The sequence below is a fragment of the Pelodiscus sinensis genome, chromosome 1 (assembly GCF_049634645.1).
Source record: "Pelodiscus sinensis isolate JC-2024 chromosome 1, ASM4963464v1, whole genome shotgun sequence".
Taxonomy (NCBI): Eukaryota; Metazoa; Chordata; order Testudines; family Trionychidae; genus Pelodiscus; species Pelodiscus sinensis.
In genome coordinates, this window is record NC_134711.1 from 107,462,740 (window position 1) to 107,971,466 (window position 508,727).

The 508,727-nt window shown below is 45.9% G+C and overlaps 6 protein-coding genes, 2 long non-coding RNA genes and 1 other non-coding gene across 22 annotated transcripts; 3 read left to right on the forward strand and 6 right to left on the reverse strand.

Moving 5' to 3' along the window:
- Positions 1–9,607: 9,607 nt before the first annotated feature.
- On the reverse strand, positions 9,608–64,122 carry SLC6A12 (solute carrier family 6 member 12). 5 transcript variants are annotated; one of them, XM_075940841.1, is made up of 15 exons: positions 63,929–64,122; positions 49,983–50,193; positions 45,228–45,362; positions 43,974–44,114; positions 42,380–42,467; positions 40,671–40,803; positions 34,488–34,622; positions 31,010–31,113; positions 29,899–30,023; positions 28,956–29,068; positions 27,364–27,501; positions 25,336–25,438; positions 22,354–22,454; positions 20,589–20,759; positions 9,608–10,820 (listed from the first exon to the last, which is right to left on the reverse strand). In XM_075940841.1, the coding sequence occupies exons 2-15, from the start codon at positions 50,170–50,172 to the stop codon at positions 10,656–10,658; spliced, it is 1,842 nt and encodes a 613-aa protein (XP_075796956.1). In that variant the 5' UTR covers positions 50,173–50,193; positions 63,929–64,122; the 3' UTR covers positions 9,608–10,655. The 5 variants fall into 5 exon arrangements, with proteins under 5 accessions (XP_075796956.1, XP_075796953.1, XP_075796968.1 ...); XM_075940838.1 differs by having other exon boundaries at positions 63,920–64,122; XM_075940853.1 differs by lacking the exon at positions 63,929–64,122 and adding an exon at positions 63,696–63,903.
- Positions 64,123–82,290: 18,168 nt separating this feature from the next.
- Positions 82,291–151,925, reverse strand: SLC6A13 (solute carrier family 6 member 13). Of its 4 annotated transcripts, none has more exons than XM_006135436.4 (15): positions 151,831–151,925; positions 148,761–148,973; positions 140,428–140,562; positions 136,424–136,564; positions 135,627–135,711; positions 128,659–128,791; positions 114,722–114,856; positions 99,963–100,066; positions 96,479–96,603; positions 95,639–95,751; positions 94,522–94,659; positions 92,396–92,498; positions 88,168–88,268; positions 87,197–87,367; positions 82,293–86,146 (listed from the first exon to the last, which is right to left on the reverse strand). In XM_006135436.4, the coding sequence occupies exons 2-15, from the start codon at positions 148,966–148,968 to the stop codon at positions 86,027–86,029; spliced, it is 1,812 nt and encodes a 603-aa protein (XP_006135498.2). In that variant the 5' UTR covers positions 148,969–148,973; positions 151,831–151,925; the 3' UTR covers positions 82,293–86,026. The 4 variants fall into 4 exon arrangements, with proteins under 4 accessions (XP_075797022.1, XP_006135498.2, XP_006135499.2 ...); XM_006135437.4 differs by lacking the exon at positions 151,831–151,925 and adding an exon at positions 151,631–151,703; XM_075940898.1 differs by lacking the exon at positions 151,831–151,925 and adding an exon at positions 150,631–150,782.
- A 19,627-nt stretch (positions 151,926–171,552) lies between these two features.
- On the reverse strand, positions 171,553–248,907 carry KDM5A (lysine demethylase 5A). 4 transcript variants are annotated; one of them, XM_075940870.1, is made up of 28 exons: positions 248,643–248,904; positions 246,414–246,491; positions 244,900–245,022; positions 242,407–242,577; positions 241,781–241,915; positions 230,543–230,648; positions 229,476–229,564; positions 223,452–223,610; positions 222,142–222,261; positions 220,379–220,537; positions 218,821–219,002; positions 215,779–215,941; positions 212,513–212,632; positions 210,513–210,707; positions 210,206–210,387; positions 209,484–209,608; positions 208,841–208,991; positions 201,188–201,305; positions 196,906–197,261; positions 196,104–196,242; positions 195,001–195,180; positions 194,493–194,648; positions 192,678–193,229; positions 191,344–191,487; positions 183,138–183,297; positions 182,610–182,830; positions 179,838–180,248; positions 171,553–173,441 (listed from the first exon to the last, which is right to left on the reverse strand). In XM_075940870.1, the coding sequence occupies exons 1-28, from the start codon at positions 248,814–248,816 to the stop codon at positions 173,229–173,231; spliced, it is 5,082 nt and encodes a 1,693-aa protein (XP_075796985.1). In that variant the 5' UTR covers positions 248,817–248,904; the 3' UTR covers positions 171,553–173,228. The 4 variants fall into 4 exon arrangements, with proteins under 4 accessions (XP_075796985.1, XP_075797000.1, XP_075796989.1 ...); XM_075940885.1 differs by lacking the exon at positions 248,643–248,904 and adding an exon at positions 248,359–248,611; XM_075940874.1 differs by lacking the exon at positions 241,781–241,915.
- LOC142831237 (uncharacterized) lies at positions 248,884–251,968 on the forward strand. The gene is made up of 3 exons (XR_012906909.1): positions 248,884–250,349; positions 250,478–250,634; positions 251,727–251,968. It is a non-coding gene; the product is annotated as an uncharacterized LOC142831237 (long non-coding RNA).
- Positions 251,969–259,156: 7,188 nt separating this feature from the next.
- TRNAT-AGU (transfer RNA threonine (anticodon AGU)) lies at positions 259,157–259,230 on the reverse strand. Its single transcript has one exon. It is a non-coding gene; the product is annotated as a tRNA-Thr (tRNA).
- A 302-nt stretch (positions 259,231–259,532) lies between these two features.
- CCDC77 (coiled-coil domain containing 77) lies at positions 259,533–277,697 on the forward strand. Of its 2 annotated transcripts, none has more exons than XM_075940952.1 (12): positions 259,533–259,687; positions 260,763–260,817; positions 265,043–265,259; positions 267,819–267,961; positions 269,735–269,831; positions 271,319–271,391; positions 271,690–271,784; positions 273,411–273,559; positions 274,056–274,326; positions 275,427–275,552; positions 275,677–275,829; positions 276,999–277,697. In XM_075940952.1, the coding sequence occupies exons 2-12, from the start codon at positions 260,780–260,782 to the stop codon at positions 277,143–277,145; spliced, it is 1,509 nt and encodes a 502-aa protein (XP_075797067.1). In that variant the 5' UTR covers positions 259,533–259,687; positions 260,763–260,779; the 3' UTR covers positions 277,146–277,697. The 2 variants fall into 2 exon arrangements, with proteins under 2 accessions (XP_075797067.1, XP_075797074.1); XM_075940959.1 differs by having other exon boundaries at positions 259,556–259,610.
- Positions 277,698–283,546: 5,849 nt separating this feature from the next.
- Positions 283,547–291,373, reverse strand: LOC142831245 (uncharacterized). The gene is made up of 3 exons (XR_012906920.1): positions 291,235–291,373; positions 284,773–284,920; positions 283,547–284,666 (listed from the first exon to the last, which is right to left on the reverse strand). It is a non-coding gene; the product is annotated as an uncharacterized LOC142831245 (long non-coding RNA).
- Positions 291,053–398,576, forward strand: B4GALNT3 (beta-1,4-N-acetyl-galactosaminyltransferase 3). Of its 3 annotated transcripts, XM_075940924.1 has the most exons (20): positions 291,053–291,283; positions 351,832–351,935; positions 354,330–354,407; positions 370,764–370,859; positions 371,196–371,286; positions 373,172–373,272; positions 373,648–373,715; positions 377,364–377,442; positions 377,872–377,938; positions 379,146–379,289; positions 379,660–379,769; positions 380,297–380,397; positions 384,292–384,371; positions 385,462–386,500; positions 387,533–387,831; positions 388,785–388,938; positions 391,101–391,173; positions 392,341–392,494; positions 393,522–393,648; positions 394,388–398,576. In XM_075940924.1, exons 1-20 carry the CDS (start codon positions 291,142–291,144, stop codon positions 394,494–394,496), a joined length of 3,216 nt encoding a protein of 1,071 aa, XP_075797039.1. In that variant the 5' UTR covers positions 291,053–291,141; the 3' UTR covers positions 394,497–398,576. The 3 variants fall into 3 exon arrangements, with proteins under 3 accessions (XP_075797039.1, XP_075797056.1, XP_075797049.1); XM_075940934.1 differs by lacking the exons at positions 291,053–291,283; positions 351,832–351,935; positions 354,330–354,407; positions 370,764–370,859 and adding an exon at positions 372,325–372,392 and having other exon boundaries at positions 371,209–371,286; XM_075940941.1 differs by lacking the exons at positions 291,053–291,283; positions 351,832–351,935; positions 354,330–354,407; positions 373,172–373,272.
- A 940-nt stretch (positions 398,577–399,516) lies between these two features.
- On the reverse strand, positions 399,517–472,806 carry NINJ2 (ninjurin 2). The gene is made up of 4 exons (XM_006135440.4): positions 472,674–472,806; positions 406,702–406,933; positions 402,846–403,035; positions 399,517–401,243 (listed from the first exon to the last, which is right to left on the reverse strand). The coding sequence occupies exons 1-3, from the start codon at positions 472,704–472,706 to the stop codon at positions 402,869–402,871; spliced, it is 432 nt and encodes a 143-aa protein (XP_006135502.1). The 5' UTR covers positions 472,707–472,806; the 3' UTR covers positions 399,517–401,243; positions 402,846–402,868.
- Positions 472,807–508,727: the final 35,921 nt, after the last annotated feature.

A 508,727-nucleotide genomic window follows, 5' to 3' on the forward strand; every position in this document is an offset into this window, starting at 1 on the left:
GAACTAACAATTCAAATTAGTTAATTCGAACTAAGCTAATTCGAACTAGTGCATCTAGACCTAAAAACTAATTCGAATTAGCGTTTTGCTAATTCGAAATAGCATGTCCACATTGAGTGGACCCTGAACCGAAGTTAAGGCTGGCCGGAAGCAGTGCTGGCAGGGTATCAGGTTAGGATTTAGAGTGTGGAGCTGCTGCCTCAGGCTAGCCGAGGGCTGTGCTTAAAGGGACCCGACCCCCACCCCGGACAGACAGTTCTCAGGGTTTCCCACTTGCTTGTCTAACTCGATGAGGGACAGCAAAGCAGTCCTGTCTTGGAGTGCCCTGAGTGCCCTCACTCAGCACATCACAGCACTCGGCCATCAGCCCGGCTGCACTTGCCGCAGGCTGCCATCTGGAGGGGGTTAATCGGGGGACTGTCAGGATCCAGGAGGCCCTGCAGGAGAGCTTCCACCCCGAGGAGCCTGCAGAGCCACCCCAGTCCTCCCCATTGGGGGCTCGTGCCCCATTCCTCCCTCACATCCTTCCACTTACCCCTCCCTAGCCCCCTTCCTGATGTAAAAAATAAAGGACACGTGTGTTCAAAAATAGAAACTCTCTTTATTTAACAAAATTGAGGGGGGGGGGTTAACCTCTGGGGAGACTGGGAAAAGGAGGTGGGAGAGGGTGGGAGAGGGGAGGTGGAAACCTGGGAGGAGGGAGCTGGAAGGGGGAAGCCAGGGGAAGAAGGAGGAGGGGAAGTATAAAACTATGGTACGCCATATCTTCAGTACAGATGTGGTCTCCTCGCCTCAAAAAAGATATTTTGGCCTTGGAAAAGGCTCAGAAAAGGGCAGCTAAAGTGATTAGGGGTTTGGAAGAGGTCCCATATGAAGAGAGGCTAAAGAGACTGGGACTTTCCAGCTTAGAAAAGAGGAGACTGAGGGGGGATATGATAAAGGTCTATAAAATCATGAGTGGTGTGGAGAGGGTGCATAAAGAAAAGTTCTTCATTAGTTCCCATAATATAAGGACTAGAGGACACCAAATGAAACTAATGGGCAGAAGGTTTAAAACTAATAAGCGGAAGTTCTTCTTCACACAGCACATAGTCAACCTGTGGAACTCCTTGCCACAGGAGGCTGTGAAGGCTAGAACTATAACAGAGTTTAAAGAGAAGTTAGATAAATTCATGGAGGTTGGGTCCATGGAGTGCTATTAGTCAGGGGGTAGAAATGGTGTCTCTGGCCTCTGTTTGTGGAAGGCTGGAGATGGATGGCACGAGACAAATTGCTTTGTCATTGTCTTTGGTCCATCCCCTCCGGGGTACCTGGTGTTGGCCACTGTTGGCAGACAGGCTACTGGGCTAGATGGACCTTTGGTCTGACCCAGTAGGGCCATTCTTATGTTCTTATGTTCTAAGCTCAGGGCTTAGGGTTGGGGGTCTCACTGGACCAACTTGATTTTCATGCAAACCTGCTCCTGGGTTCACATGTGGCCTTTGGTGGCCAGGCTGGCAGCCATCCTGCCCTAGACAGCTGCTTTCCTGTGCCTAGTGTGGAGATTGTGGATGTTGGAGGCCTCCCTCCAAACCTCGATGAGGTCCACGATCTCTGCACTAGACCAGGCAGGCGCCCACCTCTTGCGGCCCCGGGCAGGCTCCTGGGAGCCGCCAGCCTGGTCCTGGGAAGAGGCAGAGGGCTCGGTGGCAGCAGGTGGCTGGCTCGTGCTGTGCCAGGTACAGGGTCTGCTTGGTGGGTGCTGGCAGGCTTGCAACTGGCACAAGCACCGTAGCCAGCCCATGCCCCTTTAAGGGCTCCGGGGCCAGGAGGGAGACAGAAGAGTTTCCCTGGTTGTGCCAAGAGTAGCCACCAGGGAAACCTGGGGAGGGCTAGCCTCCAACTAGTTCGAATTAAGTGGCTACACAGCCCTTAATTCGAACTACTTAATTCGAACTAGGCGTTACTCCTCATAGAATGAGGTTTACTTAGTTCAAATTAAGCGCTCCGCTAGTTTGAATTAAATTTGAACTAGCAGTTTGTATGTGTAGCCCCTATTAAAGTTAATTCAAACTAATGGCTGTTAGTTCGAATTAACTTTGTAGTGTAGACATACCTTTACTGTCCCAAGCCAGGTCCCCTTGATAATCCCCCGGGCCACCTTGATAGATTCAAGGGACACTGACACTGTTTAGTTACTAGATTGGATCTCTGGGAGAAAAATATGTGTGACTGGGTGTTTGGAATGAGCCACACTGAAAATGCCACACTCAGGGCAGGCAACAAGAAACAGGGCAAATAATCCCCAAAAGCGATAGCTTATTCTTAGATTCACCAAGCCAGTAACAAAGCACTCCTGTAGCATCCACTAGTAACAAGAAGCCCCATTAGTCAGTTCATCCCTTGGCTTCCATCCAGACAAACTGGTCTAATATAGTGACAGGCTACTTAAAACCCAGTTCACCATATGTGAGGTTCTACCAATCCCAAAGTATCAGACACTTAGTCACAGGTCAATATATATATCTCAGATCTTACCCAATTTTCATAGTGTCAGCTAATCCTTAGTAAACTAAGAATGTATTAATAAAAGAAAATAATAGAATTATAAATGCTAAAAGACCATATACAGACCAATGTTTGCAAAGTCCTTAAATCCAGTTTGTAGCCATGAAGGTATAGTCTGTTGGTTTGCAAAAGTCCCTATGGAAACTTCCAAAAGATTGGAAGGCCCCCAGTCCATACTCCTTCTAGTTGTAAATCCAGTCCAAAGAACTGGAAGCAGAACAGAGGCAAAATGGAGATGTCTCAGGTATCTTTTATACTCTCTGCTATGCATGTGGAAACATAGCTCTCTCAGTCAAAGCCCACAGCCCCTACGTATGGAAATAAACCATCTTGTTAGTCTTTAAAGTGCTACATAGTCCTGTATTTTGTTTCAGCTACACCAGACTAACACGGCTACATTTCTATCACTATTCTACGTATGGAAAGTTACTGATAAAGAGGGAGTATAAAGCCACATGTTTGCTTTAAATGTCCCCACATGTTTTGCCAAATCAAAGGAATGGCCACTGGCTCCTTGCTGTCTGAGACATACTCAGGAAGAGCTATCTGGAGAGTTGATTCTTCTTAATGGCCCATTCACAATGGACTGGTGAGATGGGATGTAAACTACCCTGTGGGTGTCATCCCAAGAACAAATACGTCCGAGATATAAATGCATCACAAATAGTCATACCATCAAATGCAGTTGCAATACCTGGATTTAGCCAGGATAATCGTATTTTGACAGACTGTAACGTCTCCACTGATACCTTATATGATGTACTTTGTAAAAGATTTGTTGCAATTAAATAACAACGGTATCAATAATATTATAAATGGTCACCCATCTTTTATCTATCATCACAATACCCCCATAGTTATAGTTCCCTGTTGTGTCCTGCATAATATCTGTGAGGCAAAGGGGGGAAAGCTACTGCCAGTGGGGAGCTGGCATGACTGACTCTGAATAGCCTAATGCAAAGGCCATTTCAAGAGACCAACATGAAGCTATGCAACAGAGAGGCTTTGGATGAGCACTCTAATGGCCATTCGCAACAGTGTTCTCTGTTGGAGTGTTCTTTGGTCTGGAGCTTAGAGTGCTATTAGGAGCTGTCTGGTGTTTGTTGAACTTTTATTAATAGGATTGAGACTTTTAGCGAGTCTCTGAATTATGTGACGCTTGCTGTACATTTACAAGTACTTTTTGTTTCCGCAAAGGAAATCTGCGCAACACTCTCAAAAGCCTAGCCTGGGAATTAAATTAATAAAATTTTATTAGACACTTAAAACCATGGACTCAACAGGGATACCAGTTTTATGGCTCATTACAGCAATTTGTAATATACCCCACTGCTTGCTAACCCTTAATTGCCCACTTCAAACCCCTTATACATAATAATGGAACCCTCAATTGCCCACTTCTTTACAAGTGGCCTCCTACAACTTGCGTTCCCCCTTTTACTTAACAATCTGTTTCAACTTGTATTTAGCTCAGGCACTCTAATTTCCTTCCCTGACCTCAAGACCACCTCTGTGTGGCTTGAATGCTTGTACTTTCCATCAACAGATGGTCCGATAAAAGGTTACTATCCCACCTACCTTGTGTCTCCAATAGCTGTGTCTTGTTAACTTGTGAGTGAGCTGGCTGCCATATTTGAGTGTAAAGATTGTGAGGGAAAATACATGTACACACTTATCTGAAGTTTGTTCACTGTCATCAAGCTCATTCATGTTTACCTGAGGGGACTGTCTTTTGTGATGGCATTTCAAACAGGTTCTGGCTCACAGCCTTGCTGGAGTTCCCTGCTAAGTCTCTGCCCTCCTTCCCCTCACTTTTCATTGCCAGGGCCTCTATCTCGGGATCCTCTGAGGTATCACCAGTAGCCTATAGGTTTCCAGTGAGATTCTATGCCACGTATGAGATGCAGTTCACTAAAAAAGCAGCAGCTCTGCAGGGCACCACCATCTATTATTGGTCTCTCTCATGGGCAGCAGGTATAATAGGCCGGGGGAGGGTTCTGCCTCACCTGACATTGCCGTGGCTGCCAGTCCCCTGGTTGCAGAGTTTTGGGGGGAATTTTTTGAATTATGATGCTCCATGCAGGTTCTGGGGTGGCAGAGGAGGCAGTATGTGCTACTCAGCTTCCCAGGTTCATCCAGGACTCCAGGAAGTTTGCTGCTGAAGTCTGAAAGCTGAGTAGCACATACTGCCTCCTCAGCCACCCTGGAACCTGTATGGGTTCTTCCAGACCAGAGATGCATTCCCCCTGGTGGCATAGGGCCTGGGGAAGGAAGGTGCAGCTGCAACTGGCCTGAGGCTCCACCAAGCAGGTAGGGGGTACTCAGAGCTTCCGCCATAGGGGAGAGGGGGAGGAAGATTAGGGATCTTGTGGATTTGGCCACAGGGGGGAGAGAAAGGTCAAAGGGGCCAAGCCGGAGCTAGCTCCCAACTGGGGTCTCCACCTGCCATCCCGGCCTTTCAGTATTCCTAGCAAAGTTCCTTTGTTCTCACACAGTACTGCTGCTGATCTGTCATCCCTTCATTCCCTATGCAACTTGCTTGTAAATATGCATGGCTCTATGGCTGGTCCATAGTTGTGCTTGCATGGTTTCTTCTTCCTGCAGGCCCAGGAGATCCACTCTCTCTTGACTACTCCGGGCAGGACTGTGTCCAGTGTATGTCTCCAGCATAGTTGGCTGGGTTCACCAAGGAGGACATACAGGAAAAGGCATTTCAAAAACACACTGAGGGCTTTAAAGGCATGGTGGGCAGTGGAGTTTAAAACTGATATCAGAATGGGCACTGTCACAGTGGGGCATTGTGGGACTGCTGGCTGGGGGACTTTCAGGAAATTTCACACCATGTTTACACTTGCTCTGCATTGACCTCAGCAGGGCAACCATGGGTGCATGTTGTTGGGGGTAGTGATTTTACTGCATCATCGTCATCGGGCAGTTACATCAACTAGAGACAAATCTGAGCATAGACAGGTACAAATAGGTCAGTTCAAGATCATTTGTATCAACCTAAATTTGTAAAAGGGACCAGGTCTGGGACACTGAAATAAGAGGTAGCCCCTGAAGAAACCAACAAGATGGTAACGGGCATCTTCAAGAAAGCATGACCACGTTCAGATTTCAGTGTGAGAGCTAGAATCTTGCGTCAGCTACTAATAAAGCATGAGCTTGTGAATGCCACCAAACTGAACCTACTTAGTAGCAGGCTGATCTGTTGCGCTCAGGTTAGCCAGAGTTGTGGTACACCACAATCTCATGTGCTGCATTACACCCGGTGCTAGCTACTGTCAGAGACTGGCTCCTGGACACTGTTCCACTCCAGTCTGGCAATTCCTATGTTCCTAAAAGGCTGTCACCCCTTCTACCTCCGCATTCAGTGCAACCAACCCTTCCAGTGGAAACAGCTATTGCCCTGAGAGTCTGCAGGAGGGGCATGTAGAGTAACTGCATTTCCTAGCACACTCACTGCTTCTACGGCATCTCACAGGACAGGTGATGCTGGGCAGCCCATGGCTGCCTTTGCATGGGAAATGCATCCATTTCTCTGGGGGGAATGCCTTTCCTTTTACATGACTCTCCATGCTGAGGCTTGACAAACCAGAACAGACAGCTCCAAAAATAAATGGCCTCCTTTGAAGAAAAGGCTCACAAGAAGGGGACAGAAAATGGGTCTGGTGCTCCAAAGCAATTGAGGGCCTTGGATATATCAGTTGTTGTTTTTTTAAACAAGTGTTGCAAGAACTAGTCTTGCTGCCCCCTCTCCCCAGGGTGAATTCTGCTTCCTTGACAACTGGCGCCATGGCAAACCAAGCATAAAATGACAGTAAAATTCAGGAGGAAACCAGTAAGAGAAGGTAGAAAAAAAGTCACACCTCCTTTCAGTGCCCAGAACAATAAGCTGCAACTCTCCTCATAGGCTGAGGAGAGAAGTCTCATATATAGGTTGTATCCTATGGCAGTGCAGACTGGCTAGTAAAAACTACCTAAGTACATAAGAACAGCCATACTGGGTCAAACCAAAGGTCCATCTAACCCAGCATCCTGTCCTCGGACAGTGGGCAATGCACAGAACTCAACGAATCAGCATTTCGCCAACTAGAGATTAACCTTAACCCCTCTGATTGTCACTCAGAGGTTTCACCCACTATGGGTATTCAGTCCAGGCCTCCTGGCTATCTCCTGGTGACCAGCCAGGGGCTAGACTCCGCTCCTCACCCATGTCCATCAAGTTCTACCATCAGGGACCTCGCTGGGATTACTGAACAGGAGCTCCACCAGCCGGAGATTAAACCCTCCCACTCACATGCCTATTTGCACAGATGAGAACAGTCTCACGCTATGATGCAACCCCTTTATTTTTAAGAGGGTTATTCAGTACAGGGTCTTTCAAAATGCACACAAGTTCATGAAAAACAAGTAAAAAATGACATGGGGGCATGATCTGTACATACACGTGCTGAAAACCAGCTTCCTGAGGAGCAAATTTACTGCTAAGAACCCCACCCCTGAAATTAGGACCTTTTTCCCAGCGCTCCCTATAGTCTTCTAGTACCTTCTAGTACCTTCTATGCAAGCTGAGAGCAACAACCCTGTATCTTCTCCTGCACCTTCTGATGGCTTCAGCTTAAACCACTCGCTCATTGCTCCTTGAAAATAATCACTCTCTCTTCTCTCCATTGCATACTCCTCTAAGGTATTTGCAGACAGCTGTTGTCAAGGCTGCCCTTATGAATTCTAGCATCTTATTCAGCCTGAGCACCTGCAGCCCCCAGCCCTCACTGGGGAGCAGGGTGGCAACTCTGGGGAGGGAGGGGGACTGTGCTCAGGGCTGTAGGGGCAGGGAGGCAGGTGGAAAGGGAAGCAGTGCAGTCCATCTTAGGCGCGGGCCAAGGATTGGAGCCACCAGGGCCAGGAAGCAGAGCAGGGGAGGCAGGAAATTGGGGCTGAGAGGTGGAGCGGGGGCTGGGAGATTCGTGCCGCCAGGGCTGGGAGGGGTGGTGGGGAGCTGGGGGTTTCAGGCCGCCAGGGCCAGGTGGCGGAGTAGAGGGGCCAGAGAATTCTGGCTGCCGGGATCAGAAAGCCAGGGGGACCCAATCCCACCACTGGGAGAGGGGGACCAGGGGTGGAGAGGAGATAGCAGTGGAAATAACAATAGAGCAGTTATAAACAATTGAAAGGTTCACTTCTGAGCATGCTCAGTGGGCTAAAATCTGCTCAAATTTTAGCTCTGCTGCCTTTGACGTTGCACATCTGCAGAGTCTTCCAGGCTGGCCGCAGCTGCTGTACTCAGGCTTTTGACAGAGCACTCTGTATGAGGAACATCATCCCAGGCAACATTTGTCTTATTGAAACACATACAACAACCCCCAAGCAAAAGCAAAATCAGTATTAACACAAAGGAAGGAGAAAATAAGGAACACGGGAAACAATTGTCCCTCTCATAATTGTAAGGCCATTTTACAACTTCGCTGCCTTCTGCTCGTTCTGAAGTTTTGGGGGTTTTTTTTACTTGTTTTTTCATTGCAAAAGTACAGCCGTCCCAAAGAACCCGATGTGATGCTGACCTGCAATCCACTCGGACTTGCCAAAAATTCTCTCCAACCACATTTGCGCGTTTGCTAACCACTTACTTCCTTGAAGTGTAAATGATGGCACTTAACTAAGGCCACTTACATGTTAATTGCACCAGCAATGTTTCTTTCTTTTTAAAAGAAAACTCAATACAAAAGAACTGTGCAAATAATTCAACAATAAGGGGAGACAGTTACATTCCCAAGCAGTGCAAAAGACAAAGCCACAGTAGACACACTGCATTCCACACAAGAGGAATGGATTTTCCTCTCTCATTTATCAATGTGAGCATTTTATGCCCTATCTGCACAGGGGTCAATGATGACACGCATTATGTCTACACTGCAGCTGGGAGTGAGCCTCACAGACAGACGTCGTGCTAGTGGGACTCAAGGTAGATAGAGCACAATGTGGGTGTTTGCACAGGTTAGCCAGCCAAGAAACGGGATCCAAGCTTGGTTGGCTAGCTTGAGCCTCCACCAGGGCAGCCATGGCCACACTGATGTATTTAACGCACTAGCTTCAGCCCCGTCAAGATGAGGTCTCTTCCCTAAGGCTGGGAGCCTCAGTCCCAGCTACAGTGTAGATGTACCCACAAAGTGGAGTGCAATGGAGACCCAATCCCACACTATTTGCTCTTCTGTTTGTGGTCAAGTGTGTGCCTCAGTTTGACAAGCTGCTATTGTGTCACAGTCTCTACACCGATATGCGCGGCATGGAGCTGTGGTAGTGCAGCTGATAAGCACTTAACTTTGGCTTTTCCTATGATTTTAACAGTGCAGCCTTGATATAAATCAATGTAGGTTTTGGCATTTCAGTTTATAGCTGTTCCATTTGAATTCACAGTCTCTCCAGGAGACTGGCATGTGAAACTGCATTTAATGCCTTATTCCAGCTGAAATACCTCCCATCCCCTGCATTCCCACCGGACATTAGCCTATCAAAGAAAGAGATGAAGACACTTTAGCATTACTTTTTTTCTGATTAACTCATCTTGGCATTTCATTGCCTTACTATTTATCATGTATGTGCCTGGAGGCACTCAGGTGTTGGGCTGGATCGCATTTTGTGCGGTCATTTACATCACAGCAAAGCAGTGTAAAAGGCTGCCATTCTGATGTGGTGTCACTTGGCCTGGTGTAAATGAGGCCACAAAGTGCAGTGCAGCAGGGAATCAAGCCAACAGGCAGCTCTGTTAATTCTGACCAGCTGCAGGCAATGCAGTTACACTCTCTCATGTGTAATTCCTGGAGCCCCTTTCGGCTGCGATGTTTATTCTCCATCAGTATTGTTGGGCCTCCCCTTCCATGCCATGATCTCCCGGAAAGACTCACCAGCGCTCTGCTAGCCTCATCCTCTTTCACTGGCCCACGTTGATTAGAATTAGTGTAAGTTACCCAGGTCTCCTTCAGCTTGTTCCATCTGAGTCTGCCTTGTAGTCTCAGACACTTCGCCAAAGGATCAATGCCCACAAAACAGATATTAGACAGGATCACAAAGAAAAAACAGTTTCTTGCCATTTCAACCAGAAAGGACATTGTCTCAACGACTTAATTACCTGCATTCTGCTTCAAAAGCCTTTCAAGAATACTCTTGAAAGAGAATCCTCTGAACTGTCATTCATGCTCAAATTCGACACTTTACGCTTAGGTTTGAACAAAGACTCTAATTATCTTACCCATTACAAAGATAGCTTCCCCAATTATCACCTCTAATATCATTAGCTCACAGACATTTACCCCCCATCCCTCTTCTGTTCTGAAATGTGATTTGTCCTTTTCATATGTGTTCCTTTTTTTAAAATTGTATCCTTTGGTATATATGGTTGTGACAATTTTCTTCCACTATTTGATCTGAGGAAGTGGGTCTGGCCCACGAAAGCTCATCACCTAATAAACCATCTTGTTAGTCTTTAAAGTGCTACATAGTCCTGTTTTTTGTTGTAGTCTCTCCTGTTCCTCATTTACTATGATTATGTTTAGTGACAGGTGAAGCCACGTAGCTACTCAGCACTGCAGCCTCTTTTGTGCATGGTAGGCTTGCTCTCCCTAGTATGTAGGTGACCTACCCATGCACTTTCCTTTGTCAGCCTCCTGCTTTTTATGTACTTATAAACCATTTAACTTGTTCCTTTTGCTCACACACTCATTTGGTGCCTTTGCTTTTCTGACTTCACTTTCTCTCTACTCTGTGCAATTTCTTTTCTCCATTATTTTATACCTACAGGGTTTTTGTTTTTTTTCCAGTATCAGGGCTCTAGAGGACCTCTGGTGAAGCTACATTGCTCTTTCCCAGGTGAGGATGGAGAGAGCAGTCCCAGGGATGTCACGAGAAGAGCTGTCTCAAGTCTATATAACCAACTACCAGATAAGCTTGGGGAGGGAGAAGGATGTCACTGACTCAACACCCAGAGTGCATCTCTGTCCCAGGTGTGCCCGAGGAGAAATGACAAGTGCATCCCAGGTGCGAAGAGAAGCCACCTCAGAAATAAGAGGGGGAATCATTCCAGAACAGAAAGACAAAATCCTTTCGGGTACACTTTAAAAGTGGGTTTCCTTCTCTGAAGTTATTAGCACTTCCTTGGTTGATGCAGACGAGATCCTGTATTCTGGTTTGGGACTCTCCAATGTTTCAGACATGCTAGCCAGGTGGCGCGTCTTCGGCTGAGGCAAGTCCTCCGCTGGGGAAGTGAGTTGTTTTAGCCTCTGCAGAAAGACCAGCAGACAGATGGAGTTTCTGTTAATTAAACTGGTAAACAAACTGACACCCAATAACAATCCACAGTAATTGCTGTGGGCAAAGGCATTTTAGAGAGCTAATCCTCTCCACTTTCCATTCCTCTCCTCCTCCTTTCTCTCTCTCTGTCTCACGCACACACACTTCTCATACATGAGCAGTCAACCTCCCTGGGCATCCAAGGTGGCTATTTATTTACATTTGGGGGCACATGTATCACAAGGCACCTAACAGCATTTACAGGAGGAGGGACGGTCTTCTGTTTAAGGCACGGGAGTGGTAATCATTACAACTGGGTGCTAGTCCTGGTTCAGCCTCACATCTCCAGTTGCCTCAGAGAAGCCCCTTATGCCTTAATGTTTCTGTGGTGCTTAGAAGTCACAATTCCCACTGAGGGCTGTGTGGCCCCCCTGCAGGCATTCTTTTCAGAGAGCTGATAATAAAGTAGTGATGATCAGTCACAGATCCCATTCAAATCAACAACAAAAAAATCAGTATCTTCAACTCTGTGTCGCCTGCTTCATCAACTGTCAAACAGGGTTACAAATACTGCTTTCCTTACATGAGTCCTGGGAAGTTCTATCATTAGAGGCTGAGATTTGCTTTGCAATCACTGGCTAGAAGGTGGTAATATTGTTGTCCCACTGCACACAACTACCCTTAAAGCAGCTCCACAGGGGAATATGCATTTGGTTTTAGTCATCTCTTCCCGGCTCCATGTTTCTCACATTCGGCTCTCACCCTCCTGAGACCCTGAACTCCTTGGCGCTACCACAAAAAAGTGTTTTTCAGTGGTTTCCACAGACTCATTGAGCATCAAAACATTTCTGTAACAGACATTGATATTCATAACAACATGTGTCTTTCTACTCAGCCTGTCTGGCTCAGTTCATACCACTCATCTGGTCACACACTTATAGACCGTATCACAAACAGGGCTGAGCAATTATTTCATTTATATAACTAATTTTGATGCTCTCTGCTTGTGAAGTGCCTGCCAACAGCTTGCGGTTTTCTCTAATTTATTCAAAAATATTCATCCAATAATTTCTGGAATGGTTCTTGGCCAGTAGCTTGGTTGTGATTCCATGTTTGGAATTTGAGATGATTTTAACTGGACACGTGAGGTAACAATGTTTGCATTTCCTGACTGTCCCACTGGAACTGTAGGAGTCAGCCTGCTGGTGTGATAGACACAATTATTATTAGAAATTTGCTCTCCGTATATTCGCTGCGATATTCACTTTAATAGAGTATGCCTTTCCTTGAAGCATTGCTGACAGTTCATTCGTTTCTTATAATATTCTCAGGCAATGAATGAAAAAGAGGCACAAACAGAGAGATTCTGTTTCAAAATCAGAACAAATATTTATAGAGGGTTTTTCTGGGATGGAGGGGCAGGATTTGGCAGAATATGTACAGCTTGTCACAGATCCTTTTCTGTACTTCCAAATCACATCTTCAGAAACTTCTTTATAAAGATGCAATTAATAAGTCAACGGAAATTATATCTGACATATAAAATGAGAAATAAGCAAAAAAAATCTTTCATCTATACTTGGCTAAGTCAATCACTTGATCACACCATTAATTAGCACTAAATGCATCATAATAAAATACTTGGCAGCTACAGGAATTTTTTGGCTGTAAATCTCAAAATGCTTACTAAAGGTGGGTATTATTCTCATTTTACAGATGGGGAAGTTAAGGCACAAAGGTCCCATCTACCTTTTACACCAGACAGTTTAATGCCTTTCATCTGTGTAAGCTGTTTGTGTTATAGATAGGAAGCTGATGTCTTATATACACATAAGTTGTACCACTTTAATTGTATCAGTCTTGTTAACACAATAACAACCCCTCTGTGGTGCATATATGTGTGTGCACCAGGTACTCTGAGAGCTGGCAGATGTAGAATTTCTGGTAGGGTGACCCAAGACAGAAATGTCAAAGGGCCGGAGCCAGTATTCTCTCTAATTTTTTTCATCTATGTGTGGAATAAATTTTGTTGTGTTCACCAAGACATGTGCAAATGTGTACCATCAGTAGAAACACATGCTTCTGGCTGTGGGTGCTCTGCTAATTAATTGAGGGGTGGCCCAAGTGCTCAGCTTACAGGAAACACTGGGACCCAAATTACAGGCAGTCCACGGGTACTCACAAAAAAGCTCTCTGTTACAGAAACAACCCAAAGACAAGAAGAATCCCTTACACACTGTCAAATACAAATATCAACTGCAGAGAACCATGATGTGATTGATGTAAGATAAGATATATTACTGATTAACCAGCAAAGCCAGCTGATGTTATGATGCTGGAGAATCAAATCTGCAAGGAAATTTTTAATCTGAAATGGGGCATCTTCATGGCTAAAGCCAAGAATTGGAATGTCAGATAATTTCAGAGCACAAGTAAACAGACACAAGTTATCAGAGAAATGAACATCTTTGGACTAAGTATACATGGACAGACTGAGAGATGAGGTGGACTGCACCCATCTAATCATCATTGGAATGCATGGGTAAAGAGAGAATGATAAACATTGGGAAGGTATAAGATTAGCAAGGAAGCAACTACAGCACTGAAGGAATAGACTTGTGTAAATTCAAGAATATTGACCTCGCGCTTTGTGACAAACCAAATAAATGTCACACTTGCTCAGTATTATGCGCCTAAGAAATTATTGTGTTGAACAAGTCAAAGATTGTTTCTATGACAGGTGGCAAAGTGTCCTTGGCAAGATCAATAAGTATGATATTGTTATCTCTATGGGAGATCTAAATGCACAGGCTGGTGATGAGAATAGTGGATCTGAATGTATTATGGGTAGACGTAGCATATCAGAACAGACTGACAATGGGAAATGTTTTTTAATTCTTTTTAGTGGATACTAAAGATGGTCACTGTTGGACACCAGGCCATCTATGAGTGCAACTATCAGAAGAGACCACAATCTTGTTATAGGGACAATCAAAATAAAACCACAGAAAATAACACCATCCAAAGCAGAGGGCATGTGAGATACGAGAAAGTCAGTAGAGCCTATAGTGACGGCACATTTAAAGTTGCAATTTAGCAATAGATTTGAAGAGTTAAAGACACAGATGGATGACAGAAAAACAAGGACAACTTTTCAAAGAAATGAGAATGAAGCCAGAACTGCTTTGGAGAGGTCAGAACATCTAAGAAAGAAGAACGGCTTCAACTGAGTACATAGGAGCTAGCTGAAGATAGGGGAAAAAAATAAAGAAGAGAATTCTACAAGATCAAGACAGCAGTAAAAGCTATTCTGCAACAAAAATATGCCGACAGAGACAAGGAAGTTAAAAGAGGAGCTGGAAGAGGTCCTAGAGAACGGATAGAAAATAAAGCAAGAGACACTGAGGAGGCACACAGCAGAGAGGATTCTAAAAAGCTTTCTTTAATATCTAAATGACTGATATCCAATCTCTAACATTGGTAGCATCGTGTGGCTAGACTCAAGATGGTACGATTTCAACAACAAAGGATGGACAGAGTGCCCGTTGGAGGGTACATTTCTAAGCTACGCATAACCAGCCAGAACCATTAACACGTACTGAGAAATGTGAAGAAACAGAAGTCTTATCTAGATCGCCTCAGAGAAAGGAACTAAGGCTATAAGCCAGCTGGAGAATGGTTCAAACACCAGGCTGTGATAAAACAGATGCTGAAACATTAAATGTGGTGGAGGAAGTGATAGTGAATTATATATGCAGGCTGCAGAAAAGGGTCTGAGGAAAGGATACTCATCTAAAGACTGGAGAAGAGGTGTATCTGCAAAATGCGTGAAAAGGTAGAGAGCTCATTTATGATAACTGGAGAAGAGTGACATGCCTAAGCCGCACTTGGAAAAGTGTTCTGTATTACCATTTGAACGGGATGAAAACTATTACTGATAAAGTATTCAGGCAAGAACAGGCTGTATTTCAGTCTGGTAGGTCATGTTCAGAACAGATTTTCACCTTGAGAAGACTTATTGAGAAAGGCTTAGAATACATGAAGAAGAGCGTTTTCAATATCCTTGCTTTTACTAAAGTGTTTGATAGCATGCAGAGAGAAGCTCCCTGGAAGATCTTGAGAGACTATGGAATTCCAACAAAGACTGTTCATTTGATAAAAGCTTTGTATGACACGGCTGTATCAGTACTGAGAGTGGAGACACAGAATGGTCTAAGATAGTTACTGGCATAAGGCAAGTGTGACAGTGCACCCTGTATTCTTCACAGTAATATCATTATGATATGATATAGGATATAATATCTTTTATTCAAGGTAAGTCATGTGAGATGTCATTAAAAAGGTTATGATTTGCTAAATATTATCTTCCTATTTATATGCATATAACATTTTGTATCTGAAGTTAGGAATATTGACCATGTATCTGTATTTCAGAAGATAGTTACCAGGGTAATACCCACTAGACAAGATGCATACAACCTAGATCAGTGTTTCTCAACCATTGTTACGAGTACCCTTTGCGGTACTCAAGAGAAGTCTGGGGGGGTACGTCAATACACCTGAAATTTGGAGAAAACTGAATTTTTGTTTTAAGTTTTACAGCATTTTATTATTTTTGTACTTTTTACACCCAAAAATGTCATCGCCTGCCTGGCTACGATTAAGTTGTTTAAACAAATGTGTTGCAACGATAGAAAAAAAAATGGTGTGTCTGAAAACTGTAGGTACTGGGGGTACTTATATATAATTTTTTAAGTGGCACTTTATAAAAAAAAAAAAAAGGTTGAGAAACGCTGGCCTAGATAGCTGGTGGGGAAGAGTCATTAGGGGAAAACAATAGGCCTTAAGCAAAGTTTATCTCCCACCTATCAAGCCTTTCTGAGACCACTACAGACACCGTCTGAATAATGGCTGTTATGACTCTACAAGGATATGTAGTAAGACCACATGTCTCTGTCTTCTAATTTGGGATGTCACTATTTTTCTACAGATGGGTCTGGGAACCAAGCTTTGAAAAAGAGTGTTCCCTCGATATGCAAAAGCTCTATAAGAGGGGGAGTGACATCAGCTGGAGTTCTTCACTCCCCACACAAGATAACTCCTGGGAAGACCTGAACTGGAGGAAGTGCTGGACCCAGGTTAAAGGGATTTTTAGACTGTGAATGGAACACTTGGGGGTTCCAAGCTGCAACCCCTTAAGACTGCAGCTTGTTTGTATCATCTCTGAGGGTGAGAATCTGCTAATTCATATCCACACTATTTAATATAGTGAGTTTAGTTTGTGTTTTTTTTGTTTATTTGCTGGGTAATCTGCATTGATCTGCTTGCTATCCCTTATAATCACTTAAAATCTAACTTTTGCCACCAATACTGATTTTTTTCCCCCTCTAAGCCAGTATGTGAGAATCATAACTCAGGGGCAAAAGGCTGTTACACATTCCTGAGGGAGGGGCAAATTTTATGAGCATATGCTTTACAGTCCCCTGCGTAGTGCAAGATGGCATCATCTTGGATTTACACTCCAGAGGGCTATGTTTGTGTGCCTGAGGAGCTGGTTGTTGCCCTATCTGAAGTCTTCCAGTGCAGATGTCTCTTTGTATGCTGGTGAAACTGCAGGCTGGAGCCTGGAGGGCTTGGCAGCTTGTGACAGCAGTACAGTGTGAGAGGGAGCCCAGGCTGGTAGGTTAGGGGAACTCAGTGGTACTCCAAGACCAGGTGGCACCTTGGGGGGAACCAGTCACAGCAAGATTGGATATTTTCCCCTCATCCTCTGTATTATCATAGACTTTGCACAGATAAGACTGACAACTACTAATGAGAATACTGGCATTGTTTAGGAAAGTAACAAAGCTCAAGACTGAGATTTTGCAGCCAATATAGTCATGCTGGATAGTGACTGGCATGGAATGAAAACAAAAGTGCCACTTTTTCCCTTTGCCCAGGGTTGCTTAATCTCTATACATTCCCCCACTCCATCACTTCCCCCCAGGTTCCTCCTGCTCCATCCCCCCACCTTTTCCAGTTCCCTTCCCCGAGCATGCCACACCCCTGCTCTTCCCTTTCCCTCCCATGCCACAAAGTGGCTGATCGCAGTGGGAAGGAGGTACTGGGAGGACAGGGGAAGAATTGATAGGTAGGGCCACTGGCAGATGGCAGGCACTGGGAGGGGAGGGTGGAGCTGGATGCTGGTGGGTGCTCAGCACCCATTAATTTTTTTCCAGGGGTGATTGAGTCAGTGCCTGTGAATGAAAAGACTCTCTATGAGCATAAAAACAGAAGTAGCCAGAGTGGGACTTTATATCAGTATACAGAAGACCAAAGTTATGGAAACAGAAGAGAGGGCTGGCGACATGGGCAGATGTGTGATTGATGGAGAGGAGTACAAAAGAACTGATGACTTGGAAGTACACTATCTGCTAACTGCCATCTCAATAAAGATGTGATGGCAAGAATCAGCAAAGCCAGTGGATCATTTTCCCAGGTGCAAACATCTGAAAGAATAAGACACATCTAACACACTAAAATGAAATTGTACAATTCTATTGTCCTCCCAGAAACATAGCATAAGACAAGCGGAAGCTGAAAGCACTCCACAAACGCTGCTTTAAAAGAATCTAAGGCGTTTACTAGAAAGGTCATGGAGCCAATGTGGAAGTGTTGCATCACAAGGGTCAGCAGCCTGAAGAGTCAGAGATACACAGATGCCAAGGCCAGAAGGGATCTTTGTGATCATCTAGTCAGACCTCATGTATGACACAGGCCATAGAACTTCCTAGAACTTGTATTTTAGACAAACATCTAATCTTGGTTTTAAAATGGTCAGTGATGAAGAATCCATCAGGAACCTTCACAACTATGATAGTTAGGACATACTAACAAGCTGCCCTGTGGCAGAAGCACAAAGTGCATCTTAAACTGGATTCCTCCAGAGGGCAGAGAAGGAAAGAAGGCACAGAAGACATTGGAGGACTTACTGCAGGATAACTGAAAATGTTGCCATTGTGGAAACTACATATGATAGAGTCCAACATCTTGCTCTGGACAGACAGCAATGGCGGGAAATGAGTAACCTCATGTGCCAGTAGGCTTAGGAGATTCTCAAACTAAAAGTTAAGAAGAGCTACACTAATATAAAAGTGCTTTAACCCATCTAGCTTATTCCAGACTAGGAAGGGATTCAGGTAAACCCACTAAAAGCACCTTTGTGCCAGTATAACTGTATCCACATTAAGGGTTGTACCAGTATAACTAGTCTGACTAAAAACAACAATCCTAACTGAAATAACTGTACCGGTACAAAATCTGCATGGACTAGACCAAGATGCTAAGGGCCTTTACAATTGTGTACAGCTGGTGTAGCTGATAAAAGTATCCTCTCCTCCTGTGCAGAGTAGGCCAGTGAAGCCAAACCATTTGTCTAAGATAACGGGGGGCAAATAGCGGCCCACAGGCCAGATCCAGTTCCCCAAGGTTAGCTCCTGACAAGCTGTCACTGCTATATTTACCTGTGCCTCCGCAGGTATGAGTGTTTACCGCTCCCATTGGCCGCAGCTCACCATTCTCAGCCAATGAGAGCTGCAGGAAGCAGTGTCATGGTCCACACCACTTCCCGTAGCTTCCATTGGCTAGGAAGAGTGATCTTAGGACAACGGGAGCTGCAAACACCTATACCTATGGGGGCGCAGGTAAATAAAATGGTGGTGGCCCACTAGGGGCTAACCCTGGTGAACCACCTCCATTTTATTTCCCACTCCTGGCCTCAGAGAGAGAAGCAGTCAATACTAGAAGGCAGGTTTCCCAACTCCCAGTGTTGTTTCCAATCCAGGAGGTTGCAGGCCTTGACTGTCTTCTCTGCTCTCCTCCCCTCTCCTTTTGCTCAAGGCTTTTCTCTCCACTCTCTTCTGAAGGCTTTGCCTTGTAATTCATTGGGCACCTGAGGTGGGCACTGATCAGCACTGCCACACAGCCTGTCACTTCTAATTAAGTTAGAGTCCCCAGCCAGTAAGTAGGAGCCTCATGGGCACAGATTCACCTTCCCTGTGGTGAGAGGGCTGGAAAGGACATTGTGAGCTCAGTGTCTTTACTGGTGCAACAACACTGCAGGGGTCTCCTCTTCACTCATCTCCTGTAGCAAGATTTGAATGACTCCCCCCAGCTGCCCAGAGAACAAAGTTACATTCCATCCTCCTCAATTCATGTACATTTCTAGTAGCCTGAGCTGTCAGGCTCAAACTAGGACAAGCGGAGGGGAGACTGTGCTTCTCAAGATCTATACAAAGATGTAACCCAGTGTCATGTGTATGGACCTGGGCCATACACACTGGTAGAACATGGGGTGGCCACCTCCATGGTCTCTGTCTGTCTGTCTCTCCCCTCCCTGCTTAGGACTGGGGTTGGGAGATTTAGAGACAGATGCTGTTATGATCGCTCTGCACCATGCTGGAGGAATCCTCCACTAGCCCGTTAGGTCAACATTACACCACCATTATCATGCATGTCAGCTGCACAGAGAACTGTGGATCTGGCCTTTTCCGGGAAGGCCCAGGATGCTTTTTGGTCTCATGGGAGCTGAATTCATGAGAACCTTCCCAGGGCGGCAGTGACCGCTGTAGGACATTCTACCGTAGGCAAACCACATGTCACCCTGACTGAAGGACTTAGCCAAGGAGGTCCTCACTGAGATGTCGTCCTCTGAGCCCCACGCTGGGAGTATTACCCTGGGAGGTAGGAGGTGATTCAGACCAATGCTTTGTGTATTGACCATGGTCTACTGAAGTCACTGGGGCTACGTCTACACTGGCCCCTTTTCCGGAAGGGGCATGTAAATTTCACCAGTCGTCGTAGGGAAATCCGCGGGGGATTTAAATATCCCCCGCGGCATTTAAATAAAAATGTCCGCCGCTTTTTTCCGGCTTTTAAAAAAGCCGGAAAAGAGCGTCTACACTGGCCCCTACACTGGTAGGAATAAGACCCTCCGGAAAAGGGCACTTTTTCCGGAGGATCGGGGCCAGTGTAGACGCTCTTTTCCGGCTTTTTTAAAAGCCGGAAAAAAGCGGCGGACATTTTTATTTAAATGCCGCGGGGGATATTTAAATCCCCCGCGGATTTCCCTACGACGACTGGTGAAATTTACATGCCCCTTCCGGAAAAGGGGCCAGTGTAGACGTAGCCTGGGAGTTTTGCCTGAGAAAGGTCATCAGGATTTGTACGCCTATAAATTGGCAGCTACCAAATGAAAATACCTTTGTCCTAAGATGCCTGATCCCATCACCTTTAGCCTCAGGTTCAAATGGGCCTATTGCTTTCCCATTTTCTCCAGCATCCAGTCTAAAACATTCCTCTTTCTTTTTCAACCCCTCCACGGACTTGTTACACACTGAATTGTCTGAATGGCATTCATGTTTGAGAAAACTGCTGTACTGTCAGCGACACAGATCATGGGCAGCATGTTCGGCATTAGGGGTATCTTCATCCCCACCGTCCCACTTATGTGTCCAAAAGACGATCCCCAGTGACCACCTCTGGGAGTAGGAGAGTACTTAATTTCCCCGCACTTCTATTCATCTGTGGCTTTCTGCTAAGCCTGTCAACAAGCGGTTTATTGGGACCTGATGCAGAGATGGTTTCATATAAGTACTGGATGGAGCCCATCTATTCATTTCACACAAGCCAATGGAAAGCACCCACACAGACGCCAATCACTGCTGACCTCAGCTCGATTTGAATCTGGGACCTAGACATTCTATATCTTCTTTTACCTGTTTTAGTGATCCCTTGGTTTTCATCAGGATGATGATGGCATAGAGCGGAATGCAGATCATGGAAGACAGAGCCATCAACCAGCCCAAAACATAGCCCCAGGTAGGGTACACGTAGGAGTTGTTGTATTTGAGGGGTGTGTACTTGATCAGTGAAAATAGGAAGGTTGCCTGAAGAACAGATAACATAAAAGTCAACACTGCAGGTGGGTACATGGTAAGTCAAAAACAGGAGGTGAAAGAGAAGTATAAACTCCTGACAAGGGAAGTATAAGCAGTAGAAGATTTGTGATGACCTTGCCTAGTTATTTCCTTGTTCCTATGTTTTTGGGAGTTGAAAATATTGTTATGGGCACATATCTTGCTGTTACTTACCAATGTTAACTGAATTTTAGGGCATTTTTTTTATTTCAAATTTTCCCCTGCCCCTGTGTTATTTTCCATTTACCAACCCCTCCCCTTCCCCGGACCTTCGGGATGCGAGCCTCAGTGCTCTTCTGCCTTCTTTCCCTCACCTTCCCAGCTCCTACCCAAATCCTTGCCCTGACTCACCCTCGCCAACATGGATCCTCTAAGCATCAGGAAATTCTCTTTCCCACCAGTGGAGGTGTAGGAGACAGGTAAGTTTATTTGTAAGGATAAGAGATGCAGAGACTCTGGAGCAGCCAATCTGGGGCTGTAGTTTGAGCACTTTCTCTGGGGACTCTTGGCTTAGTAATACCTCTGACATGGCTGACTTTTGAGATATCAGAACAGCCCTGGAGCACCGTCAGGTTCTCTCTGCAAATACTCTGAAAGCTGCTCTTTCAGCCCACACCAGCCCTGTTGAGCTCTCAAACCACTGTGCTGTCAGCAACTCATGTATGACCAAGCAGCAATCTAATCTTTAGAACCTCTAATCTTTTCCATCCATCTGTGGATTTTTTTTCTACCCATGTGCAAAATAAATTGGATCTGCACCAAGGCATGTGCCAATGTGCACCACCAGTAGAAACAAAACCCCAGCTGCGGACTCTCTGCTAACCTTCTGGGTGGCATTTGAATTTCTCCTGAATGGATGTACAAGCGCCCAGCTTCCAGGCAACGCTGCCAAGCAGCAGCTCTGAAAACTCTCTGGTTGTTTTTCACCTTCATTGGAGCCTCCAAGAGGCAGTTCCAAAAGCTGTTTGTGCCTATCTGAATGGTTGAAAATGTTGGTGATAGTGCCTGATCCCGATCCATTAAGGTCAATGGCAAACAAATCTCCCGTTGTTGATGGGAGCAGGTTTGGACCCATAACGTCTCTTGAAACCAGTGAGAAAAGAACTGGGCATGAAACAAAAATAATTAAAATCTTTCCTTAATTATAAACAGTTTTCTTCACACATAGTTGGTGGGTGCATTGTCAAAGTGCTTTGACTTTGTGGCAACCAAGGGCATTTTTTGAACTACAGGACATCACAGAAATGTAGACCAAAGTGAAAATTGCAAGATACTGTAATTCTTTAAAGGGCTGAAATTCAAAAATGATTCAACCAATTCCCTTCAGGCTTTGCAGATACATTAGCCTTTGCCTTCTGAATAAACATGCCAATTTGCAGGCTAAATTGAAATGTCCAAATCTAAGGAAAGTCTTTACAATGGAAATTGATTCCAACTTCAACTCTGGAGAAGCTACTGCTGCACCTAACAATTCTGTGAAACAACAGCGCCTCTCACAAATTCTCAACTTCACTCAGATTCCAGGATCCCTGGACAAACATGCCTCGCCATACCATGTACCTACCAAGCAAACACCAGGGGTGACAACCCACCAGCACATCTTAATAAGCGGCCATGGCCGAAAACCAATCATGTCCTCGATGTTGTCATAGAAACGGTCTGCGCCTGGATCACAACAGGGACAGAGAAAGAGAGAGGAAAGGGTGTGATAGTTTTTGTTCTTCAGAATTATTCTTGCCAAGTCTAGGTTAGTTACACTCTACTTGAACGGAAACTCTAAATCCACACAGCAACGGTGTATTTAGTTCTCCAAGTGCCCAGAATTTCTGGAATTCAGGCCACCAATTTCAATGACTAAATATGGCATTAGGTCTAGGGTTGTTATTCACTACGAGACAAGAGGGGGCAATTCTCTCTTGCTAGACCTCGGTTTTCCCCCTCACCCATTCACCACTATATCTTCCATTTTTTGCTCTCCTCTTCCCCTCTTATACACACACTTGGTCATCAAGAAAGCAAACTTTGCCCACACGATTTTTTCTGAAATGACCCCTACGGTGTAGGTGTCTCACTTTAGGCATCCACTCTTAACAATTTAACTGAAAATAACTTCCTAACCCAGCTGAAACCCTCCTCTGTCAGAGTAAGTCTGTGGGTCTACACAGACTTTGTAACATGCCCAGTAGGTGAACAAGAGACAGTTCTGTTAATTTAACTGTGGATGTGGGTGGAGGTACCCTCTGAAGAACATCCTGCCCTCATAACCAAACAGACATCTGGGGCTTTCAGCTCAAGAGTCCTAGCTGGTATCTAAAGCTGGTCAAGTATTTTCCATTGATGTTTTTGAAGGTAAATTAGGTTTTTTACTAAACTAAAGATTTTTCCATAAAGTGTCAACTTTCCACAAAATAAATTGATCTTTTTTGGTTAAAATCTGAAAACTACAAAACCAAAACCTTTTTCTGAAATTCAAAAAAATTCAATTTGCAAATGTTGTCATGGTGCCTAATGGGAATTGAAGCTGTAAGATTCATACCCTCAACCTGTGACTAGGTTCCCCAGCTGGATTATACCTTTCATGTTGCACCATACTCATGTGATTCCCCTGATGCACTGCAGTGGCTCAGCAGACAGGAGACTGTTGTTTTTGAGGAGCTATAGTCTGGCCAAAGAGGAGAAATTGAAGACGAGGAACCAGAAAATTTCCATGAGCCATGGAAGTAGCAATTTTGAATTTCTGATTTTGTCCAAATATATTCAATGGGGTTGGGGGAGGGCTCCTGAAAAACTGAAATTTTCTACTGGGGGAAAGCAGTTTTTTTGACCAGCTCTGCTGATTCCACTTGACAAGTTCAAACATGGTCATGGAACAGATTCGGTGACATTGCACAATCTTTCCACTGGAACACACTGTGATGTTAAATACAGTCTGGGCAAATTGACCCAGGTGGAAATCTGCTGACGTCAATGGAGTGTCATGAATTTAATCCTGGATTTCTCTACAAGGTCAAGTGAAAGGGAGATCCCCTTTGGTCTTAGCACCACACACGAGTGTCGCACCGTGGTGGTTTCAGAAGCTCAAGAGTTATATTGAAATTGGGCGGCTTTCACTTGAGCAAGGCTAACTCGAGAGGAGTTTTTCATGTGTTTTTCCCAGCTCTGAAAACCCTGCAGAGAGCCAGCAGGGTCATCCTTATGATGCCTGATATCCTGCATAGCCTGAGAACCTGCACCCTTCGTGCGCGCACACACACACACACACATACAAAGCATTCCGTGTGGGGAAAGGGCTGCACACAGGGATGCAAGGGCAGGAGCTGGGAGGGGTAGGCTCTGGGCAGGAAACCTGGCGGGGGTGGGAAGGAGGCCAAAGGTGCTAGGCGGGGAGCAATTTAAGCTGTGGGTTGGAAGCAGAGCAGGGACCGGCCACACAACCAGCCAGAGAGGGGTGGCAGCTCCCCCTTCCAGCAGCGGAAAGGGAAAACAGCCAGTGAGCAGCAGCTGGGTGCAGCTAGCAGGGGGCCTAGGGCTTGGTTCTAGCTGTCGGAGCTAGTGCTGCCCATGCCTAGTGGCAGCCCTAGGTGGATGCAGCACATAGGTGCCTAGGCATCATGACATTTTAGGTGCCCCAAATGTAGTGGTGCCCTAGGCAGCAGTGTATGCCAGCAGACAGCCCTGAGCTCTGTATCTGATGGCTGATGCCACAATCACATGCTGCAGGGAGCACTCTGCGAACAATAACAATGTACACACGGGGATTAACTGTTCCCGAAGAGAGCTCACATACAACCCTCTTGCTGCATCAGAGCGGAGACAGGGTTAGAGAACCAGGTCAGGCATGAGGTGAAGCGACGCCCTAAGCAGCATTGCGGGTGGTCCTGCAATGAATCAGTGCTCTGGTTCTTGCATTTGTCTCATTCTCTCTCACACACATGCATGCGTGCACAGGGAGCGGACACAAAAAATGTGGACTTTGGGGGCCCAACCTCACTCCTATTGAAGTCATTGACAGTTTTGCTATTTGATTGCAAGGGGCAGCAGATCAGGCTTTTAATTTCATGTGTAACTGTGGCCAGATATTGTGCAAAGGAGTTTTACGCTTGCGAATCCCCAATGTGCCTGTATATGGAATTTTGGATTCAATACATTGTACATTAAATTAACAAAAAAACATGAGGAGATCACATGACCAGTCAGCCACAGAACGGCAGCCACTGCCAATACTATGAACAGGATCCTCCTCTGTTCCAAATGAGTATCATCCGTGTCAGCCAGAAAGGGCTAGAGGTCCACTGCCAGTTAAGCAGAGTGCATGGCAGATAGAACCTGCGCCTGAATGAGCAGGGAGACTGCATTTGCCTCTTTGCCTGGGAGAATCCCTTTCAAAGCAGACAAGAATCATTCCTACACCAAGAGTATGGGGACTGAGGAACCCCCTGGGTAAACAAATTAAATCAGAAGCATGAGGCACTTCTGCTTTTCCCTGGAGCTGTTGCAGCGATTCCCATCCCTTCCACAAAAGCCTGGGTCCTTGTGTTCCACTTACCATACACCCAGCCGATACAGACAACTTCAAAGATGGCCAGGAACAGTAGGCACGTACCACTGGCAGCATAATAGTCAAACAGCTGGAAGATGTACATTCCACCCTGCAACAGGCAGAGAAAGGGGAGACATGGAGGGCAAAAGGGAAACATGCAAGAGAAAAATGACAAGTGGAATTTGCACAATTACAAAAACAAGGCTGAGGGACAAGGGAAACGCACCTAGAGCAAAGGGGCAAAGGAGCTGGTATCTCTAGCTAGGCATGTCCACACGAGGGCTATGTCTAGACTGCATCTCTCTGTTGACAGAGGGATGCAGATTAGGCACATTGAAATCGCTAATGAAGCAGGGATTTAAATATCCTGTGCTTGATTAGCATAAACATGGCCGCTGCTTTTTTTGACATGGAGCTTTGTTGACAAAAAGTGACAGTTTAGACACAGATCTGTCAAAAATAAACCCTTTTTTGATAGATCCTGTATTCCTCAAAAAATTAGGTTTACAGGATCTGTCGAAAAAGGGTTTATTTTCGATAGATCCGAGTCTAGACTGCTGCTTTTTGTCAAAGCTCCATGTCAAAAAAAAGCGGTGGCCATGTTTATGCTAATGAAGCACGGGATATTTAAATCCCTGCTTCATTAGCAATTCCAATGTGCCTAATCTGCATCCCTCTGTCGACAGAGGGATGCAGTCTAGACACGCCCTAGGATATTAACTATGATAGGTACTGCCATGCCCTAAAATAATCATCAGTCATGGGGCAAGGATAATGTTTCACAACCATTTCAGAGCACAACTTCAGTCTCTACAGAAAATGGGGATTTTTTTTTTAAATGCTGCTATAGACCATTCTTCATGGTGAGTTCTAGCACTGTTTCTGAATGGAATCCTTGGCTAAATTGAGTTTGGGGGGTAAAGGCCTTCGGCTCTCTGTTGTACAATGGACCGAGCCCCTGTTCTACTCTCAGGAGAGTTATTTGTAGATTTTGACTCTTGAGCGTGTTCTCACAGCTTGTCTTAACAAGAAAATAGAACCCCCAATAAAATAAAAGTGGTGCAGAGACATTCTAAAATTATTCAACCCCTTGAATGGCCACTGAGACAGAAGTAAAGCTTTCCTATTAATCCCACTAATTAAGTGTAGTGTTTAGATTAACCCCCAGTGATGGGCAACGTCTGAAAGCCTCAGGGAAGTTGGATAGGTCCTGAAGTCCTGATTCAATTTTCAGTCAGTCCTTATCCAAGCAAAGCTCCTCTTGCCTTCTGGGGGAGATTTCCCAAGTAAAATCTCAGCAAGGCCCTTGGACTTTTCATATGACCGCAGAAATGCCATTCAAGAGAGGTTAAGGGGTGTATTAGATAACAAGATCCTGCTGTCTCCAGAATAAGAGGAGCAGCTATCAGCAACTTCTTTCCTCTAACTTAATCTAGGACCTGCTTTCAACAGCCTTCCAACCCTCAGTCCTGTTTTCCACAGAGAACGTGCCTTTCCTTTGAAGACCTCCACTATGGCAAAGACTAGCAGCTTTCACATCTTGTGTGTAGCTCATCTACTTTTGACCTGAGAGCCATCAGAATAGGAGTTTGGATAAAGAGTACCTTTCAGATGGACTTTCCCTGGTGCTAGGTTATCTCTGAGATATACCCCAGAGGACTCAGCTACACAGTATTACAGTATCTCAATTGGCACTATATAAGAAAGAAGAAATATTGGCTATGATATGCACCAGCTGATAAACTAAGCTAAACAGAGAGTTCTATATCTCATAGAACTAGAAGGGACCTTGAGAGGTCATTGAGTCCAGTCCCCTGCCCTCATAGCAGGACTATGTACCCTCTCTGACAGATTTGCCCCAGATGCCTAAATGGCCCCCCTCAAGGATTGAACTGACAATCCTGGGTTTAGCAGACCAATGCTGAAACCACTGAGCTATCCTTTCCCCCTACAGTTTGAAATGCAAACTTGAGGCAGGTAACACTCTATGAACATGTCCATATCCTCTCCTCTAGCATGTACTTCTCTACTTACCTCAGTGACTAGCATCAGGCCAAGCAGGTAGCAAATGACTGAAATGGCCAGAATCAGCAGCTCACGGCGTCCTTTCCTCTGCAGAACTTCTGGGTACATGTCGACAATAGCCGTCACCAGGCTCTCAACACAGACGAACTGCAGAAGAATTCGTGTCAAGAAACCAAGGACCCAATGTCTCTCCTTTCCTCCCCATCCTCTTTCCTAATTCTATTCAGTCTCTCTCTTCTTTTTCATACATCTGAAGCATGAACTGCTTAGAAACAGGGAGACATCACTATGTCTGAAAGGACTGAGAACCAAAGGCAGGTCTACACTATGGAGACAAGCTGATCTAAGCTACACAATTTAAGTCACTTTGGTAGTGAAACTCAAGTTGGTGTAGCTTACAGCTACTTACTGAAAGGTCCACATTGTTTTGGGTCATGTGATGGATGGGAGGGGTAGTACTCTTTTCTAACCATCCCAGCACTCAGTAACTAAACGGCTAAACCGAGGGTATCCAGGAAGTGTTGGCAGGGAGCCAGAAGAACCAATGGGAAGAAAGCGTTGAGATTTTAATTGAAAGGGAATCTGCCTGATGCAGTTCTCCTGTGTGAGTTCAAACCAGGAGCCGGGGAGGAAAAGATGACTTGAAGGTATTTTTTAAGTCTCTTGCGGATCCCCACCTTCTGCACTTGAAGCGCCAGAGTGGGGAATAGCCCTGACAGGTCACCAGGAGAAACTCTCCCATTGACTACTCTTCTTGTTCAGTATCAGAGTCAATGGGAGAGCGATCAGCAGTGGATTTAGCAAGTCTTCCCTTGACCCACTAAATCGAGCTTCAGTGTCAATCCACCCAATAGTAGAGACAAACCCTAAGTGAAGTGGAGTTACCATAGGTGTAACAGGAATTGACCAGCCCAGAGGAGTGACTGGAGCCACATCTGGAACTAAGTGAAATTATCACAATCCCTGAAGCTGAAGTAATGCGGATGTTGAGATACAAGGAACATGGAGACAACTGGGGAATTGCACCTCAGCTCAAGGGGCTAACCAGACACAAATTATTTATCACGAGGAACCACTGTGCTAGAAAAGTTACTTCCGGGAAACAGTGAGGTACTGCAGGTCACAAGTCACACATCTGGAATCAAGAACACTCATAGTACAATCACAGTTTCCTTCACACTAGTTACAGATGAGGATCATCAGAATGCAAAGGGGGTCCTAGTGAACTGAGAAGTGGTTGACACAAAATGTGTAGTACAGTGCCCCCCTGTTCATTAGGTATGACTGCTGGCCCCTAAGGGCAGACTTGGAGGGAAGGAATAAGATGTGTAGCTGCTAATTGCCACTGGATTGCCAGAGACTGATGCTGGAAGGGGCAGGTGCTGCAGGTCACCGTTATGGAGCAACTCAGCACCAGCTGACTGCTGGGATATACTGGCCAGCTCTAAGTATTTACATAGTAATATAGATGTATGACAAGTGTTTCAGGTAACAGAGACATACAACCATTTCCCACCCATGAGTTATGACCTACACCCAACTCTCAAACCTGTGACAAACACCCTGGAGTTACAGGGAAAGACGAAGGATGTTTACTGTACCTGGCTGTCCAGTCCCAGGAAGATCAGCATAAGGAAGAACAGGCAGGACCAGAGCTGAGACACGGGCATCATCGTTACAGCCTTTGGATATGCAATGAATGCTAGGCCGGGACCTGTTAATCAGATGGCTGAGTAAGGATGCGGTTTCCCGAACAACGTGACCCAGCAACACACAAACCAGTTTCATATGTTAAAAAAAACTCAGCCTGCCAAAACCTCACTTCTCCAGAGCATACTCTGCGATGGGCAGGGTGGGGCGAGTGACACGGGATGAGTGGCTGGTTTTGGAAAGAAGAATCAGGGATTGAAAAACAGCAGGCAATGCAACTCAGGCATGGACAGTGGAACTAAGTTCATCAAGGAAAGCAGAGACTGAAGCCATGTTTCTGCCCAGCAGAGGCCAGAGCCTCTGAGTCTGCCAAATAGGTCAAGGTTGTTCTGAGCAACTGGACCGGGGACACTTGCAATTACAGAGGATGTAGACTCGGTTCAAGGTAGCAGCACTGATAACCTCATGGGCTGGCCTCAATCAAAAAGTGTGAGCTCCTAAAGCAGGGGTGGGAAACCTGAGGTCCAGGGCCCAGATGTGGGTCCTGGCTTGTCTGGCTCCAGCCCTTGTATTGGGAAGCCCATGCTGGTGCTCCACCCTCCCTCCCCCCGCATTGCCCTGCAGGGCTGGAACACACAAAATCTACTAGCCTGGGTCCTCCAAAGCGCTGGTGTATGAGGGGAATGTGGGAAAAGTCATTCTCCTTCTCAGTCGAGGGCCACATCAGTGAGGGATTGGGGTGTTGTTGCATTTCACACCTGCATGCAGCCTCCAACTGATTTTTCTGCTGGTCAGTGGCCCCTGATCTAAAAATGGTTCCCCACCCCTGTCTTAAAGCATGAAGGGATTTGATAAGTTTTGCTTTTGGTCCTGCCATGGTGAGAAAGCACTTACCTGACTCGGCCACTTCTGAAATGGGTATGCCCTGTTCTTGTGCCATGAAGCCTAGCACAGAGAAGATTGCGAAGCCAGCTACAAAGCTGGTGGCACTATTCAGGAAACACAGCATGAAGCAGTCCCTGTTGGGGCATAACCAAAGAGAGACACAGAGATAGCATTGTTTACCTCAGCACGTTTACCGGGCTGTGCACAGCTTTCTTGGTGGGATGTGAAGCCTTGCTCTGAGTTACCGTAACACTAGCCTGAAACTTCCCAAGAGGCCTACATCCTGAAACAAAACTCATCAGCCTACAGCCTGAACCCAAGGCACTACTGGAACTATATGATTATACCTGGCAGAAAAAAAGACCAAGGGCTGCAGCCATACACTCTAAGCAAGATGCCTAAGTGACATCAACAGGGGTCTGGCTCAACAGAAATCATCACATGTGGGTAGAACAATGGACCCAATATTGAGAGGAAAAAGAATCCTTAAACAACAAGGGACCTGACCCAAAACCGTCTGAAACCAACAGAAAGACTCCTATTGACTTGAGTGGGCTGGGGATCAGGCCTGACAGAAAAAGGAAGTAGAAGCAATAGGCCCAGGATGTAAAAGAACCAATCATGCCAAGCAAAGCTGATCCTCTTGCCGATAGAACTAAAAACATACAGAGGATGCACTAAAGGGACCATAATTTGGAGTCTTTCTAAGGCATTTGATGTTGTGGGCCGAATTCTCTTCTTTAAACCACTGTGAACCTGAAGTAATTCCTCTGAAATCAGACCTAGGTAACTGAACTAAATTTGGCCACATGCACCATTCAATCTTATTTCCATATCATGTCACATTTGAGAATACTCAACTCAAAAATGGCACCTCCAGAAGCACTGTGCCCCTCTCTCTCACTCACCCAGATGCAAGAGTGCCACCTATGGAGCCACCAAAGTCATTTCTTGTAGCACTTGGGTTTTCCGGGGAAGTCTCCTATCCAGTTGCTGAGCTCTGCTTAGCTTGTGAGAGCTGACAAGAGCAGAAGATGAAATGGCATGGGCCCCACACTACATGCTGCCCACATGGTCCTCAACTGGATGGGAGAGGAAGAGAGGTCCAGGCTGCCCCTACCTGTAGCAGTTGTTATTGTACTTGTTGTAGCTACCCAAGGCTGTCAGGCACCCCTGGCAGATGGCATAAGAGAAGAAGATCTGAGTGCCTGCATCCATCCATACCTGGAACAGAAAAGAACAATGATTTCCAGCCCTCACTGCCAAGGAAATAAGTGGTTAAGTCTTGTCAAGGTACACACACTTTGTGGCAGCACCCGGTCAGACATGGAGAAAATTAACACCAGGCAGGGAAGGGAAGAATCCATACAGGGGGTGACAGGTCTCTGAGAAGCCAGGTTGATGGTCCTAGCTTGGGAGACTGAAGTGAAGATTCTACTGCAAAAAGGGAGGATTTTCCTTCCGGACTCTAACAGCGTCTCTCAAATAGTCTCAGGAAGAATGGGTTTGAGTAGGGGAAGGGAGAGTGCTTTTTAAGCTGTGGGGTGTCCGTGGCACAATCTCTCCTTCCCCAGCTACACTGATGCAGGACATGTTCCACAGGGGCTGTCATCATCCATATCTCCAAGGCAGTAATTCAGGGGCTAGATCAATCGCAAACACCATTCATTTTTTCTAAGCTAATGTGCCTGCAGAACGTACAGAGAGGACGCCTGGGGATGTGGCATGGTATAAAGACTGAATTGGCACAAACAGGGATCATCTCGCTGCTTGGGAGTGACACATAAAAGGAAACAAGTGCCTATAAAACTTGTATAGGACACCGCATTACCTGGTATTCCCTTACTCCTCAGAGTGGAGGAAGATAAGGATGCTGGGAGCAGCCAGGAAACATTGTGGTCCTAGTTTTTCATGACCCCTCATGGCTTTCATTAATTCGGGTTCCCCTTTTACCCTGGCATGCATCCAAAGCAGCAGAGTCTGTTGTTAATTTTTACCCTCAGCTTTTGGCTCTTCTTCCACATCTCTGTGTTGATAGCACTTTCTCTCACACAATGGCTGCGTCTAGACTGGCAAGTTTTTCCGCAAAAGCAGACTGGCAAGTTTTTCCTGTGTTTCTGCTTTTGCGGAAAAACTTGCCAGCTGTCAACACTGGCCGCTTGAATTTCCACAAGAACACTGACGATCTCATGTAAGATTGTCAGTGTTCTTGCGGAAATACTATACTGCTTCCCTTTGGGCAAAAGCCCTCTTGCGCAAATGCTTTTGCGCAAGAGGGCCAGTGTAGACAACGCGGTATTGTTTTGCTAAAAAAGCCCTGATCGCGAAAATGGCGATCGGGGCTTTCTTGCGCAAAACCGTGTCTAGACTGGCACAGACGCTTTTCCGCAAAAAGTGCTTTTCCGTTAAAAGCATTTGCGGAAAATCATGCCAGTCTAGACATAGCCAATGTGATGCTAGTACATGGGGCCACAAAAGATGGGCTGCAGTGCCCAGCACCTACCACACAGCCAGGGAAGGACCTTAGTAGAAAGTTAAAAGCCAGGAAGGAAAACCCTGTCCAGCAATGTTCCCTGTAAGCTTGGGTGGCCACCCAGGAGAGATTCAAATACCTCCCAGCTGATTAGCAGAGCACCCATAGCTGGTGGTCTGTGTTTCTACTGGTGGTGCACATACACACGTCTTGGTGCATATAACAAAATGTATTCCACACACGCATGGAAAAATTAGAGGGAACATTGCTGTCCAATATCCTTAGTCTCCCCTAAACAGTGCCCAGCAGGCTTCTAAGTCGTTGCAAATTGTCAGACCTTCCAGCCAGCCACTGCTGTTTAAATTAACTGAGATCTCTCATGGATCCAGATCTATGAATTCATAGAGGAAGCTGTAACATAGCCATCCCAATAGAATCGAGGTCCCACCTTCTCCACAACATGCTTGTCCAAAATTCTGCAGCAAGGTGTCTGGCTCCTTCAGAGCTCCCATGAGACAGACCAGAAATTCCACATCAACTTCATTTAAATTAGAAAATGGAGGCTTTTAATTCAGTGATTTTGAATAAAACACTTAGCCTGTGTGGCTTATTTTGATATTAAAATTAAATTTATTTTAAGCTGCCTCCATGTTTTCAGCATGTTACAGACAGGGAGCAACAGGTCTGCAGAAATTCTGATGGTGTTCAGAATGCCCAGAACCCAAACTCTCTCCCCCATCCCCAGCCTAAGGCTCTGGGAAGGAGTTTGGGTGTAGATGGGTGGCAGGGTGAGGACCCATAGGTGGCACATGGATCTGGACTTTGCAGGATCCGGGCCCCAGAGCAGGAATATTCCTGGTGCCCGGGCACCATGGGCTCATATAATTTGCTGCCCTTGGCCACAGATTGTTGACAACACATAACTGCCTCTGAGAGCCATCAGAAGCTGGAGGTGTTAGTTGCTGGACAGGGAGCAGTCGGGCCTTTTGCCATCTGGGAGGATTCAGTAGGTAGTTTGAGACTGTGGGAAAAGCACATTAGTTGGATTCTTCTGCTAAAATAATCAGCAGTGAATTAATTAACCTTTAAATACTTACCTTTAGGTGTCATTATTAACACCCCCACAGGGATGCATGGGGGCAGTCCTCCCATCTCTGAATTAGTGTTTCAGGCTATCTAAAAACTCAGGGAACTAACACTGAATGCAAGTTATACACTTTCAAGATTTTTTCCCCCCTAATGATAAGGGCTAGAGACAATGGGTTTTTTTAAATGAAGCTGAGACTCTGGAGCATAATTCTGCAAGAAGGTGCACATCTCACAACAAGTGACAGAGAATAAAAGGGCTTCTGTTTATTAAAACTGATCATTTATGACTCCTATAGTTACCTATACTCCTTCTACAGTTTCTCTTAATACTAGGATGCTGGCCTCCTGGGGGATACTCCAGCCTCTTCCAAGAGAAGCTGAAGCCAGGCCAGAAAAAATGAAGAGAGTATTTTCCCCCCTTAGTTAATCTTCATTTAACTTGAGACTCAACAAAACCATTTGTCATACACTGAATATTTAATAGATGCTTCTGCATTTGCCAAGCGCCTAAATAGAAATGGCTTACCATATCCATATCTTTCCAGCACCCTGAGAAAAAGGCTATGTTTGTGCTGAGGGGAAGGGGGAGATTCCCCCCTCAGTCCTTTTAAAGAGGCCGCAATGATTTGTCAATCTCTTAGGGCATGTCTACACAGCAGGGCAAAAGGCGAATTAAAGCTACGCAACTTGTCAAACAGCTTAATTTGGCTTTTGGCGCTGTTTACACAGCAGGAAGTCTGAGGAAGAACACTCTCTTTGACTTCCCTTATTCCTCGTGAAATGAGGGTTACAGGAGTTGGAGTAAGAAGCCCCTTATTTCGAAATAATTTCGAAATAACGGGCTTGCTGTATAGACACGCTCTGTTATTTCGGAATCATGTCAGTTATTCTGAAATAACGATGCTGTGTAGACATACCCTTAGGGGTGGAAAATCCAACCTGATGTAGCACTCAATTAAGGCCTGATCCTGCAAAGTGCTGAACTCCTCCTTTTCCCACCATCATGTTGTTGGAGTATGAGGCTGTATTCACCCACCTGTGGATCTGAAAGCCGGGAAATGTCTGGCTTCAGGTAGAATATGATCCCTTCAATAGCACCAGGCAAGGTGGCTCCTCGAATCAGCAAGACTAAAAGCATCAAGTAGGGAAATGTGGCCGTGAAGTAAACAACCTGGAAGCAGAGAAAAGGATAAAAATGATGTTGTGTCATCTTATGCTACACCCAAAGAAAATCCCTCTAACTCTATTATTAACACCACCTGCGTTTTTAAATCCCCTAATCTTCTGCTTTCACTTTCTAATTAAAGGTCCTGAAAACATTTTTATTCCTGGGCAAATTTTTCAAAAGTGAATTGGAAGGGGGTGGGGCAGCAATTTGAGACACCTTACAGGAGCCTGATTTTCAATAAGCGATTGCTCAGCACACTGAAAAATGAGGGGCTCTTTAAGGTATCTCCACTTGAATCTGAGGGCTCCCAAAATCTTGATGCATTTTTGAAAGCCTTGACCACAGTAACCCGCCTGCCCTTTCTGCTGTGTGGGAAATTAAATGGATTGGCTTAAGGAACTGTTGGAACAGAATGAATCATTAATGAAATACTTTAGCTCCTTTTTCTCCTTGTGGAATTGAATATCAGTGAGCAAGCTGCAATTTCCCTAAACGTATTCGTTATTCAGAGTCACTCAAATAATTTCCTTTAGAATTTTTGTTCACACTCTGGATTGATGGCAAATAGTCAAACAAAGTAATTTATGTTATTTGACCAGTGGCACCAGAACATTTTTTAAAGTGGTTGTGCTGAGCCCACTTACACCTGTCCATCTCCACCCCCAGCATAGGCCAGGAGCAAAGCCCCGGTAGGGCTGGAAGCAGAATCCTTAGTGCATGGGGCAGAAGCTGGGAATCCAGCACGCAGGGTTGGTAGCAGAGGCTTCTGGCATGCAGGGCTCAAAACAAGATCCCCACATGTGGAGCTGGCAGCAGAGCTCCCCTGCCCCCCTCCCCACACACATACACACACGCCCCTCTAGTTCTTGTGCCTATGCATTTGACTATAATTGGACAAATAAGGAACAGAGCACTGCTTGTGTTCCCTGACTGGATGAGCGTAGAAGTACTGCTGGCACTGAAATTTGTTTTTGAAATTCACTTTCTGTGAACATTTATGCTAGTAAACTAGATTTATTCAAAGCACGAGGGTAAGAAACACAAAAGGAATGCAAATGTGGCCAAAGTGAATTGGTTTTTAAAAACCTCAGACTTTTCATATAATTTTTTTCCCTCAGCAATAATAGGCATTAAGATACTGGTACTGCTGTGCCTTTAAGTACTGACTATTAACCATGAACTCACCGACACCGTGTTCTACAGGCTTCTTTCCTCTGATCCCACTGTGGAGCACTAAAAGAAACTACATCATCAGCTCAAGAAACTCCCTGCTAGAGTTTGGGACCAAATCTATACAAACATACCCCCAGAGCCCTAACCAGCTGCATGCTATCTGATACCCAAGATCTACGAACCTGGAAATCCCATCATCTCAGGCATTGGCACACTTACAGCAGTATTATCTGACTATGTTGACTCTCTCCTCAGATCCTATGCTACCAGCACTTCGAGCTATGTTTGAAACACAACTGACTTCCCAAGGCGACTACAGAGCATCAGTAATCTTCCTGAAAACACCATCCTGGCTACCATGGACGTAGAAGCTCTTTATACCAGCATTCCACATGAGACTGGACTACAAGCTGTCAGGAACACTATCCACGAAGCTGCCATAGCACGCCTGGAGGCAGAGCTATGTGACTTTATCTTCACCCATAACTATTTCCAGTTTGGGGACAATTTATATCTTCAAGCCAGCGGCACTGCTATGGGCACCTAAACGGCCCTACAAAATGCCAACATCTTCATGGCGGACCTTCAACATCATTTCCTCAGCTCTCGTCCCCTAGCACCCTTACTCTACATATGCTCCATTGATGACATTGCCAGCATATGGACCCACAGAAGGGAGACACTTGAAGAATTCCACAGGGATTTCAACAATTTCTACCCCACTATCTACCTTGGCCTGGACCAGTGCACACAAGAGATCCACTTCCTTGACATTACAGTACAAATAAATGATGGTCACAAACATCAACCTATACTGGAAACTACTGACCTCTATTCTTACCTACACACCTCTAGCTTCCATTCAGGACACATCACATGATGCATTGTCTATAACCAACCCCTAAGATACAACTGGATTTGCTCTAATCCCACATACAGAGACAAATGCCTACAAGTTTTTTATTAGACATTCTTAAAAGTAAATACCCCACTTGGGGAAGTGAGGAAACAGATTGACAAAGCCAGACAAGTATCCAGAAATCAACTACTTCAAGGCAGGCACAAAAAGGAAAACAGCAGAACACCACCTACATCCCCAAGCTTAAACCCCTCCAGTGCATTATTGCCAAGATACAGCCTATCCTGGAAAATGACTCCTCATTCTCACAGGCTTTGGGAGACAGCCAATCCTCACCTACAGACAACTCCCCCAACCTGAAGCAAATCCTTTCCAGCAGCAACCACACATCATATTTCAGATACACTTATGCAGGAACCTACCCCTGCTACAAAGCCCATTGCCAACTCTGTCCACATATCTATACAAGCAACATCATCTCATAAGCCACACCATCTGGGACTCATACAACTGCACATCCTCTAATGTAATATACACCATCAAGTGCCAGCAATGCCCCTCTGCTGTGTGTATTGGCCAAACCGGACAGTCACTATGACAAAGGATAAATGGACACAAATCAGATATCAGAAATGGTAACACATTAACCTGTAGGGGAACATTTTAATCTGCCTGGTCACTCAATCATGGATTTAAATGTAGCTATTTTTCTATCAAGGAATTTCACTAACCAATTACAGAGAGAGTCTGCAGAACTGGAATTCATCTACAGATAAGACACTGTTACTCTGGGCTTGAACAAAGACATTAAATGGTTGGCGCATTACAAAGCCAATTTCTGCCACCTTTAACATCTGCAGTTCCACATCAAAAGCTATGCACATCCAGCCCACTTAATTGGCCTCATTAGTATAGATCCTACAATTGACAGGCACTTCTTCTGCTGTTATATCTCTCTTTTAGTTTCTGTTGTTTCCAGTCCAACTGATCTGATGAACTGAGTTTTACTCACGAAACTCATGATTCTATATATTTTAGTCTTTAAGGTACCACAGGATTACTCGTTTTCCAGTCAAGAGTTGACTTCCTGTTGCCTACAGAGCTCCGCAAATAATCTCACACCAGTGCAAATATTCAACTGAGAATGTTTTAAGAGATGCTGTGAATTCTCTACTGCTTTTTTGTAATATGCCAAAGCACAATTTTTATGAGTGTAAGAAACAGAGCAGAATAGTTAAATTATTTGACAGTATCCCATAAGATTAGTAAATTTTGAGGCAGAAGGGACTATTACAATCATCTAGTCCAGGGATGGGCAAGAGGCAGCTAGCGGGCCGGATTCAGCCTGCCAAGCCGCCGGATCCAGCCTGCAACTGCTTCACTAGCACCCTTACTGCAGAGCAGGAGCGCCTGCTTTAAACAGCAGGCTGCTAATTGCTCGGCAAGCTAGGCAGTGCTGGAGGAGAAAGCTTTGCATACTGTCCCTGCCTCCAGCAAAATCCCCAAGCTCCCATTGGCCAGTTTCAAGCCAAAAGGAGCTGAGAAATTTTGATGAAGACAGGGTCAGTGAATGAAGCCTCCTCACTCCTCCTCCTCCCACCATCCCTCCTTCCTTCCCTGTGCAGGAGCAGAGCCACATGGAGCAGCCTACAGGAATGGAGTCTGCAGAGCTGCTGGCTGGGAGCCACTTAGGTAAGCTCCTCCCAGCCAGGCCCTGACTCTGGCACCCCACCCCCTCTCTCCCCTTAACTACCTGCCCCAGGCCACCATCCAAACTCTCTGTATCCCCTCTCTCCACCTCCTCCAGGTGACAACTCCCTCCCAAGACCCTGCACTCCCTTCCTATATCCCTCCCCTAGGCCAGAATCCTTTCCTGCACATATACCCTTCTCTGACCCTGCACCCCAAACCCCTGTCTCAGATTATAACCTCTTCCTTCACCCAAACTCCCTCTCAGACCCCACACTGCCTCCTGCACCCCAGTCCTCCATCCCATGCTCCCTTCTATACCTCACCTGCCATCCCAGACCCCCATGTACCCTCCACAGAAGTGTGGCCCTTGACCACTTACAAAATCTTGGAGTGCCCCCCCCCATTAAAAATTATTGCCCACCCCTGATCTAGTCTGACCTCCGGCATAAAACAGGCCATAGAACTTCACGTAGCAATTTCTGCATTAAGTCTATAACTTCTGAATCTACCACATGCCTAGATAAATTACTCTAGTGGTTAATTACTCTGTTAAACATTTGTACCTTATTTCTAGTATGAATTAGCTTCAGCTGCCAATCAATGGAGCCCTATACTGTCAGAAATATTCTGCCCATGTAAATATTTCTGACTGATTGCATCACCGTTTAACATTCTCTTTATTAAAATAAGTAGATTGAGACTTCTTTAGTCTCCCACTGTGAGAAGATATGGTAGGGAATTTTTTGGTCAAACTATTTTTGCCCATCAAAAAATGCAGATTGTCAAAACCAAAATGTTTCATGGAAAAGAATCGGTTTCAACAAATTTCAACTCAACGTGCTCTTTCTATAAAAAGTTTCAAAGTTGCCAACATGACAAATTCTGGCTTAGCAGTTCAAAATGACTTTAGAGCAGGGTTTCTCAAACTGGTCTATGGATCCACTCAGAGAAAGCTGCTACTAGGCTGCTCCAATTTGTTTACTTACCAACTTTGCAGCCACAGAGCCTCGCGACTCCCATTGGCTGCAAACGGCAAACTGCAGCCAATGGGAGCCAGGAGACTCTGTGGCTATGGAGCCGGTAAGTAAATAAACCAGAGTAGCCTGTTAGCAGCTCTCTCAGGTTATGTCTACACTACATCCCTCTGTCGCCAGAGGGATGTAAATTAGACATATTGAAATTGCTAATGAAGCGGGGATTTAAATATCCCACGCTTCATTAGCATAAAAATGGCTGCCGCTTTTTGCCGACGCAACAATTTGCCGGCAAAAAGCGGCAGTCTAAATGGGGATTGGTCGACAAGGAAAGCCTTTTCCATCTGATCTTGTAAACCTCGTTGCATGAGGCATAAGGTCCTGCCATGGTGAGAAAGCACTTACCTGACTCGGCGACAGAGGGATGTAGTCTAGACATACCCTCAGAGTGCAGCTATGGACCACTTTGAGAAACCCTGCGTTAGAACAAGAAAACTAAACTAATTTAAGTAAAAAAAGGTTGAAAACTTGTAATTGAAACATTTAAATTTAAACTAAACAGTTCAATTGACCCAAACTTAATTTTTTGGGAGGGGGGTGGGATTTTCAGTTTGTGAAAAAATTGAATACTTTTTACCTTTAGCTCTGATTCAAGCTGGGAAAAGTTTTTTTTTTGAAATCTCAAAAAATTTCACAGGACAATGGTAAAACATGTTTCCTGGCCAGCTTTAACTGTAACACAGATTTTCCAGGACTCAGATCATTCTTGGAGCTCTTCTGAACCCTTTCCAATTTTTCTATATCATTTTAAAGTATATTTTTAAGCCTCCACGTTTATACTTCAGTCGTTGATATTTTCTTAAGTGCAAAGAAAGACGAGAGAGGAGGAGACATGGATGTTTATTGAGTTCTTTGTCTCCCCACACACACATGTAGCAAGCAGGAGAGGGAAACTCGGTTCTTTTCCATTAAAGGCAAAGTGTCTGGCTGGCTCCACACATTCCCGTCTGAGAGTTAAGCCAAGGAGCACAATAGTAAAAATGATTAGTGAGCAATGTTGGCCTCGGATTTCACTATTTCGTCTAAGCTTTTTCCCTTGTCTCCCCTCTCTATTTGATTAGCTTTTTTTGCTCTTCTTGTTATGGACTAAATGCAAACCCAGAGTAAGCAGGGGCCACTCCACTCCAGTTGCACCCACCCACATCAGTCTGAAATGGCCCTAGGCCTAGCATGTTCCCGGCCTCTTTTCTCTTTCTTCTCTCTGTATCGTGGAATAGGCAAAGAAAGTGGAGAGGAGACATAATGGCAGCGAGGAGGCGGCTTAGAGACTAAGGGGACAGAGTTTGCTCTTACTTTTCCTGTAGACTTGACTCCTTTCCAGATGCAGAAGTAGCAGATGACCCAGGCAAGCAGAAGGCAGAGAGCCAGCTCCCAGCGCACAGTGCCCAGATTGTGAATGCCATCTGTGAGTCCCAAGGCTCGCTTCCTGTCCGTTCAGGAGGAGAGAGAAAGGTTAATACCCCAGACTTGACTCTTCTGGCAGCCCTGAGCCCACAGTTTTCATACGCATCCTAGAGCACAGTTGCCCAATGTCCCTTACTTCCACTCTCGGACACTCTAGTCCTGACAGCTCTCCTGCAGCCGTGGTCACCATGGTGCGAGGGTTCTCAAACTGGGAGTCATGACCCCTCAGGGGGCTGTGTGGTTATTACATGGGTGGCTCCAAGTTCTCAACCTCCACCTCCAAATCCTGCTTCACCTCCAGCATTTAAAATACTATTAGATATTAAAAATATGTGATTTTAGTTTATAAGGGGGGAGGGGGCTCAGTTAGTGGCTTGCTGTGTGAAGGAGGTGACCAGTACAAAAAAAGGTAGGTATTCTCGAAATTGCCTCAGACTTCGCTGCGGTCCCCTAGCAGCCTGGCTCCTGCGGTTTCACCTCGCCCTTTAGTCAGCCTGGGCTTTCCAAGTCTCCCCAAGGCCTCAACAGCCTCACTGCAGCCCCCACTCATTCTGGCCGTCACAGCACAATCACTCCCAGGCTCACATCTCCATGATCCCTTTGGCTTCTTTGCAGACCACGATCTATCAGATGCCACCTCCACAGCCTCCAAGTGTCATAAGTGCCTCCCAGTCACCTGCTGTTTCCTCCAGCCACCCCACTTTCTATGGCTCCCTCCAGGAACACCTATGGTTATGGCCCTCCTTCACCCTGATCCCTACAGGCTCCCTATGGCTATGGCTGTGCTCAGAGCGAGGGGAGGGAGGTATGTGTGTGTGTCCTCTAATTTTTTTCCATCCGTGGGCACTAAGGCATGTCCAGATGTGCGCCACCAGTAGAAACACATGCTGCTGACTGTAGGTGTTCTGCTGTGCCGGGAGAGGCATAAGGATCTTGTGCAAAAAGTTTTTTTTGCGCAAAACAGACACATCCACACAGCGGCTGTGTCTAGACTGGCAAGTTTTTCCGCAAAATCATCTGCTTTTGTGGAAAAACTTGCCAGCTGTCTACACTGAGCCCTTGAATTTCCAGAAAAGCACTGACGATCTATTGTAAAATCATCAGTGCTTTTCCAGAAAAACTATGCTGCTCCCGTTCGGGCAAAAGTCCTTTTCCGGAAAACTGTTCCAGAAAAGGGCCAGTGTAGACAGCACAGATTTCTTTTCCACAAAAAAGCCACGATCGCAAAAATGACGATTGGGGCTTTTTTCCGGAAAAGCATCCTGCCAATGTAGACGCGCTTTTTCTGGAAATACTTATAATGGAAAACTGTTCCGTTTTAAGCATTTCCGGAAAAGGGTGCCAGTGTAGACGTAGCCCGTGTGTTTAGGGAGTGCCCACGTGCTCCAGACATGTCTGTCAGTCAGCATGGCCAGTCATTATGCAAGCTGGTGTGTGCAGTAAGTGTGCTCAGAGGCCTCATGATGTGCCATGTGCCACAGGACTAAGATGTAGAACCTGCACTTTTTGGGAGGGAGGGCTTCACAGAGACATCATCTGGAGCATTCGCATCGCAGTGACCTCTTGTGGAGAGAGGAATCTGAAACTGGGGTACCTACTCCCAAAACTCGATAACTGGGGAGGTGGCATTAGCAGGTACTGTCCTGTTCTCCGAGTCAGAGCTATTCAGGAAGTCCACACAGAGATCTACAAAGGAGAAAGCAAGTCGGTGAGCCCAGAGAATTTTCACGTTTCTCAGCCTTTGTGCTTCCTCCCACCTCCACCCTATGTCCACTCCAGCTGCACACGAACACTTCACACTGCCCAGCAAACACTCGCTCCCCACTCAGAATCCCAGCCCAGGAACAGTGAATGGGATGGGGGAAGGTGGCAGGCTGGCAGCTCCCTGCTGAATAGAACCCATATGGCTGTAGAATGCAGGGTATTGTGGGACAGGAATTATGGTTACCCCGGGTACCTTCACACACCTGTTCACTACCCTGCCCCCACCCCTCCACCAGCCACGTGTATGTGCTTCCTCCACACAGTTCTAGAACATGATTTACTGGTGAAATTCCTAAAAGGCAGGGGAAGTTACAGAGGGCAGAAAGAGCACCCCTATGCACCTCATAATACATTTAGCAAACAGTAAGGTAAATGACAGGACAACAGCCCACCCTCGCTGGGGAGCTACTGAATGTCAAGAAAGAACTCAGAGAAATTTCCGTGGCTTTCTCCACAAATAAAGCTCTGTCTGAGGAACTGTGAGAGTTCGATGACCCTTTGGGGAAGGCAGTGAGGATACGGGAAGGCAAGGACTGTAAGTGGACTGAACGTGGAGAGAAGAATTTTCACAGCTCTGTAGATTCCACGGCCAAAAGGGACCATTGTGATCATCTACTCTGACCTCCAGTAAAAGGCAGGCCATAATCCTTGCCCCTTATAGCGCAACTTTGCCAATATAAGCTGCAGCCACAGGAGACATGCCTGGCATATAAAGTACAGTGGTGCAGCTATGACATGACCTGGCCTAAGAAGTCCAAAGACTGACTGAACACAGTTCTCGTCACGTGTGATGGAAGATGGCCTAGACACTTGAGGGGCAGAGGGGCAGGGAGTGGGTTGGGCTATAAATAAGGGAAGTGGCGGCTCCCGTGGAAAAGCTCCTTCTGTGGTCTGGAGTTGAGTGATGATGGCAGACTCAAGCTGATCCAAAAATGGGCTTTTTTTTTCCCCTGCTGAAATTTTTAATTTTTCAGGGGAAAACACACAAAAGCAAAACATTTTGATTCAGAAATGCTGCCATGGTGCTTCGCAGGAGTTGTAGTTTGGGCGCTTCGTAATCCTGCTATGAGCTGAGATTCCTGGTCAGATTTCCTAACTTATGATGCACCATGACCTCTCCTCGTGGTGACAGCAGGCTGTTGCCTCCTGGCCATGGTGTATCGTTGGAGAAGTAGTCTAGCTGGGAAGCCCACACATAAAGAATGGCACATGAGCAGAGCTGGATTTCCCATTAAATATAGAAGGCACATGCCTAGGGGTGCCTAAAAATTCAAATTTTGCTGCTCCTGGGTACCAGCAGGGGTGGATCCAGGGTCAGTGGAGCAGGAGATGGCTCCCATGCAGCCCTGCTGGAGCACTCCTTGTTCAGCCCAGTGGATACAGTCACCCCAAACCAAATTTCTGGGAGCAGGCTAGCTGAAGTTATACCTGAGTTCCAAGGGTTATTACAGGTAGCCCAGGGAAGCACAGCAGCAAAGGAACTGAACAGGTAGAAGATAGCCCAGGAGAGGATGACAATGTAGTAGATATTCAGATAGGATTCAATTACTTGTGAGGCATATCCAATTCCTAGGAAGGAAAGTGAAAGTGGTTAGGAAAAGGCCCCAGGCTAGCCCCAAATATATCAGACTTTAACTTTAGATAGTGACCCATGGGAATTGGGTGGATGGCAGATTAATGAGTAATTCAGTTCACCAGAGAATCCTGTACAACTCAGGTTGGGAGTTGGAAATCCAGGTACGTTTCACACTGTGGTGGAGAAATCAGAAATAAAAGGGTTTTCACTGCTAACTATATCCCATGCCCAAAGAAAGAGGTCAGAGCACATATACAGGGGTCAGTTTCTAGTCCTGGCTCTGCCAATATCAGCAAAGGAGCAAATGCCAAAATGAGAAAATCACTTCATATTTGTGTGCCTCAGTATCCTTTTCTGTAAAATGGGGATCATAAAACTTTAGGGTCATTGTGAGGTCAATTCTGAGATTTTTAAAGTAGGGCTGCTCTGAAAACAAAACTTAGTTTAAAAAAACTCAAGGTTTTATCTAGGGATGTAAGTGACTAATCAACTAGTTGACTATCCAATAAGCAAAAGCTTATCGGATAGTCGACACACTAGTCGATTAGTTGCTTCCCTCCCACCCTTGCTGCCTCTATGAGAAAGAGGCAGGAAGGGGGAGAAGGGGAAGGGCTGCCTCTCAGCTCCGGGGTGGGGGCAGGGGCACAGTGAGAAATGAACAAGAGTCCCTTCTGGGGTTTTTGTACATTTCAAAGCAGAAGTGCTGCATGGAGTCTGGGCTCAGGGGGGCCCCCGCTGGCCCCGGGCTCCATGCGGCATTTCAATCTGCGCCTCTTGTACATTTCAAAGGCAGAACACTACACAGCAGTTCTGCCTTTGAAATGTAGTAACAGCCAGGTGGACTTTTGCTACATTTCAAAGCAGAAGAGCCCTTATCGACTAATCAAATAGTCGATGGAAATTCCACGGACTATTCGATTAGATGATTCATCTAATTTTAACATCCCTAGTTTTATCTTTTGCTTTTGTTCTGCTTCAAAACAAAAACAAGCCCTCTTGAAATTTCCCACACAAAAACTCAGGAGACCCACCATCCCACATTTCTTTCTCTCTGATTTTGACCAGAAATTCCATGGTAGACCTTGGAAATCCATTCATCGGCTCACCTTCAAAGATAGGGCAGATCTTCCTCCAGGCAGTGACCCCTCCTTGGCTGGTGTACTGTCCCAGTGCTGTCTCCAGGAGGAACACTGGGATCCCACAGGTAAAGAGAAAGATGAGGTAGGGGATTAAGAAAGCACCTACAGAGAGAGTGGGAGGCAAATGAAGGCATCTTTACTGCTTAACATTATCATAATAATCACCAGGTACATTAACTAGCAAGATGTACCAGCAAGGCACAGGTAAGCATCCTTGAATGTAGATGCTTATCTGAACTAAATGGACCATATCTTGCAAGATAACAGCCTCTCAGCTTTGTTCTTGTCTTGGAAATACTACAAGCACTACTGTCCTCTCCTATTTTCAACTCTTCTAGCCAGAACCCGGAGAAGCAGAATGGCAAGAAAACAAAACAAAGCCAAAAAAAAAAAAAAGCCACGGAAGATAAATGTTGACTAGGTTTGAGCTAAGGTATGGGAAAGTAAGAGGAAATCTTACTGTATCCAACTGGATCCTTGTAGTGGTCCCTCATTCTCAAGTGGGAGAGGGCGGCCACTCTGCCTCACTACAGGCAGACTGTAAATAACAGTTTGTAGGCAAAACTCCAGCAGTCTTTAGCCTGCAGCCACCTGGCTAAGGCAGACAGTAATTAACAGCCTACCAGTGAGCTCTGGCTCTTAAGGTTGCCAGATACTTTCACAAAAAATGCCAAACATAATAGGGAAAAATTTAGTTGAGGAAAAAAAAAAGTTGCTGTGCCTTTAAAATGTTCCCGCCGGCCTTCCATCTGAGAAAAACAGAAAAGCCTGGACATTTTATGTGTCTGGTATTTTCTGGATTTTTTTTTTTTTTTTACCAGACAGAAGATGCAATTACCGGGCTGTCCGGATGAAAACTAGACACCTGGCAACCCTACTGGCTCTCTCTGGGCCACAAACAGGGCTCTGGCCTATATTCAAGGCCAGAACTGTAACAGTCCAGGTGTTCAGCCAGGGAGATGAGCGCCAACGCAGGAGGGGCTTTTTAGAGGCAATTGTGTTGGAGAGCTGAGGTTCTAAGTCTGCTTCTGGGAGGGCAAGGGGTGATCAATAGCCTCTCCCATTTCTGCCAAGCCTTTAAAAGACTGACATGATAAATCTGTTACTTTTTCTTCCAGTCAGGTTGTGATATTTTATAAGTGACTGGTCCGACCTGGTGAAAGAACCTCATAGGGCCCCCGTTACCATGCTGGGAGTTTCAACTCCTCATAGTGTAATAAGAGGAGAACTCTTTTGCCAGGCTCAAAAGTTCTTCTTCAGACTCTCTTGTAAGTATGTTCCTAAGCTGTGTAGGCTTTCTGAAGGGTTTCCTTCACTAGCTCCACCACCTGGGCCAGCCACTGCTGGAGTTTAAGAACACACCACAGGAGACCATGGGAGGGTGATGACATCCATCCCCAGTTCTCTCACATGAAGTCTAATAGTCCCCAGGGTTTGCCGACCACACAATAATTTAAACAGGGAGAAGTTGGATGATGACTGGGGAACTTCTCTAATGGCTAGTAACAAGGGAAAGCTGTGAGAGCCTAGGGCCTGAGGCAAGGAGGTGAGCATCAAAGCAGTCTAGGGCTCAGGCAGGGAGGTGAGGGCCAACATAGGCCTCACACTCCAGCAGCAGGACTGGACTAGACTCTGATCCCCTTGGGGTACTTCCTGCCACAGTCTGGGTGTAGGTGCTCATGGTCCAAAGGTCCCCTGTCTCTTCAGGGTACTCCACTTCAGGTAGCTCTGGCAGTGCCTACGGATCCTCGTCTGCCTCCCCTGACAGCAAGGTGTCTGCCCACTCTGATGCTGGGCTGGGCTCTGGCAGAGCTGTTTTCTCTCCAGAAGAGATGTCTAGTCTTTCCAGTAGCTCAGCATCAACTGAGCTTTAGGGCTCCCTTTTCTACTTCCTGTCCCTGCCTGGCTCTTCCAGTGAGGAGGGGCCAGATGGGTTTGGTTCCACCCACCCACGGGAGCATAGCGGTCCCCCACACTCCAGTTCAGAGGGAGGCCACTCAGCCTCACTACAGTCCTCCTTAGCCAGCAGTAACAGGACAACTCTTGCCAGTTGATTCTAAACTGCTGCCAGGATCTTGGCTTAGTCTCCAGCCCTTCCAAAGTGATCAGCTGGGCTCCAGATTCAGAATCCACCCACCCCAATCGAACCCAGAGGTCCTTGTAGGGTACACCCCCTAGAAGGGAATGGAAGAATATTTGGGGGTGCACATCTGGGGGCCAGGACAGGCCCAACAGGAGGGCAGGTTGGGAGCACCAGCCAGCTCTGCTCCTGATCCTGGCTGCTAGCCATTTCCATCTGTCTCCTAGCCCCCAGTTTCAGGGGGCAGGAGGGCATGGACATAAGTAAAGGGGGTGTGAGGTAAAAAGTGTGGGGACCAGTGATCCAATGGCAGACACAAGGCAGGCAAATGTCATTCTCCTCCTGATTGAAACAACAGCCCTCAGGGCCTCATCAAACACAAGGAATAAAAGATAAGTGAATATATTCCCATTCTTTCCCTCAATTCTCTGATAAAAACAGATGTTTGGAACAAAGATTTGAGCTCCTTCTCTCAGAAGAACCACATTTGCCTTTTACATCTGTTTCTTCCTGGGCATAAACAGTCATGCATTCCTACATTCCTTCCCATGATGGATAATTAACAATTGAGTCGAACAAAATAATCTTTCCCCTTGTTCTTATGCCAATAATGTTAAAATAAAAAACATATAAAATATTCCCTAAACACAGATGTAGTATAGCTGCAGGGGATCTAGGGACAGCAGACCCTTCACATCCAGACAGGTTCAGTATAGGTTTGTGAAGTAGGGAACAGAGATTCTATATATGCATTCAGCCAAAGGCAGCTGCTCCTTTCACTGCTACATAAAAGACCTTCAGTCAGAGTTCTTGTGAGACAACAGTATTGTCCAGTAATTGTTCGGATTAATCCTAGGAAGATCCCATGTATTCTTCTGATTCCGATGGTCCAAGTGGCTGATCAGTTTAATTAATAATAATCATTTATAAGAGTGCCCTCTTAACATTCATAAAACTTTTCTTTTCTGAAGTTCCCAAAGTGCTGGCTAGGATACCAGGGTTAACATCTATTTTTGCAAAAAGTGACATGAAATCTTTCAACCCCCTCTCCCCTTCCCTCCTACCATGCAGTGCCGAGTCATTGGTTTTGTACTGACTCAACAGAAAGGGAGCTTTCTCCTAAAACATGAAGACCACGTTCTGCAGCATCTTCAATTTTTTGTGGTCGTCTCCCAGCCAAGTTTTTCTCAGCTCTAGCCACATTCACTTTGAGAGCTTTAACAAGATCATAGCCTGATATGCTACAACTACATTAGAAATAATCACTGAGGCAAATAACTTCGTCATTTTTCATGCATCGGAAAGTATGCAAGTAGCCTTTTCAGTTCTGCTAGTTAGGCTAGACACTGCAAGGATTATCAGTTCTGATACTCTTGCTCCACCTGGAAGAAAAGACCCAAATGTAAGGTCATTATGACCTGGCCTTTATTAAATGAGAACACAAAAAGGTGAAGAGGTGTACATAACTATAAATATTACCTCAGGACCTGACTGTGGAATGGGAGAACACATATGTTCTTGTTACCTTACAGAACTACATTCTTTTGGGTTTAGTTTTCCTTAATAAACCAAAGTCCAATAATTTTTATAAAAGAAACTGGTGACGTTCAATTATCCTGCCCTCTATTGGTTCATTTAATAGTCACTATAAAAATCTCATTTTTAACCATGTAAAAGATCTAACAGCAGTTTTACTGGAATAAGGCATTAAGTCAGTCACACATGCAGCAGCAATAAAAGGGGATGGACTCTTTCTGTGGGAATGTTTTCCCAGGCCAAGGGATGGCTACTAATAGATCTGTAACTGGAAAAGGTGTCCTTTGCTTTTTCATCCTCCGAGGCACACTTTCCTTGAGCTTCTCCTCAAATTCATGATTACCCCCAGAACAAGCAACTTGCCCTTCAGCTTTGAAAATCTGGTGACCTTACTCAGCGTTAGAATTTATGTGGGACAAAAACCTCTTTTCGGATCAGTGTTTTCCCTGTCAGGAAAGGCAGGAGTGTGAGAAAGGCTACAACCACAGGCCAGACTGGCCCAAAAGTTGGGTTTAGTGGGACCAGCTGGGTCACAGACTAGAGAGAAGCAGTTGTCCAAGTGCCTTTGAGGAGGAGCTCAGGCCCTGGAGGGGGTAAAAGCAACAAAACTTTCCCCTGCCAGAAAGTCAGCTATGTCAGAGAGACCTTGGGAATAGCTGGGAGGAGGGGAAATGCATGGGGACTGAGGAGGAAAGGTTTCAGGGGCTGTTGAGTGGGAGAACTGACAGGATCAATTTCCTGGCAGTGGGAGCCCCCAAAGGGTCTGATAATTCAGATGTGTTTTAGATAAGCATCTGACCCGCTGGTTGCCTTTACACATGGCAAACCTAGAGATTCACCCATAGGTAAAATGGGGAGCCTACTGAAAGCTGGATTGCTCCACTTCATCTATCAGAGCACCCACCTGTGAAGCGAGACTTGTCTCCCACTGCATAGCTTACCCTCCCTGTGTGGTTTCCCCCCTGGAGGTAGGAGGAGGTGGGACGTCTCTCTGTATGGGTGTGGAGATGTGTATGGCTGTGTATATATAAACAGATGAAGGTGCCTGATCTGGTGCTCATATTCTGGGTCAACATTTCACATAACCTGTAATTTTATGGACTTACCACCCCCATTTTTGTAACAGAGATAAGGGAATCTCCAGACATTGCCCAGACCGATGATCTCCCCAGCCACGGACAGCATAAATTCCACTTTATTACTCCACTGGCCTCTGGCCTCCATTTCTGGCTTCTTTTTTTTGAGGATCACCGTGTCCCCATTGGGCTCAGCATCAACAGCCGCTTTACTCTCCATGGTCCAACCAGGCAAGGGAAACTGGGAGGAAAAACAACACAGGCTATAAGAAGCTGTTACAGGACACACAGGTGAGATGAGCTGGGAAGGGATTCAGCCTCCCAAGTGGAGTTGTTTGTATTGTTCTGACGGAAGCCCCAGCTCACGGCAATTCCCAGCATAGTCCAGGGAAACTCCATCTGAGAATTAGCTGCACCATGTAAAGGGCTGTTTCTTAACTGATGGGAGCAAATGGATTTGTCAACAGAAATGAAGTCCTGGCTCCACTTTCATCTCCACCTCCTTTTGACTAGATCCACCTCCTGCCTATCCTCTAATACCTAATAGCCTCTCTGTTGCTGATGACAAAACTTTTTTAAAGGGTCCGGTTATAATTGTATGACCAATAACTCCAGGAAAGGGAAAAGCAATGCTATGGGGAAATATATAAATCAAAACATCTGTGAGGATCAGGAAAACATTCCCCCGCCCCACCTCATACCCAGCGAGCAATATTGGACAATTGGCCAGGATGGCTGTCTTCCTCTAAAGTAGCATATCTGATACAGGCCTCTGTCCATATGGGCTCCTCTGCCCATAATCAAGCCATGGATCATGGACTGGTAAATATAACAACAAATGGTAGGACAGTGTGTGTGTTTCTGTCTATGTAAGCATACGCTAAATGCTTTGTCATTGTATTCTCAATAAACGTAGTTATTGCCTTTCCCCCTATAAAGAGCCCATATGGTTCTGATAAGCATAACATTTTTTGGTGGAGAAATTATTAAACACTCAAAAATGTACAAAATAAAGAACTCAAAAATGGGTATGCTTATCTCTGCCTGTCACCACCAAACCATGTACTGTAAATACATCATTAAAAACATATGTTTAAAACAAATTTAAAAATGTAACACACATTTTGCATAGTAAACAATGAGTATACGTTACATCCTAAAATGAAATAAAAAAAATAAAAGTATTAGCCAGCCACCAGTAAATAAATGTAAATGTAATGTTAGTGTGCTATATACAAACAATCACACTTACTATCTACCAAAAATTAAAGAGGCACAAATAACTATAACTACCACTTTGGTAAAACTTAAAAAACAAATAAATAGTCTTGCAGCACCTTAGAGACTAACAAAACATGTAGATGGTATTATGAGCTTTAGTGGGCATAACCCACTTCAGATGAATGGACATTTACCACTTTGGTAAATTTCTTTGTTACTCTTGGTCTAAGCTGGCATAATATAACTAATCACTTACTAACAAAAACAAAGGTAACCCAGTTTTTACAACATACAAAAAATGTAAAAAAGTGTGTTATTCAAATATTGCATACTAATACAAATATATTAAAAATTGCTGAATCTAAAAAAAAAATAGCCTATGACTGGTATAACATTTTTACAGGCGGATTCCCTATTTCTAAGAGCATACTGTCAGTAGATATAGTATACTTGGATTTTCAGAAAGCCTTTGACAAGGTCCCTCACCAAAGGCTCTTGTGTAAATTACATGGCCATGGGATAAGAGGGAAGGTCCTTTCATGGATTGAGAACTGGTTAAAACACAGGAAACAAAGTGTAGGAATACATGGTAAATTTTCAGAATGGAGAGGAGTAACTAGTGGTGTCCCTCAAGTGTCAGTCCTGGAACCGATTCTGTTCAACTTATTCATAAATGATCTGGAGAAAGGGGTAAGCAGTGAGGTGGTAAAGTTTGCGGATGATACTAAACTGTTTAAGAGAGTCAAGACAGAAGCAGACTGTGAAGAAGTTCAAAAAGATCTCACATAACTGAGTACTGGGGCAACAAAATGGCAAATGAAATTTAACCTGGATAAGTGTAAAGTAATGCACATTGGAAAAAATAACTCTATACGTACAGTATGATGGGGGCTAATTTGGCTATGACAAATCAGGAAAGAGATCTTGGAGTTACTGTGGATAGTTCTCTGAAAACGTCCACACAGTGTGCAGCGGCGATCAAAAAGGCAAATAGGATGTTAGGGATTATTAGGAAAGGGATAGAAAATAAGACACAGAATATCTTACTGCCCCTGTATAAAACTATGGTACGCCCACATCTTGAATACTGTGTACAGATGTGGTCTCCTCACTTCAAAAAAGATATTTTGGCCTTGGAAAGGGTTCAGAAAAGGGCAACTAAAATGATTACGGGTTTGGAATGGGTCCCATATGAAGAGAGGCTAAAGCGACTGGACTTTTCAGTTTAGAAAAGAGGAGACTGAGGGGGGATATGATAGAGGTCTATAAAATCATGAGTGGTGTGGAGAGGATGAATAAAGAAAAGTTATTTATTAGTTCCCATAATAGAAGAACTAGAGGACACCAAATGAAATTAATGGGTAGCAGGTTTAAAACTAATAAAAGAAAGTTCTTCTTCACACAGCGTGTAGTCAACCTGTGGAACTCCTTGCCAGAGGAGGCTGTGAAGGCTAGGACTATAACAGAGTTTAAAGAGAAGCTAGATAATTTCATGGAGGTTAGGTCCATAAAAGGATATTAGCCAGGAGATAGAAATGGTGTCCCTGGCCTCTGTTTGTCAGAGGCTGGAGACGGATGGCACAAGACAAATCACTTGATCATTGTCTTCGGTCCACCCCCTCTGAGGCACCTGGCACTGGCCACAGTCAGCAGACAGGCTACTGGGCTAGATGGACCTTGGTCTGACCCAGTACGGCCATTCTTATGTTCTTATATGTTCTTATGTCTATTTTATTTCACCCATTGTTAATTGTCTTAATACTGTCATGTATAAATAATAAAAATGTGATGTATGTGTTGTTAAATAAATTTTTAAACAGTATGTTAAACTAAAACCACAAGCCCAAATTGCTTCTCGGTATATTGCTCTAAAACAATTGTATAAATTGTGACCCACTCAAGAATTGTTCTTGAGGGGCCAAATGTAGCTTTATGCAAAGTAATGTGCTTCAGTGTGCTTTGCCAGCCACCCTTTCTGAAAGCAGAAAGGACCTTTACGTTACCATTGGTAAAGGTGCACAAGCCAAAATGTTGTGTCGAAAGCTAATTCCAAGGCAAAAATAAAGTTTTATAATTTTGTTTTAATTTTTAAAATTAGTATTATAAAATAAATCAAAGGGTATAATAACTGGGTTTTTTATTGTAATTTCAAGTCCTTACTCAAATGTGGATATTGCTTCTCTGTAACAAATGTTGCTTCTGTGTAACAGAAAAATCAACTCTGTTTTATGTAAATAAAAAAAGTATGGGTTAAAAAATAAGGGTAAAGAGGCAAAATGTTCTTTAAAAAAAAGAAGCCAAAAACAAACATAAAAGCACTAGGAAATTGCTGCATATCCCCATCAAGATGTGAGCAGTAGGCAAATTAACAGCTCTAAAAAAAGAGCAAGCATTTATCAATTAAAGCAAAATATTCATAATCAAAACCAGCTTAATATGGCAAAACAAAACAAAAAAGCAAAACCCAAAAAAACCCCAACTACTAAAAATAACAAACATCCATCAAAAAAAAAGCAAACCCCACTAATCCTAATTTAAAAAAAACTATTCTAAAAAAACTGTTTTGCCTTAAAACGGAAACATGCTGCCATAACTAAAACATCAGTCCAATAAATCCCCACTCCTCTGCCCATAATCAATTTATGGACCATAAACTCGTAAATATAAGATCAGTTACTGGAACAGTATGTGCATATGCGTGTGTCCATCTATAAAGTATATGCTAACTGCTTTGCCATTGCATTCTCAATAAATGTGGTGTATTGCCTTTTCCCCCTGTAAAAATCCCATGTTCTTCTTATAAGCATAACAATATAATAGGATTAGACAGACCAGGTGTGTCTACATGGCAACATAGCAATTGAACACAAATGGTTGTCTCAGGAGACTCAGGCTTGCAGGGTTCAAGCTGCAGGGTTGTAAAATTTTGGTATAGAGAGAACATTTGGGCTCCGGCTGGAGCCTGTGATCTGCAAGTTTGATTTTTTCAATTCAGTAGACAAGAGGGAAAACCTAGAGGGAAAAACTGGTTTGGTTCTAACTGGAACAGTTTGTTCCTGTGCTGAAATGCGGGCGGAGGTGGAAATAGTTTCAGCTTGAAATGATTTCGGGGAAAGAATTCATTTCAGGTGATTTCCACATGCTCTTTTTTGTGTGTTATTTATTTAGCTAAACGTCCAAATGAAATATTTTAAAATGAAAAGTCAAAACCAAAAAAAGGTTAAATGGTCAAAACAAAACATTTCAAAATGGACAAAACGTTTCATTTTTTAAACAAAAAGTTTCATTCTGAAAGGGCAAAAGATCTGGTTGTGATTTAAAACAAACAGTTTTTGCCAAAGCCGTTTGCAAAATTTGAACCCAAATTCACAGTTTCAGTGCTCCCTCCACAAATGCATTTTCCAGCAAACTTAACTCTTTGCTGATAAGCATTCATCCAGCTCCACACACAATGGCCAGCTCACAAGTTTTAACCATGATTTTTTTCCTAATTTGCATATAACATCATAATAGTTAAGTATTATGAAACACTCACGAGGCATTTCCCAAGCAACCACAAGGTGTTTGTGATTAGCTAATGAGTTTAAACCTAGCCCAACCCGATATGAATGAGTCTCATTAATAGCAACACCTTCGCTTTGACAGCTGACATTTGAGAGTGATAAAGAAAAATCAGATAGAAAAATCTTCGTTTCTTTGCAGAAAGAGTGTCACCTTAACTTCTGCATCAAAGAACGCTTGGGGGAGAAGGGATAGGGGCAGGAATCTGTACCTGACTTAAGCACAGATCTCTCGACAGAGATTCTCATGTGAAAAGTGTCAGCTAATGAATTATTCCAGTAAAATTGTAGTCATTGGCTAAAGCTCATTTGTGGAACTCTGGAATAGACTTTGACCATAGTCCTGGTCACACAGCACTAAGGTGACCACATTTCCTTATGCTGAATATAGGACACCTGGTAAAATTACTCATTCAAGTGAACAATGAAAAGTGCTGCTGTGTTATCTAGGGTAAGTCACTTTTAGTCTCGTGCCTCAGTTTCCTCTTCTGTGAAATGTGGATAATGATCGTGACTTCCTTTGTAAAAACAACAAGGAGTCCTGTGGCACCATTGGGTATGTCTACACTACAGCACTAATTTGAACTAACTTAATTCGAATTAGTTAATTCGAACTAAGCTAATTTGAACTAGTGCATCTAAAAACTAGTTCAAATTAGCATTTTGCTAATTCGAACTAGCATGTCCACACTGAGTGGACCCTGAACCGAAGTTAAGGCTGGCCGGAAGCAGTGCCGGCAGGGCATCAGTTTAGGACTTAGAGCGTGGAGATGCTGTCTCAGGCTAGCCGAGGGCTGTGCTTAAAGGGACCCGACCCCCACCCCGGACAGACAGTTCTCAGGGTTCCCTGCTTGCTTGTCTACCTCGATGAGGGACAGCAAAGCAGTCCTGGCTTGCAGTGCCCTGAGTGCCCACACTTGGCACATCACAGCACTCGGCCATCAGCCCTGCTGCACTTGACGCAGGCTGCCATCTGGGGGGCCAATTGGGGGGCTGCAGGAGAGTTTCCACCCCAAGGAGCCCGCAGAGCCACCCCAGTCCTCCTCATCAGGGGCTCGTACCCCATTCCTCCCTCACATCCTTCCACTTACCCCTCTCTAGCCCCCCTTCCTGCTGTACAAAATAAAGGACACGTGTGGTCAAAAATAGAAACTCTCTTTATTTAACAAAAATGGGGGAGACTGGGTAAAGGAGGTGGGAGAGGGGAAGAGAGAGGGTGGGAGAGGGGAGGGGGAAACCTGGGAGGAGGGAGCTGGAAGGGGGAAGCCAGGGGAACAAGGAGGAGGGGAAGTATCAAACTATGGTACGCCATATCTTCAGTACCGTGTACAGATGTGATCTCCTCACCCCAGAAAAGATAATTTGGCCGGGAAACACTTACTAAAGGGATCATGGGGGTGCGTTCAAACCTTTGCACAAACCTCCCTGCCCCCTTCCCTCCCTCCCTGCATACCAGCTTGTCTGTTCCGTTCCTGATGCTCTGACCACACCCACCAATGCCTTTTAGTGGAGCTTTCCAAACTCAGCACTTCTATCTGATGCCTTTATCTGCATCTAGGCAGCTTTTGTGTGTGCAACAACCAGTTTCTCAGCTTCCAGGGCAAGTGGGTGGTTTCCTATCTGGCTGCTTTAACACTGCACAAAAGAACTGCAGCTGAGTGGGTCAACACTAAGCATAGGCCACTTTGCACAGGAGGGAATTAATGTGGGAGGAATGGGGAGCCATATGGAGACTGAAATTCACACAACCATTGCAACAATAATCACCACCTGAAAGTAGCAGTAAGTACAGGCAAAGCACTTCTATACAGTGTCTCTTCTTCAAAGGCCAGTACTAGAATGAGCTATTTTATTCACTCACTGGCCACACTTTTGTTGTGTGTACACAATCCCGAGCACAGTGGGGCCCTAGTCTTAGGCACTGTTGCAATATTTAATAAGAATAATTGTCCCATGCAAAACTAAACAAAGCTTACCTCTCTGGGACCAGACATTCCTGCATGCATCTAAAAAGAACTAATGAATTATTGCACACATTTACAAACGTTCCTGTTGTTGTACCACTTGATATTACATTATTTAACAAACCCTTCATTTGATTTACTTATAGGATAATGGGAAAGCAGGAAGGTCATTCATAAGTACCCAAGATAGACAGAATATAATATCATCTCTAAACGTGTGACTGATTCTCCACCCTCTTCTCTTCAATAGGTTTCTAAAGCTTTTCCTTCCGTTCAAGTGCTAGTGAAGCGGTTGTACTGTCGCAGCAGGCTGCCATGAGAGGTTAGCAGAAGTATCAGTCAAGTTGGACAAGGCACAGGGAGAAAGTGTCCCGTGGTAATGACCATGAGGGTTGGAAAATGCAAGCGACAGTTTGCCCAGCAGAACTTGAGTACTGAGACAGCTTGAGAAACTAGTCCTGAGAGCAGATGTTATGAGGACAAGTCCTAACCATCCTCTCTTTTGAATATCACCCTTATGGGTGTGAGCAGATTTCCAAAGATATTGAACACCCCCGGCTTCTATTGACTTCAACCAGAGCTGCAGGTGTGCATCTCCACGGATAATCAGAACTTGAGAGCCCAAGAGAGGGAATTCAAAACCTCTACTGAGCAACCAAAAGAGGTTTTGAAGATACTCCTTCATATTTTCTCTCCTTTCCCCAGCAAAAGAGGTGTTTGGTTTTGTTCATGCTATAGGAAGAAGGTGATTCTGCTGTCTTAAAGTTACCATCTACACTTGACCACTTCAGCCACATTATCTTAAGCTACATGAGATCCCGAGAAATCGTATCACTGAGCAACAAGATGGCAAATGAAATGTCCTATTGAAAAGCAGAAGGTAACTTTTATTGGAAAGAACCATTTAAAGTAGCCTGTCAATTCTAAATAAACTGTAATCTTATAGCAAATAGTCTATACCTGGTATAACTATACCTGTTTCTAAGACAATATATTAAGAGCAGTACCAAACTGTGTGTAGACCAGCATCCAGTGTAGAAAATAGAGTGGCAAAGAGGTATGTAAATGGGGAAAAGAAAAAGCAAGTGCTCAACATATTTACCCTAGAGCAAGCACTCTGTATACCTTGTCCCACGAGACAACACTCAAAATTAAAGTGCTGCTAATTTGAAATTGAAAAAAGGGAAAATTATTTTTACACGCCTTAAAACTGATTTATGAGGCCACCCTCAGGAATGAGAAGTTGAACAATGGACTAGGTTCTGCTCTCTGAGTCACCAGTGTTAAACCAGAATAACGCCTGAAAGCAGTTTAGTAGTTTTAGTGGATTTACCCACAGTAGGCGAGATGAGACGCTAGCTCTGCATTGGCAAACACAGTAGCTAGGATTTTAATTACAAGGATTATTGATCCTCAAGCTTCAGGGAACAACCACCCAGCTGAGCTCAGGAAGGAACTTCTCCTGCCCTGCTCCTTTTGCTTCAAGCAAGGTTCACATTGTGTCTGTGGCACAGAGGAGAGAGAAAGAGAGATTCTGCTCTCACGTAAACCAGCGTAAATCAGGAGGAACTAGCAAAGTCACTAGCATTATGCTGGTGTGAGCAAGAGCAAAATAAGCTCCCTCTTCCTTTGTGTTAAAAAAAAAAAAGTAACAGCTTTGATCCAAGTTAAAGAAAAAATTCCTGAGGCTCCAGGCTGATGCTAGTAACAGGTAATAACAGCTGCCCCTCACACAAACTCCCTGGCTCGCATTCTTCCAGGGAGGCAGATACAGGCCACACAAATTCATAGTTAGATTGACCTGAGCATCTCTATTCTTTGTCAACAGCATGTACCTGAGCTAGTGGCAGGACCCCCTGCAGGGTTAATAGTCTGCATGGGCCTCCCACTTTGTCCTGAGCCCTCTTGACCTGCACACGCTGATTCTAAAAGGAAGTTCTCTCCACACCATGGGCTGGCAACAGCTCAGCAGCTCCTGTTCCCCCATGAAGGGTCAATGGCACATGGCACATCGAGAGGGGTTGAAAGAACAAAGGCAGGTAGATGACACCGCGTTTAAAAGGCAGACTTGGCTGAAGCCAGTTTCTTCTGACACGCATGCAATAATGATCTCTGCCAGGCATGGAAAGTGCAGCGTCAGTGGCTGACAGGGAGGAGCAGAGAAAGCCAGAGCCTATTGACATGGCACAGAAGTCACATCAAAAGCAAGGAGGATGCCCTGTGGAATGGAGACCAAGGCCAGGTCTGCACTGCCCCTTGTGTCAGCAAAACTTTTGTTGCCCAAGGGCATGAAGAGACACACCCAGGAGCTCACTTGCACACTGCTCTGTTAGCGGGAGATGCTCTCCCATTGCTAGAGCTACCAGCGCTCATTGAAGTGGGTGTGTTATGCCAATGGGAGAGCTCTATCCCCCACCCCCCTGGAGTGCCCACATCAGCCATCTTACAGAGGCACAGCTAGATCAATACAGCTGTGCCGCTGTAAGCTAGCTAGAGTAGACATGGAGACTTCAAGAGAGGCAAAAAGATGAATAGCAGGAACCTTAGCTCACAGAGCTGGGATAAATATATACATGTGACTCGCCGGCCACTCAATCCTGGACACTCTGTCAAATATATCAGGGTGGGAGAAGAAGGCCAATGAGTGACAAAGGGAAGAGGATTGAAAACCACAATGACATGGCCACTTTCCACAGATCCAGGCCAGCATCTAACGTGGGGCTGCACAGGTTCTGAAAGCATGGCTGGGGGTTGCAAGAACTACCCTGCCAAGACAGAGATGGGCCCAGACCAAAAATTCCCAGATCCCCACACCTCTGCACTTTGGGGTATCGGAAACCTGGATCAGAATTTTGCAGGTGGGGCCCGTATCTGCTTCCAAAGTGAGGCCGCTGCTCTGGGGGCAGCCTCAGAAGTCACTGGTGGCCAGAGGTGCCAGTGCCTCCAGTCCTCTAAAATAAGATCAGTGTCTCTTAAGATTCCTTAGCAAGGTTCTAAGAAGACAGTCTCTAAGATAGGGTCATGACTAGTGCACGGATACAAAATTAATACCCGTATCCACATCTGTGTCTGCAAAAATGAGCCGTGGAGATCTGCAGTGGATGCGGATACCTGTGGATAGCTGCAAATTTGCAGGGTTCTAGGTACAAAATGTGTATCCACATCCATATATGCAAAATGGAGCTGTGGATATCTGCATCCACGGATGTGGACACCTGTGGATATAAAACCGATATCCACAGATTTGGAGGGCTCCAGAGATGAGGATGACACATTGGTATGGGGGAGAGGGTGACATGCCTAGACAAAAAGGTGTGGTTGATTGGATACTCTAGCACCACCTGTTCCCTATTGTTCTGGCACATTTCTGCCAAACTTTCCCAAACTTGCCTGTGCTTTATGGAATCAAGTCTCTCAAAGCCACAGAACAGCGCACACAGAGTCAGAGGCAGCCCTGCATTCTGCAAGGCCTGGTGCAGAGATGGATAGGTGCACGGTGGGGAAGGGAGAACCAGGGAAATTTTTCATAAGCCAGGAAATTAGTTTGCCAGGTAGAGGGAGAAGTGGGTCCCTGCAATAACCCTTTACACCCAGATCATGGTTCAGCCTCTGCAAGTGCGCATGTGGCAGCCACCAAGGGTCAGCTCTGTTCTGTCCAGCTGGAATGGTGCACTAGGGGCTCTCTACAGGGCTCGTGCAACTTCAGGCTGCATCCAAGGCCAGTCCAGGCAATAACTCCAGCAGTACAAAGCGAGCTGCCGGCTGATTCAACAAATCATTAACCTCATCCCTCTAACCATGAATGCACTGACCTTGAACTCCTGATCAGGTGCGGCACTGTCAGGGCAGGTGGATTCCCTGCTGACAGACAGACAATCCCAACTTCTGTTGGCGGGTGTGAGAGACGTTCTGTGAGTGTGGTGCTCTCGGTCTCTGAGGGTCCCACAACTGGAACAGAAAAGGGTGCTACCGGGCAGGATTGAGGAACCCTGGCAAAAATGTCTGTGTCCCCCTGACTGGAATATCAACGAGTGTGACACTCGCAATGGGGAGGGCAAGCCAGCATGGCCTTCACCTAAGCTCTTCTCGGCTCGGCCAAGATTACAGCTGGATCCACTGTTACAAGCATTGAAATTCCCTGCCCACCAGATACACAAGCCAACAGCTGCTTTCAGTTGCAAGCGTTCCTCCAGAGCATCTCGTTAGCCTGCCCCCAGTAGGATCCCAATGTGTGCACGCCTGTTCAGGGAAGTCTGGCTGTTACGTGAGGCGCTGCTTAAGTCCCAGGTTTACCATCCATGTGCCAGCAGCTAATAACTGGGAACTGGAGCAGAGACCTTTTCGTTGGGGGTCCCCAAACAGCCAGAGGAGACAGAGGTTGGGGTCCTGTGAACACAGTGCCCTAACTAGGTATGGGAGAGACCTAGGTCTGGATTCCTGCTCTGGAGCAGAGAGTTAAAGCCAGGTCTCCCCTAAGCTCTGAAACAGGGATTTGAACCCAGCTCTGCCATAACCAACAGGTTCTTGGCTTTCCTGGGGTGGATCTCTCCCCCCTTTCTCCCATTGCAATTGTTGTCCAGGATGAGCCCCCCAAATCTGAGACTCTCTGGTCTGGCAACATCCATGATCTGGCAGGGACACAGATGTTTCTGGACCAACAAGTCCAGGAGGCCAGCAGGAGCCAGCCAGAAGAACGCATAGCTGGAGAGCCCTGGCTGGGCCAGGTGGCGGCCGTGGAGCCCTGGACAGGCTAGGGAATCCCCAGCAGTCCTGACAAGGTAAAGCCAGGCAGGAGCAAAGCCAGGTGGTGGCAGGGGAGCCTTGGCCAAGGAGCCCCGGGGAACACCCAGCAGCAGCGAGCCCATCAGCAGCCAGGTGGTCCCAGCTGGAATCCTGGAGAACTCTTGCAGCAGCGAGTGGGAGCCCAGCCTTGGGAGCTCTGGGGAGAGGAGCGCAGGAGTGGGGCAGCCAGCAGGGGAGCATTGATCTCCCCTGGATGGGCAAACTCCCTGGTTTGGGACCCCTCAGGTCCCGAGAGTGCTGGACCAGGGAGGTCCGACCTGTACTTTGCATAAAATACTTGAACAATCCTTGGACCAAATAGCGAGACGCAATGAAAATAACTAATCTGGAGATTAGGGCACTCCCCTGGATTAGTGGTCAATCCAACCTCAAGTCCCCATTACAACGAATAGGTAATGTCCTAATGCTACAGCTACACTAGCCCTTTTGTTGATAAAACTTTTGTCGGGGAGGGGGTGAAAAAAAGCAACAGCCCTGTGTGATATAAGTTACACTGTCAGAAGCACCAGTGTGGGCAGCGGTATAGCGATGGGACAGCTTCTCCTGCTGGCATAGCTTCTGCCACTCGCTAATGGCGGAGCTCTCTCCCATCAGCACAAAGCAGCTACCCAGGAGACATGGCAGCAGCACCGCTGTGCCATTACAGTAATTCCTCATTTAACACGTGGCTGCTTAACACGTTTTTGCAATAGGACAATTTTTTTTTAGGGAACGTTTTTTGAATTACATGACCGTCCCCGGAATAATACGATTTCCCCAGCTGACCCCGTCGCTGGCGGCTGCACGGGGCTTCCCCCGCCTCCCTGCAAAGCGGCGGAGGGTTTGCTGCTTGCCGTGCTGTTCCCCGCTGATTCCCCTTTACCGGACACCTTGCCCCATCTCCTCCGCCCCCACTTGCAGGCTGGCGGCTGGGTTTCCCCAGCTGGCCCGTTGCCAGTGGCTGCACAGGGCTTCCCCCGCCTCCCTGCAAAGCAGTGGAGGATTCGCAGCTCGCTGCACCGTTCCCTGCTGAACCCCCCTTGCCGGACGCAGTGCGGGTCCCGGCAGACCAGTCATAGGGGCATACTCCCAACCCAATCCCCCTCCCCTCTCTTCTCCTTCCCTTCCCCAGAGCCAAACCCCTCCCCTCCCTGCTGTAACCCAGTCCCCTTTCTCCCCCCAACCTTATGTCCCGGTCCCAACAGACACCACTGTTTGAAACACAACCCCCACCTTTTCCATTAAAGGGAAAATTGACCCCACATAACATGTTTTCACTTAACAGGATCATTTTCTGAAACATATCTACAGTGTTAAATGAGGAATTACTGTATAAGGCCTCTAATGTAGCCTAAAAATTACAAGGGGGCCACCGCTTTCATTCAAGCCAACACAGGCTTCTCCAATTCACTGATCATTTCCACAATGCTCAGATCCGGGTCAAACCAAACCAATATTTGTTTCCAGTGCCAGCAATTCACACAGTGCAGCTATTCACACAGTCCTCTTCACAGTGCCTCCCACCCCTTACGTGTACACACGCGCACACACACATCTCTGCCGAGACACCACTAAAGTTGAGCGGCAGCTTCCAAGTACCCAATATACCTCAGGACACTGCTCTCCCCAGGGTTAATAGGTGTCCGGTTTTCGCCCGGACAGTCTGGTATTTGTGGCCCCTGTCCGGTAAAAAAAACCAGAATATACAGGACATGTAAAATGTATCTGGCAACCCTACTCTCCCCAGGAAGACTGTGTGAAGAGAAGAAATTTCTAGCCTTCGCTTAGAGTAAATTACATTCCTGCAGCCTGTCCCACCACGTCTTTCCTCCCACTCCCTCATACATTCTCTCTTGCTTTCCTGGCTTTACATTCCTATTCCCTCAGTGTGTATCCTCCTCACAGCCCATAACTGTCTCTGCCCATCCCTTTTGCTACCTGGCCCATGCACTCCCTAACCTCAAAGCTACCACCTTACTCCCTACTGCCTGTCCCTCTCAGAGCCCTGTGCTTTCCACCCGCCAGTGCCCATTCCCTTTGCTTTCCATCCATCTCTGCCCATCTCTCTAGCATCCCTTGCTCCCAAGTCCCCTCACTGCCCATTTCCCTCTCTGGTGTTCCTCCCTTCTCACCTCAGAATTTCAACAAGGAACGTTCCCTTCAGTTAGTCACTCAAAGTGAATTCAGTTGTTTTCGTTCAGGTCCCTCTTCCTCACCTAACAGCAGCAGGGGCTTCTCTCAGTCACAGACGCCTTTGCCTGTCCATCAAAGTGCTCCAGGCACCCCTGGAATCCAGCAACCAGTTCTGCTGAAATGTCCGTAAAGACTGCAGGATCACTGCCTAAGTGACAGCCCCCTTTAAGGAGTCCCCTGTGGCCCCAGCACTAACAGCATGACGGACTCAGACAGACTCAGACAGACACACGGACTAAACAGTTACCCAGTTCACCGGAATGCAGCTCAAGTCTCCGCAGGCAGTGCAGTACTCAGTCACTGGCGGCCAACAGGCAACCTACTGTATGCAAGAAGAGGCAAATCAAGGTGCCTACAACTCAGGGAGAGAGGGGGGTTAGATAAAGATCCCTCCCCTTCTCCTCCTCTTCCCCTCCTGGCCCCCTCCATCAGATCTCCCTGTCAAATTATCACCCAGTTCCCCTGTGGGCGGAGTGAGAGAGAGAGGGGAGTGTGTGTGAGCAATAGAAATATCTCCTCCCCTCCCTTCCACTACTTCCCTCTCTAGACCTTGAACTGTAATAGGAGGCACTGGCAGACAGAGAACGGTGGAAAGAGGCCATGGCAGGCAGAACTAAGGACAGAAGTTTCTAGGCAGCGGTTACAACATTCAGTCGAACTAATCCAAGTCCCGTTACACTCACTGGAACAAAGCAAGCTCTCCTCTCACACACCATTTGAGAAAGCCCAACCAGCCTGTCTCACATCCCCAGCTCCTTAAATTGTGGAATCCCCTTATGCTGGTCTGGGACATGGAATGAATGACCTCAAACTCCACCAGCAACCATTACGCTAAGCCTGCTTCCGCGCTGGAGCCCAGCACAGAGTAACACGAATGAAGAACCCAGCTGGTCAACCTGCAACGTGGGAGGGAGGAACTAGGAGCTGAGAGACAGAGAAAGGTTTTTTTCGATTGTGCTCGGGGCAAGCTATTGAAATGTCTGCGCTCTACTGCGCACACAGGAACACCCAGTCTGAGTTCATGGCTTGTGTAAAAGTATCATTCTTGGCCAATGCCAGCATGCTCCAGGCCTTTGTTTTGACACATGCTCCCTCGGTTGTTTTCACGTGATGCCACGGCTTGTTTAAATGAACGCTCCCGGTGTATCTTCCATAAATGCTCCCAATTCCTCTTTAGAGCAGCTTCTTTGTATCTATATTTGTGTCTCTATTGGGAGTGATTTAGGCCTGGCTACTCGCATAATCGGTTGCAGGACCTAGGGTGCCTCCGGTTTACTCATTAGGACTCAGTCTCCGACCCCCATTCTGCAAACACAGACCCTGGGCACAAAGCTAAGGGTTTGCAGGATCAGGGCCTATACATTCACACTGGGCTCCCAATGCATTTCCTGATCCATTCATCTAGGTTGGACACAACTGGGTACTGAGTACCTGCAATTGCCATCAGTGGGAGCCCATCACATGGAAGTTGAGGGCACTTGGGGAACAACAGGAAACAATCAGCCCCTGGATGTGCTGGGACTTCGGAGTGAGGCTGTCGGTTCTTTTATATCATTTCCCAACAAAATTCAGCTGAGACTCCAAAAGGGAGGTGGTGAGGTCATATTTACAAATACTCAGTGACTCCTGATGTAGGCAAGGATCCCAGGGCAATCTGGGCAGTGTTTAGATGGTCATCCTGTAATAGTAGGGCCCTCAGCATAAGCCAATACATAGCGACTCAGGATTGTGTTTTATGAAGTGTGTGTGTGGGCGGGGGGGTGGAAGGAGAAAGCCTATTTTCTATTTGGACATGCATTTGTCTCCATGCAACCACTGAACCATAGGATCAGAGCCTGGTCCAATCTATCACCCCGCCCGGCCGCCAAAGCCACATAGAGAGACTTTGAAGCTGCTCTAATAAGGCTGCTGAAAATTCCTCCAGCTTGGGGAAAAGCTGCATGCTGCCCCTTCCCAGCCATAGTGCCCCCGTAAAGGGGTCAGATCCAAGCTGGGGCCAGAGGGCTGCTGTGTTCTATTGATCTCTAGCTGGTGAAACAACTCCTCGCAGCTATTACAGCCATGTAAATGAAAGACATTAATCTGGGTACTAAACCAGTTTACAGGGAGCATGAAGTAGGGTTCCTTTCTCATGGTTGGTAACCAGACTACTGAGGCCCCGCCCTCTGCCTCACTTCTACCCCCCCCCCCAAGCCCCACCCCTGCCTCCCTCCTAGGTCACGTCTACACTACGAGTTTTCCCAGCAAAAATATGCTAATGAGGGAGTAATTTGCATGAGTCACAATCTCATTTGCATATTTTCTGCCGACCCATATTTGCACTGGGGGGGGTTGCGCAAAAACAAGCAATGTGGATGTTTTCTTTTTGAACAAAACCCCCTTTTCCGCAAGGTCGTTATGCCCCGAAAGAGGTAGACCGATCCTGCAGAAAAAGGGGTTACTGCACAAAAGGAAAATGTCCACACTACTTGTTTTGGGGCAAAAATCCCTAGCCCAAAACCAATCGGCAGGAAATATGCAAATGAGATTGTGACTCATGCAAATTAGTCCTTCATTAGCATATTTTTTGCCGGGAAAACTCATAGTGTAGACGTAGCCTTAGGGTTACTGAAGATTTTAAAAGAGCAAGCTTCAGAGCTTGTCAAATGGCACGTAGATGCACAAGCCAAAATCCATACTGTTTGGGTGAAAACTGGATGGGTAGCATCCTTACCACAAAGGTGCTCCTCTGGCCAAACAGAGCACGGCCAGATCTAATGGTTGAAGGCCTAGTTCCAGTATTAACCATGAACATGCTAGCCGCTGTCAAAGCACTCGGGCTTTATCAAGAAATGGGCTGATGCAGCAGTAAGGTCCCTCCCCACCTGGGCACAGAAATAGGTTTATTCTTTTTTCACTTACGTCAAGAGAGTCAGGTCTGTAAATCTCTAATGAGGCTAGATTTAAGCTCTAATGGGAATAAGTCTGAACACCCAGGGCTTATCTTAACAACGTACTGTTTTAAACCATAGCAATAAAGTTGAAGTGTTATAGCCCACACTTAGCAAGGGATGCAAGTATACGGATATAAAACTGCTTATTTGGAATTGCTTATTGCTCTGTGGGAAAGGGAATACGCCAACATTTGTAGAGCTGATAGAAAAATGCTGATTAGACAATGCTGAAACATTTTGAGGAAACATGGATTTCACCAGTTTTTTCAAATGGAAAACAATCGTAGGGTACGTCTAGACTACATGCCTCTGGCGACAGAGGCATGTAGATTAGACTACCCGGCATAGGAAAATGAAGCGGCGGTTTAAATAATCGCCGCTTCATTTAAATTTACATGGCTGCCGCGCTGAGCCGATCAGCTGTTTGTCAGCTGGTAGTCATACCTGGGAGGTCGACAAATGCCTTTGATGTCGACCGCGGAACATCCAGACTACCGCGCTGAGCCGACAAACAGCTGATCGGCTCAGCGCGGCAGCCATGTAAATTTAAATGAAGCGGCGATTATTTAAACGGCCGCTTCATTTTCCTATGCCGGGTAGTCTAATCTACATGCCTCTGTTGCCAGAGGCATGTAGTCTAGACGTACCCAGAATGTTTAACTTTTATCAGCTGTAAATTTGAAAATGCTTAAATAAGGACCAAGCAAAATATTTTGGAATATTTCAGAGATTTCCGCTTCATGTACTTATACAGGCCAAAATGAAATCTCAAAATCTGCCAATGGATGGGAATTACATTTTCCCCTACCTATCTCAGTATGAGACACCTTTGTTCTGCTATCAGTGCACCCATTCTTAGAGTGGTGCACATATAAACTATTTTGGTTTAAAAAATAAAAGTCTCTCCCTTCACTCCCTGCCAACTCATTCCTCTCCACCCTGAAATAGCTAGAATGGTATAAACACTGTGCATAGGCCAAAGCTGAGAGAGGCTTTTCAAAGGTAGAGTATATTCACTGTTTCTAGCAACTCCCAGGAGATAAGGGAACAGTCCCAGATCAGATCGTGAACGGATGAATAATTCAGGTTGATAACCAGAGGCATTTTGAGGCATATCATAGCAATTTTCTGACTAGAAACACCCAAAAAAGATCAGTACAGGTTGAACTTTTCTAGTCAGGCACTCTAGTCCAGCAACATTCATGGTCCGGATGATTTTAGTTGGCCACTCCCATGATAAGTGGACATCCAGCTAAGTTTCCCACCATCCCATCAAGTTTGTTTACAGTCCTGGCTCTTAGTGTTCTGTGCTGATATTTAGCTCTAATTTACCCCAAAATGTCTTCTAAGACCCTAATGAGTAGTGGAAGTGTTGGTAATGTTATTAAATAATTTTGACCTCCTGTGGTCCAGCAAATTCTCTAGTTGGGCACTGGTCAGATCCCAAGGGTGCTGGACTAGAGAGGTTCAACCAGTACACACCAGCAAATTGATCTGCATGTGTCAGGATTTCTCTTCTGGAGTTGCTATGATGCATGGGCAACTCTGCTTGGCTGGTACTAAACAGTTCCAAATAGCATGTACATGAAGTTCACAGGAGCTACTAAAATGGGGAGAACAGAAAAGCAATAAAAGGTAACCTACCAGCATAGAGGTGAGAAATATGGGCAGGAAATTAAAAATGACATTCACGTTGGAAAATAAATCCAAGCCTCTAGAGTAATATCTTGAAGCATGGTTGTGCACAGGAAGAAACCTAGAAAGCAGTAATTTTAAAAGCAGAGCACAAGTTGGGGGGGGGGGGTAGAAAGGGCAGGAGGTGCTATTTGTACAAGTTTCATCCACAAAATATATTCCACCCACTTACAGCTCCAAAATGAGATGCCACTCACAACAGATGACAGATATTCAGTACATGATCACGTGCTACTTTGCTTCGCTGGGCTCCCTGATCTCTCCCTTCCTTCAGTATTCATAGGCTCTATAACATCTGTGGGGCTTGCTCCTCTGTGATTGGGGTGGTTGTGTGAGGAGAATGCTGGTGGTAAGTCCCAAATGCCACCCACTTGTGACAGCAAAATGAGACCTCATTTGCACTGAATTGTGAAGATCTGTGATCCTCCCTCTGCTTTCCTACATGAGGGATAAAATAGTTAACGATGCTGACCTTAAAAATCTAATCTCTAGGCATCTTACATTATCACCTCCCTGACATGAGTGAGAAAGTTCGCACCTCTGGTGTTCCTGGCTTTCTTGCAGACTCATTTGTATAGAAGTAACACTCAATTCTCAATTTCAAGTTTAGCAGTGCCAGGATGGCGTGTGTGGGCATACTGGCTGCTTCCCAGCCCTGGTTGGAAGCACCTAGCAGCTACAAAGGAAAACAAATCAGATGTGAGTTTGCAATGAGATTTGGAAAGAAAATAAACCCAATGCCCTGATGAACTGTGCACCTAAAATTATCATGTCCCGAACCAGGACAAGAGCGGGCCAGGGAGGAGTAGTCCTTCGGATAGCTGTGGGGCAACCACCTATGGAACTTCAAATTCAGGATGTACGATCCTTTCCTCAGCATCTCCATGGGGCAGAGGCATAGCTTGATCCCACTCTGCCTGTTATGTAAAGGATCAGCTGCCTTTGCTGTTCAGGGTGGTATTTTCAGGAATAGTTTACAAGCTGCTTTAGATGTGAGGAGCCCATCCTTGGGGAAGGACTTTCCTGCACCATTAAGCATCAAGTTCCCTTTTAGGCTGTCTCCACAAAGAGGCTGAGAATAGATGGGGCCACATGACCACCTCCTGGTCCGGCATAAAGTAAATGGAAACAGAGCAGATGGAGAAGCCCAAAACAGTGCTGTCACTGTGCCACCTCGTGCCTTTTCCACCAAGCTGCTGTCCTCTGGAAGGTCTCTCGTCTATTTAAAGCCCATTCTCAGCTTGCCAGGCACGCAACCTGCCTGCCAGACATGGAGCATGAACCCCAGCACTGCTTAGGGACTGATGCGGAGCTTGACAGGCTAATATTTAGTCACCCTTCAGCCCATGGATGCCTTTGTTATGTGCTGTTGGCTGACAATGGGAACACGTCGTAGTTTAGCGATGTTCGTCTCATCCCAGCTCTCTATTCATCTCTTGCCAGCTGGCAGGGCTCCTCTGCCTCCCGTTCTGTCTGCCCCTTTCTTCTGCAGGCAGGTGCTGGTTTTAGTCAAACCCACTGGATCTATTTTTCACCCCTTGGTCTCTCTGTTTAGTTATGACATGTCTTCCAAACAACCAGCCCTGGGGCCTTTCCAGGGAACTCCCTTCTTGGCACACAAGCAAAACACTGCGGGTGTGAAAGGGAGGGACTGCTTCCAGGAGGTATGCAAACCTTTCCCAAAGACAACAGTTCCCAGGATCCGTGTTTCTGGAACAGCCGAGCCATCCCAGCTTGCCCATGGAGATGCTATAACTCCATCCCAAGGCTCCAGCTCCTGGGAACCACTCTGCCCTCCGCGGGTACCAACGGTTCCATGCAGTGCTGCCATCTCATGTGATCTGAACACGTCTCACTCTTGCATTTTGTGGGAATCCCCAGCTCCTAGAACCCTGGGATAAAGGGAGGCACTCTGAGCACCCATTCCAGAAGTTTCTAGCGCCACGGGTTGCAGAGAAATGTTTGGCAACGTGACCTGAGCACACCCAAGGTGTTCAGAAACCAGAAGGCAAAGGACAAGAACCCACCCTTTAGTTACTTCTAAAGTCTCATGATGCCTGAAGGCTTGTGGGGTGGCCCTATTGATAACACGTGGGCTGCAGCTAGTCTTCTCACTGGGACCAAGCGGACGACATGATCATTAGCAGGGACAGATCCCAAATCATTCCGCAGCCAAGGCCTCTATAATGGTATGTCTACACTCCAGCTTGAGGAGACGTACCCTAACCAGCTCTGTTGGAGCCATCACACTAAACATGGAGTGCAGCCACAGTGGCACCCAAGGGGTGGTAGCCACCCTGAATACAGGCCTAGTGTCTTGGATGGGCAAATACTCAGGGCAGCTAGCCTCTCCCATGGCTTGCCCAACTGTGCCTATGCCTCTATATTTAGCAGGCTGGATCGATCAGAGCTAGTTTGGAGCATGTGCCCATGAGGTGGAAATTACAGGCCCAGCACCACATGCAGATATACCCTAACCTGAGGTAAAGACCACTCTGGTAATTGTGTGAGCATTGGGGCTTACAGCCTCCAGGGGCCTCAATGACACACACACACACACACACACACACACACGAGCAGGCCCGTCGCTCTACCTAGCAGCATGCACGCAGCCACCAATGCATTCAGGGGTGCCCACAGACACCCTGCAGCATCTCCCTAGCAATGACAGCAATCCCTAGGAGTGTCTGTCCTGATGTGGGGGGCACAACCAGGGATGTAAGTGACGAGTTGACTAGTCCCTCGACTAGTTGCTTCCCCCCCGCCAACCCTTGATGCCTCTATCAGCACCGCCTCCACAGGGGGCAGGGAAGGGTAGCAGGGACCAAGCGCGTGCTGGGAATCAGCTGAGATTCCTGGCTCGCACCCAGTCCCAGAGGCTATGCCTCTGCTTTTTAAATGTATTAAGAGCCTGCCAGCTCTTCAGTCATTTAAAAAGCAGAAGTGCGGGGGGAGGAGGCCCCTGGCATGACCCAGGAGTCAGCTGTCCCAGCTCACACCAGGTCCCCGCACTGCGCACCAGCCTTTAAATGTATTAAGAGCCTGCCAAGCTCTTAATGCATTTAAAAGGCAGAGCCGGGGCGGGAGCTAACCCCACTGCAGCTCACCCGCTTATGAACTAGTTGATGGAAAAAATTCGTTGACGAGTTGACTAAACTAAATTTAACATCCCTAGGCACAGCTCTCTCCCCATCAGCCAAGCTGCCTCCAGAGGTAGAAGGGTACCTACCAAGGTCCTGGAAATAAAGGTAAATTCTGGACACCACCTCTCACCCATAGTAGTATCACTCTTGATCCTCCAGAAGAGCAAACAGTGGGAATGCAAACAACAGCTCTCAAGTGCTCTTGATGCAATCTAGGAAATTACTGCATTCAAACAGCCAGTGCTAATATAATGGTATGTTTCTCCCAAGGGTTCTTCAGCACATGTGCTGCCTCCTTCACAATCAAGAGGGGCTCTCATAGAATCATAGAACTGGAAGGAACCTCAAGAAGTCATCTAGTGCAGGCCTCTGCCCTCAGGACAGTACCAAGTACCATCTAGACCACCCCGACTGGTATTTGTCTAACCTGCTCTTAAAAATCTCCACTGACAGATCCCACACCCTCCTAGGCAATTTAGTCCAGTGTTTAACCATCCTGACATGTAGGAAGTTTTTCCTAAAGTCCAACCTGAACCTCCCTTGCTACAATTTAAGCCCATTGCTTCTTGTCCTATCATCAGAGGTTAAGGAGAATAATTTTCCTCCCTTCGCCATATAGGTACTTGAAAGCTGTTATGTCCCTTCTCAGTCTTCTCTTTTCCAGACCAAAAATCATCCCAATTTTTGTTTTCTAGACCTTTAATGATTTTTGTTGCTCTTCTCTGGACCGTCTCCATTTTGTCCACATCTTTCCTGCAACTTGGCACCCAGAACTGGACACAACACTCCAACTGAGGCCTAATCATTGCAGAGTTAGAATCATAGAATCAGAACTGGAAGAGACCTCAGGAGGTTATCAAGTCCAGCCCCCTGCCCAAGGCAGGACCAATCCCAACTAAATCAACCCAGCCAGGGCTTTGTCAAGCCGAGACTTAAAAATCTCTAGGGATGGAGATTCCACCACTTCCTTAGGTAACCCATTCCAGTGCTTCACCACCCTCCTAGGGAAATAGTTTTCCCTAACATCCAACCTAAACCTCCCCCACTGTAACTTGAGACCATTGCTCCTTGTTCTGCCATCCATCACTACTGTGAACAGCCTTTCTCCATCCTCCTTGGAGCCTCTCTTCAGGAAGTTGAAGGCTGCTATCAAATCCCCCCTCACTCTTCTCTTCTGAAGACTAAACAGACCCAAATCCCCCAGTCTCTCCTCATAGGTCATGTGCTCCAGCCCCCTATAATCATTTTGGTTGTCCTCCACTGGACCCCCTCCAATGTGTCCACATCCTTTCTATAGTGGTGGGCCCAGAACTGGACACAATACTCCAGATGTGGCCTCACCAGAGCTGAATAAAGGGGAATAATCACTTCTCTAGATCTGCTGGCAATGCTCCTAATGTAACCTAATATACCATTAGCCTTTTTGGCTACAAGAGCACACTGTTGACTCATATCCAGCTTCTCATCCACTGTAATCCCCAGCAGTGGCGGCCCGCCAATACAGGTGACCTAGGCGGTCGCCTAGGGTGCCAGGATAAACGGCTGCTGAGGGCTTTGGAGGCGGGGGGGGGGGGGCGATCGCGTGTCGATCGCACATTTCGCCTAGGGCACCAGTTGCTGGCAGCTCATCTAGGGCCGCTCCTGAAACCCACGTCCTTTTCCACAGAACTGCTATTTAGCCAGTCAGTCCCCAGCCTGTAACAATGTTTGGGTTTCTTCTGTCCCAAGTGTAGGACTCTGCACTTGCCCTTGTTGAACCTAGTCAGATTTATTTTGGCCCAATCCTCTAATCTGTCCAGGTCACTCTGGACTCTATCCCTGCCCTCCAGCATATCTACCTCTCCCCCTAGCTTAGTGTCATCTGCAAACTTGCTGAAGGTGCAATCCATCCCCTCATCCAGGTCAATAATAAAGATATTGAACAAAACCAGTCCTAGAACAGATCCTTGGGGCACTCCGCTAGAAACCGACCACCAATCTGACCTCGAACCGTTGATCACTATCCGTTGGACCCGACAGTCTAGCCAGCTTTCTATCCACCTTACAGTCCATTTATCCAATCCATACTCCCTTAACTTGCTGGCAAGAATATTGTAGGAGACTGTATCAAAAGCGTTACTAAAGTCAAGGTATATCACATCCACTGACTTCCCCATATACACAAAGCCAGTTACCTCATCAGAGAAGCTAATCAGATTGGTCAGGCACAACTTGCCCTTCGTGAATCCATGTTGACTATTCCTGATAATTTTTCCCTCTTCCAAGTGCTTCAAAATGGATTTCTTGAGGATCCCCTCCATGATTTTTCCGGGGACTGAGGTAAGGCTGACTGGTCTGTAGTTCCCTGGATTGTCCTTTTTCCCTTTTTTAAAGATGGGCACTACATTTGCCTTTTTCCAATCCGGGATCTCTCCCGATCTCCACGAGTTTTGAAAGATAATGGCCAAAGGCTCTGCAATGACATTTGCCAACTCCCTCAGTACCCTTGGATGCATTAAATCCGGACCCATGGATTTGTGTACGTTTAGCTTTTCTAAATAGTTCCTAACCTGTTCCTTCCCCACCAACAGCTGTCCAGCTCCTTCCCATACTGCGTTGCCTAGTGCATTAGTCTGGGAGCTGACCTTGTCTGTGAAGACAGAGGCAAAGAAAGCATTTAGTACTTCAGCTTTTCCCACATCATCCGTCACTAGGTTACCTTCCTCATCCAGTAAGGGCCCCACAACCTCTCTGATCACCCTCTTATTGCTAACATGCCTGTAGAAGCCTTTCTTGTTACCCTTCACATCTCTTCCTAGCTTCCCCCTTCCCCCTTGTGCTTTCGCCTTCCTGATAACTCCCCTGCATTCTCGAGCAATATATTTATACTCCTCTTTAGTCATCTGTCCAAGTTTCCACTTCTTGCAAGCTTCCTTTTTGAGTTTAAGCTCACCAAGGATTTCCCTGGTAAGCCAATCTGGTCACCTACCATATTTGCTTTTCTTACTGTGCATCAGGATGGTTTCTTCCTGTGCCTTTAATAAGGCTTCTTTAAAATGCTGCCAGCTCTCCTGGACTCCTTTCCTCTTCGTGTAAGCATCCCAGGGAATCCTGCCCATCAGTTCTCTGTGGGAGTCAAAGTCTGCTTTTCTGAAGTCCAGAGTAGGTACTTTGCTACTGTCCTTTCTTGATCTGAAGAATTACTTCTTGTGTCCTGCTTACAATAATCCTGCTAATACTTCCCAGAATGATTTTGCCTTTTTGCAACAATATGATACTGTTGACTCATATTTTCTTTGTATTCTACTAGGACTCCTTGTATCCTTATCTGTAGTACTCCTTCCTAGGAGGTCATTTCTAATTTTGTGTGTGTGCAATTGATTGTTCTTTTCTAGGTGGAGTGCTTTTTATTTGTCCTTTTGAATTTCATCCTGTTGACTTCAGACCGTTTCTCAGTTTGTCCACCCTTAATAAAAGCCTTCTAGATTTTAAGATAAGTCTTAGCAATGTCCTGCCAACTATACTTCCTAATAAAATTGCAACTCAGGCCACACAGTTGCTATTTGGACCCCCATACTACAACTGAAAACTAGCACGATCTTCCCTTACATAGTGAAAACTAGGGTTGGTGTACTAGCCATGCCATGTTGAAGTGACATACAGATTTGTGGTAGATCTATATTTATTATCCTAAACTCTCCATCCCTTCAAAGAGGTTTTGTTTTTGTTTGGTTGGGGTTGCTGTTTTTTGTTTTCGTGGTGTTTGTTTTCCTCATATGTTGCTCATTGTATCCCAGAAGCCAGCCGAGTGCCTGGCTCACAGCATCCGTGAACCCATCCAGCAGCCACCCTGCATCCTGGCCAGGAGATGTTACAGATTCCACAAAAGAATCATGAGCTGGGATTCCAGGCACTGGTGCTTTTCCCTATGGCCGCACATCATTTATAGTCCTAAATCAGGGGCGTTAAAGTCTCTCCATGCCAGGATGGATGTGATGTCAGGAGTCATCTATTGCACTGCACCAAAAAGTAGGGCCCTAGACTCGGATGGAGAGAAAACAGAAGGGAACTCATCATAAAGCTCAGAGGGTATGTCTACACTACAGCACTAATTCGAACTAACTTAATTCGAACTAAGCTAATTCGAACTAGTGCATCTAGACCTAAAAACTAGTTCGAATTAGCGTTTTGCTAATTCGAACTAGCATGTCCACACTGAGTGGACCCTGAACCGAAGTTAAGGCTGGCCGGAAGCAGTGCCGGCAGGGCATCAGGTTAGGACTTAGAGCGTGGAGCTGCTGCCTCAGGCTAGCCGAGGGCTGTGCTTAAAGGGACCCAACCCCCACCCCGGACAGACAGTTCTCAGGGTTCCCCACTTGCTTGTCTACCTCGATGAGGGACAGCAAAGTAGTCCTGACTTGGAGTGCCCTGAGTGCCCACACTCGGCACATCACAGCACTCGGCCATCAGCCCGGCTGCATTTGCCGCAGGCTGCCATCTGGGGGGCGGGTCAATTGGGGAGCTGCAGGAGAGCTTCCACCCCGAGGAGCCCACAGAGCCACCCCAGTCCTCCGCATCAGGGGCTCGTACCCCATTCTTCCCTCACCTCCGTCCACTTACCCCTCCCTAGCCCCCCTTCCTGATGTAAAAAAAATAAAGGACACGTGTGTTCAAAAATAGAAACTCTCTTTATTTAACAAAACTGGGGGGGGGGGGATTAGCCTCTGGGGAGACTGGGAAAAGGAGGTGGGAGAGAGGAAGAGAGAGGGTGGGAGAAACCTGGGAGGAGGGAGCTGGAAGGGGGAAGCCAGGGGAAGGAGGAGGAGGGGAAGTATCCAACTGTGGTACGCCATATCTTCAGTACTGTGTACGGATGTGGTCTCCTCACCTCAAAAGAGATGTTTTGGCCTTGGAAAGGGTTCAGAAAAGAGCAACTAAAATGATTAGGGGTTTGGAACAGGTCCCATACAAAGAGAGGCTAAAAAGACTGGGACTTTTCAGTTTAGAAAAGAGGAGACTGAGGGGGGATATGATAGAGGTCTATAAAATCGCGAGTGGTGTGGAGAGGGTGCATAAAGAAAAGTTCTTCATTAGTTCCCATAACAGAAGGACTAGAGGACACCAAATGAAATGAATGGGTAGCAGGCTTCAAACTAATAAAAGAAAGTTCTTCTTCACAAAGCAAATAGTCAACCTGTGGAACTCCTTGCTGCAGGAGGCTGTGAAGGCTAGAACTAGAACAGAGTTTAAAGAGAAGTTAGATACATTCATGGAGGTTGGGTCCATGGAGTGCTATTAGCAAGGGGGTAGGAATGGTGTCCCTGGCCTCTGTTTGTGGAAGGCTGGAGATGGATGGCATGAGACAAATGGCATGGTCATTGTCTTCGGTCCATCCCCTCCAGGGTACCTAGTGTTGGCTGCTGTCAGCAGACAGGCTACTGGGCTAGATGGACCTTTGGTCTGACCCAGTACGGCCATTCTTATGTTCTTAATGTTCTAAGCTCAGGGTTGGGGGTCTCACTGGACCACCTTGATTTTCATGCAAACCTGCTCCTGGGTTTGCATGTGGCCTTTAGTGGCCAGGCTGGCAGCTATCCTGCCCTAGACAGCCACTTTCCTGTGGATGAGGTCCATGATCTCTGCACTAGACCAGGCAGGTGCCCACCTCTTGCGGCCCTGGGCAGGCTCCTGGGAGCTGCCAGCCTGGTCCCGGGAAGAGGCGAAGGGCTGGGTGGCAGCGGGTGGCTGGCTCGTGCCGTGCCAGGTGCAGAGTCTGTTGGCTGGGTGCTGGCAGGCTTGCAACTGGCACGGGCACCGTAGCCAGACCGTGCCCCTTTAAGGGCTCCGGGGCCGGGAGGGGGGCAGAAGAGTTTCCCTGGTTGTGCCCAGAGTGGCCACTAGGGGCAAACTGGGGAAGGCTAAGTATCAGAGGGGTAGCCGTGTTAGTCTGAATCTGCAAAAGCGACGAGGAGTCCTGTGGCACCTTATAGACTAACTGAAGTGTAGGAGCATAAGCTTTCGTGGGCAAAGACCCACATGCATCTGACGAAGTGGGTCTTTGCCCACGAAAGCTTATGCTCCTACACTTCAGTTAGTCTATAAGGTGCCACAGGACTCCTCGTTGCTTTTGGGGAGGGCTAGCCTCCCACTAGTTCGAATTAAGTGGCTACACAGCCCTTAATTCGAACTACTTAATTCGAACTAGGCGTTAGTCCTCGTAGAATGAGGTTTACCTAGTTCGAATTAAGCACTCAGCTAGTTCGAATTAAGTTCGTATTAGCGGTTTGCCTGTGTGGCGCCTATGAAAGTTAATTCAAACTAACGGCTGTTAGTTCGAATTAACTTTATAGTATAGACATACCCAGAGTTAGCAGCAGAAGAGATGTCTGTATGGAGGGGTGTGTGGATAATGGAGACATCCGCTGACTGTGATTCCATAACAGAGACATCTGCTCTCCTAAGGAGACTGATAGAGAGGGCCCCATTAGAAAGCGTATGGTGGAGTCTTAGGTACATGTTCTCTCCATGCTTGGGTGACTGACCAGACAATAGATTAACCTATTGGAACAGTAAAGATTCAGGAGGCCACAGGCTGTGAGTGTGCCAAGAGCAATGTGGATCTGGCAGGACAGGGATTGCTTGTGGTACTTGCTGCCAAAGTGGTGGGACTGTGGACAGCTCGGGTAGAAAAAGGGAGGGATGGAGATTCTGAGTCACCAGGCACAGCCCCTTCACAAGTAGCTACACCGTAACGCCCCCAGATATGCTTCCCCCTACCAGAGCGGTGCTCCGTGCTCCAAAGAGAGGTTGGTATAGAGACTCCCCAGATTGCAGGTCAGTGACATGTTGAGTGGGTTTTCAAACGCCCATTGTTTTCTCCACAGACGTGCTCAATCACACAGGCATCTAGATGAGAGTTAATAACGTTGAAGGGGTCTCTGTCTGGCAGGATCCTGAAATGCTGCCAGGCAGTTCCTCCTTACCCTCTCAGTCAGAGCTCTGCATTTTTTAAATTTCTTCTAAGTGCTACCTGGCACCACTGCCCCTGCCCGCATTCACCTTTCTCCCTATCTGAACCCACAGCATTAGGGATGTTGTGTCTCCTTTCTGCAACCTAAGACACCTTTGGAAAAACTGGATCATACTGAGAGCAGCTAAAAAGAGCAGTCACTTTTGGGGAAGAAAATCTCTCTCCTCGAGCCCAGATGCAGATCCATCACAAACAGCAGAACGCCACTCAAAAAAAAGAGGAGGAAGCTCTGCATGCAGAGTGGGTTCTCTCTTGTTTTCCATATCAGCCTGTATGTGGGGTGGGGGTGGGGGAGAGGAAGCAAAGGGTATAAAACAACCTCCCTATGGTCCCCCAAGTAAGCATGCTCCGGCTGGCCAGGGGAAGGCAGGAGTGCCGTGCTGCTCGAGCCTCCCTCCCCCATGCTCTGGCCAACCGGGGGAAGGCTGGGGCTGATTTCCTTGCTTACTTAGGGGAACCATGGGGAGTGCATTCACACTCTTGTGGTCCACATTTACAAAAAAAAGCACACACCCCACACAGAAATTCCTGCGTATGGGCCTGGATATGTCCTCCACCACAGACATCCCTTCTAATCAAGGACGGTGGCCCATTCCAACTGAAGAGTGAGATCACCACCATCACCGCCTCTTCTTCCCGTTAAAAAAATTCCAGAGTCTGTTCCAGGAGTCATTGATGTAAGTGCTGGAGTGGGGAGGGAAGAGAGCATAGTTTTCTTTTTTAGCCCAGCTGGAAAAGAAGAGTCTGACAGCTTTCCAATGACTGCTAAGGCAAGTCACAATCTCATAAGCCTCTTAATTTTTTATGCAAACTTCTATTTTTAAAGAACACATAACGGAGGAGATGTGACTTTGTCCTCATCTTCCCAAACTATTAGATTCACTTTTTTGGGCTGGCTGGCAGATTTGGGACTTTATGAAGCTGGTATTCAAAGTCTTAGCTTGCCTCTGAGCTAATGTGACATATGTATCTCCCCAGTGAAACAGACAGGAGTAATGATAAATTTCCCATTAATTTCAATGGTAACAGAGTCGGGTCAAAGTGAATGCTTGAAAATCACGCACACTAAATCCTGGTGAATATTCCCACCCTGCCCCAGCTGGGAGACTCTTAAGTTGCTTCAGGCTATGTCTACACTATGCATCTTATAGCGACAAAAATGTGTCCATACAGGCCTGTCACTATGCCTCCTGGGATAAGGTTTACCTGGGTGGTCGACAAATACCTTTGATGTCGACACCCGCGCGTCCAGACTATCACGCTGAGCCGACAAACAGCTGATCAGCTGTTTGTCGGCTCAGCGCGGCAGCCATGTAAATTTAAATGAAGCGGCGATTATTTAAATCACCGCTTCATTTTCCTATGTCTGGTAGCCTAATCTACATGCCTCTGGCGACAGAGGCATGTAGTCTAGACGTACCCTAGATGTCGACAGATGTGAATGCAGCTGATTGTTGGCACTTTTGCCGACAAAAAACTTCTAGCCCCCATAAGCAACTTTCGCTTTGTCAGTAGGAGAGCTGCCAACAAAGCAGTTTTCACACTTTCACCTGCTGCAGCAAAACTTTCGTCATTTGGGGAGGAGGAGGAGTGGCGTGAAGCACCCACGAACCACAAAAGTTTTGTGGATCAACTGCAAGTGTAGACAAAGCCTTAGAGAAGAGCCATGCAAAGGCTTTTGGAACTGGAGGTTTGGAGAGAGAATTTCAAATATAATCAGCACAAACTCATTGCCCTGCCTGGACACAATATGTAGCAGTGGTGGGAAAACTGCCGCGAGTTCTGTGTGTCGCCCTCAAGACATTTGGCTTACTGTTGCCCATGCACAGCATTGCCAGATTCTGCTGGTTTTCAAACACATAGGTTTTTTTCCTACCAGTATTACACAAGTGACACACTTCTAAAGCAGGGGCACATGAAGTGTTGATTGTACACAACAGTGTGAGAACCATGAGCTCCCTCTGGATCCAATCAAAGTACTGCTATGGCTTGATCAGCACACCCCACAAATTCTAGTACACAAGTGCAATTAGCAAAACTACCCTCTCCTGAGAGACCATCTTGATTACAACAGCCTTGAGACCCACTGAGATGAAGGAGGGCTCACTCACACAGCCCACTCATTAGCCTAGGCTGCCCCTTCCAGTGTTTTACCAAGCTGGGCTTCTTGGAGTCCAAGAGTTAACCTAAATTCCCATGCTTTGTTCTGCTGGTAATTTGGAATGACCCTGTAGATTGATTAAGGAGCCGAGTCCTTATCAAGAGCACTCACATTTAACACACCTTCCGCATCATTGGTTTGCTTTTCGGTGGATTTAGAGCAGCTGCGACATTTCACCCCATCAATGAGCTGGCTGAATCCCTGTGTCCCAGTCACCGGACAAAAGACTCTTTTGATTAAGCAGACTGACCTAGAGCCCTTTCAACGGCTCTCCGGACTGCCTCCTTGATTAAATACGACACACTGAATGTTACACATCAGTCATATTTGACTTGCACTAGAAAATCCTAACGAGATTAATGGAAAATGAAAATCTCTATAATTTTTTGGAACAATCCTATACAATTCAGTGAAGAACAGTATCTCTGTAGTAGTAAGATGAGGGCCTAAAAACATAAGCCACAGGCCTAGTATGAGCCCTGAGGCCTATGCAATAATGGTCGAGAGTTTGCTCATATAAAACAAAGTAAAGCTGTAAGCAAGAGGCAGGCCCTTGTTCATAGAACTTGGCATGAACAGGGCTGATGGTGCAGAAAAAATAATTGGTACTAGACACAGGCTGTAAGCACATTTCAGAGGGATGGTAACAACACCTCATTAAGAAACATCTTGGTCCCAACACTCTCCGCACCGATAACAGGGACATATACACCCAGATTCAGGACAGGCTCTAAAACAGCCGCATGATAAGAGACATTTTTGATCAAACCACCAGCTGCAAGGTAAGGGGTGGCATCTACGGAACATCAAAGGGTGGCACCCTGATACGAGTGATGTGGGACTTGTTTGTATCTGTGTCTAAAGATGAGTCTTAAAGGAGCTGCTTTGTTCAGATTAGGGGGCTCTGAAGAATCCTGTGTCCATTGTCAGGGGGTAGGCCATATGTGGTAGATGAGGCCCTCAGCTTTCCTGGATCTGGCCCCTGAAGCTCAGGACTCCCCCCCCCCCAACACTGGGGAGCCCACACTGGCACTCCAGCCCCCCTGCTGCCCCACCACGGGGCTGAGGCACACAAACTCTACTAGCCTGGGCCCGCTTAGTCTCTGCTGTGCGAGGGGACTGTGGGGCGTGTCTTTCTCCTTCTCAGTCGGGGGCCACGGCAGTGAGGGTTCATTCATCTGATTAGTTGCTTTGTGGTTGTTTTCTTTTTTCGCTTCTCACTTGTGTGCAGTCCCCAACTAATTTTTCTGTGGATCATCAGCACCCAACCCCAAAAATGTTCCCCAGCCCTGGTGGTTCAGTAGAGTCTACTGACAACTATTCCTGTACTTCATTTGACAATAAACCTGGACTGGTGCCTTTGATCATCTGATTTTGTAATCTTTGGGGGCTCTCCCTGAATCTGATGTCTTGGCTACCTGTGCAGAGCCAGCACAGCGTACGGGGCAGCACATCCATGCAACCAATCGCTTATCGCTGAATGGAGTAGAATAGCTCAGGACACCCCACTGGTGACTTCTGACCCACATCTGATGCTGCATTCTGCAGCAAATAGCAAAACAAAAATAATTAAGATTCCCGTGGAAAGAACTTCATTCTCTATTCAATTCTGTTGGTTTTTCAGAGTCATTTTTATAGGCCTGTACTAACTTCATATGCAATCATATTGGTAACATCACTATTAAATTCTATGGGTCTTTTCTGTAAGGGCATTTCCATAGATTTCAAAGCACTTTCAAATATTGATTCTCATCCCCCCATGGAAGTATTACTCTCTCTATACCACAAATGGGAGGAACTAAGGCACACTAAAATGACAAGACTTGCTCGAGGCCACACAATATATCCGTGACAAAGCCAGGAACTAAATGCAGATCACCTACCTCCTAGTCCAGTGCTTGAATCCCCAGTCCAGACTTTCACCCATCTATACGAACAGCAATGGAGTTTTTTCAGACATCCAAGTCATTGGTTGGACCTTTCAATGGTTCAGTGCAGCCTTAAGCCGCTTCGTGTGCTCCAAACCCCTCCTCTCTGCTCCCATCCCAGAGCCCACATCCCCAGCCAGAGCTGCAACCCACTACCCCAGCTTGGTGAATGTGAGGGAGGGAAAGGCGGGTGGTTTGAGGAGGCGGGGCCTCAAGAAAGGGTGGAGCAGGGGTGGAGCCTTGGGAAAAGAGCAGGGCAGAGGAGGGGCAAAGGTGCGTGGCTGTGTCATTAGTGGAAGTTGGCAACTCTACTGATGTGCTGGCTCCAGCTGTGATCAATAGCGGAGGCCTCCATTGTGTATCAGAGGAAAAAATCCTTCTTGTCCCCTGTAGGCGACCATATATATAGCCCCTTGCATAAAGCCACAGCTGACACTTCCAGGAGAAAGGGAATTTAATGATCATTTCTGCCTACTTCTGATAGCCCCAGTTCTGACCACTGCAGACCCAAGGTAATATCTGAGTTCACTCATAGGGTCAGGATCCTGCTGCACTGAGAGGCTGGGAATGAGGATCCGAATATTAGCTGTACACAGGGCCCGATTAAGACATGCTGAGGCCCTAAGCTATGTCAAGTTTAAGAGGCCCCATAGCATCACCCCAAAAATGTTTATTATTCTAACAGAAAGGACAATGAAAATAGACATCATAAAGTTTTATATTTACATATATACTAGTACATAGGCAAGGATGCAACTAAAAACTAGGAGGCCCCCCTATAATCTGAGGCCCTTACTTAGCTTGTGAATAAATCTGGCTGTACTGGACTGTAGCTCCCCCTTGCACCAGGAATGTGATTTCCAAGACGTGAATCTGGCTGCCTTCACAATTGGAGAGCTTCCAAAGCCTCCTGCTTGCTTAGCTGTAAATACACTGGCATGACACGTTTTTGCAATGGGTGCTATATTAGGAGCAGGATCTAAAGTAGCGAGGCCATCTTGTGACCACCATCCGCAACTGCACTTTTCTGGTTTGTTTTCATTTCAACTCCCAAGTGGGGTGTCCCCAAGCAGTCCTAGTGAGAGTTTCCAGTCAGGGTTTGGGGGACTGAAGCATGCAGCAGCATAGATAAGGAGTCAGCTGTGACCCCAAAATTGCTGGGAGCGGTTTGGCTCATTCCATCAACTTCTTATGTGTTCCGGCTTTGGAACAAGTTACGTGATGACAGCAAAAGGAGACAATAGAAATAGCACGCGACCTCTGGAGCCAGCATGGCATAATGGCCTCCACCTACCCTAAATATTTACATGGGAACTTGCTGCTTAAAGATACAATTTAAATACTGCTCACAAATCAGTGTTACAGTTAAATTGGGCTGCAGAGCCCTGCCTAGGCTCCTGACCTTCCCACGCACCAGGCACTAGCTGCTAGTCCAGTCCTAGGGGCCCAGGGCAGAGCTGCTCATGCACCTCCATGCTGGCCTGCAGCATCCCCTGCTCTTCCAGTTCTCTTTCCCATCCACCCTGCAATGCACCTGAGCTGCAGGTGCCTCCCGATATGCCCCAAACACCATGGTCCTGACCAGAGCTCCCTGCAAGCTGAACATTTGGGCAGTCACTCAGAGCAGATTCAAATGCTGCCCAGCTGATCAGCAGAGCATCCGCTCCATAGCAACAGCATGTGTTTGTAGTGGTGGTGCACATCTGCACAGGCTTCAGTGCACATAAAATGTATTCCACTCATGGATGGAAAAAAATTAAAAGGAATGTTGGTCCTGACCTGCAAACACTTTCTCAGGCCTAAAATCAGCCCTGCCCCACTGAAAAAAACCCAAACACAAGCTCTCTTCTAGCGCATTGCTCCATTCCTGCTCTTGCTATTCCTCCTGCTGTTGCAGTCCTGCATCCCCATACCTCATTCCTGCTTTGCAGCAACCTCTGCTGTAGAGTTTCAGCGTCACAGATGCGAGCTCCCACTTTCCTTTGGATTGACCAGCTCTGATCAGGGCCTGATGAAGGAAGAGGTCTCCGTGGGTCCCTCTTTGGGATGGATGTGATAGGTTGGATGCAACCTTCATTTAAAATAGTTATGAAAACCATTTAGGCTCTTATGTGGAAGCAGGTAGCTGAAGCAAGAAAAGCTTCCATCCACAACACTGGCACAGCCAAGGCATTTGTGGGGGGAGAGGTTCTGCTACATTGCATTTTGAGGGGTGTGTGTCTGTGGAAGAGACACAAAAAGGCAGAGAAGCAGGGAGAATCCCAGCAAGGACAGAGTCAGGATAAGCACTGGAAGGGGGCCCTTAAAAAAAAACAGAGAGAGTTGTCGGGCTCTAAGCTGAGGCTCGGAACTGTGAGTAAAGACACAGTCTCTTATTTAGCTCCTACTGTGGTCAGAGAAACGGGATTTTGTGTAGTCCCTGGGGGGGGGGGGAAGATTGCCTGACTCCCGCCCCAGCTTCTCCTCATAACCCAAGAAATAGTATTCTATGAAATACCTAATTCCATCGTAAGTTTCTCCTCTTAGCTCTAAATTTGGCTAATCACTCAGGTCAAAAAGGAATAACAGTGTACAACAGTGTTTCTTAAACTTTTTAAGACCGAGGAATACCAAACTATATTTTTTTAATGAGGAACACCAAGGATTTTTTGTTGACCAAAAGAAAGGGGGGGGATGGGTCAGGAGGACAGTTATTGAGGGGGAAAAAAGGGTCAGGGGAAAGTTATTGAGGGGAAAAAAGATCACCTGCCCCTTTAAGAGGGGCCATTTTGAATTCTGTTGTTCTCCGTGGCACACCTCCGACTGCCTCGCAGCACACCAGCGCGCCACGGAACACAGTTTAAAAAACGCTGGTGTACAATATTTCTTTAATTCTGGGAGATTAGTGAGGGGAAGTTACAATTTGGTGTGACTTCCCCTTTAGACTAGCCACCTCCACCACCACCGACAATTATTTGACTTCTTGAGCCACCAAAATACCCATAGCCCTGGCCCAGAAGGATGGTCCTGACCGATTAAGCTTTGGGTAGCTCTGGAAAAATGCAGCACTTCCAGGAGCAATGATGAGGAGAGTTCCTTTACAAAGAAAAATCAAGAGAGACAAAACCGAGGCCGTGCCACTCAGGAGAGACAAGATAAAGGATTTAATGGAATGAACGGAGAGGTCCTCTAAGTCTCTGTGACCTTCGACCATCTCCGCTCCAGGGCTGAGTCTCTCCTGTCCTATCTTCTGGAGCACTGGGTACGCTCAGCTGTTTTAATCAGCTCCAGTATGTGCTCCCCAGGAGGCAAATAAGGTGCATCGCTGACTCCACACTGACCACGGAGACCCTTCTATGGCAGCCCCAGATGAGCCCATCAAATCCTCCAGGGGAAGAGAGATCAGCTCACAAGTCCTGCTCCCCTCGGGAAATGGAGAATCCTCGAGTCATCCGACAGCGAGACGGGATGCATCAAACAAGCCGGGGGGGGAGGGCGCGGTGGCCCTAGCAGTGGGACTCTAGCTCTGTCAGCATCAGGAGGCCCGATCGAGTGGAAGGCAGGGCCTGTCCTACACCTAGACTGAAAGGCAAGTCCTCATCCGGGCAGACCAAGTGGTGGAACCTCTGAAAGAGAAAAGTCAGATGTAGGACAGAGCTGTGTCGGGAAGGATCTGGCTCACTCACAAGCCTCCTCCCACCCACTGGCCTACCCCCCCCCCCCCAAACAGCCCCTTTCGAAGCAGCCCTCCAGCAAGGGCAGCATGGAGGGAAGAGGCAGGGAGGAGTTTGGTAATCACATCTGGATCTCAGGCTGAATGAGTCCCAGCTCATGACACCTACACCCTCCCCTGCTGCAACACCAGCTCCTCAGGGCCAGGCATGCCCTAGAAGAGCCCCCGTTCCCACATTCAGATATAACAATGTAAACAATAGTTGAAAACCACCTTAGCTGTTGACAGCATCTGGGAATGCCCAGGGCTTGTATGAGACCCTCGGAAAATTCCCTTCCACTTTCCTGACCAGCACTGTGATCCCGCCACAACAACGTCAGCATCCCACATCCTGACCCCGGTTTTTACACCTGAGCCATCCAGCACGTGTTTCCAATGCAGACCAGAGCCCTCCACAATGCTTGAGAGCAGCAACACCCAGCCATTGCTTCTGCACAAGCAGAGCTGTACGTAGCCAAAGGCCACTCCTAGGGGGTGCAGACTCAGCAAGGGACCTAGAGGTCCCAGTTTGAAGCCTAGCCTGCATCAAATACCAGGATCCATAGCCCCCTCAGATCAGACCTCCCCACTTGAGTGTGTGGGCTGCCTGCATCTATCTGGGAAACTCCAGTGTGTTTGACCGGCACTTCGTCTCTTACCAGCACTTCCCACACCACCATTTTCCTATGGCATTTGACAAATAAGAGCGCGCCAAGAACTGCAAGGCACTGGAAGGCAGCGACTGCTCTGTAGCCCTCCAGCCAGCTTGAATTCAATAAAGCCACTAATTTTTTATAGTAATAGACTGAGCTTCAGTGACTTAATTCTAGGTTCCTGTTTATTAACCCACAACATACCCGTCAGTCACACCCCAAGGAGCTGTCATTTCAATAAGCCAGTGACCTGTGAGGCCTCCATCCGCCCCTCTTTGTCCCATACCCTCCTCAGGAAGCAGCAGCCTCACCTCTCTCAGGGAGCCCTTGATCGTGGAGAGCTTGTAGACAATCCAGAGAGGGATGCAGACCATGGACGAGAGGGCCAGCAGCCAGCCCAGGGTGTCTCCCCACCACGGGTACACATACTTCTTGTTGTAGGTCAGAGGGGTATATTTAATCAGAGAAAACAAGAAGGTGGCCTGGGGAGGTGGAAGAAGCCAAGATCAGAGGAAGAGGGAAGCAATGTCATTAACTAACAGGATTTCCCTTCTGACTTCACACCCTCATCAGGTCTTCCTGGGGCAGACAGACCCCGTAGGGGCAACAGCCAGAGCAAATCAGACCAGAGTGGTGCTGCCACCCCTCAGCCAAGAGCTTGTCCTAGCAGCAGTCACTGGTGATCTGTTCCTTACCCCAGCTATTTCATCCCCGCTCACACATGCCCCTGGTGATCAGAGCTCACACGCAGCAGCAGGGTGAGAACCACTGGCTTCCAAACCCCAGGTCTCGTGAGCTAAAGGAGTCTGCTCACTAGGACTTCTCACCCGGCCACAGAAACCTGCAGCCACGAGTCCCAGAGCCCAGGTCCACAGAAGCGGGCTCATTCCATAGCACTAGAAAGAGCTGTGCAGAAGTTCAGGCTTAGATGGGAGCCCGAGCCCCAGCCCAAATGACCACACAGCTTTTTTTAGTGCCGTAGCCCGAGCCTGAATCTGCAGACCCAGGCTCAGATGTGCTGCTGTGGCTGTGTAGACACACTGCAGCTGGTGGCAGGAGCAGTCAGGTTCTTACCTTCCCTGATGACCACACTCAGCCAGTGAGCCATTACCACCTTGCCCGCTCCATGGGAACGTGCTTACTCCCTACTCAGTGTGTCCCCAAAACAGGGGTCCCGGGACTATCCATTTCCCCTACTCCCACAGCAACCTAAACCAACCCCACCCTACCCTGAGACACTCCTCTCTCAGGCCCCCAAGACCAACAGCCTCCATGCTCTCACCAGGCACACAGCTGGCGTGATGAAGAGCCAGCAGTATTTGATGACAGGCCACGGCCGGTAACCAATCATGTCTTCAATGTTATCATAGAAACGATCAGCACCTGAGGAAGGGAGGGGGGAGGCGACCATGTGAATGAAAAAGACAAGAGTAATAGCACCTGCAGGGGCCAGAGAGGATACTGACTGACAGGGAGACTCATGTGGAGAAAAGGGAGCTCAGAGGGTGGAACCAAGGTGGAACCAGACTGCTGGCACTAAACATTAAAAAGGCCATAGAGGAGTTTTAAACTAAGAGATGGGGGAAAGCCGACTGGTGCGGAGATGCACGTAACTCGGAAGGAGACTTCTCTTAGAGGAGAATCCATTGATAGAGATTCTCTAAGCTGTAGTCAGAAAGAGAGGAGGGGAGAGGGCAAACCATGGGCCAGAGCAAACAAACAACAGCATACAAAGGAATCCAATGCATCAGGGAAGGGCAGACAAATAACCAGTGGCAAATTTCTAAAGTGCTTGTACACAAATGCTAGGAGTCTGACTAATAAGATGGATGAACTAGAGTACTTCGTATTAAATGAGGAGATTGACATAATAGGCATCACTGAAACCTGGTGGAATGAGGAAAATCTGTGGGACACAATCATACCAGGATATAAAATATATCGAAAGGATAGAGCAGGCTGGGTGGGTGGCGGAGTGGCTCTGTATGTGAAAGATAATGTAGAATCAAATGAAATAAAAATATTAAGTGAATCAACATGTTCAATAGAATCGCTATGGATAGTAATTCCATGCTCCAATAATAAGAAATTAGCAGTAGGGATATATTACTGACCACCTGACCAGGACAGTGATACTGACATTGAAATGCTGAGAGATATTAGAGAGGCTACCAAAATAAAGAACTCTATAATAATGGGGGATTTTAATTATCCCCATATTTAATTACCCCCACTGGCTACATGTCACCTCAGGAAGAGAAGCGGAGATAAAATTTCTCAATGGCTTAAATGACTGCTTCTTGGAGCAGCTAGTGCAGGAACCCACAAGGGGACAGGCAATTCTCGATTTAGTCCTGAGTGGAGTGCAGGGTCAGGTCCAGGATATAACCGTTACCAGACCGCTTGGGAATAGTGACCATAATATAGTAACATTCAACATTCCTGTGGTGGGAAGAACACCTCAGCAGTCCAGCACCCTGGCATTTAATTTCAAAAAGGGGAATTACGCAAAAATGAGGAGGTTAGTTAAACAGAAATTAAAAGGCACAGTGACTAGAGCCAAATCCCTGAAAGCTGCATGGAAATTTTTTAAAGACACCATAATAGAGGCCCAACTTAAATGTATACCCCAAATTAAAAAACATAGCAAGAGACCTGAAAAAGAGTCACCGTGGCTTAACCACCATGTAAAAGAAGCAGTGAGGGACAAAAAGGTATCTTTTAAGAAGTGGAAGTCCAATCCTAGTGAGATAAATAGAAAGGAACATAAACACTGTCAAATCAAGTGTAAAAATGTAATAAGAAAAGCAAAAAAAGATTTTGAGGAACAGCTAGCCAAAAAACTCAAAAAGAAATAACAAAATGTTTTTTAAGTACATTAGAAGCAGGAAGCCTGCTAAAAAACCTGTGGGTCCCCTAGATGATCGAGCTATAAAAGGAGCAATCACGGACGATAAAGCCATTGCGGAGAAACTACATGATTTCTTTGCTTCAGTCTTCACGGCTAAGGACGTTGGGGAGATTCCCGAAACTGCACCGTCCTTTTTGGGTGATGAATCTGAGGAACTGTCCCGGATTGAAGTGTCATTAGAGGAGGTTTTGGAACAAATAGAAAAACTTAATGTTAACAAATCTCCGGGACCGGATGGCATTCATCCAAGGGTTCTAAAAGAACTCAAATGGGAAATTGCTGAGCTATTATCTGTGGTTTGTAACCTATCCTTTAAATCGGCTTCCGTACCTGATGACTGGAAGGTAGCCAACATGACACCAATATTTAAAAAGGGCTCTAGAGGCGATCCTGGCAATTACAGACTAACTTCGTTACCAGGCAAATTACTCAAAACAATAGTAAAGAATAAAATTGTGAAGCATGTAGAAGAACATAATTTATTGGCCAAAAGTCAACATGGTTTCTGTAAAGGGAAATCCTGTCTTACTAATCTGTTAGAGTTCTTTGAAGGGGTTAACAAACATGCGGACAAGGGGGATCCAGTAGATATAGTATACTTAGATTTTCAGAAAGCCTTTGACAGGGTCCCTCACCAAAGGCTCTTGTGTAAATTACATGGCCATGGGATAAGAGGGAAGGTCCTTTCTTGGATTGAGAACTGGTTAAAAGACAGGAAACAAAGGGTAGGAATAAATGGTAAATTTTCAGATTGGAGAGGGGTAACTAGTGGTGTACCCCAAGGGTCAGTCCTGGGACCAAATCCTTTCCAACTTATTCATAAATGATCTGGAGAAAGGGGTAAGCAGTGAGGTAGTAAAGTTTGCAGATGATACCAAACTGTTTAGGATAGTCAAGACAGAAGCAGACTGTGAGGAACTCCAAGAAGATCTCACCAAACTGAGAGATTGGGCAACAAAATGGCAAATGAAATTTAATGTGGATAAGTGTAAAGTAATGCACATCGGGAAAAATAACCCCAACTATACGTACAGTATGATGGGGGCTAATTTGGCTACGACAAATCAGGAAAGAGATCTTGGAGTTATTGTGGACAATTCTCTGAAAACTTCCACACAGTGTGCAGCGGCGGTCAAAAAGGCAAATAGGATGCTAGGAATTATTTAAAAAGGGATAGAAAGTAAGACACAGAATCTTACTGCCCCTGTATAAAACTATGGTACGCCCACATCTTGAATACTGTGTACAGATGTGGTCTCCTCAGCTCAAAAAAGATATTTTGGCCTTGGACAGGGTTCAGAAAAGGGCAACTAAAATGATTAGGGGTTTGGAACGGGTCCCATATGAGGAGAGGTTAAAGCGACTGGGACTTTTCAGTTTAGAAAAGAGGAGACTGAGGGGGGATATGATAGAGGTATATAAAATTATGAGTGGTGTAGAGAGGGCCAATAAAGAAAAGTTATTTATTAGTTCCCTAAATAGAAGAACTAGAGGGCACCAAATGAAATTAATTGGTTGCAGGTTTAAAACTAATAAAAGAAAGTTCTTCTTCACACAGCGTGTAGTCAACCTGTGGAACTCCTTGCCAGGAGGCTGTGAAGGCTAGGACTATAATAGAGTTTAAAGAGAAGCTAGATAATTTCATGGAGGTTAGGTCCATAAAAGGCTATTAGCCAGGGGATAAAATGGTGTCCTTGGCCTCTGTATGTAAGAGGCTGGAGAGGGATGGCAGGAGACAAATTGCTTGATCAGTGTCTTCGGTCCACCCTCTCTGGGGCACCTGGTGCTGGCCACTGTTGGTAGACAGGATACTGGGCTAGATGGACCTTTGGTCTGACCCAGTACGGCCGTTCTTATGTTCAGAAATGGGGCATTATGGGCAATATGGATAAATGCAAACATTTGTTACAGCCATGAGGAAGCTTCTCCAGCCAGCTCCCACAGGGCACTGCTTCTAGGAAGTGCTCGCCAAGTCTGAGGGTATGTCTACATTGCACTCCTCTTACGAGAGAGGAATGCAAATGCAGATGAACGAAATTGCAAATGAAGCACGGATTAGAATTTCCCGTGCTTCGTTTGCATAATCGCGTCCAGGCGCTATTTTGAAATAGCATTTCTTTCTTCAAAATAGGGTGTCTAGACGCGGTTATTTCGAAAGAAAACCCTTCTTCCAAAATAACCCTTCAAACTCATTTTTTAAGGAGTAAGGGTTATTTAGAAAGAAGGGGTTTCTTTCAAAATAACCGCGTCTACACAGCGTTTCTTTTTTCGAAATAGGGTATTTCGAAATAGTGCCCGGCCACGATTATGCAAATGAAGTACGGGAAATTCAAATCCGTGCTTCAGTTGCGATTTTGGTCGTCTGCATTTGCATTCCTCTCTTGAAAGAGGAATGCAATGTAGACATACCCTAAGGGTACTGAAATGAGGGCATGTTGCGTTACTATCTGAAAAGGGCTCCAATGTGTCAGATTTACCAAGAGGATCTATGGCCTGCTGCTCTCACGAGTAATAGAGACACCAGCCCCAGTGAGGGGATGAGAGTCCGCACAAGGATTTGGAGTCCGCGACACCTGCTGGCCATTGGGCCCATACTTACCATACACCCAGCCGATACACAGCGTCTCGAAGATGGCAACAAAGAGCAGGCACATGCCACTGGCAGCGTAGTAATCAAAGAGCTGGAAGACGTACATCCCACCCTGGGAGGGGCAAAGCAGGGAGAAGAGAGGGAGGTCAAGCTGTTCAGCTGAAGAAAGTACTAGCTCAGGTCTTTGGTGCCTTCCTGCTCCACAGCCTGATGACAATCTGCCCTTGTAGGTCCAAACTGGCCAAAACCCAGATCAGCACTGGGGGCCTCCATGGGAACCCTGTTCTCCCCACATCCCGTCTGTGCTCCCTGTACAGCCTCTCATTACCAAGAGAGGAAATGTTACTGTCCAGGGGGATTTTTAGGACAGTGTGAAAACACAGGCCTATGGGAAAGTGAAATGGGAAAAGAGACCCCATGGGCCAATATCTCTGATTTTCAAAAAAAAAAAAAAAAAAAAAATCAACAGGGATGTCAAATTTGCACCCAGATAGAACAGAGTGCACTTTTGCAGAGGTAAATCATTGGGGGCCCAAATTTGGCTTAACTACCTAGCTTTGCAGGCACTGCTACAACACAGGCCTGCAATTAGTTCTGGGCACAACACCGCCGGTGCAAAGTCAGAGGCAGCTTTTCAAAAACAGGTGACACAGAAGATGACAAAGAGGGAGAAACCCACACTCGGGCGTTACCCCATCCCACTGCCAAAAGGGAATCTGGGCCCACATCTGATCTCATGCCAGTTTTTATACCAGCTGAATTCCATTCAGTTCCATGGGAGTAATCACAATTTACATGGAAGAACGGGAGAGCAGAACCAGGCCCAAGAGCTCACTGTACACATAGTGCTCATGAGGGTCCCATCTAGGGATGTGAAGGACTAGTCGACTAGTAGTCTATCAGATAGAGGCAAGCAAGGGTGGGAGAAGGGGGTACTTCAAACCAACAGTGCACATGGAGCCAGCTGCTCCGTGAGGTGCTGCCGCTTTGAATGCCACAGGGAACCCGGCATCAGGTCTCCCCGCAACATTGCAAAGTGGCAGCGCTACACAGAACCCAGCCCGGGGTCAGCTGGGGAGTTCCCAGTTGACCCCGGACTTTGGTGCTTTTGCCTTTGAAGTGTAGCAACAGCCCCAACTTCAAAGGCGGAGATGCCCAATTGACTAATGGAATAGTCAACTACCCGATACTTATCAGTCCCATCAAATAGGGAGGAAAGGGATGCTCCAAAAGCCTTCAAATGAGTCAGGGTTGGGCTTAGTTTGCATGATACTATGAAAAGTCTTGACCTCCCAAACACTCTCACAGGCCCGCACTGAGCAATGATCCACCAGCGCTTAGGTGAGGCAATGAAAGCTGCAATATCCAGTGGAAAGAATGCTTGGCAAGGCAGAATGGAAAACCCAGCTCTGGAATTCAGCCACATCACTGCAGTGCAGCTCTTGTAAAATGCACCCCGGAATCCTGACTGGCAGGCAGAGGCCAGGCCATCACTGTAGGCTGGCAACCCCAGCAGCAAAGTGCCCACTTGCGCCCATGCTGAGACACTGGTTCACTACTGAAGTAAGAGGGCAGAGCATCTGGGGTGCACCTGAGCAGTCTCCCACCTGAGCTCTGACCCTACTGTGCTAAGCTTATGAAAGCACATCGACCTTGAAGGAACAGCTATAGCTGGGCTCCTCATCTAGCCGTGAGGTTTAGAGCAGGGGTCTTAAAATCCTAGACCATGGGCCACCCCTTGGAGTGCGCTCTACTTCCCCTGCAGCTCCTGCTGTCACGGGGAGTGTGAGGGGAGGAGGGGCCCATGACTGCTGCTGCCACAACGTGCCAGCCAGCACCCCCACCCCGGTGATCCCCAAAACTGTGTCTTCAGTTAGGGGGTGCCATAGCAGGGAGAGGGTGGGGCAATGCTGGGAAGGAGCAGCATAACAGACAGCCCCCCCCCCAAGTATGCTGGGAGCCCCGGGCTGGATTGCATAATCTCTCTGGCTGGGAACAGCCCGCAGGCCAGGAGTTTGAGACCTCTGGCTAGAGTGCTGTTTTTGCCCAGAGGGATTTCAGTCAGACATGACAAGAAAACCCCACAGACGGTGAGCTACAGGAGGGAGGGAGGGATTCCTGTCTCCGGGCTGTACCTCTGTGAGCATGACCAGTCCAACAAGATAGGAGAAGATGGAGACAAACAGGATTAGGGTCTCACGGCGGTTTTGCTTCCGGAAGATGGTGGGATACATGTCGACAACAGCGGTCACCAGGCTCTCCACACAGACGAACTAGGAAGAAGAGAATTCACGCACCAGTCAGCACTAAGCCAGCTAGCTGGGCTTCGCTCTCCACAGCCTCTTGCTCGCCTGTGCACTCAAGCCAGGTTTTCTTCAGCTGAGAGAGACCAGACACGTTCAGCACTGAGAACTGTGCCCAGCCATGCCAGGGCTGTCCGGGGAACTTCCACTAGCATCTATGCCTCACGCCGGTAACTCAGGGAGTGCTGCTGAAACAAGCACTGGGCCATTTCCCAGTCCCCCACTAGGCATGCTGCTGGAATCAGCTCGTGGCTTTCCCCCCATGCTCCCGCAGCCAGGCTCTAAAATCCACACCGGTGCTATGCCAAGAGTCCCCAAAGGATAGGGGATGCTGCTAAAACCACAGTCCTGCCTGCAGAGGGGACTGCTGGAAACCAGTCTCATGGTTCGCAGGACATCTGCTCCGATCCCTTCCTACACAACCACACAACGGGCTGCTGGCTCTTCCCCATGCTGAATGCAAGGAGACGGCTCACAGTGAATAGGACATTATTATGATTACAGCACAGAGAGGCTCCAGCAGAGGTTGAGGCCCCCTTGTGCCAGGTACTGGACACACACATAGCGAGAGAGTTCCTGTGCCAGGCAGTTTTTGCTCTGAATCGACTACACAGGCAATGGAAGAACAGAGACAGGCAGTGACTGGCCCAGCATCACACAGCTGGTCAGCAGCAGTGCTGGGAATGAAACCCACATTGCCTGAATCCCCCTCTGTGTCTCAGCCCATCCTAGACTAAAGGAGAGCTGACTGGTTGCAGGGGGCATTATACTCTGTCCAGACAGGGGAATAAAGTGCTTTGCTACCTCCGAATTTGTACCCGGGTCTTTTCCTCACCACCTGGCCATTTATCAAGGGGAATGCATTGGCTGGCAGTTTGAAGGGAAGACATGCCGAGAAAACCCCACAGATTGTGGGGTCAGGAAGGAAGTACTCCTGTCTCATCCATACCTGGCTATCTAGTCCCAGCAGAACCACCATCAGGAAGAAGAAGCAGGCCCAGAGTGGGGAGAAAGGCAGCATGACGACAGCTCGAGGATATGCAATAAATGCCAGGCCAGGCCCTGTGAGAAGAGGGTCATTTATAGTAGATGGCAGGGGCCAAATCTAGAAGTCATCAGCTGCACCATTGCCCTGCCAGGCAGTGAGGAAGAGGTCACCAAAGCAGAATCAGGGAGACTAGGAGCTCAGAGCTGGTCTATGTCACCGACTCCCCAGCAAGACACACTTCACCTTCTCCAGTGCATTCACTGTGGGCACTGGGAACCAGCATTCAAGAACCAGTGGCTCCATTGCTGGGAGAGAAAGATCAGAAGAACCACTGCAAGCTATAGCTGTACTGCCAGGTTCGGGAGCCTAGCAGGGACCTACCAGGCAATGGCCTCCACCTCCTTGCCTAGGACTGGGAGCTGGCAGATTCCTAATGTCCATACAAAGCAAACTCAGATCTTAAAGTTTCATGCCAAAGAGCCACACACACGAACCGCCATGGGTCTACGTTTATCTGCCTCAGAAGAGGTGAATTGACCTTCTGGGATTTGAACCTGGGGTTGCAATTAATCTAGTTTCATCGTAGCCCATTATGCATCTTAGGGGGTTAGCACAGCAACTTTGGGACACACCTCTCTCTCTCTGTGTTCTCTGTCCTGCTCTCGTGACATGAGCTCTTCTCTCAGAGGCAATGCACAAAAGGAGTCCAAGGTCAGTGGCAGGTGGCCAGAGATTTCCCCACATTAGCAACAGCCCATCCTACCCTGCACTCTGCTCTTCCTGCACACCGAGCCTACTCACCTGACTCAGCTACCTCAGAAATAGGCACACCTTGTTCCTGTGCCATAAAGCCCAAGATGGAAAAGATTGCAAAGCCAGCCACAAAACTCGTACCACTGTTGAGAAAACATAGGGCAATGCAGTCCCTGGGAAGGAGAAAATACAAGCATCAGCATGGGGGAACCAGCCAGCCAACCAGAGAAGAGCATCAGCATGGCAGGGGAGGAGGAGAAGCCAGTCCAAAACAAGCATTAGCGAGGCACATCAGCCAATGAGATGAAAGCGTCCACACAGAGACACACACATATGACTATATTAATCATTTCTGTGCAGCTGCTTGAGCAGATGTCTTGACAGTGTGAGGCTGTGGATTCATTTGGGGCTAAATATAGGACATGTGCATCTTCACATCAAAATGTTGATGCTGCTTCTCCATCCCACATACTGACAGTCTCGTAATGTCACACAGCCTAAAATAAATTCAGAACTCTTTACTTATTAACATCAACCTGCCTCTCTCTGTCTCAGGTACAGCTGGCCTCCTATACCACAATGTCTGTGTCCCTAACAGTCTTTCTTTAGCCTCAACACTCTTGTAAGGTGGGTAGTCTGCCCATTTTATAAATGGGGAACAGAGGCACAAAAAGACTAAGACTTACCCAAAGTCAGACAGCGAGCCTGCAACAAAACAGGGAAAGGAACGCAGCACTCCTATGCCCAAGCAAAGCACCCACATACCAGGCCATCCTATGTCTTACAGAGTTTGCCAGAAAGGATCAGACCGGTGACCCATCCAGTATCCTCTTTATGACCATGGTCAGCACTGTACGTTCCAGAAGAAGGTGCAAAAAACTGCAAAGTGAGTAATTATAGGATGACCTGGTTTCTTCTCACCACCATCCTACCAGTTAGTGGTTGTTTGATACACTGAAACATAAGGGTTTGTATCCAGCCAATGCACCCAGGCTTAATCTCATTACTTATATAAATGCTTGATTTTTTTTTTTAAACCTTGTCAATTTATGTCCCCAGGAGTACCTTGCAACAGAGTTTCACTTGTTACCTGCATTAGAGTTTTTGCAATTTTGCAGTATCAGTTTTATGACAATTGCCTTTCAATGTCCTGGGCTGTTCCCGGCTTATAAGACATAGCAAACAGAAGCACCCAAAGTATTTTCTCTAAACTATTCATTTTGTAGACCTCTATCATGTCTTCCTTTATTCACCAAATCTTTAAACTAACCAATCCCAATCTTTTCACTCTCTCGTCATACTCAAATCTCCTCAAACCTCTTCTCACTGTTTCTGAACTGCCATGTTTCTGTTCTGCCTTTTAGAGATGAAGAGACTGGAACTAAATGCTACATTCCAGGAAACACCATACTATTGATTTCTATTAATGTACGGCACTGAATATGTAAAGTATAATCATCATCTATCCGATTATTTATATAATTTGTAGCCATGTGTTGGTCCGTAACTCGTTCGTAACTCAGAGAGCGTCTGTATCTGGAAAAACACTGGTCCTAGTCAAGATCTCGGGGGCACCTTTGCCGTTATTCTTTTATGATAAAATTGGACTGTTTAGTCCTATATAAGCCCCAGGATTGCAAAATGTAGGACACACCCATAAAAAAACAGAACTGTGCCTAGGGAAGAGGATGGTATGAAGGACTGGCACCAGAATAAAGCACTACTCATCTAGCACAGCTCAGCGGAATAGGATATTGTTTCTCTATGGGTGTGTCCACACATCAGGGCTTAACTCAAAATCAGCTACACAAATTGAGTTATAACAATTGCATACCTTACCTCGAAATAGGGAGCATCTGCACAGCACTTATTTTGAAACCGAGCACTCTTCCTCTGACTTCCCTTATTCCTCATACAATGAGGGTTACAGAAATCAGTAAGAAGTCCTCCAGCTTGACAGTATTTTGACACTTTCAAAGTAACTGCCTGCTGTGTAGATGTGGACTGTTATTTCAGAATAACGCTAGTTATTTCGAAATAATGTTGCAGTGTAGACGTACCCTCTGGTGGCTATTTGGTTAAATGGTTTGTATGGAACTTTCCACTTTGAAGGCACCTTCCCTTTCAGGCCATCAAAGCTGTTTACCACCTTGCTGCAAGGCAGGTAATTGTCATTATCTCCATTTTATGAGTAGGGAGAGAGGCACAGATAGATTGCCTGAGCTACCAAAGTCATATAGTGGGTCTGCAGCAGGGCTAGGAAGAGAACCCAGCTCTTGCTGTACACATGCCTCCACCCCAGACTCTTTCCTTGTTCCTTCCTCTGCCACCCTGCTTCCCCTCAAATGAGATGGGCTCTCAGTCCAGTTCTAACTAGACAGATGTACCCACCACAAGTGGCAGTGAACTTTATCTTAAGAGGAGAAGAGACTGAGGCTGTGGAGGCTCCTTATATCTTTTAGCCTTCAGAGAAGTGCCATGCAACAGAGGCCACAATAACAAACAGATTATAATATATTTAAAGAACAGAAATCCCAGTGTGAAGTGTGGTTTAATGGACAGAGAGCAGGAGGGATTTGACTGTAAAGAAATGCAATGTCCATTTCATGCAGTACATCTGGATTCTGTGCTGACAGATAAATACTGCATCGAGATAAAAGGTTTCCTGACTGGTGAATGGGCAGTTTTCTGGGGCTCCTGCGGATACTGCACATGCCTTTCGCTCCTGAAGATGTGGTTGCAAAAACTGGAAAGGTCTAATGTGAAGTTGACTTTGCTCTCACATTCTTCCCCACCTGCACACTTCACAAGACTATCAGACAAGTTGGTACAATTTAATAGGATTGCCAGTTTCTGTTCAAGGATAGCCCAATGCTAACTAGAACCGCAGGGAGAAGCCTGCATGTTAGTAATCAGATGCATTGGCAAGACTGAATGTGGGCTCTAGGACTGGAGTGAGGGGTCGTAACCATTGTGGGAGGGACCAAGACTGTAAGAGCAAAGAGAATTGCAAGATGAGGGGTGAACGGAATGGCAGAGCTTCGGGGGGAGGGGGGGAAGACTCAAATCAAACGTTACCATCAAATCACTTGTGTGGGTTCTAAATCCACTCAAGCCTTTGTAAAGGAAGATTGGTTCTGCTTAATGGCACCATAAACAGAATTCAGCCCCAGAGCTTTTAAAGAGTTACAATGTAAACAATCAGCAAGCTCGGTCAGGTGTGTGTGTTGGGGGGGTGGGGGGGAGAGAACCTCTCACCTGTAAAGTGTCAGGGAAACTACTGAAGTTCCTCCTGGGTTCAGTTTCAGAAACATGGCAGGAGAAATTGGTTTTCAAGTAAGGCAGCAACTGGCAAGAGTGCTCTTCTGCCTCAAGAGGAAAGAAAGCATGAGGCACTTCCTCAAACTTAACCTGATCCACAGTCTCCTTTGGCAGAGCAGTCTGCTATCCGCCAGGGCTCCATGGCATGCAGGGAAGAAGATGGATACAGCGGGGGTGGGGTCCCTGAACTATAGAATCTCATCCCAATTACCTGTAACAGTTGTTGTGGTACTTGTTGTAGCTACCCAAAGCTGTCAGGCACCCCAGGCAAATGGCATAAGAGAAGAAGATCTGCGTGCCCGCATCCATCCACACCTGTAAGGAAAAGACAAACACAGCTGAGGAGGTGAAAAAGCCTGCATGGCAGGCAGCTACCCAGATTCCAGAGTGTGAGGAGAGACAGCTGGCCAAAGGGTTGACCTAACAAGCATGAAGAACAGTGACAGAGAGAAAAATTAAACATGAGGTATTCAGAGAAGCATGCTGTAGGACAGCTAGGTGCTAGAGCTGCATGTACAGGATCAGGATCACCTACATTCTAGAACCTGATGTTTAGTGATGCATGTGTGAGAATTCCAGGGCCTGTGTAAGGATTCTGATTTTTAATCGTAAAGCAATCTAAAGACTGTGAGGCAATAAAAGCTCTCCAGACAGTGACAGGAATCTGAATCACAGAAGAGATTCCAACTACTAGAGCTTACAGAGGCTCTCCCTTTGCTGTTAGCAGATCAGAAGCTATGACACACAGGTGAGCAGGTCTGATTCCATTCATCAGAGAGCAATGCTAATCATACAGGTGTGGCAATATAATAGTATTACTTGGCTCTGAGGCTTGATATTAAGATTAAAATCCTTAAAAACAAATTAATGGAAAAGATTACTTGAAGTTGTTACAAGGGTCACTAAAAAGGAGAGAGATCTTAGCCCCGGTCAAAGTTCATGAGGTCTATTTGAGCTACTCTGCAATCACTGTCTATGTTATGTCTGAGTGTTCTAAGGCAGTGTTTCTCAACCTTTTTTTATAAAGTACCCCTGTTTCAAAAAAGTACCCCAGGACCTACAGTTTTCAGACACACACAATTTGGTTCTACTGTTGCAACACATTTGTTTAAACAACTTAATCGCAGCCGGGTGGGCGATGAAATTTTTGGGTGTAAAAAGTACAAAAATAATAAAGCACTATAAAACTTAAAACAAAAATTCAGTTTTCGCCAAATTTCAGTTGTGTTGACGTACCTTCCAGACTTCTCTCGAGTACCCTTAAGGGTACTCATACCACTGGTTGAGAAACACTGTTCTAAGGAAGTCACATCATGTGTCTGTCAATGCCACCTTTAATCTTAAACATGAGCCATATGCAATCACTGATACCATTCACATTCATTCAAAAGGCTTCATTGAAGCTTGATGTACAGACAAGCTAATGAAGTTAATGAGAAAGGAAATGATGGTTATTAATAATATCCCTCCCTCATTTTATACCACCTTTTGCCTTTAGAACTCGTGGAGGCAGTGAGAAAATTAATAGGAAGAAGGAAGTTAGTCTGAACTAACAACACTTGCAAGAGAGTTCACTGGGTTATTTTAAAAAGAGAGAGGAAATTACAAATAGTTCAATAAGAAGAATGTAATTAGCCAAATTACAAGAAGTGCTATAAATACAAGTAATCAGGGCTCTGGTTTAGAATGTAACCCAAAGCCTATTAAAGTCAATAGAAAGACTCGCATTAACTTTAGTGGGCTTTGAATTAGACCCTTCTCTCTCAAGCAAAAGAAAGAGGGTTCCATCTTATATCTTCTGGGGGCACAGCTAAGCCATCTCCCATAACACTAGGCTTTTGGAAAAGTCCATCCTATCTGCCCCACATCACCTCTCTGTAGTTGCTCCCACAAATGGGATAGCTCTAGTCTCTCTCTTTTGTACAAGTCCTCTGATGAACAGCGGACAAGCATGACAGTTTCTGGGTGGATATTCAGATCAAAGTTTCCATTGAATTGTTTCTTTCCCGGAACTCTTCTAGTTCATCTGTTTGTATTTCTTTTTCCCAGGCTATTGTGTGTGTCAGTGTTGATTTGATTCAATTGTCATTGGTGGTTTTGTTGTGGTTTTTCTATTCTTATTCCCATGTCAATGTGCATTTTAACAAACAAGATGCTATGATTCCCTTTCCTGTTTTCTAGAGGAAAATCTGTTCTAGCTCATTAGGCAGCTGCATTAAATGTTTTTTCCCCCAACCACCATAAAGAAGCAAAATCCATAAGGATGGTAGAAAAGGCAGAGCTCTTATGTTAAACTTTGCTTTAATTTCTTCCCTAAATTATTTCCTTTCTGCAAGGGATCTAGCCAAAATTCTCAATCCATCTTTCATCAAAATCGATGGAAAGACTCCCAATTATTTCAGTGGTGGTTACATCAAAAGTCCTTGATCTGTGAGGCCAAAGGGAAAAGAAAATGAAGTTTGAATGGAGATTGTAGGCATGCAGAGGGTTAAATATGAATCACCTTTGCTATTGTGTAAGATGTCTTTTGGCAATTTAAGGTAAATAGATCCCAGTTGAATAGGTCAAGGCTTGTCTACATGGGGGAAAAAAAAAGTCAGGAAAGTTCATCCAAATTAATTTTCAAAGTGGATTGGTTAAGCTGCAATTAACTTGTCCGGACTCGCTTATTCAGAATTAAAGTGTCCTTAATTTGATTTAGTTTATGAATTGAGATAAATTGAATAAAAGGGTTTAAATAATCCACTTTAAATTCACAACTTCAATTAATTTGGATTCATCTTCCATGTAGACAATCCCATAGCATTTAATTTTGGGTGTCCAGTGTTAGAGCTTTGGTTACAGTCACAGCTTGGTTTGAACCTCAGCCACTCACCGTAACTGTTGTATTTAAAAAAAAAAAAAATCCAGCCAGCCAACATGACTATTGATTGCATAATAGAGGTCAGAGTGCTACCAGCATATTACACTATCCAGTCACCTATTCCCACCCAAAACAGTGTCTCAAAGCTGGAGCAATCACTGAGCATGTGGAGCAAGGGGCTTCATTGCACCTACAAAGTACAAAGGGTAGAAAGAGCAGCTCTGCCACTTAGGGCAAGTACTTAGAGAAAGAAGTACTGGCCCTTGCAATAGTTAATGCTTTAACCAAACATTTTGTGTTGAAAGCAATGCAAACAAAACTTAAGCTTGGCCTAGGAGCAGGGAATATAGGTATTCCCTCAATGCCCTAGCCCTTCTACAAAACACACAAATATTAACATGACTCCATCTGATAATCATCTATAAGCATATTGATATATTGTAAATCAGCACAATCAGAGTGAGCACCAGCTCAGATTATAGATACCTTTATTCCCATAGTAAAATGATAAACGTGCTTCTTGGGTCAGGGGACATTCCACCCAGACTCGTTTGTGGTTGGAAAACAGGTCGTCTTGGCCTCCCTGAAGGTTCCTGCGGTCGCTCAAGCAGACTGCTTAGGGGCTATCTGGTTCTTAGATGAGGTCCCCTCTGACTCTGTCTGTGGTAGTCCCAGTTCTCCAGATCTCTTGCACGGGTTAGAAGACCTCTAGTTCATCACAAGAGATGCCTCTCTACACCTGATCCAGAGCACCCTGGGAACAATATTTCTTGTTGGATTACACAGATAGGGAGTTGTTTTAAGAAGAAAGAAACTAAACGAACAGTTAAAAAACAGTGAATAGTTCTGCAGCACCTCAGGGTATGTCTACACTACCCCGCTAGTTCGAACTAGCGGGGTAATGTATGCATACCGCACTTGCTAATGAAGCCCGGGATTTGAATTTCCCGGGCTTCATTAGCATAAGCGGGGAGCCGCCATTTTTAAATCCCCGCTGCTTCGAACCCCGTGTAGCGCGGCTACACGGGGCTCGAACTAGGTAGTTCGGACTAGGGTCCTATTCCGAACTACCGTTACTCCTCGTGAAACGAGGTGTACCGGTAGTTCGGAATAGGCACCCTAGTCCGAACTACCTAGTTCGAGCCCCGTGTAGCCGCGCTACACGGGGTTCGAAGCAGCGGGGATTTAAAAATGGCGGCTCCCCGCTTATGCTAATGAAGCCCGGGAAATTCAAATCCCGGGCTTCATTAGCAAGTGCGGTATGCATACATTACCCCGCTAGTTCGAACTAGGAGGGTAGTGTAGACATACCCTTAGAGACTAACAAAATGTAGATGGTAGCATAAGCTTTCGTGGGCACAAATGCTCATACCACCATCAAAAGTTCTGTTAGTCTCTAAGGTGCTGCAGGACTATTTGCTGGTTTTTAAGTTTTTCCAGTTACAAACTAACACGCCTGCCCCTTGGGGGGAAGAGGGAGGGGAAGAACCCTGTCTCCTCCAACAACTTATTGTGTTCAGTCCTCTCTCCCGCAAGATCTTGGGAGAAATATTTTTTTCTATCACTGAAAAATTCCTTCTGCATGCCTGAAAAAAATTCCTGGTCATTGATGAATTTTACAATAGTTCATCATGACCTTTCACCAAATAAAAATGTTTATTTGAATCAGATCTTTTAATTTAAATTGGAATTTTATTTTATTTAAAACATAAGAAGTTGTCCTATATAAATACAAACTTATTTGTAATGTTTTCCACTTCACATTTCCTTTTAATCTCCTAGAATATTTAAATATAAAATATGCTGAATCCATGAACCCCATGAAAAACTTTTCGTTAAAAGCTGTTTTTCTATATAAACAAAGAATTAGGGAGAATATCTAACTTTTGAGGTCAAGCTTGATAAACATGGCACAATAAGTCAAGTACTGTATTTAGGGCTTTATTATGTAGGGAACCCAGAGGATAGTGAGTACAGGAGATTAGCAAAGCCATCACAGGTATTTGAGACCTAGCTTGTGACTCCAGGGGACACCATCCTGTACTGCATTGGGTTTATTCACTGACCTCACGTGAGTGGGTTCATACTTGAGTTTCAGAGCTTCTCCCTACCTGCTTTGTTTAATAAAAGTAAATTGTATATGCTGAATTTTACAAAGAGCAGAGTAGGCAGGGAAGCACTACTTTGACAAGCAGAGTAAAGAAATGCCAGACCCTCAGGATATATACCCTACATGCGTCTCCGCACAACCAAGCAGTGTCTCCAATTTCTACACATAGTGCCTCCCACACCTACACTGCTATTTTTAGCCTATTGCTGGAGCCTTTCCCTGCTCCCATATTGCAGAACAATAGGGTTCAGACTTAAGTTACAATGGGACTCTCCCTGTGACTACTTCAGCTGGGCCCCAGGACATGGACCCTGAGGGCTTGCAGAACTGAGTCAGACTGATTTGTGTATTGACAGAAGGGGGCTTTGGGCTCAAACTGGAGTCAGAGCCTCTGGTTAGTGTGTAGTAATGGCCAGCCCAGTTTAATTAACCCTGCTTTGCCACATCTGTGCTGAGTGTAGGATTTCAGAATAGAGGAAGCCCAACAGTTAAGGGCTGGCTGCGGAGGGGAAGAGTTGAGCCGAGTTGTGGCAGGAGAACAGAGACATAGGAATGAAACTAACCAGTGTAGTGGGCCTCTGGGTCAAGGGGCCAGACTCCAGGGTGGTAGCCCTGGAGCCAGTGATCCACATGAGGAACAAGGAGCTGGAGAGAAGCCCAAGAGAGATGAGAGGCTCAAACCTGGAGTGGGTTGAAAGATGTCTTGGTAGGGTTTAATCATGTTGGTTCTAGTGAGGGGCCCAGAGAGAAGCCCTGAGACCTGCTGCTCTGTGAAAGAAGAGTGTGATTCTTTGGAAAGACTTTGCTACCCATGAAGGGACTTTAGTGATACCAGCTTAGGGCCTGACCAGCTATAGCTGGAGTTGGATACCCTGCAAAGGGATAGCACTTCTCAATGACACAGCTAGCAGACTAGGCCACAGAAGACCCAGTCAGGGGTGAACAAGAGGATGTGGCAGTAACTGTGGGGAAGACCCAGCAACCCTGCACCCAGCCACATGATTGTCAGCCACTGAGTCACTTCCGCGTGTGCGCGGCTCACTCTCAGGTGGGACCCAAGAACACAATCCAACACCATTTTCACTGGTTCCCTGAGCTGCCAGCATTGTTTTTAAAGCAGCAAACGTGCTTTATTGACATAGCTAGAGACAAGGAGCATTCAAAGACATTCTCCTGGAAGCAGTGGGTTGTCAAACAGCCATTGCAGGACATGAAACTATTAAGAAAGGGACAAGCGGAGAGCATCCCACCTCCCAAATTGCCACCTTGCAAATGTCTACAGAAGAGTTAGATGCATGCTGTCAGCTGCCACCTGGACTCAGCTTCTCCTGTACAGGGTAGTGGCTCATATGCATGCTCATCCTACAGCTGATGCACAGAGAGCTCCACAGACTCCAAAGACTGCTACCATGCCACAAGACTAGCTGGCAGCATGACATCTGCCTCAGCTGGATGACTGACATTTTGTAGAAACAGGAGAAGACTCCCCAGGGGCACCATTTAAGGCACTGGGGGGTGAATTCTAGGACTTATCCCCAGAACATCTTTTAAGGAGCTGCTGGTGTTTTCACATATGCAGATACAAACAAATGCTGCCCTGAGCAGCCAGCCATTTTACAGCTATGTGTCTGCTTTGCTGGATGTCCTACTCTTCCAACTGGTATGTAATCTGAGCTCCTGTTTACTTACTCGTCAGTTTTTCTGGGGGTGGCTGAGTTTCACAAACTTGAGTAGCTTCTGTGAATGTCATGGAGGGGATGTTTGTACTCTCAGATCCTTTGAGCAACACACTAGGAACCGCCTTCCAATCTGGAGTGTGGTTTGTTTTTCAGTAATTTATTTACTTTTAAACATTCCTGGAAGAAATTAACTCTCTCACTTTCCTCTTCACAATTTGTACCATAAGAAGACATTTTAAAAACAACAACAATTGCAAGGGTAAGCAGATTTCATTTATCTCTACTAAAGGTCGAGTACAAAGTATCAAACTCGTGTGAAGGCTCCAAAACTGAGACCTCAAGATTTGGGATTGGAACTATCTTGCTGTTGATTATTCTAAATTTACAACCGAACTTAAAATATGTTTTTATATATATATATATATATATATATATAAGAATTTGGAACACTGTTCCTGTCAGTTAATTTCTAACTTATCACATGCAAAACAAACAAACAAACAAAATGCAGGAGTTTTCAGGTGCCTAAGTAGCCTCTGGAATAGAATCATGGTTAAAGCTGCCCTCCCCTCCCCCCAATCTGAAATGGCACCCCTGGAGAAGAGCAAATAGCAACATTTCCCCCAGGACTCTGTCCTTCATTCACACTCAAATTCTCACCTTCCTTCAAACGCGGAACTAGAGCACCTGGATGTGTACGCTGCTTTGCAGCATGAGCTGCTGGATGGGCCCAGGTTCTATTCCTGACTCCATGTGAGACACTGATCAAGGGTCCAAAGTTCTAGGCAGGGCCTTTGATCTTTGGGATCTCTGCTTGAGACATCTAGGGTCTGATTTCCAGAGGTGCTCGGTTAACTGTCACCATTCATATTAAGCACAATGCCTAGAGGCGCCACTGAAGCTCAAGGCCCCATTGTGCTGCCAGCTGTACAAACACATGGGAAGACACGGCCCCTGCCCCAATGAGCGTACATACAGCCTAAGGCCTATCCAGTGCCTTTGGGGCACAGCCCTGAGCAAAGTGTGGGGTGCACACACAACGCCCTGGAGTAGATCGGAAAGGGATCATTCCTCCCCTGCTGCCCTTTCATTCTGAGGTGAGGAAGCAAGGCAGGGAATAAGTTACTGCAGCTTCCAAAAAGGATCCTCCCCTTTGCTGGCCAGGTTAAGGGTATGTCTACATGGGAACTAGACACCTGCAGCTGGCTTGTGCCAGCCCACTTAAGCAGTGTAGACATCTGGGCATAGGCTGAAGCCTGGGCTTTCAAAGCTCGGACTCCAGCCTGAGCCTGGATGTCTACACAGCATGGGCCAGCTGAGAGTTTTCTTTGCTGCACAGTTACACCCTTAACCTGCCCAGTGGTGGAGGGCACAGCCAGGGCACCATGCTCCCCGCCCCTCCTTCTCTAAAAGCCAGGCCATGGCTGTCTCCAATTCTACCCCAGAAACTAAGGCATGACAGAGATGGGACTAGAGTTTAGGAGCTCCTGCCTCTGAGCCCCATGCTCCATCTCCACTCTAGCCTGTGCTGCCTCTCAAAGGCCTAAACACAGTCACTCACCTTCTGCTCAATACTGGGCCAACTGAAGTCGGTCCCGCAAAAAGATATTATTTCACCCGCCTTGTCTCTAATAGCCTGGGACCAGCATGGCTACCACAGCACTGCCTTCTAGAAGATGCACATCTCACACTGTACACAGAATGAGGGGGGGCTCTTGGCTTCTGTGAACTTTCCAAGCTCTGGGCTGAGCCAAAGAGGGGCAGTTTTCCTTTAAACCCCCCAGCAAGCAAATCCGGTTTTGGATGACACTGCAAAGCACAGCTGCCTGGAGACAGGAGGTGGGAGGGGGAAATCCACTCCTTGTCCCTTGTTTACACAGCCAGGAGTTCTACAGCCTGTCTTTGCTCGGCCCCCTCCTGCTGTGTGATGAAGTTAAAGAAAAGACTTCCCTAATTGTTCCTTGGATGTCAGCACCGTGGGCCAACTCAGCATGGGGGTGCAGCCGCAGGCTGAAATCTGGCCAGCAGAACTAATTCCCAGTTCCCTAAACTGGAGGGGTCCAAGAGAGACAGTGGGGAGGGGGCACCAAGATAAACACAGCTGTAAATCATTCCACTAGTATACTGCACAGAGGTCCAAAAACAAGAGGAGATGGGGAGCTGTGGGATTGGCTCTTGGAAGAGGAAACTCAGCCCAGAGCCTTCTAGACTGCAGGGCACAAAAGCCAGGGAAGAGGAGCAAGTCACATCCCTTTGCAGCGTTACCCTACAGGTGCACACCAGTCAGATGAACCTGGATGCAAAACAAGGGAGCAAGCAGAAGGGCAGTGCAATCAGGTTGCAACTCACACGCCACTCCAATGCAGCCACCCAGCCAGGCTCATTCCACTGCCAGATGGATGGGTACAGATAGAAGGATACAGCCCCCATGGGCCAAGACCCTACCATTGCCCGTGGGAGCAGAGAACAGGAGGCTAAGCAGACACATGCTTGGAGACACTATTAGACACAAGTGTGCACAGAACTTGATGTGAACAACCATCATCTATGTGCACATACATACCCCAACACACTGCCCTCCATGTGTGAAGTAGGGAGGCAAAAACAAACACACCTGCCAATATTTTCTCTCTCTCTCTCAGAAATGGAAAGGGGGTAGGGGAGCTGACAACCAAACAAGAATGTACAGAGTTGGGTAAAAACTTGCTGGGAAAAAAATACATAAAAGGAACAAATAATATTTATCTGGATCTAACCACACAAGGGGATCCAAATTCCTTCCCCACCACAGGTACAAAGTCCCATGCTTCCCTCCTCCCTCGGCCCTGTAGGTCAAACTCCTTGAGGGACTCCATCCCTTTCTCCCCATCCCAGCAGTGGGATGGAATGAGCCACAAAGTTCTTCCCGGCTCTTTGTCCCTAGGAGTGGTGGCAGCAAAGGGCATGTTCTGCAACAAACTGTGCAGATGCCAACTCGCTCCTGATTGGTTCCCCTCTCTGACCTCCCTCCGCCCTCTTTCCAACCACTTGGTGATACTCCCCTCTCCTCCAGCCCACCTGTGTTGTAATGTCTTCTGGAACCTCTCCCCTGACCTATGCCCTGCAGCCAGCCGAGGGGGTTCTGGGCAGGCTGCAAGGAAAGAGGGAGGATGGTGCATGGGGCCTTGGATCAGAGAGCAACTTAAGCTAAGACTCTTGTACTCAAGATAAAAGCTATTTCTAAGAACCCAGAAACAGGCAAAAGTTTACAAAAAGGAAACAAACAGGCAGCATTATTACATATAATATAAACAAGAGGAAGAACTATGCATAGGCAAGTTTTTTTGTTGTTTTTGTTTTAAGAGAAACAAGCATCCATCTGACCAAATAATATTGACTAGGCAGAGGTTATTAAAAATAGAAAACAAAAAAAAAAAAAGACAAAAGCTTCAGAGCCAGCATGTAGTACAGATAGGGCCCACTCCTGCCAAATGTGGAGCTCTCTGGGTCCAGGAAAGCACTGACTCACATGTTTAACTTTACACTCAAGCAGTCTCACTCAAGCCAGTGGAACCCCTCATGAAGCTCAGTGTTTCTTGGGTCATGAGTGGAGTGCTCAGCCCCTTGCAGATGTGAGTTCATGGTCAGCTTCTATGCCCGTGAGAGCTTATTATTGCTACAGCTTGAACCTCTCTAGTCAGCACTCTCTGGTCAAAGCAACATCCATGGTCCGGCATGATTTTAGTTAGCCAGATGTCCACATATCAAGGGTGGTGGCCAAGTTTCCCACAGTCTCATAAAGTTTGTTTACAGTCACCAGTCCTGGTTCTGTGTTGTGATTTAGCGCTAATTTACCCAGCAGTGATACTGTAGTAACTTAAAATCATAGAATCATAGGACTGGAAGGGACCTCGAGAGGTCATCGAGTCCAGCCCCCCGCCCTCAAGGCAGGACCAAGCTCCGTCTACACCATCCCTGACAGATGTCTATCTAACCTGTTCTTAAATATCTCCAGAGAGGGAGATTCCACCACCTCCCTTGGCAATTTATTCCAATATTTGACCACCCTGACAGTTAGGAATTTTTTCCTAATGTCCAATCTAAACCTCCCCTGCTGCACTTTAAGCCCATTACTCCTTGTCCTGTCCTCAGAAACCAAGAGGAACAAATTTTCTCCTTACAGGTATTGGCCTATTGTGATCCAGACCCCTGCCACACTCTCAATAGCTCCCTGATGGCTTTCGCACAGCTCAGCCAGCTCTTGTCAGAGCTGCCCACCGCTGTGGCGGCTCATCAACTTCACGGGGACTCTAAGCTGGCTGAAAAGGTTCTCCATGTGGGTCTCAGCATAGAATCGGGGGCACAAACTCTTCTTACGCAATGTCCTTCCCCGATTCTGTATAGTGCCTAGCACAAAGGGCCCCGCACACAAACGGAGACTTTTCAGTCCTACTGAGCATAATTAATTGGTCCTTACGTAAGCAGAATGAGTTCCTACTAGCCAGAGGGTCAAAGAGAGCAGGGAGGGCTTTTAGAAAGGTCAGTGGGAAACCAACACTAGACCACAGGTTCTCAAACTGCAATCTCTGGGACCCTTGCTGTTGGGCCAGAGAGCAAATTGCTCCTCCTTCCTATTGTCTCCTGCTAAATCACACAAAAGAGCTAGGATAGATTCATGGGCATTGAGGCTGGAAGGCTCAATCATCATAAACTAGACTATCCTCCTGCTTTACATTGTCTGAATTTCCTTGCTCAGAACACTAGATTGCATTATGCCTTTGGCAAATAGATTATATCAGGAATTTCCCAGTATTAATTTTCCACCGAAACAGACTGTAGTTGGCACAGAGAGGTTATGGGTGTCTGACTAAGAAGGGACATAGCCAGGTGCTCAGTATGTGCCCTTGGGACACTCTTCCTATTGAAATGAGCCACCTGCTGGGAAAGAACATCATCTTCTGAGAGAACCAAGGTGCAAAGGTTTCAGTGACTTTCATAGATCCATGAAATTTAAGCCCAGGAGGACCACTGCATCATGTAGTCTGGCCTCTGGTATAAACACAGACTGGAGAACCTCAAAATCTTGTCCAAGGTCACACAGCAAATCAACAGCAGAGTCAGTCACAGATCCAAGGTCTTCTAAAAACCAATAAAATGCCCTGGCCATTGTACCATGCCTCAGCTGTGCACCTTTCTTGGGATCCCCCAAAATAATTCCCTTCCCTCCTTGGCAATGACACCTTTCAAATACTTCTAAGTGGTTATCGTCTCCCTATATTCTGATATATCAATCATTTGCCCTTCACTTAAACCCATCAGTGAGGCCTTTGGCTATGAGGAGCCTCCTGGAAAAGATGTGTTTTATTTTCTGTAATGATTTGCCAGGCAGGAAAGAGCTTTGCAGGTTTCTGAGTCCCAACAGACTGCAGGGCAAAAATAGTGATAGCTTTCAGGAGTGCCCTCCAGAGCCAACAGAGCCTGCTTGACCTGCCTGGGCATTAGAATGGCTGGCAGGAGTCACACTGTCCTTGAAAAGTGGAGGCCTTTCAAGGAAACATGGCAGAGACGAGGGACGCTGACAATTCCTTCCCTTAGAGCAGGTGTGGCCAACCTGAGCCTGAGAAGGTGCCACAGTTTACCAATGTACATTGTCAAAGAGTTACAGTAATTTGTCAGCAGTCCCCTCCAGGTGCCTCCTCTCCCATCTCCAGTATCTTTTGCCCACCACCAGCCCAATCGATCAGTGCCTCCTCTTCCTTCCCCGCACCTCCTACCCACTGCAATCAGCTGTTTCATGGCCCTCAGGAGGCTCTCTGCGGGAGGGAAGGAGCAAGGGCGCAATATGCTTGGAGGAGGAGATGGAGCCAGGAGTTGAATACTGGAAATTTGGCACCTGTAGCCGCAGCCTTGGAGTCAGTGCCTGATCAAGGAGCCACATATTAACTTCAGAAGAGCCAAAAGGTTGGCCCTAGAGCCAAAAGGTTGGCCACCCCTGCCTTAGAAGAAAGTCTGAGAGAATTCACTTGCAACTTGCAGCCTTAGAAAGGTGATCATTTTCTGTTGAGTTCTATAGGGCATTTTGCACATAGGAGAAGCATCGGGCATGAAATGGAGAGCTTCCCGAATCCATCACATGTATGGAAACAACTTCTCTACTGCTGGATTTTATCCCTCATAAGTCCTGTGGCCCTCTCCCATATGTGGGCTAAACTTTGCCTTTTCATTGTCCTTCTCAGCAGGGAAGTTGAAAGTGCTTTATTAATCTTAAAAGGTGTGATTAACAAATGTATGCGAACGAGTTGAGAGTCTCTGTCACTGGCAATTGTGCTTCTAAACCCTAGTCTGTACCAGAAAGAATTAGCCAGTATACCTACAGTGTAAATGCAGCTTATGCTAGCCAAAAATCCAGCTTCTCCTGGTATAATTTATACCAGTTCCCTAAACAAAAGAAGCAAAATAACTTTTCTGCCAATATAACTGGGCCTACACTATGGCTTTTGTGGGGGTAAAAGCATCCAGGAAATCACATCTTCCCCACCATTACTATGCTGATACAAACTTCTAGTGTGGACTTGGCCTCAGTCACTTAGGGGAGGGGATCCTAAAAGTATCTAAGTCTTATAACATCCTTACCACAGAAGAGATTACTGCCGCATCCTGGCCCGCAGATGTGGGAGGGGAAGGGGCAAAGGAGGCAACTATCCCGGGGGCCTGGTGATACAAAAGGGCCTGGAGATTCCAGCTGTCACTACCACTATTGCAGCAGTGACAGTAGTAGGAGCCCCCGGCCCTTTAAATTGCTGTTGGAGCCCCATGCAGCATGCTCTGGACAGCACCGAGGGCTGCCTATTTCCAGCCCTGCCTCTTCCAAAGGCAAGGGGCAGGCCCCCCCCCCCCCCACCTTGCCCAGGGGCTCGGTGAGGCTGTCAGCCCCACTGGTCGCCTCCATATAACCGATGCATTTAACAAGAGAGGGAGCCGTCATTTTCACACTTGTGTGCCCAACATTAGGCTTCTAAAGCATTGTATGGGCCCAGTTAAAAGCGGCCTGACATTGAGAAATGAGGAGCAGCTCTGGCTGCCACTGATTTCAGCAGGATCTAGGCAGGTGCTCAGAGACTTGGAACACGAGGCCGGGTTTTATTGAGCTGCATGATTCCACATTTAGGCACTTCATTTTAGCCACCCAATGTGAAAAGGTCGGCTTCATTGTCCTGCTAAAGGTCAGAGAGAGTCAGTAGCAGAACCAAGCCCAGAACCCCAGAGGTCCTGACTCCAGCTCCCCGACTGGAACCACTAGAGAATGCTGCCTCAGAGCCAAACTAATCCATTCGCCATGCACAGAGCCAGGCATCAGAGGCTTGCTACAACATGGGCTCTCTAGGTCATCCCCCCCCTGCAATCTGCGCATTCATGCAGCTGAACTCCAAATAACAGATGCTTGGGCTGGACCAGAAAGAGTTAAAGGGGTTACGAAGGGTTTCGCTGACCTATTTTCCAGGCAGGCCCCCTTTAATCTCCTTTGGAGACACCTTAGCACAAAGGCTGGTACAGCAGCTCAGCTGGAGCCAGGATTTAACGTGGAGGAACTTGTCCTGAAGAGATTAAAAACGGCAGTCGGGCACTGAACCTTCAGTCAAACTGGCAGGAATTGCTAATCAAGGGGAAGGGGAGAAAGGAAAACAAGGGAGATGGGGAGCAGGACGTTCAGTGGATTGACACTACAGCAGCATTCAGAAGTACCATACTCTAGGAGGGGGTGGGAAGGGCTGATGGCCTCTGCGTTGCCTCCAATGATGTTAAACACAACAGCAATCCATCAAAAAAATAAAGGTTCCTAAATGTCTCTGGTCCTGGGGCCTCCCTAGTCTCCCAATCTGGCCCAGGAGAGGAGTAGAGTTTTAAAGGGAGTGTCTCCAGAAGACGGAGGTGATCGACTGGTTTCACCAAGTAGCTAAGAACTTTAGTGGCCCCTCATCAGTAGTGTCTGCAGCCTACACCAGCCTGGAGAGAAAGGGCTTTGGGATTTTAGGGGCTCTGCTGGTGAAAACAGAGTAAAACCAGTTCAGCTGGGGACCCTGATGGAATCACCTGAATGCTCATGAATGCCAATGTGCATTATGCTCGCAGGGGGAAAGGCAAGAGGTGAAGGATGCAAAAGAAGAGTGAATGAAAGAGAAACAGGAAAAGGCAAAGAGTAAGTGATGGAGTGGAGAAAGAATAAGGGAGAAGAATGGGAGCGAGAAAGGAATTGGATGGAAGAGGAAGAGGAAGAGAAATACAAACACATGCACGCGCCCAACCACAGCTCAGCCAATCAGTCCTCCTTCCCATCTTACCTGAGGGTCCATGAGACGAGTGAGGTCTGGGTAAAGGTAGAACTGGACCCCCTGGAAAGCCCCCGGCAGAGAGATTCCCCTGATCAGCAGAACGACCAGCATGAGATATGGGAATGTGGCAGTGAAATACACCACCTGGCAGGAGAAGAAAACAGAGCAAGTGTGAGAGGGCAGCCTGGGGAAAAGGCCAGAAACCAAGGACATCAATGAAACCTTGCCACAATGGAAGCAAAGTGCAAGAGCAAGTTAGAAAGGCAAGGATGAGACAGGATCAGCAAAATAGGGGCAGGGAAGTGTCAGGGTTATTATGTTTCAAATCTTCCTTAAAGCAGAATAGAAAGCAATTCACTTTTTATTGAGTCATTAGTAAGGTCACGATGTGGCCATTATAGCTGTAATTAGGAAATCACTCTCTACTCTGGTAGGAATCTAAGCACCAGCCTGGTCTTCAGCTAGCCTGTCAGGGTATGACTCCATTGATCGAGATATCTAATTAATCTAACCTAATCTAACTCTCTCTCCCCCCGCCATCCTTCTCCCTTCCTCCCTCCCCTAAGTGCCACTACATGGCACAGTGAGCCACACCCAGTAGGTGTGTGGGTTACATGTGCAAATAACAGCAACTTGTCCTGATACATCTCCCTTTATGACAAGGCAGTCCTTGAGCTATCAAGGAATCGTCAGTAATAATAAGTTTTATTGTACGAGGCAAATGCAACCTAGCAACAAAGAATGGGCCATTTCAACTCTGTTTTGAAGTAATACTGACTAAGGATGTTAAGGATTAGTTGACCTTCTGATAAGCAAATGCTTATCGAACAGTCGAATCGACTAGTTGATTCCCCCCACTCCCCTTACTGCCTCTATCAGCTAGAGGCAGCAAAGGGGGGGGGGGGGAGACAGGGTACTTCAAAGTAGCGACACCGTATGGAGCCCATTACTGGGCACCTCAGCATTTCTAAGTGGTAGCGCCACATAGAGCTGATTCCGGGCTCCATACGGCGCTGCCCCTTTGAAACGCAACGGCAGCATTTCAAAGGGGCAGCACCACATGGAGCCCAGGGTCAGCTAGGGACTCCCTAGCAGAGCCCGGGCTCCCTGTGGCATTTCCATGGAACCCAGAGTCAGCTGGGAGTCCCCAGCTGATCTTGGGCTCCAGCATAGTATTTCAAAGTGAGCAGAGCCTGAGTTCAGCTGGGGAGTCCCCCGCTGATCCCAGGTTCTGGGGAATACCACAAGGAGCCTGGGGTCAGCTGACCCCAGGTTCTGAAGAAATGCTGCACAAAGCCTGTGATCAGTCCACAGCTGACTCCGGGCTTCGCGCAACATTTCAAAGCGTGGCTGTCACGGGGCCGCCTGTCCGGGCCGCCGCCCCTCCTGTTGCCCCTAGGCCGCGCTCAGTTTAACACTTGACTCTGGGTCACCGGGCGGAGTGGGGGGTCCGGGCCCGCCCTCTCTCCGGACCCCAACCCAGGGCCCTGACACTGAGAGGTGCCCTCTCAGTGGTAGCAGGGGGGGTCGGTACCCCAAAACGCCCCTGCTCTCGGGTTACACAGCCCGCCCTGGGTCTTGCTCCACTCCGCCGACCCTCACTGCTCCGGGTACCCGCCTGTCCCTGCGGGCTCCCCGCTGCCTCGGCTGCCTCCTTGCCTGGCTCCCGTGGCTTGTTCCTCCCTCGCTCGGGCCCCTCCTCCGGCTGGCTTGGCTGCCGCAGGTCTCACCCCCGCTGCCGTTGGCTCCTGCTCCGCCGCCGCTGGCTCCTGCTCCGCTGCCGCTGGCTCCTGCCCCGCTGCCGCTGGCTCCTGCTCAGTCGGGTCCGCTGGCCCCGCCGGTTCCGCCCCCCCTCCCCTGGCCTCCCCGGCTCCTTTTATCCCCCCTCCCCTTGCCGTCCCTGGCGTTGCCCTCCCGACGTCATCACCGGCGCGCCCCGGCGCCGCGTGATGACGTGTCCCTCCGCCCCCGCTCGGGCCTGCCGCGCTGATTGCCGGCTCCGCGGCGGCCCCATCTGCCTCGCTCGAGTGGTGGGGTTGCTCCACCCCGTCACACACCTCCCCCCTTTGCAAAGTTCCTACACCCCCCGGTTGCTCGTCACCCGGCAACCGTGAGAGGCAGTCTGCATTCTCATTGTCCTTGCCGGGTCTGTGTTTGACTTCGAAACGAAAAGGTTGTAAACTTAAATACCACCGCATTATCCGCGCGTTATTGTCCTTCATGGTCTGCATCCACTTCAGGGGTTCGTGGTCCGTCACCAGCGTGAAGGCGTTGCCTGTAAGGAAATAGCGCAGAGAGTCTATGGCCCATTTGACGGCTAACGCTTCCTTTTCAATCACTGCGTAGTTTTTTTCCCTAGGGAACAGCTTGCGGCTCAGGTAGGCTACGGGGTACTCCGTGCCCTCTTCCTCCTGCGCGAGGACCGCTCCGAGCCCCACTTCGGAGGCATCGGTTTGTAATATGAACGGTTTTTCGAAATCAGGTGGCCGCAACACTGGCCCTGACATCAGGCACTGGCGGAGCGCCTCAAAGGCCCGCACCCCTTGGGGCGTCCACACCACCCTTTGAGGGCGATCTTTCTTTGTAAGGTCTGTTAGCGGGGCCGCCAGTGAGGCAAAGTGGTTTATAAACCGCCGGTAATACCCCGCGAGGCCTAAAAACTGGCGGACTTGTCGCTTGGTGTGGGGTCGAGGGTAGTCTCTAATGGCTTGTACCTTGTCCAGCAGTGGTTTTAACCGCCCCCTCCCCACCGTGTATCCCAGGTACGATACTTCCCTGTTTCCGAATTGGCACTTCTTGGGGTTTGCCGTGAGTCCTGCTCGTTGGAGCGCCCGCAGGACAGCTTCCAGCTGTTGCAGATGGTCCTCCCAGGTCCTACTAAAGACGACAATGTCGTCTATATATGCCGTGGCGTATTCGCGGTGGTCTTCTAATATCTCGTCCATCATCCGCTGGAATGTAGCTGCCGCGCCGTGCAGCCCGAATGGCATGGTGACGAATTGGAAAAGCCCAAACGGGGTAGCGAACGCTGTCTTCTCTCGGGCTGCCGGTGCTAAGGGTATTTGCCAATACCCCTTTGTGAGGTCGATTGTCGACAAATACTCTGCCTGCCCCAACCGTTCCAGCAGCTCGTCTACTCTGGGCATGGGGTACGCGTCAAACTTAGACACGGCGTTCAGCTTACGGAAGTCAATGCAGAAACGTGTCGCTCCGTCTTTTTTTGGCACTAGCACGATGGGGCTCCGCCACTCACTCCGCGATTTCTCCACTACTCCCCACCGTGTCATGTCCTGCAGTTCCCTTTGGACTGTGTCCCACAACTTCCGAGGGATGGGGCGCACTGGGTCTCGAACCTTTTTCCCCGGCTCCGTGGTGATTTCGTGTTGTACTAGGCTCGTTCTCCCAGGTCGGCTCGTTAGGCTGGCCGCTGCCCGTTGCAACACTGCCCGTAGTTGGCCCTGCTGAACCTGATTTAGCTCCCTCCCCACAGGGCTAGCTGCCCAGGTGACCTCTTCCTCGCCCCAAGGCCCAAACTCGATCTCTGTACTCAAGGCCTCTGCTAGGGGCTCTTCCCGTGGTACCCACCGTTTCAATAGGTTAATGTGGTACACCTGGCTTTGACGGTGCCTACCCCCCACTTGGACTTCATAGTCTACCTCTCCAATCTTTTTAATGACCCGGTACGGCCCTTGCCACTTGGCCAACAGCTTGGACTCCCCTGCTGGCAGCAGCACCAAGACCGGGTCACCCGGACTGAGGGTCCTCGGCCGTGTCCCCCTATCGTAGTGGCGGGCTTGGGTTTCTTGAGCTTTCTCCAGGTTTTCCCGTGCCCACCTCCCTATGGTCCTCATACGGTCCCGTAGCTTAATTACGTATTGGACGGCCCCCAGTGCGGAGGACGTCTGTTCCTCCCACCCTTCCCGCACTAAGTCTAGTATACCCCGCGGCCGCCGGCCGTACAATAGTTCAAACGGCGAGAACCCCACCGATGACTGTGGTACCTCCCGTACCGCGAAGAGCAGGGGCGGTAGCAGCTTGTCCCAATCGTGTGGATCATCCTCCACCAATCGCCGTAGCATCGCCTTCAAAGTTTGATTAAATCGCTCGACGAGGCCGTCCGTCTGGGGGTGGTAGGCTGCGGTGCGGATCTTCTTCACCTGCAGCCAGTTGCATAGCTCCTTCATTAGCCGCGACACCAGATTCGTGCCCTGGTCGGTCAAAATCTCCTTTGGGAGTCCAACACGGGCGAACATCTTTACGAGCTCGTCGGCTATCGCGGCTGCAGTGGTCTTGCGTAGGGGCACGGCCTCCGGATAACGCGTCGCGTAGTCAACTACAACCAAAATGTACTGATGCCCCCTCCGGGTGCGCTCCAGGGGTCCTATCAGGTCCATGCCTATTCGCTCAAAGGGTTCCGATACCAGCGGCATGGGCACTAGGGCGACTCGGGGTACCCGGGCCCCAGAGGTCCGTTGGCATTGCGGGCACGACCGGCAGAAATCCTTAATGTTCTGGTACACCCCTGGCCAATAAAACCTCTGGAGCACCCGTTGCTGCGTTTTCTCAGTCCCCAGGTGCCCTGCCCAATGATTGTTATGGGCCATCTCCATCACCCGCCACCGATACGCCTTCGGCACGACCAATTGGGTTGCCCCATCTCCTAGCCCCGGGACCCGATACAGCCGATCCCCCTGGATCTTGAAATATGGGCCTTGCCCGGGCCTCTGCTCGGCCTCTTCGCCCTCCCCCGGGGTGCTCAGTGCGTTCTCCCATGCGTGCTGTAGCGTCGGGTCTTCCCGCTGTAGGACTAGAAAGTCGCCCTTATCGACCTCTAGGGCTGCCAATGACTCTCCCCTCCCCGGTTCCTGCGGGGGCAGTGGCCCCGCGTCCTCCTCCTGGGTGGCCCATGCCTCGTGCGTGCCTCCCTGGTCGCGGGGGTCCCATTCCCCCAGGAGCCGCCGCAGTCCGGGCCAGTCTCTGCCCAGTAACACGGGGCAGGGTAGCCGGGGTGTTATTGCTACTCGCAGATCCCCGCCCTGTTGCCCGTCGTGTATCTTCACCCAGGTCGTGGGGTACGACCTAGTGTCCCCATGCACGCATTTAATCCACACCGGGGTTCGGGTGCGCACCCCTTTCCCTAGCGCGTCTCGCCGCACTAGCGTCTGCCCGCACCCCGAGTCCAGTACGGCCTCCACTGCCTCCCCATTTAGGCGTACCTGCCCTGTTATACGGGCCCGGCTTACCTCCGATCGCGGCCCTCTCTGGGGTTTGGGCTGTCCGAACGTGCAGTCCATCATGGGGCATTCCCGGCGGAAGTGGCCCTCCTGGCCGCACTGGAAGCACGTCGGTTTTACTTGGGGGCCCGATGCTTCTTCCGTGCCCCTTTCGGCCCCGGTCCGTGCTTCCACTCTCTCGCGGTGCTCGGCCCCGCGCCACACTGGGGCTAATCGCCGTTCCGGCCCTCGGGTTGGGGGGCTTCTGGCCCTGGGCCCTGTGTTGCCCCGCCCTTCCTTCCCTCTGGGGCTGGGGTCTCCCCGACCCACCGGGTTGGTCACGGACCCTATCTTGCCGTGTCCTACTGGTGCCTCGGCCGCCATGAAGTGCTCCATGAGCGTCACGGCTTCTTCCATAGTCCCGGGCAGGTGTCGGCGTACCCATTGCTGGCCCTCCGCGGGGAGCACCTGCAAGTACTGCTCAAGTACCACCAGGTCCGCCACCTGGGCTGCTGTCTTATTAGATGGCTCCAGCCACCGCAGCCCGGCTTCCCGGATCCGTTGGGCGACCGCTCGGGGGCGCTCCCCCGCTCCGTACTTTGCTGCTCGAAACCGCTGCCTGTACGTCTCTGGGGAAATGCCCATCTGGTCGAGGATCGCCTCCTTAACCTTGTAATAGCACAACGCGTCGCGGTCCGATAAGCTTCGGTAGGCGAGCTGCGCCGGGCCGGATAGGTAGGGGGCGAGTATCGTAGCCCAGTGCTCCTGGGGCCAACGGGCCGCTATGGCCACCCGCTCGAACGTCACTAGGAACGCTTCGGTATCGTCCTCCTCCCCCAATTTGGCGAGCCTGATGGGTAATCGTACTGGGCCCGTCATGTCCTCCTCCCCCTCGTCGGTGGGTCCCGCCGGCCTTGTCCCATCCCTCAGCTCCCGAACTAGCTGTTTCTGCTGCTCCCTAAATTCGGCTGTCAGTTGCCGCAATGCCTCTGTCTGTTGACTCTGTAATTGACGCTGGCTATCCACCAGCCACTCCACGACTTTGTCCCCATCCATGGTGCCTCAACCTATTTGGGGTGGCAATGGAAATGGAAGAGGGGGAAGGGACCAAGACCGAAAGAAAAACGAGGCCCCTCTCCTCCTGTGCCCTCCGCTACAGGGCCGCCATTGCCCACGTTCTCCACCACGTGTCACGGGGCCGCCTGTCCGGGCCGCCGCCCCTCCTGTTGCCCCTAGGCCGCGCTCAGTTTAACACTTGACTCTGGGTCACCGGGCGGAGTGGGGGGTCCGGGCCCGCCCTCTCTCCGGACCCCAACCCAGGGCCCTGACACTGAGAGGTGCCCTCTCAGTGGTAGCAGGGGGGGTCGGTACCCCAAAACGCCCCTGCTCTCGGGTTACACAGCCCGCCCTGGGTCTTGCTCCACTCCGCCGACCCTCACTGCTCCGGGTACCCGCCTGTCCCTGCGGGCTCCCCGCTGCCTCGGCTGCCTCCTTGCCTGGCTCCCGTGGCTTGTTCCTCCCTCGCTCGGGCCCCTCCTCCGGCTGGCTTGGCTGCCGCAGGTCTCACCCCCGCTGCCGTTGGCTCCTGCTCCGCCGCCGCTGGCTCCTGCTCCGCTGCCGCTGGCTCCTGCCCCGCTGCCGCTGGCTCCTGCTCAGTCGGGTCCGCTGGCCCCGCCGGTTCCGCCCCCCCTCCCCTGGCCTCCCCGGCTCCTTTTATCCCCCCTCCCCTTGCCGTCCCTGGCGTTGCCCTCCCGACGTCATCACCGGCGCGCCCCGGCGCCGCGTGATGACGTGTCCCTCCGCCCCCGCTCGGGCCTGCCGCGCTGATTGCCGGCTCCGCGGCGGCCCCATCTGCCTCGCTCGAGTGGCGGGGTTGCTCCACCCCGTCACAGTGGCACAGAGCCCAGGGTCAGCAGGGGATTCTGATCTATCAATGCTAGGTCAAGGATACAGTTAGCAAGTTCAGAACACTTGATGGTTTTGTGGCATCTGAAGCAAACAACTGTTGAATTAATGTTTGCATGCATTCAGGGTGTGAACATGAGATGGTCTTTCAATATTTGCCTGTTTAAGAGTAAGGGGCTTCCAGTGGCCACCATCCTGTCTCCTTTGTATTGCTGCACCAACATTCAGCCCTGAGACTAGCAGCTGGCATTTGGCTGACACACACAACTTTATCTTTCAGCTGTTCCCACATAAAGAGCAACGCTGAACACAACCATCCCAGCCACATCCGGACCAAGTGACAGAGCTGCTGACAAGGGTGTTCTAATACTCAGAAAGAACAAAACAGAGGTCTTTGCCATTATACTTGGTTTTATATATCATAAGGCGTACTACTTGGCCTTGCTGCTTTATGAATAAGATAGACTTAGATATGTTTGAAAGCCCTTACTTTGGCAAAGTAGTTGCATTCCTTTGAGGAATGCTGGAGTCCAATGTCAGTCTAATCCTTTCAGGTATTCTATGTCTTGCAACTATAATCTGGATTATTCTGGTACTTTGGGGATTGTTCAGACTAATTGCTATAGTAATCCACAACAATGAGATACTGTACTGTAGTCTACATTGTTCCACATCAACGAATCAGTGCCCATGGGCTGACATGGTTTTGTTGGCATTTCATTCACTCCTGCATTTACTATATATTTTTAAGGAATATCAGACATCTTGAGACAAGTTGGTTGACACATACTAGGACAAAAGAATATGTCAAAGTCTCTGGATTTTTCTTTGGCAACATGCCTAGTGAGGTTTCAGCTCAGCATATTTAGTCTGAATGCAATAGGATAACTTGTTTCAATCTTAAAGGATATTCCATGCAAGAGTGAAAGTTCTTTTCTATGGTGCCTGTATTGCATGATGATGTGAAATCATTTTCTTTCTACTGTCATGCCATCCAGCAGCCAGTATTACTTGTTTCATTAGTTCATCCTTCTATCTCAGCTGCCTCTAACCTTCTTCTGTTTGTTGGAATATTCAGTGCACCTGCATACACATGCCATTATTAGTCTTGGCCTAGGTTTTAGTGCCAGTGTCAGCAATCAGGGTGTATTTTCTTGGGGAATACATGATTTGGCCATTGTCCCTCTACAAATGAAGACACGGTCTGTAACTAGGATGCTGACCCAATGAGTGGTTTCTTCTAGACTGATCCAAGCAGTCAGTAGTAAGATTCAATCATAATATATGCTGATGAAGTAGATTTTACACAAATACAATTATACACGTACATCATATATACATATATTTTCCCATTTGTGCATACTGTTCTTCTGGGGCATGAAAGTCTTTGATAGTGACAAGCCTTTCACTAGACCAATTCCCTTCTTAAACTGGTCTACTTTATAGAGTTTTGCTAGGATCGGGGGAGGAAAACCACAGCATTCCTTTTCTTTCATTAGGAACATTAATCATCTGTATTGCAGTGATGTAGAGGCTGCATCCCACACTGGGTCTCCATCATTCTTAGATATTGTACACACATTTAATAAAAAGCAGGTCCCTGCTCCAAATAACTCACAACACATCTATGGTCTGCATATTCTGCCATATTTCTTATACAGGAATTGTCCCTTTTTCTGCCAGATTAGGTGGAAGTTCTCATGTCCTCTACCACAGTGACATTAGCTGGATCTGCTCTAAAACAAAGGCCAAAACAACTCCTGGTGGAATGCAAATCATGCATTTTCCTAAGTAAGGTGCACATCTTTTTCTCTGTCACCTCCAGTGGTGCTGGAGCTGCTGGTGAGCCCCCGGCTTGAAGCAGTAACAAACACCAAATACATCATCAGCACTCCCACTATAAAAAGACACTTGGTCATCTCTAACAAGGAAATACTATGATGTCATTGATGATGGCTACAACTCCAATGAATCCTTCTAATCTCTCATGACCCTAACACTATTTTAATCTCATGCTCAGCTTGTGCTAAACAGCTATCAAGCTGGCCCAGTCTGCAGGTCGTCATTTTAATGATTATCAGGGGAGGCAACAGCCTCCGTGAGCCCCTGGGTAAGGTGTGGGGGGGCTGGCTCTGTGCTTCCAGAAGTGGTGGGGCTTCTGGCAGAAGGGGTGGGGCCAGAGTAGCTAGTCCTCCGTGCCCCTCCCCCCCCCCCACACACACACGCGCGCGCTCTAAGCCACATAGAGCATGGGGCTCCAGTGACAATTTAAAGGGCCCAAGGCTCCAGCTGTCGCTGCTGCTACAGTAGCAGCATTGGTGCCCAGGAGCAGCGAGACCCTTTGAATCATTGGCCCCCAAGGCAACAGCCCTCTTTTCCCCCCACGCTGTCGGCAGGCCTAATGATTACCCCTATATTTACCATGTGACCTACCACCTGATTCAGGTGATCAGAGCATGCAGTGTGTGGTGAGAAGTGGGGTAGAATAAAAGGAAAAGTTTTCTGTGGGAGTATCAGCCTTCATATTCCCATTTGCATCTAGGGATTGCACCAGTTTTATAAGTTCAAGGTCCAAATATTATTCTAGGCCCATAAACTGGTGTTGCCCAAGTGCCCACGACAGATGAGTCAGGCTTCATTGTGTATCTGCTTTGCAGTTTGCATGTAAGGAGAAATGCAAAGTGCTCCACTTAGGAAGGAACAATCAGTTCCATACATACAAGATGGGAAGCGACTGTCTAGGAAGGAGCATGGCGGAAAGGGATCTAGGGGTCATAGTGGACCACAAGTTGAATATGAGTCAACAGTGTGATGCTGTTGCAAAAAAAGCAAATATGATTCTAGGTTGTATCAACAGGTGTGTTGTAAGCAAAACTCGTGAAGTCATTCTGCCGCTCTACTCTGCACTAGTTAGGTCTCAGCTGGAGTACTGTGTCCAGTTCTGGGCGCCACATTTCAAGAAAGATGTGGAGAAATTGGAAAGGGTACAGAGAAGAGCGACAAGAATGATTAAAGGTCTAGAGAACATGACCTATGAAGCCAGGCTTCATGAACTGGGCTTGTTTAGTTTGGAAAAAAGAAGATTAAGGGGGGGACATGATAGCGGTTTTCAAATATCTAAAAGGGTGTCACAAGGAGGAAGGAGAAAATTTGTTCCTCTTGGTTTCTGAGGACAGGACAAGGAGTAATGGGCTTATAGTGCAGCAGGGGAGGTTTAGATTGGACATTAGGAATAAATTCCTAACTGTCAGGGTGGTCAAATATTGGAATAAATTGCCAAGGGAGGTGGTGGAATCTCCCTCTCTGGAGATATTTAAGAACAGGTTAGATAGACATCTGTCAAGGATGGTGTAGACGGAGCTTGGTCCTGCCTTGAGGGCGGGGGGCTGGACTCGATGACCTCTCGAGGTCCCTTCCAGTCCTATTATTCTATGATTCTATGGGCTTTGTCTTTTAAGCTTTTCATTTAATGCTTGCGAGTGTCTGCTGTGTAACTGGAAGTTGCAATTTGGAGAACATTTTCTACTATTTAAGAATGCCAAGCTTGTATCCAGCAACGTGAACATCTGGGTCGAATAAGGTATTAATCGATGCTTGGCTCAGGCACAGTCCTTTTATTTCTTGAGCATTGTTAACACTAACCATGTTGCTGGAAACCTTGCTGGGATCAGAAACCTTCTTCTGTCATACGCTGGTCAATCACATACATGGCTGTGTTGAGCCAGAGCCATGTGCCTCTACAAAGTGATTCCATCTGTGACAATCTTCTCCGAGAAGATGTGTACTCGTGTGTCTTAGAATCACAGAACACTAGAACTGGAAGAAACCTTGAGAGGTCATCGAGTCCAGCCCCCTGCCCTCATGGCAGGACCAAGCACTGTCTAGATCATCCCTGACAGGTGTCTGCCTAACCCAAGGGTGGGTAATAATTTTTGAGAGGAGGCCACCTCAGAAATTTTTGAGGTGGCCCCAGGCCACCCCAGAAGGAGTGGGGCCAGGACACTTCCATGCTTCCCCACCCACCAGATTCTGATTGGTCTGGGGGTGGGGGAGCCTGTGACCTCTTTGCATCCCTCCCTCCCCCCCCCCCCCCCCGAAAGAACCACCAGCTGTTCTGAACAGCTGGCGGTTCCCTGTAGGTGCCCGCACCCCTGGCAGTGGGAGGAAATTTTGTGTACTCCCCCCCATCCTCAGGTCAGTCAAGGCCTGGAGGAGGAGGAGCATGGAAAGTCTCTTGCTCCGTGCCCCCATTCTGCAAGGGAGCGCAGCACTTAGAATCACCCACCAGCTGAGCAGCAGCTGGTGGTTGACTCTAAGCACCGCACCCCTTACAGGGAAGGAGGAGACTTCGCACACAGCCCCCGCCCCCAGGTCAATCAGCGCTTGAGGGCGGGAGGAGCACGCAAAGTCCCCTCCCACCCTGCAAGGAGGATGCGCCACTTATTAGCGCTGCACACCCCTTGCAAGGCGGGGGCAGGACAGGCGGAGATTTTGCAAGCTTCTCCCGCCCCCAGGCCCTGATGAGGGTGGGGAGGGGAGCGCCCAAATTTCTCGCTCCCTGCCCTCTGGCTTGCAGCACTTACAGTCAACCACCAGGTGAGAGACTCCATCCTGATCCTTGATAAATTGTTCCGATGACTGATTACCCTCATTATACTGTAAATATTGATCCCTTAAATTCCAGGCTGACTTTAATCTAGCTTCAATTTCCAGCCATTGCATCATGTTATACTCTTCTCTGCTAAACTGAGGGGCCCATTATCAATTATCTGTTCCCCATATAGGTATGTATCTAGAGAAACTAATTCAGGTAACCCTTAACCTTCTCTTTGGTAAGCTAAATAGATTGAGTTCTTGGAGTCCATCACACTAAGGCATGTTTTCTAACACCCGAATTATTCTTGTGGCTCTTCTCTGTATCCTCTCCAATTTAATAGCCTCTTTACTGAATTGTGGTCACCAGAACAGGACACAGTATTATAGCAATGGTCACACCCGTGTCAAATGCAGAGGCAAAAGAATCTTTTTGAAATCAAGCTTCCTTTGTTTATGCACGGCAGGATCACATTAGCCTTTTTGGCCACAGCACTGCAATGGTAGCTCACGTTCAGATGCATATCCACCACAACCCTAAATTCTCTCCCAGAGTCCCAGGATCGCATTTCCAGCCTGGAAATCTGGCCTACAGTCTGTGTTCCATTGTATACATCTACATGTAGATATATTCAAATCACACTGTTTGCCTAGTTTACCACGTGATCCAGATCACTTTGCATTAGTGACCCATCCTCTTCATTTTCCCTGCCCCCAAGCTGTGTGTTATCTGCAAACATTATCCGTCACGATTTTAAATTTCCTTCCAGTTCGTTGATATATCTGTTAAATAGCATATGAATCAGGATGGATTCCTGCAGGACTTCACTAGACACACACCCACTCAACTGTGATTCCCCATTTAACGTTTGCATTTTGAGACTCATCAGATAGCCACCTTTCAATCCACTGAATGTGTGCTATGTTAATTTTATAAAAACAAGGTGGGCGAGGTAATATATTTTATTGGACCAACCACTGTTGTTGAGAGAGGCAAGTTTTAAAGCTGTGCAGAGGAGGACTCTGTATGACTTGAAAACCTGACTCACCCACAGAAGACGCTCCAATAAAAGATATTACCTCGCTCACCTTGTCTTTCTAATATCTTGGGATCGACATGACTACAATTACACTGCACATTAATTTTATGAAGCTTCAGGGGGGAGCCGAATTAGTCTGTATAGGATAAACTTTAAAAACAACAACAAATGGTCTGGTAGCACTTTATAGACTAACAAAACATGTAGATGGTATCATGAGCTTTCGTGGGCACAGCCTGCTTCTTCAGAAGATTGGAGGTTTTTTAAATGTAGTATCATACTAGAGGTTCGTTAAATCAAAATGTCATACAAACAGTCAAACACCTTGGGCTTTCTTATCATGTCCAGGTTAGCAAATAACTCTCAAATAATTCTGTCAGGAAGTAGGTGAGCAAGTAGGTGACATCTTAATTGAAAGGAATAGGCTGGAGCTGTGTTATCCCAGGAATAAATTCACTGGCAGTCTCCCCAGTTCCATAACTCATGCAAGGGAAGAGTTTTTTGGGGGAAGATCAAGGGCAGGAGATGGAAAATTTCTTTGGCCCTGAGACAGAGAGGACCCTTTGGCCCTGCAGGGGTTTCTGAGCTACCATGTGAAGGATTTGGAGGCTACTCTGAACCGCAGCAGCTAGCTGGAGAGGAATGGTTTTCCCTAATCGGTCTGCCTGTCTAAGTGGTGCCTGGCACATCTCGTACATATACATGCCCCCACATAAGAAAGCCCCTGTAAGGTTATGGGACAACCTCTACCCCATGCCTTGTGGCTTCTCCTGAAGACCCTGATGAAGAACAGAGACAGTGTAGGCTCCTTGAGGACCTGGCCTGAAGGAGTGGGAATGTGTGAAGAGCACTGGGCCACCCTTGCAGACATTTTTGATAAGGGGTCCCACGATTTTCTAGGGTGATGAGGTAGCTTGGGATGGTAAAGGGAGTCCTCTTGGGAAGAGGGGTCCAGAGAGCAGTGTTTTTCTTGGAGGTTCAAATTTATAGAAACCCACCTGCTCCCATCCCCTGTGAATCCACTTGCAGGGTCCAGTTGATAACCCTCTTTGGGGGCAAAACCATGTGGGGCTTGCCCAGCTTGAGATGGCGCTGCCAGTTCTTCTGGGGTGTGGGAGAGCTGGGTTTCAGCTCAGGAGCTCTAGCACGTCAGATTGCCGTGAAGACAGAGGCCAGACCTGAGCCAGGCACTCACCTTCCCTGTGGACTTGACGCCTTTCCAAATGCAGAAGTAGCAGATGATCCAGGCGAGCAGGAGGCAAAGAGCCAGCTCCCAGCGCAGGCTCCCCAGGTGCTGTATGCCAGCGGAAATCTTTAACACTCTCCTCCTGGGGAGGCAAACGGACACAGGGTCTTGCTGAGTTCAGCTGTCAGGTCCTCGTGCTCCCCTGGTGATGCCTTGCAGATAAGGCAGAATAAGCCCTAGCCCTGAGCTGTGCACTTCAGGAAAGGACAGAGGATATTCATCAGCTGTTTCCCTCCCAGAAATGAAAGGCTTGTTGGGCAGGGTCCCAGCTTAGAGCGCAGGAGACCTGGTCTCGTCCCCAGCTCTGTCACTGACCTGCTGGCTGAATGACCCTCCCCCTTTGTCTTCTCTATTTAGACTGCAGAGCCTTTCAGAGAGGAATTCTCTATTCCATGAATGTACAGCACCTAGCATAAAATGGCCACTGAACACAGATGCTGCACTACAAATCATAAGATCCTTTACCACTCAGAAGTGTTTTAAACTGGCTGGTGGATGCTATGTGAGGACCAACCCCATTCTCTATAGTCCCTCCATTGGGAGTTACCCATTGGGTAGTAGGGCACAGGGTGGGATCCCACGGTATGAACAGTGTCCCCTTTAGGGCCAAAGCTGCAAGGCAGCACATGCCATGCCCAGGATTGTAGAAGACCACACGGCAAAGCACGTGAATAATGGAAATCACTGAGGATGCCAACTACATAGCAGCGTCCATGCTGCAGCCTCTGACTCTTTCCCAGCTGTGCTGCCCTAGCAGCTGGAGAATGGAAGTTGCACCCCTCCCCCCCAACACTGTCCCCACTCCCAGAGATTAGAAGATGGGCCAAGGTATTACAAGCTATTAGAAAAAGAGCCCCAACGACTAGAGAAAGAGGATGCACGTGTGCCCTTTCCTGCTGCCTCATCCAGCGTCTAATAGATGCACCTCCCATAACACCAAAAATCCAGCAAGGGTGCTGCTGCACTTACACCCTTTCCTGTTCCACTGCCCCATCAGCCAGGAACCAAGGGTACATCTCCACTGGCCCCCTAGATCAATCTAGGGAGGCTAATGAGGGTGACTGAAATTGCAAATGAAGCGTGGGATTTAAATATCCCGCGCTTGATTTGCATGTTCCCAGCCGGTCGCCATTTTTAGAACTTGACTAGCCCGAAATAACTGCCCGCGTCTACACACGGCAGTGAAATGGGATTCCAAAATAAAGCCTTAACTCGAATTAGCTGGTATTCCTCCTGCAATGAGGTTTACCAGCTAATTCAAGTTAGGGCTTTACTTTGGAATCCCGTTTCACTGCTGTGTGTAGATGTGGACAGTTACTTTGGGCTAGTCAATTTCTAAAATGGTGACCGGCCAGGAACATGCAAATCAAGCACGGGATATTTAAATCCCGCACTTCATTTACAATTTCGGTCGCCCTCATTAGCCTCCCTAGATCGATCTAGAGGGCTAGTGTAGACATACCCCAAGAGAATACCTGCTCAACAGCCCTGCACAAAGGTCAGATCTCACAATGTCCAGGAAAAATCCCCCCTCTCTTTCTGATATTTCACTGTCTCACCTATTTTCTTGGCACCAACAAAACGGATGCCTCTTGCATGCGTACGCAGGGTCTGAGTGAACTGTCCCCTGACAGATAGCTGAAAACAGCGGGAGGGGGGAGAGACTTCAGGAGCCAATTGTATTTACATGAACACACCTATTCTGCTCAGATGCCAGCAGATAGAGCACTGTTGCTCAAAGTTATCAACTGTGGCTGGTGTTGGGTTACAGATCACTTTAGCACTGAGTGCAAGGGTAGTGAAATGTGGTTACCAATGCTGCTGTCTTTATTGTATGAATCAATGGGAGCAGAACTGTGCTTAACCGGTCCCAAATGAGGGGGTCAGTTGAAAGGACCTTGTTAAGCCAGGGGCTCAAATGCCAGAGCCCTGTGAAAGTAAGAAGGATGGGACAAGTGTCCCAGCCAGGAGGTGTGGACTCTCCCTAAGGCGGGGGTAGGGAACCTAAGGCCCAGGAGTTGCATGCGTTCCTGGACTTGCCTGGATCTGGCCCCTAAGGTTCAGTGAGGATTTATTGATTTATTTATTGCTTCTTTTTGCTTCTCACTTGTGCGTGGCCCCCGACTGATTTTTCTGTGGGTCAGTGGCCCTAACCCAAAAAAGATGCCTCAGTCCTGTCCTCAAGGTTCCTGGTCTGGTTTAACCTGTTCCTTCCCACTGTTCCATATATAGCTAAACAGGCTCCATTAGGAACCTCTTTCTCATTTTAAATCACTGGTTTTCAAACTCTTGCACTGGTGACTTCAAGTCTCTGAGGGCAACCCTCCCCCTTTATACATTAAAAACACTTTTTTATCTATTGAACACCATTATAAATGCTGGCAGCAAAGCTGGATTCGGGCTGAAGGCGGAGAGGTCATGACTGCGCCCATGTAGTAACCTTGTAACCCCCCCAAGGGTGTCCCAACAGGGGTGAGAACCCCTGTTATAAATGCTCAGTCAGAGCTGAAATCAGTTGTGATGGGGCCATGTTTCTGCCCAACCTGCTAAGAGCTAAAGGCACTAAGACTGATGTGCAGAGAGCACAGCAGAGAGGCAAGTGGTAACAGAAGGTGATTGACAGCTGGCTGGGGAACAAGTAGCGGGTGAGACAACAAGCGTCTGGCAAGTGGAACTACGACCAGCAGAGAGAAGCCATAACTGGTGGAGCGGCCAGCCAGAGCAAGTGCTCAGATGGTGGAGCAAGCCAGGTTCCTTCTTCCCCAGGTGGGAGGTGAACTCACACACAGATACAACTCTGAACCCTGGGTCCTCACTGACCAAGGACAACCACTGTGAGTGGGAGATGGTGAGGGAGCAGAGAAAGGCACAGAAAGGGAACTTTTCATTGCAGAACTCAAGAACTTGAGGCAGAAGGCACTGGCCCACACACACTGGGGTGGGTCTCCTCCTCAGAGGTTTATGATTAAGAATCCTGCTTGTGACATTTTCCCTAATTAATGTCCGGTGACTTCTCTCCTTTCATTAAAAGGTTCTTTTCTGTGCTTACAAGTGGGGAAGGATTGCCACTTGGGGCATCCAAGCTTTCTATGTAATCCCCCTAAGTTACGGGAGGTGGCGGTGGGGGGTCTGTGTTGTATGGTGAAGAAGAAACTCTGGATATCGACCCTGGCCCTGGGTTGCTGCTGGCTCCACCCGGCAGAAGGGTTACACATGCATGCAGTAGCGAATGGCACAAGGGCACTCAGCATGAAAGGCTTCTGGCAGGGTACAAGAGTGTAACAGTAACAGAGCATAGGACTGTAGAAGGAGGGGGCAACAAGTGCAGCTCAAGGGAGCCTCAGAAGGACACAAAATACAATGCAGATTCATATCTTGCAAACGAAGGTCTACCCTGTTCCCCGGACCCTACCCTCCATTTCCCAGTGAGGGAGAGCAGAGCCTGCTTCTCTCCTCCATCAGAGGCTGACCCAGGAGTTGGGACAAAGGAAATTTCCGTTCCCATCTGCTATTGTCCCAATACTAAATAACTGTCCAAAACATTGATTTTAACATCAGTCTCTTAAGCTGCCAGCCCCAGGCAGAACAGGCCAAGAAATGCCAGCCCTGCAGCTCACGCTGTACTCGTGACAACCCAAAAGAAGCCACAAGGGAGAGAAAAGAGGGAGGGATAAACAAGGAGAGCTGCTGAAAGGCAGCATAAAAAAGGAGAGAAGCTGAATATGGCTGGAGTGAATGCTCTTTACTTATTAACACCACATCGATACAGCACCTTTCTTCCCAAAAAGAAACACCACCCCCTGCACAGATGAGAGAGATCAACATCACTACGCTGCCACATATTACTGCTCAAAAGCACACCGCAGCTCTGCACAACCCCCTGGGACAGGCACAGAGGAGAACTGCAGCCATCTCAATGTGCCAAAGGGAGTTTCCTCCGACTGAACTGAAGCCAAGACTCCATGCCTAGCAAGCCCCCTCTCCCACCAGGGCTGTGAAATCTTCAATGATCACAAGCCCTGGTTTTTACATCTTATCCACGTCACCATCCTCCAGCAGCACGGAGCCCAGGCCCAATACGCTGGGCTAAGTCCTGACTCTAAGGGAGGGTCCCACCTGTTGAATCACCAGCACTGAGTCTTACAGCACCAGGGTTTCTTGTAGCTTCTCCCCCAAATTCATGTATTGTTGTAAGAGTCTCAACGAACTGAATGAACGCTCCCTTGACAGCCAGGAGGGAGGAGAGGAGGCTTCCGGAGCTAATTATATTTATATGAACACCCCTACTCCGCTTAGATATCCCACAGATAGAGCACAGTGGCTCAAAGTAATCAACTTTGGCTGGCGTTGGGTTACAAATTGCTTTGGTCCTGAGTGTAGGGTAGTAAAATGTTATTACCAATGTTGGCGCTATCCTCTGAATATAGGGAAGCAGGACTGTGCTTAAAGGCTATGTCTACACTGGCAGCTTCTTGCGCCAGAAATACGCAAATGAGGCTAAAGCGTGGAATATTGCTGAGCCTCATTTGCATACCTAATGAGCCGCCATTTTTGCAGAAGAGGCTCTTGCACTAGAAGGAGCTGTCTACACTGCCCCTTCTTGTGCAAGAAAAACCCTCTTGCGCAATGCCGTTATTCCTGAAAATAATCAGCGTAGTGGCATAGCGCAAGACGGGTTTTCTTGCACAAGAAGGGGCAGTGTAGACAGCTCCTTCTAGTGCAAGAGCCTCTTCTGCAAAAATGGCGGCTCATTCGGTATGCAAATGAGGCTCAGCAATATTCCACGCTTTAGCCTCATTTGCGTATTTCTGGCGCAAGAAGCCGCCAGTGTAGACACAGCCAAACTGTCCCAAATGAGGGGGTTACCCTTGGTTGAAAGGACTTCTTTAAGCCAGGGACTTGAATGCCAGAGCCCTGTGAAAGTTGAAGGGGTAGGGACAGGTGTTCCAATCAGGAGGTGTGGAATTTCCCCCAAGGGTCCTACCTGGACTGGTTTAATTTGCCCCTTGTGCATGCGCGCACACGCGCACGATTCAAAGAGCTAAGCAGGCTTCATTAGGAACCTCTTTGTTATGCTAAATGCTCCAAGATTAAATCAATTGTGGTAGGACTGTGTTTCTGCCCAGCCTGCAGAGAGCTGAAAATTATTAAGAAACTGATGTGCAGAGGTCACAGGAGAGAGGCAGGTGGCAGAAGAAGGTGATTAGTGAATGAGTAGCTGGTTAGATGGAAAGGTGCAGTGAGTGGCCAGCAAGGTGGCTGGTGGTGCGGAGCAATGAGAGCTGTGAGCAGACAGTCAGCAGCAGAAGTAGCAAGCAGGTGGCTGGTGACAGAGGCCAGTGAACAGCCAGCAGGGTGATTTGTGGAGAGGTGTGAGATGACAGCAGGAATGGTGAGCAGGTGGCTAGCAGGACTGGCTGTCAAATGGCCAGCAGGAGTGGCTGGGAGAGGAGAGCACTGGAGTGAGTAAGGTGCCTCTATAACCCCCATCCAACCATAATTGGAGGTGAACTCTCCAGACATACCTCTGAACTCTGGCTCAGACCAAGGATAACAACTACGAGTGGGCTGCTGAGAAAGGTCAGGCACGTGAAAGGGACTTTTGGTTTGCTGGACTTTAGAACCTGAAGGGAAAGGGACACTGCCCAACCTACGTGGGGGTGGGCCTTTTGCTCACGATGTATGTTTATGAACCTTGTTTGTGATGTTTTCCCAGATTAACACAGTTACTTCCTCCTTTTAGTATGCTTCTTTTCTATACTCAGACTCCGTGCCTGCAAGTGGGGTACTGTTGCCTCTCACATGTGCCCAGGGTGGGGGTGTAACTTTTCTTTACTGGGTAGGGGCTCGAGCTGCTTCTGTTGTACCGATGGAAGTGAACCCCTAGATACTGAACCCATCCCAGGTTGCTGCTGGCTCCACCTAGCAGGAGGGTTACACTGAGGAGGCCCAGCCTTGTAAGGTGAGAGTTTTGACTGCTACCCTTTGGATAGCCACAGACTTCAACCCATTCCCAGCTTTACTTCCAACGGTTTCCATGTTATACTAGTCCTAGGTGAAATTACAAAAAACACTCTACGAAGTAACCCTGAGGCCTGTACAGCTTCTCTCTAGAGTGGAAACAAGGGCCAAGTTTATCCCTAGTGTAACTCCACTGATGTCCTACTTTAATTCCACTAGGTCAATGGAGTTTATATCCAGGATGAATTTGACCCAATGTATCAAGAAGAGATTTAGGTTGAAAATCTGTGACCACATGAGGCTATGCTGAGAAGGGGTATGCTCGTACTAAGAGTGACAGTAAGCAGGCTGAAAAGAAAGAGGATGTGGGGGAAACAGTAGGAAGAGAAGTGTAGTTGTTTTGTAGGTAGGTAGGTAGGTGTGGAGAGAGAGAGAGAGAGAGAGAGAGAGAGAGAGAGAGAGAGAGAGAGAGAGAGAGAGAGATGTAAGAAGAGAATGAGCAACAGAGAATGAGCAGGACCAGGGGAAGGAGGAAGAGCAGTAAATATGAGGTCTGTTCAGAGAGAGCCAATTCTAACCTCAATAACCCATTTGCTACACCTCACTGAAGTCAGTGAGAATGCCTTCATGTGGAGGCAGCATTTGGGTCAGACTGCAGGAAAGACAAGGAATTTATAAGTAAGACAGGATACCACAAGATAAGGCAGGATACTTGCCAAGTACACCTGTGTGAATCCAGAGGCATTCCACTGACTTCAGTGAAGTTTCTCTACATTTACAGAACTGTAATCAAGAGCAGCATTTGGCCCATGTTGTTCTCACGGGTGCTGTGCAGTTTGAGGTTTTTGTGAAAACCCCGAAGTCTATGCACTAGGACTTGCCTGGTGGGGATGAGGATCATCGCAGAGGGATTGTAACTCCTAGAGGGGTCAGAGAAATACAAGCCTTTCACTTACTCCCAGAACTCAATGACAGGGGAGGTGGCATTTTCAGTCGTCACGTTTTGAGAGGCGTTTGCCTTCTGGAATTCCACGCAGTTCGCTGCAGGACATGCCCAGGGAGAGAGAACAAAGATACAATTGCAATAGCTGAGCTCTTGGGAAACACTGCAGAACCCCCTTCCATACAGTAGCATAATATTCAAAAGGAGACAAATATTCTAAAAATCCCTGTGGTTGCTCAGAACAAAAGGTCCCTTCAAGGGCTGAGTTGGGGTCCTATTAAAGTAATGCTGAGGAAAAACCAAGGCTTGGCCAATCGTATAAGTTAAATTTCTCTTTTCCCTTCAAAGAGAGTAGAGGCCTCCCAAGTAGGTCTGGGACCCCACTATGGACACAGAGTACAAGAATCAGAGGACTGAATTTCCCTCCCCTCCCCACAGCTGCCAGAAGAGGGGAAACCCCTCCAGGACTGAGATCCTTTGTTGGAACAGCATGAGGAAGCCAGCCTAACACACGAGCTGATCTATTGCACAGATCAGGCAGGAGTCAGTGGGAGCTGCTGGTGGCTGGCATTTTAGGGCATGTTCTAGAAGAGACCCAGCTTATCAAACAAACTTGAACAGAACAGATGCTGCATCAGGTAAAAAGGCAATAAACCGGGCCTCTTCCCCACTCACGCCAGCCTTGGTCCCTCCCCCACAGCAAACTGGGTGTTGCTTTCTCAGGTTAGTTGGTGTTTGTAGATGGCAGATTTTTCCCTGTGAACTGCTGGGGAAGCTGGAGAGGGAGAGGAGAGAGAGGGGAATTGTTACCAGTATTCCACTCGTGGTCACAGCTGCCCCATGGAAGGTCTATGGTGAAGGAACTGAAGAGGTAAAACAAGGCCCAGGCCAGGACGATAATGTAATAGAAATTCAGGAGTATGACGATCACCTGGGAGGCATAACCTATTCCTGCAGAGAGAAGGGCCTCAGTGTTGGTAAACAAGGAGAGGAACATGAGTGGGAATAGCCTCAGGGCCAGAACCTGCCCTAGCACCCTGCCTCTCCCAACCCTCCAAATCCCCTCCGTCTGTAGTGCCTACTGCCCCAGTTCTCTCCCCCTTTGCCCACCTCCTCTTGACTCTTATTTGGGGATTCCCATGCTACAGTGTGAACATTGGCATGGCGACCATCACCATCTCCATCTCCCCCATGCTATCCAGACTACTTTCCACGTTGTCACGGCAGCCAGTGGAAGGAAGCTTCCTTGGGAGACCGACTCCCATATAAAGTGTTTGTGATCTACTGCCACTTAGGAGATGCAACTGTCAGGGTTTCCTCATGATCACTGCCCTTCCCATGTTGCTGAGGGGCAAGAGAACCCTAGCGAGAGTCTGTAGAGACTCATGAGTACAGCAGGGTCAGAATTGTGCTTTGATAGTCACAGGAACCAAACTTTACCAGCAGAGGAAAGAGAAACGCCAAAGCAACAGAATAATGTTTAAAACTCTACTGGATGTCAACAACCTCTAAAAGCAAAGCACTGCATGCCTTGAGGCCCTCTACCGGCCAGTCTCCTATACCTTCAATTCAGACACAGCTGCTGGGATGTTCGTGGTTCAAGTAAACCATGGTCTCTTATAAGCTACTCCACTCAGGACGCACTTTAGGGAATGAGGCAAGAGTGTTTGCAGAGCAAGGAGGAAAAATGGAGGGTGTTGCTTATAGGCATTTCAGAGCAACACCTGCCAGCAGGAATCTCTGTAAGGGGCTCACAGGAGGAGAACGGCTGTGAAGTTCTAGCTGTATAGGACTCCCCACGCTACTGCCATTCCAGCCTCTGGAGTGTTTTTCTGAAATACTGCACCCTGTTAGCAAGGGACGATTCTTCTGGGAAAAGGCTAAACAGGCTCTGCAGGCAGGTAACTCATTACTTCATCTGGAGGCAATGGAGAATGTGTGGTTTACCTGGGGTATGAGTAGAAGGGAAGTAACTTAAATTTCTTACAGATATTGTTATATCATACACACAGTCCTAGGAGAGGGTGGCTAAGAGCAAGAGGCTGGGTGTGTGTAGGAGGAAAGGACAAGTCAGTGTTGGAAAGAAAGGATCAGGACAGAGGGTCGGGGAGGGTGAAGGAATGGCGGAGTCAGGATTCGGGGGTGGGAGGAGAGGCTTGGGGCAGAGAGCTGGGGGCACAAGGATGGGCTCAGGGCAGTGGGCTAGGGTATGGGAGTCAGGGTTGTGGGCATTAGGAGGGGCCGAGAACAAGAGGATGGATGTCTGGGGGGGAGGGGGAGGAGGCTCAGGACAGGTGTCTATGATATTGATGTGTAGGGGGGAATGTGAAGAACAAGGGTGCTGTTTATTGAGGGCAGCAGGGCTGACGCCTCCCCCCGGAGATTCTAGCCAGGACACTGCTTGCTGCTCCCCTTCCAGTCAGGGAGTGAGAGGAAAGCACACAGCATGGGTCATTCACTCCTCTGCCTCCTCTCCGCACCAGCCAGGAGGGAAAGCAATGCAGGGGTGGCTGTGTGCTTTCCTCTCACTCCCTGACAGTGATGGAAGGGGAACAGCAGCCAGCCGTGTCCCGATACAAATCTCAGGGAGTGGGGGGCTTCAGCCCCCCAGCCCTTTCTAAATGGTGCCCTAGAGCTCAGAGCTGTGGAAGTCCTGGACTGGTAGGGGAATGCACCCCCAGCCTGCCTTAAATTTCTGGTGGCTGCAAAAGAACATAGCTTACAGGGAACAATGCCAAGCACCTCAGCCAGTTGCACTAGGAGCACACCATTTTACTGTCACCTCTGGGTATGTGGAGCTATGAGCGGACCAAGCAGTCCTCCGAGAAGGGTTCTGGGAACAGCCATGATCGTGGAGGTTTGAGCTACTCTTTGTGTTTTCATATAATGTATTTGTTGGTTAATAAAGCTTTGTACAGTATGTTGGAATAGATACCTACTCACCTAAAGAAACACAAATTTACACCACCGATCCATCTAGCCAAGGGTCCTAATCAATCAAATCTGTAGCTATCTCCCTGGCTTTCCACAGCACATAGTGTCCTGGACAGAACATCTTGCGGACCTTTCAGGGAACTTGGAACATGAAAGATTTTTGGAAATCTTTAAATATGGAAATGAGGAATGGTCCTCCTGACATTCAGTTCACTATTACTCAAAATATGAGTCAACAATATGAGTCAACAATATAAAACTGTTGCAAAAAAAGCAAACATCATTCTGGGATGTATTAGCAGATGTGTTGTCAATAAGACACGAGAAATAATTCTTCCACTCTACTCTCCTCAACTGGACTATTTGAATCTAGTTCTGGGTGCCACATTTCAGGAAAGATATGGACAAATTGGAGGAAGTCCAGAAAAAAAAACCAAGAATTATGAAAGGTTTAGAAAACATGGCGTATGAGGAGAGATTGAAAAAACTGGGTTTGTTTAGTCTGGAAAAGAGAAGATTGAGAAGGAAACATAACCGTTCTCAATTTCCTAAAAAGTTATTACAAGGAAGAGGGGAAAAAAAATGTTCTCCTTAACCTCTGAGAATAAGGGATTAAATCACAGCAAGGGAGGTTTAGGCTGGACATTAGGAAAAAATTCCTAGTTGTCAGGGTGGTTAAGTATTGGAATAAATTGCTTAGACAAGTTGTGGAATCTCCATCATTGGAGATTTTTAAGAGCAGGTTAGACAGACACTCTCAGGGATGGTCTAGATAATACTTAGTACCTGCCACAGTGCAGAGGACTGGACTAGCTGACTTTGAGGCCCCTTCCACCAGTCCTGTGATTCTAAGATCACACAGAGTTTTGATTTTGCTCAGCCTCACATTATTAGTTTTCAATGTGCTTGAAGTTTTTACATGAGCAGCATGCTACTAGATCTTTAGAAGCTGTCAGGGGAGAAACTGGAGGTTTTGACAGCTTGATAGGAGATAGTTAAGGTTTTGGTACCTAAGTAACCATTGAATGTGGTTTGGGATTGAGGGATAAACACCCCATCGGATGGTTATGCTAAAATTATGTCATATTTGGATGCACGAACAGGTGAGTGAGGGGAGAGTCTAGACTTATGGGCAGGGCTCTCACTTTCCGCTGAAGCATCATCATATATTGATAAGCCTCAGAGGAGCAGCCATATTAGTCTGTATCTGCAAAAACTATGAGGAGTCCTGTGGCACCAGAGTTAATGAGGCCAATTCAATCCCAGCAGCTGATGGGAGGGTGTGAAGCCCTAGAGAGGGACAATTGCCTTTGTGGTGAAATAATCAAAATCTTTATTTAGTCCTAACTGGATTGTGTTAAATTTGCAAATGAATTGCAACTCTGCTGTTTCTCTTCATAGTCTGGTTTTAAAGACTTTTTGTAGAAAGATGGCTACTTTGAACCCCATTTCTGAGTGTCCAGGGAAGTTAAAGGCCCTCTTTTTGTGTCCAGGCCTGTATCAACTAATGTGATATGCCATCACGTGCCAGCAATGCCCCTCTACAATTTATATAGGCCACACCCAACAGTCTCTATGCCAAAGGATAAATGGACACAAACCAGACATCAGGAACAGTAACATACAAAAACCAGTAGGATCTGTTAGCCTTTAAGGCACCTTGTTGGTTTTGCACATATTGATGGTGCGAGAGGCAGCAGGATACCAGCTGAGGTACATCATGAACTGATCTGGGAAGGCAAATACAATTTTTCATGGCAGCCATAGGTAGAGTGGGAGAGGTTTACCTGGGTCTCTATTAGGAGGGATAAATGTCCCAGCTCTAGTTCCTCACCCAGCACTAATTTTCCCTTCATTCTCCCACTCTGACATCTACTCACCTTCAAAGAGAGGGCAGAGCTTCCGCCAGGCAGTGACCCCTCCCTGGCTGGTGTACTGCCCTAGTGCTGTCTCCAGGAAGAACACCGGGATCCCACAGGTGAAGAGGAAGATGAGGTAGGGGATGAAGAAAGCACCTGGCAGGTTTAAGCATTGTACATGGAAAAGAAAACATGTTAGACCATTGAACAGTGTAGGCCAGGGACTGAAAAATTCCCTCAGGACACAGACTGCTCCAAAAAGGGTCCCTGTGAAAGGGGGTACAGATGGCAATAGGGGGTGAGGTACACAGGCCTCGGAGACACAGGTAAAGGAAAAAATCCTCATCAAGCTGTCAAGGAAAGGGTGCTAGCAATAATCCAGTTCAAACACAATTAGTGCTTGCACAGTTTCTACCATAGCGTGAATGAGGCATTAAAACCTGATGGGGTATAACGACAAACCTGCCAGCTGCCACAGGAAATAAAAATCTCTTTGGTGAAGAGGCCAGATCACATTACACAAGTGTGGTTCTTACATCAGCTTTAAGCTCTCCAGGGCAGGGGCAGAGACTTTGCATGTGTTCACACAGGCTTAAGTGGCCTGTGCATGAACTTGTTGCCAGTGCTCCCAATTTTAGTTTGATAGTTAGCGCCTGGAATCATGTAATTACATACGAATCTCAGCTTCACTTTTTATAGAAATGTTTCTAGCTCCTGTGGTAGGGGGAAAAGCTTAAACATGAACCTAAGAGCTCAAAAACCAGAAGGCAACTATAAGACACATGCACACACACACTTTTAGGATATGTCTAGACTGCATCCCTCTGTCAGCAGAGGGATGCAGATTAGGCAGGTCGACATTGCAAATGAGGCAGGAATTTAAATATCCCGTGCCTAATTTGCATAAAAATGGCCAAAGCATTGTGCCGACTCAGCACTTTGTCGGCAAAAAGCGGCCGTCTAGAGGGAGATCTGTCAAGAAAGAAAGCCTTTTTCGACAGATCCCTTACGCCTCCTGCAAGGAGGTTTACAGGATCGAAAGAAAGCCTTTTTTTTTATTGCAAATTATAGTGAATTTCATTCAGCCTTGAATCAGCAAAGCCACGACTTCTGCTCTCCTGGAATGCTACCAATCTGCCCGAGCTAGGGCAGCAGTAGATTGGTCCTTCTATAGCAGTGGTGGGGAACTATGGTCTGGGGGCCAGTTCCGGCCTCCAGCTTGCCTGGATCCAGCTCCTGAAGTTTGAGGTTCCCCCCTAGCATTGGGGAGCCAGCGCTGGTTCTCCAGCCCTATGTCCTGCCTCGTGGCCCTCCCTTGCGGGTCTGGAGCGCCAGTGCTGGCTCCCTGCTTTGAGGCAGGGGGGAGGCCTGATCCTTGTGGGCTGGAGTCAGGCAAGCCAGGGACAGATCCAACCCATGGGCTCTGCCTGGCAGGGGGAGGCAGCAGCAACACACTGCTGCTGCCCTTCCCCCTCCCCCAGGTGGGGAAATGGCAGCGAAGCAAAGTGCTGCCTTGAGGCTTTTCCCCCGCCACTCTGATTGGCCATAAATCGCAGCCCATAGGAGCAGCAGGGAGTGGTGCCTGGGAGCAGTAGGGTAAACAGAGTTAAGAACATACCTGGGGACTTTCCCTCCTCCTGCAGACTACCACTCCCCCTACTTCTGCACCTCCCCTCCTGCCCAGACCCCCCTCACTCCAATCCCCAATCTGCTCCTACAAAGCCCAGACTCTGCACCCCCATACACTCCCTCTCGCCCAGACCCCATAACTCAAACCCACTTCCCACCTGCCCTTTCCCACACACGGAAACCCTCATTTTTGGCCTCACTCCAGAGCCTATAGGAGCCCACAAAGTCTACTGTCCCGGGCCCCTCTACGTGCAAAAGGAATGTGGGGAGTGTCTTTCTGCTTCTCAGTTGGGAGCCATGTCAGTTATGGGGGTTGCTTCTCACTTTTGTGCAGCCCCCAACTGATTTTTCTGTGGGTCAGTGGCCCCCAACCCAAAAAAGGCTCCCTACCCCTGTTCTATAGAGACACTGGGCTAGGTCATAAAGGCTTTTCCTGGCAGCTGCTGCCGCTGCAAACTGCTGCCAAGGCAAATCTGCCTCATTGACAATAGGCACCCATAGTGATGCTTTCACCTCCTCAGCATTTTAGCCAGTCACATGCTGTTGTGTTAGAATGATGCTCTCGTGGTTTTTTGGGGTTTGTTTGGTTGTTTTTTTTAAATTCAGTGATGAGCTAACTCTGGCCTCTCCAGGGTCCTTTGTTATCTTCCCACACAAGCTTTGAAACCCCCCCGTGTGGATGTAATGTTAGTAAAAGTTGCCAACCTGATAGCTCTGGAGGTGAAAGCTCTCCCCTCACTCACAGCACAGGCTCCGCCCTAAAAAGCAAGACCAAGCTCTCCACACTGCTCCCTCACCAGCAAGATTCAGCCCTGAGGCACAGAGGTCACATCCAGGAAGAATAGGGCAGAGTCCTTGACCTCTCCTGAGAATGCCTACAAAACCGTAGGTGCCATGGAGAGGGGGTGTCTTTCTGAGATGATCATCTGTTCAGAAATAAAAATACTGCAACCTCACTTGTTTCACACAAGCTACCAAGTGACCTCCCCTCCTTAGCAAAAATAGTTGTCTTACTTGGGCTTCATCCAGTTTATGCTGAGCTCCAGCCCTCCCTCAGGATCTCTGGCTATCTCTAGTTTGTCCAAGATGGCTTCCGATAAACCCAACAGTGTGCTCATTTCGGAATCCTACCTCAGACTCCCCTTCTACAGCATGGATCATGACATTACTCACAATGAGTTCAAGTCTGCACATGTAGGAATGCCAAGTGGCTCTTTCCAGTAGCGGACAACCCAAAGCAAGGATAGGCTCACCTCTACCTGACTTCCAGTTGATATATTTCAGCTTGAGTCTTTCTGTGAAGTATAGGGGCTGCTGCAATTCAAGCTTCAAAGCCAGTCACTTACAAGGATTCCCGCTTTTGACACCACTGCATTGCACACCTCAGGCATGAGGATGCCATGGTACATCACACACACACACACACACACACACACCTGGGACACCTCTTTTTCCTCTTCCCTTTCCCCAGAGAAAGCCCAGTCCCACACTTAGCGCTTTCCCACACTGATTACCTGTGGTATTATCACACTTGACCTGCCAATCAGCCTTTGTCATTCCTTTCTCTTGTAACTCCATGTGTAACTTTCACCTTAACTCCCTGCAAGGTGTAAGTACAATACAGCAGACCCTTTCCAACATCTGGTAGCATGTTCCATGTACCACAGGCTCACAGGAAAGAGGCACAAGAAATCTGAACATGAAGCCCTTGTGGGCCCCTTCATGGGTTCCCAGTGAAGACAACTAGCAAAAAAGGAGGATGCTTTGTCAGGGGTGGCAGCCCCTTATCCTCCCTTTGACCCACCCAGTGCTAAGCATCACATACACAAAGCTGTGACTTGCCATTTTTTCTTCTTGCTGACGGACAGTCACAACCACGTTAATGAGCTATGATTCAGACTAGTTATGTCCCAGCTTTAAAACAAGAGGACTTCTAATTATAGCAGTGGAGGATGGGATTGCCACCACGCAGACAGTGACAAAAAGTGGTGTAACGTAGCGGAGCAATAATAGCTTTTCACAAGTGCTTAAGGCCTTGCGCCCCATGTGCACTACAGTCCAAGGAATCAGTTACAGCACAGTCAACCTGGTTACAACAGGGTTCCATGTAGCACTTCAGGGCCTTTAACTGTGTCTCAAAACAGGCTCAAGTCTTAGGTCAATTTTCCCAGTTTGAATCTCGTTTTATCCTGCCCTAGGCACAGGCTAGGTCAAGTCCTAAAGCTCTTACAGAGTTTGTAATCTAGTGAAGTCAGTGGGTCTTTGAGGTTTGGCTTTGTAATTCTAACCCCTCACAGTTCCTTTGTGTTATTGCTTTGTTCTCATAAGTAAGATTCCAACCAAGCCTAAGTCCAGAGGTGGTGTGTATGTGGGGCTGACACACAGAGGGTGGGAGATTGACTCCCGCTCCCCCCTCTCCTCCGCCACACAAGCTTCCCCAGTATTTCTCAAGCAGAGAAGACAAGGTCTTTAGAGCGGGTTTAACCCCTTCCAGGCAAGGCACAACCTAAGTCCAGTCAGAGTGGAAAAGGAAGAACATGTGTTCCTTCTTTCATGTTGGACTTGGGGTATTGAATACTGAACTCTAAATATTCAATACATGATTCTTTGTTTACAAAAAGTGGACATGAGCCAACAAGAAAGGTGAAGTAATGAACCGCCCTGTTTCACAGGACTCAAACAGATTTCTCAGCTACTCCCCATTTTACATCACTCTTCCCCAAAAAAGGCTGTTTGATAACCTCCTCCTCACTTTACAAAAAAACCCATGGCATTATGAATTTTTTTTTTTAAACTTCAGAGGAAGGCAGCTAGAGAGAGTTGCAATCAGAGCTGTGCAAAACTGAATATCCAGTTCAAGGGTGGGTTTGACATTTTTTAAAACAAAAGATTAATTTCAGGTTGAAGCAAAATATCAAAAAGTTTATTGAACCAAAATGCCCCAAAAATTTCATTTTGATTTTGAGGTTTTTTTTAAAAAGGTTTTAATTGTTTCTAATATAATTGAGGGAAACTATGAAACAAAATGTAACACTTTGCTTTGGAAATGCTGAAACAAACCACTTTGATATTTTTAGAGGGTTTTTTCCCGATCTGTGACTGAAACAATTCATGAATTCACAAATTGTTTTGGTCCAACTGAATCCGCAGTGTCTGTTGAAAAAATAGTGTGTGAATAATTTCACACTGATGCCATCCCCAGATGACCGATTCGGATATAGAATTTAACTCCCCCACATGCTTGGGTCTGTAGTTCTGGGTCCGGTTCACTTCTAGTTATGACAACATTTTGGAAGCTCATCTCCCTCTACCCTGAACTATCTGACCCAGTGGTCCCCAACATGGCGCCCGCAGGGGCATTTGTGCCTGCCAAGTGCTCGGGGCTAGCCTCGCCCTGGGCGCATGCTCAGGGCCGGAGCCAGCCCTGGGCGCGCAGCGAATTGGGGGGCGCCAGGCACCAGCCCCTGGCAAATTGGGGGGCACCGGCCCCGGGCACACAGATATTGGGGGGTGCCGGCTTTGGGCACACGGCTCTGGAGAACACTGGCCCCAGGCTTACTGCGAATGGGCGGCCACCTCACTCGTGGCCACACAGCACATAGGGTTGCTGGCCCCAGGCACTTGGCTCATGGGGATGTGTCATATGTACGGCCCCGCCCCCAGGTGCACGAGTGTCCCTGCCCTCTGACACCCAGCAGGCGAATGGCCACGCCCCCTGGCACCCGGCAGCTTCAAATGGTTGGGGACCACTGATCAGACCAAACTGTGTTCTGATAAAACAGCTTCACAAGGTCTGTACCCAAAGCCATCACTTTCCTCTTGGGTCTCTAGCACTTGATAACCATTACCAAATCCTGGTTCACTAATATACATCAGCAACAGGGGTAGGGTGTCTTAGAGAACTGCTTCTCCTGCTCCAGCAGCACCTAGCTCTCGCATTATCCCAAAGTACTTCTGGGGCTGTATAGGGAGCCCCTGGGAATAGAGCGGTAAATAAAAGCAGAAATCACGCAGCTAGTGACCTAGATACGTTCCAGATTAAAAATGAAAAACAAGAAAAACCCTTTGTCTAATCCCCCCTCAAAAATAAAACAGCATTCCCAAGCACTGGGTGAAAAGAAACAAATACCAAGTGAAAGCTAATGTGAAAGTAGCTAGTGGGCTAATCCTCTTCATGCCAATGGCATGGGAAAGCAGTTTATATAGATCCAGGAGACTTTTCCAAGTGAAATCCAGGAGATTTCAGTACACGTCCTCGTGCCCCTTACACTGCCAACTGAAAACTTCAGGAGAGTCTGACTGGCAATCAAACAGGGAGGGTAATTCCTGCTCCACATGCTGGAGAAATTCTCCGCAGAAAACACAGGAATATCCGAGGCCCCTAACAAGAGTTGTAGGGAGAGGATAGGGTTCCAATTTTTCTTTAAGAAAAAAATGTTCAACAGTAAACCCTAAAACCAGTCCTCCCAGATAGTGAATTGATCTCATGGGGGAATTCCCCAAGGAGAAGATACATGGAAATACCCCCCATAAGTTCACATGTCCATCACTGACTATTACCTCGTAGCCCCCGAGTGCTCAGTGTGACAGACAAGCAAGGCAGGTCTCACACACACTCCATCCCCCACTTACACATCCATCTCATGTACGTGCCATCACAGTCAGGCAAGAAGATTTGCAGGGAATGGAAGCGACGCTGGGTTTCTTCAGTCACAAGAGGAGTCTCTGAATATTGCCTCAGCTCTTTTCCCCATAAAGCCTGTCTCAGACACTGCTGTCACTGTGCTTCCCCTCACCCGTCTCCCTCCTCGAGATGGCGTGCCACTAGTGTTAGCACCACCGACTAGCAATACAAGAGAGGCAGATGATGTGATAGAGAAGCTAGATCCCCTCAGAAATACTGTGCGCCTGACACCTCTGGAAAACTGGCTCCCTCGAGGTGCCCAAGCATTTAGTTATTAAATGTTCAACTTCCTGGTGGGCAGGTCCTTCACCTACAGTGATTTAACTCATACACATTACAGGATCTCTCCAGGCCCCCAATGAGTACGTGGCAGGTATCTCTGCAGGGTCAGACAACCATGCTGGGTACCCTCCAGGGCGTGCACTACACCAGTGGTTCTCTACCAGACCCCTGGGATCCCCTGAGGGGGGTTTAGGGAGTCCACCAAGCACGCCCCATGTTGGACTTCCTAGGGCCCAGGGCAGAAAGCCAAAGCCCCACTGCACAGAACTGCAGCCAAAGGCCTGAGACCTGCCACCTGGGGCTGAACTCTGAGCAACTTGGCTTTGCAGGAACCCCTTGTGGTGTGGGGTTCCAGGCAAATTGCCCTGCTTGCTACCCCCTAATGCCAGCCCTGGCTTTATATGCAGAAAAACAGCTCTTGTAGCACTGGTGGGCTGTGGAGTTTTCAAGTATATCAGTGGGGCCTCAGAAATAAAAAAGGTACAGAACCCCCGTACTACACCTGGAGTCCTTAACTCATCGGGAGCGTCTAGGAAATGTGCAGATATGCCAGGCCTGTATGGGTACGTCTAGGCTGCACTCTAACACTGAAATAAGATACTCAATTTGAGTAGCGCAAATTGTGTATCTATTTCGATTTTATTTCAAAATAGGCTAATTTCAAAATTTGGTCGACCTAAATGGCACCAAATTTTGAAACAAAACACTCTTTCGAGACATCCCTTATTCCTCATGAAATGAGGTTTACAGGGATGCCGAAACAGCGCATCCGTTATTTTGAAAATCATTTTGAAATAGCGGATGCGTTCCTTGGACACGGGGTAGCTATATTGGGATACCTCCGGTACCTCAAAATAGCCTTGCAGTCTAGACGTACGCTGGGAGAAGAACTCTACTCTGGTCACTGCTAGGAAATGGCTTCTTGGACCTAGTCAGCAGACCCTAGGCCAGGGCTGGGCAAGATGCAGCCCAGGAGCCAGATCCGGTACATGGGCTGCATCTGGCCACTTTCTACTTGTATCCTACTGCCCGTGCCACCAAATTTCCAACCGGTGGCTCAGGCAACAGGATCCTATTTAAATGGCTCATGGTCCTGGCACTACCCCAGCTGGAGCTGGGAGCCCTTAAAATAGCTGCAGCAACCCTGGGCAATTGCCAGGCAACATGGTAGCGGTTGGACCAGGAGCCACAAGCCCTTTTCTGTGTTTTTAATTCAAAGCTTTCAGCTCCAGACAACCCTGGGGGGAGGCTGGCCTGTCACCACATACCAAAATTCATTAAGCGGTCCCCCTGTGAAAATTATTATCCACCCCTGCCCTAGGCACTCCCACAAATGGAGCCCTGTGATGCAGATGAGGACTCTGGAAACCTCTAGCAAACAGGGTGCCTAGCAATGGACAAACACACGCAGCACTTGTGGGAAATTTGGTGCAGACTGACACTGGAAAATTACAAGACATATGGTACCAAGTGCATATTGCTGCCTCAGTCCACCCACCACCTTCCCAGAAATGCATTTCTTGGGCAAGCATAGCACCTCTAGGAATCAGGCCTGCTGTACATACAGGTGCATACTCACAAAGTGCAAACAAGTTCACTGAGCACCTCTAGGAAACAAAGCTTTCAAGTGCAGATAGGCAGAGAGCAATTCAAAATGCAAGTGACCACGGAGCTTTAAGGCCAATGGAGAACTATGGAGGGACATAAGAGTATAGATAGGGTAGCTGATTGAAGTGGTTAGAGCTACGGAAGCACTTACCTCCACCGTTCTTGTAACATAGGTAAGGGAACCTCCAGACGTTACCCAGGCCAATAATCTCCCCAGCTACAGATAGTACGTATTCCAGTTTGTTGTTCCAATGGCCTCGTTCCAGTGTTTGAGTAGCCTCTTCTTTCTCCTTTTCCATGCCCGGATGAGCAGGTATTGTCTCTCCATTGCTCACTGCCCCAGGAACTCTGTAATCCATCCCACCTTCAAAGGATTGGAATCATTTTTCAGCATTAAGTTTACAATTCATTTAACACATCAGAAATGTATAAGAACATACTGGGTCAAACCAGTGGTCCATTTAACCAAGTATCTTGTCTTCAAACAGTGGCCAATGCCAGAAGCAGCAGAGATAATGAACGGAACAAAGCAAATTATCAAGTGATCCATCTCCCACCATCCAGAGTCAGCTTCTGGCAGTCAGAGGCTTGGTGATACTCGGAGCATGGGGTCGCATCTCTGACCATCTAGGCTAATAGCCACTGACGGACCGATCTTCCACGAACGTCTCTTATGGAACTTAGCTATGCTTTTGGCCTTCACAAATGGATAACTTCATGCCCTGGTAATGAGTTCCACAGGCTGAATGTAGTGTTGCGTGAAGTACTATTTTTCTTATGTTTGTTTTAAACCTGCTGCCTATTAATTTAATCAAATGACCCCTCGTTCTTGTGTTATGTAAAGGCTTATGTAAAGGCTTTATTCACCTGCTCAGTATCAGTCTCAATTTTATTAATGTCTTATCTCCACCCATCCTGTAGTCATCGCTTTTCTTAAAATGGGCAGCCCTACTCTTTTTAATTTCTCCTTCTACAGAAACTGATCTATACCCCCTCTTTATTTGTGTTGCCCTTCTCTGCACCTTTTCCCATTCTAATGTGTCTTTTTTGAGATGGGAAAACCAGGACAGCATGCAGTATTCAAAGTATAAGCACACCATGGATTTATATATTGGCATTGTGATCCCTTTCCTAATGGTTCCTAATATTCTGTTAACTTTTCTAACCATCATTGCACACTGAATGGCAATTTCACAATGGCTCAAAGATCTCATCATTTTGTATGTATAGTTGGGATTATATTTTCCAATATGTACTTACCAACATACAATTTTGCCTATTTTGTTGGCCAGTCACCTAGTTTTGACACTCATTACAATGAGTTTTGGACTTATCTTGAGTAATTTTATATTGTCTGCAAAATCTGCCACCACACCATTTACCCATTTTTCCAGATCATTTATGAATTTGTTTGAATAGTCCCCAGTACAGTTCATTTGGGGACTCCTCAATTTATTTCTCTCTTAGGCTAGAACAGCTGAGGGACACAGACAGACCAACACCACTAGATCTTCTTGTGCCATTCCTTACAATTCCTGTTGGAGAATATACTAAAAGCACCCCATTTTCAATCTCACCAATTTATTTTGGATTAAAGGGGTGAAACCACCATTAGTATTTAAAACTGACTCACTTCCAAACTCTCTAGTTTGTGAAAAAGTATCCTTAAAGTAATAAATGTTTTCTAATATTATTAGTTATGTATATTATGCTAACACCCACAGGCCTTAATCTAGACTAAGGCCACATTGTCCCAGGAGCTGTACAAACCTTGGAGACAAGCTTTGCCAGATTTTTAAAAATGCCTTGAAGATATTTTATGAGTGTTTTTCTATTCCCGTGTTGCCATTTATATGGGTTTTTTCAGTAAGGAAGAAACTGATCCACTCCACAGGGAAGCTGTGAACATAATTATATCCTGAGAGTAACGTTCCATGCATCAAACACCATCACGCGCACAAAGTAAACAAACCGACAAATCCAGGGCAAAGTGTTTCGGCTGTCAGGTGTAGCGATCTTACCAGTGTTACTTGTAGGTAGAGAAGATACAATTTTTCCAGAGAGAAATGGGAATTTTTTTTCCCCCATGCTGACAAGTGCCCCTTTAGGAGAACAAGAATAAGCAGTAAAGTAAGGTTTCGATGAGGGCACAGTGTGAGTTTCCTCTGCAAGACACTGCAGCAGCTCTGCCTCTCAAAATAGCTGCCTCTCTTGGAGAGAGCAGAGTTCTTAGTGATTTAAAGGTGTAGCTTACAGGGAAGGAAAAGGCATAGCAGTTGTGTGAAATTAAGTGTAACATAGGATGGGCAACAGCTGTGAATTCCTCCAAGGCCAGTGCCCCTGCTCCATTCCCTAAAACCATTGCCCTACAATGTCTGCTAGGTGAGGTTAGAAATGAATAGCTGTCAGCGGCCCAAAGCCGCTGCTCCTATCCAACAGTGACTCCTGCTAACAGAGGCTGGGACTGCAGTAACTGTGGATTCCTGCAGAGCCGGTGCTCAGGCATTATTTATTAAAGTGCTTCTGCTGGTAGGGAAGCTCACAGCTGTTCTAATCCTAGTTGTTCACTGTCCTGCAAAGTTCCCCCAGAGAGAGTCTTTTACTGAGAGGCTGGGACTGGATTAAGTGTAAAATCCTTCACAGGCAGAGTGTCAGAATACTGCAGTGAAACATTGCTTTGAGGTACAGATTGTACCAGGGTTTTGCTGCAGTAATTCATGGAATATTTGTGCCTATTCCTTCCCAACAAAGAGTACTAACGGCAGCAAAGCTGAGAAGGAGAAGGATGGCTGTGGCTCCTACTTAGGTACTGTGCATAAGCTAGGAGCGCCGAGAACTATTTAAGCAATAGAAAACACATTCCAGCACACAGCTTCTCCCATTGATCTCTCCTGTGCCCCACTGAGGTGCTTGTCAAAGCCACAGCTAATTCTCATGTACAGCCATTTCTTGCAAAGAGCTGAAAAACACAATGGCAACAAATGGTGTTCCCCAAAATAGCTAGAAAAGAGGGGGTTCTACCTCAGCATGCGCCAGAAGGTCTGCTTGTGTATCCACCCACACAACAGTAAGAAACTCTCCCCGAACATCTGACAATTCCTCAGAATAAGGGAGGGAAAAAGCTTTACACACTAGAAAATTATTAAACAAACAGCAAACTCTGACCTGTTAACTAACGGAGTTGGGGGAAGGAAAGCAGAAGAAAACAGTGAGCCATTTACCTTAAGGAACGAGCTGTCAAGGGTCTGGCTGGAGGGAAATGTGAAAGCAGTAGTGAAAGGTACTGGCTATTTAAAGTGTGGAAGAAAAATTCTGCAGTGGTGCAATTCTACACTTTGCCCAACCCACATTCCTTCCCCCACTCCCCCAGGGCTGGACAACCTACACATGACTGATTTCATGGCCATTGCAAAAGGGGCTCTCTCCCCCCCATTCATGTGTCTTACTTTTTCCTTGGAGTGAGAGGGTGCTATCTGACTGCCTTGCTTTGGCTGTCAGTCTCTCCCCCGGTGTGTCTCCTTCTGTCCCTCTATCTCTGTTTCTCCCCCCTCTAGCTATTTCTCTTCCTCTTTCCCTCTGTTACTCATTTTGTGTCTCTTCCCTCCAGTTCAAGGCATAATACATGAAAAATTCACACATGCCTCTCCAGTCCATACCAGAGGCAAGTTCAAGTTCCAGGTTGTATCAAACAGGTAAGACCAGAACCTAATTTATAGCGAATTGTCACTGTAGTCAATATAACACAACTTGAAGCCTTCCCTCAGAAGGCTAGTGAATGAGCACAATGCCTGGGCAAACCCCAGTGACTGATGCCTGGATTTACCTCCCAATTATGCAAGCAGAAGTATGGGGAAAATTTTAGATCTCTATTATGAATTATTGCACCATCATTAATTTTACACGCAGGTCCCAACAGCGGGAGTACATTCCACTAATCTCTGCCCCATTCCTATCTCAGACCTGGGAGCTTTTATCTAGGTGTCTCTTCCAACAGCAGGAGACAGGAGTCATTGGTGTCCCTTAAGAGGGAGCCAGCATAGCTCCTGAACTAGTGAATTGCCATAGATCTCACTCTTAATGGGGGAGACATTAGGGAAGATCCTGGTGAGAAATACAATCTCACTGTAGGGAGGCGGTTTGGCTTCCCGCTGTCCCAGAAAGGGAAGATCACCTCACTATGCCCTTAGCAGCTAGGGTCAGACTAGTCGGAGAAGCGGAGGCGTGTGGCTTGAACTATAAAGGGCAGAGTTGAGGGCTCAGCTGAAGCCCAGCCACCAGAGGAGACAGACACACCCTCTAAGCTGCCACACTGGGAGACGGCAGTAGATCAGAGAGGGTATGTCTACACTACCCCGCTAGTTCGAACTAGCGGGGTAATGTATGCATACCGAACTTGCTAATGAAGCCCGGGATTTGAATTTCCCGGGCTTCATTAGCATAAAGCCGGCGCCGCCATTTTTAAAAGCCGGCTAGTGCGAACCCCGTGCCGCGCGGCTACACACGGCACGGGCTAGATAGTTCGAACTACGTAGCTATGGATAGTTCGAACTACGAATCTCCTCGTGGAACGAGGAGTACAGATAGTTCGGAATGGCTACGTAGTTCGAACTATCTAGCCCGTGCCGCGTGTAGCCGCGCGGCACGGGGTTCGCACTAGCCGGCTTTTAAAAATGGCGGCGCCGGCTTTATGCTAATGAAACCCGGGAAATTCAAATCCCGGGCTTCATTAGCAAGTTCGGTATGCATACATTACCCCGCTAGTTCGAACTAGCGGGGTAGTGTAGACATACCCAAAGAAACTAATGACTATCTTGGACCACCTAGACCACTGGTCAACCTGACCTCTGAGGAAGCAGACAACTGGTCTAGATTGCCCAGACCCCTGGATGACCCAACCCCAGAGGAGCTGCTCATGGTGAAAGAGACACCCCCCTCCCCCAGTGACCAGGACAGCCCCCGACAGCAACAGGATGGGGAGTATGGAGGTGGTCCAGGGATGGTAGACCCCTGTTAGGGTGCAACAGTGACAGGGGCTGTGTCGGTGTATTGCAGCCTGGCTTGGAGGCAAACCACTCAGACTGTTAGGGCTAGGGACAGGTTCCCAACTTTCTAATCCCAGAAAACCAAATGCCCTTGCTCCACTCACCACCCTGTCCTGAGATCTTGCCCCATGATCATTTTCATTACAAGCCCCAAACAGGCATGTTTATTGTTTGGACAGATGTGTTATATTGAGTTCAGGTTTTATTTGTTTCAGGACACTAGAGCTGTCAGCAACCTAGTCCAAAAGGGTAATTTTAAAAAAATGAAATTTCACAAAGGTTTTCATTATTCTTTCCCTCCCCTCTTTCCATTTTTCATAACCAGCTCCATGTTTTTTGTTCACTACAGTTATTGTAATTGTGGAATTAGGATCACACATTAATGGACCCATTGAAGCTGTGATAAAGTCCCATTCTTGGAGCCCAAATGCAAACCCATAGACCACAATCACAGAAATGCAGATACCTACATAATTAATTGTAGAAACTGACCCCCCATACCTACATGCACATATGTATTCGTGTGCACACATCTGGCGTGCACGCATACATATACTTCCACATTATTTATTATTGCAATTGTTGTTTAGTGACAAGACACGCCAACTAATATCAGGGCCCAGGGTGGTAGATGCTGCACATACACATTAAAAGAGAGTCAGCAACGATGTTTATAATGTAGCTAGGCAAAGGGTGAGTGAGAGGGGGCAATGAAGAGAGAGAAGAGTGTGGTGTGGGTGAGGATGCAGAGGGAGGCTGAAAGCTACAGGTGTATGAGGATGTGAGGGGTGGGCACAGAGGCATATACAGGGCACAATGAGACTGCAGCAGTGTATGGAAGTGAATGGAGTGCAGGGTTGGGGCAGGGGCAGGGGAAGGACATGGGGACAGTGGCTCTGGAAGGCAGAGAGCTGTAAAGGGTCTAGGGCTGGGATGGGTAGGCACAGGGGGGCAGGACAAGATGGGATGGGGAGGGATGCAGTAAGGAGGATAGGGGTTGGAACCGGGAGGGATGCAATGACAGGGAGATGGGGTGTGGCTCATGCATGGTGAAAAGAAACCAGGACGCTTTTAGCTACTCCAAAATCAATCAGGGCTTCCAGGTACGGCTCCCAGGAGACACCACTTCCCACAGCAACCCCAAGCTCCAGACCCGCCCCAACTCAGCTAACTCCTGCTCTCTCACTTGCAGACACTCTCCCTGTCCCCAGCACCCAGTGTGCCCCTGTCCCTTTTCCTTTCCAAACACTCCCCTTTCCAGTGGCTCACTCCCTCTGCCCTATCTACATCCCTTCAGCTGTCCCCCTCCAAACACTCCCTGCCCTACACAGCACCACTCCCCACATCCACACTCTCCTTCTGGGCTCCCTCTCCCTGCCCACCTCCTCCCCTCCAGTCCTGCCTCAGGCCAGAGTCAGCCCATAGTGCCCCCTTCCTGGAGGGGCATTGCTGCCTCCACACAAAGTTGAACCCAGACCCACTCCCTTGCCATGTGAGCCCTGTCTGGTGCCTGGAGTCACAGCTTTGGTGGTGCCTGAGGGAGAGGAAGGAGGGAGCAGCCAGGGGACCTACAATGCAGGGAGGCTGGAGCTTCCTCTGTCTCACCCAGGTGCAGGGACTGGAATGCAGGCCACCAGGTGCCACAGCCGCAGACCCACAGGCCAGGAACAACTAGGAGTTGCACGGTGGCTAGCAGGGAGCCTGCAGCATGGGCTTGCCAACTGGACAATCAATGGTCCCGTCAGCTGTGCTGATGGGAGCCACCAGAATCCCTATTTGACTGGATGTTCCAGTCCAAAAGTAGAAACCTGGTCACCCTAGTTAGGGCCTCGGGCCAGGACACAGTAGAGGAGGTGGCCCTGCATCCCCCCCGCCATCCAACCTGTGGGTGGCAGTCTCCCCCTCCCTCAGGATATCTGAAAGCACGTCTGAGCTCACTAACTTTGCTGTTGCCCTGCTCTGACCCAGAGCCTAGGCTGAACTGTTTGCTGCTGGGTTGCCAGATGGTTTCCACAGAAATACCGGACACACTTGACATTACATCTCATTTAGAAAATACCAGACATTTATATTTTCTCAATTTGTTTCCCAAACAGTAAGCTAAAATACTGGACTGTCTGGTTCAAAACTAGACACCTGGCGACCCTATTTGATGCTCTGCCTGCAACCAGTTCACTGACTGAGGTATTGTCCCCCTCTGAACCAGAGCTTGGAATGAACTGTAACTACTTGGCCTAGGAAGAGACCTGACTAGACAGCTTCGGTCTCCTGTCCTGCCTGGACCTAAACCCAGACTAAACTGTTGTTACTTGCCCAACCAGGATACAGGCCTGAGGTATATACCAGACAGAAGACATTGATTCCCCAGCAACCAAAGACCATAAAGAGGTGTATTGGCTCCCCTATGACCTGGCAGGAAAATGGAACCCCACTTCAACCAACTATATGGACAATGAAAAGTGTAGTAGTTAAACATTTTGGACACTGATACAGTGGATTAAAGAGGGGAACAGTTATAGGTAACATCTGCTACAGACCCACCCAGGACAAAAAAATCAAGTATGGACATTTTCCTGGTGGGTCTTAAAACCACTGTATATTATACTCACAAGGGACTTACCTACTCTATTTGATAATAAACATAAAAATGCAAAGATGTTTCCCAAAGACAACAACTTTATGCTCTAGAAAGTAGAGCTGCAGAGGCAGAAGAGAAGCCAGTTGGGAGAAAAAAGGGAGAAAACTCAGAAGTCCATAACCAGGCATAACAAGTAATTTGACTTCAGCCAAGTAAAATAAGAATGCACAGAATGCAAGGAAAACTAACTTTTCAGGAATTAAAGCACTGAATGAGCACAATGCAATGGGAAGAGCTATTAAAATCCACAAGCATAAAGAAGCCTAAAACATAAGATAATTAAATTGAAACACATTTGAGTTTTCTGGGAAAAGAACAAGAAGCAGTCAGTATAGTTCAGTGAGGGTATGTCTACACAGTAAAGTTATTTTGAAATAACAGCCGTTATTTAGAAATAACTTTACTAGCATCTACACAGCCAAACTGCTATTTCAAAATTAATTCAAAATAGTGGAACACTTATTTTGAATTTGGTAAACCTCATTCCATGAGGAATAACACCAAATTCGAAATAGCTATTTCAAAATAAGTGCTGTGTAGACACTTATATCGAAATAGGGGGCCTCCAGTCTTCCCAAGGTGCCCTGGTAACCACTCCAGCCTCAACCAAGAACATGCCTTTCCCTCCCTCTTCCCTGGAGCCCTTAAAGGGGTTAACTCTGGCCACAGTACCTGTGCAAGCTCCAAGCCTGCCAGCCCAGAGCCAGCAGTCACTGCCCTGGCCCAGTGGCCCCAAAATATAAGCTAGCAAGCCACTGGAAGCCAGCCCTCTACCGCTCCCCAGGAGCAGTCTGCCAGCTCCCAAGAGCCTGCCAGGGCCTGGAGAAGGCAGGCACCTTCCCGGTCCAGGGTGGAGAACATGGACCTTATTCAGGTTTGGGGGGGATGCCTCCAACATCCATGATCTCCACACTAAATGGAGGAACGTGGCCATGTATGGCAGGATAGCTGCCAGCCTGGCCACCAAAGGCCACATGCAAACCCAGGAGCAGGTTCACATGAAAATTAAGTTGGCCCGGCAAGACCCCCAATCCTGAGCTCTGAGTTTACCCACCCCTTTCTTCCCCTTGCTTCCCCCCTTCCAGCTCCCTCCTTCCAGGTTTCCCCCGCCTCTCTCCCACCCTCTCTTTTCCCCTCTCCCCAGTCTCACCAGAGTTTCATTCCCCCATTTTGTTAAATAGAGTTTGTGTTCATCAAAATACATGTATTTTATTTGACATCAGGAAGGGGGGTTAGGGAGGGGTAAGTGGAAGGACGTGAGGGAGGAAGAAGGCAAAGCCCCCAGTGGAGCAGACCAGCGAGGCTCTTAGTGCTCCTCAGGGTGGAAGCTCTCCTGCAGGGCCTCCTGGATACTGACAGCCCCCCGATAGCCCCCCGATGGACCTCCCGGATGGCAGCCTGCAGAAAGTGCAGCCGGGCTCGCAGCAACGCATCCACAAGAAGCACCAGAGTGCCTAGGGGCAGCTCTGGCTCCATGTTACAGAGTGCTGTGGTGTCCTGAGTGAGGGCAACCAAAGCATACAGAGACAAAATGCTTTGCTGTCCCTCATCGAGGTAGGTAAGCAAACAGGGAAAGCTGAGAACCAGGTGTCCGGGGGAGGGAGGGGGGAGAGTCCCTTTAAGCACAGGCCTCAGATAGCCTCAGGCAGCAGCCACACAAAGTAACTCCTGACCTGATGCCCTGCCAGACCTGGTTCCAGCCAGCCTTAAATGCGATTCAGCGTCCACTCAGTGTGGACATGCTATTTCAAAATGCATTGTGTGTGTAGATGCATTATTTCAAAATAACTTATTTCAAATTAACTATTTCGAAATAACGTTGCAGTGTAGACATATCCTGAGGGACTAACTCAATTGATCTGAGGATTAAAATAAGAACACCATCATTGGAAATAGAAGGAAAGCACAGATACACAGAATCAGATAATGCTGATGAGGAAAAGATGAGTTCAATAGCACATTTAAACGAGTTACAGAGCCAAAGGAGTTAATGGGAAAAAGAAGGGCTCTGAATCAATATGGGGGGGAGAGGAAAGACACACATTCAAAATGACTGAAATAAAAGAAATTTTTTAAAATGTGTTTGATAAGAACAAATAAAAGAGGTTCAAACAATCAGAAATGTGATTATGAAATAACTTCATAAGAAGCAGGTAAAAGAATACTGGAAAATACAAGCATCGAGTAAGTGCATTTGGACAATATGCATCCCAGTTCAAGAGAATTATTTAGTTATCAAATTTACCAAAATACTGATACATTTGAACAAAGTGTGGCAATACCAGAGGACCAGGAAAAAGTAAATGTTGTATCAATTCACAAAGGAAGGAAAGAGAAGAGATCCTGCAGCTTTGACATGCCACCTCTCGTCGTTGGATCTCCCACTGGGTGTTAAGCACTAGAATATAGGGAAACACCGTGATTGGAGATTTTTAAGAGCAGGTTACACAAACACCGTCAGGCCAGTGCGGGCAACTTGTGGCCCGTAGGCTGCACACTGCTCGGAAGGATAAGCCACTGGCGAGCACCAGGCGAGTTGTTTACCTTATGTTGGCAGGTATGGGCCACCCACTGTTTCCGTTGGCCGTGGCTTGCCATTCCCAGCCAGAGGGCCTGTGGGCAGCACATACCTGCAGACACAAAGCAAACAACTGGTCTGGCAGCCTGCCAGTGGCTTACCCCAATGCTGTGTGTGCAGCCCACAGGCTGCCCACCACTGGTCTTGCTGGTGTTTGGTCCTGCCATGAGTGCAGGGAACTAGACTTGCAGAACTCTTGAGGTTCCTTCCAGTTCTATTATTCTATGACTCTATAACTTTGACTGAGCCAGGTTTTTATAATGAGATTATATTAAACTCATGTCCAATGGGCACATAGGTGCCAAAGTGACAATTCAAAAACAAATCCCCACCACAGTAGTAGGGGCACTGTGTTATTTGTGATATTGCCTATCAAAGTCTGACCACTCAGACATTAATACCATACACTCTATAGGTGTAAGGGTGTTTGCCCTGACGTATGAACAAATTCCATCTTAAGTAACCTATTTAAATTCCTCCTGCCATTTCAAGCAGACTTGTGATCCCACACTTCCTGTCATGTAGAATTGTTGTGTGCTTTGAATAGCGACCCTATTTCATTTCAGAAGTAGCTCATTTCAGAAGTGAATGAAACTGACTCACAGGACTATTGTGAAGATCAATCATTCAATGGCTTCTACTCTACATTTTTATAATACAGTATCTGAAATACTTTCAGAGGTACATTAAGAGACATGACGAATATCTGTCACATGGTTCATTCTCCTCTCTCAAGGGAAGAATTGAGTGCACAGCAGAGAATTTTGGTTCAATGATATGGGAGTTGTTTGGAGGTCGAAGGGCAAAAAGATGGGGGTTGGGTGGGATTTTTTCCCCCTAATTCTGCTGTATAGTAGCAAATCAAGTCTGATCCAGGAGTAGAGCCTAGATACCTCTCTACCATGCACCTGCTTTAGGCCCAAAACTATTGGACCCTCTTTATAAACTCAGGTTGATTTTATTAATTACTCCTCATTCCATTTATTGAAGGTGTTAACAAAGATTCTCCTCTTCAATCTGTTCCATTTTTCTATTAGCAATTGAAGCTACAGTGCTTGGGGAGGGAGGGGGTTCTGCCAGCATAACAAAATACTTTGAACACCTGTAGTGAGTTCCATAGTTGGTGGTATCAAGGTGTCATGGAACACTCAGGACTCAGTTTGCAGGGTCCACCATTCGAAGTGAAGTACATAGGAGAAGCATATATGAGCACAGTGGGGCCAACAGCCTCACTGAGCCCCTTGGCAAAGCGAGGGGGCCTTGCTCTGCAGTCTCAGAAGGGGCGGGACCTTGGGCAGAAGAGGCAGGGCTGGGGCAAGGCAGCCCTTGGCACTGCCCAGAAAGCAGTGCGACCCTCCCCCACAGCTGCCTGGAACACACTTCTCCAGCAAGGGTTTAAAGAGCCTGGAGCTCCTGCTGCAGTAGCAGCAACATGGACTGGGAACTCCAGGCCCTTCTGTATCACCAGGACCCAGGGCAGTTGCCCCCTTTGTCCTTTTTCACTGCCTCCCACCTCCCTGGCAGGGTGGGCCTGCATGAGCACAAGGCATCCAACTTGCTAACTGGCTGCAAAGAAAGAGGAAGCAGAAAGGGATTAGAACTCATTGCAGGGAAGTCTCTAGCACAGGAGTCACCGTTAGGTTGGGTTTAACATCACATTTTCATTTAATGAGGGAAGCGAAAGAGGAGCAGTTTATTCATTTTCTAGAGAATCCATCCCTCTCCAGGTACCTGAGGTGCTGTATATGATTAAAGAAGAGCTCAACTGAAGCCAGTTGCTCAAATAAAAATGCAAGAGGAAAAGAAACCTGGGTTGGTTTCTGGGCAAAACACAGCAACATGAATTCCTCTCATAGGCTGCTAGATGAAGTAGATGCACCCTTTACATGGGATTTTCAAAAGTGCCGCAGGAACACAAGTCCCAGCAGACCTCATGCTCCGTTAGCACCCACACACTTTTGAAAAGTTTACTGTGTTGCTAGAAAAACTGGTTGAAGTACAATGTGTTGGCTGGTTAGAAATTCCTGAAATTGTTCACAGGATTTTGCATTTGCTTCGTCTTAATTACAACGCATAATAGTTGGGCAATGAAGGTTGCTACCTTCCCATTCCCACTTCTCTGAATTTCTGTCCCACTCGTTATCAACTTTTCATACATTTCGGAATATGATCTTGCAATTACTGCAGGTGACTTTCCAGATGCCAGGATCAAAAGTTTGCCATTAAAAACTAACTAGGAACAGAGAGCCAAGATAAATGTAATCCATTTTCACTTACCTAATAACCAACAGAATAGTGGTCATTTCAGTTTTTCAGACTTTGCTAGGCCTTAACTGAATGTGTTTGTAGAAAGAGGTAGTAAAAATGTTGTGTATATACATACAAGACGGATAATATTCTGATTGCTATCCATCCAGGTTACAGAAAATTGCTTACAATGAGAAAGGCTAAGGCACAAAATGAATTATACCTAGACAAGGATATAAAGGCAAAAAGAAGTAGTTCTCTAAATACATTAAGTGTCATGGCCCCCATGCTTTATGAAAATTGGCTTATGAATATGCATAGCTGAAAAATGCTTTATGCAAAACTGATCATGTAACATGCCAATTTTAATGTTAATCTTCTGAATCTGTGTATCCTGTGTTTGCACATGTATCATTCTTGTATGTGAAGTCAGACATAAGTGTGAATCTGGTATTAATTCTAATTGTGCTAATGAGGGTTATTAGTTATACTTTAGGGACTTAATGACTCAGTACTACAACAAGTGACTTGTAAATGGCCTTGTTTGTTATGCAAGCCTGAACTACAGTTGGTCCTAGAAAGACATGTGACCATGACATCTGCTACTGGAATCCATCTTGAATCTAGTATTTTTCCATGTGGCAAAGTGTGAGCAATAGCCAGTGTGAGCCTCAGTCTTCCTGCCTTCAAGACACCTCACCACATGGCTGGGACAACATTTGTAAAGTTTACATAAAAGAATTAACTCAGATAACTAATAGTCAACTATGGATTGTGAAGCAGAGTATGCCTCCCATCAAATGCGGGAACTGTCTGCCAGCAGAGAAGGCCACTGTTTAGGGTGAGTGAGAGTAGCACTAGAGTGCAAAGCTGGTGCCAGGGCTGGTTTGAGATCTGGACATACACAAAACTCACCTGAACAATTTGTTTTAAGGTATTCATTAGGGACATTGGTCATTTCTTCTCACGGTCTGTTCATCTACTCTTCTAGACACCAGAATTAAACTAAGGCAAAGCTACAAATTTGAATTGAGCTGTTTAGAATAAGAACTAGAGCACAGCCATCGGGGGGGCATGCATCTTCCCACTGACGCAAACCCCATCTGTGAAAGCATAAGTGCTTTAATCAGACCTGTGGTGAGTGCTGCTGCATCTCACGGCTTGAAGTGTTTTCCATTATATACCAAGTTTAGAGTTTGGTTCAGTGGCTCCAACCACCCCACTATTTAAATAGTTCCAGCTACCTGGGTGTGAAAGGCACCTAAGGGTTTCTAGGATGACCATCTCTGACACTTGCTTCTCAATTGTTCTCCTGCTTTCTTCTACACACAAAGCCTGCAAGTTCATTCCAAAAGACTGTAGCAAATATGCACAGACAGGGCAGGTACTAAATTTACTTGTAATGTTTGTTTAGACTTATTTATGATTGCTGGGAAGAGGTGCATTGTTAAATCAGAGGATTTACCAAATGAACAACCACCAACCCCAGCTACAGCTGGTTCAAAAAACAGAATCCCTGTCCCACCAGACATTCTGATATTTTACATTTGTTTTCTTGCTGAAATTAGACAGTCAAAATATGAAAAGTTTCCAGCAAAAGAAGAGCTCCACTGTGGAAATGTCAAAGTGAAATAAAAGTTGGCATTGCAAAACTTGATTTAGAAAATAGAAAGTTTGTTTCCAACATTCCTGTAACATTTATTTTCACCAAAACATTTTCCTGTAAAAAGCTCTTAATTTTAACATCCTGTTAGATGTGCAAAAATAAACAAACCAAAAAACTGTGACCAATCCAGCACTGAGAAGGTAACGACAGGATCTCGGGATCACCAGGAGAATTCAGGTTGGAGGAAAGTGATTCACACTTGATGCAAGTATCAAAGTGACACTCCTGTGCTTGGTTCATTCCAGTCAGATTCCTCAGAACTTCAATGCAATCCCCTAATACAACATCAGCTTCCAGCTGCTTCGTCAGGAACATTGTGTGTCTTCTATTTTGATCTGACAATTGATTCCAAAACAAAAACACAGATCTGGGGGGAGGGCAAGAGGAACTAAACTGTACAACTCCTCTAATATACAGGTTGTCTGGTCTGCACATGTATCTCATAGTATTGCATGCTGTACCCATATACAACAGGTACAGATGGTAAGAACTCCCCTCCCTGGAAAAGGAAGTGCTGCCAATGCCCAGCATTCTGGATTGATTCTATATCTGATGAGATGAGGCATACAAGTGTTGCAAAAGCATGAGAGAAACACAGATCCCTAAAAGACCAGAGGTAGATAGGACCTGCCCAGGATCAAGTTGCACACTGTCTGGGGTTGGATTCCATATCCATTTATAATTCCTATCCATTCTTGACCAAAAGATAATTGCTACATATTGTGCCATTTCTCTCTTCTCCCAGGGTAAGGCAGAGTGTTTCCTTTTAGGAGAAAAGTCTTTTATGGCTCTTGATAGTTTAAGGAAGTCTCTCTTGCACCTGCTGCACATTACTCAGAAACAAAAAGTACAGGGCATGAGAAAGAGAGGACCATCAATGGCTGATAGGATGGTGTCAATACAGATAACAATCACTCTAATTTACGGGGAGCTGGCAGTATAAGTGTGAGCAGCATGTGCTGTAGACAGACCTGTCATCCAAAAGCCAGCAAAGCACATGAGTAGGCAGCTCTTCTGCACTGCTGGAGAAAGAAAGGTGGAGCAGGAAAAGGTTTCATTTATTTAACCCATTAGTGGAAATGTTATTTTGACAAAAAGCTTGTCCTCTAGTATTTGAAAGGTACATGCACGTCTCCCTTTTTTCAGATATTGGTGCTCATGTGAAGCTCTGGCAGTATCTCACAACAGATGGAACACAGGTGTGTTGGAGACACAGACATTTCAATTGTACATTAAAATACCTGCCTTCAGTCAGATGGTGCCTTGAAGCCACTAAACAGCACTGTGGAGAGGGCTCGGTCTTGAAATGTCTGGTAAGCTGGGGCTAGAGCCCCAAGTCAAACAACAGTGTCAGTCTCTAGAGACTGCTGGAGGTGCAGCTTGACACCATCTGCCATGGACAGGAGGTGACTGTCACAGTAGCTACGGAAAATGGTGCTGCTTGCTTTCCTCAGCCGCATGGCAAAGCAACAATCTCACATCCATTATTGTATTCATGCACAAGGTGGCATGAATCATGGAGTTAAAAATACACTGAGTCAGCCAAGCCTTTGAGTGCTGGCATTCACCCCAACTGGGATCAAGGACAAGACAGTCTGATTCGGTTACTTACCTGGGATCCCTGCAGGAACATTGTCCTTGATGAAGCTCAAAGAGCAAACTACACACCTCTACAGCCCATAACATGCTGTGACAGCAGAGGCTTTGCTAAGTCAATGATCTGCATTGATGCCAGTGCAACAGAACAGAATATGGCCCTATATTTCTTTAAGGTCCAAATCCTAGTTCTGGTCCTGTTGACAGAGGGTTCAGAATGGGACAGTATGTTGAAAAGGGAACACAAGGACTAATGGACTTTGGGAGGAAGGGATTTGCTGAAGCAGCAAAGTTGGCCTTTAATCAGCGTGACAGGGTTAAGTCAGAAGAGCTGTAGGAAAGCATTGGTAGGCTATAAGGCCAGTAGAAGGCAGCTGTGTCCCAACATCTACTTTAGTGCCCTTAGGAAATGGAAAAGAAATCTAACACTCCCTTTCCATCAGTTTCATTTTAAAACCGTTTGGCCTGGTGGTATGGGGGGGCCAGTGGGAGATGTGTTTGGAGGGTAACAGTAAAAATGCCCCCTGCCTACACTGAGAACATCTCTAAGGCTGCCAGGCATTCAGTTTTTGACAGATGCCCAATTAAAAAGGGAGCCTAATGGCACCAGTCACTGCCCCTGACCAGGCTACTAAAAATCTAGTTGGCAGTACAGTGGGGCAAAAGCAGGCTCCCCACCTGCCCTAGCTTTGCGTGGCTCTCAGAAGCAGACGGTGTGTCAGTTGCCAGAGTCTCTGCACACTGCCCTCACCCCAAGTGCCTGCAGAGCAGCTCCCTTTGGCCAGAACCACCACCAATGGAAGCTGTGGGGGTGGTGCCTGTGAGCACAGGCAACATGCAGTCTTCTGATACCTCAGGTGGGACTCCTGGAAGCAGCTGGTATGTCTGGTTTCTAGGCAGAAGTAACTGTAACCTGGAACCCCATACCCGCTCTTGCACCCTAACTCCCACCCCGAACACCAACTTCTGCTCCAACCGCAAACTGATCTGCCAGCCCTGCACAAATCTGCTTCTACTTACATGAATGGGGACAGACAACCCCCCTCACCGTTTCTAGACTATACACAATTTAGTCCTTATGTCATACCTCAGAGGCCTCCCCCATTCTTTGGGGGATTTGTATTGCAGATCTTTGAACATTTTATTTTCCAATGTACTAAAAATGGGGGGGGGGGGGGGGGGCAGGGAGAGACCAGACCTGATCAGATTCTCCAAGCACAGCTGTGTCAGTAGCTAAGAAGAGAAGCCATTTTGCCTTTGATTCCCTACACAGCTTCAAGAATAGTGCTGACTCGTTTCATGACAGTGGTGGACTGCAAGCTGTGTAACAATCTACTGTTCTCTTCAGGCTCTGAGATTCTATGCTTTCAAACACATACTGAAGACTTACTGAAGTTCAATGGGAGTACTTCCCCTAACCTCCCTAGGTTTTTGAAAAATCTCAGCTCCAGTCTATTCTTCCATCAATTCTTTACAACAGCAGGAGGGATCCTGGGCCCCGGGACCATATTGACTCCTGGCCTGACTGCTTCCCTACTGACAACCCACAGACCAAGCACCTCTCTGTCACTAATGGAGACATTGGTCCATCTCTTAAGGGCAGGATGCTATTTTCACTTAAGGAAGCTGCTGCATGGTCTCATTCATGAAACTAACACTTGACACTGTCTATTGTGCAGGACCAACCTTACATTCCTAGTTAAAAGTTATTGAAAGGCTGTGTTGAGACAACTTCCAGAGTACTTTAACTACCTCAGATCTTCTTAACCCATGTCAGTCTGAATACAGGTCTGGATCTAGGACAGCTATTATACTGCCACAGGACTCTTTGCAGCTATTGCACTGGTACTATTGGTTGACCACCTCCTGGCAATAGATGAGGATCATGTGCTCATCCTGATGTGAAGAGCTATCAGCTGCCATGATATTAGTAAGTATCACTGACTCACCTGAGGTCTACACATCAAAAGATAAGGCTGCTCTTGGGTCCTTCCATGCCTCCTCTGCCTCCAGTGGCTGGCAGAGGCCAGTTGTCCTGAATCAATGTTCTCTTTCCCCAAGAGTACTATTTGGAATTTCACAGGGTTCTCTCTCATCTTCACTCCTATTCAACATGTATATAGGGCCATGGGGGGGAAGAGGGAGGAGGAGCAGAGCAGCCAGCTCTTGCTCTCCAGCATGCATGATTCTGTTCATGTTGTTGAGCACCTGACCATGTTTGGAGATTGGGGCTTGGAGGAGAGCTAGCTGGCTATCTAGATATAGCGGAGTTGAAGTTGGTAGACTGAAGTAGCAAAGATGTCACACTGACCTTTCACAGCCCCATCTGAGGACATATCTGCCATCAGTTATTCAAATTCACACTCTGGGACTCATCTTGGATTGCCAGCTGCTGTCAGTTGACAATAGAGCAGCTGTGCCTCATAATACTTTATTCAGGTGTCAGGGGACAGGACAAAAAAAACTGCTGTGATTCATGCCTTTCTCCAATGCAAATGACTACTGCTATTCTATCAAGGCACACCACTGCCTTCTATATCAGTTTTAGTTTTCAAGTGAAAGTAGAGCCCCATGTACTGAGCACTGAACTAATCTAGCTTTGAGGCAGACACAGGTATTAGTCTGTGCTATAAAGTTCTGAGGCCTGGGGGGAGGGAGAGGCGTTATCCTCTTCAGAAATAGACTCTGCTTCCTCCTCCTTCCCACTGCCCATAGCTGCAGTCCAGTCCATGGTTTCCACCACACCATGGTACAACAGTCCCTTGAGAGCCTTTCAGCTTTGGAACCATTTCTCCATCTGATTTTCCAGGCATGTTGCAAGCCCTGCCTTTTTATACAGGCCTTTGAAAGAAGAAAGTGTTTGTACAGGGGCTGAATTTTCATTGGGGGATTGCTGGCGGCACTTACTAGTCCTTGTTTCAAAGCATCCAGAGTAACAGACAGCTTTTTGTAGGTCTCCTTAGAAACACAGATTGCTGTTTCCACATTTGTATCTCAGCTGTTCCTTTCTTTGGCACAGGATTCATCTGCACTGAAACTCATCTCACTGCACAACACTCGCTTTTCTGAATCGCTGAAGTCTTCTGCAGTTGGTAGCTACCATAATGGATTTGCCTTTCTTCTAACTCTGATGTGATTAGAATTTGCTAAAGGTTGAATACTTCTCTCCGCTGTTGACTGTGGTGCACCAAGAAGAGATCATGTTTGGGTTGGAGGCAGGCAGGCTGAATATGTTCCTGTGATTGTAGGCACTGAGGGTTCTTGCACTCCTTCCATCTTCATGTTTAAATGCAGCGGTCTCAACTTCGTTTATAATAAAATGGATAACAGTTCTCCACAACTTTCAGGAACTTTCATTCTACTATCCCCAAAACCAATTATGAAATGTTTTTCTTTTTTTAAACTGCTTTGTTTTCTGAAGTATTACAAAAGACGAGCAAACTTGTCTGCAAGAGCTGATGACAGAAACACCCCACTATGCATATGGGAGGAGAAACCTCTCCTGTAAACAGCAGCTCTTGGGTTTCTTTGGTCTTCCTACTATGCCCATTTTCTAGCAACCTTTGTTTTGTGAACTTACCTGGTGACAAGAGATGGTTCAACCATAGCTGAAACTGGCAATCACCTATTGCACAGAACAAAGTAGACAATTATTCTAGGCCAGAAAACTACTTGTGTCAGTGGACAAAAGGTTTGGACATTTTCTATTTCACTAAGAGCAGAAAAAAACACCTAGGGCAAGCGCTAACTGAATGACTCTGTCCAGGTTAATTTTTAACAACTTCACAGTGTCAACAGTGGTGTATGCAAGGCTTACCCACCACTAACACTGCACTAGCTAGAGCAAGTTGGTACACGTAGTATGTCTTATCTCCTAGGTGAGTGCTAGTGTTTACAAGTCCACATTGGCTTAAGGCGCAGAAGCATCTTTCAGACCTTGAATCTGCCATTTGGAGTTTTCTATACTCACTGCATTCAATGAGCTATTTTATCTTATCTACCACAGTGCACTATATCTGGGAACTCCAGGCCAGGAAATTGCTTCCAGCAGCATCAGTACCATTAACCACGGAAGGTCCATCATTTTCCTGTTGGCCTATTGTCCAAAGCATTTCTGTGAATGCTAGAAACACCTGTGCAGTCAGTCTTCATTGCAATCTTGTGGTTAGACTGGTGTGGGAGTTCAGAGTCCTCATTTTCTATTCCCATTTCTCAATCACTTTGACATAGTTAAACCAACTTATTTTCACGCTGCCATCAATGCACTTACCTATTAAAAAAAGGCATTATAGACAACCATCTCAGAAAGCTGTTGAGAGCCATGTCAACTCAGATCAGGCTCTCAAACTAAGCAAATTTGGACCATCAACTTTCAGATGAGACCTCTGGAGATGACCTAGCTGAACTTGTAGTTCAACAGATGGCTTTTTCTGTTAATGCAGAACCAATATCTAGCATTAGGGTGCTTTACGCTGCTGGAGTGCTGTCTTTGGACAAGAGCGACAATAAAACCCGTATTTTTTTTATTTCCAAAACTCCAGCACAATTTTCGTAGAATATTAAGTCCTACTGACCTAGGGAAATTCCTGTCTGACTGCATTCTAGATCCCAAAACATACACTATAGTTTCAATTGAAAATCATATTCTTCAATTTCTGACCTGAATAGCCATGTAGGGTTCCCATGCACTATTAAGCAGCTGTTTTATCTGAGCCCACAAATGGCTACATTTCAGTGCTGGACAAAGCAATTCCTGTCTTCCGCAAACAGTCAAGTTTGAATAGAGGAAAGAACAAGAATATCTAATGGTCAGTTATGGAATGAATAACCTGTATGGAAAGAACTTTGTCAGTTTCGTAATCTGCACTTTGAAGCAAAAAGGGCTTAGATTTCTCAAATCAAATAATATATGTACACACATCTCATACACAGAGCCCATTTAGTTTAAGTGGGCGTTCTCATTAACCACGTAAATGCCTAATCCTTTCTTAGATATGGTAGTATGTTCCTCATGGTAATGGTGCTCTGGATGTCCCCTGTTCCCAGGGTTTGGAATGGCTGCCATAAGAGCGATTAAAAGACTGGGACTTTTCAGCTTAGAAAACAGAAGACTAAAGGAGGATATGATACAAGTCTATAAAATCATGACACGGGTGGAGAAAGTAAATAAGTAAAAGTTTAGTTGTTCCCATAACATAAGAACTAGGGTTTATCAAATGAAATTAATAGGTAGTGGGTTTAAAACAAAGGGAAGTTTTTCTTAACACAACACACAATCTGTAGAACTCTTTCCCAAAGGATGTTGTGAAGATCAGGATTTCCATGTGGTTAAGAAAAGAACTAGATGCATTCATGGAGGTTAGGTCCATCAATGGCTATTAGCCAGGATGGGTAGGAATGGGGATCCTAATCTGTCAGAGGCTGGAAATGGATGACAGGAGAGGGATTACTTGATTATCTGTTCTGTTCACTTCCTCTAGTGCGTCTGGCATTGGCCACAGTCAGAAGACAGGATACTGGGCTGGATGGACCTTTGGTCTGATCCAGTATGGCCACTCTTTATGCTCTCATGTTCTTTCAGGTTCAGTGAAAATATGCTAATTAAGAAAAACTCCCTCAGTAACAATTAACTACTATCACAGACTATTATAGGGTCATCAATATGCAACAGAACACAATTTATGCCTTTTAGTTCTGGCTATTGAAGGTGAAGTTGTTTACTACACCTGGAAAGAAAAAAAAAGGACATTTAAAGAAGATTGTTTTAAGTCTCAAGGACAAAATCCAAATTATAAAGCAACTCAGGATGTGTGACAATTACTGTCTTTTACCTTTTCAGTTTTTCCATAAACTTTCTAAGGTATTATTTAATCAGAGTAATGTATATTTTCATTCACCCTCTGAGAGGCATTTTGTCTTCCGTCCCTTTTTTTAAGTCACATCAGATATAGGGCAGCTATGGCCTTGTGTCTTGGTTCTAAAAACTTTACTTGAAAGTATATAGCACATTAAACAGATTAGGCATAGTCTCTTACTCCTGATAAGGTAAATACTGCTAGCATTTCAAAGTGGTGTTAACTGGCAAAAGTAGCAATCAATAGTGTCCAATTCCAGTACTTACCCATCCACTTTTTGTTTAGAGTTCGCTAAGCCTGCAAGAAATGGGCACAGCAATGGAGCGCTGCATTCCCTGGTTTATGATTCTTCCTCTGTTGGCTCACTTGTTCTTTGGAAGGCACCAGAATGAATATTGGCCATATCCCAACTCAGAGGAGCATGAACATTCAACTTGTTTGCTAAAGGATGCTCTTCAATGTTCTCTTTGTGGTAGAAGAGCATATAGTATTGCCTCCATCACGAGGAATTATGTTCAAATAATTTGTTTAACAGAAGATGCTAACCACATTTTTCCACAGCATCACAGATTTTAGGTGTTCCGAAAGAATGAGACACCTTGGTTTTGTTTCAAGATTTCTTCAAGTAATTCTTACTGAAGTGTTCATTCACTGGTTACACACAGGCTCCGGCCCCACTCCCAGGTAAAGAGGCAGCAGCACGGGGCAGCTGTCAGTTTCCCAGGAGACTGCTTTCAAGCTGGCTCCCAGGATGTACCGGCTCCCAACCGTCCAGGAGCCTGCTTGTAACCACTCATGATAATCGATAACCCACAATACTCCAGGCTTATTAATTATTTAAATGGTTATCCTGTTACATCTCTGGTTAAAAGAGGGATATTTTTAAATGTGGAGTTTCTGGTTACAGTGGATTATAAAGAATATAAATATGGAGGAGTCACTGTTCAGTTTGCTTTGGCATCTCTACTTCTAGATCATAATTTTTTTTAACTGGATGCAGTTATTTTATAGTCTGCAAGTGGCCGAAATTGACCATGTCAGCTTCTTAGGCCAAGGTATGCTATCCTGCAGTGTCTCAACTCATTGTTTCATCTGTCAAAGGCAATACGTCCCCCTTTACATCAGCTGTGGCCACCATCACTTCCCAAGTGTCAGGAACAGACAAACAATCAGGTGAAGTTAATCTACATGAAGTGGACTGTGCTGAATTTTTAGTTACTTTTTTGTCTGGAAAATATTGGCTTCCATTTGAGCCAGCTAAAAACCCCTCCAAATATTGAAGTACAAGAGAAGGGACACAGAACAGTCAAGACAGAACATTGTTTTTGTCATTTTTTTTAAATCCCAGTCCAGCTTCTAGTAAGATTGGACACTACTTACAACACTCTTAGAACTGCAGAAGAATGGAAACAAAACGGGGGAGGTGGGGGCGGGGCGGCAAGACAGAAGAGTGGCCAGCTTCAGACACTCACATACATAAAGCCAGCGAACACTGGAGTCAGCAAGGCCCAGGCGCCCCACTAACAGGAACAAACCCAAACACGAAGGTAGCACATGAAATGTATTTACCTATTTAAACACAGGCAGCTGGTTAGGCTAGGATGGGGAAGGTAACTGCTAATTCCTTGTACTACAAGGAAAGAATGGAGTAAAAAAACCAAGCCCATGGGCAGGTTTTTAGCTTTGTGAACCTCTGTCTCTGTGCTGCTGGTAACAGTGGTAAGTATAAAAAAATCAAAGAAAAATAATCTATTTATAGAACAAGTCAGTAGTCTGAGACATTTAGAAAAAAGTAAAAACAAGTCCTTTTTAAAAAATGGATTTACTAAAACAACTGTCACCCGGATAACCCCACACCCTCAGTCCTCCGGCAAAGCCGGGGGCAACTTCCACCAAGATCTGCTGCTGATTGTAGGCTGGTATCCAGCAAAGCCAGCAGGGAGGGGATCTGCACTGCCATCAGTATCTGCAGACTGTTTGCTGGTATCGCTTGAGACCACACCTGTAGCCTTGTGATACTGGAAATACTGTGAGTGTAAGTTTTCACAGAAGCACATGTCAGGGTAACCCGTGAGGTAAGAGGGCAGTCCTCATTCCTCCCAGACCCTGGGCACAGATCATGTTGCTGTATCTTTCCACCATCTTCAGCCTGTGTCAGACAACTGTAATATGCAGGAGCATGGAACACTAACAATGCCTAGAACAGGAGAGGTGACACCGGCAGTGAGGGAAAGTGCTTTTTGCTTTCCAAGCTCTGGCACAGACTGACATCTTGACTGATGCGTTGTGGCCCTCCTCAGGATGGGGAGATTGACTTTCCCCGGCAGGGAAATGTACGTGGTGGGGTAGGGCTGGGTGTCTTTTTGGTAAACAGAACCAGTGCTGATTTCTGAAACTGCTCTCTTTTGCCCTCTAACTACAAAATAGAAACATATTCAGCCACTCCCTTCCATCCCCGTAATGTAGTGTGAGCTGCCTGGCCACTGAGGCAGGTTCGGTATCGCCATACACTTCCCTGTTGGCTCAGTCAGTATGGAGACACCACTGGGCTGAAGGTAACTTCCAAATCTCTGCGTGGACAATATAACTCCATGAGGCACCCTTCTAGGGCTGAGAGCTCCAGCCAACGGCTGCTAATTCCAAGCCAACTCAACTTCCCGTTTCACAGATGCACTTCTAACACACCCAAGTGTCTAATCTAACAGTCTCATGTCTGCTCAGCCTCTGAAGGCAGCACCCACACTCAGCTGGAAACACTTGTCACTTAAAATTTTGGCTGGAACTCCCACAGAGGTGATATCTGCATTGATTGGTTGGAACCACTGTGCCTCCGACATCCCCATTGTACAGAGGAAGCCAACAATAAGGGACCATCTCTGCTGAAGGCCTGTACATCCTTGGTAGTGAGGCTGAGTGGCTACATTAGCTTCAAACACCCTCTTTCAGTAGGGTCTCGGTGGTCCATTTTCCCCAAGTCCCAGAAAAACTGAGTAGTTGCTAACTTGTCTCCTTGAGATCTTCCATTGGTAGCTTGTAGCTCAGTAAGAAGGGGGGAGGTGGTGCATGAGCGGGGCTACTTGGGCCCTGCATCGGTTTCTTTGCACAGTTCATACAGATGTAATCCTCGTTCTCTGCCATTTCTGGAGACACACCAACACAAACTTGATGAAACCACTCATCACAGCCGCCATCACACTGCACCCAGTCTACCTGCAGGAGACAAAATGAACACCGCATGAAGAACATTACAAGGAAGAAATAGGCCAGATTCAAGACTCCAGACGGCTGTCAGAAAAAAAGCCTGAGGCTTTGGTTTCAGTAAACAGTCAATAGCAACTGAAGTCATTGCGGTTCTTTGCTAAAGGCAACAGAAAAACTTGGAATTGCCTTCTACAGCTGTATCACTTCACACTCAGCCTGTATTGTCCTTAAGATGCAGAAACTCCATGGTTTCAGTATGGCCTATAGTTTAGGTACTCAGAGTACTGCTGTGCTGATAAAGGATCACATCTTATAATGTGATGACTTCTCAGTCAGATACAGGGAATTTTATAAGTCCAACTTGCTCTAAAGCTGCCTGCAAAATACCCAGTCTATACATACATGAACCTTCTTCCAAAACAATCTGTTGTATTTATGTCAGTACTCAAGAACGAAAGAAAGCAGAAACAAGTTTAGTCAGTTGCATGGAGGCCTACCCAAGAGCAAACAAAGAGAAAACATACAAAGGGAATGGATTAACACTATCCTGATTCCTAAGGATCAATTACAGTGGAAATGTTAGACTGAAAAAGCATTTGAAATACAGGAATGCCTAGAATACATGTTAGCTACCACAGAGCAAGGACATATGATCAGCCTTTGGGAAAAGAGTGACTATAGTACCTATAAAGTGGCCACTTTTCAGATGAGAAAATACAGTATTTTCTCTCTTGTTTTTCGCTATAATTACCCTCCCTTACAGGAGAGCCCAACACAGATTGCTGACAAAGACAGCAGAATCCTAAATTAACTTTTTAAAGAACAGAGAAAATCTACCTGAAAGGCAGAATCAGTGATTTTGACTTCCCCAAATATAAAAGAAAGCAGCATTGGAAGTGTATTTATAAAAACAAGTCTCAGATCTATACAGGAGATAAAACTTTTGGAAACAGCACTTCCTGAGAGATTTTGATTTGCAGCAAGCGAAGAGAAAACCCCAACAGCGCATGAGTGAACTCAAAGATAATGTTTTCCTCCTCATTACTGCTTGACTTGGGGCTGAGTTTTTATTAACTTTCCTAACATTCCTGTGGATTATCTCTTGGACTATGATCTGCTAAGAAATTTTACCAGACAAAGCAACTTTTGCTATAAGATCCAGCTTTCTAGAGATTTTATGGAACTGAAGTCTATTTCTTTTCTTAATTTCTGATACTATGGAATAAGTGTAGGTTTTGATAGCAACTGTGCTCAGCCACCTACAAAATATATTTGTCCTGGGTGAACTGAAGACATAGGTGGGGTCATGGTTAAATAGCAGTGATGTGAGAATAAAGAGACACTATAAGTACGCCTCCTAAGAACATAAATCCAGCCATATTGGGTCAGTGAATTATTCATCTAGCCTAGCATCCTGTCTCCTCAACAGTAGCCAGAGCCACACTCTTCAGAGGGACTGAACAGACAGGAAAGTTGTGATCCATTCTGTCATCCAGTCCCAGCCTATGGCCAGGTCAGATGCTTAAGGACACCAAGGGCATGGGTTTGCATCCCTGGCCATCAAGGCAAGTAGACATTGATGGACCAGCAATTTATCAGTTATTTTTTTAACCCAGTTATACTTTTAGTCTTCACAGCATCCCCTGGCAATTAATTCCACAGGTGACTGTTGTGTAAAGAAATGCTTCCTTATGTTTGTTTCAGACCTGCTGTGTATTAATTTAATTGGATAGCCCTAGTTGTTGTGTTATGTGAAGGGGTAAATAACACTTCCTTATTCATTTCTCCACATTGTTCATGGTTTTATAGATCTATTATATTCCCCCCTTAGTTGAATTTTTAGGCTGAACAGTTCCAAACTTTTTAATCTGTAGGTCTATGGAAGCGGTTCCATGCTCCTAATAATTTTTACCACCTTCCTCTGTACTTTTTTCCCTAAGGCTAATAATTCTGCTCACTGAATGCTGACCTCTTTCATTCTACACTTGCTGAGAGTAGACGGAAGGGAGATAATTTGTTTATACTACCCTAGTTGGCATCCTCCTTGACTCACTTGCTGTTTCTTCAAACTCCATTCCACAGTCACTTGTGCTCAACTATTTGATGCAAGCCAACTCTCATTTTCTGCCACTTTCACACCAAATCAGCTCTCACCTTGTGCCACTGAAGGCATTGTTACCCTTACTGAAAAAGTCCAGGATCCCCTTCCTGTAGACCTCCTTCGGATTCTAAATACAGTTTCTCATTTAAAACATTAATTTACAACAACTAATTTACCCATGTGCCTACTCTTGCCTCCTTCAATCCCATGCCCCTTCTCTCCCCTCTATAATTTCAGTCCAATTGCTTTCAACCTAAATAGAGGACAGTACCACCTAGGGATGTAAAATCCCATTTCATTAGTTAACATTACGTGCAACTGGTTAACAGATTAAATGGAGGCAGGTGGGGGGAGGGAGGGGAGGCTGTTGCAGGCCTTCCCAGTTAACTATTCACATCCCCCCTAGTGCCAACCAGGGCTCAATGGGTCTCCAGAGATGCATAAATCATAATTACGATCCATCAAATTCCTGTCTTCTACAAAGACCCAGTTTCTCTCCTATTCTAGGTTAAAGTACTCACTGTGCCATTCTAGACTCACCACTTCAACTACCCAATCCCTTTACACTATGAGATGTTTTCTTGTTTTTATTTTGGAAAATAGCAATTAAGGCCCCACTTCTGTCTTCTCTCCTGATTCAACATAACAGCAGCTAAACACTATTCATCAAAGCCACTATCTACCTTAACTTTACTGAACAAAAGCACCGCTTTGCAGACTCCTCATCCAACCTCTCTCTTGCACTCAGAAAAACCTTTACCTGATCCTCCCTTGCAACCATGCTCCCCCACTTCAGCAATAAAAGGGATTCACTTACCACTTTACCTAGACCACCCTCCTTTTGATTCTCCAAATACTAAAATTGTTCTGTTTCTCTCCTCACATACTGAAGATTTCAGATAAGTCACTCTTCCCTGAGGGCCTTCAGCAAGGAGCCAATGATATTCACTTGGTACAAAAAGTAACTATTTTTCTGTTCCTTCCCCTTTCACTAGAGCTCATCCTTAAGTATTTCTGGTCTCCCTCCTAGACTTTTCATTACTGACTCAACCATTAATATTTTGATCCAGCTGATCTAGCCACCTACCAATTAAGTTTGACATTAAAGCTTCACTCTAAACAACAAAGTCCTTTTTGATAGGAAAAGCCTTTATCATTCCTCCAACACGTCCTCTCTACTTCCATGCCTATGTTGGACAATCAATGCTCCTGGACTTCACTTAAGTTTTGTTTTCTCATTGCACAGGCAGTAACAGGCAGACTTTGAATTCTGGCAGAGTTCTTCAGATTCCATCCACTTTGCTTTGACCCTGCTTCAGATGAAAGCCTTACTCACTGGCAACTGCACTCTTCTCCTATGGTTTTCATAACTTTCTATTCTTAGAGCCAGTGGGGAGGGGGGAAATCTAGAATATGACTGCTAGGATAGTCTGACTCCAGGAAACAGAACATCATCATTCCCACCTTCCTGGTTCCGCCAACTTACTCTGCATATCAGGACTCATTTCAAGCTGCTCTTTACTATTCCAAACATTTTATGGAATTGGTCTACTTAGCTCAGCTCAGATTTATTTTCCTACTTCCTCAGTCTGGATTTTCTGAACTCCCTCAATTACTCTCCAGAATTAGGGAGCTCATTCACACTCATGCTGTCTTATTTAGCTGAAATTCTTCCTAGCCTACCCTCAGCTACAAAACCATTTTTCATTTTGCCTTAAGTTTTTCCCTTTATTCTTTATCTTAGGTTCTTCCTCTCCCCACACTTAGGGCATATAGACAGCAGAAATAGCACATGAAAGCTATTAGAAGTGGATATAGCTTTCACAGCCTCATGGAGTCTTTCAGCACACTGAACTGAAATTCTATAGCAATGCCCTCAATTTCTGAACCACACTGAATTTTTTTGCAGCAGCTTCATGTAAATGACAAAAACAAACATTTTAATTAGATCAAATAAAAAGTGAATACAAGATTGCAAAGATTTACATTTGGAAGGTGATACTTTGCAACCATAAATACTAAATTCTAAATACTAAACCATAAATACTAAATTCTGCAGCCAAATTCTGTAGCTATACACGACTTCTATAGCAGAAGAATTTAAGAAAACCAAGGAACCTAATTATCGTATTTGGGCAAGGCAATATGACCTTATTTGTACTAATACCTCCAATAAACTTGGACTACAATAAGAGACCAAAACTACTGAACTGGTAGCCAGTGGTTGACAGTTACCTGAATTACTTACAACTCTGATGATGCTGAACATTTAAGAGAAAAATATCCTAACACTTTTGAGATCGAATTGCTATAGAACAAAGCAAACAAAAATCTGTTGAAGACAAACAAAAGTAAATTAAAACTTTCTTAAAAGCCGAAAGGCGACAAGTCAACCATTTTCTGAGTAAATGAGTATTTTAATTTGAGTGCGATAAGGAACTGGAATCAGAAGATTAAGGAACTGCCACATTAATAAAAAACAGTTTACTGGTACATTTATCAAAGTCATTAACTGCTGGAACTCTGCTTTCAGCTAATAAAACAACTTGAAAATGAACTTAAGATACACTGGAAAATAAACTAATATTTCTGAAGCAAAGCAACAATAATCAAAACCAACTCAAGGTTTTACTTTAGTTCATAATTAAACTATATCCGTATGGGTTGAAAGATTGACTGATAACAGATAGGAATCCTGGAACTGCAAGCATTAATATTCCAGTGATGATCATCTCATATGCACAGAGCTAGATTTTTCTTCAAGTTTTATTTTGTATACATACACATACAAAAAATGCCTACCTAACCTACAGAGAATAACAATTCTGAGGAATGTTTGACTAGTTTTAGAATATTACACACAATGCTAAGAATGTGCTTATTAGTATAGCTTTATCAGGTTGAACTATTTAAATACATATATACTTTACCACAGGGTTACTCAACACGCGGCCCATGGGCTGCATGCGGCCCGTGGCCTGTTTGTTTGTGGACTGTAGTGCAGTTTGGGTTTTTGCAGGGCTCAACATGCAGCCCGCGGGTGGGATCCTTTGAACATGACCTCCACTGGGAACACAGTCCACAACGGCGAGTCAATATAATAGTCTTCTGTTGATATGCATTTTAGTAGTTAAATTCCTGGACTGTAATTGCTCATTAAAAGTGCTGTCATAAAGGTGGACATCGGGTAAATATTGCATTTTATTAATATCAGCAGAACTGACTTAAATGGGGCCTGAATATTGTGTAGTCTTGCCTTAATCTTTGTATGCATGCCTATCAGTGTGAAAGATGCTATAATATATATTTGCATGTATATGCAACCACGCTTAAGCTGCGGCCCTCAGCATGCACTGAGAGTATCATTGTGACCCCCAAGGCTTCCAAAGTTGAGTAGTCCTGCTTTATCAGAATGTAAACTGAAGACACAATGTGTTCCTCTACTTGGAACTTCATTTCCAGTCAAAATGTACTCAATTCCCAAACCACTATAGATTTACCTCAGGCTAAAAAAGTGGAGCAATACCTGCAGTGGTATTCACTCAACCTGCAGCCTACTGTCTGCGAGCCCAATCCAGTATACCAACCCATTGGATCTAGCCCAATATCGCCCTGCCACTCCTCACCCCCCAGGGCCTGGAGATGGAGGAGCACAAGAAGTCCCTGTTGGGGGTGGGCTGGACCTAGAGGGGAGACAGCCTCTTTCTGCCCAAGGCCCACAACCACTTCCAAATTTTGTCAAGTGGTCCCCCTGCAAAAATTATTGCCCACCCATGTTCATAAGCTTTGGAAGATTCATTTTCATATAAGACCCGCATGTCCATTTTAGACTTTCATTCAGGAACAGACCAGGACCAGGAAACAGTTCTAGCTAAAACACAGAATGAACCCCTGGGAGTCAAGCCAGCATGTCTTCCACATTATCAGTAACACAGGATATAGAAGGCTGCTGGTAGGTAGCATAAGGTGCCCATTGAGATAAAAGAATTGCTTCTCAGTCTACCTTCCTGCCCACCTATCTCCAACACCTTGAGGCAATACAGAGAACACTGAGTTTAGTTCACAGTCAATATGAAATACACTGATGCTCAGAATTCAATAGCTTGGGCTTGGAAGAGATAGCAGGGCTTCTTCAGCTGACTGCTCAGTATTCTGGAAGTCATACTTGCCTACCAGCCTTCATGTGTCTAACATATTAACCATATTCCTTGCTGCTGCTCTAAGTCTGTTAACCTTAAATAGCTCTTAAAGGAGTTTTCATTACCCTCCCCATCTGCTTAGGGCAAAATTAAGCTAGGACTCACCTTATCCTTGCAGGGCCTTTGGCAGTTCTGTGCCGCGCACACAGCATTCTCATCATCAGACTCCTCAGCTCCTGACCAATCATACTTAGATGGGATGTCCAGCACTTTTTTCTCTCTCTTTTTCTCTGTGTTCTCCTTTGTCAGCTCCACTTTTGCTGCAGCTGCTTTCTCTCGCTTCTTTTTCCGCTCCTCTTCTTTGGCTAGCTTCTTGGCCAACTTGTTCAACTCTTTTGTCTTGTCCAGGGTTAGTTTCAGCTTTTTCTTTTTGGGTTTCTCCAGTTTCTTCAGCTCTTTAGACTTCTGCTTCACTTCTCCGAAGAACTGCTCTACCCTCTCCAGTTTCCGCTTCCGTTTCCGCTCAGAAGAATCTCTTGGTCTCATTTTCAATGGTTTCTCATCCATGCTGTCATCCTTAAAGGAGGAGAGGTGTTTTTTTTGTTTGTTTGTTTTTTTTAAGAAAAGAGAATTCCACATGCTACATTTCTATGGTGTGTTGGAGACATCTTCCCAACTCCACCTCCCATTTCCCAGGTTTTGGGTAGAAAAATCATTTGTTTCAGTGAAAACAACTATTACAAGCAAAATCAGCCTAGGGTCAAGAATGCATAAGAACAGACTGATACTTGTCTTCCTACAAATGTCTTTTACATAAGTCAATCATGTATAACAACTGCTTATTCAAAATCCTCTTAGGGTATGTCTACAAAGCAGCGTTATTTCGAAATTACTGACATTACTCTGAAATAACAGTGCACGGCTACGCTACAAGCCTTTACTTTGAAATAATGTTCTTACTCTGACTCATGGTAACACATTTCACGAGTAGTGAGGAAAGTCAAAGGAAGACTGTTCTTTCTTTAACTTCCTGCTGTGTAGATAGCACCAAAAGCTGAATTGAGCTATTTCAACTTAAGCTACGCAACTGACATAGATGAAGTTGCGCAGCTTAATTCAACTTCAGCCCTGCTGTATAGACTAGGGATATGAAGGAGTAGTCGACTACTAAATAAGAAGGAGCTTATTTGGTAGCACTATCAACTACTTGATCACTCCCCCCCCCCCTTTCATTCTTAAAGGGACAGAGAGGAGCCGGCATGCAAAGACACTGGCTCATTCTCTGGTCCCCCACTAGGGTCTCAGGACAACCGTCGTGCTGCCACTCTGCATTTTTAAAAGGGATGCAGCAGTGACAGGCCCGCCTCCTCCCCCTCAACTCCCCTCACGCTGCCCCTCTGCGATTTTTAAGGAACACAGCAGTGGCAGCCTGTCCACTTGTCTGTCTCAGCACAAGCCGGCTGCTGTTGCTGTGTCCCTTTAAAAATGCAGAGGGGCCGAGTGATTGGGGAGGGGGGGGTAGCTGCCTCCCTTTTAAAAATGCAGAGTGACAGCAAGCATGTTGTTCTGAGACCCAGCGGGGGACCTGAGAATGAGCCAGCATCTTTGCACGCCAGCTCCTTTGTCCCTTTAAGAGTGCTGAGCAGCAGCCAGGAGTTGTGCTCAGACACAGCCTGAGCCTTAACAACTAGTCAAGTAGTCAACAGAAATTCCATCGACTACTCGATTAACAAATTAATCAATACTTAACATCCTTAGTGCTCAGGCACATTTCTTTCTAGCTTCACTGTTCAGCATGTAACCCCAATCCTCTTATACTACATACCATTGAAAATTTGAACTGAGGAAGGAATTCTCTATTCTATAAACTTGTCTGTGGAGCTCATCAATGTGCCTTCAATAATTTTACCCTCCACGCCTACGTGCAGTGAGAAATCATCATTAACCCCATTCTACAGAAGCAGAAGAGAGGCAGAAAAATCAAGGGACTTGTCTGAGGCACCTGTACGTATCCTGAATTCCAATTCAGTTTAACCACAAGTGCTTGCTTCCTCTCCCAGAAGTTGCATAGCATGCATAAATAAGTAATGCACCCTCTGGAACAAATGAGGGGGACCTCAGACCAATTCACAGAACCTGACTCATTCTCTGTCCAACATGTGAAATGAATGAGGCTGGGATTAGGAGCAAAAAATCCTGTGTGATTATGTATTAAGAATTCTGCAATCCATATGCAAATAGGAGCAAGAATTTAAGTGCGCAGTCAACCCCCCACTGAAGGGTTCTCATTCTCTCTCCCCACCCCCATATTTTTAATTAAAGTATGGACAAGCATGTGTACATACATTTCCTTCCCAACCAATAAAATATTGCACACTGTAATAAATCAACACAGAGCTACATGATAGGGATAAGTTATGTATTTTAAAATAACTGACTTGCTGCTCTCTTAAAACTGGTTCAGATTCTGAAAAATTAATTCATTTCTTCTGAACACTTTGATCTGCAATCATAACTTGCGGTTCGGTGTATGGAATTTTGTAGTTTTCAGAACAGATTTTTTTTAATAAAAGTGATTCTACTAACTTCAGGAAAGCAGGACTTTTTTACACTGTACATTAAGCACAGCCAATGAGGCAGGAGATCTTGTCCTAGCCTAAAAATTACTAGCTGTCTGAAAATACCTGCTGTTAGATACCCAGCGCAAAGGAATGCTGAGCTGAAAAGAATAATGGAACAACTTACAAGAGGTAAGCATGTATTTAAATCAAGTTAAATATAGTAGTGAACAAGGTCTGGGTTTTTTGGATCTGAGGCTATTTTTTTTGCAAAAAGATGCAAAATGCCCAAGAAAAATCGACTGGAATGCCATTAAAAACAATTTACAATAATGACCCAATTTCATTCTATGCCACAGTTATTTTTTCACATTTATACCTCCATGATGTGAAGAAATCTGTCTTCACAGGGTGGATGCGTGGCCTGTAAAATCCTCCAGATATGTTGGGTCTCATCCAAAGATACCTCCAACAGATCTCCTATCATCATTAGATCTTCAAGCTGAGACTTAGCACCAGATGACAGCTCAAGCACAGGAGGTTCCAAACTACGAGGCACCAGGGGGCTTTTCCGGGGCTGTTTCCTTGGGGTACTAGAACCTTTCAAACAGATGGCAAACCACACAGGTCAGACAGGAAGTCTATCAGAAACAAAACAATAGTGTGGTATCTTTCAGTAACAGTCTGAGGGTGGAGATGGCTCTCAGACTTTGGGCATTGGCAGTCACTGAACAAGAGCAAATAGAATTTTGGTACATTTCTACTGTGTATTTCCTGATACGTTGAACACTGGCCGTCTTTCCCACAAAGACATGCCTTCTGAGGTTACTTGAGGTGGCTGGGGGAGGGGGCTTTCAACCACCTGTTCAGACCCCTCCCAATGGCGAACACACACAGAAGGCAATACCTTGAGGACAACTTTTGGAAGCAGATGAATATGCATGTTCAGCACAGAATGATGGAGCTGTCCACATGTGTGTTACCACTTCCTCTGATTTGATGGGGATCTCCTCATCACAAAACAGATTGGGTTCCAGGCTGCTTGAAGATTTCACACTGGCATTATCCTGAAGAAGTCACATAAGGAGAAAAAGATATATAGACTGTCACCGCTGGAATTAATCTACTTTGGAACAGATTAAAGAATTGTCAAAGGCCTATTGCTCCTGGAACAGGGGTGGGCAAAAGGGCCTCCACAGGCGGGATTCGGCCCACAAAGCGGGTGGATCCAGCCCGTGGAGGCCCTGCCGCTCCCCCGCCCCCAGGCCAGTTAGGGCTTGGGGGCAAGGGGAGAGAGCGAAGTTTTCTCCGCCCTGCCAGGAGCACACGGTGCTTGGCTCAGTGGCCAAACGACTTAAGGCCTGAGGAGCCTGATGAAGTTTGCTCTGCTCTGCCCCCACCCTGCGAGCAACGTTCGGCGCTTAGGAGCGCCACACACTCCTGGCAGGGCAGGAGGAGACTTTGCATGCTCCCCCGCCCCCAGGTCCTAACTGGCCTGGGGGTAGGGGAGTGTGGCAAGTCTCCTCCCAACCAGGGGCATGGGCACCTAGGTAAAACCTGGGGGCAGGGAGAAAAGGAGCTCTTCCACCCCAGACCAATCATGGTCTGGGAGTGGGGAACCTAGAAGTATTCTGGACCTGGCCCTTCTGGCGCAGCCCAGGACCTCTTCAGAAATTTTTGAAGTGGCCTCCAGAAAAATATTATTGCCCACCCCTGTTCTAGAACCTGCTCAGAACCATCCTGCCATGGAAACTGATAGTGCCAGCATATGGTGCAATTAACATAGCTATTGAAGTAATATGACGATGGCAACAGCTCTACAGAAAGATCAATGTGTTCCATATACACTGATTGAGTGTAGTGGAAGAATGAGTGATTTCCCAACTTTCCCCACAGATTAGTCCCCCGATATGAACTCCATTGTCAACAGAATTATATACCCTGCTTTTGAGGCCTACGAATAAGGACTTTATAGGCATATGTGCATGTACACTTCGCACTTCTGAAGAATTTCAGGTCAGCATGTGTCCCTGGCAAGGGATGTCAAATTTGCCATTTGTCTATAAATAGAAAGAAATTCATTAGAGAATAGGTGCTATGGCAAATTTTAAATCTGAAAAGCTATAAATTTCTTGTCATCAGGCCTAGGATTTTTAAACAACATGTGGTGACTCAATTAGGGCCATCATTCCTATTAGTGGGAACCAATGACCTATTTGCAGTTGACATCTTCTGTACAAAATTAGCCCCAGTATTAAATGACAAATTAGTACATTGCTTTGTTCATGCTTTTAATTGGGGCTCGTTAAGAATTCATAAATAGCCTATTCATGACTCCACATAATGTGTGAAGAAACCAACATGGAAAAGGTGGCTTAATAGCTGACAGTCTATCAGATAGCTTGAACAGATGGGTTGGTTCCCTTTCCCTGATTTTAGTCTAATACTAAAATACATATCATACATATTTGTACTGCAGTAGCACCTAAGGGCTTCAACATACTAGGCATTACACACAAAAATCCATGGATGCAACCCCCAAAAGTTTACAGTTTAAGAACAAATGTATACAAAGATGCAAGGAGTACAAGGTGACTACAAGACAATTATGGTCAGTGTAATAAGCAGGGGGGTCACAAAATGCCAGTTGCCTGGCTAATGCCAAGTATTTTATTAGAATTGTGGCATAAGCAGATTTTAGGGAGATACTTAGAGAATATGTAGTGACAAAAGATTTTTAGCAGGGAATAAATCCCATATTATCCTTTATGGAAGGAGATGATTGTGAGTAATAACACTAGCAAACAGCAACTGTTTGCATCTTTGTGCAATACCTTTTATTCATTTTCTTATATTCCTCTGCTCTGCCAAAAAAGCCATGAAGGAAACTTAGTAGTGAAGAAAAAAGAGTTTGTGCTCGATGTAGTAATAAAAGGGGAGCACTGGTAGGGCGATGTAAACAGGAAGGGGTGATGTTGTCTAAGCAATAGTTTTAAGATATTTTCAGTAGTGTTTAACCGATTTTAAGGTGATAGGATGACATTTATTAGGGCTAAAGAGGAGAACGCTGCAGACATGATACCCAGATATACTGAGGGTTCGCAGCATGGAAACAGGAAAAGCCATATCTTAGGGTACGTTTACACAGCAACGTTATTTTGAAATAAACTTAGTCTGCTTCTACATAGCAGGGAGTTATTTTGAAATAATGTCAAGATGGAGGACTTCTTACTCCAACTCCTGTAACCGTCATTGTACGAGGAGTAAGAGTGCTCGGTTTTGAAATACGTGCTGTGTAGACGTTCCCTATTTTGAAATAAGCTACGCAACTGATGTTGCTCAATTTGTGTATCTTACTTCAATTTAAGCCCTGCTATGTAGACGCACCCTTAGAAATATGATACAGGAATATGTGACAAGATTTAGATATGAGTTGGCTGTGAGAGACTACAAAGGGCAGAATCAAAGAAGGCACATAGATTATAGTTTTGAAAGACAAAGAATTGTGGTGTTGCATGTAATGACTGAAAAAAAAATAGCCTTAAGAGCTCAAACATTAGTCTTAAAATGTTTTTCATTACACTTAAGCACTTAGGAGGGAGTAAACTACAAATTAATGGCATCTGCAGAAAGATACAGAGCTAAGAAGAAAAATACAAATACCCCTAGCGAGATGAGAAGCTTGGGATAAACCATTAGTATATCTGAGTAAAAACTTTTAAACATTCCACAGGAGAGAGAAAAATGGAAAATTAATGCTCAAAGAGGTGGTAGTAGAAATTAAATCAAATATGAGTTTGCATTATTAAGCTTTCAGGAAGCCCAGAAAAGAATAATTAAGGGCAATTCATGACTACAGTGATGAAATATTTACAGAGTTAACCACCCAAGATGCAGGGGAAGTGTAAAACTAAATGTGATGGGATGAGCCACAATTGGCTGACAAACTGTAATCCAAGAAAAGTTATCAATATTCTGCTGTCAAACTGGGAGGAAGTACCTGAGGGGTGCTGCAAAACTCTCTGCAGAGTCTACCACCATTCAACATTTCAGTAATGACTAGGATTATGGAGTAGAGAGCGTGCTTATAAAATTGAGGCTGACACCAAGATGGTAAGTGTTTGGATAGGATTAACATGCAAAATGACATTAGTAAATTTGAGAATTTGGTCAGAAATCAGTGAAACAAAATTCAAGAGAGACAAGTGCAAAGTACAGTTGGTAAGAAAAAAAGATCAAATGTGTAAATGCAAGATGTGGAACAACAAGCTAAGCAGAAGAACTGCAAAAAAGAATCCGGAGAGTACAGTGGATCGCACACTGAATGTGTGTGTCAATGTGATACATCTGCACACAAGGCTAATATTATGGGGCTTGTTAACAAGAGAATATGTAAACAGTCAGAGATAGTACAGGTTTACTTGGTTCTACTTCACTCTGAAGTTTGCACTAGATGACCTCCTGAAGCCTATTCTCCAGCCCTACTTTACCCTGATTCTGTGAAATTAACGAGATGTACAGCAGAAAACTCAGCCTTTTTTTTTTTTTTCAATCGCCAAAAAAGTTTATCTAGCTGTGAAATGTTATACATGCCCCAGGCAATTGGAATGAGACTAACACTGGTGACAGTACAAAGTAAGTATTTTGAAGGCAATAATCCTGCATTAACATGGGGAAGTACAAGGTTATCTAACAAGCTGTTCCATATCTAATTTTAAGACTCTACAAAAAGTTTCAGAATTATAGGATTAAAGAATACATTTTAAAACCCCCATGACTTTAAATCACATTCCCTAAAATTCAAAACCACAACCCTGGAAAAAAACAACAACAAAAGCTCACAAGCATTTTCATCTTTGCCAGCACGTAATTTCTTATCACAACCCAGTCAACCTGCACACCTTTCAGAAACACCTCACTATTGTGCAAGATAAACCTGTGAACTGTTTGGATTTTTTTTTAAAAACAATAGCTTAAACAAACGCCCAACTAACTGCAACCACTAATTTCTAAAATTCCTTCACTGACATCTCACATGGGATTACAGAATGATGTTGCCTTCTTCCTTCACTGCTACTGGTAGTTGCATAGAAAGAAAGCTGTTTAAGTTGGACTCTGAAGAGTACTAAAGGTAATAACTGAAAAAACTGAAGCAGATCAGAACTGGAAAAAAGTTAAGTTCCCTTCAGAAATTATAGTATTTTACCTTAAAAACAAATACTCTCACATATGCACATCCCTTCCTTAAAATCAGATGGTTTATTGCCTTTTAAGATAACCTCTATAGTATATAATGGAGACTCAAGATCTCAACGTTACTATACCTCACGAAGGAAACACGATGCTGCATCAATGCATCTATAAATATATTAGAAGCAAGAGGAAGACCAAGGACAGGGTAGGCCCATTACTCAGTGAAAAGGGAGAAACAGTAACAGGAAACTTGGCAGGAAGAGGTGCTTTATGACATTTGTTTAGATCTTCACCAAGAAGTTTGATAATGAAGGAATGCAAGTGGAAATGGGGGAGGTTTAGAAGATAAAATGAGAAACAAGTTAAAAATTACTTAGGAAAATTAGATGCCTTCAAGTCACCAGGGCCTGATGAATGCATCCTAGAATACTCAAGAAGCTGACAAAGGCGATATCTGAGCCTTTAGCTATCGTGTATCAGAGGGGTAGCTGTGTTAGTCTGTATCTGCAGAAGCGGCGACGAGTCCTGTGGCACCTTATAGACTAACGGAAGTGTTGGAGCATAAGCTTTTGTGGGCAAAAAAAAACTTCAGGACCAGACTTCAAAGAGAAACTGCTGAGCTACAGTTCATCTTCAAGTTTGACACAATCAACTCAGGATTAAACAAGACTGTGAATGGCTCGCTAACTACAAAAGCAGCTTCTCCTCTCTTGGAATTCACACCTCCAGATCAGCTGCTAGAAGTGGGCCTCATCCTCCCTGATTGGATCCACCTCATCACCTCCAGCCTGATTATGGCCTGCATATTTATACCTGCCTCTGGAAATTTACACTACATGCATCCGACGAAGTGGGTCTTTGCCCACGAAAGCTTATGCTCCAACACTTCGGTTAGTCTATAAGGTGCTACAGGACTCCTCGCCGCTTTAGCTATCATCTTGGAAAAATCATGGAAGTCAGGAGAGATTCCAGAAGACTGGAAAAGGGCAAATATAGTGCCATCTATAAAAAAGGAAATAAGAACAATCCAGGAAACTACAGACCAGTGTTTAGCTTCTGTATCAAGAAAGATAATGGAGCAGGTAATTAAGGAATTAATCTGCAAACATCTGGAAGGGAATAAGGTGATCAGTAACAGCCAGCATGGATTTATAAAGAACAAATCATGCAAACCAATCTGATAGGATTCTCTGATAGGCTAACAAGTCTTGTGGATAAGGGAGAAACAGTGGACATGGCATACTAAGATTTTAGTAAGGCATTTGAGACTGTCTTGCATGATCTTCTTATCAATAAAATAGGCAAACAATCTAGATGGAGCTACTACAAGGTGGGTGCATAACTGGCTGGATAACCCTTCTCAGAGTAGTTATTAACAGTTCACAGTCATGTGGGAAGGGTATAAAGTGGGGTTCGGGGTCAGTGTTGGAACCAGTTCTGTTCAATATCTTCATCAACAATTTAGATAATAGCACAGATTACTATGGATGTTAAAATGCGGTTAATTGACTAGTTGAGCAGTCGATGGAATTCCCATCAACTACTCGACTAGTCGATAGGCACTTCCGCATTCCTCCATTAAAATGTACAAGAGCCCCCCTGGGAGGAATGCGGAACTCCAATGTACAGCCCAGGGCCAGCGGAAAGTCCCACTGACTCTCGGCTACACGCGGTGTGCCTGCTTTGAAATGTACATAAGTCCCCAGCAGGAGCTCTTGTGCATTTCAAAGTCATGGAGCCCAGGGTCAGCAGGGGACTCCCCAGCAGAACCCGGGCTCCACAGCCCTTCAAGTGTTTTAAAGGGGTAGTGCCGCTGCATAGCTGAGCCATGGATCAGCTGTGCAGCAGCAGCAGCAGCTGCTCCTTTGAAATGCTGCCTTGCAGTTTGAACACAGCAGCGCCGCACAGCTGATCGCCAGCTCAGCTGTGCAGCACTGCCGCTTTGAAGTACTCCCCACCCCCGCCTTTTGCTGCTGCTATCTCAGAGGCAGCAAGGGAGAGGGAGAGAATTGACTAGTCAGACTATCCCATAAGCAAATACTTATGGGATAGTCGACTAGTCTTTAACATCCCTAGAGAGTACACTTATTAAGTTTGCAGATGATACCAAGCTGGAAGGGGTTGCAAGTGCTTTGGAGGATAGGGTCATAACTCAAAGTGATCTGGACAAACTGGAGAAATGGTCTGAAGTAAATAGGATGAAGTTTAATAAGGACAAATGCAAAGTACTCTACTTAGGAAGGAAGATTCACACAGAAAGATATAGGGGTCATAGTGGACCACCAGCTAAATATGAGTCAGTGTGATGCTGTTGCAAAAACAAAAAAACAAACAAAAACCCAACAAATATGATTCTGGGATGCATCAACAGGAGTGTTGTGAGCAAGACACAAGAAGTCATTCTTCCACTCTGCTCTACACTGATTAGGCCTCAGCTAGAGTACTGTGTCCAGTTCTAGGCACTACATTTCAAGAAACATGTGGGAAAAATTGGAAAGGTCCAGAGAAGAGCAATAATAATCATCATCTAAAAGACATGATCTATGAGGGAAGACTGAAAGGATTGGGCTTGTTTAGTTTAGAAAAGAGAACACTGAGAAGGGACATGATAGCAGTTTTTAAGTATCTAAAAAGAGTCACGGGGGGCGGGAGGGGGGAGAGAGAATTGTTCTCTGTGGCCTCTGATGATAGGACAAGCAGCAATGGGCTTAAACTGCAGCAAGGGAGGTTTAGGTTGGACATTAGGAAAAACTCCGTAACTGTGAGAATGGTTAAACACTGGAATAAGTTGCCTAGGGAGCTTGTGGAATCTCCATCACTAGAGTTATTTAAGAGCAGGTTAGACAGACGTCTATCAGGGATGATCTAGAGTGCTTGGTCCTGCTAGGAGGGCAGGGGACTCGACTTTATCTCTGAAGGTCCCTTTCAGTTCTAGTGTTCTATGATCACTAAGGTGACCCACCTGCATTTAAAGAATATTTTCCTCCCATTTTTCACTGAGAAGTTTTACTTTTCATTTTAATATGGTCTCATTGAAAATGCACTTAACTACCTAAGGAGATAGGACTAAACTCTGAAGTTCTCATGAATATTCTTCTGAAGCAGAACCATTTCTGAAGCCAGTGGAAAAGAGCAGTTTTAGTTTCTAAAATCAGTTCCGAGAACTAAAAATACATTTAGAACCAGAGCTAAAGTCCTGACCTCCTCCACATGGTGGGAGTGACCAGCTCCATCTCCTCTACATGCACAAGTGGGTCAGGGAACAGTGCATAGCTAAATGCCAAAGGAGACTGAGCACAAGAAAACTTCTTATACAGTATGGAGTTTTCAAATTCCACTTTCAGCTTCACTGTAGCTTAGAGAAGAGCTCCTTTTTTGGGCACTAATTTAATTTGTGACAAATATACTGAGTCTGTGAAAAGGTTCAAAAACCAAACATGTTCTCCATCCTGATCTGCATAGCATGCAATACAATTCTTCCAGTCTATTCCTCCAAATCCATGAGAAGTGCAAGTATTTAGAGTTTAGCACTAGAGTAGTGTTTCATATCTAGTCATACAATATATTATGGAGTTTTGAATGTTATGACTTAAGATGTTCAGAACGCCAAACCTATGATGTACAGATGCAAAAACCTCTCCTGACAGGCATAAGGCCAAACTACGTAATATATAACTTGTCTACATACAGCAATTTTTCTGGAATAAGTTAGGGTATGATTTTTAAATGAAACAATTGCTTTGGGTAAACTATGCATGGACTGGAATAAAACAGACTTTTCTTGGTTTAGCTTAATCCACTTCCAAGGTGGATTAAACTAACCTGGAAAAAGGAATTCTTATTCCAGAAGGGAAATGTTCACAAGGCGTTATTCCAAATAACTCTATATCCAGACGTCAGCACCCATGCTAGCTTATTACCTTTATGTCATAACCATAGGTTTCCCTGATGTCTTCATCAGAATCTGTTTCTTCATCATCATAGTCCATGGTTTGCCGTGGGGATGACGACACACTCCCTATTATACGGTTAAAAGCTGATTGCTGGAAACTAGTCAGGTGACCCTAAGTGACAAAACAATATGAATGAAGCAGCAAACAAATGGATACAGTAAGGAGCTGCAGCAAAAATCACTGCTGGAGAGAATGACTATACAAAGTACAGAATACCATCTGTACATGCATAACAGAACCCATGCAAAGCTGTCACCGTATCTTAAGGTCTGGGCAGAAAAACCTGGGATAATGTCTAAGAATAAGCCAGAGGGGGGTAATTTTTTTAAAATCTCAAATCCTTTTGAGAAATACTGGCTAACAGACCCTACTGACTTATTTTTATCAGGAGCTATCAGAGCATGGTCAGTGGCAGCAAAAGCTTATTCCTCACCATCATCTCAGTAAGTCCCAATCTTGATATGGAGTAAACATCTTTTGCCATTGTAGAAGAACACTTGCAGTCCTCCCTGAAACTACCAAAAAGGCATCAATGGCTTTATGGACAACTATCTGCTAGGAACAGTACTGAGGCCAACATTTCATACAGGCCACTAAGCTTGCCAAAGAATACTTGTATTTAGATGTCTCAAGTAGGGATGCTAGTGACTAGTTGACTAATAGATAAGCAGGAACTTATCAATTAGCACTATCTATTAGTCACATCCCCACAGCTGACACTCTGCACTGTACAGCAGACAGAAGCTGGCACATGATCCTGCCTCCACGTATTTCTTTTCCTTTATCAACACACACACAGACAGCAGCTGCACTCTGCATCGCACAGTCTAGGGAAGCCACGCATGAAGGCGCGGAGTCAGTCCCTGTTCTACGCATGTCTTTTCATTCTGCCTGGGGTCTCTGTGCATGTGTAGTGATGAAAAGAAACGTGTGCAGCAGGGACCAACCCAGAGCCTTCGTGCACAGCTTACGTGGGCTGTGCAAGGCAGAGCGGCAGCTGGGTGAGCGTTATACTGTGAACCGGCACTAGCTGGGACTACCTACCTTTATTGATTAATCAACAGAAAATCTGTCGACTAACCGATTAGGAAAGTAATCACATTTTAACATCCCTAGACTCAAGCATTTTATAACTACCTATGCCTACTGATGGCTTCTTGCCATTACCTGGGAGCTACATTCATATCAGTGTCCTAAATGACTGACATCTAGTGTTCAACCTAGAATTGCTTCTTTCCCAAGGTGCCCATAGGAAGACTAGCGAAACATAGTAAAGAGTAACATACCCTCACACATCATACCTGTAAGTCAGGGTTAGCTGCTGCTTTCTGTAACTCTGCACTGATTATCTTTTCTGTTTTCTCCCTGGCCGCCTGCTCCACCATGCGCTGGCTGAGAACAGAAAGCTTGGCCAAAGCAGAGGACAGTTCATCAGTGGCCAGAGCCTGCCGTGCTCGGTCCTGCCAGCTCATGGCACGTTCTGTCAGGCACTGCAATGCCTCCCCCTCAGGAAGCCGTACAGGAAGTTTTTGCAGGGATACCAGCAGAGATAAGATGGTTTCAAGTCGGGGCCTTCGAGAACGCATGCAGAGTGTGCACAGGAACTTGACTTCTTTGGCCTGCCAGCTGGAACCCTTCTTTTGGGTGCTAGTTTTGGGGAGGGGCACACAGCTGCTATGAAACCAATCCTTGCAGAGCTCACACTGTAGCATGAACCCACTAGCCGTTTTGCGACAGATACAGAACTTGACTTCCTCTATATGATCCACCATGGTCATCTTAGCTAGGTTAGCGGCCCTGAGGGCATGCATGGCTTCAATCTCCTTCTGTTCCCGGTCCTTGAATAATGCCACCTGCACAGCACAGAGTAATAATAATTGATAACCCTTCACAGCAAATGGAGACAAGACTTTGCTTCCAGAAGCAACAATACTAAAAGGCAAGGCACAAGGCCACACTATGCATCGTGCATCTTATCTACAAAGACATTCTGGAATAAGGTAGGGTGAGATTTTCAAGGAACTCCTAAGCATGATGAAAATTCAAAAACCAGAAGAAAATTCTTTCTAATTACAACTCTCTCCCCAGAACACTGCTCTTCTCTGACTGACATGATCAACACTTGACATTTATACAGCATCTATCTTCCCAAAAGCTTCCAAAGCACTCTGCAAACTTAAACAGAGACCCAAGCTGTACCAGGAAACATTTTCCACTGAAAATTTCTAGTATCAACTCACTATGGAGTAGGCTCACGAAACATTTTTCTCCTCCCCCCCAAAAAAGACACTAGTACCAGGCAACAAGTGACAACCCTATTTTTGCAGTTTTTGTGGGAGGGTTAGAATAGTTTAATACATACAGAAGAGGGTTTTAAGCCACAGTGTCAGCTGTACTGAAGGTCAGAGAATTTAGAACATAAAATGGCTGCCGTCTGCATTAAAGATTAGGAAGAAACCTAACAGCCTCCTTATATCAATAATTTGATAGTTTCATCTACTAATAATGAATGGTAATGACTATGCAACCTTTAGTCCGGCAAACTTTGCACACTCTTCCCAAAAGGGGGATAAAGGGAAGACTTCTCAGAAACTTTCTGCTTGCACTAACATTTTGCCTCTAACAGGTCTGCTTTTAAACTAACATCTGAAGGCTACGCTGTTTGAGCAGAATTTAGTTAATTTTGGTGCAGGCAGGGTCAAATCGAATCACATCTTTTTCATCTTTTTTTGTGGGTGGTGGCAACTCTTTCAGATATTTTGAAAGGATTTACATAAATGTTGAATGGAAGAGTGCATATTTATTAACCCTAGTTCAATTAAAGCTTTTCTTAGCAAATCCCCATTCCATCACTATGTGCTTTTACTTTCTGAATTGTACTACCCTCTCCTCCCACTGTCTAAATATGTTGATAACATCCCCGAAACAGCTGAACCGCATGAGGTGTTCATTCCAGTAGCATTCATTTAATGGCCCTCAAAATATCCCCAAGAATAAGAACACATAGCAGGCTGAACTTTGAATGTAAACAGATTAGCAGTGGTTGAAACATCGACTGACTCTCTCAAAAGCCCCCAAACCACAGAAGACACTAGCCCTTCTACACAGCTCCTCACCACAGATGCAGTGTCCCTGGTCTCCTCCAGCCCATCCTCCAGTTCACTCAGGGATTCCAGATCAAGGTCTCTCTCCTTCTCCATTAATTCCTTCACCCTTTTCCTTCTATTCTTACTGCTTCCATAAATCCCAATATCATTCCTGGGGCTCAGAACCTGTGAATAAAAAAAATCCACAACGTAAAAAGCAAGGATACTAGTCAGATGAATCTATTGTTCTTTCAGACAAGAACACTACACTATGGAATAATTTACACATCATAGCAGAAGCTTTTTTCTACTTCACACCAAGCACACATTCTATTCTATCAGTCTCCTCCAATCTTCTAAGCAGTTAATAGAAACCTTTGGTACACCCTCACCAAAATAAGACTGAGCATGATCAGATCCCTGCTTCATGTGGAACTGAAATTCCCTATCATAAGGAAGTGTAACCTGTAACTCATACTCCCACTTCTCAGATTGCAAATGGACACCAAGGGCAGTTACATAACTGTCTGCTGCTCACCTGTAACAGGGTGTAGCTTGAGTTCTTCTTTAAGAAAGTCCTCGCCGTGCGCTCCCTCCAGGCACGGGCTGCTGCTACCTGTGACTCCACCTGTGGCAGCGCATCAAGACGTACTGGTATTGGACGGCCTTTTGCCGACAAGTTCTCCAGCTGCTCCAGATAGGCATAGTTGCTACCATTCTGGGGACGAACACAATACTCTGAACCCCACAACTCCAGCACTGAACTTACTCATAGGCCAGACTTTGCCCTGAAAACCCCTCACACCCCAATCTGAATGATATTTTGACACCTAAACCTGTGTAACAACTTCCCATTTCATGGAACTGGCCAGCTCACAGAACTAATCATCAGACAGCATTTCACCTCAATTGCTTGTTCAAATCTAACCAGGTGAATAGTAACCCAAAGTTACTTGCTCATGCCTCTCAGGAGCCCATGTGAAATGAGTTGATAATTCTCAGTCTACCTCCCAGTAAACATGTGTTTACAACAAAATGCATATCCACCAATGACAGTCTCAGTCCAAAGATCAAGAACTGCATGGACCATGGAGACAACTTCCTTTTTTTTTTCCCCTAGAGAGGAGCCTCTTAGCCAAGGCTGAGGAAAATCGGTAGGGCAGTACAAAGAGGATAGTTGGACTACTGTTGCTCATGTCTTCTATCTACAGATTAGATACAACATCAGTCTTCTGGTTACTTATGAAAGCACTAAACATATGTGGAATAATCAAAACAAGGACTTGGACATCTGGACATACAGAGTCTGGCATCACAACTACTCACCTGTAGTGGCATTTTGTAGTCATAACACCATTAAGACTAAATAAGTGCCTTTACAGAGTTGCATTTGAGGTAGTGGAGAAAACTGATGGGCTTTGCGGTTCGTGGTGGGATGCCCAAAGGAAATGGGAAAAGAAAGACGCACATTTCCCATGGGGGTACAGATAGTGGCCCAGAACTCAAGTTCTCAACATGGAAAGAACAGGGTAAGCAACTTTAAAAGTTGAAACAAGTGTCCCTTTCCCTCTGACCTCCTTCATGGACCAAGCTGTTTGAAAGGAGCACATGCCAGCAGATTTCATTGCCTGTTCGTCCTACCTGAATGGCCTCCACTTTGGATGTCCAGTCTCTAGCTCGTTGCAGGGCTTCTCTCAGTGCCAACACATTGGGCAGGTAAGCTGGAATGTTCTTGGCTTCGTTCACAATGCTTTCCAGGGCCATCATACTTTGTCGTGGTCTAGCATGAGAAAAACCTGATTCCAGCCTCATATCAAAAAAGTGTCAGCCATGTGAAGTCATGATTAGGGCAGGTGGCAGGGCAGATGTATCACTACTGCAGTGCAAGATGCCATAGTGGTGGGCTTCGAGAAGGCTGATCACTATAAGATTCCAGCAGAAATGAGGAAGTTGAGGGCCTCCAGACCAAGGTCCGAGTTCACTGCATCAGCAACAGACCTCAAATTTAACTTTACGGCCTTTACAGGAAGCAGGTGGTTGTGGTGACAGTGACAGTCTCATGAGCAGGGCTCGACAAATAGTGTAATCTACTCACCCGTGGCGAGTAGATTACACCCTGGAAGAGCCGGTGCGGAGTGATCTGCGCATGCACAAGAGTAAAGAAACAATAGCAAAGCCATTGTGGGAATGCTTAAGTCTTCTCCCTAGGCCACTACCAGCTCCAACAGGGCATCATCTCTAGTACAACTGGTCATGACCTTTAGTTTAAATTTTTAGTGAGTGTCAGACCACATCAAACCGTGGAGATATTGGCTAGATTTTCACAGCCTCTGCTCATCACTGTGTTTCTAAGACAGACTAGACTTACTTAAGGGGACAGGCTCCTTTGAGCTAGAAAGGATTTCTGACTATCACAGGGCACAGCTATCAAGGGAATGCTCACCTTGCCTGCAGGCAGACCTTGGCCTTCTCTTCCCATCTCTCAGACACTGTAAGCAGCTCCTGCAGCTCAGCCATGGCCTTTTCTACAGCATGATGTGGTGCGAGACCCACACCCGAGTCAATCAGCTTCTTCATCACATCCAGCGTGACCCTCTGAGGATCTGAGAGAGTCAACCTCACCTCATCCAGCCAACGTGCCTGCTGAAGCTCTTGCTTCAGCCGAGGCAGTTCCGGAAGTTCCACATAGAGGCCAGAGCCCATGTCTATCAACATTTGCAGCTTGGAAGAATCTGGGATCTCATCCATCATGGCTTCTTGAGCACGCTCATGGAATTCCTCCACATCATCCAAAAGGTTCTGAAAAAGATGTACAGCAAGCATTGGCAGCCATTCAGCTATGAATATGCATAGTAAAATCAAAACAAGAGCTGTCCGGCTGGTCAACCAACTGTATCAACTTAAAATGACCAGCCACAAAGAAAGGTTCAGAGCTATTCCAGCTGTGTGCCATCTGGACTATTAAACCGTCAACACACACAGCTGCAGGTGACAGTATTTAAAATAAACACATACTAGTGTTTACTAAGACTCAAGATGGTAGAGAAAGTCATCAGAACCAATAGCAGGATGCTGAAGCCAGATAAAAGTCAAAGTTAGAAATAAGGCATGTATTTTTATCTGAGAGGGTGATCTACTGCTGTAGTAAAATGTCAAAGGAAGTGGTGGATTCTCTTATGTCCTGGGCTGTTCCTATTAAGACCAGCTGCCTTTAAGGAAGATACACGTTAGCCAAACATGACTGGATTCCGTAAAAGCGCAACAGGGTGAAATGTTAAGAGCTGATAACACACTGGAGGCCTGACTTGATCTAAATTGGTCTCCTCCAGCCAAAACTATTAATCTGGTGAAAAAGAGGGAAAAAATACCTTATTTTTCAAATACGTTGTTTGTGGAATTGCTTGGATGGCTGATCATTATGGATGCTAATAAAAGTGTATTTGTGTAAACATGTAACAGCTGAAATTTTCATGTTAACACGTTTACATGCAGGCAGCAGACAAACTCCCCAGGAGCCAGCTCGCCATAAGCACTGGCTACCACCTGCCCTTTCCCACATTCCTGCTGCCTCTGGTAGAGGTGCAGCAGCACAGGGGCAATCAGCTCCATGAGAGCCGATTACATGCTAACATTCCTAGTGATCATTGTCCATTTCATCCCATACATAATAAAAAGAAACATTAATGCTAATAAGGAAGACACACAGATGCAAATAATCTCATGGTTTTAGAGCCCTCTAATCTTCAAAGCCAATAAGCTTCTGCTATGTGACACCCCAAATTTGCAAGTTAATGACTAACTCATGAGTTTTACTGAATGGCATACTTAGGTCTGGCCTATACACTTTTGTACTGTCATAACTATTCTGATGAAAAATTAACCCTCTTAACTGAGATAGCTGTATCAGTACAACCCTGAGAGTGGACATATTATGCCAGTGCAAATGTGCTTGTTTCAGTATACAGGCAGTCCCTGGGTTATGCGGATCCGACTTACATCAGATCCGTAGTTACGAACGGGGCTTTTCTCGCCCCGGAGGACGCGGGCGGCGGGACCGCCCAGACGCGTCGCGGTCCCGCCGCCCGCATCCTCTGGGGCGAGAAAAGCTGCTCCACATCTCCCTGGTCTGCTGGGGGGAGCCGGAGCCCCCCCCCCCCCCAGCAGACCAGGGAGACACGGAGCAAAGCCGCGGCGGATCCGGGCGGCGGGACTGTGGCGCGTCTGAGCGGTCCCGCCGCCCGGGTCCTCCACGGCTTTGCTCCGCATCCCCCTGGTCTGCTGGGGGCCCCGAGCAGCTTTTCTCGCCCGCGGAGGACCAGGACCCGGACGGGGGGGGGGGGGGGACCGCCCAGGCGCACTGCGGTCCCACCGCCTGGGTCCTCCACTGCTTTGCTCCGCGTCTCCCTGGTCTGCTGGTCTGCCCCCCCCCCCCCCCCAGCAGACCAGGGAGACACGGAGCAAAGCCGCGGAGGACCGGGGGAGGGGAGAGGGGGACCACGGCGCGTCTGGGCGGTCCCCCCGCCCAGGTCCTCCGCGGCTTTGCTTCGCGTCTCCCTGGTCTGCAAAGCCGCAGAGGACACGGGAGGCGGGACCACCCAGACGCGCCGCTGTCCCACCACCCGGGTCCTCCACGGCTTTGCTCCGCGTCTTCCTGGTCTGCTGGGGGCCCCCCCAGCAGACCAGGGAGATGCGGAGCAGCTTTTCTCGCCCCAGAGGACGCGGGCGGCAGGACCTCGGCGCGTCTGGGCAGTCCCGCCGCCCGCATCCTCTGGGGCGAGAAAAGCCCCATTCGTAAGTACGGAGATCCGCGTAACTCGGGGACTGCCTGTACTTAAAAAACATTTTGTTATTACCTTTTGAGTGTTTGGATAGCTGTTATTCCAACTCCTTTTTGGCTTTTCTTATTACATTTTTACACTTAATTTGGCAGTGTTTATGCTCCTTTCTATTTACCCCACTAGGATTTGACTTCCACTTTTTAAAAGATGTCTTTTTATCTCACTGCTTCTTTTACATGGTTAAGCCAAGCCATAGTGGCTATTTTTTAGTTCTTCTATGTTTTTTAATTTGGGATATACATTTAAATTGGGCCTCTATTATGGTGTCTTTAAAAAGTGTCCATGCAGCTTGGAGGGATTTTACTTTAATCACTGTACCTTTCAATTTCTGTTTAACTAACCGCCTCATTTTTTCATAGTTCCCCTTTTTGAAATTAAATGCCACAGTGTTGGGCTGCTAGGGTTTTCATCTCGTCACAAGAACATTAAATGTTATATTATGGTCACTATTTCCAAGTGGTCCTGTAATAGTTACCTCTTGGACCAGATCCTGAGCGCCACTCAGGACTAAATCAAGAATTGCCTCTCCCCTTGTGGGTTCCTGAACCAGCTGCTCCAAGCAGCAGTCGTTTAAGGTATCAAGACATTTTGTCTCTGCATCTCCTCCTGATGTGACGTGTACCCAGTCAATATGGGGATAGTTGAAATCCCCCACTATTATTGAGTTCTTTCTTTTGATAGCCTCTCTTATCTTCCATAGCATTTCATAATCACTATTACTGTCCTGGTCAGGTGGTCGATAATAGATCCCTACTGTTATATTCTTATTAGAGCAGGGAATTACTCGCCATAGCAATTCTATGGAACATGTTGCTTCATTTAAGATTTTTACTTCATTTGATTCTAAATTTTCTTTCACATATAATGCCACTCCCCCACCCGCACAACCTGTTCTGTCCTTCCAATATATTTTGTACCCTGGAATGATTGTGTCCCATTGATTGTCCTCGCTCCACCAGGTTTCTGTGATGCCTATTATATCAGTATCCTCTAACAGGAGGCATTCGCGTTCACCCATCTTATTTTTTTAGAATTTTGGCATTTGTGTACAAGCACTTTAAAAACTTGTCACTGTTTATTTTTCTGCCCTTTTCTGATGTGTCAGATTTTTATGTGAATGTTTTTCATCTGATCTGGCCCATACTTTATCCTCTTTCATCCTGTCCTTGTGACTAAAACCTAGAGAATCTTTATCAATAGACTCTCCTCTAAAAGACATCATTTATGAATATGTCTTTTCTTGATGTTTACACCCTTCAAATATTTATAGATTTTTATTCGCCTCTACTCCTGACCAACCTTGGCACAGTTGACAGCTTTAAGATTTCCTCAAATTAATGCTCTCTCTAGCCCTTTACCTTTTTTTCCTTTGTCTCTCTGAACGTCTTCCACTTTGTCAGTGGTTTTCTGGTACCTAGAACTGAAAACATAATACAGGCAGGCACTGTAACTCCATACCTGTTGATGCCTACAAAAGCTCAAGTGCCAGACAGCTTTCCATCCCCAAGAGAGCAGCTGGGGAGATATCCCATTCCAAGTGATAAAACAGAAACCGCAAAATGAAAGGAAAAATGTTTGCTATTTTTCCCTCGGATTTAAAATAATTTTTCACAACCTTTGTTACCTTGTCAGCCAGAGCACAGCAACAATGCTCATTCTCTGCTCAACTGTACCAAAGCAGATTGATGGAAGCCAGAAAACCTCAGTAGCTAAGAAAGGAGAAGTCTAGAGAATAGTATACTTCTAGAGCAGAAATGGTGGAAAAAGGGACGGCAAAGAAAAATCAGAGAAGGCAAAGTAACGGGAGAGGCAAAATTACCTTGCACCATACTGGGAAATTTCAGGTGTTAGAAAAACCACTGTGCCAAACAACAGATGCAAACCTACCTTTACTTGTCGGGCCTGGCTGATGACACATGGAAGGCTGAATAGCTGTTGGACAAATGCTTTCAGCTCCTCCACTGTCAGCTTGGTCCTAGTCCTCCCGCTATCTGGGCTCAGCTTGCTGTATGAGTTAAAAAATGCAAAGTTACCAACAAGATTAGATGAAACAGTGGACAACACTCACTTGAATGAGCTCCCATCAGTAGAGAGTATCAGGATTATTAAGAAATTTAAGTCTCATCACTTCAGTGCTCATGGGACCATAAACTAAATCTCCAAGTCAATTCCATTCACAAGCACCACAGAGATCCCAAGTATTATCAAGGAGCCAGTAAAATCTCCAGCTCTCTAACATGCACATTGTAATTTAATAGTAAACAGTTTCTACTGAGGTGAACACAATGTACCATTACATCAAGAACATATTTAGGAGTTACCACAACCGGCAATAGGTTAAAATGAGCAGATGTGCCAAACAGAAGTTACTTTACAGTAATTGGAGTTCCTTTAGATGCTTTCATTCACATAGATCCACTTGTATGAGCATGCAAGCTTAGTAACTTTTACCCAGAAGTTTATCCTTTGGGGCTACATGTATGTCTTGGGCACATTACTGCGGATACAGAGGGAAGTTGAGAGGGAACTGCCCCAAACACTACGTAATTCCTCAAGTAATTCAGGTAAGGGGTACTCATCAGTGGTGAAGGAAGGCTGATCCAGCATGTGTGTGGGCAAAAACCATCTTGAAGATCTTCAGTAAGTGTAAGGTAATTAACCATGTTTTTCTACAAGGTAGGTAATTGGAATCCTATCTAAATAATGACTGTAGAACTGCCATACTAAGCTGCACATCTGGTCTAACAGCTGTCACAGCAGAGTACTAATAAATGTATGAGCTTAACTGCAAATAGCTATGGTCCTACCAAATTCAGAGACCATTTTGATAGATTTCACGAGAAGATTATTTTAAAATACCGTGATCGTCATGAATTTAGCTATTTAAATCTGAAATTTCATGGTGTTGTAATTATACGAGTCCTGACCCGAAAAGGGGTTGTTGGGGGCTCACAAGGCTATTACAGGGGGGCTGCAGTACTGCTAACCCTTACTTCTGCACTGCTGCAGGTGGTGGCACCATCTTCAGAGCAACTGTAAATTGGTAATACAAATAATTGATCTTAAACATTCATAATTTTTTAATATAAATTAGGGATGTTAAGAGTTTAACCAGTTAACTTATAAGCTGATGCTTTTCAATTAATGTTACCAGTTAAACTCTGCTCACTTGGGGAGTTGGATGACCCTCTCTCCGGTCCCCATCTTCCCCCTTGCAGGCTCTGCATTTGAACTTGGGAGTCAGCAGGCAGGCTCAGTCCCAGGGAGCTGGCGGCCCCTGTGCACATAGGGCTGCACCAGCCTCGCCTCCCGGGGTACTGGTTGTTCTATGCTGCAGGTTCTGCAGCCAGAGGGCTCCTGGCAAGTGCCAGCTGCTGACCCTCTCTCAGGATCCCAGGCCAGACAGTGTTCCCTGTAATTTTTTCCATCCATGGGCAGACTGAATTTTGGTATATAATGTGTATCAATATTGAAATAATGTGTGGATACGGACCACTGGTACAAACAAAAAACCTAAATATATATTTCAAGTTCATAGATATGGAAGAAGACGGACATAACATACAAGTCACTGTTTAAGATATTTAATATTAAATTAAATAAAAATTAAAACTGCCCTTGGAGTGTATACATTTTACCATCTTTTCTAATTACTCCACGCTGGTAAACACACCAAAACATGGTATACTCAATACAGCTATAAAGAAAGGTGTGGCCATTAAGTGAAAGCAGAAAACTCTCTCCTCCTCCCATGCATAGGCATTAAATCTTCAGGGAAAAACTTCACAAAATGAAGCACCTGACAACAATACTGTGCTATGGGTTTTGGTTAACTAAACCTTGCATCTCATTTCAACACATCTCAACTTTAAGATGCTGGAAAACACATCTATGAGTCAACTGTAAATATGTCCTCACTGCAAATATGAATACGATTTTCTCTGATACTGAAGGAGTGTTAAAGGCACTCAGTTTTATACAATTTGTAAGGGATATCAACTCAATGCTTCACCCGCAGAAAACAGTAAAAATAAATAATGAAGCAAGCACCACAGAAAACAAACTAATGACAACATTGAAAATACAAGGGGAAATAAAAAAGCCATGAATTATGTGTATTTGAAATGAGTGTTTAGGACCTCACCCCACTATGCAAATGCTGCAGGGCCCTGTAGAAAGAGGCAAAGATTTCCTGGTTTCACAAAGTTTAAAAAAAAAAAAAAAAAAAACAAGAGTAGGCTCATTATATATTAACACCCCTCTCCAAAGGAAACTAACAAATAGCTTTGGAGTTTGCACCCCTGCTTCAAAACACTTGCAAATAAGGTCTTCAACCTGCAAGCAAACACTAAACCTCCGAAGAATCCGATACTACACTAGATAAAAGACCTGCTGTCTGGCCTTAAAGGTTTTCAATGCCTGTCCCCAAATGGTAAAAAATAATGTCTCTCTCTTGATAGGAGACCAAGTGGTTTCCACTGAAGTTTAGAAATTGTTTGGGAAGAGAGGCATCTCCCCTGAACAGTGTCACTGCAGCCCCTGACTCAGTCAGGCATGACAGGTTAAAAATACAAGACATTAGATTCCTTTTTAAAAACAAACCACAGTTACTGGAGTTCTTCTTCAGCCAGAACTTGTTTCTCTCCTCCTAGCCCTATAGCCCAGATAGGGCTCAAAGGGAATCTCACTCTCCTCTGCCTGCTGCCCAGCACAGCTGAAGTGCAGTCTTTCAGTCCCTCCCACGTCCCCAGGCAGTCCAGCTGGGGCTGCATGGAGTGGAATGCTCCTCTTGTCTACTGGCTGCTGCAGGGACTTTCCCTGTGTGTCACAGGCAACCTGGCTGGGAGTGGGACCCCCCAAACTTAGTCCATTTCCCCAACCCTGCCTAACCCACCCCTACATTCCACTGCCTCCCCCCACTCCCCAGCTCACCTTCCACAGTCTTCATCAAGATCCAGGTCCTGGTGCCTCAGAGGCACCTAATTAGTGGAAATAAAGCCATGCTTGCCCCTAATCAGATGCATGGCCCTTCATTTCCTTTTGTGGGAAACTATGGTCACAACTGCCAGCCCTATATCTGGAGCTCTACTGCTGCCTTGCCTGGGGCTCTGCTGCAGCCCAGCATCCCTTCCCGGTGTACCTGGCATTTCACCTCGGTCCTGCCTGCGCCCTGCACCCAGGGTCCCCATTACAGAGGTTCCAGTGACAATGGCCCACAATAAATCAGACAACCACATCTATTTATTATCTTTGGCAAGTGCCTTTATTAACAACAAAAACAGCCCAGCCTTATGTGCAAAAATTAAACTAACTTTTAAAACTTTGTGCATAGTATCCCTGAGCTATCCAAACCTCAAGCCACAAAACGTCAGATTTTACTTTCAATTCTACTGCTTATTTTTGTTAAGAAAAATTAACATGTTTACATGCTCTGGGGACAGTCTTGAGCGAAGCTGATTAATAGTAATACCAGCACTAGAACATACGTGTTCTGCAGACACAGATGTTGCTGGAATGCAAAGGTAACTGTTTGCCAGTTTTCCAAGCCTAGGAAAACGCTGTGCATTGACCTTCCACCACTCCAGTGGACTGCAGTCCAGTGAAAGGCAAGGCTCCCTGAAGTAATTTTCCAGTTCTTTTTCCACAGTAGTCTCCTCATTCTCCTTGTCGGTATAATCTTCACCTAGAAGTATCACTATGGCACTTGTCTTTTTCGTCAACTCTGGCTCTATTGCCACATCTGGCTCAGAACCTCTCAGTTCAGCCACAGAACTTAGAGGTTCTTCTATTGCCAATTTTGACACAAGTTCTAGAAGCTTTGCCTTAGCAGCAATCTGGACAACAGATGAAAGAAACCGCATGTGCTTATGGCGTGGATCTAACAAGGAAGCAATAAGTGCTGGTTTAGCAGCAATGTCAGGATCATTGGGTGTCATGAGATGCTCCAAAGAGCGACGAACAGCATCTTTGAAGGCAGCGACAGTTTTATTTTCAGCAGAAGCTTCGCTTTTGAGGTGAGTGTGGAGAAGACTGTTGAAAATTGGATAAATATTTGAAATTGACTCTGACTGTTCAGCAGACATGACAGTTTCACAGCACTTTAAAGTGGAAAGCACTGGTAAGAGATCCTCCATTAGCTGCCAGTGCTCATCACACAGCTGAAGCATTCGGGCATCAGAATTTTTTATTACTATGCTATCTGAAAGCACAGCTGTTATTGCCCTCTTTTGCTCAATGAGTCTTTCAAACATGTCATATACTGAACTCCAGTGAGTTTTACAGGACTGGATCAGATGGCATTGCTGAACCTGAAGCTGAGCTTGTTTTCTTTCGAGTGCTTTTGTGGCCACAGTGTTGTGGACGAAGTATGCAACTAGTTTACTTGCAGCTGCAACTGCACACTCCACATGAGTGTCAGAGAGTCCATCGTTTATGGCTAACTGCAAGGTATGGGCAAAACAATGAATGGATTCCCATGCAGCACACCTTGATGTGTTGGTGAGCATAATATTGTTTGTACTGTCATGTATGCACGCCAGGACACGGCCTGCCAGTCCCCATCTTTCAACTACAGTGTTCACTTTTGCAGCAAGGTTTTCTGCTGTATGCCAATCTGCAAGACTTTCAGTTTGTAGAACTGAGCATCGAAACTCCCAATTTTCAATGTAATGGCAAGTGACAGTCATGTAGCTTTCTGTAGTTAATGCAGTCCAGCAGGCAGTGGTTAAAGCTACTGTAACAGCTTTGTCCAATTTCTCTCGTAGAGACTTGACACAGGCTTCATAGCACTTTTCTAATCGCAAGGTCATTGTATGTCTCTCAGGTACACAGTATTCAGGTTCTACAAAACTCATCAGCGCACGAAAACCTGCACCCTCAGTAACACTTACAGGTAGCATGTCTGTAGTGATCATGGTGCACAACAATTCCGTTAGTTGTTCCTCACGCTGTGTGTTGCATCTTCTTGGAGAAATGCCAGAAGCAAATGCTGTCAGTGTTGTTTGATTTCTGCTTTCTGTTTCACGTGAAACAGAAGGATGTTTCAGCTTCAAATGGTTGAGCATTGATCCGGTACTCCTTGCATACCTCAGCTCTGCGGAACACAGTTTACATTTAACAGTGTCTTCGCTTATTTTTGTGAAATGATTCCAGGCAGCACTCTTTTTTGATCGCTCCATCTTAACTATGCAACAGCTGTCACCAAAAATAAAATAAAAAAGACTTCAATGCTGTTTCAACTATGAAGAACGCTGGCAAAGTGTCACAAACAGGTGGGACACAGTATTATTGCTGTATTTTTCCCAGGAAAACAAGGAAGCTGCTTGAAGGCGGCTAAGTGTGACGGTGGGAGGATTACTTTGGGGGGGGGGGCAAAGATATGTGGTACACGGGATCTGAAAGGACACTAGCCAAGTGTGAGGGAAGGAGAACTACTTTGTAGGGGGAAACAGACAAGTGGTAGGGAGGGACCTTGAAGACACTAAAGCATGGGGGAGGAGAGAATGTTTTGTGCAGGAAGATTACAAAAGTGTGACAGCCAAGCCCTAGTAGGGACCAGCAGCCCACATTAAGAATGCTGGTGCCAAGACAGGCATACAGGAAATTAATGGTGGCAGATAACAGCAGAGCTCTAGGTCGTAGCAGCAGCCACGACACTGGGCGAGCCAGGAGGCTAACTGCAGGAAAGCTGAGGTGGGTGACCAGCACCAGAGACCTGCAGTTGGCTGGGATGCTACTGGTGGCAGTACTCAACACCAGGAGCCCAGGACCCACGGAGAGGAGCTGGCAGCAGAGAGCCGGTGCACGCACGGAGCCTGTCAGCTCCTAATACAGAGCCGCAGCAGGGGCAGCCTGGGAGTGGGGCCATCTTGCTGAGACCATCATGTGCCTGCCAACTTCTACTGCAGAGCCCGCAGCTGGCTGTAGTACATCCCCCAGCAAAATTAACAGTTAACCATATAATCAATACGATTTTTAATTGTTACATGGTTACTATTTTAAATGATTTTTTACATCCCTAATAAATTAAATGTTTACAGTATAGTTAAGATTAGGAAAGAAATGGTTAATATATTAGAAGTGTATGTATAGTTACTTTTTTTTCTGTACATACTTTTTTAAAAAAATAAAAAGTGAATAGAAAAAACCCTGGTGTCCAACTGACATGTTTGCTTTGAAAGTATTGCAATAGCAAATTTGCTCTGCATTAGCTGTTTTTAATCTATATCTATTACATTTTAGAGTGAAAGAAAGAACTGGAAGTGACCACTATGTTCCGGTTGCCTAACATTTTTCATCAGAAAGGACTCCTCAGTGTGCCAGAAATCATGAGTGTCTCACATGCCTTAATCATTGCAGGAAACCTCTGATACTGAGCAGACATCAGCCCTCAGGCTACAGAAGCCATTTTCTTTTTCCTTGAAACCCCTTTCAGCTTTGGCTAAGAACAAACTGCTGAAAGATAACATTTCCATTCCCTCCCTTGCATTCCTCAGAATAATTCCCTGGTCTGCCAACTGAACAACTCAACATGACCATTCAGAGATCAGGCTGATGCCACCACTGCAACACTAGTACACTCATCACATACAGGGAACATCTGAGCTCTGCTGGAAGAGGGAGGTTTTGGGGGGGCAGGAGGGAAGAGGATAGGGCAATACAATATCTCTGATGCCGCAAACCAGCAGAGGACCCAGTGCCACTGTAGCCCGTACCTCCCCCCACTAGGGGGATCACGATGTGAGGTAGGAATGGTGAGAGCTGGACCAAGCTTCATGGACTGCACCTCTGTATACAGCTGACAAGCCCCCTGCTACAGCCAGATGCAGTAGTTGGTGCTGTAGCTCAACTGTAGCCTGTGCTACAATTCTGAAGCTTGATGGTTCAAACTCTGATGATCATGCAGTAGGTACAGTTGCACATAAAAAAATCACATTCTATCTTTTCTTTGAAAAAGAAAAAACTACAGTGAAAGAACATTTAGGTTATAAAAGTCAAGCCATTCAAAAGTTCGGGAGTGCCAGAATTCAGGCTGCCCAAGCAACTAATTCAGCCCCTCATGTTCGTGCATAATAAGGGGAGTCATACATCTGGCATTTCTCAACTTCTGAGTGCTTGACTTTGCAACCGAAAGAAGGCAGCACCTTTAAGCTGTTTCCCATTTCCACGGGTATACTTGACCCACGCTTCTATTTTCTTTAACCCTCAATTTGTGTTACTTTTACATTTGCTGATCTGTCTCTTTCCCTGAAACCCCTTTTAATGTCACTGAATCCTTAGTATCCACCCCAAACCCCTCTCCTTTACTCATGCTTCCATAGTTAAGTACACATATCTGCTGACAAACAAGATGCTGAAGATCTGTGACAATATGGTCCCCTTACTGCAGCATTCCTGCCACTACCCCCCTAATCCCCACTACTGGAGAAAGCGGATTGTGGGCTTCTACAAAGTCATGCCGGAAGCCTCAGGGGCTCTGCATTTCAGCAACCAAGTACAAGACAAAAGAAGTAGAAAATACTGCAAAGCTCCTGGCCATACCTGTGTTTTTGCTTTTTGCTCAGAAGTAGCTGTGCCACTGAAGCACAGGTCTCTGCCTCTTTCACAGCATCTCTGAGCCTGCGAAAAAGATCATTCTCTGGATACTTCCGGTCTTCTGCATCCTCCAGCATCACTCTCAACTCAATCACATCTGCAATAACAGGATACAAATAGTCTGTGCGTAGAAATTAACACCTTCTTAGTCTTTGTTACTAGACCCCAAACAAGCTCCCCGACATGCTAGCTAGATCTTAAAAGCACAGGATCATTGGAAAGCATCAGTTTAGTTTGTTTCTCATTTTCAATTAGCTCCATTGCCCTACTTCCATGAAAAACGTTTCCCTCTTCTCAACTAGCTGGAATACCCCACCTCCATCCAATTCTTTATGTCCCTCACTGGACAAGCAGGCTAAACAAAGGTGGAGATTAGGGATGTATAATCCCAATTAATCAGTTAACCGGTTAGAAGTTAGGTAAACGTTTGACCAGTTAACCAAACTATGTGGGACCTTGGGTGGGAGACCACTCCAGCCCCGTGGGCTGCCATTCCCAGCCACGCAAGTTGGTCAGCCAGACCCACGAGGAGGCCCAGCAGGGATTCCCCTAAACAAACTGTTACACTGTGCAACAATGGAAGTCTGACCTTTCTTGTGGTTGAGGTTGGCAGCCAGTGCTTCTGTAACTCTACTGACCCAAGTGTCATAGGACTGTGCTCTAACTTTCACTCCATACAGAAGAGAAGGGAGGTCCTCTAATGGGTACCGGTACCTATATATAAACAGGAAGAGCATTAAACCTCCTATAATTCAAAAGACATCAGGTTCTTTAATCCTCATCTGTTGGATTCTGTGAATAAGAAAGTATGTATTACACCCAGATTTCTTGGCCTCCTGGGCAAGATGAAGCAAAATGCAGGACAATGTAGCACTTTAAAGACTAACAAGATGGTTTATTAGATAATGAGCTTTCGTGGGCCAGACCCACTTCCTCAGATCAAATAGTGGAAGAAAATAGTCACAACCATATATACCAAAGGATACAATTAAAAAAAATGAACACATGAAAAGGACAAATCACATTTCAGAACAGAAGAGGGATGCGGGGAAGGGGGGGGGAGGAAGGAAGGTAAGTGTCTGTGAATTGATGATATTAGAGGTGGGGAGAGTGGGATGTTTGTGAGTTAATGGTATTAGAGGTGATAATTGGGGAAGCTATCTTGGTAATGGGTGAGATAGTTCAAGAAATGAGAAGACTATCCTTGTTAGTTAGAAAGAGGTAGGCAAAACCAACTGCTATAGTTTACCATAAACCTTTGGATAACAGGACCGACTGCACATGGGAAAAGAGAGATGAGGAAGCATATACCTGAGACACTTTTTCTGCATGGGACAGGGACACAAATCAGTCGGATGATACAGGCATACGAGCCGCTCTGGATTACAAGAGCAAGTAAGAGCAGACAAGAAGCAAGTCGTCCTGCAAGCTGCACACTGACGCTCATCATCTGGAACCAGTTCAAACACCTCCTCTTCTGACATCAGCACTCCCTAACAAAAATGTTGACACTTGATAAGCACGAGTCAGAGAATCAGCACACTTCCTTACAAAACATCTTTAAACCTTCCATCCCATCAACACGATGAAAAGCAAGAGCTGCAATCAGAGTACTCACCATCTGCACAACTGACTCCCTTAAGCGTGTTTCCTCCTCTGTCATGAGAGTCATTTCCTTGCAGACCATGGCAGCAAGCCCCACATCTAAACACTCTGGATCTGCTGCCATCTTGAAGATCAGCTCCTCATGCGAGAAGACACAGTGACGCCTTAGTCGTCGATAATGATTCACACACTGACGTCCAATGGGAAGCTAGGAAATGCCAAGAACCAACCAAGTCATTATCTGAAGCCATGTTTCAAAGGACTGTCCCTCACCTCCCCACTCTCCTTCCCTCCAATACATCAAGAATAGTGTCTATATGGAGATTAACATAATTTGTCCATTATATTTGTCTGTTACCAGAGCCAAGGTCTCCAGAGCCTACAGGAAGAGAGCCATGTTTTATATCTTTTGGCATACAAACAGCCTATAGAGTTAGATTTCTGGAGCCTAGTGGGTCCATATATTAAGAGTAAGCAAAAAGACTAATATTCTCTCTCGCGTCACCCTGCTCCCAGCTCCAGACAGCTCCTCAGACCCTTATATCGCTCCCACACAGAGGGGTGTGTGTGTGTGTGTCAACTTAAGCCACCACCACCAGCTCCTGCCCCCAATTGCCTTCCACAATGACCAGTCTCTTCCCCCACAGCCTGCAAACCCTCTTTACACCTCGTTACCATTGCACCGAACATCTGGGTACCTTTCCTGTTGACCAGCCTCTTCCTCCGCAGCCCTACCAGCTGCAGCCCCTGCTTGCCCAACACAAGCATTGCAGCTGACCGGGCCTGCCCCTGGTCTTGCGCCATGCTAACATCGCCGCCAGCCACCAGGGCCTGCCACCTTGCCCTGGCTGCCTTTCCTGCTGACCGGCCTTTTCCACCGCATCCCTACTGGCTACAGCCCCTCCTTGCACCATCCCAACACCCTAACTCACACACCCTGCCCACCCTCTCCAAACCGGGATTCCGTGCCTCCAGACTGCTCACTCACTGCCTTGCCGAGACCACCTACCCCAAGCACCCTCACGCACCGTAGTTCTACTGCCTCAATCCCCCACGAGGTTAAAGCACTGGCACCAGCTTCCTGCGGGGGAGGAGGGGCAGAAAGCACCGAGGCTCCCAGCAAGCTGCTGCTTCCCCTCCCTCTACCTTGGCTGGGGGAAGGGAAGTGGCAGCGTGCAGGGAGCCTCTGGGCTCTCTCATCCTTGCCCCACCTCCTCCAAGAAGCCGGCACTGGTGCTTCAACCTTATGGGGGGGGGGGGGGGGGGGGGGGGGGGGGGGGGGGGGGGAGCTGAGCTGGAGAGTGACAGGGCTGGAGGTGTGGAGTCTCGGCAGATCAGTGAATAAGAAAGCCAGAGAGAGGGGGGCTGGTGAGCATAGCGAACAGGGGCGCAGCTCCCTAGCAGCTAGTTTAAAAAAGTGAACCCAGTATCTGTTTCTAGCTATGTGTGTCATGGTACAGTAGGGGTCTGGAGATAATTCATACAATTAAGAACTGCACTGGAGAACACAGTTGCAAGCACTTTGGGGTTTAGTACAGTGGAGTATCTATTCTACACAATGCAGTTGTCCTTCCTGCACTTGGAGACCACCTCTGCAGGAATTGTTTGCTATTGGGCCCTTAACAACGTCCCTTCGAAATACTTCCAACTCTCCTCAGTTGTTTTTCCCTTCAGTCTTGCTTCCCATGGGACCTTACCTACAAGTTCTCTGAGCTTATCAAAATCTGCCTTCCTGAAATCCATTACCTCAATTGTGCAGAAGTGTGAATTGTGAGGTTTAGTTCAGACACACTTAAAAGGGAGCCAAAATCTGTAATGGTCAATTGAAAACTATTTAGAGTTGATTTTTAAGCCCTTCAAAATTAATTTTCTGTGATGAAAACTCAAATGAACGCTATACCAGACATAGGTACTGCTGTAACAAAATTCCTATCCAGATAAACAAGTTACTAACATTCTCCTAATAAAGGCCAGCTAGCAGAGACATTGACAGACATATGCAACAGAACGCACCCAGTCCGCAGTGCAGAAATTCACAGCCTCAGCAAAGTTGTAGCCCTGGTTAAATCCGGAGTGATAAGCACGAGGAAAAGTCACAACAAACTCACCAGCGCACTGATTGGTCCTGTACACCTACATATAAAGCAGGGAGAGGAAAAGGAAAGAGAAAACTTTGAGATTGGCAGCAGACAGAAAACTGAAATAATTTTTTTAAAAAAGGACATTGAAACCATCTCCTTTCACCTGTAGGAGACCCTACGGAATTTAGCTAGCACAGGAGAAATTAGGAGAGTATTTATCCTTTTGAAAAGTAAACTTTTGACAATTTTACTATAAAAAGTTAAATAAAAGAATCAGCAGTTAAAGGCCCAGCACTCAGCTTGTCCCTTTTGGGATTCAAGCAGAAAGTTTCTCTATCAGTGAGTGAATCATTACTTAACCCTTCACAACACACAGTTTAAAAAACTTCCGATAATCCGGCACCTTTAGGACCCAGGGGGTGCCGGATTATCAGATATGCCGGACTATCAGAAGGGGGGGCTATGAGGGGTCTGGAGTGGGGTGGGAGGGGATGCCACCTCAGACCCCTCAAAGCCCCCTCTTACGATAGTCCGGCTCTGCCAAAGGCATCCCTGATTCAGCCGCTGCTGGTCAGTTTCAGCAGCAGCTGAATTGGGGATGCCTGCAATCGAGCAGCTGGAGTGCTGCCGGGTTGGTCCCACAGCGCCGAGGGGCGGCGCTATGGCACCAACCCAGCAGCACCCCAGCTGCTCTTCGGGACGCCTGGGACAGAGCAGCTGGAGTGCTGCAGGGTTGGTCCCGCAGCTCTGTCCTTTGGCCCTGCGGGACCAACCCGGCAGGACCCCAACTGCTCTGCCCCAGGGGTCCCCGATTCAGCCGCTGCTGAAACAGATCAGCAGCTAATTCCAGGAAGCCCGGGGCAGAGCTGCTCTGCCCAGGGCTTCCTGGAATCAGCCGCTGATCTGTTTCAGCAGCGGCTGACTTGGGGACCCCTGGGGCAGAGCAGCTGGGGTCCTGCCGGGTTGGTCCTGCAGCACCGAGGGGCGGCGCTACAAGACCAACCCCGCAGCCACCCAGCTGCTCTGCCTCAGGTGTCCGGAGTCAGCCTGCTGGTGAAACTGACGCTGCTGGTCAGTTTCAGCAGTGGCTGAATCCCGACACCTGGGGCAAAGCAGCTGGGGTGCTGCCGGGTTGGTCACATAGCGCCGCCCCCCGGCGCTGAGGGACCAACCCGGCAGCACCCCAGCGGCTCTAACCCAGGCGTCCCCGAGAGCAGCTGGGGTGCTGCCAGGTTGGTCCCGCAGCCTCGAGGGGCAGCGCTATGAGACCAACCGGGCAGCACCCCAGCTGCTCTGCTCCCTGCTTCCCCGATTCAGCTGCTGGTCAGTTTCAGCAGCAGCTGAATGGGGGAAGCCTGTCCGGCTGCCCCAGCACTTCCGGGTTCCTGATGGTGCCGGACCATCAGGAGTCCCGGAGCATTGGATGCAGGACTAATGAAGTTTTACTGTACTTGGCTTCGTTGGGACATCTGCCTGAGATGCAATTTAGTCTACCAAAAATGTCCCTTCAAACAAAAGTAACTATCATTCACAATTCATATTTTACAAAAATGTAGATTTTATAAAACCTGAGAAATGGAAATGTTTTCCTGTTTGTTTTTTTTAATTCCAAATGAAACATTTAATATGCACAACTCCCTTGCAGCCATTGCTATGTCACATTGCAGAGAACCTGAAATTGAAAACATTTAAAACAAAAGTGAATCTATAAATTCAATATCACTGATATTCACTGGCAAAGCTAACTAAAAAACAAACAGCAAAAGCAGGATGACTTCTAAAGACTTCAGTTTTAATAATCTACGTCAGGGGTTCCCAAACTTTGACATAGGGACCAGTAAATCCATTCACGAGCTTTTGGAAGACCAGTAACATTCATTTGCATATTCATTATGCAAATTATGAATATTCAAATAAGTTGTTTCTGGTCCTCCCAAAACCAAAAGTGCCAGCGTTAGCAAAGCTTTTGACACCGTCACCCACAATATTCTTGCCAGCAAGTTAAGGGAATATGGATTGGATAAATGGACTGTAAGATGGATAGAAAGCTGGCTAGACCAGGGTTTCCCAAACTTTTTACTTTAGTTGGAACCTTTTTTTTTTTTGGTACTGTCTTTTGCAGCCCAAAAATATAAAGGCATATAAAAAAAGAATTAAAAATGAATACATTTTCAGTGTTTCACCTGGCTGCATCCTCTGCCCAGCCTTGGTCAGTGCTTAGGGGACCCGGCACCACATGGGCATTCCAGGAGGTGGGAGCAGAAGCAGATTGGGGATAGGGTATCTGGCTAGGAGGGAAGGTGCAAGGAGGGGTAGGGTTGCCAGGTGTCCCGTTTTGTACCGGACAGATCCCTCAAATACAGGACTATCCGGGAAACAAATTGAGAAAATACCTGACATATAAAATGTCTGGTATTTTCTAATTAGGTAAGTTTTATTATAATTAAGTGTATCAGTCCGTAGCTGCAAACTGCCTGGCTGGTAGATGTGCTCATGCTGCGTGAGTGTGTCTGCCAGCCAGGCAGTTCGCAATTACTCGAGGGAGAGCATGGAGAGGAAGGAGGCAAAATGGAATCCCCAGGGCTGGACGCACTTGTGTGTCCAGGTCTGCATGTGCTAGGGTCAGTCCCACTTCTCGCTGGCCGATTCGCCCCCCCCCCCCCCCCATCTCCCCTGGCCAGCCCTGCTGTCCCCGTCAAGCCCTGCTTCCGCCGCCCGCTCCGATCTCCCCTGGACAGCCCCGCTGCCCCCCAACCCTGCTTCTGCTGGCTGCCCGCCCACCCGCCCGCACCCATCTCCACCGGACAAGCCCCACTGCCCCCAACTCTGCTTCCCCCGGCAGCCCATGAACCTGCCCCGATCTCCGCCGGACAGCCCTGCTGCCTCCAAACCTGCTTCCCAGCAGCCGGTTTCCTTCCCCCAACACACCTCCTCCCAGCCCGCCCCACCCCGCTCCCCTCTCGGGAGCCACGCTGAGGCCTGGTATTTTTTTCCACACTGAAGTCATTCTACTGTAGCATGCTAAAAAAAGTAGATGAAAGACTATCCCTTAACTGATTAACTAGATCCAAAGGGTCACCATAAGAGTTCTTAAATGATATTCCATCACATCATAAAGTCAATCTGTAACAAAGCAAAAGGAATATAGAAAAGCAGTGGGTTACAGAGGTATAGAAGAAATTCTCCTGTCCTACTCACGGGTACACCATGCTCCATCAGCACATTGGGGTTCATGATGGTGACAAGCTGATGCAGGAGATCAGGCTGAGACTCAAACAGTTCAGGAGCCAACTCTCTCATCACCTCCTCCAGTTGTTCTGCTGCATGAGAGGGCACACCATACCATGTCTTGGGCTCTCCCCTGGCAGAAAACAGTCAATTGCACTACACATTACCTAAAGCAAAGTAAAACTGTCATCCTAATGCAAGGTATGAGTTTATGACAACTTCACCTGTATTTCCTCTCAGCAATGGCACCCCCTCTCAGGTTTCCGACACCCCAGATGTTGCCTTTCTTGGGTATCGATGTGCACCTCACTTTGTTCTGACCAGGGGATTTCCAGCTAACACAATTTCCTGCCCCCCTTTCCTGTGTTAGTTCAAGCCAAGGAAGGCTATTCAACCACACCTGCTCACTTACTCTTCAGAGATTTACAACAGTAATTATCCATACTTAGAAATTACCACACCATCTTCTATGCAAATTTATTGTATTCTTAAGATAGAAGCACTAAAAAGGGGTGGGGAACCCAAGGCCTGGGGGCCATATGCCTAGATACCATATGCCTAGATACGGCCCCTGTGGCTTGGGGCTCCCATGCTGGCATTCCTGCCCCCAACCCCCCCAGTCTCCCTGTGGAGCTGGAGCACACAAAATCTACCAGGCTGGGCCCCCCTAGGCTCTAGTGTGTGAGGGGAATATGGCGAGTGTCCTTTTCAGTGGGGGAACACATCAGTGAGGGGTGTCTTGGTTTTTGTGTTTGTTTTGTGTTTCTCACTTGTGTGCAGGCCCACAGCTGATTCTTCTGTAGGTCAGCGGCCCTGACCCAAAAAATGTTCCCCACTCCTACAGTACAGAGAAAACACTGAAAAGAATAAGATAACCTGTACATATGCTAATAAACTTACCAGTGATCCCCCAACCCTAACCCCAGGCTCTGGCTAGTGCAGTCCTTCCAAATTTCACCCAAGATGTTTCTTTTGTGGTCACAAGTTCATCACAGCTTCAAATCAGAACAAGCATATTCATTATATTCAGTCCACCCTTTACACATATTGGGGGTCTGAGATCTGGAGTTTCCAGGAGCAAGTAATTAGGCAATGGATTTTCTTGCCCAAAGCATAGCTTCCAGAGGGTCATGTTTGCATTGTCCGTACCCCTAGATATTTCCTAGGAAACCCACTTCAGAAAGCTTTTTGGAACAACCCCTTTGAAGTACCTAATGAAATCTCTGGAAACTATTAATTATGCACATACAATTCCATACCACCCAGAACTACACTTTTCATACACTGGACTCTAAAAAGGTATTTAACCTAATTCAACAAGGTTTATCTTAATTCAGGAAAGTACATTCAGGATATTGTCAGTGGCAGGTATACTGTGATATAACATTCCAGCAAGGAATTGCAGCCTAGAGCAGCCACTTTCCTACTCAATAACTACTGGAAATGACTGTTCTGAACCACAGGAGAAAGACACAGCTGACTGGGATTCCTGAGGGGAGATTTATACACCTAGTGACAGGTAATGTGGTTAATAAATTAAATGTGAAGGGAGGTTGGGGCAAACAGAAGTGAAATTAATTGCTCAAAACATGCGACTTACAAATTACTCCAGTCTTTCCAATTAAGTCTTCACACCACAATGCTCTGTACTGGCCTATGAACTCAAGGACTTAACGGTTTTTTGCTACTAAAAATATTATCTAGCAAGCAACTCCATCTAAATACTTCAATATCTCTTTAGCATTCACTGCCTAAATACATTGAAAAATTATTCAAAACCTAGCAAAAAAGCTAAGAGAAAGGATATTGCATCCAAGAATCATTTTGTTCACACCAACACCTTATCTGATTCCTGAAGTCTTCAGTGACACCTGCTGGTAGGATAGAGCCAGTCAAATCCCACTAATCAAATCTCCTTCCACTCAAATCTGTCTGGGTTCTCAGAACTAACAAACTGACACCAAATCTTCCCCCAGAGCGACCTCACTCATGGCATACTGAAACCAGTACCTGAATTCTGAACACACACATACTCTGGGATCTTGGTTACTCCTAAACATACTTCTCCAGAAAATTTCCATTACTGTCCAAAGGCAAATGGACCATTACAAGGCACACACTTTTCATTTTGAATAAGGTGCTTCCCATAGCTTACCCTCAAACAGTGCTCCTTTATGACTGAACCTGGACTTCTGAAAATTACAGTACGAGGTTTTTTAAATAAAAATCCAATCACTAAAATATTCTGAGAAAGCATAACATGAAGTTAACATTGCTGTGAGATTCCTAACAACTGGCAGTAATGTGAGCACTACTACATCAAGATAAGCTCCTCAGCTCGGGGGCCATACACAAGTGATAAGCAAGCAAAAAAATCCCCCACCCCACAATTCCTCATTAATGTGGTCCCCAGCTAAGAAGGAGAAAGCCCCCCCCCATATTCCCCTTGCACACCAGAGCCTAGGAGGGGGTCCAGGCTAGTAGACTGAGTGCTCCAGCCCAGCAGTGGGGCAATGGGAGGGGGGCTGGAGTGCTAGCCTGGGCTCTCTAATGTTGGGGGTGAGAAAACGACCCTGAGCTTTTGGGGCCGGATCCAGGCAAGCCAGGAACTGCATCTGGCTCCTGGGCCTTCGGCTCCCTACCCATTCTAAACTTCATTATGAAGTGGTTTATCATTCAGCCAATAGAATTGCTTGATTAGATGAGACTAGAAAGAATGTCTGTAGAACAGACTATTCCATTGTCACTGGTGATGGCATTTCAATATCTACATTTAACCAAAGCATTAACACTGCAGTACTCTATACAGTGATGTCTGCATCCATCTCTCCTACTAGACTCAGTCTCACTTTAAGGAAATGAATGGCTTATCTTTCTTATGGCCCCTTCGGTCTCAGGCAAACAATAATAGGAATGGATTTCAGTAGGTACAGGTATTAACGGAAAAACTGCATCAGCTAAGAACAAGCAGAGCAGTGCAAGGGAAGAGGATGACAGGAAGAGAAACCATACCAGTGCAAGTAATTGATGGAATAGCTCCAGTGGTCCTCAATGTGCCAGCAGAAAGAGGAGAAGCACATCCCTACATACAGCCAGGGCACCTTCATGCCAGAGATATCTGCATTGATGTGAGCAAGGACTGACTGTTCCAACACTGGCATGTTATTCAGGTTCCAACCAGAAAGTGCATATTCCTGCCAAAGAAAGGGAGAACCCCATGAAATCTGAAGACAATTTATATAGTTTAACAAGCCTAAGGAGAAGGTAGCCCACAGGATAAATTGAGCAGCCTGTTAATTTACTTTTTAGCCTTTGATTGGAATTCTGTCATGCTGAAGCTTTGGAAGTGGGTATCCACTAGACCCTCAACCAGCAGCCAATCTTGTTAGGACTGCATTGAACTAATTCACTCATTAGACAATGGTTTATATTGAAAGTTACAAATCTGTTTCACTTTTCCCTGTTCTTTTGCTCCATTTAAGTAAAGCTCCAGCCCCCACAAAGTAGCGGGCAAATGATAACAGCTCAATACACTGAAGGCAAAAATTCAAGCCTGGAATGCACTTCAAAGAAATCATGAAACTCAAGTCTTACTACATCTCTTATTGGGAAATCAGTTTCTCAATGGCTCATTCTGCTACAGAGTAACTCATCTAACCTTTACAAGAACTAGTTAAAATAGTACAACTTCCTCACTGTCATTGCTAAGAACAAAAACTTCCATACCAGATCAGACCAATGGTCATCTAGCCCAGTATTCTGTCTCCGGAGTTAGCCAATGCCACAACTACTGAGAGTGTAAAAAATAGGGCAATTGGAGTGATCCAACCATTATTTCCTTCCAGCTTCTGGCAGCCAGAGCTTTATATATCCCAGGCTTTGGGTTGCATCTCTGACCATCTCGGCTAACATTTGCTGATGATCTTTTCCTCCATGCAGTTTAGTTCATTTTTAAGCCGGTTCTACTTTTGACCATACAATATGACTTTGCAAGGAGTTCCACAGGTTAGCTGTGCATTGTGTGAAAAATTATTTCCTGTGGTTTGAATGTAAACTGCTGATTATTAATTTCATCAGTTTTTTCATTATGGAATAGTCTCAACAACACTTGTTATTGTTTAAAAAAAAGTACAGAGGCAAAAGAATAGCAACAAGTCACTATTCAGATGCAAAATCTTGTCAGTCTCCTTATGCTGAAAATGGCTCAGAAATGCATGCTGAATACTGCCTTAATACTTTACATTTCTACCACAACCTTCACCAGAAGGCCGAAGAACTTTAAACATTAACCCTGTGAACAGCCATACAAAACAGGTGAATATTGCAGGAAAAATAACTTATCAGCCATAGCAAATCAGTGACTGTGCCAGGAATGAAATCTAGGTGTCTTTACTCTAATCCCCCTTATTTAGCCTCCAGATCACATATGCCTTAAAAGAAACGTAGGTGCACATAAAAGCAATCACCATTTTATTTTACAAAACTGAAAAAGCCACATTAGTTTCAGTCCTAAAGGAGTATAACTTTGTAATGCAAGGTTTGGGATCAGTTAACATTTCTCCATTCACACCTCCTCCTCTGGCATCATCTTTCGACAGCCATCCTTCACAGGAAAGCCACTTCCAAAGTCCTTGGATGAAATATCAGCACCATACTCCACAATGACATCCTCCTCAATGCTGCTCACGAGTCGCCAGAACTCCTTCTCCACCAGCTCAGTGGGAACCATCTGTAAAGACAATAGCATTCCCATGGAAAACAGGGTTATCCTCAGGCTAAAAAAATGCACCTAAAAGTGATATTACACCTTTCCCAATCCCTCATCCATCAGACATTAAATCCAGTCTTCTCCCATACCACACATGAGAATCAATTTCCATGGAAATTATTTTGCCATTCTTTACAGCTTGGCTAAATTACAAAATTAAGTTGACCTAGGTTAGGTTGATGTACAATCACAGCAGTAATTATTACTGGTTTGTCATGTCCACACTACCCTCCTCCTGTGGGCGGTGTGCTTGCACTGACTTAAGTGGGGAAGTATGAGGGGTTGACATCTGTTACCCTCTGGGATACAAGGAAGGGTCCAGCTGTCAACTCCAGGAGCTGATCGACAACAGAATGTAAGTAACATAGTGTCTATACTGATACTAGGTCTCCTTAACTACATTAACCTAAGCACTATTCCTCTTCCTGAGATGGAGTTGTTAGGTCGGTGTTGTGTACAACTTATACTGGCAGGAGCAATGTTGTAATATAGATGCTTACAGAGCTAGGACAAAGTAAGCAGCCCTTTATGGATATAACTCGATAGCACAGACCAGACCTTAGATGCAGGATGTTACATTGTGTGGAAAGGAGTAAGTGGGAAAAAAAGCTAGGATGATTAGAGGTAATGTGCCCAGATACAGTTCTACTTAGAAAAACTAATAAAACCAAATAGTCCCATAATACTGTAAGAATAAAAAAAAAAGTGAGCAAATGCCCTACACTACAACTGTATTCATGAAGGAATGCTACATCATGGGCTAGGGATTAATTTCGTTACCAGGGTAGGTTATGCACACACCCATCAGAAAGCAACTATGACATGCCCATTAATTCAGTCAGACCTTCAAGACGACTCAGACTTATTGAACAAAGAAGCAGTCTGTCCATTTATCATGACAGATTGGATAAGAACTGCCCAGTTGGGTCAGGAAGACCAATGTCCTCTTCCCATCACTTATAAATCTGTTGATGGCTGACAATTTAGAAGAAATAAGAGGAAGAAAGATACCTTTGCTCCTACTTCAGCAAGAGTACTCCTTTCCAGAGTATTATTCACTAATTCTAGAGTGTTATAGGGAGACCATACACTTAATTACATTTGTTTAGAACTTTTTTAAATCTTTCATTGCTGTAAGTAACACTGACATTTTTATATTGGATTTTCTGTGGTGATAAACACCACAGTATCTCACAAATATTAATTTAGTTACACATATGCTATCAATGGAGGACAAACCTTGTGCCCAAAGAAAGTTCAAATAATGCATTTGTTCATCTGGTTTGCTGAACCCTGGAAAAGGAAGGAATTTAATAGTTTGGCCACAATACTCTGTTGGGGCATAGGTCAATCATCAATCAGAAGGAGACAGTAGAACACCAGAAGAAATTAAGGGAAATTGAAGACAACCTGACTAGATGCCAGAGAGCTAAATTATTTGTTTACATATTTCAAACTGACAGTATCCCTTTAAATCAACCATGAGATGCCCAACAAAAACTCCAGGTCAGTTGATACTTCACTGCCTTCCTCAGTAATAAACGTCAACAAATAGGGATACTCACGTGGACTGGCATGTTGAAATAATCAGACTTGAAGTTATCTGCCATCTCTCCAAAGCTCTGGAGCGTGTACTCCCTGACAGCCTGCTCAAATCCAAAGGCCTCACGCGGTTTGTTACATTCCTAGGAGAGGCAATACATTACTCCTACAGCTGACAACAAGCAGATTCTTACTAGAGGAGATCAGTGCCTACTCAGTTTCCTTGTCTAATACAAAGGCAAAATACTGATTTAAATTGCTTCCTCTTGATAGGGCAGCTCCTCCCACACAATTAACAGTTGGACAGCCAAACTAATGTGTGCAGCTTCACATGAACATTTGCATCTCAGCACTTGCTGAAGTAGGTAGAATGACAAGGGACAACAAAGACACAGAGGCCTTAAGCTAAGAGGGGATTATGTGAGATTTGGGCACTAAAATAAGCAGCTGTAGCAGAATTGCACTGTAGCAAACCCTACAACCGTCTTAGTCTTTATAATGCAGTGTAATTGTAGCCTAGTCAGTCCCAGGATATGAGAGAAGGTGGATGAGAACCAACAGAAACTAGTCCAATAAAAGATACTACATCGCCTATTTTGTTTCAGCAAGTCAGTAGCTAGTTTAACTGTGGAGAAAGTAAATTTACATGGAGAGAGTGCGAGACGGGTAAAAGGGTTTATTAGGATAATGGCTTTCATAAGAGTTTTATGCTAATTGGTTAGCAACTTGAGTCATCTGACATGCACATAATCAGAGGAGTTTATTTCACTGTCTTATCCATGGAGTGGGCAATCCATCACACCAATGCTATTCCACCCTGCCCATTTCCACAAAGTCTCTTTCAACACCAGTAGATCCCTCTGACAATATGTATGTAATCAGAGATATCTCTCAACATACAAACATGCCAGACGGTTGATGGCTAGTTATTTTTTATTAACGTCCTTTAATAAATCAAACACAATCCCAGATCTTAATATACAAAAAGCTTAGCTGTCCACAGAGTTTTAGGCTTCATCTAACAGACACTCCTGCATGGTGAAGTGGGGGGTGAGAGCACAACCTCCTGCTTCCACCGCACCATGAGGCACACCCCAGGTAATCTCCCGGGACACACTGCTCGAGGGAAGGGGCAGAGGAGTGGAGCAGGGGTGGGGCTTAGGAAGCTGTCAAATGGGAGGTCGCCCCAGTGCCCTGCATGCCCTTCAGGCTGGTCCTGGCTCCAACAACAATGGGAAAAAATGCAGAGCTCAAGGGCTGAGCTACCACTGTGAATGGCTTTTCCTAATAACATGAATACACACAGAGAGCTTGATCAGTTCTTGAACTGTACCTCAGCAACACATTTCGGGCATCTCCAGTCACCCTTGGGCACATCGGGCAAAGGGGGAATCAGGCAAAAAGTGTGGTAGCTATCATCACATCCATCACACAGTAGCAGTTTGTCCTCATTGTTTCCCCGGCCACAAAACAAGCACACATACAGATCAACCTGCAGAGGAAAAAAAAAAATCCGTGTAATATGATCAGTTTCCATCACCCAGAAGCTGCCACCCACAAGTTGCCAGGCCAGAGTATTACTAGCTATATAGCAGTACACAGAGCTGAAATCGGATACAGGAATGGGAGGGACAGGATTGCCTAAACTCCACAAGAGAAGCACTGACAAATCTCCACTGAGCTTCTGCTTCCCAAGGAAGCTATATATCTGAGAATCAGGGAGTGTGGGTAGACACACAAGATAAGGAGCCAGGGAATATCCATCTAGCTGAGCTTCAGGGGGAGGAAAAGCATTATCAAGTATCTTCCAGATAGATAACTCAAAGAACTCATTTACATTTACTTGAACCAGAAGAACCAATTTACATTAATTTTCATTTGAGAGGTTTAATATCTATCCTTGCTACATCCTCAGTATAAATGCTTTCTCCACTCTTGATTCAAATTAGATCTCTGCAGACAGTACTCTGCAAGAGTCCTCTTGTCTAGGTACCACATCATTATCCATGATACAAGCGTAATTATATCTGAAACTGTTCTCAAATGCAGGGACAAAAAGCAGACCATGCAGGAACAGAGAAACACTGAAAATTACAAGCTGAGAATTCAAAGGCAAAAGCTACATGTGCCTGTACTAATAATTGTTCCCCTTGATCTTTATTCTTCTTTGATAACAGGAGGATAAGGATTCCAAGTAGCAAAATAAAAGTGTAAGAATTCATGCTCCAGCACACTACTTCCTCATTTACTGTCTGCCCAACACCACCACTACCCTGAAGAACTTTCAAAAACCAAGATTACTGCACAATCAAGATCAAATTCCCTGTTGCTATAGCTTGTCACAGTAGGATAGCTCTAGTATCACCCTAGTTTAGAAAGGAAACATCAGCTACTTTTCTCCTTAAAATGTACTCAAGCTCCTAAAACACTGGTTTTACACAACTACTGAGCTGTATTTAGATTGTATAACAAGTGAGCCTGCTAGATCTGAAGAATAATTTTACATTTAATCATTTAATAGAAGCACTGACTTTTAATACATTACTCGATCCAAATTCCCCCATTATTCACATTAGATGGGATACAAGCCATACTGTATCTTTTTATTATGCAGCCCAAAAAGGAAAACAGGACAACACTGGTTTTAACAAGTCAGGCTGTCACTACAACATGAAGTCTTCTAACAGACTAAAACACAATAGGAATGCATCACAGGGCAAAGTCCTATTGTTATCTCACTGATTAGGAGAGAGAGTATGCACACTGTTGGTGTGCAAGCATGCAATGCTCCTTTAAATCTCGCCATTTTCAATTACACATATTTGATGGGAAATTTTCAAATGGTCCAAATTCTACAAAAAGTCTTTCCATTTCCAGAATTAGTGAAAACACTAGTCTTCATGAAAGATCACGTCCAAGCCAAGTTCAAACTTGAGCTATTTGTGTTCTAATAATGTAAAAGGTGTGGTGGGTTTTTTGTTTTACTTTTTTAAACAGAGAGGGAGAGGGGAGGAAAACATACACCATCATCTCAAACTCAAGAAAACTGATATGTCAGTGGATCTAGATGAAAAGCATCATTCAAACAGGTTACTTTCAGAAACAAAGTGTATAGAAATTAGGGATGTTATATATCAGTTATTTTAGTAATCACTTAGCCACAATAATTTTATGGGGTTACTCAGTTACTAAAACATTCCCTGAGGGCAGGGCCAGCAGCCAATGCACTCCTGGGCTCCATTCTGGGGAGCCCCCTGCCACCTCTGTATCAGAAGCAGCAGCACAGGGTGGCAGGCAGAGTTGGTCTGTGAGGGGAGCCCATTTTAAAATCAGCTTCCAGGGCAGACCAGCTTCTGCCTGCCACCCCTGCGCACAGGGGGCCCAGAGCTTCCCACAGACAGAAGTTGTTCCGACATCCTGCCTGCCTGACCCCCATGCTGCTGCTTTTGATACAGACACAGAAGCAGAGGGGAGGGCAAGGGGAGCAGGCAGCTCCAGGGAGCCAGTACTCATGGGGAGCTGGCTTCCTACCTGCTCCCACTGCTGCCTCTGTGAGAGGCAGCAAGGGGAAGGCAGATGGCTCCACAAGAGCCAATATGTGCAGTGGAGGGGCAGGCGGCTCTATAGGATCTGGTGCCCATGCGGAGGCAGCAGGGGGCCAGGAAGAGCAGACAGCTCCACGGGAACTGACACATGCAGGAAGCTGACTTAAAAGCCAGCTCTCCCCTCTTGCCCCCCGACTCCACTTTGCTGCCTCTGATACAGAGGCAGCATGGGGAAGGGGAGTGCACGTAGTTGTTTTGGTTTACTGGTAAACCTAGGTGTATCAGTTAATCCAATGGTTGACTGGTTGATCTTGGAGGCTTGACCAGTCGATCACGAGGCTTTGGGCCTCCCCCCTCCGCCCCTTGTTGCCCTCCACCCCCAAGATGCAGGCCACCCTGATGCTACCTTCAGGGACCACGGAGGAAGCACGGGCTTCCCGCGAGGTTGGGGGGGGTGGGAGTGCACAGGTTGCTCTCCCCCCTACCTCAACAGCCGGCGCAGTACCTAAAACGCCAGTCAATTGCACGCTGGGGACTTTGCTCCCCTGCTGCCTTCCTGAGCACGGGGGAGGGCGGTAGGTATCCAAGACTGCGTCAGCTCCAGCTGCACAGGTAGAACCCGCTGCCATGGGGAGCGGAGGAGCAAGGCACGTGCTACCCAAGCGGTTGGGGCTGGCGCTGTCCAGGACTCCCTCTCTCCCTACACGGGAAAGCAGAAGGGGGATAAAGTCCCCAGTGTGCCCGGCTCCAGCTGCTCAGGCGGCATGCATTGCCATAGGGAGTGGAGAAGCAAGGCGTGCACTACCCCAGCGGGTGGGGCTGGCGCAGTCTAGGACTTCTCCCCCCCCCCCCCCCAATTCAGGAACGCATCAGGCGTGCGACAAACCAGCGTTTCAGGTACCGCGCTGCTGTATGGGGAATGGGGGAGCAGCCCACACACTTCCTGGGCCTTGGCGTGCAGCTGCAGGACCCCCAAGTATCAGTCTGTCCGCCCCCTAACCAAACCCCCAAAAATACCCTGTCGCAACACACTGGCACTCTGTCCCTTGCCCCAGCACCCATTGGCACCCTGCACCAGAACCATGTCCCAGCACCCACAAGCACAGTTGGGGCCACATTAGTAAAGTTTGAGGGATTTGGAGGGGTTGTGTTTTTGTATCTCACTTGCATGGCTCCAACTGACTTTTCTGTGGGCCCGTGACCCATGACTCAAAACAGGTTAGCCGCCCTTCTCATAAATAAAGACGATGCTGAAACCTTGTGTGTCTGACATACTATTTTATTTAAAAATTAAGCCTGGCCAACAAGCCCCCAATTGGGGCCAAGTCCTCATCTGGCCACAGCATCGTAACACTCCTGTATCCCCCACCCTGACTCCAAATTTGAGCCTCTCATATACTGGAATCCCTTATCCTGAGCCTCTCATCCCCAAATGCCTGCACCCCCACATCCTCAATCTTCTGCCACAACACTCTTGCACCATACCCACACTGCAAATCTGTGTCCTGAGCTCCTCACACCCCCAACCTAAACTCTTGCACCCTCACATCCACTAAGCCTGTGGCTTGCTCAGCACCCCAACCCTCCACCTGAGCTCAGCACTCCCCAGCCTGGAGCCCCCTCCCTGACCCAGCATCATCTTCCTGCACATCCTCCTGCATCCAAATTCCCTCCCAGAGCTTGCACCTCTCACTCTTTCCTACACCTAAACCGCTCATTCACACCCCAGAGCCTACACCTCCTGTCTCAACCCAGTGAGGGTACGGTTAGACTGCAGGAGTTTTACCGCCAAACGCGCTCTTTTGGCAGCCCCTGTATGCCTTGTTCCACAAGGCTTCCAAAAAAAAGGGGGGGGAGGGATTTTCCAACATTTGGGACAGTCTAGATGGGCCAAATGTCGGAAAAATTTCTTTTTTTTCCCCACTGCCGAAAAAAAGCAGCAGGGTAGCCATACCCTGAGAGTGTATAAGGGCCAGGGATAGCAAGTGATGGAGAGAAGGGGAACTGAGAGGGCGGGGCCTCAAGGAAGGGATGGGGTAGATCTTGGCTTGTCCTGACATTTAAAAAGTGGTCTTGGGTATAAAAAGGTTGGAGACCACTGAGTTAATCATTTAAACATCATACACTAACATCCCTAGTAGGAATAGGGGATTACAATGAACTGTTTTGCAACATATACCATACCAAATGTCGCCACCTAATCCCTAAGATTCAGAGATAGTACTGTCCTTTTTCCATAATCTTCAGTACACAGACGCAACATTTTGTATTACAGCATAATTAACATGTGGTCAAATATCAAACACACAAAAGTAGATTTATGGCTGCTGTGGGATCTCAAATAAGTGTCATGACTTCTTGCAATTAAATCCTCAACTTCATTGCATTTTGTATAGACCTACCATTTTACACAAATGTAAAATAAATGGATGGGGACAATCAGAAATGCAGCAGGATATTTTCAGATGACAATTACAGCCTGACTTACAAATACAAGATGTGTACATTTCAGAGATTTATTTCCTTGACGGTCTCTCAAGTGCTATTAAGGCCCAATACGTATTCATTTATGAAGGTTTTACAAGATCACATCTACAGCTAAATAGATGTACGATTCTGGTTTTATTGCTACTGTATTTGAACCCCTCCCACAAGTGAGAGATAATATAAACAGGAAACAAAATCTGTCTTCCTGATAATTGACTAGGAGAGACATTTTCACAATCACTAATAGCAGTCATTTCTTTCACGGAGAAACAGTCAGCTTAGAAATACCATCTATTCTCAGCAATTAATGCAAAAAATAATCAGATAAGCTCTGTCCTATTTCATCTGTTTCCAAGAATCTAACTGTTGCTGGTTTATATTGTAATTTATGACCCCCATAATTTATCTAAAAGATTCTATTTGAGTTTGTTAAAAGTCCCATGGCCCCTCCTGGAACAGAAAACAACTAACATTCTAATAACCACAAGAAGCTTTCTGCAGCTATGGAAATAAGGTATTCTGCATGTTTCATATGCTGTTTTTGAAGTGCCCAGATCTTAAATTTCTTCAAACATGTTAGAAGTAGTAAACCTTATTAAGGACTGTGTATGTACTAAAGATGTGAAAGTGTAACCATTTACATGGTTAACTGTTGAGCCTGAGCTCATGCATGATTACGCACAGCCCCTCTTCTCCCTCTGTATCAGACGCAGCAGCCAGGAGGGGTGCAAGAGGAGGAGACAGGTGAGAGCTGGCATGTGAGAAAAGCTGTTTCTCAATGACCCGGCAGGGGACCGGTACTCGTTCTAGAGATCTCCCTAACAACTTCAGATAGGAGCAAGTTAGTCCCTTGTGACTAAGCACTTGCTTAGATTATATTAACTACTTATATGGCTCCATTACTGTAGTATCAGATCACTCACTAACGTATTTTTAGACTAGAAGAAAAGTACCACTATTTCAATTTTTCAGATGGAGAACTGAAGCATGGAGAGACAAAGCAATTTGCCCAAGATCATACAGAATGTCTGTGGCAGAGCAGAGAATCAACATACGTCTCTTGAGTCTCAAGTGAGCCCCTTCAGGATGGAATACCCTTTTTTCTGTTAAACTAACATGGAATCTCACCCTAACACTGAATTTTTTACTGTGATTAATTGAATGTTTTACTGTGATTAATTCAAATTCTCACCTTTCAGCAGAAAATATCTTACATCATCTGTTACAGTGCCCTATTTTCTCAATGGCACAAATATATCAAAAGGAACCCAAGCTGACAGCTTCATTTACCATGCTATGTACCCCAGAGCAAACAAATCACTTACAAAGTTGACAGAAATTGTCCCTTTACGCTGCCTCATCTGCATGCCAAATGCTTCTGACTTGGTACCTTTGCGTCTTCGAGACACTTCATCTTGAAGTAAAATACAGTTGCATACATTTCATTAGTATAGCATAAACAAAAATCCAACGTACAAAGATCATGTAGCAAGTACCCAGCCTGGTGGGGTAGGAGCTGCATACTCTGAACCTCCTCATTCTCCTGTGATAGGAGGGTGTGGGAGATACAGCTAGCTCTGGAAAAAGGCTAAGGAAGGAAAGGACTGCATCACACCATATCCCCTGCTGTGACAGTGAACAAGTTGGGTGTAGTGAAGCTCAGAGTATTGGTGTCTGGCCTGGGGGCATGGAAATGTAGGTGTCCAGGCCCTGGAACCCTAATCAAGCCCACGCTAGCACCTCCCAACTGCAACTGTGTAGTTGTAGGGTTTTCTTTAACTCTTTACTCCTGAGGAAATCTCTCACTGTATGTCAACAATAGAGACAACTTGTTGACAGATATTTTGAAATATGTTACCAAAGTAACTGAAGCTGGAGCAATATGGTGTTATTTTCACAAATAAAATATGCAAAACTTTACAACAATGTACACATTTTTGGTTTTAGGTCACCTAATTCTGCCAGGAGTAAAATGCCAGTTGTACCAAACTGTATACAATTGGGAAAGGGTAAACCCTCCTTTGCTCATTACCACAGAAGATCCGGTTAAGTCATGAAACAAAATGGGTTGCCCATATAATTTGTGAGCTTATCATTGGTGTTAACATTTATCAACCATTTTTTCAAGTCCAGCAATTCTCAAGTTGTACAGCACATTTCCTAAATAAAGCAGTATGATTCTGTAGCAAATTAAGGGTCCCAGCCAACGTGGTTAGCCACCACAAGTTCTCTCAAGCTCCCCATGAATTAAACCCCAAAACTTTTTCTCGTCACAATGTCTCAGTTTTACCTCTTTGCATTTGTCTTCAGAGAGAGCAGGGAGGTTATTCAAAAGACTGTTGCAGAATCTAAATTCAGGCTATGGTATTTACTTCCCCAGAAGCTTATTTACCTTCTTTATCCTTCGCTCCCAATGCAAGTCCCACCATCTTGGGTCCAGCTCCGAAGATCTGCAGCTTCTTCAGCTCAGCATTTCTACTCATCTCTCCTGCCTCTGCCTAAAAACAAGACCACATCAGCACAACACAATCAGCATTTAATTCTAGGTCTCCAGTACTCACTGCACACTTGCCTGTCTCCTCTCGTTGCTCCATTCACACTCAACATCCACTTTACTTACCCTTCAGAAGATGGAAGGCCTGAATTTTTTTTTATTTCCAAACCAAGTATCCAGATTCACTGCATTTCCTTTCAGACTGGAACTTTTCTTCCAGTTCTCCAAACCAACGTCTCCACCTATGCTCCCTCTAATCTTTCCATCCATGTGCAGAATAAATTTGTGTGCATCAAGATGTGTGTGTATGTGCACCACCAGTAGAAACCAAAATCTAGCTATAAGCACTATGCTAATCAGCTGAACGGCATTTGAATGTCTCCTGATCAATTGCACAAGCATACATCTTACAAGGAACACTGATCTCCATGGTTAGCATTAACCAGTTTTGTTACACAGACCAACCTATACAGCAAGTGATCATGGAGAACTAGAGTTTGACATCTAGCAAAAACAATCACCAATGCAACACATTCCTAGTTATTATGGATCAGGAAAAATGTAATAATATATTTATTAATATGTTGCACCCTTCATCTGCTCCCTTATGTGGGTGGATGGATATATCCACAAACTATTAATGAGGTTCACAGTTCATAAACCTTGAAACCGTGGCTGGGATTGGATTTTCAAATGCAATGACCGTTACGATTCCCTATAGCCCTACTTGCACGTGGTGCTCTTCAAATCACGTGAATTAAGCAATGGAAAACTCTTATTATCCAGACCATCCCCCTGAAAGTGCAGGGTTGATTTCTTCTAATGTTTTGTTCCTTCCTGTCCATTCGTTCACAGTCCTCCATAACTCTGAGCCTCTCTTTTCTACTGCCATAGAGCTTAAGAGTCCTAGTCACGAACCAGGACTTCACTGTAACGAAGTACTATATGCTTCTCCAGCCTTGTTTTACTCTATCACTAGATTTACCAGGCGTTGCTTGGGTACTTAATCTTTATTTTTCTTCCTTTAAATAATTGTTACAGGGTGAGGGGTTCAGTATGAAGGCTGCCGGCCTGGGGAGAGACTATTATTCCAGCCCCTTCTCACCACAGCAGCTTGGGGCCAGGCAAGAGGCATCTCCAACAAGCTCCTGCAGTTCCAGCAGGCAGCCAAGGGAGAAGTGCATGTCCCCTGGCTGCAGGTTAGGCTGGGTGGGGACCATGGAAGGACCACCTGTCCCCTCGCAACAGCAGCTCTGGGATAGTGCTGGTTAGCATGCCACAACTGGGGGGGGGTGTCCCCTTTTCTTGCCCCAATATAGAGCAGATGCTGGAGGGAGGGGGAGTGAGGCACCCCTTCCCACGGCCCCAGCACAGGGCTACCACAGCTAGAGGAGGCAGCACAGCCCTCACTGGCCCAGAAGAGAACTGCTGCAGCAGCCATGCTGGGGCCAGCAAGCAGAGGTGGCACTCTATGCATCTTCCCTGAACCCGCCCTTAGGCACTTTTCAACATTTGCTCACTTATGAGGACTATACTTCACTTGGAGATTGTCTCTTTTCTGTTTGGTTTTTGTGGGAAACAATCACTGCAGTTCCAGTAGGCAAGGCCAAGGGAAAGTGCATATCCACCAGTTCAAGCAAATCCAGGTTCGTCTGCCCACTACGCTCCCCAGACAAAGTGAGGTAGGCAGGAAACTGTACTTTTCCCTGGCTCCCTAATGAAAGCAAACAGACAACAATGTCCCTATACAAACTGGGGGAGAGAGGGAAGGCTGTGACCTTCAGTCCCCTCCGCCCCCCCTCCCCCACCACATTCACCTTCAAGGTACCTGGGAGGTGGGAGGCTCAGGGCTGGGGCAGTCCCTTTCACCTGCCTGGCGATTCTGTCTCTTTTTTGTATGGTTTTATGAGAAGCAATCCCATTCGGGGCACATCCTGTTTTCCTGGCATAACCAAACCCTTATATTGCTTCAAGTTATGATAAGAGGAAGCTGTATACCAAATTTGGTGGTCATAGCTCTTACAGTTTAGGAGGAGATCTTGAACAAATGAACTGATAGACACAGACTCTCTCAAATATATACTAGATTGGCTGCACACCACTAAATATTTTGTCCATTTACTTCTCACAAGCTCTCTCGCTTTGTCAACAACCTTTGTCCTTCCTAAGCTGATCCACCAGGCAGCTACCTTTTCTTCATTCAAGTCCCTCCTAAAGACCTGTTGCTCCTACAAAGCCTTCCAGCATTTTTAATCCATCACACTGCTCACAAATGTTCACTCAGAAACTGAATTATCTTATTGTTGTTACCCTGCCCTACCTTCTCCTGCTCTCCATTACAAACTTACATCTGAGGTAAGTTTGTTAGCTCTTTTGGGGCATCAATTTGGTCTGTCTGTACTGCAAAGCACCTATCAACTTTTGGTGACACGCAAAAAACCTTTTCTGGTAAGCAATACTCAAAACTAAATGAAGATTCCATGTGCAATGACAATAATACTATAAGCAGAATATCATTTCCAAGCATTCATTCAAATTTGTTTGTTTTTGTTGGCTGCCAAAATAGACTGAAAAGCAATTTGCTAATCAGAGATATTTTTAGCACTACTGCTGTCCAGATAGTTTCCTCCAACTGTATTTTGTGTTTGGGCTTGTTTTCTCACCCAGTATGACACTTACAGGGAGATGTAATACACCCCCCCCCCCTTTTTTTTTTTTAAGATTTCTCGGTTTACCTCTTTACGTTTATAGAAATTGTTTAGCAACTGATGGACATTGGACAGTGCTGTAACTGATCATGACATCTACAAGAATATACATCACCCAAAACACAGCAATAAAATATTTTAGGTTATTTTAGTATACAGGTACCCCACTCAGACAAATGTGATTTTTCAAGATGGCGTCCCTCTAATCTTATGGGAATGTTGTTCTCCCACTAGTACACGTGATTAACGAAAACAGATAAAATGAAATTTATGAGAGATCCCACTGGTATCAGAGGACTTCCTTCCCTCAAACAATGCAACTTTCTAATTAAATCTTCAATATTTGTTTACAGACTTTCTGGCAATTTTTAGTCCATTGGATTGTTGTCATCCCAATCCTTGCTTTCACTTGAAAAATTAAATTGAATATCAATCTTTTCTAATATCCAGATTTTGAATACATCAAGTGCTCTTCATAACATTGCTTTTTGATAGTTATGAAATTAAATCAATTTTACTAATTTTAATGTGAACATGTTTTAAAATTCTTATCCTAATTCCATTACAATTCTAACACAATTTTTAAAAGTAATTATAAGTTTAACTATAACCACTATTTCCTCGTATAAAAAGAGAACACTACATCTATCAAAAGAACAAGTTGTGTGTTCAGAAGACAATATATAACAAAAAAAACCTAAAATGCCTACAGAATAGACAGACTTAATTATGAATACCATATCTCAGAGAGGTAGCTCTGTTAGCCTGTACCTGTAAAACAAAGATTCCTGTGGCATTTTAAAGATTAACAGATTTATTTGGGCATACGCTTTTGTGAGTAAAAGCCATTTTGTCAGATGCAACTTATGCTAGGGATCTTACATTTAGATTAATCGAATAGTCAATCCCATTGACTATTCAATTAGTCAGTCTATAAGAGAACCTCTGCCTTTAACTATAACAAGAGCACTATTGGGCTCTCGCTACAGTTCAAAAGCAGAAGCCCCACAGTTGAAATGTCCAAGAGCCCCAGATCTGTACATTTCAAAAACAGAATCATGGCAGAAGCAGTGCAAGCAGAGACTACTTCAGTCCCCACTCACACCATTTCCTGCTGTGCCTCTAGCTTCCCTGCCCCCCGGCAGAGACAGTGCTTTGGGGGGAATGGGGTGGAAACCAGCTTTTAAGCCAGCTCCCCCCAGCACCAGTTCCTCCGACAGGCAGCAAGGGGGAAGTAACTAGTTGCATCATTAGTCAACTAGCTGATAAGCTTATGCTTATTGAGTAGTCGACTAGTTGCTTACATCCCTAACTTACACCCAAATAAATCTGCTCGCTTTATGAATGTCAACGAGTAGTTGATTAGACGATTAACTGATTAACCCCCTAAGTCTAGGTTTATCTGGTCGACTACTTGCATTACCCTTCCCTCCCCACTGCCTTTGTATCAGAGGATCAGGAGCCGGTGATTCCCAGACAGCAGTCCCTGTCCATGGGGGCGGGAGGGGAATCTAAGCCACCCATGAACAGAGGCTGCACCAGTCTCTGTCTGCAGGAACCTCAGGCACCCCACGAATAGGGGATACTGGCAGGGCAGCCTCCCACATGCCCTCCCAGCAGCCTCTGTCCACTGGGAGCTTGGAACCCTGAGGGCAGGGGCTAATGCCACCCCATGTTGCTGCCTCTATCAGAGGCAGCAATGCGAGGCAGCAGGCAGCCATTCCATGGGGGGAGATGGTTTGTCAGCTGGCTCCCCTCACCGACAGGCTCCTACCTGCCATCCCACACTGCTGCCTTGGATACAGAGGCAGCAGTGCAGAGTGACAGGGGGCTCCCCAGGAGGGGGGCCAGAGCATACTGCCTGCCAGCCCCGCCATGAGGGATTATAGAATAGTCAACTAACTACTAGGAATTCATGCAGTTAGATGACTATTCTATTACCAACTATTTAACATCCCAAGTTAGCCTTTAAGGTGCCACAGAACTAGGGATGTTAAATTTCTATTAGTTAACTAATCAATTGTAATTCCATCCACTAGTAGATGGGGGGGCACTCGCTATCCCACTGCACCTCTCCCTTTAAAATGTGGGCACTTCTTGTATATTTAAAAACGAGAGGAGCGGCAATTGGAACCCGTGTGAGCAGGACTCTCTCAATCCCTGCTCATGCCCTTTTACAACTGCCCTCTACCTCTCCTGTCTCCCACCAAGACAGTGCTGGGGGAATCAGCTTTTAAGCCAGCTCTCCCCAGCAGCAGCTCTTGCTTCTCCTCCCTGCTCCCTCTCCCTGATCAAGGCAGCAAGCAGGGGAAGCAACTGGTCAGGTTCCTACTCAACTACCCGAAAAGCAAGTCGCTTACACCCCTCCACATGACTCCTTATTATGAATACCCAAAACATTCAATACTATTAAAACCCAGCTTCATTTAGTGGCACTTAAATTTGCCTCAAGATACATCCCAACTAAAAAACTGTGAAAGCACAGAATTAAATGTTTAAGACAGGAAAAAAGTCTTATGCAGCATAAAATGCTCTAATTTTCCATAAAGTTTTCACTTTCATCTCCAATATACAGGCAGTCCCCGAGTTACACGGATCCGACTTATGACGGATCCGCAGTTACGAACGGGGCCGTCTCCCTGGTCTCCAGCAGACCAGGGAGAGGAAGCCAAGCGGCAGAGCACGCGGGCAGCGGACAGCCCAGACGCATCTGGGCTGTCCGCGTGTTGCGCGGCTTTGCTCCCCGTCCCCCTGGTCTGCAGACCAGGGAGAGGGGGAGCAAAGCCGCAGAGCCCGAGGGCAGCAGGACAGCCACTGCGCGTCTGGGCTGTCCCGCTGCCCCCGTGCTCTGCGGCTTTGCTCCGGACGCCTGTGGTACAGCAGCTGGGGCGCTGCCGGTTGGTCCCATAGCGCCGCTCTGGGCACTACTGGACCAACCCGGCAGCACCCCAGCTGCTCTGCCCCAGGCGTCCTGATTCAGCCACTGCTAAAACTGACCAGCGGCGGACTACAGGAAGCCCCTGCCCCGGGCTTCCTGGAATCAGCCGCTGATCAGTTTCAGCAGCAGCTGACTTGGGGATGCCTGGGGTTCTTAAGTTGAATCTGTGTGTAAGTCAGAACTGGCGTCCAGATTCAGCCACTGTTGAAACTCATCAGTTTCAGCAGCGGCTGAATCTGGACGCCAGTTCCGACTTACATACAGATTCAACTTAAGAACAAACCTACAGTCCCTATCTTGTACGTAACCCGGGGACTGCCTGTATACCAAAAAGCCATACATATCACAACTTGCAATTTGCACTCTAACAAAACAAATTAACCTCAGACACTTGTACTCTGTGGCTCTTGATACAAGTGTTTATAAAGTTATTCTGCCCTAACATTGTGATTTAATATGGGCACAACTTTATTAATCCTAACAAGGGTTTGTGACTGAGCATGCAATGAAATAAGACTTGTCATCACCATTTTTTCCTCTACTATTTGAACAGATTTCTCTAGTTACTCTATCTTCCCACAATAGCTAATCTGAAAATGAAGGACTTTTTCCTCTATATCAGAAAACACTAACAGGATCCAATGGGTTTAAGTATCTCATCCTTTAAAGAGATATCCTATTTTACAAAAAATCAGTTCCACGTGATAATTTTAACCTTCTATTATTAGAAGTAATACCTAAGATTATAATTGAAAATGAATTTTTTATTGCTTTTAGTTAAATTGTTTCCTTGTAGAGTTTGCACTGCAATTCTCACTCACTGATACACAAAAGTGTTTTCAAAACAGTAAAACATGATTGCCAAATGACAAAAATTGGTAAGGGAACAAAGAACAGATGTTGCCTGCAACTCAACTTTTCTAAAAACTTACCTAGATTAAAAGTTGGTGTCATTTTAATACCATCACCTTTTTAAAAAGATTGAAGCTTCTCTTTCCTTCCAGTACAATGATTTTTTATGAATACGTTTTCAACAGTTGAGTAAACTCAGTCAAATCCTTTAACAGCCCAGGATGCATCCTAATGGCTTATGTTTTTACTCCATAATTCCAGTATTTCCAATCTGCATTTTTTTTGTTTGCTTTTTACACAAGATTTCTTTAAAACTGTGTTGAATTACGTAGTAAAAGGAAAATGTGTAAGTGCCATTTTTCAGTTGTTAGTTCACTTCTCATCTAATAAACGATCTACTTTCAATTTACCATTTCTTCCATCCCACCTCAAAATCTGCGAAGTCATCCTTATTTTTTGTGTTAATTTTTTTTCCTTCCATTCCATCCCTTGCACACCTTTCAAGTTATTGCTTTCCTTCCCTACCATTCCCATTTACAATACAGGCAGTCCCCGAGTTACGCGGATCCGACTTATGTCAGATCCGCAGTTACGAACGGGGCTTTTCTCGCCCCGGAGGACGCAAGCGGCAGGACGCCCAGATGCGCTGCAGTCCCGCCGCCCGCATCCTCCGGGGCAAGAAAAGCTGCTCCGCGTCTCCCTGGTCTGCTGGGGGGGGGGGGGGAAGAGGCGCAGCTAGTGCGCCCCCCCCCGCCCCCCCCAGCAGACCAGGCTTTTCTCCCTGACGACACCTAGGGTGGAGCAGCTGGGGCGCTGCCAAGTTGGTCCCACAGCGCCGCTCCTTGGCGCTACTGGACCAACCCGGCAGCACCCCTGCTGCTCTGCCCCAGGCGTCCCCAAGTCAGCCACTGCTGAAACTGACCAGCGGCTGACTACAGGAAGCCCGAGGCAGAGTTGCTCTGCCCCGGGCTTCCTGGAATCAGCCGTTGATCAGTTTCAACGGCGGCTGAATTTGGACGCCAGTTCCGACTTACATACAAATTCAACTTAAGAACAAACCTACAGTCCCTTTCTTGTACGTAACCCGGGGACTGCCTGTAGTTTTATTTTGGGATAAGGGAAAAAAGAATACAACAGGTTAAAACAGATATTTGAAAAATTTCAAAAAAAAAAAAGTCTTCCTCTTCTTGTTCCTTCAGTTACTTTTTTCAGAGGGTTTGTAGTTAGCTATGGTTTAATTACGATCTCAGAAGTTTCCCAGCCATCCTTGACAACAGACAATTTTAATAATTTCTTCTCACACATCTATCACACTTAAAATCTGGCTTTCCTGAAATCTAGTATCCTGGTTTCACAGAATGCAGCAGTACAATTCCTTACCCACATTTAATTCAAGTAACTTTCAGATGATAGTTCAAAACTGTTACTATTCTCATTCTTAGCTAATTGATCCGTAAGTAATAGGTCCACAATGCTTTCTCTGCTTTTTTAGACTGTAATATTATCTCCCACTTGTAAAATCTTTTTGGACACAGAAATCACCAGTAACTGTTACATGCAGCAGACAACTGGCAACATACTCTACATCTGAAGAAGTGGGTTGTGTCCAAGAAAGCTCATGATATCGCCTGCATTTTTGGGTAGCTTCTAAGGTGCTGCAGAACTAGTAATTATTTTTTAAGTTTTTTCAGTTACAGACTAACACAACTACTTCTCACACTCTACAAAGGTCATCTACATCTGACGGAGAATACAGGAACATGTTTATCTGATGGATATTCTCATGTAAGGCATATTGAGCATGTGGGTTCTGAAGGCTCTCCAGCTGGTTTATGATACAAGTCAAAGTGTTCAATTTCATCTACCAGGGCTAGGTGGTTTTAATTCCTATCGTAGACACTGCTCTTCTCCATAGTCACTAGGGATGTAAATATCCATTTCAAAAGTTAGCCAGTTAAATGATCCAATTATAATCCTATAAATGGTTAACCATGCCATTGGAGTCGAGCCAGCTCACTGCAGGCTGACAGCTCCTCCAGCCCAGACCTTCACCAGCAAGCAGGGGAGGGATGGGGTGGATGCTGTGGCCAGCAAGGATCCATCAGGGAGGCAGAGAAGAAGGGCTGCTTCAGCTGGCCAAGGGAGGCTAAACCCACCACCTGTCCCTCCAGTTAAATGATTACCAGGTAAGCATTCCGGTAAGGCTAATGCTTACCAGGTAACCAAATAACCTATTTCATCCCAAATAAGTACCTGCCCTGGAAATGTGGAACATTTTACAAACAGTCTATACTTGCTCTCTGGCTATTTGGGGGTGGGATGTTATTTGAGAGTGTTCATCAGAATAATGGACAGGTCTCTGCTTTGAATTCAGTTTTCCAATAGTCCAACAAGTTTATCATGATTATTCTGAATGTATCCTAAAAATATTAGGGCTTTTACGGGTTAAGTGAAGTGAGCCGAGTTTCTCAGGAGTAGGAAAATTAATTTCTGTTATTTCTTGTGTTAAGTGCTAAAGTAAAAGAAAGTGTGCTTAGATTTTTTTTTACGAGTCATTTTGTATAAATTAACAATAAAGAGCTTTGCAGGCTATGTGTGTAAAGAAGAAAACTCACCAACCAATGCAATGCAGCAGCTGTTCTGCGCCAGGAACACTACGAACAGTTTTTAGAAAGGAGAGTGAGGAATACCATTGTTTTACTGAAACTACTGAGAGCAGTCTTGCAAAAAGAGCGATGAGATCTTAATGATGTAGTGTCTCATATCTCATCTGAAAAAGACACAATAGCATAGTGCCCCCTAGATAGTGGCTCAATACCAACTCAAAAGAATTCCACATACTTAGCAACAGGCAGCAGTTCCTGTAGCATGCTGGATTTTTTCTTGAATGGGTACCTCCGGTTCACGTACTGACCACACCCAACACAACATAGTTTGAAACATCTCACATGATCATAGTGAGGGACTACCAAGGTGACGCTTTTGTATATGGTTATGCTATACAAATAAATGTAGTAAGTCTGCCATAAAGCGAGATCAGATGAAAGGTAATCCTGTCTAAATGAACCATAACCTAAGAGAAACAGAACACGCTATTTACTAAAACAGAAAGATTCAGCAGAAGTGCAGAGAAATGGAGAAGCATGAGTGGCATGAGATGTGCGCTGCGTGTTTCTGATCGCATTAGTATAGAAATTTCAGTGTGCTTAAAGTACGTCCAGAATGGCATGGCACAAACAGTAAAAAAAGATTAAATTAAAACCCAGCTTTCACCAATGTCCCACTGACTGGCCAGCAAGAAGCCACTAAAACGTGCCACAAAAACCCAGTCCAAATATTTTCAGAGATTCTTTTTATAACAAGCATGTTATTTTATCAGGAATAGAGAAGGCCTGCTTAAACAAAACTGCAGGAAAAGAAATTAAGAGAAGGAAAATCATGCCAAGACTGCAAGATCTTTTTTGACATGTTGGCATATAAAATGATGCTGTTTCAGGTTTGAAGGGAAACTTACTGGCCATCTTTACGCAATTTTGATATTTCCTATTTCAAATGTTGCTGTAGCAATAGCAGCCTTTAACACACACAAAAGAGACTGCTTATATCCAGGAGAAAAGCTGTGGAACTAGAGCAGATTCCTCAGTCATTACTCTGCATTTTCCCTCCCTACTGCAAGCTCTTGACAAAAAAAACCTGTCAGTCAATTACGTGATTAGTCCCATTTCTACATTTTCCCACTGACTGTAAATCTTTTGTCTGCACACAAGCTAACATCTATTTTAACTAAAGTATAGGTCTCAAACACACTGTCTATGGGCAATCAAAGCATTTTCACAAGCCAGCCCAAGAGTCCTTGAGGGCTGGGGGGAGCGGGACAGGGTCAGCACTAGCCACCCATGCCCTGCCCCCGCCCAGTCCTCTGCCACCCATTACATCTCCTCCACAATCCCCCTTCTCCAAAGGATACGGCCTCAGTAATTATCAGGATGGCCTGGCGCAACAGCAGGGGTTGGACCCTCCACACTCACTGCGGAAAGCAGAGTGAACTCAACTTGCTCTGCTTCACTGAGTGCAGGGGACCCGACCCCTCCTACTACCCCATGACAGGTACCTATGGCTGCGTCCCTCAAGGAGGTGGGAGGGGGAAGGGCAGAAAGTGGCAAGGCTTAGAGGACTACAACATATACACACCCCAAACCATAGGAACTCCAAGGCAGGATTTGTGAAAATGCCCGAGCCATAGATGACCAATAGGCTGTGATTGAGACTCCTGAACTAAAGGCATGTCTAAAAATTAAGATGTAGTTAAATAGAAGCATGTTGACACTTATACTATTTTACAACTAGCTTATATCCATTTAGCTTGCATTGGTGCATTCCCTGATGCAAGCCAACATAATAGAAGCCAGATGAAAAAAGTTTAACTATATCTGCTTATAAAAGCAAAGCTTATTCAATATCTGTGAATAGATCAAGGCTAAAAGACACACGTCTCTGAAGTTAAAAAAAGGACTCCAACTTCATGGCACATTTGAGTGGGCTCCCATGGCCAGACAAAGGCTGTTGCAGTCTGAGTGCTATTGCAATCGTGCAAAGAATAAATGCACTCTGTCTGTAGTGGCCAAATAATGTGGGTACCTGGGATTTGATGCGTCTGGTTCTCTTCAGCACAACGTTCATTCTTGTGCCCTGCTTTGTGGAAGCCTGGGCATCAGAGCCGAGGTCCTCTGCCTCCACTTTTTCCTTAATGTCCAAGTTTGACTTTTGGATGCCCTAAAGGATCAGAGCACAGAAGGATACCAGGTTGGTTGATCAGGGGATCAGACTCCCTATGGTCTGTGAATCATCCTGTTTGTTGAGAAATAGGGCTATCAGTGAAGTCATACTGCAATACACATGCCATTTGGACCAGAAACAAATCACTGCATGCAGCCTGAAATAAGAAGATTCAATCTCGACAGATGCCTAACAAAGAATAATAAAGACACCTTGCCAAACAGGTACATCACTCTTTGCCCTGTTTCCCGTTCCCAACAAAAAACTCGTCTCACACCTATAAAGGAAACCTAAAAGTACGATCAGTACTCCAGATCACAATGCAACTTCTAATTCTATTCTTCCAAATCTGAACAGGTACAGGTTTGATGAAAGCAACTGCTATTTTCAAGAGCACAAAATCACATGTGATATAGTTTAGTGTACGGCAAGAAACTGATGCAGTTTGGGTCCCATCTTTCTATCATGGAAGGGAACAAGTCTCTCACCATAAGGCTAACCCCAGACTGGAAGAGTTCATAGGGGTACAGTATCCTTTCATAGTGTGACTTCAGCAGCGATCCAGTGCCTTTTCCTGGCAAGTAGCCTAGTCGACTAGCCACTTTGGACCATTTCTTCTCTTTAGTGACCACCTCAAAGCCTCCTTTGCTGGCGACAATCTGAAACAAAACAAAAAAATTTAAGAAAAGTTCTTTAAGAAAGTGTGAATTCTTCTAAACACAGTGTATGAACCAGACATGACTAGACAGACCAAACCTTCAAAGGTTCTAGGAAGCTCAAAGACCCATCATTACAATATGGGTATTTTTCTTGCCAGGGCAGTACTTTAACAAATGCATATCAATCTCAGCAACTGCTGCATTTATTAGAACCCCATTTTTCAGAAATTAATAAAAAGTATATACCATACCACAAAAAGTGAGGGAGCAGATTCAACTAACAACTCAAACTAACAAACCCAAGACAGCATGAATTGTTGAAGCTCAAGACTCCAGAATTACAAATTTCTCGGAGAATCCTGGACAAAAAACAGAAACTAAGCACAGATTTCACCTTTCACCCTAGCTCAGGACTGCCACAGCAACAGTATTTCAATTTCTGTTGGCTACATAGGACTAATTTATTTCACCTGAAAAACAGTCCATTTGTCTTCACATGAAAGTCAGTGGCACAGGAGATGTTTCTTCTCAACACTGGCAATATTTTCACCCTCACTTCCCTCTTATAAGGGTTGCTGACGAGCAGTTTAAAACAAAAGTAGACCAACTCTGGTTTCACTGAAATTTTGTAAAGATACTAAACATTTCTACACATCTTTAGTTTGGTGGCAAACTTTTTCCTCCTCAAAGAACCCAAGTTATATGCCCAGTGCTAAAGCGATTGATGGAAACCCAGACACAAAAGTATTATTACTGCAGTGGAACTAAAAATGAAAACCTTACCAATGTAGCTTCTAAACTGATTCAAGTGCAAACACAACAGCCTAAGTGAAAACTAATTTAGATTTTTAATTAGTCAGTTTTTATAATCGTTAACAGAAGTAAAACTTAAAACCACACTTTCCTCTATTAATTTGGTTTTTTTCCCACATAAGGTATTCTCCAGTTCAGTTTTTAAAAAGTGAGAGAACCCATTATGTAAAATTACATTTACACTTTTAGCTTAGAATAGCCAAGCTTTATGGAGTGCCCATAACCAGTGTATGCAGCTGACACTATCAGATAAGCAACATAGTGAAAGCAACCAAAGTTTATACTTGCTCATTTTGAACAAAGACCAATTACCTAGATACCAACAAAGGAAATTACCTGGACATAAACAACAACCTTTGCACCTTTGCAATCAATTAGGGGAATAAGTTTCCATTAAACAAAGCAAGAAATTTGTGCCTTCAACTATTTAGAAGAACTGAAGTATTTAAGTCTCTCAGAACCAAGAAATCTGTTCTAGCTCATGCCAGTGTTCCAAATGTGTCATTCCCATTGGCACTATGTACAGATTAATGTATTATTCCCTAACAAACCCTGACAGACATAGAAATAAACCTTCATTGCTTTCCAAAGACAGCTAAGAAAACAAACACATAGCCTTATGGGCAATGACAAACAAATTCTTCTCAAGTACAATCTTTTAAAGCCATGTACCTTACACAAGGGTGACAGAACTAGGGAAGCAGCAGTCCCCAGCTTGAAGTGGTTGCAATCATATACAGGGTTTACATTTGTGTTCAGGCTTTCAATAACCCCTCTCTACAAACTGTTTCAATTCCACTGATCCTACTGCTCAACTTACAAGCTTACAGTCAAGTGAGAAACAAACATTTTGATCAGCAAGTGAAAACTGACAATGATATAGCAGTGTTAATACCACCACACATTTGTAGGGCTAGACTATACTTAAAAAAAAGGTAGTGGAAAAACACTTCTTGTGTAGATGCAGTTTATATTAGCAAAAGACTGCTTTAAGCAGCTAGATTGGAAAAAGGCACTCTTACTCAAAATATTTGTAACCTGGAAGATTTGAAGTATCCCACATAGTGACTTATACCAGCATAGTTATAAGTTCTTCTTCCTACTCGAGGCTGGCACTTATAAGCCAGCACATACTGACCCCTATAAATAATTACTTCAGACTAGCTATTCTGATACATTTCCAAGTATAGACAGGCCCCATAGTCTTGCAAAGAGCTCTATACTCCTACAGCTCAACCCTACAATGTGCAGAGAGCAGCAAAGAAGAACTGGCCAATAAAAACACTGATTAATTCTGCAGGACTTTCATACTGCATACTGAGCAACCAACACAAAGGTAATTGTTGTATGTACTTATAATTGCCTGCCATCTCCTTAAAATATTTGTAATCAAGAGGATTATAAGTATCTCCTTGTTTTCATGGTATATCCAGTTCACAGCCTGCATGAAACTGCTACTATCACCCAGGGTCGTCCTGTGCTTCCCATATCCTAAAGAATGTTACTCACCTTGCTCAGAGAATACAGATCCAAGATTTTTCTCTCCACCACAGGAATTTTTAAAGTGGAACCTTGAAGTTCCCAAAATTTTGCTAACTGATCCAGGAAGTCCAGTTTCACTCTGGTCATTGCCTATAATCACAACAAGAATACCCAAGAGTTTGAACCTAGTCAGATATGAAAGAAATACCTAAAATCTAAGCAAAAAGGCATCAAAGGGCAACTGTATTTACATGTTCATGATGTAACTACAAATAAGACAGTTTACTATTCATTTTCTCTATACAACAACTGGAGGCAGAAATGTGAGCAACAGGGAAAAACCATCAAACTTTTAAACTTTACCCACTAGCTCATGGGTTCCCAAACTGGGAGGGGTGAAGAAATTCCAGGGGGGGCATGAGGCGACCCAGCACCCTCCCTCCCCCCCAATCAAGTTTTGCTGCCCTGGAAAGTTCCCCCCCCCCCTATTTTTTTTTGCTCAACAAGTTTTGCTGCTATGGGGGGAGGAGGGGAGGGAGGCATGAGGGTTTCTCAAAAATCGGGCGTGATGCCGAAAAATCGGGCGTGATGCCGAAAAGTATGGGAACTGAGAGTATCCCATATCCCAACAGGCTCAAAATTATGAGGGAGGTCCTTTTCTTCCTAGATATGGCCCAACAACATGTTAGGCAGAGCAATGTCTATCTTCCCCAGATTCACATGTCACTCTGGGGCTTAAGCATCCAGAAATCTAAAGTGAGGTTGCAGTGCACATATGCAGAAACACAGGTAACAAAGGAACTTTTACTGCAAAAACGTAGACACCAACCAGGTTTAGGCACCAATGATGTCTGGCAGGAGCCGAGCAGGGATTCTGTAAAACACTATCCGCCCTAACTCTGATTCTTAGGTGACTAAAGTGGCAATAAGGGATCTATGTCCTTTTGTGAATCTAGGTCATGATGTTATCAGAATAGCACACAGATTTAAAAACTAGTGAGAGTGAAGAAGAGAAATATCTTTGGAAAAATCTTAACAGAAAAGGAATTGTACTCATTTTTAAAAAAGGCTCCAATTAAATTTTAAAACTAAAAATTAACCTGACTGGGTCTATAAAACGAAGTATTAGTGCCAGAGGTTTATTGTTTGTTTTAAAGACTTAGAGATATTATCCAGGTGGTTAAATATCAGGCAACTTGGGAATTAACAGCCATAAATACCTTACAGAAAGACAGCAAGGGAATTGAGGGCTAAACACTGGCTAATCTTACTAGATAAAATGGTCCTTGGCATTCATTTTAAATATTTCCAGTTGAGAATAAAAACCTTTTTGTGGTTATTTTGAATAATAAAATAAAAGCCAGACTTCTCAAAGTCTTGGAGAGTTATTTTATCCAAACTCTGCTAGTGCCAATTATAAACTCTCATGTGGTTTGTGGGATATTAAAGTCTACCAATCCAGAAACTAGTCAAGATGCAAAACTCAAGAGACATATTGCTTTGTGTGAATACAGAATTATATCAAAGGTCCAAAAGCTCACCTCCAGTTCATTCAAGCGCTGGACCCGTGGGGTGAAACGAAAGTTTTGTACTTCACATGCAAATGGAGGCTGCCAGTCCTAGAGAGAGAGAGACAGAGATGTTACTGCTTCAAAAATATAAGGAATACCCCATAACCTCCTCTCACAAACGTAAAAGAGGCTCCCTAGAATTTCAACAGTCCAAATCAGCTGATTACAGAAAGAACAAATCAAAGATTTTTTCTTGTTAAGTATTCTAACCTGAGAATTTTCCATTTCAGAAAAGCATGGAAATTTCATAATTAATGAGCTTCTCCCCAATACTTGTGTTAGGAGTAAGGAAAAACTATTAAGATGCCTCAATAGAGAGCCCATGAAAGTAAAAATATCATAGCTTAAAATATTTAGATTGATATTACCCTTACATTAAGTTAGAGCATAAGAGGTTTTCATGGAGAGAACCATATGGCAAAATTACCATATTGTAGTGCTTTTATAAAAGGCCTGTAAAGCCCCAGATATTTCAAAATCTAACTAATAAATTTATTAATTTCAAATAAACCACAGCACTTGAGCCAAGGTTGCTGGCACATATGGACATGAAGGGAGCAAGACATGTACTAGAGATAAGAATACAAGCATAAGAAATGTAACCCTCAGAAATGGGGTCTTAGAGCATCTCAAGCCAAAATGTAAAACTGGCACACAAACACACTATGCAACCCAATTTTGTTACTCAAATTAGTTGTTAACTTCAAGGGAGCAAGATAAGTCTTCTAGTACTTTTAAAAAAAGATTTAAGAAGTTACACAGCCTATCTAAAATAAAATGATGATAAACTGACACTAAAATTGTTCATTATTTTTATTGCAGTAGCACTTAAAAGCCCCAATCAGAACTGTAAAATATTTACAATTTCAAATAAACAAGAGGAATAATGAATAAGTAAAGTTACAGTAAAGTGTTTCATCTAATTGATGCTGCGGATTTTAAACAACCAGACCAACTTGCAACGTAACCTGCTAATCAATCATACAAAGGCAAAACCAAGAGTTCAGTTGCAAAGAAATCCCAAGCTGTTTTTTCTGGCCAGAATCTTGAATGGTTTCTTCAGCCTTTTGGATTCCACAATCAAGCAAAAGTAATCTGCTTATTTTAGAAAAGGTAACTTCTCGGAGGTCAAGCTTTCACCATATTACAAAGCCAACTAAGCAGATTCCAGCAACTCGCAGAACAGAAGGAAAAAAGCCTGAGGAACACAAAATGTAAGCAACAGTTTCTACAACCTTCACTGCCACACCTTCGTGGGTTCTCCTCTCCTTTCTCAACCACTTCAATCTTTCATATTCACTATTTCTATTTTAAAGTTGATTTATTCTTGTCTGCACCTAAAAATTGTGTTTTAATTTGAAGTTGTTTGAAGTACATTCTACTGAGAAACTGCTGTATTTACCAGAAGCCTCTAGACTGCAGGACAAATTGTCATAAAATAATGCTGCAGGCAGAGTCTGGCTATTCTAACCTAATTTCGAGCCTTTTTTTTAAAAAAAAACACACAAATACCAATTTTCCTGTTGCAAACAGATCATTGACAATTCTTATAATACTCAGAAAATTATATTTAAGTAGAGTGGTATCAGAATGGAAAATCCTTCTTCCCCAAAAAGAACGAACTAGTTTTCATATGAACCATGTTGGCAAATTTAAGATCCAAACGAACAGTATGTTACAAAGTAACAGATCAGCAACCGAGCACATTTATTCACCAGTATTAATGCAGCCATAGTTTTTTAGGTTCAAGATAAACATACAAACTGCGTGTCCCTGACAAAGACACCATGGTTTACTGATCTGCTACCCGAAAAGGGCGACATAACCGGAAGGGCTTTAAACCTCAGCCATGGTTTTTTTTTTTCGGGGCGGAGAGGAAGGAGAACAGTTTTGCATCGTTATCAAACGCTCTTACTTCATGTGCTCTTTACACCCGACACAGCGGCGAAAGAAGCTCCCAAATATCCCCTGTGGCGCTGTCAGGCACCCAGATGTCGGATTAAGCCACGGCCGCGTCTGTGGCATCTCCCGGCCTCACGAAGCCGAGCTCCGAGAGCCGCCTCCAGAGGCTGAGCGAAGTCCCGGCCTGCAGGAAGGGCCCCTCACACCCACTAGGGAGAAAGCGCCTAGGAAACGGCACCCCGGGGTCACCTCAAGCCCCTTCTCCTGGGCGTGACCTGCCCCTCCCCCGTGCGGTACCTTGGGGGGTCGGATCTTGCAGATGCCGGTTTTCTCGGCCAGGCCGCGGATGCGGCCGATGAAGCCGAGCGGGTCGCTGAACTCCTCCCAGCTGGGCTCGAACACGGGGCACTCGGGCGGGGGCACGAACTCCGCCGCGTAGCGCGACCCGCCGCCACCGCCGCCCCCCGACATGGCGGCGCTCGGGGCCGCGGTGGGCACCGGCTCCGCAGGAACAGCCGGACCCGGGGGGGGAGGGGGGGGGGGGTTCGGGCTCCTTCGCCTCCGCTCCCCGGGGGGCGGGTCACAGCCGGGGGCTGGGGCGCATCCTACGGGCCCCGCTGCCGCCGGCTGGGCCGGGCTCTCAAGCGCCGCCGCGGCGGCTCCTCCCGTTTGTTTGTGTCTCCCCGTCGGGTTTTGTTGTGTGTGTGTGTTTTTTTTCCTCCTCCCTGAGTCTGACTCGGCCGGAAGTTACGTGTACGTAGAAAAGCCCTCTAGCGGAAGCGAAGAGCACAGTGCGCCTCCGCCTCCGCCCCGGAAAAGAGTCCCTGACCCTATCAGGACGCTCGGAAAACTTCCACCTCACCCCCCCAACCCCAGCCGGGCACGGAGGTCTGGACAAACCCAGCCCAGGGCCCGCTCCCTGCCCTAGAGACCGGCCACGGCAAGGCCGCAGCCACTTCCGACGCGGAGGAATGTGTGAAGCGGCTGGACGGATTCACTTCCGGTGCCGACATTCCATTTCCCCCATTGTCTGAGCGAATGCAAAGGAACGACTTGACCCCTCCCTCGGCGCATCACACCCCCTCGGCGCCCCGCCCCCACACGCCTATCCTCGGTCGTGCCGCCCAGAGCCCCGCCCGACGAGACTCCTCCCCCCGGGCAGCCGGCGTTCTCCTCCCTGGTCCTCTGGGTGGCCCGCGCCGCCCCCCTCCTCCCTCCCGCAGGCCGCCAGGCTCCTGTGCCCCCAGCCGCAGTGCTTTGTCTGCTGGGACTTTTACCTGCTTGGGATCATCCCAGGCCAGGCTGATTGGACAGAGCCACAATCTGGGGCCTGGAGTCTCGACGCACTTCTAGGCACAGCTGCCTTTTAGTTTTGCAAGCTGCGGGTGGGTGGGCTCCACCTGGTGCTGTTTGATTCCTGTCGGGTCTTGTGCCCAGCCCCTTACCACATGCCTTCAAGCAGATCCCACTCATACTTCGGTCTCAGCTGTCTGTTTTTTAGCACAATCCACCTCTAAGAAGAGCTCCTTTTGGCTCCTCTAAATCCAGGATTTCACAGTCTGCCCTCAAGGGGACTGGCTTTTACATTCTAGCCTTCCTAGCTTCCAACTTGTCTCCTCTTAAATTCAGATCTTTCACAGCTGCTCCACCCCTCCTTCGTGAACCCTAGTCTTACCTTCTGCAGTTCTCTTTTTGGCTGGGCACTGAAGGTGAACTTTTCCTTAGCAACTAGCTTCAGTGGCTCTTTCTGTGACCGGACTTGGACCCTCTTTTTTGAGTCACCTGCAACCCCAATCACCTGACCATTCTTTGACCCTTCCTGTGGTTTGTGTACCCTGCCCCTTGCAAAAGGCATCCAAGCAGCTCCCACTCATACTCACCAATCCACTAGAATTCTTTCATGGGGTCAACAAGCATGTGCACAAGGGGGATCCAGTGGATGGAATGCATTGAGATTTCCAGAAACCCTTTGACAAGGTCACTCACCAAAGGCTCTTAAGCAAAGTAAGCTATCGTGGGATAAGAGGGAAAGGCCTCTCATGGATTGATAACTGGTTAAAATAAGGAAATAAAGGGTAAGAACAAATAGTCCGTTTTCAAAATGGAGAAAGGTAATTAGTGGTGTCTTGCAGGGGTCCACACTGGGACCAGTCCTATTTAACAAACTCATAAATGATCTGGAGAAGGAGTAAACAATGAGGTGGCAAAATTTGCAGATGGGACTAACCTGCTCAAGGTAGTTAAGACCAAAGCAGACTGAAGAGCTTCTAAAAGATCTCTCAAAACTAGGTGAGTGGGAAACAAAATGGCAGCTGAATTTTAATGTTGATAAATGTAAAGTAATGCATATTGGAAAACATAATACCAATTATATGTGTAAAATGATGGGGATTAAATTAACTGTTGCCACTCGAGAGAGATCTTGGAATCATTATGGATAGTTCTCTGAAAACATCCACTCAATGTGCAGCAGCCATCAGAAAAGCAAACAGAATGTTCAGAATCATTAAGAAAGGGTTAAAGAATATCTTACTGCCTCTATATAAATCTGTGGTAAATCTGTGGTATGACCACATCTTGAATACTGCATGCAGATGTGGTCACCAAATCTCAAAAAAGGTATCTTGGCACTGAAAAAAGTTAAGAAAAGGGCAACAAAAATAATTGGGGGTATAGAATGGCTGCTATATAAGGAGGGATTAATGAGACCTGGACTTTTCAGCTTGAAAAACAGATAACCAAGGGGGGATATGTTAGAGCCAAATCTTTAAAATCATGACTGATATGGGGAAAGTAAATAAGGAAATGCAAGAACTATGGGTCACCAAATGAAATTATTAGGCAGCAGGTTTAGAGCAATCAGAAGGAAGCATTTCTTCACATGCTGCGCAGTCAGCCTGCGAACTCCTTGCCAGAGGCTGTTATGAAGACCAGGACTTTAACAAGGTTCAAAAAAGAACTAGATAAATTCATGGATAGGTCCATCAATGGCTGTCACCAGGAATGGTGTCCCTAGTGTCTGTCAGAAATTGGAAACTGGTGACAGGGGAAGGATCACTTGATGATTACCTGTTCTCAGAGGCGGCCTGTGAGCCTAGGCAAACTAGGCAGCTGCCTAGAGTGCTGCTGGCCCAGGCGCCCAATGATGATGTCACGGGGCGTCGGGGTGCCCCATGATGACATCACGGCCATTGACAGATGTGGGGGGGGCACCAATTGCGCCGCCCACCTGGGGCACCAGCTGCGGCAGCCAGCCTCAGGCCACTCCTGCCTGTTCTGTTCATTCCCTCTGGGCATTTGGCATTGGTCACTGTCAGAACACAAGGATACTGGGCTAGATGGACATTTGGTCTGACCCAGTATGGCCATTCTTCTGTTCAGATTACCCCAAACACCTGTTTGTGCCAGCTGGAAGAAAGAGGAACCTTACCTCACCCATTCTAGAAGGCACCAGGTCAGGACCGACCCAAGGGTTTTGGCGCCCTAAGTGAGGTATGACTTTGGCACCTCCCTGTCCTTCAATTATAGAGAACAATGAGATGTCTAAAATTAAATGTTACCATTATTTATTTGGCATTCAAAATGAACAATATAAAATAAACATTAGTACTGATGTTTTTCCTACTTTTCATTTTTCCTAACGCACATACTGTATATGGTAAACCACCCAGTAGCAGAAAGGAATGTATATATTAAATGGTATTTGTTAACATTAGCAGTCAAGTGTTTGAAAATCAGGGCTTTATCATTACTTTAACAATAATAATCTAATATATAAAGGAGAATGTTTGTAAGTTTGTGTGCTAATAACTTGGACACTGTAAGAGCTACCGCAACTACACTTTGCGTGGGATAACCTTACATCCAAGAGAAGGTTTTAAGGTACTTTTGGACTCAATCAGGCCCGAGCTCAAGTTGTAAAAATCAAAAAGTAACCCGCCGCACTACGCTGCAGGGGCCGCCCCTAGGTCCCGTGCCCGCCATCTGCAGCCCCCAGCACCATCCGGGACTCTTCCCCTCCCGCCTGTGAGGTTACATAAGCGACCCTCTTCTCTCTCCCCCCCCCCCCCCCCCGCCGGCATGCAGTGCCCCGACCCACACGTTCACAACGGCTCGGGCACCTGCACTGCCTCCCGCAGTACCTGCAGCCCCGGGCAGAAGTTGAGGCACCCCTCCCACATGTAACCTCCGCTCCACCTGGAGTCACACCCCCCACTTCAGGATTGACACGGATCTTTTAATCCCTATAGAAATCAGCGCAACTTTTCTAACATTCAAAAAAAGATAGTGGACTACTGTTTTTCTACTGTTTTTGTTCCTCCGGTTTCCCGAGCAACGCCGGGTAACTCCAGCTAGTCTACAATAAATTTACAATCTTAGTCTTACAAGTTCTTATGATTCTTCTTTTACAATCTTGTTAAAACCTCTTATTAAATTTTTCAAGTCCAAAACAATACACCCCTGTTCATGGGCACAACATCTTCGAGATCACAGCTTGTAACACGGCAGAACAGCTGTTGTGGATCGCTGGCCCTTCACTAAGCAATGGTAAGCAACACCGACTCACCTGTATGACTGGCCAACACTGGGCTACTGAGAATGACTGAACTGCCAAACTCTGCCCCTGGGCAGCAAACCCAGGCAGCGCTCTATTTGAAGCTATGCTATGACACATTTCACTGTATTTACATAAGCAGCCATGCTCCACAATGTGAAATGTTCTTACTACATATTTTAGGAATGTGCATCTGTCTGTGAGTCCGTTTGTTCAAGAACTCTTCCTAAAGTTGGTAAAATAGTGATAGAAATGTAGCCGTGTTAGTCTGGGGTAGCTGAAGCAAAATGCAGGACAATGTAGCACTTTAAAGACTAACAAGATGGTTTATTAGATGATGAGCTTTCGTGGGCCAGACCCACTTCCTCAGATTTGATCTGAGGAAGTGGGTCTGGCCCACGAAAGCTCATCATCTAATAAACCATCTTGTTAGTCTTTAAAGTGCTACATTGTCCTGCATTTTGCTAAAGTTGGTAAGAGCTTGAATGACCAAATTTGGTATGATGTTTCCTCTTACTATAACTTAAAGCAAGGTCAGGGGTTGGTTGTGTCAGGACAATGGGATGTGCATGGAATGCAACTATTTCACATCAAAAGAAATGGAGAAGTGTGATAGCAGGGACAGTTATGAATGACTACAGGGGGTCAGCAAACATAGGGGAGAGTTATACTCATGAATGACCACAGGGGGGCAGTAAGTGCTCCAACCCAACAGCAGTTACCCTTGCCTGCCCAAGGGACTAGCTGTTGGCCATCACGCAGCCCCTGCCGCTCCAGGATGCCCCGGGAGACCGTGTGCTTGGCAGCCCCTGTGGAGCAGCTGCTAACTGTGCTGTACAGCTTCCCTCCCTCAACCCCAGACTAGCCTTGGGGAGAAGCCAGAAGGCAAGCAGCGCAGCCCCAGCTGTCCTGGACCAACCTGACCCCCGACAGTACCGGGTAAGTCTTTTAGTAAATAATATAACTCAACTTCTGACAGGGCAATGATGCTCTGTTTTATAAGTACAAAATTTGATACTTTCATTTTTAAGAGATAACAGATGAATATATCTTTTCAAATGGAGAAAAAAATTCATTTCCATCTAATTTTGTGCTCCTTAAAGCCTGGTACCCTAGGCAACCACCTAGTTCACCTATATGGTCAGGCTGGCCTTGATCCAGATCCAAGGGCTGTTAAAAGAATAGTAGTCTGGACTTTTTTCCTACACCTTCCCTTTCTGACAGTGACTTTCCCAGAACCAACTCCCTCACCAAATTATGACTTCAAGGTCTCCCTAATCACATGGAACAGAATAACTAAATCTATCACCAGAGTCATGTTTTTTGCAAATGTGAAATAAAATAAAAAAGTCTGCATAAAATTAAAAACTCATCCCACAGCTATGGGGATTGCAAAGTGGAGGTCCCTGTGCTGCCCCCTCTCCTCCCAGGCCTCCCACTGGAGTGACCAGATGCCTTGATGTTATAGGAAAAGTCCAATATTTGGGGCTTTGTCTTATATTGGTACCTATTACTCCCCCTTAGAATCATAGAGCTGGAAGAGACCTCAGGAGGTCATCAGCTCCAGCCCCCTACCCAAGGCAGGACCAATCCCAACTTTTTCCACTTGCTGTCTGCTCACTCTACCTCTGACATACAATCTTAGGGGCAGGACCTTACCTCTACCTCCTGGGCCACCCAGCTCTCTACAGGTACAGTAAAACAAAATAATGTGAAATTCAAAAATAAATTTTAAAATATTAAAAATAACACATTTCACAGATTTTTATCAATTCCTCCAAAGCTAGGATATGCCAAAATTAAGATTGCCTTTGTAACTTTAATTTGGCTCCCCTGCGCATATGCATGATAGAAATCTTTAATTACATGATCACTTGCTATTTTTTCCACCAGTCCATTGCCTCATTTAGTGCAGAAAACTGAGTGTGCACATTGAATGATCAACTATTCAATATTTTGTTTTATTCACACTGTTCAACATATGGCCCCAGCTCACTATATATCTACTGACTTCTGCAACGTTTCAAGCAGGGGTCTTATAGAGTAGACAACAACTTTCTTCATTACACAGCCCTATTGCCTCACTAGAACACCATTCACCCTGTGCACTGAATAAGGGAGGGAATCCTCATTTAATCACTCCCACAATGTTACTCCAGCTCCACATCCAATTTGTCTCCCCAAACTAGATCCCAGTTACTTTACAACCAGGAACAGCAATTGTACCACTCAGCCCTCTATATCCTGGGCTGGAGTGTGCCCAATACACAAGAAATTATCTGAAACAGAACCTTCACAGAATTTACCTGACAAATTCTAACATGTCTTTACTGAATATATGCAAATTGAGACTTTTTTGAAAGGCTTATACTAGTTAAACAAATTAAACTTGTAAAAGTTTCAAGCAACTGAAAACAGGATCTTATAATAAAAAATATTGGGCAACCCTAACTACAGGCATTGCTACCTCTTCTGCCTATAATATTTTTGCAAAGGACTGTTTTGCTCCTCCCCCCATTCACAAGGCTGCCCCAACATCTGATACCTTTGGCTGTGTATGTGACACCCACCAGCAGCTGCCTCTCTCAAGAGAGAGAAACAACCCCATTCCATCCCAGTAAACAATTCTATATTCCATGGGGAGGAGGACGCAGGTGTTTCTGTCAAGCTCCCTAGCTGTCCCATAGGAAGTACACCAGATGAATTTTGGTAGCTGAGAATACAGATCAATCATTCTCTACTCCCATGTGGGTCTGTTGTGCCAACAGACCAACCAACATGACTGACTCACAGAGAGGGAATATAATAAATGAAAGGCCTTTGGAATACTTGGGGGAAAGGGTCTAAAATCATTTAACTAAAATTAATACTAGAAAGGACCCAGTATGTTTGAGAAACATGTTTTAAGAACTGATTTCTATCTGACATGCTTTGAGGCTGCTCAAGGTTGTTTTGGTTTTGATTTAAAATGTTTGGGTTAAAAGACTAGTGGAGGTCTCTGAAAAAGACTGCTGTGAGCTACATATTTATTAGTTCTTGGTGGACTGAGAAATATAAAACCCAAAATAACTTGGAAAGGACAATTTGACTTGTATTCTGTTTGTTTTGTGTTTCTTTTCTTTTTTTTTCTTACCTTAACTTTCTGCTCCAATTTAGCATGTTAATTAAAACTTTGGTCATGGTGTTTATCAAATGGTATTAATGTACACAAGCTAGTCATACATTTATGGGGGATTTCTTGTTTGTTTTTTGCTCATGTGAGGCTGCCTGCATTGTCTCCCTTCCCTGGGAGAGCAATGAAAACTGTCAGGCTGTAGAATGTAATCTGTGAATTTAATCCAAGCTCTCCAATCTGGCCTCAGATGATCTTGAGAACTCGGCATATCCAAGCAGACAGCCATTACTCCAGCTTGCAGCAGGCAACAATCGCCAGACAGCTAACAATGGAACATTAAAAAGAACATCTATTCTTTCTTCTTTTCCCCTTTCCCATCTTCTCATTGTTTATGTTATCAGTCTGGATTTTACTTGGGAAAGTGATTTGACAAAACTCATACCTTTGTAAACACGGAACATTTTGATTGTAATATTTAAGAAAGGGATTAAGAAATAATAAAACTGGTTTGAAAACTTGCAATTTTTCCTGCACACTTATATTATACTTACATTAGAAGATTAAATATTTTATAAGATTAGTGAAAAGTGAGCCTCAAACTGTGAAAATAACACTAAGGACTGGTTGTGGGATGCAAGAGTAACACCTAAATAATCCAGAAGCCCTGGCATTTGAATTTGGGATCTCTGGCAATGAAATCACGAACCTTTCCTCTCTGAGTTGAACTTAAACCATATCACTTGTTTGCAGTTTGTGAGGTGAAGATTTTCTATCACAGAGCTTGCATTAATTAATTCCTCTCAGAGCTGTGCCTTGCTACCCTGGAAAACAATCTGTTCAGGACAGTACACTGTAGTCCTGCCTCTACCCAGAAAGAGGGGACTCCTTTCCTATCAGTCTTTATTCCAAGTTTTAGGAGCATCCAGCACCTCTGATTCCCTCCTGGCAAAATGGAATCACTACTCAATAAGAACCTCCCAACTGGCATAAAAATTGATTTTAGAAAACTAAATATATATTTTGTGGGCTTTCAAAAGAAACTTCCAGTATGATCATAATCTGGGACCTCCAGCTCTAAATACATAGAAAGTTTGAAAATGCACTACGTTTTGCTAGTGCACAGAGAGATTCATCATTTAGACCAGGGCTACTCAACTTTGGAAGCCCCGGAGACCAAAATGATGCTCACTGCACATGCCGAGGGCTGCAACTTAAGTGTGGTTGCATATACATGCAAATATATATGCAAATATATGCAAATAGTTTATTTCACATTGATGGGCATAAATACAAAGATTAAGGCAAGACTACACAATATGCAGGCCCCATTTAAATCAGTTCTGCTGATATTAATAAAAAGCAATCTTTACCCAATATCCACCCATATGACAGCACTTTTAATAAACAATGACAGTCCAGGAATTTACTAAAACGCATACAAGGAGAAGACTATTATATTGACTTGCCGTTGTAGAGCGTGTTCCCAGTGGAGACCATGTTCAAAGGATCCTACCCATGGGCTGCATGTTGAGCCCCATGTAAACCCAAACAGCACTGCGGGCTGCAGACAAACTGGCGGGCCACCTGTTGAGTACCCCTGATTTATACAAATGTTTCCAGGGTATTACAGCCTTCTTTTTCTCTTTACCAACTGACCATAGGTGCTGGAACTGAGGGCACTGGGGGTGCTGTTGCACTCCTTGGCTTGAAGTGGTTTTCCTATATGTATAGGGTTTACAGTTCATTGACTTCCAGCACTGCCAGATCCACACTGTACAAATTATTCCACACTGACCAGCTTTTTCTGTCCATCTTTATTTCTATACTAATTCTGTAGCCTCAATAATTAACATCTTGTCACTTTGTAATAAACTTAGAGAAGCATTATGCTATAATGTATGTAAAATGTTATTTATGCTACTAATGTACACCAGTAATATCTTCTATGTACTTAACAGCTGATGGCTTTGTTAGCAACATAGGACTTACCATACTGGATCAGACCCATAATTAGAACACTGAAAATCCACAGGATTCTGCATTTGTTAAGACATGGATGAGGATACCAATTTTGTATCCATGCAAGGCTCTACCTTGGATCCATCCAGAGGCTTCACCGGAAAGTAGGAAAATGCCCACAAAAGGTGGAGGTGGGATAATCTGCCGCCCTTCATGAGGTACTTAATAATAAACTTAATAATAAACTTAATAGCATAGAGTGCATATGGCAGTGAATCCATATATATTAAAGCTAGAATGTACTTTGTGCAAGACTGGCTGGTAACTAGTTCTTAAAACTAAATTATTCTAGTCTAGGAAAAAGGGTATGTGCATACAAGAGAGAGAGAGAGAGAGATCATCACAACACAGTATAGACCAGTATATGGTAACATTTTACAATCATAGAATATTAGAACTAGAATGAGAGGTCATCTGGTCCAGTCCCCTGCCCTCACAGCAGGACCAAGAACCATCCATTCTAGATCATCCCTGACAGATGTTTGTCTAACATGATAAATATCTTCAGAGGGGTAGCAGAGTTAGTCTGTAACTGGGAAAACTTAAAAAACAACAAATAGTCTAGCAGCACCTTAAAGAGTAACAAAACATATAGATGATATCAAGCGCTTTCTTGGGCACAACCCACTTCTTCAGATGACTGGAGTATTATAACTGTGGGTTGTGCCCACGACAGCTCTTAATACCATCTACATAGTTTGTTAGTCTTTAAGGTGCTGCTAGACTATTAATTGTTTTTTAAGTTTTTCCTGATAAATATCTCTAGTGATGGAGATTCCACAGACCCCTAGGCAATTTATTCCAGTGCTTAACCATCCTGACAGGAAGTTTTTCCTAATGTCTAACCTAAAACTCCCTTGCTGCAATGTAAACCTATTGCTTCTTATCCTATCATCAGAGACCAAGGACAACAATTTTACTTCCTCCTCCTTGTGACACCCTTTTAGCTACTTGAAAGCTGCTATGTGTCCCCTCTCAGTCTTCTTTTCCAAACCAAACAAACCCAATTCTTTCAGTCTTCCCTCATCAGCCATATTTTCCAAACCTTTTACCCATTTTTCGTTGCTCTTCCCCGACCTTCTTCAATGTCTCCACATCTTTCTTGAAAAAGGCTCACAAGCAAGGCACCACTGGGACTTGAACCCAGGATCTCCTGTTTACTAGACAGGCGCTTTAGCCAGCTAAGCCATGGTGCCCTCCTCTACAAAGCAGCCCCGGCGAGGACATTTGGAAAAGTACAACCTTTTTTGCACGCTAATGGGAAAGGACTCGCTGGGGTTTTTCTTGTCCCCTACAGTGGAGCGGTGTTTGGGTTTGGTGTCTTTACTTCCAGCTTTGTCTTTGGGCTCCAACACATTCCAATGGGACCGAGGCAGAGGAGGTCCGCTCGACCCCAGCATAGGATGCCTAAAGCCGCACCCCCACCCCCAGCTCCGCCTGTGGGGGCTCGCTGCCCGCGCGCTCCCGGCAGGGCTCGGAGAACTACGCTTCCCAGAGAGCCCCGGCGGCCGGGGGCGGGGCTGGCGGCGGCAGCGCCCCGTGGTTGGGCCGCGCTGCTGGCGGCGGGTCGCTCGGTGTGAATCGCCTCGGGCCGTTGAGCCGCAGCTGGCGCCGGGGTTCGCGCTTCGGGGCCGAGGGCGCCGCTCTCGGATGGTTCGTGGCTGGGGGGCAAGCGGGGGGCTGGAGCGAGCCGGGGGCTTGGCACCTGTACGGCCCGCCGGGGCTGGGGGCAGGGACTGGCTGGCAGGGTCCTGCTGGGGGGGGGCAGGGACTGGCTGGCAGGGTCCTGCTGGGGGGGGGCAGGGACTGGCTGGCAGGGTCCTGCTGGGGGGGTGCGGGGGCAGGGACTGGCTGGCAGGGTCCTGCTGGGGGGGGGGTGCGGGGGCAGGGACTGGCTGGCAGGGTCCTGCTGGGGGGGGGGTGCGGGGGCAGGGACTGGCTGGCAGGGTCCTGCTGGGGGGGGGGTGCGGGGGCAGGGACTGGCTGGCAGGGTCCTGCTGGGGGGGGTGCGGGGGCAGGGACTGGCTGGCAGGGTCCTGCTGGGGGGGGGGGGGGGTGCGGGGGCAGGGACTGGCTGGCAGGGTCCTGCGGGGGGGGGTGCGGGGGCAGGGACTGGCTGGCAGGGTCCTGCTGGGGGGGGGGTGCGGGGGCAGGGACTGGCTGGCAGGGTCCTGCTGGGGGGGGTGCGGGGGCAGGGACTGGCTGGCAGGGTCCTGCTGGGGGGGGGGGTGCGGGTGCAGGGACTGGCTGGCAGGGTCCTGCTGGGGGGGGGGTGCGGGGGCAGGGACTGGCTGGCAGGGTTCTGCTGGGGGGGGCAGGGACTAGCTGGCAGGTTCCTGCCGGGGGAGTGAGGGGGCAGGAACTGGCTGCCAGGCAGCACTGGGCAATTTGGAATGAAGACTATTTCAAAATTCAAAAGTGCAAGGTGTTTGCTCTCAAAAGCAACAGGGTTATTTTCTGTGAGAAAATCTCAAGTGTTTTGGGTCCTTCCTCCTGCCCTTCCTCCACAACCCCCAGAAATCAAGGGACTAGTTCTATTGCAACTGAGGAAGAACTGCAAAAATCCTGTCCAGTCCTTGGTTTTTGCCACCCCGAGCATGTTTGGCATAGTTTTAGTTATTGTTCTACCAGGGACCCTTATTCCATGCATTTAACTAGAGAGGCATTAACACATTTCTTCTGGCCTATAGTACATTTACTATAATACACACTGTTGATACTTATATAGCTGGTGGCGTGAATACCATGGACTCTTCTCCAGGAATGTCTCCCACCTCCAAAAGGTAAGTATGACTGCTGCTATCCTCAAACAGCTCCACTGCCTCCTCCTTAACGTAGTTTCTAAATTGGAGGTAATTGCCTGGAGGGAGGGACTGAGTGCCAGATTCAGGCTTTGGCCTAGAGGTCCTTACCTAAGCAGCTCTCGGCCAGCAGCCCAGCGAGACTCTCAGGCAGGCTCCCTGTTGCATCCACACACTGCTCAAAGTGGTCTGCTGCTGGGGCTATGTGCTTCCAGGTGCTGCATGCCCTGGGGGGACAGGTGGGGGTGGGGGAGACTTCCCACGCTACCCTTGCCCCCGGCACAATCCTCTGAAGTTCCCATTGACCAGTTTCCAGCCAGTGGGAGGTGTGATGATTGTGCCGGGGTCAGGGGCGGTGCATGAAGTCCCCCTCTGCAAAGGGGCACACAGCACCTAGAACACATGACCCCATCGGCTGGTGGCTTTGAGCAGCCTGGAGTTGTGGCAGGCAGGGAGTCTGCCCAAAAGTTTTGGTGGGTTGTGGCCCAGATCCAAAAGCTTGATGGGCTGCAGGCGGAGCTGTATTTTGCCTGCTCCTGCCCTAATGTTATCACTGTTGCTATGAGCATCTTCTCTGCATATCTCAACTGTATGCTAATAAATTTAAAAACATTTTTACTCATGATTATATTTCTTATTTTCTCTCTCTGCTATTTACAAATTAATGATTCAGGAAGTTTAGTTTTTGTGCCAAAATTTAAATGCACAATTAACTGGATTTTGCTTGCAGATCTAAATATATGTGATATTAGTGCATCTCTCAATATCATATGTAGGTGTCAAATACACACATTGAAAGTTTTTCTCTGTCCCTCACTGTCAGTGTGTGCTAATATTATTTTTGGGCAGCTTAAAGGATGTCGCTTGTTGAACCAGAATCTGTAACGCCTCTTCTAGCTGTTGTGGCATCAAGGAACAGTGATAATCCAATTGGACCCTGAGAATATACATCAGACTCAGGAGTCAGACATGTTTTCTGACTGAATTGATTTTTCTTCTCTCCCTCTTCCTTCATTTCAGTGCTCTGATACTGTCATTTCTCATATTTTGCCCTACAGAATGACGTGACTTAATGGTACCTCACATCTTTTTCCTCTGTGTTTTCATTCTCTAGCCAGTGTCTGGTTTTTGTGTGTATCTGTCTAGCAACGGACTTGTCTACTGCCCCCAGTAAATGTTATTCTTTCTTTACTCCTGCTTTTTCTCAGATTCCCCCCCCACCCCACCCTAGCAACCTTGTCCCATTCTCCTTGACCCTTCTCCCACAAAAAACACCTCCCCATCTTTTTTCTCCACTTGGAATGGGAAACAGTTCCACACTGAAAAGACAAGGTGAGTGAGGTAATATCTTGTATTGGACCAGCTTCTGTTGGTGGGCAAGACAAGCTTTTGAGCTACACAAAGCTCTTCTTCAGTCTGGGAAAAGTCCTAAGGAATGTCACAACTAAATACAAGATCAAACAGATAGTTTAGCATAAGTGGTTAGCACATATTGTAAGGCAGTGGTTCCCAACTGCTGGTCTGTGGACTAGTGCCAGTCTGTGAACTGCTAGCTGCCCCACCTCTCAGCCAACCAGCACCGGGCAGAGGCAGGGTCTCCTCCTGGACACTGAAGAGCAGTTTGCTGCACGGAAGGAGGGCTGCGCTTAGCCCAGCATGGCAGCCTTCGAGCAGTTGCAACCTGGGCAGCAGTGCTCAGCTGGTGGCTGGGAGGCAGTGCAGGGCTAGATGAGTGGGGTGGGGCAGGTACTGAGGGTTTGAGGGGGGGGGCTCTAAGAGGCAGGGGGGCTGGCACTGGGGGACTCTGGGAGTGAAACTAATGGGGGGTTCTGGGGGCAAAGCTAATACTAGGGGGTTGACACTGGGGGGGCACTGGAGTGTCCGAGGTGGACAGCTGGCACTGGGGGACTCTGGGTGTAGGGCTAGTAGTGGGGGGACTGGGGGTGGGCTGGCACTAGGGGGCTCTGAGGATGGGGCTAATATTGGGGACTGGGGGGGCCTTGAGAGGGGAAGGGCGCAGTGGGGCTTTGGAAACAGGAGGCTGGTACTGGGGGGCTCTGAGTGTGGGAGACTGGCTCTGAGTGTGGGTGCAGGGGACTTTGGGATCAGTGGCTGGTGCTGGGATAGTGGAGGGGTGGGGGGCTTGAGGTGTTAGGACTGGCACTGGGGGGGCTCTGGGGATGGGGTTGGGTGCAGGGGGAGTGGAGGAGTGTCTGGGGTCTGGTCTCACTGCTACCTGATGAGTCGTTCAGGATGAAACTAAGCTCTTTCTCCTTCCTCAGAGTGCCTCCCTGTATGCAAGGGATGGGGTTGATACAGGGGGTTCGGAATGGGATGGCGCTGGCTGTTATGGTGCCCTGCCCCATGGGGCAAGAGTCTACTGAACAATGTTACCCACATCCTCCCTTCACGAACTCCTCTGTGGAGAAGGGGGCAGGGCTGGCATGGTGGGGGGACACAGCTCTGGGAAGTGGTTGGGGCATGGTCCCCTCTAAGCATGTAGGACCCAGTACAGAGAAGGTGGTGTGGGGCAGAGCTAAGAAAAGTGCCCCCCCCCCAAACATTACATGTGATGCAGGCTGCAGTTGGCTTCCTGGCTTCCCCCAGGGGAGCCCTTTTGGGAGCCTGGTGGCCCAAGTCCCTGGGTGGGAGCAGAAATCCTCCTGGCATGGCCCTTTCTGCCCTCAGGTGCACCAAATCCCTCCTCTGCCCCCCCGGAAGGGTTTAACCCCACCCACGGGATCCAAGCCATGTGGGGGGCTTGGGGACCATGCAGAGGATAGGAAGGGGCTTGCACTCAGCCATGGGCAACAGAGGCTTTGACACCAGGACACCTTCTGACCTCCTCATCTGAGCCCTGGTCTAGCCAGGCCCAGGCACGTCCCCCTTGTCCCCTCTCTGATGGGTTGACAGGCATGCAGGGTGCCTTTGGGGTTCTGAACAGGACTAGGGGCTGGGGCTGGGGAAGGAGTGTTCAGAAATGGCTCCACGTGCTGATGATGCCAAGTGGCTGGGAGGTTGGTGTAGAAGTTCAAAGATGGAACTACTTGGTGTTCAGTGCGTGGCTCTCGGCCCTGGCTAGCAGGGGCTGTGGGTCAGGAGTGAGGAACACTGGCAGAGCTGGGGGGAGCCTAGGGCTGGGCTAGCAGGGGCTGCAGGTTGGGAGTGAGGGGCATCTGCAGAGCAGGGGCGAGCTCAGGACAGGATTCTTGCCCAAAAGAAAACCAGTTGCTATCATGAGCTACTAGAGCTACAGAATTCACCGCGAACAACCAGCTTCAGCTGAAGCCGGCTGCTGTACGGTGGTTCAGGCGGCCAGGGCACACCCGAACCCCGGCTCCCAGAGCCTCCACAAATAGCCGACTTCAGCTGCAGCAACTGCCTGCTTCTGTGCGGTGGCTCAGGAGGCCGAGGTGTACACCATCCCTAGCAACTGGGAACAGCCAGCTTCAGCTCTGGCAGTCGCCATGTGGCAGGCGGCTGCTGGAGCTGAAGTTGGCTGTTCGCGGTGGCTTTGGGGGCCGGGGCTTTTGGCAGACTGGCAATGTTTCATTGCATATTCATTACAGATACAATATCACCAGTCCACCAAACGTTTGTGAATGGGTTTGCCAACCCGCGATATAAAAAAGGTTGGGAACCACTGTTCTAAGAGTCCATTCCAGGTGAAGTGGCCTGTTAAAACCCCTTTAGTCATAACACAAAAAGGGGGGTTAGGGTTTCTGGCTTATAAAAATAATCTGTAAATCACTAAGTACTTTTCCCACACCTTAGGAACAGTTTTGTGTATCTCAAAAGCTTGTCTCTCTCACCAACAGAGATTGGTCCAATAAAAAAATATTCTCTCACCCACTTTGTCTGGCAGCTACAACTCTGCATTGTTCCACATTAAGGCACTTGTATCTCCAAAATGCCACACATCCTGGTTTAGTAATGTAGAGATCAGACTGTTGGAGACAGAGAAGATGTGAACTAAATGTATCACTTAAAGCTAAATACAGCTTTTTTTTTTTTTTTTTTAAAGGTGATATCTTTGAAATCAGATTTTGAACATTATCCTAGTGCTATTATTGCATGGAGTTCAAACTTTGTTCTTGTGGCAGAATTATTTTCTCAGCTACCATTGTAGGGTACAGCAAACTTGTATGAATGAATAGCCATTAGCTCCTTCATCTTCTTTGTATTTGTGTTCCACCCCTCTATCCAGATTGGCAGCTTCCCATGTCTCCTCCAAATATACCAGTTCTCCAACTCTAAGTCAGGGGGATTCTACTCCCCTCCCTTCCATCAGTGAACGCCTGGCCATCCTCCGTCCCTCCCGAGAGCTGCTGGAATACTATCGTAAGAAGATTGCAGAGTTTGATGAAGAACATCAGGACCTTTTGAAAAGGCTAGAGAGATACAAAGGAACATATGATGAGCAGGTAAATAGCTTGCTGGTGATATAAATACACTTGGTTGAGTTGAAGACTTAACATTGCTGACATAATTCATGATGGGAATTGCTGGGGGATATGGTAGGACTGAGCTGAAGGGGAATCACTATGTCTTGAGCCACTAGAAATGAGTGAATTTTGGCCATCTGTTCTCCCAATTTCAGAGCCAAATGGAGGTAATTCAGAACTGAATGAGAAGTAATTTTGTTTTAGTTTCTTGCTCTACTTGGGGGAATCCTTTATGCTGTTGGGGATTTTCTTAACTGCTGAACACTGCTTAGATATTCACCTGGCTTGTTGAACTATGTTTTTCTTTTGCCTTGCACGCCACAGAGGAACTGTAAAAAGGGAATGATCATTTAGCCAAAATTAATAAGCATTTATTTTGGGACAGATTTTATTTATATTGCAGTTACACCTGGGAGTCTGTCATGAGCCATGACCTCATTGTGCTAGATGCTATACAGGTTGATTTTATTTAAATTATTATTTAAATCACTAGTTAGGAAGACTTGATTTAGTCATGGTTTTCTACATAAAAGTGCATTCTTGTCAGTTGTTAAAACCTTAATACATATTCTTCACAACTCACAGATAGACATAGGTTTCATTTTTAGAAGGGACACACCATATAAATATACAAGGATTGATTTTGAAAACTTTTCAGATTAGTTTTACAGGTATATCAGAAAATGAATGACCATTTGGTTATTTCATTTACCAAAAGTAATTGAAACAGATATTTATGCAGTTATTGGGTGGTGAGCTATTCTCCAATTCAACTATCTCCGGTACTTGGGATGTTAAATTAAGTTTAATCAACTAAATCAACTAGTCAATGGATTTTCCATTGATTAGTTGATAAGCGGGGGAGCCACAGCGGGGTTAGCTCCCAGCCCGGGAGCTAACCCTGCTGCTGCTCTGCCTTTTAAATGTATTAAGAGGCAGCAAGCGGGGGAGGAGCAACTAGTCGAGGGACTAGCCAACTATCCGATAAGCTTTTGCTTATCGGATAATCAACTAGTTGCTCACATCCCTAGTAGTTGGATGATGTTCTTGGCATGGTATATTAGGAGGAGGACATTATCTGACATTTACATTATTTTATTTAACTAAAACATTATGTATTCTGGATTTTTTTTTCTTCAACAGCAAACATAATATTTTAACAAAAGCATATTTATTTTTGAACTTAAACATTCAAGTTTTTTAAAATCAGGGTTTTTTTTGTTAAAATTATTTTTATCGAAAATAGAAATTGACTCTACACAAATTTGATGAGGGACAATAGGGTTGAGGTCTTTTATTTCTCACCTCTGTTTGTTTATTTATTTAAAATATTTTTGCTATTAACAATCATGTTATCTCTGGAGACATAAATCTACAATCTGAGAACTGCAAAACTAAGCATCTCTGATGGTATCTTCTAGAATAGGCCTGGGCAAAATATGGCCCATCGGCTAATCTGGCCTGTTGAGGCAGCAGGAAGCCCCAGGCAGGGTGCCCTGCTTGTCCCCCACACTGTGCAGAAATGTGGCTGCAGGGCTCCGCTTCTGTTTTGAAACTGGAGCAGAGGGGGCAAGTTTCAGGAACCACCCCACCCCCAGCATAATCCCACTGGCGGGTTTCTGGCCAGAAATCAGCTAATGGTAGCTGCTTGTTTGAATAACAGGCAGCCAAAAAGACCACACCCTCTCACCTAGGCTCAGTTATTCAATGAAGCACATGGCCAGGCAAGCAGGCAGGGAAACATTTTAAGCTCTGCAAGCAGGCAGGCTGGTTTGCGTGCTAGCTGGTAAGTCTCCTGGCCACAGCCTGCCTCTGGCACCCCAGCCTCTCCCTGCCCCAACTCTCTGCCCCCCTTCCCCCACTCAACATACCCAAACTCTCTGTCCCCTCCCAGGTCTGGCACCCTAAATTCCTGTCCCAGATCACAATGCCCTCCTACTCTAGGTCACATCTCAAACCTGTGCACTCTAGTCCCCTGCCCTAGGTCACTACCACCTCCTTCACCCAAACTCCCTCCCAGACCCCTGTCTCCCTCCTGAACCCCAATTGCTTCCTCCAAGCTCCCCTCTGCACCCAACCTCCCTCCCAGAGCCCGCATCTCCTCCATTAATATCATGGAAGAGTGCGGTCTTTGACTGCTTTCCAAAATCTTGGAGTGGCCCCATGCAGAGTAAGAAAAATGCCATTTGAGAATTTATTAGAATTTTATTTAAGGTTGTTCACTTTGTATGTTTTGGAATATGATCAATGTTTTAATGGGTATAAAGCTTTGATATTTTGAATCTGAGTGTCTCATTATCAAATTATTGTCTTATCTGCCCCATGCCCATAAACTCTCACAACGTGAAAATTGAAAATGGATTAACATTGAAAAGAATGCTTAGTTATACATGTAAAAATCTGCCAAGTCTAGTCATTTGACACACAACAGTTCTTAGTTTTAGATGCAGGCTAGGGTCATCTTGTGGCAAAAACATGCTCTCAGTCTCTGATGTCAAATGCCACTAACATTCCACATGCCCCATTTTCTCTCCATAGCACAAACTCCAGTGGGAAATGCGCCAACGTGAAGAGGAGATTGCAGAGTTACAGAAGGCTTTGAGTGACATGCAAGTTTACCTCTTCCAGGAGAGGGAACATGTGCTCCGTCTCTATGCTGAGAATGACCGACTGAAAATCAGGTGTGTAGGCGGTAAGGAGTAGGGATGGAGGGAAGCGTTTTCTTAGCAGTTTCTCATGGGCAGGTAATGTTTGTGGAAGCCGTATGAAGTAGTAGAGCCATCTTGACAGCAATTAGCTTTTAATTCTGTGCCTGTACAGCACATAGCACAATGTCCTGGTCTGTAACTGGAGCACCTTGGCACTTGTGATGTAGTGGAGGTGCTGTCTGCTCTGTAACCCGGTGTCCGCCTGTGCTGTGATGTGTGATTCCCACTGTCTCACCCACATATGTATTAGCCCAGACACCTAGGCCCAGCCTGAGCAGATAACAAGGCTCTTCGCAGGGAGAGACAAAGGGAGAGAGGTGGAGACAAACACCTGGCTGGGAGGCAAGGTCTGGGAGCGAGGCAGTCTTGGCCTGGAACCATGAAGGAGACAGACTAAGGAGGGGACTTAGAGTCTAGGGGCCCAGGCACCCCGTGTCAAGGGGTCTGAGGCATCCTGGCCCAGACTCCTGTAGCCACATCACACCTATGCTGTGCTGTATCCTGGAGACACAATAAACCCTCTCTATTTTACTAGCTGGCGGAGTCTGTTCATGCTGCTAAGGGAGTGCAGGATTGGGGGGTCCCCAACGTGCCGTCACAGCACTACAATACAAGTCGTTAATTTATCTTACTTTGAGTCTAAAGTCAGTGGAAATTGCTGGTGTGCCACACTTCTGAGGATCAGGCCCTATACTGTCTTCCCAAATGCTGAACTGGGGAAAAGAAATGCAGCGGTTGCTCCTCTGTTCTATGCAAATCTACTGAACTATTATTCAGTTATTACAAACTTCTTTTTTAAAAAAGAAATTAATGACTCCTAGACTGCTGTATTAAAGAAACCAAGGATCTTAGGCCCACGTAATAGGGCCAGGAATATAAGAAAGAGTGAAATTTTACCAGAGGGTCAAGTTTGAACACAAAATCATCTGCTTCAGCTTGGAGATTGTGGTTCATCTTGACATGAGATTGATATAATTCTTGCGCTGCATTTCTTTATGCAGTCTTAGAAGCAGGAAACTAATATAAAACACAGACTAAAGAGGATAACTCTGTTTTCCCAGAGCTACCTGTTTTGTCGTCTGGTCAACATCCCCTGCTCTCAGTAGCACACACCTCTCTAAAATGCTTCTGAAGTCTGGCTGGGAATTAATCTCAGCAGTTTTGGTTAGCTTGAAGGGATCTCCTTTTATCTGGAGTGGGTAGTGTTCTCAGGTAGCTTTGAAGGCATGCCTAAAACACTGTATGTCCATCACATTCCAGATTGTGGTGGAATACATGGGCTTCTAAAGCAAAGGATGTTCTCAGTCTTCTGGAAAGTAGAAAATCTACAGGATTATGGTCTTTCTAATTAGCCCATATGCCCCTGGACTATGAGCTATTATTAATAAACTCACAACCCTGTCCTTTCAGCATATGCTATCCCTATATAACTCAGTGTGCCACTACCCACTCCAAAGAAGAGGAGACTCTTTCAAGCTAACCAAAACTGCTGAGATTAATTCCTAGTCAGAGTTCAGAATGGGAATTCCTCACTGTACCGGCAGAATGGGAACATCTCTCATGCATTTTCAGTGTTAACTGGATCTCTAGCAGTCTGGCTAAAGGACAACATTGTCTCATGGTCTGTGACAATCTGAAGAACAGGTTAGAGCTTCTCCTTTAACTACAGTAATAACCCACTAGAGAGAGTACAGGCTTAATGCATTTTGGAACAGAAATGTGTTGATGCTTTTCCATGAATTCCAGGGAGCTGGAAGACAGAAAAAAGATTCAGCATCTCTTGGCTTTGGTGGGAACAGACACAGGAGAAATTACCTATTTTCATAAGGAGCCTCCTCACAAGGTAACCATTCATTGGGAATGCCCTGTTTGCCACCTTTCTGGCAGAGCTTTCCTTTGGGTTCAGCCCTTAGAAGCTCTACACTGTGAGTGGCCACTAAGAATCCCAACAGACAAAAAGAACCAAGGGACTGCAGAGGGTGTTGCTGGAAGATGTGGATGTTTGAAATTCATCTGGCTCCATGTTAATCTGAATCATGCTGTAATAAATTACTGCTAGGACTCGAGACAAAGAGTGAAACCTTCCCACTACCTTGATAATTAGTGCTGGGAAATCCAGGTTTCATTTCTTGGGCAGGAATGCTGCAGAGGAAATATGTCCTCCTCCAGGGAAGTAAGTGTTTCAAGAGTGGGGGCTCTCAGCAGCAGTGCATATGGGATCTGAAGGTGGATGTAAGTACTCCTGTTTGACCACAAAGGTCACAGCTGTGATTCAGGGGCAGGAAGGATGTGTTCTATGTGGGCACAAGGAGGGCATCCCATGATGTGTGTGTGCAGAGTGAGACTTGAAATAATGGACCACATTTTTTACTGGTGTCTACTCCCTTTGCACTGCTCACGTTGTGCAACAGTCCCTGAAAGCAACTCTGAATTTCATTTGGTTCAGACAGTCCAATTCACCCTGGCAGAAGGAATTAGGAGGGGATATGTGCAGAGTTTATTCTTTACAAGCATACTGTGTCTTGGGAATTGTGGCCAGCTGGTGTAAACCCTGGCACTGGCGTACCATGAGAGAGAGGGAACCGTAACAGCTCCCTGATGGCTGCTTTTTCTTTTTGCATCGAGTGGATCTCAGCACATAAGTTAGATCTGGATCAATAACTGCATCCAGCAGTTTGTTCTTGCCTTTGATTTCTTCCTGGGTTTGGATAGGTATACATAGATTATTTGTATATATGTTTCTCACTGTGCCAGCAGGCAAGAGAGTAAATGGAGAAGAAAGCACACTGATGTTCCTTCTTCCCCCTCACATCTGAATGCTGGGTCTTCGGCTAAAGGCCTGCTCCTGTTCTCATTGAAGTCAGTAAGGACAGGACCAGTTACCAGTCACTGAGAACCATACAAAGGCAGAAGAGGTGGAAACTGAGACATTCAAGTAGCCCCACTGTAGCAGGCACCAGTGTTCCCTGTAAGCTGCGCGCTTGTGTGGCTTCTCAGGAAATATTCAGATGCCACCCAGCTGATTAGCAGAGCACCCCCAGCTAGGTTTTTTGTTTCTACTGGTGGTGCCCATTCATGCATGCCTTGGTGCATGTAAAGGAATTTATTCCAGAAATGTTTGGAAAAAATCCACATGTGGATGGAAGAGATTAGAAGGAACATTGGCTGGCACCTGGTTTCAACACTGATATTTCTATTGCAACTGCCTTTACCTTGCTTCTGCTGCACTGATGGGCATGCTGCTTTTGTAGTTCTTTTCCCATATGCTCTAGTGTCCATTCTTGATGACTGCTTGAAATACAGATAACAGATTTGTTTTTGTTCCTGTAGGTCACCATACCTCAAAAACCAGTCAAATCCTGGGATCCACATGTACGGAACGATACTTATGCTTCCAGAACAGGTACCCAAAAAGTGATTTTTCCATACCAGCCAAGAAGCCAAACATGTGGAGAGTAGCTAAATATCATGATAGCGCTGGATGTGTGAATAGTGTGCGGTCACCATGAGCCTCCCCAAAGCCAGTACTAGAATGTTTCCTGCAGTGACTCCTGCTGGAAGACACTAGTGCAGTAGATGAAAGCTCTTCCTTGCTTTTTCCTTTAGGTCAGTCAGCAAACAGGATATTTCATTCTGGGCAAAGGGAGGTTAGGAGGAAGGAGTCAAGGAGTTATCTCAATTATTCTTATTCTCTGCAACAGGCACTAAAAGAAGCACATCAAAACCAGCAACAAAAGGAGAGAAACCAGAAAGTCCTGAGAGATATCACAGAGACAATCAAACACTATTACTGCAGGTAAAGAGCATTTACTGCTCAACAGATGCAGATTCTGTCTGTGCCTGGTCTGACCCCATGGTGACACTGGGGTACCTCCACTGGAAATGGCTAGGTCAGGGTAGGTTGCTAAAGGCAGAACAGATTCTCCCAAAGACTGATGGTTAACACTAGTTAGTGAGTTGACTTCAGTCACAAACTGTGCTTATGAGCCTCACATTGGTTATCAAGAATTTCAATAAAAAATAAAAAAGGAATAACACAGCTCTGTTTTTGTGTTCTAGTTCTCTGATTCCCAGTCAGCACCTAGGTCCTGTGCTAGGTGAAGAGTTATTTCAAAACTCTGCTCACGTACACAAAACATTCTTCTGACCCTATTTTACCAGGTCAGTATAGGTTTGACTGTTACCCAAAATATCGTGCTGCCAGCCAATCCTTTAGTGTCTAAAACTAAAGGTTTAATATAAAAGAGAGAATAAAATGTAAGTTATTAAATGGCAAAGCAATAGTACATCAGACTACAAAATCCACACATCAGGTTCTTAGCAGTGTTGGTGAGTTTGCTGGCTTGAAAGTCACTCTGCAATACAGTCACAGCTTGGATGGGTCATTCAGTCCTTTCTTCAGAACTTCAGTTGTAGAAGGTTACTCCAGAGGTAGGAAACAGGAATGAAGACGATGCGACTGCATTTTACTATATTATTTTGCCATGAGGCTTCCTGTGTCCCAAACACAAGCTTCACAGTATATAGAAAAATCTTACAGTTCTCTGTCCATAGGCATGCCCCTACATGGCATACTGACTCATTATGTGCAGTCCCTGATCTCTTAATGGGTTTATTTTACAGCCAATGTCACTTGGGTTATCAAGCAGGCTAAGGGGTGCTGATGCCAATCTGTCTGTGGGAGTCATCCAGAAGCATAGCACCAGTTTCAAATACAGATATACCCTACATACCTATAACAGATAATACAAGGGTGATACAGACATATAAACCAGATTATCATTTTCATAGATACCTCATATGTCTTATCTGATCAATTTCCTTGCAATTTTATAATATTGGTGCCCATAATATCATAAAGTGTTCCACATATTCCATACAATGTTACACATGGGTTTATACAACAGCCAAACATGCTGCCTGCCTATCTTCTATCCTTACAGTGCATGTCCATTCCTATTCTATGCTACCCTGTCAGTGCCTCCCACCTGCTCCTAGTCTGTTGAGCTTGCTCTGCAGTGGACTTACAAGGGGAGTTAGGTTGATATGAAACAAGAAAAGTAGAAGGGTGATGAGATCTCTAGGACTGCTCTACATTGCAATAGGTGCCAGATTTAGTGAAGCACATTGACCTTTGCCCCTCCACTTCCCTTCCTGTGTCCAGTACCACCTTCCGTAAAGTCTCTCTCACACAGAGGGTAAAGAAATCTGTTACAGGAATCTTCTAGAGCACCAAAGCAGATTTCTCCTAATATCAAGGCCTGCAGAGAAATTAGACCTATATAATAGACCTAGAGCATTATAGGTTAGGGAATGTTTTCTCACTGTGTCTGGGCCTGGCCTGGAATTTAAATGGCTCTCAAGGAAGGCAGCATGTCTGGTGTAGGAGCTTACTCTCTACCTTTCCCATGTGCCAATCCAGGTGGAGGCTCTGCAAGCTCAGATGGAAGAGCAGACACGGTTGTCCAAGGAGCAGCTTGATGCACTGCTAGAGGACAGGCGGATTCACGTAGAGGAAGTCCAAGTCCAGCATCAGAGGGACCAGGACAGGATCAAAACCCTGACAGAGAAGTGAGTGCAAGAGAATGATTCTGGTTTGATTGTGTCAGGAAACCCAAAGTTTAAAAATCACCTACATGTTTGCAACCTAATAGGTAGAAAAACAGGGTATTTGGTCAGTTGCTTGGTATGTAATTGGAGATTGAGTGAATAAACTACAAGCTAAAAATCCTCTTTCATCCCTGTAGCACTTGACCCTGGAAAGTATGCGAGGGACGCTCTTGGCCTTTCTCTCATCCCATGTCCATTCCAACTCTCAGGGAGAGTGTAGGTGAACGATGAAGGGAATTGGGGAAGGCAGTGATATTTGTACTTTAATGCAGTGTTTCTCAAACTGTGCTCCGCAGAGCCCCAGGGACTCCGCAAGGTTGACAAACTGGAAACATCGATAGGTACAACACATACAATCAGTGGACTGCTGGGGCTCTGAATCATTTTTACACATGTAAAGGGCTCCGGAGCCCAAAAAGTTTGAGAACCGCTGCTCTAATGCAATCCTTGTCTTCAGGCTTCATCAAACTCAAAACCTGCTGTACGAGAGCACACGTGACTTCCTTCAGCTTAAGTTTGATGCACGGGCCAATAAGAAATCATGGATGGCAGAGAAGGACTGTCTGTTGAGGAAGCTTGATGTAAGCAGGGATCAGTTTATCATCAGCAGGGAGCCGGAGAGAGAGAAGAAGCAGAAGAAGGAGAAGGAAAAGGAGGAGGAGAGAAACATCAAGCATACTTCTCAAGCAGAGAGTGAAATTTGGAAAGCACAGAATGGAGAACTCAAGGTAATTGCTGTTCTCTTGGACAGGAAATCCACCTGTTTATGGATGGAGGTTTGAGAGAGTCTTGGATTGTCTCTCAACAAGGTGCTTTACTGAGAAACTGGTGTTCACTGTTTTAGAGCTGGAATTCTCTGTCACAGAATACACCCTGGCTCCATCATAGAAAGATTTACTGTACAGGAGGTTGTTGGTCATTAATTTAAAAAATAAAATGTTATGTAGCTAGAGCTCTGTTCCTTTGTCATGGTGCTTCTTGGGGTTGTGTCTCACAAGACTAATATTCCACACTCCTTTCACACCCAAAACAAGCATATAGCTCCTCAGCTTGTTCTACCTGCCTACTGGAATATTATTTCTAAGCTCTCAAGCTCTTTATTAGGAGTAGGTTTTACTAAGCATGAAATGGGCAACTATCCTTTGGAAATACTGTTAACTACTGGTAGTAAGAAAACATACTCGGTGTTTTGCCTGTTGTAGTGAGAACACTGCTTTTCTCAGTAAAATGTTGCTTACAATTCTGCTGCTCCCAACCAACTGTCTTTTTCCTTCAGCAACTGATGTACTTGCAGTGAGAACCCTGAGAACTTGTACTGCCTTCATATTACATGTACCCATCATAGTTTACTAATCACAGTATATACTTAAAGGAATTGCTTTATCCACCATTGAAATGCAGTTACCTCAGAGATGGAAAGCAGTAACCAAACAGATATGAGATGGGGAATTTTTAACTGAAGACAGTGAAACCAACCCTTGATATTAAAAAAACAAAACAAAAAAACCTTGTGGGTTCTAGTGGCTATATGGTGGATAGAACAATGTTTGTTCTGTACTGTAGTGTCTCATCTGCATACAGGTGATCCTGTAATTTGAAGGAGTTTAGCATTGTTAGAGCTCTAATCTCTCTTGTCCTGATACAACTGCAATTTCTAGGGCTACTCATTTGGTTATTTTCTGACATAATATCACCACCAAAGAGCGCTCAGGGAGTTGTTGACAATTGCCTTGGGTTCCACCTTTGTTTTGTAGGGAGGGAGATGCTGTTTGTACTGGCTGCCTACCACCTGCCTCTCTTAATCCTAATTCTTTCTCCCGGGTTTCAGTCATTACAGGAGCAACTGACACAGGCGCACCGATTGGCAGATATGTACCGAGAGCAATGTATTGCTCTGGAGGGAGAGCTGGCTAGAATTCGTGAAGAAGGAGATGTTGGCAGAGAACTTTTCAAGGTAATGCCTGTGTCTGCAGCTGCAAGATGGGTTTGCAGTCTCTTGGGGTTGTCTGATTTTCCTCTTTTCCATGTTGTCGATGATGTCCTTGCCTACAAATCCTATTGTGCTTTCCTATCCCCAGGAGCGCTCAGAAAAGATGGGAAAGCGTTTGCAGCTAATGACACAACGATATGAGGCCTTGGAAAAACGGCGTAGTATGGAGGTGGAGGGCTTCAAGAATGACATCAAGCAACTTCGGCAGAGGTTGAAGGACATAGAGAAACAGCTCTTTAAGGTACAAAATGATCATCTCTGGGGCAAGTGCTCAGATGGAATTGGCTCCTGAGGGGCAGGGGGCACAGTTGAATATTCAGATCCAGTGTTTCCTTGGAGCCTAATTTATTGGAAATTCCTGTTTTCCCTCACTTTGGCCTTTAGGTATTTGTAACATAGCAGTGGTTCTCAGCTGGGATCTGGGGCCTATGGCGGGAGGGAGGGGATTGCAAGCAGATTTTAGGCAGCTGCCAAGCAGGCTGGCATTAGACTTGCTGGAGCTCAGAGTAGACAGTCGAAGACCCACCACCTGGAGCTGAAATCCAGAACTCCGAACCCTGTCTGCCAGGACAAAAGCAGAAGCCTGAGGTCAGTGATGACAAACCTCTGAACTTTAGTGTGAGCAGGCACACTTGCACTTTGTGCAAAGAATAAGGAGTCAGTGCAAAATTAAGTTCAGGTGGTCATACACAGAATATAATGACTTCTAGAATATCCTGCATAGCCAGAGTTATGCATATGACACCACAAGGAATGGTTAACTTGCAGAAATACAAAAGAAAAGGAAATGGTTAATCCAATCCAAGTCAATAGCGAGTTAATTATTTCAGCCTAATTGTATAGTCCTAATCTTATCACATACTTGACCACAAGGGGGTGCACAAATAAAATCTAACATACAAGCTAGACAGCATCCATGATCCTAAATCATTCTGGTCATTCTAGTTCAAAAAGTGTATTAGGTCACCAACTGCAGTCTTCTGCTAAGGCAAGATGTGATCCTCACTACCACCTGTAGAGGATGTGACCTGAGACTACAGTTGAGACTTAAGTACAAAAAAGCTAGGTTATTTGGAAATATACACATCTTGTTATACTGTAATTAGTTCTTTTAAATCATACTGGAAATTATTTGTTAAACAGCTGACCATTTACTGATACATTTCAGGTTATACTTTAGAGTTCCCTCTGCCATTGCGTTGGCAGGACACGCTCATGATACTGACAAGACATATCCATTATCTACACTCTATCCTGGGGCTCGTTTCCATGTATGATGCAGCTCAGATGCACCGTGGTTGAGTCCCCCTTGCTAGGCACAATGAATCTCCTTGTACAGAATTGTTCTCTCCTCCAGATCTTACACCATAAACCATGTCTTTGTGGGTTTTTGTTTCTTTCCCTCTCTAGGTGACCATGAACATTGGACCAGACCAGGACCTAGCAATTCTGCATGAGGTCCGCCAAGGAAACAGGCGCACCCAGAAAATTCAAGGGGAGCTAAGAAACCTAAAGGCAAAAATCTATGGCTTGGAGAATGAGCTACGGATCTGCTGACACAGAACATAGCCAGTGCTAGACTAGGAAGGTCACATTCTCAAGAACAACTGTCATAAATCTACTTTCTGCCATCCTGTGACAGAAGCTTAAGAACATGTAACCACCTGTGAATCAAGGGTATTATCAGTGTGCTGCAGGGCTTGGATATGTGCAAGTTAATCCTAGGCTGTGGAGGAGGGGACACTCCTTTCATCTGAACATGCCTTTCTCTGCTGCCTTTTCCTAGTAGATGAGACAATTTATAGATGGTACTGTAGTCATCTTGTAATGTCTGTAATATGTCCTTGGGACATGCTTACAGCTTCTAGACACCTTGACCAACTATGAGCACAGAGCAAAATTTACTGATGTCCAGAATCTAGCCAAACACAAAACTACATTTGTAATTAATAGTCATGCAGTGGAACTAGTCCTTGAGGTCTCACATGTTCTCTCCTGTCGCTGTTCTATATGCAAGAAACTGTATGATGCCCTGTTCTACAGTCATGGGAACTGTATTAAGAGAAGATGTTTTTAAACAAAGATTAAACATTGTTAGGATGTCGACTGCAGCCAGTACATAATTCACATTTTCTAAATTAGGTCCCTACTTCATCTAGAAAGTGTCTATTTAATTTTGCCTAAACACTGAAATCCTATATGTTCTAGGTTGCATAATTGTTTTCAAATGGCTTCTCTTTCCACGGTTCTCTTCCAGCCTACAAAGGACAAAAAGAGAAACATTCTCATTATAAAGCTCCATCTGTTGTGAGATCTCATCTCAAACTAGGGATGTTAAATTGTGAGTAGACTAATCAAAAAGTTGATGCATTTTGCATTGATTAGTCGATAGGGCACCTCCACCTTTGAAGTGTAACAACAACCGTAGGGCTGTTGCTACACTTCAAAAACGAAAGTGCCGCATGGAGCCCTGAGTCATCTGGTGACTCCCTGCCGACCCTGGGCTCTGTGCAGCGCTGCCACTTTGAAACGCCGTGGGGAGCCCGGCACCAGGCTCCTTGTGGCATTTCAAAGCAGCAACACTACGTGGAGCTCGGGATCAGATGGGGACTCCCCGCCCCCCCCCCCCCCGACCCCGGGCTCCGTGTGGCGCTGACACTTTGAAATGCCATGTGCAGCCTGGGGACACTTCAGCTGGCCCTGGGCTGCACAAGCATTTGCTTATTGGATAGTCGACTAGTCCTTCACATCCCTATCTCAAACCTTCACCAACCTTCTTTAATCGTCCACTCCAAAGCTGTGTCCCCTCTAGCACTTTTTCACTAAAAGATCCCACTGTAACCACAATCAGTTCATCTCCAGAAGTGGGGGAAGTCCTGATACAGACCAGCCATTGCCCTTTTAACTACCAATGTTGTTTAATCCTGCAGCTGTGAACAATGTAGTGGTTAAACTACTAACAGTCACGAGCATCTCTCAGGGTATGTCTACACTACCACCCTAGTTCGAACTAGGGTGGTTAATGTAGTCATTCGAAGTTGCAAATGAAGGCCAGGATTTAAATATCCCGGGCTTCATTTGCATCTTGCCAGGCGCCGCCATTTTTAAATCCCCGTTAGTGCGGACTCCGTGCCCGTGGCTACACACGGCACGGAGTAGGTAGTTCGAATTAGGCTTTCTAATTCGAACTACCGTTACTCCTCAGTTCGAATTAGAAAGCCTAATTCGAACTACCTACTCCGTGCCGTGTGTAGCCACGGGCACGGAGTCCGCACTAACGGGGATTTAAAAATGGCGGCGCCTGGCAAGATGCAAATGAAGCCCGGGATATTTAAATCCCGGTCTTCATTTGCAACTTCGAATGACTACATTAACCACCCTAGTTCGAACTAGGGTGGTAGTGTAGACATACCCTCACTTCTGCTATAGCTCGTGGGATATAAATGGGCAGTAACAATGGTGGAACCTGGTTGCATGATCCTTGTCCCCGAACCAGGTAACAAGATGTATTCAGTTTGGTGCATAGGCTAGACTGACACAGCAGTTAGTAACTAGGCTAAAGCCTAGCTGTCTCTGCAGGGTTTACAGTCCTTTATTTGTAATCCAGCATATTGAAACTTGAACTCCCCATCCTACTTCCTACGCACAAACTAAGGGAAGAAGACTTAGACGTCTCAGTTCCTTGATGGAGTTTTTTTGCTGTGACTCTATATCAGTTTTGCCAAAGGTGATGCCAGAAAGCTGATCCCTTTCTGTGATATTTGGCATACCCCATCAGGGATTTTTAAAATGTATTTATTTTTTTACTGGCAAAAAAAAAATTGTGGGTTTTTTTTTGTTTTGTTTTTTTTTGGTAATCCAGACTTTTAAAATTAAAAATGAAGTTGGAAGTTTTCTTGTTAAGTGGTTCCCTTTCTTCTCTTTGAATGGTAGGCTAACACAGGCACTTCCTCCTCGTTCCAATCAGATCTCCTGCTAGTGCTTCTTTCTGTTGAAGGACCCACAAAAGGGATAAGTACGGTCAACCTCAGTCAGGCTGCGTGGTAGCCCAAGTGGGTGCTTGCACTATGGCTCATGCTGTGTGAGAGGAAATGAGGCAAAGAGTCCTCTTGCACGACTGCATTCATTTTGTAATAGACTTGCTGTCTCGGACAATCCGTGCAAATTAGCCTCATAGATGGGGGGCATATTCCTTTGGCCAGAGGTCCTAATAGTCTTACCTTACTTCACTGGAGCCCCCAAAGCCAATGGGAATTCTCATCTGCTCTCATTGTGAGTTAGAATGTCAGAAGCTGACTCCCCATGGCCTTACTGAAGCACATTATGTAACGAAACATTAGTTCCTTGTGCTGTGGCTTCTACCTACCCTATGTTTGTGCTCGTATGAAGCCAGCACAGCAGCTTCCTGAGCTCAATTTTTCAGCTCATCCATAGAGTTAGATATTTGTATTTCCTCATAGAAGGTGCAAGATGTTTAATCCCAGGTTATTTACATAAATGTTTCTCTCTTCATGGCTCTGTATTCCCAGTACTGAGTATCATGTGAAAGGCAAAACTGAGCAGCATGGCAATGCCCCTGTGTTTATTACAAAGCAAACCCCATGGTACTGCTGCTGGGCTTGTCAAGATATCTATCCAGCAAAACAAAAATGCTATACAAGCTGTTTGGTCTGTGTACCCATAGGACAGGAACCCCTCCCTACTGCAAAAATTATACTAGTGTTGACTCTGTAAATCCCTTTATTTTGGAAACTGTCATAGGTCACCTCCAAGGGCAGAAGGCACAAAGTGTTACTTTTGTTTTCCTTATATCTGATAAGTCCATGTGATGTATATTTAAGAGTATTGCTTCCACTGGCCATTTCCAAAACAAATAAAAGGCCAGGCCCAAAGCTCAAAAGTGACTCTAAATAACCAATCACTGTGCCACTGACAGATCTCAAATGGGGTTGCTTTCTGAAGAGGCTTCTATGGGCAAAGGTACTAGACCAAATACTACTTGACATTTTAATCAGTGGTCCAGAAGTAAATATAAAATCACCACTGATAAAATTTGCGGATGACGTAAAGACTATTGGAGTGGTACAAAATGATAAGGAGAAGGCTGTCATACAGACCCATTGGGACTGGTTGGTAAACAAGATCCATTCAAGCAAAATGTATTTTAATATAACCAGATGCAAATTTATACATCTAGGAACAAGGAATGCAGGCCATACCTACAGAATAGGGGAACAGTGTTCTGAAGAGCAGTGACTTTGAAAATGATTTATGGGTCATAGTAGACAAGCAACTAGACATGAGTTCCCAGTGTAATTCTGTGGCAAAATGACCTAATGTGATCCTTGAATGTATAACAAGGTGCAGTGAATATGAGTAGAGAACTACACATCATTTGTGAGACAGATAGCAGAATATTCCATACAATATCCACATTTTGAAAAGGATGGTAAAACACAGAAGAAAGCTAAAAAAGTATTCAGTGACCAAGAAAATGTGTTGCAGTAAGACCTAAAGATCTCCATCTGTTTAGAGTCTCAAAAGAAGACTGAAGTGACTTGATTACAATATGTAAGTACCTTAGGGGAGATACCAAAAGGGCTCTTTAGCAGATAAAGGAATAACAGAAACCAATGGTGGAAAACTGAAACCAGATAAATTTAAACAAAATGCAACTCTTTAGCTGTGAGGGTGATTAACCATTGAAACAAACAATCAAGGGAAATAGTGGATTCTCTCCCTCTCTCTTGAATAGTAAGAGAGATGTAGCCATGTTTTTTTCATTGTATTCCTTTGGTATGGTCATACCAATTCTCTTCCAGAATTTGATCTAAGGAAGTGGGTCGGCCCACGAAAGCTCATCACCTAATAAACCATCTTGTTAGTCTTTAAAGTGCTGCATAGGCCTCTCTTTTCTCTCTCTTGAGGTTTTCATACCAAGATTGAGTGGCTTTCTGGAAGATCTGGGCCCTACAGGGGCGTTACTAGGTGAAATGTAATGGCCTGTGATATACAGGAGGTCAGACAAGATGATCTAATGATCTCATCTGGCATTAAACTAAATTTTCTGTAAGTGAAATATTTTTGAGATTTTTCAGCGATCATGCAGTCCCCTCCTCCCAACAATATAATATAGAGCCATCAAGTTAACTAACTCTGCACAGAGCAAGCTTACGTGACTCAGAGGTAAAAACACCAAGCACTTACAAATTGTGCTAGTGTATGTGGACCTTGTGCATGCAGTTCAGCATTCTGGAGCTGGAATGTATGACCCATTAATCATAAACAACTCTATGATACCACAAGCAGATAGTTCAACAGGATGAGAGAGCACTCCATTTTAACTTTTAAAGCCTTTAATAGACTGGGACCAAGACCACCTCCTGACCTCGCTTTCTTGTACAGGTAGATTTCTGCATATTATGAAACAGTGTAGTGGGTCCAGATAATTTATTATAACAAACAGCTGTATTTAATACTGTATGTTACAGCAAAGTACATAGATTTGCTCAATAAGGATTCTGGCCAATACACAGGTCAGGTTATTTTGATTGACAAAGGCTTTAAAAAAAATCACTAGGAGGTCTTTTTAAAAAAAAAAATCACTTGCCCCCTGCTCACTGTACTTGTCAATTCCCCTCTCTGGGGGTAGGCAGTAACAGCTCCCCCCCACACACACCACTCCTTGCCACCGGGGAGGGCCAGGCCAAGGTATGGCAGCCTTGGCCTGCTCCAGCTCTAACTCCCCCATCTGCCAGGAGGTTGGACTGGACTGAGGCCACAGCTGGCCTGGATCTCTCCCTGGCCTCCAAGGAGGGCCCACGACTGATGCTGCCCTGACCCCAGCTCTCCCTCCCCCGGCTGCCAGAGAAGGTCCAAGACCCCCTGGCTCTTTACCTGCCCCCCAGAGGCTGAAGCTGCCCCAGCACTTGCCCTCCCTAGCTGTGCCTCTTTGCCCCTACCCCTACCCAGCCTCCCGGGAGAGGAGCCTCACAGCTCCCGCCCCACCCCCTGCGAAGGGGGAGGGCACCTGGCTTCTCTTCCCCTGAAACCCTTCCCTGGAGCAATGGGGAAGCTGCATGGCTGTCACCCCACCCCAGCACCAGGGAGGCCAAGCCCTCAGCACCGGTAAGGGAGGCTTGGTGGCTGAGAGGGATGGGGCTGCGGGATGCAGAGTGACGTGATGACATCACTGTCATCCCACAGGAAAAACTTTCTTTAAACAGCAAGAGATATGAAAGACTAGCTTCAAAAAGTTTGACACTATTTTGTGCTAATATTGATAAGTCACTCTGAATTGGCTATTAGCCAGGGGGTAGAAATAGTGAGCCTGACCTCTGTCTGTCAGAGGCTGGAGATGGATGCCACGAGACAAATCGCTTGATCATCGTCTTTGGTTCACCCCCTCCGGGACACCTGGTGCTGGCCACTGTTGGCAGACAGGCTACTGGGCTAGATGGACCTTTGGTCTGACCCAGTACAGTACAGCCATTCTTATGTTCTTATTGTAATTTTATCCCTCTTTTTCCATTGGAAAATGGCAAAGCCTACACAGCCATTCCCATGTTTGTAGGGCCATGTTGTCCAGGGATACAGCTTTAGGATGTCTACTAGCTTAGATTCTGCCCCACACTGTTTGCAGATAGAGTGGCATGGGATATGGGAGTGGAGGTGATGGTGGGCTGCAAAGAAAAAACAAGTGGGACTTTCACTTGTGCCTTTCCTTTTTTGGTGCACAATCTGACTCGAAAAGGGAAGGGTGGTTTTCAATGTTCCCTGTAAGCTGAGCGCTTGGGTGGCTATCCCAGAGAGATCCAAGTGTTCCGCAGCTGATTAGCAGAATGCCCATGGCTGCCAGCACGTGTTTCTACTGGCGGTACACATTTACATATGCCTCAGTCCGCATAACAATTGATTCTGCACAAGGATGGAAAAAATTAGAGGGAACATTGGTGGTTTTTCCATTATTTGTATCTCCCAGTACAGTAATTCTCTGTTCTGGAAGGCTCCTTGGTGAATAAAGAACTAGTGAAACTGTGTGATCACAAGTGCTTGAATGCTGAGTAATTTAGAGGACAACGGATTTTTGGGCAGATTATTAAAAACGTTGTTTCACTTGCTTTTCCTTAATCCCTTCAGTGAACTGTCGGAAGAAAGGACCCTCTTTGCTGAAGTATCCAAACAGCTGCTCCTTGTGTTTTTCACATGCTTTGAATCCGCCATACTAGTAGTCAGGCTGCATACTCAAGGTCTCTAGCCAGGGATTGGATGTCTACTTAAAATGAGGAAATACCAGATCTTGTAAACTGTATTGCTTAAGGTGTGGGGAACACATTATGGTAACTATTAATAAGAGTTAATTGTTTTATTAAGGAAATCCAAGTGGGTATTTTGTTACACAACAAAGCTTTGATGCCAATGCAAGTGGGTGTCTGACTACACAGACAACAAGGGCTGCATTGATTTAAGTGGAGTATGATTTAAAGAATAAGCTTGGATTTCATCAACCATACTTATCCAGGACTCTCTGAAATCTGCTATATTGATTTAGGGATCTGATGATGTTGCTTTTACTGTAAACATCTATCTTAGGCTGTGGTTCTAACATTACCAAGGTTCTGACAAACTGTGCAGTCAATCATCGTTTTTCAGTTGTAGATGTGCAAGTTGCAACCTGCTCAGCATATTCACAGAGACAATACTACAGAATTTTATTTTGTGTAGCTTCTTTCATAAAAACTACTGCAACATGTGTTACAGAATTAAACAACTGGATAGCATATAAGTTACAGAAAACATATTGCATTTTGTAATTTAAAATGTAAAGCATTTAGTCATACAACAAATAGGAAAAAAAGGAGGAAATACAGGCAAGTAAGAAAATATATTTTAATATGAGGTTTAAAAAAAAGAGGGAAGTTGCGATTTTTCAAGGGATTTAGACATATACCTTCCATTACAATTAATGAAAAGTGTGTATAAATCCCCTAGATGACTTTGAAAAATCTCAGCTGGAGAATCCATGAGGTGAAGAGATGCAGAAAATCTGCTTCAGATGGCAGGAGTTGAAAATGAGAACTGTGGGAAAAGATAAAGAAAAGATAGGCTCAAGATGTGCAATTTTGAAGTCCTGAATTGAAAAAAGAGCCTTGAGTACCTTGCAGTAAAAAATGGTAGTTTTTACCTGGATCTTGAAATGAATGAGCCAGTGAAGGTGTTTGAAAAAGGAGCCAATATTAAAATTGTCACTGTCTCTTAATAGGGTAGGGAGCTTCATGCCACACATGCTGGAGTCTGGACAGTTGGGACTTAGTGAGTTGCATAGTCGAGGCCTGCAGAGATAAAAGAATGAAAGAAACTTTCAACAAATGAGAAAGGCAGGAGGGGGCGGCGTACTGACGCAGTGGCATCTGTGAGCAATGTTGTGAAGGTGCTTTGGAATTGACCCAATTCCAGGTATGTCTGCACTACAGAGATTATATCAGCATAGCCCCATCGCAGTCTACACTAACAAATGGGGGTTTTCTACCAGTGAAGGAACACCACTTTCCTGAACGTCAGCTACATCCACAGAAACATTCTTCTGTAAACACAACTGCATCTACACTAGAGGTGATGTTGGCATACCCCTGACATGTAGTTAAGTTGATGTAACCTTCAAGAATACACAAGCCTTGGGGGTGGTACTAAACAGATTTTATAGATACAGGAATTGTGCAAAGAGCAAGTGATTTGTTGGATGGTGGAAACAAACAGGAAATCTGAGCAAAGGAGGGAGGTAAGGAGATGTGTTTTAAGACGCCGCTTTTGCCTAAAACAAGCACTTCTGCCTTTGAGACATTTAGATTAGGAAAGCAGATATGAAGCCACAATGTATGCAGTTGAGACCTAATCTAATTGAGATTATTATATCAGTGTTGGGGAGAAGTCAAAAGAGCTATTGAACATTATGTACAGTTGGGTATCCTCAGTATAGAGTAGGGATATGAACAGGTAATTGGTTGCCCGGTAAGCATCACCCTTACTGGGTAATGGTTAACTAGTTATCCAGGGGCAGCTGCTGTGGGTAGAGAGCTGCTCCAGCCCCACCAGGCCCCTGTGTGGGGCTGCCAGCTGGCAGCCCACACCGCCTAGCTGGCTGCTGGGCCCAGGAGCTGGCAGTCACCCCAATTGCACAGCTGGCTGCTAGCTGGCCCAGGCAGTCGGCCCTGGCAACCAGCCTTATGCAGTTGGGTCCAGGAGCCAGCAGCCAGTCCCATGTGGCTGGCCCAGGACCGGGAGCTGGTAGCCAGCCCCACGCAGATAGGTCCGGAGGCTGGCTGCCAGCCCCGGTTTAATCAGTTAACTGATTCATCAGGATTTTACTTCCCTAGTACGGAGCTGGTAATTAGTGAAAATATGACAAATGGGAGTGGTAGATAGAAAGGAAAAAAAGGCAGAGAACTGTAACTTTTTCAGCTCTACAGAGGAGGGGTCGTGGCACAGAGCTAAAAGTCATTTGTAGAAACTGAAATAGTGATCTGGTAATTGGAAGCAAAGCCATATTGGAAGAGAAGCAAAGATCACAGAATACTAGAAGTGGAAGGGACCTTGGGAGGAAATCAAGTCCAGTCCCCTGCATTCACAGAAAGACCAAGCACCATCTAGATCAGTGTTTCTGAAAATGCTCCGCGAAATCACATTGAGAAACACATTAACTGGCCATCTTGCTTTGCTTATTACTGGCATCATGGCCATGGAGCTTTGCAGCCAAGGGGAGCCGTGGGAAGCGGCATGGGCCAGGCTGCCGCTTCCCACTGTTCCACTTGGCTGCAAAGAGCGAAACGGAGCCAATGGGAGCTGTGAGGCTCAGTGGCCACAGCACCAGTAAATAAACAAACCGGGGTGGCCAGTTAATGTGTTTCTCAAAGTGGTTTCACTGAGCACTTTCAGGGTGTGTCTAAACTACATGGCTCTATTGATGGAGCCATGTAGATTAGGCTGATCGGCAAAGGGAAATGAAGCAGCGATTTAAATAATCGCAGCTTCATTTAAATTTAAATGGCTGCCGCGCTGAGCCGACAAGCAGCTGATCAGCTGTTTGTCAGCTCAGCGCGCTAATCTGGACACTCCCGCGCCAACCTGAAAGCCCTTTATCGACCTCCCCGTTATGCCTCGTAGGATGAGGTTTACCGGGGAAGTCGATAAAGGGCTTTCATGTCAGCACGGAAGCGTTCAGACTAGGGCGCTGAGCCGACAAACAGCTGATCAGCTGCTTGTCGGCTCAGCGCAGCAGCCATTTAAATTTAAATGAAGCCGCGATTATTTAAATCGCGGCTTCATTTCCCTTTGCCAAACAAACAAATCTACATGGCTCCATCGATGGAGCCATGTAGTTTAGACGTACCCTCAGAAACACTGATCTAGATCGTCCCTGATGGATGTTTATCTAACCTTCTCTGAAATGTCTTCACTGATGGAGATTCCACAACATCCCTAGGCAATTTATTCCAGTGCTTAACCACCCTGACAGGAAGTTTGTCCTAAAGTCCAACCTAAACCTCCCTTGCTGCAATTTAAGCCCATCGCTTCTTGTACTATAATCAGGTTAAGAAGAATATTTTTTTCTTTCTCCTCCTTGTAACACCCTTTTAGGGACTTGAAATCTGATATGTTCCCTTTCAATCTTCTCTTTTCTGAACAAAGGCCAGGTCTATACTACAGGAGAAGGTCGAATTAAGATACGTAACTCCAGCTATGTTAATTACATAGCTGGAGTAAACGTACCTTAATTCAAGTTTCCACATGGTCTCCACAGCAGACGATCAGGTTTCTCTTAGTCCTCATAAGGAACAGGAGTACCGGTGCCAACAAGGGTGCCCTCTGAGTTTGAGTTAGCAGGACTTTACTAGACTCACTAAATCGAACTCCGGAAGATCAATCACTGCAGTGTTGATCTTCCACCTAGGAAAGACATGGCCTAAAAAAACCCAATTATTTCAATCTTCCCGCATAGGTCATGTTTTCTAGACCTTTAATCATTTTTTTTCTCTTCTCTGGAACATCTCCAATTTCTCCATCTTTCCTGGAATGTGCTGTCCAGAACTGGATGCAATACTCCAGTTGAGGCCTAATCAGCACAGAGACAAGTGGAAGAATTACTTCTCATGTCTTGCGCACAACACTCCTACTAACACATGTTAGAATAGTATAGTTACAGAGTAGGCTTTGAATTCAAAGGCTACATTTATGATCAAGAAATTAACCAAAAAATTCCAGCTGGTTCAACTGACAGATTATTGACACTTCCTTTCAAAAGAGAACTATGACTCCCAGCCCTAAAACATACAGTATTTTTATTAGTATTGAAGAAACTATTGCTCAAGGAAATCAACAATGCCAATTCCAGCTCCAGTGTCTAACCTCCCAGTTCTAAACAAGTTAATAGAAAACCATAGCAAAGAGCCTATTCCAACTTCACTTATCCATTGCTCATAAAGTGCTTATTTCCCAAATGGGATTCACCCCACCACACAGAATTATTATTGTTGATACTGATGGACAAGGGTCTCTGCAAAGAGAGATCAGTGTCTGAATGGTGACAGATTCAGCCTTGATCACTGTGACCTACACATATGATTTGTGAACTATAATATAGTTATTGCACCTATGAAAGAAGGTTTCTGGGGTGACACATTGTCATGCAGTTGAGAATGCAGTAGCATGCTGGCTTAACACAGATCACCTAAAGCACCTCACCTTTTGCTCCACTCACTGAATTAGCTCTCCAGTAAATACTGGATAATATTGTTTAAAGATTCAGTTCAAATGTTCAAAGACATCCACTGGCTTGGCCCCACCTGCAGGAGCAGCCACTTAGGATTTTCAGTGGTGATTTCCCACAATAGGCACATTCCACGGGAAGAGTGGAAGAGCCATCCTTGTGAGTGAGATTTGGAAGCATGAGAGACAAAGCACTTGGGGCAGCCTGCAGAATTCCCTTCCACCTGACATCAGAACCACCTCAATTCTCTCCACCTCCAAAGCAAAATATAAATCTCTTTTCTTGATGTAAATTTCCCATAATAAAACCCTCTGGATAAGGAGAGAAACTGCTTTTACAATGTCAAGTGGCAATGTTGTTCATTAATAGTGGGGTTATAATTAATTCTCCTCCTCCCAGGCCCTTCTCAATTTTCCAGAGTGTCTTGTATTCTATATGTCTGCCTTTTAAATTCCTAGCTCTTTGGGGACAGCAGCTGCCTTTATTTTTGTGTACTGCCCTGCACCAAGTACATCATCTGTGCTAAATAACTAATAATAGACAGAGGGCCTCTGGCATAATTTTATTACTTAAATGCAATCATAATGCAAGGCAAATCAATCTCAAAATGATCTGAGTAGATAACCCTTCCCCCCTTTCTGCCATGGCGGCCAACCAAACCTAGAGGGTGAAGCCACCTTCTTGTTTCATGTAGCTGCTGCAAATGACAGGCTTTGGGGCCCTTTTAATTTTTTAAAATGAAGGGCTCCCATGTGATTTTAGGCATTTAATCTGCATGTTCCTTGCAAGGCTCTGCACTTTGTCTGTAGCTATCTCTCCTGCCTTTCCACTCAGGGCAGAAACCACACAAAGAAGACAGAGGCCTTCTGTCCTTCCAACATCCACATTAGGTGAACTAAGTTTTTAAAAGAGTTTCAGTCAAACACAGATTCATTATGGCTACGTCTAGACTGGCATGATTTTCCGCAAATGCTTTTAACGGAAAAGTTTTCCGTTAAAAGCATTTGCGGAAAAGAGCGTCTAGATTGGCACGGACGCTTTTCAGCAAAAGCACTTTTTGCGGAAAAGCATCCGTGCCAATCTAGATGCGGTTTTGCGCAAAAAATCACCAATTGCCACTTTAGACATCGGGGCTTTTTTGCGCAAAACAGTACTGTGCTGTCTACACTGGCCCTCTTGCGCAAATGATTTGCGCAAGAGGGCTTTTGCCCGAACGGGAGCAGCATAGTATTTCCGCAAGAAACACTGATTTCTTACAATAGGAAGTCAGTGTTCTTGCGGAAATTCAAGCGGCCAGTGTAGACAGCTGGCAAGTTCTTCCGCAAAAGCAGCTGATTGTGCGGAAAAACTTGCCAGTCTAGACACAGCCTATGTGTGTACTGTGCCTAAAACAACCATGGCTCCAGTCCCTGCTTGGGATCTTTAGATGTGACTGCAATACAAAGGACAATTCTCTGATCCCTATGGAGCAAGATAAATGATGTTCAGTTGTTCAAGGAAACAGCTTTTGAACATAGTTACATGCCAACAGCCTCATCCCTCCTGAGGAGCATCTTAAACCCATGTTAGACTGAAACCACTCTAATAATGGAGTCAGCTAATATGACTGTTGTGTGGCCAGTTTAATTCTTCACATGACTCAGCCCATGTCTACACCAGAGAAATTTACAAACATTTTTTGCTAGTTCTAAAAATAAGTAAAAAGTATTTTTGTAATGGTGTGACAATTTTTGTCTAGTTTCCCACAGTTGACAAAGTTACACTGTGGAGATTCTCACACCTGAAGGAGCTTCACTGACCAAACAAGACTGTCTATAGCATCTTATGGGTAAGTAGCCAGTGTTACGGATTCCAGCCATGACAAACTTCCAGGAACTTGGGATCTTAGCTAGACTCTTCCTAGTGGACAGAGTGACCAAAGAATACAATTGAAAATGGGTGTGCAAAACTGAGGCTTAAAGATTCTTCACATGACTGCGGTTGCCCAATTGGCAAAATTGCATGGGTGCTCTACACCTGCAGTTCCCTGCATTAAATAATAGGAGCAGCATGGGTGGTTAGGACCTCTAAAAAAACCATAGGACTCAAAGCATGGGCAATGCCCTCCTTGCATAACTATGGAACCTCCATTGCTGATCTGAGGGGGGGCAAAGGTTTTGTGACCAGAAGGGGGCAAATGTGAAGGAGAGCAGCGGACGCCTTGTAAAAGAACATTCTCCTCTGGTAGCAATGACCTGGACCCAAGAACATCTTCTTCTCCGTCCCCGTTCTCGGAGAAAGCACAAGACTGCCCCAAAGGGTTACCCCAAACCCTTAGGCTTCCTCCAGCGACTGGGACAGGCCGCCTGTCCTACCTCCCACCCCGGCAGGGCAGGACACACAGCGGGATCCTCTCCTTCCCCAGGTGGCCAAGCCCAGGGAAAGCTGAAGAGGAGGCTACAGCCGCTGGCGCCTAGGGCTCCCTCTGCTGAGCCACCAGCAGGGCCTTGCACAGCGTGACAGAGGCAGGGGAGAACAGCCGCTGTAACGAGAGAAGGAGCTTGGAGACCGGCCCTTGGAGATCCCGCCCCTGGAGAAGGGTGTGTCTGGAGCTGCGAGAAGCCGGGCTCAGCGGCCGCGCTTGCAGAGAGGGACCGCGCCTGAGAGGGCCAGGGGCAGCAGGGAGCCAGAGGCGAGCAGAGCGGGAGCGGGGGGTGAGCAGGGGAAGGCTGGGTCTGGGGTTCCCGCCCCGGGGCAGAGCATGTCCCGGAGCTCGGCGGGGCGCTGGCGCTGCGCGCCCTGAGCAGCGGGATGAGGAGCCGCCCGCTGCGGAAGGTGCTTCGGCGGCGGTTCGGGCTGCTGCTGGCCCTCGGGGTGCTGATCGTGGGGCTCTGGGCCGCCTACCTGGAGCTGGTGGCGTCGGCGGAGACCAGCGGGCACCCCCTGAACCACAGTGAGTCTCCCGTGGGGCGGGAAGCGCTGGGACCGCGCGGCTGGCCGGGGTGCGGAGCCCCCTCGGCCCCTGCCCCTTCTCCGCCATGTGGCCCCACCGCAGGTGGCGGGGCAGCTTTGCCAGGCGCGGAACGGGGCGGTCCCCACGCGGCGGGGCAGCAGAGCCCGGCCCGGGCTCACGGGGGCACTGGCGGTGCCAGGCACCTCGCAGCGCCGGGAATGGGTGTCGTTGCCCCCAGGAAGGAGCAATCGCTCAGGCGCTTCCCGACCCAGCTCGGACGCTGCCCCCCGTAGGCGGAAAGGAGAGGAAGGAAGAGGCTGCCGGGGCGCAGTGGAGGGGGAAATCCCGGGAGTTTCTGACCTGTCTGTCTGGGAATGTTGCCCGCTCAAGAGCACCTGCAAACAGCGCGCAGACCCTCCTCCCCCTTTTCATAAAGTGGGACACTATCAGGCTAATCGTGTGGTCTTATCAAATTCCCTTCCCGGTATTAGTAACGCAGATTAGGAAACCGCAGGATGGTAAAGACCCACGTTCCCGTGTTTTCTGATCGTTGTTTCTTTCCTATTTGAATTTCTTCTTCCTTTGGCTAATGACCAATCAAATAAGTTGGGTTTCCTGTTTGTTTAGGGCAAACTTTATTTTCAGGTTCTCCACTCTGCAAAAGCATTGCTTGCTAATACAATAAGATGGTGTTTCCCACAATGTGCCATATGCACACAGGATTAGCCGTGGTCGCAGACAGCCTTTGCAATGTTCTGCAGAATTTTAGCTTTCATTTTTTGAAACAGGAAGCCTCTAGCTCGTTGTTCTCAGCCCGTGGGCTACTTGTAGACAAGTCTGTCAGCACACAGCTATGGCCCATATGACATCCTCAGAGATATACAAGTAATGGTTAATGTGACCCACATAACACACGTATGGCTCACAAGGGTAAATAGGTTGAAAAGCAGGGCTCTAGCTGTTCTGATGCAAAGAAAACTTTCAAAATGTGTAAGCCATGCAGTTACCTGAGTCTGGAACAAGCTCTGGGGTGTGAGTTGTCCTATTCTTTCATTTTGGTGGCTGCTAACTCAGATACCATGCTACTTTAAATGCCAGTCATGTTAATTATGTCACTGTTCATCAAAGCTTGTTAAAATGGAGATGAAGTATATTTATTTATAATGGCTTCCCTGAGTTACTGTTTGTTTTGGCGAGGCCTTTAACAACCAGGTGGGGTTGTAAGCAGGTGTAATTGTTTTCATTTGTCTGAAGGAAACTGAGCTTTCAAAAGTTTGGGAACTGCTATTATGGCAGGTGTTTGTTTAAAAACAACTGTCCGTTAGTTTTTTTTAATTTTAGGAATATTTTGATGGCTTTGTTTATTTGTTTGTGTTTTACACAAATCTACATTTTGGGCCAAACCTGAGCAGACTGTGTCTCTTCAAACACCACTTTAGACCATTTAGCTATTAATGCTTTTAAGCATCCACCTCTTAAACAGCTGTCTTAAATTGTTTGATTCTTAGTTTTAAAAGACAAGGGGATCAAGGCCTACATTCTGAACATAAAGCCTGATCCAAAAATGAACTCCATGTCTTTCCTGGAGTGCATTGCAGGAGCTGGGCTTTACACTAGGTCTGTCTGTTTTATATCAACACTGTTCTCTTGAGTACAATAAAATAAATGTATTTGTTGAACTGCTACTTTTAACAGTGATAGAGATTTAATCCTCATGGCTATGATGGATTTGTCCTGTTGATTTAAATTGACCTGCAAGTATGGGTAGCTTTTACAACTAGTGACATATGTTGGCATCTGTTTACCGCAGAAAATGGAAATAGAGTGCAAGACAATTTTACTTTGTGTGAAAGATGTATTATACAGTCTGTACAAGTGTCTGACTGTATCCCTTGACTGCAAACTCAACCTAAATGATAGAGGGATGATGGATTATGAGACATTGACTGACTATGAAAGTGGGACAGTTTGAGATATTTCAGAATAGAGTCATAAGGCTGAGGTTGTTTCAGACGGCAAGAGCTGCCAAACAAAAAGCTTTCATACTAGCAGAGGTGAGATGATGGGACGGCACAAGTAGAGAGATCAAGAAGAGAAGTAGAGAGAGACAAGAAGGCCGTGTCTAGACTGGCCAGTTTTTCCGGAAAATCAGCCGCTTTTCCGGAAAAAATTGCTAGCTGTCTACACTGGCCACTTGAATTTCCGCAAAAGCACTGACTTTCTACTGTAAGAAATCAGTGCTTTTTGCAGAAATACTATGCTGCTCCCGTTCAGGCAAAAGTTTTGCGCAAAAGGGCCAGTGTAGACAGCTGAGATTTGTTTTCCGCAAAAAAGCCCCGATCACGAAAATGGCGATCGGGGCTTTTTTGCGCAAAACCGCGTCTAGATTGGCACGGACGCTTTTCCGCAAAAAGTGCTTTTGCTGAAAAGCATCCGTGCCAATCTAGATGCTCTTTTCCGAAAATGCTTTTAACAGAAAACTTTTCCGTTAAAAGCATTTGCGGAAAATCATGCCAGTCTAGACGTAGCCGAACAGTGAGAAGGAAACCTTAGTGTGATTTGTGTTCTGTTTTCTTCCCTTCTCTGAAAGAATTAATTGCAATAGCAAATGGAAAAAGTCCTTGTGCCCAGTCAAAGCTTTTCCATGTTTAGAAAGACCACTCCCCCTGCAAAATAAGAAAATCTAAACATCTAAAAAACACAATAAAACAGGCTATTCAAACAGAGTTTTGTCTCTTAAAAGGGAGACCAGTTGGAAACTTCATGAAGCCTGCTATGGACCTTGCTCTTGGCTTTACATGGAATGTTATCAGATACTACTGGTTGAATGTCTCTCATCCAAGATGCTCTGGTCTGGCAACATCCATGGTCCAGCATGACCACGGATATTGGTAGACCAGAGAGCCGCGGGCCACAGGACTGCTCACAGGAAACCCGGGGTAGGGGACCTGCGGCAGCCCTGGTGGCCCTAGGGAAGCAGAGCCATGGAGCCTCGGGGCAATGGAGCCACAGCAGTCTGGGTGCACCGGGGAGTGGAGCTTCAGCATCCTCAGCGACCCTGTAGAGAGGAGTTCTGGTGGCCTGGAACTGCGAAGCCCCAGAGGCTCCAGGGAGCAGAGCCCCCATGGTCCCAGGGCAGCGGAGCTGCGGCAGCTCCTGTGGCACCAGGGAGTAGAGCCTCAAAGCCCTGCGCCCCCGGAGTGTGGAGCTGCAGCATCCCCGGTGGCCCCAGGACAGAGGAGCAGGATTCCAACACAGCTAAGAGCCAGCAGCCTGGGGACAGAGTTGCTCTGCAGCATGGTTGGGAGCCCTGCCGGGTCTGCTGACAGAAAGGGAAGAGCCCAGATTTTGTCCAGAGCGGGGTGGAATTGACCTCTAGTTCCACAAACTCCTTTTTTCGGGACCAGTGAGGTCCTGAGAGCACTGGACCAGTGAAGTCCATGCTATACTTATAAAACCCTAGAATGAATAAACAGATAGATGGCACTCTGCTCCAGTGGAGCAGGGGCAGAGCAAGTATGCATATGCAAGGAGTGCTCTGAGAGCTCGGTCTCCCTTAACACCTTAATAATCTAACATCCTATTTTCCTGGCATGGTGAGGAGGACCATGCTAACAGCCAACAATAATAAAGCTAATCTCAGACTCTCCCTCCAACCTCGTAACCTACAAAAGCCGGTTTTGTTTGAAAAGAAATCAAAGGTAGGAATGAGAAACAAACACTGTTTGTTTCCCTGGGGCTGTTACAGCTCAGTAAGAGTTGGGGCAGAGGCAGCTTTGGTTTGACTCCATTCTGATGGTCTTTCCTGAGACCTCCTCGGAGCTGAAGGAGAAAGGAGGTTTACAGAGCTATTCAGTCTTCTCTTTTGTTTTTGCATGTTCTTCCTTCCCAGTCTCCCAGGTGGAAAGCTCTGCTGCGAAGCACAACAGGGTACCAGTCAGCATTTATATTTGCAACTTTTCTGATGCAATAGTCTCCGTGTTTGTTGTTTAAAAACTCACGGTCAATTCTTTTTCAGTAATTTTCCAGGCACAGACTCTCCCCTTCAGTGGCAGAGAATCCTAAAAATGTTAGCATTGGAAGGGGGCCTATAGTAGATCAGCATTTCCATTCCTATGTTTGTGTTAGAATTCTAACACAACTGTCTCAGTCTAGACGGTGCCTATGGAATAGCCTGTGTGTTGAAGCCCAGCTGATGTTTCCTTTATGAACATGGAACACTTTCATAAAGTGAGTTCGCTTTCCCAGGCCAAAACTCCTATCCCCCATTTCCACTGGTCACAGAGTAAAGCTCCAGTTATGAGCATGCTGTAGTGCTGCACTGCTGCTTCAGTCATCAGAATCCATTTTGTAGAGCAAGGCTGAAGTCATCCTAGTTCCTTCCAAGCTTTGTTCCCCCATAGTATTTTTGTAAGGTGAGGGGAGAAGTTGTCAAATGGCCTCACATAAGTGTTAGGGTCACCACCTCTCGTGGACCAGACACCTTTGGTGGCAGCGCTGTCCAGTCTGATTGACTTGATGACCCTAACTAGTATGGACCCTACAAGTGGAAATATACAAACTAAGTCCTTGGTCCTCCTGTCACAGTGTAAATAATGAGTAATTCCAAACGCAATGAAGTTAAACAAGTGTAAATAAGTCTTAGGGAGATGAGAATCAGATCCTTAAAATACACACTGTAAAATAAAGATGGTATAAATCAGTGTCCATTGACGTCAATGGAATTACATTGATTCATAGTTCCTGAGGATTTGGTTCCAAGTGTCAATTTGAGTGTAAACTTAGAGAGAAAGGTTGGAGACTGAGGCCACCTCTATACTTACTGCACCGGAGAGCGATCTTCTGGCATTCGATTTAGTGGGTCTAGTTAAGACCCGCTAAAATCGAACGCTGATGGTGTCGCTGGTCGGTGCTGGTACCAGTATTGATGAGTAAAAGAAGCTGATGGGAGTGTTTCCTCCCATCGGCCTCCCTCTATGAAGACGGTGCCAGGCTCATTTTAAGATAAGCCAATCCAGCTCAGGTTAAGGTAAGCCAACTCCAGCTATGTAGCTGGAGTTGCGTACCTTAACCCAACCTTCCAAGTCTAGTGTAGACCAGACCTGAGATACGAGCCTGTGCCACAGATTTCAGATTCAGAACACAGTCTGAATCAGATGTTTGGACTATTTTCAAGGCGGGAGAGTGGGGCACTTTCTGTGAACAGGATGTGAAGAAGATGCATCAGGGTAGCAAATTAGAACATGGACCATCATCTTTGAAGGACTGAGTCTGCTGCTTTGAGGGAGATACTCAACTCAGCAATCACTACACATGTGAAACCCACATGCCTAATATGGTTACTGAGGAAGGCAAGTGGTACCTAGATCACAGCAACAGTTAAGACCAAGAGACCTCTACAGCACGGGTTGGGAGCCAGCTAGCTTTTAGCTCAGGGGGTAGAGGTGCCTATACTTAGCTTCAGAGGTCCCAGGTTCAAATCTGCTTTGTGGCAGTTACAAGTGGGATCTCAACTGGGTCTTGGAACTATGTAACCCACACACATAGAGCTATGTCTACACTCCTGGCTTCTTGCGCAAGTATGGCCGTTTTTGCGCAAGAAACTGCAGAGCGTCCACACTGCCTGCCGCTTTTGCGCAAGGAAATTTACAGTATGGCGTGGTAAGAGAGGGCTTCTTGCGCAAGAGCTATGCTCTTTTTTAACAGATGTAAGCCCTCTTGCGCAGGAGCTCTTGCGCAAGAGGGTAGTGTGGACACTCGGCAGGGATTTCTTGCACAAGAAAGCCCTATGGCTAAAATGGCCACCAGAGCTTTCTTGTGCAAGAGAGCATCCACACTGCCATGGACACTCTTGTGCAAAAGCACAGCTCCCACGTGGCAGTGTGGATGTTTTCTTGCACAAGACTTCTTGCACAAGAACCCTTGCGCAAGATGTTCTTGTGCAAGAAGCCACCAGTGCAGACATAGCCTTAGTGTAGTTACTGAGGAAAGCAAGTGGTACTTAGACCACAGCAACAGTTAAGACCAAGTGACCTCTACAGCATGAGCTAGGCAGCAGCTGGCTTTTAGCTCAGAGGGTAGAGGCTCCCCTTTTCAGCTCTAGAGGTCCTAGGTTCAAATCTGCCTGGTGGTGATTACATGTGCACCAGATTTCAGTTCAATTAAGTTGTTAGTTTTTATCATATTTGGTCTTCCAAGCCACTCCTGTTGCTTATTACCTGGAATTCTGACTGTAGGAACAAAACAACTCACGGGCAGTAGTAGACAAAATTGTTTGGCATTTTTATGATCCTTAAATGCACACATTGGCAGTCAGGTGAAGAAAAATGAGGACACTGACATCAGCTGCATAGGGAAAGCAAAACCGTGGCAAATGATGGGCAGTTCTTCTCACCCCAGTATGTCTGCTGTCATTTAAAACAAGCTGCTGCAGGCAGTAAATTTGACCCTCTTTGAAGCAATCTGAGGAGTCATAGATAGTTTATCCCCCCACCATTAACCAGAGCTAAACTCTTTGGTGTTGGGTTGTTAGGCAAAAAGCTTTGCAATTAGGTGCCTCCTCTAGTTTGAGAGCAGGAGATGGAGTAAGGTTGGTTTTCTCTCAGTGCAATGTATTGTTCTGGAAAGAGGCTGAACTGACAGTTCTGGAAACTGAAGTCCTCTCTCAATAGGATAGAGGAAGCCAAGTTATGTGCTCCAAATTGTACTCACTCACAACACCTTTTACTTCTCTTAGGAAAAAAAAAAAACCTGCCCCCTCCCCAGTAAAAAAAGTTTGGCCAGGCCACTCTTGCTATAGTGGGCTGCAGTACTTCTTGGGAGAAACCGGCCGCACCCTTCCTGCATACCATTGCCTTTAGAAAAAGGGAAGGTGCGAAAAGGGGAAAATTGCCTCAGACTCTCCCACCCATCACCTTGGTGTGAGAACTGCGGGGCTTTCCTGGTCGCATGAAACCTGCACAGTTTCGGCCCAACCCCTGGGACACAGATCCCCACTTGGTGACCGTTGGACCATATATGGTAATATGCAAGCACAGGAAAGCAATGTGCAGACTTCAGGATAAATACCCATCGCACAGTTCGCTTGAGGTCTTTGCAACACACATACCACCGTGCGTGTGCCTTCCCGTAAAGTGCTGCCGGCCTGATCAACCGACCAGCCACCTCCCCTGTCTCCCGGGCATAACCAAGGCCTTCGCAACCGAACCGATATCTTTGAAATGCTCCGTGTGCTGTGTAAGTTGGTATGTATGATTTGATTTTCTTCGTTGTATAAGCTTAGTGTTGTAGTTGTTTTGGGTAGTGCATGGAGTTTATAGTTATCACTGTTATTTAATTAGTGTAGCTGGATATTTTTAGAATAGGGACTTGTCAGAGGGCTACCCCCTCGTTTGGGGTTGCTGCCCCCATCCGGGGCATAGTTCAGCCCACTTGGGCATAGCCCAAAGTGCAATACCCCTCTTTTAGGGGAAATACGGCCCACTGGCCTAGTCTCCAAATGTTCTGCCCCTGTAGTTGGGGGAATGTGGCCTCCTGGCCTAATCTGCAGTACGTAGGCCCTGAAGCCTTGTCCCAACGTATGATGCCCCTTTATTAGGGGAAATATGGCCTCCTGGCCTAGTCTCAAAGTATCCTGCCCCTGTGGTAGGGGAATTACGGCCTCCTGGTCTAGTCCTCCCTACGCCGGCTCTGCAGCATAGTCCTCTAGCCGAGCTCCCCACTCGCCAGGGTTCCGGGCGGGAGGGGTAGGGGGGCCCGGGCCCTCCCTCTCCACCGGGCCCCGACCCAGGGCGCTATCAGTGGCGGGTGGCTTGGCGGGGGCTCCTCCCCGCAACGCGCCCTCAGGGGCTTCTCCAGCTCCCTGCCCTGGGTCGCTTCCTGCCCCGGCCCGTCGCGCCCCACCTGTCGGGGTTGGCAGTGGCCAGTCCGGTGCCTGGGTCACGGGGGGGTCGGCCGGCGGCTCCATTGTTGGGGGCGGGCCCGGCTTGGGCCTGGCAGTGACACATTCACCGACTCCCTCTCTGGCGGCTGGGCACTGGCTCCAGCCCAGGCCACAGTCTGCCCCTTCTGAGCAGGCCTGCAGCCTTTTATACCTCGGCTCCCCTCGGAGCATGCTCAGTAGGGCTGTGTGGGTGGAGCCCTCTCCACCCACAGCGCCAGGTGGTTTCCCGGGGCTTCAGTGCGGGGCGGGGCCGCCCCGTCACAAGACTATTCCCCTTGCCATTCCCATCCTTATATCTCTGACACGTGTAACTAGAAATCGTAGAATACATATAATAAATACTGTAAATTCATTATTAACACAGTCTATTAAAAATCTTAGAATAAATACTGTAAATTCATCACTGTCATAAATAAATATCTTTTATTTACTAAAACTGTCCACCTGGTTCTGTCCTTCCCCCCACCTTGGGTATGCATCACCGGACCTGTGGTTCTCAGGCCAACTTCATGGCAGTGAGGGAATAGGAGACTTCTGGCTGAGCCATTTTATCTTGTTCCATCTAATGCTGTTTCTGTGCCATCCCCTGGTGGAACGCCTGGAAACTGTAGGAGCCGCCCAGTCAGGCAGCAGCTCCTGCTGCTTTCATTTCACACTCCCTTGTCAGGGGAATCCTCAGTCACCAACCAAGGTGAAGGGGGAATGTCAAAGGAGCAGAGTCCATGCTAGGAGCAGCAGGAGAGCTCTCCCCCTCTGCCTTCAGAAGAGGAATGAGAGTTGTCCTTCTTGGTGCTTCCCCTTGTGAGAAGAAATCCTTGGACCCCATGACATTCAGCCTTTAGCTGTTCTTGCACAGACTCTGATACGGTTCTGCAACAAAGGCAAAGGTTTCTCATGGGACTATAAAAGTGTCAACAGTCCCATCTTGTTAGTCTTTAAAGTGCTACATAGTCCTGTATTTTGTTTCAACAGTCCCAACAAGCATTCAGTTCCCTTGTTGCAGGTGTGAATGGCACATTGAGCAATCAAGAGCTCTCTGTGGGTGGCTGGATTAGATTAGATTGCAGGGAGGGTGCAACTGGTTGGAACAAAGGAATCAGAGGCTTAATGGTACCCCTCCCAGAATCTGCTGTTCTTCTCATTTCTTTATGTATAAAGCAGTGGAAAGCAACCTGCAGCCTGTTGGTGCATGTAGTCCATCAGGGTTCTTCTTTGCAGCCCGCACTGCCATGCACCCTACCCCCATGCCTTTCATGCACTGGAGGCCCTGCACTTACCTACTCCTCCTCATCCCTCCTAGCACTTCTGGAGCATTGTGAAATGGCTGATTGCTGGAGCTCCAGCTCTAGGAGGGAGGGGAAGGAGCAGGGACAGGGTACAAACCAGCCAACTAATGGCAGCCTGAAAATGCTGGGAGGGAGGAGAAGGGATGGGGCACACTCCAGAGAGGACACAGGGGAGAGGCGGGCCAAGTTAAGGGAAGGGGTGGGGGGGGGGGGCAGGGCCTGTAATGGAAGGGAAGTTAGAGCATCCCCTGGCAAAATGAGAAGTGACACACATTTAAAGGGCAAGTGTGAAGTGCATGCTGATTGGACACAACATTGTGAGAGCAGTGTGCTCCTTTATGTTCTTTTTGCTGGTAATTTAATTTGCCCTAATAATGGATCGTTTTGTGTTGAAAAAGCATAATAAAGAAGGACAATAAGGTGCCACGTATTTATTCTTATTCTTAGGAGGATGGTTAGTGCACATGCCTGATTTCAATCTTGAGGGCTGCTCATGCTGCCCATTCACTAGCTTTGGTTGCCCATTGCTGGTATGAACGATGCTGTGAGTAACGCTGTCTTTCTGTCTTGTGTGTGATGGGCTGAGTAGCAAATGGCTCTGTCTGATTTCCAGCAGCAGCTCTTCTAACACAGTGGTGCATAGTCCTAGTGACTGAGGTGGAAAATGAGAAGGGCTCAGAAGAAACCAGACAGATGAGCTAATAATACCTCTTTTAAAGAGCCATGTGCCTCTTTTGGAAGGACCTTCTTTCCTTCTCCCAGCATGCAGCTCCCAACTCCTGTCTTTCCATGCATCCCCAGAGGAGACCCATTTCTCTTTCCTGGGGGTGATCTGCCTCCAGGGTAAGATGTAGCACTGCGGTTTGCTCAGAATCTGGACATAGTACTGGTAGATCTGTGTGCATTTATATACAGGGGAAGCAGCAAGCTGAGTGCTGCCAGAGGTTGCCTCCCTGAAACCAACTTTGGTTTGTTCAAGTGTGTGTCCTTTTCTCTCTATAGCTGCTGTGCCCAAGTTAAGTCCAGGCAAGGGTAGGAGGGACTAGCCTGGGTGGAGTGAGTTGATGGGTCTCAGTCCAGACCCTAATGAATGTGTGTCCAGGCCACATCACGAGAACCACCATTATAACCTTCTCCCTTTATTGGTATACTCAGCAAAGAAGCTAAGACCACCAAGCTAGATCTTCTCTCTTATTCCAGGTCAGTCACGAGGCATGTTGGCAGGGCCATGAGTGGGATGTTGGACTAACACTGCCAATGGTTACCTGTTCTGGGCCAAAACATCTGCCCACCACTACTCTGTGAGGTGCTGCAAGTTATATATTTGCCTGTCTGTTTCCCTTCCATTTCATTTCCATTGAGATTTGATTCCTGTGTATATGCTGGGTCTGATCCTGGGAGGTGCTGAGAGTTGGTGCCTCTCTCTGCAGTCAATGAGACATGCAAATGCTTTGCATTCTTGGAATGAAGCCCATAGTTTGCAAAGGCAGTGGGGATCCTTCTGGGGCAAAGGTGCAGTACAAATGTAATGTATGATACAAAGAGACTATCGTAAAGCCCAGTATGTTTATCCATGACGTGTATGATTGGCATACACAGGGATGCCAAGACTTCTGCACTGTACATATTCCCATACAGCTCCTTCCTTCCTTGGTGAGTCAGCCTGTGATGTGATGACTCAGAGACACATTGAACCTGTGCCTGGTGCTGCAGCAGCCTGGTTTCCTTCTGTCTGTGTCAGGTGAATGCTAATGTCTCTTGAGAGTTTATCTGGGCTCTGAACTTTTGATAAAGATTTAGACTACATGTGCTCAAGAAAGAGCTCTGAAGTCCCATGGGAAAAGGCTGACCTGTGCTCTGATGGGGACTGAGTTTCACCTGTGATGTCTCCCTGTGTCCAAAATCCTGGTTCCCTGGATGCTGAAATTGGCCTTTCTCTGTCCTTGCGAGATGCCCAATGGGAGCTGCTTCATCCAAACCAGCACAGGTTCCATTCTCTGGCACTAGGTTTATTTTTAGCTGGCAGCATGTGGCCATGCGGGCTGCCTAAAGAAAGAATCTCCTGGTCATTACCTCACCATTGCCCAGCCTTCCAAAGTATTTGCTGCCTGGGTGGAGAGCTGGAAGCTAAATTTAAATGGGACGTTTCTTGCCAAGAGCTCTGTCTGGCTTTCCAGGCTTGGCTAGGTCAGACAGGAGAACGATATTAAAGCTCCCTGGAGAGAGACCAGAGTCCCCTCTTTTTGAAAATCCCATTGAGATGAGAAGCAGAAGTGCCATGCTCAGGGATATGAGGTGCCTCTGAGGAAAAGCTTAGGTGCCCCAGCTGGGATGGGGCAGTGCAGGTGTAGTTATAGGGATTCACAGGAAATCCTGCTTCTCAGACATACTCTTTCTTCAGACTCAATGACTCTCTTTGGAGCAGGCATCTCCCCATATTTAAGGAGTGGTTCATTGATGGACAGAGCTGGGGTTTTGTTGCCTTTGGCAGTACATGCCTATTTCCTGTCCCGCAGTAACCAGCTACCAAAGATTTTACTGCCCCTGGGATATTTAGCTGCCTAAATGGTTATTTGTGCTGTCTGCCTCAGTTCATGTAGTTTATAAAATCGCTGCTCCTTACTCATCCTTATGGAGCACTTTTAATAGGCACAGATTTTAAGTCTTATATGGGCTTCAGTTGACGTGAGTTGGAATAGGCTGTATTGTTGCTGTCTTTTGTGCTGGACCCAGCCTGTCCTGCCTTTGTGCCCTGGGCATTCACTTGTTCTGCCTTTATTAAACAGCCTGCTCGGCTGATGTGTGTGTGACGGGATCCCCAGGATGCAGCCTGTGACTATGGAACTGCTGTGCCTCTTAAACACTCCAGCCTAGCCTGTCTCTCACAGTGTTTTGCTAGTTACAAGCAGCAAACCCCTCCAGGTGCCGTTATCACTCAGCTCAGTTGCATGTGGAGCCCACACCCATCCAGCTAGATTACATGCCTGCTCCCAGAGCCACTCATGAACAGAAGGCACCAGCCAAATCCCTCCAGCTCTCTACACTGTGCCTCATAATATACCATACTGCACTGCTCAAGATGAGCAATACAAATGTATTAAGTGGTTCGCCACTTCACTGATGGAAAGTGGACATACACCACCTTTGTAAAATCTGAGCAAATTATCAGACTCTTCAGACAAACTCACTGCTAAACAGTTAAACACATTTATTGATGACAAAACATAGATTCTAAGTGACTGTGAGGGATAGGCAAAAAGCCAGAGTGCTTCCCAAAAGAAAAAAAAATATAAACATGCAGAATAAACTCTCAACCCTATTAGACTGGGCACCATCTAGAATTTAAGCAGTGTTTCCCTCCCTACTGGATTTTGCAGTCCTTAGTATACAGGTTTGTCTCTTAAACCTAGGCTAATCTCTGTTAGTTTTCAGTTTTCTTCTCAGAGTCCTTGTTGTTTACAGCATAGATGAGGGCAGGAGAAAAGTGAAGCATGGCCCCTATGATCTGTTTTGTACCTGTCATCCATGTGCTTGGAGAACATGAGTCCAGGCATGGATATGTTGACCATATTTTCTGAATATAAAATGGGGACACATTAGCCACACCCCCAACCCCATTAGCCATACCCCTGACTCCTCAGGCCCTGCCCACCTGGCACAGGAAGTCCCACCACTGGGGTAGTACTTCCAGGGTCAAGATGGACACATGACTGGAAATAAGTAGTGTCGTGTGACCCCTCTAAGAACTCCACCCACTGTCCTTTACAAATAGGGATGGGTTTGGGCTCTATAGGAGCCCCATGCAACTCTACTGCAATTGCATTAACTCAGGCCCCAGATCTAGGGTCTCAGGACACGGCAGCACTAGGGGTCCAACCTTGATTCAAGATGAGATCCAGGATACACAAGACCTATTACTTTGTAGTATGGATGCAGCCCCATTTGACTCAGGGCCTGGGAATTATCCAGAACTATCCCACAATTGATGCTTACTGGTTCCAATTAACTGGTAATCAGAGGGGGCTGGAGCAGCTCCCCATCTGCTGTGGGCAGGGGGCTGCTCCAGCCCCGCAGAAGGCTCAAGCTCTTGTCTGGAGCAGTCCCTGTCTTTGGGGAACCCAGGGACCCCACAGGCAGGGACTGCGCCAGTGTCCAGACCAGTCAGGTGGTGTCCAGTTTGCTGTGGACAGGGGCTGCTCCGGAGGGTGCTGGGTGTCAGCATTAGCCCCAGTGTGACCTAACATTAACCGGTTAACTGGTTAATGAGAATTTACATCCCTAATGAGATGTACTACAACTGCCTTTTTTGAAGTTGCTGCAAAACTATCAAGTGTCCTCCATTTCCACAAGCCAGAATGACAATACTGAACTAACCTTGACAGTTACTAGGTGGAGAAGACCATGTCACTAACCCTCACTACCACTGCTTGAAAGGTACATTTCTCAAAGAAGTAAGTGAGCCTGAGCTATTTTATATGTAAAGCTACTGAGAAATGTATATGTCAATACCATGATCGCAATGCCTATATTATGTAAATAATACCTCATAAATTGCCAAATGAGACCATTTCCCAATCTGCTTACAAAGGGCCTGATCCAATTTAAACTTTAAGATAGAACTGGGCCCAAAGCAATCTGTTGACATTACCCAAGAAGATCCAGTTAACATTTAGTCACCCTTCAAAAATATAAGAGACCGATCAGTCAAAGCCCCACTGCCTGGTAGAGGTGATCTTTGAAGGAAATTGGAGTCTTTGAATTGATTCCTTCTGAGAGCAGCACTTTCTCTCACTGGACATAGGGTCTTCAGCACAGGTTTCACTTTGTGTGTCAGAATAACTCAGACATGCATTGTCACAGCTAACTCCATTCACATTCAGACAAAGTGCAGCCCAAAGACAGAAGAACAAATTCTTTGAAACTGGAAATCAAAACATCTCACCTCTTCACACAGCTCCCAAAGGGCTTGTTTACCCAGACACACAAGTCATGACAACCCTCTCTGTTGAGAAATGATATATCCTGCGTTTCTGTGGACGCGCCAAGTGTTTTCACGTGGCATCTTAACACACAGTTTAAATCATAAACTGTTTAGATGAGAAACACTCACAAAGAGTCTGTTCATCATCCGCACAGGAGAGTCATGGTGATTTCACTGCCGTGGTAACAGACCTGATCTTTTTGTGGAATCTTGTGGAGCAGCACGGAGCCTGGGTCAGTTTCTCGGGGAGTTCGGGAGAGCCTCTATTTCAGTGGTTCTCAAATTTTTTGGCCCATGGATCACCAGGCTCAATGTAAACCTTTCTACAGACCACCAGTTATTAATGGAAACTCACTATTAATTTACATAATTACACCCAAGCCATTTTGCTAGTGCTGCAGCTAGAGATAATAGTTTAATTTAAATTTTTAAAGAGATTAAGTGTATTAACTTTCTCATGTTAGTTTGCCAAACTTCATTTTAAATAAAGTAAAATATTAATTTATGTCCAACCCAAAAGGTTTTAATGTTTTCTTTAATTTTGGCAGGGATGGGGAACCTTTTTTGAGTTGGGGGGTCACTGACCCACAGGAAATCAGTTGGCGACCACACAAGTAAGAAGTAGAAAAACTCCTTCAAAATCCCCAACCCACACTTCTGTTGCCCCCAACTGAGACACCACACTCCTCTGGTGCTCCAGCCCCACAGGGCAAAGGGAAAGGACAGGGAGGACTGAGGCTCGGGCCTTTCCATAGGTCAGATTTACTTTTCTGGGGTTCTGGAGTTAGTGGATTTTATGGACTCCCTTAGGCTCCGGGGTAGAGACAAAAGTGAGGGGTTCTGTGTGTGGGACAGGACTGCCAGCAAGTGGGATAGGTATGGGGTGCAGGATTTGGGGAGGGAGGTGGGATGAAGAAGGGGGAGAGGTTGTGAGGTCTGGGTGGGTGTTAGAGGTGCAGAAGCAGGCTGGGAGTAGGGTGTGCAGCCAGGTAGCAGAACCAGGAGCAACCAGGAGGGAGGGTGCAGTAACAGTGGTGGATGCAGGAGCTGGGTGGAGGTAGGTATCTGGCCAGAAGGGGGTGTGTCAGGCCAGGAAAGTGGGTACAGGAGCAAGGGATGATAGAGACAGAGTCTGGCCAGGAGGGAAGGTGCAGGAGCAAGGGTGGGTGTCGGAGCAAGTTAAGAGCGTGGGGTCTTGGCAGGGGAGGAAAGCGAGGGTAGGGTTGCCAGGTGTCCGGTATTCAACCGGACAATCCGGTTTTTGCGACTTCTGTGCAGTAAAAAAATTCAGAAAATACTGGACACGTGCAATGTCCGGTATTTTCTTCTTTTCCAGGTGGGCGCCCGACGGAAGCCTGGTGGGGGGCGGAGGAAGTGGCTGGGGAGGCGGGGCCATGATTGGAGCTGGGAGCCCTCAGCTCAGCTGGTTGTGTGCAGAAGCCTGGCGGGGATGGGGAGAGTGGCTGAGGAGGCAGGGCTGCGATCGGTGCGGGGAGGTTCATGTAGTCAAAATATCTGAGGTAGACTGTTGATTGTTTATAATAAAGTTCCCATTCAGTGTTAAGCATAGTTGTGGTAGTTTGTTGTTTTTTGTTTTTTTTCTCGACAAATTTTTAGCACGCGTGTTCGGTATTTTTTAGGAAACCATCTGGTAACCCTAAGTGAGGGAGATTGGGGTGCAGGGGTTTCGGCATGAGGAGGACACTTACCTGGCTTCATGCTCCCTTGCAGCGGGGAAAGCCCCTGGACAGTGCACTGGCATTCCCCCCAGTGGGGTGGGGGAGGGAGCTCAGCCCCGCATTCCCCATGCAGCGGGGAGCCCACACAACCACAAAGCTGCAGCACCAGCTCCGGCTTCCCACTTGGAGGTCGTGCAGGGTTGGGGGGAGGTGAAGAAAGACCCAACCTTCCGTGCCAGAGCCGGCTTGTGGAGAGCAGCAGAGCAAGCAGCTCCGTGCGTTGCTGTTCCCCATGTGTGGTGGGGGGGGCAAGGGGGAGAGAGTGGCAGTGAGTCTGAGTGCACCCTGCCCTGCAGTGCCCCAGTCAGGCTCCATGTTGTCCCTGCTGGGGCAGGGGTGGCAGTTCCAAGGCGCTGAGGTCCAGATGTGGCTTCACTAGGTTTTGCCTTGGACCCGCTCAGCAGTGGCTGCTGTAGTGAAGAACAGGAGGCCTAGAGATGGGGGAGGAGGTGGCTGCAGTGTGGCTGGACTGGAGGCAGTCCTGCGTGGGTGGATGGGGACTGCATGGAGTGCAGTGGGGGCTCGCCAGGCAGCGGTGCACACCACACTAGAACTTGAGGAATGCTCCGACCCAGATTGAATCTGGACTCCAGCTTCCAATCTGCTCTGGAAACGGTGCGCCACTGGAGCCCAGCCTGTCTGCTCACCGGCAAAGCACCAGGGAGCTGCCTACATGCTCTGTATGTGTGTGGGAGGTCATTGCTGCTGCGCCCCGCGCTAGGGAGCATTCCCTGCAAGGCTGTCCCTGCCAGGGGAAGGGAAATGGCAGTGCACGCAGCCATTTCCAGCTCATTTCTTCCCCACAAGCCGGATCTGGCAGGGCTTTTTGGGACATTTCACTACTTGATGGGGGCACTGGGACAGAGTATTTTACATCAGGACTGTCACGGAAAATTTGGGACATATGGTCAGCGTGGGCATGGTGGGTATTGCTAAATCCCCAGGCAAGACTGAGCAATTGTCCTGCATAAAGCAATTTGCCTTATGCAGCTGAGTCGTTGAATTTTAGCTCCCCTGCTGACTAATGGCTGTTGATGGTTGTTTGACACCCAGCCTGTGCACTGGCTACTCTCCTTGCTGTTGTCTCTGGAGACCTAATATCTGGTTGATTCCCTACAACATGATTTAATGACAACTGAAAACACAATCTCATAATTTCATATGCATTAAAGGTACATGTATTTAGATAGAACAGTGACTTTCAGCCAATCATAACCTTCTTCCTGATACCTCATATGGCATGTAATATCACAGTTATTATACAGATGCGGAATATGGGGGGGCTACAAGGGGCTCCCCTACAGTATAGTATATGACAGTGTGTATTACTACAGCAAAACCCAATGAGGCAGCGCTGGGTCACACTCAAACATCTCCTGGCTTCCCACTCATGAAACTTGCTGGAGGAGAGGAATTCAACCCTTTAAAAAACTGATCAGTGTCTCCTGTTTGTCTTCTGTCTGGACAGTTTTAGAATGGAGTGTGAACTTCAGAGGGACTCAGTCAAGCCAGGTGAATGGGCAACCTCATGGCAAAGGACGTTTGGTGTTGATAAATGCACAGTAGTGCAAATTGCAGAGAAAAAAATAAACTATTCCTCCAGGTATGGGGAACTTACAGCCCAGGGGCTGGATCTAGCCCCCGATGGTCAGGGCTCTTCCCCAGCATTGGAGACTCCATGCTGGTGCTCCTGCCCCCCACTGTCTCCCCACAAGACTGGAGCACCCAAAATCGAAGAGCCTGGGCCTCCCAAGGCTCTGATGTGCAAGGGGAATGTGGTGAGTGTCTTTCTTCTTCTCAGTTGGGGGCCACATCAGTGAGGGGTTTTTTTCATCTTGCTTGTGTGTGACCCGCATCTGCTTTTCTATGGGCCAGCGGCCCCTGACCCAAAGAAGGTTCCCCACCCCTGACCTACACCTTGGAATGTTCTAAATTAACTATATGCGCTCAGGAAAAGGATGTGGGTCACTCAGGTCCATCAATGAAGACCTTGCTTCAATATGTGATGAAAAAAGCAAATGAGATGTTAGGATGCTTAACAGTGGGATAGAGATTAATACAGAATAATAGATAATGCCTTTGTATAAATCAGTGATACAGTCTCATCTGGAATGCTGTGTACAGCACCGGTCACCCCATCTCTGAGGATATTGTAGAATTAGAGGTGGCTCAGAGAAGGGCAACAGCAATGATAGAGGGCTTGGAAACACTGATATGAAGAGAGAATGAAAAAACTAGGATAGTTTATCTCAGAAGGGAGCCATAGAAAAGATTATCAAACAATGAATGGTACAGAACAAGAACAAGGGGACGGTCAATGCAATTAAAAAATGGCAATTCCAACACACAAAAAAGGAATTACTTTTTCACAACAGCGTGTCATTTCGTATAGTCCTGTCTTTTGTTTCAGCTAGACCAGACTAACACGGCTGCATCTCTATCACTAATTTCATGTAAAAAAAACCAGGACTGGGTAGCACTTTAAAGACTAACAAGATGGTTTATTAGGTGATGAGCTTTCATGGGCCAGACCCACTTCCTCAGATCAAATAGTGGAAGAAAATTGTCACAACCATATATACCAAAGGACACAATTAAAAAAATGAACACATATGAAAAGGACAAATCAAATTTCAGAACAGAAGGGGGTTTGAGGGGGGGGGGGGGAGGGGGAGATAAATGAATATTTCATGTAGAACTCATTGTCACAGATGATGGTATGACCAAGAATTTAGCAAGATTCAAAAAGGGGTGGCACATTTATATGATTAACAGGATAATGCAGAGTTGTTATAAATAATTCTTTTTGGAAGTATCAGAAGGGTAGCCGTGTTAGTCTGAATCTGCAAAAGCAGCGAGGAGTCCTGTGGCACCTTATAGACTAACTGAAGTGTTGGAGCATAAGCTTTCGTGGGCAAAGACCCACTTCGTCAGATGCATGTAGTGGAAATTTCCAGAGGCAGATATAAATATGCAGGCCAGGATCAGGCTGAGGTGGATCCAATCTGGGAGGATGAGGCCCACTTCTAGAAGCTGATCTGGAGGTGTGAATTCCAAGAGAGGAGAAGCTGCTTTTGTAGTTAGCGAGCCATTCACAGTCTTTGTTTAATCCAGAGTTGATTGTGTCAAACTTGAAGATGAACTGTAGCTCTGCAGTTTCTCTTTGAAGTCTGGTAGAAAGATGATATCAGTTTGTACTTGTGCAAGTTTCTTCATGAAGTTGATAGACTTGATTCTTTGCCCACGAAACCTACCTTCCCCCCCCCTGCATCCCCCTCCTGTTCTGCAATGTGATTTGTCCTTTTCATATGTGTTCATTTTTTTTTAATTGTATCCTTTGGTATATATGGTTGTGACTATTTCCTTCCACTATTTGATCTGAGGAAGTGGGTCTGGCCCATGAAAGCTCATCATCTAATAAACCATCTTGTTAGTCTTTAAAGTGCAACATTGTCCTGCATTTTGCTACAGGACTCCTAGCCGCTTTTTGGAAGGGATATTAAACCTCTTGCTTTAAGGTTTAAACCACTCTCTCGCTATTAGATATCAGGTTGAGACCTAATATAGGGCAGGGAACAAGTTATCCCACATCTGCCTTCACAGGGTTTTATGCACCTGAGACACCTGGTGCTGATCTTTTTTGGAGACAGGATGTTAGACTTGATGGATACCAGGTCTGATCCAGTCTGGCAAATCTTGTGTTTTAGTTAAGTCCAAATGAATGTATTAAAGGTCAAAGTTGGAACGTCCAGCAAGAGATTGGAATGGTGTGGTATGGCAGAGTCCAGGAGGTGTGAGAGCTCAGGGTGTATAAAGTGTGAAGCCAGAGCCATGTTATGGGGAAGAGGTAGTGAGGCCATTTAACAGCACACAGCTCAGGCCATAGGCTGGGGTAGCTAAAAGATATAGAATCTCCATACTTCATTGAGTACAGATAATTTAGGGATGCCTACAGGCAATGAAAAAAGGCCCAACACAAGGGAATGTGAACCCCAGAGAGGAAAGACAGAAAAAAAAAAAAGATGGGCTGATCTCAGGTCTGGGAGTGATTCCCAGTCAACAACTTGCACTGAAACAGAAACAAAATCCCGCTTCCTCTATTATCAACTGAGACAGCAGGGCAGATGGGATGGATGAAGTTGGAGGTGACACAGCCTCACCAGTCCTGCTGGTATGACATATAGAAATGTGGGAGCCCCTTGTTTGGTCTCCATTTCATTCGCTGTTACATTAAAATGAGCTGGAGACTAAAGGGCTGTGTCTAGACTGGCCAGTTTTTCCGGAAAATCAGCCGCTTTTCCGGAAAAACTTGCCAGCTGTCTACGCTGGCCGCTTGAATTTCCGCAAAAGCAGTGACTTTCTACTGTAAAAAATCAGTGCTTTTTGCGGAAATACTATGCTGCTCCCGTTCGGGCAAAAGTCCCTTTTGCGCAAAACTTTTGCGCAAAAGGGCCAGTGTAGACAGCTGAGATTTGTTTTCCGCAAAAAAGCCCCGATTGCGAAAATGGCGATCGGGGCTTTTTTGCGCAAAAGCGTGTCTAGATTGGCACGGACGCTTTTCTGCGAAAAATTCTTTTGCAGAAAAGCGTCCGTGCCAATCTAGATGCTCTGTTCCGAAAATGCTTTTAACAGAAAACTTTTCCGCTAAAAGCATTTGTGGAAAATCATGCCAGTCTAGACGTAGCCAAGCTGTTTTCTGAGAGGAAGGATTCCAAGAGAAGACTAAACTAGGGAAGAGGCAGCTTCCCCCACCTTGCTCTCATGTCAACCCTATGCACAGCTGTTTTGAACAAGGACACCTCCCTTCCAGCATCACTGCTCTATAATTTTCATTCCAGTTAAATAAGAATCAAGCTTTCAAGTGGGTCTCTGGCTTCCCTTTCCTTTTCTTTGCCAGAGGCCAAAGAAGGAGTGGCTGCTTTGGGGCCATCAGGGTATTTTTAACATGAAAAAAGAAAGACACAATTTGTGCTCTGCTGTTGGTGGTGGGGACCCTGATCAAAGCAGCACCACCCCAATGTAGCTCACTCGTTCTTTTTATTAGCAATGGTCCCAAACCACAGTGCACAGGAACATGCAGTAGAATGAACCACATTGGAGGAGAGCATAGTTCCACGATGTCAGTGTCTTGCCACTTAACAGTGACCAGTGCCTGATGTTTCAGAGGCAGGCAAAAATGATATATATGTCCCCTAATCCTGATAATGAATTTGGCCCAGAAGGCTGTAGAGGGTAGGGAGCTGGTGGAAATGACTTCCCCACTCTGCAACCCATTAGTTGACACTTGAGATATCATTTTCATTCTTGTTGTCAGAGCTGATGTGAAGTTTAAAAAGCTGGATGGCCAAGTTTGATAGGTAACTATCATAAGCTGGAAATTCAGGTTCCCTGCCTTTGCTGCCCTCAGATATGCCGGTACCCTCAGGCTGGAACTGAACTGCCCCTTGAGGTGAGGAGGGGGAAAGACTAGGTGGACCTACTGGAAAAATACATTTAGCTGGACCCTAAGGCAGGGGTCCCAATTGATGGCCCATGCACTGTTTACATCCCACCAGAGAATTCTATAATGCCTATGGCCTGCTTCAATGCCCACTGAGATCCCTGCCTCTGGGCTGGCAGATGTTAAGATTGCTCATTAGCATCAGATCCACCCAACAGCATAGGAGCTATTTAAATATGCTAATTGGCTGCAGCTTTCTCAGAGCATTTCATGATGAGGCTCACCCAGAGCTGCCACTTCCTGGAACCCTAGGATTACTGTCATATGTGTTTGTTGATTGCTGAGTGCCTAGGTCAGTGCTCAAGTAGCTGACTGGCTCTGGTACTGGTTAAGTCAAGGCTGGGCAAAATATTCACACAGAGGCTGCAATTCTCTGCTCTGCAGGGAGGGGGAGGCATCATACAATCTCCCCACCCCCATCCCAGTCCTCAGCTCCTATTGGCCAGAAACAACCAGCCAATAAGAACTGACCTCAGCCAATCTCTCAGCTCGTATTGGCTGGAAACAGCCAGCCAATTGGAGCTGAGAGATTGGCCTGAGCAACTGGGCAGCTGGAGCTGAGAGCCCAGTGGAAGGAGCAGCATGTATCTTCCCGGGACTGGGGCTGCTGGCCAGGAGACTGGTGGGTAAACTCCTCCAAGTCAGTGCCTGCCTCTTGCACCCCAACCCATCTTGCACTCCAACTCCCTCCCCCAGATCACCATCCAAACGCTCTGCCCAGGTACCAACTCCCTCCCAGATCCTGAACCCTCTCCTATACTCCTCCCCCAGGCCAGAATCCTCTCCTGCACCCACACCCTCTCCCTGACCCTACATCCCAATCCCCTGACCCAGATCACAACCTCCTCCTCCACCCAAACACCCTATGACACCTCATGTTGTCTCCTGCATCCCAGTCCCTTACCTTGTGCGCCCTTCTGCACCCCATCTGTACCCTAAACTCTGCACACACACCCCTCCACAGAAAAGTGTGGCCCTAGACCACGTACCAAAATCTTGGAGTGGCCCTCCCACCAAAAATTATTGCCCACCCCTGGGTTAAGTGGTGATAGAGGACTCTCTTGTGCAAAGGACATCTGGGGCTGCTTGCATCACTCTGGCTATGAAGCCTGCTGGTGAGGATAGCAGAAGTGAACTATTACCGGAGTTGCCTTTGAACCTGGCAGTGTTTCATGGGAAGCATCAGGTTGGATGTGTGTGGAATGAAGTCAGGAAGAAATTAGCAAGGAATTTAGATGTGTGTTTCTTTCCATGTGTGTGCGTGTCAGTCTGTTTGCGAATATATGTGTGCACATGTTTTTCTGTAGCTGTTTCCCTGTAGGTGACTTTGTGTTGAGCTCTACCCTTGTGTGTCACTTCTGTGTGAGCAGTCAGCTGTGTGTGTATGGCTGTTCACACCAGAAATGACACGAAGAAGCAGCTGGTGAATATCTTTAAAAAATTAAAAACATTACAAGGAAAATGGTGCACCACAAGTCTGCATTGTGTTTGGGGGGAGGACCTACATGATCTCTGAACCTGTCTTCTGTTGCAGTATGCCTGTGAAGGGATCCCCGGGGTGCAGCCAGGGACTGTGGTACCACTGTGCTCCCATAACATTTTAGCCTGGACTGCCTCTTTCCATGCTTTTTAGTAACAAGCAGAAAAGCCTTCCAGGCACTGTGATCACTCAGCACAACTGCATGTGAAGTCCCAAACCCAGCTAGATTGTATGAACGATTTCAGAGCCACTCATGAATCTCTCAGAGGAAGCACCAATCAGGCAAATCCCCCCAGCTCCCCACTCTGTACCTTAGGAATATACCATCCTGAGCTGCTCACGATGGTCAGTGCAAATTTATTAATTGGTTCACTGCCACCAGACTTTGTAAACCTGAGTAATATACCAGTGAGTTTGCCCCAAATATGTGGCAAAGTTAAACTGTTAAATTGATTGGCTACAAAAGACATGTTTTAAGTGACTACTGCGAGCTGCGCCCCCTGCTCGCTATGCTCGTCAACCGTCCTCTCTATGGGGCAGCCCAAGGGGGTGGGAGTCAGGCTCCTATGGTGGAGGGGACACAGGATGTCCCAGGGAGGGGTTGGGAGCGGAGTCAGGCTCAGATGGTGGAGGAGACATGGGGTGGCCCTGAGGGGGAGGGGTCAGGCTCGGATGGCAGAGAGGAGGTGGGGTAGCCCTGGGGGGGCAGGACAGACTCAGATGATGGAGGGAATCCAGTGTGGCCTTGGGGAAGTGTCAGGCTCGGATGGTGGAGGGGACCTGGTACATCACTCTCTCGTCCCGCAGGACATTTTTTTATTTATAGAGAGAGATAGGTGATAGGCAAGAAGCCAGAGTGGTTACCAAATGAAAAGAATTTATAAGCATGCAGTCTAAACTCTCAACCCTATTATACTGGTCAGCATCTAGATTAAGCAGGATTTCTCACCCTCAATGGATATTGCAGTACTTAAGTGGATAGGTTTGTTCCTTTAAATCTGAGATAGTCTACTCTGTTAGAGCGAGCCTTCAATCTTCTTCTCAGTGTCCTTGTTGCTTGCAACATAGGTGGAGATAGGAGAAAGATGAAGTATGGACCCCTGGGTTCTGTTTCAAACTCTTAGTCCATGTGCTTGGAGAATATAAATCCAGGCATGTCTGAGCATTGCTGAGTCCCCAGGTAAGGTTGAGCAGTTCCCCTGGTGGGGCCTTATGGAGATGAATCATTGAATTTTAGCTCCCTGCTGGCCAATGGCTGTGGAGGGTACTTTGACTCTGCCCAGGCATTGGTTACTGTTGTTGCTGTGGTTTCTGGGGAACCTAATATCTGGCTGATTCTCCAACTGACTGCATGTTGTAGTGACAACCATACAACATACTCTCATAACTTCATATGCACCGAAGGTATACAAATTTAGATAGAGTAGTGACTTTCAGCCGATCATAACCCTTCCTCAGTACCTCACATGGCATGCCATATCATGTGCAATATTGTAATTATATACAGATGAGGAATATGGGGGTTAAAGTTGCTCCCTCCCCCCCAGCATAAAATGTCTCTGTACCTATGTTTGTAATACTTCTCAAGCAACTGTAGCCAATTGCTGTCTGAATGTGACTCCCACTGCCCAAGAACCCATCATTCCCAGCAGAGGAGCTATGGAACACACACCTGACAGGACACTGTTAATATTCCCAGTGGCTATGATGTCACAGATGGTGTCTGTACAGTATTTCCTCATGTAGCACATCACTGAGGGAGGAAGATAGGTATTGCACAGTCTGGGCCTACGCATAGAAGGTCTTTGGAGATGGCTAGCAATGAACATCTTGCTTAGATTCAGCATGATCTTCCTTCCCTCTGCTGAGTACAGAATCTCCTTGGTGTGTGGGATGTGGGGGGTAAGGGATCCAGCCATTTGTTAGAAGCACTGTTATGTATTAACCACTTGCTAGCACCATATAGTGCATTGAGCAGAGTCAAGGGCCATGTGTTACCTGTCTGCCTGACTGGCTGTCACTCCTCCCCTAACGTGCCTATAGTCAGTGATGTTTTCCTCTGAGGATTAATATTAAATCACAACCTATGATTTTTTGATAGCAGCATCCCCAGGCAAGTGGGCATTAAAGCGGGTGGGAACCTGCCTTTGTTTCTTTGGAGGTTCATCAAATCTGGTACATGCCTGCTAAGCATTTTCAGTCTCAATGAATCAGCATTTTTTAACAAAAACTCACTTTGTCAGAAAATTCCTGAACAGCTCCATTCCCAAGTATATTCTGGTTTTGGGACACTCTCTTATCTTGTGCAAATCATTTCCATTAGCAGAGAGGGAGGATGACGTTATTTGATGTTGGAGCAAGCAAACAATGGAACTTAGTGCCTTTTCTTTTCATAAGCTATTTAAATGGTCTTTCTGTGAACACCATTACATTTCTCTGTAGTGAAAAGCTGTTGATTCCATTAATTTGGTTCACAATCTCATATACTATGAGCAAAATCTTCCCTGTGTCAAAAAGCTGCTGTGCAAAAGACCATGTGAACTCAGGGTAACAAGCTCCTGGTTCAGGGACCTAGAGACAATGGAGTAAGAAAGTGATCAGGTAAAGGAAGGTTCAGAATGGAAACAGACTAAATTATCCAAAATAACTGGGGTCTTGCAAAAAATCTGTTGTGTGAAAGGGTTACATTTGCACCAGAAGCCAGCTCGGCACCTTCTGCTCCCACTTCCTAGGTGATGTTTGTGGGCGCAGGGAAAGCCAGATGCTTTCCCCACTGAAACCAATGGCGAGAGAGCCAGAATTTGGCCCAACAGACCTGACTTTCCACTGGCTTGCTCTTGGGCTGTGCACAAAGTAGATGTAAGACCCTAGAAAATCAAATTTCCCCCTCACTGTGCTCTCATGTAGCACTGGAGTAAAAGGATGGCACAATACAAGTGCAAGGCAGGGGGGATCAGGCCCAATACATTCATGTTGTGTGGGCTGTAGGTTGATGAATGATGGGGATGGTATTTGTCTTAGAGGGCTTTTTATTTTGGGAAACTGCAGTTTGGGGAATAGATACAATGGAAATGATAGGGTCACAATGATGGAGGAGCTATTGTTGGCAAAGAAAGATAAGGCCTGCATTTGTCTGACATCTCTCGAAGGGTTTAGGCAAGGAATCAAGACACAGACAGCTCTAGGAATGCTGAGCACAACTGCATCCATATCAGATGGGCTGCTAGTAGTAGCAGATGAGAGAGGCAGCAGAGTTTACTACTACTCCACAGCAGGAATGGCTAACTAGAAAGGCTGGAACAAAGACAGCAGTATACAGGTGGACAGGCAGCAGGAGCTCAGCACCCTCCCTGAGCCAGATGAACTAACCCTTGGCACCCTTCTGTGTTGACATGCCACTAAAGAGCCATCTGTGAGCATGTGTGCACAAATATACTTCCACATGTGAGCAGCAAGCAGCTGCCTCCAAGAACATCCAGCAGTTTGCAAATAATCTGCAAGCCTCTTCCACCACAGCACCGTTTGTGGAGCATGGGGAGTTGGTAAAAACTACACAGCCCCCAGCTCCTGGAAATCAGCCTCAGGACAGGACCACAGCTGTCAGAATTCAGTTATGAGCGGAATAATGATGGTCTCTGAGAGATGTGTGTGTGCCCACCACCAGGTAGATTTGAACCTGGGACCTCTGGAGCTGAGTATAGGAGCCTCTACCCTCTGAGCTAAAAACCAGCTGACTCCCAGCTCCTGCTGTAGAGGTCTCTTGATCTTAACTGTTGCTGTGGTCTAGGTACCACTTGCATTGCTCAGTAATCACACTGGGTGTGTGGATTACACAGGGATCCCCTTTCCTAGCCCTTGGAGGCACCGAGCCAAATGCTGCTCTGATATAAGCATCTCTGCTGAAGCCGGAGAGGTTGTGCCTTATTATACTAGTGCTGAATTCAGTTCATGATGATTTAAAAAGGCTTATTGCCCCTTCTACAGCATTTGGGCACACTCGGGCTGTTCCCCAGCTTCCCTTCATGGCTATGATTTGGCTTATAGGCCCTGGGATTTTCACTTTTAGAGTAGCTGTTTGTGCAGGTCCCAAGGACAGACACCATTTATAATGATGTAGCTTACTTCCATTTCAAACCAGGGTGCAATACCCCAGGCTAAATAGTGCCCTCACTAAGGGTTTGCTTTGGTATGGGGGCAACCCTGGTTCAAATCCCAGGCGAGACAAGGCCTTAGTGCTGTGTTATTGTCACAAAGTGACTGGCCCCTTATGGAGAGATGGGACTCACTTCTATGCCCTGCCTCAGGCAAGGCTAATGAAGATTGTGACTGGTAGGTCAGGTGACCTAATCAGACTTCTTTTTACCAGAGAGGGTTGCCAGCCTTCCCAGTTTTATGAGAAGTCTCCTGGAATCAAGCTCAACTTCCCAGAGGCTCCTGAAGCCAAATCAAGAGATTGGCCACCAAAAGTCCAGAGGCACAGTGGGGCTAAGGCAGATTCCCCGCCTGCTCCCTGGCCCCATGCTACTCCTGGAAGTGAAGCAACCAGCACATCCCTTCCTGTGGGCCCTTGGCTAGGGCAAGGAGGTTCTCCGTGCACTGTCCCCACCACAGCTCCCATTGGCCAAGAACTGGCCAGTGGAGCTTCAGAGGCAGTGACTGCAGGCAGGGGCAATTTGCAGAGCCACTTGGCCCCCTTGCGTAGGGTGCAGGGGTGTGATGTCCACCTCTGAGAGCGGTGTGGGACCAAGACAGGCAAGAAGCCTGCCTTAGCCCTGCAGTGCTAATGACTGGGACTCAGCGTTACCCAAGATAAGTGTCGCCTTGAAGGCCAATGTGTATAAGGATGAAATGACCTGGATCTCTGAAGGGGAATATTTTAATTACCTTTTGGACTGTGATGTGGAGTTCTTGAAGATCCCAAGAAGGGAAATTAAGAAGGGTGCTGCAGGGTGACCTCCACCCACCCAGAGGCACATTAGAGGTGGTCACTCTTACAGTCAGACACAAGACTTAATACAGGGGGCAAGTGCGGGAGCCACATTGGATAATATGGATCACTGCCTCAAGTGTCAAAATGACTATTGAGACTCAGTGAAGTGTTCTGATAGGTGCCAAAAAGCTGATTTGAGTGCCCAGGTTTGAAAATTGGACTCTGAAAGCCAGATCATACCCTCACTTACACATCTGCCATCATACGGACTTTAGTAGAGTTACATAAGTGTAACAAAGGTTAAAATTTGACCAAAGGGACCAAATTCTGTTTTCACAGAAGTGTAACTTGTGGCCCATAAGGTTGAGTTTGCTAGCTTTCTATACCGTGTAACATGCTTCTTTCTTGGGTTGATTTATACTAATTTGTTATTTCCTGCTATCGATGAATCATATTTTCAGGGGCTGTGTGTATGACTTTCCAGTGGATGTTATTCATCATAGTCGTTCATAATTATCCATAGTATTAGAAGATTTACCCAGCATTGTTCAGGCCCTTCGGGACAGGGGGCTGTGGGTGTAAGGGGCAGTGTTCCCTAAGCTTTGTGGCAGCACAGCCCTACAGTTGGTTAATCAGCCCTGCCCAGTTAGAGGCTCAGGGCTCGGTGCACGGAGCTGACTGAATGGGCAGGGCTGATTAATCAGTTGTGGGGCTGTGCCACTGCGCAGCTTAGGGTACAACTACACTGTCTTTTTTTTTTTTTTTTCAGAAGAGGTATGCAAATAGCCTTATTTCCATACCTTCTTCCATTTTTTCCCCCGGAAGAGGTTTTTCCGCCATTTGGCCCCGTCTACAGGTTTACAGAGAACTTTCGAAAGAGGGGTTTTTTTCTGCCATTTGGCCCCGTGTAGACAGGACCAAATGGCGGAAAAGCCTCTTCTGGGGAAAAACACAGAAGAAGGTATGCAAATATGAGCACTATTTGCATACCTCTTCCAATAAAAAACAAACCCCAGTGAAACTGTACCCTTAGAGGGAACTGGTGAGGGGTGTAGGAATCAGGACAGGGGGGCTCAGTCCAGGGTGCTCAAGGTGGGGAGTGAGAAATGGGGGGACAGAGGACAAGGGGGGGTGCAGGATTTAGGTCAGGGTAGAGCTCAGGCCAGATATGAAGCAGCGGGGCCACTTACCTGGGCTGATAGCCAGCAACATGGAGAGCTCTGGCCCCAGCTAGCCACTCTCTTCATGGTGTGGCCCTCTCCTTGTGGTCACTCTTCAGTATAAGTAACCCTCCTATCAGTGCCCTCCCTTTCCATGTGATGGAAAACAATCAGATTCCAAGGACATCCCATTTTCTTGGTACAATCAAACCCTGACCTTGCTTTAAGTTAGGATAAGAGTAAGAAGCAAACCAAAATTTGGTGGTCCTAGTTCTTACTATTTATGAGGAGTTCTTGAACTGATTCATGGATGGACAGACTCATGGACAGACACGCCAACTCTCTAAAATATATAGAGAGATGTGGCTGTAACACTAGAAACCTATAGGCCTGTATCCTGTATGATTAGCCACATCGGATTTGTGGCGCCTGCGTGCTAGCGGCCCCATGAAGCGGCGGCCCTTAGGACCCTGCAGAGAGGAGGAGGGCCGGCAGGCGTGCCGCTAGTGACTTGTCCCCGAGCGCCGCCTCTGAAGTGGGGATTTTCAAAGGAGGCCAGCCAGCCCTGAGAGGAGAGAAGGGGACGGTGAGCGTTGGTTGGCGTAGTGGGCTGTCCTCTTCCTGGCAGGTTCCTCAGCAATGAGGGGGACGCAGGGAAGCAGAAGGCACCCAGCGAATCCAGCCAGAGATCCAGGGTGAAGATGAGTGGCAGCTCTCGGGCGACTGTCATTGGACTCAGGAGGAACTCTAACCCATCCAAGTGATGTGGGCACTTGGGAACTGAGAAGGAAGGAACTGAAAAGCATAACAGGGCCTAGCCCTAGTGGGGAGGTGTGTCTCTGTAAAGCAGGCCGTGTTACAACCTGCCAGAGGCTCCAAGATCTACCGGTAGATTCTGATCTACTGGTTGGTGGCCACGGGGCTAAGTAGTTCTTTATCATAGAAATGTTACCACAAGGATTCATAGATTGCATTACTGTTTTGCAACTCTGTTTCATAACATTTGTTATTTTTTAATTTATTAAAGGTTTTAATGATTTGGTATTGTCCTCAGTATAAGTGTCCTTGTCACACTACCTGAGAGTCCTCTTCCGAGAGAGAATTCTCTGTGTTCTCTCACTCTGCAACCTGAATTGGGACAAGAACCTAAATACCTTCTGGTCAGATGGCTTGCCATTGGCTGCATAATCCCTAGCCCATAAATTCAGGTCAGTAGACTCCATTGATGTGAGAAGAGTGACCCCAAATTTACAATGGAGTATCTGAGATTAAAATCAAGCCATAAAACTCTTAATTAAAGCCAGATTAGTTCTATACTTGAGATAGTCAAACCATCACAGACTCTTTCAGGGACAATCCTGTATCTGTAACCTGCTTGAGTCCTCTGGAAAAATTAAACAAGTAGGTAAGTGTCACTGTGGAGATAACTTTTATATATATATATATTGCCACATAAAGGGCTTTTAGGGAAAGTAAAGGACAATTGGGCAAAGGCATGTTCAATGTCATGTATTAAAAATCAACTTAATGTTGAAATTGTCCTGTTTAAAGCAGCAGATTAAAAAAACAAGCAGGATTGAGATTTAGGGCCTCATCCAAAGCCCACTGAAATGTGTGGAAAGATTGCCTTTGTTTACATTGCATTCTGATACTGTATTTTGTTGGGCAAGAATACTCCTCTGTCTGGAGCACTGTGACTAATTCTGGACACTTCAGCATTCAGAAAGATAGAATGGAGTTTGTAAAGGATCGGAGAAGGCCAACATAGATAATTAAGGGCTGAAGAGATTTATAAGAATATTTAGCCAAGAAATGAAAAGAGTTAAGATTAGGCCTATCACAACTGGTATTTAAAATTACACAGACTACACTTAAAATTGATCAGCCTCCTCCATTTTACCCTGACCCAAAACACAAGAACAAGGAGTTACTCCATTTAAAGAGCAGTAGATTTGCAATCAGATCAGGCCTTCAATGTGTAGGTTATTTTCAACATCATTAATTCAGTGCCACAGGAGGTCAATGAGACAAATACCATGGCTGAATTTTTTAGAAGGTTGGTTAATTTTATGACTAATAACATTTAGAGCAGTGCATTCTAAGATAAGAGCTAATTAGATCTTGTGCTTAAGGGTATAAGCTGATTGCCTGTATGAGGTCAAGAAGAAATTTTCTTCTCCTGTAAAGCAATACTGCTGTAGGTGCTTGAGGGTTATTTTGTCCTGTCTCCAAAGCATCCAAAACTGGACACTGGCAAAGCTAGGCTATTTTATGGGCTGGACCAATGGTATGATCCAGGATAATAAACACTTAATTCCTGCATGGAGCCTGCATTAAATGTCAGGGAGAACTCTCAGTATGAGCATAGTATGTACAATGGGCAGTGACTTTTAGGGAAAACTCTTTGTGACATGAAGTTAAAGCGCCAATAGTGGTTTCTAATTAAAATGAACAAAATTTGGGGTGAACTTGAACAGCACCTGCAAGCAGATAACTCAAAGAAGCCTCTCTGGGGCTGTATTTAGTTCAATAATAGTTAAATTATTTGCTCAGCACTAATAGTTTGCACAAATTTATTTAATACATTTCACCTGGATTTTGCTTACAGAATATTTATGACCAGAGCACAGTTTTCTCAAATGTATTTAATGTTTGACAAAATAGTAGCTATGTTGTTTAGTTATGATTTGTACATGTTATCAGTTCTGTCTCCTGATTGGATAAGAATCCCCTAGAATCAGGTTTCTGATGTAAATTAATGTAGAAATTGAATTAAAAATGTGTTTTCTCTGAGAAATAAAAAATGTGGTATTAGACTAAGCTCTTTGCAATTGGTTGTGCTGGTTTAAGTCAATCACAAATACTTTTGGCAAGCAAACACAAAAGGAGCATTAGCAGGACCTGGGCAAATTCATTTTCAAATTTGAATGAATTTTTGTGATTATTTTTGAAGTACTCACTCCATGCTAATAGCTGTACAACTGGTTCAGTATCAGTAGGCAGCTGTGCAGTTTGTCAGGTCATTGACCATGGGATGCCTGTGGCATGAATATTAGTACTAGCAGAAAGCACCTGGCTTGATTTTTTTTTTCAGATTCCGGATTGCAGTTTAGGATATTGGCAGTTTAAAAAAAACCACACACACACCCCTTTTGACTTGAAACTGAGAAAAATGGATGAAGAAGCAGTTGAGAGAGACAACTGTAGAACTGAACTCCTTGATGTTTTTGTAGCGTTAGTTTTATGTCTGCATTTCAGTGTCTCTCAGGGCATGATTAAAGTGAATATGTTGGGCAGGTGTTTTCAACTGCAGCTCCTCACCGGTTCATCAGCACTGATGCTGCATGGATGTCATTAGGGAGTCAAGCAGAGGTTTGCAGAACCCATATCTTACCCAGCACTGCTCCTTCTGGTTGATCAAACTGAGGGGTGGCAGACCTTCCTTGTCCCTAATAAATCAAATCCCAGATCATAAATAACCTACATTAGCATTGACTCTGAGAAGGTTTTTTCCAAGATATTGGTAAGGAAACAGTGCAACCTTCTAATTGGCGTTACATACAGCCATAGCAACAGCTTTCTGAATCTTACAGGGAGAGAGATTTAAATAGTTGTTTTATTTTTGGATGGGAAAGTCCTAGGAGACCTGGGAAAGCAAGAAGGTTATAAAGCACACATACATAAAACTCATTCACCCTTTGCTCTGTCATTTCATTCTCTGTTTTCTCAACTTCTTGCCCAAGGGACCAATCTGAGTTATTTAGTTTAATTGGCTTAATAAGCAAGAGAGCTGGGCACAGAAAGGGAGAGCACAAGGGAGCATCTGCTGAGCTCTCTGAGGAGCTTTGGAATAGGGATGTAAAATTCTGATTAATCTGTTAATGGGTTAAAAGTTAGGTTAACCTAATGTTTAACCAGTTAACTAACTAAGCAGGATCTCACTGCTCCTGCTCCCTGACTTGAGGGGCTTCTGCTCCCGAGCTCTATCCTGACCAGCCCTTTCACTGAGGCAGGGGTTTGGGATGCAGGAGAGGGTAAGAGCTCCAGCTGCATGTGCAGGCTCCAGGTGGGGCCAGAAATGAGAGGTTCGGTATGCACAGGAGGGGGTTCTAGGCTAGGGCACGTGTTTGGTGGATGGAATGTAGGGAGGGAGGGCTCTGTTTGGGGATGCAGGCCCTTGGGTGGGGCTGCGGCTTAGGGCTTTAAGGGTATAGGAGGAGGCTCTGGGCTGGGACCAAGGAATTTGAAATTTGGGAGTCGGCTCAGGCAGGGGACTGCGGTGTGGGAAGGGATGTGGGCTTTTGAAGGAAGTTTGGCTATGGATGGGAGCTCCAGGCTGCAGCAGAGGTTGGGGTGCACAGGCTCTGGAAAGAAGTTTGGGTGGCTGGGGGAGGGGGCATTCAGGGGTGGGGTAGCGAGTTGGAGAGAGAGTGCGGGGCCTAGGCCATGAGAGGGAGTTAAGTGCAGCAATTGGTTCTGATCTGGAGCAAAGGTTAGGGTGCAGGAGAGGGTTCCAATCAGGGACAGGAGGTTCAGAGTGTGGGCTCCAGCCACATGATGCTTATCTTAGGCAGTTGGCAGTTCAGCAAGGCTAAGGCAGGATCCTTGCAAGCTCTGGCTCTGTGTCCAGCACTTAGGCTATGTCTAGACTGCAGGCTTCTTTCGAAAGAGGCTCTTTCGAAAGCATCTTTCGAAAGAGCCTCTTTCGAAAGATCGCGTCTAGACTGCAGGCGGATCTTTCGAAAGAGCAATCCGCTTTTTCGAAAGAGAGCACCCAGCGAGTCTGGATGCTCTCTTTCGAGGAAGCCCTATTTACATTGAAGAACGCCTTCTTTCGAAAGAGGAACTTTCGAAAGAAGGCGTTCTTCCTCGTGAAACGAGGTTTACCGCCATCGAAAGAAAAGCCGCGTTCTTTCGAAATAATTTCGAAAGAACGCGGCTTGAGTCTGGACGCAGGGGAAGTTTTTTCGGGAAAAGGCTACTTTTCCCGAAAAAAACCCTGAGTCTGGACACAGCCTTAGGTAGAGGCACAGCCAGGTGGTTCTACATAGTGCTTGCCTAATCACCTCTTCTACCTAGGGCTGCAGGGAACTTGCCTTAGCCCTGCTGAGCCACCTGCCAGACTTTAATGGCCTGGTGATCAGTGCTAACCAGAGCCACCAGGGTCCAATTCGACCAGACATTCCAGTCAAAAACCGGGTGCCTGGCAACCTTTACTGTGACTTCTAGTCTCACCTCTTTCCCCACATGTTGGGGATGCACTTTACAACAGGATGTCCTGCATTTTAGGCCAGGTTGGGGCAAGTGGCAAAAGAGGCTGTGTTTTCCCAGCAAGTTACAGCCATTAAAAGGAAACGCGTAGTGTGTAGGCCCCAAAACAGACCCCTCTTGTCAGTTTTTAATCAGCTGAGATGCTGGTGTGAGACATGAAGCAGCACGAGTCCTAGCTCACTTACCCAGCTGTTCAGGTACTAACTTGGCTGAAAGACTGTTTTGCAGCCTACGGTATGCCCCAAGTTTCTGTATGGCCATGCATCGCAGGATGGTCTGCTGGGGGTGAGTGGAGGTATAAAGGCTGAGTTTGAAGGTCTGGCACTCTGTTGTTATCCCTGCCAGAAGCAGATCACTTACCTGCCTGAGAAGAAAGGGAAACAAGGGGACTAGCTATCACTTATTAATACTGTAGTGTTGAATTTCCTTTGGTCTCCGGAGGGCTTGTGCAGAACTTTTGGAGATACAGTGAAAAAGGAGACAGAGCTTATAGAGGTGCTTAGGGAGACTTGGAGAGAAAGGGGCTTTACAGAGACCTTGCAATGCCTATGGAAGTCGGAAAAGTCAGAACAGAGCGGTGAGGTCACACTGAGGTGGGTAGACCACTAAGAATTGGTGAGAATGGAAGAGTCAGAGAATGCTGGTAAATAACTGGGGAAAGAAGAGAGGTTCAAGAGAACATTAGACAGAAGTCAGCACAGAGTGGGTGCTGCAGGGGATGGGAGAGGCTAAGCCAGTCAGCCTACTGAGCTGAAGGCAGGAGAAAACCCACTTCTTTTTTTGCACTTCTGTGTTCTCCTTCCAGTTTGCTAATCACGTGGATAATGTGGTACCTAGAGAGCCTTTCCTTTCATTTGGTGGCATTGGTTAGTGAGTACTTATCTGTACTTAGAAACTTTTCTTTCTGCATCATTGTTACAGTCTCTGCCCTCAAAAAAAGCTCTATAGAATTTAATAAAGAATAAGTTAAGCTCTATAGAAATGTAATAGGGTTCTCTAGAAATTACTGTGAAGACCTATAGAATGTGACAGAGAATTAGATCCTTTTAACAGAGGATCCTTGACACAGAATTAGATCATGCTCCAGCCTTTTAAAACTATCATGTAACAATTCTGTGACAGTGCTGTAATTCTCTATGAAATTCTACAGGATGGCCCAAAAAGATAACAAAATTACTAATAAATGTATTAAATTGTATAGCATCTTTCTATGAGGACATTATGTAGTAACTATATGATCAGACTCTGTATATTAACTTTACACCAAAGCTCTGTGACCACCATTTCCTTAATGCTGTGCTGAGATTTATAGAACTGGTAAGCTTCAAACTCTGACCATGCTGCATTGTTAAAGACTGAAATTACATTGTGTGGATTCCTTTACAAGTGTCTGTGCTTGCAGAGGATAAGAAATGCTGACATCCCAGGATGAGAGAACTCTTTTTTTTTATCCAGTCTCTGTTCACATTCTTGTTGCAATTCATCATTTATTTCATAGAAAAGCCCCAATTCTTTGTATTAATGAGGATCACAAAGGTTAGAATCTGATTTTCGAGAAGTGATAACCATGTACAATTGCAACTCAAGTCAGCAGATGCCAAGAATGCTCAGCACCTACAGTAAATCAGACTCTTAGTGCTTTTCACAAACATGGGTTAATTAACTCTCAACACTCCTAGCACAGAGGGAGGGAGGAAGGCAATTAGGTATTACTCTCACATTTGTATAATTGGGGAAGGAGAGGCAAGGAGATTAAGGCCCCGCTAGATAACTGGTTTTAAAAATATTTTCTGTAAGTGCAGTTATGTTGGAATGTGTGAATGAGACAAAGATTTTTGTTTGTTTTATGCACACGGGAAACTGTATGTAGAACTGGCCAAAGAGGGAGTCTGTATCAGAGGTAGGATTAGAATGTGAGAATACCTAACTCCCACACCTGTGCTCAGACCTCTACAGTACACCTCTGTCTAGAAGTGTGGTACTGTTGTGCACACTTTGTCACTGCACTTTTCACCAGTGCAGGAGATCCTGTATATGAATGTCTATTAGATGGCTGGATACGGAGCATCTTTTAAATTCCACAGTGAGTTTCTATTTCTTTTCTATTCTGTATGGGTACATCTACAAAGCAGGGCTAAACTCGAAATAAGCTACGCAACTTGAGCTTCGCTAACTGCGTAGCTTAAGGCAAAATAGCTTATTTCACTTTTGAACATGTCTATACAGCACTTGTTTTGAAATAGAGCACTCTTCCTTCCATTTCCCTTACTCCTCATAAAATGAGGGTTACAGGAGTCGGAGTAAGAAGTCCTCTGGCTGGACATTATTTCGACATTATGGTGAAATAACTGTTTGTGTGTAGAGGCACTCTTTGTTATTTCAAAATAATGGTGCTGTGTAGATGTACCCTTACGGTTCTTCTTACACAGACCCAACACTTTGGCATCAAAGTGATTGACTCTGCCTTCACTGCTGTGAAAGCAATACCATCAAGCCAGTATCCTCTTGCATAGCTACACTAAAACCAAAGGTCATTTGCAGCTTGTGTAGACCTACGCATGGTAACTTTAATCTTGCTAGCTCACTAAAAATAGCTATGAGGGGCAGGCTTTAGCACAGGCTAACAATACGAACGCACAGTATAGGTGGCCGGGTGTGCTTGTGCAGCTCACACTGATATCTGCACAACTGCATCCTCCTGGCTATATTTCACTGTGCTGGATGAATGCTAGCATGATGTCTGTGCAAGCGTCAAATTACATCTATGGTGCCCTTAGCGGAATAGCCTTAAATATTAGGGGCATCTGTTGTTGTGGCAAGTGTTTTTTCAAGGCACCCTTGCAAGTGCTTCTAATACTCAGTGTTTTACTACTTTGAACCACATATTCCAGCATGTGGCAAGAGACACTGAATCAAGAGGAAATGACTGATGTTTGTCTCTACATACCTGTCTTCCACACTTAAACACTGCCTTCATTGAAGCAACAAGTTTGTCTGCTATTGGAAAATCAATCTGCAAAATGTTGCAGCTAAACTAATGTGATGGTGAACCAGTGCATATCCACCGCAGTCTACAGATTAGCACCAGTTCACACCAGCTCTGATTTTGGTCCATGATGGATATACTGCTCTTGACTTGTGCTGCATTTAGATTGTCTGAATATTAGTTTATCTTATAAAGACTTTTTTCACATAATGCAGAGTTTGGCGCACAATTCATCAGCAAAATGGAGACACTGTTGGAATCAATAGTAGCTTATCATAATTGTGAAATAAACTGATTCTTAGAAAATGCCTGACATAGCTCTGTCAACCATCTTCTCTGATCTGGTAAATTAAGACATAACAAGATGTGTAGTGTACACCTCTCATTACCATCTATTATTAAGGGACTGTCAATAAATAATCCTTTATGAAATACATTCTGTATTGCTTCATCTGGGCCAGATCTTACAGATCTTGAATAAATTAGCATATTACAGTAGAAGTCAAGAAGCTTACACTAGTTAACATCAGTAAGGCACCTGGACTGACATAAGCAGATGATTTTGTCTTAACTTGCCAGCATACAGTAGTGGATTTCACCCACATTTTGCACATTTTTTGTGGATAAGTTCACAGGTAATGGGATAGTCTCATTTTACCACTTTGGCTATTGTATGTAGGCTATAGTAATGTAGTATGTAAATATTGCACAGGATAAAAGGCAAGACCCTGTGTACTGCACAGCAAGCTGGGCCCAAATTCTGCCACAAGATTCCTGGATTCTTTTGCACGCTGAACGTGATGCGGCGGCATGATTTAAATGAAAAATAAAAGGTTTCCGTGAATAAACTAAGAACAAAAATAATGCACATAGCTCAGTTCCCTCATGGTATTATTGTGATACTAAATGAAATGTGTGTAATGTTGTCCCCACATTTTCAGTGTTCATTATGCTTCAGATTCCTTTATTGATAACTGTGTGTGAAGGTTGTCACGGGTGACGCTGGATATTTTGACAGCAGAGCAGGAAGCCATTGAGATCCTTGAAAAAATCTGGCAGCTAGTTTAGAACTTTGGGAGAGCTACTGTAACTGGATGCTTCTGGTAAACCAATCAGCAGTGAAATAGTTAATGTCCTTTTAGGGTGAGAGTTTCAAAAGCACCTATGGGACTTTGGAGCACAAGTCCCAGTGCCTTCCAATGGGATTTATGCTCCAAGGCAGTTTCCCACTTTTAATTATAAATATTGGCTTTCAGAGTTACCAACTCATTATCATGAGCGGGACAGTTTACTCCCCTCCCACAAATGTTGTTTGCCCGTCAATGGTGAATGGACCTGCAAGGTGCTTTCGGAGTGCTAGTGCACTCAGCCAGTGGTACGAATACGCTTATGGGCAGGGCTCGACAAATCGCTGTTTATACTTGCCTGTGGCAAGTAGATTTCAGCCGGTCGCTCAGTTCACTCTGTTCATCAGTGCTGCGCGCACGTGCAGTGCTGGTCTGGTGCATGTGTGTAATGTTGTGCGGGGCTGGCGAGTAGATCTCGCCGCGGTTTGTCGAGCCCTGTTTATGCGTACTCGAGAGAAGTCTGGGATGTACGTCAACACAACTGAAATTTGGAGAAAACTGCATTTTTGTTTTAAATTTTATAGTGCTTTATTATTTGTGTACTTTTTACACCCAAAAATTTCATCACCCACCTTTTTTAAAGGGGCACTTTATAAAAAAAAGGTTGAGAAACACTGTATTAGTGCACCAAACAGGAACAGATTTAGCAAGCAGTGACCATGTAGACTGCAATGGACTGTTGGTGGATGTTAGAAAGAGTTGTAGCATAAAAATTCATTGCTGTATAACAATATGTAACATGTGAGTTACATCATGCATTTATAGGCAGTCAGCACTGATGTCTGATGCTCTGTTGTTTCTAATTAAATGTACCTAGAGCTTTATGAGTGCATACCTGATTGGCACTTTAGGGAAAGGCGGTTAAGAACTTGTCCCAGGGGATTCACATGAAAAGGTAATAAACAGACTAGCTACTTTCTTGCTTCTTCAACCCGAGCAGAAGTAATTAGAAATGGATGTATTGACAGGATGGCTAACTTGTATAAGGGTATATAAACTTCCCCTTATGGAAAAGTCACATGGAACTGAACAGAGATGGAATTAAAAGAATTCATTAAAAATTACCCTAGAAACATATTGAATTGAAAAGAGAATGATTCCCTTTAGTTTCTATAGCCTTTTTAGAACTGATCGTAGAATGCTCTAGAGAATTATATTCCTGCTCTAGAATTGTACAGACAGTTGAACATGCTCTTAAATTCTACTGAACTTTTCCATAAAGGTCAGAAGCAGCTTTAGGATGAAGTCTCAGGTGAGGCTGTAATGTCCTCTGTCAGAGCCAGTAAGTGAGGCTAGCAGTGCCACTGTGAGGTTTCAATATTAATATTCTTGTACTAGCATTGATGTAAGAGGCACTGTGTGACATTCACTGGCCTGTGATATGCAGTCAATAGGGAGATGTGAAATTTGTGAATCTGTTAGGCTCGGAATCACACAACAAGAGACCCTTTTCCTCTGCATATGAACATTTCCTATAGAATTGAATTGAAAGTGATAACTTTGTTATGGTTTTTTGAATCACCCTATGGAATTTAATAGATAATTCTTTGGAAGTAGCATGATTGAGACAGAGAGGGCCATGCACCTTTAGGACACACCCACATCCCCACAGATGCTCCTCCTGAGAGTGAGGCACTGTGGAGACACGCAAAAAGGCAGGGAGCAGATTGCGGATGATGTATATTGTTTCCAGTGGCTGTGGATCGGATGCGGATCCATCTGTTTATATGAGCGTAGGGCTCTATGGTTAAAATACCTATCAAAAGGAGATAAAAACAGCAAGCAAATGGTCTGGAAGCACTTTATAGACTAACAAAACATGTACATGGTATCATGAGCTTTCGTGGGCACAGCCCACTTCTTCAGGAGACAGTTATCTAGTGAATGCTGTAGGTTTTAGGGATAGAAATGTAGCCGTGTTAGTCTGGGGTAGCTGAAGCAAGCAGAATCTGATTAATTTCATCCTTTGGAAGAACTTTGCCATAAGTGTTTTACAGGCAGGTTTGAGCCCTTGAGCAGGGCTGTAGGTGGAGGTTAGCACAGTAGGAGGAGGAGGAATAACAATATGAAAAAGTTCATGTTTTGGCATTCTATTGCCATTGAGTAAGAGCTTTGCAGAGAGAGTTTCCTTTACATAATAATGTTCTTCCCCATAGCAACGCAGGGCTATATAAATAAACCTGGTAAGAGATCCCAGAACTCAATGCCTAAAGCGTGGCCCTTTCCACTGTACAATGTATGTTCCCTCTCAGGCAGGGTGTCGAAGTGGGGAGGGTGAGCAGCCTGGTTGGCGTGTGAGAATTGTGATGTGTTTGGAACAGCTCTTAACTCCAAGCATGCTGAGAGAGCGTTCTGTTATGTTTTTAAGAGGGTTAGTGCATAGGACCCAGGATTTCCTATAGCAGATTAAACCACTGGACCAGCTTGCATGGTTACCTAGCTCTGCCAGTGGCCAATAACTGATGTGTCAGGGAAATGAAGGTGCACAAATGGCTAGTTGCAATTTGGGGCAATGTTTTACATGCCAATGATGGTGGTAACAATTCCTTCCAAAGAGGAAATGTATAGGTCAGGGGTGGGGAACCCAAGGCCCGGGGGTCGGGTGTAGTCCCTGGTTTGCCTGGATCCGGCCCCTGAGGCACTTTGAGTTCAGATTTGTTGGGGTCAAAATCACAAGAGGTATTTCCATAAAATTTCAGGCACTCCGCTGATGACATGAGGTCGCCTGTTGCTTTATACTGAAATATTTTTGGGAGAGTTTGGCCACATTCAAACCGATGTCAGAAAACAGTCTTTGCCTCATTTGAATTTAGAACCTAAATCATCGAAGTGAGTTTGGACCCAGGAGTTTCAATTCCAGGGAGGTATCAGTTTTAAGGCCTGATCCAAAGACATCTAAAAGTAATTAAAAGACTCACATTGGCTCAGTGGACTTTGAATCTAACCTGTTAATCCATCTCTAATTAATATACACAACAAAATAATACTGAACACGAACCAGTGCTCCAGGATAACCCCTGGGATTGCCAGGCATACAGTTTTTGATTGGAACATCTGTATGAAAAAGGACCCTGACACCAGGCTGACAGCTGTGCTGACTGGACCACTAAAAGTCCATTTGGCTACAGTGAGATGGGCAGACTCCGTGCCCAGCTCTGTGCAGCTCCTGGGAAGGGATCAGCATGTCCTTTTGTCTCGTAAGTGGAGGTGTGTCAGGGAGGCTTATGTGCACTGCCCTCGCCCTCAGACACTACCGTGAGCACCAGCTCTGCAGCTCTCCGTGGCTGGGAGCCATGACCAGATGGAGCTGTGGGGCCAGTGCCTGTGGGCAGGGGCAGTCCTCAGAGTCCCCTGGCCACCTCTTTGCCTAGGAACCAGAGGCACATGCTGATGCCCATACATCCAGCCAGAGGCCTCACCCCTCTTCACCTCAACCCCCTGCTGAATCACCTCCTGCACCTGTACTCCTCATTTCTGGCCTTATCCCAGAGGCTGCACCCACAGCCTGTACCCCTTCCCACATCCCAATTCCCTGCCCCAGCCTGGAGTCCCCTCCCATACTCCAAACCCCTTGGTAGGGTTACCAGATGGTTTTAAAAAAATAATGGACACACTTGATCTCAGATCAGGGGAGAGGGGGACCGGCTGGGAGAGGAACAGGGCTGGTCAGCGGGGAGCGGGGCTGGCCAGGGAAGATGTGGGGGGGGGGAACGACTGGCCAGCAGGAAGCAGGACTGGCCTGGAGGGGGTTGGGGGCAGCAGGGCTGGCTGGGGAAGGGGGAGAACCGGCCAGCAGGAAGCAGGGGTGACCGGGAAGGGTTGGGGGCAGCAGGGCTCACCGGGGAGGGGGGAACCGGTCAGCAAGGAGTGGTGCTGGCCGGAGGGGAGCGGGAAAGGGGGGGAACTGGCTGGCGGGGAGCCGGGCTGGCCCGGGTGCACACAGATCTCAGGGTGTTGCCCGTCCTGCTCCTGGTCCTGGCGGGGCGCATGGGCGAGTATGGCCCCGGGGATTCCATCCTGCCCCAGCCCCGCCCCACTCCTCTCTACTGCGTAGCAGCATACTGCCTGCCTGGTAGACATGCTCACGCAGCGTGAGCGTCTCTGTCTACCAGCCAGGCAGTACGCAACTACGTACTGATACTCATGGTAATAATAAAACTTAATTAGAAAATACTGGTCATTTATATGTCCGATATTTTCTCAATTTGTTTCCTGGACAGAAAGCTCAAATACCGGACTGTCCAGTTCAAAATTGGACACCTGGCAACCCTACCCTTTGGCCCCACCTGCTAAACCACAGTTTCCTTTTGCACCCTTAACCCCTTATCCCTGACCACACACTCCCCAAGCCTGCACCCCCAGCTGAACCACTCACCCCTCCTATACACCAACCTCTTGCCCCTTTCTGGTGAAAATGAGGAAATGAGTGGGGGGAAGGGTGGGCAGAACGAGCAATGGAGGGGGCATAGAGTGAACGGTGGGCAAGGCTCAGAGAAGGGGTGGGGAAGGAGCATGACAGGGAGCAGGGCAAGGGTGTTCGTTTTTTTGCAATTAGAAAGTTGGCTGCCCTATACACCCCACTATTAACTTCTCTTCCCTGTGAAAAGCTGTTCTTTGAAATTGTATGACTTCAGTTATGGGAAGACATCATGCAGTGTAATGTGTAAATAGTCACATTAACTCTACACTGCCTGGTTTTCTGATGTTTTGCTTTTTCTTGTACCAGTAATTGTCTTGCAAGAGGATCTTAACTCTATGTTTCCTGCCAGTTTTTGAGTTTTGGGAATTTAAACACTCTCATTCTGGAAGGGCATTAGGAGCACAAGGCAATGCTGAGTAACGGCAACCTTAACTCCATGTTAACAAAGAGGTTTCTGCATGTGAATTTAGCCAGTTTTTAACCTCTACAATATTTTTCCCTTGTACGCTTTGGACATTTATTTTCTCTAATAACAGGCTCATGTGAGGGTCTTTATTAAAAGCTTTGCACAAATCCAAGTAAAACTATGTCCACTGGGTCAGGATTCTCTACTAACTTTTCCAAAGCACTGCCACAGGTTAGAGAGGCACAATTTCCCCTCACATAATCTGTTCTGGTTTTCTTCTAAGAAGTTCTACTTCTTGGAAGGTTATATTCATTGTCTTTCCTGCCTTTGGGAATAGTTGCTGCTTAATACTGCATTTTCTCCTTGCTATCTCTTGTTATTTCACACTTGATCTCTCTGAGAACTCTTAGATAAGAATCATTTGGTCCTACGTCTTGAGAGTCTAGAGTTTCATCTTAACTTCGTTGCCCACGAAAGCTCATGATATTAAATACAGTTTTTTAGTCTCTATGGGTATGTCTACACTACAGCGTTATTTCGAAATATCTTATTTAGAAATGGTTAATTCGAAATAAGATATTTTGAAATAACTCGTCAACACACAAAATGCATTTTAAAATAGCGTTCTGCTATTTCAAAATAGCGCGTCCACACTGATTGGATGCTGAATTGCATTTAAGGCCAGCTGAAACTGGTTCCAGCAGGGCATCAGGACAGTAGTTGCTTTATGTGGCTGCTGCCTGAGGCTATCTGAGGTTTGTGCTTAAAGGAACCCCTCTGGGCAGCAGGTTCTCAGCTTTCCCTGCTTGCTTGCCTACCTCGCTGAGGGACAGCAAAGCATTTTTTTTCTCTGGTTGGTTTGGTTACCCTGACTCGGGACACCACAGCACTCGGCACCATGGAGCCAGAGCTGCCCCTGGGCACCCTGGTGCTCATTTTGGATGTCTTGCTGCAAGCCTGGCAGCAATTGCTGGAGACTGCCTGGCAGCTTCTCCTGTAGCCCAACCCCCAGGCCCTCTTCTGGATCCCCCTGGGGGCTGTGGAGGAGCAGCAGCAGCACCCGGTCACCAGTGTGCCCCGTCACATCTGGCATCTGGACACTAGCAGCGAGTGGTGAGACCATATCATCCTGGAGCGATGGGGAGACCAACAGTGGACCCATAACTTCAGGATGAAAAAGGATACCTTCCTCGAGCTCTGTGAGTAGCTCGCGCCTGCTCTGTGGCAACGGGACACGCACATGAGGCCCATCATTCCCCTCCACAAGCGTGTGGCCATCGCCCTCTGGGAGCTCTCCACGCCAGATAGCTACCAATCCATGGGGAACCAGTTGGGCATGGGGAGATCCACTGTCGGAGCAATGCTCATGCAGGTATGGCAGTCTCCAACCACTGTGCCAGGAGAGGGGGTGCGAAGAGGGGATGGGCTGCCCTAGGGAAAAGGGGGTGCAAGTCCCCTCCTCTGTCCCACCTGCACTACGGCCAGGATTGCAGTGGGGGTTGCTTCTGGGAGTGGGGGCGCGGGGCAGTGGCGGGGAAGGAGCACTGTCAGCCACCCTGGCACCCCAGTAACTCTTAGGGTATGTCTGCACTACCACCCTAGTTCGAACTAGGGTGGTTAATGTAGTCAATCGAAGTTGCAAATGAAGCCCGGGATTTAAATATCCCGGGCTTAATTTGCATCTTGCTGGGCGCTGCCATTTTAAAATCCCCGGTAGTTCGGACTCCGTGCCCGCGTGTAGCCACGGGCACGGAGTCCGAACTACCGGAGATTTAAAAATGGCGGCGCCCGGCAAGATGCAAATGAAGCCCGGGATAGTTAAATCCCGGGCTTCATTTGTAACTTCGATTGACTACATTAACCACCCTAGTTCGAACTAGGGTGGTAGTGTAGACATACCCTTAGTGTTTTTGTGTGTCCCTCTGCAGGTGGTCGAGGCCATCAACAGAGTGCTGCTCCACAGAGTCATCCACCTCACTGATGTGGACATGGTGATCAAGGGGTTTGGTGCCCTGGGCTTCCCCAACAGCGGGGAGGCAATCGATGGGATGCACATCCCCATCCGTGCCCTGGACCACCAGGCCTCCCTCTATATCAAGCGGAAGGGATACTTCTCGGTCATCCTGCAGGCTGTGTCTGACCACAGTCTATCCCTTCCGACCCTGGCTGATGAAACCCTACATGGGACACCTCAACCCCTCCCGACAGGCCTTTAATGCCAAGCTCGGCAGAGCCCGCATCGTGGTGGAGGGGGCGTTCGGCCGGTTGAAGGCCCGTTTTAGATGCCTCCTCACCCGCCTGGATCTATCCGAGCAGAATATTCCACACGTGGTGTCAGCGTGTTGTGTGCTGCATAATTTGTGCGAGAGGAAGGGGAGGCTTTCCTGCCAGGCTGGATGGCAGAGGGCAACCACTTGGCTGGCTTCTACGCGCAGCCCCTCATGGCTGCCAGCCTGGAGGCCCATTGGGGGGCTGTCCGTATCCGGGAGGCCCTGCAGGAGAGATTCCACCTGGAGGAGGAGTAAAGTCTGCCTGGCGTGCCCCACTGGAGCCTTCTGCCTTAATTCCACCCTCATGTCCTTCCACTTTCCCCTCTCTAACCCCCCTTCTTGATGTAAAATAAAAACACAAGTGTTGCCAAAAACAAACTCTCTTTATTGACCATAACTGGGGTGAGGGGGGAATGAGGGTGGGAGAGGGGATGGGGAAACCTGGGAGGAGGGAGCTGGAAGGGGGAGGCAAGGGGAGGAAGGGGGAGGAGAAGCTCAGGGTTGGGGTCCACCTGTCTCCCAGCACTGTGGGTGGAGGACCTCGGCGTCCCTGGCGGAGGGGGAGGAATGGGTATGGAAGGGGGGAAGGAAGAAGTGGGAGGGGGAGCAGGAGGAGGAGAGAGCGATAGCTGGGGCAGCCACAGGGGCTGGAGTGGCAGCAGGAAGCAATCTCTGCACCAGGGTCTGCAGGTGGTAGCGAATGGCATGGCCCTGGTCAAGCAGCTCCCACAAACTCTCCCGCCACAGTTGCAGGTCTTCCTGTACCCAGTGCTCCTGGCTGCGGACCTGCCTTCGCAATAACCCCAGGTGCTGCTGCTGGTACTCCTCCTGGTTCCGGGTGAGCCTGCTGGCCTGGGTGCAGGAGGATGTCCTGGGCGGGGTGGTGCGCCTGGCACTTGCAGGTGGTGCGGCTGTGGAGAAACATGAGAAGTGGCCAATTATCCCTGGGGACACAGTGGGTGAAGCCCAGCCCCCCTCTGCAAGGCGAGGACAGCAGTTCCTGTAGCCAAACAGACTCTATCCCTTTAAGGGCTCCAGGGCTGGGGGGGGGGAAGCGTGGGGGAAGCGTGGGGGTGGGAGAGGAGTTTTACTGGTTTGGCCCAGAGTGGCCACCAGGGCACCCTGGGAAGGGCTGGAGGCCCCCTATTTTGAAATAAGCGTCTACACAGTGCTTATTTCGAATTAGCTATTTTGAATTTGGCGTTACTCCTCGTGGAATGAGGTTTACCAAATTCGAAATAAGTGCTCCATTATTTCAAAATAACAGCTGTTATTTCAAAATAACTTTGCTGTGTAGATATGCCCTAAGGTGCTACAGGACCACCCGTTTTTTTAAGCTTCCTTCTTCAAGTCCTCATTCTCAGTCAGGATACCATTCTTGGTTTCCCAATCCGAAGTCTCTTTAGAAGAGAAGATTCTTCATTGTTTCACATTATATTTAACTATAAGATTTACCCGGCATCGCTTGGGTCCTTAACTCAATTTTTGGTTTTTGGGGGTTCAGTATGCAGGCAGCCCTGTGGAGAGAGGCATACCCCAGCCTTCTCACTGCAGTAGCTTGGGGCCAGGTAAGCACCTCTCCATGGCTGCTGCAGCTCCAGTGGGTACAGCCAGGGGAGGGGCGCATGCCTCTCTGTTAGGGCAGGTCCAGGTTTGTCTACCCCTTGCTCTCCCCAGCCAGAGTGAGAAATGTAGCAAACTGCACTTTCCCCTCACTCCTTGATGAAGGGGAATAACCAGCTTTAGCCACCCCCGGCCCTCTCTAAAGAGGCCTGAGAGGAGGGGTGTGAGGCTTAGGGTTGGGGCAGTTCCAGATGGGGGGGGGGGGCGCACACGCTCCCAGCCAGCCCTTTTCAACTGCCTGGTGATTCTGTCTCTTTTGTAAAGTTTAACGAGAAGCTGTCCCATTCCAGACACATCCATTTTCCTGGCACAAAGAAACAATTATCTTGCTTTAAGTTATAATTAGAAGAAGCTGTATACCGAGTTTGGTGGCCCTGGAGCTCTTACCTTTAGCAGGTGTTCTTGTACAAACAGACACACTCTCTCAAATATATAGTAGAAGATGAGGAAAATAATTTAGTTTTGGAAGGAATAGATTTTAATCTGTAAAGGTCAGTAGATGTCCATTATTCCAAATACACTCAAACTGATGAAACAATATATCCACTGATGATAATTGAAGCTTACAAATATAAAGCGGGAGAAAAGCCCGTTGAGAGTCTTTGGGTTAAGTTTAGAGTTAGGAGCAAGAAGGATGACGTTGTGGTGGGTGTCTGCTATAAACCACCAGATCAGGTGGATGAGGCAGACGAGGCTGTCTTCAGACAACTCACAGAAGCTTTCAGATCACAGGCACTGGTTCTCATGGGGGATTTTAATTGCCCTGACATCTGTTGGGAGACCAATACAATAGTAAATAGACAATCCAGGAAGTGGTACAAGTGCTGAAAGAACCAGCCAGAGCTCAGGCTCAGCTTGGCCTGCTGCTCACAATCATGGAGGAATTAGTAGGGGAAATAGATGTGGGTGACAGTCTGAGCAGCAGTGATCATGAGCTGGTTGAGTTCAGGATCCTGACCAAAGTCAGAAAGGAGAGCAGCCAAATAGACTTTGGACTTCAGAGACAATTTATGGGCATTAATAGCATTTGTGGCTAAGCACACAATATTAATGATGCAGGGGGAGTCACATCTCATCCTTTTGAGTGTAAGCTGATCATCTAGGGGAGAGGTTGTAGAATTTTCCTCTGCACAATTGGCCAGGTGCATTATGTGGCTAATTGAAACAGCAGTGCTGGCTGGGGCCACAGGCAGGACAATGGACTAGGTGAGCCTAATCTTTGAATAGATATGGCAGCTCCTATCGTGTTCCTAACCTGAAGCCTGATAGCTCTCCATATGCCATTATTTCTGGCTCTTGGACTGTTTGCTCTTTGCAAGGGCTTAAGCTGAATTGTTCAGCTGGAGCACCTGCTGTTGAACGAGATATGAGAGACCTTTTCTTTCTTCCCATGTGTGTCTCAGGTTTGCTGCGCGTCAGGAGTGGATGAGAGTTTTGCAGGGCCTGGGGCAGCACAATTTCGCGCATGTGCCATGGCCACAGCCAACAGGTAGCGCGTGCGCGGGCCTATTGAAGCAGCCGCCCCGCTCGCCCTGCCCTATATCCGCTGCTGCTGAGCATGCTTCTTCCAAGAGGCTGGCTTATTGTGACAGCAATAACAACCATATTCTGAGACCATGCATTCCTGGGCCTGAGCTAGACCTAGCATATGGAGAGGAGCACCCAGATTTCTCTTACACCCTACTGTTACTTATGGTTCTTTGTATGCCCTGCCTCTCTTTCTGGTTCCTTGTCTTGTAGGTTACATCCATTTTCTGAGGGCCTTACAGCCAATATATAAAGCTACCATTTGCGCCCCTGCTGTATTTGGCCCCTGTGTCTACAGGGCAGGGTAAGGATGCAGATCAGTTTGAGAATAGTCGCTATTGGCTTGGAAGCAGAGTCTCACCTGGTGTGATTAGTTGTTACTAGTTCAGAGCTGGTCTTAAGCACAAGGACTCAAGTAACATCAGCAATCCAGTCCGCTAACAGGGTGGTGCAAAGGGGGCAACTGCCCCGGGGCCTGGCAATTCAGAAGGGCCTGGGGCTCCCAGCCACCACTGCTGTTATTGTGGCGGCAGCGGTGGCCAGAGACTGGGCCCTTTAAATCGCTGCCAGAGCCCCAGCCGGCACATTCCGGGCAGCGCTGAAGGGCTGGCAAGGGAGGTTAACACCCAACTCCACCCCTTCTGCCCAGGGCCGCACCCCTTCCAGGAGTGCAGAGCCACTCCCACACACACATGGCCTACGGCCCATCAATTCTTTTGGCCCCCGTCAGTATTTCATGTGTCAGCCCTCCCCCTCCCAATACTCTAGCGAGACCAGCGAGGGAAGTCTGTACACACCACACAGTGCCTCCAGCAGGTGGGCCGGAGAAATGGAGATGCACAAGAATCAGTGAACCACCGCTGGCTCCTTGCTAGGTCTTCTCTAATCATACAGCTGGCCCTGCAATACTGGTTTGCCTACACGTGCACCTCCCTTGGCGTGTCCAACAGAAGTACCTGCCCTACTGCTGAATACTCCAGAACACAAGTCACTTGCTTTCTCCAGTGTGTCCATTTTGCTCTTCCTCACCTCCCTTTGCATTCTCTTTGCTGTAACCTGCCTGTTACCTCGCAGTATCCTGCAACAGGTTAGCAACTCAGTATGGAGGAGGAAGGGACTCAAATGCTGGACGCCACAGGTCTCACTACTACTTAAGTGGCCAGTCTGATGTTGGAATACTTGTTTCCAGATGAGGCCTGCATTAACAACAGTTTCAATGGCTCAGTTACTTCCCCCAAGTGTCTACCCAGTACATCTGCCTGCATAAGCCAGAAGCAGTGTGGAACTATCAGGGCTTGGTCCTTCAAACCCAGTAGGCATGGAGCTCCCACCCATCAGTGAATGATACTCATGTCCTCAAGTGGGAGAGCAGAGCTTTGAATTGCTCCCTCTTTGGCTTGGGACTCCTCCATGTGTCTGGTGTTCCAGGTGGCTCAGGCAGGCAAGCAAGGGGGCTTGCCTGCCTGAGCCACCTGGAACACCAGCCAGGTTGGGGGGCTCAGGACTCCTCTGGCAGTAGCAGGGTGGTGCGCTGGGAGGGAGGAAAGGACGGGGCAAGGGGCTAGTCTACCCAAAAGGGAGGCTCATATGCTACCCATAAGAATAGAATAAATATTCTGTGCCAACAGCTAGACTTGTAATTGCATTGTCTCTGTTTCCTAGTTTGATAGGTGCGTTACGAAAATATTTGTACTGTGCTGAGTATTGGCCCCACTTCTTCTTCCATTATCTCTGAGGCCATCTGCTGATGCCAGCAAGATACTAGCAGCTGGCATTCATTTCAAACCAGACTTCTGTATTCATTATAGGAATGGGCTCGGTGCCAAGTTGCTTTTTTGTAAATTACCACACTGGCTCAGACTAGTGGTCTACCAAGTCCTGTAATTCTACCTCTAGTAGGGGCCAATCCCTGACATTGCATCTGGCTGGAGAACAGCCAGCAATGTCCCATGCAAATTGGAGGTGGGGCGCTTCAGCCTTGCTCCCATGCTTCCTAAAGGACTCTTGGGGGGCAGGAGGATCAGGGCTGGGACAGTCTTGGACCTGTGGGGGGGGGGCATCCCCAACCAGCCAGCCCCTTTCACCTGCCTGGTGATTCTGTCTCATGGCAGGAGATTGGGGGGTTGCGATATGACATTGCCTGTAAAAAAAAAAAAAAGTAAAAAGTGTGGTGGAGTGTGGCTATCTCAGGGCAGGGGGTGGGACAGAGGGGAGTGCAGGAGTCAGGGCAGGGCTTTGGGGGCTCAGGGCCAGGAGTTGGGATGGTACAAGGGAGCAATGGCACTATTTAGGGAGGCCCTGGAGGCTGAAGCCCCTCTCTGAAATTTGTACCAGGCAGCTGCTTGCTGTTCCCCTTTGTCACTGTCAGGGAGTGTTATTTCTAGGCATGGACGTAAATGTCAGACAATCATGGGGGGAAAGAGGGGGAGGTGAGAGTGTCACAATTGGAGTGCAAACCAAAATCTGAATTTTGTAGATGAATTCTATTGAACCAGTCTAGGCCCTCAGATCCAGAAGCTCCTGAATTTGGGGACTGTGAAAAATGTGAAACTGAATCTGAATTTTGGTTTCATGGGTTTATCTCGGATTATTTCCTTCCTCTTCTTCTAAATTTCCTGCCTTTTAATTTTGCTGAATGACCCCCTTGTTCATTCAGTGTAGGGGGCAGGATGAAGCAGAGGAAAGGTTCAGATTTCCCTATATCCTTTGCCATTGTACCACATCTATCAGGCCACCCCCCTGTGCCTTCATTCCAGGCTCCATCATTCTCACTTTGTGGTCTCTGCTCATACACAAGCCAGTGGTCCTGGGCCAGAGTGTTCAGCTTCCAGAGCAAGTGCTGACCAAGCTCCCCAATCTGGTCTGTAGATAAAGGGCTGGGCACAGCTGCAAGGGAGCCTTTTGTGACATCCAATTTCTGGGGCTAGTTTTCAACTGGCACTGTAGTCAGTACAGTTGAGAGAAGCCTCAAGAGAATGCTGTCTTGTAGTGATCCCCCGAGAAAGCTGCTGGAGCAGGCAACATTCTGGCCATGCCCACTGCGCAGCAGGTCAGGTGAGAGCGGTGGCATAGAGATGGCTGTGCTAGTACATGATTCCTCATTGCCAAGGGAATCCTCTGCTATCTGCTTAGGGCAGCATTTGGTCCAGTTTGTGCAGTAAGAGCTGTACGTAAGGGCCAGAGCAGAACCCATATCCGTTGTGTAACATGCCTGAATCCTGAAAGAACGTAGTACCTGGCTCTCTTCCATGTGTGTTCCCTCATCTGCATCCGTGGCTATGGCTATGTCTAGACTGCCAGCTTCTTTCAGAAGAAACTTTTCCGGAAGAGATCTTCCGAAAAAAATTCTTCCGAAAGAGAGTGCCTACGCTGCCAAAGCACACCAAAAAGCAATCTGCTTTTTCAAATTATAGTGTCCACACAGAATGGACGCTATCTCATATGTAAGCTGTGATTACTATGGACAGAGTGGCCACCAGAGCACCTGTGCTTTTTCCTCTTTCCTCTTCTTCTGAAATAACTCCCTCTTCCCTGTTCACACACGCCTTTTTGCAAAAGAGCTCTTTTGGAAAAAGGCTTCTTCCTTGTAGAAAGAGGTTTACCTAAGTTGGAAAAACCCCTCTGTTCTTTCAAATTTTTTTTCGAAAGAACACGATTGCAGTGTGGACGTAAGTGAAGTTTTTTTGGAAAAACAGCCTTTTTTCTGGGGAAAAAAAACCCTTTGCAATTTAGAATACCCTATGTTTTCACATTTCACATGGAAGCAACAGAAATCCAGAGGGATGGGTAAGCTTGGAGAACATAAGGTCTTCCTACATATTGACTGTATTTTCTACCACCTAAACTCTCACTTAAAGAAAAAGTGGCTTCTGGCCCATCTGGCACAAAAAGCTGTGATAAGTTAACCTGAACCTTGATACTTTGTTGGCCTGCAGCCAGACAGACTGAAACAGCTGCAACAAGAGGTTTTTGAGCTTTCCCTGGTCATCTTAATTCAGCTGTAATGTGGTGTTTTACACAGTACAAGTCTCTCAGTTCCTGCTAGATCAGCTAACTGCCAAAGCAACTTCTCCAGACCTGTGGAAGAGCTCTGTGATGCTCAAGTCTTGTCTTTCTCACCAATGGAAGTTGGCTCAATAAAAGATATTACCTCACCCACCTTGTCTCTCTAAAGCAAAGGCAAAGCTTTTACCAGCATGTTACTCCAGGCCATGAAATAGGGCTCTTCCACGGCATCTGGGCTCATCGGTTAATCTTAACAGTTACACACTGCCCCCCCCCCCCCCCCCCCCCCGCCCCATGCTGCAGTGCGGTGGGGGAGCAGGCAGGAGCCAGTAAACTTAAAAGCTGGCTCCCCGTACATACCAGCTCTTGTGGAGCCACATTCCTTCCTCTCCCCCAGTCTGCTGCCTCTGATACAGAGGCAGCAACACTGGCTTGGGGGTGTATGGACTGTAGAGGGGAGAGACAGGCAGGAGCCAGTGCTCGTCGGGCAGGGCCGGCCCAAGCCATTTGTGCGCCCCAGGCCCCGAGAGCGTGGAGCCGCCCCCACGAGTGCGGCGCATGTGCAGCCCCGCCCACAGGCGTGCGGCACCCCTTGGCCCCGGCGCATGCACGGTCCCGCCCCTGGGCACCCGGCGCATGCGTGACCCTGCCCCTGCCCGGTCCGGCAGCCCCGTGCGGCACCCCCTACAATGGTGTGCCCCGGGCGGTAGCCTGGTCAGTCCATAGCTTGGGCCAGCTCTGTCATCGGGATACAGAGGCAGCAGTGCAGAGGGGGGCCTGCGATTCCCCAGGAGCCGTCTCCCCCTGTTGTAAATGTGTAACAACTGAAATTTTCAGTGGTTACATGTTTATCTAAATCAGGGGTCTCCAAACTTTTCAGCCCGAGGGCCGCATTAACTATCAAACAGCAGTTCGGGGGCCGACTACACACTTGAGGTCCAAATAAAAAACAATCAAAACATGGATGTTGTTTTTAATTATTTATTTAATATTATTTTATTCAGTTATTATTTAATAACACATTGATACACTACACATGAACACCTGTATTAGTGTGAATGGTGAAATTGTTTCCTGGATGCCAAAATAGCAGACATTTCTGGCTTTAGATTTGTTGTCCCTAACATCAACAGTGACCTGAGATTATCATCGGACAAGTTTGTTCTCAAATTGTTCTTCACATATTTCATTCTTGAAAATGTTTGTTCACACAGGTATGTTGTTCCAAAGATTGAAAGGTACCTTGATGCAAAAGTTTTGACATTAGGAAAGTCTTCCTTGGGCAAAAACTGGTAAAAACCCACCAGTCCTATTTTGAACTTGACCCGAAACAATTTTTAAAAATTCTTATGATTTCTTAAGTTAAACTTACCTGAATATAGTGTGCAAATATATCCACTTATGGTAGAGAGATTGTTGCTTTTAATGTTTCCTCTTCAGAATATTCGCCTGCGAATCCGTTTCTCCCGGAAGAGGGGGGGGGGCTTTTCCCCCTGCTCTCCCCTTCCTCTGCACGCTGTCCTCCCCTCCTGCTTGCCATCGCTCACTCCTCCCCCGCCCCGGGCGGAAGGGGTCACCTTTTTAAAGTTCCCGCCGGGGTTCACGTTCCCCTGCACGTCGCCAGGCGGGCGTTACCACCACCGCCCATCCTGCCCCCTGATTGGCCGGCTGCCCTGTCAGTCTGGGCGGGGGAACGCCGCCCGTGCTAACCCCCGCCCCCTGCGCCGTTTGCCGCCACGCGGCCGCTTGTCAGCGGAGCGGCCCGCTTCTCCTGCCCCGGCGCGGCGTGAGTACACGCCGCACACCCCTGACAGGGTCCCCCCCCCGCGGCAAGAAGGGCCCGTTCGGCGGCGCCCCAGGGACGGGCGGGGGTCGCCTCGTCACACTGGCACGCGGAAGAAGGCGGGGCCAGACAAAAAGGTCTCCACGGGCCGGATGAGAGGGCCTCGCGGGCCGCATCCGGCCCGCGGGCCGTAGTTTGGAGACCCCTGATCTAAATAAACGCATTTTAACATCCCTAATGAATAGTATCCTTGGCAATGGGAAGATGTACAAAGGGAATGAAGTGTGCCATCTTTACCAGATGATCCACTATTGTCAGTGTAGTATGGCATTGTTCAGATTCTTGGAATTCAGTGAAGTCCATTGTGAAGTTAGCCCAAGGCCACAAAGGGGTCTCAGAAGGTATTGACATTCCAAAGGGCTTAGTTTGGGGAACTTTGGTATGACCACAGATATCACAAGACCTGAAGAAGGCCTGAATATTGAATCCCGCATTTGACCATCAGAATGGAAAGCATGCCATGCGAGTGGGCTTTGCTTGACTGAAGTGGCCAGCCCAAAGTAGGGCTGCCAGGTGTCCGCTATTCTACCGGACAGTCCTGTTTTTGGGCCCCCTGTCTGGTTAAAAAATCCAGAAAATACCAGACATGCACAAAGACGGAAGCCTGGCGGGGCTGGGCGAGTGGCTGTGAGGCAGGGCGCGATTGGCGCTGGGAGTCCTGGCAGCGTCTGACGCTGTGGGGAGGAGGAGAAGCCCTATCCCTGTTTCTGAGCGTGTGGTGGAGCCGCAGCCGGACTCACTCGCGCTTCTCCGGACCGTGCGTGGGACTGACAGCACCCTGGGATCTGCATGTGCCCGGGTCAGTCTCCTTCCCCCCCCCGCTTCCCCCGACCCTTCCTGACCAGCTCTGCTGCCCCCGACGCCCTCCCGGCAACCCCTGCTTCCTGCCAGTCCGTTCTTCTCCTCACGATCTCCCCAGGCCGCCGTGCTGCCCCGACCTCCTGCCCCCGGTCCCTCCCTCTCCCCCAGCCAGCCGCACTGCCCTGACCCCCCTCATCTCCTCCAGCCAGCCGCCCCGGCTTCCCGCCCACCAGTCCCGTCCCCCCATCTCCCACGGCCAGCCGCACTCCCCCCGCCCTCGGCCAGCCCCTCCTCCCCCCCCAATCAAGTGTGTCCGGCATTTTTTCTAAACCTACCTAGTAACCCTAAGCTCAAGGGATGACATGGCAAATGCATACAGGAGCCAAAAAACGATCGTCCCTCAGAGACATAGTTTCCTCTGAGAACTAGGAGAAGTCCATTTTTCTGTGTCAATTTACCCTATGATTCAGTTTGGAAGTTTGGAGTGTCCGGGCAAAGGACCCATTTGGTAGGGAGGAAAGTATGTGTAGTAGGAAGAAGGTCTGAAACACAAGCCCTTGTATCTGAGGCCTGGGCTAAGTATCAGTAAAACTTGGCTGCTATAAAGCAAAGTTTAAGTTGTGAGCAAGAGACAGGCCCTGCTTACATAATCAGACAAGAAGAAGGCTAATACTGCAAAAACAGACATTGTGCTAGGCACAAAACACACAAGTATCTTCCAGAAGGATGATACCAGAACACCCCACGCCAAATATGAAACAAACACATTCCCCCAAAATAACAGGAACACATGGACCTCCTTAAAATAAAGTCAGCATGACAGTGTGATGGATAGAAACATACAAGGTGATGGATGTTAATTGGCAATGTCAAAGGGTGTTCACTAACTTTGTCAGAGGGGTAATAAATAACTTGTGTGTAGTGATGTATAAAATGCAGTCTCAGAGGGAGTGTCTTCATCTAGCTGAAGGGGGGAATGGAAAGTCCTGTCACTCACTGAGCTGCATCTCTTGTCGTAGGCATGCATGTCTTAGTATCCTCATAGAGTCTGCCAAAGTCTGTTTCTGTGCATTGTTGGCAATAAACCTGGTCTGGTGCCTTCAGACCTTAATAGATCTTGTGGTCATTGGGTGGCTCACTGGAGGTCTGATGTGCCATCTGAGCAGAGCTGGGGCAGCACACTTGCAGCTGAATATCTATCAACAGTATGGTCATGAAGAAATTGGCTAGATGCTCTGCCAAGGAAGTGATATGATTTCAGGATGCTGGAAGCTCTTCTTTGGATTCCTAGAATCGCTGGCATACTCTTCTTTGCAGACACACCATCTTCTTTCCTGTTGTGGAAGCCAGGATGGTAGATGATAGTAAAATCAGACCTAGAAAAAAAGAGAGCCCAGCGTAGCTGTCATTGAATTAGAGCTACAGCAGTGCACAGATTTATGTGACCAGTGAACACCAGAAGTGGGTGTCTGATCCCTTCTAAACAGTGCCTCCAGGTCTCAAAAACCATTTTGAAGGCAAATATGTCCTTGTCTAAAATTTCATAATTGTGCTCGACAGGCATGAGCTTGCAGGAATAATATGTACAAAGATGAACTTCTTGGTTGAGGACTTGTTTCAGAGACAGCACAGCCCCAATGGCAATGTTGGAAGCATTAGTTTCCCGTGTGAATGGATAACTTGGGCCAGAATGTGGCTATGTCTACACTGCAAGCTTCTTGAACAGGATGCTTTTTGCAGAAGAGATCTTCCACAAAAACTTCTTGCACAAGAGTACGTCCACACTGCAAAAGCACATTGAAAAAGCGATGCGCTTTTGCAGAAGAGAGCATTCAGACTGCATGGACGCTCTCTCAAAAAGAAACTCTGTTTGCTATTTACAGAATGGCCAGCAGGGCACCTATGCTTTTTTTGATGGCCTCTTTTTGCACAAAAAAACCCTGTTCCCTGTCCATGCACGCTTTTTTGTGCAAGAGCTCTTTTGCAAACAAGTTTTTCCTCGTAGAAGGAGGAATAACTATTGTGCAAAAACCCCTCTGTTCTTTCTATTTTTTGTGCAAAAATGCGCTTGAGGTGTGAACGCGCTGTGAGTTTTTGTGGGAAAAAAGCCATTTTTCCACAAAAACTCTGTAGTATAGACATAGAGGCTATGTCTAGACTGGCATGATTTTCCACAAATGCTTTTAACGGAAAAGTTTTCCGTTAAAAGCATTTTCGGAACACAGCGTCTAGATTGGCACAGACGCTTTTCCGCAAAAGCACTTTTTGCGGAAAAGTGTCCGTGGCCAATCTAGACGCGCTTTTCCACAAAAAAGCCCCGATAGCCATTTTTGCGATCGGGGCTCTTTTGTGGAAAACAAATCTCAGCTGTCTACACTGGCCCTTTTGCGCAAAAGTTTTGCGCAAAAGGGACTTGCCCGAACGGGAGCAGCATACTATTTCCGCAAAAAGCACTGATTTCTTACAGTAGGAAGTCAGTGCTTTTGCGGAAATTCAAGCAGCCAGTGTAGACAGCTGGCAAGTTTTTCCGGAAAAGCGGCTGATTTTCCAGAAAAACTGGCCAGTCTAGACACAGCCAGATTGTGTGAGAAGAGGCATCATGAGGAACTTCACTTTCAAATAATCAAAGCCTTCCTGGGCTTCTGGTGGTTTTTTTCAGCAGAGATGTTGTAGGGCTCACGATTCAAAAGTAATCTCATATAAAGCGTCTATGGAAACTCACAAATCAAACGAAGAGCTGAATTTCTTGACTGATGCGTGGTGTTGTGTAGTCCACGTGGCCTCTGTCAGCGGATAGAATGGAGCCTAAGAATGTAGGCTGATTGAAGACACATTTCTCTAGCTTAGCACAGAGCCCATGTCATCAGAATCTTTCTAGGACCTTGCGCACACGCTGGTTGAGAATAGATTGGTCATCAGAGTAAGTTAGGATGTCATCTGAGTAAGTGACTAGACCCATTGGTTCATTATATCTTGTAATACATCATTAATTGGATACCGAAAGGTTAGTAAGTCCCAAAGGCATCATCAGATATTCAAAGTTCGAAAAAATGGTTGTCCATTCATTGCCTTAGTGGAGTCTAACTAGGCTGTATGTCCCTCTGAGGTTTACCTTGGTGAATTCCCAGGCTGCTCTTACCCAATCCCAGAGCTCTGGGTAATGGATATCAATTCTGAGCTGTGATTTTATTTAGAGTATAGTAGTCAACACAGAGTCATAAGAAGCTATCATTCATTTTCATAAAGAGGACAGGGGCCCCACCAGGGATGTGCAGGAGAAAACTTCTCTCCAGATTGTCAGATTCTGTAATCCTTAAGGGCAGCTAATTCATGTTCCAACATGGAATGCATTTGGCTGAACAGAGTCTTGGCTCCAGGCTGTAAGTCAATCAGGCAGTCATATTCCATGCAAGGGAGTAGTGTCTGTGTTTTGTTTTTTGCATAAGGCCTGATGGAGTCTCTGTAGGACTGCCTCTTCAGTGCCAGCTTGGTGTGGGTCATTAAAGGTTGTGGTAAAGGCCCTCAGGAAGGCATAGGCCTCTAGCATAGGGGGAGATATATGTGCTTTAGCAGAGAATCATCCTGTCCAGCCCTTACCTTTTAGAAAAGAATGACTAGTGCCACCTTTTGCCTGGTCCATCTGGTAGTCATTGGGCCACAGCAAGAAATGGAGCCCCCCAAATTTGCTGCAGGTGCCACTGTAGATATCTGGTAATGGAACTGTGGGTATGTGCAGTATGGGCCATGGGACCATAGGCGATGGTTCCACCTGTGGCACTATGATCTGTTCTTGCAAGGTGCTTTTTTCTGCCTGAAGCTGGTGCACTACAACATGTAGGGCTTGGTTTTTCACCTGTCAGGGAGCGGTCAACTCCTGGAGACTGGCTGGCCCCTGTGGTACTGTACCCATAGATGCTGGGAGTGGCAGCCCCAGGTTAGGTGCAAGCCCTTTAAATAGAAACAGTTGAAAGGGTTCACGTGTCCCTGGCCCCTAGGAATGGGCTAGCAGCGAGGCCGGGAGCAGAGAGACCTTTACATAGTAGGAATTAAAAGGGCTCACAGCTTCTGTCTCGGCTAACATGATGTCTGGGAGCTGCAGGGGAGGTGCAAGCCCTTCCAACTGTTGCTATTTAAAGGCCCCACCCCTTCTACCCGAGCCCCCCGCCCCTTCTAGGGCAGCCCACAACCACTTTAAAATTTTTTGAAGTGGACCCGCTCAAAAATTATTGCCCACCCAGGTCTAGGAAGATACTGAAATGGTCCGAGCCAGCTGTAATGCTCATTGGTTGTAATGCCTGTTGACAGGACTGGGAGCAGTCTGGATCAGTAGCCAAGTGTGTACCAGATAACCAGGTCAATCTGTATCAGAGGCGGTCTGGAGAGTGGTCTGAGTTCTCTCAGGCATCAGTAGCCAGAAAATTCAATTAATGGGGCTGGTTCAGTGGGTTGGGGAGGGGAGGTTAGGCAGAGCAGCAAGGTAGGGTCAGGTGAGGCAGCGGGGCAAGGAGGTCGAGGGCTCAGACATCTTCTTGTTCTTGAGGGCCTTTTATATAGTTCAGATATACAATGAGAATGTTGCCTACAATATGGCTGCTTGGGGGCTGTAAGACTGGAGCACTAAGGCTGTTGGTTAGGGGCACCAATTCAAAGTTTCATCATGATACAAGGGCTAAGGAAGCCACCTGAGGCACTGACAGATCTGGCTTCATTAGAGCCAGTGTCGTGGCAGACTTGATGTTAACTTTTCGTGCAGTACTTCAAGCACCTTGAATAAAAGGTGCTGGACAAAAGCAAAGCAGGAGTTGTGTCATTGGGGGTACATCTTCACTGTGGCTCTATTTTGGGATACTTCTGGTATCCCAAAATAGCTATTCTGCATCTTTTAAACAAGCCATTATTTTGAAATAGGTTTTGAAATAACATGCTCAGTATTCCGACATCCCTGTAAACTCGTTCCATGAAGATTAAGAGATGTTTCGGAATAGTGCTCTACAGCACCAAATTTCTAAATATGCTATTTCAAAATGCACTTGAAATAAGCTATGCAGTTTGTGTAGCTCAAATTGCGTAGCTTATTTCAAGCTACTGGTTCAGTGTAGATGCACCCTGACTGGCCAGGCTGAATATTTCTGGGGCAAGAGGGAGGTTACTGTAAAGAGAGGAGGTGCAACCTGAAATTATTGTGTTTGCTTGCTTGCTTGCTTGTTTTTTGTACTGGGTTTTGACATCTCTTTTCTCTTCCTCCTTGCAGGATATGGGAGCTGGAGGGAACTGGCTAAAGCCCTGGCAAACAGGAACATCCCCGCTGTGGACCCAAACCTTCAGTTTTACTATCCTCAGAAGCCAATACAGCAGGTAAGGAGGGTCAGGGGTCATCTTAAGCATTCCGGGGAAAATTCTCCTTCTAGATCTAGAGTGCAGATCCCAGCTCCTCTGGTCTTTTCTCTCTACGTGATCAGAATGAGAGCAGGACATGGACCAAGTTCTGATTACAGTTGCATCGATGTAAATACACAGAATAACTCCACTGGATTTACATCAGTGCAGTGGAGATGAGATTCTGACCCTATAGATATATTGCACAAGAAAGGATATGTAAGAATTATGAGATGAAATTAAAACAGGGAGAATTTAGGCTTAAGATTAAGGTTGCGGGGGGACCTGCATGTCAAGGGAGTCGTCCCCCGCCCCTTATTGGCCCAGTACAGGGTTGGTACATCCTGTTACACAGGCATCAGGTCTCCCTATAGAATAAGGCAACTTGCAGGAAGCAGGGTCCAGGGTCCCTGGCAGGGCTGAGCAAGCATTCAGTTCGTAGCGTCTGGATTGGGCAGAGCAAAGCAATCACTCTGTGGTCCCTGAGCCTTCCGGCTGGGGCAGGCAATAGCAACTGGGAGTTCTGACCCTCTGGGCAGGGCAGAGCAAACAATCGATCTGTCGCCCTGAGCAGGAGCGAGAGAGCAAGCGAGCAAGCAGTAGCTACACATAGTGGCATATGTGAAAGGGAGAAGAAATGAGAAAATCTGCACCCACCTACTTTCCCCCACCCCACCCTTCTGCCCCTGTTCTAATCCAGGGCCAGTGTTCCCTATAAGGTGCGTGGCAGCACAGCTTCACAGGTGATTAGTCAGCCCTGCCCAATCAGAAGCTCAAGGCTCCTTAGAGGGATCACTGCCCAGGGCCCTGTGAAACCAGGAAATCCCCTATTAAGGGTTTAAGCATCAGCTTCCATTACATTCCCTGGGTCCTTTTGCAAGGTACATCTTGGGCATCTCTTTGGTTGGCAGTGGCTTAGCATCCCAGTCAGTCCCTTGCCATAGTCTGGTCATCTGCAGTATAGTCTGGGTCCATCCTTCCTGCCGCTTGGAGAGTTGCAGGAGCTTGAAGTATACATCCTTCCTCCCCTCCTCAGATAGCCCAGACTAGCTGCACTCTTTCCTCCTGAAGCAAGCACAGCAGGAGGGTGGGGGGCGAGGGGGAGTTCTGGCCCCAGAGCGATTGGTCAGGCACCACAGACCCAATGCAGGGTTGGTACACCCCATCCCAGCTTGGGAAAAGTTCATAATGAAAGGTCAGATATATCACACACACGAAGGGTACATCTACACTGCATGCTCATTTTGAAATAAACTGCTCTGGAATAGTTATTCTGAAGTAACTTATTTCGAAATAGCACGTCTGCACTGCAGAGAAGCCTCAAAATTAGTCCAAGGCAGGCTTCCCTAATGTAGTCATGCTACCTCAGTTTACAGCCCCAGGAGGCACTGGGGAGGAATAAATTAGAATGGCCCTGGTGAGGGGCTATTACAGAATAGTTGCAGTGGAGCGTCTACACATGCCTTATTTTGAAATAACTATTTTATAGGAGTTATTCTTCCTAGAATGAGGTTTATAGATTTTGGAATAAGCCATCTATTATTTCAAAATTATTTCAAAATAACAGAGTGGCTGTGTAGACGCTCGCATTGTTATTTTGAAATAATGCTAGTTATCTCAAAATAACTGTGCAATGTAGATGCACCCTAAGGAATAATCTTACAAAGGAAGCGATAGAGATTGCTCAGAGCTCTGGAGAAGAAACACAGGTGAACAATTCATTTGCAGCTCAAAGTTTGTGATGTGGACAAATGGAGTAGTAAGGTGACTTGGGTCCTTCAGCTGACGTGAATGAAAGTAGAGACTAGTTAGGAGCAAGTTAATTATGTAGAAATATTATTGGAAAGAAGCAGGCCCTGATATCAGGAATAAACAGACTCAGACTTACAGCATATACTTTGGTCATGTTAGGCAAAGAAATGGAAATGAGAAAGTTATTATGGAGGGAATGGTGGTGGTTTATCCCAGAAAGTGTTGCCAGCGAAGGAGGGAGGAAGAGATGGATGAATAGATAACGTGCAACAGATCACTGGCTGATGAATTCTTGAAGTTAGTGATGGAGCGGGGAAGCTTTTCAAAATTCTGCTGTGATGTCACTGATATTGAGACATAAATTAATCTATTGTGCAAATTTGCATTTCAAAGCCGCCGGGCACATGCTGTTTGCTCACTTGCAGGGGTGCTGCATTGAACTAAACTGTAACTCTATATACAGTATAACAGAAACCATTTCAAACCAGGGGGTGGGACAGCAGCCCTGCACCTCTAGTTCCAGTATCTATCTTCACATGGACTTGTGAAAGCTTTTCAACCTGGGTGTATGTGATCAGTTTCTTATAAGTTGATCTTTCCTTTTATCTGCATGTTTTTTAGAACCAAGAACAGCAAAGAGGTGTGAGGAATAGGTCTGTTTATCCAGCCGGGGAAATCTCCGTCCCTTGGATCCCAGAGGTTGGTATTTTCTGGAACCATTTGCTACTAGAGGATTGTAACTAGAGGCCTCTGTTTCTCTGGGAGACCAGTGACTCCCACCCCCATCCCTGTTTAATGAAAGCCTTGGTTCTGTAGACCACAGAAACAATCTGGAAAGACAGGAATTTCTAGATTCCTGGAGATTTGGCTTCTGACCCAGCCACCAAGGCACCAGGAATCCACCCTCAGCCTCTGGAAGGCAGCCAAATTGCAACCCCCTTAAAGATGACATTTATTCAGAGCTGAGAAAGAATTTAACAGGCAAATACATGACTGTGGCATGTAAGTATCTCATGCTGTGCTATTGGTCTGGCATTTGCCTGTTATCCACTCCCTGTATTTTGTGGATAGATATCTCCTGGCTTCCGTGACACTTCTGATAAGCAGAGACCTTCCCAGGTGACCCTTGAGAACTTAAGTAAATATTTCCTTTGTTTTCTGTATGCCTCATTTACTCTTCCCTCCACTCTCCCCTCATGGTACTGCTGCTCTTCAGAAATGGAGTAATGCAGTATGCTGCTAATGAGAGAAGCACTGACCACTGGGGCTATGCAAATGAAGCGTGGATTAGCATTGTCTTGTGCTTCATTTGCATACTCTCTTCCGATCTGTTTTTGCGCTAGGGGTTTTTGCGCAAAAACAAGCAGTTTCCTTTTTGCGCAAAAACGTTTCCTTTTTGTGCAAAAACCCCTTTTAGCACAAGATCGGTATATCTCCTTTTCTGAGGCATAAGGATCTTGTGCAGAAAGGGGTATTGCGTAAAAAGGAAATGTCCACACTGCTTGTTTTTGTGCAAAAACCCCTTGCGCAAAAACAGATCGGAAGAGAGTATGCAAATGAAGTGCGAGAAAATGCTAATCTGCGCTTCATTTGCATGGGCTCTTGTGGCAAAACTCGTAGTGTAGACGGAGCCTGGGTGTTTTGCTAACTTAATTCCAGAAGCGGACTGGGCACACATGCAAATTAGAATGGCCACTGCAGTGGTTCTAACTAGGAAACAAACTGCAGTCTTGATGCTTTAAGACCGTGGTCACCAACCAGTAGATCGTGAGCTACCAGTAGATCTCAGGGGCTCTAAGAGTAGCTCTTGAGCCCTCTCTGAACTGCGCACTTGTGCAGTACATTTACATTAGATTTCTTCATTTGAGGAGCAGCTACTCACTGAGCAACAACACAGGTGAGTAGCTGCGAGGAATGGTGGGAGCTGGGAGGTCGGGAGGGCTGAAACACCCCAGCCAGCTAACTGTGGCTTTCACAGCTGGAGCTAGGCGCAGCCTCCCTGGGCTGAGTGCAGGACAGCCGGGCTGGAGGGAAGAGAAGCATCTGCCCGGACAGCTTGCCATGGCGCTCAGCCAGGGTGCACCATGCTCCACGTGGGCTGGCGCAGAGGAGAAGCTGCTTGGCCTGCTGGCTGTGGCGTTCAGCCCAGAGGAGGCTGAACTGCGCTCCAGCTGATTGGGCGTCTTCCCCTCTGCGCCTGCCCACGGGGAACTTGGTGGCACCCTGGCTGAGCACCATGGCCAGCTGGCCGGGCAGCCGCTTTTCTGCGCTCCAGCCCGGCTGCCCTGCAGTCAGTCCGGAGGGAGCGCGGGTCGGAGGCTTCCCTCTGTGGCTGGTGTAGGGAACTCCCTGCCCCCAACCTTGTTCCCTCTCCTCTGCCCCAAACTTGTCCGGTGCCCTCCTGGCCCCCTGTTCCCTCTCCCTTGCCCCCGCCCCCCCGACCACGCTGCAGAAACCTGCCCCCCCCCCGCAGAAACTTGTCCCCCGGCACCCTGCTCCCCCTGCAGAAACCAGTTCCTTCTGGCACCCTGTCTCCTACTACAGAAACCTGTCCCCCTGCTCCCCTCTGCAGAAACCTGTCCCCCCCCAGCACCCTGTCCCCTGCTGCAGAAACCTGTCCTGGCACCGTGCCCCCTCTTCCCTGCCCCCACTGGCACCCTTTTCCCTGCTCCAGAACCCACTAGCACTCCTTCCCAGTACTGTGTCCCCTGCTCCCAAATGACTTTTCTATGGGTCAGTGACACCTGACTCAAGGCAGGTTCCCTGCCATTCTCATAAATAAAGACAATGCAGAAACTTTTTGGGTATGTCTACACTACCCTCCTAGTATGAACTAGGAGGGTAATGTAGGCATACCGCACTTGCAAATGAAGCCCGGGATTTGAATTTCCCGGGCTTCATTTGCATAAGCGGGGAGCCGCCATTTTTAAAACCCCGCTGGTTCGAACCCCGTGCAGCGCGGCTACACGGGGCACGAATTAGGTAGTTCGAACTAGGCTTCCTAGTTCGAACTACTGTTACTCCTCATTTCACAAGGAGTAACGGTAGTTCGAACTAGGAAGCCTAGTTCGAACTACCTAGTTCGTGCCACGTGTAGCCACGCGGCGCGGGGTTCGAACCAGCGGGGTTTTAAAAATGGCGGCTCCCCGCTTATGCAAATGAAGCCTGGGAAATTCAAATCATTTGCAAGTGCGGTATGCCTACATTACCCCGCTAGTTTGAACTAGCGGGGTAGTGTAGACATACCCTTTGTGTTTAACATAGTATTCTATTTAAAAATGAAGCCTGGCCAACAAACCCCCAATTGGGGCCAAGCCCCCATCTGGCCACAACCACTCCTGCATTCCCCCTTCCCCAGACCCTAGATCTGAGCCTATCAAACACTGGAACCTCATGCCCTCAGACCGGTTACTCGATAGGGGAAGGCAGCCGTGCTCAGGATCAAACCCCACTGCAGCTCTGCAATTTAAAAAGTGGTAAGATCCAGGCAGCCTGCCCCCTGGCTCTGACTGCATTTTAAATTGCAGAGCCACAGTGGGGTTTGGCGCCCGACAAGGGATTTCCCTACACTCCCCCTATGGAAGTGTATCCCCCCCCCGAATTTCCCCAACGCCTCCCCAAAGTTTTATGAACTATGGTGCCATACAGTCCACCTTCACCCTCACGGTCTCACCCCTCATTGGTCCTGACATCCCCCCCTTGTAAATTCGAACACCCTCCTCCCCTAATTTCAATTCCTGGGGAGGCTACTGCTCCCGACCTGGCACAAGCAGGGACTGAGCTGAGCTGCCTGCTCGCCCGGCTCCTAAATTTAGTAGGCGCTGGATGGGCAGGCATTCCAGCTCAGTCCCTGCTTGCGCTGGGTTGGGGACCAAAGCTGCGGTTCTGCAACTTAAAAGGCAATAGGAGCCGGGGGGGGCAGGCTGCCTGGCTCCTATTGCCTTTTAAATTGCTGAGCCACAGTGAGATTTGGTCCCAGCGCGAGCTGGGACTGAGCAGGGCTGCCTGCCCAGCCCGTAGCAATCCCCATCCGCTGGGGGTCCCAGCTCTCTGCTGGGACCCCTGCAGACAGGGGTTGCTTCAAGGCAGGCACCTCTGTTCACTGGGGGTCCCAACTTCTTTCTGGGAGCCCCCTGCAGCCAGGACTGGGACCCCCACTGCAGCCGGAGCAACTTCCCCAACCCCCCCTTACTGCCTCTGCTAGAGGCAGCGGGATGGGGAGTGGAGACAATGCTGGAGAAACTGGCTTTTAAGCTGGCTCCTCCCAGCACCAGCTCCTGCTTCTCCCCCATGTTGCCTTTGATATAGAGGTATCAAGGTGGAGGCAGGGGGAGAATGCGGATAGTTGATTGGACTACCGGATAAGCTTAAGCTTTTCGGGTAGTCGACTACTCTCTGAGGGGATGTCTACACTGCCACCCTAGTTCGAACTAGGGTGGCTAATGTAGGCATTCGAACTAGCAAATGAAGCCCGGGATTTATTCCTCCTGCAAGGAAGTTTAACGGTAGTTCAAATTAGGAGCTTTAATTCGAACTACCTAGTCCATGCCGCATGTAGCCGCAGGCAGGTAGTTCAAACTACAGGGCATTTAAAAATGGCGGTGCCCGGGAACATGCAAATGAAGCCCGGGATATTTAAATCCCAGCCTTCATTTGCAAGTTTGAATGCCTACATTAGCCACCCTAGTTCTAACTAGAGTGGCAGTGTAGACGTACGCTTACATCCCTAAGTCATCCCAGTGTTACTTTTTGCACTGATTGGTACAACATGGCCACTGAGGGGACAGATAGGGCTAGAGAGCTTCTGGCTTTCCTGTTAATCACCTGTTGACAGTTGTAGAGGCGTAACTCTGCACAAATTAATTACAAGGGATCTGTGATCCTATTGTATCCTTTCCACTCCCTCTATGACATCTATAAGAACATAACTGCAGCCTGATTTCTGGGCTGGTGCTTCGGGGGGGGAGTATGTGGGGGCGGTGAGGGGGAGTTCCTCTCCCACTAAAGGCCACGAAGTCAGACTTGGTTTGAACAGATGATGTGTATTGCTGACCAACTTGAATAATTAAAGGGGTTTGAGTGACTGCAGCAGTACAGCGCAAAGAGGGGGAAGGTTTTTTCCCTCTTGAGTCTCAGAAGACATTGAAGTAACATCCAGCTGCTTGCTCCTGAATGTCACCCAGTCAAGGGAGCTGGTAGAGGCAAGAGGAGGGGTCAGGGCTGCTGTGAGGAGACAGAAGAGTCTTATAAACTCGTCTTACAGAATTTCTAATCTGCAGCACAATGTCTCCATTCTTCCCTGGCTCAGACCCTCTTTTTGTCCAGTTTATCTTCCCCAGTGCTGTGCATTCTTTGCATTGTAAGCAGCTGATTTGCCCCTGAAATGCAAAGCCATCAAAGATTAAATTAGGCAAGGCCTCTCCTCCTCCAGTAACAATCCGGGGAGTCACTTCTCCAGGGCTGTAACCCTACCCCCGTGTCCCTTCACATTGCTTGTGGTTCTGGTTGTTTGTGTGTGGGTAGCAGTGCTTTAAGGGGGGGCGGTCTCTCATCTTTGCTCCCTGTAGCCAGGGGAGTTGGCAGAATTGCTGGGCCCCTGGGGAATATGTTTGTGTTGAGGGAGGAAGGGAAGCTCCCTGCTCCTTTGGGTGAAAGAGGTTGGTCTGGAGCAGCCAGCCCCTAGCACCACCTGGATGGCACAGCCCTGCCCCCTACCCCAAGCTGGCCTTCAGAGCTGGCTGTAGAATGTAGCACGAGGCTCTGGAGCACTCTGCCCAGCAGTCCAGTGGCAATTCTAAAAGGCCTTCTGGCTGCTCTGTGGTGGTTTCAGCGCAGAGGAAAACAGGGAGAGAAGAGGAATTTTTGCTGTGCTGAACCTGCTTGTCCCTTGGGGTAGTTTCTCTAGATGTCACTGGGTGCTGATAACCAAAAATGCCTTGCTGGAGTAAGAGGAAATGTTTGTCTACTAATACAATACTAGGGATTGAAACATGCCAGTGCTAGTCATCACATATTGTCTGGATCCTCTTTCCTCCTTACGCGGGGCACCTTGTTTTCAGCTACGGTTGCCAGATGGTTTAACAGAAAATACCAAACAGCCCTCCCCCTCACCCACCCCCCAAAAAGACCTTGGGGAACAATTCTGTTGAGGGAAAAAAGGGGGGGGGGAGACCAAAGTTGTTAAGAAAAAAAAAGACCCCCAGAACTGAATTATGGAGAAAAGAAAAAAAATTTTTTTTAAAAGGAGGCTGCCCCTTTAAGATGGCCGCCATCTTGGGCACTATTTTTAAACCCCCAAAGCGCCACCTGGTAAGCACAGGGAAGCTGGGGGAGCTGGCAGGGGCTGGGGGCCGTTGGGGGGGGGTGCAGGAGCGGGTTCGCAAGCCACAGTTTGGGGGGCAAGAGCCGCGGGTTGGCCACGGCTGGTGCAGAGGGAGGCATTACGTGGCCAGCTCCTGGGTCTCTGCTGGTCACGTGGACCAGAACAGCATGCGTTCTGCTCCCACCCCAGCCCAGCGCCCCCCTAGCGTGGCACCCGGCAAGTGCCCCCTTCTGCCCCTCTTTGCTATGTGCTCCTCACTCCCCCGCCCGACGCTGTAGGAGAAAATTGTCCCCACCCGGCTTCCATCCCAGGGAAACAGGAAATACCTGAGATTTCACATGTCCAGTATTTCCTTTTTTTTTTTTTTTTTTACTGGATGGAGCCTGCAAATACTGGACTGTCTGGATGAATACCGAACACCTGGCAACCCTATTTTCAGCCCAGCATCTAGTTTAGGATGGTCTCGGGCTGCAATAAATCATCGTCACTAAACTATTCCCTTTTATCTCTGGTACAAATTCTGCTAGTTTTATTACAGGCTACTGCTGCGCCTGTCCTCCTATGCACTGTGAAAATGGCCATGCCCCTGGCAGTCATTTTGATTCTGAGGGTGGATGTTTAGCGTAAGCACTTCCCTGGGGTGTGGTAAAAAAGGAGCAAGGATAGAGGCAGCAAGAGAGGAAGGTGCTGGGGAGGGACCTGCCAGACAAATGGAACACTCTTAATTAGGAATCATAGATCTTGTTATGACAACCTCTCCCCCGGTGTGGCCCAGAAAGGGTGCCGCTTCGGGAAATGTTCCATCCTTCACATCAGTCTGGGGGTGGAGGAGCCCCTTTGCTCCCCCTTCCCACTAGGCACCCATGCCCTGGACGAGGCTTGGCATGCTCCCCCACCCTCAGGCCAATCAGGGCCTGGGAGTGGGGGAGTGCGGGAAGCTTCCTCCCGCCCTGCGAGGAGCACGTGGCGCTCTGAAGTGTTGCAGGCTACACACAGAGCTGGAGCAGGGCAAAGGAAGCTTCACGCATCTTCCCCTCCCCCAGGCCCTGATTGGCCTGGGAGCGGGAGAGCACGTAAAGCCTCCTCCGCTCTCTCCCCTTCCCCCTCGCCACGAGCATTGTCATGTGCTGCTCTCAGGGCAGGAGAAGGCTTCACGTGCTCCCCTGCCCCCTCAGCCAATTAAGGCCTGGGGGCGGGGGAGTGCCTGAAGCCTTCTCCGTTGTGCCCACATGCTGCTCACAGGGCAGGGGCAGAGCGGAGAAGGCTTCGGGTGCTCTCCCGCCCATAGGCCCTAATTGGCTTGGGGGCGGGGGAGCAGCAGGGCCTCCAGGGGCCAGATGCGCTTGCTTGGTGGGCCCAATCCGGCCTGTGGAGGCCCTTTTGTCCCCCCCGGTCTAGTGGCTAGGGCAAAGGATTGGACGTCAAGATTCCTGGGTCCTCCTCCTACCTCTGTCAATGGTTTGTTGTGTGGCCTTTTGGACATCTCTTAGGCCCACATTTTCTGAAGTAGCCTCTGAAGGTGGGAGCTTCCACTTTTTGGTATCTCAATATTACACTGAAGGCCTGATTCTCAGATGCGCTGAGCGCCCACAGCCTCACTGGAGTTACTGAAAATGGAGGCTGCTCAACCAGGCCTGAGGTGCCTCAACTCAGAAACCAAAATCAGAAGCCACATCTTAAGATAGGACTGTGAGCCTCTCTCTGCCTTGCTGTGCCCATGTGTAAAATGGGAAAGACAGTGATAGTCACCCATCATGGTGATAGGCAGTGACAAGCACCAATGATTATTCTTTTATCCTGTTGTCCCACATGAAACCATAGGGATTTCTCACCTGCTTCCTAGAAGGAGCGGTGACCTGAGCTGGAGGGGCAGGAAGAAAACCAGGTTTTCAGTCTGCAGCTGCTATGCTAATGACTAGGTGTCTAAAGTTAAAGCCCAACGCCAGATTTTGGTCCTGCAGCAGCACCTTCAGCAGCCTGCACTTCTTTGTTTGATATCTTTTCTCCGCTCTCCTCCAAGAAGGTGCATGGTCTGCAATTCCTGTTGTTCTCCATAGGTAAAACCAGGCTGCCCAGTTCAGATACTGCTAGACTTTGCTGCTTTGGAAATGCTGCTTTGTACCGTGCACTATTGTGCTAGGAATTACTGTCATTTACCGTGTCATTTACTGTCTGTTTTGTCGTGGCCAGGAATGCAGCAAAGGGAAGTCCAGCACATCAGCTCCTGACAGCTGGGCCTGCCAGAGACTGCCCTCAGGTTACCTTGTAAATCCCTGCTGCCTTTGATCATAGTGATAAAGAGCCAGTTCCCATTTACATTAAGGGCACTTTACACTGCCAACGTGGTATGAAGGAGTTCCGGTGTTACTAAGAATATGTCCTACTGTATTTGCGGTACCATATCAGGCCATTGGTCATAGTCTGATACTCTGCCTCCTGCAGTCCAGATCAAACAACTGCTCTGTCTGAGCAGCTATTCTGATTAACTCACTCACTGTGCTGTGACCTCTTTTCTTCCACCCCCATCTGTTTGTCTCCTCCACCTGTTGCTTCTTAAAATAACCTAGATTTAGAGCAGAGACTGTCTTACTATTTGTACAGCACCCAGTACTACAGGATCCTGATCCTTGACTGCTCTCTCTAGGCCAGGGCTGTCAAATTCATTTTACCTTAGGGCCAGTTCCAGTGCTCAAATCCTTCTAGTGGGCCAGCAGGCAACCCCCTCTGGCAGAGCTTTGGGGACGTGTCTCTGTGTATTCTCTCTCTTACTCCCCCACCATACATCTACTGGCCCTGCCTGCTGTCCTTGGTGATTTAAAACCCTCTGGGCTCCCCCCCCCACCCGTCACCACTGGCAGTGCAGTGGGGCTAGAAGGCTTCTGGCTGCTAGCTCCACACTGCTGCTGTCACATTCCTGTGACCTGGGAAGGTGTGTGCAGAGCTGTCCTGCCCATGGGTGTAAGTGGTGAAACTACTAACTCATGTTGTGAAAATGATTAGATATCAGTGATGCCAACTCCCCATAGTTGATCACAAGCCTCCTCATATCTAGGAGCTCTAGCTCTAGTCACATTCTCAAAATGAAGCCAAATCTGAGAACTTCACTGCCTCATGCACTGCTGTCAGCGGTGATTATTCTGACTTAGATTATGCTTGTTTCTTGGTGCATGGTATTAGTAGAGAATCCGAGCCTTCTTTTTCTTCTTTTCTCTCTTTTTTTAAAAAGGTCTCATGGTTTGTAGAGAAAATCTAAAAAATGTGCTCCAAATTCATCCAAAGACCTCAAACACCAGATGCCAAATAAAAAGATCCCCAAGTGTATTTGTATATGTGATTTCAAGAAGCAGTCCTTTTTTGGGAGGGACGGGAGGGGGCTGATTAATTAATTTTGAACTCTAGGCATTGCCAATGCAGTATATGCAAGTTGATAGTGTGTCCGGGAGCCCAGGCAAAAACAAGGATTGTACAAAGACTCCCTTCTGCTACCATCTGTGTCCTTCCACTGGGATCCCCTGCCCCTGACCCTGCCCAGAGTAACTGAAAGTGAAACCCACCCATCCTGCTGGCTGCAGAAGTGTGTCAGCTTGGGTGGCTCACTGACCAGTACAGTTTGCATTGCATCTGAGATGTCCAGCATGGTTTCCCAGGCTGAGCGACACCCTCTGTGGCCAGGACCGTGTGGGCACTCGGGGCCTAGGAGCCATGTGCCGGCAGCCACATGGGCCTGATTGAATACATTTTTCAAAATATATTGCGGGCTGGACTGGGGAAGTGCTTGAGCAACAGATGGCCCGAGGGTCAGGAGTTAAGGACCTTCTGCCCTAGGCATTATTCCTGCTCTGCTATGCATACTGCTGCAATGGATCAGACTGTAGATTGACCTCTGGTGTCCCTCGTGGGAAGTGGTTGACCACTGATGCTTTGAAGGAAGGTAAAGGCCAAGCCGCCAACTTCATCATTAACAATGCACTTAATTGTACAGTGGTATAGCTGGGGGGTGAAGCACTTCCAGTAGTGGTCAGCATCTACCCAGGAGCATGAAATCTGAGTGCCCTTAACTTATATCTAGTTAAAATGGGGCTACTAGTCCTGTAGCCACTTTAAAATCTGTGTTTGACTTCCTGCAGAAGTGCATTGGACCATGACTGACCTGCTTTTTGTCTCCTACAATAACCTGAGCAAGTCTAGTCACTGGCTTGTGAGCTCTCCATACTTACATCCTGCTCTGGTGCTTCAGCTGCCACACTTATGGCCCCTTTAAGATCTATTACCTGTCAAGTAAGTGACTGTGGAGCAATGAAGGAACAGCCTCTGGGTGTTCATCTGCAAGAGACATTTTACAGTGCAGAATGCTTGCAGTACACAGTGCAGAGATGTATGTGAGATTTCCTCCCTACAAGGAGAAGGAGAAAACAACATTACCTAGTCGTTAAAGTGGCACCCATTGTCAGAAAAACAGTTCTACTCTAGACTCTGCCACTGACTTGCTGTGGGACTATGGGCAAGTCACTTAAATTAGCTGGGCCTCTGCTTCCTTGTCTGTGAAATGGAAAAATGATACTTACCTGCCTTGAGAAAGAGCATTGATATCTTTGTACCCAACTCTGTGTATAACTGACTGATACCAGCTTTGCTACCTTCACAGCAGATGCTTTGCTATACAGGAAACCCCTGACATGCGACCGCCTGAGTTTCAAACCCCCACACTTACAACCATTTTTGTAAGTGTGGAAGGGGCAGAAAACCCCGACTTGCGTCCTTGGCCCACCTTTACAACGGTGCACAGCACCTATCGTAAATGAGGGTTCGAGTTAAAACACTCCCGACTTGCGTCGCTTTCCCAGGAACCAATCACATCACAAGTCAGGGGCCGCCTGTTTTCCCAAGTCTCTAATAGTGAGATCCTTCCAAGGATTTTGAATTGTCACCAATGGAAATTTATTTCCCTGGATTGTCTTCATTGTTCCTCTCTGCAGTTCTGTGCAGTTCAGTTAGCACAGTGTTTCCCAATTTTATTTGGCCGAGGAACCCTTTTCAGCTTTTCAGAATTTCAAGGAACCCCTAAGTTTGTCAAGCAAAAAAAAGGGGGGGGGGGAGGGTTACCACCAATTCATGAAAATCCCCACAAATGCATGAAAATCACATTCCTTCCACAAGAGCCCCACTGCCCTTCCTTGAGGCATCATCTGCTCTGTTCCCCTCCTCTCCATCACTTGCTATCCCCAGCCCTTAAACACTCTCACTAGGTTGAGACAGAAGGTGTGGGGTGGGAATGAGGGATTTGGGTGTGGGAAGGGGTGAGAAGTACAAGCTCTGGGAGGGAATTTGGATTTAGGAGAAGGGGATGCTGGCTCGGGGAGGGGGCTCCAGGCTCGGGAGTGTTGGGCTCAGGTGGAAGGTTGGGGTGCTGAGCAAGCCATGGGCTTGTAGATGTGAGGGTGCAGGAGTTTGGGCTGGATATGTGAGGGACTCAGGGCAAGGAGGCTGTGAGTATGACGGGCTCAGGACACAGATTTGTCATGTGTGGATGGTGCAGGAGTGTTGCAGCAGAAGACTGAGGATGTGGGGATGCAGGAGTTTGGGGATGTAAGAGGCCCAGGACAGGGGGTTCCAGTATATGATAGGCTCAGATTTGGGGTCAGGTGGTGCAGGAGTGTTATGATGCTGCAGTGATATGGGGGTTTGGCCCCAATTGGGGGCTTGTTGGTCAGGCTTCATTTTTAAATAAAATATTATGTCAAACTCAAAAAGTTTTAGCATTGTCTCTATTTATAAGAGGGGTGAGGAACCTGTTTTGAGTCAAGGGTCACTGACCCACAGAAAAGTCTGTTGGGGCCACACAAGTGAGATGCAAAAAAAAATTCAACAACCCTCCAAAGACCCCCAAGCCTCACTAATGTGGTCCCAAATGTGCTGGTGGGAGCAGGGGACAGAGTTCTCATGTATGAAATCAGGGCTTCTTGTGCAAGAACTATGATGCTCCTGCTCAGGAATAAGCCCTTTTGTGCAACTGTTCTTGCGCAAGAGGCCAGTGTAGACAGGCAACATGAATTTCTTGCGTAAGAAAGCCCTATGGTTAAAATGGCCATCGGCACTTCCTCAGGCAAGAGAGCATCCACACTGCCATAGATGCTCTTGTGCAAAAGCACAGCTGGCACATGGCAGTGTGGACGTGTAAGATGTTCTTGCGCAAGAAACCGCCAGCGTAGACGTAGCCTAAGAGTTTCCTCACATGAGCAAAATGAATTTTGTGTTGTGCACCAGTACTGAGTTCATGTGGCTTGTTTGGATGTGCCACTGTGGCACCCAAGTTATTAATAAATATTTTTAAACCTTTACCTTTTCTCTCTGCTGCCATGTCTCCTCCCCTGGTGCCTGCTGCCTCCCAACTCCTCACCCGTCCTGACTCCTGTCCTGACTCCTGCCCTTCTCACAGCCCTCAGCCCTCCTGCAACCTGCCCCCCTCCACCAGCCCTTCTCTTCTCCCTGTGCCCACTCCTCCAGTAGCCCCACTCTGATCATGTGAGCTACCACGCCTCATCCCATCTTCTAACACCTCCCTCTACAAACCTGCCCTGCATCTCTCCTCTGGTGGTGGTCCCTCCCCTGCAGGTGTCTGCCCTTCTGCTTCACCACCAGAATCCCCTGGCACTTGCACCTTCTCTTACTCCTGCACCCTCCTGGTGCCTCCTCCTTCCCTCACTGCCCCTACCTCCTTTGCCCTTTTTTCCTGATGCCCACCCCCTCACCACCCTCTGCCCCCATTCCCCTCATGCCCCTGTGCCCTCACACATGACTTGCTCCATCCCGGCCTCCCTCATGCCCATCCCTTCTTTCAAGCCTTCTCCCAGCACCTCCCCGTCCCCTCTCTAGCCCCCAATGCCCTTACCCTCTCCCCTCCCAGCATCACCCTGTCCCCCTCCCACTGACACCTCCCCTTCTGTCTTTTTCCTCATTGTCTGCACTTGGCCCCCTGGCATTTGTCTCTCCTCTACCCTGTCCCTTTGGTGCCTTCCTCTCCCCTCCCCCTCCGCACAAGTCCCTTCCTCTCCCAGCCCTTTCTCTACCTTCTGCCTTCCACTTTGTGGGGCGGGAGTCTGCATTCCGTCCCCGGACTCCGAACCCGCAACTCAGCCATACTGCGCAACACAGCGCCCAGCAGTTTTAAAATCCTGGGTCGTGATGTTACGTCACGCCCGGGCATCTCCCCGCCTGCCAGTTTGAGCATGCCATGCAGGGCAGCAGCAGCCAGCAAGGAGAAGCTCAGTGAAGGTTGCGCACGGCGGGGACGGGCACGGGGACAGGGGAGAGATGCTCTGGGACCGGGGTGGGAGGACGCGTGGGGGGGCCGGGGCCCGCTCCAGTTCCAAATATTGATGGAGCATGGGCACCACGAGCCCATACAACTCGCTGCCCATGCCTCTGCTGGCCAGCCGGCTCTCTCTCTTTCAGAGGGGGCGGGGGAGTGCCAGCTCCTCGCGGAACCCCTAGTTTTGCTTCGCGGAGCACCAATTGGGAAACACTGAGGGTATGTCTACACTACCCCCCTAGTTCGAACTAGGGGGGTAATGTATGCATACCGAACTTGCTAATGAAGCCCGGGATTTGAATTTCCGGGGCTTCATTAGCATAAAGCCGGCTAGTGCAAACCCCGTGCCGCGCGGCTACACGCAGCACGGACTAGATAGTTCGGATTAGGAAGCCTAATCCGAACTATCTGTACACCTCGTTCTAATCCCGGGCTTCATTAGCCAGTTCAGTATGCATACATTACCCCCCTAGTTCGAACTAGGGGGGTAGTGTAGACATACCCTGAGTTAGCATCACCTTAGAGCATTAAACTTCTTTCTCTAGCCTGGCGCCTCTGCCTCTGGTAGGCAGTACTGGGGTTCACTGTGGGAAGACAGCAGAGGAGGAAAGAAGATAATGGGCTCATGCTGAAGTTTAAAGCTGGTTCTAAGGCAAACCTGTATCCAGGCATCAGAACATTTCTTGCATAGCTAGAGGGGGTGGAGCACTGACAAGACACCAGTTAGGAGGTGCAGTGGATGTGAATCACACGTGTATGTATTCTTGTGTGCAGAGATGATTTTTATGTGCAGGACAACAGTGCACAATTCATAAGGAGTGGACTCATGCCAAGCCAGTCTCTTTCAGGCTATTGCCACAGAATACAGTTTTATTGGTTAAACAGAAACTTGGGCAATACATTAAAATAAAGTAGTGCCTCTGCCCAGTATGGACTGCAGCTCCCAGAGTGTTTTCCTGCACTTTTCCGAGTCCCCTTGCCTTGACCCAATGACCAGCTTACCAGCTCCCTCCAATTCACCTACTCAGCTGAGCTCTTGTTGGCCTTCATAAGGATGCAGATGCTTTTGAAGCTGTCCACTGGTTCCTAGCCTGGGAGGCAGCTAGTTAGTTTCCTTTTGGAAGGACCTCTCCCCCTCTGACATATCTTGCCCAGAGAGCCTTGCTGGGTCCCAAGATAAGCCCTATTGTCAATACCCTCACCCGGAGTTCAGTCTCTTCTTTTTAAAGCAGACATCTCAGCTTTCAGAGTCGCTAACATCTCATGCTTTTCCACCAGGCTCTGACTCTGCAGGAGGATTTCAGTGCCCAATTTCATCAGCTTCTCCTCCTGAAGCAAGCACTGGTGCTGCTCACCATTCTCTTCTTTTACTCCAAAGCAGACTAGCTCCTCCTCTCTTTATGGCTCTGGTTGAAACCTTATCCCTCGAGGAGCACATTTCTTCCAGCTCGTGCAAGCACTCTGCCATCTGAGTTGGTAGCCTGCTAAGTTCTGCAAAGACTTCAGCTCTATTCTTGTCAGCCACAGAAACCTTCCCCAGATTTCTCTCATTTACTCTTAAATTGGTTTACTCATTGACTGGCCAGACCTCTGTTGTCACTGTCACATCTACTCCACACACTACCTCCAAGTGTGTGCTGGCTTATAGATCTAGTCCTTTGCATCCCTGTCTCTTCCTCCTTCACTTCAGATGCCTGGGGCTGACGTGGTTCGGTTAATAACCTGTGCTTTTCTCCCCCTTTTACTCAGCCCCGAGGACTGTTTCTCTTGGTGCACAGACCCTGTTTTTCTCAGGGCCATCACTCACTCCTGACGTCCCAGTTCTCTACTGTGGCCTGATTCCCTTGCTCACAGCCTAGGAGAGAAGCTATTGGTAGGGGATTCCAGCCTACCCTCTTGGGTGAAACAGCACCCCATTACTGAGCACTTCTTTTTTAGATCTGCCCTGCTTTCTCCCATGACAAATACACTCCTGGCTTCCCTGCGACCCCCAAGGGAACTTTTCACTAGGTCGCTGGTCGCTCTTCCGGAACCCACTGGTTTGACTTAACAAGGACATTCTCTCCTGCAGGGGTCTCCCCAGGTCAAGGCAGTGTGTCGTCTTGCCTTCCCAAGTGGGACCCTCCTGGTCTGGCATGCTGCCCAGCTCCCTTCGTGTCCACCCTCTCTCCACTGCCTCACCCATGGACGATGGTCAGAAACACCTTGCCCAGCTTTGAGTTCCTACAGGGGGATGTTATAGGGTGGTCCCCTGGGAATCTCTCTTGCCTTAGCTACAAACCATGCTCAGACCACCTTCGCTAGCACAGTGCTTTATGATTACCTTCTATCAGGCCTCTGCCTATAGTGGTGTTTACTGTACACAAGCTCTAGTCAGCTGCTGTCTCCTGGGGAAATGGAGCAGCACTAACAGCAACCAGCTCTGCACCTCCCCTTCCCAGAGCTTCTTTCCTTTCTCTTGTTCTGCTCCCGTCTGCAAGGTTCACTTCTCTATTTAATTAGCTCTTCAGTGATGGTCCCTACCCGTTAATGGGTCTTCCACTTTGCTCCCAATTAACTTGTACTGGTGGGGATTTGAGTGCCAGGCTGTTGAGTCAGCTACTGACTCAGAATTCTGCTCAAATTGTTGCAAGTCCACCAGGTTCTGTCAATGGAATTCATCTCTGGACACAACCAACAGGTAGGGAGGTTTTGCAACCCGTGTTCCCTGTAAGCTCAGTGCTTGGGCGGCCACTCAGGAGAGATTCCAGTGCTGCCCAGCTGATTAGTAGAGCCCTCACCGATTAGTTTTGTGTTTCTATTGGTGGTGCACATACACATGCTTTTGTGCACATAGAAAAATTTATTCTGCACGTGGGTGGAAAAAATCTCCACATGGACGGAAAAGATTAGAGGGAATATTGCCTACAACTGTTGTGCTGCTGCAGACAGGTATGCTCCCTATGTAAACAGTTCAATACAAAACTGGTGACAATATGTCTCTGGAGTTAGTCCCATTCTTTCTAAAATGGCAGCTTTTACCTCATGATATGAGCCAGACAGTTCATCTCTCAAGGCTTAGCACCCTCCTGGGATCTCTCCCTTCAAATGTCACTCAAGTTGGCTCCTCCCAACAGATATCCCAAAGCAGATCTCCCTTATTTTCAGGGCACTGTCCATAAGGATCAGGTGCTCTTTAGGCTCTCACCTGGCTGAAGGCCCCACAGACTCAGCTGGTTGGTCAGAGCGAATGAGCTGTGCCCCATACCCCTTAAATGGCCTGCTTACCCCCTTGAGGCAGACTCCCGGAGTAAGAGCATCACCCTCCCTGTCCCACCATAGGCTCAGGGTACTCAAATGACTCGCTCTGTTGCAGAGTTATAGGGAAGCAGGAGGGATGCAGCCATTAATGGGAATCTTTCTTTGTGTCCCTATGTTCCTGCAGTACCAGGGTCAAGTCAATCTCCATGTGTTTGAAGACTGGTGCGGCAGCTCCATTGAGCAGCTCAGAAGGAACCTCCACTTCCCACTGTACCCTCATGTGAGTATATGCCAACAGCCTATCCTCTTCCCTGCACAGTGCAGCATCAAAACTCCACACTGCTGGACCCTATTCCTCTTCTTTCCTTTTAACTGTACCCGCCTCTCCTCTCCCTTCCCCAGGCCCACCTTTTACTACTCCTCCCATTCCATACTGCACCCTCTCCGGCTAGTCCCATCCCCTCAGTTCCATCTCCTCCTCCCTTCATCCTCTTCCCTGCATCTGCCCCATGTCTCACCTTCTCTCCCAGTCCTTCTATCAGTCCCCTCCCCTCCTATACTGATACTTCCCGTTCCCCTCCCTATTTCATTCTTTTTTTGTTTCTTCCACCTTCAGATACGAACCACATTGAAGAAACTGGCAGTATCACCAAAATGGACAAACTATGGGCTCCGTCTGTTCGGCTATCTGCACCCTTTCACTAATGGTGAGGAGGTGCCATGGCAAATCAGGATTGTCATGCTGCCCCGGCCCCTGCTTGAGACCAAACAGAAATGCTCTTGTGGGCAATTCTAGCTTGATGTCTCTCTAGCTAGGAGCCCAGACATATTGTCTAGCTGTGACTCCAACTGAGGGTGGTTGGCATGGATCATATGGGCACACTCCTCATGGGCAGGGAGAACACAGATATGTAATTTCTGAGCAAACAATATATTCCTGCATGCCCAACACTGATTCACATACACACACGTGCAGCCAGGCATGCTTCCCATGTGTACCTAGCTGTCCACACACACAACCTACCAGCATTTGCACACACATGTACACATGCCCATACTCTCTTGTGTGTGCATATATGATTCCATGCAGCCACCTCTATCCTTAGAGGCACGTGTGTGTGTGTGCGCGCACATACACACACGTCATGTCCCTGTCAGCATCCATACAACCTGTGCCCCTTCCACCCTCCCCGTTGCTAGCCATCCATCCATCCACATGCATCTGTCTGTTGCTCCTGGGGGCATTCTGCACCAATCAACAAACAACAATCATACATAATTTTGTGCACAATATTTTAAAATTCTAAAAAAATCTGCAAATTTTATTCGTCAAAATAACACTTCATTATCATACCAGTTTCAATTATTATTTCAAAAATAGTGACTAGGAAGTATGTGTATAATAATATCAACACACAAAACACCCCCCTCAGGAGATGAGAGTTAAAGAAACCCCTGTGACAATCCAGTTCCTGTTTCTCTGCCCACTTCCCTGCCCCAGAGCCCAGCAAGGGGGCCAAACACCACAATCCCTCCCTCCTCGAGCCCACCTGCGCTCCCCAGTCTATGCAGCCAAAACCCCTGTCCCCAGAACCCAACCATGGCGTCCCCAAACCTGGAGACCCTCCAACCCAGACACCTGTCCCCCTCGCCTCTCCAGAGCTCAGGATTCCAGAGGGAGAAACAGCTTGATGAGACTCGGGTGGTTGCATGGAGTTTCTTGTGAGCCACCCTCATTCTCTCAGGTCATGCTGGGCAGTGCAGCTGCCAGGAACTATGGATGTAAAGGGGCAACCAGTTAACCAGTTACCTGGTAAGCATAATTTACCCGTGCTGCGCCCTGGGCCAGTTAACTTGTTAAACATATAGCTCCCTCTGTCTGCCTCCAGCAGTGTCTCTTTTTGTGCAAACTGTGGTCTGCAGAGTCCAGTGTCTTCTAGTGGCAGCTAGCAGCTCTGTAACCATTTCTGTGAGGGGAAAAGAAAATTCTGCACACATGTTAATTTCTGCAAAACTCTGCATGGCACGGTGGCATAAAATTCCCCTAGGAGTAGTCTATTCACAATCTCCTTCTAAGCACCCATTCCCACCCCTGTGAGCCTGAACGTGCCACCCTTCAGCCCCTATAAACTGCCCCACCTATGCATCTTGGTGAGCATCCCAAAGCCTCACACATAAGCCCACACAACTGTGCCCGCCTCTGTGCTTCCCTGGGCACATTCCCAGATGCAAACACACACTCTTTCCCGTTTGTAAGCAGAAAAGAAGCTGAGGAGAATCTGTGTGAACTTCTTAGCTTCCCCCTCTGTTAGATTTCAGTCAAACTCAGCACAGCTGAGGGGAAATAAGTTACCTAGAGGGTAAGAAACCAAACTTCATTTTGTTGCAGCAGGAAGATATTTAAAAGTATTCACTGAATTTTAGTTCTGAAGGTTTCCCAGAGAACAGAGAGAGGAGAAGGGGTAGTAGAGCAGAGGACAGGTGCTATTTCGGAGGGGTCAGGCGACCCCTCTCTAGCAGTGGAACTTTTTCTGTCTGTGTGTAGACCCTGTTAATGCAGAGCACCACCTAATCTCAGAAATCTCTTGGCAGGGGACTTCGAGTTTGCTATTGCTGCAGATGACAATGCTGAGTTCTGGTTGAGTCCAAATGAAAAGACCTCTGGTCTCCAGCTGCTGGCCAGTGTAGGCAAGGTACAGCACATGCTGCATGGCTGTTTTAGTCAAGGCTCTAATATGTCTGGAGGGATGAAAATCCTTCTGGTTTACATTGTATTTCAGGAGGAAGAAATGGTGGCTGGAATAGCCAAGCCGTCATCTTGATCAGACTGTGCGAGATCCCCGCGAATGGAGGACTTGCACCACCTGGCATATTCTTGGGCAGCTTGATTTATTCCCAAGCTGCTGGAGTCCTGGGCTGTAATCAACAGACATGGCTGAGTTTCCGGCTTCTACAGCTCATGGACAGATTTCCCAGAAGAATGGGTGTTATCCCCACCGCTGGACAGTAACTATGGAACTTAGGTGAAGAAGTGAATTGTAACCTGGGCATTTTCTGTCTTCTCACAGACTGGCAAGGAGTGGACAGCACCAGGGGAATTTGGGAAATTCCGAAGCCAGCAATCAAGGCCTGTGAGGTGAGTGATCAGAAACAGCTGGGAGTTATAGAAACATAGAATCCTAGGCCTGGAAGAGACCTCAGGAGGTCATCGAGTCCAGCCCCCTGCCCAAGGCAGGACCAATCCCAACTAAATCATCCCAGCCAGGATGTTGTCAAGCCGAGACTTAAAAACCTGTAGGGATGGGGATTCCACACCTCCCTAGGTAAGCCATTCCAGTGCTTCACCACCCTCCTAGGGAAATAGTTTTTCCTAATATCCAACCTAGACCTCCCCCACTATAATTTGAGACCATTGTTCCTTGTTCTGCCATTTGTCACTACTGAGAACAGCTTCTCTCCAGTTCCCCTTGTGCTCAGAGAAATAATCTGGATTTAGTCCCAAGTATACCCACTCTGCAGTTTGCATTTATTGGTGTCTGAAATTACAAAGGTTTTCATTTACCATCTTCTGTTTTTATATGCTGGATTTGGTTTTCACTGAGGGTATGTCTACACTTGCACCCTCTTTCGATAGAGGGATGCAAATGAAGACATTCGAAATTGCAAATGAAGCCAGAATTTAAATATCCCATCCTTCATTTGCATAATCGCTTTATGGCGCTATTTCGAAATACAAAACGTGGTGTAGATATGGTTATTTTGGAAGAACACCCTTCTTCCGAAATAACCCTTATTCCTCATAAAATGAGGTTTAACAGTTATTTCGGAAGAAGGGTGTTCTCCCGAAATAACCGCATCTACACCGCATTTTGTATTTCAAAAAAGCGCCATAACGCAATTATGCAAATAAAGCACGGGATATTTAAATCTCGGCTTAATTTGCAATTTCGAATGTCTTCATTTGCATCCCCCTATTGAAAGAGGGTGCAAGTGTAGTCATACACCCACACACACACACACACACACATCTGATTGGTCAGCTTAGTCGCATGGGGGTTTCAAAACTGAAAATTTTATTTTCAAAATGGGCCTTTTCCCCCTTTCTTTAATTTCCTATTAGCAGAGTGTGGCTTCAGAGCTAGGATCCTTATCTGTAAGGGCTTGTCTTCACTAGCAATTAAATGTACTTAATTAATTGCTCGCATTAACTTGCTTCCTATCCAGACATAACCACCCAGTTCTTCTTCCAGGGGATTCCCCTATGTGTGCTCCACCTTAGATGTCTGGGGTGCTGCTGCGCACCTAGTTGGAGATGTTTGGTTGCAGTGCCCTACGGCGCGCGCTGACCAGATGGCACACACAGTGCCGCTACTAGGCGTTCGCAGCAACTGTCCCTTCAGTTCCTTCTCTGTCGCCAGTCGGAACCGCAGTTGCTCTCCAGTTTTTTGCTAAAATCTTCATCGTTCGTTGTTATAGGTAGTGTAGTAGAGTACAGTTTTTCACAGTTTCAATCATTAAAAATAGTTATCGTTGGGCGGTGAGTTTCTCTTTGCTATTGTGGCTGTTTGCCTTGACAATATTTCCTTCCCGGCCAGGTTCCCCAAGCTTTAAACGCTGCCTGTCCTGCAGGCTCTTAATCCCCGTCTCCAACAGGCATTCACACTGTGTTCAGTGCCTGGGACAGGCACATGCCACCGCCCAGTGCCAGCCAGCACTGCAGATAGCTAATGGGCTGCATGTGCAAGGCTAGAACTAAAACTTCTTTCCTTCAAAAACACTGGCCTCGCCTCCAGAGCTCTGCACTCCATTCCGCCTCATCAGCCCTCTCTGCTGGCCATGTCTGAGAAGGCTGCTCCTTTAGGCTCCAGTACCAGGGTCTCTTTCTCTGACCAGGAAAAGATCCCTTTCTTTAAATAAAGGTGACTCCCCTTCAAAAAAACAGGGGCAAACACACAAGATACCCCCTGCACCGACCTCGACTCAGGTACCGGACAGAAAGGTACCAAGACTGTCAGAGACCGACGGTTCCCAAGGGTCCAAGGACCTTACTAAAGTGGGCACCAAGGCACCAGAGAAGCCCGACTCAAAATCGGCGCCACTGGCACCATTCAATTCGGCCTCGGTATCGACAAAGGCAAAAGCCAAATCAGCACCTTTGGAGGCACTGCCAGCACCAAAGACACCTAGGTCCCACTCGGCACTGTCAGCACCTGTGCCACCCCTGGCACCGAAGAGGCACAAGCATGTGGCACCAGCGACTGCACATGCAGCACCGTTGGCACTGCAACTAGTGGTTGTACCCCCCTCGACACTGCCTTCAGCACTGGTGACCCTAGCACCGCAGCCTTTCACTATGGCAGAGGAATCTAGAGTAACATCCATGCCGACAACCCTGCTATTTGGCACCGACGGTACGCCCTCATCTTGCAGGTTCACTCTCTCTACTCTTGAGTGATGAAGACGAGGAGAACCTGCTGATGGCCCTGCAATGCCTTCCCACGATCCCCCAGGATTCCTATCCAGTGGCCTATCTTGCCATTGATTTATTCTCTGTTCCCAGAGAGAAGTCATTGACTACCGTATAAAAGATTACTCAATGTCCTGTTTCCTAGTCACGTGTGACTTCCAATGCAAGCAACTTCAATCTCTCTAAAGTGTCCACTGAATAGGGGTATGTCTACACTACCCTCCTAATTCGAACTAGGAGGGTAATGTAGGCATACCGCACTTGCAAATGAAGCCCGGGATTTGAATTTCCCGGGCTTCATTTGCATAAGCCGGGCGCCGCCATTTTAAAATCCCGGCTAGTTCGAACCCCGTGCCGCGCGGCTACACGCGGCACGGAGTAGCTAGTTCGGATTAGGCTTCTAATCCGAACTAGCTGTACACCTCGTGGAATGAGGAATAACAAATTGCGTAGACTCCTGCAGGCTGGAAAACAATGTTACTAGCTCTTGCAATATTATTGCAAGTCTCATGGTATTCAATAGTTTACTGATGGCATCAGCTTTTGGAGATAATATGAGAGTTGCAACTTTCCTTAAAAAAAAAAGTAAGATTCTAGCCTTCATAACTGTGGACAAAAGCTTGAAAATGTGATTTGTTTGAACCCATGTATTTTAAGGGCTCAGAAACCAGAAGGGAAATACAAATAATATTTATCTATAATGTCATGATTTTTTAATATTTTAAGGTGGCAATATTGGGAAAGAGACTTGAAAGTAGGGAAACTTCCAAATTATAAAGGTACTGGACTTCCTATGGAGTACATTAAAATGGTGACAGTATGCCCCCTGGTGGATATCACACAGATTTCTCTAGAGAACTATAATTTTGGTAGGAGGAAAAGGCTGTTTCTCCTAAGAAACAAACACAAAAATAAAAAAAAATCCAACAGTCACCTCCAGACAAAAGAGAGAGAAGAGAGCCCATACAATACTTCCCAGATTCTTTACAATATTCTACTTAGCAACTAGCCATGTTTCCCAAGCGGGGGACTAAAATTCTGGTGTCCAGAAGCATTAGCTGGAGGTAGAGGCTCACCTTGCACCCTTTGAGTGCCACATGCAGAATCATGAGTATGCCCTGCCTTCAACATATGAGCATCCTCTGGAGATCTCACATCCCACAACTGACCAGGCCCAACCTTGCTTAGTTTGAAAGCAGGATAGGTTGCAACTGAAGGTGTGGTATGGTTGCGCCATAGTCCTTGAATGAGAGGAATGAAGCAAGCAAATGCCACTGAACGTTCCCAATGATACACACGAGTTTCTCTTTTTTGCAGATTATCAGCAGCAGGCAAGTACTACTTTGAGGTACTGCACAAACAGGATGACAAAGGAACAGACCATGTGGAAGTGGCAGTAAGTGCCCCCATGCAGCCGGTTTCATATGCACTGATGGAGCTTGAGAGTAAGATTAGTGATAACTTCCCTCCCTGCCCACTTCCCAACTCTGACCAGGATGCCCCTGTTCCCATCCTGGAACCTTTTCAGTAAGGGACAGTCCTGTTTGCATCCTGGCCCCTTATCTCATTCTGCCTGGGATAGTCCCACTCAGTTCCCGACCTCTCCCATCTCTTCCCCGGGCTCCATCCTTTCCCTTTTCACCCACTAGTCATGGGGAATTTTGCTCCTTTTCCCTTCCCTTCCCTGTTTGATGTTCTGTATTGATTTGGGGAAGGAGGCTTCTCAGCGGCCCCATATGGTTCTAGACAGATGTGCTCTCTTCTTTTTCCTGCTGGATGGATTAATTCAATAAATGCTTCATGCTCATCTCTTTTTCTATTCCAGTGGAGGCTGAGTGACCCAGAAACTAAATTCACAGTCATAGACTCCCAGTTCCTCTCCCTTTTCGCTAGTAAGTATCTCCTCCTCAGACTTAGTGCCTCACAGACTTGTCTATGTATCTCATTGTTCATTCCAAGGCGCCACAGATGTTTCACAGCTGATTGCAGCCCATCCAGGCACATGGAAATAACATACTGGGAATGCAGCATGTTAGAAGGGGCAGAGGGAGGTTTAACAGGGTAGGGGTCAGAAGATGTGCTCTGGCCAAGTTTTGGGGCAGGGGAAAATTGGGAGTTTCACAGAGCGGGATCTCAATGCGTTTCAGAGAGATTTGGAGTCCATTGCAGGGGAGAAGAGATGGGATCTGGAGAGACTGAGAGCGCCAGCATGGAACAGAGAAACTGTTCCAGCTGGTGGTAGTAGTACAGGAGAAAGATCTACTGCCTGCTGTGCAGAGACTGGGCAGCTAGGAGGGCAGCAGAATGAAACCTGGAATATGGGAGCCAAGGGAACATGCTAGAAGATGGACAGGAATGAAGCCAGCAAAAGGAGGAGGAGGGATCTGTGAAGGATTTCTTAAAGCTAAAGGGGAGTTCTTGTGCTGGATGTTGAATGAAAGGGAAGCCACCCACGTTATCTGAGGATGAAATTACAACCTTGAGCCCCTCAAGTTCATTCAAAATGCTGCTGGGATCATCTTCCTGGCTTGTTTCTCTGTCCATGTCACCTTCCCCTGTTAAGTCCTTCCATGGGCTCTCCTTTCTCCCTGACATCAGACACAAGTTTTTTGTCTTTACCTTTATGTCCCTTCACAGTTTTGCTTAGCCCTACCTACCATCTATAGTATCAACCCCACATTAATTCTGCCAGCATTCTCAGCCTTTATTGATCATCCATATCAGCTTCGCTCTCAAACACGTCTGGGCTTTCTCCCAGGTCACCCTGTATGCATGGGAAAACTCCCTGATATAATCCATACAGCCACTACCATCTCTTTCTTCAAACCCCACTTTGAAAACCACCTCTGCTATTCTGGTCTCTTCTAGATTTTGAGCTTTCCAGGAAAATGTTCATATAGTGTTTGGCACAGTGAGGATCTGACCCTGACGGGGGGCTTTTGGACAGGACCATAAAATAACTCGTTTCTGAGAACGAGATGCCAAATTGAGTTTGGAGAGAGGGTGCTGGAGTTGTCCTCAAAGAGTGAGGAACCGTTCTAGAGGGGATGAAAAGATGGATTGTTCCTTGCTCCCTCTCCCCTTTTCTCTGTTTTCTAGATGAGACTCTCTTAAAGATGGATGAGGTTGGTCATATCCCACAGACACTGGCCAGCCATACAAGCCCACCCACAGCCAACCTGGGCAACATGGAACACCCAGCTGACATGCTGAAGTCTGATCCTCGGGACACTATTTATAAAGGTGAGACACCACCAAACAATGGCAGCTCATCACATCACATCAACCAGGGCAAATGAGGAAGGTGGATTTTCATAAGTTGTTTTCCCCAAATTGGGATAAGGAAATAGGTGCTCCACACTCTGCCCTGTCAGCTCTCTCAGGTGTGCTGAAATATCACATACGGAGGATAAATTATAAATGTGAGAGGTTAGTGTAGTGAGATGACCCCAGGAGATGGAATGTTTAATGCAGTTGACATCATTGTGATGGCAAATTGGTACACGTTCATAGGGAATGGCCATGGTGGGTGCTGTCCAATTTAGGGTGGCTTTGGTTTGGTGCATTTCCCATGTAACTGTTCTCTTTGTGTCTGTCTGTCTATGCCTCTCAGTGCCTTTGATTAGTAAGTCACGCCTGCGCAGGACCCTACCCGACTGCCCTTACAAGCCCAGTTATCTAGTGAATGGATTCCCACTGCAGCGCTATCAGGGACTCCAGTTCGTAAGTCTCATTCCTAAAACAAATGTTTGCTTAGCTCAGCCCTCCGGTAGGAAAGCATGTACATTCTGTAGAACATAGAAAATAGCCTGCTTGTGGGAAGGATTTCTTTTCATAATGTGTGGAATAGCCCAAGAGCTGATGCCTGCAAGAGGGTTTGGGTGTCGCTTCCATGGTCCATAGAACAGCCCAACGTCTGTTTCCCTGTTTCCTAATTCAAGCAAGCCATTACTCAGCTGGATACACGCAGCAAGGTGCAAATGACGGGATTGAAGGACATGTTCCCCAGAATGGGTTCTGAAGCCTTACAATAAACAGAACTATACTCAGACCTCAGCTCTAGGCAGTGCTGAACATTGGAAAAATTTGGATGAATTTCTGAACTTTGCAACTCACCCCTGTATTTTATATGGGGCCCTATCAAAACTCTAGATCCAAACATCTCTAGGAAAGATTGCATTAAACACTGAAGCTCATGTGCATCTATAGCGGTAATTTTTTGTGCATGTTTTTTTTCCCCCTCTTTCCAGGTTCATTTGTCCTTTGTTTATCCAAATGATTACAGCCGCTTGAGCCACATGGAGACAGACAACAAATGCTTCTACCAGGAGAGCCCCTATTACCTGGAGAGGTAAAACAATCCTCCCATGTCACAGTCCGGGACTGGTTGGCGAGGCAACTGCCTTGGCATGTATCTGAAACTCTAGGATTTAATCACTGGAGGGAGAACAGGGAAGTATAAGGCTTTGGACTGGAGTAGAACTTGACGTGCTAATTTGTAGAATTCTCTTGTTGAACACCCAGAAGTTAATGGGAATTGGGCATTCCAGTTTGGTGCTTAAACCCTTCAGATAGCCAAGGTACTTTTTCAAATAAAAAATTTTAACTCCTAAAGGAAAACTGCGCCCTCCTCCCCCCCGAAGATAATGTGCTTATGGAAAATAAATCCTGTCAAATAACTGGTGTCTCATGTTGATGAGATTGATTGATTGATTAAGGTAATAGTAATTTTGATTGATTAAAGTAATAATATTGTCTTACAGACTTTCTGAAAGACATTTGATTCAGTATTACATCACATTTGGATTAAAAAACTTTCAGTGATATCAAATTAACATGGCATATGTTAAATTTGATGTCTCAAAATGTAATTGGTAATAGGGAATCATCATCCAATGGATGTATTTCCAGTGGGTTCCCACAGCAACCAGTTCTTGGCCCTTTGCCATTTAAAATTCTTCTCAATGACCTGGAAGGAAATATAAAATCATGTCTGATAAAATTTGCACAAAAATAATGATAAATAATGAAGAGGGCAAGTCACTCATTCAGAGCAATCTGGTTTGGTGAAACTGGGCAGAAGCAAAGAATATGCATTTTAATATGGTTAAATATAAATGTATTATCTAGAAGAATGCAGGCCATTCTTATTGAATAAAGGACTCTGTCCTGGGAAGTAGGGACCCAGAAAAAGATTTGGGGATCATGGGTGATAATCAGCTGAACATGAGCTCCCAGTGAGATGCTGTAGCCAAAAGAGCTAATGAGACCCCTTTGTGCATAAACGGAAATTTCATGTAGGAATAATGAGCTTATTTTACCTCTGTATTTAACACTGGGGCAACACATGCTCAAATCTGCCCCTGTTTCTGGTGCCACCATTTAAAAAAGGTTGTTGATGAAACCAGAGAAGGTACAAAGAAGAACCATGAGAATGATTAAAGCAGTGGTCCCCAACCTTTTTGTGGCCAATATCACATTCATGTTTTCAGAAGAGTGTGGCGGGCGCCAACAAAAAAAGGCGTCAAATGTGAAATTGAAGGCTATTTTCATATTAAAAGTGAATTGGGTAAATTTGATAGAAACTTAATTTAATTGGATAATATTTTAATTCTATTGTAATTCATTTTTAAACAAAATTCTGCATTAATAAAAAGGGGGGATGTCCAAATGTTGAGCAAAAAAAGCACCCCTCCCCTCCCCCCAAAAAATCATGGCACCTTTAAATTTCACATTCCCTTCCACATGGCAAGGGAAGAATGTCCCAAGTGGCTTTCCAGCTGAGAAACTGAAAATACCAGACATTTTACTGAGGGGGGGGGGGATCAGGCCAGGGGTTTGGATTGTGCCTTAGGGCAGGGGATTGGGTGCAGGGTCTGGGAGGAGAGTTCTGTGGGTGAAGATATCGGAGTGGGAGTAGATGGGGGGCCAGACACTTACCAGCGAGACGCGCTGCTCTCCTGTTTCTCCCACAAGACCTGCCTGGCCATGTGCTTGGGGATTGGTAGGTTCCTGCAGCTGCTATTGTCCAGGTCCGTCCAATGGGCTTGTGCGGGGTCAGTGGGGTGGTGGAAGCGGCCATGAGGGACCCTCCCCTGCCGTCTCGCAGCTCCTGCACCACAAAGGGCCCCGCCACGGCTGTTTTGCGTTGGGGGAGAGGGGCTGTTGCTGCCTCGCAGCCGGACCCGACCAGCGTGGGGTTGCTTTGGCTACTGAAGCGCCTGCGTGGGCGGTCTGCTGCGGTGGGGGCGGGGCTCAAGCCTCCAAAGCGCCGTGTCGGGCTCCCTCGTGGGCCCCAGGCTGCCGACCCTGCGCTAAGCAGAGGTGAATGTGAGTAGTTTTAAAACGCCGGTGCGGGCGCACATAAATGCCCCCGTGAAAACATGCCTTTTATAGTGATAAACTGAGAGGGCTCAATCCATTTAACCTCCTCTTTGTTAAGATAAGGATGACTTGATTAGTATGTTAAGTGTCTATATTTAACAATGGACTCTTCAGTCTAGCAAAGACAGGTCCAACACAATCACAGAACCTGGAAGTTGAAACTAGTAAATACCGCTTACATTTTTAATGGTGAGAATAACTAACCATTGAAACAGTTTAATAAGTGTCATGGTGGCTTCTCCACTACTAACAATTTTTAAATCAAGACTGAATGATTTTTTAAAAGATCCACTGTAGGTATCCTTCTGGGGAATTTATATGGCTTGTGCTATACATGAAGTATGATTCTCAACTTTGAGAAATGTCCCCTGCTCTCAGCTGATTTTTCTGTGGGTCAGTGACCATTGACTAAAGACAAGTTCCCTGTCCTTCTCATAAATAAATACAATGCAGAAACTTTTTGTGTTTGACATAGTATGTTATTTAAAAATTAAACCTGGCCAATAAACCCCCAGTTGGGGCCAAGTCCCCATTAGGCCACAACCCCTTCCCCCAGACCCTAAATCTGAGCCTGTTATACACTGGAACCCCCTGCCCTGAGCCCCTCACATACCCCAACCCGAATTCCTGCACCCTCACATCCACAAGCCTGTGGCTTGCCTAATACCCCAACACTGCCTGGCCAGGAGCCCCCTCCCCGAGCCAGTGTCCCCTTCACTTCCTCCGGCATCCAGATTTCCTCCCAGAGCTTGCACCTCTCACCCCGTCCCACACCCAAATCCCTCATTCCCACCCCAGAGCCTACACATCCTGTCTCAACCCAGAGAGGATATGGCTAGACTGCTGGAGTTTTTCAGGATTCTGGAGATATCCCAGAAACATTCTTCTGCATCCAGGGTTGCGTTTGTTCTTCCGCTTTTTTAGTGGAAGAGCAAATATGCTCTTTTGGTCACCCCTATATTCCTCTTTCCATGAAGATAAGGGGGCTTCCAAAAGAAGGGATTTTTCTGACATTTGGTGCAGTCTAGACAGGCCAAATGTTGGAAAAACCTCTTCCTACAGAAGAATTGGGGGAAAAAAGCAACAGTATAAGGATTGGGGATAGCAAGTGATGGAGAGGAGGAGAATAGAGAGGGCGGGGCTTCAAGGAAGGGGTGAGGCGGTAGATCTTGGCTTGGTCTGTCATTTAAAAAGTGATCTTGGGGGTAAAAAGGTTGGAGACCACTGCTCTGGACTATAAGATCACAATGGTCCCTTTGGGCCTTGCACATGGACTCTATGGAAACTTCTCTTTCCCTGTAGCGTTCATCTTTGGGGACTCAGGACGTGCTGCTTCATATGAATGAGAGCTCCCTTCATTCATATGGGGGCGGTGTGGGAGAAAGAAGGAGGCGGGTTATGGGGACATTGAAATAGTGGACAATAAAGATGATGACTCAAAGGTGTATGAGAGATGAGTATAGCTCAGTGGTTTGTGCATTGGCCTGCTACATCCAGGGTTATGAGTTCAATCCTTGAGGGGGGCCATGTAGAGGTCTGGGGCAAATCTGTTAGGGATGGTACTTTGTCCTGCCATAAGGGCAGGGGACTGGACTTAATGACCTCTCAAGGTCCCTTCTAGTTCTCTGAGATAATTAAAAAGAAGACAAATAGCTTGTGTTTGATACAGAGTTTAAAAGGGGACCAGTAGGTGCCAAGGATGGGGTTTGGAAAGAGAGGAATGAGATGTGGTCTTCGCAGGAGCATTTTGAATGGATTTAAGGGGCGGTAAGATGGCATTTATCATGGTATGATACTTCCAACAGAGAAACACTCCTCTGTAACTTATAGCTGTGCCTACATTTCCTTCTTACTTCTGAAGGTTTGGATTCTATAAGTATATGAACATTGACCAGCCAGAGAGAAGAAATCTGGAGTTTGGGGAGAAAACGGAGCAGACAGGTAGAGACCCTATTGTGAGAGGCAGGATGACTCTCCTGTCTTATCAATTTTTTTTAATGTCTCCTTTTCCCTGGAATGGATGGAAGATGCAGCTGACTTCATGTGCAGTGGAAAGCATGGCTCATGTGTGCCACAGAGCCATGGCCAGGTTGAGGGGGCAGGGCCATCAGACTTGCCAAGTTTTGTGAACTTGCACATGTGACATATCATGCAAATTATTTAATTATATGGCTTGCATATTTATTCATAATTTTGCACATTTCATCTTTTTAAAAAATGTAGATTTATTGCTTGTTAAAGATATCAGTGAAAGCTCAGGTTGGGGCAGCCTCCCCTGACTTATTCTCTCCCCTTGTGGTCCCTAAACCTCAGTTTCCCTCTCCCTCCTCATACAGCCTACCCAGGAGCAACATTCAGCCCCCTCCTCCCCAATCTCAGTGCTCTTCATTCAGTGTTCACCTGTGCTAGAGCAGTGTTTCTCAACCCTTTTTTTTTATAAAATAGCCTCTTTTTAAAAAAAATTATAAGTACCCCTGGTACCTAGAGTTTTCAGACACACAAAATTTGTTTTCTACCATTCCAACACATTTGTTTAAACAACTTAATCGTAGCCAGGTGAGCGATGAAATTTTTGGGTGTAAAAAGTACAAAAATAATAAAGCGCTGTAAAACTTAAAACAAAAATTCAGTTTTCCCCAAATTTCAGTTGTGTTGACGTACCGCCCCAGACTTCTCTTGAATACCACTAGTTGAGAAACACTGTGCTAGAGGGCCATAGCTGGGGGAGGGGCACGTCTACACATGCCTAATAGCTATGGCCATTGGGAAGACTGGCCCACATGTGCCAAGGATACTAGTACAAGAATTAGCGCAGCTTCCCCTCCCCAGAGCACCCTCGGAGCGTTGGAAGAGGGAATACTCACCATTCACACCATGACAGTGAATGAGAACAAGCCAAAGCAGCTTCCCTGGTGGTGGACCCATAAAGGGGCATGAACTGATGGGTTAACTCCCTTCTGCTTTTGGGTGTGGGTCAGGGCAGCGAGGGCAGCAGAGTAGGTTAGAGATGTCACTGTTATCTATGTTGCAGGCTCTGAGGAAGGGAATCCTGATGAATTTAAGTACATGGACCAGGATGCAAAGAGCACCAGTCCCCCAAGGAATCCCAGCAAGTGGGGAGCAGAGCCAGTGGGAGTTGAGGCAATCCCCAATACAATAGCAGGCTACGGAGACGTTTACAGTGACTATTCCCTCCCGGGGCGTCGGAAGCTCCTCTTGCTTGTAGATGGTAATACGGGAGAGAGACTGCAAAAGAGAGGAGCAAAAAGGCCCCGCTTTAAGCCAGCTCACAGGACTTCAGCCAACCAAAGCAGCCATCATACTGGTCTAGAAAGAAAGCTACCAAGAAGGAGGCCCTATCTAAAAATCAAGGTCAAGGACAGTTCCAGAAACCCTCCTCGTCATGTTAGGGACATCCATGGAAAGTCACTGCCCAAAAGGAGAGTGGGAGGCCAGGACCCTCCTTCTATCACAAGACCTCAAGAGCCCTGGGAACATACACCCAACAATTCCAGGGATTCTGCTGCCAGGATTCCAAGGGAAGTGGAGCCTCTTGAGAAATACCGTAATGCAACCAGCCCCAAGGACCAGCCAGCAGGCAATATACAAGCAAGGAGACAAAATCCAGTTTCTGGCAGAACAAGTAGTAGAGCTGTAAGTGCTGCCAGCCTTGGCAAGCAGACCCTTTACGAAGCCCAGTGGCTAAACCAGGTGGAGTCGTACATTGCGGAGCAGAAGGCAGCTGATGGCATTGATGTGGATTTGGCAAGAGAGCAGGTGGAGTTTCAGCCAGAGCCTGCTGAGCCAGCCGGAGAAGAGAAGGAGGAAGAAGTGGAAGGGGAAGCAGAGGGGGAGGGGGAGGAGGAGGAGAGATTTGAGTACATGCCAGCATTTGATCAGGTAGTAAACTGGGAGCAGACTTTCAGCGCAAGCAGCTTGGACTTCCACGCGCTGCGGACAGACTGGATTGACCTGAAATGCAACACATCAGGGAACCTGCTGCTGAAAGAGAGGGAGGCCCTGGAGGTCACACGCATCTTCATGAAGAAACTCAACCAGAGAAGCAAAGGGTAAGGCAAAAACTGTCTCTTGCAGCCCCAAGGTCCTCTCTCACGAGTCTCCATACCATGCTGCATAGGAGCCACAGCATGGTATAAGGAGCCAGTAGAAATTAGAGCGAAAACTCTAGAGATTGAAAATACAGCCCTAGAAAATGAACTGTGAAGGGGGAAGGGAACCTGAACACCAGAATGGACTGAGAATGGAAGAAAACGCCTTCACTGCAACTCACTAGGGTCTGTCTAACACAACTGTGTAGTGGCTGGTGTGAAATGAGTGTAGGTTTCAGTCCACTTTCCAGTGAGCATGTTCCCAGAACTTGTAAACCAGCATTGGGCATTACTCCCTCTCTCAGCTAAGCATTTAATGGACATAGGAACTGAGCTAATGTCTCCCTGCCAGTTGAGGGTTCAGACTCACCGGCTACATCTACTCATCGTCCCTCTTCCGGAAAAGCCTATGCAAACGAAGTGCAGATTAACATATTGCCATGCTTCATTTGCATAATTAACTAGGAGCCGTCTACTCCGCGCCTTTTAATGCAAAAACCCCCTCTTGTGCAAGAGCCGTTCTTCCTGAAAAATGAGGAAGAACAGCTCTTGCGCAAAAACGGCTTCTAATTAATTATGCAAATGAAGCGCAGCAATATGCTAATCTGTACTTCATCTGCATAGGTTTTTGCGGAAGAGGGAAGCTGTGTAGACGGAGCCACTGACAGGATGCAAGAAGGTTACTGCCCCTCATGCTGTGCCTCTCCAGTACTAGAAAAACTTAAACTCACTTTGAACAGTGATTTTGGCGGGATCTTTATTTCCCTTTCTTCATCAGCTTTTCTGTCTTGGTTTGGATCCCAGATCTAATCCCAAGTGACTAACCCTGAGGCCAGTCAAAATCCTAAACCTGACGTGGGTCATGGGGGGTGGTGCAGTGACGCTGTAGCCTGGGCGTGAAAGGGTTAATAGCATTCCTGGCTGAGATGCCCTGGAGAGGAGTGACTGGTGGAGGTGGGGAGGAATGTAGATCACTCTGTTGCATCCCTGCAGGAGATTCCTCCTGCAGCGCATTGTGAATGTGGAGAAGCGCCAGGACCGCCTGCGCGGCAGCCGCTACCTGCTGGAGCTGGAGCTGTTGGAAAGGGGAGGGCAGCTCGTGCGCTTTTCAGAGTATGTCTTTGCGCGGGGCTGGCCGGGCATCAGCAGCAACAAGCAGGAGGAGATGAACATGAGGAACCTGGCATGGGGCCGCCGACGTCAACTGATGGGAGTCGCGAATGAGCCGGACCTGTGCTGGCCTCTGGGCTTCTCCTGGAACCATCGTGCTGTTGTCCACTTCATAGTACCAGGTCAGGAGATCTAGGCTCTTCCAAAATAAAACATGAGTGGGGAGATTGTGGCCTGACCCTGATCCAGCCTTCGAGGGACTCTGCTGGGAACTGGTCCAGACACAGCTCTGAACACCATGTCTGTGCCAGTGTCCACACCTTGCTCCACTACCTTTTCCCTCCAAATGAAACTGCATCAGAAATAGAACTGACCAGCCGCAAGAATGCTTTGAGCTACCTGAAGTATGACTCTCAGAATAGACTAGGAATGGGCTCACCCTGCAATACCAAGATGTGAATCAAAATGGCCACCAAGCTCAGGGCATTCATATCTGGGTTTTCTGTTTGGGCCTGTCCCTAGATTGCTCCCTGGTACCAGTGTTGTCTTTAATTTTTTTTATGTCCATGTGCAGAACGAATTTTGTTATGTGCCCCAGTAGGGAGGTGGGGTGCGATAGATCACGTCCATACAGGTGCACGTAGCAAAACTCATTCTGCACATGGATGATGTATGGTGGGGATGGGGCCGAGAGGTTCAAAGTGTGGAAAGGAGCTCCAGACAGGAGCACTGGGTTGTGGTATGGGGGGGCTGAGGGCTCTGGCTGAGGGGGCTTGTTCTGGGGTGGGGCAAGGGCTGATGGGTTTGCGGCGCAGGCTGCCCCAGATGGAGAGAGCTACCTCAAGCCCCCTCTAACCACAGAAGCTTGGGGCCAGGTGAAAGGCATCTCTCCCCAGCCACAGCAGCTCCAGCAGGGTGGGCCAGGGCATGTATCCCCCAGTCACAGCAAGTCCGTGGCAGGTTGGGACCAGGGAGAGAGGTGCTAGACACGGGGCTTAATAGGTGACTGCGCAGCTTAGAGGGAAACTCCTATTTGGATCTGACTGGAGGCTGAAATCTCAGCTGTCTGCAGTCAAGGCATGAATTCAATTTTGCTTTGATTTTGTTCTCCTATCCCTGTCCCCACCATGATTAGTGAAAAACCAGGCACGCTGGGTATTGCAGTTCATTTCTGACATGGAGGAACTGTCCAGAGTTACCAAGGACCCATATTTCAATGTCATCATCGCAGACTACAGCAGTGATGACATGGATGTAGAGAAGGCTCTGAAAAGGTCCAGCTTACGCAGGTGAGCATGCCACCTATTCACACGCAAACGACACACCGGCATGCCCCTGCGAACACACATTAATCTCCCCAGCCATCTGCGTATAGAAACTCAAACACACGCACCCCTGCAGACAAAAGCCACGCACACATTCACTTTGCATCTGCATACTACATACCCTGTCACCATCTGCCTTCACACATATGCCTCTTGTACAGTCCATCTACCCTGATGCATCTCCCTTTTTGCAACTCCTGTTCAGGTTTGCGGTAAAGAGTCAAAGGCAAGTCTCCAAGTGGTAGAGAAAGGGGGAAAGCCAAGAAGGTGACAAATCAGTGATGAGTGGGACTAAAAGAAAGGAGAATTTAGAAAGCTAACTTGTGTGTCTCGCTGTCGCAATTATCTAAAGTAACCATCTGCACCACACACCGTCAGGACCTTCTCTTTTGTGTTGTAGAGTAGCATCTCTCAAACTGGGGTCCTGATGCAAAAGGAGGTCTAAAGGCTATTCTGGAGGGGTACTGGGGTTGCAAGAGCACTTGCTGGCCACGTGCCCAGCTATGAAGGCAGCGTCACTGCCACCAGCAGCACAGAAGTAGGGGTGGCAATACCATACCATGCCACCATTCTGTGCTGTTGCTGCTGCAGGCAGTGCTGCCTTCACAGTTGGGCAGGCAGAGGGCTGCTCCCCCTCCAACTTTTGGTAGTATCCTCTCTTTGGGAACTTGAAATATGGTAAGCCAGGGAGGGGGAGGGGAATGTCGCCACAGTCTGAAATATTTTCAAAGATGGGCCAGCTAAGAAAGGTTTGAGAGCCACTCTTTCCCATTAGTAGGTCTAGGCTAGGACTCCAGAATGCCAAGTAGTGCTAAACAGTCTCCCGAGGCCTGGCCTCACAAGAGACCCTATACTGTATATAGAAAGAAGCAAGGCCCCATAAGAACATAAGAATGTCTGTACTGGGTCAGACCAAATGTCCATCCAGCCTAGTATCCTGCCTGCCGACAGTGGCTAATGCCAGGTGCCCCAGAGGGACTGAACCAAACAGGGAATGATCAAGCCATCTCTCTCCTGCCATCCATCTCCACCCTCCGACAAACAGAGGCTAGGGACACCATTCCTTACCCATCCTGGCTAATAGCCATTGATGGACGTAACCTCCATGAATTCATCTAGGCTGTGTCCAGACTCAGGGGTTTTTTCGGGAAAAGTAGCCTTTTTCTGAAAAAACTTCCCCTGCGTCCAGACTCAAGCCGCGTTCTTTCGAAATTAAATCGAAAGAACGCGGCTTTTCTTTCGATGGCGGTAAACCTCATTTCACGAGGAAGAACGCCTTCTTTCGAAAGTTCCTCTTTCGAAAGAAGGCGTTCTTCAATGTAAATAGGGCTTCTTCGAAAGAGAGCATCCAGACTCACTGGATGCTTTCTTTCGAAAAAGCAAGCCGCTTTTTCGAAAGTTCAACGTGCAGTCTAGACGCTCTCTTTCGAAAGAGGCTTGCAGTCTAGACATAGCCTTAGTTCTCTCACAAACCCTGCTACAGTCCTAGCCCTCACAAGCCCCTCAGGCAAGGAGTTCCCATGTAGCCTCCTTACACAAGACTGGAATGTGAACTAACCAGGAGTTTGATTTAAAGTTGCAACTTTGTTTTTTCCCTTTTCCATCACCATGACAACTTCATCACCATAACACCATGCAGCTGCCCTTTGTTCTGGAACCAGCTAGGAGTAGTTCCACCGGATGAGACCTCAGATATGTGCCAAATCATACAACCAAAGAGTGCTTTGTGCTGGTGAAGCACTTGTGGGTGGGTTTCAAAGTACTTTTGAGATATCTATTCTGGAGTGCAGGTCTCAGTTAAACCCACATCTCTGCGGTCTAGGCCATGATTATTTCAACCACCTGTGGGGCCCTGGAAGGTGCTCACTGTGCTGCATAGGGCCCGAAGGTGAGGGTGAATGTGGATTACACTCTAATGCAATAGCATCCACCCAATTGAACATTCCCAAGAGTTGTAAGTGAGCATTGAACCAAGATGCTTCCTCCTCCACTCCCAATATCTCCCTGACTTCCTTGAGAGATTTCTAGAAACTGGGGGCAGCTGCAAGTGAGCTAACGAGCCTCACTAGAAGGCGTTGTTGTGTGGTTAAAGAACTCAACCTGTTTCCTGTCTGTCTTGCCAACAGTTATCAGTACTTGAAGCTGACAGGGAATTTTGAGCGTTCTGCAGGGCTGCAGGCTGGGATAAACCTAGTGAAGGTGAGTGCCTGATAGCTGTGGTACCCAAGCTGCAGAAAGATGTGTAGCTCCTGTACATCACCGGCACCGTGTACTCACGCGCCCCCACCTGTCATTCGGAAACCTTTGTCTTTCGGCATTGCCAGGGTCAGTGCACATGTCCCGTTCATGCTGCCTTGGCAGTGTGCCTCAGTCATGACCTGAAGGGGCCACACTGAGGAGATCAGTCTCTGTGGCCCATTCAGGTCTTAGCCTCCCACTTGGGACAACCAAACAAGGAGGGGAAACATGGTGCCAGTGGCTTCTGGGATGTGAACGCTGCCTGCAAGGAAATAGACTCTGGTAACATATTTCACACCGGTCACTGAACAGCCATTGCATGGCAACAACGTTACAAGCCTGAAGTTGGATTTGGATTTGTGACCTTGTGGTGAAAGAGACTGTTCTAATTCATTCCCAACCCCCCACCACTTGCCCACCCTACACAGGCCTGCTTTAATCCAGTCTATATGTTTCCAAATGCATTTCCCACTTTTTTACTGATGAGAAAGCACTCCCCCCCCACACCCCAGCGAGGCTCTGAGTGAGATGGGGATAGACCACATCAAAGCAGGCTTGATTGCCCAGCCGCCACAGCACAGTCCAAGATCTCAGAGGAGGCTTTGGGCCCCATGTGCACTGAGGGTGAGCTGCTTGTGGCACAGGAGTCATGGGGCAGAGACTAGGGGCTTGATTCTAATTTACATGAGGGCCCCTTTAAACTGCTCTGCCAGGGCAGAAAGGCCTTGGAGTGAGTGTAAATTATATGTAGAGCAATGCAAAGGGACTCTGCTGTAAAAGAGGACGAGGCCCTATGTAACCTGGACAATTATGGGGCATCAGTTGCTGGCTGCTGGTTGGCTTTTGCCTATCTGGGCTGTGAGAGAGGTGGCTGGCATTGTAGTCTTTGGGTAGAACTAGGATCATTCAGCAGGAGACTGGAAAATCGTCCTAGTTCAACAGTGTTAACAATAGGTACAAGTGGCATAATCCAGATAGTCAAAAGTGAGAGTAGGATGTGGATGTGGCTGATAGCAGTGTCAGCCAGGGTAGTGCCACAAACACACCCACCTTTGATAAGCTGTGCTGCCAGGTCGGTGGCAGGGGGTGAAATCTCTCTACGACTGATAACTGGGTGATTGGTTCCAGGATCCACATAGTATCATCTTCCTGTGTGATCTCCACATCCACTTCCCGGCTGGGGTCATCGACTCGATTCGGAAGCACTGCGTGGAGGGCAAGATGGCGTTTGCACCCATGGTTATGAGGTTGCAGTGCGGTGCATCTCCGCAGTGGCCTGAAGGTGAGAGGCCAGAGCTGTGTGGCTCAGGCCTGGGTGAAGGTGCTTGTAGTCTGAAATACCCTCTGGTTATGTTCCTTCACCGTTATGGGGGCCCTGCAAAATCTTGACCTTGCGGGAATTACCAGGGCCGCTAAGAGAGTGAATAAATGTTGGATAGGGTTTAACTGAGTTTAAAATCTCAATGCCAGACGCCAAAGGAATTGGTACTGTGGATGGTATCAGTGTGTTAAACAAGTAGAGCCATATAAGGCATGCGAGTGATGTACTGATGCAGGATCCCATTCAGGGGCTTTTTATACACTTGGCTTCCTCAAGAAAATCTCTCCCCTCTATCAGCTTCTGTCCCCTCCCTCCAGCACCTTCATCTGCTCTCTTCATTTCTTTCTGCTGTGGCCATAACTTGTTCCCAGGTTCCTCTCCACTGGGCCCAAACTGACCCAAGGGGATTGATTGATGCAAGGGCCACTAGAGCCACTGCCTGAGGGCTTCTCACTTTGATCTGAGCTCATTGTTCTATTTTCATTGGTCAGAGAAGAAGCTCTGCTGAGAAGAGCTGAGAGACAGCAAGTCGGGGCAGCATGGCTGTGCAGGTGCACGCACTGCAGCACTGCTGCTAGGTACAGGTGGTCCTCCAAAGAGGGAGGGCGGGACTTCCTGGGATTCTATCAAAATCAGGGCAAAATTCCAGTTTCAGTATTAACTCTCAAGGGACGGGGACAGACCCTCGATGCGGGGATAAGGCAGGTGAATCAGAAAGTATGTTGCTGGTACATAAGAGGTGAGAGCATCTGTCAGATATAAAAGGATCACATGCTCTCTGCCCTGAACATTAACACCTTGTACCTTGGTACTGGATTTGTTGCCACTAGAATTGCCGGGATTAGTTTGTTTGTTCTTCCCATTCCTTTGGCTCAGGTATTGTCCCGGGGAAGTGTGGTTGTTTGTCCAAGTGTGGGAATCTCTCCTGCTTCAATCAGAAGTGATTTAGGATGCCTGCACGGCTGAGGACTTTTGGTTGTGTCTGCAGGCTATTGGGAGGTGAATGGATTTGGTCTCCTAGGCATATACAAGTCTGATCTGGATCAGATTGGAGGAATGAACACCAAAGAGTTCCGGGATCGCTGGGGAGGAGAGGACTGGGAACTTGTGGACAGGTGAGTGGAGATGTTCCATCAGCTCTGCCCTTGCAAGGGGTTCAGGAAAGCAGTCTCATGTAGTCCTGAGGTGACAGGGCAAGAGAGAGAAGTGAGCTGTAATTCCTACTGAAGTAGAGCAGTAAGAAATGAAGGTGACAAAGGGCACTGAGGGTGAGCCCCTGAGGATGTCCTCTTAAGCAACACATTTTCTGGCAGAGCTAAAGGCTGCTATAACCAGAATGCCTCCTCATAGCCACTGACACAGGAACAGAGAGGGCTATCTCCAGAGTCCTGGCACCTTCCTGACACATCCTGGGTGGGCATTGGGTACATCAGGCATGGACAGTTGCTCCCAGTGCATATTTTCAACCTCTTCCTGCTCTTTGAACAGTGCTGAGTATAATGGGGCCCTGATCTCAGCTGTGGCCTCTAGGTTCTAGAACAGATAATACATGCCCAGCAGAGCAGCTATGAGGAGTAAGGTCATTCGGGGCCAGATGGGGCACTTAAGATTTTTTTAAAAGTTTATATGATATCCCTTTCCCTTTCCCTTTCCGTATTCTGTACAAGTCCTAGACCTCTGCAGCCCTTGGTTGTGAGCCTTAACCATCTGTTGGGCCGTTCCATTAGTGCAATGGTTTGTTGTATGACACTGTACACAGGAGACTGTTGCATCACCTAAGCCACCCATACTGCCAGCCCTTCCTTGCAGTGTCTCCTTGAGCTGATTGTCTCTTGAATTTTCCCTTCTCCACAGGATCCTGCAGGCTGGCCTGGAAGTAGAACGGCTCTCCCTGAGGAACTTTTTTCACCGATTTCACTCCAAGCGTGGCATGTGGAACCGACGACAGCTGAGAACACTGTAATGTTTGGCCCCAAAGCTGCCTGGCAGAGCCAGCCATCCTTGCATCAGAGCATGCACTTCGCCTAGGCACGCAGCCGAGAGTACCCACGTTTCTCTCTAGAGCCATCAGAGGAGGTCAGACTCACACGTGCTTGTGCAAAGGAATGATCAGAAGCCTAGGAGTGGGAACTTACCTTTGGCACTCATGAGCCATTGGGTCCCAGACGCAGGATCAGTGACTCTCTCTGTATTTGAGGGAGCCTTGAACAAGCAAAGGACTGGTTACGCTGACACTGATGCACCTGGAGCCCCTGCTGATGGTACGATAGGTATGGTGGTGAGCAGGCTGGATTGTCTTGCATGGTGCAAATTGAAGAAAAGGAAAACATCCCAGTTACAACCAAAATGGATTATTTACAATAAAGTTGCTGCTTCTTTTGATACTTGAAAAAAACTCTGATACCCATGTCTTTGGACAGGGGACCAAAGGAACTTCTCTGAACTATGTAGTGTCCTCATCCTCATGTACCTGCCCAGACGAGACTGAGGAGCTGTTAGGCACTTTAGGGTGCCAGTGTCTTGCCCTATTTCCCACCCTTTCATTTCAATCACTGAGAAAATCTACAATCCTGTTCAACAAACCATGGACTATATCTAGAAACGCAAATAATTTTCCCTTAGGAGAGACCTCATTTGCCTACAGCCAGCTGGGGCTAGTGTTACGAGCCACACTATGGGTAGCTGTTCCCTGCCTGAGGCTCATGCTGGACAGGGGAGGCTATCTCACTAGGAACTGACAAGCCATATCAGCATCTGTAGGCCAGTCAGATAAGTGTGTGTCCCAGTAACAGCTGGGAACTCATAATAGTGGGAAATAGAATGTGTCTTTGTCGATCAGAAGAAGAATTTTTGTGCTCCTTAGACCTGGTCTATCACACACAGCATCTGGGGGTTAAATTAATAAGTTATGATTTCACAGGTTTTCTCCATTGTAGATGCTGTGTGAGTGAAGAGCAGTTTGTCTGCATAGTAGAAGAACAGGAGCAGCTGAAAATGCTGCACTTATGGAAGGACCGAATAAGTCTTGTGCTGGCACTGGCGAGGTGGACTTAAGACCTGGGGCTTGCACAGATGACAGGACTGTGGAAGTTTGGTGATTGTACTTGTGAAAGGGTTTTGCATTGGTGAAAGGAATATGAAAGGGACCTTCCTTGTTCAAACTCTTGCCCCAACCAAAGTCAGTGGTGAAACTCCTGTTGACTTCAGTGGGGTAAGATTTCCCCCTAATGCCTGGGTTTCAGTCCTTTCTCATAATTCAAGGAGTGCAGAGATCCCCAACTTGGCTGATATGGACTAAATCAGTGCTCTACCAACCAGCAACCTCCAGGGCAGGGGAGGACATGCTACACAGAGTGGAGCAATGGTGAAAAATGTCTTCATAACTAGGGAAGGAACTGTTCATGACTGAGAAATAACATGAAAGTGATTTTTGGAGGGGAAAGGAAGTGACAGATGAAAACTGGTTTTAGAAGTTTAATTATTTGGCAGCTGATTGTTTCTTACTGGAATAATTGATATGCATTGTCAGATGCATTTTCAGTGCCTGTCCTATCATGCCACTTTCTTCAGGGGCTTGTGCACATACATGCAGGGTTCAACAAATCTCTAGCATTTGCAGATTCTCTTTCCAAACTCTGGAAGCCTTGGAACTGTTAATCTCATAGCATGTCTGAACTGGCTCTGAAGAAATGAGTATGGAACGGGGACTGGCTAGCCTAGAAGCTAAGCAGCGGGATCCAATGAATTAGAACTAGTACTGAGCACTTGTGAAGGGGAGAGTATTGTTTTGCCAGTGGGGAAAGTGAAGCATGGATAGTCAGAAACAGCCTGCGGGTCTCACTGTCCTAGAGCTAGTCATAGAAACAGGGATGCAGTCCTTGCTCCATTAATAGCAATAGCACAACTCCCTTTGACTTCAGTGGGATTAGGATTTCACTTGGGATCTTGTGGTGCTCACTCAGCTACACTCCTTTCTTTGTGCCTTTCAATCACATTAGTAGTGATCAAAATTAGTAAGGACTCTCTGTTGGTCTGTATGAAATGGGTGGTCGGGTCTTCAGTCCTATTCCCAGAGGGCAATTACGCACAGCACAAAAGCCACCATCACCACTGGCACTAGCTGGCAGCCTCAGCAGAGTGTCCTCAGTAGGAATTCTCTGTGGAGACTGAACCCACCTGTCACCCTGTGAAGTAGTCAGTAGAGGTCCAGGTTGAGACTGCCCCAGGGCAGTGGGGAAAGTACCTGCTCCAGGGCTGTCAGGCCAGCATGAAATGCATATGAAAAAGTCAAGGGTTTAGCCCTAAGGCTGTTCCTCTGCACACGCACCCCAATCAAAACCAAGAACTGAGCGGAAGCTAAGGCTCAAAGATTCTGTCTCAGGACTGCTCTCTCTCTATGCACTGATGGGACAGAGGTGGGGCATGGGGTTCTCCATCAGAAAGGAGACAGGTCTTAGGAATGACAGTTCCCCAAAGATCATAAACGAGTTATGCAAGGAGGTGGCAGGACTCACCCCTGCAGTGCCACCTTGGGCATTAGCTCGGTCCAACAACGCACCTTCCTCTAGTGAGGGGTGAGGAACCTTTTTTGCATTGGGGGCCACTGACCCACAGAAAAATCAGTTGGGGCCGCACACAAGTGAGAAGCAAAAAAAAAAAAATCTAACCCTCATTGATGTGGCCCTTGACTGAGAAGGAGAAAGACACTCCCCACATTCCCTTTGCACACCAGGGAGCCTGAACTAGTAGATTTGATGTTCTCCAGCCCTGTGGGAGGATGGCAGTGGGGAGGGGCTGAAGCACCAATGTGGGCTCCCCAATACTGGGGAGAGGGAGCCCTGGGCCTCAGGGGTGGATCCATGCAAGCTGGGAGCTGCATCCAGTTCCCGGGCCTTAGGTTCCCCACCTCTGCTCTAGTTTGTCTCACCCACTGTCACTTTTGCTCTACCTCTGGGAACCACATTGCTCCACAGTTCACAGCATCTTCTTCAGGGCACAGCCCTCCGGCCATGCCCCACTTGGTTCCTTCCCCGCTTCCAGAGGACCAACAATCCTCAGTCAAATCACCTGCCTTGGTGGCAAACTGCAATCTTTGGTCTAGCCACTCTCCTCAGTGGCAGGCTGCAGTTTATACCCTAGACACTCCCCTCAGTGGCAAGTCAGGGAGAAGGCCGAGCCCATGCACTACTCCAGGGACCCTATTTTCCAGCAGCCATGTGCTGCCACTCCGCCAACTTTCACTGTTTCCTTAGGGCAGTTCCCCATAGCCCTAACACTTTCCTGACCCTTTATATCAGGGGTCTCAGGCTGGCAGTCCTAAGGCTGGAGCTTACTCTTACTCCCCTGTCTGCCCAGCACTGCTCTAGCTAAGGTAGCCTCTAAGGCATCCAGCTCTTCTCCCTTGCACTCCAGGGAGAGACTGACTTGCTTTTTGAGGAGCCCTTCTTATATGGCCCTCCCTGGCCTTGACTGGCTGCTCCAACAAATCATCTCCTGATTGGCTCTCTACAAGCTTTTTCCCATTGGTTGGGTTTTGTGCAGCCTTTCTAAGGGCTGCTTTAACCCTCCACCTACATGGGTGGGGCAACTGCTCCACCACAGGCTATGGGACGCTTGGCTTTACCAAAGTGGAGAAGTGGGCCTCTCCAAAAACTTAATCTCCTTTCCATTGGTATTATTTGATGGCATCAGATCCTTTCCACTGTCTTGTGAACTGTGGGACTGAAATTATTTTGCAATCCAAGAAAGGGGTTGGAATGGGTTTTACCATGAAATTATCTATTCTATGAAAATGATGTGACTTTTTTGTAATGATCTGTAATGTTTCCCTGATATGAATGTCTTGCCTTCTCTCATGGCTTATATATGTCCGAAATGTTATCCAGACACCAATGCTTTGTGTTTTAATTCTGTACTGTACCTCTGAATTCCACATCTTAAAGTGGCTTTGTGCCTTAAAGATGATTCCCAGGCCTCCCCTCTATTAGGAGGGGGGTAGCCTGGCACCCCAAGGGTTTTATAAAGACAGTTTTTTCCTACAAAAGCTCGTCTGTCTATGCGTTCCTCAAACGTCTGCCAGCAACACTCTTTGATGATTAAAGGTCAAATGTTCTTCTTTGTCTCACCCAGCGAAAGACAAGGTTAATACTTGGGATATAAATTACTCTGTACCCCAGTGGGCGTGCTACAGAGACCAAGACAAAGGGGGGGAACTTGGGGGTCAGAACATGATCTGTTTTCCCCCACTGAAGCAAGGGGGCTGCAGGGGAGGACATAGAGCAGTTTCCTATTTATCAGGGATGCATCACAGGTAGGCCTGCCAATGGAGGAGAGGAGGGGCAAAGGAGGCAGTTGTCCCAGGGCCCAGTGATTCATAGGGGCTCGGGGCTTCCAGCCCCTGCCACTGTTATTACAGCAGTAGCAGCAGCTAGAGCCCTGAGCCCTGAAAATGGCTGCCAGAGTGCCACGTTCGGTCTCTGGACGGCTCTCAAGCTACCTTCAGCTCCGCCCCTTCTGCCCGAGGTCCTGTTCCTTCTGGGAGCATGGAGCTGCCCTCGCTCCTCCTCCACTTTGCCCATGGGCCTACGAAGGCTGTCGGCTCCCCTGATCATAGGGATTGAAACAGAACAGTAAGACAGGCTAGATTTCTACCCCAAACAGTGAGGGTAGAACCTAAACTCAAATATGCAAATAATTGACAAGTCAAAAATACCCAGTTTTTGAGTGTGACAGCAAGAATCCAAAAATCAGGCTTCCCGAAAGAATCTGTTAATTCACAATGGTCTGAAGAGACACAATCTCAAAGTAGAAATTAAAAAATGTAAATCCGTTTTCCAGTTCAGTGGAATTCTCAACAGGATTAAAATTTTGTATTTAATAACACACCTGTTACTTATAACACCTTAAATGATAACACTGAAAAAGGTTTTAAACCCAGTGTACTCTTGAAGATGTATATGCTATTTTTTGCTCCTCACTATAGGTAGATATGTAGAGATAGCCTGTCTGTTCCACTTCATTTAGTCAGGTACATGTCCTATTTTTCCTATAGTACCATGTTATCTTAGAGCAGTGATCTCCAACCTTTTTAAGCACATGATCATTTTTTGAATTTAAGTGCAATCCAGGATCTACCTCAGACCAAAATACCCTTGCCCTGCCTCCTTTGTGCCCCTTCTCTGATGCCCTACCCCTACTCACTCTGTCCTCCCTCCCTCCCCTGTCCTCTCTCTCTTTCACCGGGCAGGGGCAAAGGGTTGGGACTCTGGCTCCGATCTTGGACTAAGGGATTTGGAGTGTGAGAGGGGCTCTGAGCTGAGCCTGGGGTAGGGAGTTGGGGTGCAGAAGGAGAATCAAGGTACAGACTGTAAGGGAGTTTAGGTCCAGGGCTAGGACAGGGGTTTGGAGTGTAAGGGGGGTTCATGACTGGGGCAGGAGTTCAAGATTCTGGCTCTAACTGGACACTGCTTACCTCAGATGGCTTCTGGGTGGTGATGCAGTGGGGCTACGGCAGACTCACCCCTGGCCCGGCCCTGCACCACTCCCTAAAGCAGCCAGCAAACACCCTCCATCGCAAGCGCTGTACCCTCCTCCCCCATCTGTTCTGTGGAGATAGAATACAGGGTGGGAGGGGGGCACCCTGACATCAGTGCCCCCTCTTCTCCCTTCCCTGTGCTGCCCTGCCCTGCCCAGCAAGCAGGAGGCTCCCAGGGTGGGGGCAGCTCCAAAGCAAAAGCAGGGCCAGCCCACAACATTTTGGCACCTGAGGCAGGGAGCTCAAGTGACGCCCTCATGCCCCCTTGCTTGGGCCAAAACTTTGAAAGGTCTCAATTCTCTGGGTGCTAGTGGCGCCTCCCTCCCACAGTCTGCACCTGAGGCATCCACCTCAGTTCTCCTCACGGTAAGGCCAGCTCTGGGCAAAGGGCAGGAGATGAGCAGCAGTGGTAGGAGGGGCAGCAAGCGCTGGCACTTGATAGCCTCTTGGTCAAACCAGTCAGGATCACCTGTCAGAGGCTCCAAGATCTACCAGTAGATCCCGATCTACTGGTTGGTGACCACTGCCTTAGAAAGTGTCTAACAGGGTACTTGTGGTGATAACTGAGCATAGTATTTATGTGCTATTGGGGTTTAAGTTGCAGAGAAATTCTTAATCGTTTTCAAAAATGCATCTCATTTAATTTTTGTAAACAATCTTGAAAACACTTTTATTCATATTACTCCCACTAAAACAATCCACCAATCTATATTTGAGACATAAACTCTTCAATAGTGTTACTTTTAAATATTGCCAGTTACAAAATATGTGGACATAGTATGATTACTTTTGCTCACAAAATAAATATAATTGAGCATAAAACTCATAAAACCCCGTAGAAAATTAGTTAATATTGAATATGAGAAGCAGACAATTAAAATCAGGAATAAGTGCTTTACCTATGCACAGGAGCAAGTTTGGAAAATGCCTTTTTGCAACTTTTTGTGAAGTTTGTTAGAAATCACTGCACAATTTGCATTACCTTTGAAAAATCAATGGAAATTTCATTCCCGCAAAACACACATGCTTTATATAATCAACCTGCATAAAATACTTTACACACAATTGTCGAAGATTAATTCAGGAGTTCTTTCTCTCCATTCAGCTGATAGGATTCTGCTGAGGTCAGTAAAAAATTGAAGGAAGGGACCCTAAAGCTGGTGCCACACACACAGCCTGCAAGAAAAACAAAAGATGCAAGATAAGACTCCATGAGGTGCTTCAGGCCAGTAAGTATTTCATAGAAGATTCAGAAGCTATTCATAGAAGATAACATGCACCTGTGATACTTCTTGCCATTCATTCCCCTCCACACACATTGTGCAAAAAGCTTGCCACAAAAGCATGCCACAATTGTTTGTAACATTTATTTTCTTTCTATTTGCCCTAAGTATTTTCCTTAATTCACAGTGGAGCCACAGCAAATGTGGCCACCAGTCCCTTGTTTTAGCAGATGTCCCCTGACCATTTTCAACATTGAAGTTTATGATAATTGCACTGTAAACTTGAGAGAAAATACATGTTATGCTAAGGGACATCATTTGGTGGTTCCCTAAAGTCCCTTACAATAAAGCACTGTTTCTTAGTTTTCATATAGTTGGCCTTATTTCCATCCAACAAAGATGGTCACCCTATCCCCATCTCTTCTAACACTGCATAATTCTAGTCCAGTGAGATGACTTCTGTGCTTGTAGGTTAACATGTGCGTAAGTTCTTGCAAGATTGTGGCTTACGAGGCCTTAAATTCTATTTCATGCTTTTCATGCTGAAGAATCCCAAAGTATTATATGAATAAGGCCTGATTGACTCCTGTGTAAGAAAAACCCAGAAAGCGGAGTTAAAAATGTTGCATGTGTATTAATTTGTAGGGGTTGCTCTCTATCGCACTTAAAAGAGGAAGATAATCGTTGCTGCAACAAATATGGCATTCAGTCCCTAAACCCCATAGATCTTGCAAGATCCAAATCCAGTGGCATTTTGTGAAAGCCTTGTGCCTCTGCATTGAATCCAGGATCTTGCCTCCATCTCCAGTCCAAATTCCTATGGGACTCTCTTGCTGGTCATCGCCCCAGCATCGTTGGTGGGACCCATTCAGGCAAGAATTATAAGCTATTATCATCTCCTCTCAGACTTGAGATCCCACCTCACTTTAAAACTGTGATACCTGGTTCAGATTTGATTTGCAAACCCAGCCATTTGTCTGGAGTACTAGTCACATGACTCTCATCCAGGAAAAAAGGTCAGAAATTAGATTCCTAAAATAGATACCACCACAGAGCAATGGTCATTCTGAAGAGCTCCCTTCCCTATTGATTCTATTTCCTCCCATAGCCCTTGCCAGCACTGATCCCTCTTCCGATCCTTTCCAATGCCCGAATATCTCTTTGCAGCCAGGTCCATTCCCATGTATGTGCCACATTCTCCTTTCCACTGTCTGGCTCCTCTCCCATGGCACCTATTCATTATCCAGCTTGGGATTTGCTATCTGCTGAAGACCAGCTGCTGCTATCAGGTGCCTGATGCATCCCATAAACATGGACTCATGACATTCTTGCTTTAGAAATGAGGCAAGGAAATTCCTTTTCCTGAGACATCCTGTCCCACAACCCAGGCTTCCCAGGGGACAACACTAGGCTGAAAGGGGCCATGTGTATGTGTGTAGGGCTATCCCCCATCTTCCCTTCCACAACAGCACTGATAATTTCTGTGACTCTTTGACTGCAGGATCAGTTGACCCTCCCAAAGGTGAGTGGTAGTGGGCCCTCGTCTCTTCATTACCTGATTCCCTTGCTCTCCAGGACTCAGTACGGCCTCCTGGTATTCCTGGTAGGGTAGAGACCAGTCTTCTGCACACCAAAGGCGGTGATGAAGATGTTGAGGATAACGGTGATGAAGATCAGAGCCGTGGCAGCATTATTGAGCATGTTCAGGCGCTGCTGCTTTGACACGTCATTCAGGTTCAGCCGAGCTGAGGGAAAGCACAAAATAAAGGGAGAATTGAAAACTGGCTCAAAACCTCATAAGGGGTAAGGAACCTAAGGCCTGGGGGCAACATGCAACCCCCAGTTTGCCTGGATCTGACCCCCAAGGCTGGGGCTCCCCCAGCATTGGGGAGCCCACACTGGTGCTTCAGCCCCCCTGCTATCCATGTGTGTGGCTGAAGCACACAAAATCTACTACCTTTGCCCCCCTCCCCTCCCGCCTCCCCCAGGCTCTAGTGTGTGAAGGGAGAGTGGGGAGTGTCTTTCTCCTTCTCAGTCAGGGGCCACGTCAATGATGGTTTGTTTTTTGTTTTGTTTTGGGGTTTTTTTGCTTCTCATTTGTGTGTGACCCCCAACTCATTTTTCTGTGGGTCAGCTGCCCCTGACCCAAAAAAAGTTCTCCACCCCTAAAGGAACCGTGTCTTGGTCTTACTGCTGACCACACATGAAGCAGTAGCAGGAATAAGCCTCAGGGATTAGAGCACTGTTGCTGGGAGAATTATTTTATTAAATCTACAGAGTTCGTGGGGGGAGGAGGAGGCAGAACAGTGCAAGTTAATCGAGAAAGGTCTAGTTTTCTGAAGCACACCCATAGGGCCCACGCACACCCCGATGAAGTCAATGGGCGCTGTTGGTGATGAGCGCCTCTGACAATCAAGCCCTCCATAAACAAGGGAATTACAGCTGTCTACAGTCCAGGTTCTTTCTTACTCCATTGCCATTCCTCGCAGTGCCAAACGGGCTGGGCTGGCACACACACACACATGCTGAGAATGACAGGCTTTTGTTTATCAGCTGAGGGGAGGCTCCAGGCAGGATGGGATTGGTGGAGACTATTGCCAATTCAGACTGCATCTCTGCTAGAAGCACTATGGCTACAGTGTAGACTTTTCCTAGGCTGTGTCTACACTGGCCACTTATTCCGGAAAATCAGCCGCTTTTCCAGAATAACTTGCCAGCTGTCTACACTGGCCCCTTGAATTTCCGGAAAAGCACTGACAATCTACTGTAAAATCATCAGTGCTTTTCCGGAAAAACTATGCTGCTCCCGTTCGGGCAAAAGTCCTTTTCCAGAAAACTGTTCCGGAAAAGGGCCAGCGTAGACAGCACAGATTTCTTTTCCGCAAAAAAGCCCCGATCGCGAAAATGACAATCGGGGCTTTTTTGTGGAAAAGCGTGTCTACATTGGCACGGACGCTTTTCTGGAAAAAGTGCTTTTCCGGAAAAGCATCCTGCCAATGTAGATGCGTTTTTTCCGGAAATACCTTTAACAGAAAACTGTTCCGTTTTAAGCATTTCCGGAAAATCATGCCAGTGTAGACGTAGCCCTACAGTGACAGAAGGGGTCTTCTGTTGCTGTGGTAATGCTGCAAATGTTTTACACCCCTGAGCCACGTATTTGGGTCAACCTAACTTTCCAGCATAGCACAGTGTGTAGGTGCAGAGAAAAACCTCTGCCAACAGCCTATTACATTTAGGGGCAGTGAGGAGGATAGGGCTCTTGGCATTAGGAAGAGGGCAATGGGAGATTTTTAGACAAAGAATAGAGGCACTGGTGTGCTTGTCAGTGAGGGCCAGGAAAGGTTTCTCCAAGTGGTGGGGGCACTGGATGAGGTGGCACAGGGAGGGGAAAGGTGCTTAGGGAGGGCTGGCTGCTCAAGCTCTTCTTCAAAGTGTGTGTGTGGAGAAAAGCGTCAGGGAAGGGATAAGGGGCTCTGGAGACGGGTGCGCTGACAGTGCAGACACCTTGTAGTGAGGCAGAGTGACCTTCCTCTGAGCCTGAGGGGGAGGAACTATCCCATGCCCCCTCGTCAGCAAAGCCCTTTCCCCTGTGCCAGAAGCAGAGGGGTAGGACCAGACAGGCCCTGCAGCTCAGTTGCTCTGCCTTGCTGCTGAACCCTGAACCAGTGACCAAGCTGTGCCCTGCCCTGCCGCTAGAGGAGACTGCCTGTGGTGGAGGGGAAGTGCTGGGACTGCTATCCACCATGTACTCTGAGGAGACTGAGAATCCTGGGCTATGGAGCCATGCTAAGGATGGGAGATAGGAAGTAGGCCCCGGCAACTGGACATTAGTCCGTTTGTGTTGCGGGGAGATGAGTCAGCGTGTTTCGATAACTTCCATGCTGACCAGGTGGTGGGACCCCCTGACCATGCTAGGGCCCTGGTCTGGGAGCCGGTGGAGTTGTGTGGGTCTGGCTACCCAAACCCCCTGCTGCCAAACCCACCGCAGGGAAGTTTAGGCTTAGCCTGACCGTAGGCTAGCAGGCCTGTGCCCTGTTTCTGGCTTGTCCCAACCAGTAGACTGTAAGCCCCTAACCCAGTGGGTCCCCAAATTTGGTGGGTCACACTCCCCCATGCCCCTGTTCACACACACTCCGAGCCAGGCCTGGGAGCAGGGCCTGCAGCTCCAGGGGGAGGGAAGGGGAGGGCATGGATAGAGCAGGGCTGCAGAAGGGACTAAGGCTGGGAGAAGGGGTGGGAGCGGAGCTGTAGCAGGCCACAGTGAGGACTGGTAGCCAGACACACAGCCAGGGCAGAGGATGGAGATCGTCAGGCACAGGGACGGGAGTTGGGCCACAGCTGGGAGTGGGGCAGGAGTAGGTGGCACTCCTTCATGGGGGCTGGCTTGGGCCTGCTATGACCCCCACCCAAACATTCCTGTGCACCCATGAGGCAGTGAGCTCCCCACAGTTTGGGGACCTCTGCCCTAGACCGTGACAGCTGTCTGCAAAGCTAAAGACTGAGCTCCAGATGAGAGGGTGTTAATTGCTGTGTACCCAAGCAGGGAGGCTTTGGGCTAAAAACTGCTCTTTGGTCTGTTCCGCCCAGAGGGCCAGAGCTACAGACAGTGTAAAATGTCTCTTGGGCTAAAGCGTCCCTGTTACTCTGTCCTGACCAGAGGGCTAAAGCCCTAGCCAGCTAATTGACTGCTTACAGCTAATTGACTGCTTGATGTTGCGAGGCAGGGTGGCTTCTCTCTGAGGCCTGGGGAAGACAACCACTGAACCACTACACATCACAACTAATGTTCCCTCTATTTTTTTCTGTCCAGGTGAAGAATAAATTTTGTTATATGCATTGAGGCAAGTGTGGAAACTTGTGCTGGTGGCTGTGGGCGCTCTGCCAATCAGCTGAACAGCATTTGAATCTCTCTGGGGCAGCCTCCCAAGCACTCAGCTTACAGGGAACACTGACCACAACAGCAAGGGGCCTTTACACACTTGTCTAGGACCAACTATGAGTGAGAATTCTGAAACACTGGGGACCCAAGGTAGCTGTTGTACATACTACACAAGGACAGGTTTGGGATCGATTAAATGAGGATTGGCTAGAACTGCAGGCTGACTCATTCTGTTAGGCCACAAGCCAGGGACAGTATGGATGAGGGCAAAGTGTGAGGATGTCGTGCAGTGCAACATGAAGTGGAGAGATGGCAGAAACAATTCCCCATCCCTAGTATAGTGATGGGAAAGCTGAGGAGTAAAGAAGCAGTAAAGCTGAGGGCTAAGATGGAGGAGGAAGAAATGCACTTGCTGGTAGATTTACTAATTTGAGGGAGACATGGGTGTTTGCTCCAGCCACCCCATTCCTCCTACTATGACCCTGACTGCTGCTGACAGTGGGGGCAAACAGCAGCTCAGAAGATACCTTACCGAGGATTATAAGAAAAATTCCAATCACCACCTGGAAAAAGAGTGAGATGCTGATGAGCGATATCAGGGTGGCATAATACTGGAATGAAACCCCCTGCTCCAGCACTGCTTTGAGTTGTGTGACATTGGCCATGAACAGCGCCACATCCAACATGCTTTCGGCCACGCTCTTCTTTGTTGCATAGTGGTTGATATTGATTGTATTGTCCCTCCTTGGTCCAGGATTCCCTGTCTGGGGAGAAGAGAGAGTGACATCAGTAAGATTCCTAAGCAGACTGGCCAGTGGATCCCACCTTGAGTATTAGCCCCGTCAAGGGGTTCAATCTAGAAAGCTTTCAGAAGGGACATACCACGAACCTGAAAGGCAGCAAATTGAAAACTATTAAAGGAATCCTCCCCTCCCCCCATTAGCCTATGTATCTCATTGCCACCAAATAATAGTGGAGACTATAAGAATAGCAAGATTAGAAAAAGAATTGGACATGTGTGTGATTAATAAGAATTGCCAGTCTTAATCATAGAGATTAACTAATCCCAGGAGTTTTGAAAGAGATATTTAACCCTGATTCTTCAAGGCAAAAATGCAACCTAAAATGAATGGGTGATTAGGGAGCAATATTCCCTGTGGATACGGTAATCCAGGTGTGACTACAGTAGGATTCTTACATCTTCCTCTGAGGCATGTGCTGCTGGCTGCTGGCAGAGACAGGATACCAGACTCTATAGGTCTAGAATGGGTCTCATCCAGTCTGGCAATTCCTAGGTTCCTCTCCTTGAAACAATTGCACTCTGATCATCCATACCATCAGCTGTTCTAAAACATGGACACACAAGGTCTGTAGATGTATGTCAGCCTTTGCAGGGAGCAGCAAAAGCACTGGACAATGGGTACTCTGGTCAATATACCACTAGCCAAACTCAGTCAGAGGAGTTAGAACTTGCATTCTGTGAGCTATGACTTTGTAGTGGACATGAAGGCGACTGTAGGATGAGGCATTTTAGGGCTTTCTGGGCCACATCTGGCCTGCAGATTGCACCATTGGCTACCCCTGACTTAACAAAGAGTACAGAAGAGAAGAGAGCCACCTACTGCTTCACCCCATCAGCTCCTTCCTCTCCCTTGCCTTTGTCAGCCATCTTGACTGAATTCTGAGTTCTGCAGCCTGTGTAGACTCACTGCCCTGACCCAAATGGACACAGGTACAGGAGAGTGCAAGAAAAAGAAGTGTGGGGAAGGAAATAATGATTTTTAATTGAATATTCATTAGGAGCATAGTGACATGGTAGCAAATCTCAAGTGAAGGAAAGAACTGAAATCCTGAAGGATCTCTATTTATCAGCAGGACAACAGAACAAAGTAAAGAAAAAACATAACTAATTTAAATCAGTAGCATATGGGGCTGCAGTTCTGGAAAACACAGACTGTTTCTCGCCCATATCCACCAGAGCCTTAAGACAGCTGGAAAACCAGCCACCTCATGATTTTCTGACTATGTGGCCTTTACTGAACTCCCTATGTGAACACCTTAATTAAACCTTTCCTAATGGGCTCTTTCATTAGCTGGCCCTTTAAATCTATGGAAGAAAGTTGGCCACAGCCTGAAGAGCATAATTTTAGCTTTTTGCTGTAGGCTGTTGGGTGGGCTGCATGAATGTCCTTCCTTCATCTTAGTGGGCCAAAAGATTGTTGTAACGAAGACATTCTCCTAGGATAGGGTCGTTTTTGCTAACTACACTTGAACAGTGTTCCCTCTAAACTGCCTGGCAGCACAGCTTCACTGGTGATTAATCAGCCCTGCCCAGACAGAGGCTCAGGGCTCTGTGTGGGGAGCTGACTGACTGACTGACTGACCGGGCATGATTAATCCCCTGTGAAGCTGTGCTGCCCCACAGTTTAGGAGCAATACTGCACCTGAGTACCTAGAATTTACAGGCTGTGCCGACGGAACCATAACACAGAAACAGATTCTACCTGCATCTGGTTGACCTGGAATCATGTGGGACCCAGCACACTGGTGGCCATACAATCAGGGTACTGGCCCAGGGTAAAGCTAACATGTTTTGTTCCATTTATATGGTTTTTATCTATATTTTTCTCCCATTCTGGAGGAGGCTGCACATCCTCCCAGTGGGATGACACTAGGCATTGATAGCTTCTCTTGTGTAATGATGAGTTACGGATATGAGAACAATGAAGCTCAGCAAACGAGACTGCTTCTATCAAACCAGTGACTGGCACAAGTAGGCCGAGCCATCTGCTTTTAGTCACTTACCCAGAGACAAATAAAGCACATTGGTTGGTCTTTTCAAATGAAAACATTTCCTTTTTTACTCTGGTGTGGAACACCCTTTAGCTTGAATGAGAAATCATAGAAATGTAGGGCTGGAAGGGACCTCAAAACATCATCTACTCCTGTCTAAGTTTTGCTTAGGCATGACCAAGTAAATGGAGAAGACCATCCCTGAAAGGCACTTGTCTAATTTGTTTTTAAAAATCTCAAATGACAGGAATTCCACAACCTCCCTTGGATTCCAGTGCCTCACTATCCTTACAAATTAAGCCAGTTACTTCTTGTCCTACCATCAATGGATAAGGAGAACAGTCAATCACTGCTCTTTATTACAGCTCTTAACATATCTGAAGACTGTTATTAGGTTCCCCCTTCTTCTTCTTTTCCCAAGGCTAAACATGCTCAGTTTTTGTAACCTTTTCTTGTAAGTCAGGTTTTCTAAACCTATCACTTTGGTTGCTTTCCTCTAGACTTTCTCCAATTTGCCCACATCTTTCTCCAAGTGTGGCATCCAGAACTAGACATAGTTCTCCAGCTGAGCCCTACCAGTGCTGAAAAGAGCAGGAAAATTACTTCCCTGGTCTCACATGCAACACTCTTGCTAATACATCCAAGAATTATTTTAACTTTTTTTTTGCAATGGCATCACATTATTGCCTCATAGTCAATTTGTAATTCACCATAACTCCCAGACCCCTTTTAGCAACAAGAAGACACACCCTATTTTGAAGCTGTGCATTTGATTTTTCCTTCCTAAATGTCACATGCTGCACTTGTCTGTATTGAATCACATCTTGTTGATTCTAGACCAGGTCTTCAATTTGTACAGGTCACTTAAATGCTAATTCTGTCCTCCAAAGTGCTTGCAACCCCTCCCGACTTGGTGTTGTTCACAGATTTTATGAGCATATGCTCCACTCCATTATCCAAGTAATTAATGTAAATAATGCATGGTACCGAACCCAGGACAGACCCCCGTAGAACCTCATTAGGCAATGTCTCATCTGACAGTGAATCATTGATAAATATTCTTTGAATATGGTCTTTCAGCCAATTTTCCACCCACCTTATATTAATTCCATCTATATCACATTTTCTTCATTTGCTTATGAGAATGTCATGTGGGACTGTGCCAAAAGCCTTATTAAAATAAAAAAATGTTATGCCTACCATTCCCCTATTCACTAGGCCGGTAACCATGTCAAAGAAGAAAAATTGGTTGGTTTGACACAATAGAATTTTGACACATCCATGTTAGCTATTATTTATAATCCTTATATCTTTTAGGTGCTTCCAAATGGATTGACGGGTCTACAGTTCTCTGGGTCCTCTTTCATCCCCCTTTTTAAATGGATGAGACTAGCATGGTGCATTATGGAAAGGTAATGAGCTATATGTGTTTGGAATGGGTATAAAATACACACAAGCAACTTTTTTTCTGTCTCGTTAGGACCAAAAACAAGACTATGTCTCTCATAGGTGCCCACACGCAGGGTACGTCTACACTGCAGAGTTTTTACGCAAAAATGTCTGGTTTTGCTCAAAAATTTGCAGAGCGTCCACACTACAAGGCTGTGTCTACATTGGCAAGATTTTGCGCAAAAGCAGTCGCTTTTGTGCAAAATCTTGCCACCTGTCTACACTGGCCGCGAGTATTTGCGCAAGAACACTGACATTCTAATGTACGAAATCAGTGCTTCTTGCACAAATACTCTGATGCTCCCGCTCAGGGATAAGCCCTCTTGAGCAAGTATTCTTGCGCAAGAGGCCAGTGTAGACATGCAACGTTAATTTATTGCGCAAGAAAGCCCGATGGCTAAAATGGCCATCAGAGCTTTCTTGCTTAAGAGAGCGTCTACACTGGCACGGATGCTTTTGCACAAAAGCACATGCCAATGTAGACGCTCTCTTGCGCAAATACTTTTAACGGAAATCTGTTAAAAGTATTTGCGCAAAATCATGCCAGTGTAGACGCAGTCCGAGGCTACGTCTACACTGCAGGCTTCTTGCGCAAGAACTTTTTGCGGAATAGCTCTTCTGCAGAAAGTTCTTGCACAAGAGCGTGTCTACACTGCCATGTGCTTTTGCTCAAGAAATGTGTTTTTGCACAAGAGAGCATCCACACTGCCATGGATGCTCTTGCGCAAGAAAGCTCTGATGGCCATTCACAGAATGGCCATCAGAGCACCTGTGCTTTTTCCAAAAGGGGTTTCTTGTGCAAGAAACCCCTGTTGACTGTCCACACATGCCATTTTGCGCAAGAGCTCTTGTGCAAAAAAGCTTATTCCTCGTAGAAACAGGAATAACTCTTGCACAAAAAGCCCTGTCTTCTGATGATCTACTGTACTTTTTCTTGTGCAAAAACACACTTGACTCACTGCCAAAGGTATAGATTGTCCAATCGGTGCTTCCTCTTCTAGCTCTGTGGATTTGTTTATGGACGTTCTTTTAGCCCTTGCTTAGCTCATCACTGCAGTGTAAGCAAAATGTTCAGGCTTGCATGCCAAAAGTTAGGCTCCGACCAATAGCTATATTTAGGCAACTAAATAAATAACTTGAGTTTTCAGAAATGCATTGACTGAGTTGCAGGAACTCAGTGCATTCAGGTTTTGGCCTTTATAGAGGATTCTGGCCATTACAACAGTAATACCAATCTTTCCTATAAACATTTGGCTAGCTCTGTTATATTTGCTTGCAGGATAAAGATAAAGACCACCCTGGAGTGACTTCAGGGTTGTCTCTTTACTCTGGGTTTCCTGACAATGTGAGGCTTATCAAAGCCAGCAGCCCCTTGAGATAAAGCAAAGCCAAGTACATGCAAAAGGGTTCACTGCCATATTTTATATGTTGACTTGAAAGAACTGAGCCCTTGTTCCTTTTTGAAATTATTCACCCTCCTGTAGCGTGGGAAGCTCCATCTTTCTCCCACTATATTGCAAGGAAGAGAATTCACTATCATTAAACCAGACACAAGGCACTGTCCTGAAGCAGGGCTGTATGTAATCATGCACAGCAATTAGCAGTATGAGGCATTTCTCAATTGATAATGCATCACAAAGATGGCCAAGTATAATTGTTATGTCGTGGGGAGTTTCACAGTATAGGAAGAAATCAGTGGAAATGCAGAGAGCTGGAGTAGTTGCAAGTGTCCATTTTATTGCATAGCACGGAACTAACTAGAATGAGCCCAGACTAGCTGGGCTGACCCCAGTGACCTACTCAGTTACTATAACAACAAGATCTATATCGACAACACAATACACAATAATTACCCTTCTTTTACAGACAGGGAAAATGAGCCATAGAGATGTAAAGTCACTGAGTTTAACTGCAGAGGAGATCACCAGCTCACACAGTCTGATTTCCTGTATATCCCAAACCACCATCATATAGCAAGTCAGTGGCTGAGCTGGAAAGAATGCCCAAGTCCCCTGAGGCCCAGTCCTATTTGTTGACTAATACTGCTGTTGAATAATAACATCCATATTAAATGAACCTCTTGCCATGACACTGCTATTCTTAGTGCAAAACTCTCTTGGACAAATTCTCTTTATTCTACTTTCTTGGAAGTAGAATTATTACTCAGTGATATTATTTATTAAAAGGACAGATTTGGGTTGCTTGTGTCAATGTTTAGGTTCTGTGTAAAAAATAAATAAATTAATGAAACCTCTTTCCTTTATTTAAAACAAATGTATTTTAAAATGTAGGTTTGATTGACTTGTTTCTTATTTGTGGTTGTTAGAAATGAGATTAAGGAAATGGGGGGGGGGGGGTTATGCCCACTAATTTTAAGGAGACTGGCAAGGTCTGATTTTTTTACTTGAGTGTATAACATAGCAAACTATTAAATTACAATGACAGTATAATGTCAAAATGGCCACAAGAGGGTGCACCCAACTGCCTATGTCTACTACTGTACTTAAGTCACATAAGCCAACTTCAGTGCAAGAAAAGCTAGTAGAAAAAATACCTAAATAAACTGTTTTTCAAAGGAAAATTGGGGTTTTGCTTAAACAGTTTTTTAAAAACTTCTGCTTTTCATGAAGACTTTATTCTTTTGTCAAAATATTCTGGCCAAAAACTGGTTTTCAGCCAAATACTTGAAAATGCACAGAAAATTTCAGCAGAAGCAAAAGTTTTCTTTGTTGAAAATTTCCATGAGGGGGAATACTTTTTCAGATCAGCTTGTACTGTAGGCCTGTTTTTTAAGACACTTATGACGAGACTAAAAGAGACACTGGGACAGCATGACACAGAAAAAGAGGGATGTGAATGATAATCCTCTTCAGGAGAGTTTGCTGAGAAAGTGTGTCTAAGGAGACTGTATTATTGAGCATTAGATGCAAAAGAGCTGCTAAAGAATGCCAAGTAACACACACACACAGAGGTAATGAAGACACAGAGAGGTAATGAAGATACAGGGAAAGGAGCAGAGAAATTCATTTTACTTGTAGATTCTCGCCAATAAACATCTGTATTTAGATAAACACATATCAAACATATGCAAACATGCATAGAGAACACCACACACACACACACACACACACACACAGATATGGCAATTCCATAGCATTTCACTGCTGACAGTTTACAAATATTTTGTAAACACTTAGGCTACATCTACACTGCAACATTATTCGAGAGACTGGAGTATCCTAAAATAGCTATCTTGCATCTTCACAGCAAGTCTGTTATTTCGGGCTCACTGTTCCGACGTCCCTGTAAACCTCATTCTACAAGGTGTAACGGACATTTCAGATTAGCACTTGATTTTGAAATTTGGCACTGTGTAGACAGCACCAAATGACTAAATAAGCTATTTTGAAATAGCATCGAAATAAGATACGCAATTTGCATGGTTCAAATTGCAAATCTTATTTTGAGTTACGGTGCAGTGTAGACACACCCTTATGACCAAGCTAAAAATAAACCCCTTGAATAGCAAGAAAGTATCCTTATCTCCATTTTGCAGATGAAGAAATGTATGCAGGGATTAAGGCCGCATTTTCAAATACCCACGCTATGTTTAGGTGCCTGAGTTGAGATACTTATAACCTGACTCTCAGAGATACTAATCACCTGCAGCTCCCGATTGCTTCATCTGGAGTTAGGGGGGTTCAATTCAGTCATTCTGAATATCTCCTCCAAAGTGAGTCAAGTTTGGGCACTGAAAATAAAGAAGCCACTTTTAAAAATGTTTGGCCCACATACCAAAAGGCACACAGGGTCAGTGACAGTGTTGGGAACAAAATCTGGATCCCCTGATTCCTACTAGCCAGTAGGCTCCCATTCCTCTTCTAACCACTAAACCATGTTCCTCTCTGTAATGGGATAGCCTGTCTCCTTAAGGTTAGTGGGGCATATAGGTCAACCCACCCTGTCCCCTGGTGTGGCCCTTTAAGATTTTGAGATGTCTGATATTTAAAAAGACTTAGGAGATATTAACTAACAAGATAGAGGTAATGCAGGTAGGACCTCCCTGGTCCGGCTCTCTTGGGACCTGAGCGGTCCCAAACCATGGAGTCTGCTGGACCAGGGGAGGTCAAGGCTCCCCGCCTGGCTGTCGGCCCTGCTCCCGCAGCAGCCCTGCTGCCACCAGCCCTACCGGGGCTGCACTCCCATCTGGGAATGGGGCTGTGCTCCTCATTCTGCTGTCTCTGGCCTGGCTAGGGCTATGCTCCTCACTACACTGTGCTGGCCCTGGCTGGGGCTGCACTCCCCGCAGGAGTGCTCCCTACTCTGCTTACTCAGCCAGTGCTACACTGCTGGGCACTGGCCCCACTGCCTGCAGCCCCACCAGGGCTGCACTCCCCGCCACTGGCCCCAGCTGGCCTGCACCAGCTCACTGCTGCCGGGGCTGCGCTCCCTACTGCCAGCCCAGCCCTTGAACCTGGCCAGCTGGGGCTCTTTGATCCAGCCCTATCCATGGTCCATGGATGTTGCTGGACTAGAGAGTCCAATATTTTAGTGGTTTAACTTGTATTGATTTTGGATCAGCTTCTGCTGGTGGATGAGACGAGCTACACAGAGCTCTTGTGGAGATATAGAAAAATGGTAAAAGACAAAAATAGATATTGGTTGAGAGGAAGCAGGGCTGAGAGGAAATATCATTACTGTTTCTTTAAGGACTGGGGACAAGAAGCCTTGCAGAGCGAGCTGGTCAAGGTTCCCTTCTCTCTGTCAGAGGGATGGGTCTTGGGAAACGGCATATATGTTGCCTCCTGCTTCATATCAGGTAGAGATCAGCCTGGTGAACCTCTGAGCAGGAGGACTAAGTGGGAAAAAGAGGCCAGCTGAAGGAGAAGCTAGCTAAAGCCTTACAGCTGGCCTAAATTACAACTCCAGCTCAAGGAAGAAAAGCTGGGGGATTTCTGTTTTAAGAAGAAACAGAGATTAGCTGAATTATAACCCAGCTTCAGAAGGAGAGTTGGCAGGGGACTTTGTCTTAATGAGGGGTGCCAGAAGGGCTGTTTGAAATGCTGCCTAGCTTTGCCAGACAGGATGTAGCATTGCTGGGAGCAACTTCGAGGAAGCTCCTCAGGAGCTGCTTGGGAAGAAATGCTGATCAGCCACAAATCCAAGTGTAACCCCCAAGGAGATTGCTTGGATTCCCGGGGCTTTGTCTGCTGGCAGCTCAGGGAGAGGCACTCTGAGTTTGCCTTGGCTCCCCCTCCCTACCAGGGCCAGAGTCTGCCCGGCAACCCACAGGGAGTGAGATGCCCCTCCCAGGGGGAAGGAGAGACCACTGTTGAGGGGAGTCTGGAGCCAGCCAGGAAAAGGGGAGGACTGAGTGTGTGGGAGCTAGTAAGCCCCAGGCCTGCATGCAGGGTTCCCCCTGAGAGCTAGCCTCTAGGGACCTGAAGGCAGGATCCCTCAGCTGGGTTTATGTCTCCACTGTTGATTCCCAGTTGTGGAGTTTGCTGGGAGGCTTCCCCAGCCAGGCGGAGTTGGCTCTCCAGCTCCCTGGGTGAGAGAGTCACTGCATGGTCAGCTGGGCTCTAGCAGCAAGTTCAGGGCTGCTGCCTGCTGTGTGGGTCTGGAGGCTGGCCTGGGAGGCTATAGTTTTGAATTTTGGTGCAGTTGTGTGGTCTGCATCTTGAGCCCTGCACCCCTTCACAGTGAGGGGAAATTCTGGGACCGAAGCAGCCTGGTTCCTGCTTGAAGAGGACCCCTGTGAGAAGAGAGCAGCCCCTTTGCAGAGACTGAGTCATCTCTCAACCTGAGGCTCATTCATGGAGTGTGAGTGCACCAATTTTTAGTTAGTAAGTCAGGGAATTTGTTTGGGGATTTTATTACCTGCAGCCTATTAAACTGTGGAGGGATTTGCTGCCTTCTCCCATTTGTGAGTCCTTTGGGCTGTACTGGACCTAGTCAGCCCCACTGCTAAACCTCTGCAGAGAAGGATTGTGTGGTCAACAGTCATCAAGGGCCCCAACAAAGTACGCGTACCAACGGGACACTAACTTCACAGTTGCAGGGCACCGGTGACCCTAAAAATAATGTTTTACCCTGTTCTGTTATAATTGTCTCCTGTTTAATATAATTGTGTTTATTATAGTGTATGTGTTTGTGTTATTTTCTGGGAGTCTCCAACTATCTGGCAAATACGTGGGGATTATCCTGGGCTAGAATTTTCCTCCCAAGCTGCCCTGGCAACCCTGCTAGGAAGGAGTGAGGGGGGTGGAGGCACCGCCAAGTACATCAATCAGAAAGAATAAAATTGAGTAGGTGGCGGGATCCAGAAGAACCCAGACCTATCCATCCGAACCTGAAAGGAGATTGGCTCTAAAAGAAGGTAACCAGGTGGAGAGGGGGCGCTACACAAGGTTGAGAATAGGAGAGTTAACAGATCTGTGGAAGATGCTGATAAACAAGAAGAAGGTAGGAGAAATGGTGAGACATTGAAGGATCAGTCCTTGGTTGCCTTGGGAACCTAGAGGAAAAGGCAGGAAGGCCTGGCTCCCCCATCTCTTCTCCAGACCAAGAGGAGAGGGGCTATGTCTGCACTTCAGCGCTTTTCCAGGATACCTTTGGTATCCCAGAAAAGCTCTCCTGAATCCAAGGAACACGTTTGCTTTTCCAAAAAAAATTTCAGAAAAGCAGATGCATTTTTTTGGCATCCCTGTAAACCTCATTCTATGAGGAAGATGGGATGTTCTGAAAGAGGATTTTTTTCTGACTTTTGGCCCCGAGTAGCTGGGCCAAATGTCAGAAAAGCCTCTTTTGAAAGTTTGCAATTTGCATATCTTTTTCTGACTCTTCTTTGTAATGTAGACACAGCCAAAGAAGTATGTACAGGCCTTAGACCAAAGGCCAAAAATGATGAGCCCCAGCTGGGGACAGACTCTGAGTCTTCCTATTTTGGACTTGCTGCTAACCCTAGAAGGGGACTGGATGTGAGGTGGCACAGCTGGAGGCCTCAGCTATGGAAGCCCCACTGTTGCAGAACAGGCAGATGGAAAAAGTGGTGCTATAATAACCACTTCTATGCCATGGTCTGGTATAAGGAAATGCTCATATATATGCTGGGACATGGACAGATACAGAGAAAGGTGACATGCATAGTCCTGGACTATTGGCATATACAAGGGCATGCACACAGAGAGCAATGTGGATAATAATTAAAACATGTAGCTTGTAAATGGCTTTAGGTAGAGATTATGTCTATATCTGGGTTTTGTACAGCACCAAACATACTAGCAGTGTTCTGCGGATACAAGTAACAACAAATCCTGCCATGCAGGCTCTGAGCGAAAGGTGAATTCAGTCTTCAAGGCCCATTCCCTCTTTTGTCTTTCCACTCCGGCTTCCGGCAAGGAGGCCAATTGCAGTGGTGGTTTTTATAATATGACCATCTCTTTTGCTCATAAAGAGTCTGATCCAAAGCCCATTGAAATCAGTGGAAGTACTCTCTTTGACTTCAAAGGACATTGGATCAGCCCCAGGAACCAGAATGGAGGTACCTTTCTGTAATGTAAAGCCACCCCGGGGTACTTTAGTCATGAATGCTTCTCAGAGCGTTCATATATCCCAGTGATGCTGAGAGGTGCAGCTCTTCTGGAGTAAAGGTAGCACCTAAATGTAAAGGAGTGGTCTTAGTAACCATAACCAGGTGCTCACAAGAGACCTCTGAAATCAGAAAGGATCTTTCTGGCAAGCTCACAACAGCCTGAGGGGTTATAGCCAGCTTCTCTTCTGAAAGATCAGGCAAGTGGCCAGCCGAGATGCCTATTTTTCTACCACACTCTATTCAGTTTCTTATGCTCAATTTGTCTTTTCACTGTTACGTCCTATGTAGACTGTCAGCTTTCTGGGGCAGGGACTGTCGTCTTCCTCTCTGTATTGTATGTAGCACAATAGGCCTTCCTCCCTGATGGCGGATGGAGTTCGTAAGGACTACTGTAATATAAAAAATGGGTCAAATTCTCAGCCAGTGTGCCAGCTGGCTGAAATTGATGGAGCCTCCCTGATTTACATCAGCTGAGAGTCTGCCCAATAGCTCATCTTACTATCTCTTACTGTACTGAAAATACCCAGGAACAGAAGGTTAAGTTGGAAACGTAACACCACACAAAGATAAGGAATTTAGCCTTTAAAATCTCTAGAGCTTTGTCTGGGAAGGAATATTTAAGCCCAGGCTGTCTCCTGGCTGTGGCTCACAGAAGCGACCTCTGACTAGTTGGAACTCAGAAGAGCAGCCTGGATGAGTAATGAAGTAACATAGCTGCACGTAGACTCGCACTCCTCCTCTTGCCCTTGCCCTCCGGCTGACACTGCCACAGGATTCCATTTCCCAGCTGTCTGGCTGGGTGCTCGCAGCCTGCAGAAACCTGCTCGTGGGAGGAAATGTGTGCTGTGCCTCTCTGCAACTCCTCTCCTTTGTTGTACTCTGTAGGGGTACGTCTAAACTACATGCCTCTGTCGGCAGAGGCATGTAATTTGTTTTTTTGGCAAAGGCAAATGAAGCCGCGATTTAAATGATCGTGGCTTCATTTACATTTACATGGCTGCCACGCTGAGCCGACAAACAGCTGAACAGCTGTTTGTCGGCTCGCATGCTAGTCTGGACGTTCCCCCTGTCGACATCAAAGCCCATTGTCGGCAGCCCCGGTAAACCTCATTCCACGAGGAATAACGGGGCTGCCGACAAAGGGCTTTGATGTCGGCAGGGGAGCATCCAGACTAGCGCGCGAGCCTACAAACAGCTGATCAGCTGTTTGTTGGCTCAGCGCCGCAGCCATGTAAATGTAAATGAAGCCGCGATCATTTAAATCGCGGCTTCATTTGCCTTTGCCTATGTGTCTAATCTACATGCCTCTGCCGACAGAGGAATGTAGTCTAGACACAGCCTAGCTGGCTTGCCTGGTCTGCTTCCCTTTGTCTCCTGTCTCCCTTGATCTGGCATCACCTTCCTTTTCTTGCTTCCCAACTCAGTACTTTCACTTCTCCTTCCACTGAGTTCTGCCTTTCTCTTGTGAAGAACCATCCCCCTTTTTGCTCTGCCTCCTATCCATAGGGGCTCCTTCTTTCTTTTTCACACATAATGGCACTCTGCAGGGCCGTGCTAGGAGGTTCTCCGATCCACTCCATCTCAGCTGCCAAGAGGGCTCTCTGTGCTACAGAGCAACATAAATAATGTATCACTTAAATAACTGTCCCATCAAATATATATTAATCCTCCTAGTTAAGTATATTTACGATATTGAATTGAAGATGTCCAGGAATCAACTGGCAGGCAGCAGAGCTGAGCTGCTATTAGAAGATAACTTCTAGGTTGTCAGGATGCCCAGAGGGGGGTGCTAGTGGGGCAGCCTATTTCCATAATTCAGTGGAATTAATGAACTTGAAATTCAAGACTAGCATAGCCCCAGCAATCACCACTCACTGATGGGTTTTTTTTGATTGTGGGCCAGAGAAGTATTTAAGTGGAGGAGGGATCCCTTTTAGTATGCAGAACACTGGGAGTGCACAGTAAAGGATTAGCTGGAATTACTAATAACAAAGTCTGGATGTACTGGCTAGATACTCCAATAACGCCCAGTTAGCACCCAGGCTAGATTTATCCTGGTGCTTGAGAAAGCAAGTAGAGACTAAAACCAGCCACTCAGCTTTGCATGAGAAACTTTAAAAGTAGGTTAACGGAGAAAATAAGCCTATTAAACAATGAAGAGCAGCCGGGAGGCACAACAGTAACTATTGCATTGTGCTTACGAAGCTAAAAATATAAAGACGAATAAATCCCCAGGCCTGAACAGCTTATACTCTGAAATATTCAAAAAAGCTAGACCAGGGCTGCATGGATTGAAGACATATTCAATGGTAAAGTGTGTTCATGCCTGTCCTTTTAAGTACACCCACAGCAGCTAGTGTGTGTGTATCTGCAGTTTGCTTCACCACCTACAGGCCTATTTTTAATATTGAGACAACACTGATCTTCTAGGGGCTACTTTGTTAGTTTGCTGAGGTATACTGAGACAAAATGGGCTGATGGATAGCGCACTGGGCTTCAAGTCAGGGGGTCTGGATTTATTGTTTCTTGTCATTCACTTGCTGTGTGGCCTTGAGCATGTCAATTTACCGCTCCTTGCCTCAGTTTCCTTACTTGTAAAATGAAGTTGATGGGAATGGCTTACCTTTGTGAAACATTGTGAAATATGTGGCTAAAAAGTGCTATATACATGCCAAGTATTATTTCTATGTACTACTTTAATGGACCAAATTAATCTTTGATTTAAGCCCACTGAAATCAGGAAAGTTACAGAAGCGATTGATTTAGTCCTATGACTAAAAGAATCTTTGGATCTAAAAGGCAAGATCTACTCACTTCAGTGGTGCTATATCAACTTACACCAGCTGAAGAACTGGTCCCGCATAATTGAAAAGCAAAAAAACAGGTGCGGTTACCCAAACTTTAGTAATCCCTTGAACAATATAAAAATGGTTTCTGGGAGCTGGGTTTGTTTTGTGCTTTTGTTAGATATTGCAGAAAGATAGCAAGCTGGTTAAATGGCAAGTAAATATAACTTCTGATGAGTAGCAGTGTAGGGAAGCCTGCAGAGAGCTGCTGCTTTTCAGTGTGGTGTTTAATAACAGTTGTGTTTGCAGAGTGGCAGAAAGAAATGGAAATGTCATTCTCCTGAGCAATGGAATGGATTGCATATTGGAAAGAGATACATGAGAGTGGTCTAGCAAATGGCTACCCCACTTTTATGTGAGAAAATGCATAGTGCTGCCCAGCACTGGCTTCTCGATTTAAATTGGTATTAAACTAGCCTGCTTGAGGGGCTCACTCTGTTTCTAGATGTTCCACTGTAGCAATTGCTATTGGAACTGTCTTGTCACCACTGGAATTACTGCTCTCCCCATAATATAGTCTGGAAAGGACAAGATATACTGTGCTTAGCAGGGAGCACAGTTCTCCACCATATCAATGGGAGCACCTTCAGGTACATAAGAATGGCATACTGGGTCAGATAAAGGTCCATCTAGCCAGTATCCTGTCTTCTGACAGTGGCCAATGACAGGTGCTCCCAGAGAGGATGAACAGCACAGGGAATCATCAAGCAATCCTACCCCTGTCACCCATTCCCAGCCTCTGACAAACAGGCTAGGGACACCATTCCTACCCATCCTGGCTAATAGGAACAGTGTCCCTAGCCTCTGTTTGTCAGACGCTGGTACCCCAGAGCATATCTCTAACATCCTTCTGAGCAACGTTCAAGATTTGGCTTGAGTTCATCCTTACAGTGCTGAGTTTATGTTGCTTTTTATGGTGTCAACTTATGAAATGTATACAGGCAGTCCCCGGGTTACATACAAGATAGGGACTGTAGGTTTGTTCTTAAGTTGAATTTGTATGTAAGTCGGAACTGGTACATATTGTAGGGGAAACTCTAGCCAAACATTTCTCCAGAGCTCAGTTTTATTCTCCCACACCTCACTTCCCTCAGTCCTTTATTCTCAAGCTGAGATGTCTGCTGAGAAAAGCCGCTCTGCGTCTCCCTAGTCTGCTGGGGGGAGGAGGGGGGGCGCTAGCTTCGCGTCTCCCTGGTCTGCTGGGGGGAAGCAGCTAGTGTGGGGTTGCCTCACCCCATTTGAAAGTAGGGATCTGATGTAAGTCGGATCCATGTAACCCGGGGACTGCCTGTACTCTGTTTTGTTTCTGGGCTGAGTATTGCACCTGATCTGGAATTTATTTTGGCAAGCTGCCCATTTATTTATTACATTTGACAATTTTTTTTATTGTATTTATGGCCTTCTGGGGTAAAGCATTGGACTGAAGCTTGAAAAATCTGGGATACATTCTGGAGTATCATAGAATTCCTGCACGACATTAGGCAGATGAGTTCCACACTGCACCCTTCCACCATTATCTGTAAAAAGGGATAATACTACTTTTATTTGTCTTGTCCATCTAAAACAAGAGTTTTTTTTAGGGCCATGAATGTTTCCTTTTTATGTGTGTACAGCAACATCTGGTCTCAGCTGTAGCCATAGATAATAAAATGCAGATGAGAATGGAGAAATAGACTTCTAAAAGTTAAGTTTTCCTGTTAACAAGGATTGCTACTTTACTCACACACAGCACTCCTCATCTAAGGAGCTCAAAGCACTTCCCATGTGATCATTATCCTTTCTTCTGCAGATGAAGAAACAAAAGAGCAGAGTGGTAGTGACAGATTGTGGCAACTGGGCTGAGAACCCAGGGCTCCTGCTTCCCAGCCCTTGGCTATCAGCACGGTTATCTCTCTTGTAAAAAGCAACTTGCAATAAGATGTGAGAGAGCCCCCAGGAAGTCCAATTTTTATTTTTGCATTAATATAATAGGGTGCAACTAATACACAAATTACCGTCTAGATAAATGTTTGATCTCCTACACTTGGTACATTGACACATTAAGATCTATCCGTGAGCTTTTTAAATGGGCAGAGATTTATTCATTCAAATTCCATTTTGTTTCTTTTTTTTGTGCCAATGGGCCAAGTGATTGTTTGGAAGCTTTTGTTTAGGTGCTGCAAAGCAGGGCAGTAGAAGACAAGGTTTCACATACCTTATGCAGGAAGGGATTTGGTGAGATTTCCATCCACTTATTGGTATTCTGGGTGCAATCCTGTGCCCCCTGAAGTCAGTGGGAGTTTTGCAGTTGAGGTCAGTGGGTGCAGGGATTGGCTCCCTATTGGCCCTTAGGTTGGTCACATTCTGGACAAATTGGAGGAGGTGACTGAGGCTAGAGCATAGGGGACACAGTGAAGTAGTGAGAGCCAGGGCTGTAGTAGGGGTGGAGTGAGCATGGAATGAGGGATGTGCTGGACAGGTTTGAGGTGGTAGTTGCTATCTTTACTTATAATACATAGAAAAAAAACCACTGAGATTGGGACTCCATTGTACTAGACCAGTGGTTTTCAACCTTTTTCTCATTTACAGACTCCTAAAAATGTAAATATTTTAATACTCTAATTTAATACTTTAACCATACTGGTGATTGTGAGGCAATATTAGAGTATTCTATTCTCATCAATCTAGAAATAGGCATGTACTTGGGCAGTACCATCAGCTAGGATAGTGAGACTAGCCAGGACATCCAGAACAAAATCAGTCAAGCCAGGTACAGCTTCAGGAGCTTAAATGCAGCCTGGAAATAATCAACATACAACACCAAAACCCAACTCAAGATTATGAAGAGTTCTGTACTTTCCACACTACTTTATAGTGCAGATTGCTGGGGAATGAGACACTATGACATGTCGAAACCGTCTTCATTCCATGCAACCTGCCTCAGAAAAATCCTCCAAATCTTTTAGGCCAGAACAGTCTCACATCAAGATCTAGTAACACAGTGCAGCTAAGAGGATATGAGCACTACCCTTCCCAGGAGAGGCTGGAGATGGATTGGCCATGTGCTTTGGATGGAAACTGATTCCATCACCAGAGACACTACAAGGTGGGCGCCTGAAGGCAAGTGAAAATGAGGCCATCTGAAAACACGTGGTAATGCTGTGGAAGCAGAGCTGAAAAACCTGAGGCACAGCTGGGGAATCCTTGAAAGACTTGCCATAAACAACCAGGAGTGGAAGAGCTTTGTCATTGCTCTAAGCGCCATAGGCACAATGGGAACATGATAATGAAAACATGTCACACAGAGGTGCAGACCTCTTTTGAAATCTTGCACATAGCCTGTGGACCCTCAGGGATCTGCAGACTGCAGGCTGAATACCCCCAAGGTGTTTCTTACAAACACCCTGTAGGAAAGAGTCCCTGTTTTGAAAAGCTTGGCATCTAAATACACAAGACCAACAAAGGCAGGGGAAAGGGTTTTATTCCCAATCCTCATATGGTGATATGAGACTCAGACTTGCCCGTGGTCATATGAGAAGTGTCAATGGTAGAGCTTCATGGGTGCTGGAGCCAGAATCTGAATAAGCTTTTTCTGAAACATACATCTTTACCTCCCGCTTCCTTTTCATCATCATCCTGACTCCAGTTTTCCAAGTTTTAGTCCAGTTCCTTCAGCCCTTTCTCTCCAGTTTCCCCTTCTTTACTCCATCATGACACATGCTCTTCTGGGCAGAGATACTGTGCTAGAGATGAGATTGTCACCAATGATTTGCTGAGGCTCGCTCTGGAATTCAGTTGTTCAGAGAAATTACATTTCTGAACCAACTGGAAAATCCAGATAGGGCCACCTCCCTTCTCTGAACTCAAACCCTAAACTGCAATGCAAAATTGCTGCAGTAGGAAGTCCTTGATATTCTGACATCTATCTGAACGTAAAAGACAGCATGCGGACATCCCCCAAAACACGCTGTCTTCCTCCCCCCACCACACCATCCATACACATACGCTTCCTATCACACTCTCCCTCTTTCCCTCTACTTCTACTGAAAAGCAGCTGTCAATGGAGCAAGATGACTGTGGAGATATGGGATTGGGAAACCTGAATCATGTGATGCTGACTGCCTCACGCAGCATTGCAAACCCTTCCCAAAGCACCCTGCAGCCAGCTGCACAGTGGGATACCTGACTGCTCTCTGTGGCTTTGCAAGAGTTGCTAATGTGAACATGTCCCACCCTCACAAGGAGCACAGTGTGGACACACAAGAGCAGTTTCCCTGCAGTGCTCTGTGAGCAGCGCTGTAACTACCAGCACTGACAATCTGCCAGTGTAGACATGGCCTGAGTCAAGTGTCAGGAGACATGCTGTGTCAGGAGCCAGAGTCTAGGACGGGGTGGCCACATGCGGCTCTTTGCTCACAGAAATGTGGCTCTCGGGGTTACGGCTCATTGGGAGCCGCATGCCTGTTTTGTGCACGCGCTCCAGTACCTGCAGGGAGAAGTGCGTGGCTGTGGCTGTGGCAGCGGCAGCTCCGGTGAGACCCAGGCATTGGGTTAGAATGGGAGGGACCTGGGGGTGCCTGGCTCTGGGTGAGGAGGAGGGCACTGGGTTAGAGTGGAGGGAGCTGAGGGGGCCTGGGTCTGGGGGAGGGAGAGGGCATTGGGTTGGGAAGGCTGGGGGGGGCTTGGCTCTGGGGGAGGGATGTGTGGCTCTTTCCACTACTATCCACAGCTCTTTTAGCTCTTCGTGTCTAACTGGTTGGCCACCCTGGTCTAGGATCTCTCAGGAGCGGACAGGCGGGACATCTGTGTTGCTGTTCTGCTTCCCTTTGTCACTTCCTGGTATATATACCGGTATCAGCCAATCAGGGAGGTGTCTGAGGCCACCCCTCTGATCCTGTTGGGTGGTTCTTCCTGCAGAGCCTAGCTACACATAGATGGTGCTCCTGCAGAATCCCACCCTTGCCTTCTTGTGGCAAGGTGGAGGAATGGATGGCTCTGAACTCCCATGGTTCCAGCCATATAAGTTCTAACAATCAATCAGGAAGGGGGTCAGCCCTGGAGAGCAGGATGAGGAGAGAAATGATTTTTTCATGTTGAAATATTTTCCTTCTGACCCAGACAGAAGCTAAATAATGTCACTCAGGGGTCTTGGATCCAAATTCTGTAGCTAGACTAGCTTAGCTCTTCAAAGAGTGAACAGTTCCATTCACATAGAACTATTGCATCCAAACAGGTCCCTACTATTCCACAAGAGGGCAGCAGGGCCCAGAAACCTAGCAACCCAACTCATCAGTACACCTTGTGAGCCCTCTCAAATACTCGAATATCAGGCTTCTTCTATGTGGGTGTTAAACTTCAAGCATCTGAATTGGAAATATTTAATTCCATTGTTCAGCGGTCACCTGTGAATACTTTAATTTTAAGTTGGGATTATACGTTTCTTTGTGATGAATAAAGAAGGCCAGGAAAGTGTCTATAATGTGGGGGGAAAGGGATGGAGAGGGACGACAGAAATTCTATTTGTTTTTCCATATTGTTAGAAATGTCAAGTTCGATCTCTCCTGGTTTTGCTGGTGGATTTCTTGGCTGGGTTGCAGAGTTGCTTGTATTTAGAATGTGGCACAAACAAGAGAGCACATTTTCTTTCAACCTCTCTCCCATCCCAATGACCAGGAGGAAGCCAACTATAGAAAACTGAGAGAACTAATATAAGACTCTCTATAATGAACAGTGATGACAGTTTAGGGATGTAAAAGTGTAACAAGGTAACTGGTTAACTGATAAGCTTAAGCTTATTGGTTACAACATCGGTTATACACTTCATAGGGCTGCCAGGAGCCACAGCAGTCCCACGGGACTAGGAGCCCCCCCAGGGACCGGGAGTCCCAGCAGCTCAGACAGCCCAGTGGTGCTAGGAGCTGCAATTAACCATGTAACTGATAGAACTTCTATCGGTTCCATGGTTAATAATTTGTAAAAAAAATTTACAGTCCTATAGTGAACTGAAGTGGCGAATGCATCACAATGGAAATGGCTATGAGGCGGGAATGTCTTATCTCTGAAAAATAAGACTAAGACTAATAGAGGCAAAACAAACTAGGGGATTTAGCCACACAACTCCTATTGAAATAATGGAAGTTGCATAACTAAACCACATAGCTGGCTTTAAATATCTTAACCTAAATTCAGACCTCGTAAACAGTAATCATCAGTGTAGTTCTAATCAGACTGTGCAGTAGCAAGAATAGTGGGCAAAATGCCAACATAAGTGTGTCCTCAGGATCAGATGATCTAATATTGCATTGATAAACAACATTGCCATGTTCTTTTAGTCAAAATTAAATTAAGAAATTAAATTTGAACTGGCCAAGAGTTAACAAGATCACTGAAACACAGAGGAAATTGGTACTAAATAGGTCTTATGTTCAAACCAATAATTGTTGAGGGAAGTGTGACTAAACTGTGTTTCAAGGAAAGCCAGATACAATTTCTGCAAACCAGACCACAGCCTTACTCCATGAGTGATACTGGAGATCAGCAACTAAAGGTACTGGCAAGGAGGAATAACTTCTGTTTTTTGTTCCTGGTTAGTGGGCTGAATCTTTCATGTATGTAACTAAAACAAAATGAAGTGAAAAATTGTGAGGAACATATGATGAGAATCACAACATACATTAAAAGTCTCTGTTCATACACTAAGATTGTTTACTATTTCCACCTTAGTATTTTTCTCATGTGGTAAAACTTATGGGTAGGTCCCAGGTACCAACTTCACTGTCCAATCAGGTAGGATCAGTTAAAACAGGTGATTGTCTATAGAACTAGGTTTGGCAAGCAAGCTGGTCAATTAAAGGGTCTACTGGCTGATCAGCCAGCCACCTATTTGACCATGCTCAAATATTCCAGCAAAAATGCCTTAATATATACAGTGGCCTATCTTTTTCATTGCATCATGGTATGATTGTGAAATAAGCAAATATTCTGGGGTGTATAAATAGATGTCATGCATAAGACATGGAAGGTAACTGTGTCACTATTTGACATTCATGAGTTTGGGGCACCATCCTTTAAAGAAAATGTGGACAAACTAGAGAGAGTCCTGAGGAGAGGAACAAAAATGAGAAAAGTTTTAAGAAATGTAACTTATGACGAAAGGCTTTTAAAAACAAAATACACACTGGGTATGTTTAGTCTTGAGAAAAGACTGAAGAGGCATCTCATAACAGCCTTTAACATATTTGAAGACTTATCAATTATTCTCAACATCGACTGAAGGTAGGACAAGTAACTTGCAGTAAGGGAGATTTAGATGTTAGGGAAAAAATTCTAGGTGCAAAGATAGTTACACACTGGAATGAGTTTTCAGGGGAAGATGAAGATTTCTGTCATTGGAGGTTTAAGAACAAGTTAGGCAAATACCTGTCAAAGTAGTTTATGTTTACTTGGTCCTGCCTCAGCACAGTGGGATAGATTAGAGGACCTCTTGAGGATGCTTTCAATAATTCATTTCTATAATTCTTTTAATTTTTTAGCAAATGTCATTGTTTTGAATTTGAGTTAAAATAACTCAATTAAAAAATCTCTTTTATAATTAGGCATACATATCTCTCTAAGGTTAAACCTAGTAGCATAGACTTGGGGAGGTAGCTGGGGCTTTCATTTTTTGTTAATGTTCTAATAAATTACTGCTTTAAAATATTTGATTTGTCAGTTGACCAAATGCCCAATCTTATATAAATATCTCACTTCTAAACATTGATTTGTTTCAATTTTTATAAGGGGGGGGGAGAGAGTCACCAAATTAGATTTAACATCAACTAACCAGCCGGTGCTACTGGGTAGTAAATCTAAACAATATACTTATGACTGCATTTGAAAGAATTATTTTGCCACATAATCAGTTACCCTGTGCTGTGGCTAATGTAACAGTAGTTTTTCAGTGCATTATGGATTTAGATAGACTGTCTAAAAGGGGTTGAATGTTATTTGGATAATATCCTTGTTCTGGGAGAAACCACAAGTGCACTTGTGTAATTTGAAAGCTGCACTGAGCAGCCTATGGGATTAGGGGGTGAAGTCTATATGGGTGAAGAGTTCAAAAGGCAAATGGTTTTTTATTTCAACATATGTTATGTACCTTATTTAGGATTCAGAATTGATGCACCAGGATTTAAAACAGTTAAAAATACAACAGCTATGAGCTAACACGCTGTGAACTTTCCTGATATCAGTGTTCAGTGGAAAATTACGAAGAGAATAAAATGAAACCTAGAATCCTGGAATAAATTGTAACTAGAATATTAAATTGGTAATAATTCCAGGAATGCCAAAGCATTCTAATGATGTAATAATTCCAGTTCGTTTCATTGGATGAAGGTGTCTCTCAGTGTCTTGTTGAGAGAGTTCTCCATCTTGATCATGTCAAGACCGTCAGATTAGGGCTATATTGTGCTTAGTTTCATCTTGAGAGTAGAGGAACCTTTTTCTTTTCATCCCCACCTCTGAAAGGGCCATATTAGCTGCTTCTTCCTGGAGATCTCAGGAGTGCAAATCACCTCAAAATGGGGGAAATGTGGAGGTCATGGCTCTGCGTCAGATAAGAAGGCTGCTCTAGGAGCTGAGGGAGGGATTGTGCCTCGGTTCTCTTCAGAGTAACATTAATGGTCAGATGTGTATAATGTCTTGGGACCAAACCCACCTTACACCTAAACATCCCTTAACTTAATGATGATGAACAGAGTAGAAGCAAAGACAGAACTTCTTCCTGCTGTCTTTCTTTCCCTGAATGCTCGAATCCAATTATTCAAAGGCAAATCTAATCCTGATTGGGGTCTGATGGGAGAGGAAACACAGTATTTGCCTATAACCCAGAACATACTTTATGGGGCTCATGGGTGGGAGAGCAAAGGAAGGGAATAGGCTGTCAAAAGACACATTAGAATCTCAGAAAAATAGGGTGTCTAGTCTTTGGTATTTCTAGTATGTCAGGTGCTCTATGGAAACCTGAAGAGAAAGAAATTAATGAATCCAGCATCGTGATTGACATTGGCAGGCTATTGAAGAAGCTCACATGGCTACATTCCAGTCCATTACAGCACTGTGCAAACATCAGGCATGTGTTGAGAGGAAGGTCACATGTTGACTTTCTTACTGGCATTGTAGGAGTTCTAGGACTTTCTGCAGCAGTCTCCCTCTGGTCACTCCAGCAAGGCGTGTAAGAGAGTCATTCCTGTTGTCATGCCACCCATCTTGATATTCATCGGACAGTGGTAAATTGAACCAACACTTGTAGAGTCCTTGGTGCAAGGAACATTACCTACCTTTAATTTTGTAATAGAATTGTTAAATTCCTTTAAACCACAAACTGTTCTCTTTAGTAATACAGCAGAGTGTTAAACTGCAACTTGTGTACAACTTTCAATTACCTAATCCTCTGGAAAGTGGCTAAAATTGGAAATATGTAATGAGAGTCACTATGATGCATCTTCGCTTCAAAGGGAGCCACTTTGCATTAGGTTAGCCCATGCATGCAGCATTGAAGCAAATTTGTTTTTAAGGTTGAGCCAGCTCCCACAACACTATATCAACGACCCTGTTGGATGTTACCCTGACTCAATGCCTGACCACACTCCCAATGAAAGCTAGAAAAACATTCCCATTGACTTCAGTGGGGGAACAAGATCAGGTATTTAATGGACAGTAGTGGTGGGTCCCTGCATATCCTATTGATTTCAGTGGGATTTGTGAATACAGGCACTTCTGTGAATTAGACCAAATTTGTGTAAATGGAGATCTCTTTTATTTTAACAAAACAAATGCATTTTAATTACTTACTAGATGCTCTTGTGCCTAGTCTCTCTAACTTCACTGTCTAATGCCATGGTCTCCAGCCTTTTGAAGCACAAAATCACTTTTTGAATTTTAGTGCAATCCAAGATCTACCTCAGATATAAATACCCTTGCCCCGCCTTCTTCCCACTGCTTCTCCAAGGCCCCACCCCTGCTTACTCCATCCTCCCTCTCTTGCCCATCCTCACTCACTTTCATCAGGCTGGGGCAGAGGGTTGGGGTGCAGGTTGCGGTCTTGGATTAAGGGATCTGGAGTGTGAGAGGGGCTCTGAGCTGAGTTTGGGGCAGGCAGTTGGCATGGAGGAGGGGGTTCTAAGTGCGGGCTCTGGGACAGCGTTTGGATGCAGGGGTGCTCGGGGCTGGGGCAAGGGCTTGGGATGTAGGAGGGGTTTATGACTGAGGTAGGAGTTAGGGATGAGGGCTCCAGCTGGACACTGCTTACCTCAGGGGGCTCCCGAGTGGTGGTGCAGGGGGCTAAGGCAGGCTCACCCCGGCTCTGGCTCTGCACCACTCCCAAAAGCAGCCGGCAAACTCCCTCCATCCCAAGCCTTGTTGTGCCCCCTCTCTGCTCTGTGGAGATTGGATACAGATCATCAGCGCCCCTCTTTTCCCTCCTCTGCCCTGCACAGAAAGCAGGAGGCTCCCCAGGGGGAGAGGCAGCTCCAAGGCACAAAGGGCAGGAGATGTGCAACTGTGGGGGGATGGGCAGCTGAAGTGCTGGCACTTAATAGCCTCCTGGCCAAACCAATCAGGATCACCTGTCAGAAGCTCCAAGATCTACCAGTAGATCCCCATCTACTGGTTGGTGACCACTGGACTAATGGCGTGTTCTTTGCTCTGTAACAATTGGTTCCCATGCCAGCAGTATCTTTTTCAACCATTTTTCTAGGTCCTCCTCTTTTCCAGATTCCCACTAGGGCTTGTCACCTTCCCAGTTAAGAGTTAGGGGAATATAATTTTTTGACATCCACGCAGTGTTTCCAAACCACTTCAGTGTTCCTTCTCCAATCATTGTTGTTACAACTGCTCTCCTGTGCTTTGTAATGTATCAGCATTGGGTACTCTATCCCGCCAGCAAACCCCAAATGTTCTTTACAAGCCTCTCTGAGGGGATGCATTCATTTTCCTGATGTGAGTTTCTAGCATTTGCCAAGTTTCAAAAGCATGTAACAATGTGGGGTATCCCAGTGGCATTATATACATTTCTTGATTCTTGTGTGAATCTTCTCATTTCTCCACATATTTGCCAGTCTTAACATGCCAGGCATTCTAATCAGGTCACAGGAATAAATTAAGAAAAGGAGGACAAATTCAACATTTATGGGAAAGAACACAACTTCATTGAAGGGAGGAAAGTCATACCTACTTAGGCTAAGCAGGGATTTGGCATAATTATTTTTAAATTATTCTAACACTTAAATCTCATTAAGGAGATTTCTGACTACTGGTCCTCTGACAGCAGAATTATATTCTCTGTGGGAAGAGCCGCGTCGTTCCTTGTGCAGCTCTGGAGGGAAACAGACTGAGATCAGACAAATATGGACTTTACTATCTCCACATAATTTATGGTTGCTAGCCAAACTCTTCATTACAATATGTAGGCTTTTCTTAGCAACAATGAATTGGAAACCAGTTACCCTAAAGGAACCTAGCTGTTCATATTTCTGATGGTTTGCAGCACTGGAAGTTAGAAAAATAATCCTTAGACTTGGAAAATTGACTTGTACTTCTGTATTGTAACTATAGTCTCCACACTAATTAGAGATGCTGCAATTCATCTGTGCCTCAACCTCTCTACTCTGATCACTCTCACTCTAGGGTCTGGCAGGTGATCAGATATCCAGTCTTTCAGATCCAGGGTGTCTTTCAGGATAGATCATACAGGAGGCTCCCAGGGAAAGGTGTTTTCAGAGCCTTATCTTAAGCAAAGCAGTTACAAAGAGTGTTACGGGGTCTGATTCTTTTCACATGGTTTTTATGCCACTAAAAATTTACACACTTGGACTGAGGTGAAGATGGACATAGGAGGCAGAAGTGGTGAGAGTCTCTGGGTTAGGCTAAAAGGGGTAAAAAAAAAAAAGGGGTGATGTCATGCTAGGAGTCTACTACAGGCCACCTACCCAGGTGGAGGATGTGGATGAGGCTTTTTTTAAACAACTAACAAAATCATCCAAAGCCCAAGATTTGGTGGTGATGAGGGACTTCAATTATCCACATATATGTTGGGAAAATAACACAGCAGGGCACAGACTATCCAATACATTCTTGGACAGCATTGGTGACAACTTTTTATTTCAGAAGGTTGAAAAAGCTACCGGGGGGAAGCTGTTCTAGATTTGATTTTAACAAATAGGGAGGAACTGGTTGAGAATTTGAAAGTGGAAGGCAGCTTGGGTGAAAGTGATCATGAAATCATAGAGTTCACAAATCTAAGGAAGGGTAGAAGGGAGAACAGCAAAATAGAGACAATGGATTTCAGGAAGGCAGATTTTGGTAAAGTCAGAGAGCTGATAGGTAATGTCCCATGGGAATCAAGACTGAGGGGAAAAACAACTGGGGAGAGTTGGCAGTTTTTCAAAGGGACATAAAGGGCCCAAAAGCAAGCTATTCCGCTGCATAGGAAAGATAGAAAATATGGCAAAAGACCACCTTGGCTTAACCACAAGATCTTGCATGATCTAAAAATAAAAAAGGAGTCCTATAAAACATGGAAACTAGGACAAATTACAAAGGATGAATATAGGCAAACAATACAGGAATGCAGGGGTAAGATTAGAAAGGCAAAGGCACAAAATGAGCTCAAACGAGCTACAGGAATAAAGGGAAACAAGAAGACTTTTTATAAATACATTAAAAGCAAGAGGAAGACCAAGGACAGGGTAGGCGCAATGCTCAGTGAGGAGGGAAAAACAGTAACAGAAAACTTGAAAATGGCAGAGATGCTTAATGATTTCTTGGTTTCGGTCTTCACCGAGAAGTCTGATGAAGGAATGCCTAACTCAGGGTATGTCTACACTACCCCGCTAGTTCGAACTAGTGGGGTAATGTAGGCATACTGCACTTGCAAAGGAAGCCCGGGATTTGAATTTCCCGGGCTTCATTTGCATAAACTGGGCGCCGCCATTTTAAAATCCCTGCTCGTTCGAACCCCGTGCCGTGCGGCTACACGCGGCATGAACTAGGTAGTTCGGACTAGGCTTCCTTGAGGAGTAACGGTAGTTCGGACTAGGAAGCCTAGTCCGAACTACCTAGTTCGTGCCGCGTGTAGCCGTGCGGCACGGGATTCGAACGAGCAGGGATTTAAAAATGGCGGTGCCCAGTTTATGCAAATGAAGCCCGGGAAATTCAAATCCCGGGCTTCATTTGCAAGTGCAGTATGCCTACATTACCCTCCTAGTTTGAACTAGGAGGGTAGTGTAGACATACCCATAGTGAATGCTAGTGGAAAGGGAACAGGTTTAGAAGATAGGATACACAAAGAACAAGTTAAAAATCACTTAGAAAAGTTAGATGCCTTCAAGTCACCAGGGCCTGATGAAATGCATCCTAGAATACTCAAGGAACTGATAGAGGAGGTATCTGAGCCTCTAGCTATCATCTTTGGAAAATCATGGGAGACAGGAGAGATTCCAGAAGACTGGAAAAGGGCAAATATAGTGCCCATTTATAAAAAGGGAAATAAGAACAACCCAGGAAACTACAGACCAGTTAGTTTAACTTCTGTGCCAGGGAAGATAATGGAGCAAGTAATTAAGGAAATCATCTGCAAACACTTGGAAGGTGGTAAGATGATCGCGAACAGCCAGCATGGATTTGTAAAGAACAAATCATGTCAAACCAATTTGATAGCTTTCTTTGACAGGATAACAAGTCTTGTGGATAAGGGAGAAGTGGTGGATGTGGTATACCTAGACTTTAGCAAGGCATTTGATACGGTCTCACATGATAGTCTTATCAATAAACTAGGCAAATACAACTTAGATGGGGCTACTATAAGGTGGATGCATAACTTGCTGGATAACCGTACTCAGAGAGTAGTTATTAATGGTTCTCAATCCTGCTAGAAAGATATAACAAGTGAAGTTCCGCAGGGGTCTGTTTTGGGACTGGCGCTGTTCAATATCTTCATCAATGATTTAGATATTGGCATTGAAAGTACGCTTATTATGTTTGCAGATGATACCAAGCTGGGAGGGTTTGCAACTGCTTTTTAGGATAGGGCAATAATTCAAAATGATCTGGACAAATTGGAGAAATGGTCTGAAATAAACAGGATGAAGTTTAATAAAGACAAGTGCAAAGTACTCCACTTGGGAAGGAACAATCAGTTTCACATATACACAATGGGAAGCGACTGTCTAGGAAGGAGTTTGGCAGAAAGGGATCTGGGGGTTATAGTGGACCACAAGCTAAATATGAGTCAGCAGTGTGATGCTGTTGCAAAAAAAGGAAACATGATTCTGAGATGCATTAACAGGTGTGTTGTGAGTAAGACATGAGAAGTCATTCTTCCGCTCTACTCTACTCTGGTTAGGCCTCAGTTGGAGTATTGTATCCAGTTCTGGGCACGGCATTTCAAGAAAGATGTGGAGAAATTGGAGAAGGTCCAGAGAAGAGCAACAAGAATGATTAAAGGTCTAGAAAACATGACCTATGAAGGAAGGCTGAAAGAATTGGGTTTGTTTAGTTTAGAAAAGAGAAGATTGAGGGGGGACATTATAGCAATTTTCAGGTGTCTAAAAGGGTGTCATAAGGAAGAGGGAGAAAACTTGTTCATCTTGGCCTCTGAGGATAGAACAAGAAGCAATGGGCTTAAACTGAAGCAAGGGAGGTTTAGGTTGGACATTAGGAAAAAGTTCCTAACTGTCAGGGTAGTCAAACACTGGAATAAATTGCCCAGGGAGGTTGTGGAATCCCCATCTCTGGAGATATTTAAGAGTAGGTTAGATAAATGTCTATCAGGGATTGTCTAGACAGTATTTGGTCCTGCCATAAGGGCAGGGGACTGGACTCGATGACCTCTCGAGGTCCCTTCCAGTCCTAGTATTCTATGATTCTATAACTATTGATTTCAGTGGAGTTGCTCCTGATTTGCACTGTTGTAAATGAGATCTGGAAATAAAGCTTGTGTTTAGAGAGAATAGCATTTTAAATAGCAACAAACAGATGATTTGTTATAGTTTCTTTAGTAGGAATTATTTCTATATTCAACATTCCCATCAGATTCACTCATCTGAAAAATTCAAGAATAATTCTTCAGCCTCCAGTAAGAATATAGAATGCATTGCCCAGCATCACTTTCCTGTTTATTTATACAAGCTTGGAACCCTCCTCTGTGCTTATAATGTCAGCCCACACTACGGCTCTGGACCACAGTACAAGCTCTTGGGGAGATAAAACACTGCCCACTTGACATTCCTAGAGCAATCTTGATAAGACAGACAGGTCTATAAATTATTGCATGCAGTGGGATACATGCTCCAAGGACACTTGTACAGTGGGAGTGATGCACAATGCCTCTACTTCCACAACTGAAAATCTCAATGCACACTACAGAGAACTAGTATTAGTATTCACACAACAGACTCTGGGCCTAAGCTAACACCCTGATTACTCCATGAAAGATAAATATTTCAGATGACGAGCATTTATTTACAGGCATAAAGAGCGACACAGATGACTTAAAAACAGTCTGGTTAGTCAGCCTGCATGGTGACAGAAGATGGAAGGAAATTGCATCTCAGGTGTGGTAATTAGCTGGATACCTGGCACCAAACAATGGAAGATTATGTGGAGTCTGGGGAATGTGGAGATAACTTTACCTTTCCAAACAGAAGGGCACTGAGTTCTGCTGTATTGCCTAAGAAATAGGTCAGGAGGAAGTGATCCTTCACATCACATTCAGCTCATAATTATTTCACATGTAGAACGCAGCACACTCCCAGTCTAGGGGAAAGAGAAAAGTTGCTTCTGGTCTCACCATACAGCCTTATCCTCCAGTCGCTAAGAAATAACATGCATATTTTAATACCACAGAGAACACCAATTCCAATCAATACTGCCTGCAACATGAGCTTTTAACCAGCATTTCCACTGTTATCACCACCCTCACCAGAACTTGGCCTTTCTATGAACATCACCATTGGCAAAGCCACAGCTCTGCTCTCAAAAAAAGCGCCACACAAACAGACTGCATCCTCTTCCCTGTTACGATGAATACCAAAACAAGAAATACATAACCATTCCAATTGTGGAAACCAATAAGCTATTTGTACCTAGCAGAAACACGCATAAAAGAAAAACACAGTATCCCCCGCTTCCCACCAGGAAAAAAAACAAAAAGATTTGTCTCTTAAAAGAAGTTACTTTCAACATGCATGTATGTCTGAGCTAAGGTTGCCTGGTAGTTTATGAAGCCTTTGGTGTGCTAAATGTGTTGTAGAAAGCAGATACTAATAGGTAAGAACTGACAATCTTTACATTAGAGAAGGTAGACGGAAGTGTAGTTCTTGATGATAACTCTATTTCCTAGCTTGTCAGTGTCTGAGGAAAATGCTACTGAAGTAGCCCAGAGCACCCATAACTTACTCTAAACAACAATTTTCTTTGAGACTTTCCCTAGTTTTTAAAGAAACTGTAAATTGGTGGTCAGTGCAGGAAAGGGAATATAAAAAGCAAACAATCGCTTAGAAAGAATGATGGCAATGTAGTGAATGAACATGGCAGCTGCAGTGCAAATTCAACTATGGAGAAATGTCAACATTCGATTAAATGTGGCCATGTAAACTGATGAATCTGCTGTCGTGTAAAAGAGACAGACTCTAAAGAATGTCACCATTAGTTTAATGCAGTGGTTTTCAAACTGCTAACACTAAAGTCAATGTTAGTGCTGAAGTAAATTGGAATTTGATGAATCTGCTGCTACGTATCTGCACAGATGGCAGCCTTTGAAGCAACTTTGTTGTTAATATGGCAATTTCAAATTGGTACAAATCTGCTATTTAGTAAAACTCATTGTTCTCGTATTCTGAAATGGAAAAAAATACAAAAGTTGTATTAACTGTTGAGTTCACAAGGATCAGACCAGAAGTCTAATATGGAGATTTCATGTGTATATTTTGCAAAAGGTTTATAATATAGTTTTGCAGTATAATATTTAGCAGGTAACCATTCCTCCTCCCTACCCCTTCCCCATTAAACACAATTCTCTGGCGCAATTTTAGGGTACATCTACACTATGGGTTAAAGTAGAATTAAGATATGCAACTTCACCTACGTTAATTGTGTAGCTGATGTACCTTAGCTTGGCTTTTGGTGCTGTCTACAGAGCAGGAAGTCAAAGGAAGAATACTTTCCTTCAGCTTCCCTTACTCCTCATGAAATGAGGGTTACAGAAGTCCGAGTAAGAAACTCATTATTTTGAAATAACAGGCTTGCTGCGTAGATGAGCACCCTGTTATTTCAAAATAACGAGTTATTTTGAAATAAGCATGCAGTGTAGACATAATCTTACAGACTTTGTCTTCACTGCATTCCTCCCCCCCAACCCAAAAAAAGTTTCACATCAAAATAGCTATTTCATCTTAGCTATCTCAATGTAAAATCTGACCAGGCATATGGCACTGTAGTTTTTAACCTGGCATAGCTAGTTGAGGTCAACCTCCAGTGAAGGATATAGGGTTGACTTCAACTAGTTGTGTCAGAGTAAAAACTATAGTGTCCTGTCTCCAATGTGATTTTAGCTATCTGGAAGTGAAACTTCCTTTTATTTTCCCCCAGTGAAGGCAAAGCTAACTATGATTTTGCTATTACTACACTATAATACTATGCATGAGTACACATCCCAACCCCTATAGTAATTATACTGCCTGCAGTCGTGGTATAAAATATTTCTGGGATGAATCAGCCAATTGTTGAAACTCAGGATTGTTCTTTCCTTTCCAGCCAACTGTCACACCTGTGCATATCACTATTAGCATGACCCTTACACACAAACTCATTCATTCTCATTCTTTCTGTCATATCTTTAATCTTTTTACCTACTCTCTCCTCCACAGGGTAGAACAGCAGCCATTTGCGAGTGCAGCTATTTTTCTCATGAACAACAATGCTCAGACAGAACAAAACAGCTGTTTAGGCACAGATCCTGAAAGGTAGGAACCTAAATACCTTTAAGGATCTCTAGACCTTAGTCTTTTCCTCACTGGTCACTCTGTGAGCCCTGCTGAAATTCAATAGGCTTCTACCACAGTGCCAAGGACACCCGGTTGTTGCTGCATGGAATTCATGAAAGGCCAAAGCTGGGTGGTGAAACAGTGGAATCTCTTCTCTGCTGATATGGCAGAGGAACGTCTGAGCCAAATTGGAGTGGCATTGCGACCCTGTGCACAACATTGCAACACCACTCAAATTTGTGGGTGGTTGTGTAGATCTGAATCCTCTCCTTAGCAAAATCAAGCTTTCACCCTCTGCTTCACTGCATTCATCCAGGGCCAGCATTCAGCAGTAAAGCAACAACAAGACCATGACCTCATCTATTTTTTTAAAGATATTCTGTGCTGCTTGCTTCAATGAGCAAGATGTTCCAAATTTCATTATGGATGATCTCACTGTAGCAACCCATAGCCAGAATTTTTTCTGATAAAACTCTAATTCACCCACAGCTAAATAAGAGCACCACCTGGCCAGTCATTGCCATTAATAAGAGGAAGACTTCCAGAACAAGTGATGGGTAAGTACCCAAAATTTGGATGTTTTTCTGAGCCTTTCAGGTCTTCTCTCTCTAGCCTCACCTTTATCCCAGCAATCTTGTCACTGGGAATAACACATTTTTGAATGATCTCATAAGCTAATCAGAGTTGCTCTTGATTAATATGTGGATGGCAAGGAACCAGGGAGTGCCGAAGGACATTAGTATTAATGATTCAGTTTGATACCTTTGAACCAGTACTGGTTCAATGTCCCAGCATAGTGTGAAGGGATACTAGAAGTGCTGTATTTTTGCTGAGTGGTTAAACCAAGGCCCTAATTTCCTGTGCTTACTATTTCCTGTGTAGTTTTTGTAAGAATTGGCATGTTAACCACAAGGCCTTGGTCAAATTCCAGCTCAGGTGCACTATTTACTTTCTGCTTCGGTTGTATCTAAAATTTCACTACAGTACTCTTACTGCTTCAAAAGGAGTAATTCCCAAAACACAGAAGAGAGAAATTGATTGAAGGAAAAATCTAGACAGAAAAATATAAACAAAAAATTGGGAGTTATTTAAGATGGCCAAAAATCTACAATTCCACAATTGTGAAAGTAGACAACCCACACCGGTTAAAGGAGGAAGTAAAAATAGCACTTAGAAACAAATATATAACAAATGGGGAAAAAATAGAAGGTGGTAATCCATAGAAAACTGAGAAGGAAAGAGAGAGCCTTGACAGCCATGGATTTCTCCCTAGTGACAATCAGGAGCAGTTTTTAAATGCAGTGGGAAATAAATAAATCCTTACAAATGTGGAGGCCCTTTGTATAAGGAAGATGGTAAGACCAGTGAAGTGTTAAATATTTCTGTTCTGTATTTGGAAAGAATTGACTCACACTCCAGGAGAATGTTGAAGTACAGTCTATTAGAATGTTTGAAAGCATCTATTTAAATCAGCAAATATAGAGACACTGTACCCAAGAGTCCTAAAAGACTTGGCATAGGAGACTTGTGGCTATCTCATGTTTATTTTTTATAAGTTTTTAATACAAAGGAAACTCCAGAAAAGTGGGAGTCAAGTGGAATAACCTGTGTCATAACTTCAAACCTGGGCAAAATAAAGGAAAATCTGTTGTAGGATTCCATAAATAAAGAACTAAATGATGGGAATATAATTAATGTGAATCAACATGGGTTTATAGAAAATAGGGCTCATCAAACAAACCTGATTTTATTTTTTTGATGGGATTTCACGTTTTTACTTCTATGTAGTGACCAAACATACTTTGACTTTTGACTTCTGTGCTGCTGCTTGCAGAGCTGGGCCCTCACACAGCAGCCACTTCTCTCTGGATGCCCAGCTTTGAAGGCAATGCAGGAGTAAGCGTGACAACACTACAACTTCCCTAAAATAACCTTGTGACCTGCCTGCAACTCTTTTTGGGTCATGATCCTGCATTTGAGAAACACTGGTCTTCTCTATCAAAGTTGTATTGATTAGGGTAAATGCACACACAAAAGATCAGATTTCATGGAGGGAGACCAGATTTCATCGGCTATAATGCATGACTGAATTTGGTAGGGCCCTAGTGACATATGAAATAAAAAATTCAATATAAATTAAGCATGTTAAAATGAATAAAAGAACTGCTTCACTGACAGATCTGACAGAAACTGTCAATGGGGAATAGTCATCAAATGGGAGCGTTTTTAAAGAACTGCTACAGGGTTCAGTTCTAGGCCCAATGCTATTCAATGTTTTCATCAATAAACTGGAAATATAAAATCTCTGCTCCATAACGCTTGTGGATAGTAAAACAATTGGGAGAGGTAAATAATGGAGATCTGGATCACTTAGTAAGCTGGGCTCATTAAAATGAAATGTGAGGTCATACATTTAGGAACAAAATATGTAGGCCATTATCTAGAAAATGGGAGACTGCATCCAGGAAAGTGGTGGCTTTCTGAAAAGAATTTAGGGATCAAAATCGAGATATAGCTTAACATAAGCTCCCAGTACTGTGCTGGAGCACACTGGCTCTCAACCTTTCTGGACTTCTGTCCCCCTTTCCAGAGTCTGATTTTGTCTTGTGTACCCCTAAGTTTCACTTCACTTAAAAACTACTTGCTTACCATATTAGAAAGTAAATTAATTGGAATATAAACATTGTACTTACATTTCAGTATATAGAGCAATTTAAGCAAGTCATTACCTATATGAAATTTTAGTTTGTATAGGTTGAACCTCTCTAGTCCAGCAATATCTATGATCCGGCATGATTTTAGGCTACATCTACACTGCAGGCTTCTTGCGCAAGAAGCTTTTTGTGGAAGAGATCTTCCACAAATTCTTCTTGCACAAGAGGGTGTTCATGCAGTGTGGACGCTCTCTCGCAAGAAAGCTCTGATTGCTATTCACAGAATAGCCACCAGAGCACCTGTGCTTTTTTCCATTGGTGCTTTTTGTGCAAGAACTCTTGTGCAAAAAGAAGTTATTCCTTGTGGAAAGAGGAATACCTATACTGTAAAAAGCCCTCTGTTCTGTCGATTCACTGTAAATTTACTTGCACAAAAATGCACGGGATGCTCCCTGTAGTGTAGACGTAACCTTAGATAGACAGATGTCCACTTATTATGGGTGTGGCCAAGTTTCCCACAGTCCCATAAAGTTTGTTTACAGCCACTAGTCCTGACTCTCAGTGTTCTGTGCTCTTGTTTAGCTCTAATTTACTCCTAAATGTGTTCTAAGAGCCCAGCAAGCAATGGAAGTGTTTCTAATGCTTCTAGATAATATTGACCTCTCAGGGTATGTCTAGATTACATGCTTCTGCTGACAGAGACATGTAAAATAGGCTACTCAACATGGTCAATGAAGCAGGGATTTAAATATCCCCGGCTTCATTAAAATGAAAATGGCCGCCGCGCTGTGCCGGCTCAGCTGATCATTGGTACAGCACACTAGACAAGACATGGATCAGTCAATAAGAGAAACCTTTGTTGACCGCTCCTATAAACCTTGTTTCACGAGGCATAAGGGAGCGATCAACAAAGGCTTCCCTTGTTGACTGATCCATGTGTTGACTTGCGCGCTGTGCCGACGATCAGCTGAGTCGGCACTGCGCAGTGGCCATTTTTATTTTAATGAAGCCGGAGATATTTAAATCCCCGCTTCATTGACTATGTCGGGTAGCCTATTTTACGTGCCTCTGTCGGCAGAGATATATAGTCTAGACATACCCCATAGTCTGGCAAATTCTCTGGTTTGGCCCCAGTAAGGTTTCAAGATTGCTGGACTAGAGAGGTTCAACCTGTACTGACTGGTGCTTTTTATGTATCCTGTTATAAAACTAGACAAATATTTAGCTGAGTTATGTAACCTGTGGAAGACCTCTGCATATCCCAAGAGGCATGTGTACCCTGGCTGAGAACCACTGCTCTGTATAGCTAAGGATATTATTAATTCTATACTAAACAGGAAAGTGGTGCATAGGATTAGTGAGGTGATTTCTACCTCTGTGTGGCATTCATGAGATAGATCCTGGGATATAATTGTAGTGTCAGCATTTTAAGAAGGATATTGAACAATTGGAGAGAATGCAGAGAAGACCTTCAAAATGGTTCAAGAATTAGAAAACATTCACCCTTGCACTGAGAGACTTAAGGAGATCAAACTGCTTAGCTTGTAAAAAAGACAATGAAGAGCTGATTGTGTGAGGGTATAGAAGTACAATCACAAGAGGAAAACATCAGGTACTAAAAGGCTTTTTAATTCAGTAGGGAAAGACATAACAAGACCCAAGAACTAGAACTTGAAACCTGAGAAATGCAAATTAGTACTAGGAAATTTTAACAATGAGGGTGAGTAACCATTGGAACAAGCTGCCAAGGGAAATGGTGGATTCTCTATCTCTTGATGTCTTTATCTTTCAGAAAGCCATCCAGTCTTGGTATAATCAGGTTTTGTGTCTTTGTGTCTTAGTATCTGGTGCTGGACATTAATGGCAGAGATATAAAAGCAAGACAGTCCCAGCATCAAGTATGTTCATAGATGGGACTTTCATGGGACAAGGCTGAAAACAGCCACTTTTCTTCCTATGCTGAACAAGGAGTTTTGTTAGTAGAAGGGAAATAGTATTATCCTTAAAGTCCCCCACCCCCTTTTTTCTGCTGTGTGGTAATAGAGAGCTTCTGCCACAAATCTTCCTCATCCGGAATTCCTGCAACTGAGTTAAAGAAACAGAACCTTGCTCATCCCCCCCAAAAAAGCTCCTCTATACCCCACATACTCCCTCACATGCATGCCCCTTTTATTTTTCCTGTGTAAGTAATCTAACAAGACTTGATATTTAATAACATTATAGATCTAGATGAGTCACTGTCTTAACCAGTGCTGAGGATTGCTTCATGGATTCACTTAGATTATCAAATTCCAAAAGATGGAGATTCTTGTTCAATAAGACTTAATAAAACTCCTCTCAGATTGATGCACCTATGAGTGTGGAAATGTCCAGATAATGACCATTGCTGGCAGGATTCCCTTGTGCATATTCTGCATTTCATTTAAATCTCAAATACATGAATAATCTCTAGCTTCAAAGAGAACTCTCATGTAAGTCTTTACTGTTTATTAGCATTACAATTGCAATGTTTGTGTCACTAGCTTGAAATTCACAGGAACTGCTGATCACTTGTGAATCCTGTGCACGTCTTTATGCTTGCCCAGCATTCTCTTTCTGCTGAGGAATACCTCTGAAATCCATCTGAGCAAATACATCACAGTTATCTCTGTGCAACTGTATTATCTCCAACTAAGTCTTTAATCACTGGCATCTGCTGAGATATCTCTAGACTTGGAGACACCATAACATGCCAGCAGTGGGGTTGCAGTCAATAGATGGGTTAAATCCTTAGCAATACACTCCTGGGACTTATGCCAGGGCCACATGGAGTATGTTCTAAGCAATTGATAAAGAGCTTGCTCTTTTGAAAACTGGTTAAGAATAAATTTGGTTTGCTTCATATCAAATAAGTATGCATCAGTTCTTAACGTTTTAGGTAGTAGATTTCCCTAGGCCGCTGCACATATTGGTAAAAGAATATTTGTTTGTATATCCGATTGCTTTTTGGAATGAAATGCTCCGCCCCGCCCCTCCCCTCCCCCCCAAGAGCGGTGTGTTAGCTCTTTTTATCTGGTCTCTTCTTCAGAGTGTCACAAGTTACTCGGTGACCATAGGTGGCACCTCTGCCTGGCTGTTTTGGGGAGTCTCTCTCTTCCAGGTCTAGCATCTTCCCTGGTTGTTCTCCCCCCATCCAAATGCAGCTCCTCCTTCTTTGTGACTTGGCCTTCTAGCCAGCCTACTTTGTCTATACTGCCACGGCAGCATTTTAAACTGAAAATATGGCCACAACATGAGCATTTCTTGGAATGTACACCATCTCCATGAGGGGAGTAGCTAACAGCAGTGGGAGCGAATGCGAGAGAGTTGAGTCATTTACATAGAAATGATACTTGAAGTAAGCCACGTAAATGGATGAATTTGCTCTTTTTACTTTACACCCTGCTTTTGGGAAGATGGCCAACGAGAAAGCTCCGAGGAACCCCCAAAAGCTCAATAAGAAATGGGAGGAGGAAGATGTACCAGAATGGATGCTGAAGCAACAGTAGAAGGGAATTTCTAAGGAAAAGTGTTGTCTCCAATGCTGCTCCTCTAGTTATTTCCAAAGCTGCCCCTCTACTCCCCCCAAATTTATGTAGAAAGATCTTCTGCCTAGAAATTTCCCATCTTCTTTCTGTCTGACTTCCTGCTATAGATTTTAAGGAAGAGCATACACCTTCATGGGGTGCATCAAGAAACCAGGAAAGATGATGGAGCTAATTTACAAAAAAGCATGAAGATGGGAAATGCATCAACATTACCCCGATATTTTTCTCTGTTTTAGCATCCAAGGAATGCTAACATGATAATATGTGTATAACACGTTAACAAGTACTAGATGGTTGAGTACTTCCTGCTAGTCCTACATCTTCAAAATATTGTGGAAAAAGAACTGCAGGCAAAGGAAATATATTCTGTTTTTACTGGGTGTTTTCTACCCAATGGTCTTTCAGAAAACATGACATTTCCTATTGCCATTGAATCAATCAAAACATGTTAATTATAGAATATTAGCTCAAAACATATTGCTATAAAGAATTTACTCTGAGCTTCTCAGGAACAACCAGCCCAGTAGAACAAGTTCTGTGTGTGTGATTAACAGTTCTGGAACTGAAAATCCAATGAGGATAGATTATGGCTGCTGGAAAAAAATGACAATGTTCACATCAGAAAATGTTTTGGTTTTGACAAAAACAACTTCCCATATGTACACGTAGATTTGGACAAAATTTTGTTTCGAAAGGACAAAATTAAAACAAATGTTTAAATAAAGATCAAGATTTTCCAGTTTGACACACTTGACATGGAACATCTTGATTTTTCATTTCTAAATTTCTTATATAAAAATAAAGCGTTGAAACTCAAACCAAATTTGATTTTATTGAAATGTAATGTTTTGATTGACACACAATACTTGTTTCTGAAATTCTATTTTATGGGAAATTTTTAAAATTCTTCTTTCCAAATGAGAACAAAACAAACTTTGAACTTCCCCTAAACAGAAATTCCAATTCCTGCACAGCCTGAGTGTAGGATGCAATTGTATGACACCTACCATTTGAGATGACTCTGGGGATTCAACTGGGTATCTCCAGAGGTGAAATCATAAGTCTCTATAGATTAAGTTTGAGAATCAGGCTCTCAAGCTGAAAAAAGCAGTAGCAGACTCATGTTTTCTTGCCTCAAGTACAGAGGAACATCTGTAATACACACTGATCCATTTTTTTTCCTCCGAGCAAGAGATAACAACATGGTTGAATGTTTCATGAAAAACTCATTCAAAACACTCTAAACTCCTGGAAGAAAAATATTCCCCCTCCCCAAGAAATACAGAGTTATCATTTAAGTAGAAATTGATAGTGGTAATAACACACATTTATGAACAATTATCTTTTGAGGAAGTATTTTGCCATGTTGCTATAATAATGTCTTGTTTTGTTTTTGGAAACGTGGTCAAATAATGAAACAACTGGGCCTTTATGTAATGAACACAGTGTATGAATATGTAAGACAGCATCTGATAATGCTGACATCAGTGACATATGTAGCTGAATGGGAAAGAGAGGGGGGATGTTGTACGTGTATAACTGTACAGAAGTAACCAAAAGATGAGGCTGCTCTTCAGTGATGTGGTACCGAAAACATGTAGTGCAGCATTGTGAAACACTAGGTGATACTGTTTTAGTTTTTTCTGGCCTCTTAATTGTATGCCATGTGCCCATCAATAGAGCCCTGCAAATCTGTGGATGTCTGCATCTATGATTGCAAATGTGCAGATCTGCCGACCATTTTGTGGATCAGCTATGAATAGATATTTTGTTTCTGTGCAGGGCTCCCCCACACATCTAGACATATATACAAACATTTCAAATATGTACAACTGGTTAATAATATCATACAAAATGGACTCCAAATCCATTAAGGGAAAAAAACATTAAGACAAAACTATAGGGAACTTTAAAGATCACAGTCAACCACTTGAATTACATCTGGAAATGAATCGGAAACCAGGGAAGCTATTGGAAAGCAGATCTTGTATGCTTGCTGTAATTGCCATGGTTAAATAAGCAAGCAGTCCCATTCTGTGCTATCTGGAGCAGCTAAGAAATTTGCCAGAGTATACCCCTTTGTAGAGCACATTGTAGCAGTCTATTTGAGAAATCATTGCCCTGTAGAAATGGAGTGCTACTACTTAGCGCACTGCAGATGGAAAAGAGGCATTTCTGGCCACTTGGCTCCCGCACTAGTGATCCTGGAAATTCAGGGTCACTTGCATTTAAAAGAACAGTCTAACACAACCAGCCTCATATTCTCCTCTATATGTGCTCCTGACACTACTCAAAAAGCTGCAGTACCATTCCCATTATTACAAACAATGTAACACAATACCCCTAGCTTGCAGATCCTTTGAATAAGGATGGACACATGCGTCTTTGTAACAGGAGTAGACATCACATCCACCATCTTCTTCTAATCCTTCTCTCTGCCTACCAGCATCAGAATTATTGTTGGGTTTTGTTTTGTTTTGTTTTTATTTTTGCTTGAGTAAAAGTTTTGCTTCTTCAAGTGGTGACAGGAGTTTGAATAAATGACCATCCAGGTCTGAGTTTAAAAAAAAAAAAAAAAAAAAAAAGGCGGGTAGGGGAGAAGTTGTCAGTCTTTGTACCCACCACACACTGAAGGCATTTCAGCCCAAATTATCTTACCTACAGTGTCCTGACATGGAAGCTCAACAAGAGGGGTGATAGGTAGGGCCTTACTGGCAGCTGTTTAATTTATCTAACTACACACCTACCCTCACTCATGCTACACCCCTGCTCATGCACTACATTCTGCCAATGCCTTTGGCCATACCAAGCCATTTTTCTCCTCCTACTCATGTCTCTGTTTCATGTCAGCCCATGGATTGTTCCCAAGGAGACACCCAGGAAAGAAGGAATGTGAAGAGGTAGGCTGGAAACAACTCAGCTATGCGGACAGGGCAGTCTACGGGCTTAATAAAACCCCATTTGTTCAAATTAACCTGCATGCAGCTTCAGTCCTGTTGCCTTTACAACATTTCCACAATTATTTCCTGCTGTCCATACTCCAGGGATAGCCTCTCTCATCTATTACAGGCCACCTTGCGTGCCTCCTTCAAACTCTTCCTTCAAGCTCATATTTTTTGTAACACCCAGTATTTTCAGAAAGAAATTGTGAAGCTATAAGACAACTGCCAAACTTCAACAACGCATATTAAAATAAACCTACACATCAGTTCCCTTTGTCTCATTTAGGGATCAGTCCTGCAAAGTACAGAGCATCCTTCGTTCCCATTGAAAGAATTAAGAATGCAGAGTGTTCCTTGCCTTGCATGACTGGGCCTTTAAATCATAAACTCTCAGGAACAGGAGACTTGTTCTCTTTTACATGGGTGCTTTGGAGATAAATACAGCTGTGTTGCTGTAGTAAATAATACAACAGTTTAATTAATAAATACCTTCTGGGCTCTGTGTAGGAGGAAAGAGCAGAACCATTATTAAAGAACAATGCTGTCTACTGCTGGGAGTTACATGGAATTAACAAAACTTCAATGTAAACAGTATCCAAACTGCACTCAAGCTCAGCTGAAGAAGTGGATTGTGCCCACGAAAGCTCATGATACTAGATATATTTTCGTTAGTCTCTAAGGTGCCACAGCACTACTCATTGTTTTTAAGTTACAGACTAACATGGCTACCCCTCTGAGACTTTCAAGCCTGCTGATGCAGCCAAAAGCACTGATATCAACACCTGATTGTGTCGATCATTCAGAGATGCTGAGCAGCTATCAATTCTATCCCAGGATGAGAGGCCAAGAAAATCAGAGGCCTGTAAGTGATATTGAAATTGTTACAACACAAAAAAGGAAGGTCAAAGCAATGTTTGCCAACTCTTCTCACATCAGGAGATGGTATGTTGAGTTGATCACCAAACAACTCTTTACCTGGGGCAAATCCCTTAGCAATCCCATAGGAATAGGATCTGGCAAACTCCACCACTAAAAAGGACCAAGAAAAAAATGGCAGCTCAGGCTGACTCTAGGATACAGGATACTGCTAATATTTCCAGCCGTAATAAAAAATATATATTAACCCTGCCCTAGAACTCACAGATAAATTGGAAACATACTAACCCATTTTTGGAATGCAAAACCTTCTATATTTAAAGTCTCACAGCACTAACACTTCTGTCTTTGCTGATGCTGAACTAGGAGTGGAGAATCTACCTGGAGAAGCCTGAACAGAGAGAGCCCAAGACAGGCAGCCCAATGTCTGAATTACAAGCAATGTCAGAGTCATGGGTATCGTGATAGCTTCCTTAAAGTCAACTCTATGCATTGAAAAGCAGGGTCCCTGTGAGCTATTTCCCTGCACCTTGGAAATGTGATTTCAAATTAGTCTAGAAAGATTGCTTACAAATGTCAATCTCCTAGCTTACATCAGGAATCTCCCTTTTTCTTTTAATTGGCAAGCCAACATTAGTTTGTAAATGAGAGACTGGAATATGATTTTGCAAGGATTATAAAGTGATCATTAACTCTAAAATGGAGATCACTAAACTATCCTCAAACTCAGTATGCTCTCCTTGTTAATAGGGGAAAGACATTCACTAAATTAGATTTGCAGAAAGTTACCATCAGGTGGAGCTACCTAGTAAACGTCTCATTTCTTGTCACAAATTTATGAAAAGGTTATCCTTTCACACAAGTAGGAAGTTTGAGGAATTAGGTATGGTACAGGTCCATCTTTTTATCTCAGTAACTAATTATGTTAGAAATAAAAACCTGCACTTGTGTCACTTGGAAGGGGTATTAAGCGGACTTTGAATTTACAGGTTCAGAGAAAAGGGAATATATTTGTTCCTTTTTGAGACACTATAATTTAGGACACAATTGATGCTAAAGGAATTCACTCACTTGAATTTGTAAATTATTTGGGACAGGTACTTTGTTCTGTGTTTGTACTGTGCTTACCACAACTGGGACCTGGCTTGTGGTTGAGGATCCTAGGAGCTATGGTAGTACATCAGTATTGTGCTGACCAGTGTACTAAGCTTAGCGGTTTTTGCAAACCACCATGGAAAAATTCATGTTGTGTATATCTAACTGGCAAAACATCTGCCCAAATCCTTATACAGCCTGGGAAAAATAATCAAGGGATGGACACTGTTTTCTCTCACTCCTTCAAAAATATTGTGTATCCTTGTCTGTGCTGTTAATCAGAGTCCGGACTTGCAAGTGAGATGCTGAATGTCTTCTGTTGATTCACAAAAAATGCAAATGCCATGTGGTGCAGATAAGCAGGCTTATGCAGTTGTTCAGGTGCCCAATGTACTTGTAATCTTGGCTTGGAAAGTCTCCCCAGTTGGAGTAAAAGCTGTGATTGCTCACAGAGTGCTCAGTGCTAGAGAGAAGCCCGATAAGTGAATCGCATGGATGGATAAGATCTGACAGGATTTATACTCAGATAAAGAGGCCTCACGTATAATGTTTGGTGTTACGAGATCCCATGAGCAAGTGTATGGTAGAAAATATGTTTTGATAACTGAGCATAAAATCTTCCTTCAGATTCTAAAACAGGAGGCTTCTCTAGCTAATGACCCAGACAATATTGACCATCTTTTCTTTCTCCTGCTAAAATAGTTGAACATAGTTTCTCACTAAAGCAGTAATTTGCTAATTCACTTCTGGACTCCGGCTCTGTCTACACCAGTGCGAATGTCAGTATAACTTATGTCACTCAGAGGTGTGAATAAGCCATGTGACTGCCCCATGCATCACCTCTGGGCTGAGGATCAGTAGTAGAGTCTGGAGCATCAGAGCAGCAACGAGTGAGTGATGACAGGCAGGGGCAGCTCCTGTGGGCATTGCTGACCAGCACAGGACTCTTTTGGGGGGAGAGGCAAGAGCAGACTGGGGAGCACCTCTGAGCTATGCCACTTCCCTGCCCAGGGAGCACCTGGTCATGCAGAGGCAGCCAGGCTCAGGAAACAGGGCAGGAAGGGTGGCTGGGCAGTAAGCTAGCAGCTCTACTCCCACAATGGAGAGCCAGATTGAAACCTCTGTGGTAAAAGAAAGGCAGAAATCAGTGGGATGGGGGTGTAGAAGAGCACATTTTTCCATCTTGGTGGTTTTGTGCCTTGGGTAGCTGCCCAGCTTGCTCTGCCCTGGTAATGACTGTGACTGTTGTTCCAAATATGAAGAGGAAAAAAAGGTTTGATCATTCACATGCAATTACACCATAAGCAAAGTGAATAGTTCAGTGATGACCACACAGCTCTGACTTCCATTCTCTCTACTACTCATGCCTTGGACTGGTTACCTTGCCGTACCCATCAGTGTTATTACCATAATGTAACACAGAGAAAGAGCTCATGTTGGGCAACTTCTTTTATGTAAACTAAAGGTGAGATTTCAAAAGTGGCTAAGTGACTTATGGTCAGAAGCTCAGGCTCCTTCTTATCAACTCTTGACATATGAAATATGGGATGAAACTGGATTAAAAGACAGAAATCAGGACAAGGGTGAATGAGAGGATGTTAATGAATAGAGAGAGCAAGAGATAAGGGGCCAAATTCAGAGAGTAGTCTAAAGGCATAACCCGCACTCCAGAATATGCAGGACATTACTATACTGTCCACATGGAACATTACTGTGTAGCAAGTTGGTACACTGTAGGTTCACACTCTGGTTTGCAGTAAAGTGCCCATGTAGACAAGCCTTATAATGTAATTTGGGACCAGTTGCCTGAAAGAAAGTGTAATTACATTTTCTTAGACTGCCTTAGGCTCCCATGTGTATTTGGCTCAAGGTGACTGAGGAAGGATGGAGCAAAGCATTGGAAGGTTTTAAAAATAGAGTGACATTTTGAATTGCATCTTGAAAGGGACAAGAACCCAGTGGTTTTTGTTAAGGATGGTCATGTTTCTTTGCTTTGTGAAAAGTCAGGTAGCACAGGCTAGCAAAGATGGTCCTAAACTGAAAAGCATGTGTCTGGATCCAAAGTCTGTGAGAACTTAGGGTATGTCTACACTAGCTCATTAGTTTGAGCTAGGTAGGCAAATCAGGCAACTGGAGTTGCAAATGAAGCCCGGGATTTAAATATCCCGGGCTTTATTTGCATGTTCCCGTCCGGCCGCCATTTTTAAAATCCCCCTTAGTTTGAACGAACTGCTACACGAGGCAGTTTAAAGTTAATCCGAACTAAGTCCTTAGTTCGGATTAACAGTTACACCTCATTCCTTAGAGTGGGCGAGGTTTTACTTTGGGCCTCTCTCTTCTTTCTGGCCTGCAGCTTTTCATATGTTCATGTGAATATCTTTCAAAAACAAATCACTGAATTCATCCCAAAACACATAAATCAGAGCATGCAGGCTACTGCAAGTGGAACATATGAAAATGCACATGCAAACCAGGTAGCTGTACATGCAAACACAAAATGCCTCTTTAGTACATGCAATTTAATCGTTTGCCTGCATGGTTACCTAATTGCACACATTTTTGCATGTAACAACTTAGATGTCTGGGTTATTAAAAAAATAAAAACAGGCCTATTAAGTTTACCCAAGTCTACTATAAAGAATGCTTACCAACAGTATTCCCTTCAATTTTTTCCATCCACGTGATGGATAAATGTTTTATGCGCACCAAGGCATGTGTATGTGCACCACCAATAGAAATACAAAACATACCAGTGAGCGCACTGCTAATCAGTTGAGCATCATTTGAATTACTCCTGAGTGGCTGCACAAGCATGCAGCTTACAGGGAACACTGCTCACCAGGCCATCCCACAAAAACGAATATGGACTCCATCTTGTTCAACACCAAGTTTACATAAAAGCCCAACTTTCAACATCAGTGAATCTCTGGCATCTACCATTCCCGTCTCCTAGAGTTTGTTATTAATTAATGTTTGTAAAAGCCCTTATGATCTTTAAATGAAAGGCACTATCAATGTGTAGAAAGTGTTATTGTTATTGTTAGCTCTGTGCTTGTTATTTGAACCTGATGTCCTGCCAAAAGGAACACCCTTCAGAATATTTCAACAACTATTCCTGGGTATCCTCTATAAATTTACTTTTTTTTTTCAAGTCTCCTCTCTGTGGATTGAGTTCTCAGATTAGACCAGTCAGCTCCCTTCCTTTTGTAATTCAGGTGCCACACTTAGAGTTTAGCTTATTTTTCTTACTATTTTTCTACTAGGATTTTTTAGAGAATAAATACCTGTGCCAAGTGGGTTTAAAATGCTGATATAAGTGATATATCACTGGCTTGGTAACATTTTACATCCAACTTTGCACAAGTGTGTAAAAGCCAAACTGGTGGAGAATCAGGCCCATAGATTTACAGTGAATTGTAAATGCTGTGGAGAGTGGACACTAAATTGACCTTGGAAGGCTGATAGATGTGCACTGGAAGCAGTGGCACAATACACCTGGAAATCGGTGAAGTCCCCATATATCCCCTCAGTGAGGACTTTGTTTTGAAGAGGTCATTTGGGTTGATATCACTTTCAGGGACCTTTGGGCCATGCTGCCTGAGTGAGTTTAGTAAATGAGAACTTAGCATGAGACCTAGGGAAAGTCTCAAGGGAGAAAATGCTGCTAAGCAGGGTGTTAAAAGGAATGCCTTGCAACTAGAAGTTCAGAAGGGTGGCCGTGTTAGTCTGCAACTTCAAAAAACTATGAGCAGGCTTGTGGCACATTAGAAACTAACAAAATATATATATATAGTATCATGAGCTTTTGTGGGCAAACCCCACTTCTTCAGATGAGATGATCTAATGGTCCTTATCTGCTTCCTTTAACTATCCAGTCTTTAGGTGTTTATAGGCTATCCGTTTTGCTTGTTACATACCAGCTTGGTTTTCCCTTTGATATTTATATACCCACTGCCTCTTTTTTGTTCCCCCTCCTCCCATTTTCCCCTCCCCTTCTCCTCTCTTTATTTTGGTTCTGGACATCCAACACTCCAGTCATGTGAAGAAGTTGGCTTTGCCCATGAAAGCTCATGATACCATCTACATATTTTGTTAGTCTTTAAAGTGCTACCAGATTATTTGTTGTTTTTTAAATTTATCCTGTACAGACTAATTCTTCTACCCCTCTGAAGCTTTGGATATATTAATGTTAGTCTCTAAGGTGCCACAGGACTGCTTGATGTCAACTAAAACATTATCATTACATAATATGCATTTCTTTGAAGTCCAAAAAGAGCTTAAATTACTGTTGTCAACGCAGGACAAAGGAAGTGAATAGGAACACTCAGAAACTGGTCTGCATTTGTTAATATATCTGATAGCCATCCTCCATTGAATCTATATGCAGGGGACAGTTGGAGGGGAGCATGTCACTGCTAATGCAAAACAAATGCTCATGATCTCTGGTGAGTGCATCAGAATCCAAATTTTGCAGCAAAAAAACTAGTTTTTAGAAAGGATTGAAGAAACTTTGGATCCAGATAACTTCTTGCATTTTTTGGGAGTGGAGAAGCAGTAGGAAGGGAGGTGTGAGGAAGTCTGAATCTGGAGCAGACATTTTGTTGCAAGGCTCTGTCAAGATCCTCAGAGAAGTCTGTACTCTCGCTCTCCTCTTGCTCAGTGGTACATCTAGTTAGTTACACAAATCCAGGCACAAAGGCACAGGAGACAAAGGTAGTAGTAATTCCCCTACAGTTTTGCGGTAATTCTATTTCAGGGTCTCTACCTCTCATATATGGCTATGTCTACACTGCCCCCTCTTGTGCAAAGAAAATGCAAATGAGGCGAAGCGTGGAATATCGCTGTGCTTCATTTGCATAATTAATGAGGCTCCGTTTTTGCGCCAGAGGCTTTTGAACAAAAAGGAGCCATCTACACGGGTCCTTTTTGCGCACACACACACACACACCCCGCTTGCGCAAGAGCAGTTCTTCCTCTTATTTCCAGGAAGAACGGCTCTTGCGCAAAAGGCTTTTGTGCAAAAATGGATCCTAATTAATTATGCAAATGAGGTGCAGTGATATTCCACGCTTTACCTCATTTGCATATTTTTTGCACAAAATAGGGGCAGTGTAGACATAGCCTTTAGGGTATGTTTACCCTGGAACTGGAGGTGTGATTTGTAGTTCATGTAGCCATAACTGAGTTGCTTTAATCTAGCTAGCACATCTGAAAATAGCAGCGAAGATGTGGTGGCAGAGGTTGCACAAACCTGCCTAGAATCCTGGGTACCTATTGGTGTTGCTAACCCATACTAATAATGTCATTGCCACTGCATCTTCCCTGCCACTGGTATTTGTGCTAGCTGTTAAAGCTATCTTAAGTATGTCCACCCTAGGTGCAATCTATCCACTGATTGTAATGTAAACATACCCAAATATGCACACAGTAAATTGAAGCACAGAAAAATACAGAACATGATCAATGTCAGAGTAGGGAAAAGAACCTAGGGTTCATTGCTCCCACAGTATGTTTTAATTTCAAGATAAACAGTCCAAAGCCATTTTAAACAGTCTAAGTTTAGCAGGTGCATTTTCCTTTTTAGTCTGCCTATGGCATTTAATATATTAAACAAAAGCAGAAGCTACTTTGGGGCGCAGGCACAATGATGTTGGGCACATTAGTAGAATACAGACTGGATACTGCTTACTCTTAGCCCAATGAAAAACACATTCTCATCAGACAGGGAAAAAACAGAGGGGCAGAACAAGACAAGAAAGTGAATTATATTTAGGCTATGGCTACACTACGAACTTTTTCCAGACGAAGAAATGCAAAAGGGTGCTCATTTGCGTATGTCACACTCTCATTTGCATATTTTCTTCCGATTCTTTTTGCGGAAGAGGTTTTTGTGCAAAAAAGAGCTGTGAAGATGGCGCCTTTTTGCACAAAAAACCCCTTTTGTGCAAGATCCCTTCTTCCTCGCCCATGAAAACTCCTGATACCATCTCTAGATGTTTTGTTAGTCTTTAAGGTGCTCCTAGTCTATTTGTTGTTTTTTAAGTTTTTCCTGCTACAGACTAACTTGGCTACCCCTCTGAAACTTTACAGTAAAAAGGGATAGATTTCTCTCACATGTCTCAATGGTGGTGCGTCTATTCTCGCTTTTTGCCACTGGTTGTCATTGGAGTGTTAGTCTGCCAGACAGACACCTTTCTCTGTAGAAAGCCAAGTGACTGAGTCAGCTTCTCCCAGAAGAGAGATAATGTTGCAGTTTCTACATTGTGGGAATGAGCCAACAGGAAATGATTTTAAATGACCTATTAAAATCAGCATTGCCCCACCCAAGCTGTAAACACCTGACCTCACCAACATGTTGGCCCCATGCCCAGAGTTCTTGAAACTGTTCCCCCACTCATGGAGCCTAATCCCCAGTTAATCACCATTTTGTCACTCAGCTGGCCTGGAGAGTGAACCCTCTAACACTGTCTGAACTCAGTAGCTCTGAAGCGCGTGTGGAGGTTCATTGCCAGAGAGAGCTCAGCAGGCGGGTAATATTTGGTTGCAGAGCCATTTAACTCCACATCACCAGCTGAAAACTGAGTCGAGTGTGCAGTAACCAACAGCTGCTGTTATTTATCCTTGTGAAATGAGTCCAGCCTCTCGTTGTTGTCAGGAGCTCCACGTATAGCTACAGACGTAGCGCCAGTGCTTTTTTTGGGATGGTACTGCCCGGTACGCAGTACCAGCACCTCCAGTCAGAGCACAATAACTTTTCCCCTGGAGTACCAGCACTTTTTTTTTTAAACATCTGTAACAGTGTCCACAGCACAGCTGGTACCAACTGTGGCCTGTGAGCAAACTCAGCCTAAATTAACCTCACAGGTCTGTGGAGATTGGCAGGGTATCATGGGGCAGTCTGTACTGTACCTTTTCTGTGAATAGAGAATTTCAATCTCCGGGGCTCAACCCTTACCTCATGTGTCTGCTTTGTCATTTGTTGCCCTCTATCTTTAAATAGGCTGGTGGTTTTCACAAGTACTCAACCACTTCATAGCCACTGAAGTAACTGGGGAAGATGGTGTTAGACAGTGTCCCCTGTAAGATGTGTGCTTGTGAGGCCGCTGGATGGAAAAAATACGCACATGGATGGAAAAGATTAGAGGAAACATTGGTGCTTGACCCCTGCTCCAGGCTCCACTCCAATCCTTCTCCCAAACTCCCATTCCCTGCCCTGCCTCTTCCCACCTGCTCCACCCCCTCCCCCTGCCTCTTCCTGCCCCAGTCCTTCCTCCCCAGCAAGTCCTGAACTCCGCTGAACAGCTGATCGATTCACAGTGGATGGGAAGTGCTGGGAGGGAAGAGAAGATGCTGATTGGTGGGGCCTTTCAGCAGAGGGGGCACTTAGGAGGAAAGGGAGGACCTGGTAAGTGGGGCTACCAGCAGGTGCTGAGCACTCACTCTGTTTTTCCCTGTAGAGCTCCAGCCACAAAGCACTCCTGGAGCTAGTGCCCATTATGGACTTCACAATGTTTTTAAAAGGTTAAGCTGGCAACCAGCTGAACAGTGAACACCAGAGAGAACCACAGTTTGGGAGGGCTCCAAATTCCTTGGAAATATATGTGGAGCCACCGTGTCAAAGCAAAAGCCTTTTGACAAAGCTCACTGATGAGACTGAAACTGTGCACATCCCTCAAGCAACTTTTTCACAATAACATGCCAAAAATGGGGACTGCATAAGAAATCAGCCCAGTACCAGCTCCCAAGAATCTAGCACATGAAGATCAAGACAGTAGTGAGAGCTAGATTGGACCAGAGAAAAAAAAAGTAGTGGTGTATTATTTACTTGCAATATATTACTCAGTTACTAGATGTTTCACTATGCTGTGCACAGACAGCATGGGGTCCCTGATCCACAAACCCAGAAAAAACTGGAATTAATGTGTGGAAATCCCTTTCTTTATGCCTGTATTTCTATTTTTTCTTTCTTAAATGCCTCCTGTTTAAGAAGGACTATAGATTCAATGTATCACAAGTGGCACTTTATTGTCTGTATATTATAGCACCTACAAGACTTAGTCACAGACAAGGACCCCATTTGTGTTAGGAGCTGTACAAACACAGAATAGACACTTCCTGCCCTAGAGAGCTTAGGTTGCATCTACACAGCACCCTAAACTCAAAATAAGATACACAGTTTGCACTACGCAAATTGCATAACGTATTTCAAAAACAAATTCAAAATAGCTTATTTTGACATTTGGCATGTCTACACAGTGCCAAATGTCAAAATAATGTGCTATTTTGAGCCATCTCTTATCCCTCGTGCAACAAGGTTTACCGGGATGGTGAAATAGAATGCCTGGTATGTCAAAACAATATTTTGAAAGAATGAACGGTTTGTGTAGATGCAGGGTAGCTATTTTGGGATACCTCCCGTATCCCGAAATAGCTCCACAGTGTAGACATAACCCTTACAATCGAAAATGTACAGCAAGAGATCATAGGTGGGAGAATACAAGGAAACCATTAGGCAATATTGTCTAAATAGATAGTGTAAGCAGGCTGCCACCATAGGGCAGCTTCCCCACCTGCAGGTCCCCAACAATTAAGTATCACTCCTTGCAGGTCTAATACTGTGGTGCTTTAGCTCTCTTTCTGTGGAACACTTGAGTCCTACCTCTTAAAACTAGACTCATCAGTTTTAACATCAGAAGGGACCATCTTGATCATTTAATCTGACTCTGCAGTCCTGATCCTCTAATACATCTTAGGCCACAGAACCTCACCCACCCACACTTGCAATGGGCTCATCACCTCTGACTGAGCTACTGAAGTTCTCAGAGAGTGATTTAGAGACCTCTTCTGGGGTATTAAACTCCAACACGAAAGGAAAACCAATGAGCTCAAAATCAGGATAGCCTTGGGATTTGTTGGCAGGGCCTTGTTCTTCTAAAGAGATCTTGTCTTGGTCCTTTTCTGATCAGTCTTCCTGAGCCAACTTGTCCCTTCCAGTGGGAGGCTTGTACAGGCAGCAAAATATCTCAGGATTTTGGCAGGAGCCAGGCTTCGTTCTCCAAGGATGAAGCAGAACTGTGCTCTCCTTCCTGTTCAGCCCTGGGCTGTACTAGGTCTCCTTTTAACTCCCCTCTCCATGCCTGATGTTTAAAGCAGATGTAGAAGAATTGGGCCAACAGGCTTTGCTTCATCCTCTGGTAGCCAGACTGAGCCTAGCTGCCTCAGTAGGCCCCCGTGTAGCCAGTGTAGAATCTATCTGTCTAATCACAGCAAGAAGGACTCAGGGTGGGGAAGGGCTAGAACACTCAGAGTGAACAATGTGATGGCAGCAAATGTCATGTCACTGCCACAGGTTTTTTTTGTGCCTGTTTACACCTAGGAGGGGATCAGCTACATAGAAAAAAGGGAAGGGAAAGAGGGCGAGGGAGACAGAGAAGGGGAGGAAAGGGCAAGAGGGGCTGGTCACTAGCATGGAGTGAAGCTGTTTTGAAGAGATCGGAGTGGGGGGAAGGTTGGAGAAAACAGCTAAAGCAGCACAGGGCCTCTATTCACCATGCTATGGAAGCCAGATGATAAAATGATCCACACAATGAAATAAACAACAATCATCATTATGTTCTGTTGAGCTGGATGTGGACATTCCGTACTGGTTAATGTAGCTATCATTTGGAGTTTTGCAGGGATCAGTTTTGGGACTGGTTCTGTTCAATATCTTCATGAACAATTTAGATGATGGCACAGAGAGTCCGCTTATAAAGTGTGCAGATGATACTAAGCTGGGAGGGGTTACAAATGCTTGGATAGGGTCATAATTCAAAATGATCTGGACAAACTGGAGAAATGGTCTGAGGAAAATAGGATGAAGTTCAATAAGGACGAATGCAAAATACTCCACTTAGGAAGGAACAATGAGTTTCACACATACAAAATGGGAAGTGACTATCTAAGGCTACTCAACTTTGGAAACCCCCGGGGCCACAGGGATACTCACAGCACATGCCGAGGGCCGCAACTTAAATGTCGTTGCATATATATGCAAATGTATATGCAAATAAATGCACATAGTTTCAAGAGTCACGGTGCCGTTGCAAGTTTGTTCTGTTTAATGCAGTGATAGTCTTTTGACAAAGAAGACACATTGGCTTGCCATTTATCTCTGCAAAAGTGAATTCCATCTCTCAAACAAGGTTGAAAACCTTGTGTTCATCCAACAAGCGTCTCTTCTTTGTTGCCATTTTTAATGCTTCTTATTAAAAAGAAAATTGTATACCGGTGTTTAGCTTGAAGCTTCAAGTGGTGTGTTTCTTGGAGTGATTTTACTCAGAAAAAGTTTCCAAGCCAGAATGCTCCAACCTGCGGTGATGGGCGGGGCGGGGCGGGGGGGGGGGGGAGCGGAGGTGAGTCAGGCCGGATATGAGAGGCAAAAAAGGACAAGTGCCTGGGAGCCCTGTCCTGAATTCCCAGCAGAGCTGATATTGTCACATGGGAGTCCATCGCTCTGTGCAGGACGGAGGCAGCGCTGCACAGCCGTGGTGACGGACCCAAATATGGCCAGTGTGAGTCAGTCAGTATCTCTCAGGCTTTGACCACAAGGCTAAGCAGCCAGCACTTCCCACAATGCCCCAGCACTCCTGGCACCTCCTCCTTGGGGGCTAGAAATGCTGACACACTGTACCCGTATGTTCCAGCCAGTCCGTCTGCGTGCATCTTTCAATGCACCTGAGAGATGCCTTGCTGTTGTGGAGCATGTTCCCAGTGGAAGCCATGTTCATAGGATCTCACCTGCAGGCCACATGTTGAGCCCTGTGTAAACCCAAACTGCTCCGTGGGCCGCAAATAAATGGGCCACAGGCCACATGTGGCCTGTGGGCCATGTGTTGAGTAGCCCTGATTCAAGGAGTCCTGCAGAAAGGGATGTCGGGGTCATAGTGGACCAAAAGCTAAATATGAATCAAGAGTGTGACACTGTTGCAAAAAAAAGCAAACATGATTCTGAGATGCATTAACAGGAATTTGAGAGCAAGACACAAGAAGTCATTCTTCTGCTCTAGTCTCCACTGATTAGGCCTCAGTTGGAGTATTGTGTCCAGTTCTGGGCACCGCATTTCAAGAAAGATGTGGAGAAATTGGTGAAGGTCCAGAGAAGAGCAACAAAAATGATTTAAGATCTAGAAAACATGACCTATGAGGGAAGACTGAAAGAACTGAGTTTGTTTAGTTGGGGAAAGAGAAGACTGAGGTGTGTCTAGACAGTACCCTTCTGCTGGAATAAGCTATGCAATTTGCGCTACACAAATTGCTTATTCCGAGTCTAGGTCAAAAGAGCTTATTTTGAAATGTGGCGCTCTGTAGACAAACGAGGTTTACAGGGACACCAGAATACTGTCCCTGCTATTTCGAGAAATAGCTGGAGCATTTAAAGATGCAGCATTGCTTTTTCAGGATACTTCCGGTATCCCAAAATAGTGCCGCAGTCTAGACGTACCTTGAGAGGACGATAGCATCGTTCAAGTACCTGAAAGAGTGTTACAAGGAAGGGGAAGAAAAATTATTCTCTTTAACCTCTGATGATAGGAAAAGAAGCAATGGGCTTAAATCGTAGCAAGAAAAGTTTAGGTTGGACATTAGGATAAACTTCCTAACTGTCAGGGTGGTTAAACACTGGAATAAATTGCCTAGGAAGGGTTGTGGAATCTCCATCATTGGAGATCGTTAGTTAAACATGTAGGTTGCTTGGTCCTGCCGTGAGGGTAGGAGACTGGACGCTCGAGATTCCTTCCAGTTCTAGTATTCTATGATTTCATCTGTCTGCAGATTTGGGAAAATTGGAGAGCACTGTCTATCATTTGGAAGGTTTCCATTCTTCCCAATTTAAGGCCTGAGTCTCACTTACACTAAGTCTTTACAATTATTCCCTACAGAAACATGGTTAAGCATGGATCAAGCCACAAAAAAAGGTAGAAGACACACCTCTGTGCCTTCCCAATTTACCAAAGCTATGTCTACACCACGCTTAGGTCAGCATAGCTTATGTCGCTCATGGGTGCAAACAAACCGCCCCCTGAATGGCATAAGTACACTGCCTTAAGCACTGGTGTGGACAGAGCTATGCTGGCAAGAGAGCTTCTCATGCCAACACAGCTACTGCCTCTCATGGAGGTGGTTTTATTATGCTGATGGGAGAGCTCTTTCCTGTGGGCATAGTGTCTTCACCAGACATGGTGCAGTACTTTATTTGAAGAGAACTCCTAAGTTCCTAGATGACTGGTAAAGCTGTAGGTATCAGAAGAGTGTGATATGTTCAGCTTCTCATTGAGATCTTCAATTAATAGTTCATTTTAAGTTTTCTGAGGTGCCCAGATACCATAGTGATAGACAACCCCCCCCAATAATTTATTCAAAAACAGATGGTGTCACCAGGATCACCAAGTACTAATCAATCCAAGCCATGTGCCAAAGCTCAAACTAGATGGCCTATTTGGAGCGACTGCTTTATTTAAGATAATCTGTCACTTTATAAGTTGTTTAAATCTCATGACTAGGTGAGAAGAGCTTGGTCTTCATTTCTGGTTCTGCCATTGACTTTCTGTGTGATCTTGGGCAAGTCATTTATCCATCTGTCTCTCAGTTTATCCATCTGTAAAATGGGGATAAAAAGACTTTGTAAGGAAATTGTGGGGCTGAATTCACTGATATTTTTAAAAATCTTTGAGGAATAGAAAGTGTTATCACTGTGCTATTGCCTGTGAGTAGGCATCCTTTCAACACAAAGACAATATACAGAGGGGCTGCGTCTAGACTGGCATGATTTTCCGGAAATGCTTTTAACGGAAAAGTTTTCAGTTAAAAGCATTTTTGGAACAGAGCGTCTAGATTGGCACGGACGTTTTTCCGCAAAAGCACTTTTTGTGGAAAAGCGTTCGTGCCAATCTAGACGCGCTTTTCTGCAAAAAAGCCCCGATCGCCATTTTTGCGATCGGGGCTTTTTTGCGGAAAACAAATCTGAGCTGTCTACACTGGCTCTTTTGTGCAAAAGCTTTGCACAAAAGGGACTTTTGCCTGAACAGGAGCAGAATAGTATTTCTGCAAGAAGCACTGATTTCTTACAGTAGGAAGTCAGTGCTTTTGTGGAAATTCAAGCGGCCAGTGTAGACAGCTAGCAAGTTTTTCCGGAAAAACGGTTGATTTTCTGGAAAAACTGGCCAGTCTAGACACAGCCAGTGTGAGTATTTTCACTTTCATTCCTATTGAAGAAAAACTAGTCCTTTCAGAGGAATAAAGTGTGTGGTGACATTGGGCCCTTTAAAAAATGCTGTTGTTTGGGCTATCCACGTGTGAAATAAAAAACCTGAAAATATCTTTAAATGGTGAAACCCAACATTTTTTTTAATGCTACGATCACTCAAAAACAGGTGACTGGGTTTCACAAAACTTTCCAGAACTAAATTGCCTTTGAGCTGAGAATATATATAAATTTTTTTAGCCCAAATGGTTATTTTGGGGAAAAGTTTATAAGTGCATGAATATAAGAGCTTAAGATACAAATGCTTTCACAACCATAATTATAACATCACACAACTGCTTTATGTAACATGACAGGGAATTATGACTTGCCCAGTGTACAAGGCTGCAAAGCGTTATGACCGCAGCCATTAACGCACAAATCTCTTGCAGTGTCCATGAGTGTATCCTTCTCCCAGGCAAAAAGAAACTAGTGTCAGATTTTTGTAGCTGTAGTTCAAATGCTCCTTAGTATATAGTTCCATCCTAGGAGGTATCTAAATTGATAGTGCTGATGAGTGCTGTGAGGAACAGATGAATCAGGAACATCCTTTCAGAGATGTTTTTATATATATTTGGAGGGAGAGAAGAGACAGCTTAGTGGTTTGAGCATTGGTTTGTTAAATCCATGGTTGTGAGTTCAATTCTTGAGGGAGCCATTTAGGGATCTGGGACGAATCTGTGAGGGATGGTACTTGGCCCTGCTATGAGGGTAGGCAACTGGACTCAATGACCTCTTGAGGTCCCTTCCAGCTCTATGAGATAGGTATATGTCTTCATTTATTATTATTTGAGTCACTAGCCAATTAGCCCATCATAAGACGGGATTTTCAGGTCTCCCCTCCACGTCAGTCTCTCGTTCCATCTCTCTCTCTCTTCTCTCATCCTCCTCCTCCTCCTCAGCTCTCCTCTGTCTCTCTCTGTCACTTCTCCTCCCCCTCCTTCCTCTCACTCAGGGGACCGTGGAGCCCAAATTGCTGTTTGGGCTCCTTACTCCCCGTGTTGCATGGGAGGGTGCGGAGCCCAAACGGCCGCTTGCGCCGTTTGCTCCCCCGCGGCAGCCCGGCTGATTGGCGCAGAAGTCAGCCGAGCGCCACAGTGGGAGGCGAAGGGGGGCGGGGCGGTGATGTTCACGGCCAGGGGGCAGGGCCTGGAGCCGCTGTCATACCGCACGTCACCGCCCCACCCCCTTTTGCCTCCCACCGTGGCACTCGGCTGACTTCTGCGCCGCTCAGCCAGGCCGCCGCGGGGGATCAAGCGACGCAAGCGGCTGTTTGGGCCCTGCACTCCCCATGCAGCACAGGCCGCCCAGAGAGAACAGCCAGCATTTCAGGCAACAGCGCCCCCCATAGGGAACAGCCAGCATTTCAGGCAACAGCACCCCCCAGAGGCAACACCAGCATTTCAGCGTTACAGACTCAGACACTGGGCTACTGTATATATGATGAGCCATATTTTCAGAATTGGACCCACTGGATACTTCAATAAAAACACCCTTTGTAGCAGCATAAATCTGGCACTAGGGGACAAGTCTCCATCTAAGTGATGGTGTACGCACAGGCAGATTCTTGCAAGCACTTTGTGTAAACTGTTAGCCCTTTGGTAGTGCTTTCTAGCTAAGGATCTCAACATGCTTTACAAATATGACCTCTGAGGCTCATCACTTCCCTGTGAGGGGGGTATATGGTGTTGTCACCATTTGACAGACAGGAAAACAAGCCCATAACCATTGAAGCCAACATTTTCAGAAGCACAAGAGCTCACACAGAAATTGAGCCTGATTCTCAGTGGCACTCAGGTAACTTTACAGCATTCTAACACTGCTGGATGGATGTAAATGTCACCTACTATTAAAAGGGGTCTTGGTGTAACTGAGAATCCAATTCTAGGAGAAGGATTGTGCACTCTTGGGAACGGTTCAAGCATGAGAGTTTGGCTCAGAGAAGGACATAGCGATAGCTACATTCCTGTTTAAATAGTTGGAATAGCAGGCTAGGTGATTATTATTATATATTATTTGTATTGGCATAGCACATAGAGCCCTACTTGGGAAGATGAATGGGATAGTATCTCAATTCTTAGGAGCTGGGAGAACATGGAAACTGATGAGACATTCAGACTGATATAGACTGTCCTGTTCAGTTCTTGTTGGGAAAGGACATGAAAACCAATATGAACTGTGATTCATAATCTGCTTTGATTTGTAAGTTATAAAGGACACATTTACTTGAAAAGACCCACTGGGACAGGTTTGATTTATTGTGTTCTGAGCTCACAATTTATCATGTTAATTGGCCGACCAGGAAATCACCACAGCCATGCTCGGGCTTATGCTGAAACACCGAATGAAACCCATTTTTCTATGCAGACCAACTAGCAGTGAGTAATGAGGAGTCAGTAGGGCTGTGCCATAGGTCTCTGTACATGAATAGGGAGGCTGGGACTGTGTGACTGGCTAGCACAGTGGTTCCCAAACTTTTCGGCATCACATCCCCTTTTTGATTTTTGAGAAACCCTCATGCCTGGCTCCCCCCGCCCAAAAAATAGCAGCGAAACTTGTTGAGAAGGGGAAAAAAAAGGAACTGACCAGGGACAAAAAACAGTCATGGACATTTCACATGGTATTTTTTTACTGGATGGACTGGGCATATTCTGGGGGGGGGGAAGGAGCTGGGTTGCCCCACACCGCCCCTGGAATTTCTTCACCTTCCCCAGGGGGTGCGCACCCCAGTTTGGGAACCTATGTGCTAGCAGATGCATAGAAGAGCTTTTAAGGGATACATTGAGGATGGAGGAGCCTGAAGAGAGTTGCTTTTCCAACTGGAAAAGCCCAGAGAAGGCTACACTCCATGCTGGCATGAGGATAAGAGCCTCTGACGGTCCCTTAGTTCAGAGGCATGTAACTGTCTCTGTAATGTTAAGCAGAAATCAAGGGCTCAGTCTGTTTGCATTTGGCCTGTCAGCCTTGCAATGTTCCCGTGGGGGGAGTTCACAGCCCATGTGTTCTCTGCCTCTTCTGAGGGAAGGGAGCTCCCAGGTGGCTCTGGACTGCCTCCCGCTTACCATGTGCTGAGGTGGAGTCTATAAAACTAAACAATAAAATACTAGAGGCCACTGACCTACACAAGCTGCCAAACAAACCAGGATGGGCTGGAGGGAAGGGCAAGGGAAGGAGGGGGATGTTTTTGTCCCCATGCGTATTTACTCCACCTGTTAGCTGACCTTGTTTTTCTAAGCTGCCCCTTGGTTGTGGCCTTGGCGCAGCTGTGCTGACTTGCTGCCTTATTCTGCCTGAAACTGGTGCCACTCAATGCAAAGGCCCTCTGCATCCCTCATTCTTCTCTCTGGGAACCACATGCGTTTGTCTTGTCTCTTTAGCCAGAGAACATCTCACCGCTCTTTCCATGCACCTACTGTTCTTGTGACCCCCCCCCCCCATCTTTTAATCCCCCTCCACTACCTCTTCTTCCATTGTTGTGAGTTTTAACAGCAGATAAAGAAAAACACTTATACTTAAAATGTGTTCATTAACCAAACTCTGTGTCTTCACCTTATGTGCTTCCAAACATCTCAGAGTCCCTCTGACCACAGGAAGTACTGCTAACAAAGAATCATGTGCTTCCATCTCATTAATCCCATTGGCTGCTTTTAGTAGCAATACCCTTTGCCACTATGTCCCTCAAACACTGCTTTTGCTCACCCTTGGGAATGTTGCAGTGTTGGATATGAGCCCTTGATGGAATCCCCCTGGCACAAGGCATTGTGATGACTTTGTTCTCTTTTGGGGCAGGTGGATCACTCCAGATTATTATACAATAAACTCTCAGAACTGTTGCGCAGTTCTAGTTCCAGATTCGAACTAACTCTTTATGGTTTTGAAATGTTTAGAAAAGGTTTTGTATAATTCAGGATTCTGGCTGGAGAAGGAGGATTTAAGGGACAATGAAAATGTTTGTTCTTAAAGTATTGCTATCTGTTAACGGAAGCAGATGTTGATGGTAGTTTTTGAGTTCAGGCTGAGTGTTCAGAGCTGTACAAACACAGTAGGAGCAGGATTGGGCTCACAGATCTGATAACGTAGAGCAGGACCAAACTACACTTCTGTTCTAGCTTGTCATTTTGTGCCCCATATCGATAAGAGTTGACAAGGAATCTAGCACCCATCATTGTGCAAAGGGTTCACAAAACCCCTTTGGTGCGTATATTATGTGTGTTTGTTTATACAGTACCTTGCATGATGGGGCCCTGACCTTACTGAAATCTCTATGCAGTACTGCAATATAAATATTTAATAACCATAAAAAAGGATGTTCTAAGAAGGCATTCAGGATCTCCTGAGAGAGGCTGTTGTTGCATGAATTTCAGATTTAAGGGATTAAATTCATTCTTGAGATAACTCCATAGACCTTGGTAGAGTTACCCTAAGGATGGTTTGGCACCTGAAAGCACTCTGAAAAGTAAGTTAATGTTTAGAAACCTGAATAAATAGGATGTTTGGATTAATCTGCTCCAGAGTGTGTGTGTGTGTGTGTGTGTGTGTGTGTGTGTGTGTGTGTGTGTGTGTGTGTGTGTGTGTGTGTGTGTGTGTGTGTGTGTGTGTGTGTGTGTGTGTGTGTGTGTGTGTGTGTTCGTACATATCACACTCCACAGTGCTCCCAGCTTCTACATCTGTTACCAATGATCTAGTTTCTTCAAGATTCCTTCTCCCCAAAATACTGTGCTTGAAAGATTTCCATTGTGCCCCTCAAGTTGCTGTCCACACCGAGGCGGAGGAATGGAGGGGGAGCAGGAGGAATTTATAGGAATGAGGAGAAATACCACAACATGGTTCAAGAACAAAGATCAAATTAGTAGTGCTGTAAAAAAAAATCTTTCTCCACAGTGATGTGCTAGCACCACATCTCCAAGCCTTCTAGCATTGGTGTGACAGAGAAAAGACTGGATACCACTGTGCAGAATCACATGTCCTTGTGACTTGGGAAACTGACATAAGACCTTTCATTTTCCCCAATTTGATACCAGATTTCACATCTCTGGTTATGTTGACTACATTAAAAGAGCTTTGTTTCCACAGTGAATTTTCTTTCTAACCCTCCACATTCCTTCCATCCCACCCTAGACTTTTTGTTGCTCAGGCTGTTCTTATTTGTAATTTTCAGTTTGAGTTAGTGATACTTAGTTTCTCTATCTGAAAAATAGGAATATTCCTCCATTACCTTCCTAGGGTATTATGAAGCTTACTTACTGTTTGTTAAGCACTTGGAATCTTCCAGAAATGTTGCCCAGTATCCAAATAACATTACTGAAGCCCTCTGGAACTGGAACATTGCTTGGACTATAAAATCACATTGTCACATTTCTTGGAAACTGCTGAATGAGGGTAAAGGTCCCTGCAGCACTAGAAAGCACAAATTGGCTATTTCTACAGAAGCTGACAACTATGTACAGTGCAAAGATCTTGTAACCACGATGCTGCCTGAAAGTAAAACTTAAAGCCACAAAAACAAGAATAAACAGAAGTCTCATCCAGTTGTGAACAAACCCACTACATTCATCATCTGGCAGTGTGAAAGTAGGATGTGGGAGAGAGAATTTATGGTTTGTGTGGGACTTTCCATTCATTTTGTGAATGTTTTAGAAAAATCCCTACTGTCAGGTTGACACTACTCATTAAAGTCATACAGTCCTATTAAGATGTCTGTCTAAAATCTATTTAATCTAGGTCTGGTCAAACTATCATCCAGCCCACAGAAGCATATGCCCAAATAAAATGGTTAGTCTTTAAGGTGCTACAGGACTCCATATAGTTTTTGATGAAACAGACTAACATGGCTACCCACCTGAGACTAGAGAAAAGACTGGATAGTGCACTATGCATTCTTTGTTATGTATAGTGTGTGATCTATCACCTAGATTGCAAGGTATCATTTCTGTCCCATGCGTTGGATGACTAACTTTTTAAGAAGAACAGCAATCTAAAAAACTGACAAAAGTGAATAGAGGACACTCATCTTCAAATATGTTTAACACAAGAATATGAACAACATTCATTTTGTGAGACTCCCTTTGACCCAAACGGATTCGCAGAGATGTACATGAATAGCAAATAATAAGGTAGCAACCATGATTGCTTTGAATGGCCAATCAGAATTGGAGCATATGTTCACTGATATTTTCTTGTGGTATTCAACTAAGTCAATCTAATTAATTTAACCAATCTCTTAATTTCTAAGTCACCCATCATCATGGTATCAGATACCAATGCGGAGTGAGGATGAGATGTCTGTGGTGGATTTGGTTTTATTTATGTTGCTATCCCAAATGCTGTTGCAGCTCACGGTTATCTCAGAGTAGAATTCGCCATAACAGATTAGCACACTGGTCCAGCTCGTCTGACTTCCTGTTGACAGCCAGTACCAGATGCTTTAAAGAGAAGAATTAAGCTGCCATTGCTGGCAATATCTGAAAGCCATTAAATAAGAGATGTTTGGGGTGAAAAACAGACACACACCTTTTGGCGTGGGTTGTAGTTTTATCTGTTTACTCAGGTTTTTGCTGGATAGGGAAGGGTTTAATCCTAACTTGATATACAACAGTTTTCATTTTGACTGTCTCATTTTAGGATCTGTGCAGATAGAATTTTGCAAGTATGCCTACAAGTGGGAGTTGAAAAAAAAAGCTCTGTAGAAGTGCTCTGGAGTTGGAGAGGCTTGGGGAGGGAGAGAGTGGGGAACATGCTACCTATTTTGTTTTCGGAAAGCAGATATGACTCCTATCCTGGGATAGTTCTCAGGTATCCTTTTTAATATGTCTGATCAGTTATACTGTGTTGCTTGGAGGCAGAAGGGCTATTTCTTCCTGATGCCCATACACCATTAACTGATATAAGGGATTACAAAGTGCCTCTCGTAGCTTGCATAACTCCAGATGTTGTTATTGGTCATAAAATTATTCTGTCCTCTGTTTACTGCCAGCTACAGTATTTGACTCCTGCTCCAGGACACAGTCAGTTCCGCAGGCTGACTACATGCGGAGGGAAGTATTTATTTTTATTTGTTCTATTAACTTCATCTGGTGAGCTTTTGTTCTCCTGTTGTGGGACAAGTTAAAGAAGAGGAGATGGATCAGTTCTCACTAGAGCCTGCATAATAAATATCTCCTCCACTGCAGGCTAAAGGATTTTGAATTTTTTTTCTCAAATGGAAAATCTCTAAATGTGATGCAATCTACAAATCCTGAAGTTGGCAGTGAGCAGCCATTTGGGCACAAAACGCCTGTAGAATAAAGCCAAATGAAATGTACGTTAGAATTCTTGGCTAATACTATAATAGCCTACAGTAGTTCTTTGAGACACAAACTCATGCAGCAGCTGTGCGGTGCCCCAGAGCGTGCAGTGCGTATACCTGCAGGGGCCTCCCGGGCTGTAGCTGTTGAACTTTAGAGAGGGCACCTGCATTTCATTAGCCAGAAAAAAGAACCAAGGAGTACTGCCAAAAGTTCCTTTAATTAAAGAGCACATTCACTGTCCTTGCCTCCTTTTCCCCCTCTTTCATCTCCTGCTTCCTTTGCTCTGCCTTTAAGGCTGTTTCACATTCTGGTCCTCCAAGGATCCCTCTACTTCCCTCACCTACATCATCCATAGTGTTATCTTCCGTTTGCCAGTATCATCCAGGAGGCTTCTTGGTGACAAGAATGCAGGAACCTATGAGTATTTGCCTAAGTTTTGTAAATTCTGGTTTAGCAAAATGCCCATGAGGTGCCATTAGGAGACTCTCAGGAAAACATTCTGTCATGTGGGATTTTGCAGAGAAGCGAATGATACCCTGCACTTGCCTGGCTCAGAAACAAACACGTAAATTTTAGTTTTGAAATTCAAAGCATCTTTCTCTTCTCAGTTCCTATACTATCCTCCTTGACTGAAGCTACCCTTAATGGCCCTTCATTCACACTAGAGGTTCAAATCTGAATGCAAAGCCTTTTCTTTTGTCCTGTTACAGAGGCTGGGTTCATGTACAAATCTGGATTTTTCCCAAGTGTAGAAACTTCTAGGCAGGGGATTTGGCTGTGTTTTGTTTATATTTCTTGACCTGTTCCCCTTTACAGTTGTTCCCAGTTTGTATAACTCTCCACCTTCACCCTTTCTACCTTGTTTTGGGAAATACCAGCCCCTCTCTCTTTCCTGTTCCCATTCCAGCCCTTTAAGGGCTTGCCCTGCATCTCATTCCTCTGCTGAAATGACCCGGTGAATCAACCTGTATCAGGCCCCTGCCTAAATCAGTCAGTTACTCTCTTTGTTCCGCCATTCCCTGTTATCAAATTTTGGGGATGAGTCTTCATTTCTGTTCTGATGATTTCTATAACAGACCCAATTCTCTGCATGATAGTCTCTAGAACAGTGTTTCTTAAACTTTGTTCCTGGGCACACCGGTATGCCGCGAGGCAGTTGGAGGTGTGCCGCGGAGAACAACAGAGTTCAAAATGGCTGCCCTTAAAGGGGCAGGCATTCTGTATCCTTGGTGTTCCTCATAAAAAAAAATTATTGTTTGGTGTTCCTCGGTCTTAAAAAGTTCAAGAAGCACTGGTCTAGAGATTTTGACCTAGATCTGAACTTCCCTAAAGTTTTGCTGTGTTCAGATCTAAGAATTTGGCTTAGGCCACTATAAAGATAGAGACCAACTACAAAGTTTGGATACTGGGCCAAATTTCTCCAAATCTGGGAGTTGTGTGCAGGCTACATTTGGAGTAGTTCTAGAGAAGGGGTCAGCTGCTAGGTGCAGATCTGAATTGAAACTTTCCCAAATTTGGCAAATGTTTCTAAAATCAAAACCCCTGATCAAGCTCTAAAAATTTCTTTCCAGTTGCCCTTTCCTAAAAGACATACAGAGTCCAAAGAAACATCCTCCTTAAAAAACATCTTCCAAAAGAGCTTTATCTGTAAGTTTTGTTTCTCTATCAACCCCACTTAGGAAAGCCTGGCTCATGCTTTCTTGCCGAGCATTTGCTGTATGTATTTCTTTTCCTTCTCTCTTGGCTGTGAGCACGTTCTGCCAAACACAGAAGGGCTTTGTGAGGCAGGGAACAGCTCTAACTCCTACTGCTAGTAACATTTGCACTGCCTCCCTCTCAGAGTTGGACATTAACCACCTCTGGTGTTTCACTCTCTCCACAAAAATAGTTGTTTCTAGTAAGCTCTCGCAACCCCCCCTTTTCATCCTGTCTTTTTCACAATAGGGAGCTAATAAGCCTTTTCATTTAGCAGAGTGTGGAGAGGATCCTGTAATCAGTCACTTTCCAAAGGGAGCTGAAAATTTCAGCAGAGTTTTCAAAAGAGAAGGGTAAGTAACAGGAACTGATATTACCTCCCCCTGCCCTCCCACTTCCCCCTTGGTAATTCCCAAGATGGACTCACTTGAAAGTTGATGATTTCCCCGTCTGATGCCATCCTTTTGCCCTTAGGTCTCTTCCTCAGCTCTCTGCAGACTGCACAGTAGCTTGGGACTCTGCAGTCTCAGGGACTCTCCAATGTTTCCTCTGGGTAGGAGAGCACAGCTGCTGAAACAGACCTGCTATTCATCTCCCTGATGTGAGACGCCCGTCTTGGCACAAGTGCACAGGGGAGAAGGGGGTGGCATACAAATTCTTTGTCTTCAAGATGCTGAATGGTCCATGGAATAAACAGCCCTCTTAGATTTGCTATGACAGTTTTGTTCACTACGTATCTCCACTAACTCCCTGAGTCCAGCTGGGCCCTGTGAGATCACTCAAGCTGGAATTCTGTGATGCAGCCATTGTACCATAGGGGTCATGGCACAGACTGTACAAAGTATTTAACAACAATCCTGAACCCTTTCTGTAGCCACAGAGCCCCTGTGTTCATATCAGGGCTATCATATGAAGATGGTTTGCAAATTAGTGGCTGAGATGGTTATGGCCAGAAAGTCATGTTCCTTTGCAGCTGCACAACATTACAGAAAAGCCCTGGAGAAACTGAAATGGAATTTCCATTCTAAACCCATTCTTAGGTACGTCTCCCTTTCTTGACCAAGAAAAAGGCATTTGGATCTGGGATTTTTATTCCTGATCTCTCAAATGAGGTTCTCTTTCGATTTGTAGGTGAGAAGTAACCAAAAATTGTTTTAGAAAGGAAATGTACACAGCCAAAATCAAGTGAAGAAGCATGAATTTAATACAAGTGGGATTTTTTACCAGAGAAAGTCAGCATAGCCCCATTGACTTCAATGGATCTATGAAACTTTACATCAACCAAAGATCAAGTGATGTTTTGTGCTTTGAAGGACAACTTCACAGATCAACAACAATGGCACAGAAAGTTTTATTTTTACTAAGAAAGAAGTCTCTCTTGTTAAGAAGCATGCTATGTAATATGTATGTAGTTAACCAGTGTTAATCACAGTTTCTATCTTCACGTCCGTGAAAGGTACTAAAGTCTCTCTCAGTGGAAACTGCTATTGTATTGATACTTCCCAGTAGAAGGCCCAGTTTGACCATGATCATGATAATATTTAGCAGTTCTGTGGCACCATTTCAAAGAACTGATGATGTTATCCCCATAAAATCCTTGTGCAGTAGATAGTATTATTCCCATTGTAGAGATAGATTAACTGAAACACAGAGGTACGTTAGTGATAAGGTCACATGGGAAGTCTGTGGGAAAGTCAGGACTAGAACCCAGATCATTTGGCTTTCAGTTTTGTGGCTTATCTCGATGAAAAACTTTCCATCCCATTTAGGATCCAGGCAATGTAGATTCTGTGTGAAAGCACAAAAAAAAAGTAAGCAGCTGTCAAAACTATTGTAATGTATGCCTGAAAGAATTAAACAATTTTTTTTTGTTCTCTTAAAAGGTGAGCACTGTTTACATAAAAAACTTACCTGACAACCATTTGAAAGTCACCTGTCCATCACATGCATTCATGCACAATTCATGAGTCTCATTAGCCTGGAAGTCACTGACTATTACTTGAAACCTTTGAGGCACGGCTTGGGGGTCAGAATGCACATTTCTGAGTCCTAATCTACACTGGACTGTTATGACAGTAGCTTCCCATTTGATTTTTTTTTAATTCAATGTAAGAAGTTTTGAAAACAAAATGTAGTGTTTTGCCTTGCTTGTTATTTGGATGTAGGGATTGAAATCTCTTTCTACATTGCCTACCAGTTTCCATACAAGCATACTATTGCAAAAGGCACTAATACAAAGAATTACCTGTTCTAAATTACTTTCCTTAAAGACCTCTATAATAAGATGCCACAGTTCAGATTATATATAGGTGCAATATGTTAATGAATAATTTATGTGCCTCGAGTGTCCACCACAGCTTTCAAACCTACTCCCAAGAGCTGAGGAGCGTACGTGCTATGTTTGTTCTTTGTGAGCAGGGTCTTTGGTGAACCCAGGATTCTTGACAAAGTTTTGCTGTCCTTAGGTATCTTACCTGTATCATGGTAGGCCCCAAAATAAACTGTGGTAAGAAGTGAATGAAGTATCTAACTATTAATACCAAGGTAATTTCAGACAAGACCACAAGATAAATAACAATGTGCCTTTTAAACAAGATTCTCTCAAGCACTTCTCTAAATGTAATGCAGAAATTTTTGCCGTGATCTCCAGGGAGATGTCCCAGAGAATACTATTCTTATGCTGTATTTTCAGAATATCCAGAGAAATTAAGCAAGACCTACAGTAACTCCTGTGTCTTTCTAGACAAACAAAACTAAATTAAACCCAGTTCCCAGTTTCCTCTCCCAAGATAGCATGAAAAAGTCTTTTTACAGTAGTATATTGGTAGTAACGACTCTGCAAGTTCTCAGAGGAAATCTGGAGTCAAATGTATTAAAATGACATAACTTCAACAAAATCACTCTTTGAGATTATTTTTGCATCCCTTATTAATAGCAAAGCTATGAGCTTACACATGCAGGAAAGTAGGAAAATGGGTATGTTTTCATTTAACTCTCAGAACTGTCAGGGGAAAATGAAAGTCTCAGAGGAGTAGCCATGTTAGACTGTAACTAAAAAAACTTAAAAAACAACAAATGGCTCTGTAGCACCTTAGAGGCTAACCAAAAAATGTAGATAATATCATGAGCTTTCATAGGCACAGCCCACTTCTTCAGATGACTGGAGATAGGGGTCAGGGAACACAAATATATAGAAGAAAAAGAAGGGAGAGAGGGAGGGAAAACAGAAAAAGAAAAAAGCCCTGTCAATTAGGGTACGTCTAGACTACATGGCTCTGTCAACGGAGCCATGTAGATGAGTTTACTAGACATAGGAGAATGAAGCAGTGATTTAAATAATCACTGCTTCACTTACATCAAAATGACTGCCACGCTGTGCTGATAAGCTGTTTGGCGGCACAGCGGGGCAGTCTGGAAGCGCCGCGGTCAACAAGGGAAGCCTTTGTTGACTGTTCCAGAATGCCTCATGAAATAAGGTTTACCGAAGCAGTTGAGAAAGGCTTCCCTTGTTGACCGTGGTGCATCCAGACTGCCCCGCTGTGCTGCCAAACAGCTGATTGGCACAGCGCGGTAGCCATTTTTATGTAAATGAAGCAGCGATTATTTAAATTGCCACTTCATTTTCCTATGTCTAGTAAACTCATCTACATGGCTCTGTTGACAGAGCCATGTAGTCTAGACATACCCTTAAAGTGCTAATAGAGTAGGCTGTCGGTGCCTGATACTTAGCTTTTGATGGCATTTGGGTGTTGAATATAATGGCCAATCCAATACATGTCTTTATTCAGTCCTTGGACGAATATGTCAAATTTGCATATGAAGGCCAGTTCCACCTTCTAGCTGGTTCCTGAAATTACTTTATAAGAGGATAGCCACCTTTAGATCTATTAGTGAGTGCCCAGGGAAGTTAAAATGTTCCCCAACAGGTTTCTGTGTGTTACCATTTTGAATATCTGATTTGTGTCCATTAATCCTTTGTCGTAGAGCCTGTCCAGTTTGGCCAGTATACATGGCAGAAGGGCATTGGTGGCATTTGATGGCATATGTTACATTAATGGATGTGCAGTTATATGAGCCTCTGATGTAGTGGCTTATGTGGTTAAGTCTTTTGATCATGTCGCTTCTGTAGATGTGTGGACAGAGTTGGCACCGTAGTTTATTGCAGGGGTAGGTTCCCGGGTGAGTATGTTTGCTGGAAAGTATTTGTTTCAAGGTAGGGGGTTGTCTGTAGATGAGGAATGGCCTGTCTCCCAAGGCCTGTGAGAGTGAGGGATTTTGTTTTCCAGGATAGGTTGTAGATTGTTAATGATGTGCTGATGGGGTTTAAATGAAACTCTTCAAAGGAAACTCCCAATGTGACAGAAAAGGTATTCTGATCACTACTTCCAATTGCAAAGAGGAGTGACTATTGCTTTTTAAAATGCCTTTAATAATTACTAGAGAGAAAGGGGGTGAGGTAATATTTTTATTGGATATAAGAACGGCGATACTGGCTCAGACCAAAGGTCTATCTAGCCCAGTATCCTGTCTGCCGACAGTGGCCAATACCAGATGCCCCAGAGGGAGTGATCACAATAGGTAATCCTCACGTGATCCCTCCCCTGTCACCCACTTCTAGAGAAACAGAGGCTAGGGATGCCATTCCTACCCATCCTGGCTAATAGCCATTGATGGACCTAATCTACATGAATCTATCTAGCTCTTTTTTTAACCCTGTTAAAGTTCTAGCCTTCATCGCATCCTCTGGCAAGGAGTTCCACAGGTTGACTGTGCACTGAGTGAAGAAAAAATTCCTTTTGTTTGTTTTAAACCTGCTGCCTATTAATTTCATTTGGTGACCCCTATTTCTTATGTTGTGGGAATTAGCAAATAACTTTTTCTTATTCATGACTGGTATGGAAAAAGTGATTTTATAGACCCCTATCATATGCCCCCTTTGTCTCCTCCTCTTTTCTAAGCTGAAAAGTCCAAGTCTTTTTAATCTCTCTTCATATGGGACCTGTTCCAAACCCCTAATCATTTTTGTTGCCCTTTTCTGAACCTTTTCCAATGCCATCTTCTGTTGGTGAAAAAGACAATCTTTCAAGCACCACGGCTTTTCTTCACAAGCAGCATGGCTGCAACACTGCAAATATTTAATAATTAACTATCATAAGAGAATCTGACATAGTCTTGGTGTGAAGGCATGCAGTAGAGTACATAAAACGCTGCATAGAGTTTGAATGCCCTGGAATGACAAGAGATTTCCAGCCTTGATTGTTGGAGTAACTCATCGTGAATGAATAGAGTAAAAGAGAGTACTTGTTATACGCACTTGAGCAGACGAAAGGGAGTTCAATGGGAAAAGAGTCTCTAAAGAGAAGAGAGCAGTGTGAGGTAACTGTGGAGCTGTTTGCAGTTAGCAGCCAGATTGTACCGAGCTCTTGTACTATGGAGTGAGAGGACACAGGACCCTCTTCCCTTTGTTTCCTGACTCTCACAGGCCCCAGGTACAAAGGGAGTTCTTGCACAGAGTTTGCTGGTTGCAGAGGAGAGTCCATATGGTCTTAAGAGAGATACAAAAACAGACTCTCTGGGAATTCTAAGATGCATCACAATGCCCCAGAGGGATCTTTGGTCCTGTGCAATGGTGAAGAGTGTTTCTAGGGTGCCTCTGTATTAGAAAAGAGAAGGGGATGAAGACGCTGGAGAGAAAAAGAACCTGTAGACGTGAATGATAAGACTAACGATATAACATATCCATGGGAATGTTTCAGTTGTTCCCATACCTGGGATTTTATTTGTTATGTGTTTTACTAGGGGGCTGTGCCCCCTGCTCACTGCGCTTGCCAACCCTCCTATCATGGGCGGTAGGCAACCCTGGCTCTCCCACCCCCTCCCGCCCATCGGGGGACGGGCTGTGGCTATGCCAGGTTTGGCCCCATCTCCATCCCCCCCCAACCAGCCCAGGAACCTTCTCCCTCCCCTGCCATGCCAGCCCAAGGCCCTCTTCTCCCCCTGCCACACCAGCCCAGGCCCCTTCTCTCTCCTTCCCCCCACCAGCTTGGGCCTCTTCTTCTTCCACCCGCTATTCCAGCCCAAGTCCCTTCTATATCCTCCCCTATCCTGCCACGCCAGCCCAAGCCCCTTCTCCCTCCCCCCACTCCAGCCTGGGCTCTTTCTCCTCCCCAATCTAATCCCCCCGTGCCCAGCTGCAGCGTGCGCCAGGCCCAGCTCTAACTTCAGCAGCTGGGGAAGCATAGGGATGCCTGTCCACCTCGCATGGGGTGCAGTGAGGAGCAGGTATTGCCAGGTGCACGCAGCATTCTGGGGCACTGCACCTTGCTGAGGTGGGGAAAGCAGCAGCGAGCGGGGGAGGTGCTGTCCCAACCTCTCCCCCATGCAGTTCTGCCTGAGCTACCCACTGTCCCAGCTCTGCCTGCTGGGAGCAGCAAGGAAGGAGTAGACAGGTTAGTACGGCAGCTCCCCTGGGCAGCTCGGGGGTGCTCTGACAGCAGCAGTAAGTGCAGCCAGTGGGGAGCAGTGAATTTCCAGGGGGCAGCTGGGCTCCGGGCGGTCGGGCACCGCGCTCCAGCTTCCAAAGAGTCTGGCAATGGGGGAGCCTGCTGCTGGTGCACAAGCCTGGCTGAGAGCCCCACTCCTAGCTCCTGTCCCTGGGCTGCTGTTCTGAGCATTGCACACACACACACACACACACACACACACACACACACACACACACACACACACACACACACACACACACACACACACACACACACACACACACACACACACACACACACACACACACACACACACACACACACACACACACACACACACACACACACACCCCGCCCCTGGGCTGTCACAGCTGCAATGTGGGGTCTGTCGGCTACTGTGCCATGTTTCTTGGCATTGAAAGCGCTGAGGGGTGGAGGAAGGGGAGTAGGGGCTTGGTTTAAAATAATTCCAAGTGGTGAGGGGAAGCAGCGAGGTTGGGCTTGGGCTGGGAGAGGGGGGAAAGAAGGAGGAGGCAAGCGGGATGCAGAATGACGTGATGGCATCACTCTGTTGTCCCACAGGAAAAACTTTTTTTTTTATTATAGAGGTATTCAGCCACAGACTCCTCCTTTACACACCTATTTCCCATCCCCAAAACTGGAGAGAACCCACCTACTTATAATTACTAGCTACCGTCTAGTTACCAGCAACCTAGCCTTTCAGTCACTGTCATAAATCCTCCCCTTCTGACTCTCCAAACATTCAGAAGAACTTTTGCTTCAGTAGGATCTCTGAACCTAAAACCTGCTGTTATCTCCATAAGAATAAATTCAACCTTAGAGTATCTCCATTGACTTCAGTGCAGTTGCGCCAGTTTACCCCAGGTCTGACTCTGGCCCCAATAGTGTTTCCTACCTTGCTATGACCAGCAGTTTTGAAAACCATCCTTCACTGTGAGGATGAGTGAAGGTCAGAATTAATCCCATGTCACTCCCCTTTATGGACTTTTTCTTCTTCCAGGGGGACTGCTCTGGGCCTCCCTTGGGAAATGGCCAGGAGTGATCCAGCATCCTGAACTCCTATTTCACTCTCCTTCCAGTGTTGTCACATACAAACACTTCTCTCCAAATCTGTCTGTGATGGAACTTAGGGCTAGCTCTTGGCACTTCTGAGCACTGTGAGCCATTCCTTCCATGGAAAACAAGACTTAACCCGGATGTAGATGTCATGATTTTGAGGCAGTGTGAGGGTCTAAGATTTGATGATCATAGGGGGCCCACATGACTTTGGGCCCTTAGGGAAGCCTAATTCTTCCCTCACAGGGTCCAAAAAACTCTCATTGACATCAGTGGGAGTTATTCCCATTCCTCAGGAAGGAAGGCCTCTGGATAGAACAGATAATTGATAAGTCCTTAATTCAGACTCTCATGCCTCCTTCCAGGGCACTTTCCTGAATGTGGGTTAGGAAGACGACAAGCACAGTAAGGATTTAACCTTACAATGAAGTTGTGTGATAAACCTGAAAAAAATAATGGAATGGAATTCCCATTGCTGAACTGATACATCTTCTTTTATTCCCAGGTGTAAAGTTTACTGCATGTCTGGGCCAGGCAGCATCAGGGAATCAACACTCACACAATATTACTCTATCAGGAGGCCTAGCTTGTGGCTTGGTGACTGCTCCTGAACAAAGGCTGAACAATCAGTCAGTATCTCAGGCCATCTGGCCTAAGCGTTGGTGCTCACCCAGCACTGAGTATGAGACATTGGGTAGGAATCCCCCATGCACACCCAGCTCCATCAGGTCCCAGCCAGGGTGCTAGAAGTAGCAGGTGATCCCATCAGAAGGTTGATATGGAAACATGGGGTCACTACCTTACCTCTGGGCAACACAAGGACCAATATATTATTTCCCTGTTCTGCTTCCTACAGATATCTGGTGGGGATGCTCCATAGCCTCTGGGGCCTGGTTCCCAGTCTCCTTGCCAGGTGGCCTGTTCTCCATTCCCTTTTCAGGTCTGTCAGCCTCCCAGGGCAGCGGTTTGTCTTCTCTCCAGGCCAGCTCTAAAGAATCACCCACCACAGACAACCATGGACTCTTTTGGCAGTTCTGCTCCCCAGAGAAGAAATCTGATGCCTTGCCTTGCTCCACCTCTGACCTGCAGAGCCCTGCTCTTATACTTTCTGCTCTACCCTCACACTTCCTGCCAGAGGGAGGGGGCAAGGTTAGCTGAGCCCAATAGGATGATTTCACCTCCCCTGCACCAGATTGAGGTCACTGTGCTTCATTACACCAGATGAATGCCACAAATTAAATATGTAAAAAACATCAGACCTCTCTAGTCTCTCCCTTGCCCTGTTTGACAAAATTCCCAGATAAAACACAGAAATATAAATTGGACATCAGTTGTGAAATATGTAACCAGTTGAAGACTCAGGAGCCAATAACATCCACCTTTTGAAAACTGAATATTTCTTACTGGACTTCTAGTCTTAGGGCTGGGAACTTTACTTGTTTATCTGGTGCCCATTACATCCAAAGTCAAATAACTTGAGATCCCAGGCAGCTTATCCTTTTGTTTACAAGACAGACAATATTCTAGATCTTGGCAGTGTGGACATTAAGAGAATGTGTTGAGGTAAGTGGGTGTCGAGATAAGAGTAATGTAAAATGGCAGACACACAAATCTTCCTATTCATCTCTGTACCTGGCATTCAGTTCTAGACATCTCATTGCAAAAATATGGACAAGCTGCAGGGAAGAGTGACAAAAAAATTACTAGAGTACTGGATGGACTAGTTTATGAAGAAACTTTTAAAAAGTTAAGTATGTAGTGCTTGTCTAAATAATGATTAATGGCTTGATCCAAAGCTCCTTGAGGTCAACTGACTATCTTCCACTAATAACAATGGGCTATGGATTTAGCCTTGAGTGAAGGCAGCTGGGGTAGGAAAATATTGTGCACATTTTTGAAACATGGAAATGTCAATGTGGGAAGGGAATTTAGGGAGGTACACAGGGCAAAGGAATTAATTATAGGAATACCTGAGGAAAATATCAGAAAACATAGTAAGTTTTCTGGTTAGTAAGTGTGCAACAACAGGGAAAAGTCCTACAAAGGGAGATAGGGTAGGGAAACCTAATGTGGTTCTATTATATTAACTTCTATATTTGTTTGATCTTTTGCCATCAGAGTCTGGGCTGAAGACAGAATTCTCAGAACAAAAAAGATTTCATCATGGCGAACTATGGACATGCTGTCCTTCCCTGATAAGATCTGTGTGTCCCACAATAGGAAACTTAAAAGATTTAATTTCTAGAATCTCCAGTATAACTAAGAAAATCTCACCTTTTAAAGACAATCAGTTCAAATGAAATTGCCTGGTGTTTACAAATGCTATGGTAAGAACAGTACATAAAGCCAAGGCAAAAAATAAAAAGAGCAGCTACATATCGCATTCAAAAAGTAATGGTATTGAAGACACTACACTTATGGCCTGTCAGTAGAAATGCTCTCGGCTTCATTAGGCTTTAAACCTATGACAATCAATTTCATTTTTGTGCTGCAAATTGCAAGTAAAAAAACTTACTAATCTGCCTGACAGATACTCTGCATTTTGTAGTACTTACGTGAAATCTAGTAAAATGTTTTGGATTTTGCATTGTCAGTTCTACAGCATTTATTGAAGAAACTGATTGAAGATTCTTGCAATCAGTGTTCCCTCTAAGCCGCGGGGCAGCACAGCTTCATGGCTGATGAATCAGCCCTGCCCAGTTGGAGGCTCAGGGCTCCAAGCCCTTAGCTGCCTGTCTAGGTTGGGCTGATTAATCACCTGTGAAGCTGTGCTGCCCCTGCAACTTAGAGGAACACTACTTGCAAGTAAAACATTGTTACGTTAAAGGTGTATGAAATTCAGACCTGACGAGAGTACCTTTTCTTGTGTAGTAACTATTTATTTCTGAGGGCTTGATTCTGAACACACAGTTATTACAATGATGCAGTTCCATTATAACTTTATTCTCATTTACACCAGTGTGAGATCTGAATCAGGCCCAACCTGTGTTCAGGGCTGGCTTTAGGAAGTGCGGGACCCAATTCGGGGAAAAAAAAACGCACACAAAAGTTTCAATGGGGGCCCCAGGAATTTTTGTTGAACAAAAAAAAAAAGGCACACAAAAAAGGTACCCCAGCTACCTCCCCCGCCAAACCCCAGAGGTAGCTAACCCCCTCCCACGCGGCGCAGGGAAACCCTGTGTGCGTTTTACTTGCAGTGCAGACAGCTGCTGCACTCCTCCTCCGAGGCTGACGCCCCCTCCCTCAGCGCGCCTGGTACACTTCCGGCTTCAAGGTGCAGGGCCCCTTTAGGCACAGGGCCCAATTCGGGGGAATTGGGCAAATCGGCCTAAGGCCGGCCCTGCCTGTGTTCATTGCTCATGTGTTGTCTTGATTCTTGAGTACATTTACCACAGTTGAATACAATGCTCCTTATACACCAAGGCTATATCTACACTCGCGGCTTCTTGTGCAAGTATGGCCGTTCTTGCGCAAGAATCTGCAGAGCGTCCACACTGCCCGCCCGCTCTTGTGCAAGTAAATTTACAGCACGGCGTGGTAAGAGAGGGCTCCTTGCACAAGAGCTATGCTCTTTTTTAACAGGTGTAAGCCCTCTTGCGCAGGAGCTCTTGTGCAAGAGGACAGTGTGGACGCTTGGCAGGGATTTCTTGCGCAAGAAAGCCCTATGGCTAAAATGGCCATCAGAGCTTTCCTGCGCAAGAGAGCATCCACACTGCCATGCGCGCTCTTGCGCAAAAGCACAGCTCCGACATGGCAGTGTGGACGTTTTCTTGCGCAAGACTTCTTGCACAAGAACACTTGCGCAAGATGTTCTTGCACAAGAAGCCGCCAGTGTAGACATAGCCCAAATGTGCTTGTGAGTTGAGTGGATGCTCCAAAGAGCTAGACCAGAAGGATTCACTACAGGAAACAGACATTTTTAATCCCTGTTTCTGATCTAACTCTAATCAGTTTTGCACTAGTGTAACAACTCCATTTAGTTAAGCAGAGTTATTTCTGATTTGCACTAGAGGGGAACTGAGGTAAAACTTATTATACACAATTAGGATCAGAGATTTATTGTGCTAAGCATTGTACAAACACATACAAAGACTATCGAAAAGCTAAAAATCTAAGAAACTGGCCAAGCTGCTCTAAAAGTATAAAAATGAATGCACATTTTTAACAATAAATTCTGGGCTTCAGTTGCTTTTATGGTGCATTAACAAAGGTGCATTTACTCTCAGGTTCAAATGTATTAGGGATTGATTCTCCATTCAGCCATGATACATCTGGCATAATTCTATCGAAATCAATAGTTACATAAATATAAATCAGGTGTGAGATCAGAATCTTCTCCTATGTATCCAAAGATTCCTTGGAAATGTTAGGGAGAATGAATTAAATCATGCAAAGTGCACCCAGGCTTTGATCCAGTGAAGAATTTAAGCATATGCTTCATTTTAAATACCTAAGTAGTCCTTTTGAATTCAGTGGGGCTAAATGATCCCTTTACTGGACCATGGTCAGACTGCTCAAAACCTTGTTTGTTCAAGCCCAGAATGAATCTGGAAGCCCAGTTACATGGACCTAAATAGATCTGAGCACAAAATAACATCTGCTCCTCATTGCTGGATGGCCATAAAAGACCTGAGGTATCCTCATTTCAGTTAGGAGTACCCTATCATGAGGAGTGTGAAGATAGTCCCTGCAGGTATTACCACGGCACATGTACAGCACCTTTTGTGATCAGGTATGGGACATGAATTCATGGCAGCTAACAACCCGGGAGCATCAACAGCATTAGTAATCTATGTATCCCAAGTCCGAAATTATGTTTCTGACTGTAAGGATAGGCAGTTGTTAAAGCATTGTTTCTTTAATTAGTCTTCTGGGATGAAAAATGTTTAGAATCATTTCTTGTAGCACTGGGACGCCTTCAGGGAGCAGGCCTAACTAAGAATTATGGGGCCAGATTTTGTTTTCATTTACTCTGGTGTAAATTTGAACTTACTTGGTTTCAGTGGAGATTCTCCAAAATTTATACTGGTAGAGCTGAGATCTGAATCTAGTCTGGTGAATATTGTTAAGTAAGCCAAATCCTGCTCTCTACTGCACCTGTGAAATCCCATTACAATTACTAAATGAGAGCAGAATTGGGTGCTGTCTGTCTGCATAGACACCTTTTACTGTGCATGCATAAAGGGAACTGCTACTGGTTTAGTATGATGACTGCCAGCTTGGCCAATACACCAGAGATTGAACCAGAGACTTCTAGAACTAAAACTACAAGCTGCTACTGAATTGGGGACTATGACAGAATCATATCTTCTACAGATCAGCCCAGAGGGAGGACCTGTAACATATTACATCAGCATATCCATTCCTCTGTGTGTTATGTGTTGGGAGGTAAACTGAAAAAAATATTGCCATCAGTTTTGTCTGTCACAAGAAAACCAATATAAAAGCTCTCCTTGCCAGCAGAAGATTGATTAATCCTGTTCCCGGGATTTGTGTAAATCATGCTGATATTGCTGATGGAAACTAGCACAAAATGAGAGAAATTTTCTGTCATGTCTGTTTTCAGTGGACCTGCAAAAGGTGCTCCCACTTTCTATGCCCTAGGAATGGGATTACATCCTCCAAGAAGAATGGGAATTTCCAGTAGGCTGTTCATTGGAAGGTGCCATCTTTCACGTCAGTATTAAAACTAGGATCCTTATGATCTGTGGTATTTACGAATCCCATGATAAGCCTCCAACCCCACCCCCACTGGGTCAAGAGGGGGAAACCCTAGCTGAGGGGAGAATCTGGACTCTTGGGTCCATCCTCCAAACACAAGGACTATACTCCTATAGTGAGCTGGAGTTTCTAGGCTGGGGCACCAGAGGCAGGGGTTTGTATCCCTTTTTTTGCTGGTTAATTCTGGAACCTAATCACTAGGCTGCCCTGCCACCAGGGAGACCCAGCCACAAGTGGTGGAGAATGTGGGCACTGACCTAACCCTGCTGAAGGGCCTTATGTAAGAGACAACAATAGAACGAGTGAGTGTGAGCCCAGCCTCCGAAGAGAGATGGAGCTACTGCTGCAGTGGATGGCAGAGCAAAATGCCAACCAGCAGCAGCAGCAGCAGCTGTTACAACAGATAGCCCAGCAACAGCTAATTGGAGAATTAGCAGCCCAACAACAACAGCTGATGCACCATGTGACTTCCCTGCTACAACTGGTGACCCCAGCCATACTGCCTGCGCCTGTGCCAGCATCTATCAAGCTTGCCAAGATGGATCCCAAGGCATTTCTGGAAACATTTGAGCATGTGGCCGTGGTGGGCCGGCGGGCCTGAGCACAGTGAGCATCTGTGCCAGCCCCATACCGGACTGGAGTAGCCTAGATAGCATACCACACACTAGACCCTGTTGTAGCTCAGGACTATGCCCAGGACAAAGCAGCAATCCTTGATGCCATAGACATCTCAGAGGAGATGTTCAGAAAATGCTTCTGGAGGGGAACAGTGCCCACCAGGAGCCCTACTCTGCCTCGTTGCCCAGAAGCTGCATGACGCCTGCTGGAGATGGCTGAAGCCAGAGACAAAGACAGGAGTGCAAGTCGCCGAGCAGATCCTGCTCAAACAGTTTACCCAGATCCTACCCTCTGTGGGGAGGGAATGGGTTGTACAGAACCACAGAACCAGTGTGGCCACTGCCATTCAACTAATGGAGAATGGATTTCAGGAAGGCAGATTTTAGCAAACTCAGAGAGCTGGTAGGTAATGTCCCATGGGAAGCAAGACTAAGAGGAAAAACAACTGAAGAGAGTGGCAGTGTTTTAAAGGGACATGATTAAGGGCCCAAAAGCAAACTATTCCACTCTGTAGGAAAGATAGAGAGTATGGCAGGACACCACCTTGGATCAATCGGGAGATTTTATATGATCTAAAAATAAAAAAGGAGTTGTATAAAAAGTCAAAACTAAGTCAAATTACGAAGGATGAATATAAGCAAATAATGCAAGTATGCAGGAGCAAGATTAGAAAGGCAAAGGCACAAAAAGAGCTAAATCTAGCTAGAGGCTTAAACGGTAACAAGATGATGTTCTACAAGTATATTAGGAGCAAGAGGAAGACCAAGGACAGGGTAGGCCTATTGCTCAGTGAAAAGGGAGAAACAATAACATGAAACTTGGAAATGGTGCTTAATGACTTCTTTGTTTTGGTCTTCACCAAGAAGTCTGATGATAAAGGGAAGCATAACATAGTGAATGCTAGTGGAAATGGGGTAGGTTTAGAAAATAAAATAAGAGAACCAGTTAAAAAATACTTAGAAAAATTAGATTTCTATAAGTCACCAGGGACTGATGAAATGCATCCTAGAATACTCAAGGAGCTGATAGAGGAGGTATCTGAGCCTTTAGCTATTCTCTTTGAAAAATCATGGAAGTTGGGAGAGTTACCAGAAGACTGGAAAAGGGCAAATACTGTGCTCATCTATAAAAAGGGAAATAAGAACAACCCAGGAAACTACAGACCAGTTAGTTTAACCTCTGTGCCAGGGAAGATAATGGAGCAAGTAATTAAGTAATCCATATGCAAACATCTGGAAGATAATAAGGTGATAGGAAACAGCCAGCATGGATTTGTAAAGAACAAATCATGACAAACCAATCTGATACCTTTTTTTGATAGGATATCAAGCCTTGTGGATAAGGGAGAAGTGGTGGAAGTGGTATATCTAGACTTCAGTAAAGCATTTGACATGGTCTCGCATGACCTTCTTATCAATAAACTAGGGAAATGCAACCTACATGGGGCTACTATAAGGTGAGAGCATAACTGGCTGGACAATCGTTCCCAGAGAGTAGTTATTAATGGTTCACAATCATGCTGGAAGGGCATAACAAGTGGGGTTCTGCACGGGTCTGTTTTTGGACCAGTTCTCTTCAATATCTTCATCAATGATCTAGATCAGGGCTACTCAACATGTGGCCTGCAGACTGCCCATTTGTTTGTGGTCCATGGGTGGGAGCCAAAACAAAAAAGTAGTCAATATAATGGTCTTCTGTTTATATGAGTTTTAGTAGTTAATTCTTGGACTGTCATTGCCCATTAGAAGTGCTGTCATATGGGTGGAAATTGGATTAATATTGTATTTTATTAATATCAGCAGAACTGACTTCAATGGGGCCTGCGTGTTGTGTAGTCTTGCCTTAATCTTTGTATTCATGCCTGTCAGTGTGAAAGAAGCTATTTTCATATATTTGCATATATATTTGCATGTATATGCAACTACACTTAAGTTATAGCCCTCGGCTGTGAGTATCATTGTGGTCCCCAGGGCTTCCAAAGTTGAGTAGCCTTGATCTAGCCAGTGCTTAGTCCTGCCATGAGGGGTGGGGACTGGATTTGATGACCTCTCGAGATCCTTTCCAGTTCTATGATTCTCCATTTTCTGCCCAGAACAACTAAGTAGTATTGTTATGCCCTATTTAAAATACTACTTTCAATTCCAAAGATAGCAGAATGTCAGTGGTGAGTGAAAATCTCATGTATATTCACACAGTTGGTAAAGTTTATTAAATACCTTGAATACTTTAGATGAAAAGTACTAGTCACACCAGTGATTATGTGGCAGAAGTACTTGTAGAATGTTTAGGTGACAAATATAGTAGAAATTTTAGGAGTGCTGAGAATCCAAGAACAATCAATCCTAGGCCTGTAAGAAGAAACTCTTAGAATGGTTATCCATATTTCGCCTCTTTCTGTTTTATGTCTATATGTTTAAAATTATTATTTTCTTGAAATTAAAAAAATATGAGAGTATACTTGTGAAAAGTGCTGAATGGTGAGTCCCCACAACGTCCTTTTCTTTATCCAGAATGAGGAGTGGCAGTCTAGAATTTCCTCCTTGCTATTCTACCAATGTGCTTCATCCCTAATTTGTTTCTTGAACTCAGGTGCAGTGAGGGTTTTGTGACATGAATGTTAAAGGTGTCATAAGACCACACACATGCATACTTCAAAAAAAAAATTAAGATCCATGTGATGAGGTATATAAACCCTATACCAAGCAACACCACATTAATGAGTTATTCTGGGCTTAGCACATCCCTCCCACTGCACCACCCCGAGAGAGATGTCAGACTGGGAGGGAGGCGCTTCAAGGGGAAAATGCAGCAGAGTTGTTGGCAGACAAGAGGGGAGAGCAGACCTGAAAGAAGGCTGTTGGGGGGACTGAGGCTGAGCCACCTTTGATGAGACTATTTTTCCATATTTTTTGGGAGGTTGGTTGAGACCATAGCTTCACAGAAGCCTCTGAAGAAAGAGGCCCTTAGTCCACCTGCGCAACAATTTGTTTGTGTTAATTTCTTTTTGTGGCAGAGATGGGCTGTCCAGGGCTCAGCTGGAGGACTGATATGGGGGAATGTCTTACGAATGGTGTGGAGGAACACTCAGACATAGCAGAGCAGAGGCCTGATTGAGTGTAGGGTCCACCTCAGAGCCTGGAGACCACATGGGGATTGAACACTGTGACTGGCCCGATCCACAGGGCACTGAAGTCAGGGGAACAACTTCTATTGACTTATATGGGCATTGGATCAGGCCCTAGATTTTCATTGCGGGTACTCAACCTACAGCCCATGGGCTATACACGGCCAACCATTTCATAAATCCTGTGGCCTGCTTCAAAGACTGTACTAATTACAATTCATTAGCATTTTGTTGCCATGCTTACATTGTTTTAGTTTACACAAACCTGTAAATCCACAATACTGTACATAGAAGCAACCTATCTAAATCATACAAAACAAGTTGAGCTTAAAATATAACTCAGTACAGGTGACATTGTATCGTATTACAATATGTAGAATCTATTTGGCCACACAAGGCTGTGCTTATTTTTATGTGGCCCTCCTGTGTAATAGTCGGGCAACACTAACATCACACTATATAATTAAAAGACCTAATTTCTGTGCTCCAAGACCTTCCATTCCCAGAGGCTGGTTACATATGTAAGGCTGCCAACACTGTATATGAAAATAAGAAACTGTTTTCTTAGCAACCCCGCTCCACCACTCCTCCCAAAATGTATTATTGGGAAGAGGGATGAGTGGATGTGCCAAAAAAATGATCCCTTATGTTAATAATAATAAGCAGTACTCACCTACATTTACTGGGGTATTTCTTGCTGCTTTCTACAGCTCTCAGCAACTCCAAATATTGTTGCACAGAGGTGAAGAAAATAATGGACATTGCTTATGTTAAGGAACTGTTGGCCATCCTATGACGTGCCAACAATCATATACTAGGTGATAAGCACCCAAGACATGCCAGTAAATAAAATAAATACAGCTAGTTTATAATCCTATGACCCAAGCTCGGGTCTTAGTCAATTTCAAACTTTGGAAGATGCCAGATTGACACCCTGGAAAGTGGAGTCCTCTCTTCATCCACTGAACAGGTACACCAAAGCAACACTAAAAGCAACTTCATACTAGTCCCTGATCATATGTCTTAACCTCATGCAGAATTCGTATGCCAGGTTCATTAAATCCTTGACCTCTTTGCTGAGACTGACAACAGAGGTGCCAATTCTTTTTTGTGATACATCTGTCCACTAGAAACTGGACAGAGATGAGTATTATAATGTATTATTTTGACTTGTGCTCTGCAAATACTTTAGATAAAGATTAGTTAGAAACCAACAAAAGACTGTTTAGATCATTAACAGATTATTTTGGAATAAACTAGGAATTTTTCTAGCTAATCCTATCATTATGCTAGAAAAAAATAGTTCCCAAAGGAAAAATATTCTATTTTTTCATTTGCCCATTAAAACATTGTTATTTTAGGACAGAAAAGCTTGACTCAAAGATGCCAAGAAATACGATAATAGAGCCATTCCACACAAATATCACAGTTTCATAGAAATGCTAAATACAACATTGATTACATTAGACATTTGTGATCCTATCACAGATGTAGTCACTCTCTAGACTGTGTAGGTGTAGGTGTCACCTAGGACTCCTTGATGTAAGTAGGCAAAGGAGAATCACAGTTTGGGTGTGTCTAGACTATAGGGTTTTTTCAAAAAAAGTGGCCTTTTTTTGAAAAAACTGTCCCTGCATCTATACTGCTGCCATGTTCTTTTGAAAGTAAATCGAAAGAATGCGGCAGTTTTTTTGACTGTGGAAAACCTCGTTTTATGAGGAAGAATGCCTTTTTTCAAAAGTGCTCTTTCGAAAAAAGGCACTATATAATGCAAACTGTGCTTTTTCGAAAGAGAACATCCAGACTGCCTGGGTGCTCTCTTTCAGAAAAGCGGCTTGCTTTTTCGAAAGTGCTGGTTGTAGTCTAGATGCTCTTTTTTTAAACAGGCTTTTTCGAAAGCATCTTTCGAAAAAGCCTCTTTCGAAAGAGGCTTGCAGTCTAGATGTAGCCTTAGTGTGTAACACAATGTTTAGTGGAATGGTCAGCAGCCTTGCAAAAGGGGGGCTGTGAATGCCCATTCTGGTAGGTCTGTCACTCATTTTGGTTCTGTAGCTCTGAAGTAGGAATAAAAACCCACATTTAAAATCCCCCTGTAATTTATTCTGGCCGAAGTCTATGTATGAATTATTTTGCATAAACAGTCCTTTGTTTTCTTGAAAATTTGGAAATGTCTCTGTCAGACAACACAAGGATTCAGGCTAATGTGTCTTCCCACAAACTGAAATGTTATTCTCATCACTTGTCCATATAGGTTTGGAGCCTTGCGCACCTTCCAGCCCTGAGATCTTCAAACCAAGCTGTTCTCTTTGAAAGGTTCCTGGAAATGTGTTGGGCAAGACTGAGCTAGTGTGGAGGGATGTGCTAGGGAGAAGAAAGAGAAAAAGATTGGAATTGTCTTCTCTTTAGCAACAGACAAGAAAAAGAGGGTCCGGTGGTGGACAGAGCATTGCTTCTGATGGACTACGTCTACACTGGCATGATCTTGCGCAAGAACTCTTTTGCGGAAGAGTTCTTGTGCAAAAACTCTTCCAGAAAAAAGCGTCTACACTGGCATGTGCTTTTGTGCAAGAGCATCCATGCCAGTGTAGACACTCTCTTGAGCAAGAAAGCTCTGATGGCCATTTTAACCATAGGGCTTTCTTGCGCAAGAAATTAATGTTGCCTGTCTACACTGGCCTCTTGTGCAAGAACTGTTGCGCAAGAGGGCTTATTCCTGAGCAGGAGCATCAGAGTTTTTGCGCAAGAAGCACTGATTTCATACATTAGAATGTCAGTGTACTTGCGCAAGAACTCGTGGCCAGTGTAGACAAGCAGCAAGTTTTTGCACAAAAGCTCCCGCTTTTGCGCAAGATCACGCCAGTGTAGACACAGCCCTCAACCAGCAGCTGAGTTGGGACTACTTATCTTCTCCACCAGTTAGGAGAGAAAGAAAAATGCATTTTACCGTTCAGCAGGCATGAAGCAGAGGTGGGGAGGAAGAAGGGAGAGTGATTTTCTACTCATAAAAGAGAAGAAGAGAGAACCCCCTTTCCACTCAGTAGTGGATGGGAGGCAGAGACGGAGCTCTCTTTTCATGGATAGCTGGCTGTGTGGCAGGGGACAAGCCTCTTGTGCTTAGGGGGGAGCTAAAATATACAAATGGGCTTTTTTGGAACTAGAGGGGAAAAAAGAAGAAAGCTTTCATGTAATAAAATAATTATTCCATTATTAGAACACACATGTAGGACCCTACCAAACTCATGGTCCATTTTGGTCAGTTTCATAGGATTTTAAAAATTGTAAATTTCATGATTTCAGCTATTTAAATCTGTAATGTCATGGTGTGATTGTAGGGGTTCTGGCCCAAAAAGGAGCTGGAGTTGAGGGTGACAAGGTTATTGTGGGGTGCTGCAGTACTGCTGCCTTTAATGCTGTGCGGCTGCTCATGGGGTGCTGCCTTCAGAGCTGGGTTCCTGGCCATCAGCTGCCATTCTCTGGCTGTCCAGCTCTGAAGGCAGTGCAGAAGTATGGGTGGCGATACTGACCTTCTTAAATAACCTTGCACCCTTCCCCACAACATCCTTTTGGATCAAGATCCCTAATTTGAGAAATGCTGATCTCTCCCATGAAATCTGTACAGTTTAGGGTAAAAGCTCACAAAAGACCTAGGCATACTGATGAGAGAGGGGCAAAGGGAGCGGTTCCACAGGCTCAGCAATTCAAAAGGGCCTGGGGCTCCCAACTTTTGCTGTTTCAGTTGTCACCAGTGCCCCAGGAGGCACACTCTAGCCTCCCAATCCCACCCTTTCTGTCTGAGAGCCCGCCCCTTCTGGGAGCACAAAGCTGGTCCCCCTTGCCATGGGGCTGGTAGTTCTACTGGGCCCTGAAAAGAGCAGATTTCACGGGGGGAGGGGAGGAGACCAGATGTCATGATGCATGACTCATTTTTCATTGGATGTTTATTTGGTAGGAGCCCTACATATGTACATATAAAACTGAGTCACTCTGGGCATTAAACCATCTCTGATGTCTGTATGTTAGAGTGTTGAGTTCAACAACAGAAAAACATTAGAAAACTGAACAGCAGGGAAAAAAGCAGGAACTAAAATGTAGCACAACTATTAAAGAAATAATCACATTACAAATGTATATTTGTAAAACTCCTTTCAAAATGTAGGATAACAAAAGCACTTTCATGATATGTGTCATTGTAGTGCAGCCACTTTTAGGATTGAGCGCAGCTGTTCACAACATGTTGCACTTCATACGGGAAGGAGAAAATTTGTTCTGTCTCACTTGAGTAAAACTCATCCAGTAAGAAAAGTGTGGAGTGGATTGGGCTTCAGTTTTGAAAGTCTAAATTAAGATTCCCACTCAGAAAACTCTACGGGACCCTGTTTAGTTCAGAGGCTCATAGACCTGGGGGTTCCACAGCTATGAAAACCTTAAAAAAACAAAAACAAAACAAAACAAAAAATCCCAAATAAAAAAATCTTTCAACCCCCATTTATCATATGTAAATATTTTGTTCATATTTTAAATGCTTTTCACTTTATAAATGCATGATTCTTCTTTCACACTAATGTCAATTAAAAATCACTCCACAAGAGTCAGTGGTGTTCCACAGGTGTAAAAATGGTCTAAATAAGAACTTTACGTATTTTGCTTTTCCAGCAGCATTGGTATTTCCTGTTCCTCCTCCACCCCTCACATTTTTACACTCATCTACTGTTTTATGTTATTCTTAAGTACACCAATAACAATATTGATCTCAGAATAGTACTGACAGCTTAAAACAACAGGGAAACATAGGCACAACTCTTCACTTTTTTTTTTCTACTCTGTATCAAACCATTAGCACAAATGTTGGCAGTTGATAAAGAGGAATCCCACTGGGGAGACCGTGGAACACACGGCTGCTTCTACGGTATCATCGAAAGCCCATTGGCATCAATGAGAATCTGTCATACATGAGAATTCCATGATTATAGGATAGTATCTCGTTTTATGAGAAATTGTAATGAGCTAATTTTTTCTTAAGAGATAAAAGCAATTTGCAGATGCGAGTACGTATAGAATTCTGGAAAATTTAGATACAGTAAAAAAAAATTTCACCCGTTGATAAATAGAATAATAGAATATTGGAATACATGAAGAAAACTAATAAGGGAGTCAAATTCTTCTCACAGATATGTACATAAGTGGTTTAATCAGGAGAGAGAATTTGCCACTTGAACCAGAAGAGTTACAATCAAAATGGCAGTCCAGCTTGCTGTCGGGTGCTATGTATTTAAAAAATTGCTGCAGAATTAACAGAAAATATAATGAAAGATCTTCAGAAATGCATCATGAACTTTATAGACAAGAATATGCAAGACAAATGTAAGGGGTAAAATTCCATTATCAGTTACACCTCTACAATCCCATTAACCTCCATTAGAGGTTGCATTGATGATACTAAGACCTGTTTTAACTTAAAATGAAACTGGGAGGGATTAGCTGATGAATAGCAAAAGGGGAGATGTCCAGAGAGCATAAGCCTCATTAAAATACGAGAAGTAGCTACAGATACTATATTTGGGAAAATGCTGAGTAAGTGAAAATAAGAGCTGATGGGTCAGCTGATTTTTCCTTTGTGCAGGCTCCTAATTAGTGCCAGTCAACCAAAGATCACATTAACAGAAGTGACCAATGAACAGTCATGGTACCTCGAACTTTCTGTTGAGTGGTGAGTTGAGTGCACCATTTGTGAACTGCTTTTGTGGTGGAATTGAAGCCCAGAGTTTCCTCAATTGTTGAGGAAACAGATATGTCATTGTATCTGACCGACCCATGAGGGCCAGCATTTCAGTGACTCTGTAAAAAGGCTGGAAGCATAGTGCTACCAAGGGAGAAATGTAGCTGGTGCCATGAGGTCATTTCTTGATGCTCTGCCAGACAGTGTTCCTCCGGAGGCTGTTGAACCATTGAGGGTCTTCCTACTGATGACTCTGCAATGTTTTACCAAGACGACAAGATTTTTTTAGGTGTAGTTTATCTCTACTACTACTACAGTATATGAAGAAAGAGAGGAAAGGAGTAGAATGGAGTCAAATCTGAAGTGTCCACTCCTCAGCTATTTTAAATTAGCATAGTTCCACTGACGTGAATATACATATTTGCTGAGGATTTGATCCCAGTCCTCTAGGGTTTTTGACAGGTTTTTATTTTGAAAGTGTAGAAAATCAGCTGAATTCTCAGCTGGGCCCAGAAATATGGGTAAAGGAAGGGAACATAAAAGGAAACTGAAGAGAAAAAAAAAAGGCTGCAAGAAAGTTCCAAGACCTCCACAGCTGCAGCCCTCAAATTCATTGAAAGTACAGGATATCCTGTCAGACACTATCATCCCAGGCTCTGATCCCTGCTGTCCTGGGATCAGACTGTACCTGCACTTCAGTTGAAAAGGAGAGACCTAAAAGGAGGAGGCTACCTGGATAAAGAGGAAGGTCAGAAAATTACACCCTTCTCCCTGAAATAGACTCTTATGCCGGAGTCAACCGTCCCTTCCCTGAAGGCTGAATAGGTACCAAATATCCTTGTGTCAACCTTCCCTTTTCCCCAAAAGAAACCCTCTTTGGTGCAACAAGGTGATTTTTTTCCCCCCAACACCTTTAATAATTTCTGTGGCTCATTTCTGAATCTCTTCTCTTTCTGCTGTATTTTTTTGTTTAAATAAAGATAAGGGCCAGTGATCAGAACTGAGCACAGTGAGGCTGCACCATCCATTTATATAATGACATTATCATATTTTCCAGCTGTATCCTAGCATTGTGTTTGAATTTTTAATACCACAATGCTCTGAACAGCATTCACTGAACTGTCCACAGTTACTATAATTGCAAGAAAGAAGGTGTAGAATGAGAATTTGAAGAAAGGATCAAGTCATTCCCCTCCCCCCCCCAACAAAAGACAGGTTGCCACCTGGTCTTTGGCCCAGGGGACAGAGTAGCGGCATGACTAAGAGGCCTAAATGTCTTACCGTTAGGTGGTGCCACCAGTGAACACCATCCACCACAAAAAATTCTGCCGTGTATGAGAAGGGACAAAAATGGGCACTCCTACCACCATAAACCAGAGAAACAAGGTGGCTTGTGTTCACATAGCAGTTCTCAGTAAACCTGCTTGAATTATAATTTTTTTGCTAGTGAAACCTTGTCTGGATTATAGCAGGATTACTTCATTTACTGTTTCAGCCAGAGTCAAAAAATGAACCTGACTCTGCAAGAAAAAGCTAAGGCTTGAGGTGCCATCTATGTCCATATTACTTTGCCCTGTTTTATTTGCCCCAGCATTTTTTTAAAACAAAATGGAGGTTTTCTGCAAGGACTGAAATGAGGAGTCAGGAAGGGCTATTACATCTCACCATCTGAAATTGCCTACAGTGCTAGAATACAAGACTGTTGCAAGTAGTGCCAGATCTAATGCGATATAGGAGGCCCTCTGCCACTCTTTTGCTTCTGCAGCAGCAAATGGGGAGAAAATGCAAACTGGCATCTGGACACAATGAGCTTGATTACCTCTTGGGTGTCTGTGTTCCCAAGAGATGCAGCAACAAAAAGTCTGCAATTGCTGCGTCATGAGGGAATCTGAAGTTGGCTAGGATGCTGCACCAAAAATTGACAGTGCTGGCCAGGGAGAATCATGGCCAAGGTATTCAGGAGACAGGCTGATTCAGCACATTCCACTGTGCTTGTAGGGTCTACTGGAGTGCTGGCTACCAAGCTGAAAATCTTTGTCTCCCAAGAGAATCCCTGGGAGTTGATTTGCTGCCAAGTTCCAGGGCTACAAATTGCATCCCTCTGTGCCAGCAGGTATGAATCAGTCCAGTGGCTGCTGTGGGCAACAAATTGCATAGTGAATTAGCTGATGTTAGTCATCATTTTCCCAATGATCTACACAACATCCTTGGCTATTTCATCATGCATGTGGGGACATGGAACATTTTTCTAACAGCATAATCACCAGTTCTTTTAATCTACCTCTCTTGTTGACAATCATCAAAGCATGTAAGATGGTGTCATTTTTCTCTAGTAGAATAATAAGAAAGACACGACCAATTTTGTAACAAACACTGTGTGTGCATTAACCAAATCTGAAAATCCAAGGCTCAGTTAAGGATATAATCTATAGGAGTACGTCTAGACTACAGGCTTTTTTCAACAGAGGCTTTGTTGACCGATACTGTCGACAAAGCCTCTGTTGAAAAAGAGCATCTAGACTATAGCCAGTTCTGTTGACAAAGCAAGTCGCTTTTTTGACAGAGTCTAGACCAGTGGTCCCCAACCTTTTGGGGCTGCTGGGCTCCTGGGGGTGGGGCCACTCACGTGCTGGGCACCGGAGGGCGGGGCTGCGCCCAGGCCTGGGGGCGGGGCCACCCATATGCCGCGCGCCTGGGGCCGGTGCTGCTCCTGTGCCGTGTGCCATGGGGCAGGGATGCCCATACGCCACGTGCCCGGGGCTGGCACAGCCCATGCACCGTGCACCTGGGGGCGGGTCCGCCCATGTGCCGCATACCTGGGGCCGGCCCTGATCACTCAGCGGGTGCACAGAAATGGCCCGGCGGGTGCCATGGCGCCCGTGGGCACCACGTTGGGGACCACTGGTCTAGACGCTCTCTTTTGAAACAGCACAGTGTGGATGCAATAGAAACTAAGCTAATTCGAACTAACGCGTCTAGAACTAAAAACTAGTTCGAATTAGCGTTTTGCTAATTCGAACTAGCATGTCCACATTAAGTGGACCCTGAACCGGGGTTAAGGATGGCCGGAAGCAGTGCCGGCAGGGCATCAGAGGAGGACTTAGAGCATGGAGATGCTGTCTCAGGCTAGCCGAGAGCTGCACTTAAAGGGTCCCGACCCCCACCCTGGACAGACAGTTCTCAGGGGTGCCCCGCTTGCAAACCAGTCCTGGCTTGGAGTGCCCGGAGTGCCCACACTGGGCACATCACAGCACTCGGCCATCAGACCGGCTGTACTTGCCGCAGGCTGCCATCTGGGGAGAGGGAGCAATTGGGGGGCTGCAGGAGAGCTTCCACCCCCAGAAGCCCGCAGAGCCAACCCAGTCCTCCCCATCGGGGGCTCGTACCCCATTCCTCCCTCACCTCCTTCCACTTACCCTTCCCTAGCCCCTTTTCTTGATGTACAAAATAAAGGACAATTGTGTTCAAAAATGGAATCTGTCTTTATTGAACAAAACTGGGGGAGACTGGGAAAAGGAGGTGGGAGAGGGGAAGAGAGAGGGTGGGAGAGGGGAGGGCAACTACAATGATCAGGGGTTGGGAACAGGTCCCATATGAAGAGAGGCTAAAGAGACTGGGACTTTTCAGCTTAGAAAAGAGGAGACGGAGGGGGGACAGGATAGAGGTCTCTAAAAGCAGGAGTTGGGTGGAGAGCGTGCATACAGAAAAGTTCTTTATTAGTTCCCATAAAGAAAGACTAGAGGACACCAAAGGAAAGGAATGGGTAGCAGGCTTCAAACTAGTAACAGAAAGTTGTTCTTCACAAAGCAAAGAGTCAACCTGTGGAACTCCTTGCTGCAGGAGGCTGTGAAGGCTAGAACTAGAACAGAGTTTAAAGGGACGTGAGATCAAGTCATGGAGGTTGGGTCCATGGAGTGGTATTAGCCAGGGGGTAGGAGTGGTGTCCCTGCCCAAGGTTTGTGGAAGGCTGGAGAGGGATGGCACGAGACAAATGGCTTGGTCACTGTCTTCGGTCCATCCCCTCCAAGGTCCCTAGGGGTGGCCGCTGTCAGCAGACAGGCTACTGGGATAGATGGACCTTTGGTCTGACCCAGAACGGCCATTGTAAGCTCAGGGCTCAGGGTCGGGGGTCTCAGTGGACCCCCTTGATTTTCATGCACACCTGCTCCTGGGTGGCCAGGCTGGCAGCTCTCCTGCCCTAGATGGCCACTTTCCCGTGCCTAGTGCGGAGATCGTGGACGAGGTCCATGATGTCCGCACTAGCCCAGGCGGGTGCCCGCCTCTTGCGGTCCCGGGCAAGCTCCCGGGAGCCGCCAGCCTGGTCCCGGGAAGAGGGGGAGGGCTGGGGGGCATCGGGTGGGTGGCTCGAGCCGTGCCAGGTGCAGGGTCTGCTGGCTGGGTGCTGGCAGGCTTGCACCTGGCACGGGCACCGTAGCCAGCCCGTGCCCCTTTAAGGGGTCCGGGGCCGGGAGGGGGGCAATAGAGTTTCCCTGGTGTTGGCCAGAGTGGCCACCAGGGAAACCTGGGGAGGGCTAGCCTCCCACTAGTTCGAATTAAGGGGCTACACACCCCTTAATTCGAACTAGCTAGTTCGAACTAGGCTTAATCCTCGTAAAATGAGGATTACCTAGTTCGAACTAAGCGCTCCGCTAGTTCGAATTAAGTTCGAACTAGCGGAGCGCTAGTGTAGCGCCTATGAAAGTTAGTTCGAACTAACATCCATTAGTTCGAACTAACTCTGTAGTGTAGACATACCCTAGATGTCTCAGTAGCCTTCTCCTTTCCTTCCCTCTCTGCAGCTTTAACTCCTTCCTTATTTCCCACTGCAGGAATATTTTATTACTTAGCATCTTTTTCTCCTTTTGCAAGTTGAGTGAGTGTGTGTGTGTGTCTCCTGCTTTTGTCCCCTCAAACTGTCATTAATGGGATGTGGTGACATCTTGGGGAGACACTGTCATTTTTCTCTTTTTACGCATTGGGTATCACTGTGTTTGCATCAGTGGAAACTACTGGAAAGTTAGAAGAAAAATAATTAAAGTTGCATTAGGATTCCAGTCCTGTGAGTTTGGAATATGACTGCCCAGGTAATGTAGTACTGTCCCCTTGAAAATACAATATATATTTTTGTAAATACCATAAATGTTTCTCTAAAGTTACTTAGTCCAATGTTTTGAGGCATTTTGTTGAAGGTTTGGTCTCTTACAAAATCTCTACATGCCAGCTGAGTAAATTGAGCTGATAACATCAGTCCACTTACTTATAATGGTGATCACTCCCCTTTTCTGTTTAGGAGTACCTTACACATGCTACCAGTCTATACAGATAAAATGAGGAGACAGTCTGATACTCTGGCCTAGTATTCAGGACATCAATTTTTAAGGAATTCAAAGAGGGGGTGACCAGGTCTTGAAGCTGGATATATTGGATGGCTGTGGAATTGTCCACACTTACAATGTGAGAATGCAGGGAGAAAAAAGAAATCCAGTTCACACTTGTTCTGAATGGAATAGCTGTCCCAATACCATTCACTACCAGTTATGAGCTCATTCCATAGGTAATGTTTGGGTCACTTGGTGCCATTTATAGAATTTAGTGCAAATAATAAGAAGCGGTTTTTAATAGGCTTCAATTATGTCTTTTATTTAACCTTTTATTTTTAACTCAGGGTGCAGACACCATTTGGGAAGTTGTTACTCAAAGCATGTAATAGTGCGTCCTCTCCTATCTCTTGGGAGACTTTCTGTAGCCAAATAGGGCAGTCAGAAAGCTCTTCCTCATATTCTGCATACATTTTTTTGAAGTTCACCTCAATATTTCTTTTGCTACTTTGTTGTAATACACTACAAATTGGTCTTCTCTTGGATATTTACAATCCCTTCTCAATCCTTACCACATGTGTACCATTCAACTGCCAGGTGGCTGTACTCTTTCTAATCCATGTAGAATTAGGCGACACAAGTGGTGATTAGGTACAAACAAGAATGATTACAGGGGCTGAAAAGAAGAGATGAAGATGAGTTGATAAAAGCAATATTTATAGAGATCCTTCTATTGCCACATATAAGTGAAGAAAAAAGAAGACGGTTAATGGGAACTAGTAAGTATTTATAACACCTAGCTTTTTAGATAGTGGTTTTATCAATAGGTCTCAGTGCTCAAAGGAGTTGAGCAATAATCACACACACAAGAATAAAATAACCACATGGTTGTTTACTTGGTCCTTCTTTGATGATCTGACAGTAAATCTAATCATTAATGAGTGACATATCATTTGTCATGTGGCATATTGAAAAATACAAATGCAAGAAATAATGAGTCTTTGTCGGGGGAGGGGCGGAGGTTGGCTCCATTTTGAATTTTTGTGAGAGAAGCAAAGCTTTGTCTTGGAATTTTGCACTGAATACAAAAACTCCGGCAACATCTGAGTGCAGAATTTACACAATCTCAGTCTTTCATGGTATGTCTGCTTCAGTTTATGCAGAATCTAGCTGGCACTGCAAGATCGTTTCTTGGATGATGACAAACAGTCTTTCATGACAGAGGGCATTCATTACAGCAGAGGAGATATATATTCCCAGGAACACAAATTGTTTTTTAAATGTAATTTATCATGAATAAATTAGAGGTGTTAATTCTTGTCTCTTTTAATGCACAGTTAACATTTTCATCTAAAATTCACACCAAATATACATCATTATGATCTTGTATTGAAAATTGTTTTGCTACTAATGTTTCTTTGGTTTCAGGATTTTCAGGACTTTTAACATATTCCAAGAATTTTGAACTACATTGGCATACAGTGTTATGTATTTTAATCACAGCACCTGGAATAACGTCATTATGAAGAACTTTTACTGATGTCACCTGTGTCCCCATGTTTTTGTTTGTTTGGTTTTTGTTTGCTAAGTTCTGAAGGTAACAGTTTGTGGAGGAAAGCAGTGGAGGAGCATGGCTATTGTTTTTAGACAGCTGCTTTAGAAAAGTTTATATGTTTTATGTAGTACAACAGAAAGAGGTAGCAAGGAGGATGGAAGAGAAGGAACAGAGATTTGGAAGAGGATACGAGTTGAAAGACTGAGTTAAATTCCTGCCTTTGGAATTGGAGCTAGCAAATGATAACATTTAAAATTAAGACCTCAGGCATAAAAGCAAAAAACAGATAATGGCTGAAATTAATAGAATGATTAAATTCTGGAGTTGAAGTCATTAACTCAAAGAAAAACCAGCTGAATTATTGAAGGGAAAAGAGGGGAAAGAATATGAAATGAAACAAAGACCTAAAAATGGCACTAAGATGCTCTCAAGGAAGTCTCAAGACTGAAATAATAGAAGCCCTTGTACTGATTAGGAATGTGTTGGTGTCAGAAGAAAAGATTATCCAATCAAGATCATGTCCACCATCGGAAGAGAAGGCTGCACACTGTGATTCTATCACTGATCTACTCTGGCTGAAGGGTAAAATGTCCAACAACTGTCAGACACCACTCTTCCCAGTGTCTCAAGAGAAAGGTCACCCTGTAGAGTTCAGATTCCTCCCACCTGCCAGCAAGTATGCCAACTAATCAGGACCAGCTGTTTTCAAAGAATGAGGCAGAAGATATCACTACATTAAGGAACATAGTATAGGCAATCTATTCTTCAGGCCAAGTTATATTAAAACTTATGCAGCCCAAGGAATACCTTCTATTGCATTTGCTCTCTTTCAATATTACACTTTACACTTTACAATATTACACTTTACACTGTGGCAGTTGTATGAAATATAAAAATATCTTATACTGAATTGCCTGGTTTACGATAATGTATATTTCTTGCCTTCATTTGCTTCAGGGATAATTTTTTGTGTGAAAGACGTTTAAAAGAATAGAGTTTTAATATGTATTTTTACAATTGTTATAGCTCAGTTTCCTCTGACTTGCAGTGGTTTAATCCTGGTGTAAATTATTTACTTCAACTACTCCTGATTTATATTGGTGTAAGAGAGAAAAAACAGGTGTGTGTGTGGGGGTGTGTGTGTGTGTGTGTGTGTGTGTGTGTGTGTGTGTGTATTGACATTGCTCCGGTCTTCAAGTGAATTAATGTGTTTTTTTGTTAATAAAAGGGGAATGCACATGCTTAATTTAAAATATAGGAAAACATAAGTTTGTATTAATAAAAGAAGGAAAGTGATTCATTAGATAGAGCTCTTTGGTAGACAATATTTGCAGGAGTGAGGGCAGGGGCTGGGAAGGTTGGGGGGGGCACAGGACATGAGGGTGGAAGGTGCTGGAGGGAGGCCAGTGAGGGGGGAGCTGAGGACACAGGATTTGGTGTTGTGGCGGCTCATGGCAGGGAGTGCTGGAATTAGGACAGGGGATGGGGGGTTTCAGAAGAGAGTGCAGGAGTGAGGGTAGGGAGCTGGGAAGTTTGGGGGCTCAAAGCAGGGGGTAGAGGATGCTGGAGTGAGGATATGGGGTGAGGGATTTAGTGGTTGAGTGTGTGGTGGGGATTCAGGGCAGGAAGAGGAAGGTGGGGGCTCAGGGCATAGGGCTGGAAGGTCAGGGGGCTTACTCAGCCTGCCCATGGTAGCAAGAGTGGTATTACTCCAGCTGTGGCTCCTCCCACAGGGCTGGGGCTGTGCAGGCCTCTGGCTGCACCCATCACTCTCCAGTTAGTCCAGGAGAGTCAAGCCCCAGCCTCCAGCAGTCCCCCTCCACCTCTTGCTTGTTAAAGGGGAGTGAGGCTCTCTCCAGTGGCCTGCCCATCCTGCAGCTTTTGGGTCCAGGTTCCAGTGCCCCCCCGCACCCAGCCTGCAATTTATCCAGGGCCAACCTGCAATTCCTGACCCCAGCCTCTCTTTGGGGTGGGCATCTTCTGGGTGGGGACCAGGCTGCACTGCCTGACCCCAGGGATAGTTTGGGGGGGGCATGGCAGGAAGGGCCAGGGGAAGGGAGAGTTCCCTCTGTCTGGCACTGTTTAAGAAAGGGGGCCTCTTACCCTGACAGGGGGCCAACCAAGTAAAGCTCCATCCCCAGCTGGCCGCTATCCAGCTGATGCAGCTTCCACCAATGGTCACTCTGTAGTATAGCTGTCTTCCATGCTTGCTGCCCCCACTGGTCACTCCGTAGGATAGCTGTCTTCTACATTTGCTGCCCCCAGTGTTCAGTCTGCAGTATAACTGTCCTCTGATCAGCCCCCTCCCTTTCCATGTTATGGAAAACAATTCCATTCCAGGCACTTCCCATTTTCTGGGTACAATCAAAGGCTTACCTTCCTTTACGTTAGGATAACAGGAAGCTGCCTAACTTCCTAGCTCTTACAGTTTAGGAGGAGTTCTTGAACAAACTCATGGAGAGATGCACAAACTCTCTAATATATAGAATGGACAGACAGACACATGCACATTTCTAAAATATTATACATATAAAATGTGCATCTGTCTATTTGTCCATTGCTTCTCATAAAGTGGAAAAGGAGAGGTCTGGGAGGAAGGAGTTATTCTTCAGAATGACCACAGAGGGCAGCAAGTAGCCAGAGATGGGGACTTAGACAGGTATAACCCCATTAAGCCAGCAGGGGGTAGGGGTGGAGAAAGGGAAAGCTATTTACTCATATATTTCAGAGAGTTTGTCTGTGTTTCTGTGTCTGTCTATTCCCCCAGCCATGGGACATGCACCCCTACTCTGGCTGTGCCCTCTGGAGTTGCAGCGACCATGGAGAGGTGCTTCTCACCTGCCCTCAAACTGCTGCGGTGAGAGAATGTTGGGGTTGTCCTCTCTCCAGGGTAGCCTGCACACTGAACCCCTCATCCCCAGCCTCACCACAGAACAAGGATTTAAATGAAGAAAAACAAAATGTATTTGAATTAAGGACCTGTGCAATGCCAGGTAAATCTTCTAGTGTGTGTATTTTGAGTGGTAGTGTATGTATTTTGAGTGTGACGCTGCTGCTATATTAATAGTAATTCAATTTTCCATGTGTGGTCTTTGGCCAGAGGAGTGTCTTTATGGAAATGTTGAGACAAAATGGACAAGTTGTTTCTGAGATAAGGACTGCAGAAAATAATAGATGTTATTTCCATGATTGAAAATGTCCACTTTTTGTCACGTTGTATCTCAAAAATGGGTTAATGTAGAAACTTCACATTTATTTTAATCAAGTGCTTTTGATGAGATATAGGGCACAACAATAGTTTGGAGAGGACAGAATGTTTTGTTTTGGAGTTATTCAATTTGCTACAGTCCTGAAATTCTGTTAAGGGGCTGCCAAAAGTTTAGAAGCCCTGACGCTGGACTGACTAAATTCAGGCACTATACTTAGGGTCTGGGTAAGTTTGAGAACTGTGCCAATGATCTACACATGCACACACTCCCAGATATCTTCTCTAGCTCCCTTCTTTTGCACCTAGATTTTTACAGGACTCATAAATGTTATAAGAATTTTGGAAGACAGAAACTAGATTCTTTGCTGCATTCACAGGTTACACAGGTTGCAGCAGAAAGTAAGGACTTTCTCAGTGAGCCATTTATTGCTCCTGGATTTTTCTTTGCAGACTTGGGTGCAGGTTATAGCCATCTATTCTAACATATGCTAGCAAGCAGTAATTCTTAGGGGCTGCTTTACACAGTTGAGTTTTGCAGCAGTGTGGTTACACCAAAATAATTGCACCAGCACAAGCACACTGCAGTACTATAAAAAGTGACTATCACTGGTGCATTTTATGGGGGTTTCAAAGCTTCACTAATGTACGTTAATTTTTACACTGGTGAGGTATATTTTAAGGGTTTGCTCCATTGCAAAAAGCACCATTACAGACTATCCTTAAGGAACCATCCTCCAGCCTGGGATGGCCAGAGTGCATAATGCTTCAGTCTCCATTTCTTCCCACTCCTGACATTGTTTCCAAGCGTCACACAGATTGCAGGAAAAACTGATCAACTGACTCTGCAGCAGAAACAATTACATTAACTGTACATAAACTTCTGTAAAATTCACAAAATGGACAATATTTCCTCTAGTTATAGTGTTCTAAATGCTTACCAAGGAGAGAAGAAGGAACGATCCCAGGAGCTCACTAAAAATCTATTAAACTGTTTTTGATCAAATGATCACATACCATTTTTTCCACCATATCTCTACCTTATTAAAGGCTTGTTCCTATCAATTACTGAGTACTCCTATATGATACTAAGTGCTTGTAACTACCACTAGCTACAATGGGAATTGAGAGCACTCAATTTCCCTCCCAGGAATGTTCAGCATCTTTCAGAAACGCTGGGTATCTTCCAGTATTACAGACAGGATGGATAGCATAGAAACAGATTGATGATTTTCACTGGGCCAGTGCATCATGTGTTTGAAGGACCCTGGAGTAGTTGTTTGTGCTATGCACTGTGTGTGCTCCTCCTCTGATTAAAATCAGTGGTATTTTTGAGCTAGTCTATACAAGAATTCCTTGGCACAATTGCACTAGTGCAGTTGTGCTGCTGTAGCGTGTCTGGGGAAGATGTTCTGTGTTGATGGGAGAGAGGTCTCCCATTGGTATACTGAGAGAGGAAGTAGCTATGTCAGCAGAAGGTCTCTTGCTGACATAGGCTATGTCTATACTACACTGTTCTTCCAGAAAAAGCTACGCAAATTGCAATTTGTGTAGCTTTTTCCGCTTCTTTTTTTGGAAGAGGCATTTCTGACATTTGGCCCGTCTACACTAGGCCAAATGTTGGGGGAAAAAAAAAAACCTTTTACGGAACATCCCTTCTTCCTCGTAAAATGAGGTTTACAGGAATGCCAAAAAAGTGTGTCTGCTCTTCCAAAAATTATTTTAGAAGAGCAGACGCATTCCCTGGACGCAGCAGAGTTTTCTGGGATGTATCCTGGAAAAAATCTGCAGTGTAGACGTAGCCATAGTGCTGTCTACACTGGCACTTAGATCAGTGTAGCTTACATCACTTGTGGGGGGGTGTGCTTATTCACAGTCTTCAGCAATGTACGTTATATGGACATCGGGGTAGATTGTGCAACCCTTTAGTTTTACATAGATGTAGAGGGGAACAGAACTGAGTTCCCCATGGGGAAACCATTAATTTTCAGCAGCTGTAGTTGGAAGATGACAAGAAAGCCTGGTTGAAGGCTCCATAGCAGTACTAACAGATACAATAAAAGCACAGTATCATGCCCATGTAAAAAGTCATTGCTTTTCACCCCTTCCTCTATCACTTCTTTCATGCATAGCTTTTCCTCTTCATTGAAGCAGTGCTCCTGCCTTTCCCCTTACCTTAAGCTATGTTATGATGCAGAAACACAGTACTCCCTCAAGCCTAAGAGGCAATAAACCAATTAACAAATAAATAAAACAGTCCAATAACGGAGGCATCCCATACCATTACAGTACGGAAACAGAAGTGCCTAGTAAAAAGTTAATTCTGGGAAATACTCATAACAAACACCCACTATCCAGACTTGTAGCCTATATCAATAGTATTTGCTTGTGTTACATAGAAATGTGTTGATATAAGTAAGCCCCCAAATCTATTTCCCTAAAATACGCTTGACATTACTCAAGAAAACTTGAAAAAATGTAAGTCAAGTGAAGTGAGACAATGCAGAGGCAAATTAGAGCTAAGTGAGGGTATAACCTCAGGTCATGTTGTAAACCTGTTTTGATCTTAACTGGTTTTACAGTGTTTTAAATAAAATGTTAATATTGTGGAAAATTCTATCTATACTGAGAATTAGAAGACTTACCTGGCATTGACCAGGTTCTTCAGGACAGGTAGTGTGGGGGTATAGGAGTCAGGGCAGAGCCTTGGGGATGTGTGTGGGGGGTAGGGAAGGAGACTGGGAGTTAGGAGTATGGGGTGAGAGAGTGAGGCTTGGGGCCTGAGGAGGGGCTCAGAGTGGGGTGGTCCCATCTGACAGGCCCTTTTCTCCCCCCTGCAGCCACTCCTGCTGTCATGGGCCTTCTGTATCCCCCAGCCCTCTTGGCTGCCATGGGCCTTCCCCCTCCTCCAGCACTTTGGGAAAGGGCAGGGGTGAGGGGTTGGGGTAGAGGGTCTACTTACCAAGTCTGGTGGCAAGCAAGATGACAGAGCCCCAACCTTACTAGCTACTCTCTTACTGGTGTGGCTGCCCCCAGTAGTCTCTCTACAGTATTGCCCTCCCCTACAGGCTCACTGCCCTCTGGCTACTCTCAGTATCACATCCCTCCTCTCTATGGTCCTTCCCCTTCCATGTTATGGAAAACAGTCCCATTCCCGGCACTTCCCATTTTCTTGTCACAACCAAACCCTGACCTTACTTTAAGTTAGGATAACAGGAAGCTGCATGCCAAATTTGGTGGTCCTAGCTCTTACCGTTTAGGAGGAATTCTTGAACAAACAGACTCGCAGACAGAGATACACAAATATCTAATTTATATACAGTTAGTATGACATTTATGCCGATATGAAGACTACGTTTAATATTGACGAAGAGTCCTGTGGCACCTTATAGACTAACTGATGTGTAGGAGCATAAGCTTTCGTGGGCAAAGACCCACTTCGTCAGATGCATGTAGTGGAAATTTCCAGAGGCAGGAATAAATATGCAGGCCAGGATCAGGCTGGAGATGACCAGGTGGATCCAATCAAGGAGGATGAGGTCCACTTCTAGCAGCTGATCTGGAGGTGTGAATTCCAAGAGAATAGAAGCTGCATATGCCATCATGTGCCAACAATGCCCCACTGCTATATACATCGGCCAAACAGGACAGTCCCTACGTAA

Coding starts and splice junctions, on each gene's coding strand:
- KDM5A (XM_075940870.1), bottom strand. CDS start 248,816: ATGTCGGGGGGCGGCGGTGGCGGCGGGTCGCGCTACGCGGCGGAGTTC. Junction 195,181..196,103: donor CCAAAGTGGAGGCCATTCAG/GTAGGACGAACA, acceptor GTTCGTCCCCAG/AATGGTAGCAACTATGCCTA. Junction 183,298..191,343: donor CCTATGGTTATGACATAAAG/GTAATAAGCTAG, acceptor TGACTTCTTCAG/GATAATGCCAGTGTGAAATC.
- CCDC77 (XM_075940952.1), top strand. CDS start 260,780: ATGGACTCTTCTCCAGGAATGTCTCCCACCTCCAAAAG. Junction 265,260..267,818: donor AAGGAACATATGATGAGCAG/GTAAATAGCTTG, acceptor TTCTCTCCATAG/CACAAACTCCAGTGGGAAAT. Junction 275,830..276,998: donor TAGAGAAACAGCTCTTTAAG/GTACAAAATGAT, acceptor TTCCCTCTCTAG/GTGACCATGAACATTGGACC.
- SLC6A12 (XM_075940841.1), bottom strand. CDS start 50,172: ATGGAGAGTAAAGCGGCTGTTGATGCTGAGCCCAATGGGGACACGGTG. Junction 44,115..45,227: donor GATCTGCCCTATCTTTGAAG/GTGAGCCGATGA, acceptor TTTCCTTCCTAG/GAATTGGATATGCCTCACAA. Junction 40,804..42,379: donor CCAGTTATCGAGTTTTGGGA/GTAGGTACCCCA, acceptor CTGAACGGACAG/GAAGCGAGCCTTGGGACTCA.
- SLC6A13 (XM_075940898.1), bottom strand. CDS start 150,697: ATGGGGGAAAAAAAATTCCCATTTCTCTCTGGAAAAATTGTATCTTCT. Junction 136,565..140,427: donor GCTCTGCCCTCTCTTTGAAG/GTGAGTAGATGT, acceptor TTCTCTCTGCAG/GAATAGGTTATGCCTCCCAG. Junction 92,499..94,521: donor GACTGGTCATGCTCACAGAG/GTACAGCCCGGA, acceptor TGCCCCTCCCAG/GGTGGGATGTACGTCTTCCA.
- B4GALNT3 (XM_075940924.1), top strand. CDS start 291,142: ATGAGGAGCCGCCCGCTGCGGAAGGTGCTTCGGCGGCGGTTCGGGCTG. Junction 386,501..387,532: donor CTCAACCAGAGAAGCAAAGG/GTAAGGCAAAAA, acceptor GCATCCCTGCAG/GAGATTCCTCCTGCAGCGCA. Junction 392,495..393,521: donor ATCTCCGCAGTGGCCTGAAG/GTGAGAGGCCAG, acceptor TTGTGTCTGCAG/GCTATTGGGAGGTGAATGGA.
- NINJ2 (XM_006135440.4), bottom strand. CDS start 472,706: ATGGCATCAGACGGGGAAATCATCAACTTTCAA. Junction 406,934..472,673: donor GGGAAATCATCAACTTTCAA/GTGAGTCCATCT, acceptor TCTTCTCCCCAG/ACAGGGAATCCTGGACCAAG. Junction 403,036..406,701: donor AATTTTTCTTATAATCCTCG/GTAAGGTATCTT, acceptor GCTTTCCCTCAG/CTCGGCTGAACCTGAATGAC.